The following is a 576,716-nucleotide window of genomic DNA, read 5'->3' as shown; positions in this document are numbered from 1 at the left end:
GCAGTTTTCCGGCTGTTGTCGGTACATCAAAGGAAGTGGCGCGTTTGCGCGCGCTCAGTTTAGACGGGGCTTCGGCTCGCTCCACCTTCAGATGAAGCGCGCGCTCCAACTGGAACACAGTGCGCGCCTCGGAGCGGCGCGGACGGCGCACTCCTCTCTGTTACAGCTGTGCGCGGCGCGCTCAGTGTGGACCCGCCTTTAGACAGTCAGAGAAACGCTAAAGTCCGTTATCAATTGATGCCAGCCCTCTGTTGCATCCTTGATCCTATGGTTATCGATGTACGTTTAGCGGTTCTCGGCTGACGCTCTATGGATCACTCAAGGTATATTGATCAGTATTCAATGTTGAATATGTTAATGCGATGTTCGTCAATGCTGCAACATTCTCTGTCGGGGCGAAGGTCATTGACCTCAAGTGAGCTAATAGGCAATAAAGAGTGCAAATTTTCTGAAGAGTTCTTGTTCTCCCAGTTACATATAATCCCATCCAGTATTAATTGAGAGTTTTTTTCTTTGTAAGGGCATTTTAATTTCCGCTGTCCTAAATATAGTTTGATGGCATCCATTACAAAATATACCCGTTGCAATTCCATAGAGCAAAACATAGTGACGTGCAATAGAAGAATGCTGTGTGAAGATGTGCGGCACCGCATTTTTGGCACAATTAAGACCAAATAACATGTCTTACATTCTTACATTTCTTCTAACTCGTATGTTTTATGTATCAGACTCTTCAGAAAGATGTGTGTACAAAATGAACATATTTCCAAAAATTAGATTTTTTTTTTTTTGACGTCCTATCTCAAACGTTTGGGCGGGAGGTGGGGGGGGGGGGGGGGAATATCTTTACAGTGGGGAATAGGGTAGTCTCTACGTGACCAGTGTTTGGTGATTTTGCTGTTTCTTCTTTGTTTAATGCTCTCACGTCAAATGAAAATAAAACGGATTTCTGTGGCCGGGAGCTATCAAGTGAATTAAAATACATTCACAGAATTACGGAAGCCAAAAATATGTTATTAGTTTCAGATTTTATTTCATTTCCACCTTTCTGAAAGTCAAGCATTAATCGCCTTGCAGAACAATGAAGTTAATTTTGTCGGTTTGCTCAAGAAATTTGGCTTTTATTAATTTTTTCCGCTGAAGCAGTCAATTGATTTGAAACAAAGTCTTTAATTACACACTATTGGCTAGTTTAAACTGTTTGCTGCATTTAAAGTGCACGTTTTCATCATCTAGCACGTGTGGCATTATGCCATAATAAAGAATCAAGAAAATGTACGTCCTGAAAACCACACAAAAGCTTAATATCAGGTCGAGCCCTACTTAATTGGGAATCTGGACATATGAATGTGCACTTTAAAAGTATGCAGTTTAAATGTGCACATTTTAGTATGGTTCACGAAATTCCGATGCTCTTGGAGCTCAGTTGATGTCTTGTGTATTATGACACAATGTAAGATCTTTTAATGTTTTACGATTATGAACATACGGGTTTCCTGCGTCACCGTAAATGCGCAAAAGCTGTGGCGCCTGTTATCTGGCGCTCTCTGGCAACTGTTGAAACGAACCTGTTTCTAACAGGTCGCGGGAAAATATTGCGAATGGTGGTTTGAAAAGCGTTACTTTAACTATGTGCGAGAATGAACAATGTATTTCTTAAATCACACAGCGTTTGATTCTTTTAAAAATAAACTCTCTTATGATGAGCCATTTAGAAGAATTTCGAGTCCAGAAGATCAGACATTCATGTCGTTATTAAAAATTTTATTGGCACATTTGTGTTCTAGGGGAAAGCTGGGTAAAGTGGCCACCCTAAGAAAAAATTTTGTTTCATTTACCTCATTTGACAAATAAGCGTGTAGAATGTATATTATTAAACTATGTACATTCTAGAACCATAAAAAAGTTTTATTATTACCCAATACCTTGTTCTGTAGTAGAGTGGGCTGAAAGGACTGTCTGCAAAATGGCCATTTTGCCCAGTAGTTAGGGCAAAGTGGCCACAAGTGGATAAAAGATAAAAAAGACTCAAAGAACAAGTTTAGGACACTGTGAATAGAAAGTAATTGCAAAATGAAGAACGTAGCCCACACATTTACAGAATGAAATTTATTTAAATTTGAGAAAAAATATTCAAACTTACTAACAATTTACCAAATTATACAAAACGCTAATAGTTTTACTTTCCAAGTTACAGTGCACCATTTGTCATGAGATCAAAGTCAAATTAGGGTCATAAGCCACTTATCTCTACAATATTCACACACAAACACGTCGTCGTCATCTTCATCACATCCGGCACATTCTTCATGAGCCCACAGCTTGCAATCAGAGCATCTAATCCAACCTTCATTGTCTTTAGATTTAGAGAAAGCCTCTTTACAATAAAAACATTCAGTGTCCTTATCTTCCTCGCTGTATTCTCCAAAAAGCTGCTTTTTGCACTTTACTCCTAGCTTTCCTATTTGCACTTTTGCTTTGTTATTAGGCCTTTTTATTTCAACAGGTGGTTTAGACATGCTAGTCATTTCTTCTTTTTCTACAGCGTATGTTCTTTTCTCGATTTGTTTTTTCTTCTGCGCCTTATCTTCTAACAGCTCAGTTTCGTAAGGGCTAGAGATTATTATCGTTGCCTGACCCCTTCTTTCCCCTTTCTTTCTTTGTTGTTGCTGCTGCTGCTGGCCTAATTTTAAATTTGGTAAAGGTAGGCCTAAAATATCTTTTGGGCTTACTGCAAAAGATATTGACGGTGTTAGCTTCTCATTTGCGTCAGCCATTGTTATTGCCACTCGCTTCTCCTTCCTGCACAGCTTCATTTTCATTAGTAGGATTATCAACTGCTTCTTCACTATTTGCTGCTACAACATCAAATTCATTATCTTCAATTTGCATAGGCCTATTAACAATGTCTTTAACACATTCACTTCCTTTGTTTGTCTCATTTACTGTGTCCCTTCTATTATCATTTAAGTTTTCACCACAGATCATGCCTATGTCCGATATGCACACCTCTGCAGCAACGAAATCTGCATCTGAAAATATATACAGGTCCAAAGGGACAATCCCACATTTACGAAATCCATTTACCGCTGTATACAGTACTGCTGCCAGCAGAAATGCCTCTCCAAGAAGCTTACTGATTTGGAATTGTTTTATTACCCTTCCTGGGTTGTTTCAGAGAAACATTTCACAAGCTGTGGCATAGAATGTTTTGAAAGGTGCCATAAATGATACATCTAGAGGTTGTAGTTTGTGGCTACAATGTGGTGGTAAACACACTACAGTTGTGTGATTTTCTCTGGCTTTTTCTATTAAGTCTATATTTTTTGTGCGGATGGCGTGTCCATCCAGGATAAGTAGGGCTGGATCGTCAGCCGCAGGTTTTGTGTAATTCAAGAAATGATCAAACCATTTCATGAAAATATCCATCTGCATCCATCCACTATGATGGCAGGCAAATTCGGTTCCTGGAAGAGCACCATCTTGAAGTTCAACTATCATTCTTTGTCTGGGAAATATCACAAAGGGTGGAATGAATGTCCCCACTGCAGACATGCATATGGCTACTGTTGAAAGCAAACTTTTTTCTGCTGACATAACAGCACCAACTTGGCGTCTGCCTTTACAAGAGAAGACTTTGAAATTTCTAGACTGAACTGTCATTAGACCAGTTTTGTCAACATTGTAGATTCTATGAGCAGGGTAAAAAGAGTTTTTCTTGCATTTCCTGGAGAAATTTGAAAAATCTTCGCACATTAGCTTTATTAAAGCCCTGAGCCCTGGCCATTGAAGTGGATTCTGGTTTCCTAAGGCTTACGTTTGCATGTCTTTTCCAAAACTGTGCCACCCAGTCCTTGCCTGCCATCCTTTTTTCTTTATTAAATGGGTGTGGTAGATAATTCCGCTCCGCAAGTTGAAATGCCAAGTGTCGTAAATCAGTTGCTGATATGACATAATATCGTCATTCCATGTCAAAAATATGGCTACCAAGTTCTTCTTCTTGCTTTTCGTTGAAAACACATCTAAAGTTTCCAAGAAGCTTCTGATTTTCAATAGCATCACAGTTTTTCTTCTGGAATCTTCGTTTAAGTGTGTTTCTTGGAACACTGAACTGTATGGCTGCTGTTGCAAAGGGCATCTTTTCTTTTCTTACAGCTTCCAGCGCCTGTTGCGTAGCCTGGGATTCCCACGATTGTTGCTGTGATTTTCTCAAATAATTTGACGGCATCTTAGCACATTCCTGTAATAATAGAATATACGTTTCAAAACTCGGTTAATATATTAAAGCTTTAGTATACCTACGTATTTTCAGACAGACTATTTTCTTATTATCAATCGGTTGTTTTAAAATACAGGGTGGCGCACGAAATGTGTTACCATTTCGTTTTTGAATATAAACGTTATTGTCAATACAATCTGAAAGGAACATATACTACAAAGAAGAGCCGTTCATGGAGATTTGTTCTAACTCAGCACATGCTCAATATGTCCACCATTTCGCTTCCTAACTTACTTCAAACGAACACTGTAGTTCGTGATTACCCTACGGCACATGTCTTTCGTAATTTCACTGTAAGCTTCAAGAATAAGTCTTCCGAGCTTTTAATGAATGAAAAAAAAATTAATTAAATATATAAAGAAATTATTTTGTTTTCAAATGTTACCTTTTTTAAATTGTTTTTGTTATTTGCTCTTTCTTTCTTTCTGTACGTACGAACTTTGTTGTAGATTCTCTTATTTACGTGTGGTAATAAAAATCCATTTGGTCAGAATTAAGTACATTTAAAATTGCGTGAACTTAGTCAACCCTCTCATGCTGATAAATTCATATTAACTGATTAAGAATATTTAGTTGAGAATTATATCTTTTACATAATTCGGCCTTGGCACACATTTTCTAAATGCAGTGGTTTTTTTTAAATATTTATTTACTGAATGTTTTCCCGGCGTTAGCTATGGAACACAAGACTGTCTCTATTAGCAGAGAGTGGTTAAATATTGCCAAGCCGACGTTTAATTATGTGGGTTTTAAGGGAGAGGGTAAGGAGTCATTCCAATCCTGGGAGCGGAAAGACTTACCTTAGGGGGAAAAAAGGACGGATATACACTCGCACACACACACACATATCCATCCACACATATACAGACACAAGCAGACATATTTAAAGACAAAGAGTTTGGGCAGAGATGTCAGTCGAGGCGGAAGTGCAGAGGCAAAGATGTTGAATGACAGGTGAGGTATGAGTGGCGGCAACTTGAAATTAGTGGAGATTGAGGCCTGGTGGGTAACGGGAAGAGAGGATATATTGAAGAGCAAGTTCCCATCTCCGGAGTTCGGATAGGTTGGTGTTGGTGGGAAGTATACAGATAACCCGGACAGTGTAACACTGTGCCAAGATGTGCTGGCCGTGCACCAAGGCATGTTTAGCCACAGGGTGATACTCATTACCTGTGTCTGACCTGCCTACACTGTGAAGCTTTCTATGTGGGAATGACCAGCAACAAACTGTCCATTCGCATGAATGGACACAGGCAGACAGTGTTTGTTGGTAATGAGGATCACCCTGTGGCTAAACATGCCTTGGTGCACGGCCAGTACATCTTGGCACAGTGTTACACCGTCCGGGTCATCTGGATACTTCCCACTAACACCAACCAGTCAGAACTCCGGAGATGGGAACTTGCCATTCAGTATATCCTCTCCTCTCGTTATCTCAAAAAATCTACCCCCAAAATGCAGGCTACCTTTAAACCCTTTACTACCAGGAATGAGCACACTATGGCTTCTCCCCCTATATACATCTCTACCCGCACTTGGAGTTTAATTATTTGTCGCTGTGCACTGATGGCTCCAGTGACTTTGCAATTGTTCACAGGAAAAGTCAGCATACGCTTTTCTTTCCCCAGTACTCTGAATAAGTCCATACTCATGACACTGACAGTAGCACCTGTATCTACGATTGCTTGCACATCAATATTGTTAATTTTGATCTCTATTATCGCTTGTACTTTGTCTTTGTGCTCCTTTATGCACGTGGGTGGTTCAGTGTTATTAATTCATGTCCCATCTGTACCCCGTCATTATACCTGAGGATACAGATTCTCGATGTTTTGTTCTGTGTCGGGCTGCTCTCACTCCAAACCTCAGCCGACGATGGAGAGCGTATCTCGGCTGAATCTAGTTTGTTGGATTATTACAGGTGGATGGGTGTGGCTGCTCTGTCTCGCTGACCTCCACTATGTGTAAGTTGTGTTGCGTCGGTCGCCACGATTGCGCAATTGGCGCATTTTGTGGTGGCGGTCGGTTATTGTCATATCCTTCACTGTTTTGCCGGTCCGGACTGGGCCTCTGGTTCTGTGGCCAAGTTCGGTTTGCATCGTTATAGGTATTAGTGTTCCACGGCCCCCTGGCATTTTTCCATCTACTATTGCTTGGTGGGCCTGTTTCACATCGGTCATCAGACCTCCTTTTCCGGTCATTATTCACCGGCGGACTATTGCCGTTCCGGTCTCTACCTCTATTCCCGTTTTGTACATAATCTTGTCTCCTATTGTTACCTCCGCCGTTTCCATTATTTGGTGGAGGTGTGTTATTTCGACCATTTCTGTAACCGTTTCCATTACTTCTAGCCTGTTCAGAGGCTGCCTTAAGATCCTCCTGAATCAGGTCAATTGAGTCCAGAACAGACAAGAAATGTTCCATGTCGTTCTCCGGTACGTATATAAGTTTTTCCTTTACATGTATCGGCAAGTGTGATTTCAAAAGTCTGATCAAATTCCGGGATGAAATCTGCTCGTCCCAGTAACGGGTCTTATTAATGTATTTCTCAAAATATTTTCGCAAATTGCCTAATCGTGGAGAATACGGCTCTGGATTATATACCTCCTTCCGTAATCTCTCCTGCATACATGTTGACCAACATTTGGCCAAGAATGCTTTTTCAAATTGCTCATATGTGTCGCAACTGTCAGCTGCTTCGGTTGCCCATAATGCAGCATCACCTTGTAGGTAAGACATAACGAATTGTATTTTCTGTGTATGACTCCAAACGCTAGGCAAAATGTTTCTAAATCCCTTGATAAATACTACAGGGTGAACAGATTTCTTCTCCATTGTAAAGATCTGAAACTGTCGGTTTTTAATCAGGCTTTCTTCAATCACTATTTTGGAGTGACATTTGTTTGTTTCGCTAACATTGGTTGCCTGTTCTGTCTCGCAGTCGCAATTTTTCACTGCTGTACTTATATGCATATCATTGTTGGATCTGGCTGGCGTGACACACGCCTGTGCATCGCTGTGCAGCAAGCTGTTTTCCAGCTCCGCAAGACGACGGTTGACATTCCGCTGCCACAGCGGAATGTCAGTGTGCACCGCCTTTTTTAGGTCCTGCACTTCCGCATTGGAGCCCAAGTCTTTGGCCTCAATCGCGGCGTGCACCTTCTCGTCTATTTTTTTATAAATTGGTTTTCAATTTTGTACACTTGTTCGGACATTTTCTGCTCAATTGCTTGACTTGCTGTACTTATATGCATATCATTGTTGGATCTGGCTGGCGTGACACACGCCTGTGCGTCGCCGTGCAGCAAGCTGTTTTCCAGCTCCGCAAGACGACGGTTGACATTCCGCTGCCACAGCGGAATGTCAGTGTGTACCGCCTTTTTTAGGTCCTGCACTTCCGCACTGGAGCCCAAGTCTTTGGCCTCAATCGCGGCGTGCACCTTCTCGTCTATTTTTTTATAAATTGGTTTTCAATTTTGTACACTTGTTCGGACATTTTCTGCTCAATTGCTTGACTTGCTGTACTTATATGCATATCATTGTTGGATCTGGCTGGCGTGACACACGCCTGTGCGTCGCTGTGAAGCAAGCTGTTTTCCAGCTCCGCAAGACGACGGTTGACATTCCGCTGCCACAGCGGAATGTCAGTGTGTACCGCCTTTTTTAGGTCCTGCACTTCCGCACTGGAGCCCAAGTCTTTGGCCTCAATCGCGGCGTGCACCTTCTCGTCTATTTTTTTATAAATTGGTTTTCAATTTTGTACACTTGTTCGGACATTTTCTGCTCAATTGCTTGACTTGCTGTACTTATATGCATATCATTGTTGGATCTGGCTGGCGTGACACACGCCTGTGCGTCGCCGTGCAGCAAGCTGTTTTCCAGCTCCGCAAGACGACGGTTGACATTCCGCTGCCACAGCGGAATGTCAGTGTGTACCGCCTTTTTTAGGTCCTGCACTTCCGCACTGGAGCCCAAGTCTTTGGCCTCAATCGCGGCGTGCACCTTCTCGTCTATTTTTTTATAAATTGGTTTTCAATTTTGTACACTTGTTCGGACATTTTCTGCTCAATTGCTTGACTTGCTGTACTTATATGCATATCATTGTTGGATCTGGCTGGCGTGACACACGCCTGTGCGTCGCTGTGCAGCAAGCTGTTTTCCAGCTCCGCAAGACGACGGTTGACATTCCGCTGCCACAGCGGAATGTCAGTGTGCACCGCCTTTTTTAGGTCCTGCACTTCCGCATTGGAGCCCAAGTCTTTGGCCTCAATCGCGGCGTGCACCTTCTCGTCTATTTTTTTATAAATTGGTTTTCAATTTTGTACACTTGTTCGGACATTTTCTGCTCAATTGCTTGACTTGCTGTACTTATATGCATATCATTGTTGGATCTGGCTGGCGTGACACACGCCTGTGCGTCGCCGTGCAGCAAGCTGTTTTCCAGCTCCGCAAGACGACGGTTGACATTCCGCTGCCACAGCGGAATGTCAGTGTGTACCGCCTTTTTTAGGTCCTGCACTTCCGCACTGGAGCCCAAGTCTTTGGCCTCAATCGCGGCGTGCACCTTCTCGTCTATTTTTTTATAAATTGGTTTTCAATTTTGTACACTTGTTCGGACATTTTCTGCTCAATTGCTTGACTTGCTGTACTTATATGCATATCATTGTTGGATCTGGCTGGCGTGACACACGCCTGTGCGTCGCCGTGCAGCAAGCTGTTTTCCAGCTCCGCAAGACGACGGTTGACATTCCGCTGCCACAGCGGAATGTCAGTGTGTACCGCCTTTTTTAGGTCCTGCACTTCCGCACTGGAGCCCAAGTCTTTGGCCTCAATCGCGGCGTGCACCTTCTCGTCTATTTTTTTATAAATTGGTTTTCAATTTTGTACACTTGTTCGGACATTTTCTGCTCAATTGCTTGACTTGCTGTACTTATATGCATATCATTGTTGGATCTGGCTGGCGTGACACACGCCTGTGCGTCGCTGTGCAGCAAGCTGTTTTCCAGCTCCGCAAGACGACGGTTGACATTCCGCTGCCACAGCGGAATGTCAGTGTGCACCGCCTTTTTTAGGTCCTGCACTTCCGCATTGGAGCCCAAGTCTTTGGCCTCAATCGCGGCGTGCACCTTCTCGTCTATTTTTTTATAAATTGGTTTTCAATTTTGTACACTTGTTCGGACATTTTCTGCTCAATTGCTTGACTTGCTGTACTTATATGCATATCATTGTTGGATCTGGCTGGCGTGACACACGCCTGTGCGTCGCCGTGCAGCAAGCTGTTTTCCAGCTCCGCAAGACGACGGTTGACATTCCGCTGCCACAGCGGAATGTCAGTGTGCACCGCCTTTTTTAGGTCCTGCACTTCCGCATTGGAGCCCAAGTCTTTGGCCTTAATCGCGGCGTGCACCTTCTCGTCTATTTTTTTATAAATTGGTTTTCAATTTTGTACACTTGTTCGGACATTTTCTGCTCAATTGCTTGACTTGCTGTACTTATATGCATATCATTGTTGGATCTGGCTGGCGTGACACACGCCTGTGCGTCGCCGTGCAGCAAGCTGTTTTCCAGCTCCGCAAGACGACGGTTGACATTCCGCTGCCACAGCGGAATGTCAGTGTGTACCGCCTTTTTTAGGTCCTGCACTTCCGCACTGGAGCCCAAGTCTTTGGCCTCAATCGCGGCGTGCACCTTCTCGTCTATTTTTTTATAAATTGGTTTTCAATTTTGTACACTTGTTCGGACATTTTCTGCTCAATTGCTTGACTTGCTGTACTTATATGCATATCATTGTTGGATCTGGCTGGCGTGACACACGCCTGTGCGTCGCCGTGCAGCAAGCTGTTTTCCAGCTCCGCAAGACGACGGTTGACATTCCGCTGCCACAGCGGAATGTCAGTGTGCACCGCCTTTTTTAGGTCCTGCACTTCCGCATTGGAGCCCAAGTCTTTGGCCTCAATCGCGGCGTGCACCTTCTCGTCTATTTTTTTATAAATTGGTTTTCAATTTTGTACACTTGTTCGGACATTTTCTGCTCAATTGCTTGACTTGCTGTACTTATATGCATATCATTGTTGGATCTGGCTGGCGTGACACACGCCTGTGCGTCGCCGTGCAGAAAGCTGTTTTCCAGCTCCGCAAGACGACGGTTGACATTCCGCTGCCACAGCGGAATGTCAGTGTGCACCGCCTTTTTTAGGTCCTGCACTTCCGCATTGGAGCCCAAGTCTTTGGCCTCAATCGCGGCGTGCACCTTCTCGTCTATTTTTTTATAAATTGGTTTTCAATTTTGTACACTTGTTCGGACATTTTCTGCTCAATTGCTTGACTTGCTGTACTTATATGCATATCATTGTTGGATCTGGCTGGCGTGACACACGCCTGTGCGTCGCCGTGCAGCAAGCTGTTTTCCAGCTCCGCAAGACGACGGTTGACATTCCGCTGCCACAGCGGAATGTCAGTGTGTACCGCCTTTTTTTGGTCCTGCACTTCCGCACTGGAGCCCAAGTCTTTGGCCTCAATCGCGGCGTGCACCTTCTCGTCTATTTTTTTATAAATTGGTTTTCAATTTTGTACACTTGTTCGGACATTTTCTGCTCAATTGCTTGACTTGCTGTACTTATATGCATATCATTGTTGGATCTGGCTGGCGTGACACATGCCTGTGCGTCGCCGTGCAGCAAGCTGTTTTCCAGCTCCGCAAGACGACGGTTGACATTCCGCTGCCACAGCGGAATGTCAGTGTGTACCGCCTTTTTTAGGTCCTGCACTTCCGCACTGGAGCCCAAGTCTTTGGCCTCAATCGCGGCGTGCACCTTCTCGTCTATTTTTTTATAAATTGGTTTTCAATTTTGTACACTTGTTCGGACATTTTCTGCTCAATTGCTTGACTTGCTGTACTTATATGCATATCATTGTTGGATCTGGCTGGCGTGACACACGCCTGTGTGTCGCTGTGCAGCAAGCTGTTTTCCAGCTCCGCAAGACGACGGTTGACATTCCGCTGCCACAGCGGAATGTCAGTGTGCACCGCCTTTTTTAGGTCCTGCACTTCCGCATTGGAGCCCAAGTCTTTGGCCTCAATCGCGGCGTGCACCTTCTCGTCTATTTTTTTATAAATTGGTTTTCAATTTTGTACACTTGTTCGGACATTTTCTGCTCAATTGCTTGACTTGCTGTACTTATATGCATATCATTGTTGGATCTGGCTGGCGTGACACACGCCTGTGCGTCGCCGTGCAGCAAGCTGTTTTCCAGCTCCGCAAGACGACGGTTGACATTCCGCTGCCACAGCGGAATGTCAGTGTGTACCGCCTTTTTTAGGTCCTGCACTTCCGCACTGGAGCCCAAGTCTTTGGCCTCAATCGCGGCGTGCACCTTCTCGTCTATTTTTTTATAAATTGGTTTTCAATTTTGTACACTTGTTCGGACATTTTCTGCTCAATTGCTTGACTTGCTGTACTTATATGCATATCATTGTTGGATCTGGCTGGCGTGACACACGCCTGTGCGTCGCCGTGCAGCAAGCTGTTTTCCAGCTCCGCAAGACGACGGTTGACATTCCGCTGCCACAGCGGAATGTCAGTGTGCACCGCCTTTTTTAGGTCCTGCACTTCCGCACTGGAGCCCAAGTCTTTGGCCTCAATCGCGGCGTGCACCTTCTCGTCTATTTTTTTTATAAATTGGTTTTCAATTTTGTACACTTGTTCGGACATTTTCTGCTCAATTGCTTGACTTGTGTCAATTTCTAATTGTTCTATCCTGTTAGCCAGTACACTGATTTCACCCACGATACTGACGTTAGCCACTTGGATATTATCTACTCTTTCGCTCAGTTCTTGCACCGCTTTTGGTATGGTTTCATAGTTTTGTCTCAAACCAACAATCTCACTTTGCATAGCTTCCAAAGATTGCATTAACTGCAAGTCTCTCTCATGCTGGCGTCGATCACGCTCTGCTTGTTTAGCATCACGTTCTCTTTCGCGTTCTGCTTGCATACGTGCAAATTCAGCTGCCAATCTCTGGTCACGCTTTGCTTGTTCATGCACAAACATAGCTTGGAAATTGAGCATGCGCTCGAACATAACTCTTAATGATTGCACTTCTGACATCTCACCACTCTCTGGTCCATGTCAAGTGCTTGTAGGTGGCACAGTATTTCTACTTTCAACTGAATCACTGGCTGGCAGTGGCAACATTTCTTGCCCTTCTGCCCCCAGATTCTCACATTGTACTTCCTGAACTACGCCACTAACATTACTTTGTGCTTCACTTTCTAACTCGGTATCACTGCTTGCTAACTGTTGTTCATTAACCATGTTTATATCTTTCTGACTACGCAAACTAACCATAGTCAACAAAAGAAACAAAATTTGAACTAAATATCCTAACACTCAGGTTTCACTGACATAATCACACAAGAAATGGTCATTTGTTGAAACACACTTATTATATACTACAATGACTAACTACTCAAATGTCCTGTTATTTTTAAAAAAAGAACACTAGCAACAAGACCACCACTAATGATCCGAGAACACTGCACTGAGGCTACTTTACTACCCACAGGACAACTACACTGTAGCTTTACCTTTTGGTGATCTATCTTGGGTGCAGCTGCCCCCTGGTATTGCGGTAGGTAATAAATTTTTCGATATAATGAGCTCTCTTCTTCAGCTTGCCTCTGGGTATATAGTGTTCTCATGCAAAAAAATCATATACAGGTATTACCACACAATATTGGTTAGGCAATACATACAATACATGAAAAAAATATTAATTGATCTCCAACAAAGTTCGACTACAATAATTCCCTAGTTATCTCATGGGTATTTTGTGGCCACTGCATATTCGGGGCCCCACGTTGGGCGCCAATTTAATGAAATTTAAAAAAAAAAAATGTTAATGAAATGTTTTTGTTTTCAAATGTTACCTTTTTTAAATTGTTTTTGTTATTTGCTCTTTATTTCTATACGTGTGGTAATAAAAATCCATTTGGACAGAATTAAGAACATTTAAAATTGCGTGAACTTAGTCAACCCTCTCATGCTGATAAATTCATATTAACTGATTAAGAATATTTAGTTGAGAATTATATCTTTTACATAATTCGGCCTTGGCACACATTTTCTAAATGCAGCGGGGGTTTTTTTTTTCAAATATTTATTTACTGAATGTTTTCCCAGCATTAGCTATGGAACACAAGGCTGTCTCTATTAGCAGAGAGTGGTGAAATATTGCCAAGCCGACGTTTAATTATCATTGATAAAACACACTTCACTATACATTTAAGTTATTTGAAAGAACCAACAAATTGTTAAATTTCAACGTTAACTATCCGCCTATGAATGCACAAATGTGAAACTAGTAGTAAATTCCGTCAGTCTCTGGATCGCTATAAAAGAAAAACATTTTCTTAATTCACTGCTAATTTTTATCTGCTCCCGATTTACGGGTTTGGTTAATTTTTCTTAGCGGAACAATTTTTTAAATGTACCGCCGCTGCAAATCGTTCGGTCGCGGCACAGCCCAGCAACACCAGCGATAGCGATAATTGCTAAAAATGCTGAAAATTCTTTAAAGAAATATTATAGATGACATGGGCAAGCTAATTTACATTAGTAATACACACTTTTGATAAATTATTATGTATTTAGACCACAACAATAATTCAACTTACATAAGTTTGTAATTTTTCCTCTAATGGCGGCTAACTCTAGATACAGACAGATGAAGTCTACCCATTCATAAAATGCTACGTCACAGGTTCCTCTCTCTCTCTCAGCTCTCGAGGAAGACGACAAAGAATGCACCCTATGTATTCCTATTTATATCAGTATCAACCGTCAATGTCTCTTTGCAATCTGCGGCTGTATTTTACATTTTTCTTATCGCAGATATTGACACATTTCGTAATTACATTATGAGTATAGAAATATTACAATCATAAATACATCGAGAATATTACTACAGAAAATATTACAATAATAACGAATGTCCTTTACACAAAATTAAATAATATTTTTTGTTAGATAATTACAGTATACACAAATTGCTTCATAGCGGCGTATATAGTACAATTAAATTTTAGTTTATTAATAGTGTGTGTGTTGCCAGGGAACGTTACAAGCTCCATTAAATTCCACAGCTTCTTGTTACTGCCTTGCCTTTCAACACGCAGTGGTTCATGCAAGATGGAGCAATGCTACATACTGCAAACACTGTGTTGGAGCTTTTACGGGAGCATTTTGACATGGGGATCATTTCACTCAGGTTTCCAGGTCGCTTCAATGACGGACAAAATTGGCCCCCAATAGTCCAGACCTCAATCCATGTGACTTTTTTCTTTGGGGGTACCTAAAGGAAAAAATTTTCCCGAAACGTCCATATGATTTAATGGAGCTCAGAAAACTTATTCTTCAAGCCTACAGTGAAATTACGGAAGACGTGCCGTAGAGTAATCACTAACTTCAGTGTTCGTTTGAAGTAAGTTAAGAAACTAAATGGTGGACATATTGAGCATGTGCTGAGTCAGAACAAGTCTCCATGGACGGCTCTTCATTGTAGTATACGTTCCTTTCAGATTGTATTTACAATAAAGTTTATATTCAAAAACAAAATGGTAACACATTTCGTGCACCACCCTGTAGATAGCCTAAGCAAGTTATTGAAAGTATGTTAGGGCAAAGTGACCACTTGCTGCTTTGCCCTGCCAGACGACTGGCCACTTCGCCTGACTGGACGAAATTACACTGATTGTTGTCTGAAAACGACAATACGTAACTACCAAATACATAAATATATAGTTCCCAAGGTTAAAATATAACGTTTTACCAGCACTATAGCAATTAAATGTTGCAGTGCATACATTGTAAATATACGCAATTGAACTGGTCACTACTTTCCATCAGACGTATAGAAAAAACAACTGCAGACGAGTGCATCCATCTATCTCCACAAGACTCGCTGGCAATACCAAAGAAGTCTCTTGGAATAATTTTAAGTGTTCTCCACTAGGCTGCAGCACTCTCGAAGGGAATAAAAGCAATTGGCTACTTTACCCACTCTGCTCACTAGAGTTGGGCAACACGATTCTTTTTCCTGATTCGATTCCTACGATTCAATCTCACATTGCGAATCGATTCCTACGATTCGTTCACGATTCTTTCACGATTCATTCTAGTCTGCGATGGCACGATTCGTACGGTATGCAAAAAGTTGTACATCTTACTCACAGATGGCAGGACAGGTCTAAAATTGTCAAAGGGGTTAGAATCGAACTGATAAGATATGCCAGAAATAGTTTATTTATGAGTAAACATGCATATGACGTTACAAGTGCGATTCTCGATTTATGCGTGTAATGCCTTAATTGTTGAAAGATCACGTTTGATTTGATTGCATCTATTGTTTTATTTCAGTATGCCAGGAGAGAGGAGTCGATTTGTGCGGAAGGTGGTGCAAAATTACGTGGTATGCCAGTTTGGTTGTGTGGCTTGAACGCGCCTAACTGCAGACGTCTGTTTTATAATAACAAAATCTAGCAGTGAGGCAGACGTGGTTTGGCTCATATCATTCTAAGTTTTCCTGTGCTAAGATGTCTTTTCAAGTCCACATCACCCTTGTAATTCATAACGCAGCTGACAGCCCTCTCACACAGGAAATTTAGCTTAACTTTCATTTCTTCTAAATACAAAGCATAGGTATTTGGCTTTTAATTTGTCTGAGAACTTGCCGCTGTCACTACTGTTTACGTGAGAAGACGACATACTTCTAAACAATAGGATTCAATCGTATACGTCGACATTACTTCACTAAAATTTAATGTGAATGTGAACAGGATAACATTTGGAAACTCGAACTGGAAATTATTAATTAAAAAGCTTTTGTTTAAAGACGGTTTTACACGGCGATCTGCCAAGAAAGGTATTGGTTAGAGAGCCTATGTTCTCTCTATATAGGCTCTGTAATATTGGTCTAGTGCGACAGCCATTTAGTGGTGGGACTTGTGGAACTAACAGAATTAGCAAATTAGCAGTGAAGTAATGTCGCTGTATACGATTGTATCCTACACTTTAGAAGTATGTCGTCTTCTCACGTAAATAGTAGTGGCAGAAGCAAGTTCTCAGACAAATTAAAAGCAAAATACCTATGCTTTGTATTTCGACGAAACAAAAGTCAAGCTAAATTTGCAGTGTGTGAGGGCTGACAGCTGCTTTATTGTGAAATATAAGGTGCTGTGGAATTGGAAAGAGCACAGAAAAACGTAGCATGATACGAATCCGCGTATGTGCACTATATGGGGATAGTAAATGGGAAATGCCTTTACGCTCGTTCCCGTCAGCCACCGCCAAGTGTCAGCTTGGTTTTCACGTCGAGTAATATTACGGCCCACGAACTTCGTTTGTTCGTTCCGAGCTTCCTTTGTTCACACGCATCCTCCACTTGACTGCCATCTGGCGGTCGTAATCATTCGACACGACTCGGCATGATTCGGGAAGTTGCCTTCGAAGCATAGCGTACTAAGAATCGATGAATCGTTGGAACTTGGAATCGTCACGACTCGGAAACACGCAGTCGTTCTTACGATTCTTTTGAACGACGATTCGTCCGTATCCAGATTCGATTCTTGCGATTCTTTATTTAGAGTCGTTCAAATGAACGACTCATTCACGAATCGCCACAACTCTACTGCTCACTATAGCCGCCCATACCCTATAGCTTAAAGTGTAACATGCGAAGAAAAGATCAACATTGTATGTAAAAGCTTAGCTTCTCTTGCAGCTTATTAACTTTAGAGACCAATATCCTATATGAAAGCAAAGCTTTTCTTGTACCAACATTATGTACATTAACTTAAACCATTAACTTTTCCTGTTTGTGTGTTCGCGCTACTTAACAATGATGTTGCTATTGGCTGACTACATCACGTGTCCTATGCTCTGAATTAGAGATGGGCAAACTGAAACAAGTAACTGTTTCGAAACAAATGAAACAGTACAATGTAATGTTTCGATACGCTGTTTCGAAACAGTTTGTGTGTTGTAATCTAATAAACCTAGACATTTTATCATCTTGAATGTCTACTGTATAGGTATGTCCATATAAACCCAAATGAGGTGCGAGAGCGCTAATCATAACGCAGAAACTATGAAACTATCACTTAGGCGTCTTGGCAGTTTCGTATTTCATGCTGCAAATGCGCTGCTTTCGTGTCGTGTGACTTTCATACTTTTCAATTGGCTGAGGACAGCCATAGCTGAAGACAGAAGAACCGCCACGAACGGAACTGGAGGTGGGAGCGAACTGCAGAAACAACGGATATGGTACTGGGATTCCCACATTCTGCTAGTATGGGAATATACCCATCCTGCTAATTTCCATGCACACAAAGGGAATCATTGTGGATAATAGGCACAGTGACTATATACTCACAAATAATGCCAAATAATTCGAATAAATAACAAAATATAACAGAAAAATTTTTGTCCTTCAAGGTGTTTCGAACCGTAACTGTAAATTCACCATGCTTCCCAGCCCTTCCCGTTCACCATTACACTATCAGTGATATGCCAAACAGATTGCTTGCAATTATACCTACATTAAATTTACGTATATGTATAATAACTGTCACTCTACGCCTTTTTTTATTCAAAATGTTCTAGGCTTACTTGCGTTTCTTAGTATGATACAGAGAAATGTATGTTATAAAAAAAAGTGTAATTTAACTGAATGATTTTCACATATTTATTATTTTGAATGTGAATAGTATGCGTTGTTTTATTGTTTGGTTAATGTTTATAAAAACAAATGTTACGCCATTTCGGAATAGGACAGTCATCTAGAAACGAAGCTTTATTTTCGGATACTTTAAGCTTCATGCTATTGCTTGTCAAAACGATTTCGACACTCTTGAAAGTGTTTCACGAAGTGGTATGTTGTGTTTCAGTACCTGTGCCGAGCCCGAATCTCGTCCGACACAGGGCGGAATGAAACATCACTGTTTCGATACAATCAGTCCGTTCCAAGCACAGGTGGACTGAAACAGCTTTATTTTGAAACAACGATACAGTTTCTGTGTCTAGTTCGAGATCGAATCTGGTCCGGATATCCGAGACAGGGGCGGAATGAAACACCACTGTTTCGAAACAGTGAACCACAGCCGTTCCGAAACACTGAAACAGTTCCACGTATCGATACACTGTATCGAAACATAGAAACAGTGGCCAAGTCTACTCTGAATAACTGTTGTCTTCGGGACTTCGGCTGGCGAGTTCACAATTCACATGACTGGCTTACAAAAGTGCGTCGCACTCTCGATTTCAATGCTTCGGAAAGTAACATGTTGTGTTTGCTAGAATTCGAATTTATACCCTCTTAATACGTAAATATGCAGCATTCATGTAGCTTCAATCAAAGATCTTTATTAAACGTGTTTTTTTCTCTGAGTTTAGTTTTCTACAATGCCAGGAAATTGTACGCCTGTGTTTAAAACCATAACCAGTCAAAGGATAAGTTTTTAACATGGAAAAGGTGTGTTTTCACCCGGGAGAAAGTGTATTTTTAACTGGGAGATCCGGGAAAAATCCGGGATTTTTTTCTTTGCCCGTGTATACACCCTGGTCTGTGAAAATATCTACGCCCGAAGCATACAGTTACCACCTTCATACCTTAGCTTCCATCCAGTTATTTGTTGACCCGTCTAGTGAAGCAGTTGAAGACAGCAAAACGAAACCAAAGTTTTAAAAGTCACATTTAGAAATTGTTCACACAGTAGGATCATACAAACATATCATCATATAGACTCCATTGTGGATGACACAGTAATAAGAATACCTGGCATAGAGAAACAACTGAAAGAATTGAAAACAAACTGGTCACCAGGTCCAGCTGGAATACAAGTTCGGTTTTACAATGAGTACTCTACAGCATTGGCCCCTCACTTATATGCATTTACTGTGAATCTATCACCCAGCACAAAGTTACAAGTGACTTAAAGAAAGCGCAGGTGATACCTGCATGTAAGAAGGGTACAAGAATGGACCTGCAAAATTACAGACCAATATCCTTAACATCGGTTTGCAGGAGAATTCTTGAATACATTATGAATTCAAATACAATAAATTTCCTTGAGACAGAAAAGCTAGTGTGGATTTAGAAAGCATTGCTTGTGCAAAATTCAGATAGCCCTTTCCTGACATGATATCCTGCAAACTATGGATGAAGGATAACAGGCAGATTCCAAACTCCTCAATTTCCAGCAACTGTTTGACATAGTGCACCACTACAGACTGTTGATGAAAGTCCAAGCATACTGTTTAGGTTCCCACATATTATTGGCTCAAAGACTTTTTAAATAATAGAATCCAGTACGTTGTCCTCAAGGGTGTGTGTTCATTACAGAAAAGGGTATCATCAGAAGTGCTGCAGAGAAGTGGGATAGGGCACTCTCATTCTCTGTATACTCCAGACAGGATAGACAGGTTGCTACTTACTATATAAAAGACACATCAAGTTGCAGACAGGCACAATTAAAAGACACCTACGTAGAGCTTTTGGCCACAGTCTTCATCAGTAAAAGAAAGACAAGCACACACCGCCAACTCCAGCATCTTAGGCTCGAATACAACTATCACGTGTGATGCAAGCAGTAATCTGGAATTTTGTGGTAAGTTCCTATGTAACCAAACCGCTGAAAGGACGTCATCAGTCCCTAGGCCTACACACTACTTAATCTAACTTTCACTAAAGCCCGTCTCACACGGAGCAAGGTTCGCCGCAAGTTTGCGAGATGGCGTGCATGCTCGCCGGCTTGCAGGGAAGGGAGCCGGCTATCTTCCATCTCGAAGCTCTCCCACGGTGCAAGATCGGCAGCTAGTTGTGATGTGATCGGCTGCATGTTGTATTGAACGAAGATGGCTGCTTCAGGTACAGATGTTCAGAGCAAACTGCCATTATTAGCTGTTTTGGTGCTAAACGATGCAGAAATGCATGCTAATGAGAGAAGAAGAAAGAAAGAATTGACGAAAAACTGTATTAAGAGGAGAAACGCTGGAAAAGGTGTGTTCTCCATGCTTCATAAAGAGTTGAGGTTAGTTCGCATAACACCTACTTTTGTTTGAAAAGTATCACCATTTCATTACTGTTTGACTTTATAAATATACCAATAATGACTGTTATATACGACTTTATTTTATAGGATAGAAGATCGTACATCCTTTGCAAATTTTATACGTATGGATATGGTCGAAGAAGACACACGTCACTTGCAACTCTTCCGAGTGCTTCTGCACGCAAGTGTTTATTATGGTAGTTTGCGCTTTTCATGACGTACAGACACTGTTCTTCCCTATAAGTACATATTAATGCTTTAATCGCTTCCTTGGACCACTGCGGTGCCATTATTTAATAATTATACGAACTTCGTACCACACCTCACAACAGCAGAAAAGCGACTATCAACAAAGGCTTCCCGCCCAAGCTTTCCGCGACTGACGTCACAAACGAAACGTCTCATGATTGGCCAATGCAGGTGGCACGCAGGGAACCTTACAAGAAAAATAGCACCGGACCTATCCTGGAAATCTTACAAGGTCCCCAGCAAGGTAGCCCGCTAGCAGACGACGGAGCCTGCAAGGTAGCCGTCGCCGTGTTGTGGAGTGTGCAGGGACTAGAGTGCCAACAGGTGCAGTGTCTTGAGGTTGGGAGGCAGGGAGGTGGGAAAAAAAGATGGCTCAGGTAGTGAAGCACCAATCTGGATCCTTGCCTCCACCAACAGTTTTCCTGAACTACGCAGGTGGTTGTTATCCTTACAACATATTCACAGCTCTCTTAATTATCTCGGCCTCAACCTACACTAACATACTGTTCCCACACCCTCAACCCAACAGTTCCCACCCCCCTTCGTCCCATCATCTTCTCCCCACTCTCATCTTCCACCCTGTTTATTTGCTGGCCTCTGACAATGCATCTGCCCATATTTCTCCACTCCTCTCCTTTTTTCTCCCACCTTCCTGCCCCAAAACCTCCTGACATTGCACCTGTTGGCAGTCTAGTGCCTCCACACTCCACCTGACAGTGTTCGTCTCTCTCTCTCCCCACTCCTACACTACTATCCCTTCCCCGCCCCTCCAGATTGCTGCTTGCATCCCACTTGGTAATGCATTCCAGCCCTAGATGCTGGTGTTCGTAGTCGTGTCTGTGTAAGATGTGCTTGCTTGCTTGCTTTTTGTGTGTGTGTGTGTGTGTGTGTGTGTGTGTGTGTGTGTGTTTTTACTGATGAAGGCTGCAGCCAAGAGCTTTATGTAAGTATCTTAATTGTGCCTGTCTGCAATGTAACATGCCTTCTTTAGGGTAAGTAGCAATCTGCCTTTTCCTACATTGTTGTACATAAATGATCTGACAGAAAGGGTGATAATGCTGTGGTGTATGGGAAGGTGTCATCATTGAGTGATGGTAGGAGTGGACGGTATGACTTAGAATTTCTAGCTGGTGTTACGAATGGCAGCTTACTCTAAATGTAGAAAAATTGTAAGTTATTGTAGATGATTAAGAAAAACTAAATGTAGAAAAATTGTACGTTACTGTGGATGATTAGGAAAAACTATGTCACATTTGGATACAGACAACAGTTGGATTAAAGGAAGACACTGAAGCAATTCAGAGGTGAGCTGCTAGATTTGTTACCTGTAGGTTCGAAAACATTTTACATAGATGCTTTGGGAACTGAAATGGGAATCCCTGGAGGGAAGGCAACACTCTTTTCAAGAAACACTAATAAAATTTTGAGAACCGGCTGTTGAAGCAGGATGATTCTACAGCCAACATACATCTCATGTTAAGAACCATGAAGGTAAGAGAAATTAGGGCACATACGGAGGCATATAGGCAGTTGTTTTTCTCATGTTATTGCAAGTGGAACAGGGACAGAAATAACAAATAGTGCGACAGAGTACCCTCCGGTACGCGCTGTATGGTGGTATGTATGGAGCATGTATGTAGATGTACATGCTGTTCATGTAATTAGTTTGTGCCTGTCCATTCATTCTGAACTACAGCTGGTGGCAATGATTCTAATCTGTAATGCTGCACCAACTTCTGGCTCAGGTGTTGGCTCAAACTTTAGCTCACAGGCTACCCTGCCAATGACAGAGTCATTTCTACATTACAGTCACTTTCACGGGCAAGCGCTACAGGGTAATGTGTTGCCCACCAGTTGACATTCAAGAAATCTGCTGGAATTACAGAAATTAGTTCTGTGAGTCAAACACGGTTTTGTGAAGAATTTTTAGGCATGAGCATCGTGGGCAATTTATGGATTTGTCGTGAAGCACATCTCCAAACTATGTAAGAAGCAGGACTGTACGCTTTGGAGTTATGGTAACTGCAGACAACTGCATTAAAAAGCTCCTTTACTCTACAAAAGTTAATATTTGGTTTGCTGTACCTTCATCAGGATTGTTGTACCCTACTTTTTCAAACATGTCCTTGACAGTTAATGACCTCATATAAACAAGCAAGCTTGTGGGAAGAGCTTTGTGGAAAAGACTTGCTTAGTATGAAGTAAATATGGAGACGTTTCCAACAGAGAAGAATAATCTCTCATAGAGAGAGGGTAAGCAGAAATATTGTTAATAGTTTTTCTTCCAAATAATGTGATCCATCTGAGAATATCACATAGCAGCTGTCCCTTCTTCCCAGTGGATCTTATTGTGCACCTCTTTCATGCATAGTGACTTTAAGAATAGCAGCATCAGGATAAGAACAGATCTGGCAAGAATAGCCCAAATCCAATGTCAGTACTGCAAATAGTAGTGAATAACTTCAGGGGATGGGTGAAAAGGCATACACTTGGGCATCTTATTAGAGTTGTTAGTTGATTTGTATGTTTGCACTGATTGAGATTCTTATCCAGGTTTGCATTATCTAATAAGGAGAATTCTTTTACCTGTTTTGTTATCAGTAAGACTACAACGAACTGAGAGATTTGTCTGCACACCGGTGTGTTTTAGATGTTAGAGTGCATAAGAATTCACATATTTGTAACAATACATAGTGATATCTCTTGCCAGAAACTATCATTTCCAACAATTGCAATTGTTAGTGCAGACATATAGCTTATTTCATGCTAAAGCTACTGCAACTTATAAATGGGCTTGATGTCTGAAAGTAAGTTTAGCTGACAGGTGAATGTCTTCATGGATGAAGGTAGTGTAATGTTGAGAGAGAGAGAGAGAGAGCAGTTCAGATTTAATGACAAATTTTTAACTGCTCCAGAGAATAAAAGGAATTATGGATCACTAAGACCAAAATTCCATGTAAATGTGAACTAGACGAGAGGCTAGCAGGCATTGTGCTCCCCTGAGGACCCAAAAGAGAGGCCATTAAATTCCATACGATGGTTGGCACTTTTGATAATTTAACCCTAGAAACACCAACACAGGAAAAAATTGCCCGTACATTTTTATTTTTTAAAAATGTCATGGCAAATATCTTTCTATGTTTTTGGGTCGTTTTCAATTTGTCTGTTACCTTATAATACACTATGCTGTACGTTTCTGTGGTTAAATTTTTATAATTGCAAGCACAAAATAGGAATTTTCGCCCAAGGCCACATTTCATCTGAGGTTGGTACTCCACGTGACCATAATTCTTATTATCTTCCCTACAACCATCAAGCATGGGCAAAATTTGCCCGTACGTTTTTGTTTCTTTAATTCAGTTGGCAACTTCGAACATGAGTTTTACAGTGGTTTGTTGAGCATCTAATTGTTGAGTTTCACTTTCATTGTTGATTTTAGACTTGCCATTATTACTGTTAGCAGTTTGTCACGGTAGAGTGATGCCTTTATTGTAAAGTAGATTTTGTAAGATGAGTTATAGGGGCTTGAACAATGCAGAAGTTCTTGCAGAACTGTTACTCGACAACGAATTATCAGATTTGAATGGTTTTGAGTCAGGTCATACAGAAGTAGAATAACGCTCCAAATAAATATGTTACAAGATCTGGCAGAGTGTATCTTGCAGAAGCTCTGAGACATAGTAAAAGGGATTTTGGTAACATAGTCCATGAACGTCAAGGAATAACCAGTGCTGGGAAAGTAACAAGCATATGTGAATCATTTAAAACATTTTTCTCCTCTGAATTAGTACAGAAAATATTTGACCATACAAATGAAGAAGCTGAAAGAGAAAATGTATCTCCCATTAGCAATTCTGAAATATATGCATTGATAGGAATTTTAATTCTAATGGGAGTTTACCAGGACACCAATATTTCTTTATCTGATTTACGGTCAAATTTATTGGGAAGAGTGATTTATAGAGGAGTTATGGGTAAGACAAGAGCATATCAGCTATTGAAAATTCTTCGCTTTGATGATAAAGGCACCAGGTCAGAAAGACGTGTATGTAACAAATTTGCACCGCTGGGTGAAGTATTTGAAATATTGAACGGAATATTCCCACGGTACTTCAGAAATGGACCTGACAATACAACTGATGAAATGTTGTGTCTTTTTGGAGGTCGTTGTCCTTTAAAAGTTTTTCTCAATGACAAACCTGGAAAATATGGAATATTATTCAGAATGCTTTGTAGTGCAACTGAAAGATACATAATAAAAATTGAAGTGTATGCTGGAAAAGACAGTAGAGCTACCAGTGAACAAGGTCCTCTTGAGATTGTGAAGAGACTGGTGGAGCCAATAAAGAATACAGGCTACAATGTCACAACTGACCATTTCCACACTTCTGTGGAGTTGGCGGACATTCTCTATCAAGACTACAAACTTACATTGGTTGGGACACTCAAATCAAACAGAAAACATGTACCACAGGAACTTAAGACGACAGCAAGCAGAGAGCTGTATGCCTCCAAATTCGCATTCACAGACCCATCTTCTAAGAAGCCGCCAGTAACAATTGTCTCCTACATCACAAAGGAAAAACCAAAGAAAAATCTGTTGATGTTCTCTACACAACATTGTAATGAATGAGTAGAAGTTGATACACCAAAAAAGAAAACACACATAAACCTCTACTATAATTCCACTAAGGGAGGAGTGGATGCCGTAGATCAAATGATTAGAACATACTCTACAAAAAGGAGTACGAGAAGATGGCCACTGCCAATGTTCTACAGCCTACTTGATATAGCTCCAGTTAACTCATACAAATTGTTCAACATGAATGTGCCTAAATGGAATGAAGGGAAACCAAATGCCAGAAAACTTTATCTCCATGAATTAGGCCACGAGCTTTTGAAACCATACATAGAAGAGCGAGGCATGGATTTGAAAGGACTCCAGTTGCCTATTATTTGTGCGATGGGAGAGATCCTAGGAAAGAAACTAGAGGTAAACAAAATTGTTGCAACTGAAGAACCAACTAGGAAAGCAAGGTGCTACTTATGCTTGAAGAATGCAAATAACCAGGGAGCAAGAGAGAATATCACAAAAACAAAGTTAACATATGGAAGCTGTGGGCACCATCTGTGTAAGACTTATTCAGAATCAACCATTTTGTGTGCAGGAGGTAAATGTCATCTGTAAGTAAAAATATTCTCTCCAAATGAAAAGTGTTTTCCGAGAGTTTTCAATGTACAATAAGATGTATTTTAGCAAGTGTTCTCATTACTGTTTTGGAACTTTCTCTCAATGACAAAGCTGTATTATTCAGTTAATAGATCAAAGAGTGCATTTTGTATTCAATTACAAACCTCCTTATCTTGAATGAGATTTTCACTCTGCAGCAGAGTGAGCGCTGATATGAAACTTCCTGGCAGATTAAAATTGTGTGCCCGACCGAGACTCGAACTCGGGACCTTTGCCTTTCGCGGGCAAGTGCTCTACCAACTGAGCTACCGAAGCACGACTCACGCCCGGTACTCACAGCTTTACTTCTGCCAGTACCTCGTCTCCTACCTTCCAAACTTTACAGAAGCTCTCCTGCGAAACTTGCAGAACTAGCACTCCTGAAAGAAAGGATATTGCAAAGACATGGCTTAGCCACAGCCTGGGGGATGTTTCCAAAATGAGATTTTCAATCTGCAGCGGAGTTTCATATCAGCGCACACTCCGCTGCAGATTGAAAATCTCATTCTGGAAACGTCCCCCAGGCTGTGGCTAAGCCATGTCTCTGCAATATCCTTTCTTTCAGGAGTGCTAGTTCTGCAAGTTTCGCAGGAGAGCTTCTGTAAAGTTTGGAAGGTAGGAGACGAGGTACTGGCAGAAGTAAAGCTGTGAGTACCGGGCGTGAGTCGTGCTTCGGTAGCTCAGTTGGTAGAGCACTTGCCCGCGAAAGGCAAAGGTCCCGAGTTCGAGTCTCGGTCGGGCACACAGTTTTAATCTGCCAGGAAGTTTCATACCAGCGCACACTCCGCTGCAGAGTGAAAATCTCATTCTGGAAACATCACCCAGGCTGTGGCTAAGCCATGTCTCTGGAATATCCTTTCTTTCAGGAGTGCTAGTTCTGCAAGTTTCGCAGGAGAGCTTCTGTAAAGTTTGAAAGGTAGGAGACGAGGTACTGGCGGAAGTAAAGCTGTGAGTACCGGGCGTGAGTCGTGCTTCAGTAGCTCAGTTGGTAGAGCACTTGCCCGCGAAAGGCAATGGTCCCGAGTTCGAGTCTCGGTCGGGTACACAGTTTTAATCTTCCAGGAAGTTTCATATCAGCGCCACTCCGCTGCAGAGTGAAAATCTCATTCTGGAAACATCCCCCAGGCTGTGGCTAAGTCATGTCTCTGCAATATCCTTTCTTTCAGGAGTGCTAGTTCTGCAAGTTTCGCAGGAGAGCTTCTGTAAAGTTTGGAAGGTAGGAGACGAGGTACTGGCAGAAGTAAAGCTGTGACTACCGGGCGTGAGTCGTGCTTCGGTAGCTCAGTTGGTAGAGCACTTGCCCGCGAAAGGCAAAGGTCCCGAGTTCGAGTCTCGGTTGGGCACACAGTTTTAATCTGCCAGGAAGCTTCTTATCTTGTTTGCACAAACTTTCATTGACGAAGATTTGGCCATTCGTGGTTTTTATATTCACCCTACGAGCGTTAAAAAATTAAGCTTTCAATTAAATCAAACAATGGAAAATCCAGGATGGAATGTAACAATATGAGAGAAGGAAAGTTGCTAATCACCATATAGTGGAGATGCTGAGCCACGATTGGCACAATAAAAAGATTCACACAAACATAGCTTTCGGCCATTAAGGCCTTTGTCAGCAGTAGACAGAGAGAGAGACACACACACACACACACACACACACACACACACACACACACGCACACACACAGGCGTGCGCGCGCACGCGCAAGTTGCACACACATCTGCAGTCTCAGAGACCTGAAAGTGCACTGTGAGCAGTAGCACCAGTGCATGATGGGAGTGGCAACTGGGTGGGGGTAAGGAGGCTGGGGCGGGGAGGGGGAGGGATAGTATGGTGGGAGTGGCAGCCAGTGAAGTGTTGCAGTTGAGACTAGATGGAGGGTGGAGAGAAGGTGCGGAGGGGGGAGGGGATAATTAGCGGAAAGGAGAGAAATAAAAAATAAAAATAAAATAAATTAAAAGACTGGATGTGGCGGTGAAATGACGGCTGTGTAGTGCTGGAATAGGAACATGGAGGGGGCTGGATGGGTGAGGACAGTGACTAACAAAGGTTGAGGCCAGGAGGGTTAAGAGAACATAGGATGTATTGCAGGGAAAGTTCCCACCTGCGCAATTCAGAAAACTGTTGGTGGGAAGGATCCATATGGCACAGGCTGCGAAGCAGTCATTGAGATGAGGAGTATCATGTTTGACAGCGTGTTCAGCTACAGGGTGGTCCACTTGTTTTTTGGCCACAGTTTGTCAGTGGCCATTCATGCGGACAGACAGCTTGTTGGTTGTCATGCCTACATAGAATGCAGCACAGTGGTTGCAGCTTAGCTTGTAGATCACATGACTGGTAGCCCTGCCTTTGATGTAATAGGTAATGTTAGAGACCGGACTGGAGTAGATGGTGGTAGCAGAATGTATGGGCCAGGTCTTGCATCTAGGTCTATTACAGGAGTATGAGCCATGAGGTAAGGGATTGGGAGCAGGGATTGTGTAAGGATGGATGAGTATATTGTATAGGTTCGGTGGATGGCGAAATACCATGGTAGGAGGGGTGGGAAGGATAGTGGGTAGGACATTTCTCATTTCAGGGTATGACGAGACGTAATCGAAACCCTGGCTGAGAATGTAATTCAGTTGCTCCAGTCTCAGACGGTACTGAGTTACAAGGGGAATGCTCCTCTGTGGCCGGACTGTGGGACTTTGGGAGACTGGAAAGATAAGGCACAGGACATTTGCTTTTGTACAAGGATGGGAGGATAATTACGGTCAGTGAAGGCTTCAGTGAGACCCACAGTATATTTAGAAAGGGGCTGCTCGTCACTGCAGATGCGATGACCACGGGTGTGTAGGCTGTATGGAAGGGACTTCTTGGTATGGAATGGGTGGCAGCTGCTGAAGCAGAGGTGTTGTTGGTGGTTAGTAGGTTTGATATGGAGGGAGGTACTGATGTCGCCATCTCTTAGGCGGAGGTCAACATCTAGGAAGGTGGCTTGTTGGTTTGAGTAAGACCAGGTGAAGCAAATGGGGGAGAAGTTGTCGAGGTTCTGGAAGAATGTGAACAAGGTGTCCTCACCTTCAATCCAGATAGCAAAGATGTCATCAATTAATCTGAACCAGGTGAGGGGTTTAGGATTCTGGGTTTTTAGGGAGGATTCCTCTAGATGGCCCATGAATAGGTTTAGCATAGGATGGTGCCATGCGGGTGACCATAGCCGTACCATGGATTTGTTTGTAGGTAATGCCTTCAAAGGATAAGTAATTGTGAGTGAGAATATAGTTGGTCATGGAGACTAGGAAGGAGGTTGTTGGTTTGGAATCGATAGGGTGTCTGGAAAGGTAGTGTTTGATAGCAGTAAGGCCATAGGCATTAGGAATGTTAGTGTACAGGGAGGTGGCGTCAATAGTGACGAGCAGGGCACCGTGTGGTAAAGGGAGAGGAACTGTGGAGAGTCTGTCGAGGAAATGGTTGGTATCTTTTATATATATGAGGATAGGTTCTGGGTAATAGATTGAAGGTGTTGGTCTACAAGAGCAGAGATTCTCTCAGTGGGGGTACAGTAACCAGCCACAATGGGGCATCCTGGGTGGTTGGGTTTATGGACTTAAGGGAAGCATGTAGAAGTTGGGAGTGTGGGGAATGGTAGGGGTGAGTAGAGAGGTGGACTCTGGGGAGAGGTTCTGGGATGGGCCTAAGGATTTGAGTAGTGACTGGAGATACTGCTGGATTGCTGGAATGGTATCACTGTGGTACGGTTTGTAGGTGGAAGTATCTGACAGCTGACGGAGTCCTTCTGCCACGTAATCCTTGCGGTTTAAAACTACGGTGGTGGAGCCTTTGTCTGCAGGTAGGATTATAAGACTGGGATCAGTTTTTAGATGGTGGACTGTGTTTCTTTCTGCAGATGTAAGGTTAGTATGCATGTTGAGGGATTTGGGGAATGATGGTGAGGCAAGGTTCGAGGATAAGAAATTCTGGAAAGTTAACAGGGGGTGGTTTGGAGGCAGTGGGGGTGGATCACGGTTGGATGGAGGAGTGAACTGAGCCAGGCAAGGTTCAATGTTGGTCTTTGGCTGAGTCTGATTGGTCGGGTTGGTGGCAAAAAAGTGTTTCCACTGTAGGGACTGGGTGAAGGAGAGAAGGTCTTTAACTAGTCCTGCATGGTTGAATTTGGGAGTGGGGCAAAAGGTGAAGCCTTTGGAAAGGACTGATATTTCTGTGGGACTCAGGCTTCTGGAGGAAAGGTTCATGACTGTGTTGCGGGTCTGTTTAGGATTTGAGTCTGTATGGTGGTGGGAGGGAGTTTCGGAGGGTGGGGTAAGTGTAGTAGGTCTGTGAGACAAGGTTTGTCAGCTATGAGGGGGCATGGGGGAGGTTTGGAGGTTGTTGTAGAAGTGGTGGACAGTGGTACCCCGAGGTGGGAGTAGGGAGTGAGCAGGATGGAGAGCTTTTTGAGGTGGCTTTGTGTATGTTGTGCAATTTCCTGCAGGGCAAGAGTTTCAATGTGTGTTATGGGTTCCAGGAATCTGGGATTACATAGCAGGAGAATTTTGCGTATGGGGAGAAGGTACTGCAAGGAGGATTGGGCTTGGTTGATATGGTTTTGCAGGACTATGTTGGTGAGGGCTAAGGATTGGCGGAATCTGAACAGGTTGAGGTCATTGTGGAAGGAGGGGTGGCAACCAGAGATGGGTAATTTGATGGTAAGGTCATTAGGGGGGATTTCATGAGCCAAGCAACAACGCAAGAACCGTATGTGGGACTGGGATCTGGCTAGGGATAAGGAAACTATTCTGTATTGAAGCAGATGGAAGGAGCAAGGATCCATGGTGGTTCAAAAATGCGAAAAAATACGTAAGAAAGTAGAATTACGTCCGAAAAATTACGCAAAAATACACCCAAATACGTGTGGAAAGTACGAAATGGATGCACAGGGGAAAAAAAGAGATGAAATCTGAGGAAGACGACGATATTGGAACGAAAACGCACTAAAATTGGCAAGAAGTCACAAAGGTCAAAGTAGAGAATAACTAATCATTAATAAATATATTACTGTGGGTAGCAGGTTTGAGGGCAGATAAGCGTAGAGAAGGGGGACGGCAGATGTGACTGGATGAGGTGGATTTAGGGGTGTGTGAACAGGAATAGAACGGAGAAAGTGTAGGGGGTGGGGAGGGGTTCGTAGTTGAGATGTAAGATCGTGTGACACCGGAAAAGTGCGGGAAATAACAGGCAAAAATACGGGAACTGACACAGAGAGCGTGATCAGTTTGAAGGTATAGGCTTAATTACATCGACGGGAGTAATTTGGGACATAAGATGCTGCACCAACAATCAGCGTATTCTTGGCGCCGTCTGTTGCACGCGGCCGAGTCCGTTGATACAGTGTGGCTCCATAAGTACTGCCAGCAGTGCAGTTCATAAGGCAACAACAGAAATGCAGGAAAGAAAAGAAAGAAGGATAGACATTGAGTACAGCAACGCAAAAGAAAGCAGTTACAAAGGTAAACAGCACAGGGTTTGGATCGAAGAAAAGCTGTCAGGTAAAAATCAAACAATGGAAAATCCAGGAGGGAATGTAACAATACGAGAGAAGGAAAGTTGCTACTCACAATATAGCTGAGATGCTGAGCCGCGATAGGCATAATAAAAAGATTCACACAAACATAGCTTTCGGCCATTAAGGCCTTTGTCAGCAGTAGACACACATACACATACACACTCACACAAGCGCAACTTGCACACACATCTCCAGTCTCAGAGAGCTAAAACTACTTACCCCCTCCCCCCTCTGCACCTTCTCTCCACCCTCCATCTAAAATGCAACACTTCACTGGCCACCACTCCCACCATACTATACCTCCCCTTCCCCGCCCCAGCCTCCTCCTTACCCCCACCCAGTCGCCACTCCCATCATGCACTGGTGCTGCTGCTCACAGTGTACTTTCAGCCCTCTGAGACTGCAGATGTGTGTGCAAGTTGTGCTTGCGTGAGTGTGTGTGTGTGCGTGTGTGTCTACTGCCTTAATGGCCGAAAGCTGTGTTTGTGTGAATTTTTTTATTGTGCCTATCATGGCTCAGCATCTCCGTTATATGGTGAGTAGCAACTTTCCTTCTCTCGTATTGTAAGCTTTCAATTATGTTGTCACTATTTCCTGTTAAACTAATATCTCAGTGGAAACAGAATTACATAAAATAAATACATATTACAACAAATTACATGATTTACAACTTATTGTAACACAGGCAAAATTTGCCCTTGGTTGGTCCTCCGTGTAACCTAAAACACCTTGGTGTTTCTAGGGTTAAGGAAAGCAGTATCCCTCCCTCATGCAGCACAATACAAATATTACATGTCTGAACCACATATTGCACTTCATACATCAAATCAATAATCAAAAATAACCCAATCCAACTCACTGCAGTATCTGCTGCTGTGAAGTGTGTATGTATAATCATTGTGGTGCTTGAATCCACATTATGCTGATGGTAGCAACAACCAAAATTTCTTACCACCCATGGTGTGTGATTATCAGTAGTATAGATAGCAACAGCTGCAGTGTGTGATTTGAGAAATGACCACTAACAAACAGTAATATATATTCTTTATTCATGATTTTCATAAAAACCATTCTATTTTGACTGTTTGGTGTTCTATACAGACCAGAATTCAGAGTAAATCCATGCAGTGGTAAATAAATTCTGAAATGATATGATCAGTTTGAAGGAACATGAGAAGGATTACCGAGTTGGTTGCACCAATAATCACGCCCATTTAGCAGTAGTTCATTTATTAACCTTAACACATACAAGGATCACAAAGAACTGCCCTCAACATGGCGGAACAGCCGAAGATAATGCTTAGAGTCCAAAGATGGATGCATGTCGATGTTGGTGTCAACTTCATCAGCGCCACATAGCCTGCCCCCCCCTCCCCACTAAGGAGTACTCTTGAGAGGCCAGGGGGGGGCGGGTGACTATGGCATCGGCAGGGGTGGTCCAGGAGCCGGACCACGGTCAGCTCGACAGCATTGTCGGGGAGCTGTGTGGGTAGATGTCGTGAACGAAGGTTCGGCCACCGAACCTGGAAGTCGTTGAAGCCAGCCAGGTGTCGTACTGGGCGTGCTGGTCGTGCGGCGACAGGTGGGCCGGCGGTTTGCGGGTGGAACGGAGTGATGATGACAATGTCTCTGGTGGGCGTGAGCACTGGATGTAGAGAAACACACGACAAACAGTGTATAATCCCGCAGTATTATTGAGATGTCATGGATTATGTCCAGGAGTACAGGCACTAACACCTCGAGTGATGGCACGTTCAAGATTGGGGGGGGGGGGTGAGAAACCTCGACAGGGCGAGGCAGGCGACGGTGGAGAGGTCGAAGGGACCAGCGAAGGGCTCGACAGCAAGGGCATGATTGTAGGTAAGCTCGACATGGGGAGCATGTGGTCACTCAACAGAGTGTGTAAGACCAGCGTAGAGGGCGAGGTCGGAGGAGAGCTCGACGACTGGTGCTGGAAGTCACTCGATCGAGTGTGTAATTCTGACGTGGAGGGAGTGGTCGGAGCGTCGTGAGCCATGACAGTGAGTGGCGTGTTCGTGGCCTGAAGGGGGTAGAAGAAAGCTCAACATGAGCAGGCTAAAGTCTGTTGAGAGAGACTGTAACAGCTGAATCTTTCACCTGGATGTCATAGGTGTTGGCTGAGCGCCGGAGAACTCAGTACGGGCCGGTATATGGAGGTTGGAGGGGAGCACAGACAGTGTCATCTCAGAGCATAACGTACTTGCAATTGTCCAGAGATTTCGGGACGTGAATCTTAGGGCAGGAATGGCTGGCAGGCAGAGGGATATGGAGGTTGATGAAGTGGCGTCTGACGCAGTCCACGAAGGAAGGTAAGTCAGATTGAGGAAAGAGAAGCGGAAAGGCTCACAAGTTTGCCAGGGAGAACAATGTTCTGGCCGTATACGAACTCGGCTATTGTGCCTTTGAGGTCTTCCTTATAGATCGCACGAATGCCGAGTAGCACAAGGGGAAGGGCCTCCGTCCATAGAGTGTCGAGGCATTGAAGAGCCACCTTGAAAGTGCAGTGCCAGCGCTCGACTAGCCCGTTACTTCGCAGGTGATATGCTGTGTTATAGATGCGCCAGATGCCACAAATGTTACAAATCCTGTTGAACAGGGCCGACTCAAATTGTCTGCCCTGGTCAGTCGTGATGATAGCTGGACATCCGAAATGCGATACCCATGACTCGACGAAACCTCGAGCAACAGTTTCTTATTGGGGAGGGGGACAGCCTCGATCCAGCAAGTTGTTTAGTCGATAGACGTGAGAACATAACGAAAGCCGTTAGAGGGGGAGAGAGGGCCGACAATGTCAATATGAATATGCTGGAAATGCCCAGAAGGGATCGAAAAGGTGCTGAGGGGGGCCTGACGTGTGCTTGTGTATTTTGCAGCGTTGGCACGCGATGCAGGAGTGTGCCCATTGCTGGCAGTCCTTGTTGACATTTCTCCACACAAAGCACTCCACTATGAGGTGGGCGGACGCACGAACACTGGGGGGGGGGGGGGGGCTAAATTATGCAATGCATTGAAGACAGATTAACGGAGTGTGGTTGGGATGAGGGGGCGTAACGTGCCCATAATGTCGTCGCACCAGATCTCGCCAGAAATACCAGGGAAGGTGGTGCGGACAAAGTGTAGTGAAGAAGTAGAGTCTGAAATCAGGTTTTGTGTTTCCTCGTTGGCGGGTTGGAGGTTAGGCAGTTCAGAGAGGTCTAACAGCGAATGGACGGCGTCGACTTGTGAAAGGAAATCAGCAACTATATCGTCACACCTTTTATGTGTCTGACATTGCTGGTGAACTGAGACATGAAGTCCATGTACCTGAAGCGGCGAGAAGGCGGGTCAGCTGGCGGGTTTGTAATGGCCGCAGCCAGAGGTTTGTGGTCCATTAAAACGTAGAAAGAACGTCAGTCTTAAAATGCTTGGTCGCTTCATAGACTGCGAGCAACTCCCTGTCAAACGCGGAATATTTCCGATGTGCATTGGAGAGCTTGCGCAAGAAAAACTGCAGAGGCGAAGTTTGGCCGTCGATTGTCTGGCTAAGGACAGCACTGATGGCAGTATCGCTCGCATCTGTGGTGATGAAAAGCTGCACATTGGGATGAGGATGCGCGTTGGTGCAGGCCTCGGCAAGAAGATTTTTGAGGGCAGTGAAAGAGTCAGTCATAGCAGGGGTCCATGGAACAGGCCGAGATCCAGAAGTGTTGGTGCCTGCCAAGGCGTCTGTCAGTGGAGCCTGAATCTCCACAACCGAAGGTAGATGTCAGCGATAATAATTAACTGTCCCCAGAAAGTGCCGGAGCTCTTTGAATGACGAAGCTCTGGGTAGGTTTAGTATTGTTTGTACTTTCTCAGGGGGCGGTGAAATGCCGTCAGCTCAGACTTGAAAACCAAGAAAAGTGACAGCGGGTTGATGTAGTTGCAATTTGTCCTGGTTGGTCTCGATGCCTGCTGCCGCAAGACTGTTCATAACAGTTTGCACATGTTGAATGTTGTCCTTGACAGAGGAGCTGAACACAAGAATGTCATCAAGATATCCAAACCAGAATTTTAGGTCGAATAGCACTTCGTTAATGAAGTGTTCCCAGGTCTGGGTTACGTTTTTCAGACTGAAGGGCATGAATCGAAACTGAAATAACCCGATCAGGGTGGTGATTGCTGTCTTCTCGATGTCTTCAGGTGCCATGGGGATCTGGTGGTAGGCCCGTTTGCAATCAATGACAGAGAACATGGTCGCACCTGTGAGGGAACTGGTAAAGTCGGCAATGTTGGGTATGGGGTAGGTGTCCATAATTGTCCGTGCGTTTAGTTGACGGTAGTCTCTGCACATGCACCAGGACCCGTCTTTCTTGGGTGTCATATGTACGGGTGTAGACCAGCTACTGGCAGAGGGTTCAATGACGCCGGAGCTTAGTAGTTCAGAAATCTGATTTTTAAGGTCGGAGAGGCACTCGGGACAAAGTCGACGTGGAGATCAGGGGACCTGGCGTGAGGCAAAGCTTGTGAACCGTGCTGTTGGTGACGACAGAAATGTTGCCAGCAGCACGGGAGTCGTTTTGTTTACAATGTGTGGTGGGTGGGGCAGGCGAGGCGTGGTCGTGGTGTTCGGAGCCACTCAGCGGATCCGACAGGAGCTGAGGCGGCAAAGTGTCCCAGGAGTCAACATTACAAGATGGCCACTGGCCCGAAGCAGTGGCACCGTGGTTGGGTGAGCTCGGTAGTCATGAGCCGTTATTGAGTCCATTGTCCAGGGGCGTGGCCTGTGGCAGCACAGTCACGAGTGAAACGCTTGGCACGAGTGCACTGTTTGTGTTGTCAGTGGCGGTCGGACAGCGGCGCGCAGGAGCCGAATTTGCATAAATTGAGGTGCTGTCCGCGAGGGGCATGGTAGGAGCTGTCAGTTCAGGAACACGTGACACTCATCGCGCATGCACACCTGTGTCCGGCCGAGTGTCAAACACTGCCGTGTTAGGAGGGTGTGGCCCTGTGGAACTGTCAGTACATGTTATGGCAGTCTTGATAGCACAGTTGCGAGGGGTAGCAGGAGGTAAACACACGGAGGCTTGATTGCTGGGACTGCAAGCAGATTCAGCGCACTTACTGACCTTGCTTTGTCCTTGCTGTAGTGTCTGTAGCTGTGTTTCATGGAGCCGGAGGGAGAGCTCAAAGTTTACGTTGTGTAGGCGAGTGACGTGTTCAAGCTCGACAAGGCACTTGTGCGTGGATTCTTGTAACATCGTCGACAGAGATGAGCATGTATGGATGAGATGAGCCCGGACCGATGTGTCATGGGGGGTTTGCTCAACGGAACACAGGGGAAGTGAGTCTTGGACGGATGATGAAACACGGGGTTTCGCACTAGGTCCGGTGAAAGTTTGTGGTGTCGCAAGAAGTCAATGACTAGTTCATCAATTTCACACACTAAAAAAGTCCACTCGAGTTTGCAGTTTACGGAGAGTGAGATGACGTGGGAAGTTGAACCCAAGCATTGTAGTTTAGTTGAATTCACGGCTTGCAGTGAAGTATGATGAGGGCAGATGTTCGACAATGCTAAGAACATAGGCAGCAGCGAAACATCGGCGCCTGTGTCCACTAGGAAAAGGATCCCGACGAAATGTCTTAAATGTAAAGTCGTCCAGCAATTATCCGGTCGTTCCCGGACAGAATGGAGCACTGGGGGTGCCTGTCATGTTGTGCGCACGAGGCGGCACCCGGACCTACCTGCGATTGGTGTTTGGGAAGTAGCAGGGTGGTCTGCAGTTCCGTGCTGTCTCACCAAATCATGTGTGAAAGTAACAGTACAGATAGTGCGGTTGCATTTCCTGCAGAAAGTTCATTGCCAGTGGCGCAGCAGGTTTGGTTGTAGGAGGGGGCATGACCGTGGGCAGAGCCAGTGACGTCCCAGTTGCTTGTTTACTGCTTCCCGTAGTGAGCAGAACGGTCGCCACAGTACGGCCCCGGCCGCAGGGCGATGAGCCTGAGCCTGAGACTTGTCAGGTAGACAGTGGCTGGCGAAATAGAGCAGTGATGCATTGTGTAGCTTGTCAGCAATTGTCACTCTTTGCCCGACAGGTTCAGGAGACGTTTGCGCCAGAGCAAAGCGGATGTGAAGGAGATAGTTTATCTGGCCAGATGGCGAGTAGAGCTGTGTCAGAGAATAGATCGGTGCTGACCAGGGCACGTAGCTGTCTCCAGAGCTGGGAAGGTTTGTCGTTGTCTAGTTGCTCGATGTGGAGCACTTGTCATATTGCTGCCTCAGTTGAGCGTGCAAGTTGACGTAGAACTGTCTTTTTGGCTACAGTGTATCAGGTAGATGAGTCCGGGACGTCACCCAGGTCAGCAATCAAGTCCTCCTGGTCGTGCAGGTGGATTATGAGGCACAGAAACCTGGTTGACTCATCGAGTTTGTAATGGTCGAACACTTCATCCACAATTTTGAACCAGGTTGTTGCTCTGTCGGGATTAAACGGCGGCAAAGTCGGTAAGTGTTGTAGAATGTTCGGAAGAACAGGTTGAGTTGAGTTCATCGGGGCACTGCCTGAATCGAGCTGTTGTTGCTGTAGTGTTCCAGGAGAGTGTGCCTCCAGGGGATGTGGCAACGACGGCTGTTCGGGTGGCACTGTGAAGGTGACACGTTGTGGTTGAGCGCAATCCATCGTGATGCGGAAGGCCGACACGGTAGAGACACCGTAATGTGTCGATTGCGGTTGCAGAAGCTCAACACGTTGCGGGTGTGTTCGGATTGACGCGTCGCGGAAGACCGACGCAGATGAGGCACCGAGATGTGCCAAGAACGGTACAGGAAGCTCAACTGGAGCCGGCGCAGGGGCGACAGGTAAGAAAAAGTTCAAAGTTTGAGAACTCGTGTTAGTCCACAGAAAGCTCAACGTATGATCAGAGCCAGGGCCACCTGTGTTGCAGGGAGGCTGAGGAGTTGCGGGCTGTCCAGAAGCACAGTGCGGGAAATGATGTCGAACAAGGGACGGAATGTGTGAATGTTCACTGTTCATAGTCACTCCACTCAAAACGGTGTGCGGATAAGGTGAATGTTGTGGCACAAAACACTGAGGAGGCATAGCAGTGGGACGGAGGTGGAGGTCAGGCACAGATAACAAGTTATTGTTCCTGTTGCAGGCCGAGGTATCAAAGTAGGAAGGCATGTGCTGATGCTGAACCGAAGCAGGCGCGGACGTGGTCAAATGCTGAGGAGGTAGACCTGTGAACGAAGCAGTTCCGGCCACATGGCAGGTATCCGCGTGGTACTGCACAGATTGTAGCGTGGCAAATCGTTGTCCTGGCAGTAGTAGGTTGTCCGACGAAGCATTTGCAGAAATCAACATTGGTCCCGCACTGCATGGAGATCTGTGAGAGGTAACTGCACAGTCAATGAGGGAGGGCACATGTGGCGGGAACAAAGGCGTTTGATAGCCGGAGTCATGTGCACTCCTAACCTCACTTATTGCCGCAGGCTCGAAAACGTCCAGCGAAATCGGCAGAATCATCGAGTGAGAGGCATCGTGTTTCAGTCCTGGTGGGTGTACATCGCCCGCAACATGATGCATGTCGATCACAAAATCCGGCGTTAGGCGCTGGGCCGAAGTCATTGTTCGAATGCTGTGTCGATGTAATACACACGAAAATAACTGACGCAGAGGTCGCAGACACAGTAAAACAGCGAAAACAGAAGACGTTACAACTCAGGGTCACCAGTGAGGAGGATTACCAGGTTGGTTGCACCAGTAATCACACCCATTTAGCAATAGTTCATTTATTAACCTTAACACATATAAGGATCACAAAGAACTGCCCTCAACATGGCAGAACAGCCAAAGATAATGCTCAGAGTCCAAAGATGAAGGAATGCATGTCGATGTTGGTGTCAATTTCATCGGTGCCACAAACATAATAAATTTGCAAAACAGTGGCGGGTATTAGTTGCTAGCAGAAAGAGCAAGTAAGGCATCCGTGCAAGTCTGTTACAGAGCTTCAAATCAATGCATTTAGATAGCTGAGAACTTGGTATACTACATAGTAGTAGTTTAGCAAGTATCTATTAAAGAAAAATACCTACAGCCTGCAGCTGATTCAAGCTCAAAGAACACTTACAAAGGTATGTGACAGTCTCTTTGTGTAGATATGTATGTTGGTGTTCAGTTATGAAGCAACAATTCATATTTCATGGCATGCAAAGCCTATGGAATGGGTGAAAATCTCTAGTGATTTGTGGAACTTGAAAGTGTGTTCCACTGTTCGCCAAAAAGTAATTATGAGCCCCATTTCTTCATTGGAAACATTAACAATCGCTCAATGTCGCAACATCCTTAAACCATTTCACTCCAAAAATAAAAGCTGTGAAAAAATATGGTACATTGTCCTCAACTTCACTTTAAATTGATTGAAATAACATAAATATTAAAAACTAGCAGTATGTTTTGTCATTTGCACTACACATTATTTTGTGCAGCACAACACTGCGAGTTTCCTGGGGGGGATCCATCACATGCTTTTATTTGTGGAAAATGTACAACATTGTTGTTATGTGAAAAAACTGACCAAAGTCAATGGCATTACTCATAACATTTTTAGAAACACTCTGAAGGTGAACCTGACATTTCTTGTATATGTAAATTGTTTGGTTATTGCAAATCTTGCATCTCCTCCTTCCATTCCCTTCACTGCGGACTCTGATATGGTCACTTCTGTTCTCCCTCATTGCTCCTGGCTGTCTGTTTCTGCTGGGACGGCGACCGAAATTGAAGTGTCTTTTTTCAGAGATTGGTGATTTATCTCTCACATTCTTCTTCAATTTTGAAAAGAGAGAATACAATCTGTGATCTCAAGTCAGTTTGACATGGTAGAGCCTGTTGCCACATGGTGCAGCATTAACAACAGCGGTGTTGATTCCATTGGAGAATAATGGCCATCATCATTTCTTGAATCTAATTCTGATTCTATAGTCTGCAATGGCAATGTCATGCAGAGCCTGTGCTTTGGGTGTATTGTTGATAACATCCGATTCAGGCACTATTTTGTGCTTCTTTTCCTTCACTGTACCTCTTCACATTCATTGTTGGCTCAAGGATACCATAGTTGGTAACATCTGTTACAACAGAACTGCCATGAACACTGAATTGTTTGTTGTTGCCATCAAATCAATAATCAAAGTTCCCTTTCGGTTCTGTCCCTAAGGTTTTTGTTGTTGAAGTGGACAAGAGACCACTCTGTTCTCTTTCACTGCACCAGCTGCAAATAAGTTCATCTCTAACAACCAGGTTGGCAGGTGATGGCTTGTGAGGAAGTTATCTAAAAATATGATTTTCAGGATCATGAACAATTTTCAACAAGTTTGTTAAAACTGTTTCACCTAAATCCAGGTTTTCATTAGCCATGTGTGAAGCTCCATCATAAGGGTCAAACTGATACACATATCCTCCAGTTAGGCTATATTTCACAGCTTGAATACAAACCTTACTGGTTTCCCTTGTAACAAGTCTTTGCTGAATGACATCCAAAATATGGCACCATCTCTCCATCAGTTGATATCTTATGTTGTGAGAGATTACGCCAGTCTATACCATTTATTAAAAAGATGAATGCACTTCTTTATTTCATCAAATCTGTTCCGCGATGTTATTTCGTGTATGAGGGGGCACCTTTTACCTTCATTTAACTCTAGATATATATTCCTAATCAGTAGTGGTGTGTGACATTGCAAATGTGTGGTTACTTTTATTTTGAGACATTTGATTGAAAACTTTATTATTTTATCCAAAATTGGTTGTCTACATTTGTATGGAGTCAAACTTCCAAACTTATTCCTTATTTCTTTGACACGACTAATTTCACAATTTTTAGACGTGTCAGTATAAATTGGAGCATGCTTCACCCATTTTATTATATGTTTTATTTTTCTGTTCTTACACAGTATTTTGTGTAGTTTCAGGTGCTGAATATATTTTGCCATCTAAAGTAGTACGAATTTCAGATGCAGCTACCACATCTACTGGAAATCAATCCCCCTATTAATGATAATGACACTCTTCTATTTGTTCCTCATCAGCAAGGTATGATTGTTTCTTCTGCCTCTAATTCCTCAAGAACAGGTATAATTTCCTCAGCTGTTTGTAACGTCTCTGTTTAGAAAGCCATTTCTAAGCTCTATAATTGAAAAATAGGACAAAGAATGAAATGCAACTTTTTTTTACAAAATCTAAATATCATAAGAACTATGAAAGTCCTAATAGAACATTACAATACAAAGTACTTACAAGAGAGGTTCAATGTTTCTAAAGTATCCATGATAAAACACAAAGCCAGATATAATTCTTAAACTTAGAACTTTTAGACTGCAAAATGCTTCATTAGTGCCAAACATTCAATTCAAGTTTTTATCTTTGACAGCACAAGATCATGACTTGTCACAGAATGCACTTGAGCTGGGCAACTCCCAACATTGCATCAGCATACCACGTATATTGATCAGTCACTTCTTCCAATTTTTTTTTTTTTTTTTGCCTCCATACTGTGTTATACTAATACTTAGAAATAAGTTCAGTTTGACTGCTTATTGTGAAGCTAAATTCCATGTTGTATGTACATAACACTGGGAAGAAATGGGTTTGCCATAGGCTGAATGGGACAGTGTAGACTTATCTTTTAAAAGGATGACAGCCCGTCCACATTTTCATTACACTGTTTTGAAGCACCTCAATGGAAACGATTGAAAGCAAAGGTGAAAATTTAAAAAAAAGGTATTTCCTGGCTACTGATTTATCACTTTTAGTTTTTTTTAATAGGACAATATTTATATCATTTTCAATAATGCTAGCTGGCCTTTAAATGAAATGTAAGTGCAATATGTAAGCCTCCCCCCATCATAGCACATACCATAAATAACTTATCTGAATAACTGCCACACACTGCATTCATCTGATCTGTGATTTTAATTCAGTTAAAAGATAATGTGTTGAATCATAGAAGTAACGTTATATAGCTATTTTTGGATAATACTAGTAGGTTAAATGATCTGCTTTAATATCTTTATCAGCATAATCAGTGGCCATTGCATAAGCCTAGAGCTGTAGTGACTCCTGCATATGGTGCTCAAGTGAATAGTACCTCCTTGCACATGAGAGAGTGGCCAAGATTCCATTTTTGTAGCACCAGACTATCGACATGGCTGCTTCTTGTAGTTAATTACAAATTATGCAAATAAGCTATCCTTGACGTAATCACAGTAGTCACACACATGTTAATAAATGGCTAACACAGCCCATGGAGCAAGGGCCCAGTTGTAGGATGCCTGCCTAACAGTTTGCAGTGACAACAAGAATTTGATTTTCAATATTTATCTATCTAATCAATATTTATCTATCTAACCCATGTTAATTTAGGCAAGTATATGACCCATTTCTGAAAAAACTATTTGATGCAGGAACTTAATATTTTTACTGTACTAAAATCTACTTTATCCATTTTATAGTTTTTAAGAGATTTTTTAACTTATTAACAAAAAATATTAGGTTTTTTCTGCAGAAAATATTTTTTTGTGAACTTCCTAATGGGGGAATATTAATGAATGTACTACCAGAGGTGGCTTTTTATGTTATCCGGAGTCTCTGAAAATTTCATTCATTTATCTATGATAGTTTCTGACATAATGAGGCATATGTACTGAACCATGAACCATGGACCTTGCCGTTGGTGGGGAGGCTTGCATGCCTCAACGATACAGATAGCCGTACCGTAGGTGCAACCACAATGGAGGGGTATCTGTTGAGAGGCCAGACAAACGTGTGGTTCCTGAAGAGGGGCAGCAGCCTTTTCAGTAGTTGCAGGGGCAACAGTCTGGATGATTGACTGATCTGGCCTTGAACCACTAGCCAAAACGGCCTTGCTGTTGTGGTACTGCGAGCGGCTGAAAGCAAGGGGAAACTACAGCCGTAATTTTTCCCGAGGACATGCAGCTTTACTGTATGGTTAAATGATGATGGCGTCCTCTTGGGTAAAATATTCCGGAGGTAAAATAGTCCCCCATTCGGATCTCTGGGCGGGGACTACTCAAGAGGACGTCATTATCAGGAGAAAGAAAACTGGCATTCTACGGATCGGAGCGTGGAACGTCAAATCACTTAGTTGGGCAGGTAGATTAGAAAATTTAAAAAGGGAAATGGATAGGTTAAAGTTAGATATAGTGGGAGTTAGTGAAGTTCGGTGGCAGGAGGAACAAGACTTTTGGTCAGGTGAATACAGGGTTATAAATACAAAATCAAATAGGGGTAATGCAGGAGTAGATTTAATAATGAATAAAAAAATAGGAGTGCGGGTAAGCTACTACAAAGAGCATAGTGAACGCATTATAGTGACCAAGATAGACACGAAGCCCATGCCTACTACAGTAGTACAAGTTTATATGCCAACTAGCTCTGCAGATGACGAAGAAATTGTAGAAATGTATGATGAGATAAAAGAAATTATTCAGATAGTGAAGGGAGACGAAAATTTAATAGTCATGGGTGACTGGAATTCGACAGTAGGAAAAGGGAGAGAAGGAAACATAGTAGGTGAATATGGATTGGGGCTAAGAAATGAAAGAGGAAGCCATCTGGTAGAATTTTGCACAGAGCATAACTTAATCATAGCTAACACTTGGTTCAAGAATCATAAAAGAAGGTTGTATACATGGAAGAATCCTGGAGATACTAAAAGGTATCAGATAGATTATATAATGATAAGACAGAGATTTAGGAACCAGGTTTTAAATTGTAGGACATTTCCAGGGTCAGATGTGGACTCTGACCACAATCTAATGGTTATGAACTGTAGATTAAAACTGAAGAAATTGCAAAAAGGTGGGAATTTAAGGAGATGGGACCTGGATCAACTGACTAAACCAGAGGTTGTACAGAGTTTCAGGAACAGCATAAGGGAACAATTGACAGGAATGGGGGAAAGAAATACAGTAGAAGACGAATGGGTAGCTCTGATGGATGAAGTAGTGAAGGCAGCAGAGGATCAAGTAGGTAAAAAGACGAGGGCTAGTAGAAATCCTTGGGTAACAGAAGAAATGTTGAATTTAATTGATGAAAGGAGAAAACATAAAAATGCAGTTAATGAAGCAGGCAAAAAGGAATACAAACGTCTCAAAAATGAGATCGACAGGAAGTGCAAAATGGCTAAGCAGGCATGGCTAGAGGACAAATGTAAGGATGTAGAGGCTTATCTCACTAGGGGTAAGATAGATACAGCCTACAGGAAAATTAAAGAGACCTTTGGAGAAAAGAGAGCCACTTGTATGAATATCAGGAACTCAGATGGAAACCCAGTTCTAAGCAAAGAGGGGAAAGCAGAAAGGTGGAAGGAGTATATAGAGGGTCTATACAGGGGTGATGTTCTTGAGGACAATATTATGGAAATGGAAGAGGATGTAGATGAAGATGAAATGGGAGATACGATACTGCGTGAAGAGTTTGACAGAGCACTGAAAGACCTGAGTCGAAACATGGCCCCGGGAGTAGACAACATTCTATTAGAACTACTGGCGGCCTTGGGAAAGCCAGTCCTGACAAAACTCTACCAGATGTATGAGACAGGCAAAATACCCTCAGACTTCAAGAAGAATATAATAATTCCAATCCCAAAGAAAGCAGGTGTTGACAGATGTGAAAATTATCGAACTATCAGTTTAATAAGTCACAGCTGCAAAATACTAACGTGAATTATTTACAGACGAATGGAAAAACTAGTAGAAGTGGACCTCGGGGAAGATCAGTTTGGATTCCATAGAAATGTTGGAACACGTGAGGCAATACTGTCCTTACGACTTATCTTAGAAGAAAGATTAAAGAAAGGCAAACCTACATTTCTAGCATTTGTAGACTTAGAGAAAGCTTTTGACAATGTTGACTGGAATACTCTCTTTCAAATTCTGAAGGTGGCAGGGGTAAAATACAGGGAGAAAAAGGCTATTTACAATTTGCACAGAAACCAGATGGCAGTTATAAGAATCAAGGGGCATGAAAGAGAAGCAGTGGTTGGGAAGGGAGTGAGACAGGGTTGTAGCCTCTCCCCAACGTTATTCAATCTGTATATTGAGCAAGCAGTAAAGGAAACAAAAGAAAAATTCGGAGTAGGTATTAAAATCCAGGGAGAAGAAATAAAAACTTTGAGGTTCGCCGATGACATTGTAATTCTGTCAGAGACAGCAAAGGACGTGGAAGAGCAGTTGAACGGAATGGAAAGTGTCTTGAAAGGAGGATATAAGATCTTGTTGTTGTTGTGTTCTTCAGTCCTGGTTTGATGCAGCTCTCCATGCTACTCTATCCTGTGCAAGCTTCTTCATCTCCCAGTACCTACTGCAATCTACATCCTTCTGAATCTGCTTAGTGTATTCATCTATTGGTCTCCCTCTACGATTTTTACCCTCCACGCTGCCCTCCAATACTAAATTGGTGATCCCTTGATGCCTCAGAACATGTCCTACCAACCGATCCCGTCTTCTGGTCAAGTTGTGCCACAAACTTCTCTTCTCCCCAATCCTATTCAATACTTCCCCATTAGTTATGTGATCTACCCATCTAATCTTCAGCATTCTTCTGTAGCACCACATTTCAAATGCTTCTATTCTCTTCTTGGCCAAACTATTTATCATCCATGTTTCAGTTCCATACATGGCTACACTCCATACAAATACTTCCATAAATGACTTCCTGACACTTAAATCTATACTCGATGTTAACAAATTTCTCTTCTTCAGAAACGCTTTCCTTGCCATTGCCAGTCTACATTTTGTATCACACATTTACTGTCAATATGGAGAGTAATATTCAAAAAATGAGAAAAATTACAGAGCCTAATCACATGTATGGTGCTACAGAAGAATGTTGAAGATTATGTGGGTAGATCACGTAACTAATGAGGAGGTATTGAATAGGATTGGGGAGAAGAGAAGTTTGTGGCACAACTTGACTAGAAGAAGGGATCGGTTGGTAGGACATGTCCTGAGGCATCAAGGGATCACAAAATTTAGCATTGGAGGGCAGTGTGGAGGGTAAAAATCATAGAGGGAGACCAGGAGATGAATACGCTAAGCAGATTCAGAGGAGGTAGGTTGTAGTAGGTACTGGGAGATGAAGGAGCTTGCACAGGATAGATTAGCATGGAGAGCTGCATCAAACCAGTCTGAGGACTGAAGACCACAACAACAACAACATGTACTGAAAATTTTAGTCTGAGGGAAATTGACTTTAAAGAAAAAACTTTTGAAATGTGTTACTTGGAGTTAATTAAAACTGCCTCTAGCAGGTCTTCCAGCTTCTCTTCACCTTCCTGATTGTCTTACTTTATTGGCCATATTAGATGCAAACCTTTCTGCATCGGCTATCCTCACTTCCTCGCAATGTTGCAGCCCAGTGATCATACTTTCACCAGGATTAATTTCCAGCTTTTTCAGTACCCAACACTTTCCAATATTACCACAACTGGGTGTAATAATAGCATCAAGAAATCCTAGTTTCATTGTATGCATGCCTACAAATACAGTTTTAGGAAGGCGGTTCCAAATTATGCTGTTGAAACATTCATTTGGGTTCTGTGTCTGCCCATGCAGACATTTCCTTACGTCAGGATGAGCCAAGTCTCTGAAAATAGGTTTAATTGCTGTAATAACAGCAGCAGGAAGAGAATGCTGGTGAGAATAAGATTCTCCAGTCGCCTGAGCCCTATTGTATTTGCACCACGAATTTTCTCCTGATGGACACAATCTATGACATGGCTTATCATCAGTAGAGGATTTATGGAAGAATATGGCCCAAACATCTCTCTTCATTGCTGCCAGATTTTTTTTATTTCTCCTAATTGCCTGTCCATAGTATACCTGCAAGTTTTCTATTTCAGTTTTAGTTAACCGACCCTGACCGGTCAACAATTTTCCATCTTCTAATTTTTTTCCTCTCATATCACCAGTTAGTTTTCTCAGCCTTGTTCCCAAACATTTTTGAACATGGCCTACACATTCCATTTTGCTAATAATGGCATCTCCATATGGCTTAGAGTTCATCACATTGTTGTATGCCTTACTGCCACTATCGCCCAAATATTTGGTGTACTGTACACCTCTTGTTTCTATGGAGCGATGATATATTTGTTGTATTGCATGAACTTCCATACCACCACTTGTTCCTCTAAAATTAGCCACACAGTTGTGTTCTTTATGTTCATTGACTTTACAACATTTGCAATATTTAGATATTACCTCCACATCCAACACTTTAGCGGTGTCTACACTCGTGGCAGTCACTACCCCATTCAGAGAAGTATGTCCTCTTTTCTGCCAACTTCCATCAAGTGCAACTGCAATATCAGAACACCCATAATTTTCTTCCACTGCTTCCTTAGCAGCCAGTTTCATGCTTTCCTCACTGACCTCACATACAGCTTTCTCTAATATTGCAGTCAGTTTTTCAAATTTATTCGGTGGTTGATGTAAGTTCATCACTGAACAAAATCTTCTCCCTACAGCCATGCCCTTGGCAATGGACCGTAAGGCATAAACTAATCTAGTATTCATTTCATAAGGGCCTTTTGCATCTGGTTTTTGTTATATCCTAGCCAGTAATGCCACCCGAGCCCGCTGCCAAAAGGTTGGCAGCATCAAAAGTCCGGACGCCGTCCGCATAAGCAGCGCCAGCGAGACAGGAAATCGCCGCAAGTCTGCGCGCGCCACCGCTGGCTTCTGGTTTCTTAAGCGCTGGAGTCGCGAGCGCTAGGACAGTTCTGTATTCGAAGCTCAGTTGTATACTCGCCACCGAATTGTGTACTTGCTAGTCAGTTGTGTGTTCATCGCAGCAGAGTTGTTGTTTGTCGTCAGCCGACGCTGACCTAGCCGCTCCGACTCGAACTAGACAGATTTCTGTAGACATGGAGTTCACTACTGTGTTTTTGTATCTTTGTTAATAAAGATAAGTACCGACTTTTATTTAATCAGAGTGTTTGGGTTTTCATCTTTCTGTTCACTGTTCCAGCGGACCGGTCGGCCCGCTATTAAAAGTGTGGCGGTGACTTCGTAAGCCGTTTCTACAGCGAATTGCTTGTCGCTACGAACGCCGCCACAAAAGTTTTGAAGAACTCATAAATAAAATCACAGCTGAGCATATAGTGAAAATTAACTCCGAAGCAATTGCTAGGCCTTTTCTCCCACTGGCACTCTCACAAATTTTCACACTCTGTGACTCACCACACTCTCTACATTGTACAAATTTAGAAATTACATCTGATAATATTCTCAAATTTATAATAATGTTACTGTACCCCTTGTCACTTACAGTAAATTCGTTGTAACTCTCTTGAAATGGTGAGAGCATCTTTGATGATGCACTTGTTGAAGAATTACAATTAGAAACATTGTTGCCAGGTGACATAACCTCTTGTACAGAAAGCTTTCTAAACTTGTTTCCTCTAAATTGTCGTTTCTTCGAAATGCCTTTACGTTTCATCATCTTCAATAAACACAACAAAACACACATAAACAAGCACTGCAGACGTAAGTATAGCAACTACTCGCAATCACACTTGAACAAAGTTTGAAAGTGTGTTGTTTACAAACAGCAGAAAAACAAGAATACTGACCGTTGCATTCCAAGGATAGCCAACATACTCAGGAGTAAAAAAAAAAAACCCTAACATGCAATGTAGGGGATATAAAGATCTAAAATATATGCGGAAAAGTGGGTGACAGAAAAGTGGGCGTGGAATATAAACACTCATGGCAGGAAAATGCTCTTTATATGCTCGAAAAACATTTTTTCAGCAAAATCCTTTTCAGAGAACTTAAATAAAACCTTAATCTATCGAAATTGATGAAAACCGAAAATTGATTTATTTCGACCTGAACCTCAGTGTGGTCCCCTTAATATAATTAAAAAAACGTTTTTAAAATGCTGTCATAAACCTGTAACATAAGATTAATGAGTAGATCATCATCATAAGATAAGTATTACAGATAGAAACAGTGTACGTCTTGAGCCGGTGTCACTCACAGCACTCAAATCCCTCAGACTTCATCATCCAGTATTTGAAAATGACGGCACTTAGCTACTCCCAAAAAACTTTACACACAATTTCAAACCTTTACAGAACTTACTTCATTAGTCCCTCGACTTTACTATTTGTTGTGCCAATAAGCAGCTGGTGCTGATTTTTTGCAGCATCTGATATGTGGCATTTTGCAATCCTCTAGCTGTTCCCGCGCAGGTACTTATTTCTGGGACTTGCACCATGCAACCTTCACACTTTGGAGCGAGATTTTCGAATCTACATCTACATCTACATCTACATTGATACTCCGCAAGCCACCCAACGGTGTGTGGCGGAGGGCACTTTACGTGCCACTGTCATTACCTCCCTTTCCTGTTCCAGTCGCGTATGGTTCGCGGGAAGAACGACTGTCTGAAAGCCTCCGTGCGCGCTCTAATCTCTCTAATTTTACATTCGTGATCTCCTCGGGAAGTATAAGTAGGGGGAAGCAATATATTCGATACCTCATCCAGAAACGCACCCTCTCGAAACCTGGCGAGCAAGCTACACCGCGATGCAGAGCGCCTCTCTTGCAGAGTCTGCCACTTGAGTTTATTAAACATCTCCGTAACGCTATCACGGTTACCAAATAACCCAGTGACGAAACGCGCCGCTCTTCTTTGGATCTTCTCTATCTCCTCCGTCAACCCGACCTGGTACGGATCCCACACTGATGAGCAATACTCAAGTATAGGTCGAACGAGTGTTTTGTAAGCCAACTCCTTTGTTGATGGACTACATTTTCTAAGCACTCTCCCAATGAATCTCAACCTGGTACCCGCCTTACCAACAATTAGTTTTATATGATCATTCCACTTCAAATCGTTCCGTGCCTGTTGCAATTGCAATTAGAAAAAATTTAAAACTTTTGACAATAGCTACGTATTTGAAAAACAATTTTTTTAAATTTATTTTGATATTCTGAGGGAGTTTTTTAATGGTTCAGCACATTTATTCATCTCACTTTCCTTCTCATAATATTGTTAAATTCCATTGTTTAATTCACTAGTTATCTTTGTTGTAAGCAAGCTACTATAAAGAAGTGAAAATATGGAGGATTTCCAAAATAAATCTTTACATCTGGAGTTTCTGTGAAAGGGAATTTACTTGGACCTACATTGCAATTAACAGTCTACAATCATGTAGAATCAGAACCACTGTCAGCAGTCATCATTTCGATTTCCGAAATGGAATGTCCGTACAGCTCCACCAATGCACTGCACTTTTATATCTTGTGTATACGATACCACTGCCATCTGTAAATGTGCAAATTGCTATCTCATGACTTCATCACATCAGTGTAATAGACGCTGAAATATATTTTGTAGAGCCCTTCAAATGTGACCAAATGCCTACCATTTGTTGAGCATGTGGCAGAGTGCACCAGGCGGGTCAAATTCATTTTGATAAGGAAACATGGTCAGGCAACAGTGTTGCCTGAACCTCGTTCATCAACAGGTTTGCCACTAGCTTCCCCAAGTGAAATTCCCTGATTTTCCCTGATTTCCAGACAAGTTTTACCATTTTTCCGTGACAAATTTTGAGATCACAAGGGTAAGTTAAGACGTAAGCTGACAATCTGTCTTTGCAGCTATAGTACAAGAAACAATAGACCAAACGAGGAAATATCTAAAAAAAAACTTGCAATCAGAAAGCCTTTCCTGATGTGAGCAAACACCTTAAGTACTAACATCAACATCTTTTGTAATGAACTGTTTTTAGATGGAGACAGCAAGCCAAATGGTATATGTGTTTCATTAAGACAACTGATGTTATTTTATTTCTATAAAACAAAACACATTTGGTCACAAAAATATGCATTCCCTTGGAGTCACAAGATGGATTTAAAATATCTTCACAGATTTTGTAAATAACCCAGCAGCTGCAAGAAATGGTGGCAGCACCGATTGCAAGCTGGAGAAGCAGTAGAAGTGACGGGGTAGGAAGTGGCGCACACCCTTTGGGCTGCAAAACAGCTGACAAATATGAAAGCTACAAAGGGTTTGAGAGAGCCTTCTTAAACAAATACTGATCTGCATCTACACAGAAACAACTTTTTAAAAAATGTACAATCCTGGGCCTTATAACATAAAGCAAGGCAGTTTAAGAGAATTTCTCGAGCGATACTAGAACAAGACTAGACACTGGGACAAATCCATGTCTCAGGAAGATATTATTAAATTACTACAATTGAAGCTACCTGTGCATGTAAAATAAAAATTAATTCATGTGCAGGAACCAAATCTGAAGCAGGTCATGTTGGTTCTTGAATCACTCGACCTCATGCACGAGGATTTAAAAGATAGTTCTGGCAATGGCAGCAGCCATTAATGGCCACAAAAGTCACCCAAGGAATGCCAACCGGCACAGCAGCAGCGGACAGCAACATAGCAAATCTGCAAATACAAACAGACCATCAAATCAAAATAATACTCCATATTACAATAAAAGAAGGGATGTGCTTTTGTCAACCAATCACAGCTCACGTAACATTATCTAGACAGGAAATGAAACAAGGTATTCAGAACATTGGACACCTGATGTCAGCCAATAGCTACAACACTGTTAAGAACAGCAGAAAAATTTATGGTTTAAATTAATATACATGTAATATAGCTATGAAGCTATACTTCTTGTATAAGAAAAGCTAAGCTTTCACATATGTTATCCTTTAAGATATATCAAACACAAACGTGCCAGTAAAATTTTAAATAATGACATTAATTTCTTGTCTTCTGGGCCAGAAATTCTTCTAGGTGACCGATCCTATACGTGCCAAGTTTTGGATGAGAGTCAATCGCTCTGTGATTTAAGAAGTTCATTGCACATTTTCACATGTAACATAATTCACCTTGCATGAAAGGAAATGTACTTTGAAAGTAACACTTCCCAAACCACCATTTGAAATATTTCCCCGTGACCTGTTAAAAGTGTAAACATTTGTGACGTCACACTCATCGAAAGCAGTTGTTATGAAGTATTCCATAGTCTTTGTCCTGAAGCCTTTGTCACATTTTGCTGTCAACGAACACTTACGTGCGCACTCTGTTTTGTTGTAAGTTTTACACTGGTGTGTCCCTCTCGTTTATTTTTTACTGCAACAGTCTTATTCTACAGTAGCGGACTAAAGTACAATTCTTTGTTAGGATATCAGTTCTTACCAGTCAATATTACAAAATCTTAACTCAAAAGTAAGACAATGAAAAAGTCCCGGAATTCTAAAAAATTCCCGGATTTTCCCGGTTTTCTCCCAGATGAAAAAATTCCCAGGTTTTATCCAGATTTCCCGGGGCATACAGCCTAAGTACAATAACCAGCCACATGGTTGCAAGAATAAGAAGTGGCAAGAGATACACATTAATGTGAGGGAACACCACACAATGAACAACATGGGACCGACTCATTTAAACACCGCAAATGCAGGAGATGTGTGGAGACCTTACGCTAGCAACAACCTGAACTGGTTGTAGCCAGGCAACCAAAATTGGCTGCTGCCACAAAACCAACCTATTCGACTAGTAGAGGTGTCAGTCACATCAGGCTAGCAAACTAAACACGACTGCACTTGGCCCTCTGGTGATATGTCACAGGATGAACTGAAGGCAGTAGATACGCTGTAATAAGATGATGGCAGACATTCGTGATGAATTATCTAATCACATTGAGGCAGGAATGGCACAGACAGATGATGTGGTACAAGGAGTTCTCATTATTCTTATTATGGGCATAGATGCCATGATAGATGTTATGGCTAATGTTTACGACACAATCAGTGAGACATGGCACATACCCACCTTGCCGGTGCAGGAGCTATCAGCACAAAATCACAAAATGTAAAGTGGCAGGCACAGGTTACATAGAATTTTGGAAATGGAGCAATGAAATGTACATTCCTAATTGTTGTGAGGTTAGTTGTGAACTGCATGATAGGGTTAAAATTTAGGCTTGAGAGGAACAGTGTTATTGACCTCTCACACTACAAATGGATATTGACAAGTCGGTGGCGAGGAAGTCACTGTGGATCTGCTGAAGACTAAAGCATGGCATGGCAGATACTGCCAGGGTAATTGGGTAAACATTATACAGGTGAAATTTCTATGCATTGTCGACAAGCAAACTCACTGTTTTAACTAATTGGAGTTGGTTGGTTTACAAGGGGGGGAAAGGGATCAAACTGCTTGGTCATTGGTCCCTTGTTCCTGTTAAAACAATCATACAGGGGAAATAAGAAAGCAAATGAGACATACAGCACAAAACCAAATGGAAATAAATACGACAAGAATGACAGAAAGGCAACAAACACTACAAAGAAGAACAAAAGAGGACAAGAAAACCACAGAGAGACGCAAGAAGGAGGTAGAAGAGATTAAAACAAGAAAGCAGAGTACCATGGCTAGCTGACCATGAGAATAAAAAAGGAGAAGCCAGCCACTCGGCAACACATTACAACCTTCACCCTAAAAGCACTAGGGTGGAGGACACTGAGGGACGCTAAAACTCAGATCAAATGATAAAACCCACCCTCACAAATAAAACGTAAAACTAAAGCTGCTATCGAGGAATTGTTGCCCAAGGTAGGGTGCTGGGAAAGTTAAAAGTCGGCCGCAGAACAGCTAAGAGTGGGCAGTCCAGCTAGAGGTGGACGACTGCCATTTGGGAGCCATAGCGACACCGAGGTGGGTCCTCATGGCCAATGAGGAGCCGACAAAGGACAAATGATTCCTTGGGAGAAGCCCACAAGAAAGACTTCCACACACTTTTAGTCTCCTTAATGACACACAGTTTGTTGTGCGTACTGTTATGCCATTCCATCTCTCAAAGCCTAAAAACATAGTGGTGTAAGACAGAATGCAGGTCAGTTTCAGAGATGTCCATCTCTAGAAGCAGTTTCCGCGTAGCCTGTTTGGCCAGCCTGTCAGCAAGTTCATTGCCTGGGATTCCAACATGTCCTGGGGTCCACATAAACACCACTGAACGACTGGACCATTCCAGGGCATAAATGGACTCCTGGATGGTCGCTGCCAAAGGATGACGAGGGTAGCACTGGTAGATAGCTTGCAAGCTGCTTAAGGAGTCCGTACACAGAAGAAATGACTCCCCAGGGCACAAAAGGATTTACTGAAGTGCACGAGATATGACCACAAGCTCTACAGTGAATACACTTCAGCCATAGGGCAAGGAATGCTGTTCAATATGGCCTTTGTGGACATAGGCGAAGCCAACATTACTATTAGCCATCGAACCATCAGTGTAAACAACTTCAGAGACCTTGAACACTTCAAGTATCGAGAGTATGTGACAGCAGAGAGCGACAGGGTTAACTGAGTCCTTAGGGCCATGCAAAAGGTCCAGACGGAGCTTCAGCCAAGGTGTACATCATGGAGGTGTACATGAATGGACCTTAAGTAGAGGTGGTAAAGGGAAGGACTCCAGTTCAGACAGAAGGGATCGCACGCAAACCACAATCATTAGCCCTGAACCAGGCCGCTGATGCGGGAGATGAACTGTCACAGGTGGTAAAATGAGAAAGTCAGTCAGATGCTCAGGAGAACTACGAATGTGTGCAACATAACTGGCGAGCAGTTGTGCACATTGGATCTGCAATGGAGGGACTCCGGCCTCCACCAGGACACTGGGCACTGGACTCGTTCTAAAAGCTCCCGTCACTAGGCGAACGCTATAATGGTGCACTGGGTCAAGTAAACGCAATGCTCAGGGCACCACTGAACCGTAAACAAGACTCCCATAGTCAAGGTGGGATTGCTCAGGGCACCACCAAACCGTAAACAAGACTCCCATAGTCAAGGTGGGATTGAACAAGAGCTCTGTAGAGCTGCAGCAGCGTAGAGTGATCTGCACCCCAGTTGGTGTTGCTCAGGCAGCAGAGGGCATTGAGGTGCTGCCAGCACTTCCGCTTAAGCTGACAAATGTGAGGTAGCCACGTCAATCGGGCATCGAAAACCAGTCCTAAGAATCGATATGTCTCCACTACAGTGAGTGGATCATCATTAACATAAAGTTCTGATTCCGGATGAACGGTATGATGCTGACAGAAATGCATGACACACAACTTCGCAGCTGAAGACTGGAAGCCATGGGTTAGAGTCCACAACTGTGCCTTGTGAATGGCTCTCTGTAAGCGCCGCTCAGCAACACCGGTACTGGAGGAGCAGTACAAAATGCAGAAGTCATCTGCATACATAGACGGTGAGACCCACGGCCCTACAGCTTCTGTTAGACTGTTAATAGCCACTAAAAATAGAGACACACTCAACACGGAGCCCTGCACCAACTTGGCACCAAATTGGACAGGGAAAGTACAGAGTGACAGGAAGTTTTCGATAAAAATCGAGAGTGGGCCCGGAGACCTCACTAATACAATGTGCAAGGATATGATGTCGCCACTTTGTATACTTTACATAAGTAAAAAAAGACAGCAACCAGGTGTTGGCGTGTGGAAAAGGCTGTTCGGATGGTAGACTTGAGGGACACAAGATTATCAGTGGTACAGCTGCTCTGACATAGAGCAGTAGGCCAAGTGACTCCATGACCCAACCCAACTTCCGACACACCATAAATTCCAGCAATTTACAATGAACGGTGGTGAGGATGATGGACCAATAGCTATCCACATCAAGCGGGGTTTTACCGGGTTTGAGCACCAGAATGTTGGTGCTCTCCTGCCATTGCAATGGAAAGACGCCATCACACCAGAACCAGTTGAAGATGATGAGGCAATGTCACTTGTAGTAGGACGAAAGATGTTTAATCATCTGACTGTGGATCCGATCTGGCCCAGGCTCTGTGTCGGGGCAATGAGCAAAGGTGCTGAGGAGCTCCCACTCTGTAAATGGGGCGTTATAGGGTTCACTGTGGCTTGTAGTGAACAAGAGAACTTTCCCTTCCATCCGCCGTTTGAGGGTGCGAAAGGCCAGTGGGTAGTTCTCCGATGCAGAGGCTCGAGCATAGTGCTCAGCAAAGTACTCGGCAATCGCATTTGCATCGGTAGAAAACACACCATTGATGTTAACGCCAGGGACACCTGTTTGGGTCTGGTACCCAAAAAGACGTCTGATCTTCGTCCAGACTTGGGAAGGTGACATATGGCACCCAATGGTCAACACGTACCTCTCCCAACACTCCTGTTTTCGTCGTTTTATAAGCTGGCGAACGCGGGCAGGGAGTCGCTTGAAGGCTATTAGGTGCTCTAGGGAAGGGTGCCGCTTATGTCACTGCAGAGCTCGCCGACGCTCTGTAATTGCCTCAGCGACTTCCAGCGACCACCAAGGGACTGTTTTCCACTGCATAAACGATCGTTGTGGTGACCTGCTCAACCACAGCATCAATGGCACCATTCTTTTTAAGGGCACAAAACTGCTACAGTCATTATCGGCCAGTCTGTGGCTTAGGAAAAGGTAAAAGAACGAAACTGGAAATCGGCAGCAATAGGAGCGGAAACTAAAAATAAAAGTGGGGAAACTAAAAAACAGAAGGAAAATTTAGAAAACCACTATAAAAGGGGGGTTGTTTGTCCCCAAAAGGAGCTTCAAAACACTGACGTCATCTCACTGACACTAATAAACTCGAGAATGCGGTCGGCTGAGCGCAAGTCATTTGCTAAAATGGAAGATACATCAGGCGACAGCTGTAGACGGGCGCGTAACGGAGTAAAATAGGGGCACTCAAGTAAAAGGTGTCTCCCCATCCACAGTTGAGAGTAATGGGGACAAAGAGGGGGAGGATCGCCACTTAAAAGATGTCGATGGCTAAAAAGACAGTGCCCTGTCTAGAGTCTAGTAAAAATTACCTCTTCCCGATGACGAGTTCGGGAGGAAGAGCTCCAAGCACAGAGAAGAGCTTTCACGTCCCCCAATTTATTATTGGAAAGTGTAGACCAATGTGCGTGCCATAAAAGAGCAACATGACGACATAAAACACACTGTAATCGGCGAAGGGAACCATGCAAACAGCAGGCTGAAGAAGACAGACTGCAGCCTTGGACGCTATATCGGCCGCCTCGTTTCCACGAATACCAATGTGTCCTGGGATCCACAGGAACGCCACAGAGACGCCCCCCAAGTGGAGGAAGTGGAGGCAGTCCTGAATCTGGTGGACCAGAGGGTGGACGGGGTAGAGAGCTTGGAGACTGAGGAGAGAGCTGAGCGAATCTGAGCATATAATATACTACCTGCTGATGGTGACGGATGTACTGGACAGCCTGGAGAACAGCGTAAAGCTCTGCAGTAAAAACCGAACACTGGTCAGGAAGCCGAAATCGATTAGGGGGTGTCGCCAACAATATAGGCACTCCCAAAATCAAATGATGTTTTTGAGCCGTCAGTATAAATAAATGTGGCATTCTTCATTTATGTGCATATAGCAGCAAATGCCCTACGATAAACGAGTGAAGTGGTAGCATCCTTGGAAAACTGACAAAGGTCACGGAGCAGGCAGGCCCAGGGGCGGAGCCAAGGCAGTGCTGTACCCCAAGTTGTCAAGAAAGTTTTAGGAAAGTGGAAGCAAAGAGAACGTAGCAGTTGACGGAAGCGGACACCCAGTGGTAGAAGAGAGGAAGGGCGGCCTGCATACCCTAAATCCAAGGCGTCGAAAAACATGTCATGGGCCGCATTAGCAGGCATTTAAGACAGATGGCTAGCATAGTGACTCAGAAGGACAGCTCGCCGACTGGACAGCGGAGGTTCAGCGGTCTCAGCATGAAGGCTTTCCACAAGGCTGGTGTAAAAAGCTCCAGATGCTAAACGCAATCCACGGTGGTGGAAAGAGTCGTGACGCCGAGCAGAGGAGTAAACTATGCCTCCATAGTCCAATTTCGAGCGCACTAAGGCACGATAGAGGCGGAGAACCACTCGGTTCGCTCCCCAGGAGGTACCATTCAGGACACAGAGGGTGTTGACGGATCACTGACAGCGAGCTGAAAGATATGAAACGTGGGAGGACTAGCACAGTTTTCTGTCAAACATAAGACCCAAGAATTTAGCGACGTCCACGAACGGAAGGTTGACAGGGCCTAGATGTAGAGAAGGCGAAGAAACTCCGTACAATGCCAAAAATTGACACAAACGGTCTTACTGGGAGAAAAGCGGAAGCCATCGGGAAGGAGACAATCCATAATTGGATTTATGGCAATGGCAAACAGTACAACACTTAGCACGGAACCCTGGGGCACTCCGTTTTCTTGGGAGAAAGTACGGGAGAGAGTAGTGTTCACCCGCACTTTAAATGTGCGCTATGCCATAAATTCACGAATAAAAAGGGGCAGCCAACCTCGAAAGCTCCAAGAGAACAGGACCTCCAACAGGTATCGTATGCCTCTCCAGATCAAAAAATATTGCTACTGTTTGGCATTTCCTGAGAAAATTGTTCAGGATATAAGTGGAGAGAGCAACAAGATGGTCAACTGCAGAACGATGCTTTCGGAAAACGCATTGGGCAAGTGTTAAAAGGCTTTGGGACTCCAGCCACCAGGGGCAATTCACTACACGCTCCAAAATCTTACATACACTACTTGTGAGAGAAATGGAGCGATAGCTAGAGGGGAGATGTTTGTCCTTTCCAGGTTTCAGAACAGGAACGACGATAGCTTCCCGCCATCTTCTGTGAAAAGTACTGTCGGTCCAAATTCGATTATAAAGGCGAAGGAGGTAGTGCAGACTATGGTACGATAAATGCAGCAACATTTGGATGTGGATACCATCCGGTCCTGGGGCAGAAGAGCGAGAAGAAGAGAATGCATGTTGGGGTTACCGCATGGAGAAAACAGTATTATAGCTTTCGCTATTTTGAAAGGAGAAAGCAAGCGGTCGTACTTCCGCTGCATGTTTCTTCTGGAGAAAGGCTGGCGGATAATTTGAAGAACTCGAAATCTCAGCAAAGTGTTGACCCAATGAGTTAGAAATTGCGACGGGGTCCACTAAGGTATTATGCGCGACAGTGAGCCCTGAGATCGGGGAGACTCTAGGCTCGCCGGATAATCATCGAATTCAACTCCAAACTTCTGAGGAGGGAGTGAAGCCAAGAGCTGGTAAAGAAGTCCCAGCTTGCCTTCTTTGTATTGCGGATGACACGACGGCATCACGCACGTAACTGCTTATAGCAGATACAGTTGGCCAAATTAGGATGGTGGCGGAAAACACGAGGAGCACGTCGCTGCTCACGTATTGCATTACGGCACGCCTCGTTCCACCAAGGAACTGGGGGGCGCCGGGGCAATTTGGAGGTGCAAGGTATTGAATGTTCCGCGGCTGTAAGAATAACTTCTGTAATATGAAGGTGACCTGATCGTCGACACTAGAAAGTGACGGCCATCGAATGTCGCTAGAGACGAAAAAAGTGTCCAATGGGCTTGGGCAAACTTCTAGCGTCTCGGGTGCATAGATGGCAGTTGTGGCTGCAATCTAAGGACACATGGAAAATGGTCACTCGAATGTGTGTCAGCAAGAGTGAACCATTCAAAGCACTGAGCTAACTGAACAGTACCGACTAAAAGGTCCAAATGAGAGAAATTTGTGGTGGAGGCAGACAAAAATGTAGGGTCCCCAGTGTTGAGGCAAATGAGATCCGCTTGGTGGAAGACATCAATCAATAGGGAGCCTTGCGGACAAGGACGCGGAGATCCCCAAAGCGGGTAGTGGGCATTGAAGTCCCCAACCAGCAAATAGGGGGGCAGGAGCTGACCAAGGAGATGAAGGAGATCAGCTCTTGCCATCACTGTGGACGATGGAATGTACACAGTACAAAGAGAGAAGGTGTATCCAGAAAGGTAAAGACGGACAGCAACAGCTTGGAAGGAACTGTTTAAGGGGATTGGTTGATAATGGACAGTAACATGGAGAAGAATCATGAGTCTTCCATGTGCTAGAGTGCCATCAACAGAGGGGGGATCAAACCGGACTGACTGAAAATGAGGGAAAACAAAGCAATCGTGGGGACGCAGCTTTGTTTCCTGAAGGCAGAAGATGACCGGCGAGTAGGTTCGTAAGAGGATCGACAATACATCTCGATTGGTTCTAATGCCGCAGATATTCCAATGGATAATGGACATAGGGTGGACAGAAAAGGGAATAATCTTACAACGGTTGCTCTCAACTGCTGAGAGCCGGCGGCCGACAGTGTGGAACGGCATTCAGCCGAAGGCAGAAGATCCTGATCCATAGGTTGTTCGGGAGCAGCTCCTGCCACCAGCGATCGGCCGGTTGATCGGCCGCCAACAGTGCGCCTTGGCGACACGGAAGATGGCCGAGGACAGTTACCGCTGGGTGGCGCTGTAGATGAGACACGCCGCGGCGAAGAAGGAGAGGAACTGGGTTTCTTATGAGCCTTCTTGGGAACAGTACGTTGGGATGAAGGAGGAATCGATGGTTATGAAGTCAGGGTACATACAAAATATTCACGAGTGGGCTCTTTTTTAGAAGTCCTGGTGTCTGATTTTTGGGTTCGTGATTTAGCAGAAGCCAATGAAGGGTGAGCCGTAGAGTGAGCAAGTGATAGTGGGGAGGTTAAATGGGCGATCTTTGCGCTGGCCGATCTGACAACCGTGGCACTAAAGGTGAGATCACAAGTCTGCGTGGCTGCCTCCTTAGTAGGCCGAGGAGATGCAAGGACAGTGCTATATTTACCTGCGGGAGGCACAGTGCGCTTTAGACTGGCGAATAACTTTCGAGCAGCAAATGTCGACACCTTTTCCTTCACCCTGATTTCCTGAATGAGCCATTCATCTTTGAAAATGGGGAAATCTCTAGAGGAAGCAGCATGGTCACCCATACAGTTGATGCACCGAGGGGATGGAGGTGGACAGGCACGCTCATGGGCATCCGTGCCACACGTAATGCATTTGGCCAGATTGGAACACGACTGGCAGGTATGACTGAACCGCTGACACCGACAGCAACGCACAGGGTTGGGGATGTAAGGGCAAACTGAAATTATCTCACAGCCCGCTTTTATGTTCGATGGAAGTTGAACTCTTGTCAAATGTCAAGAAGATAGTACAGGTTGTCCACCCTTTTCATGACTCGATGAACACCGTTACATCCTGGTCAGACAGGTAGTTTTGAATTTCCTCATCAGGCAATCTGTCAAGGGAGCATGTATAAACCACCCTGCGTGATGAATTAAAAGTGCGGTGCGCTTCCACCCAGACAGGGAAGGTGTGTAGCAGTGAAGTTCGCAGCAATTTTTGTGCCTGGAGGGCACTGACTGCTTCTAACAACAAGGTCCCATTACGTAATCAGGAACAAGAATTTACAGGACCTGCAATTGCGTTGACACCTTTCTGAATAATGAAAGGGTTGACTGTGGGGAAGTCTTGACCTTTGTCCGACCGAGACACAACAAGGAACTGTGGCAACAATGGAAGAACTGTCCGTGGCTGAGACTCATTTAACTTTCACTTGTAAGCAGACATAGCAGATGATGAGGAAACCATTGCGGAAGTATCCCCCATGATTACTGGCGTCTCTGATGGCGCACTCCTTCCTTGTGGGGGCCTTCTCTGAGGGCACTCCCACCTTAGGTGATTGTTCACACCTCAGGTCACACCTCCCAGGAAACAGACAGAGGGACCAATCGGCACTTTCAGAAGGTACCACCTCGGGTAAGCACCCCTCCCTGGGCCTGGCCATTCCCAGGGGGTACGTACATGTCCTACCTGTCTACCCGGGGCAGGGAATTACGCATTACCCCCCATCACTGGCTATGCGTGGGAATGGGTGGGTCGGCCTTCAGACACGCACAGGAAGGAAAAAAGAGAAAGGGAGGAACAAAGAAAAGGAAAGGAAAGAAGAGAGGTCTCAAATGCAGCAGCGGAGAAGAGGGTAAAGAGAATAGGCAAGGAAATGAGAAGGACAAAGGAAGGACAGAGGCTTGCCAGCATAGAAAGTGAAGAAGAGAGACTAGCTTACAGTTACAAGTATCCTTCTCCAGACTTAGGCACAAAACATACTCCCAGAGAAGGAGAAGAGGAAGGAAAGAGGTGGAGATGGGGGGGGGGGGGGGGGGGGTAGGATGGGGGATGGGGAAGGATGTGGAAAAGAAAGGTATGCAGCCTGGCAGCCTGGAAAGGAAAGAGGGCCGCACTAGCTCGGGGTCCCGTGCAGCACGTATCCACAAAAGAGTTGTGGACCCCCTGGGGGGCAATGGCACCATGTGGAGGAGATTCAACAGAAGTGTTGGTATGATGCCGGGGGAGTGACAGGAAGATGGGGAAGGGGTCACTACCACACAGGTCCTCTCCGGGGGACACCACCTTGACAAAGCACTGTCCGTGCGGGTGGAGAGTCTTGTGTATCTGCAGGAAGCTGAGGGCTATGCCAAAGGTAGAGGACCTACTGCCGAAAAGGCCTCAGCCGATGTATCAGACTAAGAGTGTCCCACAACATCCCTTCTTCCCTATCCACTCCCAGTCCTAACCTATTCCCTGACCCAACCCAAGGTGTGATGCGATCCATGCTGAGGGGTGCGTCGCACATGGGAAGATGTGTCGCAAACGGAGCCTCAGGGATACCGGTTGACCTCCCTGAGTAATTAGCCTTACACCGCGCGGGGTATTTGTGGTGTGGACCTTCTAGATCCCCAACATGAACACAACTACAGAAAAAGAATCTGAGGGGCAAATTGAGACCTCAGATACCCAAACATCGGGGACTGAACCGATGGAAGGCACTTCCACTACTGAATCAGGGTCTAGATCTGAGCCAGAAGTGGGAACTGTAACCGAGAAGCTAGACCAAATTAAGATCAAAGGCTTGTCTGGAGCCCGAAGGAGGAAGCTACTCAGGGAACAGAGGGAAAAGGAAGGAAAAGAATGGCATCCTAAAAACAAATGGAGGGAAGGGACTAGAACCCAAGACCCCCACGAAAAAACTGTCTCAGGTTGAAGGGGACATGCAGACCCCCACAATGTCAAAGACAGGTAGTAAGCGGATAAGGGAGGAATCAAAGACTCCCTCCTCCCTGGATAAGCGAGTCCAGAGAAAACCGAGGCAAGAAATAGGGAAACAGACCTATAGTACTGCAGTCTCGTTTTTTAGGATGGCAGTTATCCAAGAAGGTTATCCACTGGTGGCCATTACCTCGCAGCAGGAGGAACTAGTATAGATGGCCCTCTTTGAAAAGATTGGGGGGGGGGGGGGGGGGACGCTGGCCCAGGTCCCAACTTCAGGATGGTCTATCTAGATCGTGGTGCACTCATTTTTGTCTGTGTGCAAACAGTAGAATGGCTCAAGGACAAGGTGCCCATGATATCCCCATGGGAAGATGCGAAGCTGCTGGTCAAGATGGCAGCGGAGCTTCTAAAGACCGCAAAGATGTCATCTTGGGTACCCGAGATTCATAAGGAAGGCTCTCCCAAGACTCTGTTCGGAAAAATAGGGGCCCAGAACTCAAAAGTCCCGACAGAAGACTGGTGATTAACCAGAAGGTTGGTCCGGAAGGACGAACCCTGGTGGTGGTGGTTGGTGAGACGCCCCTGAAGGCGATGCGGGAGCAGGACCTGAAACTGTTTTTAGGGTTCTCGCAGGTCACTGTCAGGGTTCGCAAAGACCTCAAAGATGGCAGTAAGATGGAGCCTGGAGGTGCTGCAGATTAATCTGCAGCACAGTAAAGGGGCCTCTGCTGCCCTGAGCCGCTACCTGGGGAGACAGGAAGTGGACATGGCCCTGATACAAGAAACCTATTATACAAAGGGGGTGTATCGGGCCTCGGAGGCACTGGATGTAAGCTGATCTATGCTAGAAATCTAAGAAACTTCAGAACATGCATCTACCGGGTGATCAAAAAGTCAGTATGATTTTGAAAACTGAATAAATCACAGAATAATGTAGACAGAGAGGTACAAATTGACACACTTGCTTGGAATGACATGGGGTTTTATTAGAAACAAGAAATACAAAAGTTTAAAAAATGTCCGACAGATGGCACTTCATCTGATCAGAATAGCAATAATTAGCATAACAAAGTAAGACAAAGCAGAGATGATGTTCATTACAGAAAATGCTCAATATGTCCACCATCATTCCTCAACAATAGCTGTAGTCGAGGATTAATGTTTTGAACAGCACTGTAAAGCATGTCCAGAGTTATGGTGAGTCATTGGTGTCGGATATTGTCTTTCAGCATCCCTAGAAATGTCGGTCGATCACGATACACTTGCGACTTCAGGTAACCCCAAAGCTAATAATCGCACGGTCTGAGGTCTGGGGACCTGGGAGGCCAAGCATGACGAAAGTGGCGGCTGAGCACACATTCATCACCAAATGACGCGCGCAAGAGAGCTTTCACGTGTCTAGCAATATGGGGTGGTTCTAATAAAACCCCATGTTATTCAAGCATGTGTGTCAATTTTTACCTCTCTATCTACATTATTCCATGGTTTATTAAGTTTTCAAATTTATACTGACTTTTTGATCACCCAGTATATTAGAAACGGCATTTCTTTCATGCCAATGATGGATTTCTGCTCTAGGGACTTAGTGACCATCAAAATGCAGCAATGTGAGGAAGGTATCACGAGGGAAATTGTCTTGGCCTCAGCATACCTTCCTTACCAAGACAGTTCTCCCCCTCCCTTGGAGGTGAGAAGACTGGCAGAGACTTGCCTTTGGCAAGGTGATCAACTGCTGGTGGGGTGCAGCGCCAATGCCCACAACCTAGTGTGGGGCAGCAAGGACTCCAACAATAGATATGAGTACCTTCTTGAATTCCTCTTAGCTAACAACTTAGAGGTCCTGAATAGGGGCATTGAACCTACATTCAGGAATAGCAGAAGGGAAGAAGTAATTGACATAACATTTGGTTCCATGATGATGGGTAGCTATGTCAAACAATGGCATGTGGTGTTGGAGCCATCCTCATGTACATTAAAGTCAAGGTTGAAATGGGAATCAGACAGACCATGACTTATAGAAATCCCAGGAAAACAGACTGGGAGACAAATAGGAGGGACCTCGACTTAGGCTTATCGGAAATTAAAACCACGATAAGGAAGCCAGTAGAATTTGAGGAAGTAACAGAGGCAGACTTCACAAGATTCTCACTAGAGTACCAACTAATCCAGGAGGTACGTTGAGGAAGGAGGATGGGGAATATACAAAGGCAGCACATGAGACTCTGGAATTGCTCCTCAAAACTCACTTTCCTCAATATGCTCTGCCGGATAACACAGACCAGTATGTGACCCTAGAGAGACAAAGGTTCTGAGACACTCGAAGAGAGGACTGGAAATCGGCCAAGGAGTGTGTGAACTTCAACAAAATCCAGTGGGCGATGGGAACATTCCAGCCGTTCAAGTCACCTGGCCAGATGGAATTTTTCCAGCTCTCTTGCAACAGGCAGGAGGAAACCTTATAAGAATCCTATGCAGGCTATTTAGGGTTAGCTTAGCAGTAGGAATCATTCCCAATGTTTGGAGGGCAGTGAAGGTTGTCTTCATTCCAAAGCCAGGGAGGATTGATCATACCAAGGCCAAGGATATGAGACCTATCAGTCTGTACTCCTTCATTCTCAAAACATTGGAAAAACTGGTTAATATATATGTTGGGGAGAGGAGGCTATGTAGGGACCCTTTACACCTGAACCAACACGCATACCAACCAGGTAAATCATGTGAGACAGCTCTCCACCAACTTATCAGAAAGGTGGAAAAAGCACTTCACTTCCAAGAAATACCCTGGATATCGAGGAGGCCTTTAGTAACACTACCTTCGATTCCATGGTAAGGGCAGCAGAGGTGCATGACCTGGGGACCACTATATGTAGGTGGACCAGGGCCATGCTTAGTGGAAGGAAGGTAGAGGCTACCATGATGAATGAAAAGATGGTAATTAAGACCACTAGTTTTGTTCACTAGTTTTGTCTCCTCTATTGTAGAATTTAGTGGTGAATTAACTCATTGAGGAGCTAAATTCCAGACAATGCTTCTGCCAAGGATACGCAGATGACCTTGTCATAGTAATACTTGGCAAATTTGCTGACACAGTCAGGAATATGGCACGAGGAGGGTTGGACATTGTGCAGAAATGGTGCATTAAACAGGATCTGAGAGTTAATCCTAAGAAGACTGTTGTGGTGCCATTTACGAAGAGACATATTCAGCATGCAAGTTGGAATCTAAAGCTCTTCGATCAAACTCTACCTGTGAAGGGGACAGTGAAATATCTAGGGGTAACCTTGGATGAGAAGCTAACTTGGACCCCTCATATTAAAAGTATCTGCTCCAAGGCAAAAAGCACTTTAGTGAGTACTAGGAGGGCTTGTGGCAAAAACTGGGGCCTAAGCCCCAGGGGTATGCACTGGATGTACACCACAGCGGTTAGACCTAGGATTTCCTATGGGGCCGTATTGTGGTGGAAGAAGATAGAACAGCGGGTTGCTGCTAAAGAGCTTACTAAGGCGCAGAGATTGGACTACTTAGCCGTAACGAGCGGAGTTAGCAGCACACCAACTGCTGGAATGGAAGCCATGCTGGATATGCCTCCACTTCACCTTTGGGTTAAGATGGAGGCAGCAGCTCAGGCATACAGACTTAAAACTGGCCAAAACTGGGTCTCATTCGGCTATCCAGAATCACACACTAACATAGTGAGTGAGGTAAATGTAGGTATGGCTGGGGAAATGCCCGCTGACTATTTTTTATAGTAACTCCGAACTGCTTTGACAAGCCTTACAACATAATAATTGGAAGTAGGGAGCAGTGGGAGAAAACAGTTCGACACCGTACGGGGGACATCGTTTGGTTCACCGATGGGTCGGAAACAGGTAAAGGCATTGGAGCAGGGTTGTACGGGGTTCAGCCAAGACTGGAGAGCAGCACCTCTCTAGGGAAACTGGTCTCTGTATTCCAAACCGAAATTACTGCAATCAGTGGTATGTGTTGAGGAGAATATGAGTAGGTGCTACAATGACCGTAGCATCTACATCTATTCAGACAGCCAGGCAGCCCTGAAATCATTGGCAGCTCCTGCGACAAGATCTAAGATTGTTGCAGATTGCCACAGGGCTCTGGTGGAGCTAGGGGGAAGCATTAGGGTATACCTAGTGTGGGTCCCTGGCCACTCAGGGATCTGTGGCAATGAACAAGCCGATAGATTGGCTAGGATGTGGGCAACAACTCCATTTATTGAACCAGAACCTGTCTTGACAATCACCAAGGCTACGATAAACTTACAACTGGCTTAGGAAACAGCACGTAGGACACTGGACCAAGGTCCATAAACAAAAACATGGTAAGGTAATGATGCCCAACCCATGTTTTAAAAGAAGCTCTGTAATCCTGGGATTGAACAGGAAAGAGATCAAACTCATGACTGGACTGATGACCGGCCATTGGAATTTCAAAAAACACCTACACACAATGTGCATAATGGCAGATGACCCTAAATGTAGGATCTGTGATAAACGTGAAGAAACTGCATCACACCTAATCCTTGAATGCATGGCATTGGAGAGTAAAAGATACAGAATCTTCCGGACAACTAGACCTGAAGAAATTGTGTCTAACAAAAAACTGGTAGAGGGACTCCTTGCACTATTTAAGGGCACTGGTTGGCTTTACTAGATATACAGGGAGCGATACCACACAATAAACCTAGTTTCGGTGCGGGCAGTGGCGGGTTAGACCTAAGATGTTTTAGCTCTCCTGTTAAAATCAATCAATCAACCACACAGGTCGTCATGCGTTCTCCAGTGAACAGATGGACGAAGTCCTGAGCTGCAGAGGGATAAGTCAGTGGGCGAGTTGCCATAGCTCGGCCAGGTGGTGGAAAAAAACGCAAAAATTCAACTGGAGGATGACGTTATCATGAGGCTGCGAAGGCATGAAGTCCACAACGAGGCTGCCACCAATTGAGTATTTGTATCCATTCCTATGATGGAGGAGGTGTCAGTGAGATCCAGGTCCTCAGGGGACACTAAGATATCCACCTTATCCTCAGATGCAGAATGGTGGGGAGTGGTGGTGTTGGGGCCACCAGAGGGTCCTGTTTCATAGCAGATTGGTGAGTGTCCACCATGGCATTAGTGGAGATCTTGGGAGAGAGGGTCCCAAGGGACCCCTTCCACACAAGAGGAGCCAGAGGAGGCTGCTGCTTCTCCGGCAGGGGGGAGGGGACCATGACCCTGCATTTTTGGGGGGGGGGGGGGCTTGCTCCTGAATTAGGTACTTTGGGAGCAACAGAAGGAGATTTGCCATCTACCACCAAGGGGGTGGATGTAGTCTGGCGGCCCGGAGGGCCCACTGTTCGTGGCACAGGGTGAGTTACCACTGGCACTTGGGACGGCGATGGTGAAGTAGCTGCAGCATCTGTCGATGTCAACCGAAAGGGGTGTAATCTTTCAATTTTACGTTTAGCCTCTGTGTAAGTTAACCAGTACACTCCATGATTTTCTGCTCCTTTTGGAGTACTGGGCAGTCTGACGAGCAGGGCGAGTGGTGCTCTCGACAGTTGATGCACATGGGAGGAGGCGCACATGGAGTATCTGGGTACAGTGGACATCAACAGTGTCAACATGTGGCACTGGAAGTGCAGCGGGAACACATGGCCATGAATTTCCAGCACTTAAAGCACCAGATAGGGGGAGAGATGTACGGTTTAACGTCACAGCAGTAAATCGTCACCTTGACAACACCTTCAAGGGCCAAGATGAAGGCACCGGTAGCAACCCTGTTGTCTTTGGGTCCCCTGTAAACGGGCTGGATGAAATGAACACCCTGCCATTCTAAATTGGAGGGGAGCTCATCGTCAGAGTTCAAGAGGAGATCGCGATGCAAAATTATCCCCTGGATCATGTTGAGGCTTTTATGGGGAGTGACAGGAACAGGAATATCACCCAGCTTGTCACAGGTGAGTAACATTCGGGATTGGGCTGGGGATGCTGTTTGAATCAAGACTGTGCCGTTTTGCATCTTGGACAGTGCTGTCACTTCTCCAAAATTATCCTTAGAGTGTTCAATGAAAAATTGAGGCTTCATAGGTAGAAAGAAGTCCCCATCATTTGTGCTGCAGATTAAAAACTGAGGCGAATGTGGCTCTCTTCATTCCATAGCCCTACGTTCCTCTCATGGTGTAGCGGGGGAGGGAAACGATTTAGGATCATACCTGTCGGCACTGTACTTGATCTTGCCCTTCTTAGAGACTGCTGGCGCTATATGTTCACCAGCAAGAGACGACTTAATCCACTTCATTGCGGGTCATCTGCCCTGATGCCACCTACTCCCATCATGGGCTCTTCCCACAGGTGCCACCCAGCCACAGCAAAGGCCACCTGGCACGATGGCCCCATAGCTGGGACTCATGATGCCCCAGGAAGACAGGCATTTACTCCTCGTGACTATTCTAAGCCCCGGACTCGCAGGGGGCAACTAATTGAAGTCATGCACTAGTAACGGAAATGTGGAGCCTAACATGAAGTGCATTCAGATCAAGGCAGCCCAATCATGATGCCTCAGTGCTACACAGCAACCCACACTGCCTGAGCTATTAAAAAATACATTGATGCCTTTTCTGATAAACATAGGATCATTGATGGTTACCAATACAATATGGAGGGAGTTCCACACAAAATCTACTGCTCATCTACTTAACCAATCCCCTGGATGAAACGTGAAGCTGGCAGGTATAAAATAAGAAAAATGCTAGACAGGATGGTAATTAAGACATCACTATTACCACACAGTAATCCTTTGTTAGCAGTAGGCAAGCCAAATGGACAAGAGTACTCGGTTATAGACACACAGGAAATTAAAAAAAAATTGTACAAGTGCAAATGACACCAGTGATGCTCGAAGAGCAGATACAAAAATTCCACGGAGTTCGATACCTAACTAGTACTGATCTAAAGAGCTTCATACTGGCACATCGTACTGCCAGAAAATCCCAGAAAGTATATAGTTTCTCTCTTTGGAAGTCAGAGCTATTAATTTACAGAGCGCCTTTTGGCTTAAATGTTAAAGCGGGAGTTTTCATTGCAGCACTGGGCACCATATAACAAACCAAGTTAGAGTTTATGTAGATGATTTATTAATCACTACACCTGTACGCGAAGAGCAGATCCCAGAAAGTAACACTACTGAAAGAATAATCAGAGAATTCAACAGAGTCATGCACACATATGCACAAAATAAGCAAACAAAATGGGGAGAATATTAAGCACCATTCACACTTCTACTTAGCAAACACCAGCAGAAATATTCCATGCAGAACCTGAAAATAATGAATGGTCGAACCCGTTATCGCAATTGCGGCAAACAGATGAGTCCTGGGAGGAAAAGGTGAGGTGGGTTATGATCTCATTAACTGAAAGTGCTCCAAGGAGGAAAGAGGCACATGATAAAAGATTGATAAAAATGTAAGTGTTTAACACAGGAATGTACACTGATCTGTTTAGTCTTAAGAATCCTACATGGAGGGTGTTACTTGATTGCTTACCACAATACAGACAAAATATATAGGTTATACCCACACATTGACAGAGAGTTACATTCAGTACTAATATTTTTTTTTAATTTTCCTTGAATTGTTTTATATATGTAATACATTTGTAGTTGTAGTTTTTACGGGAAACAGAAATGAAACAGTATGATGTACAATAATCTTACCATATATGTCAGAAATTTACAAATCAGGACATGGACGTATAAAGAAGAGCTATGAACGTGTGTAAGTGACCACAAGTAACGGGCATACTTTCTCAAATGTGTTGATTTAAAACACATATACATACAACTGATAATGGTCGAAGTAGAGAGGACATAAAATGTAGACTGGCAATGTCAAGGAAAGCGTTTGTGAGAAAGAGAAATTTGTTAACATCAGGTATAGATTTAAGTGTCAGGAAGTTGTTTCTGAAAGTATTTGTATGGAGTGTAGCCATGTATGGAAGTGAAACATGGATGATAAATAGTTTAGACAAGAAGAGAATAGAAGCTTTCGAAATGTGGTGCTACAGAAGAATACTGAAGATCAGATGGGTATATCACATAACTAATGAGGCGGCACTGAATAGAATTGGGGAGAAGGGAAATCTGTGGCACAACTTGACTAGAAGAAGGGATCAGTTGGTAGGACATGTTCTGAGGCATCAAGGGATCACCAATTTAGTATTGGAGGGCAGCATGGAGGGTAAAAATCATAGAGGGAGACCAAGAGATGAATACACTACGCAGATTCAGAAGGATGTAGGTTGCAGTAGGTACTGGGAAATGAAGAAGCTTGCATAGGATATAGTAGCATGGAGAGCTGCATCAAACCAGTCTCTCTACTAAAGACCACAACAACAACATACATACATCATATGAGAGCAATGGTGAAACGAACTACATTAACTCATTTTATGTTGTAAATACACAAATGAAATGTAAAGTTACTACATATTCAAGTTTTCCTATGTACCTTAAGATCTAAGTGTCTTAAAGGTGATGGACTGTATGCAAGGAATACCGTAGATAGAAACGAAAAAGGGTGCTAGTTTCATTAAAGTTAGCTGTTGTTTGTATATGAAATGGGCCTCTAAACAACTGAGCAGGGTAATACATAGTTACCTTTAATGTGACAAATTTATTAATCAGTGAGATGGTCAATGGATTGTATAACAAGACACTGGCAAAGTTGAACATCGTCACAGGTACTGCTACGTAAAACTGATTTAATGAAGAAAACAATTTTAATAAAATACTAAATGAGTATAGAGAAATGAAAACAAGTAAGAGAAGAAAGATTTTACACGTTGCTAGTAAGCGATTTTTTATTTATTCCTATGTAAATAAAAGTTAACATATATACAACCTTATGGGATATAATGGCGTTCGGAGAGCCAAAGGAAGCATGTGTTCATGGACACTTACTGGGTTGGGCAGGCACTTTTGTGCTACTACAAACTTCTGTGCAGAGATTGTTTGTAATTAATTTATGTTCATTAATACCACAGAAGTAAGGCCTTTTGGTACTCATGGGTATGAACAATGTTTATCTACTAAGATTATAATGTAACATAAATGTGTGTATATGTGCATTTAAAACAAAAAAACATGAAGATCAATTTGTGCGTATCAGTCCCTTGGTTATATACCAGAGTCAAAGGAATGAGTATATAGATGATAAAATGTTAATGTAAATATCAATATTAAACTATTAAGTTACTGTAAAAAAATTATGGATTCTGATCCGTTGTGGACATAAATCACACAGTGCTCAACAATACGTAAATGTTTGGAACACGAAGTGTGCAGGAAGATACCAGCAGTAAAAGTGTGTCACAGTGCACACAATAATGTCCAGTGACACTGGGTACAGTAACAAAAGTGGTCAAGTACCTTTTTGTGATCTTGAGCAGTGTAGTTGAAACACACCACACACACAAATGACAACACAGGGCAATTGCTGAGTGCAACTGATGGACCATGTGATCCGCAGCGAGAGTCATTTGTCACTTTTGAAATGTATGCGAGTGACCAGTAAAATAATGAAGTAGCTCGAAACTGTTACTAAAACCAAATACAAGGACGCTTTAAAAAATGCTTGTATTGGTGATTCTGAAATATATATACACACTGAAAAATAAGAAGTAATGCCGCATGATAAACAAGAAGCTGTTGATGTAATAATGAAGATCAAAGGGCATCAACTTGTAATAAGTTAACTAATGTTCATGATGCGAACTGAAGTCACCAATACAAATACGGATCAAATAGAAGGATACAAGTAAAAAAGAAACATTCCAACCTATTGTAAAAGTTCAGGTATTAGCACCATTTTTTTCTATGTACGTTAAAACACACTATTTATTGTAGAAACCAGATATTGGCGTACAATTGTTGGATATAACCAACCTCAATTAGCAGTCATTCAGCCTGCTGAAGGGAATCAACCGTGCAATGCTGCCCTGACGCAACATGACCTCCTTACAGTATCAGCAACGGCGGTGACTAGATTACTAGATTGCTGTCTCGCCTTGCTGACATTATGGGATTCCATATATCCAAGCCGACCATGCCCATCACACGACAACGATTTTGATCTGCCGACACGAAATTACAAAAGTAGAATTTTGCTACACAAAATTGATCCCTGTGTAAATAAAAACTGAAAACAAATTTCACAATATAGTTCAGTTGAAACACAAACAATGGACAGAACTGGTTAATAGGAGCATAAGACACAGCACAAAAACTAATCAGCTTCGTAATTGCAGTAGAAATGAATATTAAGGTACAGCAAGATGCATTTGAACACCAAGACAATCCAAACAAATGTTAATGTATGTTATTTCACCAAAAAAATTATAATTGTTCTCTATGGTTTGAAACCGGAAAATTATTCTGTTTGTCATTTTATGTAACATTACCAATTGGAAATAAGAAAAAAAACCTTCATAATCAAAAATAATTCATAGTAAAAGTCTTAAGGTTTAGATTGGGGCTTCATGGTTCATTTTCCTTGATCCCGTACATGAATGAGTTAACAAAACAAAATATCAGTCCGGACCACAGGTAAAACTATCCCAAACTTTCCAAGAGATCAATGCACCAAAAGTCCTTTCTGTTAATTTGTAAAACAGCGGTGCAGAGGAAGGAAAACATTTGTGAGTGAGTCAAATGACTCCCCCTCCCTTGCTATTTAACCAATTTCAACTGAATCCTGGAAGTGAGGTGTCGAACCTTAACTCCCAAAATTCCTAGAGCAGTGAAAAATATCTTGTAAAAGATATATCTTTCATTTTTTTAAACTTCTTAAGAAGAGATAATTAATCTGTAAGTGAACCATGTCATGAAATATGTATATTACGTCGAAGGCTAGAAAATGAATGTTGCTTGTAACTCAAAGACGGCATATACAAGAAATGTTAAATGAAATCTGTATATCTCATTCAATTTTTTTGTAAAACAAAAGATTGAGAAGCGAGGCCTTCATCTTCTTGTAACTCACTTCAGATGTTGATTATGAACCAACATGAAGTACATGTGATTTGTTGTTGTTGTGGTCTTCAGTCCTGAGACTGGTTTGATCCAGCTCTCCATGCTAATCTATCCTGTGCAAGCTCCTTCATCTCCCAGTACCTACTGCAACCTACATCCTGAATCTGCTTAGTGTATTCATCTCTTGGTCTCCCTCTACGATTTTTACACTCCACACTGCCCTCCAATGCTAAATTGGTGATCCCTTGATGCCTCAGGACATGTCCTACCAACCGATCACTTCTTCTAGTCAAGTTGTGCCACAAACTTCTCTTCTCCCCAATCCTATTCAATACCTCCTCATTAGTTACGTGATCTACCCACATAATCTTCAACATTCTTCTGTAGCACCATACATGTGATTAGGCTCTGTAATTTTTCTCATTTTTTGAATATTACTCTCCATATTGACAGTAAATGTGTCTGCTTTCATTGAAGAAACCTTTTTGTGAAGACGTATTAATTTTATTGTAATAGTTTTGGAAGAAGCAGATCCAACAGCCATCACTGAAGATGACTGAGACAGAAGTATATGCAATAAATTTCTGTGATGTTACAATATTTTGTCAAGATTCGTGGACTTGATGTGTTAATCGTTTAATTATGTTCCATGTATGTCTTGTATATTTTTGTCTTCTGCCATGAGCCTAAATGGCCTGAGTGTGTGTGCAATAAATGATGATGATGATGATGATGTAATAGTTTTCTGTTGCAGATGAATGATCAGGAATTGCGCACACATTGTTTGAAGGAAGAATGAGTGATTTCATCATGTCATTTAAATACCATGTAGTTAAAAAGTTGAACTTGCATATTCTGCAAAGTCTGAACTAATATTTGTTACCACTTTCTTCGTGGAAGTCAGTTAACATTTTCACAGCCAAAATTCTTTCAAACAACAATGATATGCACTAGCCACTAGGGCCTGACACATCAAAAGAAAGGTAACCGATGGCCTAAAAGATACAGTGCAAGTGGCACAGTATAACAAGAGAACAGATGAAACTTCCTGGCAGATTAAAACTGTGTGCCAGACCGAGACTTGAACTTGGGATCTTTGCCTTTCGTGGGCAAGTGCTCTACCAACTGAGCTACCCAAGCACGACTCATGCCCCGTCCTCATAGCTTTACTTCCGCCAGTTTTTGGAAGTACAGCTGTGAGGACGGGGCGTGAGTTATGCTTGGGAAGCTCTGTTGATAGAGCACTTGCCCGCGAAAGGCAAAGGTCCCGAGTTCAAGTCTCGGTCCGGCACACAGTTTTAATCTGCCAGGAAGTTTCATATCAGCGCACACTCCGCCTCAGAGTGGAAATCTCATTCTGGTAAGACAACAGATATTAATATGTGTTATAACAGACATCACATTGTGCCATCACACTTCTGACATATCTTTCCCAAGGCAAACCTTTGCTCATGTATTGCATACTTTTTGCTCAATTTAATTATTTTGCTCGCTTTATCATCTGCCAGGAAGGAAGGATGCATTAAAATGTGAGTTAGTCTCTTTAGAGAAAGATGGCGGGTTTACTGGTGGGAGACTGATTCATAATTGAGTCATCCTGTAACTGACAACTGGGGCATTTCATTTCAATAATCTGTATTATATGGTCAAATAGCATCCTTTCACTGCTCCCCACATGCCTCTACAATTTTTTTACATGCAACACTTATTTACTGCCATTCAGTGGTGTCAGATCTGGCAACTTGTGCATGGCATTTCTCTGGTTCTGAATTGTCTGTCGCTATTCATAGTTTGTTTTTCCTATGTTGTCCATGATTTAGAAACAGTGATTGGCAAGCTTCAAATGGCACAGTATAAAATAAATCACAAGTACTAACTGTGGTTATTTCACTTGCTGCCAATGTTTCATAAACTGGCACTGAAGTGGTCTTGCTCCACTGTTAATTTCATGCAGGAACAAATGTTTAGTTAAAATTTGAACAAGAGATTACCAGGTCCTTGTACAGTGCTGTTGATTTTGTGATGTACTTTTCATGTAAATGTAAAGCCTTTGGAATGGTACATGGGAAGCAAATACAAGTGAGAGTAACTGATGATCACACCATTGGTACACAACCAGGAAGGCAAAAGGCACATTTTTCGTCACACAATAAACACAGGATTTAACATTCAGTTTTCCACTGGGTAGCAGGATGGTATAATAGTGTACATTGCAGGTACGTATGCAAGGGACAGCTGTTGCCCCACTTGCTGTTTAACTGTTTGATCATTTTATTGTAAATAAATTTGAGAGAAACCAAAAAAGTTATAAATTCATTCAATGAAGAATATAGCTCAGTATCACCATACAACTAAAACAAAATATCCAAACAATTATTTCATGAATAATTTTTGGTCTTTCGTACAGCCATTGAGGCCACATATTTCACAACTGATATATATCCATTATATTGATAGACTTTACCTGGATTTATATTTTATTCTCTTTGTGTATTTAACCACTCTTCATACCTTAAATAAATAAAATTTTTATATTTTTAATTACCTGAGTGACAAGATTGTTCCCGATTAAGATTTTAAATCTTTGTGATGTCAACACATCATTTTTTGCTCTACATTTTTTTTCTTTAAGTTGCCACCTGTTCCCTTCTCATGGGATGGAGCTGTCAATTTGATTAAAATACATGCAAATATAATATTATTTGGTGTCTGTAATGTCAAAAGTATGCCAAAAACATACATTTCCTGACATATCCAAGATGTTCCAAAATTTATTCTTTTTCAGGATTGTACACATGTTGTAACCAATGCAAAGGTGCTATAATGTCAATTTCAGGCCAACAGAATTTGAAGAATCATTTTCATTGATCTAAAAATTTGTCAAATCTAAATGTAACATTGTTTTATTGATCCCACATAAATCAGTAGTTCATTTGTTTGAACTGTCTGAACACACTGGATTTTGAAATCTCTCTCTACTGACTGGTAAACACAAATGCTAGCTTATTTTTATACCATCACTGTAGTTCCACAGTTTTCAGAGTTAAGCCAGGAAAAAAGTCTTAATTGAAGATGCACAATCTCGTTGTAGCCTGTAGTACTCTGCACCTATTCAAAATAAAAAATTGAGAGTTCTTGTAGATCAAAAAGTAAAGTACCTTCAAAGCACATCCATAAATTCTTCTCATTTTAATTTTTGGCATTGCAAACTTGTAGACAACACAATAATATACTCAGTAAGAGACTGCCATTCATTCAGTGTGTACATACATCACTCTTTGATAACTATCACTGTTCTCATGTGTATGGATGCAGCATATTTTCATATTAATGTTTATACCAGTCTCATGCTAATTTTATTTCTAGGATCCACAAATGGAAGAAGCAATTGTCAGTGGTCAGTAAAGTCATCTGCATCCTCAGTCATTTTACGTGATGATGAATTCATTTTTTACATTATTTTACACCATAAACAGGACTGACATTTGGGGAAAATTTTACTCAACTTTCAAACTAGTCACATAAACATACATTTTCCGTTTTCCCCTAGATTCATTAAGGTAAATGGCAAGTTAGTTGTGAAATTTAGGAATTTTCTTTACTGGTCTTATCCATTTCAAACTGTGCTCCATCTGTTGATGTTACTGGCATTACATTAAATCCTAGTTATCCTTCCTTTCTAATATTTCACTAGTTAAATTAAGCAACACACTGAAAACAAGAATTATTTAAAATTTTAGATACAGTCACTGTAGAGTAATGTACTTCTGCAACAGTAACATTCTCAGTACAATAATTTGAATTTATAGTATGGTACGGCAGTAAGAAAAGCTATTCGGGAGAAGTCTTAAAACCTCCATCCATTCATGAACAAAGACAAGGCAAAATCTGTCAGATTTAAAATACAGCACATTAATCGGATCAACAAGATGTTGCAACAGAAAAGGATAGAAATTCTAATATTTTCGTCCTGTTGAATGTACTGTAATTAGAATAGGAATTTGTCTTGTAAAAAAGTCAAGGAAAATAACCAAATTCTCAATAACCTCAAACCATTTCAATTACTGAACAGTGTTGTCCTCCTGCGACAGCACGGGAGAAGTGCCCTTCTGTGAAATAAGAGTTCTGACAGTCTTGTCGTCTAATAACAGCAGTGATGAGGAATCTTATTTTATGAGGGCTGCCCAGAAAGTATTGCACCGCAATTTTTTTCTCGGCCGAAAACAATATTATGAATGTTTAAATAACTTATGTGTTTGCTGCCAGGTGACATCATCAACCACCGCGGTGGTCGATGATGTCACCCAGCAACAAACCTGTAAGTTATTTGAACATTCAATTCACTGGGAAAAGTTAAGGTCTCACAATATTAGGAATGTGAAATGTTATGTATATATTATTTGAAGTCTCCTGAGTGAGCATGAAAAATTTCTGTCACTTCTGACAGATAGGGCAGCTGCAGGACAGTTTCAAAATGGCATCTGTAGGTGATGTATATTACAAGCAACATGTCGTCATTGAATTTCTCACTGTAGAGAAAGAAACTATGGGGAATATTCACAAACGCTTGTGCACAGTCCTTGGTGGTCATCAGAAGACGGTTCAGCAGAGCTCCACAATTTGCAGTGGTCGGGGAGACCATCCACGGTTGTCACACCTGGCCTCGCCCCCTCAGACTTCCACTTGTTTGGGTCGTTAAGAAACACCATTCTTTCGTGTGTGTAATTCTCATTATGTTCAATAAAGAACTGTTGGAAAAATAAAGTTGGTGCATTACTTTCTGGGTAACCCTCGTATACAAAAAGTTTAGTGTGGTGTAAGATACTGAATACTTTCAGGAAAATCAAAGCATATGAAAATGGAAAATGTGAAGTGCCTGAGCATACGCAAGAGGTTTTAAGATTTAAAAGGAAGATCATTGAAGGGGAAGAAGACTAGGTAGAAAAATCAATTGCGTGTGCAGTTCAGATGAGCTACATTGCTGTACTACTTTTAGCAAAGACTTTTCACGGCCTTTCATGGATGGTGATTTAATAAAAGAATAGTTTGTAGTTGTAGCTCAACATTTGTGTCCACTTTAGGTATAATAATATTGCATGGTGACAACATAAAATGTGACAATCGTGGGCCCCAAACAAGCTGTGGTAGATGACATTCAGAGCCATCTTGCAAAATGTGAGTTTGTTGCATATTCTTGGGAGCTCTGTGAAAGTGTAGGTATTGCAGGCAAAACACCTGGATGTGCAAATCTTAGCAGCACTGAAGAAAGAGTAGAAAATGTAAGTCTGTTGTGGAATTCATTAGTGTTTATGTCTACAGACAGACCACCAGTCAAGTTGGGGAAAAAATTCAGAACTTTTAGTGCAACTGAATGGGAAAATGTAAAAATCTTCCAGTAACCAATTAAGGCTGACCTGCACCTTTGATTAATTGAGCTCCAATGACACAGAATATCAAGCGTCTAGGTTCCTCTAAGCATTTCCTTAAGGATAAGTTTCCTTGTTTAGGCTAATCTCCATATGGCTACCAACCTACTGCCTGTTACAATGGAGGGGGTACAGTAATTGCTGCTTGCTAGTTTGCACTCACCATCTGCTCGTGGGGCATGTTTTCTGTGTAGCCCAGGAGTAAGCTGTGTTATTACCTGCTGATTGCTGTGAGGCTTTGAATGGCCACATTTTCAGTTGATATGCCAACATGTGTACACTACGTTAATATGGGAACAGCTAATTTACAAAATTAAATGGCACAGAACAAAACCCAATGTGGTATTTGCTATTTACATGAATTAACAAGTGATTTGTGTGTTACAAACACTATATTCAAAATCATAAGTGCCTGAAAAGAATAGCAAATACAAACAGAACAGTTTTTACTGTTAATCTCTAGAATGTTAACACACCTACCATCGTTCAGGCATCATATAGAGGTGGACTATGTCTGCTACAAGTTTTTTTGGTTGCCATTACTTACCTGTATTAACTGTCACTGGACCATATAGATGTATATTGAGGCAGCAGACTCCTTGCTCGAAGATGCCAAGTTTAAGCCAGCTGGAAATCTCAAACATCAGTCACTAGAAAATAAATTCACTACCTGCTGCTTTCCTGCACATGTATTTTACCTCCATTATGTACATTCCATGTTAGATTTTACTTGAGCGTATGACTTTAACAAAGCTTACAATACATATTAGTCTTTGTCATTTAGCTCCGTATGTCTTCTATGATGTGACATATGACCATTGTCTTGCCCAATGAAGTTCTGTGATCCACAGTGAAATCTCCAACGTGGGACGGTATTTTCACAGAATAATTGTCCCAAAGAGCAGATGTCCCCATGCACAGGAATCCAACTGCCTATCCCTGCCTTGCAGATACTCTGTGTCAACTTACACTGTCATGACATGCACGAAAGGAACAGAAAATTTCCGACACACTATGGGGTCCCTAAACAAACATCTACTTATTAAAATAGCAAAATGCTTCCTTTAGGTCACGAATCTCCATCATCGAACAGAGGCAGAACACATATCACTTTCTTCAAAATGATATGTTACCTCCAATATCCCCCCACGTAGATGAAGGATGTTGCGACATACATTATTTTATAGTGTTTTACGGTTCAGTTCGAAATGAGAACATAGCTTATGCTAAACCTCATACCCTAATATTTGTCTTTGGAAGTTGCAAGTCTAAGTTACAACACAGTATTGCCATACTCCATTTATACTCATGTCTTTTTCACAAAGTCCTTTAATTGACAGTACTTGCCACAACATTTTGCACCCTACATCATTCTGTAGTAACTTCCATCATAATCTGAATGGACTACCGATCCAAAACATCAATTCCATTATTTATAACTTCCACTTAGTTACCACTACCTTTTGGGTAACAGGTCCATATTCATATTTCCCTCTGTTTCATCAAAGAAAGTGGTGAGTATGTTTACCACTTATTCTCTTATTCTTATGTTCATTTGGGTCAGAAATTTGTGTAAGAAGATACATAGCTAACTTATCTTAAATTAAAACTAACCTCCCCTGAGACGAGTACTTATAAATCCCACCAGGTTCGTCTTATATTACACAAAACTATAAAATTTTCGAGGTACAAGAAATTAGTTCTGTTACAATAGATAACAAATATATTTTCTACTACACATAAAATAAAACGTGCAACAATATTACGAAAAGGAAAGCTGCTTCTCACCCTATTGTCACAACTAAGCTTTTGGCCAACACGGCGTTTGTCGAAAATATACGACACGTGCGCTCTCTCTCTGTGTGTGTGTGTGTGTGTGTGTGTGTGAGACCTCCTCCACCCACCCATCCATCCCCCCAACCCCAACCCACGGGATTACAGAATACCAGTGAGTTCGTTCACTTTGCTAGCTTGGAGTAAACCAAAAAAATATTACTAGAAAGGCACTCTCTACAAACTTATAATTCTCTATCAGGATAGTACCAGTACCCTCATTTTCCTTCCCTCACTCCCCTTTCAGTGTGGGTCATCGTTTTAGTTCACCCCACCTTCCTTTACACGAATATATACGGTGATTCACGAAGATATGCAAATATGTTAATTTGTTGTTCAACAAGTAAAACTAAAGAAAAAAGTTCATATAAACAAGGTCTGCAAATGTTTAGTTACAACTTATAAAAGATTTTGCCTGAAATTTAGCACCTTTGCTAACATCAAGCCATCGCAAAACTGTACTAGGTTATAATAAAGCACGATTTCCATTTATTTTGTTGTTATTTATCTAGTGAATATCTAATAAAACATGTCCCAGACGTGTATCTGCAGTAGTTTTCCAGAACATCCACAGAAAAAAAGAAGTAACTTCGTAAAATTTTTAATTTATTAACCGTCAGTACACACAGGTGGTCTGTCCGATCAAGGAGAATATTTTCACATTAATGCAATGTCTGAAACTAGTTTCCAAGAAGCTATCTTCTCAATACCTTTGAGTGAGTGCAATAGGAGTCGTTTGGTATGGTGTTTCTGGTATTTCAACAATAGCATTTCCAGTTAGCTCACAACAGAGAGGTCTAGGGTCTCACAGCAGTGTTGCCAATTTAGCGACTTTGTCGCTAGAAATGGCGACTTTTGCCTTCGTCTTAGCGACAAAAGAAAACTTTTTAGCGACAAAAAATATTTAGCGACTAATCTGGCGACTTTTGGAGTACTGACGACTTTTGAAGCACAAATCAAAACTGTTTTGGGCCAGTATTTTCATTAACAAAACTAAGATTTTAACGATAGAATGGGTACTACACTGACTTTGTTCTAGATTTACTAAGTTAAATTAAGTTCCTAGCAGATCATGTAGCACTGTTCAGTATTTAGTAAACCTGAATGTGGGAATTGCCTAAAGAGTAAGAAAACCTTGACTATAGAACAATTCATTATTCATTGCCCACTAGCCTGTTATCGTCGATAGCGTATCGATCTATAATTCTTCAACTTTTGAACTCCCTTTATTTTTCGAATTGACAAAAAACATACGTAATATTGAGTACAATAAAATACATTTCTGTCCAGCAACCTCTAATTTTTCGAAATGTTAACTCGCAGTCAAATTATTACCACATGCACAGTGGTAACGCAAGAATAATTCGGTGGGGGTATCTGAGACATTATTACGTTTTAAACAATAGGACTGATATCGAGTTACTGAGTGAGAACATTGTTTCTTGACCTCTAGTTCGCCTGAGTTTTAATGTATTTTCAGTGATTATAAATTGGTGAAACTTATGTTGTGGTGGCTTACATAATGGATTTACCGCAGAAGAAGAAGCAGTACGCTCAAAAATATCGGGATGCGTGGGAAGCAGAACCTGACTTCAATGGATGGCTGAAACCAGTCGTTGGAGACTTATCCAAGGCAAGATGTCAAGTATGTGGAACAGAGTTTTACGCTAAATTGTGTGACATTAGAAAGCAATCGAAAACTATTAAGCATAAACAAAAAATTGATTTAAAAAGAAACACAAACCACCTTACCTGTGAAAATTGTTCCGAAAACTACAGTTAGAATAGCAAGCAGAGCGGAAGGCGCCCTTTCTTTATTTATTGCTGAAAATTGTTCTATTTTAGCTGTAGATCATTTAGGAATACTGTGCAAGAAGGTGTTTTCCGGTGATGAGGGCGCTAAAAATATGCAATTACATCGTACAAAGTGCACTAACAGTATAACTTAAGTTTTGGTTCCATTGAAGATATTGGTAACCAAAAATACAGTGTACTAGTAGATGAATCCACAAATGTATCAATATCTAAAATTCTAGGTATCGTTATACGGTACTATAGTGTTAACAACCTGATGAAAAATATTATTTAAAGGCAAGAAAACATTTTATTAGCTTTGTAATTACACCCTGGATACGAAAAAAAAACCAAACACATTTACTGTAAGAAAAAACACAGAAGTTACACACAAGCCAAGAATAAAGATATTGACAGCAGAGTCATGGAGCAGCACATAAATATAGACGTCAAGGAATTTTTTCTTTTCTTTTAACACTTCCTCCAAAAGAAAAAATCATGAAATTATTGCTTTGTCTCTTGCATGCCAATTTCTGAACATAGAAAATTAAATCGAACTCGTTCAAGATGTTTCGTCAAATATCTGCCAACTGGTTGTGTCCATCAATGTGTTCCAAGAAAATCTCACCGTTCAGATATCTTTCACGAACATAGAAATGTCGGACCTCTATATGTTTAGAACGTCGATGATATTCTGGATTTTTTGCCAACTTCAATGCACTAGCATTGTCAATGTAAAGAACTGGAGGCTGCCCCGACATTTCCACTAATTCTGACAGCAGACGACGTAACCAAACTAACTCTTTTGCTCCTTCACTAGCTGCAATTATTTCCGCCCCGGTTGTGGATGTGGCCACTACTTTCTGCAACTGACTTGTCCATGACACTGCACCACCTGAGTACTTTGCAAGAATTCCAGTTGTTGAGCGCCTTGTCCGGTTATCACCTGCGAAATCTGCATCAGCGTAAATCTTTAACTCTTCTTTTTTATTATATACAATTCCAAAATTTAAGGTCCCTTTCAAATACCGGAAAATGCGCTTTACTCTATTCCAGTCTTCAGTGGTTGGTTTCTCCATAGCTCGAGCAGCTTTATTGACTGCAAAAGTGATGTCTGGACGAGTTACTGTTGAAAGGTACATGAGACAACCAATTGCTTCACGGTAGGGTACAGATGACGAAACTTCTTCGTTTTGATTATTGTCCTCACGTCCAATAGGAGTTGAGATTGTATTGCATTCTGCCATTCGAAATCTTTGCAGAATTTCTTCTGTGTATTTCTCTTGACTTATCATTATTGCTCCATCTTCATATTGCTCTATTTTTATGCCAAGAAAATTGTCAAGACTGCCAGTTGTTATTTCGAATTCATGTTGTAAAACATCCATAAAAACAGCAATTTCTTTCTTGTTACTGCCGACAATCAGGCCATCATCAACGTAGATTGCCACATAAAGGCTATTTCCATTTTGTCTACGATAAAATAGGCATGGGTCTGCATCACTGATTGAAAAACCAGCTTTCTTCATGAACTCAACAAAACGTTTGTTCCAGCAACGTGGCGCTTGCTTCAACCCATAAAGACCTTTTTTTAAGAAACATACTCGGCCTGTACCATCTTCGAAACCTTCTGGTTGTTCCATATATACTTCATCTTCAAGTATTCCATTCAAAAAAACTGTCTTTACATCGAATTGTTCTAGCAGCATTTTCTTTGAAGCAGCTACAGCCAACAGAGTTCGTATGGTGTCATAACGTGCCACAGGGCTAAAGGCGTCGTCATAATCAATTCCTGCTTTCTGAATACAGCCTTTTGCAACCAATCTGGTTTTAAAGCGAGTACCTCCATTGACTGCGACCTTTCGCCGTAGAACCCAGCGGTTTTGCAATACTTTGGCATTCTTCGGACGGTCAACCAGCACCCAGGTATTGTTTTCCTTAAGTGATTGAAGTTCTTCACTAATAGCTTGCATCCATTCTTCCTTCTCGTTTGACTGCAATATTTCTGAAAAACAGTTTGGATCTTTGTATCCAAGTGCATCAACTTTTGTTGCCATACAAAATTCACCACTCTCCATCCAGGTTGGTTTTCTTCGTTGTCTTTTATTCTTCTGTTTCTCTTCATTAGAAGATTCAGCAGCTTCTGCTTTTAGAAATTCTGTTAATTCTTTATTTTCTTCAGATTCACTCGACTCTTGACTTTCTCTAGAATCGAGAGTGCCAATTTTTTCTTGAGTTTGGCTTCCTCCAGAAGTGTACAGCCTAGGAGATTTACATTGGTCATCTTTAGATGAATTCGGATCATTAAATTCTTCCCGAGGGACTTCAGATTCAATATGATCACTATGTAAATAACAAACAATTTCTGGCTTAAATTTTACATCGTGACTCAACACCACTTTTCTTTTAGATGGAATCCAAACTCTGAACCCATCTTTGTCATTAACATATCCAACAAGTCGTCCAAAAACTGCCTTATCATCAAACTTGGAACGGAATTGTTTGTTAATGTGAACATAGCAGCCTGTACCAAAAATTCTGAGATGATCAAGTCGTCCTACTGGTCGATTAAACCATAGTTCATAAGGGGTTTGTACCGAGCGAGGTGGCGCAGTGGTTAGCACACTGGACTCGCATTCGGGAGGACGACGGTTCAATCCCGTCTCCGGCCATCCTGATTTAGGTTTTCCGTGATTTCCCTAAATCGCTTCAGGCAAATGCCGGGATGGTTCCTTTGAAAGGGCACGGCCGATTTCCTTCCCCATCCTTCCCTAACCCGAGCTTGCGCTCCGTCTCTAATGACCACGTTGTCGACGGGACGTTAAACACTAACCTCCTCCTCCTCCATACGGGGTTTTATTTTCAACTGAAGATTTTCCAGTACGATTTATTAGGTAGACTGCTGTGTTACATGCCTCTGCCCACAACCCTTTAGGTAATTTACTCGGATTTAGCATTGACCGGGCAGCTTCAACAATGGTCCTATTTTCCCGTTCAACCACACCATTTTGTTCAGGAGTGTAAGGAGGAGGAATCAGTAGCTCTATTCCCCTGTCTGCAAGCAGTTCACTGACATTCTTATTGTTAAATTCTTTGCCACCATCGCATCCAAATTGTTTGACAACATGTCCATTAGTTCGTGCTTCATTTAAAAACTGCTTAAGCACAGTGCACACTTCACTTTTGTGTCTTAAAAAGAAAATTCGACGAAATTTACTAAAATCGTCTTTGAAACATACATAATAATGCTTGCCTCCAAAAGATTTCGTGCTCATTGGTCCATTTACATCCGCGTGGATTAATTCACCAGTACTGGTAGCGCGTATTGTTCGTGTTTTGAATGGCAGCCTATGCATCTTTCCAACCGCACAGCCGTCACAAAATTCACTCTTGACATCTTCCACATTAATGTTCATTCCTTTTAAAATATTCTTCACATGTTGTTTATTCTGATGACCAAACCTTTCATGGTACACTTGCAATGTTTCGGATGAAGTCATCAAGCTCATACGATTCATTTTTGCATTTCTAACAACACGCCTGTTCAACACATAAAGTCCATTTTTCACATAACCTGTCATAACAATATTGCCACTGACTTGTTTTCGAACACAGACATTATTATAACTAAAATTAGTACTGTAGCCTCTGCAGGCAATGGCTCTCACAGAGAACAGATTAGCACTTGCATCAGGGACGTATAAAACATTGTCCATTCTAGCATTGCACCATTTATTGTTTCGTCGGATTTGGATGTAAACTGTTCCTTGACCGTACGCACACATTTTCACATCTTGTTTTCCCAATGAAATTACTTGAGGAACATCAAATTCACTATACGAAACAAAATACTGTTTGCTGGGAGTGATATGATTTGTAGCGCCACTGTCGCAATACCATTTATTTGGGTCACTGTGATTACTGGTACACACACCCATAGCGTATGAAGTAAATGCAGCGTGTTCACTGTCTCGCTTCTTCTCTTTTCTTTTATTGCTGTCACGAGTGTTCTGTGGAGACTCTGCTGCCCAGTGACCTAATTGTTTGCATTTATTACACGGAAACTTCTGTTTTAATTGTGACTTCGTCATCTTTACTTGCTGATTACTTGTTTGCCGTTTTCTTGTCTTAGAAACGACAAAAGCTGCACTTCCATTAACATCTTGTTCACGCAGTTCAATAGTACAGAGTTTTTCAATCAATAAATTCAAGCTTTGCTTTTCTGTCGGTATCGTATCCCAGAGATCCTTAAAATTGTCGTAGTCTTTTCCCAGTGTAGACAAAATTCGACCATTTAAGATTCTTTCAGATAGCGTATTTTCTTCATGTTTTGATAATTCATCATTCAGGTCCACAAATAACTTTTGCAGTTTGTCCACATGTGCACTAATATCTTCCGATTCATCACGTTTAACACAGAAAAATGTTTCAATCAACATATTCAAACGCTGAGTACTGCTACGTTCAAATCGGGCGCGTAATTTGTCCCAGATTTCTTTAGCATTTTTGCACGTTAAGACGAGTTCTGCAACAGGTTTACTTAGCGCACTTGCTGTAAGACTTGCTGCCTTTGCGTCGTCCTTGAGCCATTCCACATACGCTTCTTTTTGTTCACTTGTCGCATCTTGCGGCAACTCTACACGTTCACGCGTACCGTTAATAATATCTTCTAGTCCATATGAACGTAGCACCATAGAAATATGCCATTTCCATTTGGCCCAGTCGTCAGGTCCTTCAAGCTTATCTATGCTGACCTTATAATCGCCGCTAGCAGTCATGTTTCTTTACAGACATACGCTCATTTCAAATATTGTTTTAATTAAACTGTGTTGTTTGCGTTTACACGTGTACTGGGCCCATAACCTAATGAAAAATATTATTTAAAGGCAAGAAAACATTTTATTAGCTTTGTAATTACACCCTGGATACGAAAAAAAAACACATTTACTGTAAGAAAAAACACAGAAGTTACACACAAGCCAAGAATAAAGATATTGACAGCAGAGTCATGGATCAGCACATAAATATAGACGTCAAGGAATTTTTTCTTTTCTTTTAACAAAACCAAACCATTAGATCAGCATTTCTCAAACTCGCTGTAGTAGAAACTGCAGATGCAAGAAATCTGGTTGCTGTTCTTGTGAATTCTTTGAAAGATCTCAAACTTTCAATCGCTAATATGATAGGAATTGGCACAGATAATGCTTCTGCAATGGTTGGAATAAACAATGGGCTTTTCGAACAACTCAAGAGAGAATATGGTTTGAAGCATTTGGTATTGATCCGTTGCATTTGTCACTCTTCAGCTTGCAGTTTCGAACGCCTCAGTGAATACCATACCTAGAAACATAGTTTCTTGTACGGGAAACCTACAATTGGTTCTCCATTTCACCCAAAAGACAAGAGGAATATAAAAAGGTTTATGAGACAATAAATTGCGGAAAACAGCCACTAAAAATTTTGAAGGTCTGCGCAACATGTTGGTTTTCAATTGAACCAGCAATACCAAGAATTCTGGAGCAGTGGGAAGAACTAAAGCTACATTTATCACTTGCCATGGTTCAAGACAATTGTTACACTGCCGATCTTTTGTACAAGATGTATTGTGACGACTCAAATCATCTTTACATGATTTACCTTAAACATGCTTTAAAAGACGCACAAATAGCATTAAAGAAATTCAACAAAGACTGCCAAGTAACGTTACGATCCTGGAAAAAATGTCAGTGCTGAATGTTGAAGAAACACTAAAAGTGAATAAAAATAATGCTGTAGCGGATGAAGCCAAAGAATTGGGTTTTAGTGGCGATTTCGTAGACGGTATGCTGCAAGAATGGCATAATATCAACTTCATTAGGTGGAATAACACTACTAACACTGTTCGATTTTGGAGTGAGGTTGTGCAATATAAAAATGCCGCAGGGGAGAATCCTTTTTCTTTGATTTCACAGCTAGCAATGACTGTTCTATGCCTACCGCATTCAAATGCAGAAGTGGAAAGAATATTCAGTTCTATGAACATTATAAAAACTAAACATAACAGATTATCGTTAAAGACAATTAATGCTTTGATCATATTGAGAGACCAGCTGAAGAAACAAAATAAAGATTGTGCATCTTCTGACATACCGTCAGACGTATTGGAGCTTATTGGAACGAACAAAAGTTATTCTTTTGCGACAAAACCAGTCGAACTGCAACATCATCTTTTGATCGACGTTCAACCCTCTACATGAACTACAGTTCTGTCAGAGCATGAAACGGAAGAGTCATTCGAGCTTCTGAGTGACGACCATGAATAGCACACATACCGGTATGTATATATTTTGTAACCTAATTTGAGTTCTTGCTTTCTTTTGTTACAAATATAGTTGTATATGTCTAGTATATTTGACTAATGTTATTGAAACAACAATTCAGGTGTTGCGTCAATTGTGATAACATGTTTAATTAAACGTTAGCGTATTTTGCATGTATTTTGTTGCAAGAGATGCGTCATTTAATTAAGACAATACAGCAGTTACGTATGAGAATTTTTATTAATATTTTATTACACTACCCCCCCCCCCCCCCCCACTGGCTTATTGCACCATTCACAGCACGAAATTTTCAGCACACCCCTAGTAAAACCAGTTTTAGCGACTTTCTAGCGACTTTTGATATTGAATCTAGCGGCATGGGTTTTTTAGAGTTGGCAACACTGTCTCACAGGCCAGCCGCGTGCACTAGTGTCAGTTTATTGTTAGCTGCGCCAACGTTAGTAACGCGCATGCATATTTGCGGTATCTGCTTAGTTTAGTGGTAGAACAGATTTTTTCGTGCTTTGTACCGTATTTTAGTATGTTGTAACTACATCATGGCTTATTCTTACGAGGCACAGGAGGAGAGAATTAGGAACTTGATTGAAGAAGTAATGGCTGAAAGTGACGCTGGTGATTCTGAAGATGGAGAAATTGACTTTGAAGAAATCTAGGACCAAGAGTGGAAAAGTGATTCCGGCACCAAACAAAAAACGTCAAGTGATGAATCAGAAGACCGTGATTGTGGTGCTGACAGTGATGTGTTTGTCGGTAAAGGCGGAACAGTATGGAACTCACGTGTTCCGCGAAAGAACTCCCTCGTACGTCGTAACATCATAACTCATTTACCAGGTGTCAAAGGTGCTGCGAAAAGTGCTACAAATCCTCAACAGAGCTGGGAACTGTTTTTTGATGAAAACATTATACACATACTCGTTGACTGTACGAACAGGTACATTCAAAGTATCCAGGGAAACTTTTCAAGGGAAAGAGATGCACAGCAAACTAATAAAGCTGAAATAAAGGGCTTATTGGGATTATTGTACTACGCTGGTGTAATGCGTGCCCATTGACTAAGTCTACAAGATTTGTGGTGAAAGATGGCACAGGAGTTGAAATATTTCATCTCACGATAGACATAAACAGATCACGTTTTCTCCTTTGATGCCTCAGATTCGACGATAAACAAATAAGAATGGAAAGGGAGAAAACAGATCACATGGCGGTGATAAGATAGGTGTTCAGTCTAATTGTTGGATACTTTCAGAAGGCTTATACAGTTTCTGAATACGTGACAGTTGATGAAAAACTAGAAGCATTCCGTGGAAGATGCAGATTCCGACAGTACATGCCAAATAACCCAAATAAGTATGGAGTAAAGATTTTTGCAACAGTGGATGCCAGAATGCTTTACACATTCAACACGGAAGTGTATGTTGGGCAACAGCCTGAAGGCCCTTACAGACAGGACAACAGACCAGTTGAACTTGTTCAGATACTTTGCCAACCTATACTGAATACAGGCCGCAACATAACTTGCGACAATTATTTTACAAGTTATGAGTTTGCAAACACATTGATTACGAAGAAGACAACCATCGTTGGTACCCAGAGGAAGAACAAGAAACAAGTCCCAAGGGGATTTATTACACTAAAAACCGACAAGAAAAGTCATCTATGTCTGGGTTTCAGAAAAATTCCATCCTAGTCTCTTATGTGCCGAAACGAAATAGAGTGGTATTACTACTGCCAACGATGCACCACAATGGAAATATTGATGAAGATGCAGGGAATGATAAAAAACCAGAAATTATTACTTTCTATAACATTACTAAGGGTGGAGTTGATGTTGTAGAGGGAATGAGTGCAACATATAATGTAGCTAGGAACACAAGATGGCCAATGGTTGTTTTTTATAGCATCATGAACACAGCTGCGATAAATGCTGCTATTATTTTCAACTCAAATCAGAAAGAACAAGTGAGAAGAAGAGAGTTTTTGAGGCAGCTTTCTTTTGTGCTTCTGCGTGATCATCTTCAACAAAGAGTAATGTCAAAAACATTGCCAAGGAAGATATCTGAGAGAATTGGAGAGCTTTTCAGTGTGAAAATTTCAGAAGTGGAATCAACTGCGACTTCACGAGGACGGTGTGTGGACTGCAGGAGCAAAAACAGAAAAATAAGATATATTTGTAAGAACTGCAAGAAATACATTTGCCTTGAACATTCTGTTACCGTGTGCCAAGACTTTCTTGGCAAAATATCTGATTGAATACATGCATTATTTTGATAATAGCTAAATCTTATGTATCTGCATTTGTGTAAATATTTTTGAACAAAATATTAAATTTATCCCTTAAATATATTCACTAAACTGATTTTTAATGATATTACTTCATTTAATAACTCTTCCCTCCATAATATACATCTACACGCAAATTCAGAAAGATAGAAACTGCAAGGGTCTGTGAGACCAGCTGCGTGTACTGCCGTTCTGTCTCCAAGTGCGTGCACCGCCGGGTTAACTGATTGGCCCACTTTGTTTTTTAAATTCCAGACAATTGCACAAAGTTTTCAACAGAAGTTGTAGAGAATTTAATTTTGTAAAAAATGATGGTAATAATGTTAACTGAAACTGTATGATGAATGTGTCAGATAATCTGCTTTTATTAATACCATAGCACACGTGAATTGATGTTAAACCGGAAAATACAAAACTCAGTGTTAAGGAAGTTGTACAGTGTATGTACAATTTCACAATACATTCACAATAAATGTTCAAAACTGTCTCCACACAGTTCAGTGCATCTAGCTACACGTGTATGAACAGATTTTGTTGCTCAGTGTCATGGGGTTGTTCTTAATTTCGTCGATTGCATTCACAATGCGAGCAAGTGATGCCTCACATATATTGACTTTGTCCTCAAACTATGTCTTTCATCGATCCCCATACACAAATATCCATTGCCGTTGTGTTACATCAGGCGATCTGGGTGGCCACAGACGTGTAGCACCACAACCAATCAATTTCTGGGTGATGTGGTGGCGCACTGTCACGTTGAAAATACATTTGCAATGGCGTATACAGAGGTGCCGACTTGAAATTTTATTTTATTTTTTTTTGGGGAGGGGGGCAAGAATCATTTTATTAGGTACTACATTTGACAGATAATTTTGCGTTTCCATCTACATGTTCGACACTCCAAACCAGTTCTATTTGCAGATGACACCAGGGTATTGATTGAAGGTGGAAATAGAAAGGCTCTTAGGCTGTATGCTGAAGTCACAAATGAAAAGATTTCAGAGTGGTTTGTGAGGAATCAGCTACTGATTAACCCTTAAACAAAAAAGAAAAAAATACTGCCACTATACAATTCCACACACAGCAAAATTAAAAATCCATTAAAACCACATATTTCTTTGGAAAACCAAAAAATTGTCACTGAAACAAAATTGCTTTGTTTACTTACAAGACAATCTGAAACGGAATTCGCACATCACATTCTTAAATTCTAATCTATCTAAAATGATCTATGCAATGAGAATTATATGGAACAACACAAGTGGTGAAGGAGAGAGGTGTATTATGCACGCATATTTTCCCTTTTGAGTTATGACATCATATTCTTGGGAAATTCCCCTCACAGCATAACAACTTTCAAGAAACAAAAAAATTTTGTGAGGATAATGAAAAATGCAAACAGCTGAAAATCATGCAAACTACGATTGGCTGGCGACTAGCCCCTACCCCTCGACTCGCTGAAACGTCAATCACAATGTCATTTCAGTCGGAGTATAGGTCAGTAGTGGTACAAAATAAATACGTAAATAAAGTTGAAGAAACATACCTTAATTTTTGATGGCAAATGTACTTCTCCTCAGATCATTCCTGCATATGGACTTGTCACATATGGCATCAAGGTCGAGTTTCATCGATTCATCTCTGTGGGCGTTGAGAAGGGCGATGGCATTAAGACGATCCTGCCTCATTATGGAACGAAGATACGTTTTCACCCTCCGCAGACAAGAAAACGATCTCTCAGCGGTGCAGGACGTTACCGGAATCGTCAACACTACACGTATGAATTTCACTAGTTCAGGCAGTAGGTCAAACAGGTGGTTTTCCTGTTTTAGGTATTTCACTATGTCATCCAATGAACTAATATTCACAGAATCACTACTTTGGATAATCTCATGAAACATGCTTCAGTGGAGAAGCAAGCGTTCTTTGTCTATATCTGATTCGTAGAAAGATAAAATATCGAATGAATGTTTGTTATCACCAAGAAGAAATTGTTCAGTTTGATTTACAAACATGAATGATTGAGTTTTGAAGTGTGATTCCAAGAAGCTGATGGATATATCCATTGTTTCATAATATTTGTCACATACTTCATAATATTTGTCACATACTTCAGTGAATGTTTCTACAGATGAATTGATGGAGTCATCGTATTTCTTAGGGACTTTTCTTCTACGGGGTAATTTTGGGGCCAATCAACATCCATATCTTGACATTTTGAAGTTACTTCACCCCAGAATGATTCAAAATTTTTTCTCATAAATTTAATAGAAGTTACAAGAGTGGAAATCACCTTATTGGCCTCCTCTAAGTGTAGAGATTTCCTCTGTAGTGCTATGTTTACGGTATCAACGTGATCAAACAGTTTTACCAAAAGTGATAACATGAAAAAGAAGTCATACATCTGCATATTAATCAAAAAGCTGTTTGCTTTGTCCCCAGTGTCTGAATTGTCATTTCTTGAAACATTTAGAAAAAATTCCTGAAGTTCTGTGTAGTTGGACAAAACTGAAGACTTTGCCAAGTATTTTATGGCCCACCTTGCAGGACAGTGTGGTTTCAAATTTGTAAAGGCATCTGCCCTCAGGTGAGCAAAAAGATATAATCTTTTAGGTGAATCTCTCACAATATGTATTAAGACCTTCATAACATTCAATGCATTTCGACATTCTGGAACTGCTTTCATAGTGTCTTGGAGTGTTAGATTTAAACAGTGCGCAAGGCAGTGCACAAACATAGTTTTCTTCTCCATTTCCATAAACTTTGCCTGGACACCATTATGTAATACGGCGATGTTAGGTGAACCGTCAAAGCACTGGTCCCTACAATTAGATGTAGGCAAATCAAATCGTCTTAAAATGTCCATAATAATATCAAACAGAGCCTTAGCTGTGGTACTTTGTATTGAGTATAGCCCTAAAATATATTCTTGTATCTCTAGCGAAGCAGCAACAAATCTTATACAGATACTAAATTGCTCTTTGGTGGCTATGTCTGTTGTTCCGTCTGCTGTTATTGCAAAATACTCTGCACTCTTGATATCCTCCAATAATTTTCTAATAAGTGTATGACTTAAAATGGCCAAAATTTCGTTTTGCACATCATGGGATGTCCATTTGTAAGTTTCGCGCTGTAGCCATATTAAAAGTAGCTGGTTATCTTCCCATTGAAGGCGTAATAAATTGTCAAAGTCACTTGCTTCATCAGTACGCCAACGTATTGCAAGCCCCTACCCTGCTAAATAATGGGGAGAAGATATGATTTTTAGTAAACAAGCTCGGTTTTCTTTCATTTGTGTCAGTTTTTCTTTGGAAACCTGGCTGAATACATTGACATTCGATTGTAAGGATTTGAATTTCAGTACAGCTTCTCTGTGGCAGCCCGATGCTTCATGCGCTTTCAACTTTTCTACCAGTTCTTCCAGTTTGAAAAACCAGTTTCCATGAAAGTTTTTTTTCCATTTTGTGAGAAAACTGAAAACGATTTTCTTCAAACATTTGTCAGCAAATTTTGCAAAAAATAACATCTTTTACTTTATTGTAATCGGTCCATACAGATTGCTGTTTCCAAGAGGGCTGATAACAGCGTTGTTTTTTTCCGGGAACAATGTTTTTTGTCACCGCCACAGTTCTGTCACTATCTGTGTCTTTGTTGTCACACACAGCACCACTAACACTTGGTCTAGCTTCACTGGACAGGGACGAAAGATTAACAACTGAACCGAGTCACAGTAAGACTAACTGACGACTGGCGACGCCCAGCTCCGGAATATTTACGTTCGCTGCCAACATTAGCTGGGGCCTGCGTAACAGCACTGTGCGCCTAACAAGAAGTAGCCATGTAACAATAGTGTTGATTATTGTCAGATCCAGCTCTTGGGGGAGGGGCGAACCGTGCCATCGCCCAGGGCGGCAGATTTTTGGGGGCTGCAAATCCATCTTGCGTAAATGAAGGAATGTGAGAATAAATTGGAAATACAAATTATTCAAAAAATCAAGGGTCTTCTTGAAAATTATCTATGGTACAGAAACAGTGTGCTCCGATTTACGAAAGAAACGTTTCCTCCAACAAAAATGGCTTAAAATGTATTGCACTGTAAATGTATCACTGACTGCTGCTTAAAGACATATTCACAACAAAGAGACAAATGAGTGTGATATGTGAAAATAAGGCGTCATGTATGAAATATGTTGTGGGAAAATTTGACTATGTCGTAAAGGGGTGGAGGGGGGCGCTTGACATGTTCGCGCGGGGCGGCAAAATCCCTGGAGCCGGTGCTGATTTGTGTGGTGTTGTACCTAGTGATCGTCAATAGAATTTACAAAAATGAATAAAGAGTCTTTTACGTTACCTAGTCCTAGCGATCGCCATCAAATTCAGTGTCACTATTGCTCAGTAGTTTCTTTTACAAGCTGCCAGCAGGCTGCTGTGGGAGGAAGTTGAGCTCGTCCTAGCAGCCAAAGCGCTGCGAGCTCATGGTGAGCTTTCGTTCCCCGCATACCTCCGTACAGTAAAAGTGTGCGAATAGCAGGGGGCAAACCCTGTCACGACAGTTCGTCATATGCAGAGGTTGTAGGAGTAGCAGAAAGGAATACGCAATAGCTCGTAAAATCGGTATTTTTTTCCTACGTAATCATCACATACTATTATGCAAAAACGTATGAGCAAGTTTTAACAAAATTTTACAGTAAAGGATGAGGAAGGGGGAGAGGGCGGTGAGAAATGCATGTTTGCCTATTGGAGGGGGTAGCAGGCCCCTGCTTTTAATTATTGCGGGGGGGGGGGGGGGGGGGGGCACAAAGGTACCTTGCCTCCCCTAAGTCGGCGCCACTGTGGGGTACGAAGTGCGAAGTGGAATGTTGAGCAAGCAGGGCATTTCATCTTGAAGGAAATGTAAGTACGTCTCACCAGTTAAACATCCTGGGAAAATGAATTGTCCAACAAAGTGTGTGTTTATTATACCACACGACACATTAATGCTAAGTCGCTGCTGGAAATTGCGTTGCACCCCTGTTGCATGTCGGTTTGCTTCAGACCATACGTACTCCCTATGTAAACTGTTTACACAACCTCGAGTAAACTGTGTCTCATCAGGAAATAAAACGTATTTGTGTAACTGTCGATTAGTATTTAACCCGTTGCACAACTCCAAGCGAAGGCAGGATCTCCCGGATACAAATGATGTACTTTTTATTTATAGTAAGGATACAGATTATTGTAGTTCAGTGTACGCCATACCTTAGATTGTGAAATGCCTAATCGTTGAGACATAATTACTGGTACCCGGGCTACGTTGAACAGCATCCATAATTTCATCATCGTCTTTACGTATCGAGCGCTTTTACTGCTTATGAACGCTAGGTAGAGAACCTGTCTCCCGTAACATTCGAAATACTCCACTAATGGTTCGTACATTCGGAGTCCTCCGAGTTGGACAACGTACACGTTATTCGTCAACTGCAGCTGTAGCATTACCATAACATTTGCCATAAATAAACACCATGTTGGCGTATTCCTCTGTCGTAAATTTGAAAAGCTTCCCTATTTCATAAATAATCTACAAACTAGAACAGTTGCCTTGTGGTTTCACTTAAATACACTGTTGTTATTATGTTCTTTCACTGAACAACACAGAAACTAACACGTCTCAAGGTTAGGAAACGATTGAAACAACTCACTAACGGTTGCCAACAAAGACGAACTTCTCTACATTCTTAATGGAAAGTAATCAAAGTTACTTGTATAATAATCTTTGCTTCTCTGGATGTTCTGGAAAACTACTGCATATATACACGCCTGGGACATGTTGTATTAGATTCACCAGACCAATAACAACAAAATAAATGGAAACCGTGTATTACTTTAACCTCGTACGGTTTTGCGATGGCTTCATATTAGCGGCGTTGCTAAATTTCAGGCAAAATCTTTTATTAGCCGTAACTCCGTAACTATTTTCTATTTTTTTGAATGCAGAAATCATAATCCGCTACTGGCCATCGTATCTTCACCAGAGCCCCGTCGGCCGTCACTTTTCAGGGTTCCTGTAGGACCTTCACAGCTACCGTAGCGGTGTACACACACACACACACACACACACACACACACACAGTCCCCACTGTACCTCACTCCTACTGGCAATCCCCTTCTTCATGCCGTTGCCCATCTGCCACGTCTTGGACGCGGGGTTGGACTTGTGGGAGATTAATTAGGAGAAGGGATGAGAGATGAGCAACATGGTTTCAGAACAGGAAGGTTCATTTTTGCTGTAAGACAACTGCAGGAACAGCATTGTGAATATGAAATTATCTACTAATGACCTTCCTGGATATTAAAAAAGCGTATGATAGTGTGTGTAGAAGCAAAGCGTGGAAAGCCCTGGAAAACAGGAGTAGCAAAACAGATTATTTGGAGGATATGGGAAATGCACCATGGAAGTGTGAGCTGTGTGAAAATGGGAGGAGAGATCAGCTTGGATTGAACAGAATGAAGCCTTGAGGCAAGGAAGTGCACTTTCACCATTACTCTTCATTGTAGTGATGGATGATATAATGAATACAGTAGCACAAGTAATTGATGAAGGAAACATGAAAGCAATGGTGTTTACATGTGATCTGATGATTTGGGGGAATAACGAGGAGGAAGTACAAGAGCAGTTGGAAGTATGGGAATGAACAGTACAAGAATATGGGATGAAACTTAGTATAAGTAAGAGTGAGATGATTATCACAACAAGAACAAATGAGAGAGGAACAACTGGAATAACAATTGGTGGGGAACAATTAAGGAGAGTGGAGAGTTTCAATTACGAAACTTCCTGGCAGATTAAAACTGTGTGCCCGACCGAGACTCGAACTCGGGACCTGAGTGCTAGTTCTGCAAGGTTCGCAGGAGAGCTTCTGTAAAGTTTGGAAGGTAGGAGACGAGATACTGGCAGAAGTAAAGCTGTGAGTACCGGGCGTGAGTCGTGCTTCGGTAGCTCAGTTGGTAGAGCACTTGCCCGCGAAAGGCAAACGTCCCGAGTTCGAGTCTCGATCAGGCACACAGTTTTAATCTGCCAGGAAGTTTCATATCAGCGCACACTCCGCTGCAGAGTGAAAATCTCATTCGGGAGTTTCAATTACCTATGAAACCTGATACAGGAAGATGGAAAAAACGACAGAGAAATAAACAAGTGGGAGAGAAAAGCAGACGCATTTCAGAGGTGTGTCAGAAGCCTGATATGGAGCAAGGATGTACCCCAAATGAGAAAAAAGGTTATATACTGGTCATACTATGTCCCAATCCTGCCAAATGCATCCGAAACCTGGGTTATGAAAGGAAGAGAAAAAAGCAAATTACAAGCTAGTGAGATGAAATTCTTGAGGAACGGTATTGGAGTGACAAAGATAGACAGGATAAGAAATAAGAAGGTCAGAGACTTAATGAAGGTGGAACCATTACAGGAGGAGATAGAGAAATCAAGGCTGAGATGGTATGGGCATGTTAAGTGAATGGAGGATACACGAGATGAAACTAGAAGGAAAGAGACCAAGAGGAAGACCGAGAGACAGATGGCTGAAAGGAGTGGAGGAATGCGCCCACAAGAATGGAGAAGACTGGACCAAGGTGAAGATGGAGATATGGTGGGAAGACAGAAGACAATAGAGAGGCTGGAAACTGCCCAAGATGATGATGACGGTGGTGATGAACTCCGTAACAAAACATTTGCGGACCTATGTTTTTCTGAACTTTATTCATTAGATTTACTAGTAGAACAACATATTAAAATATTTGCATATCTTCATGAATCACCCTGTGTAGAGTCATTATCCCGTGCCATATGAAGCGTCTACCTACATTCTGTTTTATGAAACCTACTCCTTTTGGCGTCTACTCAGTTCTCCATCTTGAACTGGCACATCCACTGTGACTGCCCTAGAGTTCTCCTCCAGGTGTTGTGATACTGTAAGTTCGGATACTGATACACCATCTTCACTAGGGGTTATGTTACAACGTCCTAAGCTATGGCACACTGGTTATTTGGACCTGCCTAAGCCTTCTCCCATTTTATGTGGTGTCCATGACATCCTGTTTTTATTTTATTTAGTTCCCTATGAATGCATAACCAGAAATATATATTGTTTATATCTTAATTTATCTACACATCTGGGTTACAGTCACAGGTTTTTATTTTGCAATGTTTAAAAAAGGTAACTTAGACATCACAAACTTTCTTTATGAATCTCATTCACAGAGACGATTCACAATTGTTGAGAAATTAGCTCATTACTGTTAAGCAATTCGTCTTATTCTTATTTTAATTGGTTCAGGATCGAATTATAGTCAATCTAACTTAGTTTATATGTACAATATGCCAAAGAAACAATACTACACTCCTGGAAATTGAAATAAGAACACCGTGAATTCATTGTCCCAGGAAGGGGAAACTTTATTGACACATTCCTGGGGTCAGATACATCACATGATCACACTGACAGAACCACAGGCACATAGACACAGGCAACAGAGCATGCACAATGTCGGCACTAGTACAGTGTATATCCACCTTTCGCAGCAATGCAGGCTGCTATTCTCCCATGGAGACGATCGTAGAGATGCTGGATGTAGTCCTGTGGAACGGCTTGCCATGCCATTTCCACCTGGCGCCTCAGTTGGACCAGCGTTCGTGCTGGACGTGCAGACCGCGTGAGACGACGCTTCATCCAGTCCCAAACATGCTCAATGGGGGACAGATCCAGAGATCTTGCTGGCCAGGGTAGTTGACTTACACCTTCTAGAGCACGTTGGGTGGCACGGAATACATGCGGACGTGCATTGTCCTGTTGGAACAGCAAGTTCCCTTGCCGGTCTAGGAATGGTAGAACGATGGGTTCGATGACGGTTTGGATGTACCGTGCACTATTCAGTGTCCCCTCGACGATCACCAGTGGTGTACGGCCAGTGTAGGAGATCGCTCCCCACACCATGATGCCGGGTGTTGGCCCTGTGTGCCTCGGTCGTATGCAGTCCTGATTGTGGCGCTCACCTGCACGGCACCAAACACGCATACGACCATCATTGGCACCAAGGCAGAAGCGACTCTCATCGCTGAAGACGACACGTCTCCATTCGTCCCTCCATTCACGCCTGTCGCGACACCACTGGAGGCGGGCTGCACGATGTTGGGGCGTGAGCGGAAGACGGCCTAACGGTGTGCGGGACCGTAGCCCAGCTTCATGGAGACCGTTGCGAATGCTCCTCGCCGATACCCCAGGAGCAACAGTGTCCCTAATTTGGAGGGAAGTGGCGGTGCGGTCCCCTACGGCACTGCGTAGGATCCTACGGTTTTGGCGTGCATCCGTGCATCGCTGCGGTCTGGTCCCAGGTCGACGGGCACGTGCACCTTCCGCCGACCACTGGCGACAACATCGATGTACTGTGGAGACCTCACGCCCCACGTGTTGAGCAATTCGGCGGTACGTCCACCCGGCCTCCCGCGTGCCCACTATACGCCCTCGCTCAAAGTCCGTCAACTGCACATACGGTTCACGTCCACGCTGTCGCGGCATGCTACCAGTGTTAAAGACTGCGATGGAGCTCCGTATGCCGCGGCAAACTGGCTGACACTGACGGCGGCGGTGCACAAATGCTGCGCAGCTAGCGCCATTCGACGGCCAACACTGCGGTTCCTGGTGTGTCCGCTGTGCCGTGCGTGTGATCATTGCTTGTACAGCCCTCTCGCAGTGTCCGGAGCAAGTATGGTGGGTCTGACACACCGGTGTCAATGTGTTCTTTTTTCCATTTCCAGGAGTGTATTTTATCACCAGTTGAACTATCTACATCGACACTCCACAAGCCACTGTACGGTGTGTGGCAGAGGGCACCCCACACAATTACTTGTCATTTCCTTTTCTGTTCCACTCACAAATAGAACAAGGGAAAAACAACTATCTGTCTGCCTCCGTATGAGCCCTAATTTCTCGTATCTTATCTTCATAGTCCTTACGCGCAATGTATGTTGGTGGCAGCAGAATCATTTGGCAATCAACTTCAAATGCTGGTAATCTAAACTTTCTCAAAAAGAACATTGTCTTCCCTCCAGATATTGCCCTTCGAGTTCATGACGGATCTCCATGACATTTACGTGTTGTTCGAACCTACTGCTAACAAATCTAGGAGCCTGCCTCTGAATTGCTTCAATGTCTTCCTTCAATCCCACCTGATACTGACTGAGATCTCAAACACACAAGCAGCATCCTATATGCGGTCTCCTTCACAGGTGAACCACTTTTTCCTAAAATTCTCCCAATAAATTGAAGTCAATCATTTGCCTCCCATACCACAGTTTTCACAAGCTCATTCCAATTTCTATCACTTTGCAACATCATCCCCAGATATTTAAACGACTTGACTGTGTCAAATAGTACATTAGGAATACTGTGTCCAAACATTACATTTTTCTTAGCAAGTAGTCTTTTCTAGGAAATTAATCCTAAATTACATATCATTTTGCCATCTTTACAAAACAGAGTCCCTTCTCTTGACCTGTAGAGGATCTGTCAAAAATAAAGGCTTTGGATGTCTGCTATCTCATATGGACCTCCGTAGTGATGAAAAAACTTGCTAGTCTCTTATTTTCGGGTTTTAGCCATGATGAGCTGCTATTAGCACTAGCTCATCTGTAGTAAACTCGGGTGAAGTAGCTTTGTGACTATACTTTCTCATTCTACAATTAGTTTGATGTCTTAATTATTTTCTCACCTATTTATTTATCTCCTCATTACTTAAGTTTTTTCATTTTGGTCAACCCAAGAACTTCACCAAAGGTTCTCCAATCAACTTCTTTCTTATTACCTCTAGTGAAAAAAGACCATTTGTGAGATGCAGTAATTCATTTAAAATTACTTAAGTCTGTGATTATTTGTGCCCAGGCAGTGCGTCTTGTAGAACAGTAAGTTCTACATAGTCTACCAGTTCCCTTCATTATTCAATCATGATATTTTGAAATGGTTACATGTTTAACTCCTTCCCAGGCTAAAAATTCTCTGAAGCTACTGCTCCTAAATTGTGACCCACTGTCTGTGATTTTTGAGGCTTCCCTGCACATTAAAATAATCTCTCAAATGATTTATTATGACAGATGTATTTGCTAATTTTATCAGATACAACTTAAATGTATTTTTACCAGCACTCTAGAAGAACTAAAATATAAGTAACTCCACCTATACCTTTGGTAATGATCCATAGAGACTGACAGCTGTTAGGACATGCAAATCTTTTGGTATTATAGTTATTTCTAATCAAATTTTTAAAGTGGTACAACTGTCATATGCCTAATGCACTTCTTTGTGCCAAATTGACCATATCTTTCGTGTATAAACCAAATTAGGTCTTCCACTGCACTTTTGGGAATACACAACTTCCAATACAACTATTTCTCATTCACTTACCAAAATAAATCCTCACCTTGTATAAGCTACAAATCTTCCAGTTCAGGTAATGCTTCATTCGCACACAACAGTACCTGTTCTCCAAAATGCTTATATTATCGTAGATCAGCTTTTATTTTTCAAACTAAACACTTTAAGTCATTACTGGTGTAACTGACTTAATTGTGAAAACTACATCAGGACCCTTAGTTCTAGCAATTTTATTCATATTCGGGGCAAAGCATCTGGCACTATGTTGCATCAGCCCTTTTACGCACCTTATCGCTGTCTGAAAGTCTTGCAGAAATAACACCCGTCTCATTATGCTGCTGTGCAATAACCAGTTTTCCATGAGGAATGCCAACACTTGGTGATCAGTATAAATGACTATTTGTGATCCCCATATTGAATTTTGGACCTTTTGTATACTCCATACTATGGCTAGTAACTCCTTTTCTGGTGCTGTGTTGTTCCATTCATGCTTATTCAAACTTTTACTAACAATTGCTATCATATTATGCTCACCTTCCTCTGGATTCCACACGCTTTGGAACAGTTTGCATGCAATTCTACATTTGGATGCATCAGTTGCAAAATTAAACAATTGGTTCTCCCTTCAATGTTTTAGAATCTGATTACTTACTAGAGTGTGTTTTATTTTTTGAAATGCCTTCACTGTGCTTGTATCCCATATCCAGTTGGTTCTTCATTTCAATAATGATTTGTTGCTCTTTATAAATTGCCTTTAAAATCTCACTAGACCTAAGAATGAACACAACTGCTTCACATTTTGCAGCTCAGGGCAATTCTTTATTGCCCTTATTTGTTCAGGATATCTGCCATGCCATCATGCAGAGTAGTACAGCAAGCGTAATTAAGGCACCCATTTATTAATCGCTTAGGCTACAGCCACACTCGTATTTTTTGAAGCTGGAATCAAAAGAAGCCACAGTTATAGGCAGGCTGTAGGGGCCGCTGGTAGCCGCACATTATCTTTTTCTGCGAATATCAGGCAAGAAGGCACATCCTCGAGGTCAGATGCCGGTCTGATAGGCCGAGGCACATTTCCAGCATCAATTGAAGCTGCTCACATTGCATCCCCACACGAACTCAGTAGAAACGTTGCGGAGTTTACAACACTGTAATATCCATGTCTATATTTTATTCAAAATAATATTCACGACAGCATTGTATGTGGAATATGACTGAACTTTGATAGTATTCTCGTGATACTGATAAAAGGGACTTCATCATTAATAAAAAAAATAATTATGGTCAATGACATATTTAATATTTAGTAAAAAAATTATATCTCTGACAACACCCCTGTGAAAAGATCATGGAAATCTCAGTTTATGCTATCTATGATTTTTGTAGAAAAATCCTTCTTGTTCCAACTTTTGTACTTATACAATGTGATTCATGTCTCATAACACAGAGGTCAGTAAAAAAACTGCACTGAAGCATGTTGCTAACTGATATTTGAAAACAGAGATTGTGTGTTATTGAATGGAATCTTCTTTGTTTGGAGTTTTATTTCTTTGTAATTCTCATCCTATATAAATGTTAAGTTTACCATTCAGCTAACAAAGAGCAGAGTCATTAGTGCTATTGATCTACAGTGCAATTTATTGGTAAATAGTGCATACGAGTGTCTCATGAAACATTGAGAAATATTTTCTAATATTAATGCATATAGTGAAGGTGAGAAAAGACTTAATACACATTATTTATTATGAGTAAAATACAATCTGAAGCAGAATCGATAAGTGATTGTCTTATGTTAGCCGCCATCTTAGCAAATTACTGCAGTGGCAATTTTAAATTTGTTTTCTATACAGACTTAAGTGTTGTTGGTTATAATTGCAATAATTGTGTACCAGTGGCTGAGGACCCACTCTGAGCTTAATAAATTCCAGTTAGACTGTAAACGTATCGAACTTCTATTGATGCAAACACTATCTTACGTGATACAAATTCTTATCCGTTGATGTATGAAGCTTGGTAATTTCGTAACAACTTTTATGAAATATTTCGACAGGAAAATACATTAGTCTTGTCTACATGTTCATTTTGCTTAAAGAAAAGTGTTACCACCTCGAGATAACAGTAGCATTAATTTTGATAACGATTTGCAACTAGTAAAGAGTCTTTTAAACAACAGCACTGAAATTACTAAAAATCATTACTCTTGTTCAGTTCAGATTACTTATCATACATTTAGCTTGTTTGTTGGTTATAAATGATTACTTTTGTAAATGATCTTGGTGACATTTACACTGCATGACAGACATCATTTCTACATGTTCCAAGGTGGAGATTTCTTTAACAAAATAACGTTCGTTAGCCGAAAAAGCAGTGATTAAATAAAACCTCATGTTATATCAGTAATAAGTAAGTAGTTTTATTGTAATTTTGCTGGAACTGTACAACACAACACATGCAATTACACCACACACCTCAACATGTAGTATATTGTGTCTGTAGTGAAGTGTTTACAGCTGTTTCGATGTGCAAGACAGACAAAATGGAACTTTATAGTGAACATATTTTTGAAGTTCAAACTCAACTTTTTTCTCTGTACGACATTCAAAACACGGATTATGAAAACAGCTAAGAAAGAATAGATATTTGGCTGGCTGTGACTTCAACACAAATTACGTTGATACATTAAGTACAATAAGTCACAATATACGTGCTTTATTAACTTGTAGGATATTAGAGGTGTCTTATTAAGCCAGCAGTGTCCTTTTCTCAGCCACATTCACATATCTCTTTTTGCCTGGGCAAAAACCTGTGATAGAACAGAAATATTCAGTAAACCGATTTCTTGTGTGAGTTCAGTTCACGGTCCCTCTTGTTCCCTGGGCCAGAATGCTGTCCAAAGGACACTATAATGTGTCTTGAAAGTTGTACCCATTGTTTTCTCCCATAAAGCTGTGCAGTACCTAAGTGGCCTTCATGATGTCAACCAAATCGATACCAACAGACAGACAGACAGACAGACAGACAGAGGAATACATGCCATTTATTGGCTAAAATACCAAGTGCACTTCCCATATACAACCTGGCACTCTATAACAATAGTTAAAATTCTCTTAATGTTATTCTGTTCCTTAGCAGGATATGGTCCTAGAAGATTTTTCACACAGAGCAAAGGCTTCGTCTGCCACAAACACACGTCTAATCGACCAGATGTATCGTTTGGTAAGAGGGCTGGTTGTGGTAACGGTAAGTTGTCAGAATAGAGTTTCTTGCCAAAATCAGTACTTTCCAGGACATTTGAATCTCCTTCGTGTCCAAAGGCCCCGACATCTGTAAATCTGAAGGTGTAAATTGCTTCAGTTACTGCCATTAAAACTATTGAAAAATACTAAAATGCCTATCAATACATTCCACACAAAGTGGAAAATAAGCTTTTTGTTTCAAACTTCAAAGTAATATTCAGCCACTTTTCAACAATTAATTGTTTCTTATATTGGCCTTGCATTATTTCCCGGATTGCTGACCATAATCCTTGAAACTGTTGAACGTCCAAGTAGAAACTCTGGGTAGAGGTCCGACGGAATTGCCAGTTGCAAGGCAGCTACAATGAAACATTTGTAATGGCATAAAAGTAGGACAAATATCTATAATAAGTGTTTTTTTAGAAAATGATGTGCAAAAAATGTGGAAGAGCATTAAGGATTGCTGCTGCAAAAATTTGAAAAATCAGGCTGGCAAAAGTGGAGATCAATCAAAACCCAGAAAACATTACATTTATCACAAACAACTCAGTTCTCCAACAGTAAGTATTGCATATTGGCTTTTTTAGGTTCCTATTCATAAGCAAAGATGCTAGGATTTGTAATAACCACATTCTTTGGACAATTTTAAATTTTATAAAAAATGAAATGGTGAAGCAAATGTAGCCTCTTTTGTAAACATATATTGCACAGCCCTTATGAAATGCATAATCTGAAAAGAAAATTGTCAAATCAGAACTTACAGCATCATTGCATATAGATAATTCAGTAAAAATCCTTATTAAATAACCTATCTAAAGAACAGTAGATAATTTGCCTATTGGCTGAAGTCTAAAGATCATGATGATATCTTAGCATTAATATGTCCTTCGATTTTAGTTGTCTTGGTAATGGTTGTCACAGTAACATGGTGGTGGTTGCATAGCCATAGCAGAGAGCAGGGGTTCAGTTTTGGTGGTTCAACACCCCCTACCTCCAAAATGTTAAAGCAGCGACGATTTCTGTGGTCTCCTAGTTCACTGTATGTGAATGTTGGAATGGTATATTACTGCCATTTTGTATTCCGTTAAAAGTCTAGTGCATTACAAAGACCATCCATTGAACATGCCACGCCACCCCCCTCCCTACCCAAATCAAATGTTGGCTACACCGATGGTTGCCATGGTGCTAAGGTGGGACATGTACGAGACACTGAGAGCACAAGTGAACTAACACTGGGGAAGTCAAGATGGGGGAAACAGGCCTAATAATAAGGGCTCACAAAGAACGTTTTTCTGTGATGCATTGCAGCCTTTTAACATGCATGAAATGTAACTGAGTTTATAGAACAATATTTTGTCATTGATACATTAAAAATGTTAATTATATATTAGAATATTAGCAGTTTTGTTGTGGGTTACTCCATTTTTCACTCCGAGTAGTTTAAGATTCTCAATGACACATCCGTTAGTATGCTGATTATTCATGCTGTACAAAGTCCATGAGATTATATGTGATATAATAATATAATAATAATAATTATTATTATTATTATTATTTTTTCTCTCTCTTTCCTGTCTCAGACGTTATGTCTGGTTAAAACTGGAAAGTGATGGACCTTGATCAAGCGTGACTTCCTTTTAACTGTACGGTATATGTTACATTGCATTTAGGAACTTTCAGGTAATTTAACATGTATCAATTACAGATTTCTGTAGTTGTACATATGTTTGGATGTAGCTGCATTGCGTTGATGTACTGCTGGATATTGTGCGGTACGACTCCTGTAGTTGACAGTATAATTGGTATAATGTCAACTTTATCCTGATGCCACATGTCCTTGACTTCCTCAGCCAGTTGGATGTATTTTTCAATTTTTTCTCCTGTATAAACATCATTCTCCAGTATATTTTGTGGTGCATACTTGGATGTGGGAACGTATTGTTTTATTAGTTTATGTTGTATGGCAAGTTGTTGATTTATTATTATTATTATTATTATTATTATTATTATTATTATTATTATTATTATTATTATGCACTGTACAGATTACATGTAACTTTCACTTGGAGACACTTTTAAATTTTTGTAGAAATGATTAAGTGGGGGTGCATACAGAAGCAAACTGAGCAGATCATCCTTTTTTGCCTCTGTAATTACATGTCCATTAGACAGTTCGAGATTGCTGATGCATGTTGATGTTCGTTTGGCCGCATCAATTTCCTGAAACGGCTCTTTGCTTTGGTTCAAGTATTTATACCATATTTTTTATCCACTGGTTGCTTCAAACCACAACCATTGTAATTTACAATTGCCAGAAGATATTTTTCGATATGTGATGTTCCTTTAGTAGTTTTGTTGAGAAAGAAACATCCCACATTCATCATGATTACCTTGAATGAATTCCTTTTATGGCACTCACTACTACTACTACTACTACTACTACAACTACATTCCAGTGTTCAGGAAGGTAAATATTAGGAAAATCCTTTTTTTGTTTCTGAAACAAGCCAGAATCCTGATCACAGGGCAGGTACAAGTGTCCGCTAACTAAAAACTTATGGCCTATTTCTTTCACAGAGAACTCTGAGCTGCTTACAATGTATTGGCACAGTACACCAACTTTGATGTTGGTATTTTCACCTCCACTCTGATCAGAGTACATAATTAGTTTTACAGTCCTGACAAAACTGTATGAAATACAGCAAACAAGAACCAATTTCTTGGGGCCCTCTCGACGCAATGAATTCATTCCACGGAAACATGTATGCATCATCATTGTGCATATTGTGGATTCTGAAGCAATATGTCCACAACTGACATTTGTTATAGCAGACTCCAGTTGAGATGACTGGTGGAGACAAAAGTTTTCATCAGATCAAATATCACTAATGTTACCATCTGATTTGCTAAGCAAAGCATCTCTCTAAACCTGCCTGTACATACTCAGCCTTTTACTGATGGAATTCACGTTCTGCAATTAATTCCATTCTACATGTACATCGATTCTCTCCTTATTATCGACAGCTGTTTTTTACCTGCAAAGCATCGCATGTTCGACAAGAGTCAGGCACTGGTGAAATGACAAATTGCAGTTTTCATAAAAAATTTGTGGAAAATAAAATGAGAAACGGGCATTTGCTTCTCTGCACAGTACAGTGAAAACATGATTGATAAATTTAAACCTGGTTCTAAATCATTTCTACCATTATTCTTATGATTCGCATAATGGCTTTCTGAAGCCAGAAATTTTTCTATGAAACGTTTTATTACATCAACTTGTGGGGCGGTGTTTTATTACCAGGTTCACTTTTACCTCTACCATTACGAGGTGGGGTTGCTTTTTCCCCTTTATTCTTGAGCATCCTGTCAATTCTTCTGGCAGATACGGCTAAAATATTCTACAAGAATCTTTTGCAGACTAGTTTCAGACCCATTTGAATTGAGCAATACTATTTTTGTCTTCTCCATGCATAAATGTTGCTGACCTACATAAGACCATGCATTATCAACAACTTTAATCATGGTAAATAGGAAAGCCAACTGCAGATCATAGCTGCCTAAATTATGAAACTCATTGTACACTTTTGTTCCTACTGTTCTTCATTGATGTTATTGTGGCAGTCGTACCGGCACAAACAATCGCTTGTGGTCTGCAATTCCTTTCGAGGTACACGGTTACCCTTACGGTTGGCATACTCTTGACCTAGAGCTCTCCGTTCTTTCCAAACGTTACAAAGCCATTTATCTACATTTCTAAGGCGCTTCTTTCCTCAGCTCCATATCATGGCATCGTCATTTGTCTCTCGTACATCCTCTAGAAAAGTAGTTGCTGCAGCCGTGCTCACTTGCTTTTTTCCTGGCACTTCCCCATTGAACGCAAACATCTCTGTAATAAAAATATCCATCCTTCAACGTAATATTAACTACACGACAGTAATGATCAACGTGGGCATTGGTACCCACAGGTGAAGCAATTGCAAAACATGACTCGGCCAGCAGTAAAACATTGCTGTACACATAACATTAAAAGTGATCGTTACTTGATTACACAATATAGCAATAAAGTATTGTTTGTATTTCATCGTGTTTTCATATGGAAAACAACTTGCATTTTGTGAACAAAGTCACCGTTTCAAATATGCCTACCTCTGGACGTCTTTTAAATATCAGCACGTTAGTGTATATTCGACAATGATACCCACAAACAAAAGAAAGGAACACAACAACTAACCTCGCAATTGCTCCTCCACACTTTTCAAAAGGGCTGCCCGACAGGTCTGAAATGCTACTGAGCCACACATGGCCCACATTCACATCTTTGGATGGCAGAACATGCCGCATTGAAGGAAGCGGCCATATACGCTTTTTAGTGTGGCCACTGCCAGGCGAATTTTTGAAGCTGCTTCATTTGATGCTCAGCATCCTGCTCTTTTTTTTATTTAAAAAAGGCAGCTATAGCCCTATGCAGCAGTTATAACTTTCAAGAATGTTTGTTCTGGTATCAACACTGACATACTTCTGATTAATTTCAGATTTTTTGTTAAGCTACTTTCCATTAAGTCATCAATGGAAACATCAGACAACCAGCTACTGAGTAAAATTCATAAGACACATTCTACAGCCTTTGTGAAACGAGGCTACACACAACAGTAAGAAGTAGTACTCTAGTAAACACACTGGACAGGGTTCAGCACACTACATGCTGTATAGTAAATGGCAGAATTCAACATACTGCTGAGCCATATTCATATTTCATAACTAATAGAGGATCGCTTCTATGGCCGTTTAATTTCATTTGATTGTCTATGCATTTTAAATGAAAATTATGTAATTAAAAATGGTTGGGATTCTAAAATGTATAAACTGAAATTTTATTACTCCCAGATAATAAAAGAAACAACTGCGAGGTTTCTCTTATAATTAGTAATTTCCATTTCTCTTCTTTGAAGTGAGCAAGCAACTTATTGTTAAACTCAAGTCTTCTGTATCATTGGTTTCATTCACATAGTCCATTTAAAATAACAATTTTAATTTAGTTAAGTGAGGTATGTATGTGTACCATACAACCATGTTTGAAGGAGGTGTGCTCCTTCAGTTACAATTAATAAAGCATACTTTTTTGTTTAAGTTTATCTTGGAAAAGTGGCATACTGCACTGTGTGTAGCAAAAGTGTTTCACTGGAAACTAATGTCTTCTCTGTCATTCTTACAACATGACAAATTATGAAGACTACGTCAACTCTTACCTTCCAAATGCCATACCATTGATGAGATTACCTCTAGTACACATATCCAAACGGCAATAGTGAATAATCGCACTTTTGTTCCATGGCTCCTAACTACTACTCCCTAAAAAACCAAGTTAGTGTTTACCGACTACACCACAATTCTGTTATTTTACAGTCACGTCATGTGTCATCAACATTAATTACTGTCCATTATTCCTCAAGAGTAACTAAGCTTTCCAGAAACAGTTCTTAAACTATCGGACTGTATGGAGCAAACTGTTTTATTTGGGTTGACGCGGAATGACTGATTCCATCTGGTAAATGTGAAGGAAGTTTTATCCAAGAAGTGTGTTTTCCATAAATCAAGAGGACAATTACGGAATGTGTCATGTTAATGGAAGTATGGAAAGCATTTGTGGCATGCACATCATTCTGTGGTGATGAAAGGACACAGTTACTCTACTAATTATTAATTATTATTAATAATTATTAAAATTTATTGTCAAAATTTATTATTAAAATTTATGTTAACTGACTTTTGTTAGCTCATAGTAAAATATTTCATCATTTCAAATTAAAAACTCAGGACACTTGAGTAATATTCCACAACACAGTATTTATTATTTAATTGGTTTTCAGCTGCTAGCTAATAATAAAAATTTAATTTGAAATGATAAAATATTTTACCATGAGCTAACAAGTCAGTTAACCCAAATTTTATTAATAATTCAACAGTTAAGGAATTAGCAGAGTAACTGTGTCCTATTATCACCACGGAATGATGTGCATGTCACAAATGCTTTCCACATTGACATTAACACAACATATTCAGTAATGTGTCTCTTGATTTATGGAAAACACACTTCTCAGATAAAACTCTTTCTGTACATCTACCAGATGGAGTCAGTCATTCGGCATTAACCCAAATAAAACATTTTTCCTTCCAAAATAATTTAAATATTTCACATCTATGACAAATGTGTCTTTCCAAGGGCATTAGTCTAGAAATTTAGTTTTATAGTTTTCCATATAAATTTCAGAAGCATTTTAAGGAAGAATTGGTAAGAAAATAAAATAGAGAAGAAACCAGGAAGAACAAAATTTATTTACTCTAATCGACGTAAAGTGAAGAACAATTGCCTTGCAGTGTAAGTTATCTCCATAATTTATTATCGTAAAAATATGCCTTACTTCTACATGACCTTTGAACACAACATCGTCCAGTTTCCACTTCGGCACATATATCCTTTAACTGCTAAATGGGATTATATGGTTGATTTATTCCAGACTAAAAAGAAATCACAGCACAATTCTCACAATTTCTTTCATTTTAATATGTGAACTGGTCACTGAACTTCATTCACAAATAATAGTAGCTATAATAATGTATGACATGAAAACGGCCAGTATCTCTCACTTTAAGCAACTAAAGTGATTTGTCACTTGAACTGATTTATTTACAAAATTAAAGAAAATTATTTCCAGGAACTAAATGCCAATAACCATTACACTATTTGTTACCCTACTTGAACAACCATTCTTAAAATGCGATTGTGTATGAATTTGATTCCATGACTACAATGCTCTACAGATGTTAGATGTATTTCACTACAAGCTAGAGAAACCCAAGTAACGAGTGAAGAAAGCTTCCACTCATCTACACCAGAATTATTCTGAATTCCATACTAATATACATATTTTTTTCTTACTATGCAGCTGTGAAGCATTACTTTCATGATACATGAAAGCACATGCAGTTTTAAATTTTTAAAGAAACTTAAATTTATGGTGAAATTCAACTTAACTTTATCTATGATTTGACAAATCTACTGATTTACCTCTCTTCCTGATATTTATTAAGTCTGGAGGTAGACAATTTGAGTAAGACCACAGACTTTCTATTTAAGTCTGAGCAATGTTTGCAACTTTCTCAGAATATAGCAGGGGTACTGGTGTTTTACATGTGTGAGTGTTCTTTCATTAATAACCTCTCCAATCTTTCCAGTAACTGATATTCCATGCATTACTACTTTCTTAAATCTTAACCACATTACCAGTCAAATTATAAACAATTTGCCAGTGTAGAAGAGTAGTGTACTATAAATATTTAGACGAAGGCAAGCGAATTACAATTTGAACAGATAAAGCTCTCCTTTATATTGTTTACATAAAGCTTAGAGTGTACTGGGCTCCTGGTTTATATGTTGTTATATATCACACTTTAATGTACCTCTGTCAAACAGTCTTAACAGAAAAGCTTTCAGATTAAATAAATCTTTGTTGGTTTAAAAGTTCACCTTCCATAAGTATTTTTATTGAATTTCATCACAAAAATCTAGTTTCTTTTGTCTTGGTTGTATTCAACAAAGTGTTAAATTATTTAAGTTAAAACAAAGCATTTAGGACTGATTTGTACATTACTATCTTCATCTTAAAATGAAATTACATAAAACTAAAACAAATTTAACAACATAATGAATATATGTATCTCTCTCATACTAACTGTTTTACAATGCACGAGAAATATGAATGCAAAGTTAAAACATACATACAATGCAAGATACGACTGTTTGATACTCAATATATGTAAACATTCTACAGTCATCTTCAGAAATGCAATTACAGTGATATAATACATTACACTATACAGTATAATACATTGTTAATATATCTTGCTCCACTTTCTAAAACAAATTCTCTGTAGTGAGTCACTCCACAAGAACTTTTGAACTAATTGGGACACAAACTAGTATTGATATGGAAAGTCACAGAATGCGGCTTCCACTAAACTATCGATGGGCTTGACATTCACAGAAACGAATAAACCTCCATTTTCTGAATCACTTTCTTCCCTTCACAAGGAAAAAAAAAATAAAGTACTTTACATGAACTCTTATTACAGGTTTTCCTCACACACACACACACACACACACACACACACACACACACACACACACACACACACAGCCTCAATGCTTGAGCTTTCCTCAAGTTTTTGAAACAATGCTTTTAAGAGGGGCGCTTCGATCATGCAAATTACGATGATTTAAACATGCTTTACTATCCTCATTTTCATCCTGAAATGATGCCAACATTTTCTTTTCTTATTTTTAAATCTAAGGGATCTATTAGTGCAGTAGCATGGTCGTATTTCCTCTCATTGCTATTTTTTCCTCCACAAGTAATTTTACAGGATGTGAAGTTAATGCAAATCTTTTAATGGATGCAGCTATACATGCACACAAAATCCAAGCATTACAAAAAATTTAATAATGCTTCAGTTCCATCCAGTACAACTCCTTCATTGCTGCCACAGGAACTGCATATTTTCTTAAACAATTGTTACTCAAAAGACAGCTGTATCTCAAAGCAGATAGATTACACTACAGAAATATAACAACATTGCCCAGGAGCTAGAGAATTTCATAATGAACAACAGTTTTTCAAGCACTCAAACAGAAATGGATTTAAGCTCCAGATGCATAAACACACAAGAAAAAATTACATAAACATTCTTTTTTATCAGCATTTATTCATTTAGTCATTTTTTAACCTCCAGGAGTTTTCACCGGAAAGAGCAAATCTAACAATTTTTATTACACTAAAATGCATGGCCCATATAAAGGTATCTGCAAATACATACAAAGACATCGGCAAATAAAGAGGAAACTTATTTTTAAACTGATGTTCTTATTAAGTAAATGAGTAACTTCGGTCCTTCAAACTTCAGCAGCCCAACTCTGAGCTTTTAATAACAGAGGTAGAAATCTAAGAACACACTTATTAGGAAACTATCAGTAGGAATAGCAAATAAATATACATAATTCATTCTTGCACAGTACATAAAGTGTAGCCTTCTTGGAATAAATGAGAGGAAAACAACCTCACAGCACAGTTTTCATGTAACACACATTACATTACAAATCACATCTTCCTACAAGTGAATGGTGTTTAAGTCTTAACTCTGAACAACAGGCTATCGAGTACTTGAAAGCTTGCACATTGACGAGTGTTTCATTAATATCTACCAAAGAAATTACCGGAATACATAAAATTCTGTGGTATTGGCTGCAGCACAAGAAACACCAGAGTGACTGACCTCCAACTTTTGCAAGCTGGAGAGACTTTAGCTCCTCAGGTAGGCACCTGTGCCTGTCCCATTACACAGGAACACCTACAGTTGCTGCAGGTCAGGCTACTACAGGCTCAGGTGGCCCCACGTCTGCAGTAGTGGTACTCGGGGCACTCTGCTCTGCAGAATTTGTTGTATCCATCGGCTCGACACCTGACTGTGGGGCCAGCTGCTCAGACTTGGCAGACCACTGAGTTGTGTAGGGTGCTGCCCTAGCTTCGCGTCTGGCACGTCTGCGTGCTCGCCGTTCTTCCATGATCAGGCGCAAGTGTTCCATCTTGCCACGAGTCGCCTGGTTCTCTCGAGAAAGGTTTGCAGATTCATCTGTAACAGTTTGAACAACATTATGAGATCACTTGTTTACTTTAGATTTCTAACACAGAAAGTTACATTATTTAAAGAAGACAATAGAATTAAGAATTATGCATTTTCACACACACTAAAATGTAAAGTACTAAACCATTTTGGTATTCTCGATACATAATTACGGGAGGCATAGTTATCTACAGGTGACCCATTGCCTGTCGTCACCTTGTGGACTTTCCATTATCAGGATACAACTTTTACCTAATTGAAAATTCACTACTTACTTTAAACTGTGCTTTATTACCTGTTCTGTCTACAAGTAATTTTACAGGCTCCCACTCTAACGGTGCTTTCAAGTATTCAAACAACCAACTGCTTTACAAAAGTCTTCAGAAATGCCTCTAATTTTTCATCATTTTAAGATACATCACTGCACACTGACTCCTAGGAGCAATACACAAATTGCTTACTGCCTGGATGGGAAGAAGAACATTTAATGTCACCTAACACCCGCCAAGAAATAGCCCTAATCCATATTGGTATTTTTAGTTCATTCTCTGTAGCATTTGCACAACAAATATAATGATGTGCACTGAATCATTTTACAATCACATAAAATATACACGAGTAATTCCTACCCACCACTTTTTAAATGTTACAAAAATAGAAATTATTCTACAAAATGAAAGGACTTGTCGAGGAGAAGCTTTTGTCACTGTTTTCAAATTTTACTTTGTTGTCTATCAGACATTTTACATTGTGCACCCAGAAAATAAGTTCCAGTCATGTACAGAGATCACAAGATTAGTTCAGTAGGAATGCACAAGCACAGGAGCAGGTTGTGATGTGTGGGAATAATGCAGTGCAGTTTTAGTCTTCCGACAGCAATGGTTACCACATAGTGCTAGGATAAAATGGCTGCTGCAGTACTGTCTCCCACCAACTGTGAGGTTTGTGCAGTTATCAGATTTTTTTTTGGAAGGCCATTTGCTAAAGGACAAATCAATATTACTGGCCACGATTGTAGTTGCTGACCAGGCCTGCTGACACCAGAATTGATGGAAAGGGTGTGGCATGCATTTTTACAGATCCGCTGCTTAATAATTTCAGAACTCTCGTCAGTTACCCCAGATGTCTGACAAGATGTTGCAACGAAACTGTCTCCTGGTGGCTCGCTTTTCATAAAGTGTGTGCAGGATAGGTGTCAAGGCAACTGACAAATGAACATACAACCAGACATCTGACTACAGCATTGACATTCCTGCAGCAGCATACAGAGGGAGATGGCAAATTTCTAGACCATGTTGTCACTAGGTATGAAGCAAGGCAAGACATGTGGGATGTTGACAAAACACATTACACTTGGGCATGATAATGCAAGACTATACAACCAACGCCACATAAAATGTGTGATCAGTTTTGATGGGAACTCTTTGACCGTCCATCCTACAGCAATTCCTTCCCCCAAGTCCCTCATTTCTTCCCTCTAATGAAGCTTTTGCTGGCAAGAAAATATTCCCACGACAATGCTGAAATGCAGATTGAAGCGACTTCGTGGCTCCTGAAGCTAGTGGCAGACTCCTATGACATGAGAGCACAACTGATGGTGCAGTGTTACGATATACGCCTTAACATTTGTTGTGTGATGTTGAGAAGTAGTCACGGAACCTATGTAAATATTCCAATAAATATTTCATACTTAATGATTTTTGTTTTCTTTGTCATCAGCACTTACTTTAGAATGCACATTGTGTATCGGGGTACATGAGCAAAAGATTTGGTTGCAGCACTGTGTACCTATTTTTGTGCTAAAGACAATCTTAATGTGGAGCAATGAATATCTTTTTCTGGTATTGTGATTATGTACATCATTGTTTCTTTTGAAGTGCAGTGGATTATTTACATCCAACTTCATGAGGTAATAAATATATCGAGAAGCAGTAGTCAAAATGCCCAACTCAAACAGATGTCTGCGGATGATCTTAGGTGATTGTCACAGAATATTCTTACAGCATATTTTTAGGCAATGAGGACTGACTGACTTTCTTAAAATTGAGTTATCCCAGAACACAATTCCATATGACATTGAATGGTAATATCCTAAATATGTTAATTTACTGATTTGTGCCTCCAACATTTGTAACAATTTGAAGACCAAATGTGGCTGAAGTAAGTTGTTTTAGGACTTCTGGAATGTGCTTTCTCCAATTTAAAGTCTTATCAGTACCTAAGAATTTTTAAGTTTCCACATTTATTTATTATTTCCTCACCACGTTTTACACTTTTCTTTGTTGTCGTACCTCTACCTTTAGATGGGAACAAGCAAATTTGTATCTCCACAATGTAGGGAGACCATTCACAGAACACCAGTGTATGGTCCTGTTAACATTATTTACCTTTTATCTGTTGTATGTATGCTTTGATTGATTACAATACTAGTGACATCGCAAAAAGAACTAATTCTGCTTGTTGTACATTGGATGGAAAAAATAATAGTGGCCTAAGTAATATAGAGTCTTTTTTTTTTGGGGGGGGGGGGGGGGGGGGGGGGGGGAATTTCTGCTTAGACAAATCTATCCTCATTACACTTTTTGAATGATTAAATACACTTTCTGCATGCTTTTGGTTAGGTATGAAATTGTCCATTGGTTGACTGTACCATCAATATCATAACCCTCAGTTTATCTAACAGGATAGTATGGTTCTCACTATCCAATGCCATAGTTAAGTCATAGCCAATACTATTGCTATTTTGTTACGCAATCCTTGTGAAATTTCTCAAATAAGTGTAAATAGAATTGTCAGTAGAAAAACTCTTCTGAAATCCAAACTGATTACTGAGGATATTTTTGCTTGGGAGGGGCACTAGAATACATCACCTTCTCAAAAAGTTTGGAAAAATAATGTCGGTAGTTAAATACATCATAATTAATGAGATATTTTCTATCACCTTGCTTACAGGCACGTTTAACAATGACATATTTCAATCTCTGGAAAAATTTGTGGAGTAAGTGATTCGTTACATACTTCAGATGAGACAGTGCTTATCATATGGAAAATATTCTTTAGTATTCTGTAGGGAACACCGTCAAAACCATGTTAGCTTTTTTTTTTAGAGAATATATAATTTCCATAATTTCAGAGGGAGAAGTTAGTGATACATTCATGGGATTTAATTTTACAGGAGTTGCTTTTTTAATATACTGCTGTGATTTTGCTTTAACTTTTTGTCCCTTTATTTTGTACTATAGCTTTTAATCACAGTCCCTACCTGTGAATCCTCATTTGTAGCCCTTCCATTCAAGTAAATATGTATGTTATAGTCTTTGGTCAGTTGTCCTGTCATTTCGCTACATTGAATATAGCTTTAACTAGTTAGAATTACTGATTTTTTGGCAGTGTGCATGGTCCTTAATTTTTTGTAATTTAGGGTAGTTTTTGTAGTGGGCTAGTATTACAGGATCTTCATTTGTTCTTGTGAACACATGCAAATTCCTTTTCTTTTCACAAGGTATTTTAATCCCTCTAGTTATCCATGTGTTGGATGTTTTTCCATATGTCTGTTTAATGCCCTTTCTGATTATCTTATGTGGAAAGTTATTTTCACCTAATGATAGAAGTTTATCTTGGAATAAACTAAATTTTGTGCCAGTATTTGGTTAATTATAAATCTCATCCCATGTCATCTCCCATAAAGTGTTTTTAAAAACATTTGTTCCAGATTCAATTAATCCAATTAATTTTCCAAGAAAGGTGTTAATTTTATAAAGCATTATCTTGTTTATACCACATAACTGTGCATCAAGCCGAGACATACAATTTGTTACCGGACATATAGTTTTGTCCTTGCTTTGAGCTTCATCAAAGGAAACATCAGTTAGGGGCTACCTTCTGTATCTACCTGTGGCAAAAAGCTATTTGCTGAGACCAAATCTTAGGATCCGAGGTTTCTAGATCATATTTCTTATCAGAATCATTTGGAAAATGTACATTGACAATCACCAGGTATTAACTGCCTTCTGCTGTCCGACAGCTAGCATAGTAAGGAATCTTAAATTGCTATTAACAGTTCAGTTCAGTATTTCTCAATGGGGCCTATATATTGTTATGATTAGAGGAACCATTTTTTTATATTAATCACAAGCACATGCTTCTATGTGCTGATCACTACAAACTATTTGTCTCAATGTTTTTGAATTTTGTTCCATCTTAATACATGTAACAAATGTTTTTCCCTTCTAGTTCCTCGTGAGTAATATGCTACAGTGCAATCTTTTGTACTTCTCTCACCCTGTTACGTGATGCCCAGACACACATCCTATGTGTGTCTTTCCACAGCTCCCAAATTTTCTAAACAGACGAGAAGCTCTTCTACCTTGTTAGTTCTCCAATATTCTGGTGAAATAATTTAACCTTATTTTTCTGAGCATTCTGTATGACTCAGTTCTAGCTCAAAAAGAAGGGTGAAAAATGTTTTTATTTCACCACTGCAATTGCAAATCCAGTTGACTAAGGTACCTTCGTTTTCTTATTCCTTTTATCACATTAAGCAGCAGTCAGTCACCATGGCACACACACACACACACACACACACACACACACACACACACACACACACACACAAGCAAGAGTATTGTTATTGGTTCTGTAACCACCAAATTTTAGTCACTTTTCGAATTGCCTTTTGCTGAATTCCATCTACTTCATCCTTCATCTCTCATCTCACTTTTTATGCACGACGGAAATGAAAGTCCATTAACTAGCTAAATGTATTTCCATAATTATTACACTTTCTTCACAAACTTATTTTACATGGACAATTACAGTTGCTCCAGTATTAAAATTGTATTTATGCAGAGCAGACTACCACATGCACAAAACCATGAATATGCAGTGCAGTTATATGTTGGAACTACAGAAGAAAAAGATACACTGATACTCTGCATTTAAAGTTAAAATTGTGAGGCCAGCACAATGGTATTCAGTTAAGCCTATGTATTAAGAAAATTCCCATTGAAAATAATTATTATTTTGTCCTGTACATACAGCTGTAACTTTGCTCTTTCACATATTCCATGTGTGACAAAAACACTGCAATAACAGTAATATACTTTTAGTCATTCCATAGCATACGATAACCGAAGAAGTTATTCCCATGTTTTTATATACCTGATAAAGACTGGATAGCTGCTACATGTGGAACCTTGTTGGCTGCTGTTATTAGCTTTCCAGGCACTGCAGAAGCTCCTGCTCCTGCTGCTGCTGCAGCCACAGCTGTAGAAGATGCAACAGCTGCTGAGGTACTGGCATGTGATCCTGCAGCATGCTGCTGGTGCTGTTGATGGTGGTGTTGCTGCTGGTGGTGGTGGTGGTGGTGATGGTGGTGGTATTGTTGCTGTTGTTGTTGTTGTGGCTGCTGCTGCTGCTGCTGCTGTTGCTGCTGTTGTTGTTGTTGTTGTGTACGACTTGCATGTCGGCGGTACTGGGGGGTGGCACACAGCAGGTCATTTAAAATGTGAATTATAGTGCTGATGTCACGTTTCGGCCGTCCAAATCTATCTTGAAGTGCTGGATTCAGGGTACCTGAAATGACATTCCATGAAATTTTTTTTGTACTTACAAATCCAGATAAATACAAGATACACAAACATATCCTGTAAAAAACAGGGTGGTACATTCTTATAAATAATTTCAACTTTCACTATACTAACTTCAAAGATCTTGCTTGATATGCATAATTTCAAAACACCTGAAATGATATAATTAAGATGACATGAAACCTCTGCCAAGATTTGAACTCTGTGAGAACGGTTGTTAAACACTCAGAAGGGAAGAGGAAGAAAAAAATTCACGCATCAAGAAAGTATGTGGCTATTTCAGTCGAAGTATCAAGTCACATTTTCAAATAACTTGGCAGTACAAGCTGCCTTTTCATTACAAAGTTTCATCCTCCAATTCGGATGCACACAATGATTCGGTTGGGATGGATGTCCAAGTCATTTAATCCCCTCCTGAGACTAATTCACCCACCAAGATTTTAACTGTTCAATATTCTGTGTAGTGGCACTGGGATGGAGTTTACATCAGATTTGGCTCCACATGTTCTACCACAGAAAGATCTAGGGATCTTGCTGGCTGTAGATACCTCAACATCACGCATACAGTTAACAGACCCACGTGCCATGTGTTGTGTATTCTCCTGCTGAAAAATGCAATCGCAATCGCAATACTGTTGCGTGGGACATAATACGAGGAGGCAGGATGTCCGATGTCAGGGTTCTCTTAATCACTACCAGATGTGAACTGAAGTCTTACACCCCATTGCTCCCCAGACCATCACACTAAGATTAACATCATTTTGCCTCTCCAGATCTCTTCCCAGGTCACAGCCATACTCACTGATGATTTTCATCCGAGGTAGTACTGAACCACAACTCAACTGCCCGTGCACACGCCACCATTCAATAGTCCATGCTTCCCTGCCATGGCAGTCGTTAGCGTTGTGATGTAAACACCAGTCTACACATTGGATGGTAATGCCCTACTCTAGATGCTGATTGTCTGCAACAATTGTGCACTGCAATGAGTCAATTACTTTTTCTCAGATGGCAGAGGTGGATGTGAAGGGGCTACGATGTGCTTGCAGCACAATGTTGCGATTCTACCTTGTGTTTGTCAGATGTGGGTGACTGGAACCTTGACGAGTATACGTGCTGCCACATTTCCACACAGTCCACAAATGGACCACTGTCACATCCAAATGCCCCCACATATCTGGATATTGCAAAATTCGACCTGACAACTATATGAAAACCTGACAATAAGGGCCCTTTCAAACCCGGGTCAGGTGTTTAACTGTCCGACACAATGTTTACTCATGTGATTCAGCGACCACTCTACTTCTGACTCTGTACAAACTCCAGGCCCACTAACAACACTAAATACGAGAGCACTCTGGTGGCTGCTATCATAACGACAGCTTTATAATCGATGGTGTGTACATGTTCAATTATACATTGACATCCAAACATGTCTTCAGGGGGGCTTCACTTTTTAAGGCACAATTTTAAGGCACAATTTTAAATCATGTGGGACATATTTCAATGGGGAAGTTATTTTTGGCAAGAAACTTAGCAAGTTTTAACAACTTCTCCCCATGTAACAAAATACAAAAATAGAGCTGTCAAACTTTTTACTATTTTGTTTATAATGATGATACAAAAATATATACGCAAAAAATGCCAGACCTGTTATTGAAAACAGCAATAAACAAAATTTAAAGTCATCTGAGCTTAAGGCAAATGGATTGTCGTTAGATGACAAGATTTAGAACAGGTAATTCAGTGTGTGTCAAATCTCCACACCATAAATTTAGTCTACTCAAACAGAGACACTTTTGTACAAATTTATTTATGTCTTGTCATCCTCAGTTCTTATATAACAGACATATGAATATGAAATTACGAGAAGATTACAAGAGCTTAATGGAAGTACATAAATGTACTTCAGCATTTATCAACTTGTTTCTTAGACAAAGTTATGGAGTTCAAGACTTAATTATCTCCAATGGGCAACTTACTCCAATGATGAGTGACCTCACAGAAACTCATGAAAGAAATGTTTTCTATAATTAACATTTTAATACAATAATATTTCATAACCAGTCATTTCATTTAATTTCATTTCAAACAAAACTCTTGGGTAAAGAAGCAGTCTCAGTATAGTGAAACCCACCATCAAGACAATTGAGTGTTGTCTGTGTCCAAATGATTCAGCACGTTCATACTTTGTATCTAATGGCACTGTCAAGTGAAGAACAAGAGAGATTGGAGCTACTGTCTGTAATATTAATGTCTGCTTTGCAGTTCACCCTTCACATCTGAGAACGCTCAAAATTTTGAAAGGGAACATAAGTCATCTAAATTAAGACTTTCACATTTGAACATTGTAAAATTTATATTGAACTGCACTTTGGATTGCTTATAAAATGAAGGATGGGCCTATCATGCCTGGCATATCTTAAGCCAGTGACCCTACATACTGAATCATCATTTACAATACCGAAGAATCTGAACATTTACCAAGTGTGATGGTGAATTCATTGCAAGAAGCAATTCCTTTGATACTGAAAGCTATAAGAATATGTGCTTAATGTACAGCAGATATAAATAACCTAAATTTGTTGAGTAACAGGAATGATAACAGAAATTATCAGAAAAACAACTTCCCAATAAACTAAACAAAATATGCAAATTGCAGGAATTTTACGTACTATTAAAAGTGACCACGACAATAAAACAGTGATATTGCAGGCATAAACTGGAATTTCGATAAGTGCTTTTTTGCCACGATTAATAGCTAATCCAGAGATACGTAGAAAAGATGCCATTATTCGAAATACCTCTGTGTGAGACTTTACGCACGAATGTGCTGCATATGTTTCTTTCTTAGTTTTTGCATCATTTTATTAACAATTCTTCTTCCTCCCTCCCCCAGATGGAAAAAAAAATTAAAATTAAGTGCAACACTAACAGCTCTGATGGACATAAGCTTCTACTTGAAAAATATTTTAACCACAGAAATGTGCATCACTGTGATTGCATTACTCACCAGAAAATGTGCCCGAGTACACTCCCTTGCCATGATGGTGCATCGATTCTATTATAGCGCCTTGTCTTCGTGCTCTTGCATTGTCCTGAAAATAGGGTGTTATATGTAAATAACCTGTAATTTCCTGTTTTGTCAACATGCAAATAATTATATTTATAATTAGTGATCTGTAGGCCTAATTAGTTCATATAATTAACCTTACAATTTATTACACAAGAAACAGTTAATCGAAAATAATGTTACAGCAGAATTGTTTATGCTTTAAGCTTCCAGATGAAAGTTCATATGGGACTAAGATTGGAATCTGGCTAGACCTCTACCTTTATGAGGCAATGGCCAAGCTACCTACACTTAACTCTAAACTCAATCTTGCCGTTTTAATTTTCTGTACACTTTTTTATTCACCCTAATCCACAGAGGGTCTCTTGTATACGCTTCTGAGTTAGCAGTTCTAGCACAAAGTATAGCACAGACAATGGCTTAACCACAGCCTGTGTGTTTTTCCATACTGAAGTTTCAATTCTGCAGCAGTTAAACTTGCTGCTAGCTTTAACCCAGATGTGGGTCACACCTGATAAACTGGAAGGGTCTTACTAATAAAAGGAAAACGTCTGTGCTCATGTCCTCATTTTGTATAGTTTTTATTCCTCACAGCTTTGGAACAGAATATACATCACTGAGGAGTGAAAGACTTATTGTAGTTCAATTTGTTTATTATTGGATGCACTAAAATGACAGGTTGACTTTCAATGTACATCTGATATGACACCAAAAACCTGTACATACACATTTGGTTGTCAAATATTTAACAGTGAATGCTCAAATGTTCTTAATTTTTCTTTGCATTGTTAAGGCCCGCACCAAACAGGAAGAAAATCAAACTAAAAACTTTTGCATCACTATTCATGTGCTTTTCTGCTACATTCAACATCAAGAAGAATCAAGCCACTAAATATCTACAGTACCAAAAATTTTTACTGAATGCCCACATATGAAGGGCACACTGTCATTGGCAGCCTATTGACAACAACATTAATGTCTATTTGGTATATGACTTAGCAGATCAATTAAACTTACTGATTTTTCTGTCACTTTTTAATCTACTTCAGGTGATTAAAGACCAAGCTTTTGTATGGCCAACATCTTAGATGTTGATTTCACAACTATGTATACATGTGTATGATGTTTACAATTAATAGTCTTCCAACTCTTATTCTGTCTGCGACTGCTAATCTCAGGAAACTAATGTAGGTATTTTGATATGGTTTTTCACTAGTATATTGAATGATTAACAAGAAAGGTTTTTGTGTATAATTTATTACATCTACACCACTCAAGCTGTTTGGTTGTATGTACTTGGGAGTAATACATTAAAGTTGAGGGTCAATTGCCCTCCATACACCAAGCATCTATCTTTCTTAGGCATTTCTGCATTTTATTTTGTATGCAAACACACACAAAATCTGTATATTATAATATTAATGCACAGTAGTTTCTGTCTTCAGTATGACCAACTTAGTTTGTGCCTGCAGTTATCAACATCTTACAGGTTTGTTGCAACCAGCTGCTAGTGTCACCACACCCACTTTGCAGAAAATTTGGAGTTAATGACTGTGGTTAAACCCAGTCGGCCAACGCCCTAAAAATTGGAACAAAGGAAGGATGTAAATTTTCAGTGAAAGTATACACCTACATTACAAATAAAATTAACACACTTGTACAACATTTCAGTGAATGTTCTGTTCTAACTTTAGGCTGGTAATAAAAAAAATAATAATAGTTGGGTTATGCATGCACGCTGTATTTTCTCGCCGCCCAACGTCACTTTGAATACCCGCACAACACCAACTATCTGCAGAAACTACTACGCGCGTACAAGAGGCAAGAAAACAGATTTTCGGCGCTGCAGCCGCAAAATAAGTGTGGCATTCATACTGGCGTTGTTATAGTACGAATGGATCAGGTTATAAAGCGCCGGGTCAATGAATGGGCAAATACAACAATGCAGCACCGTATTTCGAGTCCTGCTTCGGGACTAAGGTTCCTAAAAACCTTGACACTCTGGGAAAATCGGGATATCACACACACACACACACACACACACACACACACACACACACACACACGAGGCGGCGCCCAGTGAGAGTGAAAGCCAGCCAGTGGGCTCGTCCGCCCATGTGACGGCCTAGCCTCGCAACACCGCCTTGCGACACCGCGGCAATGTCAGTCCGCCACAGCCGCAGGCGTTTCACTTTAACCCATTTACCCGTTTCGGTACAGCGCGCCGGCTCGCGTGCCGACCTTGATTGATCGCTTGCCGCGACATTTTGTGCTTTGATCTCTGGCGACTTGACTGTTCCTAGAGCCATCTGGTGGATAATACTGCGGTATGGGCAACGATGAAACGACAGCAGTGTTCCAGAGCTATCCCTTGTAATGTACACCAGTGTTTTATTTACTTGTTTCGTGGGTCATTTGTAGCATTAATCTTTACGTTGTGGAACGAGCCATTTTACATTCACAGTACACATACGTTGTTAAATAGGGCTACATGCTGATCATTTATAATTTTTTAAAATGCCGATGTGTATTACGTAACCACTACATTTTCTGATTACTATGGAACAGAAGGAGTTGTCAAGAAGAAACTTTCAGTTTCTTTTCAAATTTATCTTTGTTGTGTGACTTATCATTCAATAAGCGCTCAAAAACTGATGGCATCATTGTGTGCTCTTTTTCTTCTAAAGACAAACCTTAACGTGGAATAATTAATGTCATTTGTTGTTCTGTTATTCTAGTTGTGAATATCATTGTCCCTTCTGTACTTCATTGGATTATTTACATCAAACTTCACGAGGGAGAAAATATGCTGTGAAGCATTATTCAAAATGCCTGAACTCCTTAAAAATATGCCTCCAAGTTCATTGTGGGTGACCCCCACACATTCGTACAGCACGTTTCTGAGCAATAGACACCATCTTGCTTACCCAGAACACTATCCCATATGACAAAGAAAACACGCAAATCTACTTAGTGATTTGTCTCTCACCAAGATTTATAATGGTGCGGAGTGCAAATGAGACTAGACATGCTTTTTTCAGTTTAAGTTCTCATCTATATGGACACCAAATATTTTTGAAGCTTTCATCTTCATTATTCCCTTTCCACGTGTTAAAACATGCCGTCGGTGTAGTAGCTACCTTTGTACATTTAGAACTCGATACGTTGTTTTTTGAAACATTTCCAGAAAACCAGTCAACACCACTTAAGAACATTATTTGCCATTCCTTTTGTTATATTTACGTTTGGCTTGATTACTATACTCTTGCGATCCACAAAAAATTAAGGTATGCTTTTTTATTAGTCCGGCGGTATTTACGTCTACAAGAAATACTGGACCTGAGATTGACCTTGTCGACCCCAGAAATGACTTCTCCACAGTCATGAGAATCTGCCGTGCTTGACTGATTGAATTATTAAATATAACTTTTTGCATTCTTTTGGTTGGATTTGTCCATTGGTTAATTATGCCATCACTTCAACAAAACATTTTTATCTGGGAGAATATTGCAGTTCACGCAGTAAAATGCCTTTGACGGGTCACAGAACTTCGTAACCACTTATTTTACACTTTTAAAAGTTTGCGAGTTAATCTGTAAACGGCAGTTTTGTAATTTCCTTGAAATCCAAATTGTGATTTACTGAGGATATTGTTGCTCAGGTCGGAAGCTATTCTAGAATACATCACCTGCTCAAAAATTTTGTAAAGTAACAGTAGTGAAAGGCATAAGTAGTGATCATTTGACATTTCCCTTATTACCTTTCTTACAGAGGAGTTTAACAACAGCATACTTCATACTTCATACTTCAATCTTCTTGCAAAAAATACCCTCAGTTATGCATTACAAATTTAAGGAAAGAGAATGCTATTATATGGGACCAAGTCTTTGATACTCTGTTGGGAACACCATCAAATCCAGATGAGACTATTTGCAAAAAATATAATTTTCTTAATATCAGAGGGACAGGTTATATTCGTATGAGCCAATTTTGTATGGAGCCAATTTTTCAACATACTGGTTTGTTTCTCCTCTTTAAAACTGAGTTTTATTGTTTATCGGACATGAGCTGCTTTGTGTGCAATAAGAGCCCTGCCACTGTAAATTCAGTGAAGAGTGAGAGCTAACAGGCTTGTACATCGGAAACTGGCGAGGAGAAAAAGAATCTTAAGGAAATTCAAGAAAACCTAGGCAAAATTTCCACTTGGTGAATCACCGGCAGCTGTCTTGCAAGCTAAGGTAATACCTGTAGCACAGCAAATGAACCCGCTAGTATATGATTACCAGAATAGTAGTAAACATCTTTGAACATGTCAGATGTGATATTATTTACGGGTAATACCAGGAAGCGACAAAGTTTGAGAACTCTACTCCGGTTAGTCTTCTCACATCTTTACAAAATCTTGACTAAAATTATAATAAATAACCTCACAAAAGAGCTGGATTTATATCAACCTGCTGATCAGAACTATGGATCACATCCAGACTATTTGCCTTCCTCTAAGTAAGAACTGAATACAACTCAGGATTTATCTAGCCTTTATGGGTAATCTAAAAGCTTTCGACTCCAAGATGATTTGGGCAATCATGAAGGCTCTTGAGAATGGCAGGATAAAATCAATGCATATAAAGCTCCTGAAATACGTCTTATCAATAGGCGAAAGTTAGAGAGGATTAAGACGGTATCAGTAAGACGGCAAGGGTGTTTGCCAAGGTGACATCTCTCCAAAACTGTTCACTTTTGCACAGGAAAGAGTATTCAAATCACTAACTGGAATAACAGTCTAATAAAAATAAATGGTTCGCACGAAAACTCCGCTGTTCGGCTATCATGATGAGGATCGTAAGTGAAGATCTGAAAGGACTATAGATTTTGATCCAAAAACTAAAACTTGGCTCTGCAAAGACTGGAAATGAACGCCAATAAAACAAAAATACGAAGCCAAACCACTTACAACCGGAACCGATCTACAGTAGTAGTTTATGAATATATCTACCTTATCCACAAAACTAAACTAGTGCAAAACAACAAAAAACACAAATGTCTCGTGAAATAGGACTGAGCTGGGCAGCATTCCAGTATCCAAGATTTATGCTGACCAACAAGGATGTCAAAAATAACCTGCAGGCCAAGGTCTATATCTGCATACTATCAGCTACAACCTACAGAATGTTAACTGACTAAGGCAAGTGTATCAACTAAAGCGTTCGCAACAAGCCATGGCGCGAAAAATGCTAGGAGCCAACCTTGTCCTAAGTGAGCGACCGACTTCTGAATACGCGACACTCCAGAGACAAACATCCATCGGGCGATAAGCTCGAGTGTTATGATGCGAGCGACCATGTCGCGCTACAAGATGGCTGCTTAGAGCCAACCAACTGTTTCTATAAAACGGCGCCCCTAGACTGGAATACTGTAGCTGGCGAGTAAAGCTACAAAATTAGGTTTACTTAAGAAAATTAAGCGAAAACGAATGCTGTGCATGAAATTTATAAAGGGAGGAATCTCCAAGGAGAATTTCATAAATATCATCAATTACGAAGATCAAATTTTTCGAATACACGTAAATGAGCAGAGGAGCATTCGACTATCTCATCAATAAATTAAAAACTAATTTTTTTTACATGAGCAAGAACTTTTAACAACCAATAAAAGCGGAAGAATGACTGACTACATGACTGACTACCCTAAATATACAGATTAATTACACAGATAATTTACACAGATTAATAACGAATGCAAATATGTAGAGGTGGTGTAGCGTTAGCGTTATAGCTCGTGAGTGCGAGCATCGGAAAGATCCTGGATTCGATTCCGGGTTCTTCTTATATTTTAGCTAACTCAGTTACAATTATGTATACTAATTTTTATATATACTGTTTGCACTGCATCGCTAAGTACATTTTTAAGTTCTTGGCAAAGAACTGTGTGTAAGTGTACACACGCCTATCTCAGTTTATCACAAGTTAAATTCCCAATAAATTGCAATGAACTATCAGCTTTTACAGATATTTGAAGTTGCGAACATAATTCATCAGCAGCCAGTGTTACGGCCAAGCGTTTCAATTAATCTAAATCGTCTGTAAAAGTAAAGCATACAAAATTTTTGAAAAGAAAGTCTAACGTTTTGTTTAATGATTTGTCTAAAAGTATGAAATAAAAAATATTAGGGAAACGTTTGGTGCACCTCATTTTCTGTTGATGTTTTCGAGCATCATTCAAAGGCACATAGAATGTTTTTCTGATGATCTCATTTCTTTTATACAAATCATTTCGTAAAATATTTGATTTCTTTCATTTCTTATTTTCTTGTTTTATTCAGAAAGCATGATCTTACTCGTTGGTCTTCCTAACGCACCTGATTCGAAGGAAGCTTGTTTGAGATTTAAATACCGCACAAATGATTTCTTTATATGCAAAGCAGCTAGGCCTTTAACAGATGAAATTTTTGACACTACATTTACGTAGCTTGGCAGCAGGTTTTCGTGAAATATTTCAATTTTTCCTCAACTCAAGTTTACGTTAACTACCTTTATTACTTTAAAGCAATTTAATATTTTCTTGAAAAACTAGATCTCACGCTGGTCACTTCGATACCCTGTTTACCTATTTCTCTCCCTTTGTTTGACTATGAAAATTCGGACGAAACCTCATGGTGCAATACACAAGGAGTCTTTTTCGTCTGCTCAAGCATTTACAAAAACGTATTGATTGTAAATAAGTTATACAGAACTGCAACCAGTCAGCATTATTATTAAAAAAAGTGACTGGTTGCAGTTCTGTATAACTTATTTACATTCAATATACAGTCGCGGTTCTAAAATATCAGTAATAGATAAGCATAACTTATTGGTTGTTATTCATATGACAAAATAGCCCCTTCTACGTGCTGTCATTTCCAAAAATTGTTTCGATATCTCGAACCGTTTCAGATACGAGGAATTTACGGCCACTTGATTCCCGAAGCGCAGGGAAGGTTAGGACGCGCCACGAGCGACCCGTCCGCGGATATAACAACCAATATCTCAAGAATGAAGATAGATATCATTGCAGTCTCAACTTTAAATACAATTTAGATATATTGGTTACATTTCATACGCAATAATGTATGACCTTAAATGAACTATACGGAAAGTCTACGCAATGTGATTTTACCTCTGCAAACACTTAAAAATGTCGTGCAGCCATGTACTCAATTTCGTGCAGCACGGTAACTATGACGAATAACGAAAGAAGTTCAGACCTTTATCGTGTAAAGGTATCAAGCTATAAGATGCGGAAGAATCAAATTTTTTCACCGAATAGTTTTCTTAAAATCGGGTAAGTATTTCACAGCTGCCGTCGAGTCTACTTTGCCCAGAAGACAGGTGGCTGTCGCTTTCTGTCGCGCGTACTGCAGCGACAAGATTCAAACACGTTTGAATTCGAACGTCGCCAGTTGCAGCGGGAGACAGGCAGTGACACCGATCTATAACTGCGGTTGTGTTTTATCGCCTGAAGCTGTCGGCCGCTTCTGTCGCTTACAGGACGCGGGCTTAGGGATAGGATATGATCAGAGGACATTAGAAAGAGAAGTTACACGTTTAGGATTTCAGACTGAATTGGCAATGGGTCGGACACGTAACTCTATAAGATCACAGCAGATAGACCCCTAAAATTGTTCACTGGAGACCAAGGGTCCACATAAGGCATTGACAGGCCCCAAAGGAGATGGCTTAACGACGTAAAGCTGGTGGCTGGAATACTATGGTACCATAAACTAAACTGCGCCCGAACAGGCCATGAAGTCCCAACGGTGCCGATCGGCCGCCGTGTCATCCTCAGCCCACAGGCGACCCTGGATGCGGATATGAATGGCATGTGGTCAGCACACCTCGCTCCCGACATGCGTGTTTACGACCCCGGAGCCGCTACTTCTCGATCAAGTTTCTCGTCAGTTTGCCTCACAAGGGCTGAGAACACTCCGCTTGCAGACAGCGCTCGGCAGACCGGATCCAAGTGTTGGCCCAGCCCGACAGAGCTTAACTTCGGTGATCCGACGGGAACCGATGTTACCACTCCGGCAAGGCCGTTGACACCACTATAGTACCAATGGCATGAAATCGAGGACAATGGAAACACATGGAAAAGCCTACATCCAGCAACGATTGAGATGGACTGAAGACGACGAAGCGATATGAAACGGGATAATGTGAAATAAGTATTTATGATGGTGACGGGCAGGATTAGTTTTGGTGGATTTTTTTGAAAGTGCAGCGCATTATTCGAAGGAGACTGTGCGACATTTATGCTGCATATCTCGCGAAAGGGATAATAAAAAATAAATGACTGCGTGTACAAAGGCACGTAGTGCCCAAATATTGCGGACGTCTTTGTTGCCCAGATGAACAGTAACACACATGTAACATTTCTACAAGCTTGACTACCGAACATGATTTCTCTAGTGCAGAGGCAGTTAAAGCAAACTTATCATAATGCTTCCAAGAACATGCCATGCTGCGTACTATAATACAGACAACGTATTACGTTACGTGAACATTCCAGAAAAGAATCTGATCACTGGAGACATTCACATTTATATTTCTTTTCGTTGTGCAAAGACGTCCACAACACAGTCTTGTTCCAAAAAGTCAAAGTGCAAAAAAACAGCGTTTTGTTTTGCCCTCTTTGGTCAAATTGTATAGCATTTCTCTGAAACTTCATCTCTGCTGATTTAGGTATTTACAAACCTCCTGTTACAATGTACTTAACGTAACATAAGAATGAGCCTTCAGCATGTCACAGCAGCCATGTTACCTGGAAAAAATTGTGCATGTGCGTGTTTTGCTGGTGGGGTGGGAGGGGGGGGGGGGGGTTATGGTGAGGGCTCTAAGCTTCATTCCAACAAGTGGACGGAAGTATCAACCTGTGCCGCAGCAGGTAGCCGGGGCTGATGGTCACACACAGCTAAACAAACTGCCGTAGCACACAAACGCTGCCAGGTAGCTGGGACGACCGTGGTCCCTGCCCATACCTGCAGCAGCACAAAAGTGAGGTAGCAGCCTTCAGGACGCACAATGCCATTCACCTCACGACACGTACTGTACTGTACCGCCCTCAGCAGATACAGACTGCCACGACGCGGTATTTACGGGGCCTGCAGCCCACTGCCGCAGCTGATACTAACGAGGCTCTATTCAGCGCAATCGGAAATTCCTACGTGCTATCAACGTGACCAGAGAGAGAGAGAGAGAGAGAGAGAGAGAGAGAGAGAGAGAGAGAGAGAGAGAGACCGACCTTGATGGTTGTAATAAGCAGATATGCAAGAAATACTGTAAAGTCGAAATTCGCTGAAAACGAATTCCTCGGTTCCAGCAGTCTTAGGTATACATCTATTACCCAATAGTGGTATCAGAATTGGTGCTGAACCGTAACTCTAACCCGGATTTCTTGCTTATCTCCCTGGACCGACCCAAACTTCCACATGTCCCACCGACTACATGCTACGTAATTAGCACAATTGTGAATTGTCAGCAGTGTTTTTTAAGACATGTATGGAAGTTAATACTGAAGATAATTAACAGACTACGAGCTGGACGAATTTTGCTATCTACACAGGGAGATGAGTGAAGGAAGATCATGCAAAGTTGTCTTTGGGTCAAATTTTCATTAGTATCTCTAAACTACGTACCTCCTGCTGAAAGGAAACCCAGCACGGAATCCTAAAATAAACGACGTAACGATCATAAGGGCCCTAACGAGATAACCGAGTATTCTTGAACGTCGCGATTCTGGGTATCATGCCTGAGAAAGCAGGCAGAAAAGCTCCAAACGTGATTCACAAAATTGTAACCATTACAAGTAGGTAACTGCGGCTCCCATTGAAAATAATCGGAACATACCACTAGTGTATACTAACAGCTGTCACGTATGGTTCGAGTATATCTGCTCAGATTGCAGCTTATCAAGTCAGTTTTATTAGTCGGAATATTTCAACGAAGAATGTTAAGATTACCAACAGTGGCATTAGTAGGTGGCCAACTGTATGGGTTTTATTGCAGTTTCGTAGAGGAAGGTGGTGGTGGTGGTGGTGGTGGTGGTGGTGGTAGTGGTAGTAGTATTTGTATTTTTTAGTAAGTACCAGGAATAGTTAATACATACATTATTAACCACAAAAATTTAAGTTGTATAGCCCGCGTTAGCTTCCCGGTAATAGGCTGTAATTGTTAAGAATAAATGTAGCGCTAAAGTAGTAATAATTGTACAAGGCAAACAGTCAAAAAGCATAGACCTCGAGAACAGGAAGATATTCAATGAAAGCTACGTTTTCAGCACAGCTTTATATGGGTGTAGGAAATAAACAATGGCGAAGAAACTATAGGACGCCTTCGAAAGAGCTACTTTTTCAAGGAATAAATGAATATTCCGCAATGAGTCATGGCGAAAAAGTATTAAACCTCAGAGGATAACTGGGCACATGGTGGATGTAAAGAATCGCAGAGCAGGCATATATGAGAGAGAGAGAGAGAGAGAGAGAGAGAGAGAGAGAGAGAGAGAGAGAGAGAGATCGCAAATCGTTCACGAAGGACAGAACAGTGCTCTTTCCTGGCAGAACTGTCACTTTTTCCACCAATTTTGAAGCAGTCCAGGTTTTGTTCTTCTGCAATGGAGAGCGTACAATATACACATGTGGACGCAGTATCTTAACCTCTCCGCATAGAAGCGACACTATTTCTTGCCTAACTACAACACGGTAGCCGCAATCAACATCTTTCGCCGGCACAGTGACTGCTGCAGTTCGACGTCCATTTTAGGTAGAGACCACACGGGAGACGGGCGGGTAGAACTGGCTCATGTCCCCACATTAGTCTGCTCACGGGAACGGAGTTTTCTCCATCCATTGGCAACACCCCGCCCGCTCCACCACTCTCGACAACACTCAATATCTAACATACATGACAGTATGCCAGTTTTAAAGCATGGCCTCGCGCACACGCGCTCGAAACGCCAGTACGTTGTTTAGTCTCTTCCACGACGAGGCTCGCCTGCCATGTTTACTGCTGCGCCCAGCGACAGCGCTGATTTCGGAAACAGAAGTAGGTGGGAAAGATTTTAACTCTAACTTTAAAGCAAGTTTCGAAATTAAATGGGTTGCCCTGACCCACTTGGCTGAAGATGCGCCACGCAGTTAAGCGATGGCAACGCACGTGGTAAATGTATAGCTAGGAAGTTACCACCGTCAACTATCACGGGTGCGGAAGTACGGGCCATTTTACGTGCACGCACCGTCTTGAACATTACCGAACATAAAGCAGGAGCCTACATGAAACTGTTCCTGAATAAGCGACCGCTACTTTGATGCACCAGCAAGCCTGGGTTAGTGATTTTGAACCTTTTGTATGAGTGCTTCACTTGACCATTTATCCCTCAGCGAGACGCAGAGAAATAGCTTCACAAATTGAGCAAATAATGCTTTGATCCACCTCTAGTCTTTGTGCAAGCAGTAGTTCGGCTTGGCACTGGTAAGAGTTGTTGGATGTCGTCCTAATGGATATCAAGCTAAATTATGTCCAGTTGGCGAGTTACAGCGTCAAAATTCTTTTCTGGTCGGAGGGCCCCGACTACTATGGTCCAAACGTTTCCAACTGGAGGGAGATACGGAAATCTTTCCGGCCAAGGTAGGTTTTGGGAAGCACGGAGACAAACATTAGAAACTCTCGTCGTGTGCGTGCGGACATTATCTTGCTGAAGTGTAACCCAGGACGGCTTGCCATGGAGGGCAACAAAACGGGACGCGGAATAGCGTCGACTTAACGCTGTGCCGTAATGGTGCCGCGAATGACAACTACAGGGATTTTTCTTCGAAATGAAATAGCATCCCCAGACTTCCGGCGGTCGGGCCGTATGGCGAGCGACTATCAGGTTGGTATCCCACCACTGTCCGCGGTATCTCCAGACACGTCTTCGCTAGTCGTTGGGGCTCTATTCGAAGCAGGACTAATCACTGAAGACACTTCTGCTCCAATCAATGAGATTCCAAGCCAGTCTTTAGTTCGTTCCGGATTGGTGGCTACAATTGTTCCTTAAGGGAATCAGCGTCTGCACGTTCTACGAAGCAAACTTCCTGGAAAATGAGAGAAGGCTACCTTTTGCCTAGCAGCAGTGGTCCACCTTCGGGACTGCCACGAACATTCATGTTTCTTTTCCACGGATCCACCGTCAGTGTGGCTGCATGACTGTCAGTTAATGACTGAAGCCCCGTACACTTAGCCGTTGCGAATATGTGGATTACAATTTCCGGTTTGTCAGCAGTTTGACAGTATTATTCTTTCGACAAAATTTCTAGATAATTTTCATCGTAAGGTAAGTAGGTATGTCATCGAAAAGTAACATGCTGCCACTATAGATAAACATTTTATACGTGAAATCTTTACTATCGATTAGACATGGGTGTGGTTGCTTGCTAGTTTATTTCTAAAAAAAAAGAAAAAAGGTTCAAATGGCTCCGAGCACTATGGGACTTAACTTCTGAGGTCATTAGTCCACTAGAACTTAGAAGTACTTAAACCTAACTAACCTAAGGAAATCTCACACACACACACACACACACACACACACACACACACACACACACACACACACACACACCCCAATGCCCGAGGCAGGATTCGAACCTGCGACCGTAGCGGTCGCGCAGTTCCAGACTGAAGCGCGTACAACCGCGCGGCCACAAAGGCCGGCGTTTATTTCCTTTAACATGAAAAATACATTGAGGTGGCTTAGTTGTTGGGACATCGGACCTACCTTAGGTTGGGATGGCGATTTTAATCCCCATCTGGGCCTCTTATGTTTAAGTTTACCAACGTTTTCCAAACACGCTGAAGGAAAAAAAATGCTATTATCCCTCGAAAAGAACACGGACAATTTCTTTCACCAATCCAAGATTGCGTTCCGCGCCCTACGACGTTGACTGCAGGTTAAAAAAATTCTTTTTAAACAGCGAATGGACCTTCCCGTTTCCTAGTCAGTTAATGTCTTATTAAGCCAATTACTGGTATTTGAATTTAGTCTTTCGATCTACTACAAAATACTTTACTTCTTTGTCATGTGTTTCGCTAGTGTCAGCGCTTTTGTCTCATTTCTTACACACGGAAGTGTCGTCGACTCGCACATTTTTCAGGTTTTCCTGCGTTTGGCACTGATTATTTGACCTAGTTTCAATTTGAGCTGGACAATACTAACACTTCACGTAAAGAGCGGCGAATATTGCACCTCTAACACTGAAGTTCTCTCTAAGAAAAAAGAAAGTTTGTGTAATGTTGCCAGCTTTTTTAGACGAAAATGCAGCCAATGATGAAGTTCTACACGAAAACGACGATATGCGTATTGTTGGTTCACTTATCAGACGGATTTGGACTAAGTTTAATAACTCTATATAATTTCGTCTCGCTTAATGGCCTGGTCCAAGTCTTTCAATTGGACACCACTTCGGCAACTTACATGTTCCTAACTTACACCCTTAAACCCACAGTTGAACGTGGAAACGGAACCACGTGTTTCTGGCGAATCTTCACATACATCACAGAGGTGAAGACAGACTAAAGAAACTTCCGTGGTTTAATAACGATTCGATCCTGCAACATTTCTAATTCCACGCGCGTTAGTACTATATCGCCAGGCCCAATTTAATAACTGAAGCAACTGCTGACAGCCACAGAAATTAAGAGACGAAAGTATGTTTAGTACTAGTTTATTCGGGCGGGGAATGCTTTAAAGACTATGAAAATTATTGTGACTACGTAGTATTGTATATTAAAGCGACAATATTCTTGTCATGTCTGCAGGCGGATCACACAATCTTTACAATATTACAGCGAGCCACCTGGCCGCTATCTTAAGGTTTGTTACATCTCGCCTTTCAGTCTGAGTTCCGTGTGTTCACCTGAAGATGGTGGCCAGGTGGACTGCTCAGATAATTTGGTCACTATCATTGTATGGTCCGGCAGCAGACCCGACCAGAGAATCACGAAGAGTAGTTACTGCCTTTTGCGAGTGTAGAAAAAGTATTTAGACAACATGCGTTTTAAGTTGCTATTATGATCACGATCTTTTGCTTCCTACTTCGTTCTAAATATTATTCCACACACAGGTGCTCTGTTTTTTAAGTGACGGCACTTCACTGACACACTATACTTTTTTAGCTTTCACGTTGTGTAGACACTTCCACCTCGTGTACTTTGTTGCAACGTTGCAAGTGCATCTACACAAGAAAAGCGCGCATCAGTGAAGCGAAATGTCATAAAATTTGAGCACCTACGTATGGAAGAACATCAGGAAAGAAGCAAGAGGTAAAACCCAGCAGTAATAATTTTAATTTACTACTGTTTAATAGTAGTAACGTAAAACACGGGAATTGCTTACTATCTTGACAGACTGATTTGTGACTAAACCAAATTATTGCAGTGACCACTGAAGATGCTCTGGAACAAAACGAAACGTTTATGGTCCAAATAAGGACTAAATAACGTCTAAATAAAATTCACTACCGTCGCGGAAGGCAGCATATTGTACAAGATGTGTTACCTGGGTAACTGCACCTGCAGAAAAATGAGACGCAAAAACAGGACAGGATAAAAAATTAATGTGTTGTTCACTGGGTAGTCATGTTATGATTTTTCTGAAAAACTGTTTCATGTTTTCCCGTTACGGCTGAGCCGATAAGGGATGCCGGAAGAGACAAAGGCCTACTGCATTCTCTGTAGAATTATTGTATGGTTCGTTAACAGCTGAGTCGACGGAATGGTGGTAGCTATGGTATCCGCCGCAGAGACAGGCCGTACTTTAGAAACCAGCGGACCTTTTTTTTGGTGGAGTGTCTGCAGCGCGCCCCCGCTCTCCGCTTTCTCGGCAGGAGAAAGCCGACGAGGCTTACTCTGCGACGCAAGGAAACTAACACGCCAGTCGCGGAAGACATTCTTGCCACCATCGCCTGGCCAATCGTGCGTTTCGCAAACCGAACTCAAAGCACTGTGTTCCAAGCAGAAAAGGTAACCTGCCAATCTAAGGCTACCACGGAACTATCGGACCTACGCATATTTAGTTATCCAGCTGACAAAAACCGGTAGCCACTGAAGATACCGCGAATTAATATCCATTTACGGAACACATAGGTGACCTAACATGATGAAAGGTTGGCGGTACTTCTTAGATGATCAACGCCTCCAGACTCTACACCACTGGAGTGCATGGCAGAGAGTACTTCGACTGTATCCTGTTGTTGAGTTTCTTCACAGACCATTCCTGTACGGAACGGGGGAGGAAACACTGGTTATACGCCTCTGTGCGCAATATAATTAGTGAAATCCTGTTCTTGCTGTCCTTACGAGAGCTGTAAATATTCCTACCTGCTCACGTAATACTAGTTCTTTAAACTTTAGCCACATACTTGGCATTTACCTTCTTGCTTCTGTCAGATAAGGTTTCTCAGTAACTCTGCGACGCTCTTCCATGAGAGAAACTCGCTTCCGTTTTATGTATACGTTCTGTATTCCCCTGTTAGTTCTATGTAGACAATTTTAAATTACGCCTGGCAGCAGGCATAGACCGAATGCAGAAATGCGTTCCTAGGATCTTTATAGATCGGTATATCCCACACGAAACTAATATAAATGCTCGGGGAAATTAGAATGAAATCTTTGGAAGATGGAAGTTCGTCATGAAATTTTCGAGTAACACAGGGCGAGTACTATGCTGCTGCTTTTTACTCTTGTCTACATCCGCACTCCACCATATGGATCATCGCAGAATGTCCCTGTACCCTTACGTGAAATTTGTTATTGCGGCAGTAGAATTTTTATCCAGTCAGCTTCAAATGCCGGTTCTCGAATTTTTTTTTTCTCTAAGTGTTTCAAGGAAAGACCGTATTCTCTCCAGGGATTCCCATCACGCATCATCTCCCTAATACCCCTCTATGGAACCTACAATTAATCTTGCAACATGCCTCTGAATTCCTTCTATTTTTCCTTTAATCCGACTTGTTATGGAACCCAAACACTCTAGCAGTACCCAAGAACGCGTCTCCTCTATTGATTACCTACAATTTCCTAAAATTTTCTCTATAAACCGAAGTCGAACATCCGTTTTCCCTACAAACAATTTTATGTGCTCGTGGACATCAGAGACTAAGGTGACAGGCAGTACGTGTTCATTGGCATAAAATTACATCATTAACTTCAAAGTTGTTTCTTGCACTAGTGCTGTGTACTATGCACTGTCCTATTTGAGGTGGTATGCTGTGGCATTTCTCCGTCCGTTGAAATGGTTGACGTACGCTGTTACAGGAAATCTACAGTATAACGTCGGCAACAGGAGAGAAAATTGCTAGTATTGTACTCAGAACACCTGGCCAGGCACTGCAGAGTGGCTCGCGAAGTGAAGATAATGTAGGCTACAGCGTGTTGCCTGGCGAACAAAAGTCTGTTGCAGATGCGACTTTTCGGTTCGTCGTCTTAGTTTGCCTGCGCATAAGGAAACGGAGGTAGGACGGTGGCAAAGGAAGTAAGAGGCCCGACCCCTGCGCAACGACAGGGAAAGCAGCGGGCTAGCGCCAGCGCCTCCTAATACACTTTCGCCGCGCAGGGAGCGGCGCCTATCGGCGGGCGATTTCTCACCCGGTGATAAGTACAGCAGCGCAGTGCGGCTTTCCAGAGCGCAGCCGGGGCCGCCTCCCCTGGAAAGCGGGACCGCGGCGGCCGCAGCTGCACGTGACCCTCCGCAGCCGGCACGCGCTCAACGCCACCAAGGAACTTTGGCAGCTACTGGGATGGTGCGTAAGTTCGCAAATTCAATAAACGGATAGAAAACAACATAGTTCAGATACCAATAATGTGTTGTCCTTCACTATCTTACAACAGTCTGCCAACGCTGGGGACGCTTTTCGATTCCGCGACTGTAGAAACCACGAGGTTTTGGAGCGAAGAACTCGTCGAGCCAAATTCAGATCGCACTTTCATCCAGAAAATAAGTTCCTTGAAGGTTGTTCGATAGAGAGCGGGAACGACGAAAATCGGAGGACGCAGGATCAGGTGAATAGTGAGTGTGCGGAACGACTTTCCAACCTAACTCTTCTATAGTGTGTGTCAGTGTGGCAGAATCGTGGGGCAGCATCAGTTCACACAGTATTCCTTGTCGCCGTTCTTTGACTGCATCTGCAAGACGTCTCAGTAGCTGACAAAGTATCAGCAGTGATTGTCACACTTCGGGAAAACAGTTCGTTGTACACCACAATTATTATTCCACCAGATGTATAACATCCCTAATGGATGCGCGCAGGTCTTTTAGATGGGGGATTGCTTTGGTCTCAGACATTTCTTTTTCTGGTTTTTGCATAAAGACACCATTCCTCGCCACCAGTAACGATAGAAGATAGGAATGGTCTGTTGTTCACGAGCCAGCTGCCGATGAGCAAGCCGAGAAGCACATATGGCATTCTGCTGATTTTTGTGATTTTGGCTTAGACCGTTCGTTACCCATAAACGCGATTTTTGAACCTTCCCATTGCGTGCAAGTGTCTCACGATGCTGAAATGATCACAGTTTATCACATCTGCCAGCTCTCAAGTACCCTAACGTGGATCAGCGTGAATTAATGCATTTAAAGGATCTTCTTCGAACCCCAAACTTCTTCCTGAACGTGTAGAGTCACTCACGTCAAATCGATCCTTTTTAAAACGAGAAAATTTTCTTGCCATGTTCTGTCCAATGGCATTATCCCCCATACACAATGCAAATGTTCCTGGCTACCTCCGCTGCTGTCACCCTTCAATTCCAACAGAAGAATATGTCGGAAACACTATTTTTCCACTTGCACACCATTTTTTTAGCGTCCACAGCTCCACTCTCTTTCTCAAAATGACACTCAAACAGCAACACTGCACTACAAATAAAAGTTACAATCGATAAATAAACCCATAGCTACCGCAATACCAAACTGTAAAACGAAAGCGCTACGAACTTATGCACCACACAATACATCTACATACATACTGATACTCTGAATCACTCAAGCGGTTATCAGGCGGTAGCCGGCACTGTGCCGTAATTTATTGGTTTCATGTGTGAATATCGAAGTTTTTCCACCTCGAAATCTCTATTTGTGCACTGTTTTCCTACTTCACTATCGTAATTCACAAAATATGCATTTACTGTGGCAGCCAGCACATGTCTACATCTACACCTCTACTCCCGCTGTGTGGGAGGGTACGATGCGTACCATTGTTAAGGTGCGTTCACACCTGTGCGCCTTGCGGCTGTTGCTTGTCCCACACTGAAGTAGATGAGTCTACCGTGAACACAGGTGTAAATGGCATCAGTCGCACGCAGCTACAAGAGTGTGTCTACTTGCGCGTGAGGCAAGCAGTCGCACGGCGGCCAGGCGGAAGGCGTACACGTGTAAACGCACCTGTACTTTCTCTTCTCCGGTTGCAATCGCGAATGGTCCGCAGGAAGAACGCTAGCTGGTAAGCCTCTGTGGGAGTTCAAATATATCTAATTTTACTTTCATGGTCTGTAAGCAAGACATTCGCAGAAGACATCAGTATATTTGTTCAGCCTTCTAGGCATGTCTGATCTGATCTTTATTTATAAACCACATCAAGTTGCAGAATGCCTCTTGGAGCGTCTGCCACTGCAGGTGGGCGAGTGTCTCCATGACGATTCCGGGCTTACTAAATGAACGTATTCAGGAACTTTCTGCTCAATTTAGGATCTTCTCTTTCTTTCTATTAATGCTATCTGGTATGGATCCCAAGCTGACGAGTAATATTAAAGCATTGGTGGAATGAGAATTTTGTAAGCTACCTGTTTTGTTCGTTGGACTAAACTTCCTGAGGATTCTTCCTATGAATCAGTAATCGTTGCATTTCACATCGCCCCGTACGCATACTTCATAAAATACTTACGGATGTGACTGCTTCCAGTAATTGTTCTGTCGTCATGTAATCATACAACCGGCCTTTGTTTATGCAGAGGGTCAACTACCACAAACTACGTCAGGCGTCTATCTTCTGCGGGTATTCCTGCACTTCGCTATAAGTTTCTAGCATTACTACTTCTACGGATGCAACGCTGACAGCATCATCTGCTGACGTTATACACTACATTTCTACACACAATATGAAAAGTAATAGTCCTGTAACACTCCATTGGGACCACGCCCTAGGTTATTTCTATACGTTTTTCTCCTTTGAGAATGACATGCTGTATTCTGTTTGCTAGACACTTTTTAATCCAGTCACACAGTTTATGGTGTAGACAGACTGGAAATAAAGTAGCAGGAAGGGTTTTGCGTCAAAATTAGTTGTTCTGTGTAGATCCTGCAATAAATCTACCTCGAAAATGTCTTCGAACATTGTGCATAATTCATATGATGTGAATTTTAAGTTCGAGTATGCAATGCGTGCAATAGAAAAAGGAGAAAGGCTGCTCAAACGTTTTGTTGTTTGAGGGATCTAACTCCTCCCAGTAGATTCAGCAAGTACATAAAAGTACATTTACGTGCTTTGACAGTTGTGTCTAAAGCAGACATGAAACGTGCAGTAGAAGAACCTGTAAATATTAATGGAACAAGGGACATTGCTGTTGCACTTCATGGGACATGGCAACGTGGAGGATATCGTTCCTTGAATGGTGTTTTAACTGCTACTTCTCTGGAGAATGGAAAAGTTGATGTTTAGTGCTTATCTAAGTACTGCCACACCTGCCATGGTAACACTGAAGGACGTATTGAACATCAGTGTTCTAAGAATTATGATGGTTACAGTGGAGGTATGGAGTGAGATGGAGCTCTAAAAATATTTCAGAGGTTGGTGCCTGTTTATAATAAGATATAGGAAGTACCTAGGCGATGGGGACTCTCAAGCTTTCAATAAAATTAACGAGTTCAGTGTTTATGGTGATACCTTGGTAACGAAACTGGAGTGTTTTGGACATGTGCAAAAGAGAATGGGTGCTACATTGCGAAAGCTACGAAGAGAAATGAAAGTTGCTACCTGATGGAAAATATCTGTCTGGTCGAGGCAGATTGATAGAAACAAATAGATCACTTTTAGAGTTATTATGGACAGGCCATTAGACGAACTGCACCTCTGAATGATGTTACAGCAATGAGAAAAGCTGTATGGGCCACCTACATTCAAGAGTTGTCCACAGATGACCACCCTGTTCACGGACTTTGCCCTAAAGAAGCAGATTCTTGGAGTGGTTACCAAAAAGCAGAAGAAAGTGGTCAAATATGCTTATGATGGTATTCTCTTCCTGAACCTATTATGAATGAAATAATACAAACTTTTAGAGACCTAAGTGACCCTGTTTTACTTAGTAAATGTCTTCATGGGGGCACTCAGAATACAAATGAAAGTTTCAGACATTGCATATGGGAAAGATTACCAAAGAATGCTTTTTGTAGGACTAAATACATTAGAAGTTAGTGTACTAGATGCAGTGATATGTTTCGATGATGGAGTGATAGGAAGGTTGGAAGTCCTGAGTATTATAGGCATAAAATGTGGCTCTAATATGGAAGATCAATTGCTTGCTTGTGACAACGGGTGGATGAAGCTGAAAGACACTCTTCAAGTTACCAAAGCAGCAAGAAGTGCTAAAAGGTATGCGAAGAGGAAGCTTGAAGATTAAGAAATGATGCAGGATGAAGACCATGTTTCAGGAATGTACTGAGGCACAGTGTAATTAGACTGATCTTCATCCGCAAAAACTTCATCCGCAATTTCCCCACAAGGTGCATTTTTCAGAATTCAGATACAAATACTTCCGAAAGTGTAAAGCATTGCTCCAATTTTTTTCTGTAACTTGCACTAGTTCGTACTCATGCCGTAGACCTAAGCTTTGTTACAGATCAACTAAATTATAGGAAAGTAACATTCTTATTAGGAAAAAATTACAAAAATTACAATGTAAGATGTGATTTTGTATCCTAATATACATAATACGTGGAATTAAATAGGTCTACTACCTAGGTCATCATGTCATGCATATCTGGTAAAAATTTGGTCTCCTTGAAATGTGTAACATTGGATCAAATGGTACCTCAACTTGAGGAAGCATTTTGGAAAATAAATTGCATAAGTTTCTCTAATTTTTGAATAACCCTAAGAATGTTCAAGAACATTCAAAATACTTCCAAATTTGTTCACAAAGTGTGCTGCATTATCGGATATCAACAAAAGATCTGTGAAACGCACACATTATAACCAGTGCCTGAAAGATAAGTGTTGATTTTTACATGATATTGAGGCGAAAAAGTACCCTGTATCCTTAAAATTAGAGGACTTCTGAGCGATGTTGATTACAAAATAATTTTAACGAATTATTAGGATCACTGGCAGCCGAGTCCATAGCGGGAAATACTGAAACACAGTCGCTGGTTGGAATCTAGCTAGCAGCAACTTTTTCTAATATTTAAATCAGATACTTATTAACAAATGTCAACATAGAATCACGATAATTTATTAGAAGTGACATTTTATTTTTAATTATGAATCACACGAAGATCTTAGAATTCACAATTAAAATTCGCAACAAAATGCGAAGCATCGAATAGAAAATAAAATGCTTTTTGCATAGAAACTTTTGTACTGTTGATGAATATGCCTTTTCGTTTAACACTACGGCATTTTGCGCGTCTGATTATAACGTTTTCTTACGACTAGCAACTAAAAAACTTTATTAAAAATGATTTCAAGGGAGATCTCGACGTCAACCGCAAATGTACACAGAAATATTACAAAGGTGAAAGTCTAAATTTGTGCCGAACCAGGACTCTAACCCAGATTTTCTTCTTATGTCAGCGGTCGCCTTAATGAATTCTGCTATCCGAGCATGCTTTCGGTCAGACTCTGCTTACAGATATACCATACAAGTGTGTTCTGTCTGACATGTCCAACGGAACAAACGCCACATATGTAGTATAAAAATGACTTAATATTTGTTTATCATCACTTCTACTTGTTAGTAAGAACGTAATTTAAATGTAAGAAACATGCTGCTAGTAGCGAGATTCGGAAACGCACTCAGCTACCGACGGCGATGTTGATAATTGACGAAAGTTTCGAACTTAACGGGGCTCGGAAATTAATCTTAGAAGGGTTATTTTCGAATTATTTTGTGAATTGTGTTTCACTGCTTTAAAACTTTCTCCAGACAACGTCCGCAGCTCGTGGTCTGGAGTCGGTTTCTCTCTGCCTCGAGATGACTGTTGTGTGTCCAGCATTTCATCGTCATTGACTCGCAAGTCGCCGAAGTGGCGTCAACTAAAAAGGACTAAATACGGCGTCCGAACTCCCCCGCATGGGGCCTCATGGCCAACAATAGCATACGATTATTTCATTTTTTGTAGACAACGACCTTCGGATTTGTTAAGTAGGATCAAGAAGTTGTGTCAGTCCCCTCCGATGTGATAAGTACGGCCTACAGATAGACATGGGTAGCAGGCGACTTACCTCTGAGGAGAGCTGCTTGAGCGTCTGCGTCAGATTGCGCGACGCCTCGGCAAGGGCTCGGGTGTCGAGCGTGGGTCTGGCGGCGGCCGCGGCAGCGGAGGCGGGCCCGGAGGCGGACGACGAGCTGTCGCACCGGCAGATCTCGGGGGCGGCGGCGGACGACGACGGCGAGGGCGACGGTTTGCTAGCGGCGGCGGCGGAGGAGGAAGTAGCGGGGGCGTGAGAGTGGGTGTGTCGGGAGGCGGCGGGCGCGGGGGCGGCGCTGGAGGTGGTGGTGGCGGCGGGAGCCGCCACCCGCGACGTGCTGCTCGCCCCCGACGTGGACGGCGACGCGCCGGAGCGCCGCCCGCCGCTCGGAGTCACCGTCGACAGCTGCAGCTGGATCAGCATCATGTGGTCGCCCAGGCGCATTGTCAGGTTCAGTGGCGCCTTGCCGGACAGGAAGTCGTTCACCTGCCAACAGACACCGCCTCACTTTTACCTCTGGCTGATTCTCTGCTCACGTTTCCGGGCGCAGAAATACATAGATCGGTGGTCGTGAGTTAAAATAATTTAACTGGCACTTCAATCCCCACGTAGCGTACGCTGTAGATTCAGTAAAGTATATACTACGCGACACACGTTTGAACATGTCGCTTACTTGTAGGCTTTCTGCCGGTCGCGAACCTGGCACCACCAACTGCTGTACGCGACCACGCATCCCCGATAAATACAAGTCTCCTGCTTACCACAGGATTTCCCTTTTTTCCATAGCATTGATGGGAAGTTTCTTCGGTATGAGTAATAATGTGCAAAATGTAAGATTTGCTTGGCGTATGTGCCCACAGCCCTCTACGAGGGACGGGAAATAGGGCCTGATCTCCTGTATGACGCGAAACTAACTTGTCGCAGTCAACGGAGCGCGACTTTAATAACAACCGAAACAAATCTGTCCTATCTGGTTCCTCGCAACAACTGCTGTCTAATGGCGCAATTGTTTGCTCTGCGAAGCGTCGTTGCTGGATCTACGCCGGCTACGCCGAGGCGTGTTTGAATTCTTCACTGTGCCGGTGTCAACAGAAGCCAATCTGAAGCTATTTTCCCATTTATTTCCCAGTGTATAGATAATATGGAGTTCATTGCGCACGAAAGCCACTACTGCAATCCCAAGTACTTCAAGAGGTAGATTGCATATAGTGCACTTTGCAGCGGAGTGTGCGCCGATACGAAATTTCCTGGCAAATTAAAACTCTGCCTTCCTCAGATTCGAACTTGGGTCCTGCGTCTTTCGCCTGCAAGTGCTGTACTAACTGAGCTGCCCAAGCATAGCTCACGATGCGCTCTAAACTTCACTTCCGCCAGTACTTTTATCTCCTACCTTCCGAACTCTGAGCACTTGGCCCGAGAGGCAAAAGTCCCGAGTTCGAATCTCCGTCCGTCACACAGTTTTAATGTACCAGGAAGTTTTATATGCAGTCTGTCTGCTAGACGGAAGTTGTGTGTTCGGAATAGCAAGGAACTGTCGTCTGGTCCTTAACATACTAAACATGTCAGGTGCCTTTGTGCAAAGCCGTTAAGTCCGCAGTACTTGCAACCTTAGCTATTTTAGTCAGACCGGCAGTTTAAAAACTATTACTCTCGTTGCCCTCAATATCGAACTCTTCTGCAGCACCTCTATATTCCAGTGAATAATTGCGTTATTCAAGGGCAAACCGTTGGCTAATGTACAACAGTTTCCAGAATTTAACTCTGTGTAGAAGTTGCTTCGAAAGTATTGCGAAGAGAGTGCCAGTACCTGCTTATCTCTCAAGGTGAGTCCTCCCGATGGCTTTTTCTGGTCAACTTTGCGCATGCATATCCAACAACGCAACTGCTCATGCGCTTTTGTGCATGCATAATTTTCTCTAAATGGAAGCCATACTTAAAAGCACCTTGCTTCTCGGGTTGGGTGGTAGTCTCTTGCGCTGTTTAGCAGACTACAGGCAACGGTGTTCATTGTTTCGTTATGTAGTGTATTATGTTATTCTTTAATGTGATCTATGTGCTGCAATGTCTTTACTACGAAGTAAGTACGCCGAAATTTATAATGATTACAGACAAAGAAGTCATATGGATTGCCGCCTCAAAGTCAGAACGGTGTACTGAACAATATTACATGAGACTGTACGTCATTTGCAGACTAATAATTATAGCTACAAGTAATCATTTAAAAAATAATTAGAGATGACATAACCTGAACGTCAAGTACTAGGCAAAAAGTTTGCGGCCATGGGACTGTAAAGATTGAGACAAGTTTAAGTAGAAAAACAGAAGCATTCGACACATTTATGAAATATGCTAATGAAAACTGGACATGGACAAAACCTGATGTACAGTAACTTAACAACAATTGAGGAGCCTGCTATCTGAACAGACGGTGAGATAACTGCAGCTCCTCAACAAACTACTACAAACCGAAATGAAGGACATCGATAAGAATTTGTGACACACACACACACACACACACACACACACACACACACACACACACACACACACACATATATTCACTTTTGCAAATGTTTCATGAAACGACAAATGACGTACTGAAATTCAATTAACCTCCACAGAACTAAAAATCTGCCGCAAGTATTTGCGAATTTCAGTAATAATCACTGAAACGCTTTTTTTTAAAAAAAATACGAAATGGCTCGAACTGGTATAGAAGTAGCCCGTTACCACGTAACTAGATTTTCTTGCCAGCCTAATAGCTGCAGTTTCCGAAGCACAAAATATTAAAATTCGCTATGGTCGTCACAAATTTGCAAACAAAGCATTGTCTTTCTCGAACCTCTGCTATTTAGATATTGTTTTACCCATAGCCGCCTTTTTTTTTATAACGCATTGCAGTGTTACGTGGCCTTATGCTTAATTACAGACTTAATGTTTCATCAGTTTGTTTTCACCACGTATCGTCCGCGGTTTACGTCGTCCTCTGTTGCTGAGCGATGTATCACTTTTCTGACGCCGCAACTCTTCCTTTCGTATATCTTTACTACTCTATCTATATGAATGATGAACTATTGGTTTTGCCGTTTAACACCTTTTTAATAACTGTGGAGGTATTACAGGGATCGGGAACCACCTAATGGGTAACCCGCCTATACGTTTTTACGTGAACCTTATAAGACTAGATCGATCTGTTTACAAAGAGAAAGCAGAATATATCTTCCTTTGACATTGTCCAACAACGACCTAGGAAGCTCGACGCCCTCGCGGCCCCGGCTCTTCCATGGCTCACGGTAGTTTGCAGCATTCGTTTTATTCCTTGCCCACGTTATCTGCAATATAAACTTTCTTCCCACAGTATTTCTGAAAACCCAAAAAACAAACTTAAAGAACATAATACCAATTGTTCTTACAATTTTTCGTATAAGTCTTGGTCGATTTAATGAGGGGTGGGACAGGCCTAAGCCTTGTGACACCACAGCATGTTCATCACAAAGATTGTACCGATTAGGCAAAGCTCAAATGCCAAAGTATTTATTTCCGGTTGCCCATTACGTTCCTTATAATGTGTGCTGTTTTCAAATTCTTAAAATTACAAAGCTGTTACATGTAAGAGTCTAACATGTGCGCCGATATTGGTGTAAAATATGTACGTTTAGGTGAGACGGTTGTGTGGCACATTTAACAATTAGGGGGGATGGGCGCAAGCTTAACTCTTTCGTAATGCAATTGGATAAATCTTCAATGGTGTAAAGCTGTTACTTCGTTTAGTACTTCACATATTTTACACGATATATGTTTTACATATATCAACTTTTGACACCGTCTAAATGTTTGTTTTCAGTTTAATAATGCACTGTTCTATACTTTCGGTCTTACGCCATTTTCGAGTACCCTATTAATTCTTTTTAAAGCAGTGTCAGACTGCATTACATCGTCTCAGTTAACATTAAATGTGATAACTAAAACATAAATAACGCTAATTGCTCAACTAACTACAGCCAAACGTCCGTTTCGTCATGAACCTTCTGTGATGTCACGTGTCACCATAATCGGCTTTACGTAAGTTCTATGACGCACGCCACGTAGACTATTGAATTTTGAGCACATACGTCTCAAGAATGATTAAAACATTAACTAATTTTGTCACGCTGCCAACCATAATTTCACTGAAATGGAGAAAAAGTACAAGTACTGCGTTTTGCGTTCGCGCGCACCCCTGGGAAACCAGTAGCGCCCACGCTTGGTGACGTCACGCCGTGGGAGGTCGGCAACCTGGCAGCGGGACGGCGCTATTTCCGCTGGCCGCTAGCAGGCCACCACTCGGTGGCCTGCCCACGCCGCCTAAATTCCGCGCCCGCACAGCTGAGTGTTGCAAAAACTGCCTCTGTGCATTGTGAGACTGCCGCGCAACCCACAGCGCCCAGTCTGGAGCGACGGACAGCGCGAACTATGGCACTAGTTTTCAGCCGCGCTCTTTTTGGAGGCATCTCCATAAAATGACGTGGGTTAACTACAGAAACGTGATGTTGGAGGCTAGACTGGGAATTAGAGCTTAGTTCCTTCTAAATACAAGACCACACATTCCAAGAGACAATGTTACAGAACTACTTGAATAGTTGAGAAGGGTGGGGAGGAGGAGAGAGAATGCCATTACCTAGAGTGGTTTAAAAGGCAGCACTGAAGCTACACAAGCTGTAACCGAAGCTGCTGGCTCGTGTATATTTATATTTTATCCTATTTCAGTACTCCAGTTTGTTTTCAGTGGTTCTGTGTCACTAGAATCGCGTGTTATTTTTCTGTATTGCTTGTCGTGATGGTTCGAGAGAGAGAGAGAGAGAGAGAGAGAGAGAGAGAGAGAGTGTAATCGATACTTCAACTACTCTTCCAGTTGGCGTTATTTATATTAATTTATGCACACAGCACATACTCAAAATGATTACGTGCCGAAGGGGTCGATAGTTAAATTACAGTATCATACGGTGTCCACTGGACTGAGGAAAAAGGATGGATAGGTGCTCAAATAACCAATAACCACCATCATTCTGCTGATCTATTTACTGATTGCATGTATTGCAGATAAACGTCAAGAAATACAAACTTTCTATTGCAAGTTTTAAAGGAGGAATGCAAATCAATTATAGTAAGAATAAAGTAATGTATAACCAGCGCTTCGAATAGAAATTAGGAAGAACAACAGTAACAGAACTCTGATTAGGAATAGAAATTCGTAATAATGACCTGAAAGGGAAAGGAAAGAAATGCGCCAGAGGACAATGGTGCGGACGACGTAATTAAGATTATTGCAGTGAGAATAACATGGAAATGGACGACAAGTATCAGACGAATGATAACTGAAGAAATTAAGAAGTTCTTGGCTGCAGCCAGGGGATAATGGAAGAGCGAGAAACCGCCCTAACTGATGGTTGATAGATGTCCAGAAACATGCAGGGCCGAGACAGATGCAGAAGTATAGAGGCCATCTTCACACAAGAGTAGGTCTTTTGAGTTAACGAGCATTTCGCTCTCTTTGAAGTATATGGCCGAAAGGGACAGCCTTCAGTTATTGTGAAACGAACCCTATCGTCCGGGGACCATTTTCCACAAAGAGTGCAGATTCGCCACGAGATGGGGCAATTCATAGACGTCTATTGTGCTGAATGAGGCCTTAAGTGCTGTAGTGTGCGAGTGAGTCAGACGAGGGCCCACGTCATAGGGAAACACCATAAAACGTGTTTGTGGCCAGGACACGTAGCAGTGTTAAACGTGGCGAACCTAAGATCCGCCATATAGGGAAACATGATACTATTTAATTCAGATAATTTCCTCCACACTCCTCCACACAAAACACATTGAACGATGACACCTTATTGAATCATTAGGTAATAGGATATTTGTTGAAGTTTAGTGCATAATAGTTACTTTTGTTCTTTGTTTATCAGGAAGCACATGTGTGCAAGGCTCTTGGCCGTGGCATTCACAGCTAAGGAGGAAATTGTATTGGTTTTATGCAAGAGAATTTAACTTTTATTATGTAATGGACATTATTGTTACTTTATTCAGAACGTGAAAGTGGTCAAGCTTTAATTACTTGAATATGTTAAATAATGTAGGAAACGCGGCCAGGGACGGGCAGGGAAGCAGTGCTGGTGGAGACGCGAAAATGGACGGTCGGTCTTAAGGTAGCTAAGAAGTTAAACGACTTGGAAAATTTCGCGTTGTGTGGTATCTCTGAGCGGTGAGCAGCCGCGCGCCTGGTGCGAACTAACTTTTCGCGTGGTTAATGAGATGGAGTACCGAACTTTTAATTCGCGATGAGATTGTGAATGATCAAACTGTGTCAAACGGATATGCGCTCGAGTGTAGGAGTAATTGTAAATACGACCACTTTGGCTATTAATTTGCTTTCTGAATAAACATTATGCTAACCAAATCGCAACTGTGTGGTCTACATCATTTATGGGTCGTTAATTTAGCTCCCGATATTATTACTACTGTTACATGTAACATTAACGTTGTAAGTTTCATACAATTTCGCGAACTTGCCATCAGCCAGACAAGTTAACCAAGGGGTCACAAGTGTAATTTAGGGCGTGTAATGCGACACGTTGGGTTCAATCCCTAGACGAGTTTGAGCCAAGACATTTCGACGAAGAGCAACCGCATGTCAGCCCTTTGGGATATTAGCTCGCTGTGTCAATTGGATGCTGTTAACGTACTTCGACGATATCATACAAATGAAATACACATTGAAAATTCTAAACAACATCCACTCTTTCTTATATAAAATGAAAAAGATGAACACCTGAGGAAGGCTACAATCTTTGAGAATATAAATACTGCTGAGACTAAGAGGAACAATTACATCCGAGCAAAAAGATTTATTCGGGAGACTGTCACAGAAATCTTAACGATAACTCTGCATACTTTCGAGTTCACGTTATTAATTCAGTGGTACGCAGAACCTCTTACGTAGCCCAGTGGTGAGAACATCAAGAATGACCGAGTCATCCGGAGAGAAAATTTTTGTATATAGGATTTTTAAATGTCCCCCACAACACTAAATTTGCCATTTATTTTCTGCTGAGTTTTGTTGTAAATACACTGCTGGCCATTAAAATGTCTACACCACGAAGATGACGTGCTACAGACGCGAAATTTAACCGACAGGAAGAAGATGCTGTGATATGCAAATGATTAGCTTTTCAGAGCATTCACACAAGGTTGGCGCCGGTGGCGACACCTACAACGTGCGGACATGAGGAGTTTCCAACCGATTTCTCATACACAAACAGCAGTTGACCCGCGTTGCCTGGTGAAACGTCGTTGTGATGCCTCGTCTAAGGAGGAGAAATACGTACCATCACGTTTCCGACTTTGATAAAGATCGGATTGTAGCCTATCGCGATTGCGGTTTATCGTATCGAGACATTGCTGCTCGCGTTGGTCGAGGTCCAATGACTGTTAGCAAATATGGAATCTGTGGGTTCAGGAGGGTAATACGGAACGACGTGCTGGATTCCAACGGCCTCGTATCACTAGCAGTCGAGATGACAGACATCTTATCCGCATGGCTGTAACGGATCGTGCAGCCACGTCTCGATCCGTGAGTCAACAGATGGGGACGTTTGCAGGACAACAACCATCTGCACGAACAGTTCGACGACGTTTGCAGCAGCATGGACTATCAGCTCTGAGACAATGGCTGTTGTTACCCTTGACGCTGCATCACAGACAGAAGCGCTTGCGATGGTGTACTCATCGACGAACCTCAGCGCACAAATGGCAAAACGTAGTTTTTTCGGATGAATCCAGGTTCTGTTTACAGCATCATGATGGTCGCATCCGAGTTTGGCGACATCGCGGTGAACGCACATTGGAAGCGTGTATTCGTCATCGCCATACTGGCGTATCACCCGGCGTGATGGTATGGGGTGCCATTGGTTACAAGTCTCTGTCACTTTGAACAGTGGACGTTACATTTCAGATGTGTTACGACCCGTGGCTCTACCCTCCATTCGATCCCTGCGAAACCCTACATTTCAGCAGAGTAATGCACGACCGCATGTTGCAGTCCTGCACGGGCCTTTCTGGTTACAAAGAATGTTCGACTGCTGCCCTGGCCAGCACATTCTCCAGATCTCTAACTGAAAACGTCTGGTCAATGGTGGCCGAGCAACTGGCTCGTCACAATACGCCAGTCACTACTCTTGATGAACTGTGGCATCGTGTTGAAGCTGCATGGGCAGCTGTACCTGTACACGCCATCCAAGCTCTGTTTGCCTCAATGCCCAGGCATATCGAGGCCATTACTACGGCCAAAGGTGGTTGTTCTGTGTACTGATTTCTCAGGATCTATGCTCCCAAATTGCGTGAAAATGTAATCACATGCCAGTTCTAGTATAATATATTTGTCCAATGAATACCCGTTTATCATCTGAATTTCTTCTTGGTGTATCAATTTTAATGGCCAGTAGTGTGTGTGTGTGTGTGTGTGTGTGTGTGTGTGTGTGTGTGTGTAACAGTTACACAAGTCAGTCGTCCGCCGGACGACGTCAGCAAGACGATATTCAGGTACAAGTGTACAACGTATTTTGATGTGTCTTTATGCTATAGCCTTTCGCTGCATAGATTGAAGACAATGGAAGAATAGCCTCATTGTATTTTGTTTTGCCAATGTCACGAACTGGTATCATTTTGCCACTAACACGAATTTGTGACTCCAAAGGCAAGTTTACTTCTATGGTTTTATTTTACGGCAGCCTGATGGAAACAACTGAATACCTTCGCCTGCAGAATTAGCAACAACTGTAGGGGCTACTTTAGTGTATCAGTGATATTGCTCCGTGTTTTACCACAGCACGCAAATTAATTTCAAATACACCTTTTCACAGTTGCATAATAACTTTCGTATAGACTAAGTAAATTACTAGATCTAGAAAGCGACCTCAGCAAATCCTGACCACCACCACTATCCTCGACGTTACGTAATCTCAACGTTGGCACCGGCAATCTCAAGCTAACCAGCAGCTGCGCCATTCATCGTCGCCGCTCCCTGTGAACAGCATTGGGGACGACGTGAAGCAGACAGCACAAAGGCTCCCTGTATGTCTACCGTGGGAGCGGTGTTAAAGCTACACAAACGTGGAAGGAAATTTCATTCTACCGCGCTGCGCCCTACGGATGGGACGAGGATGACGTCTGGTAAAATTGCTCGCCAACAAATTGGGAGCTACTGCGCTAAATTTTGAGGCACCATTTGATGGAACGATTCAGCAGCATCTACTACGCTGCAAGCTTGTTAATATCGAAAGGTAAAAGCACTAAAATTTTTACCCACACGAAGCACACACTTCGCTTATTACCTACCTAAGGCAGAGTACACCTATGGGTTAAGTTTTTACGCAAGTAATGACAGACCGTGCGAGAGTTACGGTGACATTACAGACACATTTAGGTACACGAAAAACTAAGTGAAATCTGCAAACGCTATCCGAGTCACCATCTCTGACAGGAGAAACAGCCATTTTGTTCTAAATAGCATCTGTATATGGGCCGCGAAACGCTTAACTGTCTCCACCATACGACTCTTCGCTTACAGATCTCTAGCGGTAACATTCTAGCTCTGAGTATTGCCATGCACTTCAGACCGTAATCAGTCCAAATACTAGTTCGATGCAGAAAATCGATCGTGTTCCATCACTGCACGATTGCGTAATTACTTCATCCTACACCTATTTGAATTCTATCACTATACTGAAGCCCTCTTCCTCCTCTACACCATTTATCCTCACTCCTCCCATTGTTTCCATGGGAACTTTGATACAACATGGTTCGTGCAATCAACCGACCCCTTTTTGTAGCCAATTTGTTCCACAAAACTCATTTAGCCTTCACCATAAAGCTTTCACGCACAATCGAATACCTCGATCAGTTCTATCTACCTATGAACCTTACAATACAATCGTGTAGGAAAGCATTTCAACGGCCGCCAGTGTCTTCTTACATTTACCTTCTTATCGTCCACCACTAAATGCTACAAAATGACTATTTCTAGAAGAATAAAATTACAATGAAATCCAGACCATTAGCTGCTTACAGGCCTTGTTGAGTATCAACACGTACAGTTGAAAATGTGCGCCCCGACCGGGACTCGAACCCGGGATCTCCTACTTGGCACACGCTCTATCCGATTGAGCCACCGAGGACACGAGGATAATGCGACTGCAGGAACTTCTCTGGCACGCGCTCCGTGAGGCTCACATTTCCAACTTACTGTCCGTACACATCATTTGTAGTGCCCCTCGTCACTATACTCATTACTCGCGGCAGTCAATCTAGCGATTCCAGGAGGAGTTTGAGCAATGTGAGTGCAGAAGATCATTGGCCAGTATGCCTTATCTATATGAAGATGGTACCTGTTCTTTCGGATATCTTCATATATTTCCAGAAGTAGTTCTTAATACGCGTCGATTATCCGAAGTAATTGGGGGACATGGGTGTTCGGGAAACTGATTTGTTCGGATAATCTAACTGTACATGTTTATTTGCCAAAAAGAGGTACTGCACAGTAAATTTATTCATGAAAACAGGCATCTCTTTTAGTATTACAAAGAAACACACAAAGGCAACTTCAGTAGGAATGTGGCACAGTTTATTAAACAAAAATATATACATATTACATACGCATTTTGCATGAACAATACACACACACAGTATACAAAATTAACCTTAAAAATCCTTTATTTTGGTCTGTCTAAGCAAGCAAGCTTACGAGGTTACGTTTAAGCATTTTGTATCGTCAAGTTCACTTCTTCACGGGGCACCACACAAGTGGTCGTAACAGGACAGAAGGTGACTGTCTGCACCTTGAGAAGCTCTTCTTGAAGGTGCGCAATCCTTCAAACTGCGCAGAGCGGCACGCCTTAACTCTAAGCTGGCGCAGCTGTTGCTGTGAACAGCTTTGATACTGCCGCTGCTTCTACTGCCAGTGCCAAGCCGACAGAAGTGTGCCGATTGTTGAAACACAGCGACTGGTGGCTTGGCAGCGCCTCGTGAAGACCCCATTAGAAGCAATGTTCCGCCAGCGGTGGGCCAGTGCGGGGACTACTGTGGGAAACTTGGTTTGGGAGTGAGGGGGATGATGAACGGTAGGGGGAGGGGTGGTGAGTAACAGGTGCGAGCGAGTACACAGTTCGGTTAAGCGTTAAGCGATCGTTCGGTTGACCTACGTTCGGATAATCTACGCTCTACTGTACTTAAATTTGTATTAGACATTTTTTGATTCAGCCATAGCGATTTACTTTGCTCGTTATATAGCTAAACTGTTCTACATTCAGTGTTTCAGTACCTAATGGAGCTTTCTCAGATTTACTGTATTAAAACGACCACCTTGTCTTATCTTTTACTTTCGTTTATGTTTGTCACAAATCTAGCCGACTATCCGTATCGTTCAGCTCATATAGTTAGTCCTTTGCTGTCTGACGAAATCACGTTGTCATCGAGAAATCTTAGTTTTTATTTCTTACCATTTGACTTCAATTCCCTTTCCCAATTTCTCCATAGTTTCATTTACATGTACAACAACACGCTCACAGGTCAGAGCCTTGTTTCACGCTGTTCTCAATCGGTGACTACCAGCTCTTTGACTCCTTACTGCAGACTAGTTGTAGACGGCTTGGGAATGTGAGATGTTGAGCAACGCTCTTTTCTGCGTTCGGTACACGTGACTCGAAGCTATCGACCTGGGTAGCTTGCAGTACACGCAGCAGCAGTACCGCCGGCGGCGGCCGGGTGGGGTCAAGGACCCACGCGCACAGCCCGCCGCTCAGCTCGATGGTGGGGGGAAGCAAGCCGACACTGTGCGTCTCGCCGCAGCGGCGGCGCCGAACCGCACCGACATCGTCCGAAGTCGGCCGAGCGTGTGGGTAGGCGGCATGGGACGCGACGGTCAGGCGGACGGAACCAGTTGCTGCTAGCCCAGGAGCCCGGCGAACAGACAGTTGCCCACCGGCCCGCCGCATATCAAGGTCAACGCCTGCCCGCCAGCCGTCAGCCACACTCCGCGTCCGTTTCCTTTGTTCGCAAGGCGTTCTTTCCGTTTGTATTCAGTGATACTTCTTACTGCCGAGCATATTTCCATCCGCAATGTCTGGACCACCTATGTGCCTAGGTAGAAACGCTAGTTTCAGGGCCGAAACACTGCTATTACATGCCTCACTACCATTTTGATCTGAGAACTTACGCAGCTGTTAGTACAGCTCCGCATGACGACATAGTAATAATTTGGGAATCTAAACTGGGAAATCTGTTTAGGAAAGCGATTTGCATGAACTTCAGTCACTGCTAACGTCAACAGGGCAACACGAAGCCGGACCTATCTTAGACAAAGGTTCGCGTAACGTGCAGGCGGTCTGATTGCTGGGATACAAAAACCACTCGGGAGTAATTAAATTAGGTTACTGAAAACCAAGCCATTGCTAGTTTCGACGCGACATTTCATATGTACACATTTTATTTAATATTTACACTGCGATGCTGACATGTCGGTAGTTCCGTACCGTGCTTAATGTTTCTTTGAATCCAAAAGAAACCAGTGTTACTTCTGAGTACCAGAAAGTTTTTAATTGGATCTTTAAAAACCGCAGATATTGCTGCAGTTATTACGCCTGGTAAATAGTGACACACTTACAGACTTTTAAAAAATGGCAATACCGAAGCAGCACCGGTTATATTTTGAACTAATGGAGTAATTAGTAGTAGCTGTTTCTACTTTCAGAAAGGAATTACAGGCGTTTTCATTCGTCTTCGTGTTACTCTTCGACAATGTAACATTCTGTACAAATGATAGAAGTACGTTTTTGTTCTGTAAGATTCCCGTTTGTCATATGCTTTTTAAATGTTGTAAGTACTTGCAGACTTCTCATATCTCAGCAGCTAAAGCAACTCGCTTCTGAATCAGCGCGTACTACGGAGGTGGATAAGTTAACGTCCAAAAGAAGCATGGGAGTGCAGTGTGACGGTCCTCTCCCAGCTGCTACGTCACGCGCGCCTCCTGTCTGCCCCGCGCAGCCGTCGCCTGCTAATCAGCTGGGCCACGTTACAGCCGGCATGGACACGTGCCGGCTCCCTGCCCTTACGTCATCACCCCGCCCGCCGCCGCAATCGATATCTTTTCCTGATTAACGGGGACTGCTGCCCGTGGTTTTAAAACACGTTTTAGCAAAATGCCATCCCTAACGTGAGTCTTAAGGGGATACGGAATCACCTATCCCCGCAATGTTAATATATGCCTACTATAGGGAACATTTTCTCACAAACTACTGGAGACAGAGAGGTAAAAATTTTACTGTATGTGCATTCATATGTTACAACAATACTGAAACAACAGTTTATTGTCAAAGTATTTTCTTACAGAGATATTGTACATTTATTTTTAAGTAAATTTTTTCCATCGCTTTTTACTAGACTATCACCCCTAAGTCTTTTGTAAATCAAGTAATTAAAAAATCGTTGTTTCAGTATGTAATAGGGACCTATGTCACTACGTCATAAAAATTTCAGACTTCTAGGTTGACCAGTACCTGAGATAATGTTCCTAGATGAAGTAAAAAGTAAACTTACGGGAAACGGAGAAAGAAGATTAAAACATTCCTGATCCGTAGCTAATACCCCCTTCACAGTCTTCATAATCATCTTCAAGTCTTCTTTTGGCACCCCTCTGCACCTGTCTTGCTTTTTTCACTAATGTCTTGATTATATTATCAGCATGCCTTAGTCTGTGCTGATCTAAAAAGAACATAGCACGTACCGTACGGGAACCAACACACATACCCAACTTTTGAAGGACCTGGCATTTAGTTATATTTCCAAGATTGAAGGTTGCCACAGCATCATACACACCAAAATGTAGTGTATTAATTCCGACAAACACTGTTTTTGGGAGACGATGCCATATCACACTATTCAAGCACTCGTTGGGGTTCTGCGTTTTTCCGTGAAGACATTTCATCAGAAGACTTCTGTCAGCCAGATCTCTGAAAATGGGCTTTATTTCTGCCATGATGGCTGATGGTAGACTGTGGTGGTGAATGTATTTCTCTCCTGTTGTTAGTCCCCTATTGTATTTACACCAGCTGTTTTCACCTTTGGGGCACAAACCATGTTGTGGATGCTCATCCGTGGATGCGGTGTGGAAATATAAAGCCCATATAGCTCTCCTCATTTCTTCAAGATTGCCTGTATTTTGCCTGATTGCAAGGCCATAGCAGTTCTGAATGTGGTCTATTATGGAATCAGTCAATCTTCCTCTGCCATCCAAGGTTTTCCCATCATCTAGTTTTTTCCCTTTCATAACTGATTTTAACCTTCTCAGCCTGGCACCCATTCTCTTCTGCACATGTCCTATACATTCAAGTTTGCTTATATTTACACTGTTCCCATATGGTTTGCTCTCCAAAACTTCTTTGAATGCTTTAGAGTCACCATCTCCCAGATATTTGACATAGCGAACATTATACCACTGTGAAGAGCGATGAAAAATTTTCTTCACCCCAGCAACCTCCATGCCACCACTACTACCATAATAATTAGCAATACAGTCATCACTGTGTTCATTTTTCAGCCTGCCTGTGCACCTACAGTATTTAGACATTATTGCAACATCAATAACCTTGCCAGTATCAACACTAGTTGCTGTTACAACACCATTGTTGGAGGTGTGGCCCCTTTTCTGCCACGTGCCATCAAACGCCACTGTGAGGTCACGACTGCCGTCATTTTCTTCCACTGCTTCTTCCACAGCAACCTGCATTGACTTCTGTGCTACATCTTCAACTGCAGATCCTAGTACATAACTGTAAGCTTCAAACTTTGAAGGTGCACTTGGAAGATTTAGAACACCACATAGCATATCACCAGCTGCTTTGCCCTTACCAATTGCTCGCAATCCATAAACTAACCTAATATTTACACTATAAAGTTCAGTTTTCTTGTATCCATTATTTACAGTTACTGAAACCGAACTTGGAAACTTACAGCTGTATTTACAAACACTGCATATTAAATTAAACTGGGCAGCCAGGCCAACATGGGATTCTACTTTCAGAGAAACGTTTCCATGACATTTTTTGCAGCACAAACTGTTTTCAAGAGCTTCACACAATATATTCGTATCAATGAGTTCAAAAACTTCATTCCCTCTATCAAGTAAATTATATTTATCTTCCAAATCTCTTAGTTTTTTATGAGAAGCACTGTTTTCATTTGGTGTAAGTTCGTTCGGCAAATCAGTAATAAGTGGATTCACATTTTCCAACAGTGATGATGATGAACTGCTTTGCTTTGCTAATGAATCATTATTTCTTTTCTTTTGCCAGTTCACACGCTTTTTAAATACTTTTGCTTTAGCTCTAGGCATTTTCACTGCGAAAAATGAAGCACTAAATACGAAATAACTCAACAACAACTACTTTCTTATATCACACTGTTTACAAAACAGTCCCGCCACAAAGTCAAAGAGTAACTTGAGGAAACCAGAGAGAAACATTTTCGGGCAACTAGTGTATAAATAGTCGCTGGAAACCGGGATATTTGAATTCATGTCACTTTAAAGGTACTGCCAAAAAGTTCATGGTCAGCCACGAGAGACGTGTATAACTAAAGCGCAATACCCGATCTCACAAATATATAAAAATAAAATAGTTATAATTGTAGTAGAGCTATGTATGATACGGCATTTTAAAGAGGAAACATGGCAGAATATAATACGCCAATAAAAAAAAATTCGATTTTTTAACCCAAAATCCGATTCCGTATCCCCTTAAAGTTCTGTTGCCGGCGGCAAAGCGCGGGAAGTCTATCGGAAATTCAGAATATCAACTGTCCGCCAATATTGCGGCTATCAGCATACATGAAATGCCCGATACCGCGAACTGACCACCACTGCTTACCTTTCAAAATTCGCACACCGTGTAGTTTTTAAACCCCCTTCCCCTGAATTTTCTACTAATTACTAACCCACTAACACGCGAACCACTGGCGACATGGTTCTGTGGCTCTTTGTAAACCAAGTTGGAATGGATACTCATTTAACACGTAAGTAAGAAAGCTGTTCCAATGCGCATATGCCATGTTGAAGTAAAAAGTTACCCAGTGTACACGGTCGTTGTAATCAAACTTTCTCAACTTGAGGGGCCCACATGATAAAGGAATGATTGTAGAAACTTTTTCAAGGATATTCGGAAGAGAAACAATGAATTAACCGTTTAAACAAACATTTTAATTTTCACGTAAGACGGTAAAATTTGTTACGTTCCAGGTTACAAACGTTGCCTAGTATGACGACCGTCTACATCCACCACAGCCTGGAATCCACTAAACATTACTTTCGTACGCAGCACTTCTCGAAGTAATGTTCAGCTGTCAGGCCACAGTTTGTTCAGTGCTTCAGGATCGCACATTGCGTCCAGCATTCTCAGCCATGCCAACAGTATCCGCTTGAACAATCAGAGCCAATTGGCCGTCGGCTTCTTGGAGGGGCTAGTCCCAATGCGCCAGTTAATTCGGACTTCCAAATCCTGTTCTTCCACCCCGTTGCGGCAAGTGGACCTCTTCGTATTCCTTTAACGTGCCGATACTCGTTAAGAGCGGTAGCACTATTGCTGTTTTGATGAAACAGCTTTACGAATAAATCACTGCTTATCTAGCTCAGACCCGTGTTAACCTTCTGTAACTGCAATGGACACTGTTGCTTCTTTTAGCCCTACGTAGCTGTAGTAGTAAAGGCGAGTAAAAGCAAGCCATCACACTTACAGAACGCTGATTCTACAACGCACCGTTTCAACATGGTTCCTATGAAGTTGAGCACCGATATGGTAAATAGTTTTCCAGCTACATTACCTCAAATAACTGAAGTCTGATAACCACCCTGTAACTGTAATTAGGTTGCAGCACTTCATATCTCAAACACACTGATCTGTTTCCCTTTGAGCCGTGGTATGTACGTTCCAAATACTACCTTCTGTGCCTTTTCCACGAGACGGTTTGACGTACACAACGCACCGCTGCTTCTTGAGCAAGAAACCAGACTATCAGTTCAAGTCACTCTTGCAACAAAATGTACTTTTCTTTGTTATTAGCTCTCACAGCAGCACACGGAACGTTCTTTCTCGACCGGTAGACACATTTGCCAAAATTATGCGTCTTTGAGCTGCCTCTTTGAAAGAAATTCAAAATTAAGAAAAACCATTTTTCCATCTAGGTTATTTCTAAGTGTATTTAATGTGCGAACTGTAAGATGAAAAGGGTTGTATAATTACTGGAAGTCAATTATAGCCACTGACTTGTTGCAATACACAACCCTGCAAAAACTATCAATATGAATTTCCTACTTCAAGAAGTTTAGCAAATTTACTGTGTTAATTACGCGAGGGAAACAATCTGGCGTAGAAACTAAAGTAGAGCAACGCCCTCGGACTGTTGGGAGTTTTTGCCGTTCCTCAAAGAATCAATGCGCTACCCTAGTTAACATTATGAGTACCAAGGTAACAGCCGTGGTATGCGTTAGATAGCGTAATACGGACGCTTGGTCGCCACTGTCAACTCTCTGCGAAAGAAATCGCATTTTGCGAATGTTTAACGTACCAATTTAAGGCCCATCTCTTCGCGATTTATGCAGTGGCGTTCTTGACGGATAGGATTACGTCTAGACGCTGCTTACGTGGGATGGGGAGACGCAGCTGCGAGGGCAGGTGGTGCTCCAGCAGCATCTGCCGGGGACACGGGAATGCGTCTCCGCCACCGGGCGCAGCAGTCTAGTACAGCTCGCGCTTCCTAAGGAGCCGCACCAGCTTACACGTTCACTTCCTTGCTCACGAAACAGCTGATGCGTGTAAAACACAGCAAAGAGTGGTATGACATCACGTCTAGTTACTGCCCAGCAACGATAACACTACATCATGGCAATTATTAACAATCCTATAAGGCCACACAATCCCCTCCTGCATCTGCGTAGCCACCCCACTATGGTGTTGCCAGTTAGGCTTTCTAGCGATGAACCAAGAACACACAGCAAAGGCTCGTCTCAAGCTGATGAACTGTTTGACAGAAGATGGTCTCAGAAGGAAGACTAATAAGACACTGCACTTTGCTACTATCATAATTGACAAATTGCAAGCATGATGTTTTTAATTTAAGTACGCTCGAGCAAAAACCTTACTGTATTTGATCATCATTAATGAACGACTGAAAATTTCTAAGTGACTTTCTATTTAAGGTTAGTCATCCAGCTTCTGGGGTAAGATGTCCAACTAAATATAATGGCACGTCCGACTTTTCTATTTTTAGAACTAGCAACACTACCGGATTAATCTTATATGAACAAGATAATTTTACACACACACAACCGAGCGAGGTGGCGCAGTGGTTAGCACACTGGACTCTCATTCGGGAGGACGACGGTTCAATCCCGTCTCCGGCCATCCTGATTTAGGTTTTCCGTGATTTCCCTAAATCGTTTCAGGCAAAGGCCGGGATGGTTCCTTTGAAAGGACACGGCCGATTTCCTTCCCAATCCCTCCCTAACCCGAGCTTGCGCTCCGTCTCTAATGACCTCGTTGTCGACGGGACGTTAAACACTAACCAACACACACACACATACATACACACATACACACAGAAGATAAGTTTGCATCATCAACCTTCACTACTTCCACTTCCTTGTTTAATGCGTAGTATCTTATTTCTCAACGAAGCCGAAGTTGGATGGAACGGCTTCTAACAAAGCGCGGTACTTGACAGTTTGCTACATGCGACCAGAGAAACCTAAAATAAGTTCGTACGTTTTATCACTCAATGTTGTCCCCAGATGAAATAATTATTTCAACACCAAAGTACTTACTACTGGATAAAAGTTACACCTTATGCAAGACTTAAGTACGTATTTTTCACACTGTTTATGTGCTATATATGAAGCTTATTACTACTGACTGTACAGCTTGCCACATTAACCAAACATTTTTGCCTCGTTTCACGAAACAATTTTTATACGATGCACACTCTTCATAAACAAATAAAGCAATACCCACAATACATAACTATGTCCTATCATTTCATGTCAGGAACTACCCACTGGGAAAAACATATGAAGATAGCTCCCAGCGCTGTAAAATGGATAGGTAACAGAAAAGCCACCTAGCACAAGATAAAAATTTTCCCCGATATTTTTGCAAGCAAATGAATATACAGGAACCACAATATCCCGAAAATGTAGAAACATCTGTACTCCGCAAGCCACTAAAGAGAGGCAGACAGTGCTTCGAACAAAATTTTACCAACTTTCTTTTTTTCTCTTACTGCATTCACTCTGTTCCTGTTACGGTCCAAGCACGTGATATCTTGCCTTTTTCTCGTGATCCCCATGCGAGGTGTATGGTGTCAACGGAATGGTCGCGGCCTTCGGGTACACGTTCTCTAAATTTCATCTACTATTCTTCGCATGCAGTTTCTCTTTTAAGAGATCTACATCGTCTAAAACCTGAACCAAGTCGGCCGGACACGGGTTTGAACTGTCATCCTAGCGAATGCGAGTCATTGTCTTAACCATTCCGCTACCCCGCTCGGGTCCTGTGGCAGACTGGTTCATCCTTGGGACCAGTTCACTGGTTATCGCTCTTTTTTGGGAACCGTTCATTTTTACTCGTTCACCGTTTATTTGTGCATGGTACATGGTTCTTACTAAAAACTTAAGGATGGAAGGCGCGAAGAGGGAGCACTTGCCTCCCCCTGAAGTACGGTGTTTTTATTCATTACAGAATTCTCAATACTTTAAATAATTTCTGTGAGTCTGCAAAACCTCTCGTTTAGCCAACTGTAGCGTTATGTGACTGATCGCAGTGAAATAATACAAGGTGGCGCACGAAAAACCGGTTCCGAGTACAGACTGCGCCAATTACGCACGATTTGTTGACTGCTACGAGCAGAATGGATAAGCATGTAATAATTAGGCAGTAAATAAATAAACTAATGCGAAGAACAACAACTTCGAAACAATACATGACAATTGTTGGGCGACACTGAGCGGTCTAGCACTCGGGCCGATTTTTCGTGAGACACCCTGTACCACTGAAATAGTACTGTGGAAGTTATATTCTCTTAACAAAATTTTGAGACGGTTTTAGGTCGGTCTGCCTTCCATAACAAAGAACATGCTGTTTTACCTAGGATCAGAAAGGACGGAAAATGGCAATTCCTTTGCAGGTATAATAAAGGAAAAACTTGCCTTTTTGTAACTGTCATTTGTTGTTTATCTAAATAATGAAGTAAGCTGATATGCCCTTTTCTTACCTGAAAAGATGTAATTCACACAACGTAATTTTTGTTTAATTTACGTAATTACAAAATACATTTTAATTACCAGTCGTGGACGCTGAATCAAATACGTAAAGAATCAGAAGTCCAGAGTTCAAGAAAGGGTTGTAACAGATCCAGAACGGGCGTGCGCAGCGAGCGAAACGAACTACTCAGATACTGAACGACATAAGAGCAATCGGCAGTGGAACTGCGACGAGTGCCCACGCGCAGAAGGAAGAGTCCGGCTGTGGGAGACCGAAGACAGACTAATATGGGAACGCGCTCGAGGCTGGAACGAGACCGACCGGGAACTAAGTAGAAGTGGAATTTGAAAGGCCGTTCCTTAGAATTCGTTCCTCGCTCCTTCCGTTCATCTTGGACCCGTTAGTTCGCAAACGACCCATTTAGTTACGATCTTGGCAGCACAACTCATTCAGTGTCTGCTATCATGCCTAACTTTACAGGAACTCCATACCTTGGAGAAGTACTCAAAATTTGTTGCAATAGCGTCTTTTATGATATTTCATTCGCAGATTCATAACGATTTGGCAGAAGGCGCGTCTTCCATTCATTTCGTTTAGAGATTTTTTCGTATTCGTTCCACATCGCCATTTAGTACTACGCTTCAATAGTAATTATACGATGTAACGTGCGCAATATGCACACCATTACTCTTTTAATCAGATACCGTGCTTTCTCTTGTTATAAGCATTCTCGTTCATTTACAAACATTTAACGAACGCTGTCACCATTATACCTGGTAGGAATGTGTTTCTGCGTGAATACTACTACATCTACAGCCATACTCCGACTTCTGAACCGAGTGTCATTCTCAGACGGTTGCACAGGGGCAATACAGTTTTAATGTTTTAGAAGATCTGTAAAGATAACAAAAATGGGTTTCTGTTTATCCCAAATTCTGTATATCCCAAAAAACTGTCATGAAGCGCCTTCTCCAGCATTAAGGGCATACATAAGTACAATCCTCCTCCCCCTGAGGTCAGTGGGTAAACGCAACGCGTACTTTGACGCCCCTGCGTACAATTCGGATACTACAATATCGGTGACGTAAGCAGCGGTGCAGAGGGAGACGGGCCGTCGGCTTAGGGATGCGGGTTGCCTGGCAACAGGCCGGCGCGCAGCGGCAACGCCGCCGCCGGCCCAAAGTCGTGGGAGTGTGCGGAGCTGGCAGCGTGGCTGCGGCTTTTGTGTCCCGCGCGAGCAGGTACACGGCTCTGCTTTTCACGGGGCCCTGGATCACAGCTGGGAACGCTGCATTCCTCGGCAGCCTTGTACAGCTGCACCAAGTTACCACAGCTCAATGCCCGCGCCGAGCAGCCTCTAAGCACAAATCGACATTCCGGTAGTAACATTCCAATTTGACCACTTCAGTAATTTTAATTATTCCGCTGCTATGCGTCACACCACGTTACCGACACAGTACCCAACGTCACATCTGTTAACTATATTTTGAGCCGAACAGAATAGGAGTGTTGCGAAGCGGGAAAACCAACAAACTCAGTTACAGACTGACAGAGGAAACAGCTGTCGTAATGAAAACTGATTATTGTATAAAACAAAGTTCAACTAAAGTGGGGCCCATGCGACAATACTGACAAAATCTTTCATCAACATTACCGTCAAAAATATCAAGAGAATCTCATTACTCTGAGCCCCATCCACCGCGTTCGCAATAGAAAAAAATACAACGCCACGAAATTTTAAAATTATCACCGAAACAGATAGCACCGCCACTGTAAGAGAGACAGCAAACCAGACACTTTACGTAGCTTTGTTTATGTCAAGATTTAACTGGAGTAATATTCATATCTTCGTTAACGCATCGTTTTTGCAGATTGCAATTTGAGTATTAAAGCTGCCCTGCAGAGGAAGACTAGTTCCGGTAACTACCATGTTTCTTGAATCATATATTTACGTTTGTTTAACAGTTAATAGTCAAATGCGCTTCTATTATGTAACTTTTAGCTTTTCTTTTAGCATTTACATGTAGCGCGCGCGCGCGCACACACACACACACACACACACACACACACACACACACACACACACACAGTTTCTTTGATGCAGTGCAGCTTGCGGCATGTGGCCGACTTAGAGAATTTAATTACACACAGTTTTTCTCTTTTGAACCACTGATTAAAAACGTTCCAAAGCCACGATAAAGTGACAACGAAGGCCGCTAGGGAGAAGTAAAATTCAAAATACTCATCAAAGCAGCCATCACTTACGTTACTGGTGAAAGCCCTTAGCTGGTATCTAGTTCTACTTGACGTGCTTCCCGTAAGGAAATTTCTGAAGTAAACTTCACCTTCACCGACATACTCCAGAAGTTATTGTTGCCCTCTAATAACAGTGGCATATACTGGGTGGATACGAGTTCGTCTACATTTCTGTAGTGCCAGAATTTTCACTTCACTGATTATTTGGTACTGAAACCAAATCTCAGTGTATAACCCTTAAACCCTTTTACTGAGATTGTCTCTTGCAAATGACAAGTTTCTACGTTTACAGTAAGAGGCATTGCCATCAGTGTACGTCATTTTGGTCCGGCGACCATCGCTAGACGTCCATTTTTTATTTTCACCACAATCTTTTTCTCTACCAGCTTACATATACATAAACTGACAATGCACTCAATTCTGTGATGGCGGTCATCGTAGGCAGCCAAGGGCAGAAAGTGGTTAACGCGAAACTGTATTTCAGTCCATTATACTATATGAATGCAGAAGTATTTTCTTTCTCATGCGACATGCACATCATGCCCTCCACTCAGCGTACTGAAAGCTTCAGTTTTCAGTCCCGCTTCTTTGTATCGACTATGTATCATTTCAAGCCTATTTTATCATAAACGATTATTAAAGCTACAATGAGTGTGAAGTGTGGTTATAAACCAAAAGAAGTAGTTAGACTTTCAACTGTAAGATTTCTTTGAACTCAGAAACTAGGAACTTTTGTCCGCATTCATATGGTGGGTAACCATTAATAGCTAAAATTTTACACGTGTAAACTTTCCAGTATAATTTCTTTCGTATTTACACCTCACTCAATCATAGTATACATCTCCACAATCAGTTTTGTTCCACAAAGAATAGTAGATTCGTGCCCAGAATGTATCAGAGCGCGAATTTCGCAGAAGCTGAACTGGACAAAGATTGGGAAGTAAATGGAGCTCCCCGTTTCCGAAGAAAACGGCCCCACATTCGCCAGCAATGTTGTAGGCAATAGAGCATTTAAATTTACGGAAGTGTTCCGTGAATCACTGAACCACTATGTCATCTTAGATACTAGATTCGGGCATTCTCAGCTGTACGGTCAAGTCGTCGTCCAATAATGTCAACAGTCTCCTCTTGTCTCCGCGGGCATTCAGTGGATCGCCCCTCTCCATCAAGATACGTTCCCACGGGGGTGTGCGTGCCGAGTGACATCACCTCTAGATTTGCGAGCTGATCACGCAGACCAAAGTGTCAATGGCAGTCGTCGAGGAAAAACCAATGATGAGCGAGATGCTCACTGGGAGGTGTCTGAAGCACGCTAAAAGTGGAACAGTTTGGCTGGCTGGCAAATCCTTCGATTCCAGGCCCACCACAGATTTGCCGTTTTTGTATTTCGTCATTAGTTGTTTGAGTTACGCTGTCTGCTCCTTACACGATGAATGAATCTTAGTTGTGCTATAGCGAGTTGGATTTTTGATACGGAAAGAATAAAGATTAGAGCTAAACGTTCCGACGACGAGGAGGCCATTAGAGACGGAACAGTAGCCGTGTCTTTTCAAAGGAACCGCTCCGGCACTTCAGCGGTTTGCGAAAATAAAACCGAGGTGGCCGGGCGGGGATTTGATCGGCCGTCCACCCAAGTACCACAGCTTTGCCGTATCTTCGTGATATAAGTGACTTTCCGGACATCGCGAGTCGGAATGTTATCAATGCTGCCATGACCTGCCTCGATAGATAGGGCATTGACTGGGCAGCACCATCCACAGGTTTCTCGGCCACTGAAAACTCCTAGTCACGGGTTTTCGAGGGTCTGACACTCAGAACCACTCGCTAACCACAACAATTGATCAGATCTGGCATAGAGTTGATAGAGCTGAAGCAACCCAGAATGACGTACACGTTTAACTTCCAACCTCACTTCCACTCTGCGCCCTGTCTGTTTAGACACTTTCTGCCCAGTGTGGCATTTCTATGTACCACATTAATTTAAAATTTATAATTATGTATTCTTTCCATTTAACTGTAATGCACAGTAAGTAAAATTTCATTGCACGGTACCCTTTCTGGTGCTGCAATTTTAATGCACGGTGGTGCGCTCGCTGCCATTTTGTGTCTGTGCCGCGCAAACTACCATTTACTCACACAGGAAGCGTTGCACGCCAACGGTTCACGTCCCCATAGGAAAGCGGCTTGCGGACGAGAACATCAGTTTCGCAGCTACGTTATTTTTGGCGCTGTAGCCAACAGAGATATGGATTCCCAGATCGCAGGCTTGCCTGCTGGCGGCTAGGAGCGCCACTGCAGGGGCGGCGGGCGCCTCGCCGTGGCGAAGCGTGGCGCTGGTCGATACAGGCAGGCCCTGCACACGCCCCAGCGTCGCACCGCCGCGCCGGCCGGCCACGGACCCGATGGCGACGCCAACAACGACACCCCGCACTATCGACCCACCTGTCACGCTTCACCATACCGCACCACATCCCACCACACCCCACCCAGTACAGGTGACGTTGAAACCTTTCTTCTGTCCCATTGATGACTACCATCTGTTACAAGCCCAGTCCAAGTCTCTCCATAACAACATTTTAATGCTGCTAACCATTTTAATGCAACACGAGTACAAGTAGAAAGTAAGGAAATTTTACATATTTTCATACAATACCGCGGGAAGGAATACATGGTAAAATATAGGTGGTTTGGGCACGTACAAGGTGCGACATACGTCACACAGCCACCAACCCTGACAGTAATTATGGTTCTAACCCGGCTGGGCGTCGAGGGTAACAGTTTGGACGACATCCCCACGCTGCTTCCACTCTGACGAACGCAAACGGGCAACGTTCGTTCGTTCTCTGCGCCTCCACGTAACACTAAAACGTGCATTGTACAACTGTGACTCTTATGAAAGAACATAGCTCCACTCCAGTGTCTAGTAATGTCATTCGGCGCACTACCAGCGGCAGGCCCGTACCAGCTGCCGGGCCGAGGGAAACCGTAAGAACGGTCAAAGTGCCGACATCCTGTGGCGCTCCAGACGACGTAGTGTCGTTGTGGGCACCTGGCCCACTGCGAACAAGCCCTTTTTCTGTCCAGAGGTGTGACGCGGATGTACGATCCCGCATGGCCGAAAGACCAATTTATCTGTCGTCTCAGGCGCTAGCCTCGCAATGCCTTTTCGTGTCCCTGCACGTCGACTACGGCATCCTGTAATCCATGGATTTTCTCATGACAGTCGTGGTCTTCGACCTACGTGAACAGTAATACCACGGTACGATACACCGCAGTCTCGATGCGCGGCAGACTTCCGCTGTTACTGCGACACGTGCTTGCCCTGAAATGCTAATCACTTGCGTAACCAACAATACGAGACACTTATTGCGATTTCGCGTTTGTTGCATGCCGTCTTCATCCCGTTGCAATTTTAATGATCGACGGCACAAAGAAGAAACAAGATGGGTCATCTGCATAATCTATGCAAGGCGCCAGTCTATCGCATAAAATTCCGAACACATCAGAACGTCTCTAATCCGACCTCGGATGTTCGGACACCCTACTTCATCCAACCATCCCGTTTTCTTATTTCCCCTGTACGGGCCGCTGCTACCGTCAGGACTGGACTTACCCATGGCTAATCGTCTGCGACATGGATCAGCAGACAGTTGACAGGTGCGTCAGTTCGAACACATTTAGGATGAAATAATGTTTCAAACTATCAGTACGTTTTATAGTGCACACATTTTTTATAAGTTAGTGACTGTTTCCCTTACATATTGAAGTGCGTAAAACTACATTACGGCACAACTAAATGCAAACGTGATGCTGTCTTTACAAGGGGACATCGAGCCATTGACGTGAGTTAGTGGATCACTACAGCAGATGTTGACCGCACAACGGCAGCAGAATTAACTGACGACCAACTCATTGGCACTAACAACCGATGAAGAGAATGATAATTAAGACAATGAACTTACGGCTCGAATATCACACACAGCTACTAAAAATGCATTTGATATAGGCCTTCAATACCTCGAACGAAGCTTTAGGTTTACACCAATAGGTATCTTGTGGATTAGGAAATCGCGGAACATAGCTACAAAATCAAAGCTGTCATCTGGTAAGCAAATGAACATTACAGACTTCGTCCTGCTAATAGCTAGAACACTTGTTACCGTGTTGTTTCTCATGTTTTAAACAAATAAGTGCAAGTCAGTTGCGTGTCACTGCTACGCTGTAATAAGGTGTACGCAGATACGATACAACCGTATTTTACAGTACATGCGCTACTTTACATTACACTTTCGTGTAAAACTTTGTGTGAATGTTTTCGCTTTGTTACTGCATTAACGTGAAACAATATTTCAGATAATATCTCCAGTTGGACATTAAAGTTATGCTGTACTATATAATGATGTTACGGGTCAACAGAAGTGTTCCTATGATAATCTGATCCTTTTTGCGTATCTATCAAGCTCCCAGTCCCTCAGCGGACGGATTAGCGAGGTTCTGCTGTATTACGAGGAATTTATGTACATGAGGTCTGGAAGTTAAGGCATCTCCGTGTGTAAACACGACTGACGGACAGTTAAGTTTGCAATATTTACACTACATCATTGTCTTAGTCTTTTCAGTCATTTTACTACACTTCAAGCGATTGCTATAAAGCTTAAAAGTTACTTTTCCGTACTATTACACAAGTTACAGAGAGAACCTCTGCAGCAGTGTCCGGAAGCCGTCTATGGAAAAAGACTAAGTGATTCATGATGGTAATGAAACTTCATATTATCCTCTATTGGCCGCTATCGATAAACTGCTTACCATCAATACGACAGATCACAAAATCGCTACGCGGTCAGGGACAGGCGCCTCTCGCTCTTTGTCTGTTGCGACCATCGAAGAATCCGGTTGCGAAGGTGAGGCCACTTCTAAACGAAGCTCACGTCACCGTTGCGGCAGTGAGTCTAAGGACGTGTTGGCGATGTAAGCCTCTCCATTAAAAGGACCACAATTAGCTCGGCATGGTTGGTTTTGCAGACTATGGTAAATAAGAATTTCTGCAGAAGCTCGAAAAGAAGAATCCTGTAGTATCTTTATGTATTTGGTTAAATACAACGGCGCGCGCGCGCCCACACTGTTTTGCAAAACATTATGTCCCCATATTAATGCCGTTCGAACAAACGTTTCTCTAATATCCAAACCTTTAGGTCCCCACCATATTTTGCTGCATATTATCTTTACGTAATATTTAAAACACACGGCCTCCGAATCTTCGTGAGTCAAATAGCCGCGCTCACAAGACAACTAAAATTTACTTGTGTCCTCGGTCAACAGCTTTTGTGTAATTATTGAACGTCGTCGTTCCGATAGTGGCTGTTATAAGTATTAGTTGCAACTCCAATTAAGCATACTGGAAGCAAACATTGTCACCAAATGAAATGTGTTATTAGATATGAAGTCACTCAAGCGTTAATACTGAACAGGAGTAGTACTTACTTGGGATGTTAAAGCTCACTATACGTCAAGTCGTGACATGCTGGAACTGATTTCCTGCAGACTGAACGAAAATACGTACGGTGGCGTATACACACACACCTCACTCAAAACCTTGCGAACACGAGCCATGTGACAAGTACAAGACCCGCATTCCACTTACATAAGAACGTTATCCACAATATGCGCAGAAACAAATCGCTCGTATAGCCCCACGTGGTAGCTGGCTTTCAGCAGCGGTAAAATGACAGTGGCGTAAACACACACCGAGTTCGTAAGTGCAAAGAAACCTATGTTCACAGTCGACGAATGTGCTCGAAAAGTGTATAGTAATGTAAGAATCAATGTTCCAACACAATGCTTTATTTTTAATGCTAGCGTATTTCATTTGGGAACAGTGCGTCTTCAATACACTGGGAAACTGCTATGTCTAAACTGCAATCGTAATAAATATTTTTAAGAGCCATAAGGCGAATTCTTAGATTCAGAAATAAAATCTAGGTCAAGGTTTTCGATGAACTGCGGCCGTCTTTAGTTAATTGACGGAGCTCAGTTCATTTCTTATCCGTAACGTACTGATTTGCAAGACTTCAATCAAGTAAACAAAAAACTCAGTAATTTAAATACCGTAAATAACGGTCTTGCGATCCGAGACGTCACAGATTTGCGTAAGAATGTATAATTCAAAGTGTGCACATGTGAAGAAACTTCGTTTCATTGGCCAAGGAGTAATTTATTTCTTAAAATCAAATTCTATGTGCTGTATTCCCACGGTGAAATTTATGTAACCACATTCATTTCACTTAGACTGATCGAGTTTCCCCAAGGAGCAGTCGTGCTTCGTTGCAGTCGGAAGTGTGCAGATACCAAATCTACTCGCGAATGGATAGACTTATATGGAACGCTGACGTCCAGTAAATACAGAATGATGCGTGTGTCAAGCAATTTACGGAGTATTAAATCGGGGATAAAAGGTCGAAATTATAGTACCTCCAACGTAGTTAAGTAGCTCCGTTTCTCACGCACCACTATATTTCGACGGCCAGTACGACGTGGGTATGTGCACATGCTTATGACGCTTGGTAGGAAGACAATGGGTTCCATGTAAGTGAAAGTTTCAGTTTTGTCACAAGACAGTTGTTGCTACGACTATCACGAAGCATTGGCCAACCCCCTTCCTTTCGCTTACCTCAAAACAGGATATGCCAGTCTTAGTAATCCATCCTTTCTCGACACACACAATGGCTTAAGTGGCGTTTACAAAACAGCACATCGAGAAATGATCGCCGAATCTAGAGAGAATTTACGAGATGTGATGGGAAGGTGAGTCCTTGTTCCAGAGTACTCAAGTCTTCGTGACTTTTGGAAGGCTGCTGATGTTAGATGGCCAGGTATCTCGCCACATGGCTTCGACCCATTGGAGCTGCTTCCACTAACAGTTGCACGAGTCTTACACGACTGCCATAGTAGTGTATTGACGACAGCGGTGCAACGAGGCCACCGCTCCCTGTTGCCCACAGGAATTCCGCGACGGTTTCGCCGCCAACGCTCTACCCACCGAGGGGTAAAGACGTAGGCTGAGGCCTGCGAAGCGGCATCCGGCGCGCTGTGGGCGAAGCACCTGCGCACCGCTCCAATTTCCGCCCACCCGTCCATACGCCTCCCGACCACGTTCCCTTTATGTAACTGATGGCCTCCAGTGTCGCTTTGCGCAACTAAGATGCTAGAGGAAGACGGCTGACACCGATTTCCGTTGGATCACCGAAGTAAGCAACGCCAGTCTTTGATAAGTAACGGGCCGCGTATGCCACTCGCCGTTGGCAATTGTCCCTTTCCGTCTCCGGCCTGAAGTTCATAATCACCAGACTGTGCCAATGTTGTGATTTAACCTACAGCACGCACACGCACGATACACGATACACGATGAGGGAGGGGGGGGGGGGGGGCGAAAAGTTTCTAGCCTAACAAAGAATGACAAATTTCATAGTACCAGTTTATTTTTCAATGTAATACCCGTGTACATTAATACACTTGCAGGCACGCTCAGATTACTTCTGCAGGCCATCCAAATAAAATGCCTTCGATTTCTAGTCCAACCAAGCGTTCACAGCATAAATTACTGCATCGTTGTCAAATCATCGTCCTTTAAGGTTTGGGAAAATATAAGTCTGACGGGAGCCAAATCTGGAAAACACGGAGTATAACATAATTTGAACCTGCAGTCACGCAGTTTCCAGTGGTGCGAGGGCTTTGCGCGCAGGTGCGTTGCCGTGATGCAAAAGAACTCCGCACGCCAATTTCGGCGCCTTTTTTCCTTCATCTCTTCTCTCAAACGTCACAAGAGGGTGCACTAGTATGATTCACTAATAGTTACGCCCTTTTGCAAGTAATCCACCACGATTACCCATCCTGCACTCCAAAAGACCGATGCCATAACCTTACCGGCTGATTTTTGCACCCGGAATTTTTTTTTGGGGTAGGGGATGAAGGATGTTTACATTGTTGTGATTGTAGTTTTGTGTCAGGATCAAAGTTGTGAAACCACACTTCGTCCATTGCCACACACCTTGCAAGAAGGCCGTCTTCATCCGCTTCAAATTGGCGGATGATTTCTTCACAACACTGCACACCATCGCTGACCTGCATTCAAGTTTTTCGGGACCCATCGAGATGAAACTTTCAGCAGTCCCAAAATATTTACAACAATGTCATGAGCATGCCCAAGGGAGATTCCAAATGTGGTTTCAATGTGCTGCGACGTTGTTCAATGATCCTGTAAAATCTTGTCTAACTGCAGTCACTGTTTCATCAGTGGTAATGGCGACAAGCCTTAAGCTCCTTGGCGCCTCTTCCACGTTCGAAGTCAGATATCCAGTTTTTCACCGTTGCATAAGACGGAGCACTGCCCTCAAGTGTATTCCGCACGTTCTCCGCAATCTCCCTGGCTATCATTCCCTTCAAATGAAGATCCTTCAAATGAAGATATTCAATCACAGCACGGTTCTTTCTTACACGACGGTGTGGAACACACGCTAGCGGCAAAACTAACGAGGCCGGAGCCGCGAAATTTGACTTGCATACCCACAAATAGTCACCATAAAAAGTAGGTGGTGTTTTCTGTGCGAGACATTACGGTAACTATCTCAGGCTAAAAACTTCTCGAGCGCCCCCTCGTATTTGTTTGGATCGACTCCAGCTACAAATTTCAAAAACCTGACTAAAGAAGAAGTTGGTATTACGCTACGATTTGTAACTACAGTGTTTGATTCTACGCAAACAAACATTAAGAAAGTGAAAGAGTAAGTGACGGTTAAAAGAAAACCCTGCCGGTACATTTTTCCACGACTGTTCTATTAGACTGAGGGGAAAAAAACACCAGCCAAACGAGACACTACGGTAACGATCTTCCTATACGCCTTTACTTTCACACAGAAGAATTCTGAACTTTATTCCTGCACGAGTTTCATTCGTGGATGGACCTTCACAGGTTTTTAACTGTTTCACTGACATCTTATTACTGGGTAACACATTCAGCTGTTTTACTGATATTTAACTCACGTGATCGGTATTTCCTATTACAGGACGTGGTAATTTACAAGCTTTTTGTGGCAGTAACTCAACCGAAAATATGAAGTATGTTATCTAAAACGTACCCGCATGGAACACACAGTTCTACAGCGAAGATTTTTTATCCGTCACTTATCACTTCTTTGAGTGAGAGAAATGCAGGTGAAACTGTAGGTCCTTTGTAACTATCCGGTTAATTCAGTTCAAAGCTCAGAGGGAGGCAACGGCATACCACCTCCAAACAGTATCGTTCCTAATACAGTACTGTGGTTTTCAAAACAGTTTTCTGATTAACGACTGCTTTATTTACTTATCAACGAAGAAACTTTCGTGCAAGCTAATGGCTTCAGTCAGCTCTGAGGTTCCGTTATTCCAAAAAGTCTACGTTCCCGATTCCGCAACACTTGCCGAGGAAAGCTAGAAAGAAATAATACGTAGAATACCACGCCCGGGAACGTACTTTGAATCTCTCCGTCTTTCGTACGGCACTCAGTAAGTTGGTTAATATAGCAGGTTCGCCTACTCGTGACTTCTGTGACACAACGGAAGCACCATCTCCGTCCCAGAGGACGCTCTAACGAAGCGACAAGTAACAATAGCATTGGGGGCGGTGGGGGGCTGGAAGAAAGCATCATTCCCCAGAACCGATCCTGCCATAGACAACCGCCGCAGAAAGACAAATGTGGTTAGGAATTGTTTTACAGGCTCTTTCGACATTTGCACTGATATCTACGTACTGAGGCCCACATCCATAAAACTGCTACACAACTTGGTGCAAGCATAAAATATGCCACTCGTGTGTACGCAGGATGATGGCAAAAAATCTACGCGTGGTTCTCATCGAGGCGATACGGGATGTTGCAACCAAAGTCGCGCTACGCGACGGTTATCCGTGCTACGCTGTTCTCACATGAGCGATACGACAAGCAACAAGACACAGCAAGCGTGTGGCATGTGGTGCGTGGCCCAGCCTCGTCGCGGACAACATTAATAAGTCCTTTATTCGAGACTGGAAAGATGCATGGCTGTCCTTTCAGTATTAAAAACTTATTTGCATATGCGAGCTACATTTGGTAGGCAACACTGTATGACAAATCATACCGAACATCAACTGGCTAGCAATAACATTTTTTTACCGCGAACTTTTCAAAACGTGCGCTGCGTTTTACTTAATTCTCAATTACCGGAACTACGGGTAATAGCGAAAAGAAAACTAGTGCATTATTGCGGTATCCGTAACATTATGCAAAAATCTGGCGAGCACGCGAATCGCAGAACAGTGCTTTTAAACTTTTTATGCGAGAAGTACAGGTTCACTGAGAAATTAACTACAGAGGCGAATGTGGCATTGCTTCGTCTACATGAAACAAATTTTTAGCCACATCAGATAACTTCAAATTTTCCTCCCCGTGTATCGAACGACACTGTTGCACTGAGTAAGCTGCACTCGCGTCGGGCGCTACGACAGACAATTGTTTGTGTTGTTATCGCTGTCGTCGCAATCTGAATTAGTACAGTTGTTTCAACTACGTTTCTACGCGCTTCGCCGATGCTGGTTGCTTCTGCGTTGTATCGCAACCTCTATTGCATATCGCACCGCCTCAGTGAGAACCGCGCCTAAGTTTCGTGCCTACCCAACGAGAAGTAGGAATCCAACAGCACAAGTTTTGATTGGAAGTGTAACACCGATTGAGCCATACTTTTAAGTAGATACTTTCGTGTATTCTGATTTATTGATTACCAAGAAGTTGCTACTGGAACAGCTTAATGGCAGTGATTATAGAAGTGTCGTTTGCTGACAATGCACAGCTTTGCACGGCTGTGAGTGCCCGTGCTGTAGGTTTCACCAGTATGTTTGGGCGTGTTTTAAAAATTCGCAGTACCGCAGGGCGCGCTTCTAGGCCGGCGGCCGCGGCCTCAAAAATAACACTGAGCGCCGGCCGGTGGGCGTGGCCTGGGCGTGCCGCGCTCCGTCACCGGAGGCGACGGTGAGTCAGGTGCGCTCGCCCATCACCTGACGGCGACCGACGCCCTTCCCTCTTGCACTCTCCCCTTCTTACATATACTTTCTACACTTCCTACATTAAACCAACATAAATTTCTGCACTCCTCAGCTTTTGATCACTGCACAAGATTTACGGATCATACAGCTTAGTTTAGTGCGCGCGACCGTGTGTAGGGGGGGGGCCTCCCCCATAAGTGCACGACGCGGAAGACAGGAATGAAACAGGGTACTTCGAATTGAGTTATTACTACAGGTTACTGTTTGTCAACTCAACTGAAGTTGTTAGGAATTAAGATAAGAGAAAAAAAAATTACTGCAGATAACCAATCGAAGAGTGTGACTGAGAACATATTCAGACACTGTCATTGTTTAAAACTAGGCGCGTACGCGATGGTGGAAAGAATTTAACTCTAGGACAGGCCTTTGTGCTCGTATGTAATCCGGTAAAATTTCGGAGGCTGATCAGGGATATTTTATGAGTATTTTCTGTAAACTACCAGCATGTGCGGTACTCATTACCGAGTAAATTCATTTTGTTCAATTTTTCACCCTCTTCCAATTTATGACGCATCTACATTGCATTGAAAATATCTGCACAACTGTGTAAATGAAATCTCTGCACAGCTGTGTCAGCCTTTAGGACATTCCCAGCCTCCTCCATGGATAGTGCAGGTGAAAGGACCGACTCCTCAATCTATCCTACCTTTTATTGCTTTTCGTTAAGTCAAATTTTTTGATTTATAATTTTCATATTTACAGTAAGTATATAGTTTTCTAAATTTATACACACTTCACATTTACGCAAAGAAAGAGGACCAAAGATTCCATGGTGCCTCACGTCAACGTGGCCTGCATTTGCAACGGAGCCCGCGGCCACACCTGCGTAGCTTGAAAGTTGCTCCGTGGGGGCCTTTGTTTCCTGCTAAGTGGTCGAAATGGTGCACTACGGACTGCAAGAAACTCAGATGGCGGGCCCTAGTGGTCCATGTACAGCACGGAAAAAACGAAAATGTAATGCGAATGTTGCCTGCATGCGCTTTGCGCCTTGTTTAGAAAAACTTGTTTCATTTATTCAGGAAACACTTTACGTCAGTAATGCCCACTTTTCTCGTCGTCCACAAGCTTGCGTACAGTACAGCTCGGTTGTGCCTCTGGTTGGTTTTCCGGCTGCGCTACTTTTAGGCCAACAGTAGCACTGCACAATGAATACATTTACTCGAATTTGGCCGATTTGTACATGATGCATGGATTCACCGAATGCAATGTAAAAAACAACGACGCTTTGCTAGGCTGTCTCCACGGCGACGCCAACCATATCTTAGCGCTTTTTCATCTGTAGAGGGTTGTTTCATTACGCACTCTCGTGTGCAGAGCGTTTTCGTGATTGCGTATCAGCCTTCTTGACTGTTTTGGGTGTTTTGACAAAGATTCCTCTGGGAACGAACTGAATACATTACATTACTGGTCTTCAACGAGCCATCGCGAACGACAGTTACCTGAAACCAAAACACCAAGGAAACATCACTGAAAAACCTACGAAGGTGAGAGGGTAGCTGACAAGCAGTGGAATGGAGGACTGAATTAAGCCAACCTCGGGATTAATGACAAACATTAACAAGCAAGTCAAAAGTAAGCACACCTCAATTCTAAATGGGAAGATATTTAATAGGCAAGTTGACAGATTTAGTCATCTGCGTACCTTAATTACAAAAAAACAGGCGCCGCAAGTAAATCAGAAGTAAGATTACAACACAAAAACATGGTTTCAGTGACAGAATGCGTCTACTAGTGTAGGAAGAAAAAAAATATCGTGAGGGCGAGCGTCTTGACTGTGCTCCCGTACGGCTGTGAAAGCTCGACAGTGTCGATAGAAAGAACCCGCTCAGAATAAATGCAACTGTGACTCTGGAGAAGGCTACCTATAGTCAACTACACAGAAAGAAAACCGATGAACATTTTGAAAGAGGAGACCCCACAGTACCTATGCAAAGAAGGTAAACGTTCGTGTATTTATGAAGCCACCAAGTTATGGACACACACTGAATGTAAAAGCCGGAAAAGAAAAACTGGGTGCAATCACGAAAGGAAATGGTGAAAGATGGACTGGAGGTAACGAAATTTCAAAAATTATAAGAAATGAACAAGGCAGCACAAATCGAGGTGACTTTTTCGCTTGCCGCCTTGATTTTACGACCCACCACCTAATTAAGGTGGGGTCATTATTGACCACATAGCCACTGCGATCGGTATATGGGCGCTGATATGGTTGAACCTCCACACCAGTTACCGCATCCGATCGCACCGTTAACCGTGTCCCTCCACGTGGAGGCGGGTCATACTTGATCGTGTTTTGTTTGTCTCTTATTTTGTTTTCTTTTACTTGGTTATCTTTGTTTGCTGTTTATCCTTCTTTTCTTTATGGCAGCTTTCCCAAACCGTTTAACAAAAATTTACATGAAGTTTAAATTTTGAAAAAGAAATACAAAATATAGTTTAGAACGAAGACTGATTGCAGGGGGCAAGGAGTAGGCCTTAGACGCTTCTCAGTTCTATGATACAATGCGTGATGTAAACAGCTCAGAACACATTCTCCTGCAGCCGCTACCTACATATCTCCCGTTTTCTCTTTCGTCACCTACATGCACACGCCCCCTTTCCGAATTTGGTTATGCTCCTGAGAGGCGGCACAATGCAGGCCAGGCAATTGCGGCACGCATGTTCCGTGTGTGTTGCCTACAATTGAGTCGTTTAGTCGGGCGGCGGGGGGGGGGGGGGGGGGGTAAGATAAGGATGAGCAAAATTGAAGTTCCTGAATCGCCCCTAAAATATCTTTCTCCGCTTAGAGACAATAATTCTGAGGGCTTCCTTGTTTAAAATTGTTCTAGCAATTTACTGGGGGGCAGGTAATATGCAGATGTAGCATACCTGGTTATAGACACTGCAGTTAGTAGGTGACATCTCGTCGTCCCAGGATCAGCGAATTCAAATGGTGGCCGGGAAGCGTCAGGTACATTTTAACTCTAGCAAAATGTTTTCACCATGACATGGTTTATTACCTGTAGCGTTTTGATGCTACGACTTTATAAACATGCATATGCCTTTTATCGACTTTTGTACGGATACCAGAGCGACAGGCAATACTCATCGATTAGTTGGAATGGTAGCTTTTTTACTCAAGCATGATCCTTTCCTTTTTTAAGTGCAAACCAGCACCTTTCTTTTAAATTTTAGCTTACTTCTACTGTAGAAATTCTACGCTCAGGTAAACCATTTCTCGGAAATGGAAACGTTTTAACTGACGTGCCCGTGAGACGGAACACTACGGATGAACGCGTTGCGACAGATTACGGAGCATCTGGCTTCTATGCGTTGCACGTATAAATCGCGCAAGAGACTCGGCAAATTTAAACGTACGCTATAGTTCCCGCATCTGCCCTAGTTTGCCGTCGCACCGCACAGTACGCTGCTCTGTGCTGTTCTACGGAGAGCACAGGCCCCGTTACTAGTATCCGCCTGGTGTGGCCCGTGCGGCTGGGACGTTGCGTGGCGCGGGGGCCCGCTTTCGCCTGCGACCTCCTCGCGGCGCAGCACAGCGCGAGAGATCGCCCGTCCGCTTGCGAAATTAAGAAACGCTTGCGCCTCGCCTCCCTGTCTTGTCTGCTGGCGCCGGCCGAGTTTCCCCGGCCTCGCGCCTCTGCTATACTCGCTGTCGCTGCCAGCGCCCGAATTCTTACGCCCTCACAGCGCAGTCCGCCAGGTTACCTGCAGTGCTGCAGTCAATATAAGCTGGCGGTTCTTCCGACGGCGTGTTATGTACTTTATTTTGTGCAAAAGTGTCTAAAGGTTTGTTGAAAAGTCTACGTGCTGTAATTCTCAAATACTGGATGAAAAGAACCAGAATAATTTGCGCGCCGTGAGTTATTCGCCTCAACATATACGCAGTTTGTAACTTATAGCTTATTTGCTATTCCTACAAAAACCTGTGTAGTACTTAGCAAGTACGTTATCACAGCGTTTTCCCCGTTTAGCGACAGAGGAGCCAGAAATTAGTATATATATTCATATTTTATATTTTTCCTTGCCAACGGCCTTACCGCAGTACTAACACCGGTTCCCGTCATATCACCAAAGTTGAGCTCTATCGGGCTAGGCTAGCACTTTTATGGGTGACCAATCTGCTGAGCGCTGTTGGCAAGCGGGGTGCACTCAGCCCTTGTGAGGCAAACTGAGGAGCTACTTGATTGACAAGTGGAGGCTCCAGTCTCTTAAACTGACATACGGCTGGAAGAGCGGCGTGTTGACCCATCCATATCCGCATCCAGTGACGCCTGTGGGCTAAGGATGGCACAGCGGCCGGCCGGTACCCTCAGTACCGTTGGGCCTTAATGGCCTGTTCGGACGGGGTTTAGTTTTACTTAAGTAAAAAGTTGTTCCAATGAGCATATGCCATGCTGAAGTGAGACCGTATGGACCTTAAACCATTGCACAAGGTGCTTTTAATTGAACTTTCGCTGTTTGAGACTACCCTCCCCCGTGAAAAACGAGCGATGGTAGGGCTATGAAACTTTGTGGAAATATCTGTAAGGAAATGCAGAAGAGGATTAACGAATAACCATTGAAAGGAACATTTTAATTTCCACATGACAGGGTAACATTCATTAAATGCGTACCATGTTTACGTTACAGGTTACAAACGTTGCTCAATGTAACAACCACCTTCCTTCAGGACAGCGGGAAACCTTAGTAGATGTTAGTCTACTGCAACCCAAAACAACGGTGGGCTATGGAATATTCAGTTGTGACAGCTCAGCTCACGAAGTATTTCCACACTGCGTCCAGCATTCTCAGCCATGCCAACAGCAACGTCTCCAACAATCTGACGCTATTGGCCGTCCGCTTCTCCCTGGAGCATTCCCAAATCGCCAGTTAATTCGAACTTCCGAGTCATGTTCTCCAAATTTGGTGCGGAAGGAGGACCTCTCCGTATTCCTTTAAAGCGTTGATACTTGCGAAAAGCAACAGCAGTACTATTGTTGTATTGATAAAACGGCTCTACAAGTAAATCTCTCTTCACCTTGCACAGACCCATGTACAATAACTAGCTGTAATGCACACAGATACTTGTGTTCCAGCTGTACATCGCCGTACCAGTACCGAATCTAACGGCAAGTTATGGCGATAGCACAATTAACAATGCAAATCCTGCAACTCTCAATCTGATGATCATTCCTAAGGAGTTACGCACCCATACGGTAAATAGTTTGCCGTCTACGCTGGCTCAAGGAGCGGAAGTTCAATTATAACCACCTTGAACATTTCTGGACATAATTTCGCCATCTACTCCTCAGTCAAACTCCCACCTGATGTGTAAGCTGTCTAAATGCGTCGTGCGAAAGTAACAACACTGCAAATCATGATTAATCTAGTCTAACACTTTCTGCTGATAGACGTAAATTCGTACGGTGGGTTATAATCCATTCTTCCAGATTTGCACAGGCTAATACAGCTCCGAAGCACAGTTCTTACTTTTACATGACATCAGAGTACTGTTTCACAAATTTTAAAAACTAATGTAGCACACTCAAAAGCTCTGTGTGACAAATATCGCCATCCTTGACTTAACCGATTGCTACAGCGTATTTGAACGATCGCAGGTCGACTATTTAGCGTTAGTCTAACGGATGTGATAATGACTGGCATGTACATACGGCGACCAAACAAACTACTTGCTGATAGTTTTACAACTCATGAGAGACGCTTATATGGCTATACCATCACCTTCTGTCCAACACTAATTCGTTGCTACCAGTTCCTCTAACTGGTCAAAACATTCGTCACAGTATTTCGTTTTTGGCGCATTAGATATACTTGCATCAACATTAAGTTAAATAGCCAACGATCAGCGTTCTTATTTTGTGACACTTTTGGCATCTAGACGAACTGTACGTTCGTGGCAAAATAAGCTTCCTGTAAGGCCTACCCAACTCGTTGGTAACAAGCTTACAGTGCAAGCCTGCAGTTTTAGTATATATATATATATATATATATATATATATATATATATATATATATATATATATATATATATATATATATATATATATATATGTGTGTGTGTGTGTGTGTGTGTGTAACAATGAAACTGTGCACCACTGGTCTCAGTGCAAGCAAGGAAATGCGGCAGCGACTTGAGACGTCTTTGCGAGAGAAACCAACCGCGGCGCGGCCGAGTACACTCTTTCTCCCGGGCAAATCAACGATGGCGCCCGCCTCTGCTCTGTGTCCTCGTCACTTTCCCACTGACGCAGCCGCGAAAGTCTTACTTTCGCCGATTCGGTGCCTGCGAGCGTTTTCTTCAGCGCGCAGAATCACTGCTGTTCACTGAATTTCGAGGAAGCCGAGTTTTTTGTTTCAATGAGCAATATTTTACTGATCTCTATCCATACAACTATGACTTTCACATATCATTACAGGTTTTAACACATTCGCCACGGTGATCTTACATCCCTGATCTTACCGGCACTGTCTCAGTTTTGACGCTTTTTCTATACCAACGAAAGAAGTTTTTCTTTGAACATTCTGAGTTGAAGCCACTCCATAACCTGAGCGGATATGGTTCAATCTGAAAAATTGATTTTAGTGCCGAATGCCTGCAACGGCAATCATTAGGGAACGAAGACAAAAATTGTTAGATGTATCGGCGAATGAGGAGTTGCTAACAAACGAATTTGCTGGAAAGAGTGCAAGGCACATCTGATACCGAAGTGGTATCTGTGAGGAAACCATCTCCTGTATGTTATTTCAACCATAATTTATAGCACCAAACTTGCTTACGTTGTAAAAGGTATTCAGAGTTTTAATATTACAACCCAGATAAAATGAAGTTACGGATGATCTTCGAAAAAACAAATGAAGTTACATGATCTATCTGATGGTAGGTACATATCTAAATCCCAAGTAAACAATGACGTCTTCGCGGCATAATGCAGTAGCACGCTGCTAGACGTGCCATAACGAAATGACACCCCTTTGACAAATTAAGGGTGTCCTGTAGTAGTTAGATTTCTGTATCTGAAATGGAACAATGATTTAACAGGCCATACTGAGTCGGTTGAGGTGCAGCACAACAATTGTCTACGATGACTGACTGGGAGCGAAGGTGTTTCAGTGTGATCACACATGTCTATCACCAACCGTCATCGGGGAATGTGACGCTCACTGGTTTTTGGACCGTCGTGGGGTGGTGCTAGACAGATTATGCTCTTAGGAGGCAAACCGTCACAGCAGTGTACTATCGAAATCTCCGAACGAGGTTACGGAAGATTATCGAAAAGCAAAGCGGGAAGCTATCTAGGACAGTCTGTCTTATTGATTTTTTAGGCTATCATATTTCCGTAAAACCCGCCCTAACCTCAAATTCTAATGGGTCACCTACCAACCCCTCTTCCTCAAATGAAGGAAACCCTGATGGTCGCCAAGTCCGGACAGAGCCCCAATTCAGGTCTACAAACACTATTATACGGCATTGGTCCCTTACTTACCTTGCATTTATGGCTTATCTCTCGTCCAGCGGAAAGTACCAAGCTCCCTGAAGAAAGGTCAGCAACTCTTCTATGTAACAGAGGTAAAAGAACGGATCCTTAAAATTTTAGACCAGCATACTTAATTTTGGTATGCTGTAGATTTCAACACACTCCGGATTCTAACGTAATAAATTTCCTCGGGGCAAGAAAGCTTCTGTCCACAAATAAGCACGGATTTAAAAAGCATCGCCCGTGCTAAACTGAGCTCACCCTTTTCTCCCATGGTATCCTGCGAGCAATGGATGAAAGGCAACAGGTAGATTCCATATACCTAGATTTCTGGAAAGAGTTTGATACGGTGCGCCACTACAGATTTACCTAAGGTACGGGCATACGGATTAGGTTCCCAGATATTTGAGTGGCTCTGAGACTTTTCAAGTAATAGAACACAGTATGTTATCGTCGACAGCGAGTGTTGATTAGAAAGAAGGGTATCCCCAGGAGTATCCCATGGAAGTGATACAGGACTACTCTCTGTATACGTAAGTTATGTACCGCTCTTATTCTCTGTATACATAAATGCTGTAACGGGCGGGATGAGCAGATGGCTGCTGGTGACGTGTGTACGGGAAGCTGTCCTTATTTGAGTGACTATAGGAGGAGACAGGATGAGTTGGACAGAATTTCTAATTGGTGTGATGAATGACAGCTAGCCCTCAATGTACAAAGGTAAAAGTTAATGCGTACGAGTATGAAAAACCCATCATATCACGTTCGAATATGGCATCATTAGGGTACAACTTGACAGTCGTATCTACTAAATATCATGGAGTAACGTTACAAAGAGCGATGAAATTTAATGAACACGTCAGTTTGTTAGTAGGGAAGGCAAATACTAGGCTTTTCTTGGGAAAATTTTAAAAAGTATGGTTCATATGTAAAGGACCTGGCACACGGAACACTAATGTGGCCCATTCTTGAGCACTGTTCCAGTGTTTGGGATCCTCACCAGGTCAGATTCAAGGAAGACAACGGAGCAATTTAGATGCGTGCTGTTAGATTACTTACCAGTAGGTTAGATCAACAAGCAAGTATTACAGAGATGTCTAACTCAAATGGGAATCCCTGGAGAAAAGATTATGTACGTACGTATGTATGTATGTATGTATGTATGTAGACGTTTACGTACACTGCGTGGCATTGAATGGTTGATTCACAGACTAGGATTGACACCGCCACCGAATCTCATGGTCACAGCTTCATTTTTTTTCGAGGTGATACATTATTTCTTTAGCTGTCAGACGATATGACGTCACAAGTCGTGACAAACTACTATTACGACGAGTCACATCAAACATTTAGCTTCAAGAATAATGGCAGTTGTTACAACTTGCAGACCGCGAAACGAAGACAGAGCGCGTGCCCCCCACACGTTGCCTGGTGTAGCGTCATCAGTGTCTGCCGCACAGACGGCTATTAGGGCCTGGGAGTCTGGGCAAGACCGTGCGCCGTTTCCGCTCTGCGAACTGGGCCCACCTATACCTTCTCCGACAGTGCTGCCTGCTGAAGAGCACCTACCTGCTAATGAGTGCTCACAGCAAGAGTCCGAAAGCTGATGTTTGATTTCGGCAATTTGCAAGCAATTTTTCTGTTAAACAACTAAGGTGGTTGTATTTACTCATTTCAACTATGGATTTTCATCCGTAAAAAGTGATTCATATACTGTAACTTTCCACGGGGTGTTTTTGGGAACTTAGCATCTTAAAACGTTATTTTAAGCTTTTTTCGTTGGACGTATTGGTACTGATTACCGGCACATACAGTCACTAAATCATGTGTGCGTGTCAAGTTATATATTCATCTCTAAATAATGTACAATATGTAGAAAGGAGGCTTCCCAGTTTCAGCACTGCGTGGAGATTTTACACTATTACATCCGGAAGGACTTGTCTGAACTACACGTTCTACAACTCTGCGCGATCGTTACATCCGGTAAACCTATCAACAATGATTTCCTTGTGCACTTCACAGCCCAGTGCTACATACACATGCCCTTTATTTTTAACACGCCGAGGTCACAAGCTAACGGCAGATAAGCTTTACAATTCTATGAATCATACTATTTCCACTTCCTGTAGCTTAGTGTGTACACAACTGTTCGTCTTAATGACAGGGTTTGGGCGGCATGCCAGTTCCCTTCCGCCACCATTATTTTCCTCTGTCAAGGTTGGCTCTTAAAGTGCATAATGTCCGTTGGCTGAGTTATACGGACCTAAAGAGACCGTGCATTCATTGTACATGAGGTGTGAAAGACGTCCAGATTTCTTATATTCCTTTTTCCGTGTTATTGTGGTACTCCATGAGTACACAGGATGTGTGTGTTCCTGAAAAACATCTGAACACTCAGGTTTTTCAGTAAAATTTTACTATTTTATAGAATGCCTATATTGTACTGCAGAGCATTCTTTCCACGTAAGCTAGTACCCTGTCCCTTGTTTATTACTGCAACGAACCGACCAATTTGAAAAGTCGTTTTCAGAAGGATAAGCTATCGCAATACACTTACGAAAAGGAGCACTCATTTATTACGCACTCATTTAGTGAACAAGGATCATACAAGTGTACGTAACAGGGGCAATAAGTAACTTGTATTGAAAGTATGTATGTGTTTCTAATGATCGCCTTGTTAATATCAAGGAGCAGAACATTTCTGAATGTACAAACAACAGTACCGTCCCAAGTCCATGCGCCTTACATTTTGCAAAGTCCGCGTCCTGTGAACAGGTGATCAATGCCAGTTCGCAAGAACTGGGAAGAGGCACGCAACGCCACATCGCCCTGCCCAAGCGCTTCGATCTGTGGCCGCAGGCGTGCCAACCTGAAGCTCAAAATGACCTCGCTGCTTGCAAGGCAGTCTACTCAAACACTCCGGAATCTTCTGAAGTCATGTGCTTGTCGTAATAAAACCCTTCCTTCTGCTCAGATATGCGTAATTTCTTAGACCTCATATGGAGAATATCTGCACAGTAGAATCTGCACTGTCTTATTCGGGAACGGCTCATTCCTGTTCTATTTCTTATAAATACTGTAAACACGTCAAATCCATAAGAGCTAAAAATACAGCAAAAATATTGAGTGACATGGGCGGAAAAATAATGTTAAGGAGACCTGGAAAACCGAGAAAGAGGAAGTGATATGCGATGCCAGTTACATCCGACTGCTGTGTTTTCTGATGGACACTTGCTGCTCCTGTGCCTGGAAGCGGCAGACGCACCTTTGTCTTGCGCACGATGAATATGGTCAACTGCGTGACGCGTAATAACCGGAATAGGAAAGGGAATCTATGCGACGAACTGGACGCCAGTTATGTATCCAGCTCAAAGAGATCTGCGGTTTCTTAAAATGAGTGATACCGCCCGGTAGCGAACTACACAAATCTCAGCCATTTGTAAGTCTTATGACAGCAATAACCCCGTGACATTTGGCCTTTTGTTGAGCTTGTTAAGTAAACCTCGCGCAACTGTCTACAAAGTATTTATAATCTATGAAGACTTCTCTTCTGAGCCTTGCTGCAGATATATCTGTTTTACACTGAGAAGCCTTTTTCACTACTTTTCTAACGCCTTCTAACCTTTGTTTAATACAAGAACTTAAGCAAAATATAAAACTGTTTTAATTGCAACGGGGACGATAAATAAAGAAACTATAATAATGACTATCAAAAAATGGTTCAAATGGCTCTGAGCACTATGGGACTCAACTGCTGAGGTCATTAGTCCCCTAGAACTTAGAACTAGTTAAACCTAACTAACCTAAGGACATCACAAACATCCATGCCCGAGGCAGGATTCGAACCTGCGACCGTAGCGGTCTTGCGGTTCCAGACTGCAGCGCCTTTAACCGCACGGCCACTTCGGCCGGCAATAATGACTATCTGTCGCACTGGTTGTCGTTACTTGGATTAAATTCTTCACTGCTACACAGATACGGATTCGCAGCAATTTTCGGGTGTATGAAACACACACCAGATTTATCATTCAAACAAAAACTGGTCTTTTAGTCGGCTGAAGAAAATGGAAATAGAGCTTAATTAGAAATAAAATATCTTACATGCACTTCAAACTGACGTATTGGGTTACAATGAAGAACGTTGGTAATGCATTACTAAAATTGAATAGGGGTGGCCCAGTATGCAATAAACACGACACAGAGCTTATCTTGCCGTTCCAGTTTACCTCTGACTAGCTGGCCTTGAGGTGTATACTCAGCCCGATATTAGCCAGCATGCTCTTACAGGGTGTTTCAAAAATGACCGGTATATTTGAAACGGCAATAAAAACTAAACGAGCAGCGACAGAAATATACCGTTTGTTGCAATATGCTTGGGACAACAGTACATTTTCAGGCGGACAAACTTTCGAAATTACAGTAGTTACAATTATCAACAACATATGGCGCTGCAAGTGATGTGAAAGTCTGTGGGTGCGCCATTCTGTACGTCGTCTTTCTGCTGTAAGCGTGTGCTGTTCACAACGTGCAAGTTTGCTGTAGACAACATGGTTTATTCCTTAGAACAGAGGATTTTTCTGGTGTTGGAATTCCACCGCCTAGAACACAGTGTTGTTGCAACAAGACGAAGTTTTCAACGGAGGTTTAATGTAACCAAAGGACCGAAAAGCGATACAATTAAGGATCTGTTTGAAAAATTTCAACGGACTGAGAACATGACGGATGAACGTGCTGGAAAGGTAGGGCGACCGCGTACGGCAACCACAGAGGGCAACGCGCAGCTAGTGCAGCAGGTGATCCAACAGCGGCCTCTGGTTCCCGTTTACCGTGTTGCAGCTGCGGTCCAAATGACGCCAACGTCCACGTATCGTCTCATGCGCCAGAGTTTACACCTCTATCCATACAAAATGGAAACGCGGCAACCCCTCAGCGCCGCTACCATTGCTGCACGAGAGACATTCGCTAACGATATAGTGCACAGGATTGATGACGGGGATGTGCATGCGGGCAGCATTTGGTTTACTGACGAAGCTTATTTTTACCTGGACGGCTTCGTCAATAAACAGAACTGGCGCATATGGGGAACCGAAAAGCCCCATGTTGCAGTCCCATCGTCCCTGCATCCTCAAAAAGTACTGGTCTGGGCCGCCATTTCTTCCAAAGGAATCATTGGCCCATTTTTCAGATCCGAAACGATTACTGCATCACGCTATCTGGACATTCTTCGTGAATTTGTGGCGGTACAAACTGCCTTAGACGACACTGCAAACACCTCGTGGTTTATGCAAGACGGTGCCCGGCCACATTGCACGGCCGACGTCTTTAATTTCCTGAATGAATATTTCGATGATCGTGTGATTGCTTTGGGCTATCCGAAACATACAGGAGGCGGCGTGGATTGGCCTCCCTATTCGCCAGACATGAACCCCTGTGACTTCTTTCTGTGGGGACACTTGAAAGACCAGGTGTACCGCCAGAATCCAGAAACAATTGAACAGCTGAAGCAGTACATCTCATCTGCATGTGAAGCCATTCCGCCAGACACGTTGTCAAAGGTTTCGAGTAATTTCATTCAGAGATTACGCCATATTATTGCTACGCATGGTGGATATGTGGAAAATATCGTACTATAGAGTTTCCCAGACCGCAGCGCCATCTGTTGTTGACAATTGGAACTACTGTAATTTCGAAAGTTTGTCTGCCTGAAAATTTACTGTTGTCCCAAGCATATTGCAACAAACGGTGTATTTCTATCGCTGCTCGTCTAGTTTTTATTACCGTTTCCAATATACCGGTCATTTTTGAAACACCCTGTATGAATATATGCCCAGTGGTATGTCACGTCGCAGTTATTCAACACTGAGTCGTTCATATTTAACTGAAGTCGCGTAATTTAAAATTTATTGTATGTGAATGGAAGCTTTTCTTTTAGAGTAACTTGACAAGCTTAATGCCAAAAGTTTTCATCAGGGTAGAAAATGAATAAGCTACTACTGGAAAGCAATAATAATGCTACTCCGGAGACCGAACTAGCTGGCTTCAATGGGAGAAAAACAAGAAGCGAAGCGAACAGGTCGTTCACCCCTGGCTGTTTTGCACGAGCTGGTAGACTGGTCCCCGAAGCTGTTTGCGAGGTCCCTTCGCAGGTATTGACCACTGGACAAACAACGTCCCAGCCCACCTGCCTGATGTCCAATGGCGTCAACAACGGCCACGCCTGGGAATTGCCCAGTGGGCAGGAAGTCTGTTCAAGTTACCTCCATTCTACGAATATGAAGAACTGGACTCTACAGCGTTTTTACGTAAGTACCACCACAGCACCCAATCGAACATCCTTATGAATTTAAGGACCATTCCCTTATGCTACTGATTACATACAGTAGTTGTATTTAGCCACAATAAATATAAAATGTGTTGTCGATTTCTGTTAATGATTCACCAGCCCAAAACACGACAGCATCTGTCCATGTGTTACCGCACTGAAGCACGTTTTGTTTGCCATGGTTACTGTTTAAAGTATTTTTGTTCAACATTCACCAGTTCCTTACCTGCAGAAAACCTTTTAACTATTTTTGTCGCACAATGTGACACTGAGCAACTTGCTTAATCCTCCTACTGTCCCATGACCCACTGTCTAGCTCAAGAAAATAACTGCTTCTGGAAAAGCATCTAGTATAGTGAAAACATTCGGTTGTAATGGCACTAACGATAAGATACCTTCGATACATTAATTCAAAGTAACTTATTTTCATATATTACGCCCACTGCCTAACAAAAAAAGTAGTTAGATAGCTTGATAAATTTCGAGACAAATCGAATCCATCCGCATCGACACGAAGTCAAAAATTTGCTCAGATGACGCTTGGTTTACGGACTGGGCGAGCCACCAATTAGTATTTTTATACTCTGCCGTTCACACCACAGTGCGTAGCAATACTCCCACTTACGCAAAAGGAGAAAAATGTGCGTCTTTGCGCAGCTAGTAATATTTATGTACCCAGTTTCAAGGGTTAAGCAATAATATTCAGTCCTTCGATTAAGAAATACTCGCGATATGCGAAACAAATATTTAAAACTTCGTGACAACTAACACGTGCCAAGCAGTGCGCGTACGCTCAGCATCTACTTAGTATGCAGCTCTACTTGAACTTTTCCATGTTCGTATTTCTACAGTTTTATGCCATTAACTGTATGTTCTGTGTATGTAACAGATGTGTCATTTATTGTGGTACTTCTGTCATGTCCACTTCTCTCATACTCTTATTCTTTGAACGTATAAATGTTTATTCCTCTTATAAGGTTTAGTTAACGCAGCACCAATCTAGTGTTCCATTTCGCGTAAGCTTGTTGCGCTATGAATATCATCAGGTACCTCTGCTGGTTTCGTGTCGTCAAGAGGGAGAGTGACGGCTTCGTTTTAGTGCTACCATAAATGCACGCACTGCCGTAGTGACGACGCAGAAACGTTACCCACTAAAAATTATATGTTAAATAACTGTTTCGCCTGGACTATTTATTTATATAAATTGTTTCTGAAATATGACCAATGAAGGACTACGCGCAAGTGAACGTTCGCATTGTATGTTTGCTCTTTATTATGTTGTGTTGCATACAGGAAGTACCATTCACAGGAATACGGTTTTTTTTAGTTTTTTTTATAAAACTGACAAGTCTAGATTGCTAAACACATGCTTTTACCTTGCGATCCAGTCACAATTTATTACGAACAATGAGATATAAGTTTTATAACTTGGAGTTGCCAGAGACTGAATACAACTTTAATACAGACGTATGTGACCTCTGAAAATTTCGTGACATAACGAAACCATCCACTTTATATAGTTAGTTTATAACAAGACGCGTTTCGAATTTCCACTGAACAATATGCATAATACATTATACATTCAACAAAACTTTTTGTTCGATGGCCTTTTGAATACTGCAGTATATGTATGAAGTGCAGATTTTTAGCTCCATCGTTACATCGCAGCATTCGCCATGTGGTTGACTTGTGTGCTCATGAACATGATTAACGCTGGGCTGCACAAATGAAGACGTTCGTTGAGGTTGGTTGGTTGGTTGGTTGGGTTAAAGATTAAAGGGACCAAACTACAAAGGTCATCGGTCCCTTGTTTCATAAAAACACAGAGCACAGGGAAACTATCCACCTGTCAGGCGAAGCACTAAAAGAAAAATTCCGGGGGAAGAAAAGCCCCATGGTCCATTGTAAGACAACACGGAAAACAGCACAGCAACAAAAACAACATAGAGAACAAAGGCAGAAGGAATTAAAACTGCACAGTTGAGGACTGTGGCTGCCTGATCACGAAAATAATAGGATGAGCCAGCCACTCTGCAACATGTTAAAACCTCCAGCCTAAAAGTTTAGGGTGGAGTCGAATTACAACACAAAACTAATTAAAAGATACAGCTCAAAAGAGGGTGGTGTTACAAAATTTAAATGGACCTATAAAAGCCGCTTGCGCGAATAAAACTTAAAACCCGATCTGCCATAGACACATTGTCACCTAAAAGAGAGGATAAATCACCCAGGAGATTAAAATCACGCCTGAGAGCGGTTAAAGAGGACATTCCAACAATATATGGGCCACCGTCATGTTCGCACCACGTTCGTTGAGGACGAATTGTTCTATGCCACTCGTATACAGAAATACACGCCAAAATTGGAGACTGGGAGCTACAAAATTAGGTGGTTTGCTGTCGACGTCCTAGAGATTTTTTTTGTTTCAAATGTTTAAGTTGTGTACGTTGATCCATGAACGTAAACGGTAATGCATCTTCAACAGCGAGCGCTGTGGTATGGAAGAGAGTGCGCCTTCACGATTTAAGACTAATTTTCTGAGTCATGTCAATTCACAACGCTAACAGAGCAATTAAATTTGAAGTCTATATAGCGCAAGAAGCAACCGGGAATAATTACTTCCAAACTATATTTGTCACAGAACTATTTTTAATCAGACGAAAAAACATTTTAGGGTCGAACAAATATTCGTGTTTATACGGTTACTCGACACCTGAAGACTACTCATCTAGAGGAGCTCCGTGAAGAAATACAGTAGTCAGATCTTTTTGTAGAGCTTTACTTGCGCCAAAACTTTAGCAAATTCGGCTTTCTGCTGATGTAATACTTTTATATTTTTGTCAGGTTTCAGTTCTTTCGATTGTGACGAACGAAACAGAGCTACAAGTTTCAGAATAAAAAGCAGGTGCAGCATCGTCGACAAAAGACGACTTGATGAAGATAATGTGAAACATCTGCAGATGTTTGAAAATCCGCAACTCCTCTCGTCAGAAATAAAGCAACAGATATTTCAATCCGCAGCCATAAAGCTCATCCACGATAATTTGGGAGAAACTTCCGAAATTCAAGATGAATCACAACACAGTGAGATCTACGGTGCATCTATATAACTAATTCTCTTAATGGGGCACCTGATCACGAATAGCCTTTGGACGATACTAGCGAGTAAGACTACGGCGTACAGAAACTACTGCCAGGCCCCAGCCAGGCAAGGGTTGTGAGGTGGGACCGTTGGTGGCGGGTTGCGGGCAGGAACCCGTTGCTGCGTGCAGGGGCTGCAGGAAAGGCGCCGAGCCCCGGGGATCCCAGGAGTGCAGTGTGTGCCGGGGCGAGCCAGAGCAGGGCAGAGCGCCTGTTTACCTGCAGAGAAAGCCGCGCTGCCATAGAAAGCGGGCGTGGGAGAACGCCGGCCCAAGGGAGGCAATACAAGGGAAGAGAAAAACTGTGCACTGCCCTGTGACGTGAAGAAGAGACTTGCTACCTGACTTTAGGCCTGCAGGTAGCACACCACACCACGGCTGCAGCATACTTCCTCCCTCCCCCCATATCCACCTGGGCGCTAAAAAGGCTTCCCTTTTTATTCCTTACAAAAACCTGTTCTTCCCTGTGTTGCTTTATCCTGTTCTTCCCTGTGTTGCTTTATATGTTCCGCACATTTGTATCCTACTACTGTAGAACGAAAACTGACAGTTACGCACCAATAGATGAATCAGATGTCCCGTAATGCTCAAAATCTGACTCTTGCCTCCCTTCGTGTGCTTGCTGTGACACTGGAGGAGAACCGAGAAGCCAATGCTTGTTTCTGAAGAGCAATTACGAGAGAAGAAGCGAAAAGCTACGAGCTATCCAGTACAGGATATCTTTTCTGCACTGGATGCAGAGCCACCTCTGTGTACGACAACGAATGCACCTCAGCAACTTGCACCCACTTCAATTTTCTGCACTGAAACTATTATCGACCGCATGCAGCGAAATCGACGGCCGAACTCTTATCTCTCTTCCTTACGGCGGGTCTGAGGCAATATATGGTTTATCAACAGTAATACGTTTCGATCAGAGCACATAGCTACACAGAATAAATGACTAAGTTAATTCCTGTACAAATTGCACTTATTTGACAGCTGAATAAGGTCTCGTGAATTTTGCGAAATTTGTAATGTGTAGCAAAGAGCGAAAACACTAAACGAAGAACTACTCATTTCAATTACATTCAAATTCATCACACTCGGTAAAAGGGCTTTTTAATGCTTACGAAAGACTACCTTCCTTGGTTGTCTAACCCTTTCGCCGCCACTGGGATGTTTGTGTCTCACGTCAGGTTATCAGACACCCAGTGTGAATTTGCTGCATGTTACTGATATGTTTTTATGTCCCACTGGTAAATGCAAGCTAGCTAACTTGGACACCAAGGTCTTTATATCTACGTTACCCTATTAACACACTGCTCCGCTCCGTACCGTTGCATGGAATTAGTTTGCACCTGGCGATAGCTAACTCGACGAAGAGATTTGTAAGTGGAATGCTGCGCATCTTCCCACCAAATTCGTGTCAATGAACTGTCCGTACCTATTTACGTTTGTCGCTTTACAAACGCTGCTCATATTTAGCTACTTTCACGTACATACAAGGTTAGGTTCCAGCAAATACCTACAGAAAAGACTGCGTAATTTATATTCCAATTTGATGCCCAAATAAAATTGTTATCGTCGCATTTCCTAATTATGTTTTTCAGATCACTGATCTAGACTACATTCCATTACCCTTGTTTTACTTCTGATAATACTCATCTTAAAGCCTCTAAGACAGTCCATTCTGTATCGTTATATTAGAACTGCGTTCTGTTCAGCAGCTCTTTCACGTCCCTTGTCTCTCAGAATTATGTCATCGCGAAACCTCAGTGTGTATTATTCCTGACCAATTCCTTCTCAGAATTTTTCCCTTAGTGCTCGCACAATGTACAAATACACTAACGGCGGGAATAACTACAATCTTGTTTCATTCCTTCTCAACCACTGCTTCCTTTTTATATCAACTTTCATAATACAGTCCAGTTTCTGCCCAAGTTTCGAATAACCTTTCCCTCCTTTTAAAAAATCCCTGATAGTAAACTTCTCAGAGTACTGCAGTAAACATTGTCAAAAGCTCTCTCTGAATCTAAAAATGCTATAAATGCAGATTTTCCTTTCTTCAATTTATCTTCTAACATCAATAGGATCAGTACTGTCTCGCCAGTCTCTACATTTCTCTGGGACCCTAACTGATCTGAGGCTGGCTTCTGGCATTTTTCGCATTCTGTAAATAATTCGTGTATTTTGCAAGAACGACTTACTAATTTGATATTTTGTATGTAACTAGGAATTTATTACTGTGACTGTAGATATTCCGAGGCATTAAAAGAAATGGTGGCGGCCCTCATCAAACTATTCTGAAGGCTGATGGCCCGGAAAAGAGGAGAAGATGGTTGATGAACACATTCTCCGTTTTTCATTATGTCATCTCAGAAGTAGTTTTGTGATGACAGGTGAGACGCTTCAGCTGCAGCAGCTTTGAATGGCAAACTATTATAATCTGATTAAAATTACTTGATGGCTGACGTCTGTCACTTGCAGCTAGTGTTGCCACATGAACTGCCCTGCCACTGGTTATAGGTGACAAATACGGCACGTCACTTCGCAAATGCTGTGTGTGTGTGTGTGTGTGTGTGTGTGTGTGTGTGTGTGTGTGTGTACCGCGGTACAATGTTTGAAGTGGCCGCCGCGAGGTATGTCGGAAATGCGAGAGGCTCCGTCGGCAGCTGATTTTATGTGGCCAATGATTTAACAGCGACAGAGGACGCGTTTTCTAGCCCAGAATTCGAACTCTTGTCCTAATCTAACCACAACAACCTCGTTATGTGCAAATTCCGAGAAAGCAGTTGTCCCCAATCTGCGGCAGAACTAAAATCACGACTGCTTTGTTGAAGGCGTTTAAGGCCATCTACCAGCGAACAAAATACAGAAAAAATTCCAGAGCTGAAAGCAAACTAATTTCTCGCTGTCATTCGTTATCTGAGACTATCGTCACACTCGTTTGCACGAGATGCCACGTTACCAACCGATGAGCAATCCTCGTTCCCACTGTGTTTCAGATTATAGGCGACATGGCAGGTTCCAGACGAAAAGAAACCACAGTGATAGGAAGGAAATTCCAAACAAGAAAGCAAATACGTTTGTGATAATGACGCGCCAAAGAACAAGAAACAAATAATCCATTTACATCTATTCACTGAATAAAAATAGTAATCTCTTCATTTGATTTAGAAATAACATTCGCTAGAATTTACGAAAGTAGACCCTATAATCTACACGTCAGATTGATACGCTGCCCATTGCACTACGACACAATCTTGGATTAGTACGTATGAGTGTTGACCCAGTCGCAACGCGTAAATGACGGTCTCAACAAAATCGGCTTCACGCAGCATCGTGTGAAGCTTATCTAATGTAAGCCGATCTCTGATTATAGTAACTGTATATCCAGCAGTGTTTGGTTCGTGTATATGGAACTTTTGAATTTCATATAGTGTGCGCGCGAGTGCGGGAGGGGGGTGGAGGGGAATCGTTTGTGGTGGGGCCTGAACACATCTGTAGTGAAAGCCGAACAAAGAAGTAAAGGTAAGTGACCAATTGTTGTGGCACTTCGGCAACTGGGAATGGTTCAGGCGTTAAGTTGGGGGCACTGATTGGAGAAAAGTAGCTCCAAACCGTGCAGTGTGACCTATCGTGATATTTTAAAGGGACTGTTTTAATCAACTTATTACTCTCGCGATTGGACTACACTTTGCTGCCACTTCACGCCGGACGCCGGCAGCGGCAGAGAATGCCCTGCTCTGTTCCGGAGGCTGGTGTCTGCTCGCAGATGACACCGCATCTGCCTACCACGCCGTTACACCACCCGCCACCTCGAAACCGAACTACTGTATATTTCACAATCTATATTTTTACACGGTACAATGTAGTACTCGCCAACAACATGCGAAACGCTTTAAGTGCCGAAACAGGATATTTGTGATTTTTTCCCCTGTAAAACGCCGAATATACCATTACTAATACTCTGAGGCGCCAAAGAAACTGGTATAGGCAAGCGGATTCAAATACAGAGACACGTAAACAGGCAAAATACGAAGTTGCGGTCGGCAACGCCTATGTAAGACAAGTGTGTGGCGCAGTTGTTACATCGGTTACTGCTGCTACAATGGCAGGTTATCAAGATTCAAGTGAGTTTGAACGTGGTTTAGTCTGCGGACGAGCGATGGGACACAGCATCTCCGAGGTAGCGGGGAGGAGGGGGATTCTCCCGTACGACCATTTCACGAATATGCCGAGAACATCAGTAATCAGGTAAAACGCCAAATCTCCGACATCGCTGCGGCAGGAAAAAGATCCTGTAAGTAAGGGACCAACAACGACTGAAGAGAATCGACTGAAGTGCTGCAGATTTCGATGCTGGCACATCGACAGGTGTCAGCGTGTGAACATCATCGATGTCGGCTTTTGGAGCGCAAGGCCCACTCAGGTACCCTTGATGACTGCACGAGGCGGCTTTATGCCTCGTCTGGACCCGTCGACATCGACATCGGACTGTTGATGACTGGAAACATGTCTGGTCGGACGAGTCTCGTTCCAGGTTGCGTCGAACGGATGGACGTGTACGTGGATGGAGACGACCTCATGAATCCATGGATATTGCATGTCAGCAGGGGTCTGTTTAAGCTGGTGAAGGCCCTATGACGGTGTGGCGCGTGTGCAGTTTGAGGGATGTAGAACTCCTGATACGTCTAGATAAGACTGACAGGTGATACGTACGTAAGCATCCTGTCCTATCACCGGCATCCATTTATGTCCATTGTGCATTGTGCATTTCGACGGGCTTGGGAAATTCTAGCATGACAATGCGACACACCACACGTCCAGAATTGTTACAAAGCGGCTCCAGGAACATTCTTCCGAGTTTAAACAGTTCCGCTGGCCACCAAACTCTCCAGACACTAACATAATTGAGCGTATCTGGGATGCCTTGCAACGTGCTGTTCGGAAGATATCTCCACTACCTCGTGCTCTTACGGATTTATAGACAGCGCTGCAGAATTCATAGTATCAATTCCTTCCACAGTCCATGCCACCTCGTGTTGCAGCAGTTGTGGGTGCCCGCGGGGGCTGTGCACGATATTAGGCAGGTGTACCACTTTCTTTGGTTCTTCAGTGTAAGCTAGAATGGGAATTTCTGGAGAAGCTTCCTTGTACTTAAACACCTTACCGGCAGTCCGATTAAAACTACTTGATCGTTGACATTCACGCTTTGTAGCTGGCTTCCTTCAGAATGGTGAACGTCACGCCCGAACCGTTCGCCGTTACCAAGCTGATAATTAGTTCACTTCCAGTTTTTCGTCCGGCTTTAGTTCTTGACATGTTTAGATCTCTAATGCAGGGTCAGGCCCTTTTCTACTGCTGTATCCCTTCATACGAGGCGTTATTCAGCATTACTTACGCAGTTATCACAGAGATCGGCGTACAATAGGTAAGGTTCGCACAACGTTGCATGAAGCTGAATTTTTGAAGGATGTCAAACGTTGCGACTGGGACACAAGAATTACAAATACTTCTTGCACTACATGGCATAGCGTAATGGTTAGCGTATAAACCTTTGTATGTAGAAGGTTCGAATTTCATCAAATACAAAAGTATTTGTTCTAAATCTAATCAAAATTCTGTCATTTTGTTCGATTGATTTGTTTAAATTTAATTTTTATTTGTATACTTTGCCGTGTCATTTTCATCGTCGTACTCACTATTTGCTCCTATTTTTCGTCCTATTATTCTTTTTCTCGTTTTGAATCTGCTTGTGTTGCCTATAATCTATAATAGCCAGTAAGAGTTGCCGCACACTGTTGATCGCCGTTTTATCGGCCACATTGCACATCACGTGGTTCTGGTTAGGTTTTGTCATGTCATGAGTCTGAACTGGGGGTTCCAAAACCATCCGTCTGCTGCTGTTCAGTCACTTGTCACTTAAAATCAGCTGTCGACAAACCCTCTCCCATTTCCGTCATACCTCGTGGTGGCCACTTTCAACGTTGCTTCCCGTTACACATTAACAACAGCCTTTGTGAAGTGACCCGCTTCATTTGTGTCTCGCCTATAACCCAGTTGTAGCCGGCAGCGGGTTAGCAACACTGTAGCAGCAAGTGACAAACGTCAACTATCGAGTAATTTTAGTCTGATTATAGCTGCAATGTTTAATTTCTATTGTTCGTGTCATGGGGAACGCTGAATGTTCCAAGCATGCCCGACCGCCACGGAAATACTTATAAGCTGTTCCTAGCTCTGTTTCCTGTAAGGGACAATCAATAGTACGGTTTACTGCATTTATTGATCTTCGACGCTTATCTTGTTTACGGTGCTTTACGATGTAAAGGAAACGCAAGAATAGAAACATTAGCATTGGCGTCGAACAGAGAACTGGCAATTGACAACGGTGCACAAAGTACCCTGCGCCACACAACGGAATGTGGATTGCAGGGTAGATATGTAGGAAGACTAATACTGAGGTAACAGTTCAAGGAGTACTACACTGCAGTGCTCACGTTTTTCTTATGTGCTTTGCAATTGCAGCGATCGACAGCCCATGAAACGCGAGAATCATATTCGGATTTCAACTACGGCTTACTGGCTGCATTATGCACTGGTGACTACGAAAATTTGTGCTATACCGGGACTCTAAACCGGACTTAACGCTAGACGCAAGCCTTGACCACCTCTGCCATTCGAGTAATTTCCACTTGTCGAGATATATATATATATATATATATATATATATAGTGCACCCAAAGTTCAGTCATATTCGCACACGCGAAAATGATCCTTGTAATTCAAAGAAAGCCATGTGGATCAAAAGTACCGTTGGTTATTCAAAGAACCACAACGCGATAGAAATAAATCATTTCAATTTAACTGCGTATTGTGTAGCGTAACGAAATAAAATAGTGTTATTTTGGAGATCTAACTGCATGATCTTCCCATACTAGGGAATATTCCTCTTCTGTTTATCGACACAGTAAGTGCTAAAAATAAACATTAGCCGTGGTCGTTGTTGTTGAAGTGAAATACCTCGAGTTTTATTTCGCGTTCTGCCTTTTACTACCGTATTCTTCGTCACTGCTCTTGAGGTGCTACTGTGCACTTTCACTGATTACTTTAAAGCTAAGCAAGGCATTTACATCTTTACCAAAACTGTCATCTATATTTTTTAAATTCTGAACTTCTTAAGCTGTAGCAACATTTTTCTGTAAGACGTTACAAATGATGTAAACTTATCAATCTGCATTCCTTCGAACAAAATTATTTGTAATGCGAATCTTGCTTTTCCTTTTTCCGTGCAATGTGACATTGTCCTTCAGGGTGTCCATTTTCAGTCTGCAATTAAGTAATGTTCTCCAGTGTAGACTTACATATCCGGCACGTACCATAAATTACAGTGTAAGTGTGTTGTCTCCGTGCGAATGAACTGATTGTAATTAGTGCTAGTCTTTTCGGTACCACGCTGCCATCCTCTGGTTACTTATTTACTTCTACGACGTTTGGGTTCTGTAAAAGCACGTACCGTCCTGAAGTTACCTCATACGGAAGAGTCAAAACCGTTTTACAATCTGTCGATCTAGAAAATGTTTGAAATAATCTAAAGAATACATTTACACTATAAGAGAAAAACCGCTGACAGTAGCTACCAGAATCTAGAGGAAGCAATAATGGAAAATCAAGAGGAGTGCTCCGAGCAAAACAGGTGCTTAAGGCAGGAATGCAGCCTCCCCACTCAAATTCTCAAACTGTTCATCGTACAAGCAATGACTTCACAGCCGTGGCCCTTTCGGAGTCCACATGGCGGAGCGGAGACAATGCGGACACTAGCCTCAAGTATCAGCATAGCCCGACTGGAAATCAATGCTAACACAGAAGAGAAAATGCTTTCTGTAGCATCTGCAGAGAATCTCTTATGCAAACTGGGGAATTGATATTTTCTAGGCTACAGTATTTTATGCTTATTGATACAAAATCTTTTACTAATATCTAATTCATGTTCCTGGTCTTCTCGGCCGAGAGAAAGATTTTCGTTGTATTCATCTAACTTCAATATAATTCGTTTCTTACTTCCACTACGCAGGCCAACACATTTAGGACACACAATGAAGCTATATTTCGAAAAATATATATATGACCCAATAACATAGTTCAAATAATGTCTCCGGCATTCCTTCGCCATGTTTTATCACATGAGGCAATGTTTAAGCAGAAACAGTGAAACAAACAAAAATTTAAAAACATTTTGCACCGTTAGTACAACTCTTAGAGAACGATAAACTAATCACGAAAATATACGTTGAAAACTACAAAAATCAATGCATTTCTTCCAATATCTAGAGCCGATTTTAGCCCTCTCAGAACGCTATGTGATTACAACACAGCCCTTTGTTTAACCAGAAAAATGCACAGCAAGGTATTTTAATTACATACCTACCTCTTCATATTAAAAACAAAATTTTAATCCTCACAGCGGTAACAGTATCGTATGTGCATGTCTTCTTCACGTCGGGAAATATTAGTATAATATGTGAATTGCAACATGGTTACGTCATCCAATTTTCTGCGGGAGTTTCGGATGAATTTATTGCAATAAAGATTATTCTGTAACATTTCAGGCGGGGTAGCGATGAACAACTCTTCTATGGCACGAAAACGCATGTGAAAGTAATGTCATCGTCCCAGGTACAACAAGGTAGTCTTGCACACGACAAAATTTAATTAACAACCCACTGGCTTGCTTCAACAATTCCATTTCCCGCAATTTATTAAAATAAGCAACTGTTGAAGATAGTTAAGCTAACAATCCTTTGATTCTTTTTTTATAAACATCTCCCCCTAAGGCTATGTTCCACGAGAAATTTTTAGCAGATCACAACTTCTAATCAGTTACGCAGTGCCATTAGAAACTATACCGAAGCTCAACAAACCGGAACTTGAGCAAACCAGATTCGTGATTGCAACATCAACCGAACCATTGTGTCACAGATCAGCTTCCTCCCGACAATCAATTTTCTTACTCCCATCTTCCACAAATGAAGGACCATCCCGCACACACGCACATTGTTCAACAGAAAGCAAGTTCTAGCATGCAGCTATTTTGAAAATTAAATTCAAATGGTATACAGTTTCAGTTATCTGTTTGATCCTGCAGATAACTGGATTCAAATAGCATCAGCACTCTGATAACTGCGTTATCGAAAATGATAGAATACGTGCTCATAAAACGTAATGCAGCCGAAGTATCACATTTTATTTCTAGCATCAATTAAGAAATTTTACTTCGTGTAATGGATACCTATTTCCACATGCAGGGTCACAGTATGCTGATCACAACATGTTTGCAATAGCACCCATTTTACTCCAAATCGACATGACGGATCTAGTGCCATCTGGTCACGTATTTGGGTAACACAGTTTGGATCCTTACAATTATTCCAGCACTTTCAACTGTATCAGCAGAATGATTATTTACGTTTACATCAACCAGTGGTTTAGGCTAAAATAGTTACGACATAATGTATGAGCTACACTGCCTTCTATACGGAAACCCTAGTTGGAAATATCTCATCAATCTTAAAGATGATCCGTATTGTGTTTAGAAATACAGCGTGGAACTTAACCTAACATGTGGGGACTACTTTACACAACTAAATATTCAATGTAGTAAAAGCACTGCGTATGTTTTCTCCCTCTCTACGATCACTGCGCCGTCGACTTAAATCGATTACCGCACGGCTGTGTGAAGCAAGCCGTCACCCATCTTTATTTCTATGCATGCAGTCCACAGTTTTATGGTTGAAGATTGTGAAACAGCAGCCTTCAAACAGGCTTCCAATGAAACTGGAGTAAATATATCCGACTTTTAACCTCTCTGATCACTGCAAGCTATTACTTTTCATTAGGTATGTTAATGACTAAAATTTGCTACACGAGGAACAATTTCTTTTAGCCTACAGCCTACTGACGATGCCAAGATGTCAGTTACATATCCGATGTATCAGCTGATGTTATTAAGTACACCACAACGATATCTATTTTTCCCGCCGTTATTTCTGTTGCCAATAAACGCGCTGTTCGTAGTCACGTAAAAAAACAGTCTTACTACACATGAGATAACTACCCCTTTTCTTTGACCTCAATTTGTGTTAGTTGACCTAATTTGAATTAAATTCTGGCTACAGCTGCGTATGACTTACGTTTCCTAATTCAACTCCACAGCTGTGGTGTCCGCAAGGTCGAATGCCGGGTTCGATTTCCGGACGGATCGGAGATTTTCTCCGCTCGGGGACTAGGTGTGTTATTCCATTCCAATCGACACAATTCGCCGAGGCAGCATAAACTAGAAAGTCATCAAGCGTCCGGCCTAGCCGACGGTATGCCCTGGCCTAGCTACATGCACTCTTTTTATATTTCTTAACCTGCGCCGATCACGTAATAAATAATAAGTCTCCCTCTTACAAAATAGAAAGGGCAAGTTGCTGCGAATTCTGAGCTGTTATCACTTTTGGCACGTGTACAGTCCATCAGCAGTCCTACGAACCTCTTGTGTACAGATTTCTGGTTAGACACACACACACACACACACACACACACACACACACACACAAAGACAGACACACACACACACAACCATATGGTCGCCAACATGTCCGTTACATATCCTATGGGCCCCTTGAAGCTCTGAACATGCTATCTTATTTTGTCGACAAGTTTTTGATGGTCGATGTACTCGCCGTTTTTACAGTTATACCAAAAATCAAAATTCTGTACCTAAGCCTCTATTAAAAAATATTGTGCTGATTTGGAAGTTAACAGGAGACTTCTGGTGTTTTATTTAAAGGATGGAGTCCTAGAATGAAACAAACCAAACTGTGTCACTTTATGCACTAAATGGCACTAGTTGAAATTTTCTTTTCGCCGGTTAACACTTCTTGTTGCGGTCTTCAGTCCTGAGACTGGTTTGGTGGAGCTCTCCATCCTACTGTATCCTGTGCAAGCTGCTTTATCTCCGAGGAACTACTGCAACCTACATCCTTCTGAATCTTTAGTGTATTCATCTCTGTCTCCCTCTACGATTTTTACCCTCCACGCTGCCCCCCCAATACTAAATTGGCGATCCCTTGATGGTTCAGAACATGTCCTGGCAACCGATCCCTTCTAGTCAAGTTGTGCCACAAATCTCTCTTCTCCCAAATTCTATTGAATTACTCATTAGTTATGTGATCTACCCATTTGTCTCTAGCATTCTTCTGTAGCACCACATTTCGAAAGATTCTCTTCTCTTCTTGTCGAAACTATTTATCGTTCATGTTTCACTTCCATGTGTACACTCCATACAAATACTTTCAGAAAAGACTTCCTGACAAATCTGTACCCGATGTTAAATTTCTGTTCAGAAGCGCTTTCCTTGCCATTGCCAGTCTATATTTTATATCCTCTCTACTTCGACCATCAGTTATTTTGCTCCCCAAATAGCAAAATTCATCTACTACTTTGAGTGTCATTTTCTCACATGCACACAAAAAACAGGTCATACTTAACTACAAAGTAATAAATGACATTTAGCAACATACAGTTTTAGCCAAGAAACAGATCTGGAACGACAAGGGAACTCCAGTTGCAGTGTTACATTGCATTTAGCATCTTTAGTCCGAATTTGGTTCTCAGTTCACAACGTGATCCACCTCTCCTTGCATCGAACTGCAAGCTCTTCTGGTTGTCGGGGATCCAGTGGTGTTGCGTTTTTTCCATCTCTGCAGTCAGGAAGAGGCTTGTTGCCCAGTGTGCAGAAGATCCAACATAACTGACTGTACTTCGGCCGTGGGGAGCAGCTGGTCGTATGCGATGCATCGCGCGAGTGCCGTGCGGAAGTGTAGAGTTCGGCTCTTAGCGATTCCCTTCTAATTGGTGGAGGTACGATGGCAGCCAGAAAATGGCATTCGTCAGTTGGGGTTAACCATGGGCAACCAGTTAAGCGCCGCCACTAAACGCTGTGTAGCGGTGTGTGTGTGTGTGTGTGTGTGTGTGTGTGTGTGTGTGTGTGTGTGTGTGTGTGTGTGTGTGTAGACTCCAATTAGATCTATCCATTCTTTAATTTTCGTAGCTCCATGAAATGTCTGTAAAAAGTACCAGGGTTTTACTGCCTTAGTTGGGCCTCAACGGAAATGCGGAAACACGTTCGCAGAGGCCTGAGAAACTGCGAGAGGCTGCGAGCGAAGGGCTTTCGGGAGGATCGGCTCCCGCGCGACATTTGCCCGTTACGTGACAGCTCGCCCATTGTGCCAGATACTGATCGATAGCCCGCCTTTCGGGGCGGCGTTTTCCAAGGATTCCGCGTCTTTTGCCCGGCGACAGCACGTGCAGCTCCCGGCAGTTACCTAACGGCGGGAACCGGCCGCATTCTGTCTGACGCATTGCCACACGATAGAGCGGAGAGCTAACAATGGGCCTTGGGAAATACTTATCGCTCCCGCTGTCCGACAGGCACCCGGCAAACGTCATTAAATGCCACAGCACCGTCCGGCGGACAGACCAGCGTCCGCAAGACGACCAATTTTGTAACAGGGCGGTCTTCAAGATTTCCACTGCTTCATCAGCAGTCATCAAGAACTCCCACAAACAGCTGATTACGAAGTTAGCTAACGTTTTTAGAATCTTTTACGACGAGGGTAATATCCATCTCCCAGACTCGAATTTGTAATACTTACGCAGTTAAGCAGCAACTGACACCTACAGCTCGTTTTATAAAGGAAAAGTCGACCTGCACTGAAACAGCCTTTTAAGTCGCTACATAACAAAATTAATGAAGTAACCTAGCGATAAACATTCCAAAGCTGCTTGAAGCATTTACAAGAGAACTCTCCGACGCCGATGTCACAGAGCAATACGTTTATGTAATGCGAGAGACCTCGAGGGTGTGCTAATGTATCACTGCCGCAGAATTTTTTGATTCTCTAAATTTAGCCGTTGTGGTTTTCAATCTGAAGATGGTATGACCCAGTCTCCACGTCAGTATCTTGTGCATGCCTCTATCTCTGATTACGTACTGCAATGTACCTTCATTTGAACCCGCTTACTGTTTTATTTATTTCAGTCTCTCTCTAAGCTCCGCACACGCACTTTCCCTCCAAGTACTAAATTTACTATTCCTTAATGTCTGAATGATTCTTACAACCGTTTCCTCCTCCTAGTCAAGTTGTGCCACATTTTTTTCCTCCACAATTCTATTCAGTACCTCAATAACTATTGATCTAACCGTCTAGCTTTCAGCATTCTTCTCTAGCCCCGTAATCAAGAGCTTTTCTTTTGTCTCAACTGTCAGACTGTGTCACCAAGGATAGTATATAAAACTATAGCTGCTGTCTGGTTAAAAAATGTATGAACTGGCAGCAAAGGAACATGCCGCGCGACCTACTTCATCCAGCAGTCTTCCTGGATACAATTTGTTCCAGAAGAAATGGTCAATATTCGGGGATATGACGCCAACGATTTCTGAAGCAAAAGTCTAGTGAACATAAATTAAGAACTATCAACGCTGTTACTACTACTACTACTACTACACTGCGAAGGAATCTGTTCTACTGTAAGTTTTTTACTTTCCATATTTTCGGAGGTAGTGTGGACCAAAACAAGAAAAAATTGTCTAGTAAATATGGACTTTAAAATGCATACCTGAAGAGCTACGAGCACTTGTTCTGTGAAAAAGATGTGGTTCACAGTTGCTAAGATAAACAGCTACTCATAGTTCTTAAGAAATGCATTTTTGAGCCCACGTTTACAAGACATTTTTGCTTCGAATGATTGTTGCTGTCATATCCCTGAATAATGACAATTCCTGCGGGGTCACCCTGTTTAATTGAATACTATTACAAGAACTAGCTACCAAACTATCCGTTTCTAAGGAACGGTATCTTACCTTCTGTTAAGGAGCACTGCAGGCTTTGACAACACGAAAGGCGCCATCTTCGCTCCGTGCAACATTCACCCGTAAAATCTGTATACTTTGTTTAATACTTCAGAGTTACGTCACTTAGGTAAATTTGTGCTAATATCGCTGCTTATTTTGTCGAATAACTCATTTCGTGTCGAGGCTAAATGGACCCCGTATTAGACATTACATCACCATGATGAAATACGAAGTGGTAAAAGGGAATCTGATCCGAGACTTCAGTGGCTACCGACCCAGGGAAGCTAATCACTAGATCACGTACGCACTGTTACTGTTAAGTCCTGGCTTTGCTATCAGGCATTAGACTGCAATTCAATAATAGCGTAGGCACAAAGAAACGTGAGCGATGCATACCAACACTCGATACCTTATGTGATTAACTGAAAACCCGGAGCGATCTACATCGGAAGATAGCCTCTAACAAACTACGATCTCTATCTTCATCACTAGGGCTACTGCAGAGCAACGAGGATTAATGAAGGCCAGGGTAGCTGTCATGTTTTACCGTATAATAAGGGAAAGGTTAAGAATGGAAAGGTACAATTCTGTTCAATGAAAAACCTCTGTACGATTAATAGCGGCCATGTGGATGTGTGAAGGTAATTTTACGCACAGCTGGCAGCCGAGCATGTATAAGTTCTGACGTTAAAGAACCAGTCCACCTCCGCGTCAATTTATTCTGCATAGGCAGATCTTACCCCTGTGCAGCTATCACATACACTTTCCAGTTTCAGTCTCTTTTTATCCTTCAAGCTGTTTCCGGGTAGTTGCCTTTACGGTTTCATCGTCGAGAATCGTCTGCGCTCTAAGTTGTCTCTCTACAGAACTATTTACGGACTACTACGAATGTGCCAGGTAACAACTGCTGAATCTCTCTTGCAGTTACGAGTGCACATTTAACGTCAAATCACGTTGCTAACCCAAGTTCATTTAACCATCTGTCGTCATTTGTTAAGAGACAGTAAAAGTGTGTCACTTTCACAGACCATGAGGGCTATCCCGAAAGTACCCGGCCTAATACAAGAGAAATACGGTGGGGAAAAGACATCTTTAATTTTAGACAGTTTTCCTTAAATTCTACACACTTTCAGTTATGTTCAATAGCTTTGATACCGTGTTATAGGGAGAACCGTGGAGCTCCGCAACATATCCATCAACGGCAGACTCCATCTCTATTTTTGGCAAATCTTACCACCAAGATATTTCTTCTAGTCTGAAAACTAAAACCAATCAGGGTGATGCTAAATATTAAGCAATTCAAACTAACTCATCGATTTTAACCATGGCAATAATGGATGTGTGAACTTTTGCATCGTTCTCATGAAAAAACTCGCTAAATGCACCCGCTTTAGTTTATTTCACTCAAACGCTACCATAAATTCGCATAGCGCTCGCCATTGACTGCTTTCCCTTTCTGGACAATCAATGGAATTCCTTGCAAACGTATCCAGGAAAGTGCCACCATGACCTTGCCTGCTGATGGCTCTATCTTCGCCTTCTTTTGAGCCTGATTCTCCCCTTTCAGTACGCTGTGTTGACTTTTTTCGTCTCAGGTGCGAAATGAACCCATATTTCATCCACGGTTATGAGTCTACGCATAAGCTATTGCGGCGAAACGTCGCCAAACACTCGACCGAAACATCTCACGACGCTGTTTGTTCCACTGCGAGTAAACACCGGACCTTTCTTCGACACCGCTTTCGCATGTCCAAATTTTCAGTCGGTACGCGATGTACAGCGCATTTTAAATATTTACGATGTCTGCTAGCTCGGGGAGTCTACGTTCGTCCATTATCATTCTGTGGATTTTCTTAACAGTTTCCGGCGTGGTCATCTCGTTTGGTCTATCACTGCGATATTCGTCTTGGCACCTCGTATGCCCTCGCTTAAACTCAATATTTTACTGCTGTAAACGAATGAGCAGACTCTCCAGAGTAGAATCTAGCTCAGTTTTAGTATTAGTTGGAATGAAACATTTCATTTGGAAGTGTTGTACATATGATCCGTTTGATTCTTGTTTACGACGTCGCTGAGAAGGTTCACTATTTGTGGCTGCCGAACTAACATTAAACAACGTAGCATCGACGAACTTCAAACTTAACCTTTATAAAGTTGGTATTTTCTACCAGTTACTTGTTTGAAAGCAGTAACCGCTGTCTCTACGTCAGTTCGGTTAATTTTGAGAGAGCCCTGTTAATTTGGATCGGACACCATTCAGTAAGACACGATATGTCATTTTCGCCGAGACAGAACGCGCAACGTCTTTCAGTGATCTATTTTCATCTTGGCAGACGCTGAAGACATTTTCCTTCCCAAATTCAGTGAAATTGGAAGCTGTTTATTGTAAACCATCAATGAAACAGTTACATATTAACAGCACTGAAGGTGCTTTGAAACAATCTTTGATGAGAATATCCCATTACGCTCGGCAGGAATCTTTGGAAAGCGTTCACGAAATGATTCTCGGTGATCGTCGAACGAAAATGCGCCAACTAGTGAAGGCGAAGGGTAAATCGCGGGGAACGCCACGTAATATTTCATACTATCAGCTGACGACGAAAAAAACGTCTGCCCGATGGGTGCTGGTATTGCTAACCAGACAACACCAACACGCTGTTCTTCGAGTAGTTTGATGTTTGAACGACGTTTCACATTCTGTTATCACCACTGATGCGACCTAGATTCATTATACCGCTGAAACCTAGCAACAAAAAACAAACAAACTGGGTTGGTGGTGACGAATATGTTCCACAGAAAGCGGAGACTTAGTATGCGATGGACAACATATTTTCCAGGAAAAAGGAAAACTAGCATCAGGCAATACTACGATGCGTCACTTCGTCAAGAAATTTATGACAACATTGCCCAATTTGCGAAAATTCCTTTTGGTAAGTCTTAAGTTGCTCGTATCATTAAATGCAGAAAAAATGCTACATTTTGTAACACTAAAGTTAACCTGAATGACGGTTTAACATTGTACCAAAATTAAAAAATGAAAATTTACTCTAATAGGGCATAATATTAGTGTACACTTTCATTTTCTCTACCACTTAGTTATAAACGTGAATTGTTCCAACGTCTGCTGTGATGCATAATTCCTGCTTTGTGTTCTGTAGTTTCAAAAAATGAAATTGATACGGAGTGTGACAGTTGACTAATGCATTTAAGTACAGGTGCAGTTCCTATTATTGGTCATTCATCCCCTCACACAGACAACGAAACACCAACACTTCACGCAATTACAGAGTCAAGTTTGGGGTCGCTGAGAGGTGACAGCAATCTGACAACTGTCGACAGGAAGTGGTCCGAAAAGTGCTATCTTATAAAGTGGTTGCCAGAGGAGGGGAGGGGGCTCTGTGGCAACTTAATGCGCCTTTACTGTAGCTAGGCTTTTGGGGCTCAACATACCAATATTAGTAAGATCAGGTATATAGTCCTAAGTGCCGCCCTACGATGTGAGTATTGGCCCTTCAGCACGGAATGTTTTACGGCTTAGCCTCTTGTGGTCTCTGGAACCGGTACCGGTGAAACGTGCGACACACAGACACAGGAAGCGCGGCGCGCAGCTTTCCGTCACGGCCGCGGGCGGCCTCGTTTTTGCGGGTTCGTCCCGTGACGCGCAACCTTCCGGATGGACTCGCTTCTGCATCTGCCGGGCGGCGGCAGCGGCTACGCTGTCACTGTCGGCAGTCTGTCACAAAGAATCCGAGACTGCCACAGGGGCAAGTGGCCCAACAGAGGCATCCCGTGCTTCCCCGCACCCACTCCTTTACCGCTACGTGAAAAACTGCATAGTATACTGCGTATTCAGTTCATTGCGAACGAAAGAGCATCGTTTGACCAATCTTCTGATTATGCTCCATGCAACTGTAAGCGACGACCTTGCGTGAAGTGTGTGTCCTCTGCGTCACTGCAACAGTGCTTCATAATCTATCACTTGTAATAAAATTTTGGACTGTCTCCAACGCTCTCTGAATCAAAACTATTTTCAGTTGGCGGAAGCCGTCTATTAACCATTTAATACGTTTAGGTTACACCAGTAAACCCTCTGATTCTTTAAAGAACAATTCCCATGTATGCATTTCTTACTGTCGAACTTCTAACATAAGTTTATACTTGTTAGTGTGTGCATGATTTTTTTAAAATTGTCTCTCCATTAAGTGAAATTCTGAAAGCCAAATTTTTGTTGGCTCTCAAAGCAAAATTGGCAACCTACACCTGGAACCGGATTTCGGGTAATATGGATCGCTCGTGATGTGCCCATGAAGAAACCCAAACCGTATTTTGCACAGCTGAAACCACTTTTCAACAGTTAAGACAGACTTTTGCCCTGATACGTAGACTTCGTTCCCTCCACAACGGCATCGTAGTAATTGGTTAACAACGAAAGTTGGGTGAAGTGACACACTGCAGCAAACACATTTAAACATGACAGCGGCGACCAAATTAAATGGTATACAAGTGTCTTAAGGCTGTAACAACCGGCGTTATTTGACAAATATAAAAAATGCACCAAAAACGACGGCGATTTCATTGATCATGGTGCAGTGTCTAAACATACTTTCATAGCAGCAAACTACAATACGCATCGCATGAAATATGACAAGTCTTTAACAATCGGTATAACAATAAATCTCACCAAAGCGTTTTCGATAGATCCTCGATATGCCCTTTCAAACAAATTCACGTCATGTTCGCTAGGACATAAAAACCACCAAATAGATGCAGACGTCTGACATGGTAAATTTTTTCCTTTAATGCTTCGGGATGTAGTGGAGCGTGGAATTCCAAGCTCTAACATCAGCGCCTTGCATCCAAGAACTTTTTAACGTACCGCGACACACAATATACGCGGGTTGTTTTAAAAGGTAGCTTCACTCAGGCTTTTTATGGACACTTCACACACTTCTACTTGTGCATCGCTAGTGTAAGATCTCTTTTTGGCTCTTGTAACAGAAATTTAGGAGTCTTACTGTCACATTGGCACCTACGCAAGGTGACATCGCAATAAACACAGTCGCCTATTACAGTTGCGTTAGCTCGAAAGTGCCTACGGTCGAGATCTGCGAAATGTGAGGGGTATCAAAGGAAGGCATGAAAATGTGAAGAGAATTAAGGGTGTGACTAGTTAAGAAACTAAACCTTGAGTGAGTCCGACGCTGTTGAGACCGTGCGCACGCATTTCAATGCAGTCTGCGGAAATCGATGTGTCGTGTTTCCAGAGAAACAGGCATAACTCTGCGCACTGTGGTCAGGATTTCACACAACCAGTTGCATTTCCAAACATTCAAGATGCAGGTCCTGCATGTCTTTCCGGGCGGTGATAGCCCAGACTGCTACGAACATTCTGGAATGACAGACTTTCGGAGAACCCATATATGGTGATGTAGCAGATACTAGAGTCCGAAAGTGTTTAGCGTGACCTAATGCGCAACAGTTACTGGACCGTTCTTTTTCACTAATCATCTGTAGTGTTACACCAAGATAGTGTTCCGCCACACACAGTGTTATTTATTAGTCATTCAACGTTCACATAACCCATCTTGACTAATCAGCGGAAGACTTATGCTCACGCTGTATGTTTCCGATAGTCTTTCAGTTACAGGACACCCAAGGGAAGAACTACCCACGTCGGTGGCTATTATGTCGCTTTCCCGAACAAGTACGTCTACGCGTGCCGAAGTTTTCTGAGCTGCGGTAATCATCACGGTCGGCCATTGTAGCTGGAACGAGAATGCGACTGCAGACCTACGTAGCTGGTGCATCTCGCGAACCGCGACCTGAGCGAGGCGGAATGCGGGTACAGGGCAGAGTGGTCCGGTGACCGCGTTAGACGGGCAGGCTAGCTGGGCTCACGTAACTGTACGGCCTGCGCTGACCCGCTTCTGCCGGATGCGAGTAGGGCCGCTTGCTGCCGGCAGGTGCAGTGCGGACTCACAGAGCATCCCACACTTCAGAAGCATCCCGGGAAACGCCTTACACGATCTCGTCCAAATTGTACCGTGCGGAGATTTTTCTACAGGAATGCCTTTAAAATCTATCGGCATCATAAATTGAGATACTGACGCAAACAATTGAGATGATACGGTTGCTCAAAGGTTCAAAGAAAACTTGAGTGATTTCAAACACGTACCCGACTCATATGATTATAGTTGGTGGTGACTAATTTACCCTCGATATGTTGGCGAAAATACATGTGTAATTCCGGAGGTACGCATAAAACATCAACCGAAATTGTGCTAAACGCATTCTCTGAAAATTATTTCGAGCAGTTCATGAGCCCACGCGAATAGTAACACTTTACTTCTTAGCAACAAATAATCCTGAGTTGTTAACTAGCATCAAAACCGATACAGCGATTAGTGAACACATGGTTGTCGTAGTGAGATTGAATATTGTAACCCCCAAAAATAAATGAATATATACCTATTCAAAAAAGTGGATAAAAATGCACTTGTCGCCTTCCCGAGAGAATCTCCACTCCTTTCAATTTAATATGTAAGTGTAGACAAAATGTGGCTTGAATTCGAAGAAATAGTATCGGCAGCAATTGAGATTTATACCAAATAAATTAGACGACGGAGCTAATCCTCCTTGGTACACAAAACGGGTCAGAACACTGCTTCAGAGAACGAAACAAGCATATCTAATTTAAACAGACGCAAATTCCCGAGACTGGCTATCTTTTACAGAAGCTCGAAATTTAGCGCAGACTTCAATGCGATATGCTAATAACCATTTCCACCAACGAAACAGTTTCGAAACCTGGCAGAAAATCCAAAGAGATTCTGGTCATATGTGAATTAAGTTAGCGGCAAGGAACAATCCATGCCGCCTCTGCGCGATAGCACTGGAGATACTATCTAAGACTGTGCTGCCAAAGCAGAGTTACTAAAAACAGCCTTCCGAAATACCTTCACAAAAGACGACTAAGTATATATTCCAGAATTCGAATAAACATGAGTAACGTAGAAGTAAATATCCTGTGAGTAGTGAAGCAACTTTAATCACTTAATAAAAGCAAGTCTTCTGGTCCAGACTGTATACCAATTAGGTTCCTTTCAGAGTATGCTGATGCATTAGCTCCATACTTGATAATCATATACAACCGTTCGTACGACGAACGATCCGTACCCAAAGACGGAAAAGTTGCACAGGTCACACCAATATTCAAGACAGGCAAGAGTAATCCACTTAACTACATAATTATTAACGTCGAATGCAGCAGGATTTTTGAACTTTTATTGTATTCGAACATTAGGAAGAAAGCGGTTCTATTGATACACAGTCAACATGGGTTTAGAGAACATCGTTCCTATGAAACACAACTAGCTGTTTATTCACATGAAGGGTTGAGTGCTATTGACAAGGGACTTCAGATCGATTCCGCATTTCTGGATTTCCCGAATACTTGACACTGTACCACACAAGTGGTTTATAGTGAACTTGCATGCTTATGGAATATAGTCTCAGGTATGTGATTGGATTTGTGATTTCCTGTCAGAGATCACAGTTCGTAGTAATTGACGGGAGTCATCGAGTAAAACGGAAGTGGTTTCTGGCGTTCCCCAGGTACTATCATAGGCCTTTGCTGTTCCCTTTTCTACATAAACGATTTGGGAGACGATCTGATCAGCCCTCTTAGGTTGTTTGCAGATGACACAGTCGTTTATTGGCTAATAAAGTTATCAGAAGATCAAAACAAACTGCAAAACTTTTTAGAAAAGGAATCTGTATGGTTCGAAAATTAGCAGTTGACCCTAAGTAACGAAAAGTGTGAGGTAATCCGCATGAGTGGTAAAAGGAATCCGTTAAACTTCGGTTACACGATGAATCAGTGAAATATAAAGGCCGTAAATTCAACTAAATTCCTAGGAATTACAATTATGAACAATTTAAATTGGAACGAACACACAGAAAATGTTATGATAATAGAGAATTGTGAAGAGTGATCAGCAATTCAACTTCACTTACGAAGCATTTTGGAGGCACTGACTATTCCGCAATCACAGTCAAATGGTTGGTTGGTTGGTTGGTTGTTTGAGGTTTAAGGGACCAAACAGCAAGGTCATCAGTCACTTGTTTCAAATAGGCTCCATTCCGCTAATGGGACATCTCAGTAAAGTCAGAACAATAAAACGGAAAAAGGGAAAAGGGAAAAAGGGAAAAACGTAAAAGGGCAGTCACGTTGTCATTGGTAAAAAAAACAAAATGAGGGAAGTCGGCAAGAGAACGAACCCAACACTATGCTTAAGCAGCATAGGCAAGACCACCTGTGACTTAAAAGGTACAACTGCTATAATGTAGAAAGTACATATGGGAATAGAAAGACTAACCAAGCCTTAAAAAAAGGGTAAAAACAGAGTAAAAGGGGAAGAAAAGAGGATTCCGGTCAAGGAGGTGAATCGGGAATCTCCGAACATTGCCTACAGTGGGAGACACCCAAACACTCACCGCCCTGCCCCAACACCAGAGAGAGATTAAAAACCTTAAAACTGAGAATAAAAACCACTCTCCCGGAGGAAACCGAGAACCAGAGAGACCATGCGGGAATCGTCAGCCAACATCAAAGGTAAAGTGGGGGGGAGTCTGTACTTAGCACGCAGAGCCAAAAGAAGGGGACATTCAACCAAAATGTGGGCTACTGACTGAAAGGCTCCACAACCACATAGGGGAGGGGGGGGGGGCCTCATCACGCAAAAAACCATGGGTCAGCCTGGTATGGCCAATGCGGAGACGACACAGTGTGGTCGAGTCCTTTCGGGAGAGGCGAAAGGAAGAACGCCACGGGCCCGGTGTCACCTTAATTGCACGAAGTTTATTAGACCGGGGAGTAGCCTCCCAAGAATTGGCCCATGACTGTGCGAAGTGGGATTTGATGTGAAGCCGTAAATCCGCTGCAGGAGGGGTTACAGAAAACGGGAGGTAAGTAACTGCTCCCCCAGCCAAACGATCAGCGAGCTCATTACCCGGGATACCCACATGGCCAGGGACCCAAAGGAAGTCAATGGAACAAGCAGCACGGTGAATATCAGCGAGATGGTCATAGATAGCAGAGACCAAGGGATGGCGCGAAAAACACCGGTCAATAGCAAGAAGGCCACTCATCGAGTCCGTACATAACAAAACGCAGTTGTGTTGGGACTGTTTAATAAAGGTAAGGGCCTGGGAAATTGCCATCAATTCCGCAGTAAACACCCCACATGTAGGTGGCAGCAGATGACTTTCCGTTCCAACAGAGGACGTGAAGGCATACCCAACATGATGAGCAGATTTAGAGCCATCAGTGTAAAAAACAACAGCATCCCGAAACTCCCATAAAATTTGGCGGAAAAAGGAACGGAACACCACCGGGGGGATGGAATCCTTCGGACCTCGGCGGAGATCCATCCGAATTCGAGGCCGAGGAACTAACCAAGGAGGGGTGGAGGGGAGGGAGCGAGGAAGACAGGACAAAGAAGGAAGCTGAAAATAACGGCAAAGAGACGCAAGGCGCAGCCCAACCGGTAAACCAGCCCGAGGGCGGGAGTCGGGTGGGCGACGTCCATGGTCTGGGAACAGGATAGAACAGGAAGGATGAGTGGGAGAAGAACGGATAGTGAGGGCATAAGACAGCAGAAGCTGGGACCACCGAACAGAAGGGGGGGGGGGGATCCCAGCTTCAACCAGGAGACTATCAACAGGGCTAGTAGGGAAGGCACCGGAGGCCAAACGAATACCACGATGGTGGACTGGATCCAGCACGTGCAGTGTGGAAGGAGCAGCTGAACCATAAACTTGACAACCATAGTCCAAGCGAAACAGAACTAGAGCACGATAAAGACGGAGAAGCAGGGAACGGTCCGCACCCCTAGAGGAGTGGGCAAGGAAGCGAAGGACATTGAGTTTACGGAAACATCCTACCTTCAGGAGTCTGATATGGGGCAGCCAAGTGAGCTTGTTGTCGAAAAGAAGACCCAGGAAACGAAACTGTGGGACCACAGGCAATCATTGTGCATCGAGATAGAGCTCTGGATCAGGGTGGATCGTAGTACGGCGACAGAAGTGGACCACTCGCGATTTTAAAGGAGGGAATTGAAACCCGTGTGAGAGGGTCCATGCAGAGGCACGCCGTATAGCTACCTGGAGCTGCCGTTCTACAGATGCCATCGAGGAGGAACTAACCCAAATGCAGAAATCATCCACATACAGGGCAGGGGTGACCAAGGGACCGACAGAGGCCACAAGTCCATCGATAGCAATGAGGAAAAGAAGGACACTCAAGACAGAACCCTGTGGGATGCCCGTCTCCTGGGTCCGTGGAGAACTAAAAGCAGTACCAACTCGAGCTCTGAATGACCGATGGATCAGGAACTGGCGGATAAAAATCGGGAGTGGGCCCCGAAGACCCCACTGATGAAGGGTAAGTAAGATGTGATGGCGCCAGGCCGTGTCATAGGCCTTGCGAAGGTCAAAAAACACTGCGACCAAATGGCGGCGCTGGGAAAAGCCTGCCGGACTGCGGATTCCAAGCAGAGTAAATGATCGATTGGAGACCGTCCCTCTCGAAAGCCACACTGGTAAGGGGACAATAGATCCCGAGATTCGCGGACCCAATTGAGCCGACGGGCTACCATCCGTTCAAGTAACTTACAACCAACATTGGTCAAACTAATTGGCCGATAGCTGTCAACAGATAGGGGGTTCTTACCAGGCTTAAGGACAGGAACCACAATGCTATCCCTCCACCGAGAAGGGAAGTCACCCTGGAGCCAAATACGGTTAAACACCCGAAGATGATGTTGCCGTTGTGGAGCACTGAGATGTTGAAGCAGTTGGTTATGAATGGAATCTGGTCAAGGGGCCGTATCATGAGAAGAAGATAGAGCAGAAAGAAATTCCCATTCAGTGAAAGGTTCGTTGTAAGATTCTGACTCACAAGTGGTGAAACATAAGGTGACAGCTTCAGCCTGCTGTTTTTGATGAAGGAAAGCAGCTGGATAGGAGGCCGACGCTGATGCCACTGCAAAATGGGTCGCAAGATGTTCTGCGAGAACTAATGGGTCCGTACAAATGCCATCTGGGAGGTGAAGGCCTGGGAGGGTGGACTGCCGATGGCAACCTTGGAGAGAGCGAAGTGTAGCCCATACCCGTGACGGGGGGACAGTAGAACCAAGGGAAGAAACGATTAGTTCCCAACATATCCGCTTGCTCTGTTTGATTAAATAACGGGCTTTAGCGCGGAGGCGTTTAAAGGTAGTAAGGCTGGCTACGGATGGGTGCCTCTTTAAGTGTTGCAAAGCTCGACGGCGATCACGGATGGCAATGGCAATAGCCGTACTCCACCACGGGACTTGCCGGCGATGAAAGGGTCCAGATGAGCGCGGGACAGCAAGGCTAGCAGCGCGAACAATCGCGTCAGACACGTCACGTAGGACGTCATCAATACAACCCGACGAAGAGGGAGAAAACGCGACCTGTGCAGTGTATACAGGCCAATCGGCGCGTCGGAAAGACCAATGAGGCAACCTGTCCATCGGGGAGCGGGAAGGGAGCGTGATAATCAACGGGAAATGGTCACTATCACAAAGGTCGTCGTGTGGCGACCAGTGTAATGAAGGGAAGAGAGAGGGAGAAGAAAGAAAGATCAATGGCAGAAAAGGTACCATGACCGGCACTGAAATGAGTAGGGGAGACATCATTAAGAAGGCACAGGTCGTGGTCTGCAATAAATTGGTCTATAAGAAGACCTCGTCTAGATGGAAAGGCACTGCCCCGCAAAGGATGACGAGCATTTAAATCCCCAAGGAGGAGAAAGGGAGGAGGAAGTTGCTGAACAAGGGCGGTTAAGGTAGCAGGTGTAAGAGTCCTGTCAAGAGGGAGATAAAGACTGCAAACTGTGATTGCAGGGTCGAAGTGGACCCTAACAGCAACCACTTCCAATGTAGTTTGAAGAGGAATCCACGTGCTAGCAATGTCTGTACGGACCAATGTACAAACGCCACCAGAAGCCCGCAGGGGTCCGACCCGATTTCGACAGAAAACACGGAACCCACGGAGGGTCGGTGAGTGAGTATCAGTAAAATGAGATTCTTGGAGAACCACACAAGCTGCAGAGTAGGACGAAAGAAGGGATTTCAATTCCGGAAGGTGACGATAGTATCCATTACAATTCCATTGGAGAACCACAGAACGATGGTTTAAATGGGGTCCCCACCCGTCACCGACAAGGAGGGGGGCGACATCCATGAACGACAGGTCAGAGTCCGGTTGTGAAGTCGGGGAAGGGACCTCCGGTGACACCAGAGGCTCTTTGTCCCGGGACTTATGTTTCTTCTTCCATTCAGGCTGAGATCGAAGAGGGCTGTGTGGCATGAAGGAGCCAGCTGCAGCAACATCAGGAACAGAAAGAGACCGGGCGACCTGAGGGCCGACAGACCGCGGCTCTCGCGGTCGTCGCGCGGCAGCAGACCTTTGGCCGGGAAGGTGCATCCCGGGAGAGGCGCCCTTGACCGGCAGACGCCGAAGGAGTGGGACACTTCTTCGGCTGGGGAGGGGGAGCAGCGCCCATAGGAGAAGGTGTGGGAACCGCAGGGGAGGGGGGGGGAGAGGGGTCCGGGATGGGGGTAAGGAAGGGGGAGGAAGGGGGAGGACGGGGTGAAGATGTAACCAAGGCGTAACTAGATGTCATGGACACAGGGTGGAGTCGTGCATATTTCTTACGGGCCTCTGTGTAGGTTAAACGATCGAGGGACTTATACTCCTGTATCTTTTTTTCCATCTTATATACTTGGCAATCTGGTGAACGTGGAGAATGACTACCACGACAATTTACACAGACAGGAGGGGGAACACAGGGACTCCCCTCATGGAGTGGACGTCCACAGTCACCACAGAGAGGGGCCTGTGAACAGCGGGAAGACATGTGTCCAAAACGCAAGCACTTAAAACACCTCATAGGAGGTGGGATGTACAGCTTCACATCACAGCGATAGACCATAATCTTAACTTTCTCAAGAAGGGTATCCCCTTCAAAGGCCAGGATAAAGGCACCAGTATCAATAAGATTGTCTTTAGGACCCTTCTGAATACGCCGAACAAAGTGAACACCCCGCCGTCCGAGATTGTCCCGAAGTTCCTCATCAGTTTGAAGGATGAGGTCCCTGTGAAAAATCACACCTTGTACCATATTTAGAGACTGGTGGGGGTAATGGGCACAGGAATTGTGCCAAGATGGGAACAGGCACGAAGGGCCGCAGATTGGGCAGCTGAATTAGTTTTTATCAGCAACGAACCCGCCCGCATCTTGCTCAGGGAGTCCACTTCGCCAAACTTGTCTTCAATGTGTTCCACAAAGAATAAAGGTTTGACACTGGTGAAAGTATCTCCGTCAGTCCTGGTGCAAACTAGATAACGGGGGAAAGGTTTTGCCCCTAGACGACGGGCCTGACCCTCTTCCCAGGGGGTAGCCATGGAAGGGAAGGCCGGAGGAATCAGTTCCACGCAGAGAGACGGCCGCGGAAGAACGGCCAGAGTTTTGGACCCGTATGCGTTTCATCTGCATAGCGTCCGCCCTGATACCACCCACTCCGATCAGGGGCTCTCCTCACGGGCGCCACCCAGCCACAGCAAGGGCCGTCTGGCACGGCGGCCATTGCCGGGAGTTCCGATGCTCCAGGATGACGAGCAACCACTCCAAAGCATGCATGAGGTGGTCACAGCTCAGGTATCAGAAGCGTGATCCCTGTGTGTTCAGGGGGCTCAACCAAAAGGGTACATAGCGACCCCACCACACGGGCTGGCTACCGTGCTGGCTATGCACCCTAGCATCAGAAAACGACGTGAAAGAAAAGGTGGAATGTACTAGGAGGGCGCACGTCGGAGACACTAGGTAAGGTGCTCTTCCCCAAATGACTCACACTACGGAGGAGAAATTTTGTAATGGAGGTCAAACCCCAGAGGGGGACCAAGGAATGCCAAAAGGAGGAGATGATTATGCAACAAAGCCGGAGTGTAAAACCAACAGAACCAGGAGGATAGCGGAGGCCAACATAAGCAAAGACACCAATAGAGGGAGAGGAGAGGGCGAGGGGAAAGGAGCATGGAGGGGAAGGGAAAGGAAATGCAGCCCGGGAGAGAAAGAAGGCTGCAATGGCTCGGGGCCCCGTGCTCGCCACGCACGTATCCACAAAAGAGTTGTGGACCCCCTGGGGTGACAGTCAAATGGTGAAAAACATCCCAGACAGTACTGATCTACAAGATCGAAAAGGAACACACAGGTGTAATTGAGAACTAACAGGATGACAATGAACATATAGGTTTAATGAATTTTAGACATACCTCTGTCCTGAAACACTCATACGTAGGAAACTAATTTTTTATTAAAGCAGATGAACATTGGTAGAATTCCATGATGAAGTGTGGCTCCCTTCGCCTTGTAGGATTTACTGGGGCAGGTTAAGAAACAAAGATGGAACAACTTTAAAAAATAGGGCTCAACATTCCTAGTGAGGGCTCCCAGCCAATCTTGCCATGCCAACTGTAAAATATATACACTGACTTGATTCGGAATACCATAAAATAATGTGGAGTAATGAAATTTTGGGAATGCAGTTGTCTATGTAACATATGTATGTGATTAAGGGGCTCCGGAACGCCCTATACTTGCAATGTTAAAATAACGCTTATAAATTACATCTTTCCTCACAAAGTATTTGAGGTAGGAAGTTGAACTTTTTACAGATTATTTATTGCAATATGGGCTACAACTTAACACAGGGATTTTACAAAATTTTAGTTCACTTATTAAAGATGATTTTTTTTCAATTGTAATGAAAATTGACAACATTTTTTTGCAATTTTTTATTTATATATTCAAAAATATACAGTTTTTTGGAAAAAGGCTGTGCTAAATTATGCAGAAGGTACTGTGTAACATTTACTGAAAGTTTGAAACAAGTATGTTTGGAAGATCCTTAGAAAACATGTAATTAGTATGAGAAAATAAAAGTTTTGGGAATCGAGCGACAAAGATTGGATTAACTTTTTAGTGCATTTCAGGTCCATAGGATGGATTATCTTCATCCTCTGCAAACTCCTCCTCCAGCCTCCTCTTGTTCCTCCTCCTGTTTACTCTTGCTTGTATTTCTAGACTCTTTACAGCCCTGTCTGCAGCCCGAAGGCGTTCCTTGTCTAAACCAAGCATCGCTCGTACCACGTTAGAACCTATCTTCATTCCCATATTTCTAAATACCTTGCTCCTTACAATGTTGCCATCACTGAAAGTCGCAACAGCATCACACACACCAAAGTGAAGTGTTTCTATTCCAACAAATACAGTCTTGGGGATTCTCGACCATATAACACTATCTACACTTTCATTGGGGTTTTGAGTTTTTCCGTGAATACACTTTTTCAACAGTTCAGGTGCTGCTAAGTCTCTGGAAATAGGTTTTATCACCTCCATTATTTCATGAGGCAGACTATGCTTATGAGTGTACACTTCACCAGTTAGCAATCCTTTGTTATATTTACACCAACTGTCTTCTTCTCTGGGACACAAGCTATGTTGGGGATTTTCATCGGTTGAAGAAGTATGAAAAAAAAGAGCACAAACAGCCTTCTTCATTTCGTCGACACTGTATTTTGCCTAATAGCCATTCCATAATAGCTCTGTATTTTGTCAATTACACTGTCAGTTAATCTTCCCTTCCCATCCAACCCTTTATTATCACTGAGTTTTTGTTTTTGTACGAAGCTGTCAGTCGCCGAAGTCTTGTTCCCATTCGCTTCTGTACGTGTCCAATACACTCAAATTTCTGCACTACAACATCATCACCATAGGGATTCAGTCCTTGAACATGTTTGAAACTTTTAGAATCACCGTCACCAAGGTAATTAACATATCGCGCTTTATCACACGCCTCAGAACGCTGGAATATACTGGCAACGCCAGCCACTTCCATTCCTCCACTACTGCCACTATAGTTAGCTTTGCAATTATTTTCATGTGTACCTTTATATTTTTGTGGACATCTACAATACTTTGATATTACTGCTACATCTAAAACTATCCCTGTATACATACTGGTGGCAGATACTACACCATGAAGAGATGTGTGTCCCCGTTTATGCCAGGTACCATCGAACGCTGCAGTCAAATCTCTGTTACCATTATTTTCCATTACTGCCTCTTCCACAGCGTTCTTGGTAGATTCTATACATACATCTACTTTAGACCCTATTAATTTATTATAGGTCGTAAACTTGGTTGGGGGATTTGGAAGATTCATGATGCCACAGAAAATTGCACCTGCAGTAGCACCCTTACCAACTGAACGCAAGGAATAAACAAATCTAATGTTGTGTTCGTAGATTTTGCTACCATTTTCTTCAGTTGCAGTTACTGCAACACTGTTCCAAAAGGTCGTCATGTATGAACACTTATCACATTTCAGTTGTATTTCACTAGCAAGTCCTATGTGCTTTATTATGGAGAGTTCCAGACCAACTTCACTACAATGAATACATCTTACACAGTTTGAAAAAAATTCCTTTAAGAACCGACATATCAAATATTTCATTCTCATCCGATTCGCCCATAAAACATTCATAGTTTTCACTCATTGAACCAAGCTTCTTCTGTGAAGTATTTTCTTTCCCACTTTGACTGCTATGGGCAGGTGTACTTGAGAGGTTAGGTTCACTCACTTTGTTATCGTCTTTATTGTTTACAGTAGTAACACATACCTTTGGCTTTCCAACAGTTCTCCTTTTCTTAAAAGCCTTCAGAGGATTTCTAATAACTTTTCTTTTACTCATTATTATACTTCAACAAACCAGAGACTCAAGAAACAGAATTAATTACGAATATTTTCGAGATAACGACTGAGTAAATAAACATGAAACAATCGACAATCACACCAGCGATATATATTGAACCATCACAGGTTAGCCACAACACATACTTTATCTCACATCACTAAAATGTACCTGATGAACACGGACGTTAATAATAACACCATTTGACAGCAGTTTAACAGCGCCACAGTGGGTCACGCCCATGTAGAACACATTTCAAAAAAAATTTAAAAATAGTTGTCTTCGGAATTGAATAAATTATATATCTATTAAAAGGTAATAGTCTGCAGATTCAGGAAATGCAAAAAAGTAAAAATTGAACTTTTAATGATTTTGAGCCTTTCCGGAGCCCCTTAACATTCCAAGATCACAGATTAATGCAAGCGCGAGACTAGCTATTGCAAACGTGAAATACTGGTACATTAATAAGCCGGATAACCACCAGAAGTTTACATTAAACATGCAAACGCACACGCATTGTGTTGTACGCATGCCGCATGTCAGTTTCTCGGATGCAGTTTAATGTCTGTAGCACTGTCTATAGTGTCAATGCTGTTTGTGGATGACAGTCTTCGCGCGGCGACGTCGCATCATATACTCGGTTGGAAACAAATGGTGATCGAGCAGGCCATAGAACATGTACAACGTACATGTAGGATTACAACAGCATTGCGTCGGCAAGCGTTATGCTGATGATGAAACATCCCTGCGAAGCTGTTCATGGGTGGCAGCACAACAGCTCCAATCGCCAGACTGACGTCCAAATTTGCACTCAGGGTGCGTGGGATAACCGAGAGTGTGCTCCTGCTACACGAAACCGTGAATTATAGGTCCACTGTGTACAGCACACAGACAGGTTGGTTGCACGTTCACAAACTTACCACCTCCTAACCAACACGGCCATCACTGGCACCAATGCACAAGCAGCTTCCAAGAGGAAACATGACAGAACCTCAGAACTACACACTGCCGTCCAATGAGGTCTCGCTACACACCACTTTAACACGCAAATGGCGGTGGTTTGGGGGCAGTGGTATGCACGCAACATGGCATCTAACTCGGAGCTGTCCTTGCAGTAACCGCCGTGCAACATTTCATTGTGTCACTGTGGTCACACTGTTCTTCAAATGGCTGCTACAGATGCAGCACGATGAGGCAAAGCAATACTCTCAACGCTGTGGTCTTCCCCGTCCGTAGTGCCAGGTGCCCGTCCGGACCCCTTACATTCAGTGACTAGACGTTTTTTTATTTATAGTTTAATCAGAAGGACAACCTGCCTTAAAAACATGTTTCAGTTTAATGCAAGATATCAGCAATCTGTGTTTTAGACATACTCTTATCGGGCACGTGCTTTGATGAAACAGTCTTATTCCAGAACGAAATTACAGCGCATGCGCACAAACAGCAACCAAATAAGACCAGTAAACTACCGTACGTCTAATAAATTACAGCAGACTGGGCGGCAGGTCTGTCAGCCGGAAGGCCATGAGCAGGATGGAAGCTGTCGGAACGAGAATAATCATGTATCTAAGTTAGTCCCGCGAAGACGAAACCAAGCGCTAATGGGTGGAAAGCTTTAAAAATTCTTCCTTATGACGCTACGCGTCACACGAGATACTCCGACAACCTCCAAGCGAAAACTCTTGATACCTGGAGTAACATTCGTCGTCAGGTAAGTGTACCTGCGTTCGATTGCGTCAGTTCTACCCGGACGCACTACAATAGTTTAACTGCTGTACTACAAACTACTGCCAGTGTTGCGGTAAGGTAAGCGCTGGGGGGAGGGAGGGGGAGAGAGGGGGGAGAGAGAGAGAGAGAGAGAGAGAGAGAGAGAGAGAGAGAGAGAGAGAGAGAGAGAGAGAGAGAAACAGTTTCCCCGAAGCTATCAGTCTGTATTCTATTACGCTAACTACTTGTGACCTGAAAATGGAATGGGCAGACGCTAACGTCATGACAAATGACGCAAATGCGCTTAAGTCAGTTCCTTGTGAACGATCATAAGCAGAAAGTGGAATGAAGCTCTCTAAACCGACACTTTGGGAAATAATATTTAAGAAAGTCCACATTACTGCAAGAACAATTTCGTGTTCATACTTAAATATTTTCACCACAGATGTAACAGTTTGGGCATTTATTATTGTTGCATGCCACTGTTGAATTGTGGATCGGTTACTAGACACGCTAGATGAATTTTTAGCCATTGCGTGCATTGCTAATATTTTTGTAATTACCTGTGTCTTTCTCTTACTAATCCACAGTTGTAGCAAATACAAATTTCCTAACATGGTTTGAAGGTTTACTTCAAAGCACATTGCGTTACTACAGCTGTCACTTGAGAATAAAGGAACATAAAATATTTTGCAAGCTGGTGACACGGGACGAACTGTCTAAATTCCGGCGTGATTAAACCAGCTATAGTTTTACATATTCTGCTCCTCTCTTGATCGGCCAGTTATTGCTGGTCTACCGCCCATATCGATACCTAGACCGGAACGGCTGAACACTACTTATATCGGGAACACCTTTTTCACACGTGTTCCAAGAAGAAAAACACGATCTCCAAGCGAGGTGCAGCGAGCCAGGCACTATTGGAGGTGCTTGCAGGAGAACCTGTGGACCTGGATGACCTTCCTTACGAATGTCTTTGTAAGGGTTGTCGGCCTCGCTTCTATCCACGAAACAAGGTTGAAAAGCAACTCTCACTCCACTACTCTGATCCCTGTAGCACAGACTGTTAGGAACCACGGATACTATCACTGGACAGGAAGATAGAACTCCACTCGCAGCTTCAGGTTACTAACACACAGGTGTTTCACGAGACGACCTTTAAGACGGCAACGGTTCAAAAATATGACTGTCACAAAAATAAACACTTTTGTTTCCACGGAACGAGAACAGTTTTAGTTTTGTCTAACAGCGGCACGGTGCAACGTCACTGGAGGTTTATCATTGGACTTACCCACTCGTCTGCTAATCGCAACCCACATTAAAGTGCTATCGCCAGATAAGACTTCACACTATTTACAAAGCCAATGGTCAGATTAGTTCCCCCGACACAATGGGAAACTCGTTCGGCGAACATGTTACCCACGTCACCACTTTGAATCCTCATGAGGCCTATGACCAATACAGGGAAACCCAGCTCATCAAGTAAGTACCGCAAATAAAGGGAACACCGCAGTTAGGCGCGGTCTGTCAGGTTTTTGAAAATGTCGTTTGAGACTAAAGTACCACTTAAATCCAGCTGTTTTCGTGTTGCCCTTTGTGTACGCTCCGTAGGCTCGGAATCTAAGGTGACAGTTTTCACATATTTCCGAACTTTTTTGAACGAGAAGTCTAGAGAAAAACTTAACCGATCGTAGTTTTATTGTGACAGAGGGGTTCCTTTCTTCTGAGTGAGCAGTTACAGGCGGCGCTATTTGGACTAATTCTCGCTTGTCACGGTCGAGCAGACGACTAGGCGCAATTTGTCCTTTTCCTGTCTGAAGCGGATGGTTACATTTTTCCACCAATCGCGTAAAGTGTGTCTTAGTATAAATACAGAATGCAACCTGACTACTGGAGCCTGGTCCAACTAGGTTAGCTTGCAAACAAATTTACGTATGTTTAAAGCTTTCCCAGAACAAATTTACTTATGTCTGAACGGAAGACAGCGCTTTCCGAAAGAAAATTACTAACGACACAAGGAGTTGACGATTGAGTACTACGACCGTATTGTGCTCCTGAACACGACGGGCTGAAACGACACTATTTCGTGAGTGAAATGAATTACAGGAACTATCATTTGAAGATAACAGTGCGAATCTTTCAGTTATGCTTACAACCTTCATTATAATACATTTCAAGGACAATTTAAGATTGTACCACGGCACTCTAGCCAACATATTTGTGTATCACGATCTGTCGACTCAACCATTACACATTTCTGAGCCTGACTCGAACTTCCACTTTCGCCGACACTATCATGGGAACGGTATCAGATAACCTAATGCTGAAGTTGTCTGGTCGCGATAAACAGGAAAACTACAGATACCAAGATTACTGCTATTTGTATCTGATGTGATAAATAGCAGCTTGCTTTATATGTGGAAAAATTGAAGTTAACACAGATTAGCAGGACAAGAAATGTCATGTTCAAGAATACCTAATTAACGGTGTACTGGTTGACACCGTCACGACAAATATGTACGCGAAACGTTGCGGAGCGACATGAAACAAGTGCGTTAAGGTCGACTGTAGGGAAGGCGAATAATCGACTTCCATTTACTGGAGGAAATTAGGAAGGCGTACCTCTTTTGTAAAGAAGACCGCGTACAGAAGATATGAGCGACTCTTTCTCGCGTGTTTATGATTCCAGCTGGCTGGTTTAAAGAAAGACATCGTAGCAATACATATGCGGACTGTTACCGCTGCGTTCGATCAGCTCAGGAGTATTATGGAGATCGTTCGTCAACTGAAATGCGAATATATAGAGGAGAAACTACTTTGTCAAACAACGTTGATAAAATATAGAGGACCAGCAATTTTGACAGGCTGGGAGAAATATAGGCAACTTAAGTATCACGTAAGGGCTGGGAAGACAACGAAAATCTTAGGGCTCTTCCAGTTCCCCCAGGGCCTGACTCTTTCACATTCTTCACTTGTCTGTCGCTTTACCACTGAGTCGACGAGTATGCCTGGTGGCAGTACCAATCGCCCAGTCGAATGGTCGGATCTCATGTTTTTCCTGAATGCATCTAGTCCGCTATATGGCATTAATGATCCATGTTTTAGCAGTGAATCTGAATCGCCGTCTCGCCGACCAAAGAGGCTGGCGATCCCTGTCAAGACTGTTTCAAAAACCGTACTCTGTTACCTGTAGACGCTTCCTGGTCAAACGTGACATTTGCCTCCAGCTACGGGCGAGCGAATTCCAGCTACAGGCGCTCATCTCCGAGTCGATGCGAACGACCGTTCAACAGATCCTACCATTATAGCATAGCACCGTAAACTAAGGCTGGGTTAAAATAATCGTGTTCATTGCCGCGCTGAACTCCCAGAGCAACGCTTTCTGGGCCTGGATTGCACTTTTAATATTAAAAGCGGAGGTAATGGAAGGCGGACTGGGGATGTTGGAGGTCGCGCAATGAGAAGCGCGGCGAGGGGGAGGCGAGGAGAGAGGCCCTTCCGAACACTACTCCGGGCGCTGAAAGGCCGAGAACAAAGGTCCGGCTGGGCTTACCTGTGAATCGTTGAGGCTCTCCAGGGCCTGCATCACGCTCTGCTCCGGCCGCTGCGCCTGCAACACAAGAAAAAAAAACACATCAGTGGCATAACATGGCTGAAGGCAAGTAATCAGTAATTTTTTTTACAAAGTATGATAAACAGTTGATTTTTCATTAAAATCTGCGAGCTACGAAGAACACACTACTCAAACAACGCGATGAACGTTGTAGAAAGTGTACCAGGCAGGCGATTAAAATTTGATCCATTTTATTCCACATATCTGCATCCACTAACGCGTCTCAGAATATTTTGGCGAACTCTATTTACAGGGATAATATTTCCTGAATATTTTAGTGTCCTAAGAAATGTATCTATTGAAACTTCCTGGCAGATTAAAACTGTGTGCCCGACCGAGATTCGAACTCGGGACCTTTGCCTTTCGCGGGCAAAGGTAGAGCAGTTGCCCGCGAAAGGCAAAGGTCCCGATTTAGAGTCTCGGTCGGGCGCACAGTTTTAATCTGCCAGGAAGTTTCATATCAGCGCACACTCCACTGCAGAGCGAAAATCTCATTCAGGAATGTATCTATTGTTCGTTTTAGAACAGGCTTTTGGTATATCGTCATGTGACTGTTTCGCTACTTGCTACAAGGTGTTTAAAAGTATTCCGTATCTTGAGAGGTGGTAGTGAAGACCAAAATGAGAATACTCCCAGTAAAAATGGGATCTTAAATGCATACCTTAAGAGCTATGAGGGCTTTTTCATCTTCGCTACCGTGAAGATTTCTTCCGTATGCCCTCTGCTATAACGAACGACCTACAGAATGCAGTAAACAAATGGAGACAATTCCTCTGTTATTGTCCATGCATAGAGCACACAGTAACCCTAATTACAGTTCTGCGTAACTGTAACGCATACAGTAGTTCTACAGAACGGGGCAAATGAAAGTGTTCCAGGGAACAGTTCCTTTGTACAAAGCAAAACTGTAGAGGAAAGGAAACAGCACTAAACTGACTACAGCAGTTGTTATTCTTATTTGTTTATTGCAGTCTATGTCGTTCGCAACAGCCAATAGTTCCACAGTAGTAAAGATGAATAAGCCCTCAGTCTCTACAACGCATTTCCGAAGATCTTTCGGAGCACTCTACATATTCCTTCATCTCCTTTGTCGATGAAAATTCGTTTATAAGAAGAAAGACTATGACAAAAAACCATTACAGATTTAAAGGGGATTAATTTCACATAAAGAACTGAACACACGGGTGGGGTAGTATCAATCTACCTGAGCAAAATAAATATCTTACGTGATAAGATTATGAATGACTTAACTATCTTTCTGTGTAACTCTTACTCCATTGAAACGTACCTTCAGAGAAATTTAACATTTTAATTTCGCTTATTAGGGCTGTATTAATCTTCGGGTATCGATTACAAAATACGTTTGCCTGGTCATCATCCGCAGGAATTGTTTTGCAAATACAAACGCCGTTTGATGCTGCCACTTCCTTTATTTTCCCCATAAGCGTTTCGCCCTTTTGTTCTAGCTGACTTCTTAGAACAAGAAAAAGGCGAAACGCTTATGAGACAAAATAAGTTAAGTGGCAGCAGGAAATGGCGGTTTTATTTACGAAACAAGTATTAATGAAACCCTATTTTATAATGTTAAGTAATTTCGTTCTCTTCCACTTAACATCCACATCTTTTACTTACTCACTGACTCATCACAGACACTCATCTCAACAGGAACCATTGAGTATGATTCACATTAAAGCTGTTTTTCCTGCTGCTTTAGGGCCCGAAACAGCTGCCGCAAGTGCTCGTGTCATCTTTAAATGGCCCATTATTGCATGAAGTTAAAATCGGGTAACACTCAGGGCGTAATCGACTGGAGAAGAGAGATCTCAAAATTATCGCTGACCCTTTGAGGATGATGCTCAAACGGTTGAAAATTAAATTTCCTCCTCCATATTACTAGACGAATAGAAAGTAAAACGCTATCTACAGCTCGTGCTGTATGTGCTAAAATATGTTTTAGACGGTAAACTTAACTACTTTAAGGTAACTCAACATTGGAACAATGCACTCTCACCATTTGATCACCATAAACGGTGATTTTTAAAAAATGCCCACAACACTGATTACACATGTCACCCTGTCACCAATTAAGACCGGCATGGCTAGTTTCAGCAGTGTGTTGCCAGGTTCAGGTTCTTACGTAAGAAGTTTATATTTAATTCACAGTAGCGAGACACACACTAGAGGTAAGAGGGAAACTCACTGCAACGAGAACCACGCAGGTTGCGTCACGTTATATAATGTCGCCCATAAGGATAATTGTAAATCGCTATAAAGAACTCTTATCGGCAGCAAGCTGCTGAAACCTACCGCCCCAACAAGTCACAGTTACGAACATCTTACGCTGAACGTTTAGTATATAGCCGTTTATGAGAATTTCACTACATAAGATACAGCCCTATTTTCAAATGGAAAGGAATATTTTTTACCAAAGCTAAAGCAGCGCTCACATTAGCTCTTCCCGGTTTCAGCGTTAAAAACAATTCTGAGAACCTGCATGCTCATCACTCAAACCACGAAACTTTTCTTTCAGTACATGTTACAAAACGAACATTCACTTCTGAAGAAACACTATTTAGCACGGAACTAGCGCTACATGATGCGATGAATGAATGCCGTTTTTCGGTGTATAATCCTTGTTTGAAGAAACTATGAAGATTTGTTTTCCTTTGCTGTTGACTACTGGTGTCACGATAATTTAAAATTTTCAACATGTTAATTTTTTGGCGCATCTGTGATTGTTGTGCTCTGTGCTAATTAGTATGTTTAAAGATTTGTACTTTTATGATTTGCTGCTCACGAGATCAGTCACTTCCGTGCATCCAAAACGTGACACCTAAAACTTATTTTGCTATTTTATGTACATGTGTTATTCAGCATTGCCGAAAGACGTTCGCCCCACAACACTTTATACCGAGAGTAAGGTGAACACTCGGATGTTAAATGAAATCTTGCTGTCACAGTGTTTTTTTTTAAGGAGTGCAGCTTCTGTCGTTATAAACAAAAATCTCAGCACCCAAGAAGGAATTGTGCGACATGAACGAAAGTTGGTACACCATCCCTACTTCTGAAACATAATTTCTACTAAAATTTCGCGCAAGTCGCATAAGAGTGAAGTTAGTTGGGTCGGTATGACAATGCAAATCAGGTTTGTTTAAAATACATGCTATAACGGTCGTGAGCGTTAGTTGCCTTTGATATTGCATGTGGCGAGTTTCTGTTAATCATGAACGTTTTCGAGGCGACAAAGAGGTCATCATGAACAGCTCACCGAGTCCGAACGAAGTTGAGTAATAGAGCTACGAAAAGCTGAATAAGTGTTTATCCTGCAACGCTGCAGACAGACTTTGCAGGAATATAGCGGCCGTACAGGATTGCTGGCAGCCGTGATCAAGAGAATGAACGGTCGCAAGAAGACTGACAGCTACGTGGACTGTTATGAATCTTACTTCCAGGGCAGCTCCGAGCAAGAGCTCACTGGTGTCTTGTTTTTATGAAAGCTGGTTCTGTCTTTGTGCCAGTGATGGCCGTGTTTTGGTTAGGAGGCGGCCAGCTGGGGGCCTGCAACCAATCTGCCTGCTTGCTAGACACACTGGACCTACACCTCGAGTTATGGTCTGGTGTGAGATTTCGTATGAAAGGAGCACACTCGTGGTTATCCCACGCACCGTGACTGCAAATCTGTGAGTCAATCTAATGATTCGACCTGTTGTGCTGCCATTCACGAACAGCATTCCAAAGGCTGTTTTCCAACAGCATAACGCTTCCTCAAACTACAGCGTTGCAACCCAACATGTACAGCGTTGCAACCCAACATGTACAGCGTTGCAACCCAACATGTACAGCGTTGCAACCCAACATGTACAGCGTTGCAACCCAACATGTACAGCGTTGCAACCCAACATGTACAGCGTTGCAACCCAACATGTACAGCGTTGCAACCCAACATGTACAGCGTTGCAACCCAACATGTACAGCGTTGCAACCCAACATGTACAGCGTTGCAACCCAACATGTACAGCGTTGCAACCCAACATGTACAGCGTTGCAACCCAACACGTACAGCGTTGCAACCCAACACGTACAGCGTTGCAACCCAACACGTACAGCGTTGCAACCCAACACGTACAGCGTTGCAACCCAACACGTACAGCGTTGCAACCCAACACGTACAGCGTTGCAACCCAACACGTACAGCGTTGCAACCCAACACGTACAGCGTTGCAACCCAACACGTACAGCGTTGCAACCCAACACGTACAGCGTTGCAACCCAACACGTACAGCGTTGCAACCCAACACGTACAGCGTTGCAACCCAACACGTACAGCGTTGCAACCCAACACGTACAGCGTTGCAACCCAACACGTACAGCGTTGCAACCCAACACGTACAGCGTTGCAACCCAACACGTACAGCGTTGCAACCCAACACGTACAGCGTTGCAACCCAACACGTACAGCGTTGCAACCCAACACGTACAGCGTTGCAACCCAACACGTACAGCGTTGCAACCCAACACGTACAGCGTTGCAACCCAACACGTACAGCGTTGCAACCCAACACGTACAGCGTTGCAACCCAACACGTACAGCGTTGCAACCCAACACGTACAGCGTTGCAACCCAACACGTACAGCGTTGCAACCCAACACGTACAGCGTTGCAACCCAACACGTACAGCGTTGCAACCCAACACGTACAGCGTTGCAACCCAACATGTACAGCGTTGCAACCCAACATGTACAGCGTTGCAACCCAACATGTACAGCGTTGCAACCCAACATGTACAGCGTTGCAACCCAACATGTACAGCGTTGCAACCCAACATGTACAGCGTTGCAACCCAACATGTACAGCGTTGCAACCCAACATGTACAGCGTTGCAACCCAACATGTACAGCGTTGCAACCCAACATGTACAGCGTTGCAACCCAACATGTACAGCGTTGCAACCCAACATGTACAGCGTTGCAACCCAACATGTACAGCGTTGCAACCCAACATGTACAGCGTTGCAACCCAACATGTACAGCGTTGCAACCCAACATGTACAGCGTTGCAACCCAACATGTACAGCGTTGCAACCCAACATGTACAGCGTTGCAACCCAACATGTACAGCGTTGCAACCCAACATGTACAGCGTTGCAACCCAACATGTACAGCGTTGCAACCCAACATGTACAGCGTTGCAACCCAACATGTACAGCGTTGCAACCCAACATGTACAGCGTTGCAACCCAACATGTACAGCGTTGCAACCCAACATGTACAGCGTTGCAACCCAACATGTACAGCGTTGCAACCCAACATGTACAGCGTTGCAACCCAACATGTACAGCGTTGCAACCCAACATGTACAGCGTTGCAACCCAACATGTACAGCGTTGCAACCCAACATGTACAGCGTTGCAACCCAACATGTACAGCGTTGCAACCCAACATGTACAGCGTTGCAACCCAACATGTACAGCGTTGCAACCCAACATGTACAGCGTTGCAACCCAACATGTACAGCGTTGCAACCCAACATGTACAGCGTTGCAACCCAACATGTACAGCGTTGCAACCCAACATGTACAGCGTTGCAACCCAACATGTACAGCGTTGCAACCCAACATGTACAGCGTTGCAACCCAACATGTACAGCGTTGCAACCCAACATGTACAGCGTTGCAACCCAACATGTACAGCGTTGCAACCCAACATGTACAGCGTTGCAACCCAACATGTACAGCGTTGCAACCCAACATGTACAGCGTTGCAACCCAACATGTACAGCGTTGCAACCCAACATGTACAGCGTTGCAACCCAACATGTACAGCGTTGCAACCCAACATGTACAGTGTTGCAACCCAACATGTACAGTGTTGCAACCCAACATGTACAGTGTTGCAACCCAACATGTACAGTGTTGCAACCCAACATGTACAGTGTTGCAACCCAACATGTACAGTGTTGCAACCCAACATGTACAGTGTTGACATGTTGCCTTGGCTTGCTCGATCACCGGATCGTTCTCCAATCTAGCACATTAGGGACATAATCGGAACACTCTTGTGTCATCCAGAAACAGCACTGACCGTTCCCGTATTGACTGACCAAGTGCCACAGGATGTGAACTCTATCCCACACACTGACATCCGGTACCTGCATACAAGTGCATGCACGTCTGCATGCTTGCGATCAGCTTTCTGGCGGTTACATCGGTTATTAATCTACTAGCATTGGTGGATCTCATGCTTACATTAACCTGTGATCTTGCGGTTACCTACACTGAAGTATTCCTGAAATGAAATTACTGCACAATTTTTGGTCTATGATTTCTGTTTTCGTCAGCGTGTATTTGATGTTTCCCTGCCCCGTTCTGAACCCAGAAGTGGTATGTTAGTATAAATGGGACACCTGATTTCACTATTGATGCAATATATATGTCCACATAATTCTGACTTAATGATTAGTGAAGTTATGGGTGCGTAAAGAAGACATTTCTTAACCTTAGAGTCCAAAGCAGACACCAAACGTCACTAAAACCGCTTGGCGTTAGAATCTAGGGTGGCTCATGCAGTGAAACTGCTGAATGTCTTCGTCCAGTGCAACCAAATTAGATTCAAACACATGAACTTAATTACCTTTAAAGTGTAGTGAACTAGATTTGTAAGTTACATTGGTTAATAAGTTGCTAGCGTGTTTCTTCTTAAATTGAAGGAAATATTTAATTTCACGAATCACAGGAATCTTACTTTGCAGTAAATAAAACCATTTAATTACAGAATCCATTTTCTGTTTATACTGGTGGTTGTAATGCAAAGTTATAATTATGATATATTTATCTTTGTTAAAAACTGTAAAATGAAGAATGTAAGTATCTAGAATGAAACTGAGTACAGTAAAAATTTATTTGTGAGAGAGAGGCTTAGCTGAAGTTATTCAATTATATTATGAATAAAATACTTATAAACGATTTTCATAAAATGGGTTCCTCTAAGAAGCGTCAGTTTGGTACAGACACTGCGAAAATCTTACATTTGGTAGCAGGATTTTAGAGAATGCTGCCTGCCTCCTCTCTCATTTGAAATTTTGAGGTTATAAAGTTTCGCTAAAGGCTGTGCTAACTACTTGTTTCAAATAAAGCTGCTATTTCAATTGATATATCGTGAGCTGTATCTCAGTACTAGCTTTTTCATGCTCAGGATAGCATGAACTACTACTTTCTTTGAGAAAACTTTTGTGTTTATCACATTCCATACTTCGTATATGAGCACTTGGGCCGATTCGACTAAAGGAAACAAACTTATCAGAATTCCATAGATTGTCGTCCCAAGACTGCGCGTTCGGGTGATTAGGTCGGGTGCATTGTCACCGCGCACGCAGTGGTGTACTGATTTGAGAAAATCGTGGCCAATGTCCGTCGTCGGTGAAATTCACCGAGATCTGTAGCACTGTGACTGCAGCCTAAAACGTTGGTTGTTCAGATCACGCGCGTTCACTATGCGATCCGAATGGGGCTTGTCAGCGCCACTACGCCGCTAACACGGCGCGCCCGCGTCACCAGACGCAGTGACGTCGGCGCGATAAGATGCGGCAGTGGCCGCAGGAGAGAGAGAGAGAGAGAGAGAGAGAGAGAGAGAGAGAGAGAGAGAGAGAGAGAGGGGGGGGGGGGGGCGGGTGGCGGCGCACATCCCCCATGCTCGCTGCCCGCTTTCCAGCTTATGTAAGGTGAAAACGAACGCACACCCGCCGCCTCATCTACCCTCTGCCATTCGCTCACCTCTAGCGTTTGGGCAAGCACTCTGGGAAACGCGCACCAATGCTTCTACTGCCAACCATCTTACATTCGCTAGCTCAGCATTAAGATTTCACAGACATTAGTGCAGTCGGCTCACCAACTCCCCGCATACTAGAAATTACCATCCAACTGGAAAGTTAAGAGATAATTCTGAAACTAGGGCAGCCACAACTGAAGTAGTTACACATAACTGTGACAAAAATCACATAGTGTAAGAAGTGTTTACATAAAGGTGTTACGCTATTAAAATATAGACCTAAATGAGAACTCCAATTGTCCGCTGTAGCCGTATTTAAATCGATTGAAGACTCACTAACCGATTTCTCAACTTTAAAGTTGCATAGTCTGGTTTACATAAATGCTATGTCATACGGTATAGGGATTTACACCATGTTTGAGAGCAACAGTTGACACGGCTGGGCAAAGTTCTTAGCCTTCCTCAATGGACAAAATTCATCAATGATGAGGGTTTACTAAGGGCATCTGTTGCATTACAGACTCTCACAGGAACATTTTAACCGGTAAAGTGACGACAGTTTGTGATTTTAAAACAGACTTGATATTCATAATTGATAATGGTTTTTATCAATGAGGAAGGCTGAGAACTTTACCTAGTCACGCCAACTGTTACTCTGCGGCATTCTGTAAGAACTCGTTACAGCATGACGTAGTTTTATATGAGAAGATCCAACTTTTAATAAGTTTCGTAACCGGTTGTTTTGAGTTGGAATCGGCTTGAAAAAATAAAATACACACAGCAAAATACATACACAACTGAAAAACATCAAGCGCAACAAAAAAAAATAGTTGCCAACACTACACACAGAAACCACACCTGTTGATCACCATATGGAAAGTGGAACATGCGATGTGACAAATGTTGATGAAAGAACGCCTGAAACTGGCCAGCTGGAGCATGAAAACTAACATCTATAGGACTGGAAATGACACCGAACGATACATTCACAATACGGATCTTGTGGTACAAAAGTTGCTTTTAACTTAAAAAGCAAGAGAAGAACAAAATGTAATATAACAGCATATTATATCTATCACACAATACGTTGATTGTACGTCTAAAAAGAAACTTATTTCAGGCCACTAATGATGCTTCCCAAATAAAAGAAGCGTAACCCATATGCCAATAAACAAACTGCCTTCATTTAGTTCCATAGACTGTACATACCTCCACGAACCTCTTACACTGTATGATTAGTCAATCTACCTACAACTGAAAAGGATTAAACATCTCAGATTTAGTCATTTTAAGGACGATGAACTAGCGTGGGGCTTAATCTACATCACCACTATGCTAGCCACCTTGCAGTGTGTGGTGGAGGATACTTTGGGTACTAGTCATTTTCCTTCTTTCCTGTTCCAACTAAAGAGGTAGTACTTCTGCGTTCGAATGGTGCTCAAGATACCTTTTAGTATTTTCCATTTTTCTGCAGCTCTTCCGTCACACGGTAGGACGTATCTCTGGCAGTTCAAATGCAGTCTACCTGTCCAAACGCCGCAGAAGTGCATGGAATCTAACCTAAAGGACAAAGAAGGGTTCCATCTGAAGATGTATTGCGTAAATTGTCTAGCCTTACGTATGTTGAAACTGTCAGATCGAAACTGTTCTGGAATGGAACTCAAACCTGGAATCTTTCCCTTTCGCTGGCAAATTCTCTACGGACTCCGTTATCGATGCGTGACTCACTGCTAACTCCATGGAAGTTCATGTGGATACGTTACGGGACTAGCACTACTGGGAGATACGATGTCTCAGAAATGGCTTTGTGACAGCCTAAAGATTGTTTCTAGAAAGATTTGCGTACAATCCGCGGCAGATTAATTCAGCCCGTTACGCCACATTTCTTTCTACACCGACGTACAACGCTCACTGTTTCATAACAGTTGTTCGAAAACAGCAGTATTTCCAGATTATGTTGCGTTCATTGAATATCTTCATGTGATGCGAACGTCACTGTACAGCGGTTGGTGGACATACCGTATATCTTGTCAATACTACATTTTCTGTAAGATTGCACTCGCGTACTGAGAAAGGCAGAAATAATAGTCTACATGGCTCTACGCTACTGCATCATCTCGCACAATGTGAGTGCTTTGCCTAACCCAAGTGCACACAAGTTTCTGAAAGTGACTTCTCAACCGAAACTGACCAATACTGGAAACAAGGAATATTTTGAAGTACGTAATGATGTGGCAATATGTTTTATGGGGTTATGGGGCTAAAAAGCGAGGTCAACAGTTCCGCAATTCAAAAATTACTTGCTTAAGATGGAGATGTCCACTATTAGTGGGCGGATCCAGTCAGAGTGAGAAACTATAAAGCGAGGAGGCTAAAACACAGAACGCATAAAAGGGTAGGCCAAATCTAAAAACTGGAAAAACAGGGGGATAAAGGAGCGTCTTTGCAATGGGGAATGGTCTTCGGGTCCCAGAATCGGAACACTGGAAAAGTGTCGCCAACCACAACCATCCTGCCCCTGCTCCAGGAGCGAAGTAGAACATTATAACTGAAAATTAAACCACTCACGTCGAAAAATTCAGACAATTTCTACTGCCTTGACTTTTTGGTAAAGCCGTAACCGACGGAACCTTTTGTCGTTTCCTGGTCACCCCGTTTGTGCTAGCTGTGTTTCGCTTTTTAGAAACAAGTTACCACTTGCAAGGAAAAAGGGTTCTATGCCGGTGACAGTGACAGGCTGTCGTTTCCCTAATTATTCTAAATGGTGGTCGGAACGGCTGGCGGTTTCCAGTCTGTTGCAGAGAGAGCGTTAAGTCCTGCCATAAGGCAGCACCTTACAGAATCTCTAATCGGGAGCAGGAAATGGCCAATGAGGATGCCTACATTGTGCTCCTGATTCTGCTTGAAGCTGTGTCGAGTTCGCTAAGGGTAGATGTCAGCCGGCAGCAGTTATGGGGGTTGAAGTAGAAGTCGTGAGCCATCTGGGTGCGGAATTAATTTGAACGCAATCCATCATTTCGGAATTGTGGAGCTGGTAATCCATCGTGCTCAAGTGATTACTTTTCCGGCAAGGAAAGCTTACAAAACATTCAGAAGTGCGCTCCCGGGCGCGGGCGTCATGCCTCTGCTCTGGCACATTCCTCTTTCTCGACTAGTGTAAAATAGTGACTTGTTCGCTAAAAGTGAGGCCTGAGAACTGAGCGTGGAGGCATTAGCTAGATGGAGGTGGTGTTGGCTTCAAGTGGCGCACTTAGTCGGGTATTAATTGATACCAATAAATTTCATTTGCTACCGTGAAAATCTCCGCGTGGTGGTTGAATGAGCGTTTCACGTGTTCTAATTCAACTGCGTGGGTTTCGTTACGTTAATTATTGACGGCAACTGCTGATAGGCGGCTGAATGTTGTGTACTTGATTGTGAAGTATCACTGTCAAACTTTACTAGGTATGTGAAATATTTGACCTTTATGATGCCCTTTGACACGTTTTGCAGAAATTTCGATAGATACAATATTTAACAAGATGGCGGACATTGTGTTCCTGATTTGCCGCGCATGTCTGGCCAAAGTTATGGTTTACCTCACTATCTCGCATTTCCATAACAAGCGAAACTGCAAGCATGGATAAAGGCAGAATAGTACTGGCAGTTACCAGATAGGTAAACGCTCTTGAGTCCTTCCCAGCCTTGTACTACCCAGGCAGAGTTATTTCTTAAACACACGGGACAGCAGAAAAGAGACAGTCCAATAACACTTTTTGAAACAGACTAAGTGTGTGTTCCACGTTGTGGTATTTTCATATACTGTCAGTAGAAGATCAAGAGCAGAAATTTTCGCATACTCTAATTCTTGAAAGTGAGAGCAAAGTAACTCGGTTATTAAAAGTTTAACTATCCATTTGGAGAAAGTTTATGTACTCTTTAGTTTCCGAATGTGATATTTCCTTTAGCATATTTTCCTTAGTACATTTCTCAAACTGAACTATTTCCTAGAACATGGTCTTTTTCTTTTGTACACACAGCCAAAGTGAATGCATAAAATGCTTAGTCTGCCTTGGCAGTTATTCCCATTGGTGTCAAAATACTCAGAAGACCATATGCTTCTTGTGAGGTGAAACTGAAAAATTTGTTGGTACATGTGGGGCCTTGTTTCACAAAACTGCGGATACAGATAAGCGGATTTGACGAGCAAGTTTGATCGCGAACTGGCTCATGTAGTTGTGAACGTGTTACAGTACAGCGGTTAGATCTCTCCATCTTTCATGGTAGTAGTTTGATACCTACAGGACGTTTATTAGCCTTTGGGCTTGGGTGTAGTCTGACCCTGTCTCACACGCAAAGTGATGCTGGCGCCCTTTTTTTACACTGATTTGTTGAAATCATGGTGCAGACAACCCGAGTCAGCCAATAAACGTTTTCAATTAAACCCGCTGAGCAGTACGCCTCGTGGTTTGTCTCACGCGACGGACACCGCTTATAGAGCGGATTCTGGCCGCGACCTGCCATTGCAATTTCACGCGAAGCCAGGTAAGCATCGAGAGCGGACGAAAGGAACATTTAAACCTTTAGTGGGTGAAAACCTTGCGAACGGCGCAGATATTTTTGATGTTTCCAGTCCTCTTGTTTCTCAGAGTCCCGGCAAGTCGAGAGAGAACGCGAGGTGGTACTCTTACGCGGGTGCAGCACTCTCGCATGCGAGCTATTCGCAGAGCTCGTGTCTCGCGGAAAGGTGAGAGGGCGGTCCGACACCGTGTCGGTCCCAGCCGGCGTCCCCGCTCTCGGGTTTCGGAACAGGACACCACAGCCCAGCCAGCACGGTTGGCGCGGTGCCGCTCGCATGTGAACTGCCCGGCCGCTGAGAACAGCCGACAGTCACCGGATCCCTCCGCCGGCGACAGACTACCCACGCGAAGCACCTGCTATTCCGGGTACAGCCGCGACCAAATGCCCGACACGAACCGTGTCCGAATGTGGCCAAGGACGGACTTGGAGACGGCGGTGCCCTAAGCTACCAGGGTTGACGGAGAAGTAATGCCTTCACCTTCGTAACTCTTCAACAGTTGGCAGCATTGGTATGCACCAGGCTTTTTCCGTAGCCGTCCTTTCTACAGTTCCAGTTGGCGGGAAGCCTTTACGTTGTAACAAAACGGTTCAGTGCTAAGTATGGAACCCTGCGCAGACGGACGGTCAATGCGATTTAAGCAACGTGCAGTCATTGAATTCTTGACAGAAGTTGTCACCCCACAGGAGACTCAGAGGATGAAAGCAGTTTATGGTGATTGTGTTGAAGTGAGTACTGTGCGTCGTTGGGCGAGTAAGTTTAATTGAGGCGGAAACATCTGATCTGCGTGACAGAGTTGGACGTGCTGTGACAGCAACCACCGAGTTTCACAAGCAAAATGTTGACAGATTGATTCAGGTTCAAATGGCTCTGAGCACTATGGGACTCAACTGCTGAGGTCATTAGTCCCCTAGAACTTAGAACTAGTTAAACCTAACTAACCTAAGGACATCACAAACATCCATGCCCGAGGCAGGATTCGAACCTGCGACCGTAGCGGTCTTGCGGTTCCAGACTGCAGCGCCTTTAACCGCACGGCCACTTCGGCCGGCTACAGATTGATTCAGGACGATCGTCTTATCACTCAGAAATTGCAAGCACAATCGGCATTTGACAAGAGCGTGTGGATCACATTATTGCTCTGCTATCTGAAGATCGGTGCTCGATGGGTACCCCGGATGCTGACTCCTGAAATGAAAGCACCGTCTGACTTGCATCTGTTCCTGATAATGAAAGACCATCTGCGGTGACATGTTTCTGATGAAGACGTTCAGAGAACTTTGAGACTGTGGTTGCGGAAACTGTCTTACTTCTTCCGTGACGTCTTCAGAAAACTTCATCGTTGGCAGAAATTTATCCAACTGGCTGGGGATTATGTGAAAAGTGAATACTGGTAATTAAAGATCACATTCTACGGATTATTTCTGCGTTTGATTTATTAAAATATTCCCAGCCAAACCCAGTTAACGAATGTGGAGGCATTACTTGCCATTCAAACCCCCCTTACATCCGATTCGGCGATGCTTCTCTCACTCTACTTTTTCTCAACAGGTTTGTTTATAACTTTGCTATCACTGTCTTCACAGTCGTGGCCTTCCAAAAACCATTTATAATGGATTGCTTTCATTTGTAGTCTTCGGAAATGATTCCCTCACCCAGCCTGATACATGATATATGATATATGATACATAATATATGACCCATCCCATCGCACACCCATACACACCCAGGACTGTTTCCATGGTTGTAAACATAGTAATTTTATTGTATGTTCAGCCGCTAAAACTTAGAAGAGTTATGTGCGTTTATACAATGATACATCAAGCGATGAGAGTAGCTTTTTCTTCCTCATTTAAAGCAGTTGTCCACAAAACAGATAATACTGTAGGAAATTTAAACTTCCCGGCAGACTAAAACTGTGTGCCAGTCCGAGACTACCTCGGGACTTTTTCCTTTCGCGGGCAAGTGCTCTACCGACTGAGCTACCCATGACCTGTCCTCACAGTTTTACTTCCGTAGTACCTATCTCCTACCTCCGATACTTCTACTGCAGGAAATTAATTGTTGCGTGGCGTTGCAGCAGCCAGCCGAAAATGATGTGGTCGATTTTCTAACACCTTCGGGAATTCGGCCAAGTAATATTTACAGAGACCACCGATATTTCGGCGGGAGTATACCCAGCGATTGTCAAGGCACAAGCAGGCAGTGCCTTGGAAATGGTGGGGTGTATTCCCGCCAAAATACCCGCAGTAGGTGTAAATATTACCTGGCTGAATTTCCGTAAGTTTTTTGAAAATTGTATACGCCAGAAGAAACACTGGTCTCTCAGTGTGATCGTTGTCCTCCGCGCCACGACCCCATACTGATGAGGAGGTAATTAGTTTTTGCCGTGACGGGGTGCAGTCCGAACCGCCCGTAGTTAAAGCGGAGGCCTAACACGGCGATCATGAACGTTGTGGTATACACTAAAGGGGTACCAATGTCGTGCATGCATTCTTGGTACTATTGCTCCATTGGTACGACAGGCGCCAGTTATTGTTTCGCAATTCTCTTATCTGCCGCCGCATGTCTTGCAGAAACGTCCCTGTAAGGGAAATGTTCGGCTGTTCCGAGGTGGGTGTCACTTAGCGAGAGCGTGGACAGTTTCACTGCCCCTCATACGAGGGTGTCCGTTTACTCTTAGCGTACTGATTTTTGTTACGGCGCTATAGTTCTGGTATGCCGTCTGATCTCTTCCATTTATTAAGTATCTGTATTATTCACAACGTATTTCCGTACGAGCAGAAATTTAGACATGTCTCTGAATGAGACTAAGTCGTCAGCCTGTTCTAATTACCTCTTAAATGTCCGTGAGCTCTGCTGGAAGTACCAATGCTTCCGGAGTGTCTTGTCATGGAGCGTGTCAGTTCGTCGTCGTCTGCTTTTTCATCTGTAGTACGTGAACATCTGTGTAGAGACGATGCTCATATTCCCGTCCAGTTCACAGTTGCGGCCTCTTATTTTGTTCCATTTAAGGCTCGAACACAAAAGCATTTAACAGCCGTGGTTGCAGCGAGATCGCGGCATCAGTTCTCTTCAGTTCATAAACGGCGCCATCGCAGCGATAAATGCGCAGCAATACTAGATTGGAAGCCAACTAGCAGGCACGTAGGCAGAACAAAGCAGGCAGTGTTTGCTCATTTCGTTTGTGACTACATTAAGAAGCTCAAAGGCAGGTTTAAACTGGTTAAACCCGGCTGGTGAAAGGAGCGTTCGTGTTTATGTTCACAGATTTAAGAGGAAAGTCAGTTCTTTATTGTCGAAAGTGTGCCAGCACTCCGAACTACAGAACTGCAATCATTCATCAAACGCAAAGATTATGCAATATGCCTTTCAATACTGCACGATGTAATTTTGTCATGTGACTGTACACTGGAGCTTTCTTCTCCTGCAAGAGACGGGTCTTAAACAACAGTATGAGTTATGTCCGGACATATGTAGAGTATGCATTTGGAATTCTAACGAATAAATGGGTAATATTTCAAAGACGTAACACTGTTAAGCTGAAGATTACAATTAGCATTTTTAAATGTTGCTGTGTCCACTAACGATGATGTCCCAGAGATGGTTTCAATTTTGAAGAACCTTTAAAGCATACAGGGGTTGTGCAATCTGGATCATGAAATCTCCAACCCAAGGTGGTGGTTCACTGAATAGAACTAAAATTTTCCGTGATTACATCAGACAAGGATGTAAAGTGCCACAGCAGGACAAATGTATCCAAAACTGGTTGGTAACAGTAGTAGACAACGCTGATCAATTTGGTCCCGACTGTGATGAGTAATTTATATCGTTAATAAAATGCGTAATTATATATTTTGTAGCTGCAACAGAGGTAAGTATCGATTACACTGAAGTTTTGAACGGAATTTAAACTGCTGCTATTGACGTAAGATGTACTCAGCTGAAAGAAGATTCCAGGCAGCAAAAAATTTGCTGATCAGCGCTATTTCAAATTTTGAGTGGGCACATTCAACAAAAACCGCTACCACTAGAATACGAACACTGAACAATTCAACAATGATTCCTCCATTGTGTTTTCTCATGATCCGGTTTCGTAGCAAAACCCTTGACCTTACCATCCACATATTTTAAAGAATGTAACTTTGTTTTAATTCTATCGTAATACTGATTGAGAAATGTCGCACATTGGGAGTACCGCTTCACCTCTGCACTAAGTCCAAACCGGCTGGATCCATGGCGGCTGACAGCAGCCGTTACCAGAGTTAACAACTCTGCCCGATTCAACTGCGACTGCTACTTCGCCGAGATCGTCGCGTTGCAGCAATGGATGCCGAGCACAGTTCTCCATACGCAATATCGCGGCGAGTTCGCAGTGTTACCGCTGCAGTGTGCTCGGCTCTATTGTTTCACATGAATTACCGCAACGCGCGAGAAAATTACGACGCGAGCTAGTGATAAGTCACTCGTGTGCATCGAGCCTATTGTGTATCCTTGCGAATGTAAATCTGTTTTATTCCTGTGATTATCCAGAAACAGCGATGACGTTAAACTGTTGCAATTCGGTGAGGGATAAAACGTGACGAAAGATAGCAGCCACTAGTCGCTCACTTGCCAACGCAGGTGCCGGGCGAGTTACGTGACTGCGGCAGATGTGTGGCGCCACGTGGTACATCCCGCTCGCTATTCCTGTAAGGCGGCGCACCCACGCGGCCGCCCAGCTTATCGCCAACAGGCGGCTCTTGTCACGTTGGCCGTTCTTTCCGGCGCCGCTAACGCTTACCCCGATCCCCTCTTACACTCTGCGTGCAGCGTTGAGAGCATCAGGGTGATTTAGGTATATTGCCCTGAAGCTTCGTTACCACCAACAGCGCTACAGAGTAACTATACGTTACGAGCAGAACGTTAAGGTACGTGTGCCGTTTGTTGGTACGCGGGTCAGCAAGAAAGTAGGTCTCCTATGACCAAAGTAGAAGCCATGATCACTAGAGAAAGCTACCACATTCACCATTAATTTGTCACTCTTTTATACAATTGTCATCTTCGTCTAGTTCTTTTCCACACTGAAACAAGACCTATGCGGTACAAGTCAGTCCTGCTTTGTGCGCCGCTGACGCACAATGTTTTCCAAGGTATCCGCATCTTCTAAGAGATTTCCCGATGAATTACCTTGAGATGGAAGTCCGATGGTGGGAGGTCAGGGCTGAACGTTGGAGGGCGTAGCAAGTCATAACCTATCTTTATACAGTTTCACCACTGGTTAAGTGTATAACATTGTATTGTAGTATAAAAGAAAAACCTCTGCAGTAGTTTCTAAGTATTGTGTGGGCCCTATTCAGTCGCACTGTAGTCAGACTGTTCGTTACACTTCTTGGAAAGACTTTACGGAAATTTGCATTTTTACACAATGCAGAATTTAAAGAATTTAAGAACTAAAACACAGCAAAATTCAGTTTATTTTTATTTTACACATTACTACAATACCGGCGCTTCTCCACTCTCAGATCATCATCATCATCATCATCATCATCATCATCATCATCATCATCATCATCATCATCATCATCATCATCATCATCATCATCATCATCATCATCCCCTCATCATCATCATCATCATCATCATCTAGATCCTTTACAGAACCGTGTGGAAAAACATTTGTTACGACAAATTGTATCTGGAATGAACTTATTTCTGTATACGATGCTCATGTCTCGGAAACGTTTTCTCCGAGACTTTCCGGAATATGTTGCATTCCTGATAGCTGGAACATGATGTGTAGTTGTCTAGTTCTTTAGTTAGCGGCTTCCGTTTTCTCCATTGAAGACATCTTGCCGTTCTTACCGAAGTAGTACGCATCACCTGTCACATTACTTTCAGTTTCCTTCTACGAATTACTATTGTGATCACTAAATACTCAGGATCATTATCAATGTCGTCAAATTCTTTGAGGATTCACTGAGACATTCTTTTTTTTTTTTTTTTTTTTTTTTGGTAGGGTTTAAGGGCGCTCAACTGCTGAGGTCATTAGCGCCCAGTCACTGGTGTTAGAGCACAAGTAACCTGCTAAAACTCAAGGGGATGAGGGGACATCAAAAGGACCTGACAAAGATGCAGATGAAATAAGTAAAAGGTTAAATGTCTTTGGTCAAGCCAGTTAAAGTTATAAAACGCAGAAGACGAGCAGCTGCTCGAGCGTCATCAGCTAAAACATCCGGTAAGGTAGATGGCAGGGACAGGACAACACGAAATTGACTAAAACGGGGACACGACAATAAAACATGGCGCACCGTTAATGCCTGACCACAAGGGCACTGCGGGGCTGGGTCACCAGAGAGCAGGTAGCGGTGGCTAAACCGGCAATGCCCAATCCGCAACCTGGTCAGAAGGACCTCCTCGCGCCGAGATGGTCGGGAGGAAGTTGTCCAAGCAGTTGGGAGCGGTTTTACTGCCCGGAGCTTGTTTCCTTGGAGGGATGACCAAGCATCCCACCACAAGGACACAAGCCTCTTACATACATCCCCACAAACGTCAGATGACGGGACACAATGGGAGGCTGGCCGAGGCTGGAGGACTGCAGCCTTGGCTGCAGCATCCGCAGCCTCATTCCCAGGCACTCCCACATGTCCGGGGACCCACAGAAAGCTGATAGAACCGCCATTATCAGCGAAACAATGGAGGGACTGCTGTATTCGTTGAATCAAGGGATGGACCGGATAGGGAGCCCCAAGGCTCTGAAGAGCACTGAGTGAGTCAGTGCAGAGGACATACGATGAATGGCGGTGGCGGCGGGCATACTGAATGGCCTGATGGAGAGCAAAAAGCTCGGCCGTAAAGCTGGAACATTGGTCAAGGAGCCGGTATTTAAAGGTGGCGGTCCCGACGACAAAGGCACAGCCGACACCATCGTCAGTTTTGGAGCCATCGGTGTAAATAAAGGTGTGACCAGCAAGTCGAGCACGAAGTTCGACAAACCGTGAGCAATACACTGCAGCCGGAGTACCCTCCTTCGGGAGTGAGCTGAGGTCGAGATAAATACGAACCGGAGCCTGGAGCCAAGGTGGTGTCGGGCTCTCACCCTCTCTGAAGGTGGTAGGGAGGGCAAAATCCAATTGTCGAAGCAGGCGACGGAAGCGGACTCCGGGGGGCAGCAGGGCAGACACATATAACCCGTACTGACGGTCGAGAGAATCAGCGAAGAAGGACTTGTAAGAGGGGTGTTCGGGCATAGACAACAGCCGGCAGGCATACCGACACAGCAGTATGTCGCGCCGGTAGGTCAACGGTAACTCGGCAGCTTCAGCGTAAAGACTCTCGACAGGACTAGTGTAGAAGGCTCCGGTCGCAAGACGTATCCCCCGATGGTGGATGGAGTTGAGCCGGCGTAAGAGGGATGGCCGAGCGGACGAGTAGACGAAGCTCCCATAATCCAGCTTCGATCGGACTATGGACCGATACAAGCGAAGCAGGACAGTGCGATCCGCTCCCCAAGATGAACCGCTAAGAACTCTGAGGACATTAAGGGAACGTGTACAACGGGCCGCCAAATAAGAGACATGTGGAGACCAACACAGTTTCCGGTCCAACGTGAGCCCTAGAAACTTAGTTGTGTCCACGAATGGGAGAACAACGGGACCGAGATGTAAGGATGGCGGAAGGAACGCTTTATATCGCCAAAAGTTGATACAAACCGTCTTCTCTTCAGAGAACCGGAAGCCATTTGCCACGCTCCATGAGTAGAGGCTGTCTAGACAACGCTGGAGGCAGCGCTCCAGGAGGCATGTTCTCTGGGCACTGCAGTAGATCGCGAAGTCATCGACAAAGAGAGAGCCTGAGACATTAGGTGGAATGCAATCCATAATTGGATTGATCGCGATGGCAAAAAGGGCTACGCTCAAGACGGAGCCCTGAGGCACTCCGTTCTCCTGGAGGAAGACGTCGGACAATACGGAACCCACACGTACCCTAAACTTTCGATCCGTTAAAAAGGAATCAATAAAAAGGGGCAGACGACCGCGTAGGCCCCACTTGTGCATAGTGCGGAGGATACCTCCTCTCCAACAGGTATCATAAGCCTTCTCCAAGTCGAAGAATACGGCTACCGTTTGGCGCCTTCGCAAAAAGTTGTTCATGATGAATGTCGACAAGGTCACAAGGTGGTCAACAGCGGAGCGGCGGCGACGAAAGCCGCATTGGACATTAGTAAGTAGTCGTCGAGATTCAAGAATCCAAACTAACCGAGCATTAACCATGCGCTCCATCACCTTACAGACGCAGCTTGTAAGAGAAATGGGGCGGTAACTAGAAGGAAGGTGTCTATCCTTCCCGGGTTTGGGTATAGGAACAACAACAGCGTCACGCCAACGCATGGGGACCTGACCTTCGGTCCAGACGCGATTGTAGGTACGAAGAAGGAAGCTTTTGCCCGCCGGAGAAAGGTGTGCCAGCATCTGAACGTGAATGGCATCTGGCCCCGGAGCAGAGGACCGGGACAGTGCAAGCGCACGTTCGAGTTCCCGCATAGTAAAGGGGGCATTGTAAGTCTCCAGATTCAGCGAGTGGAAGGAAGGTCGCCGAGCCTCGTCTGCCTCTTTCCTGGGAAGGAAGGCAGGATGGTAATGGGCGGAGCTTGAAACCTCCGCGAAAAAGCGGCCAAAGGCGTTGGAGACAGCCACAGGATCAACAAGGACCTCATTACCTGAGGTCAGGCCAGGTACTGAGGAGTGGGCCTTAATGCCCGACAGCCGGCGCAGGCTACCCCAAACAACGGAAGAGGGAGTAAAACTGGTAAAGGAGCTCGTGAAAGAGGCCCAGCAAGCTTTTTTGCTGTCTTTGATGACTCTACGGCATTGCGCTCGGAGTCGTTTGTATTCAATACAATTCGCCAACGTAGGATGGCGGCGAAAGGTGCGTAAAGCACGCCGTCGAGCACGGATAGCGTCCCTACAAGCCTCGTTCCACCAGGGGACGGAAACGCGACGTGAAGAAGAAGTAGTACGAGGTATGGAACGTTCAGCAGCATTGATAATAACAGCCGTGAGGTATTCGACCTGACTGTCACAACTGGAAAAATCGCGGTCCGGAAAGGTCGCCAGGGAGGAGTAAAGTCCCCAGTCAGCTTTCAGTATGTTCCAGCGCGAAGGACGTGGGGATGGGGTGTGGTGCAGGAGACGAACGACACAGGGGAAGTGGTCGCTCGAATAGGTGTCAGAAAGGACATACCACTCGAACCGACGGGCAAGAGTGGTAGAACAGATCGAGAGGTCCAAGTGGGAGTAGCTATGAGTAGAGTCCGAGAGGAAAGTCGGGGCGCCGGTATTGAGGCAGACAAGATTGAGATGGTTGAAGACATCCGCCAAGAGTGAGCCTCTTTGACAGGATGCAGGAGAGCCCCAAAGGGGATGATGGGCATTGAAGTCGCCAAACAATAAGAACGGCGGGGGAAGCTGATCGATCAGGTGCATCATGTCAGCCCTACTAACAGCAGATGACGGTGGAGTGTAGACGGTACAAACGGAAAAGGTAAAAGCAGAAAGAGTAATGCGGATAGCTATTGCTTGGAGTGGGGTGGTCAATGGGATGGGATGGTAATATACATCGTCCCGAACGAGCAACATGACCCCACCATGAGCTGGGATACCGTGCACAGGGGCAGGGTCATACCGCTCCGAGGTATAGTGGGAAAAGGCAATACGGTCAGTCGGGCGCAACTTGGTTTCCTGGAGACCAAGGACGAGCGGACAGTGCAGGCGGAGGAGCAGTTGTAATTCCTCCCGATTAGCTCGAATACCCCTTATGTTCCAATGAAACAACGCCATTGCTAGTCAAAAAGTTGGGGGAACGAGACGGGGAAGAGCTGGTCACCTCGATGGCCGCGGAGGGCCAGGTTGCGAGGCAACAACGCTACAACTGACGGCAGGCGGATCCGGTTCCATCGACTCGTCGCCAGCTGCGGCCGCTGTCCCTGATTGTGTAGGAGGGGCCGCATCATTTGCCGACAAAAGGCCGGCGGAACGCCTGGCAGCAGAGCGTCCCGGCGAAACTGAGGACGGCCGGGAGCAGCGACTCACGGATGAAACGTCTGATGAAGCGCGCCGGGGTGGAGAGGGGGATAGAGATTTCTTCTTGGAGGCCTTCTTGGAAGGCCGAGGAGGCACAGGGATGGTGGGCTGGACCCGAAGAAGGTCCTCACGCGCGGGGTCCGTTTTGGAACGCCGGACCTCGGAAGCTGGGGTCCGGAACGTTTCCCCGATGGACGCCTGAGAAGAGGATCGCTTCTCAGGTGGCGTGGGGGGAGGAGGAGGAAGGGTGGCCCCTGGGGCAGAGGGGGTGGGGGCCGCGGGGGAGGAGGATTTGGAAGGGAGGGATTTGGGAGGCGGAGGCAGAGCCCCCTGACGGGCAGAGGAGGCGGAGGGGGGACAGGATAGAGGTGAGGATACAGCGGAAGGAGTAGACACAACTGAGGCAAACGAAGTGGCCAGTGACACGGGATGAAGGCGGTCATACTTCTTCCTGGCCTCAGAATAAGAGAGCCGATCCAAGGTTTTGAGTTCCTGTATCTTTTTCTCCTTCTGATAGGCGGGGCAGTCCGGGGACCTAGGCGAGTGGACGCCAGGACAATTAGGGCACCGAGGTGGTGGGGTGCAAGTATGTTCCTCACGAAGAGGACGTCCACAGTCGCCACAAAGGGGCTCAGCCTCACACCGGGACGACATGTGCCCAAAACGCAAACACCTAAAACAGCGCATAGGAGGCGGGACGTAAGGTCGCACATCGCACCGGTAGCACATCACCTTTACCTTCTCCGGGAGAACGTCCCCCTCGAAGGCGAGGATAAAGGCCCCGGTGTCGATGCGACGGTCCTTGGGGCCGCGCTGGACTCGCCGGACGAAATGCACGCCGCGGCGCTCCAGGTTGGCCCTGAGCTCCTCATCAGATTGTAGCAGGAGGTCACGATGAAAAATGACCCCCTGCGTCCTATTGAGTGCCAGATGTGGGACAATGGAGACTGGGATGTCCCCTAGGCGGTCGCACGCCTGGAGTGCCGCCGATTGTGTGGCAGAGGTGGTCTTGATAAGAACGGACCCCGATCTCATCTTGCTGAGAGCCTCGATTTCCCCGAAGACGTCCTCAATGTGTTGAACAAAGAACATGGGCTTGGAGGTGGCGAACGTCCCCCCATCTGTTCGAGAACAGACCAAATAGCGGGGGAAGTACTTCACCCCAAGCCGGCGGGCCTGTCCCTCCTCCCATGGAGTGGCCAAGGGGGAAAGGGCAGGAGAACCAGAGCTGGAAACGGTACCTTTTCTTTTGGAAGACTCGGCCGCAGAGCGACCTGAGACGTGTTGACGTTTCATGTGCGAAACGTCCGCCCCGATACCACCCACTCCGACCAGGGGCTCTCCCCACGGGCGCCACCCAGCCGCAGCAAGGGCCACCTGGCAGGATGACCATTGCCGGGAGTCCTGATGCCCCAAGGAGACGGGCATCTACTCCTTGGCCAACGTGGGGAGGGTGCAGCTCAGGTATCGGCAGTACGATCCCTGTGTTGTCAGGGGGCTACAACCTAGAGGGTACATGACGACCCCACCACAACGGGCTGGCTACCGTGCTGGATGTCTGGTGCCATGGAAAGTCCATCATGATCGCTGGTGCAGATGGAGAGGCACTATGGGCGTAACGTGGACAACCCATCAGGCGTTTAGGCCCAATTTGAGGAATAATGGGTATGGTGACAACGCCGGTGCAATGCTGAGTGCCAAGGTCTTAGCGCACTTAGGACCAGTGGTACACCATGTAAGGTGTCCTTCCCCAAAAGGCTCGTACTTCTGTAGAATTTTGAAAAATGGAGGTCAAACCCCAAGGGGGACCATCACAGTAAGGCCAAAACATTTGAGACTCCTTTTAGTCGCCTCTTACGACAGGCAGGAATACCGCGGGCCTATTCTAACCCCCGAACCCGCAGGGGGAACTGAGACATTCTTGAACACCCACATCAGTCTCGCACAGAAAACGTTGCATAGAAGGTCTAGTTTTCCTCGCCACGAAGAAACGGTAACGTTAAACAAAAACGCGACGCCCAAAAACTGTGGCACGTGTAGCTCGACATCCAATTGGAAGGTACACAGAAAAGTCTACTTCACCTCACAGGGGGTGTAATTATCACCGGACAAAAAACTTTTGCGGTTTGGGAGACCAACTATAGTAGTTCGGGGGTTAAATCTTCGCTGGAAGTTAAATGTAGCGGCTGTGTACGAGAGCCCTATTAATCGTCGGACGTGGAAGTGACGACGTTCACGTAATATGAACACAGTCACTGCGCACGCACTACCGTCACTCAGTAAACATATCTCGTTGACTGCCAACCCTCAGGTGACGCGTTTGTCGTCAGACACTGGCTGGGTGACCGGGCGTTAGCGACACGGGAGGTGGTTCCCTGACTGCTGCGATCGGCGTGACGCCGCTTCTGGGGAGAGGCTCGTGCGTCACCGCGTTCCGGCAGGCTGCGCCGCACTCCCACGTGCTGGGCCGTGACTCAGGGGCGCCTGCCTGGCTTCCTGCGCGGTTTAGCCCGCTACACACTCGCTCGCTGGCTGGCAGCGTGCCAATCACACCGGCTCTGAAGCTGCTCTCCCGATCTGTCAATGCATAAAGAGCCCCACGTCGAAAGTTCGCGTTCACAGCGTACAGATGATGCAAGAGGGCGGACAGGTATATCTGATGCATCGTCCGGACTTTGTTCAACAGCGTATCACTGTATTGAAACTTGCGCGAAGGAGATAGGTACGGAAGAACTGCAGCGTTCACCAGATTTCATGGCTGCTTACATTAAAAGTTTTATGAGTGAAAGAAAGCGACAATTACCATTACAGAAGTTGCGTGTTAACATGGAAAGGTAATTTTACGCAGAGATTTTAATTTGATTGAGAAACCGTCAGCCTCCCACATCTTCGGACGAAACGGACAGCTCAAGGGTACTTCATACTTTCACTTTAATTCCATACAATTTTCAGGTTACTTTCTTTAGTGTACCGTTTCCGATACAGGAATCAAATGTCTGCAGCGAAGCTTTTCTGTTTAGTCCAGTCGTCCTCAACTGCGTATACTGTGTTTACACTTTCGGACCGTCTAATGAATGAAGAAATTTTGTGCTATACGCGTTTCGCGTTTGTTCTTTGCAAGGCATCTTCAGTGGACTGGAATATGTGCATATATCTGCTTTTATTATGTAGTTCATATTTGGGACATTGTATACGTATGTAATTAACAGTTACGGCAGTTGGCTTTTCTGTGATTTGAAGTTATACTTACAGGTTTCGTGAATGTTGTTCTAAACGTGTTTTTGTTCCATTGTTAGTGCTGCTGTTCTTATAACTGACATGAGAGAATTTATGCTCAGAGTTAAGAGCACTAGGAACTATACAGTATTAGATCTTACTTTTTGATTGGTGCTGCCAATTGTAGAATGTTTGTGGCAAGTACTGTTTTTTATATCCGATATGTTTAAAAGTGCGCGTGTAAAATACTTCTTTCGGTATGATTAGGTTAAGGTATATTGCTTTACTTAAAGTAATTATATATGTGTGTTTTGATGTTACTACCTGTACTAATATGTTTTTTATCTTATTTCTTCTTCTTTATCATACGTTTGTTCTCAGCGATGGCTTTCTGGATGCGTTAGTTTTCCCCATTCTAGTTTTTCCTTATCTGGGAAAATGAAGCTAGCAACCAATACAAGAATGAAACAGATCTAAATACTGGGAAACTGATTTTAATAGCAACAGCAGCAGCACATAGGATTGGCTGCCTGAAGTCTTCCTCTTCCTGCCGGTTAGAAGTACAGGGTCCAGCAATCAAGTGCTTTCAGAACGAAGGAGAGAGTACACATTTTACTTGGGTGATTTTAAACGGGCGTGTTGGGCGTGGCTGAAGCAGGTGTCATTAGGGAGACGAGTGGTAAAGAGGAAGCATGTATTGTAGTAAGTGTATGGCGTGGATAGTTAGCTTTCTTTTCTGAGGTCGATGGACACAGAATCGCTTGAGCATTTTTCAAAGTAAAGGTGATTATAAATAAGCAGTACCAGTTATGTCATTGACTCAAATCGTTAATGAATACATATAAAACTAAATATCTTTCGTCATAGTAAAAATGATGTTCAAAGGAAATTACTTTTCATGCTGTAGTTTAGTTTGTCGCTAATGTTGTGAGGCGGGAGGGGTGAAGGGGAGGGAGGGAGGGAGGGAGAGAGAGAGAGGGAGAGAGAGAGAGAGAGAGAGAGAGAGAGAGAGAGAGAGAGGAAAACTGCTGTACCCTGTAAGGCAAACTTTTTCACTGAAGGAATAGTAAAAATAGTCATAATATAAATGTTACGAACATTTAGCTCCCACATTTCGCCGTTACGTATCTTTTTCGTTTCTCAGTGATACCGACTTTTGTGGAAGTTACTGACACTACACCGATTACGAAATGAATGCTTTTAGCAAATGGCATTTGGTTAACAACTTGCGTTCGTGTCCTATACTGTTTAACGTAATATTGTTCCTTTTTTCGAACTCTGGAAAGCCTTTAACATTTACGATAAAATCATTGTTCGAGTCGTGAACGGCGAAATTTAAATTCATTGATTGATCGCTTACGGCAAGTCATAAGCAGTAGCTAAGTACGAAGTACATTCTCCACATAACGCACTAACTTACGAGGAGCGCAAGACAATATTATTAAGTATAATTTGCATAATATTGCATAAGTAATACGAGTTAAGCGTTCGGAAATTCCACCGCAAATTTAAAGACTGATGTACAAATGAGCAGTTGTGTTTTTAAGAAGGCAAGGCGTGCAAAGTACACTAGTTAGCTACAGAAATAGTGGCCTGCAGCAGGGGCGGGCAGATACTGCAGCTGAGGAACTTATCTCGAGATACGCGCAGTGAGTGTTCAAGGGAGCAAAGATAGTGACGCGCGCTGAGGGCACGTTGCAGTGAAAATGTAGCTCACCATCGCACAGAAAGTGGAACAAGTGCCCCAGCACCTGCTGATACGGAATCGCTGCCTTAACTCCTGTTGGATTTGTCACGTGGAGGTACGTGCGTCTATTTAGCACAGAGAGACTTCTAAGGCCGGGGATATCTCTGAGTAAATGGCAGGTGGCTGGCAATGAAGTGCTTAGCTGCGATACTTTCTTCCTATGTATCACGTTCTTATCTGTGAGCAGTTCCTCAGCTATTCACAATGTGTGATCCATATACTACGCTCACTGCCAAGATAGCGCACACTGCCACACTAAAAGTTGTAGAAGATGTAGGGTATTTAAAAGTTGGTAACTTATTTGCGATCGTAAAATTGGCTTTGTACACATGCTTTACGCGAATGATCCCTTCGACGTTCAATTCTCATGAAATAAAGTTCTATTATCGCTGGGTATCGTTTAGGCTACTTTGTACATTATGTTGCAAGACTTCGAACAGCGAAAGCAACCTGGTCCATATGCCAAAAAATACACACACACACACACACACACACACACAGTATAAATAACACACAGAATTTAGTCTAACATATACTTCGTTAGGTTGGAAACAGATAGGTAAACATACCAAAGAAGATGGAGTCGCCATATTTACGTTGTGAAAAACAGTGTACGACGAAATAGTTTTATCGAGTGACAAAAGAACAATCGTCCACCACAAAAAAAGAGTGAGAAACATAGTGAACAATGTGTGGAAGACGAGAACACACAGATGTGATTATATAACGGTGAAACGTGGTGGTACGACCTCCAGACTAGATGTAGATGTGAGGAACACATCAGCATATCGTTAAGTAATTATATTTTTTACAAAAAATCGGAAGTGAACTGTTTAATAATCTAAAACTAACGAAACTATCGATCCCAATGATGATGCCTTAGAACAGGAGAAGGCGAAACGCGTATGAGATAAATGAAGTAACTAGCAGCAGGAAAAGGCAGTTTTATTTACAAAAGTATTTGTGCGCTTGCTGCGGAGGATAGCCACACAAACTTGTTATTTAAATTATTGCAGCTGCCTGGGGACAGTTCAGCTTCAGAGTATTGGCATTAAGCGCTACCTGCAGAGATATTTGAACAGTGGAAACGCGATTCTCTCTTCCTAGGCAACATTATCAAACTGAACGATTCACTTATCGGTCCCATATTGGGCAGTGAATGATCTACCACCATCAAAATTCTGTTCCTTTACTGGAAAACCTATTATATATTACTGTAAGTTTTCAGGTCAAAAATTAAACAGATAACCTACATCCCTATAGTAGGTAGGCTACGAGATATTTCAGAATTACTTGTAAATTAAATTTAAAATAAAGCGTCAATCGGCGAAGAAAATAAAAGTATATCGTTTTCTGGGATATTATTTCGACACAAAGAAGCATGAAAGGAGGAGTTTTTCACACTTCTTGCTAGAGCGCACTTAGTTTTCGATTGATACGAACTATGAGCGAAGCTCCTTATGGCAATAAGCTTTGCAGTGCAGCTCTGACCTCTGACAAAGTTCGAACAGTCACTGAGCGACAGTTTCCAGTAAGTAATTATAACGCTACGCTTCATTAATGATGGAATCTGCTTTTAGAATGGCTGCCTCCTTGCTTGCCTACTGCATGCTAATTCAACTTTCTAGCGTGGCACCCGAAAACTTGTTCTGCGTTGAGAAAGGGATTTTGAACAGCAATTCTGGTTTCTGCTCTTTCCGACAATAATTAGCTGCTACAGGGAAACACTGTCTTCTGGCAAGGTGAGGCTTGGGCTTCTACATGCATTTTTTCATGGATTAATTCAAGTACGGTAGGAAAATATTTTAAACTTCTTGGTGCCGAGACGTGCAGTTCCTTTCAGACTGCGTAGAGCTCTTACTTTAATACACAGTCAGCGTTCAGTGATGACAAATACTACTACTAAACTCATTTTGTTAGTAACATTACCGGATTTGTTGAGAGTGACGTATCCCCGCTCTGCGTAGAGCAGCAATAACATTACTTTCCGTTGGCAAGCCTGCAGCTGTCCTTTCAGATGGCTCGTAGCCGTTGCCAAGCAACGCGCCGGGGGCTTCGTGCAGCCCTCCTTGCTTGCTAGCCCCAGTGTGCAGACTCATTTACTTGCGAGTAGCCCTTCGTTGCCTAGCAACGCTCTTGCCGTTTCATAACACCGAACTGCTCCCTACTTAGCCAAGGCTACGGCAAGTTCATAGCAGGGCAGCTCTAACTGCCACGAAAAAGGAAGGAGGGTGTAAAGGATATCACACGCGATGCGAGGGTGTCAATCATTAAAACGAAGGCGTTCATTGCGACGGAATTTTTTCACGAAAAATAACTTTCTCCTCCGAATGGAGAAGTATTTTGTTGACTCCCACATTCATAAGAAGAAAAAATGACCATGGTAATAAAGTAAGAAAGCGGAGTTTACACGGAAACATTTATTCGTTTCTCCGACGTGCTATTTGCGAGTGGAGAAGTAGAGAAGTAGACGAAGTCTTTCGATGAACCTTCAGCCAAGCACTTTATTGTGAAGTGGAAGGTAGTTGTGTAGATGTATATGAACTGAAGTACTTCTTCACACCTGTCAAACTTTTGTTGTCATTAGTACCTGAGTCATACAGATTGTTCTTTCTGGAATAGAGCCACTAAAGGAACTAATGAAGGACGTTTGTCCAGCAATATAGAATACGTAACACTTTAATTCATTTCTTTTATGTGAAAAAGGAAATAATTAGGATGAAATAAACGAAGATGCAAAGACATGAAGTAGTACTCAGAAATGCAAATCTCGAGATGTTCTAATCTGCCGTATAGTTAATGTGTCTTAGCATTTCATTGACTAGTTCTCACTAATAGTTTCAAGACATTTTAATTTTATTGATTTCGTCCCCATCTATTCATTATTTTCATTTCAATGCACGATATGAAAATTGTCAACTGTCACTACATGCTTAGCGCAATAACGTTTTTATAGCCAGTCCGAAGTTTCGGAAGGTGCGCCGTCCAAAGGAAAAACCTATCAGACGCAATTTACCCAGACTGGCAACAAGAAATCGAAGCTATGTGGACAGACACTTCCATGCCCCACACAGTGGAGAAGGTTAAGAGCTCCAGAAATAGCAGCAACTTTTGATGGGTATTTGGTTGCATTGTGACATGGTTCGTGTTTGCTGAATTATTCCCATGTGACATTTGCACAGGACGCGGCGGAAGTGCCAAAATCACATGGCGCTCGGGGCCAACAATTTCTTGGTGAAAATAACCACTTCCACTCTTAGCTGAGACCAATAACGAGATTCTATATTTTAAAGGAGCTCACGATTGTCCTCGAGCAATTACCAATTTAATTACATCCAACACAACATTTGTTTCAGTCATTGAAGATTACGTATCGACGAGATGCAATTCTTGTCTCTGTTACTGGTTTGTGGTAACAGTCTCCGTAGGAGTTTATGTTAAGTCTGACAAAGTCTTAATTGCCTCTGAAACAAGCAGTTTTGTTTATTTGCAGCTACGCGTCTGCTGTCCCGATACACACCGATGTCCCCGCGCACCGTACCTTAGCACGCCGCCAGACTATCCAAGACGAAATGATTGATCATTCATTACTTTGAGATGTACTGAGCCATTTTATGTTGGATAGTCTAGCGGCGTGCTGCGGGGTATCTATGTGGATCGGGACTGCAGACGTGTCGCTGCAAATAAAACTAATTACGTAACTATTTTTTCGAGACCGTAATGATTACCCTTGTTGTACAGTACCGGCGGCGGCGGCCGTCGTCGGAAAGATTCATAATTTGAGCTGGACACGGATGCAGCATTCTTTTGAAAAGAACGTACCCTTTTAGTACTGACTGCGTAATTTACAGGAAACTAAGCAAAGCTAAACGAGATGGGCTCGGTCCGGATTCTTTGCCCTCGAGTCTCCCGACCGTAAATTTTCTGTGTTAATCAATCTGTCAAGTCCTCTAGCGTCTTTTCAAAATCAAGCATATCAAGCTCTTTACCACTATCTGAAGAACATTACTTCAATTCTTCTACCTCAACGCTGGGGAACTACTATCGCGCAACGATTCGACTATCTCAGACGATTCTTATCTCTGGAGCAATTATAAATAATTATATTTTCAACACAAGCACTGATGGACCAGTGGAAACGCGTCTGTAATCCACAATGCTGCCCCATTTTCCTTAAAATGCTTTGCTCAATGATTGCCGGATTTCGCAAGTTTCCCCGAGTGAAATTCCCTATTATTTCCCTAATTTCCAGACAAGTTTTGGAATTTTTCCCTGACAAACTGCGATCTCAAGCGCAAGTTAAGACGTAAGTTCACAATGTGTTTGCAGCTACGGTACAAGAAACAATAGTGCAAACGAGAAAATATCTGAAGAACTTGCAAGCAGATGGCGTTTCCTGATGTGAGCGAAAGTCTAAAATATTATCAACATTTGGAAATGCAATGCTTTAGATGGAGAAAGGACTTAAAGAGTGCTTCATTAAGACAACTGATTTTATTTCAATAAAAGGAAACATTTGGTGAAAAGAATACGCACTTCCTTGTAGCCGCACGACAAATCTGAAATACCTTCACTGATCTCAGAAATAACCTCAAAATAGTAGGCTCTTTAAAGACGTTTATAAGGCGGGAAAAAACTGCGTAAACCAACACTGTAGATGACCGCCAATAAAATGTTGGTTCTATGTTTTCGTTATTGTCGGTTATTACCCACTGTGTTATATCTATTATAGAGGTATGTGTGATTTTTCTTTCGAAAAAAATCAAAGAATATAGTGTACAAACTGCCATCGACAATTTTTACTTCTTATTGTCCATGCTTTCTGACAAACTACTTTTCAAGTGCCAAAATGTACTAGAACGAACAAAATGTCTATGAAACGCCACACTGTACAACGTACTTGGCGGTGACAGTCTTAATTCCTGCCTGCTGAGGAGCACCGCAGTCCTGGACCTATGGATAAACCAAGAAAATACGCTGAATTACGCCACACAAACAGAACCTGCCTGTGGGCAGATCGGTGAGACTGGATCCGACGGGCAGGGCCTTCACATTAGTGGGAACCAAATGGTTTGAGATCGGCAGGCGTCATCTATTACAAATACCCCTAGAAACGGCCCGAGGTTTTGACCCGTCGCGGAAATCCACTCGTGGGCCAGCAATTCACAGGTTAAAGACAGAATGTCGATGAAATGGGACCACGGTGATTACTTCATGCAACAGCGAACTTTTTCAAATACTCAGAATAAATGAGGGTAAGTAGCAACTCACTGTAAATGTGTTTGCTGAGCCACAGTCAAGCACGTAGAAAAGAATCACGCTCTCCCAACTAAATTTTCTGCCATAGCTTTTGTCAGGAAACGAGAGGGCACACGCATTCACACTGTGACAACTCATGCACACACTACCGTCATCTCCGGCCACTGCATCTGCAGTCTCTCAGAATCAGACCCAAACAAATCACTCCTCATGCCTCCCTGCCTCTCGTCAGTAGCTGCTATGTTGGCGGCAAGAAGTGGAGGCAGCACTGAGGAGGGGGAGGGGGTGGCAGGAAGGAGAGAAGCAGTAGTGGGGGAGTAGGGAATAGGCGAACGTACTCAGCTGCACCCAGCCAGTGACGATGCATAACATCCGTAAACAAACCATGTCATCTAGTGAGACAAAAAACGAGATTTCAGTTTTTTCCTAATTACCTGATATTTCCATAATATCCCTGAGAAGTTTAATAAGTTAGCCAGGTAGATACCAAAGTATCTTTCAAAATCAACAGCAGAAAATGTTAAATTGTTTTCATTATTCGAACCTGAAGAAACTATTCTCCTGTGTCAATTTCGTAATAGCAATGACAACCTACGGGCAAAGAATATTTATGCTCTGCGGCAATGTTCTTCGAAAATTTTTCTAGGGAACGGGGGTTTTACATTCTTAGTGAGTGAAGTTGGTTAGTGTTATCTGGCCGTCTTCAGGCGTATGTGTGTGTTTAAACCGAAACACTCAAGTTTTGTTCCGCACTGACCGTAGGGGCATTTTTTCGACCTTCGCCGCTCTCCGTCAGAAGTTACGGAAGGACACTTTACACATTATAAACTTTGTCATGGGTTGCTACCGGTGAACTACAAAATTCCGTCGGTAAACTGCCTGAAGGAAAGGCACTTTCTGCTGCCGTAGTGAGCACTGCGAATTTGCACATACTGAGGCTGTTTGAATCGAGCAACCTTAATTTTAGAACATCTGTGGGCTTTTGTAAAAACGTATCGAACGATTTCAACAAAACGAGTTTTTTTTTATTTTAGAAAGGGTGAGTTCTCTTAATGCTTAAGACAAACGACTATGTCAACATATCACAGCAAAACCGCAGTTTTCTTCTCTTCGCGCACTGACAGTGTTGCCTAATACGAAATGTCCTTAGATAAGAATCTATTTTATTGATAGCAGGCCATCCAGCGATGTTCGAGTAAGTTATTTAAAATTTAACTACCGTGATACATACTCTTACAGATAACCGGCTCGTAACTACTCGCAAACTATTCAATCTCACATTTGCGTCTGCCGTAGTGTCAATTATCCCGCACATTTCAGGTAGTTTCTCTGTCTTGACACCTTTCATTCTACAGGAAGAATAGGCTGTTGGAATAAAGACCCACTGTATAGTTACGCGACCTGGTAGTGACCACAGTGAGTCCCAAATTGGAATATCTACGAGGGGATTTGAGTTCTGGTTTTATGTATCGTTGAGCAAATTATCCTTGGTTGCAAGACAAAAACCGGAAGACGGTACCCATTTTTAATCAATTACGGGGCAATACGAGTTGTGTTTGTGAGGGAAGAAATGGAACAAACACTTCAAGCCATATGGCTTCGCTATGTTCTACTTGTGTGTGCTGATCTCTTCCAGATGTTCAGTCCGACTTTCAGCTCTGTACAGCCATTACGAGATTTTTAAGAGCGCCACCAGTGAAGTTATGTTTTTGTTGTGTGTTATGAAACTGGAACACAGGAATTTAGAACAACGTTACATCATCGAGTTGTGTTAATTTTTGGGGACCTTTGATAAGTTTAAACAGGTCTGTAGGGGACATTCCTTATCAAGAGCCCAAGTTCTTCGCTGGCACGTTCAAGACTAACCTCGCTCAGGAAGACCAACCTCAAAAGCCAACGAAAACGTCGAACGCTCGCGGGCTCTTATGACATCACACCGGCGTCTAACAGTAAGGATGATAGGTGCTCATGTCATTCAGCCAGTTGCATCACTGAATTTACTGCAAAAGGCATTCCTGTTTTTCTACAGCCCGTATTCACCTGATCTGAGTCCTTGTGACTTTGCCAAAAAATAAGTCACTTGAATGGGCATTTTGGGACTCTGGAGAACACTCAAAAGAGTAACCGGCATTTTAAAGCCCCAACCAGTTTAAGCCACTAGCGACGGAACGACTCCACCGGTGTATAGCTGCACAGAGTAATGTCTCTCAGTGGCCATAAGTGTCCAGTGCACCTGCGGACCCGTCGTCTGCAGCCAGTGTGGTACTCGCCGGTCGCGGCACGTGATCGCACCGCCGCGGCCACAGAGGAAGTGGGCCAATCAAGGCGGCTGAGGCAAATTGCCCGCACCGAACCGGCCTTGGGAGCCGGCGAACTGGACAGCCAAGCCAGCCTGTGGGAGAGCAGGGCCCACGCCACAGCTGCTGCGCCCACCACTCGCCACGATTGCTGCAGTCACTGCCTCATTCCTTTGCAGTCTTCCCGCAGATACCTTTTATACAATGCCGCGGTGTCCAAACTGAAGACGGCAACGATGTATCGGATACATGCATCTCCAGGGCTAATGTTCACATTAGCTGAAGCCCTGTCTACTGGCCCTCTCGCGCCATTCAGTACCGATCGACCATCATGTCATTCGTTGCTAATGGCGTCATCAGGTGGGGGTATGACGTCACTACACCGCTCTACTGGTAGTCAGCTTGCCAGGCCCGGAGCTGCTACTTATCACTAAAGGAACTGCTCCACTGGCATGAGGCTGTGTGCACACGAAGTGCTATGGAGGTGAAATCGCTTGTAGATGGAAAGTGTCAAAAGCGCTGCCAGGTGCCAGGAATTTCGTTAACCGTCTTAATAGCTAGCCGCTATGGCCGAGCGGTTCTAGGCGCTTTAGTCCGGAACCGCGCTGCTGCTACGGTCCCAGGTTCGAATCCTGCCTCGGGCATGGGTGTGTGTGATGTCCTTCGGTTTAAGTAGTTCTAAGTTCTAGGGGACTGATGATTTCAGACGTGAAGTCCCATAGTGCTTAGTCATTTGAAGTCTAAATATCACGTGGCGGCAGAGAGCGCCGCAACCCCAATGTTGGTCCTATAGTCCCCTCATTTTCTGTTTATAGGAAATACCTGGTGCGTCCTTTCCAGAGTATTGCACGAGTGTCTCTTGCTTCCTCTTATAGCAAGTGAGAAACAATCAAATGAACTGGAAACTTCGTAAACGCGGCACTCCATACCGCGCGCTGTCAATCATGTACATATTTACTTTTATGTATTTCCCTTTGCTTAAACCGTTATTTATGCAACCTGTCGCTGCATAATTCGATGAGTCTAATGCGCATAATTACGTCTTTGCTCCCTTTTTCTTTTCTAGGAATAGGGCCAATATCTATGGAGTTATGCCTCAAATAACTAGTGGGCTACGTAAGGAAGACTAAGGGGAGAGCCTCAATGCGATTTCATCGACGAATGTGAAGGATTAAGGAAGTGTTAACGTGGACAATTCGGGAAACTTTGAAATCCCTTGGATGATATTCAAGGCAATGATTACCGTTATTACGTTGGAAAAGATGAGGAAACGCTCTGGATAACCAATTCCTTATCTATGTCGAATAAAACGAAATAAAATTTGAAAGTACTACCAGGCCCGAAACGCGCGGGCGGGTAGAAGTTCTCTCTGAATTGGACGTGTTTATGAGAGTCGTGACCGACAAAATTGTTGCTTACACAAACCTACATATTTACGAACAGAGATGTACATTCAATATATGAAGAGATTAGGTTCTAGGTTTACTTCTTCGGAGATGAAAGTTCTTTGTGGAGTTCTATTCTTCATCGCTCTCACATGCCCAATGCCCGGAGAGCCTGGAGACGTACTGGTACAAGGATGGTGGCTTGCCGAGCCGAGTTTTCCTGTAACAGATTTCTGTTCCTACTGAGAAGCATGAGGACTTACGCGGGAAGTATGATAAATTAACAGCCATCACGGAGATCTGCAAGGACTGAAGTTAACTGTAAAAACAGTTACTCCTTACCCGAATTTGTGACCATTGATGAAGTGCTGCTTCCCTTTCTAAGTCGGTGTAGTTTCATCGAAAACATACCTGTCAAGCCGGCAAAGTAAGGCCGGAAATTTTATGCCCACAGCTTTGTGATGCTGCTGCCAACAATTTGAAAGTCCTTACTTTACATCGAACACAGCGCCTGCCATAATATTTGCGTTAAAGCAATGGCACCGTAATTAGTAAGTCTACAACTGTCGCATGTTTTCAGCAAACATTCCAGAGGGGAACGACAGTTTGTATCTCTCACCAATGGAGTCCAACAATCCACAGACTAGTGAACGTCAGCGTACGACCTATGTGTGTCTACAGATAGAGGGTCTTGATAAGAAAGCTCTCTCACAGCCAAAGCATAAGCATAACCTATGCTAGCTGCTTCTGATAGAAGCATCTGTTAATGTGTAAAGATAGCTGGGAAACAAGAATTTTAGCCTACTGTAGTTCGTCCAAACGCACTAACTTTCAGACAACCTTATGCCCAAGTTAGAGTTCTAGATTTAATTCTGTAGACGCAAACACTGTCTCTACGACCGCTTTCTATTTACGGACGAAGACTGCCTTATCAAGAATGATAAAATTTAAGTTAACTGCTCTCATATTAACTATGCACGTTACGGTGTTGACGCTTTATGTTGACGCTTGATGTTTCTAAATTCTGTTTTTCTCTGTATGTATGGCGTATTTGACCAATGACAGGCGACGTTAGTCAGTCCTGGTACGAGCTAACATGTGCAAGCCCGCCACCGAAACGCCTTCAACAAGTAGCTGCTATCTTCTAGTAAAATATACCGACTATGGGCTCTCCGTGGAAGTAACTTCAACGCAGATTTGATTACGCTTACAATTGCTCAATGACCAAAACATAACGGTCTTACCATGAATCTCTTATATTTTTGTACTTTCCACACTTTAGTAAGTTCCACGAATCACTTAGCTTTGCGTACGATGAAGTTTCATGACTGCAGGGTAGCTAGTATGTACACCACTGCAATATGGGAAACATAAGGAACCGCTTTGATCAACAATGGTAACTAATAATGCTGGGATACCACTGGCTACTAAGTAACAAACATGCTCGTATTAAACTGGCCAGCGCTCAGTATGGCAATATCACAGATGAGTCCACCAGCTTCATTTAGCCGTTTTACGAGGTTCACAAAGTGATACGCTTACACTGCAGACAGTTTCTCGTGTTGTGACGCTACTGCTTATCCACAGTTTCCTATAACTGACTCGCCTCCCCAGATTTTTCTGTCCAGGCCTCAATATGTGTAGGAATGCCATTACTTCTATGTTACCTACTAAAAAAAAATATATAGCCCGTTCCCTCTTACCTGTCTCTTATCCCACCACGTGGGCACGGCGGGTCCCAGAAGGAGTAAATCTGGCTGTTCGTTTCAGCCACCTAAGTCGAACTGGCTAGAGCAGCATAAGGCCATTTACGTTTTTTTGGCGTGACAAGTGGAAACGACGGATGCCTTTGACAAGACTGCAGCATGCGCAAACGACATCTACGTCAAAATTGCACAATAAGATTCCGTTCTGTGACTCCAGGGGTACGTGTCGATCACATCTGATATGGTTTCACGCTTCCTGCGACATGTACACAGTGGTTATAATTAAAGTTTCGGTACTTTTTCCAGTGCAGACGGGTTAGTATTTACCGTATTGGTACCTAACTTTATAGGAATGATGATCCGACTGTCGCTGCAGGAATCGTGTCGTTAGTGGTACTGCCATCAGGAGCAGGTGCTCATACGGCTATGTACGGTTGAAACACCAGAATCAGTGTGCACTATTGTTGCAGACAGTCAATATGGGTCTGGACGAGGCGAGCCGGGCTTTACTCGTAAAGCTGTTTCAAAACAGGAATGGTTCTGTTGCTCTTCGCGAGTATCTACGCATTAAAGGGAAATGGAGGTCATCTTTACGCACCGGGTTTGGAAGTTCGAATTAACTGGGGATCTGGGAGCTGCTTCTGGGATAGGCCGACGGCTAGTTGAGCCACACGTTGTTGGCGATATTACAGTTGCCATGGCTGCGAATGTTGGATGCAGTGTGCGATCTTCAATCTGTGCACGAGCTGTGTCACGACAGCTGAACATTCCATGGTGCACCGTTCGGGAAGTGCTGCGATCAGTTGTGAAACGGTACCGGTACAAACTTGGCAGGGTTTCGTGGATGCAAATGGTCGTCACTCCGAGCAACGTTGCTAACATGAAACGTCAACAAGATACGCAGTAAACAAATTTTACCCTCTTATCTGGAAATTAAAATCTTTGAATAGTTTACACGTTAGTTCTCTCCCGCATGTCCTTACGAATGTTCCCTAAACGTTTCATTGTTCTAAAATCACTCGTTTGTAACGGGAGCCCTGAAGTAGCGAAACTTTATCATCACCATCTGAAGTAATTGAGTGTGTTGAAACGGTATCATCGTGAAAAAGATATTTTCAATTACTTAAGTGAAACCTATACAAGTTGCTGAGAAGGCTAAAAAAAAAGAAACGAGTGATCTCGTCAATTACATAAGAAAGGCGTACACTTATCCAGAGTAAAGTAATCTAGCACTAACTAAAGCTCAGCAGTGGCAGACAAAGAACAGATAATGAGCTCTGATGCAAAATCAGTATCTCATGCATAATCAGCAAGCTGTAGCAAGTGAAATAATGTGGCGATTGCATTTTGAGAGTTAACGTCTGAATTTCTGTGATAAGCACTTTGAGAACTAACTATGGTTACACAGTTCGCTATATCTGGGATTTGCAACACTTGTGCGCTCTTGCTGAGATAAGCGGAGTTTCCCATGTAGCATACAGGCGGACTAAATGTTTCCGTCTTGCAGCTTAAAGATTGATCGGTAACTTAACTGAGATCTAGAATACTTGAAATGTGACAGTTTGGTTGTGACCTTAAGCCTGCTTATGTGGAAAGCAGAGTGTGACGTATCTTGCACTCTATTGAAGTGTCACTACACACATCTTTAGACTTTTTTTTACCTAACCGAATATTTCTGTGGACAGAGGTGCAGACAATTTATTAAAATCATTGCCGCTGCTGGACTTACATTGGGTACCTTCAGAATCTATCTGGCCTAAGCGACATATCGAGAACGAAGTGTCCACGACAAGAGTTGTCACTGTTTTTATTGGCAGAAAAACATGTGTAATGTGTATAAATTTCTAGGTACATCTGTAAGGTTATTTCGAAATAAGAATGCAGGTATTGGGTAATACCCCATCCGCCTTAGGAACTGACAAAAAAATTCGAAGACTTAGTAGTGCCCACTTCAATCTGCATCTCAGATTCCGCCGAGACAGCCAAAGATACGCTCTTACGCAATTTCTCTGCGACAGGTGCCTGCTTCCACGTACTGCTCAGCGCAAATTCAATGTATGGTTTGAAGTTGTTTAAAAGCTTTCTCATTTCCAGTCATTTGATAATCGAGCCCCAGCAGCCTCAAGTTTGGACTAGAAAACGCGCCTGTTAAACAATATATTGCGCTTAGCCCTAAGTCTGTGTTCGGCAACAGCAGACATTTTACATCTATATGATTCAGTTACAGTGAGTTGCCTTCTTGAGTGAAATTGTTAGTTATTGTCGAAAGCTCGGGGGGAGGGGGGCAGAGGAGAAACAAATATAATAAGCTAATTCGGAATGATGTAGGTTGCAATAGTTATTCGGTGATGAGGCGTCTTGCGCAGTATAGAGTAGCATGGAGAGCCGCATGAACCAAGCAACAACTCGACAACTGCATCGAGAACAGTTTACTATACGAAGCAGCCCATTGTAAAACTTTGTGGTTAGATGAATAATTTGTTTCGCAACAGGAAACGTCACAAATCTTGTTTGCAATGTACTGTCTGAACTTCAGTTCCTATGGTAACTGTCTCCCCTCAATCTTAGAAAGACTTGTGTGACAATTTTAAGCACTGCTTGGGATGGCATTCACATCTTCCTCAACCGCAATTTTGTGATTCAGGAGACTGCTCGCACAGTAACCAAAGTATTTGATTTCTTTCACCATAGGTAAAGTCCACATGAAAGTGGATGTAGCCCTAAATGAAATTGGAAGGCTAAATACTAGGTGTCTAACGACTGTTACAACCTGTACTGATTGACAGGCATTGATCCTCCTGAAACGTGGGTAAGTAGCCGAAAATAGCGGAACGAAAGAAGTCCACGAAAATGAGCTACATACACTGCACGAGCACACTGAAGACATTGGATCAAGTCTACGAATCTTCTTACAGTCAACCTCTCCACTAAATACAACAGCGAATCAAGCCAGAGAAAAATTGTGGGCAGCCGAAACAAGTGGTCTCCATACAGCGATGAAGCCAGCAGAATGCCTTCCAGCTTTACAGACCATATGGGGATTATGGAGCCGTTTACGAACAAGCACTGGCAAATTTATGAACCACCTAATGAAATGAGGGTACTTACAGTGGTCACCACAGTGTGAATGTGGATACTTACAGCCAACGATACATCTTTTCACCTTGCCTCATCCTTGCAACGAAGATTTTTCTTCGCACAAGCAAATGCTGTAGAAGTTGCTCGTTTCTGGGCAACAAATGGTTTCAGTTTTGTATGTTTGTATACATATGAAGTTGGCGCACTACCTTGGGAGATTCGAGGATGAGCCAGGCCTGGGTCGAATCCGCGCGTCCGACCGTGGCTGGTTGGTACACTGACCACCTTGAGTGTGTGTTTTGCGGTTTCTTACGCTCGTTCACGCAAATGCTGGTGTTCCAAATTTCCGCCTAAGATGATACGATATACCAATCGCTGAAATACAACAAATTTTTGCACGATTCATAAGCGACACGACTTCCCTCTCTTAAGGTCACTCGCGATCGCGGCAACACACAGGGGCTTCCGGCCGCTTCCGTAACAGTAAATTCGACAAACCTTGATTAGAGCGGAACTCTTACTACATCTAACACTATATTACACAAGCCGTCTCGCAGTGTTCGGAGAGTCCTTTCTGTACCACTTCTCCCTTTTCCAGTCGCGAATAGTTCGAGAGAAGGAAGATTGTCGGTAAGTCCCCATGCGGTTTCTAATCTCGCAAATTTTTATCTTCACGTTCCTTTGGCGATATAGAGCCCGAAGCAACTCATTTGTTGACTCTTCTAGTAACGTACGCTCTCGAAAATTACAGGATACAGAAAGTCTCGTGCAACTTCTGCCACTGGGGTTGCCTGAGCTTTTGCGCTTGCTATTTGGATTTGTAACTAAACTCGCTGCTCTTTTTCGGCTCATCTCTATTACCTTTAACAGTCCTACGCCGTACGGATCCCATACCGGCGACAAATATTTTATGTACTGATCGAACGAAGGTATTGTAACCTACCTCCTTTGACGACGGACAACATTATCCGAGTATTCTTCCAATGAATCTCAGTCCTTTCATCTGCCTTCTTACGATTAATTTTATGTAGACGTTCCACTTCAACTGTCTCCCTACTCGTCTTCTGAGGTCTCTTACTGATGTGACTCCTGTGATTGTTCTGCAATCGTGTAATGATACAATAATTCTTTGTGTGTGTGTGTGTGTGTGTGTGTGTGTGTGTGTGTGTGTGTGTGTGTGTGTGTGTGTGTACAATACGTTACATTTGTTCATGCTCAGGGTCTATTGTCACTTCCTGCAGCAAGCGCCCATCCTCCAGACTAGACACGATTTACGCTAAGAAAACCTTTTTCTGAACAGTTGTATGTCTTAGCAGAACAGCGGGTGTAATGGTTGGCTTTCCAGCAGGTGAGCCCACCTGCGCCGCAGACATGAGTGAACAGTGTAGGGCTTGGTTTCTTCTCGCATAAAAGAAATGAGCGGAGAGTAGAGGGGCTGGGAGAGGGGAGCTGGTGTATTGGCAGGCACGATAGCGCCAGCTCTCAGGAAGCACGGCACAGCGCGGCGCAGCACGCCGCTATTTACAATGCGGCACGAATAGCGATGAGCAGCTCGCCTAGCCTGGCTTCCCCTCGGCGCCACCAGCCCACGTCGCGTCGCAATCCATTGCTCCCTCCCCCTCTTGTGCCTCTTCCCCCTCCACACCCGCAAATCGATACCCAACATCTGGCAACGCCGCCACGTACGGCGACACGGCAGCTCACGCTCTCGCAGGCCGGGCGTTCTCTCTCTCTCTCTCTCTGACTACACGTTCTTGCAATCTTATCTACTTTACCTCGGCCCACACAGACTTAACGAGCGCTGACTCATTACACGACGCCCACGCTGCTCCAATCAGGTGATTTCTTACTCAGCGAACAGTAGGGCAGTGATTTAGACACTGCCCATTCGAAAAGAGTGGGCAAAGTCACCCCAGTCAAATTTTCAAGAGTTTCCCGTAGCTGTGACATTGTACCTTCCATTGCGGCTTCATGCTTTTGCGCTCCATGTACGAAACGCTACTATTTTTTCCATGTGTTTTTCATTTACTGTTTTCGGTGAAATTCCTTGTTTCTCGAGTCCTTAACAACAAGCGTCACGTTTCGGAAAAGTGAGCCAATATGCGTGGTTTGCCAAGAAATTATTGCCACACGTGAAATCTTCAGCAGTGTCATCGACGTTTCTTTCCCGAAGACATATTCGTATAGAAATGTAGCTGTGCAAACCTATCGTGCGATGCTAGAGGTGTTCTGAATTTCTGTGTTTTCGAATGCTTCCTGGATCGGTATCATCCAAGGGAATGTATCAAATCTTTCTGAAGAGTAAAATAAGAATAACGAATTGACATAAGACAAATGAGAATGAGAACTAAAAAATATTTCAAACTCTGAGAACACTTTACACGGAATATAATCAATGACACTTTCTCTGAAACCCACTTAATTTTACAATTAATTTAACGCCCTTTTATTCCGTAGCTTGATAAACATTCGTGTAGTAACCTACGGACATGCGTAGATAAATGAAAACGTAGAAGTCCAGCTTCGAAAACGGGACTTAACAGTGAAGGGCCACGACGATGGGATTACGCTACCACCTGCGCTCAGCTCATCGTTCGCTAAAATGCATCTAAATTACGTTGAAAACCGAGATTCTTTCCAGAAACTGCCGACTATCTATGGGTACGTCGAGATGTGTGTTCGCTATTCTGGCACTTCTCACAGAGCGAAGTTTTGGGAAATCGGGTTATGTCGCTTTCCGTTTTCTCCTCGTGGAGTACCATGACCTGCAAGGTCCGTAATCTTGCTGAACAGCTTTTTTAAACCTACATAAATTAACTGCATATCCATATAAGAATCACTGCTTGCCAGTTTTCATTATGTTAGAACTTTTAGCACGACTACAGCATCAGATTTGCTTACTGTGTTTAAACCTTAATCCGGCCTTGTAGGACTGATGGAACCTGTGTGTTTATGACATAAAAATAAATTTTAACACTTATTTGCGGCTGCGTGTCTAACTTAAAATCTCAATGCTCATCATAACGTGGGCACAGCGGCTGAAGTAAATTTTTGATTTTTCCTTCAGAGTTATCCCAAAAACCAACTTCAGAAGAAACGGCGAAGCAAACAACTGGCAGCAACAAGCAAACACACATTCACGTTTACCCAACTGAATATGAGGTGGAAAACCTTGAAGCTCACGGCTGATGTTTAATATTTAGTTAACTGCTGTCGCTACGTTCTCACTTCCAAGACGCGGGGGGGGGGGGGGGGGGGGAGAGAGGTGGGGGGCCGATAAAACGCTCTTTTAATGTTCCTGTTCGCCAGTCTACACGACAAACTCAATAGCCAAGACTGCAAGGATTCCTAGCGCATTTACTGCCCTCAATTTACCTTTTGATTGATTTCCCAGTAATTTTTCTGACAGGGAAAGAATACTAGACCCGAACATATAAAGTGACCTAAAATGGAGCCACTGTTTTCGCACTTACCTCTGTTCCCACGGACACTTCAAACAATGTCCGTCAAAATTACACTGCCGAGGCCTGCAACGACTACGAGCTGTTGGATTAGCTAACTGCATCTCTTGCGTGCCACGTGTCGCCGGAACCGCGCCTGCTGTGACGTCATGGGACGAGGGCCGGTGTCCGTGGCAGGAAGAGAGTGGTGCGCCCGTCGCGTTTGCGTCAGCCGCGCTTCCGGCGGAAGCTCCGACAGACGTGACGTCCCAGCACAGCGCGTCCGCTTTGTTTAAAGAACCGAAACTCTGCTCAAACTGTTAAGTCACTTCTTTCGAGTCTGAAGAATAAACACCAAGGTACCACACAGTGAGTGATTTCACTGTAAACAACTAGATACCTGGCAGCCTAGGCCACAAATACGTAGAAACTTCTCACGCCGCTCTCTGCCACGTTATAGTTTCGAAAGAATGTCCAAGTCACGTAACAGATGCGAACAACTGAGTTTGTCATTACACTTAGCCTACTGTAGTTTCATGTATCGCTCAAATCAAACATTGACTTTAACAATTTAATGCCTTTTGTATTAGTATTGCACATGTAGTACAGTAACCCTAGTGTTTTCGAAATACCCATTGCATTAGCGTATACTTTTCTTATCTTTATATTTTTCGCTGTCTGCACTAGAGCTGGGATAACTGGCAGCAAAATATCTGAATACCGCGATATGTTAATCGCCATTTGTCGAATATTTATCGGAACCATTGACATTTTATGGCTATATAATCGCACAGTATCATCATCACTATCGTCGTCGTCGCGGAAACACTCCTATATTAAAATCTTGGAAACATAAGGTTCGTTCTACAGTTTTAATACGTCGAAGTTCTTACGGAAATCTTGACCTGTCAGTTTTACACTTTCGTCATCTCTCACTTTAAAGTATGGTTGTCAAATATTGGAAATATGAAAGCCGAAACAAAAACGTAAGACACTGAAGACATTTCTCCGGAACTGGCAGTATATTTACGAATTCATCTTCTGGATGGTTAGAAAGTAACTCTTACTAGCTGCAAATAACAGTTTCAGTCTATCAGCCAAAAATTATTAATCTGTTTTAGCGACGTCAGTTCCATCGGAAGCACAATTTTCAAAAGCTGGAGTGATTTCTGCTCAAAGAACCAGATTAAAAGCAGACCACGCTAAGAAAAGTTGTTCAAGTTCTTTAAAAAAAGATTTTGAACTGAATCATTTACATCTGTATTTGGAGCGATTTCTTATTTTTCACAGCCTGTTGTTTAACTATTTTCTTAGATTTTCCACAAGTAAAATTTATGTACTACTAAATTTGGTAGGCCTTATTTTTGATTAGTTCATAAAACTCTCTTAACACGTGCCGCTGTAATTAACCTGTATTTTAGAACAATTTCTGGTACGGGTATGTATTTTTTATTTGATATATTTAACCAACATCGAGATTTAGTATGGCGATGTTTGATTACGTCAAATATCTGTAATATCTTTCGATGCCTCATCTCTAATCTGTATTGTATTTAGCATTTTGGATAAAAATCTGACATTATGGATCGTAAGGAATGGAATGTTTTACAGAAGCTTAATAGAACTGGTCACAAGTTGTTGAGCAATCTTCAGAAAACTACAGCAGTCCCAACTTCTTTGGACCTCTGTTCTTGTGGAAGCGGGAAACTAAATTACAGTGCAACAGAACGAAGAATTCACTGACCTGTAACTCAAACGTTGCCTTGGCAGGTCTGCCTCTTTCTACGAACGTCAAACTGTTATCCTTGCACCTGGCCGAACTTTAAAACGATAACCATTGCATTAATACTGAGAATTTCTGATAAACTTGTAAGTAGGCTGTTTATGTTTTCTTATTGGCAACGTTACGTAGCGCTCTGTATGAAAATACTGGCTGTGCTGTGTTCAGTCTGTGGCTAGTTTTGCATTGTTGTCTGCCATTGTAGTGTTGGGCAGCGGCAGCTGGATGTAAACAGCGCGTAGCGTTGCGCAGTTGGAGGTGAACCGCCAGCAGTGATGGATGTGGGGAGAGAGATGGCGGAGTTTTGAAATTTGTAAGACTGTCATGAACTGCTATATATAATATGACTTAAGGTAAATACAGTGTTTGTTCTCTATTAAAATCTTTCATTTGCTAACTATGCCTATCAGTAGTTAGTGCCTTCCTTAGTTTGAATCTTATTTAGCTGGCAGTAGTGGCGCTCGCTGTATTGCAGTAGTTCGAGTAACGAAGATTTTTGTGAGGTAAGTGATTTGTGAAAGGTATAGGTTAATGTTAGTCAGGGCCATTCTTTTGTATGGATTTATGAAAGTCAGATTGCGTTGCGCTAAAAATATTGTGTGTCAGTTTAAGCACAGTCTTGTATAATTGTTCAAAAGGGGACGTTTCAAACTGTACTATATATAGACTAGGAGGAAATTTTTCTTTAATCATATATTAACGCTCTATTTTCTCTAAATCTTCGTCATTCATCGAGTTTTAAATCGAAGGATGAACATACGTTTAAACTTCAAAACATGTGCTGCAATTTTTGTTTTCTTAAAACAGCTTTACCTGTGGCATGAAACATTACTTGATTCAACTTATCTTTCGATGCAACAGGACGCTGCACAAGTAATAAATAAACGGTTACTGAAAATACATTTACGATCGAATCTTAACCTATCTACAGTGAAGGCTAGTATGCTAAACAGTAATAGATCTAGAAGAACAGTTTAATTTCTATGCACGAAACCGTACGTGAATTTCCCTCCTAGGGGGAAACATTTAGACTTCAGCTGCAACAATAGCTATCTGCAGTTCATAACTTCCAAGCTGCAGCACTAAGTGGTCTGGCATTTTAGTTTGATTTGAGAATTTCACTTTGATCAGGAGGAGATTACTGCGTGCGTCCCTTTCCGTGCCATCTCGCATTGAAGTGGGAATCCAATTTGCCGACAAATAGTCGGGAATTTTACTTTTGCAGACGGCACTGGTATTCGCTAACGGTTGCCCCATTATTTTATGAACATTACTGGCTTCAGTCTTACTGTGTAAGGTAGTTTGAAGCTTCTAACGATCACGAGCAAACCAAATTAAGCTACTTTTAGAACGAGAAGACTTCGTAAAAAAATTATGTCCTGTACGGATTTTATATTTACGCTGGTGACACTACAACGTTTTATACAGCGTTATTAGTCGTCTCATCCTCACCGGCAACCGAAGATTATTTGCACGAAAACACAGCACTCCCGATGTTAAGATAGCTATCGCACGTTCAAAACTCTGGACGATATTCGCTAACGAAGTTGATAAGTATGAGATTGTGGGCCCCACTTTATAAACACTTTCACTTTCCCTAACTAGTCTCAGCGATAATCCTGATCAGTGTGTTTTTGTTCTAATACGTGCAGAAATTAGCATCGTTACGAATTATTACGAAAAACGCTGTTACATGTGTCCTATTTGGTTCTAGATTGAATAATTTTATCTTTTTGCTTTAGAGCAATCGCATGATTGCTATGTTTGTTGCCTTTTTTCGACACCCAGAATGTTACCAGCAAACACGTGGGTGGCTGTTAGTAACAAATATGGAATGTTGATTTTACGAACGTTAGTTTGGATTCCGTAGAAACACTGGAACACATGAGGCAATACTGACCTTACGACTTATCTTAGAAGAAGATTAAGGAAAGGCAAACCTACGTTTCTAGCATTTGTAGACTTAGAGAAAGCTTTTGACAATGTTGACTGGAATACTCTCTTTCAAATTCTAAAGGTGGCAGGGGTAAAATACAGGGAGCGAAAGGCTATTTACAATTTGTACAGAAAGCAGATGGCAGTTATAAGAGTCGAGGGACATGAAAGGGAAGCAGTGGTTGAGAAGGCAGTGAGACAGGGTTGTAGCCTCTCCCCGATGTTATTCAATCTGTATATTGAGCAAGCAGTAAAGGAAACAAAAGAAAAATTCGGAGTAGGTATTAAAATCCGTGGAGAAGAAATAAAAACTTTGAGGTTCGCCGATGACATTGTTATTCTGTCAGACAGCAAAGGACTTGGAAGAGCAGTTGAATGGAATGGACAGTGTCTTGAAAGGAGGATATAAGATGAACATCAACAAAAGCAAAACAAGGATAATGGAATGTAGTCTAAGTCGGGTGATGCAGAGGGAATTAGATTAGGAAATGAGGCAGTAGTAAAGGAGTTTTGCTATTTGGGGAGCAAAATAACTGATGATGGTCGAAGTAGAGACGATATAAAATGTAGGCTGGCAATGGCAAGGAAAGCGTTTCAGAAGAAGAGGAATTTGTTAACATCCAGTATTGATTTAAGTGTCAGGAAGTCGTTTCTGAGAGTATTTGTATGGAGTGTAGCCATGTATGGAAGTGAAACGTGGACGATAAATAGTTTGGACAAGAAGAGAATAGAAGCTTTCGAAATGTGGTGGTACAGAAGAATGCTGAAGATTAGATTGGTAGATCACATAACTAATGAGGAAGTACTGAATAGGATTGGGGAGAAGAGAAGTTTGTGGCACAACTTGACCAGAAGAAGGGATCGGTTGGTAGGACATGTTCTGAGGCATCAAGGGATCACCAATTTAGTATTGGAGGGCAGCGTGGAGGGTAAAAATCGTAGAGGGAGACCAAGAGAAGGATGTAGGTTGCAGTAGGTAATGGGAAATGAGGAAGCTTGCACAGGATAGAGTAGCATGGAGAGCTCGATCAAACCAGTCTCAGGACTGAAGACAACAACAACAACAACAACAACAACAACAGTGGTAATTGCCATAGGACGTCTGCGGTAGTGTTTACAATTTTAGTGGGCACTACGTTGGTACGTAATGTCATGTATTTACGTTTGTCGCTCGGCTTTTAGTTGCTCTCAAAATGCAGAAATGCGTACTTTTACCTTAGGAATAACTCTTGTATTACGCCACCTTGTTGTGGGCATATGCCAGATGCATTGCGTATCGCAAGAAAAATTTCGATCTTTGTAGTGGGAACTGACGACCTCTGTTCTTTACATAGGCCTCTGAGATACGAGATGGTAATGGTTTTCTTCTGACGTTAATTCCCGGTGGAAATCTTTTGCTTCACGATGTGTAGATCGTTTTGGATGTCATTATTTGTGGAGCTGCGCTTTTCATTTATTGTCCTGCTAAAGTGGAAAGCGTATCGTCACTTAAAAAGAGTTCTCATTTGCTATTTGTACCTTGTTCCGAAGTTCCTGCTTGTTTGTCTTATTTAGATGGACAGAAGTTGCATACGAGTTTGAATATTCCTAAATGCTGAATTTGTCAGTTCTTTTCTCTCATCTTAGTTATTTTTTTTGAATTTTTGGTTCTGACTATTAATGATATCCCTTGTTTAACAATATTTCCAAGTCAATGTATTTTATTGTATGTTAGTGTTCCGGATGTAATGCCATAAGGTTCTAGTGTGGTTTATGGATGCTGATGTTCTTAATTTTCTCTAATATATCTTTTTAGGCGTTTTGTGTTTGTGTGTAGGTTTTCTGTAGGAATGCGTGCAAATGTGTGTGTGTGTTTAGTACGTAAGCTGGTGCTCTCCTGAAATTTACCACCGGTCTGAATCGAATATTAGGCTTTGGATTTTTGGGAGGCTAGTTAAGACTAGACTTTAGGATTCTTCCATTTAACTATTAGTGTCTGCATAAATGTGTGCGATGGTTTTTAAGATTCATAATGTTTCTTTCGCGCGTGCGCGTGCGGTCACAGGTTAGCTTAGTTATATAGACAAAACCACAGGCCTACAACTGACGGCAGTATTTTGTAACGTTTTATCACATTTCTAGAGAGAACTTTGAGAAAAAAACCAGCTCGTTCTATATACACACACACACACACACACACACACACACACACACACACACACCTCTGCAACACTATAAGTAGTTTCCTGTTTCACTTTCTCACTGAGAGGGAAAAAAGTACTTCCGATATCCCTCTGTCCAAGCCTTAATTTAGCTTATTGGTCCTTAAACCAAACATATGGTGCCAACAGTATAAATGTTCTACTGTCAGCTTTAAATGCCAGTTACCTATATTTTCTCAACAGTGTTCTGTGAGAAAGACACTATCTCCCTTTCAAGGATTTGCATTTCAGTCAGAATATTTTAATTCCAACATCGTTCGATCCCAACGGTAAGACGTCTAGCGCCACGGCTTGTTATCTGCTTTTATGTTTTACTTTAATCTGACCTAGAGGGATTAAAAACACTTAACTGCGCTCATGAAATGGGTCGCACTGCTCTTGTGTATGTGGTCCTTTATAGATTAGCTACCTTCCTAAAATTCTCCCTATGAACCAGAGTACCATTTGCTGTCCCTACGATTGTCCTTAACGTGCTCGTTGCTTTTCACATCGCTTTGAAATGTAATGCCTAGACATTTAAATGAAGTGACTGTTAAACTGCATACTACTTCGGCTGCTGTATTATAACACAACATTGTTTTTTCAACCGACCTGTAGTTCTCTAGAACAAGCTGCCGTTCATCACAATAATTATGTTGTTAAAGTTACCTTGTATCCTCTAACAGCCACTCAATGGCGACACTTTCACGTACGCACCATCAGCAAATAGCCGCAGATTGCGGCTCACCCTGCCTTTATTTACGATGTATGGGAAATAACATTACTCCTATCACACTTCCCTAGAGTAACCCTGACGGTACGCTTGTCTAACACTCGTCGTAGAGAACAACGTATTGGATTCTGTTACTCCAAGTCACTCTTACCTGGTAACCTACGCTCATGCTTCCGTTAATCTGCAGTGTAGCACCGTATGAAACACTTGCCAAAAATCTGAGAATACCGACCTCGGCAGCACGAGCGACGTTTTTTAAATCCATGATCTGTGGACAAACTATTCTGTTTCAAAGAAATTAATTATATTCGATCGAACGATATACTCAAGAATTCGGCAACCAACCGATGACAACGATGTTTTCAGTGCCATGGGATAAGAAATTTGCGATTTCATTTCAGAAGTTTAGTGATATTTATCGAGATTTCCGTGTACTGAATGTTCAGATAAGTAATAAAGGAAAGAAAATTTAGTGAAGCGTTTTAAATATCTTATTGGCTTCAGGACTGTTAAACAATTCTGGTAGTAAAAAAAACAAAAACTGTTCTGAACATTTCTGCATCAGAACATGTTTTGATATTATTAAGTTCCACAGAAAAAAAAAAAAAAAAAAAAAAAAAAAAAAAAAAAAAAAAACAAGCCAAAAATTCTGGTTGCGTCCAAAATGAAATGTAGCTCTCCGTATGCCTAACCGTTTCTAAGCAAAAGTCTCAAATTACGAATAAGTCCGGTGTGTAGAAGTTGGTGTGTAGAAGTTTTCGTTCGGAATCAAAACATGATTGAGTAAACCATTTTGTGCATCTACTAATTTTAAAATTCCATAATACGATTGTTTTGAATAAAATGTGATAAAACATGGCTTATCTAATCAGTTACATAGCTACGATTTTCGAAAAATCTTATTTAACCATCAGTTCATGTGTCCCAACCAGGATGACAGAGCATATTCGAAAGTGCCAAACACACTTGGGCCCTCTCGCCGCTTACTGGCGTTTGTCTGTTTGACCCCCTAGTACCCATCTCGGACTTGTTATTTTCAGAGGTGGAAATAGCTTACACTTACAGATTTCGGCGAATATCACTCTAACGGCAACAATTGAAACACATTACGCGGGATCAGACCGAGGGTCTGTGGGCCTGCGCAGTTTAGGAGAGACGGACGTCACGGTCTGACATCAGACGGTCAATGACGTCACTACTGCGACGCAACGACGCGTCGCTTGGCAGCAGGTAACTGCTTTAAGGGGGCAAGTGGTGGTGGCTGTGGGGGGGGGGGGGGGGGGGGGAAGGAGGAGGAGGAGGAGGCGAGTGCAGGGGAAGCGAACAGTGACAGCCATGACACCAATCAGCAGGCCGCAAACGCCCAGTTTTCTCCGAGTTAGCATTAATTGCCAGTGTCCACGTTTGGTAATCACGCCCAGTGACCGGCCGAAAGGCTTGACGTTTCAATGCGTACGTTTTTAGTGTAAAGTGTGTGTGGTACAGCTGTTCATAACCAGAATGTTGGTTTGATCACTGCAGTGTTTTACTTAGCTCTGTTCTGTTGCACATTTAATACCCTTGCCCTCATATGCTACACCACTTACCTAGCCAGTAGAATGACACCTACAGTTCATCGTTGACTGTACAACGTGTTGGCAATACAAGAAGTGATTAGTGGCAAAAAATTCTAGGTTCTGCTTAGGATAGAAGCTCGGACCTCGGGTATTCATTAAGCTAATTATCAGCAAAACCTCTGAATGGAAGAAACAATACATGCTTTCTCTGCAGTTTATAGGAGTTTCACACATTCTTACTATTATTCTGTAAGTAGACAGAGGCTATACAGCAAAAATGGTTCAAATGGCTCTAAACACTATGGAACATCTGAAGTCATCAATCCCCTTAAACTTAGAACTAATTAACCTAAGGACATCACACACATCCATGCCCGATGCAGGATTAGCACCTGCGACCGCAGCAGCAGCGTGGTTCCAGGCTGAAGCGCCTAAAACCGCTACGCCACAGGGCCGGCACAGGCTATACTGGCAGGCTTAGCCCATTTAGAGGTGCAGTTACGACCGAGCAGAAAACGCCAGATAGTTATGAAGGCCCCCTTAAGACTATATCTCTACATTTTTTCGCCAGTTAATCCGTTCTCGAAGACTTCGGAAATTCCATAATCTACGACAGCCATTGGAACACGTTGCATATAATACCACTTTTGTAGTTCCTTTTAAAGGCTCGAGTGTCCGCTCAATTGTCTGCTTTCCCAGACGTTTCTGACCATACGAAAGTCTCTTGTCGCTACTAGGAGAGTTTTGGATCCGAAATTTAGCGCCTGCCGAATTCAAGTTTCTGAAGCTTAATAAATTATTCTTTGCAGTATGGTCGATTGAGTCGCCTCGTGTTATGGAGCGTGGGTAGCATGTGGGAGAGAAGGGGGAGCGCTGACCATTAGCACTTCGTACATTCTTATGATGCTGTTATTCGCCGTTCAAAATGGCTCTGATACACCCGTAGTTCTGGCCTAACGGCTATCGCCACGACTCCTAGAAAGTATACACACAGGCAGTCCACAATTGTTAGACGACCGGCTATTCTGTTGAGATTTAATTTGAGCTTAGATGAAATACGAATTAAACATTTGCATGGTAACTGTGTGAGCACTGACAACTTTCAGGCTTACATTGGAAGTGATTTTCGCTCATTCCAACTTTGGTTCGTTAATGATCAAAATTTTAGACATATAATAATAGTCAGTTAATGAAAAAATCCAAGCCCGAGTATCATTAGCCGGATTGTGAGTAGTCTCTTCTAGACGATCATCAGCTCAGTTATGTCACTTCAGCAAGATATCGAGAGCAACTGCAGTTACGGTAAATATCCTAAAATGCGTTTAAAATGTTTATGTTTGCATTGAAATCTTTCAGCCCTACAACCGGAACTTCCACTATATATGCCCCGACATGTCAGGACCGTCACCTTTATGAACCTCCTTGTCCAGGCATCACGGAAGACCCAATTTCGTCCCGATTTTGCAGAATATTGCTGGCTCAAGTACTGAAGTAATACCACCTGTCAGCTCAACAGGTGAATTAAGCCTCAGCTTTTTATGGTAACAAGTTAATGCAGACAAGGTCGTCTCTCATATGGCGTTGCATGTCCAGTACTGACGATGCAAGCACCTACATCTAGCGCCATCATTCGAGAAAATACCAGACTTATGGATTAGTACGGAGTTTGAACTATTTAAACGGCGCCTCTCGGAAGAACCGGGAAGTCTCCATTTTAATAACGACCTGATGCGACGATTCTTTCTGAGCATTCACTTCATTTTTCTGCAGTGAAACTTGGCTCTGATTGAAAAATATAAGAAGTGCGGAGAAGAAAAATCTCAATTGAAATAAGAAATATATTAACAGGCACTTAAAGATGTCTGAATGAACCTAAGACTGCCAGTTTTATTTCCGTGCAAAGCAAGATGAATTTGAACAAGTTAAAAGCTGAGAACCCTGACCAAGAAAATTTTATTAATGTTTTAGGAACAGAGAATTGCTTTCTATACCACAGCATTTGATATCTTAGATAAACTGGCTGTTTCTTTTAATAAATATCAAGTATTTGATTGGATAACGCTACCTGAAATCCCAGATTGGGTGGTGATTGGAAGCTATTATATACCTGACTAATAATTGAGTCAAGATTTCAGGAGAAATTTTTTTTTGTCAGGAATGTATCTGAAGGGCTACTTAGAAACTAATCGTAACTCTGAAGAATGGATGGCTTAAGAATCCGTGGAAGAAAAGTGGATTTACTTTCAGGAAACCGAAAATCCTGAACGCAAATGCAGCCTGCTAAAAATCACGCGACTTTCTATTCCAGCACAAAATGCCACTGTTGGCCCAGTGAACCGATTCAAGATGTCTACTGTTGCCTGTGACTGAGCAATCTTACAGTCCTAGTTTAACTTTTAGTTAAGCTGACTTTTATAAATACGTAAATAGGGAAAGACTTTCTGAAAAAGGTGAACTCTTCCGAAAAGAAAATTGTGTAACAGCTACTTCTGTCGCAACAAGTTAAATGCAATTGCGTTTAAAAATAGAAAGTAATTATATTAAAGATTGTTTTATTTCTACGCCCCCATCTCAGTGTCCCGACGAAGTCCACCTGGATCTGGCATCCCTATACACAGGGTACGCTTTTTCCATTCCCCAGACTGTGCCGTACATTTTTGCTGGGACTTTTGTTTAACGCAGAACTGAAATTAAGCTTATGTTTGCCAATTTGTGAATCGGCAGAATTGTCCAAGTACAGATAAGCGGCAGAGGAAACTTCGATGATGTGGAATGTCTCAATGACCACATTGGCATGTTTTGGATAAGCCAGTATGCGAGCGAACCTTACACTGGGCTGCTAAGCAATGGCTCTAAATCGGAATGGACGTTTTAATTAAACCGTTGGAGTGAAGTTGGTACACAATGTAACGAAAGATAGAGCTTTCACTATTTCGGAGCCAGGCTGTCAATGTTGCAACCGTGGTATTCTAATACCACGGACAACTGCAATATGACTGAAAATATTCCAGACTTGCTTGTTTCGGACAAATATTTTTCACATACTCTTTACACCGAGACTGACTCTCCGGGTGACCAAACGAATCCTGAAACTACTCGATTCACTTACCTTTACTACCTTAGACTTCAAAGTGTATGCTCCATGCTTCAGCGTTCACTTGTTGGTTCGCAGTTTTCTTAACTACTTTGTGACCTTTACAACTTGCGTTAGAGGTAAGTGCATACTATGTAAAATCATACATATGGTAGCCTAAGTACGAGGTTTAAGCCCCCAAACAGTTTTTATGAGCCAATATATACTTCTAATGTAAGAAGTTTACCGAATGTGCCGAATTACCACACTTTCTTAATTACGTTAATCTATTACCCGTGCCTTCTATTTTTGAGCTACTTACCAGTTTGTAACAGACGGACCTGCAGTTTAACGTGGACTATTTAACCACGCTGCAACTTGGCAGTTTTTACGCACACTAACCATTAGCAGAGATGCACTGGCATTTGCTGTCTTCCAACCGCTATAGACCATAACTATGAAGCACGTAAAGTACGACAAACTGGGTGAAAATACACGAAAATGTTCAAGGGAAACCAGTTTCGCCGAACACCGCAGAATCTCAATTAGTCTTACAATTAGGCACAAGGACACAGCATTCTAGTACATGAGAACTGCAAATAAACCGAATCTGTGATACGAATTCACTTAGTGAATCACTATCAAATATTTTCCTTCCAGGCAAAAAATACCTATCATAGTGAATTTTATCGCAGGAACGAAGTAGTATGCTTGCTCAGATACGGTACCTAGGAACAATCTGACCGGCGTGGTATTTCACTTTCTATGCAAAATGAGACTTTGCCGCGGTAGCCTGCAACAAATGATTGTGCCATTCGGTGCCGGATACAGCCGGTTCTGAAAGCTGCTTCAGTACCGCCAATGAAATAGGATCTGTTTTCCCAAGGCTGCTTTCGTGCCTCCCTCTACGTCGAGAAGCAGCCACCGCAGTACCTGCTGCTTAGCGGTGCCGCAACCTTTCGAGACAGCTAACTTGTCCTCTGCACTTCACGTATTTTGAATCGGCCCCAGTAACTATCAGAAGTTCTAATTCCCTACATGATTAAAAAGTCAGGGGTTGGAACCAAACATATTCACAGTCTTTGGTTTGGTTGTAGATCTGAAACCAGTTCGTTTAATGATCTGTTAAAGATTACTATCTAAGATTTCTGATTACGTCCGTAAGGATCTGCACAAATTTGCGAGGTATTTGCGCCTGTCCCTTATCTAAAGGGTAATTCTGTCATCTCTCAGTATATTTTTGTAGCGATCCCACCAATGTCTTAAGTGGTGCAAAATTGTAGTCACCTGTATTATCACGTTTGATACTGTTCCGTAATTCTACACAAAATGCTCGCAAAGTTACCTCGTTTAGAGTCATGATGCCGTACTACTGTGAAACGTTTTATCGGCAGTATTTTACGCGCGGATCTCTGCGAATGTGCCATCTGACAAATGCGTACAGCAAGTGACTGCTTTCCCCTTTTCGTAGGGAACAATCCTAATATTTCCTCTAAAGAAACGCAAGCATCTCAATGCATTTTCACCGCATTACAACTCTGAATAATTAATACGTTTCTCTCTTCCGTATTCTACCTTTGCATTGAACAGGTTTGCTCGCTATTGGGCGCTTTCATTTATGCTGGATAATTACCAAATGCTAACTGGTTACCGATACTTTTAATCGGTAACTAAAGAATAGAAATCGAGTTCTCGTGTAAAATTTTTATTTCTGTTCTTTAGGAAGTACGATATACAAATTTAAGGCACACTACAGAGGACCTCATCAAACTCTTAGAAACCCAAGGCTGTCAAGACATCATCATCATCATCATCATCATCATCATCATCATCATCATCATCATCATCATCATCATCATCATCATCATCATCATCATCATCATCATCTAAGACTGATTATGCCTTTCAGCGTTCAGTCTGGAGCATAGTCCCCTTTATAAAATTCCTCCATGATCCCCTATTCCGTGCTAACATTGGTGCCTCTTCTGATGTTAAACCTATTACTTCAAAATCATTCTTAACCGAATCCAGGTACCTTCTCCTTGGTCTGCCCCGACTACTCCTGCCCTCTACTGCTGAGCCCATGAGTCTCTTGGGTACCCTTGCTTCTCCCATGCGTGTAACATGAGCCCACCATCTAAGCCCATTCACCCTGACTGCTACATCTATAAGTTCACTCCCAGTTTTTCTTTGATTTCCTCATTGTGGACACCCTCCTGCCATTGTTCCCATCTACTAGTACCTGCAATCATCCTAGCTACTTTCATATCCGTAACCTCAACCTTGTTGATAAGGTAACCTGAATCCACCCAGCTTTCGCTCCCATACAACAAAGTTGGTCGAAAGATTGAACGGTGCACAGATAACTTAGTCTTGGTACTGACTTCCTTCTTGCAGAAAAGAGTAGATCGTAGCTGAGCACTCACTGCATTAGCTTTGCTACACCTCGCCTCCAGTTCTTTCACTATGTTGCCATCCTGTGAGAATATGCATCCTAAGTACTTGAAACTGTCCACCTGTTCTAACTTTGTTCCTCCTATTTGGCACTCAATCCGTTTATATCTCTTTCCTACTGACATTACTTTCGTTTTGAAGATGCTAATCTTCATACCATAGTCCTTACATTTCTGATCTAGCTCTGAAATATTACTTTGCAAACTTTCAATCGAATCTGCCATCACAACTAAGTCATCTGCATATGCAAGACTGCTTATTTTGTGTCCACACATCTTAATCTCACCCAGCCAGTCTATTGTTTTCAACATATGATCCATATATAATATGAGCAACAGTGGAGACAGGTTGCAGCCTTGTCTTACCCCTGAAACTACTCTGAACCATGAACTCAAGTCGGAACTCATCAAATACAGTGGAATGTCAGGTCTTAAATGGCTACACAGGATAATTGAAATGGCCTGGGAGTCGGGACAGGTTCCATCAGACTGGACAAAAGCAGTAATCACACCAATCTTTAAACATGGAAACAGAAAAGATTTTAACAACTACAGAGGTATCTCTTTAATCAGCGTTGTGAGTGAAATCTTCTCAGGTATTGTTGAAAGGAAAGTGCGAGTATTAGTTGAGGACCAATTGGATGAAAATCAGTGTGGGTTTAGGCCTCTTAGACGTTGTCAGGACCAGATCTTTAGCTTACGGCAAATAATGGACTTTTATCAATGACAAATTTTTATTAATGACTTAGGCGAAACTTTTTCCTGTAGCTGAGACTGCGAAACAACTTTCCCTCTTCTAGCAGCGGTACACCGTAGGTCATCGGGGGAGCGAAGGGTTCCCAATGGTTGGAAAAAAGCACAGGTTATTCCCGTTTTCAAGAAGGGTAGTGTAATGGACGCACAGAACCGTGAGACCTGTAGCTGTGACGTCTGTCAGTTTTGGACTTTTTGCCCATGTTTTACGCTCGCGTCTTACGACAATCATCTTTGTAGGAATCAACAAGGGTTCCGGAAAAAATTAAGAAACAAGATCGTGTGAAACCCAGCTGCAGATACTGGCGCCCACGCAGATGTGTTTCTTGACTTCCGCAAGACATTCGATACAGTTCCTCACTGCCGCCTAAACAAAATAGAAGCCCGCAGACGTGACTGACAATGCGCACATGCCAACGTAGCATGTTTATAGTTTCATTACATTTCACTGAAATCATCGAAAGTTCCATTAGGCTTTTCACGGACGGTGCAGAGAAGTAGCAACGCTAGAAAATTTTAGCGAACTGCAGGAAGCTCTGCAGAGGACCGACGCTTGGCGCAGCGACTGGCAATGTACCTTCAACGTAAATATAACGTGTTGCATATACATAGACGTTTTACTGTATGATTACACGATTGCAAAACAATCAGTGGAAGCAGCTACTTCCATAACACATCTAGGAAGGTGTGTGTGTGTGTGTGTGTGTGTGTGTGTTTTGTGTGTGTGTGTGTGTGTGTGTGTGTGTGTGTGTGTGTGGAGTGACAACTAATCGCCGGGAAGGCAGTTGCCAGACATTCATTGGAAGATCCTCCGGAAATTTAGTCCGTCAATGAAGGACGTAGCTTACAAAACACTTTCGAGCAGTACGGGAACACTGCTTGTCAGGAAGGTATCCGTACCAGATAGATTTGATATAAAGGGAGAGATCCAAAGAGCAACGCGTATCGTCACACTTTCACACGCTGGAAGACGTTATGAGGGTCACCAAACTCCAGCGGCAAACGATGCAAGAGGCTTTGCATGACAGTATGGTACAGTGTTTAAAGTCCGGTAGTGAACGTTCCTGGAAGTCAAAAATACCGTATCCTCTTAAGTGTATCTCGAGGAAAGACCATGAAGACAAAAATCAGATTGGAGCCCACGTGGAGGCTTACCGGCAATCTTTTATCTAGCTAACCATTCGCGAATGGAACATGGATAGTAGTGCCAATGGTGTACACAAAGTACCCTCCGTCACACACCTCACACTGGCTTGCGAATTATAGATGTAAAGTAGATGTTCAATTTCACACTTTCCCAGACACAAAGCAAACTATTTTATCGTGCACTGCACAAGTCTAGATTCAGTAAAGTCCCTTCTAGACCGTACGCGAAGTCCCTTCTAGACCGTACGCACCCCCTACTGCGGCGCAAAACTGTTTTCGTGTTACGTTCGGAGGTCGGCGCAGGAAAGCCCTCTGAAGAGATGGGGTGGCTGGCTGGGCTATTCTGAGCCCTCTATTCTTTACGACTATTCCCGTCCTTTTGAGTGCTACGAGAAAGCAGTGCAGGTATCTGTGCTGAGCGACAGTATCTTTTCAGTGTTTTTCCATTCACTGTCCCTCCAGCCTCTCTCAGGCGATGTGGCAACACAATGACGAGCCACGTGTATCTGAGAACCCGCTAAGGCTCCAACGTTACAAAATGATCGGAAGGACGCGGGTACGAGGCCAGTAGGGAATATAACCCCAACAGTAACAGTAAATCCTTAATTACATGCGGGTATGGCGGGAGTGCGAGACGGTAAGTGCCTACAGATCGAAACCAGAAAGTATTACGATGAAAAAAAGACATAGGTAACATGTCCAAAGAACGTATCAAATGCACCGGCTAGGCAAGCGAGTAAGCGGGCCAGTATGCAGCCAGCCACCAGAAGTATCTCGTCCTGCGCCTATACCTGTACAGGAAAGCCCATTTGGCAGATTCTTAGGCTTTTTGTTAAATCTGATGGTGTCCATGATGTATCGACAGCAAAATATATTTTCATTATGTTGAGATTTCGATGTATGGAAGTAAGTGATTCAAACACTACTTAAAATTTGGTAATGGAGAGAAGGGTGGGGGTAAGCATGTTAGCGGGAGAGAAGACTAATACAGGTCATGCTCATACAAACGTGTGAGGTGCCGTAGTTACAGATTAGCAGATTTTTCAGAGTATAGGGTAGGTTGGAGAGATGCATCAAACCAGAACGAGTACCGAACGACAAAACTATTTCTATTGGATTAAAAGTATTTGGTAGTGCATATTCAAGGCTGTAATATACAACATCCAGTAAAGCAGTATCACAATTAGAACTGCCAAATTCTGCATCTTTGTAACCAGTGTCCGTAATTGCAAGCAGCCGACATATTCAGCTGTTAGAATCAAAACAGTAATGTTCAATTATCGATTTTTTTAGTTTCTCGTGAACGACGAAGCTGGTCGGCTGTGTGCATGCTGCAGTCCTGAAAATCTACGTGAAGTGGCTGAAGGACTGCAGCCACTTGGAGGCGACGGCAAGGTATTGGACGTCCACGCCTCATCACAGAGCACTGAGTTTAGAGGCTTGCCCGCGCCCTAAAGCAGATTTGACGACAGATAGTGCTGGTGCAGGCACACGTTTTTCCAAGCACACTGTTCAGTGCACATTGTGCACGGGGCTCCCGTGTTGACCCAACGTCTGTGCCCACGGGATGGCGCAGATATACGTGGATAAATTGAAATGTGTCGCTTTCGGATGTATCACGTTTGTTACAGCAAATCTGGGGTCGAGTCCGGTTAAGCCGTCATTCGGATGAGCGGTTGCTCCCAAGATGCACAGCGCCGGTAACGCGGGGCGTTGGGGGTAGTAGTATTCCATGAGGGACATTCACGTGGGCTTCCATGACAGCCGAGCACTAGACGAACTTCACTGTAAATCTGCATCCCTTCAATGCTGTACGTCTCCGCTGAAGGTCAGGGCCAGAATCGGGCTACAGTGGTTGAAGGAGCATGGTGAACTGTCTTTGCCACCCAATTCACCTGAAGTGAATCTGACTAATTTGGAGCGGTACAGGCCGCCAGCTTCGCGCCTACAAACCGCAGGCTCGTAATTTTCAAACTTTCGGACACTTATAGAGGGTGTCTTGAGGAACAGATCGAGCATGTTCGGGAACTTGATCCAACGACGCTACAGGGCGTCCAACTTACAGGCGCCGGCCCTGCCACTATGCTACCCATTCGGCAGCAAATATGACTGTACGCTGACGGACCGGAGGCGGAATGTCTCGCAGTATTCTCTATTCCATCTCGCAATATTTGCTATTCAGCGATAGCGGCCGATTGCCCCGATCGCCAATGGAGCCAGCCGCTCCATAAAGCCTTGAATGTGATGCTCACTTTGTAGATGCCTGTTTAGGGCAAGGGTTTATGTTTATTATTTCCGGAACCATCTCAAAGCTTCAATATTTTTTCGGTATACAGCAGAAAAATAACCTATGCGGCATAAAACTTACCCCAGTAAATTGATACCAAGTTTTGCAGCAAAGAAATTTGAAGAATGAGCGTGAACTACAACCAACCTAAGGTTTACTGACGAAGCAGAGTGCCCCTAGATCAGATATGAAGATAATGCGACTCATCTCACCTTTCCTTCTTGCAATTTTCTGTGTGATTAGCAATTTTCTTTCATTCTCTCCCGAGAAACAGGGAGGGCCCCTATGAGAACTAGTAAGTGGAATATTTCAGTAATGTTTATGAAACAAATGACAAACCACTTTTCATCACACACTATAAATATATCTTTTTACCACCATAGTGGTTCACTAAGAATGTTCCTGTGGGATGTGATAAGGTTTTGCCTCCCTCCGACGTTACAACTGTCCTACCCAGCAACTTCGAGGGGACCTAGACTGTGTTACCAAACTACTTCAAAAACTCTTTTTCACGTTAAATAGCGCAAGAGATGAAAACGATCCTGAGACATGTGGATCCGTAGTCCGCTACTTTGACAGCCCCGTATGCGTTTGCATTTAGTACGTTCACGAAAATGTGTTTCTGGTTACCGATACATCACTGCCCCCTCTGGGTGTCCCGCAGCTGCTCACGAGCCCATGTCTACACAGGCAAGTAGGGGAAGGGGGGCTGGATTTTCCCACGTGTACACGGGCCTCTAACTTAGTCGTGGAAACGGTTCCGCAGGCTAGCAACAGGCAGGCGGGCAAAAGCGAACCGTTGGCCAACGGCACCGCCAACGGCGGCGCAGGCGCAGACAGTCTAGAAAAGCCAAGACGAGGAGACGAGCCGACACGGTGGGCGGTGCGGGGAATGGACGGGGACGGGAGCTGGTGCTACAACGGGCGCTGGTCCGCCTTAACGGGAGAGCCTTTGCCGTTAGCCCTACTATGTCATCTCATTGATCCTCTGCCCCCTCTTTCCGAACATAGAAGATTTAGGCCGCATTCGGGACCCCTACTTCCACAGTTTTCACTGTTTTTGCACGACGCGTTTGGCAGCACGCTGCCATCACCACCTGGACTACAGTTACTAGTACATAATCTGAAGCGTGGTGATTATTCACTGGACGTAAGGTGGTTACCTAAATCACATCAATAAATTTAATTTTTTTCAATTTTTCCTTAGTTACTTCAAAAATCATGAGTATGTTGCGTCATTGCAATTAAATGAAAGGTAGGTTGTTTTTGCCATGCACGTCGCGCTTTTATTTACGAAGCTTCTACAGCGGCCTGTAATAAATGTCTTTATATCCGTGATAAATTCATTACGTAGTAGTGTCAGATACTCTCCTTTCAGAGTAGAAATAACTTTTGTAGCTTTAGTTTCGTGAGGTTAACTTAATTGGTGTTGTTTACGATATCCAATGTTGCTAGCACATGTGGCTGGTTCTGGAGACGTGTTCAAGCGTTCCTTAGTCCACATAGCCGACTTCCGGGCTTTGATCACCCACATTTACTACAACACTTCTCTTACATTTTTCATTTAGCGCTCATGTCTGTTTACAGTGTTTAATGTGCCAGGTGTGTGTGTGTGTGTGTGTGTGTGTGTGTGTGTGTGTGTGTGTGTGTGTGTGTGTCAAACATTTTAGTATGTACCTTTATCTCCCACATAGAAAAATCGATAACGTTCTTTTCGACGAGTCATATCTGCCTGAACAGGTTTTGGAAAAACATGAGAAACAATGTGATCACCTCGACGGGAGCTTGGACCGCTGCCGCCACCTGGATGGGTTTAGTGTGGGTAATATGCGCATCTTGAGTTGCGTTGTCTCAGAATGTACGGCTTTTAACTCTTAATTATTTATTGTGTTAAACCTTTAGTGCAATGTTGCATTTGAATCTGTAGATAATGTATTTCAAGTTTTGAAATTCGGTCAATAACTGTATGAAATACTGAAAAATCAGTTTTGCTGCCCCTGATCAGGCAACAGATAACTTTAAACTATTACAGTGCACCATGAACGGGGTTAGCCATTTAGTAACATACTTTTTGGTACAATATACCCTCCACGCTACGCGGTTTCAGACGCCGATTACGTCATTTTCATGGTGTATGATCACCAAACCCCCTGAGCACTAGGAGTACGTGAAAGACGATAATGCTGCATGCGCGGGTGAATCCCCTGCCGGTGCCTCGAATGCAGCAGGTACGGCGCCGCCGGCTGGCATATCTGCTGAGGCGAGCAGCAGGCGCTGTGTGGTGAGATGTGGCAACGCCGCGGCGCCGTCCCGTGCCGCCCGCCTGGAACGCAGCACTGTTTTGGCGACGCCGTCTGAGCCGCGTAAACACTCGCCACTACTGAATGACCACCCTCGTCTGCACTTCCGCAACTACTGCAAAAATTGCATCCCCTTTCTACCGTAGTTTGACGTATCTTATTTAACAAGTGGAAAAAGAACACCGCGGAATTTCCACTAACAAAAATAATTTTGCGTGTGTAACAACTTACGCGGCCTAGTCCATTTTTGGGCCTGCCTTAATCTTGAGGAATCTGCGGGAATTTAGGACCCATCGCGTCAAACGTCGAACCTGAACAATGGACCAACTTTAGGTATTGCCACACACCAATTTATGAGCAGGCGGGAAATAATCCTATCTGTAAGGTTTAAAATTCTTGGCCACAAGTGGGGAATTTCACCGATTACGTTCTTAACAGGATGTGTAGGACTCCTAAAATTTCAACTTAACAGGAAGACGCAACTCTCAACCTTTCTTCAAATCTCCACCTTTCTTCAGAAAATTTGGTTTGAAAATGTAAGCATGCTTTTATTTTTATAAGGTCCCTCGTAAGCTCTAAGCTTCGTAAGCTTGTGATCTTTGTATAGACTATCACTCATTTTCTTATTGCCATGTAATTCTAACACGTATAGTGAACTGCCAAATTGTTTAATGAGCGAAAACTTCTCACAATGGTAAATCAAGTTTGTTTTGCAACGAATAGACGCATGGGAAGAACCATGCAGATAGAAGAATCAGGCGTTTATCACATGTGCTGTATGTCGTAGCAATTATGGTTTCTCTTGTTTCTGCTATCAGTATCTTGATTCGTGCAGTTCTCTTTAGGTTACACATTATAATCGTCAAAATGTATACAAAACAAAAATACTGATTTGATTGCAACTTCTTGGGTACTATCCTTATTTCTAGACTACCAATTTTTTATCCTTTGAGGATAAAGATTATGAAAATAGTGAACGTCAGTGAGAATGAAAAATACCAAAGTACCGCAGTAAGATTCGATCCAGAAACTTAATACGGTCGGCTGCCGATCCCTTTAACGGTAGCAGTAATAGAACCTATACGAATTAGCTTAAAACTTTTGAAGTATTTTTCGAAATCGGTTTTGGGTTGAGTTTTCCTGTCAACATTTGTTTACCAGTGCCGTTTCCTATATAGTTCGCCTTCAGAACTATTACACTTTACTGCTAGTCTTAGCTTCAACGAAACCTACCTGTATCTCAACGCTAATGATACTTACACCCAAACTTAAAGCTCGGTTGAAGGGTGGCTACTTTTGTTATTGTAGTGACAAATTACATTGCTTTTTAAGTACCGAATCAAATTTTTTATATCACCCGAATATCAGAGTTTTCCTGTCGATTCGTATTTTGAATGTTACTTTGGTGCCTGCATAGTTCTGTTATTGCTACGTTTCGTAAAACTCTACAGTTTACGAGAAAATCGTCTAAGCATTGCCCCAACTGGTGCAACCATCCGTGAATGTGACTAATTTGTTCAGTGTGCATATAATTAAAATAGAGATTCCGTCCACAGTTATTTGAAGTGTAGTACCGACATCCAGCACTGCAGAGAATACTCTTGTGGAAAAAATGCAGTCAGAACCATCATAATACGCCAAATTATATTGGCAGTACTTACATAGAGATGGGAGTGTTAACATGTAAGGAAGGAATGTAAGATTGCGTAAAACTACTACAGTAAGTTAAGAATGAATGGGGTACTCCCCAGCGTGTGTTACCTTCTACGTGGTCAATCTTAGTGTGGCTTGTACGTGGACTGCATTTTTTTCCCCAGTCGTCGAAAATGTCGGCTCTTCGACTTACCAGACTTTGCACGAAACATTCTGCACGGTTTTAACCGGGGAGCGCGACAGTATCGTCTCATTTCCCTTTGTCACCATTATATTCGGCCAAAGTATGCGGAAAAATTTATACCCCTCTCAATTAGTTCGAATTTCTTGAATTTTCGCGTCGTGATAATCACGCTGGATTTATTATGGAGGAAGCATAAAACACTGGTCGTTCTGAACCATGGACCGTACTACTGAAAGTCTACGTCGAGCGCGGCGAGTTCGAAGTGCTGCTGAACGCTCAGCAACGATGCGACTTGTGCAACGTCTACGATACGTGTGCCCCAACATGTACGCGATCGCAGCGCGCTCCAGTGGTAGCAGGCGGCTATAACCGTCTCGCAAATTAATTTACGAAACCGATGGGCGTCAAATTCCTGTGTTAGCTCTATTCAATAGCACATTTTCTGCCTTCTCCAGACTGTAGTCACAATGGTCTGTCTGTAGTATACATAAATAATTTCAGTATCTCTAAGCGGAAAGGAAAGTACCTTGCCCAGTCAGTAAGAGCACATTACAAAATTCCATTCTGACCTTACAGTGAAGACCTAACGACGATCTTTATTTATCACTTTTCCTGTTCAGTGGCAGAATCCTTACAACATGTGAAATACTAAACTTAAAAAAAGGTTAACATATCTTCCTGCAAGTAGTGCAAGCTGTGTTGAGGGTAAAGCCAGTCCAACAAAATCCCACCTCCGAAAGAACACACTTTTACAAGAATGATTATTATATAGCATACTTATTTTGAACGAAGTATCGGAACCCATTAGTAAACGCGTCCGTTAGTAAAAAATATTTGGATCCAGTGGGACGCGACCAACCAACACATGACTTAATTCTTGCAATTCTTTGACGTTACCGATTACGGTACACCGACCGTAAATGTTCGTTTGACCATACTTTGTATGGTACCATCTAAAACCTTTAATCGTAGATATGGTACTGACATTTAACTATAGCAAACTAACAATAACAATGCTTTAATGGATCCTGTATATGCAGATGCCTTCTAGTAGCATACTATCACAATACCAAAGTTACAGTAATTATTTAATCACGAACACATTTTTAGTCATTTTATCACTAAGACTTCCAGTTAACGATGGGTTTTCGAGAGATCCTCGATTTGCTGCTTGTCACAAACGGCATATATACACAAGGGCTTCAAATGAAAGCCAATCGGCGCCTCGCGACTACTGAAGACATGCGGCGTATATGTGACGTAGGAGGCGTTCTGCTATCTCATTGGTCTACGTGCAAATGCATGTTCAGATTATCTTATGTAAATTGAAGGTGAAGGGGGAGAAAGGAAAGGGACTATTGATGTCAGCTGCATCGGGACTATACGGAATCTGCGGCGACGAGTGAAATTGTTTACCTGACTGATTCGAACCCCATATCTACTCGGCAGTTGGAGTAACCACTGCGCCACACGGACACAGTGTTTATCGCAAGCGCTTGGACCGTTTCGGCACGCCTCTTGACCGACCCACATTCCACCTGGCGCCACCTACCCATGTCCTCTATGCTCGCTACCTTGAGATTCCCGCAGGAGGTCTGACGTAAATGTGCATTCGCACTGAAGGTGGGGGATTCATTGCCCATCGATGCGAATCAATTACATGAACGCGTGGTATCTGCTCTTTCATATAGTTCAGAGTATCTGAGACACTTTATATTGCTCTGCACATTTGGGGTGTTTCCTAACATGCCATTCCACTATGTGGTCAGAAACTCTGCTGTCTCAACGCTCGAATGCACGATGTGTGCAGACGTCTTCAGGCTCTGCGTCACGTAAGTCTCAACTGGTTATCCTTTTCCGTAACTGAAATTTAGCATTCACGCTGTGGAGTTTGGTTTGATTACTGGTGTAGGCACCAATTTGAACTGACACGCCTGTCAATGTAATAGCGTCAGATGAAAATAAATTAATCAGGATATAGACAACACACGATTATCTAAATATAAACATTTTTATTACAACGTATCACAGATTCTATCAATACAAATGGGACCTGTGTCCGTATAGTTCACTTTTGCCAATATTATTCACGGCAGACCAATGGCGTTTATGCCTGCAAGTAGCCTTTAAGTTTATCATTGTGCAGTAGTTTTGGTCACGAGGGGTGGAAGTGGGCGGCAAAAATTGCAATACTAACGTAATGAAGACTCTGCGCTGCCAACATATTGCGTGGTGTAATCTGTCTAGAATTTACCGCCAGTGATTTAATGGTATCTTCAGCGCGGTGCGAAATGCCTACAAACACTCAATACAACATTACAAGATCTTCGGAAAACAGATCAATGGGAAGGGGTTTTATTGCTATTGTCAGCAGACTGTAGGCAAACATTACTGGTTGTTCCAAAATCAACAACGGCACGACATAAACGGAGGTTTAAAGAGTAATATTTTGGGATATGGTTGAAAGTGATCTTTGAAAGAAACTTGCGTGCAGTGCTGGCAGAAGGTCCAAAAGCTCCAACATCTGTCGAAAATTTATATTAAATGGTACCTACCCTCTTGATCCGTACTCTGGTAAGTTTATTTGAACAAGAATTATGAAATGTGGTACAAGCCGAGGAAAAGTTATTGGTAAAGAGTATCAATCAATTGAACTGAAGTACCTAAATAGTGAGCGAACAATTTCAACACCAAGGAATGACTTAGTGCAACAAATAAATCAGCAAACACAGAAGATGATTCCAGGAGCACAAAAAAATGGTTCAAATGGCTCTGAACACTAGGACTTAACATCTGCGGTAATCAGTCCCCTAGAACTTAGAACTACTTAAACCTAACTAACCTAAGGACATCACACACATCCATGCCCGAGGCAGGATTCGAACCTGCGACCGTAGCGGTCACGCGGTTCCAGACTGAAGCGCCTAGAACCGCACGGCCACACCGGCCGGCCCCAGGAGCACAAACAATACATAAATCTGAGACAATAACGGATATAGGAGTCAACTGTCCATTCGAATTTTTAATCTAAATCCATCCAGTATACCTCTGCATGCACTAAAACTGGATCGCCAATAATTACGAAACATTAAATCTCTCAAATTATGTAAGGGTACAAGATTCTGCGTCAAACAACTACTTCACAATAATATAGAAGCAATACTTTTCACTTATAAACAAGAAGGAAAATACCGTTCGTGACGCGAATCGCACTGATTCTACTCATATGCCATTTTTTTAGAGACTAAAATTCCTTTGAAAGTAGCTTACGAGAAACAAGACTCAGCGCCAAGCATTTCACTACTGCTGAGTTAATTCGAAGGAATCCTGTTTCTGACAAGCAATAAATGTTAATGCCGACCGTCAAATATAGTACATATACATGTAATATAGATGTTATATTTAAGATATTTGTCCAAATAAACTAAACTGAAAATTCTTCACTGCAGTTTTTTGTCCATTATTATATTTATGAAACTGACAAAAAGCCCAGCGAAGCTGCTTATCTAGTTTAAAATATTTTAAGTTGAAACGTTGGTCTGATGTCTTCAGTCCAGACACTTGTTTGATGCAGCTCACCACACTTTTGTGCAAAAGCCTCATCACCTAATAACTACTGCAACTTACATCCTTCTGAATTTGCTTGGGGTATTTATCTGTTGGCCTCCTACGATTTTTACCTCCGCGTCTCCCTCCAATACTAAATTGGTGATCCCTTGATGCCTCAGAACGTGTCCTACCAACCGATACCTCCTAGTTGTGTCACAAGAGTCCTCTTCTCCCCAATTCTATTCAGTACCTCATTAGTTACGTGATCAACCCATCTAATCCTTAGCATTCTTCTATCGTATCTATTGGCTATACTGTTTACAGATGCGCAAACGAGCCGCCATTTATTGCAGTATGACGTCTTTGTTACAACAACTTAACTTGTCCTGAAATATGAAATCTCAGTAGTATCAATCTAATTGGGTTCAAATTTCACTCTCGGTTACCATGCCTTCCGCAACGTTGGGGATTTGGTACATGCACTAATGTGGTTCAGGCACTTAACGCTGCTGACGCAGAACGATCTCTAACGCGCCAATATGGTGCAACGTGGATAGGTCGCGCAGTGCCTTTAACTTTGCCTCCAAGGCCGCCTGACCTCAATCTTTTCGACTTTTCGATCTAGAGTCCTCAAACGTGAAGTGTAAATTACTACGTGATAAGGCTGAAGGACGGGGGTAGCAAATTGTGATCTTGTGAAGACTTACGAGATAACCCGCAAGTACTTGGAACGCTTCGCAACTCACTGCAGACAGAACAACACTGCATCGAAATGCGGTGACAAAAAGCACCACCTGTAACAGATATGACGAGTCTAACAACTTGCTGAAGCAGTGTTAGCTCTTGCTAAGGTGAACCTCGGGTGAAATTAAGAAACCAGTTGGACGATAGTAGTTTACATGAGAATGAGGTCGATACTTCATGTTGAAGTCAGTGGCGACAAACTCACATTCGCAACTGATTCACAGACGGCTCGTTTGCGGATGCTAATACGTATCTGCTATTATCGTGTACCTTCACCCGTCCGTTTTCAATATTTACGAAAAAACAGTGTGTATAGACGTTTCACGATACTCTCAGGCTGTATCGTTGGGCCTTAAATCGGGCCTGGATGCCTGACAAGACTCACTGTAAGCTTCCTACACTGGAAACTTAACCAAACTTTTCTAAACCATACTTTAATGGTCTTCCAATCTGCGAGGCCTGCTGTGGCAGCCGGAACAGTAGAGCCTCGCTCCACCGGCTGTGCCGCGGGCGAACGTAGGCGTATAAACACTGCCAGCCGACGTGTGCCGTTTGTATCAGCTCAGCGCCCTGCGTCAAAGGCGCCGCGTCCGCCTCTGCTGCGGCAGGCAGGCCACACACGTGCCGGCTGTTCGCCGCCCGCTGACCTTCGCCGAGGGACACAGCCGTCGGCGCCCGCGCAAGAAAGAACTACCCAAACTTCACACAAGTGCCCGCTACACTCCGCCAGTTTCCGCAAACTTCGAAAGGCCGCACTTCCGCCACCAGTATTTATCGGCGTGATTTCATGCAAGATCACTGCCTTAACTCGCTCATTAGCACTTTACCAGATGCATGCATCGCCACCTTAACCCTTTCACTATCATTGAGTAGCATGTACCATGATAAGTTATCAGTGGCCCATTGATAAAGAGACGCCTCGCATTTGTATGTAGGTTGTGGTGTCTTCAAGTTCCATTGCCAACCATATGCTCCGTATTGCCGCATCAAATTAGTTCGCGCACCAGACAGTTCGTTATCAACGAAATTCACTTAAGTACTGACCTTTGCCGCGACACAAATTGTGCCCATATTTAACACCTGTAATGTGAGTTAGAAACTGATGTACACTGTTCATTGACGTTAGTGTATTTTCTGTACGTCTTAGTCATTGTGCAGTAGTCTTCTGAAAGCCCGGAAGTACTCTTAACACCTGCCTGCACCGGAAAACGAGTCCGCAGTACGTACAACTTTTCATACTGTTATTTCTGACTATTAAAGAACCATACATGAATGTTTTTCACCCGAAGAAAAAAATTGCAGTGAATGGGTAACCCTGTGTGTATGTAACCACTAGATTGCGAATCTAAAGAGCTTAGGCCGAGCCTCAGTCGGGCTAAGGATTTGTTTCGTCATTAACGGCTTTTACCTGCGGCATGATATGTTAATGTGAAAAATGACGAGTTACGGCTGTGGTTCGGTGCCCTGACTCACCTGTATGTGACCTTTAAACTGGCTGGGTAAGCCAGTACAAGAGGTCTGAGGAATCCAACACTATACGACCTCCAAATGAGCCATGCCTAGTAAAGCACTGCTGTACAAACCTTCAGACTGAAAGCTGTTAACTTCACAACAGGATGTGACATTTAGAGTACATCAACTATGAATTCAATAGTTACCAAGTTACCTGCTCGTAAAGAAATAAACGTCTCATCAATGGTACTTAACGTACTTTTATGAAGTCAAATAGAATGAGGGCCTTTTTACTACATACTGTATGTGGAACTTACGGGAGGCGAAGCACAAGCTCATTTTAAAAAGTACGGGGAAAACCACCTTTCGCCATCAAGATACTACTCTGGATTCACGATAATCAGCAAAACCATCGGTACTGTGTTTATCAAAACCCAAGGAATGGAATTTTATCTCTAGTCTCGATTATGAGATTAACGTATTCATTCGGAGATTAACCTGATTTTTCTTTACACAAAACGGAAAAAAATTTAAGTGAAAGGAAACCTATACTTTTCATAGCTTTGTCAAATTTCCTTCAGTTACTATTTAGGTTCGGAGCTGCTCGGCTAGAAACGTATTGTAGCCAATATGAAAATCTAATGTGGCAGTAGTTCGCAGCGTGCAAAAATTTGTTAAACATCTTGCTGTGCACTGAGTTGGGAGTAAAAACAGCAGGAATGTCACTGTATATTATATCAAATTTATGTTAGGTACGTATTAAACTTGTATAGTGTTAAAATTATGTGGATCTCTGTGGCGTAAAGATTGTCGTGCGTACGTATCAGAGCGGTCTAGCGTTAAATGGCATCACGTCTTGGCCGTAATCGACACTACTGCCGCTGGACGAAAACATAACTTTAGTCGTCGCCTTTTTAACCATTAACAAAAACTGCCACTGCAATGGCACGAGTTAGGCAATACATGAAGTAGGGCATATAAGAAAGAATGAAATTTCAAAAGGGATAGACAGTCACAGGAGGAGTTTTATTGGATACCAAACATTCAAGTCTCCAAGTAGATAAACCGCTTTGAGATACAACAATGGATATCCGTAACCTATCACTCTAGATTAAAAAATGCTAAAAAATGCATTTTGTGGAATACTTTCAAAGGGAAGAAAATTACTGAATCGTTTTTCGTGAACACCGGTACTTCCTGTGCGTAAGCTAACCCTATCAACCAGACACCTGCAGCAGCTAACAAGGCCCCGTTTAACGGTTGGTAGTCCAGCGACAGCTGGTCATGAAATACTTTGCGACACGAGCTCGGCGAGCTTTCCGCCATAGTTTCACTTCCTGCCTCTACATGTCCGCTCGGTGCTCCCTAACCGTCGCGCTCTCTAAAGGACTTCGCTCTACTCTTAATAGTTCCGTGTACGCCATAGTAGTTGGCTCTCGAGAGACCGTGACAATGCTTTCCCCAATCTATCTGAAAGCCTTCGATCAAAAGTTGGCTGAGTGGGTAAGTACCACGCTACAAATCCAAATTTCTAGGATTCAAACCTAATTTCATCTGTGTGTTTTCTTCAAGTTTTCGCTTATTTATGTCTCTGGCAATTATTAGTTCATCCTACAACAGGCTCGAGAAAGTCTGGTTACCGCAGTACCTCCAGTAGAACCATGCCTTGTACTGTGGTATTCGAACCAATCTTCAAGTTAAACTTTTTCAGCATCATTCTGCGCTAAATTAAACAGGACTATTTAAAATTTTAATCTTTATCATTGTGGCCGTTTCGATAAGCAATACTTATCACCTTCGGAAGAAAAATTATTTACGAGAAAACTCGCAACATTCGTATCCATCGTAGATTCAGAGTTTATCAATCACCGTCCACAGCTGCTAGTGTGAAAAATCTTTCAGCCGGCAACGATCCTTTTGTCTTTTACAGCCCCAGTACCGCGGAAAACTACCGCAGACGTACATGCGAGAGCCTCATGTGGACGGCTTCAGTACAGAATGTGCGACCGCCAGCCGCCGCGCCGACCGTGCAGCACTTAAATACTGCAGCCGACCTGGTTTGGGGCGAGCACGGCTATTTGCGTCCGCGTGGCCTCTATGAAGGCGCTAACTGCCGTAACCTTTCGGACGGTCTCGTTTGTACAGCGCTTGCTTCAGTCTCTCTAGTAATTCGCGGCGATCATGTTTTAATTTATCGCACTGTATTGCGAGCCTTGGGGTGCTTTTTCACCGGTATGTCTCACTTAGGAAAACTAAAGCGAGGGCTACGGTTCAATACATCAAACATCTGTATTTACATTTGGACTAACTTGGCTTTACATATGCTTCCAAAAGTGATCAGACCTGACTACGAATTTCTTATGAATTCGTATTAATGAAGCAAGGACATTTCCATAAACTTCTGCAAATTCTTACCTTTATTCACAGCGCAATCAGCACACTTCTTCCTAGCGGGAATTTTTAAGTATATCCAGCCCATTAACCTGCCAATTTCTTGAGCAGAATATACAATCGACAAATCAATTGCAATCGTGAAAACATTAATCAATCATTTCTTATTTTTAAAAATCTTAAAAATGGTGACAATGCATGTTTTTACTGAGACGTATTTACTTGCATCTCCTTTCTAGATAAATATTTCTCTACTAGAAATAACGAGGGCAATAACGTTAAGCGCTAAACTACGATAGTTGGCGCTAGTAACATTGCTCCCCCACCCAATTTTCCAGTTAACGAAGTTTTTATTTTCAGAATCATGTTGCTCGTGTCACATCCTGCTAGGACTCAATAACATGACATTCCCAACAGATTAAGTTAGAAAAATATGTTTTGGTGCCAGTAAGAATGCGAAGGAGCACTTTCACGTTTGACGATGTGCAGACACATCTCAGTTTACCTTTACTTCTTGGCCCACACAAGTATTTTAATAAATGAAGAAGCCGCTATGTCAGTTGTGTATTATGATCTCCCACTGACTTACATAGTTTAATACAATTTTTGGCACGGTTCACTTTAATTCGACAATATGACTGCTTGAGCACAATGTTAAAAGGTTAAGTTTACTACACCACTTTCGACCTATTTTTCCACAGAAATGTAGCACTTGCCATATGCATAACCATTTATTAGCAACATTATCAATGTTCGAATCTTATTTCAGCGCACACCGAGGATACAATGCATTCCTGGCTCACTGTACAAGTTGTAAATAATCTTTCGCTTCGTGTGTGTTGTCCTTGCTACCTTACGAATTTGAAATAGCCCACTGAAGTCATACGCTTTCTCTGTATCCACAAATGCTATAAACATAAGTCTACCCTTCTTTAACGTAAATACCAAGTAGTCAGTGTCAGTATTGCATCTAACATTTCTCCTGAACCCAAACTGATCATCTCCTAGTGAAACCGCAACTCAAAATCTGGTGGTTCCGCAGTACTGACATTTTATGTCAAAATTACTTGGTTTTATGTTCTTTCGACGTGTTTGTGAGCTACAGAAAAGTTGCGATAGCTTTTCGTATGACCATTATCTTTTAGTCCTCTGATTCTCGGAATTATTAGAGCAATATGGAAGAGACTGGTGCAACACGTGCGAAGTTTTAGTAAACGGTGCCGGTGGGGAGGGAGGCCTCAAGTCGTCCTCACACGGGACATGTTTCTCATCGCGAGACTTGACAGGCGTGATCTCCGCCATGGATCCTGCACACTTAAAAGATCTGCTGAACTCAGAACTTGTTCCGCAGTGTTATCTGCGACCGCAGCGCTCTCCAGTGCCAGTCTGCTGCATCTGACGCACTAATAAGTTTATGAAAATGGGCGCGCGTAAAAGAATTGCTTTAACTATTAGCGATCGTTGAAGACCAGGGAAAATAGCGAAGCAAATTCTGGACTCCGTGACGGCTTGAACAACGGACTGCTTGTAGAGCAACACTACATATGCACCACACATGTATCTGATATACACGCTAGTAAAGGTTATTCAGTAACTCAGTATCTCAGCAGGCTGAAGTACGTCATATAGGTTTGAAGATCAAGATTCGTAATATCATTCGCACAAGAGGAATTTTGAAAGTTATTCACCATAACGAAGTTGCTTACGGGCAAGATATGAGGCAATTCATAGCACCAAAATAGAGGTATGCATATTTTACAGTTTCAAAGTAAACCCCTACATCATGACAGTTGTTTTAAAGCTACTGGTATACAATGGGTAAAGGCTGTAACTATGGCGTTTGATATTTAACTATGGCAAATTGTACCAAAAATGACGTACTTTTTATAAATTACCGTTTTACCTCAACACGGAACTATATGCTTTCATAGATGCAAGTAAAATGCATCAAACACCGAAAGCTGTAACTGCCGAAATGTAGTTCCTCATTTTATTGTGCCTCTCAACGCATTTTCGAGAGAATGTGCTGGCCTTTTGAAACATATTCATACCACGTACGCTGTAATATAAAAACCACCAAATACTGTAAGACATATGGCGTTTCAAGTTGTGTTAGCGACGTAAAACCGATGCTTCGTCTCACTGGCTGTATTCCTATCCACGGGGCACAATATCTCACACAGCAAATTCTCCCCTTCACGCTTCGCAATGCAGTGTAACGTAGAATTCCACACTGGTAAGTAAACACCACCTCGCTCACGAATGTTTTCAGGTCCCGTGAGAAGACACCTTTAAGGCGTTGTCACATTGGTCGTGCGGTCTGACGTCAACGTTGAACGTGCCGAGTGCGACGAGATGCTAATCGCTCAGAAGCGATGCGACCTGTGCATACGGATCGTGTTCAACACGAGACATGCGATCGCAGCGCTCTCAAGACGCAGTTATCGGCTGTATGCTGCTCGCACACCCGACTTACGAAATGGGACGGGCACAAAATTCTTACGGTAGCTGTATTAAGCACATTTGCTCCCTCATCCATATGCCAGTCATGTTGTTCAGTCTGTAGTATACATAAAACTTCAGTATCTATGGCAAAAGGGGAAGTAGCGCGTCCAAACAATAAGGGCATCGGCTTATAAACGTTATACTACGAATAGTGCGACACTAATTTTCAACAGTTTCCACGTAAAAAATTCTCTCAAAATTCTCCTTTCAGTAAAATCCTAAAGCCAGTCTTACTTTATCTCTGTTGCTGCAAAGAACTTTTAGAACATATTAAGGAAGCAACAGAAGGAAGAGCAAAACATCGTAATGGAAGTAGCGAAAAGAGTCAGATCAAGCGAATCCACTTCTCAGAAACAGCGCACTTATATTTACAAAACAACGAATATTATAGATTATTCTTTTCTGAAACTAATATTGATCAATGTTCAAATTCACTTTCAGAATATCTTTCACGCTAAATATTGCCCTGCACGTTCGTAATGACTTCTCCACGCTGACATCAGAAACTGCACAGTCAACGTTCGACTTCACGCTCCGTGTGCCGACGGCCTTAGGCGTGGTGCGACAAGCCGAGCGGACGGGCCGTGCAGGAGGCATGCGTGTGCGGCTGTGGGCGCCGGCGACGGGATCGATCTAGGCGAGGCGAGACGGACTGGCTAGGGCACGCCCTGGGCCGCGCCCACGTCCAGCCCGGCCACCGTCTGTCGCAGCCACTCTGCTGCACTACGTGTACCTCAAAGTGATCGACTGTCGAGCACGCGAGGGCGGCAATGTCTACAGTTCGACACTGCCAACGTGCACGAAATTACTGCAGTGGCAACAGCTGTGTGCATTTTAGTTCTAGCCCAGTTCACCTGTCGGCCCCAGGAGTTTTATCGCGTTTGCTTAACAGGATGGTAAATCGCTCGTCAATTTCCCGTCCACTTTCACCACTCCTTTCAGGCATTCTGTCCCGTCAAACACCCACGTCAAATAGGGAGACCATACGAACAATAAAACGAATTATATGGTATGTTACAGCTCTGAAGTGCTGTCTGGAACTGACTGGTGACGAGCACTTCATGTACCAGAGCGTTACGCCAACGTTGATATCAGACGGTGACACCGTGCTAATTTCCCCGTTGGTTGTGATGTCCTGTAAACCAATAGCGGTCCACCGTTCCCTTATTCTCGCGAAGGTATAATACGGAGTGTTGTGACATCACCGACAGATTTCAGTTATGTTAGTTGCCGCTAACGCTAGCTACTAGTGGAAGCGTTTTTATCAGAAATGCCAGCTTTCGTCATATACGCGTGTCTGCTAATAATTGTATAAACTATTGTGTAAAGGAATCAATTCGTAAACTGACTTTCATGCAGTATTTTCTTTTATATACAGGAATTTTTATTGGGCTGTTTATCTTTACTGTGGTTTTATTTATTTTATTTGACTATGGATTTCCCATCAGTCAAACTCCAAGTTCTCTGGGAGAACACTGAAGAGGAGAGACTGGAAACCGACCAAACGTCGCGAAATATGATCATTTAGGAAAAAACTACGTACATCTAATAATATCGTCGCTGCGTATTGACGGAAATTCTGGGTTACGAAAGTAGCCTTTTCACATCACGTGCTATGGTTATTTTAAAACTGTAACAAACAGGAAGTTATATTAAAGGGGCGAAATGGGTCGTATTGCAGGCGCACATATGTATTGAAGTTCAGAAAAATGCGTTCCTCGTGCCGTGTTGTTCACGAAAGCACTAACATTGTGTGTTTAAAACTCTCCGATGCACACACCAGACATTAAGAAGCCATCGTAAAAAGAAGTCTGCTAATGTTTTGGAGCATCTAACACGCCGGCGCCAGCTTCAAAGCAGATACAGCAGAAGTCTGTAGCTCCATCCCCCTAACTTTCAAGCTTACTCTGTTCCACATTATACTATTACAGCCACCCCGAACACCAGCGCTGTGACATAAGAGCGCGTGAAAATACTGGGACACTAATGAAATACTCCGCTGAAGTAGCTGAATTATCTCGGGTAACCATAAGGAACGGACGAAACTAAGTACTATTGAGTCACGGAGGGCAGTATCAAGTTAAAATGAAAGGGCAGATATGAAATCACCGTCAGGAAGACTCTCGTGAAAGCGGATGAATCACTCAACTGAGACGTGGGACTATTACAGGAAATTCGTCAATAAACACTTGGAAACAAATGTAGCAGAAACGCACACGGCATCTGATCTTTGGACGATCAGAATGTGAGTCAAAGGGGAAAGCACTGCGTCGAACTTTAAGATAACCCCGGCTGGTGTGTGACGTATGTGCGTGGCACAGAATACTTTTTGCATTTATATTTTTTGGAATGTAGACTGCGGCGACAGTGCTCTACAAATATGGCGTAGGGTCTGAGTCAGGATGAAATGTGACGAAATGAGTCGGCGAAGACAAGGAATGTGATGTTATGGTGCGTATTTTACGAAACCTGGTTTACATCAGACACACTGTTGACGGCACAGTCAAATCAGGCTTACTACTGGCAGGGTCATTATTCCCATAGAAATGATTTTGAAGTATGTTTAAGAGAATTTAACGTCAATGTGCATTGAAAGGGTAAAACGGGCTTAGAAAAGACAAGAAAAGCGTAAAGTGAAACATTTATAAAGAGCACCATGACATGTTTATTAATGAGGTTATTAAAGATGCAGAACGTGACAGCTAACAGAATAGGACAAAGAAATCTCAGTTACCAGAATTACCTTCCACCCAAACCTCCAGATGTCTTACACTGTAATCGGTACCAAACGACGTGTGACGACAGAATATGAAAACATCGATTTAGTTTTGCTGTGTGCTGTCGTCCAGTAGAAGATGCCTACAAGGTAACTAAAAATAACACCAGCTACGGAGTACAGGAAAAGCGTGTCCGTGAGGCATAAATGCGCAGATATATGGTGAGATGTTTTATGATCAGATCGTCGTACTACAGGTCCCGAGTTCTAATCCAAATGATTGCGTTTTAACAGTTTTGCGTGAAGTTTTTATACGGGAAAACATTTTGACATGTAACAAGACGTTTCGGAGTTTGTAGCAGTGTCCTTTTGGCAGCTGACTTCGCTTCGTTCGCTTAAATTAGCAAACCTATAGAGTACATTTTTATAGACAGTATTATCTACACGAATGTGCTCTATAGGTTTGCTACTTTCAGCTAAAAAAGCGAAGTCAGACTGCCAAAAGAACACTGCTACAAACTCAGAAACCTTTTACATGTAAAAAATATTCTCTCATATCTGTTTCACTCGTAAACTTAAAAAAATCGCCGTCAGCGAGTTTCGAACTTTGAACATTTAGTAAGACGATCTGGCGCTGTGCCAGCTCATCAACACATCTTTACAGTCGTGCCTCACATGTACACTTTTCTTGTTCTCTGTAGTTCTGGCGTTACTTTTAATTACCATTTACATAGTTTGCACTGAACGAGAGCACACAGCACGAATTTAATAGGTGTTTTGGTTGATACTCTTATCGACACACGACGTCTGGTACCGATCTGAGTATCTGACATATGGAGGTTTGGATATAAGCCACTTTTCTGTAGATCCATTCATGAGTAATCCCATTAAAGCTGTAACCGTACCGTACAGCTTCTCATGACTTACCAATTGTTTTACACAACTACAGTTCATAAACTGCTAGAATACTACACAACTAGTGTTACTAGGCTCACAGTAACCTCGAGGTAAGCCGACAGCACATTTATTTTTAGTTCTTAGATGAAAGGTGATTTGTGTAGCAGCGTTTCATAAGGCTTACGATTTTTGAAGTTTCATTTCTCCTGGTGTCATCGTTGCTACACATGAGTGATCCCGTTAATTGTTAACATAATTAATTGTCACAATACTCTACTTTTGGCAAACCGCCGCAAGGCAAACTGCCAGTGTGCGGCTTCTCTACGCAAGGGCTTCTTGCCATCACCTATGCCAACAAAACCAGATCTTTCGCCGTTAAAACCTACTACTTATTCTGATTGCGAACGGTCAAAGTACAGCCTCGCAGTGTTATCGCACGTTGGAACAGCCCCTTCTTAGTAGCACTTAGTTGCTGCGGACCACTCGTGTCTTGACACTCAAGTGGCCACGTTGCCAAGTCGCTCTTTGAGGTCCTACACGGGCTTCCTATCACACTGCCTCGAGGCCAGCGGCGAACAGCTGGTTTGCCAGTTGGCAGTTGAGCAAACAGCCAGCAAGGTCACCGTGCGCGCGGCTGGACACTTAGCAGGCGAGCCGAAGCTTTCTAAACAGGGAGCCCAGCCCTCAGCTAGAACGTCTCCGAGGCGGTTCGCGGAAACGCCCACGGACCCGATGCGAAGCAAAGCAGCGCGTGTCGGCTGCCGGCGGGCTATTTGTGGCGCCCCGTATTTATGGATTCGGCGGCTGCCTCCTCCCCCGCGCGGCTACGATGAACGAGGCCCGTCGGCTCCCAGCGGTTGCCAGAAATACTCCGGTAAACACTCCACCCTAGCACCACGCGCATCGTGTCAATGAAGTGCCTGCATGTTCGAGCCAAATCTTAGCTGCATATCGCCCATAAAATAATACGCCAGGTCATCGATAACGGGATTGTTACGGTGCCCTGTTGCCTTCATGATAATCTTAATCCACGATTTTCCGAACCTTTGTTGCCTAAGTTTCGTATAGGTTTGATACAGCTCTCCACATTTACCTCGTGGAAGTCTCTTCATCTCTTAACTTCACTAGGTATTTCTTTCTAGTCTTCACTGCAACGTTTCATTGGACTCTGGGCAAATACTTGCCGAAAGGACTTCCTAGCAAATAAATTCATACTCGTAATTATAACTTTTTTTCAGAAACTTCTTTCTAGTACCTGCCTGCCACTGTACAATGGCTAAGTATAACAGCCACCGGAGTGGTTTAGTGTTGATCGTGTTTAGTGTTTTTACCAGGCCTGGTGGGGTGAATAAGTTGCGTGTGAAGCGTGACATGTTTGAGTGATCACTGAAGGCCACAGGCGCCTCGTACTCGTGCGAGACCGTTATCAGCATCTGACAGTGAGAGGTCTTATCGTGGGTCCAAGTTTATGAGGTTGGTCGATTGTGCACTGGGCAAATCTTAACACCTTCACATTTTCTCATGCCATTCGAGAAGTCACAGACACCCCCAACATTCTGCGCCATAGGCCGAAGACCAACAGCAACTGAACTAGGGAATCACCTGCCCATCCGCAGGCTGGCGTTAACACAACAGAAATGGGTGTGTTTGAAATGGTGCCCTGACTGGGACGGACGGACTTCTGTAGAATGGTGTCACACTGTTCACCTCTGAAGGTGACTTCTGCAATAACTCTGATGGCCTTCGTCTGTGAGTATAGAGGCGACCTGGATATGTCTCTTCCATCGTTTTCGAGAGGTACAGTCGTATTACAGAGAAAGGAGCCTATGACCACTGCAGTGCCAGAAGTTATCCCATAATCTGAACAACACAACACACTTCATACTAACACATGCGAAGTTTAAACCTTCGCAACGCGTTGTGGATATAAATAGACTGGTAACAGCAAACCGTTTCATTCGTTATTACTCCAGGTGTGAGTGTGAGGGCCCATCGGTTAGGACTTCAGGCCGCGGAACTGATAGCACAACGGTACATCACGGTCGTCTTGCGTCCTCCATTTTTACTTCATGTTACAATATCGTGGCGCCATTTTTCCAACAGGACAATGCTCCACACACGACACGTGTCTATGAGCTGTCCGCCTGCAGTTTAGGTACATCTGTGGGCAGCAAGATCCGCTAATCTGTGACCGATGGAACGTATATGGGAACAGCTCACAAGTCAACTCCGTCTCAATGTCTGTATCCAGGCTATCTAAGACCACATTCAACAGCTGTGGACCAGCTTGCCTCTGAAGATGCTAGGTCAGCTTTATGACGCGCTTCCCAACCGAGTAAGTGCTTGATTTCAGGCCAGAGGGGGTGTAATTTCATTCTGATAACTGGGCTCGTACTATGATACGAATATCATTAACATAAGAATATAAATGTAGTGTCCAAAGTGATAGAATTTAAACAAATATGAACGAAATTCTTTTCTTTGTTGGGATTGAAATTCTAATGGTTACACTTAAGCTACCACAAGCCAACATGTACTTGAGTAGGCTACTTACTCTGCCTCTTCAGTCTATGACTCAGGACAGGTATTTCAAGTTAAGAAATACCAGAAGAAAAGGGACAAAGTATTTAACCATTTTACTGATTTAGCTAATACTGAATGCTAATTTATGTACAAAAGAACCTCTGCAAAGGAAGTACCAAACCTCTGCAAAAGAAGTACCAAAGTGTAACAGGCTGTTCCCAATGAACTTTAGACAAATTATCTGATGTACTGATAAATTGTTCATGACAGAAGTTCCTCACAACTCTCCAAAGAAATGACCTTGGATCAACACGGTATCTGTGACAGTTCAGCAGAAGATGAAGATCAAACCCAAAAGAATAAAAGTTGTTTCCATACCGAGGAAGCCTACTCTAAGACCGGACTCATTAACTTCCCCAATACTTAGAGGAAAAAAAATTATGCTTCTGAATGTAGCTTTGAAGGCTGCAAAGCCCTCAAGAACCTTGTGCAAGAAGCGTAATAATTATTTGTGACTAAAAAATGGTTTGGCAAAATTACATAAACAAAAACTTTAGTATGTTTCTCAATGTATTATTTATTTACTGGTTAAGACCTAAAGTCCAAATGTGTATCTCAAATATTTTGAGACTGTACAAAAAATAAAAACAATGTAATCCTGAATGTAATTAAGTTCAAGACTAAAAAATTCCACTGAAAACCATTTTCCTCGCTTATTTTATCTCCGGGCCTCAATATGTTAATCCGACTGCTCTAGTACCTTTTATACTTTTCTTTATATTTATCTGAAACTTTTCAAGACAGTACCGATTTCGTTAAACTAATCTAAGTCGCCGTCCTGCAAACTACAGACTCACTGGACTAATAGAAAGGTTTTTACTTCCTCCCCCCACCCAATTATATTTCCCTCTCCAAATTTCATCTGCCTGTGCAGAGACTGAATAACGTGAGAAGTACAGCTTTCTCTCATTGTTAATTGCTGCCTCCCATGTCCCCTGTAAAGAACTGATGCTACCGCTGTAACTGAAGTCAAAGCTACAGAGTTTTTTCCGATACCATGCGGCTTCCTGCGTCGATACAGCCAAATTGTGCCGTCTATGTTAAGAAGTTAATTCGAAGCATTCTATGTCAGTACGCCCTAAGTCCTATTGCAATAAACGAAGTAAGCTAATTTTTAAGACATCACTTAGTTGCAGGCAACTTTCAGTTTGAAACTGCTTCCTTCCGAGGTTCTGTGATTATGTCCTCTGCAATCTAGAAATTTATAGAAATTAGGAAACTCAGAAATAAGGAAAAAAAATACGGACTGGCATTTCAGCCAGCTAATGTAGCTCTGATGTAAGTGTTGTTACGCTGATCTTTGCCAAGTTGCAGGGAACAAGAGCTAGCAGGTGTGTGCGCGCGCTACGTCAGAGACCTTGTTTGTTAGGTTTGTTTCCACATTTACGACACTTGGTCTGTTTCTCGCGGCAACTGTCTGCAGCCAACACTCGAGCTACCATTGCTTCATCATAGCTATTCGTAGCATACCGTGTCCGTGCTCCACTACACAGGCGCTCCTGACCTTGTCCCACAAAGTGACTCCAATAATCAGTGGAAACCTCAAAATAATTCTTAACAACCGTATTATGCCGTGAGTCCTGCAGTACTTTACGGCTAGCATGCACGAGTTCTAATTCAGTTAAATCGGGAGACCACTCCGTGGAATGTCACGGGGGGCATTTGTGGACTGAAGTCTGCGCAGGAGTCTGATAAAAAGTGTTCTGCGACGCCGAGTTTAGTCGAGCTGCGGGTGATGTCACCAAGAAGTTCAGCAGACGTCAAAGTCCTACTCTGCTCCAGCGAATACTGATGATCCGACCGCCCGCGGACAGTAGTGTTAACGGCATGGCGCCTTCTTTGACAAAGTTAGAAGCTTGTCTGTGAAACGCAAGTAAGAGTTAAGACTAGTGTTTTATCTACAAGTTTTTGGGCTGCTCCTTCAGCAGTGTTATTAACAATTCATCTGGCGCGAGTCCGTCTAGTTTTACTGCGTCAAGAGAACATTGACTATCGCTAGGATTACTCCATCATTACGACAAATTAAGTGATACAAATCACATCTTCCGCACAACAAACGTCGCATGAACGTCACAACACAGATGCTTAAATTTATCCAAGAAGCTTTAACCAAGGCAACGAAGCCTTCATAAATGACACCCTTATCTGTTCCACGCAAGTAAGAATATGATTCGCAACTTATCTTCAAAGTAATGCCAACTTCACTACTTTCTATATGGTGTACAACGTGCTTTTCCACAAGACAACTGCGTCGCCTTCTGCCAAAGCTATGTGATGTTTCCTGATACCACCAAAGCACACTTCTTGTTTTGCATATGTTCACGTGCAAGGCGCTAATGTATCACTGTTACATACTTGCGGCAGCTAAGTTCAGTCCGTCAGTATTCTGATGCACTGTAACTGTCAAGCCTTCAACCTAACCTCCTCCCCCCTAGCCCCACACACCTTTAAGATGAATGGCTTTTAAAATTCCATTCATCAGATGTGTACACGAAAAAGTAATCTAGGGTTTAAGTCTGCGTCCAACTGGTCAGCAGAGAACGGGTACCAGCTTAGATACGAGGAGGACCTAGAAGGAAAACGGCTGTGTCCTTTTCTAGGGAGCCATCGCGGGGTAGGCCTCAGCGATTTAGGGGGACAACCTCAATCCGTATGGCCCAAACGGCGATTCGAGCCTCCCTTCAGTGCTCTTACCGCTGCACTATTTTGCTAGGTATGTGCGTACACGCCACTTTTTAACGTACTGAATTTGACTTCTGCTACGAAGCCACTTAGGTAAATCATATTTTCGACGCGTAACTTGTGTCCCGTCTACACGAATACGAATGGCGCTGAAATATTACGACTACGTAATGTCTCCAGTAACGCAATACTTCACAACGTGAGACTACAGGACATTTGCGTCCGAGTTTCCGCAGCAACACGTTGCTCAGTGGCCGTGGCTCTGCTAAAACTGTTTGTACTCCAGAGCTAAGTGATTTACCTCGGCCAGCTACCGAACAGCTCAGGGAGAAAATGATCCAGGGCCAGTTTGAGTCAGTACCTCCGACACGAACACAAAGTGACCGCCTGTTTACACTGCATTAGTATCAATGCGATAATCAGCGTCACGTTCCTCCGAATTGTCGTTCCTTCTATTTTCCTCGTTCACAACGATCACAGCTACATACCATGCTACAAAATCACCATGTTCGACGAACAGCCAACAAGTATTCTAGTTTTCACTGCTTTTAGGAACAACTGACATTGACAAATAATGAAGACTAAATTTTCCCACTTGGGCTGTTTACTTATAAAGACAGTTACGTAAGATTCTATTTACATCCATCTTTGTTTACGTGAAGGACGGTGCCATGCACATCATTACAGCAGCGAACTCTGAAGTACAGTGAGATGGCTTGGCAAACCAATTCTGTAAATAAAAACAAGTCTTAATAAACATACTGTAGGAGGAATCATGTCACCTCCCGAACGCGAGTATTACTACTTTCCTATTTTCATAACCGATATTCTCCTCTGAATACCGTCTTTCTGCTCAGATACACAAATCTGCTCCTTTAAATACCGAAGCGGTATTTTCAATGAAACTAGCCCCTACACGATAACGCATGAGCACAGTTTTACATGCTACATGGTTCATATTACAGTGGTCATTTTAGTCTCAGCACTGCAAGTTACCTACTTTTATTCCGTTTAATTGCGCCTGTTAGCACCCTTGTCTTAGCATCTTTAATTTGATTGAGCCTATTTTATGGATTTTGAATCATTTGAAACCATGGTTACTTATCAACAGAATATTTATATTCTTGTTAATGAAAGAGGAAGGTCTACCAAATAATGAGGACCAATGACGAGAAATGTATATACCACGCTACCGCTGAGGAAAAACTGCATACATTGGTATAGGGTCATATCGCCACGTCAGATCAAGAAACATGTCGAACTCATCCAGATGAGTTGCTACTATATTTTTGGGGGGCGCTTACAGGAATCAAATTTATGGACGTGGAAGGACGAACAAGTCTTAAGCCTATTGCGAGACATTCGCTAATACAGATAGTTGCCAGAGATCAAATTGGACTTACGTATGTACGTAGGGAAGCAACTTTTTCATGTTCATGACGATCTGGAAGTGATTGTAGTTTTAAGCCGTGCTGTAGAACGTACGTACGTACAACTACAGTCACTTCCAGATCGTCATGAACATGAAAAAGTAGCTTCCCTCTCAATGCTCTGATGAACTTCATGATGCTCCCATGTGTTTGGGTGTGACCTCAGGACGCAGACTTTTGTCTATTCGTTAGGAGAAACCCCTAAATCTGAACCGCGATTTTAGAGAAAGGTAACGAAACGTTTTAAGTTTTCCACAACATATCCGCTTTTAACTACTGTTATTTTATTTATTGTCTAGGTAATAGTACTCTCTGAATAGCTTTCGTATGTCGTCTCCAGAGTTCCAGGCGGGCAGGCCTAGACGAGCGTTCCTCATGAAGACAAATCTTCGTTACGAAATCTTATCAGAAAGAAGTTTGTGGCCGACTGGGCGCGGTTCTGAAAGATTTGCTACGTGCGCCCACTTAACCGTCGTGACGTCAAAGTTGACGAAGGCGTTCCAGAAATAGAAAACCGATAGTTGAGGCAAGACGGCGTGCCCTTTGAGGGCAAGCGGCAGGACGACACGGACGACGCGAAGACGCACGGCCGTCAACGATAATTGTTGCACACTCGTGCCAAACTGACTCAGCAGGTCGGGCAAGGACGCAGTGGGCTTACAAAACAACCGTCGGAAAGTTCCTGACGGGTCGCCTCTTCAGTATGCGGTCGTCACTGTATTTACCCTTCGCACCACTGCGAAATGCATTCCTACATTCTGTAAAGCCCGACAGCACTTTCATCCTGGATCTCTCGTGTGGATAGGCTAACTTTCGTTGTTGAGTCCCTCCTCGTTGTGTCTAGGTACAATGTTAAACTTCCAGGGCAGGGCATAGCCCTTAGCGAAAGCCGAAACAAAGTAAGAGATATGATGACACTTCACGCAAAATACGAACAGCAGAAATCTTCTCTAATATTGATAAAATTGTAACCTGCAGCGATACCGCTTTGAAAATCAAGTATTAAAAAGCACAATGTCACTAATTTATGTACGAGGAGTGTGTCTTAAGTATAGCTCAACACACTAATTATTAAAGTAATATTGTCACTGTTTCTGATAGTCAAAAAATCAAACTGCTCATTCAAAATTTAAACGGCAGCGGCCTCACGAGGGCAATCATTTGTAGAGTGAAACACTTCCACACTATTGAAGTTTTCGTCTTGTGTACTCGTCTCGTGCTAGACTATTACAACTATGTTCCACTCACGCTCGCCTTACAATGCATTATGGCAATCTAACGAGACATGGTTTAACTGCAAAACTATTTGATACTATGTCTACATGTAATTCTTTACGCTGCAAGTGTTTTTTGTCTAACCTCTGTATCGCGATCTCCAAGGGAGTCATATGTAAGGATTGTATATTCCTAGATTCATCGCTTAAAGTTTGTTCTAGGAACTTTATAAATAGGCTCTCTAAGGATAGTTTGCGTCTGTAATTTTCAGTTGGTCTTTGAGCAGCTTCATGGTATTCTCTCATTGTAGTACCCACGTTAGTCTCACATGCAAACATGTTACAAAACTGCAAGTTAAGTTCATATCAGTTGTATTTAGTAATAGTTTTCGTTGCCTTCTACTTCATGACAGTGACAAGGTGTAGGCGGGAGGAGCTATTCCTATCAAGGGCAAGGGGTGCTTTGAATCTCTCTCCCCCCAACACTTCACCGTGCCGATGTAAACGTCACACTGGATACCATTAGCGTGAAACTTGTGATCGGAAAATTAATATTCGTATCTCCTCCTCCTCCCCCTCCCCCCCCCCCCACCAAGCAAGTGTGACGTCAAGTAAGGCTTGCACGGTAAGAGAGAGAGAGAGAGAGAGAGAGAGAGAGAGAGAGAGAGAGAGAGTCGTCGGCGATGAGGTCATCAGTGACTACGTGCAAAGTGATTAGTGTAGGGCAGAGACGGTAAACCGTGTAGCCCTCTTCAACGTGGGCCGGGCATTTGCGTTACGCGATTTAGGGAAACTTTGTACTTTTAACTGCCGCCTCGCTCGGTTTGCGAATTCGGCCTGCGCCGACAGGTTTCCCGTTCTGTTCAGCGAGCGTGCGCGGGTTTGTGAGTTCCGTGAGGCTGGCCGCGTCCCAGATGCAGCTAACGGTCCGCGCGTCGGTGCCCCACTGTCCCAGACACCGCCATCCGCCTCTCCTGTCCGTCCAGTACATCGGTACGTCTACTCTACACTCTCAGACACCACCACGACAACGACAAGACTATGAAGATGAGAATCCGCCCGTTACAATTCCGGTTTCCTCCACGGATTAGAGAGATCACCGCTACTCACAATGACACAGCCACTGGCGTTATGTCCAAGTTAAGGAGCTTTGCGACATGTCTACGGTATCGAGTAGATACAGAGAAAGCTACTGACGACGTTCACTTAAACACTGTGAAAAATTATCGGGGATAAATTGCTGGGAGTGAAAGGTAACCTACAACTTCTACAGGAACCAGACTGCACGGTTAAGAGTGACATTAGGACGGGAGTGGGTGGGGAGGGCACGTCACGTCAGCAATTGAGATAGGATTGTGACAGTTAATTCTCAATTTGGTGCAAGAAGAAAAAACTGAGCAGTTGAGGGATTAGAAATAAATTCTGATATTAGATGCTGCAAGTATCTGACAAAAATATCTGACGACGGCAGAAGCGAAGGGTATAATATGTGGTCCTGGCGGAGGTTCGAGTCCTCCCTCGGGCGTGTGTGTGTGTGTGTGTGTGTGTGTGTGTGTGTGTGTGTGTGTGTGTGTGTGTGTGTGTGTGTGTGTGTGTGTGTGTGTCCTTAGGATAATTTCGGTTTAGTAGTGTGTAAGCTTAGGAACTGATGACCTTAGCAGTTAAGTCCCATGAGATTTCACACATTTGAACATTTTTTGGTATAAAATTTAGACCAGCATTAGATATAAAACTGCTTTTGAGAAAATGTCAATATCAAATTTGATATGTTGGGAACTTCCTAATTTATGCGTAGCTTTATATGAACAGTGAAACTGGCTATAAACAGTATAGGCAGGGAGAGCGCAGAAACTTTTGAAATGGTGCATGTCCTGCATCCCAGCATGAATTTTACTAAACGAGCATTATACACGAAATTTAAAAAATTTAGCTCCTGTCCTTTTCTCATTCGATAACACCTATTTTACCACAACATAGTATATTAAGGCACAATTTTAGTGAATTTCTGGTTCTGTGGGTACGTGCTAACCGTCTGTCTTTAAGTAAAAGGACTCCTATTTCAAGTTTCGGCTGATGGTAGTATAGAATCCGCCACTTACATCTTTGACAATTATTTGTGTGAAAAAAGCAAATTTTCAATGTCTGGAGTCCATATAAAGTTAAGTCCTCCAGTAAGTGGCACGCCAAGTCAGTTCGAAGTACAAGGAGAAAGCAAGAAGGGCATGGGACCTCAAAGACTACGCCTGTAAAGCACTATGGTGTTCCACATCCTTACCCAGCTTCCTATACAGGGCTGCGCATGTCTTAGTTCCTGCAAGTGAATAGAAGATACACAAGAAGTGTGTGCTTCCGACAACAATTATGTCATCAGCAGAAACGCCTCCGAGCTGCTGACGTCAGCTGACTGCCTCGCTGCCGTGCCGGCTTTACACCTGTCTACAGACGGCGGGCATCGCTGCTGCCAGACAAATTACGTCATAGCCAATGGATTTCTCTATACAGGGTCTTTCACGCTTTGTGCGGTGCTCGTAATTATTCGACTTTGGTAACTGGTCGAGCCTTTATAGACGTGGCACCGAAGCCTAACACTTGCCTCCGAATGTCGTTATGTTTTAAACTACTTAAAATATTTAGCAGGTAAATTTTTACTTTCAAAAACAGTATTCAGCGCTGAAACGGTAAGCAGTATATCTGCCAGTTTCATCAATACACTGTATTTGAACAGATTTGTCTGATTCAACCCATACTGCTAAGTAACTTGTGTTTGAAGTGGCATCAAAACATTCGTTCCAACGGAGAAACGAATAGTTGCATTATGCCACCATATCATGTAACTCAACCATCTCCTAGCAGACGATCTGCATGATGTTCGACAGTCCAACAGGAGTTTTTCTTTAAATATGCATTTCGTCTTTATTATTACACGCATCCAACATACGTCAGGCAACAGAATTTTGAAATTGTTCATTTCGATAGTAGCAGTAACATCTCTGCAACAACCATTCCGTTACTTTTTCCTTTATGTTTTCTGAGTTTTCAGTTTAACTTTCAAACCAAATTTACCGTATCTCTGCAAGGTTTTATTCTGTATACGGTCATTAGAAACTACTGTAACTTTTCTAGTCATCCAAAAGACTTAGAAATTACATTTTAATTTTTTTATGGTTGGATACAAAATCGGTCTTTAGTCATACTCTATATTCTAACTGATTTAATTTTCTTGTGAAACCTTGACACAGAGCGTTAGACAAGTATTTCGACACGACCAAGATCTGTACGGTTTGGAAAGCTGAAATTATCTGATGAAAATAGTAAACAGAAACAAAAATTCAAAACTAATGTTAGGAGGAAGCCACTTTGGTTATTTTGATGGTAAAACTAGAAACTAGATGTTATTTAAGAACGGTTCTTTAGCTCTTCGGATATTAATTCCACGATAAGTGTATCTGGACGCTGACTGCTTCTAGGAGTTCAGTGACCCCCACAGAATTTTTATCACAGAAACGTCTGTGCCTGTGTATGAGGCTGAAGGTACTGATTCCAACATTCCGCAAGAAACGTATGTATGAGGGCGACGATTTTCCGTGCGTCTTTCTGCTCACCTCTACCGTGGGACTTACCAGGATACTTGTTCCACAATGAGTAGTCGTTATAAGCAGCGAAGGCGGACTGCTAAGGAGACTAAGGACTGACGTCAAACAACTGCCGTAATTGGCTTTTCCGTAATGGGGAAATAATGATACCGGCCCACTTGCGCCAGGGAGCAGGTAACATCTGTACTCTCAATATGACTCATTTCACCGGTGTAAAGAATAATTCGCAGCAAATAAAGACCACGTGATCGGAACCACTGCCGGGACTCCAAGTGCATCAGTAATGTTCCGAATGTTTGACACACTCAGATTCCAATCTTCCACTGGTATGCGTTGATCGCGGTCTCTTGCAGTTAAGGGGCTGTTCCTAAGTGATAGTAGTGCTGATCTTGGGTGGAGACAATTACCGTGTCAAATATACGTCTTAATTAGAGTATCAAATTTCTTAGAATGTAGTATATTTGGAGCACAGTAGTATATAGTAAGGAGACACGGGGGAGGGTGGGGGGGGGGGGGTGTTTGAAACGGAACAGAGAAGAATCTACACGTTTGAGACGTGGTGTTCCAGAATGTTAAATTGGGTGGCCTGGTAAAGTCGGTAATGAGTGGGTTCTCCGGAGAATCGGCGAAGACAAATATATGGGGAACACAAAGACGGACAGGATGGTAGCGCACCTATTAACATCAGGGAATAACTTCCACTATGCTAGAGGGACCTGTAGAAGAAGAGATTGGAATATATCCAGCAAATAATTGAGACCGTAGGTTGCAATCTCTACTTTGAGGAATTCGCGGCGGACCGCATCAAAAGCATTCAGAAGGATGACTACTAATAAATATTCGGTAGCAGCGAGTAAGATCGCACTAGGAAAAAACAGTCGCCAGATCTGCGCAACGCGTCTATCTTCCATTGGAAGATCAAGTAACCATACTGAGAGGAACACATCAGGAGGCGGGAGCGGATATGACAATTCTTCCTACGTAGCGAAGCCATATTTTGGGACTAGTTCCGGTTACCAATGTTACAGCGTGTGCACGTAAGGCTGGTGGTGGAACGACGCACAGTGGCAAAAAGCACTGTACCATGTGACTTTCTGGGGAACGGTGGTCTGTTTTAACACTCATCCCTGTGTCGCCAATTACCAGGGTAGGCAGGACTAGAGCGTGAGACGTGGGGCAGAGGGCACACAGGCGACGATGCGCAGGAAGCATCGCACTGCCGGCTTCTAAGGTGGGCCTTACTTTTACGATTAGAGAAGGAAGGAATATTAGAATTTAAAGTTCTTTGGTTATTAGCGAAGAGACCCAACTCTTATTGGGGAAGAAAACAGGCGGATTCTTTCTAAAATGACCGTCCTGGCAGGAGTAGTTAAAGGCTTCGACTGCCGCAATAACGAGAAACTGTACAAAGCGCTATACGAAACGTGTAGGCTTACTACAGGTTGCCTCAAACCTCCGTCACTTAACTACTAACTCGCTGGTATTTGCCTAGAACTATCCGCCAGCGCGGCGGGAACGAATCATGCTTATCAGGAGAATTCTCCCCTACTTTGTCACATTCAAGCAGCCGCAATGTTGAGGTCCAGAAGACCGAGACCGCTTCAGTCTTGCAAACAGCAGCAGTTAAAGCAAGTGAACTATATTATGGGTCTAGATTTTAGATTAACTGTCTTCGGAAACCCACCTGGGCGAGAACAGAATGTGATCGTGTTGATATCACTCAACCGTCTTGCTCCTGGTGTACGGACACCCAAGACTAAGATTTAGAAATTGCACTTTCCTGCGGTATATCACAAATGGGAACTGGAGAACCACAGACCATGGAGGACATATAGGATTTTAACTATATCCTGCATCTCCCACAGATTAAGATCTGCTTGCGACAACGTAAATGAAGTTGCAAGGTTTTTGTAGAGTGTTGGTAGCCTGTTAATTATTTGTCATTTGTCCGACGTATTAATTACCGTTTTATGAGTAATAAAAGTCGAGGTAATTCTAACTAGCTAGCTAGTCAGAACATTCCTATAATCGTCTTTTACAATGACGTGACAAAAGCTATGGGCTGGTGATATGCACATACGGAAGACAGAAGTAACGCTTACACAAGGTATAAAATGGCAGTGCATTGGCGGAGCTGTCATTTGCACTCAGGTGATTCATGTGAAAAGGTTTCCGATGTGATTATGGCCGCACCACGGAAATTAACAGGCTTTCAACACAGATTGGTAATTTGAACTAGATGCATGGGACATTCCATTTCGAAAACCGTTAGTAAATTCAATATCCCGAGCTCCATGGTATGAAGAGTGCACCGAGAATACCAAATTACAGGCATTACCCCTCAATTACGGAGAACGCAGTGGCCGACGCCCTCTACTTAACGATCGAGAGCCGCAGCGTTTGCGTGGTGTTGTCAGTACAACAGACAAGCAACATTGCGTGAAATAACCGAAGAGACCAACATGGGACCTATGCCGAATTTATCTGTTAGGACAGTGCGGCGAAATCTGGCGTTACCGGGCTGTGGCAGCAGACGACCTACATAACTATCTTTGCTAACAGTACGACACCGTCTGCAACGCCTCTTCTGAGCTCGTGACAATATCGGTTGGACCTTAAATGGAAAACCGTGATCTGGTCAGGTGAGTATTCAAGTTGGTAAGACCTGATGGTAGAGTCCTAGTGTGCCGAAAACTCCACGAAGTCACGGATAAAATTTGTACGGATTACAATGCGGCATGTGACCTACTACAATTGTTTGCGACTAGTATGAAGAACATTCTAGACAATTCGACTAAATGATTTGGCCATCCATCAAACGTTATGTCACGTAACGTAGAGGTCAGTTCGTGCACAAAATCCTGCACCGGCAACACTGACCCTTATGGACGGCTAGAGGTAACATGCAGGGGGGCTTCCAAAGACTTGAGTCCTTGCCATGCCGAGTTGTTGCACTTTGCTGGGCAAAAGAAGGTCCGACACGATATAAGGAGGTATCCCATACTTCTTGCCTGGAAGTGTCTCACGACCCCCAATAAATGTACGGGCGGTTTTTCGGTTACATGACGATCGAAGCCTTTTGTCTCGCCGAAAATGAGAAGTTTGTTGGACGGTTTATAGAGATAAAGTCTGACACGAAGGTGCAATGGCAATTCCAGACGGGGGAGCAGCCCTCACAGCATTCGGCACTTTACATCGAAATCATTATGGGTGACCAGGGACAAAAGCTGCCACAGGATGCAGCCTGATAGCTTTCCTGTCTGACGAAGAGCCATAGAATTCTTGTTTCTGCTACAGACGTCGTGCCCCGCGGCCGCTGATCCCCGTTATCAGCATGGCATGGGTTCCGCAGCAGTTTACAGTCGTCAGTTTATACGGTACTGGGAATGGCCGGGGTCGTCGAGGCATAGAGGCGGCGCCCTGCATTATACATGAGCCACTGGCCAGCGTCAATAGCTCCCACACGCCCACCGCCACCCTTACGGCCTACGCGACTGGATCCGTCCTACGGCCACGAGGCGTAGTGCGCTCCTCCGTTTTGTTTGGCTGTAACACTGACGGGGAAAAATGGTACATACCCTTCGTGAGATACATCAAGAACGCCTGTACCACAGTGGTTTCATCAATGATTCAGACGCTGAAATTTGCTGGTGTATGGTCTGTCTGAACTCAAGAGCGAGCAGCTCTTTTGGTGGGGGAAGTGGCCTTTCCCGGAAGAACGCTGCCACCGGACTACAGGGGCGCCCAAAATCTGTTGCCTGTTGTGTGTCTAGCGGTGTAGATCAGCGTGCAGTGATACACGTCGTTTCTGTTCGTGGGATCTTCGTTGTCATTGTCAGTGAGTTAACTGTGTACTTACTGATCTACTTCGATATCCGAAAGTGATGGATAATAGTCTAGCATTGCAAGAAAATTTGCAGAATACTAAGAGGTATTTGCGGAGTAACTAAAGTTCGATCGTCTCTAATGTTATTAGAGTGTGTATTAAAGATGCGACCCAAAAAGAACTGTTGGCTAATATTACCAGTCCCAGTCAAAGGGCTGCAATTTATGCAAACGTCAGCCTCGCCCAAAAGGACTCTTAAGGAAGGAACGCAAAAATAAGCCGCATGGTTTACTGGAATCGCCACGAAGGAAAGCTAGTAATTTTGGAAGGAAACCCATCATTATAGACATCACGTAAAACCTTTGATGCTTATGGAACACAATCTGTATCTGTCACTATTCATCTGATTCTAAGACATAGTGCTTAAAACATGTGCGCAATAGCTATTCTTAGACACTGGTGACATTTCCTTCGAAATTTGTACACTGATTCTCGACTTCTAAGAAAAAAGCTTGACATACGAGTTACATTCGCATATTAATTTTTATTTTTGGTAAGAACAGCAATGTTATCTTCAAAATATTCCTCATTACATACTATACACTTATGCTAGTGCTTTTTCCAATTCCCGAAACACTTCCAGGAATTGTTTCTTCAGGATAGTTTATAGTCCCTTAGCTGTGCATTTTTAATCTCATCCATGCTTGTAAAACCGCTGTCCTTAAAGGCCTGCTTTGAAATGTTTCTAGGCCCTACCACTTGTCTTCCCTTGGTTTACCCGTAACTGGCTCACCAAAAGCAATATTTACATTTCCAAAAACTTCACACTATTCCATTCTTATAACAAAATTTAATACAGATTCTCTAATTTATTTTTATACAAAACAAATATACGTTGATGCTACCAAAACACATGTAACCTTTGTGACAGCTGACAACAGTAAATACCCAATATGCATAACATTGTACACTTATTTTTGAGGCATGTTTATGAGGACAGTGACAAAGGAGTAGTGTAAATCTGACTAACACAACACATAAAATTATAAATTTCTGCTTACCTTTTAAACACTCTTCATGTTGCAAGAACTTAAGTTTCAATGCAGTCCTTCAAAGAATACTACATTTTAGTAGGAACACAAAGTAAGAACAAGCCTTAAATTCTACAAACTGATTACATTATATGGGGTTCGTTTTACCAATAGCAATAGAGGAACATACATTCAGATGAACAGGCATTTTGGTCTGTGTTTGTAGTAGAATCCTGACTTCCATTCTTGTGTTAATAATATTTATTCTATAATGTTTCGGAAGAAGATATCTTTTTGTATTCCATATCGTCTTAATGCATTTGTATAAAAAATGCAACCGAGATGTATATCTGTACACGGCGTCGCCACAGATTTAAAGCGCGCGCCGCGGTAAGGTCGGTACTACGTTGTGAAACAGCCTGTAGAAGCGCCTAGTGACGTAGCTGGGTAGGCAGAGCGGGGACACTCTCGCTCTTCAGTTTACCGACAGACTATAAAACCAACGTTTTCGGTGATTTTAACTTTATATTCGACGTCTAGGTGGCGATTCTTAATTTCCTTCCAAATCAAAAAACTTCCATCTACGATGAATCAATAGACACCTACACGTTTCAGTAATGTAATTGCGTAGAACAACTCAACCAGGAATCTCACCATATAGCATCCCAGAATGGGCCGAAACCTGTCTCGACATTACGTCCCCTGAAGTCCATGTTTAACTCCGTAAAGTTAAGCAACAATTACTGCTCAGACTTCGCTCCACTGCTTCCCAGCCTGTCAGTTACACCACGTACATTACGTAATTGTGGAATAGATCGCCGGCGACTTGTACTAACGAGAGAAGTGGCGCAAACTGACTGGGTGGTTAACACTTCCCAGTTTTGATAAAATAATGAAGTCCAGCTTTAGACAAGGTAACATGTAGAGATGGAACAAACCACTTCATAATTCGTAACCTACTGAAGTTAAGTCAGATTTGGCGAACCCTATGAGACCACTAGATGTAAAGTGTAAGAAATCTTCAGAAGTTCAGTAGGTAATAGTTTAATGTCTTGCTTTCAGTTAGGCTGTTCCAGTATCTACTTTTTCGACTTTACTGCTATCTGTCCAAGGTAAGTTACAAATATCTTTATTACGGAAAGGAAATATTCTGTCATGTGAAATTTTTACTAACGTATCCCCTTTTTCCACCCTTTCCGTAGCAGATATCTGCATCTGCCTAAATAAAAATTTTACGGATATCTTTGGCGTTGTGGTAGAAAACAGGACTTACGACATTCGCGAAGTACCTCATCGCGTGATTCAACTTATACCAGCAACGCAAGTAAGTTTTTTTCCGTTTCATTCTCATAGAACACAACAGGTTCAAGGCGTTGCTCCGGAGAGGGTAATCATTTTCACGCTCTTGCAGTAACGCTCCTGATTCAGCAAATAGTGACTGTTCGCTTCGCTTAGTGCGGAACTGTGTTATACCCAGATTTGCTGTCGCGCGACGCCGCGACTGAGGGCAGCACTGCGGGGTGCAACGGACTACAGGCACGCCGGGAGGGGGCGGAGCTATGGAGGGGGGGGGGGGGGGGTGTCTGTCGGCGATAACGGCCCACGGACCGTTAACGGCTGCAGCGGGATAGTTCGGCCCTCTACTTCGCCTGTTTCACCATGTGAACTTCTGTTGGAATACGCATCACAGACCCGTTAGATGCTTTCCTGCTACCTATATGGGAATTATTTATATGGTAACATTTGCGATACGAAAATAAATATTTCTCGCCAGTACTGTTATGGTGGCGTTTTTCTGCATTCCAAAATTAAGGAAATGAAAATGAAACCAACTCTCTAATCAACTTTATCGTTGATAATATTTCAAGGCGAACACACTAAGCAGAATTAGGACTTTACACTGATTGTACTCCGGATCAACAGTCAGGACTTACACTGTTTCATCAAGGATTGACTGTACCCCATTAGTATCATTTCATTACGAGAAGCTAACGCTAATCTACGCTAGCAGGTAATACTTCGTTAGGAAAAAATTACTACTGTGCATGATGACGTCCGCCCCACACAACGAAAAATGAAACTTCCTGGCAGATTAAAAAATGTGTGAAGTTTCGATACTAACTAGGGACGTTTGCCTCTCGCGGGTAAGTGAAGTTTGGAAGCTACGAGTCGAGGTACTGGCAGAATTAAAGCTGTGAGGATGGGTCGTGAGACGTGCTTGGGTAGCTCAGTTTGTAGAGCACTTGCCCGCAAAAAGCAAATGTCCTTATTTCGAGTCTCGGTCCGGCACACAGTTTTGATCTTCCAGCAAGTTTCCTATCAGCGCACACTCCGCTGCGGAGCGAAAATCTCATTCTGGACCGAAAAAAGTTCTTAGTCAAAAACTTCGTACAACCACACTGTTCAAAAGCTCAGAGCACGCTGTTCGAAAATTACTGAGACTTGCAGCGCTACACTCAAACACGAAAAGGCATTTCCGTAAATATTGATTACATATTAAAAATATATCGACATACGCCGTTTCTAATTGCGAAACTAAGAATGTGGTCGGATGTTCCGCCTTTATCTACTTTCGCCTTTCTGTATTCTACGATATTATTGGAACTGATCAAATGCCATTGAGGTGGGGAGCACCGGAGTTTACAATCATCTGCTTATGTCCACTGAGATGTGTATGTTGTTCCAGGTCACTTTCGGTGAGTTTTGGAAAGCAAGTGACGCTCTCTGACAGGGTCTTCGTACTGGTATTTGTCTACCTATGCCGCCCGTAAAGCGCGCCACCTTGTATGTTGCCGCCAGCTGGCTTAGCCGCGCGTAAGGTGGGCTCGCCGCTGTCGCAGCTTATTCTAGGCGACATACTTAAGCTTGCAACAATAGGGAACGAACTTCGCAGTAGTGCAGTCATCTTAATTGGTTTATAAATGCTTTCCGAAAGACCTAGAAGAAGAAAGTAGCCAGAACACACTGACTAGTGGACCTCACAGTGATTAGCTTACCTACTATTAATTTTCTGCGACACAATCATGCGCATTTCACAATACAGTAACCGGTTTCGAACAGCTAGCGAATCGGTTACGGTGTTGTGAAATGCTCACGTGATTCGTTGAAAATTAAGTGAACCAAAGTTATCAATCTCCGTGGAGTGTCATTTTATCAACTGTGGTTACGTTCTGGATACGGCGGGGGTTATAGGGTTCGATTCCTGATGACTATCTCAGATTTCCCCCACCGCGTATAGTTACTCCCATAGCGGCAAATGATACGCTGATAAGCGACCAGTGAAACACATGCAACCAGAAGAGCATTACTTCTCCACGACGGTTCATCGCGAATGAATTCGGTAGCTTTGCGCCAATCATCTTTTGGATGAAGTAGCTGTTATCTGCAAGATGTCCCTGTCTGCTACCGAGACGAATATCGCGTAAGCCTTAATTTGTGGACGATCTGACTATACAGCGCAACGGTTAAGACTATACTCATATTCTGTTTTCGTCACTGACATCGGCCTGCAGTAGGTATATGTTAAGCGATATTTAGTAGAACCTGTAACCCGTAAACGAGTTCCAACCAGGGCTGGTCATCTTTCAGTATGACGTCAGCTCGCATAGCACAAGGAAGAAGTTACAGTTCGCTTTTAGCGCTGAATATTTGTTCTGTCTTCAATTTGCTCGTACAGGTCAGCTTTAATCGTCGTGAGCAAAGCGAGCGTGATTAATAGTTCTGCCGCACATTACTGATCATCGTTTTTCTCTGATACAGTGCACGTCATGAGTTTTGTGGTTAGGTAGGACTAGAGTAAGAAAATTCTGGACTACAAAAAGCGTTGCCTGCCGTAGTTCAGTCATTGTTCATACAAAATCAGCTGTGGACAGTGCATCTCGCGTTCCACCATACCTGGTGGAAGGAGCTTAAAACACTGCTCCGCGTTACATGAACAGCATTTCAGCACTAAGTGAACCGCCGTGTTTGCCTGTAGTCTTTACCCGTGCGATAGCCGATGTGGCAACACTGTTTGGCCATGTGACATACGTTAACTACCAAGTAATTTTATATTAACTATAGAGCTCTGTCCTTCGTAAACAGAGCCAACACGGTGGCGCCGGACCACACCTTGTGAGCGTCATCTACAATTAGCCGTGACGGCAACGGCTCGACATGGCGGGCCCTAGATTAGACGCAACCCCGCTAGATAGCACGTGGCCGCAAAGCTACTGCGCAGTGGCCTAGCTGGCTCAGCCACAGTGCTACGCACGGGTACGTCCCACGCTGATTCATTTTCATCACTGCATTTCGGTTCACTGTCTCACTTCCAACAAAGGAGCGTGCGGTGCTGTGCGCACTTAAGAGGTGGAAGAGTTCATCACTCCTTCGCCATTCCGATAAAAACAAGTGTGTTTTACTCTCAACGTATGTTAATGCAGGAGTGCCATTACCAATTGGGTTTGGCACTTTCAAATTTTCATTGATACGACAAACACTTCCATTAAGCAATTAGTCCCATCAAACAGCAACAAGACAATGCGGTTGGGTCTGCGATCTACCTCAATACAAAAACCGTACACTACTGCAGTGCATGGCAGACAGTACTCCTTAGATGCACGATGCTGGCAGCACGACAGGGGCACTGACTTTATTCAGGTTCAATACTCTAACAACGTGAACAAAAGTTCTGTCGCCCTAGCGTTTTGCATGCTACTTGTTTTTTAAGTGCTGTGCCCTTTCCCCAGAATTCTTCCAACATATCTAACTGTAATTCGTCTTCACTAACAGTCATACTAAATCGTCCTAATTTATTTAATGCATTAGTGTTACTCCTAACACTTACACACTGAAACAAGCTTAAGTATTTCGCCATTAACCCGATAATATGGCCGTCCGTGTTGCATGCATTATGACACAGTTAACCACATTTGATGAACGTTACCATTAATTCCACTAAGTGGAAATCGGGGGGTACGTCTTTCCTGCAGTTCCTTTCGATTGCTGAACCATTGAGGGCATTAGCGTTCATATATAAGTATCTTGAGGCGCAACCCCCCCCCCCCCAAGAAATATAATATACACATAGAAGCTGCTGTTTGTAATTTAGTGTTCCTTGCGGTTCTACACTGTACTATTATGAGCCATATTGTCTCAAGTACTATGTGGTTGTTTTTAAAGCACAATAGTGCGTGCGCAAACTTAAGCTGCTGCCGAATCTCTTCAAAATCATACCTAACGTTTGCGCAAAGTAAGATGCACGCAAAACAGCAATGAAACAACAGAAGTATAACGTTTCGTAATTACCTTACGTACTATAAAGGACCATGCCTTCCGAAAAAAAAAGGCTGACAATAACTATTTCCCTTTCTGGCCGGCGTGTTGCTACTCTATGCTGTTCTATCTTTTTGGGCACCGCCGATTTTACTTTTGTTTCTACAAGACATTTGCCGTCCAGTATTACGTACTGTAACCTGTTAGTCATACCACGCAGTTGCGAAAATACTCCATATGATCGACCACCGCCTTTCGGAAATTAAGGAAACAGAACCGACGTGTTCACCTGGGTCGTATTTGCAATATGTCTAGTTTGAATCTACCCATCTGAGCTTCACACCAATTTATTTTTCCGGAATCCGTGCTGACAGTGAAGTTTGTTTTACTGCAACGGACAGGTGTAAGCTGCACTGGTTTGTAATTATGCATTATAAGTCTTACGCTTTTTGTCTGTCCTGTCACCACTAAAGCCATGGAAAACACTGTACACCATTCTCAATATTTGAAATTACGTTAGCTAATGTCTTCAGCCAAGTCATAAATGGGTGCTCAACATCTGTACAGGCGAAGAAAAGCGACAGAAACTGTCAGAGAAAACGTGGGAGTCTTTAGTTTGGACGTTTCCGCATGGTTCATGATAAAGCAAAGACAGAAGATTTGAGATTAAACACTCAGTTCTTTTTGCAAGTCTATACATGGCAATTTATGACACTTTCAGGAAGTTGAAGTTAAGCTTTCGCCGTAAAATTTTCCATAGTGAGGCTACGTACCGTACGAACGATACGATTTGTGACGTCACGAATAATGTAATACCTGCATTCATAACGTCCAAGAGACTGCAGTTGCAAACCTTGGGCCGTTCAAGTTTGACTTATCGTTCTACTGTAATGTTAAGCAAATTTATTCTAATATTTCTTCTCGCTACACAGTAGTTTTTATAGAAGAATTTTGTTGCCAGGTGCATCAAACAGCAGCATTGCTAGCAACTAAAAATGTCATTCCTTAGTGACTAAACTGAACTAACGGCAGCAATTTAAAATCTGCATAATCAAATTTTCTATCTTAACACGTTAGTAACCCAAAAGGTAAAACTGGATGCACACATTCAAACAGCTCAACTTTTCCATCCGCCCCTCAGACTTCAACAGTACACTTTAGGTCAAAGATCAGCACGAGCTCTGAGGACAACTACACAAATGCGCAATCTGAACTTTCCGTTCGTAACACCAGTGTAGTCTACAGTTAAGGTAACAATCTGATTTTTTGCCAGACTGACCACAATTATTTTCAATACAGGTTACCTTACCCATCTCTTCTGCATTTAACTGGCTCTCAATCAATTGTGAACGACCTTTACTTGGTCTACAATTTTGTGTGAGCCACATTTTATGAACATTTTCTTGCACTGTATCCTATGGTAGAGCAATACTTCAATATCCTAACATTTCCTGTTGCCGAGGGTATCTATCCCTGTGTGCGCTATGTCTCCATTTTTGTCGCTTGTACGCCTTACGTTTGATCTCTAAATGAAGAACAATTCATATCCCCTTTAATGTACTCCAGTCTATATCTTTCTCTAATTTCTGTCTTTTGCTCCTCCCTCTATTCTTTTCGATAAACCATCATGTCGGATTATGTGGTTTATCAGCCGAGCCCTTTTCAGGTGCTACACAAAGTTCTTGCTATAGTGAAAACTCCCTCGTTACGCGATAAATTTCTCTCCAGCTGATTCTCATTATTCTTCTGTAACACCGTATTTAGAATGCAGCAAATATCCTCCCCTCTCTCCTATTGCCCACGCTTCGATGCCTTTTGTTTCAATTCACCACACCTAGGTCTAACATTTGTTTCCTCTCCTCAAGGCTTATGTTTTTTTTGTAGTGAATGTTTTCCTTAAGAGAAGGACTCTTGGTATGGACAATTTTGGCTCCTATCTCCTTGTAGCTTCTTCCCTCACTTTCTTGGCAGGTAATTAAAACTGTCTTCATTTCTCGTTTTTTAGATTTTTATTGCGGACTATAACCTTTGTTTTGTATCTTGGCATATGGAATTCCTCCTCCCTTATTTTACGCATTATGTCCAGGATTTTTTTGCAGGTCTTCTTTACTGTCAGTAATTAATGTTATATCGACAAATCTCAGCATGTATTTCAGCTCCATGAATTGTTACATCTATCTACTACTCTCACCCTGTCAACTGCCTTCTGTATGTACAGATTAGATAACTCTGGGAATAGGGAGCAAGTTTGCCGTACCCCTTCTGAATGCCGATTCTTCTTTATTAACACAGCGAACTCCGATTTGTCGTATGTAGGTATTACATATAAGTCTTCTCTCTGAAGCTGATTCCAGATTGGCGAAGGATACTTAATAATACATTCCAGTCAGTATTAAATGTTTTCTCAATATCTACAAATTTACTCTTGCCCTTATGCAGCTGTTTTTCGCTTGCCTCAGTGTTAACATCGCTTCTCTTGTTCCTATGCTTTATCTAGGTCTACAGATAATTGTCCCCTGTGTTTTCCATTCATCCGGGAACAATTCTGGCGACTATTTCCTATGCATGGCACAAAACGCAGGAGCAGAGAAATGACCAACTGGGTCCAGGGAGTGGACGGGAAAGTGCTGGAGCAGAGCAGAGGTGAGGTGAGGCAAGGCGGTCGTCAGCGGAGATAACTGCCTTTGTTGTGAGAATGGGTGACGACGCGAGGCGTGGGCGCGCCGCGCCGCAGAGAACAAAGGCGGCCGACTGAGGCGCCCTACCTGGCCTCCCACGTGGCAGGGGGAGGGGGGGGGGGGGGAGCGGGGTGGCGGTTGCGTGACGCACTGCATTCCTCTAGTTCTAAGTTATAGGGGTCTGATAACCTCAGATGTTAAGTCCCATAGTGCTCAGAGCCATTTGAACAGTTTGAACCCTTTAACTATGGTTGCGTAAGACACCGAGGTGGGGCCTGGACTACCACTGCCAACTGCAGCGAACAGTTTTGCTATAGCCCTGTCAAATGCAGTATGTATTTGTACTTCAATTTGCTTTGCGTTGTGGATTGCTTGTTTTTATTCTTATTTTGAAATGAGTGAAGAAACTAATCTGTGTATAAAGGGATTTGAATGCGGTCTCGTTACAACAGAAGTAATCAGCGTGCCCTATGACAGTTATTTCAGTTCCGCTTTCGTGGAAGCGGAGACCGCTGACTTACCTGGTACGATCCTACTGTTCGATATTTGCTGTCGTTGCTCCTTCGTAATGTCTCTAGAAGATGTGGCAGCACTCAATTGCTCGCACTGCTAGCCTGCATCACTTTGCAGATGAACTTTGTGTAAACTGAGTACGCCCAAAAAATCTGCCTTCCATCCACCTTCCGTACAACCGATTTTATGTGCCCGTTTTCTACCATATTTAATACTTTCTGTAGATATTTGAACTATAACATGGGCCTCAGGTTTACGACTTTTATGTTTCTCCTCGCTGAGAACATTTTACATTTATCCACATTAAAATGAGATGCTGGTTAGTGCATCCAGCAGAAATAATTTATAGTCTCTCCAATCTCTTTAGGCTCACCCAGCGGGGATATTATGCTGTAGACGCGTATCACCGACAAGCATTCAGATAGCATTGCCGAACCTACCTGATAATCATCCATGCACGGCCAGCATTACTTTCGTTGCTGTTGAAAATTCGCCGTCTTAACGCACTCGACACTATTAGTTACAAATTAAACAGCGTACATTTGAAGAAACGTATTTTAACCTTTATGTTGGTAGGACTATATTTAAAAGCAGAACTAATTTACTAACTTATTTTTTGTGTCGTGATGGTTGTTTCTCAGCAGAGTATGACAGTTTCTACACCAAACGTGCACATGTTCTGGATTTGTTTATGCATAACTTCTCTGGTACCAATCACGATTTTCTTTCATTCGTATTCTAAACTGTGCGTTTCAGAATGATTCCCATTTTCAAGTCTTTTTTCTGTATACTGCGCCATTTTTCATTAGTTTTAATTTGTAAGGATCTGCTTTGTTCTGTTGATTTTATTGCACTATATATAGAAACGCATTTTTTTATTATTATCGCTCTTTAAATATAGTTAGTGGCATAATTTGGAGCCACTTACACTTATGGTACACTTCTTCTGTACACAGCATACCTAGAGAATTACAAACTCACAAACAGTTACAAAATGTTTTTATGTGTAGTCAGAGAATGTAGGTCTTCCATGGCTTGGTACAGAAGATATTTATCTTCATCTGGGTCATGATTTGCTTCCGTCTATTTACAGTGGTGCTTATTTCTATGTGCTACTAGTTTTCAGTAACATTACATCAACTGGGCTGTTGGGTGGCCTGACCTTCCTACTTCAACCAGTCATGTCTCCCCTAAGTGGCTTCACAGTGTTCACGTACACTGCCTGGGCCTGCTACCCACTGGAATTTATGTTTCTTATAACCATCCAACTACTGCGGTTCTAGCGATTCGAACGCCATCCGAATGTGAGAAAACTATTTTAGTGAACCAATGTTAGATCAGTTATATGTATACAAATGAGGATGCGAGTAAATCATCTAACGAGTGTGTGTGAGACCCTGTAATAAAGATATTACAGCTAATGCAGCAAGCAGAAAGTTTAGAAGATTTTCATAATTTTACGATATTGTATCGGCACTATTATTATTTAAGTATACTGTAAGCATTAGAAGAAATTCACGGATTCACTTTAAAGTTTTCCATTAATAGATATAAGCGAATCTTGATCCAAACTTAATATCTTCTGTACAACGGCATTTCGTACTCTGTGGAAGACCTATAACATTATCGCTTAAGTACATCTGAAAAGATCGTAATTGTTTATGTAAGTTTGTTATCCTCGATGTACACGGTGCACAGAAAATTGTGTTTAACCATAAGATAACTAAGTACAAGTTTTACCAAATTTCAGCAGTAACTATATGTAAAGATGAACTCAAAAGTTACGGGTTTTTCATTTATGAAGTAATGACAGCATAATAAAGCACCTTTTCATACTTCAAAGCCAATACGAAAAACGACAGTACACAAAAAACGCGTTTTAGAATGGGAATCATTTCCCGAAACGCGTTGTGTAAAATAAAATCTTGACTGGTAGCAGAGAAGTTAATCTATGAATAAACCCATTGTTTTCACAATCAAGCTTTCACCAATCATTTCTAATAGAGCTTGGTGCTTGCGTGATTTGTAATAGTAAAAATCCGAATTTATCGTGTTTCATATTATGGTTCGTCGATCCACAGCTCACAATTCAGGAGAACACAGCGGTTACCTGAATACTGGCTCGACGTGTCAACCTGAATCTTTAATTTGCAAGATACACGTACAACTTGCAAAAACAAGCTGTACTGCCCAGGCGTTGCTTTTCTGACACGATGTCCATTTTTATAGAGCAGCTTCTTTTCCTCTAGGCTAGAATCCAGCATTAAGCGGACCTTACGTATGTATCGTCATGTAATTCCGAGCATCCGTTCTTTCACAGTAGTTTTAGTCCGAAGTCCTTTTCCATCACTTTCGAGTGATAGTACCCGCGTGCTAAAAGCTTGCACACTACACAATGGGCTGTACGCTAAGCACATTTGTTGCTGTTGTGCCGCCCACACTTGTTGCTATCTACGACTTAATATTTCGCCAATGGGAAAACGATCTTATCCACTGTAGTCATAAGCTCTCTGTTTTGAACAAAATAAGGGTAAATTTTCGTGAGAAGCGGAGAGATAAGTTCCGTCTTTATTTTGAAACCATCTGCTATTAAATGGTGTGCTGGTACGACGACTTTAGTTTTCCATTAAAATTGTAATGCTTACTTTATTATTCCACTCTCGGTTGCTCTTTGTGGCATACGCGAACGGTTGTTCACCTTGTGCCTGCTCCACCCTGGAAGGCCGGCGCAGTCGCTTTCCCACGGTCGACACCTGGCTGGAAGGAGGCGCGGGGCGGTCCGTGACCCGCCAGCCCTGCGCCCAACCTCCGGGCCCCTACCGCAGGTAGCAACGCCACAGCCCATCACGCAGACAAACTACGCCTACCAAAAAGTTTCTCACCATCTTGGATCCAGTAGCCCGACTGGACCACTAAACAAAAATTTATTCACACTGGCTTCAATCGTCACAATTACTATTTCCGCATTCTACAATTTGTTTTCTGTCTACCCAAAAACCAAACACGTATGCGCAGCTGTGTATAAAGACAGCGCCATCTACACTGGGATCTACATTGGGTTATTTTTTCCACAAAAAATATACGTATTCATAGCTTATTTTCTATTTAAGACTGTCTTATAGCTTACCTGAGACTAAATCGTTCAGATGGAATTTTACAGACTGGCTTGCTTTTATTCGTTTTCAGTTTCACAGCATGTCACCTGCATAGTAATCCGAAGACTTTAAAGATACCTGGTTTAAAGCTTCCGATTGTACTCAAAATTAAAGGTAACCAATCACGATAAAGGCCTATCTTAATAGAAATTACAATGGCAACATCAATATGATTCGATAAAAAGGGATAATATACATCCACTTTGCCTAAAGAGAAATATGATTATTTTTTGGCTGAAACAGTGATCCATGTTTCGTCCTTTTCCTGTCATATTTTACATTTGATGTGTTTTCTTCGCTGGCTCTAATGCTGTTCACTGTTCATCCCAACGTTCTCAGTCATTGAGAGAAGCATATAGTTTCGCCGCTAACTGTGAGCGGTTACAGTAACAGACTCTTTGAATATGGAGCTGTAAGTTTACTAAATCTTTTTTCTGTGTATGAAAACGGCATTTCAGACGGAAAAACGCACAGAACATACCATTGCTACCTTTGCGAAAGCATTAAAAATAAATAATCTGATTACTTTGCATATGACAAAAACGCATGAAAACAAGCTACCTCCACCTTCACAACTAGCGCAAGCTTCAGACAAGGAAAGTGGGGATGTGTGCACATGATGTACTTTTTAGGCCTAAGATACGATAGCACGTCGCAATATAATGTATACCAGTGACACACTAGTGTCAGGGATGCAAGCCCTTGTTAGTCACCCCACCAGTAAAACCCCAACTCGATTCTGCACAGAATGCAATACTTTTAGCTTCAAACTCCTGACTGCTTCAGAAAAGAGAAATATCAGGCGTTTGAGTAGATTAATTTTGGTCGGTAACTATATGAAATATTGGAAATCAAATCTGCAGCCCCTGTAAGCCGTTGAACAACCTACAACTGGCACCGTACACCATGAATCATGAACCGGACTTAAGCTGCTAAGAGGCGACTCATCTATTCCCACCACTAGAGCCCTGCGAACTGCTTTTGCCTTCTCATTACATTTTTCTGTAAACTATGTTTCATGAAGCGAATGGCACACATTTCAGCAATACCTACATATCGAGATACACTGCGGCAATAACGCCAATAATTACACCGCCAAACAATACATGCTTTCAGCAAACTAAGGGAATAAGCTACTGTAATTGTGAAACAACAAAACGGCACATTAATATCTACGTTATAACCATGAATATTAACTTTCGTGTCATCATCCACTGAGTGCTGTGTTCGACATAAATGCGTCGTTTTTATGATGTATTGCAATCTGGTTATAGCACTCTTGGTAATTCAACCAATATCACAAAGTCCGCACTTACGAACCGAATTCCTCCGGAAATCAAAGCAGCCGGTTCAAAGTAAATTACTGTGCAAGATCTGAAGGAGCTGATTTCTTATCTCCAGTGATAAAGCAACCTGTTCCCGAAATGGCTGTTCCGCGAAAGGGTATAAGGTAAGGCTCAGTAACTAGTTTTCATTCCACTTCTACATCGTAAACAATGTTACCTGGCCCGGTACCATAACTGACTATACAATAGCTGCCTTGGACATACAAAAAATTGTACCATCGCTCCTTTCTGGGAATGGCAGCGCTTTCTTGGTGCACCATCTGGACACAAACTCTAGACTTATTTTATTAGCACCTCAGCCATGCTGGCGATGACGCCCAAGAACGTGAATGGAGCCTTCCTGAGCTACAGCGTTACATAATGTGACTATAATAAGCACAGCGACGGAAAGTCCCCTTGCAACGAGCAGTGACGCTAAATGCAGACTGAACGCTTTCCCAGCTTTAAACAACGGTTCCACTTTATAGGAACTTAACATTCGCGAGCATTAGCAAAGAGTAACATATTCAATAATGACAAACTGCCTATTGGCTTCTGCCGGTGGTGAACCGGCTATGAGGGTGAAGCTTTGACAATGCCAGCCACTCGTGCTGGCGAAACGTCAGAAAAATCATTAGATGAACGTCGGCCGAAGAACCCGAGACAGAAGCCAATAGGCAATTTGTCAACAAGTGGCCACGAAAGCCTTAACAATTTTGTATATTCAATAATGCCATCTAGGCATTGACGCCAAAGACGGATGTGCAGGGACACCTGTATTAGTACTCCTCGGTTAACCAAACGCAAATTTAATCGCAGAATATCACCCCAGATCAGACAAAAATGATAGTTTACCCGATGGAATGATTAGGCAACTTGATAAAATTCAACTGTTGCGCATTGAAGACACGTCCCTTGGTTGTCAGAGGGGCCCCACCCCATGTATCGTTTATACTAGAAGTATCTGGACACAATATGTAAAGAAAAATAGGAACTGCTGAATACGTAATTAAAGATATTGAGCTGGTAAATGCACAATTTATTCGCGTAAAAAGGTGCTTACGAAAGTTCACGTGACCATGAATCATAGAAGATTGCAATTTGTTAATTATTTCATACAAAACACAGTTTAATACTATCGCCACCAGCGCGATGCTAGAAAAAACTGTTGTCCCCGGTCATATAAGAGTTAGTCGATTGCAATCATAAAACCGTGAACATTATTTTAATGCAACAGGAAGAGGGAGCACAAAACTGATTTAACAAATGGGAGAGGAAAACAAAACTTAGCACCAGGGAAACATTTTTGTTGTTATTTAAACGGTGATTCGTAGACAGTGACTTCCCGACACTAACAAGGTTAACTCCCCATCGCAGCCACCACCCCCACTCAGATTTAGTGGTAAAAGGGTCCAGTGGACAGCCCATCAAAAACTGAACACAGATCAAGAATGAAACCACGAAGATTTACTGAACAGTGGAAAAAAGGCAAAATAGAAACAGTGAACATCAAAGCATAGGAAGTTCAATATAGGGCAGCTTGAAAAAGAAAGGCGTCGTGGATGAATGGTCAGTGATGGACTGCCAAGGGGGAGAGCCGTGTTCACACCTCTTTCATGCCGAACTTTTTTCTTCGCTGCTTGTTTTATTCTAATTTGTGTGTGTCGTGGTGTAATGTTCGTTTGCAACAGCGAGGTGTAAGGTAGGGACTTAACGACACTATTCTGCACAAATACTGTATTAGCAGCCGAAAGGGAGTGGCGCTCGAATGGGAACAGCAGACTTTGATGACAAGGCAAGAAATCAACCGAATCCTCCACCGGAAAACACGTCTGGAGTGTCCTACACCGCATTAGTAACAATACGTGTGTAATATGATGATCTCTTACCGACGCATCCAATTTGTACGTCTGTAACTGAATGAGATATGCCTCCTTGCCCGATATAGGTACTAGTATGAACGTGAATGATCACTCCCCAAGGAAATGAAGAAACAATAGTTCGTCACGTAAGCTGCAACAAAGGAACAAACAGTTTCATAATCACAGTTTCTCTGTGCTATTGCCAAAAGATGTTTTTAACGTTTTTGAAGTTGCATTCTGTTTAGGTAGTTTTGACTAATTCGTTAGTTGTGACATAGTTCACACCCGTTTGTTGTTTTCATTTCTATGAGACGTCTACGTGGTATCTCGCCTGCTTATTATGCATCACATTTAGACATGCGACGGTAACCACCACAAGACTCATTCTATAACCAACGTATAGTATGGAAACTGCCAAGACTACAGAAAGAGAAACGTTTCAATGACCAGACTGTCGGTTCATACTGTTGTGAAAAAACAAAAGTAAATGGCACGAGGGAGTTCTGAACACGGGTCGTCGGGATTACAACACAACTCCGTGACCAGTTAACTAAGACGCCGCGGCCGTTCCAGTTCTCTTCATATGATACCTAAGATTGGACCGTTCACTTTTTTATCTGTATCGAGTTTTTGACTGGCTATCCTCTGGCCCATTTTACCACTAAAGCTGAGCGGGGTGCGAAGGGAGTTTCCCTTTTAAGATGCGCGTGGTATTAGAGAAAGAACCATCGCGAGAGAGTGCGTACGACACCAGTCTTCGAGATCACGGACTTCCTCTGTCCGGCGGTGATGGAGGCTAAGCAGCGATGCTGCTGTTCCTCCTTAGACTGCTCTGTTGTTAGTGTGGCCTCTCGATGGGGTGGGCCTCTGGCTACTTCGCTGGTTTGTCTGGCGAAGTAGACGGTTTCTGGCATAATACGCGTATGAAGTCTGGATTCTGATCAATGAATCGGTTCATTCCTTCCACAGTGAAGTTCTTCTCGAGCTCCAGGAATTGCTGGTATGCTGGATGCTGTTGTATTTCCGGGCGCACTTCCCCCGCCGCCGCGCCCCGGGCTGAGACCTCAAAGATGTGTTCCCAGTCCGTGGGCGTGAAGACAGGGTGTTGGTTGATGATGGCCAGGTCCTTCCTCGATACCAGTCCTCTAAGAGTCTTGTTGTTCCTCACTGGTCCGTAAGGCTGGTGAGGAAGGGCGTCCACGCTACTGACATACGCACTTCACTACCGCGTCCACGTAATTGCATTCTTACCACGGCTGCGCTGTCCCTGGCTGCTATGTGTGGAGTGGAGCCGTGTATAAACCACGCCTAGCTGCTCCTGCACCAAGTTATCAGACCAAGACTGTCACTCCAATACATTTGTGGCCCGCTTCAGACCTCCGAGAAAACCCCCGTACAGTCTTTACGGCTAGTCACTAAAGGGGCATAAATTTCCACCATTTCGAGACCTCCAAGCACAACCACCAGCTCCTACCAACAAAATATATTCGCTTATCCGTATCGAGAATTCAGAGCAGACAAAGTAAACATCTGCCGGGAATGCTTGTTTGTTGGAAGTCCTCTGACTTTCAACGGGGGTTTGACACCGCATTCTCCCATTGTAGGAAACATTCCAGACGTCCTTCTGTCCGAATGTTTGGCCTGTGTGGACATGGGTCTTAAGTGCACAACAGGACGTAAAGTGCTCGTAATCGGCGGATTCCACAGGGCTCTGACTACCTGTGTCCCGTTTCGGTGTTCACCATGCCAACCGCACTTAAGTTAGCCTTCAGTTCTATTGACACCTTACGGCTGGATTTAACGCGAGTGCCTCCATCTACCCAAGTGTCCGGTGTTATGAGGACAGTATAGTGCTCAGGTAACCAGTTCCCCTGCAGCCGCAAGAATGCAATTACCTGCGCACTACCTCAAACAAAGTGAACTATCGCTCACGCAGAACACGACGAGATTAAAGGAAATATTACACTCTTGGCTAAGGTCGAAAGGAACACGAGAACAGAGTTCATAATCAGTTGGATGGCGAAGGGGCGATAGCGAGTAAACCATTTCGAGAACTATCCCTGCATTAGTGAATGAGAATGCAGAGCACAAATATAATAGTCTACTGTCAACCACTGCGTCCCCTCGTTCTGCAATGCAGAAGTGACGAGAGCGCAGGGAGCGTGATTCTTTTTTTCTTTCACTGTGAAGAAATTTTTAAAAAATTCTAAGAACCTGCTGTTAATTATGCTTGCGAAAACTAAGTTAATATAGTAACACAGGCAACCCTCACGACAGCTTCAGGCAGGCTTGTCAACCTAAAGTTCCGCAGTGTGTGGAGATTTCTCCCCGACGTCACGAAAAATTCAGGAATTTTGGAGACAAAGCATCTCTGGAGAATAGTGCTGCACTCTTACGGGCATATGCTCATATTATACGATGTGCATCTGCTTTGCCTTTTAATACGAAGTTCTGGTATACTGGAGGTTATACTGCGTTTAGCTAATTCTATTCTTTCAAGTAAGAAGTATCCATTGATTATATCTATGTGGACGGGACTTTCGCACGAGCGACAAATGACAGCAACCGCTGTCCAATGGAGGCGGTAACTGGTATGTTTATCTTAGTCAGGCCAATTAAGAAGTCAAGCTCAAATGATGTACTATTTCTATACTATTTTACAGGACTGCAGACAAAGGTTGTAAATATAATAGTCACTGAATAAACAGCAAAATGTCAAACTGTGGTAGCATTGATCATTAAGTCCAAGGTACCTTGTTATCAGTGTACCGCTGAATCATGACTTAAGATGCGTGTTCACAGACACTCCTCTCCTTGGGAGGGAGGGGGGCGCAAGCTTTGTGAAGAATATGAAATTTTAGACACATTGCCTTCGTATTTCCCATGCCTAGTCTGAATGGACGAATAACGACGAAAGTTACGAGAACTTTTCAATAAAGAATGATCGTAATTATTTTGATGGTCAATTTCTCGCGCTAAAATTTAATATTATATTCTGTTAGCTTAATGTGCAACAAAGACGCCATAGTAGTTTCACTTTTGGGTCTCCTGGTTCCCGCTTGTGAGTGGCAGGCAAGGTCATGGGTTCAGTATCGCCTACCACTGCAATGGAGGTTACACGTGAGGAACAATATGCGGCACTGAATTTGTGCTTTCCTCAACAAATCTTCAGCTGAGGGCTATACAATGTTACAAGATGCCTATGGAGAGTTCTTCCCTACACCACAGCTCGAATATGGTTTAAAAAGTTTAAAGAGCTGAGACAATTTCAAAGGAAGGTGGACACAGTGTTCCAGTTACTGCTGTTACGGAAGAAAAAACAGCTGCTGTCACAGAGAGAATCGACTAATTTCCTGACTTTCTGAAATACTGAACATTTCATTGGGTGACACCCGCACGTTGTTGCTAAAAATTACACATGGCACTTATTTGTGCGCCATAGGTTCCAAGACTGTTAGATTCCCGAACAAAAGGACATTCGCGTGCAGTGCAGTTAAAGTTGATATTAGACGAAGATCCGGAGTTTGTTTTTCGAATGTAATCACTGATGATTAAACTTTGCTCCATCATTTTGATCCTGAGGGCAAACAGCAGAGCTCAGAATGGAAGTCTCCATCACTAACTCCCAAAAAAGCAAAAGTGTTTGCTTCTGCTGGGAAAGTTATGGTCATCTCATTCTTTGATATTCATGGAATGGTTTATCAGCATGTTGTACCTGCACACACACAACTGGAAAATACTATAGGGATATCCTGAAGAGCATTTCAAGTCCATATCAGGCGCAAAAGACCACATTTTCGTGAAGCAGGCTGGGTGCTGCACCACGATAATGCGCGGCAGCATATTGCCAATGTTGCTGCTGAATGTCTTGCAAAAACCAACGTTAAGAGCATTCTCACCCTCCTCCCTATAGTCCGGATTCAGCCCCATGTTCTATTCTCTAAAATGAAGAAAAGCCTTCGTGGGAGCCATTATCAAACATCAGAAGCAGTGGTGAAGGCTGCAGAGGAGATTTTGAAGGTCCTCTCAAAAAAATGGTTTCCAGCATGTATTTGAAGACTGGCAGAAACTCTGGCACAAGTGCATCGCATTCATGGGAGAATACTACGAGAAGGACCATCAAATTATGAGCATGAGAAAAGGTATGCTGTCAAAAAAAAAACAAAAAAAAAATATTTGAACAGTCCTCTTACAACTAATTTTTCGCGGATTAAATAGACAAAGTATAAATCAGATACTGATCGACATTCGTCCCATACTTAGCAGCTTGTTAATGTAACTGTGCTGAGGTGCACGTTGTAACTAATTCGCTACCTCTTAACTGTTCACCACATTATCTACACTGACTTATGCGGACACTCCTACGAAAGCCGTATTTACCACCAGTTTAAACGATGGCATGGTTTTAATGCGTTGCCACTAAAGTAAAGTCCAAAAGGTGAAGACAACCACAAACACGCGGTAACGGCAAAGGTAGGAGAAGCACTACGTCCAGTGACTACACACACACACACACTTGGGACGCAGAAAGAATGCTGAAATTGGGGGGGGGGGGGGGGGGGGGGCGCGAGCTTTGTGTTGTCAGTAGAAAAGCAATAACAGCAGCACAGCTCGGTCAGGGGAGCTCAGTTACTCCTAAAGTAACAAACCAACCCATCAGGAACAATTCAGTTCTTTACAGCTGTCCGAGTCGATTGCTCGTGCGATTTAACTGAAGTGACTCAGAGCAACCATAGTTAAACCAAGACTAGGCAGTTGCGTACTGAACACTGCAGTGCAATCGTATAGTGGAACTGCAGCTCATCACCGGCACATTTATGTAGCCAATGGTAAATAACGCTTCAGATGTAAAGAGCGTCGCCAATGGCAGCGGATGGCTGGGAAGACACGATTTGAAATGAATACACGTTACAACCTGTGGCAATCTGAAGGATGGGTTTGGAGAATGCCTGCGGAACTTTACCTGCCATCGCGCATAGTGCGGTTAATGAAGTACGGAAGATGTGGATGTTACGGTATGGGAGTGATTTTCGTGGTTAGGGTGTAGTCCGCTCACGGCGCTTAAGAAAACGTTAACTGCGACATATCACAGCATTGCTTACTGCGAACCTGTGAGGCACAGTTTGAGGACGACGATTGTTGGTAGAAGCATCACAAATCGCTGTGCAAAGCAGCATCTGCGAAGCAATGGCTTGTAGACAGTAACATTCCTGATATGAACTTGTTTGCCCAGAATCACGACCCGAATCTAGCGGAACACCTTTGGACTGGGCTCTAATGCGTTCCAGACCCCAAGCCTGCAATAAATACCACTACCTTCTACGCTTTCGCCTGTTTAAGAATGGGCTGCGATCCTTTCAGACATCCAGTACATCACAGGAAGTGTCCCCCGCAGAGCTATAGCTGTGGAAGGTAAACGGTGGACATATCTATATTAATGTCTAATATGGTTTAAGGAGACTGTATCCCCTGACAGTGATGTTTCTGTAATAAGGGAGGTACAGAATCCATTACCTCGCAAGGATGAGAAAATCTACTTGTGTTGCACACTAAGATCTTCACTGTGTGGCAACTTTAAGCAAACGCGGACGAATGATATCCAGCTATAATGACTGGAGGAAACGAATTCTATCAGAGGTGAAAATATCACAACCCAGAGAAGCCACCGATAAGTCGTACGCCGCATATGTGATTCACGAAACCGTGTTGCTGGCGGGTAGAAAGAAATGAAATGCCCCAGAAGGCAAGAGACGGGGAGGGGAGGGGCGCTGCAGCAGGATGTCGCGCTGGCGGCCACAGTCGACCGGCCGGCGCGACGGTCGATAGCCGTTGACGTCACGACCAGCCGGCCCGCCGCAGCAGCCTGCCGCCGCCGCCGCGGCGACCAAGGTCAGCCGGCCGCGCTAGCAGCCTCTCCAGCGCGTCGTTGCGACACGCGAGAAAGGCTCGCTGGACGCCTACAGTCTCTAGTAGGCACTTCACGTCCAATCCCAATAAAAATATTTCAGTGCTCACTGGCCCAGTGCTTTAATCGCTTCTAGCGGCGTTTTTAATGTGGGCACTATTAGGCTGCACTGACGTAAGTACGCGTTACACGGTCTGTCACCAGGTAACTGGCTGGGATAGTCAAAAAATTAGACGAATGCAACGGCATTCCACCTCCATTAGGACCATGCCTAGTAAGCCACTGTGGTGTTCAAACCGACCTTAGGATTTATTTCTGCATTACCTTGTTATATCCACTACCTCCAATCCAGAAATAATAAATCTAAAAAAACATGGCGCGTTCTCATACATGGAGCTTCTCAGTTCATCAGAAGTTGAACTCAGCACAGTAAAGTTATATACGCAAGCAACCACCTACCAATAACTCACTGAAGAATTCTAACATTAAGTGGGATTGTATCCGCGTAGACAAAAATCCCACTACGTCACAAAAGAAATTCATGTACGGGCTACCGAAGCAGCAGAAAAACCATTTACCCACCAGAAAGGATGGTTTACACTATGCCAGCAATTCAGTGAAATAAGTTATTTAGAAGCTCTACTTCGCGACCAAGTAGCGAATAAGTTGCAGTCCTGTGTCCACTGTTGTCGCATGTGCGCTGCAACATGATTCGGTATACCGGAAGAGGTGGAAGAAGAGATTGAAACTAAGGAGATAAAGAGAAAATGGGTTGGGCAAAGATTTGAATGAGCATCCAATTTGCTTCCGAAAAAAACGCAACTGCATACCGACCTGATACTTCTGATTTTCTGTTTAATCTTCTACTGAAGCCCCCATTTTCCCGTCTTTCCTGCTTAGTTAGTTTTTTAAATTTTTGTACAGAGGACATTCCACGTGGCACAAAAACTCTTACAGAAACAAAAACCGTTGTACCGTCACTCCGACGAGCCATGTTGCAGACCTACAAGTAACAGTGACTAAGAAGAGACAGCGGAACGAAGACTGTTCACACGGGTACAGTAAAGCTCATAGGCAAGTGAGCTGGGCTGGGGGAAGCCACTTCACTGGCTACGATTATTCGATCTTGCCGATCAAACAATTTAACTCAATTTTACTAGACGTCGTTAAGAAACGTTTAGTTGCTACCTCATTTGACATAACTAAATTACGGCCGAGTGTGAACCAGCCTATAGTTTTTTATACATTCGTCACGGACAAGGTTAACAGCAGTCAAATTTGAGGACAGAATTTGTGCTACCAAGTTAACAACGTTCTTACCTTACACCGTAGAAAATAGATCTTAAAGCTTTCTTTTTACATATACCAACTACTGATCATGTCAGCATCAGGATACTAACTAAGAACTTTCTTATACTTTCGAGTCCTACAGTATCTTAAGTCACTAAGATTTAGTGCAATCAAGACAGTTTAGTGCAGTTTGAATTCATTTACCCATTCTTCGATTCCATTAGACAAAACAATGATAATTCGTGGCTTAGTTTGCTAAAAGATTCTTCAGTTGCTTCAATGTGATATCAAACGGTAATTGGTAGTCTTGTGGTATGATGCACTTCCCAAGTCATTCGCTAGGTAGCAATATTTATAGCACACGCTGAATGTATTTAAATTTGCGTTAGTATTACTTAAGCTTTCTGCTTAATTTTGTAGCTTGCTGTGTCGTACAACAGTACTTTTTTTGAATTGCTTACATTTGCTTTAATGCCCTCTTAGCCATGTGATACATGCTTCTAAAGTCTACAAATTTTTATTATAATTGATAATCCTCATGTAGTTTTAATTACATATCGTGGATTTTCAGGACAAATGGCAGTTCTTACGTTTGTTTCCGCTTATATTCTCAAAGTTCGTGTGAAAAGGCAGAGTAATGTTTCAGTGTCACTGTGTGTTAGGTGAGTTCGTGGACGGGTAATTAACGTATGGTCCTCAGTCAAAAGACTTGTCTGATGGGGCTCTCCAAACTAGCCTACCTTGTGCAAGCCTCGGGGCCAAATGAAACTTAACTAGTAGCTACATTGAAAGCTCGGACTTTCCTGTCAATGCTAAAAGATTCTGTTCGTTTCTTATTTCTGTCGAGAATCTCTTAATTCAGTCCTCTGAGACTGAATCGGTTCCTGGGGTGTTTACCTGACTATACGGTATCTCATGTAATGTAAATGGATGGTGAAGATACGGACACTCCTACGGCTAAGAGACAGCGTGTTTATTTCAAGTGTGTGTTGGTTGATCTGGAGGAGGGAACTAAACAGCAAGGTCGTCGACCTATTTCAACTGATTAATAAAAAGCTTTTACTTTGGTACATATTTTAACGAGCGCGTGATCCGTTTACACTACATACCATGAAATATGTTACAGTGGTAGCCGAACGATAGCTATTCTACGATCTTCTCGGAACGCCAGACTTTTCCGCAGTCTATGACCAGTACGTCACGCAAGTCCGGCTATTGAACTGTAAACTGATGTAATTACTGTGTCGATAAAGGCGAGAATGACGTGCCAGCATGCATCGAAGCATTGTGAAAATGCAACGTCTTCATTTCGCAGAAAAGGCAACGTACTGTACTTCGGTTCAACGCCACTGCTGGTTTATAGACACCTGTGAAAAAAAAAATTTTCTACCGAGTTACGAGAACTAGTACCTTTACTATTACCAATGCGAAAAATGTCCCTATGTGTATATGGTTTATATGCTGCACAATATTTTCCAGTTGCTGGCTTACATATTTTATATATACTTAAAAGCGATATAAGTGGCTGTAGCTAACGTATCTAGACGATGAGTCAGAAGAATTAAAGAATAACTACAGAATGAATCTTTCGAAATAAATGTGTTCTGACAGACCCCTTTCTCAATGCAACTCAAAGATCAGTCTTAGTGTGACGAAAAACTAAGAGCCCTTTTATCTGAAAAAGAGCTACACCATCCAACTACTGCAGTGTAGGTCATGTCAACTAAGATCCCAAAGCAAAATACAATGGGTTCGCCTCAAGCAATCCAATCAACCGTCGAAAATGGGACATCAGCTCGAACTTTACAAATTAGATGCAAGGTACACAGCGTTTGGAGTGTGTACTTGGTACTTCATCTTTGAAATTAAAGTCCCGAAGTTGGTGTTGGGACAGCAACCAACCACAAATTTACTTCCAGTTCCTTTATTCTAAGGATATCGTTACCGGTTTCGAATCTTTGTGATTCATCCTCAGACGGTTTACACGCTTTCTTTATGAAATGGTGTGTTTTTTACAGATTAATTGTCCTAAAATGTAAATAATACAAAACTATAAACACGCCACACACAGATGGTTGCGTTACAGATTTTCGTTGCATGTGACGTGAAATGTCCGTTTGGTGTGTGTTTTCATAACATTCGTCCAACAGATGTGAATACATTCCCACTGCATTATTATTGTAGCACAAAGTCCTGAAGTGACTTACGTTAACGTACAACAACGCGCTGGCAATTTTCAGTGCGCATATTTAAGGTCCCTACCGAAAGTAAATCGTGACACCAAAGAATCCTGCAGTTTTAAAACTTTTTCGTAATATTTTGGTTACAAACACTTGAGCTCATTAGTTAAATTAATACTGGCAGGCCTATAGTAACATAACGCTCCCTTAAATAACGTTGGCAAGGTTGCAACAGCTTTACTCATTGGCCACGAAGTAGTCGCGTCTCGTAATAGCTTTTGAACAGTAATTCCGTCAGATTATGTGAGGTTTGTCGAATGACTAGCGTATGAACTATGAGGTTTGTTGTCGCATTATCTGACATTTTTCATGTTCAGGTGGGGTGAATATTGCCACTGTAGAATGGTAGTCGCGAATGTTTTGACTTTCAGTGATTTTGAACGAGGTAACAGATTAGTATGTGTCCCGATAACTAACCCGTAACATCAAAGTCTTGGTGAAACAAACTTTCCGAAACACTGCCGAACTATACGTTTACGACATACTTCCTTCGTGCGTTACAAGTCTCAACATAGCTGTCGCGGCAGATTGAAAATCTTTCTCAATCGCACAGTTAAAGTGCCACGTTAATTGTTGCAGAGGCAGAAACCTATGGCAGCTACAGTACACCTGCCATTGCAAGGCTGCGTTACAAGCATAATCAACAGAGACCATATACCGTAGGCCCATAACTATAGTTACCGCATCGTGTAGTATATTTTCAACAGCAATTAATTGCGGCCCGCTTTCCTGTATTTCGTGGAAATATTTACGGGAAATAATCAAGGGGAGCTGCCCCTCCCCATTCCCTCGAGGGAATATTCAAAACGCGCTAGCTTTCTGCCCTGCCACATACTTATAAATTCAGTATCACTTTGAAAACACTAGAGTATAATGGATACTAACAGCGAGTCTCAAAATTAACTAGCCATTAACTACGAAATTAACAAGAGTTACCCGTCTTAACTTATGGATGTGCTCTAGGTAATGATCACACACTTCTCACATATGACTGCGAGCACGATATAAAGTATTTGTTCTTTGACTTTATTCTCTGGTAAATCTTAGCAATAGGCTCTAGCGAGATTCCCCACTAGTGTTACATTTCAGGATACACGTTGTCCTAACGGAAGACCGAGACTTAACTTGCAACCTAGCATTTTAGCTGGTTAAGACTGGTGCGATACCAAAAATATAGCCGTGTCTTTTTTAAGCGTACCGATGTGTTAGTACCGTGCACGAGGGCTTCGGTATCGGTCTATTACAAGTTTACTGAGATTTCAGTCTCCCGTTGCACTGTGTTCCTGAACAACTATTTTCGGTCTGTACATTATCTGGAGGGCTTCATGCCTTACCAGTTTTGACCCAGGGTGCCACAATTGTGAAACCTTGTTTAGGACCCCATCGTCTAGTCACAAAAGTACTATTTATCATAGGTATATTCTTGAGGTTATCAACACAATGTGACTGAGTTTTTATTTGGGCTGATGTAAAAATCAACGTAGTATTTCTTAGATTTTGTTGCAAACGCCGAGTCCGCTTGTTCTTTGTTTCATTGATAGTGGAGAGCTGTAACAATGCCGGTATAGGATTTCTTCTATTTGGAATCATTGGCTCTTCTCTGAAAGTGAAACTTAGCAATGTTACCATCTGTATTGAGGATACGTTACGAGACCTTCCACAGCAAACTGTACACCGATGTATTAGCGACTGTCTGAAAGGTGGCCTCTATTTGTGATGCCCTGGATTATACTACTATAAGTGTCCGATGTTGTATATCTACCGCTGAAACAAATTTGCTCCACAGCTTTGAACGTATATCCCGCCTCCCAACAAAGTTTTCATACACTACCAGGTAAGTGTTTTGCGGCCCCTTACAGCCTATTACAAGCCCTTATCCGCTACCGAAATATGGAGAGTCACAGTATTGCGCGAGATTCTTTGCCTGTTTGACGGCTTTACAGCAGTTCAACGTCCCGTTCACATTTACGTGTGGACCACATGCTTTTATTTGGATAAGAAGGAAATCGGCAGCATTCTGTTAGAAGGAATTACTCTAATGTCTCTTAAAAGATTTAGGGAATTCGCAATAAGCCAGAACCTGGGTGGTCTGCGGGAATTTCCTCCCGAATGAGAGTCCACTGTCTTAACCAATGCTCCACCACAAGCATGTATCCAGATTCGACACAAAGTTCAAAAGTTGCTCACTATTCAACAAGCATCTCACATGTTATCTGCGAAACAAAGTTAAATATTTAACGAGTGAATCTGACGTACATTCATCTCGCCATCTACAGTCTTGTTATTCTACTTGAGCTGTCCCTGTTGGTCTTCAGTGCTTTGTCAGCTTTTTCGGCAGTGTTTTCCTGCTCAGGAAACTTTACGACGAGGCAATTTTCTTCTGATATTCTATGAATAACAGACTTCTATTGAAGAAATGCAAATACAACAGTACGGTATCCGACTTCCGGTTCTAATTATCCGTGAAACTGCTAAAACCACCGTTATGCGAGTGAGCAGGACGACGGCCGTAATCCCATTTCTTCTAATACATCAATTTGCATGTGGCGAACCGAAGTCTTGACAATACACCTAGGAACACAAGCGCCAAGCTTCTAAAGGCTACATCTGATCGTAACCTACTGATAGTAGCTCGGTAAACAGTGGTGATATGGGCCCTGCCAGGGTGTGGCCAAGGCAGCGGGCACCAAGCCTACCTCCCCTGCGGACCCCAGAGCACGACGCCAAGCTCCCGGGACAGGGAGATGCCCGCCGGGTGAGGGGGCGGTGGAGAGGGGCGGCGCTCAGCTTCTGCTCGGCGGACAGCCAGAGCGTAGCAACAAAGCCACGCAACAAGCGGCAACAGTGCACGGGGACTATCACCAAAAAGAAGAGCCCAGATCATGTGAAGCCGAGAAACCACGATTTCAAACGACCTGCAAAATCTGTCTAGCCGGGATAGCTTAGCAACCCAAGGAAGAACAGTAAGAAAGGCGACAAGATACACAAACGTTCACAATTTGTCCGCTACCCCCAAAATGTGTAATGCTGAAGTATGACTGTTCTACTCACCAGCAAACCAGTCTCGACACTGGGTAATAAGGTTAGTCTGCTACCGTCCACAAGCTGGTTTTCTTGCAAAGTTCCTTCGCGCAGTTGCCTATAACAGAAAGGCTGTATCAGCACGCTCTAATGAGGTTCACAAGAAGTAAAAACGTGCAGTTATTCTAAAATGTCGCCCTCTCCGAAACCATGACGTCCCTAATTTTAAACTAAGGCGCCCTCAATCTTAGAGAAAATACATTCTCCCTTACATTAAATGAACAACGCTTGGCCTATTCATTAGTTCCCCGTACCACTTCTCACACCAAGCAAACGCCACGTAGCCTACGCCGGGAGGTTGCGTATTTAATAAGACAGCTGTCTCACCTGTCCCTGTGTAACAGGCATATGCGCTCCTTGGGCACTTTCAGCTTTTTCGAAATCAGTTTTTTCAGTGTCTCAACTGTGTCCGTCTTCGAAGCCTGTAAATCGAACTGCCCGCCCGTCGTCGGAGTGACCCTGACGGTCAGGCTTGATGACGACGACGAGGAAGACGCAGACGCCGACGCGGCGCAGCCACACCCCGGGTGCGGCGAGGTTGCCGTAGTCGCAGCAGCCTCCGGCTTCGCTGCTTCCGACGTTCCACCGCTGCTCGCACTGCCACTATCCATTGTCTGCGTGTGTCTGCGCGCACTCACGCACGAAGGAGCACACGCACACACTCTTTACTAGCCGTGGATAGCTTACTTATTTACTGCCTCGGCGCACAATTTTCCAGCAAGTGTCCGGTAGAAAAACTCAATTATCACAAAATAAACGTAAAAAAAAAGTAACCGCACTAACTACACTACTCCCTAGGGCTTGTACCGCACCCCACCACCTTCCGTCCGCGACTGAGGCACGATCCAGTCTCGTATCCCTCCCACCGTCCGTGGTGGAGAGAGGCGCGACAGTGGCGCTGCGGTCGTCGCTCCGTTCACTTGTTCAGTAACAACTGTGCGCTCTAGCGTCATGTAAGCGAACGTACATTCTACCCAAATATGAAGACTTTAATGCTTACACGACTTTGATATAAATCTGTTAAGAAACCTAAATCGTAAATAAAAATGGATTTTGTGCCTGTAAAAGTTCTCAGCAGGAAAATAACTCCACTAAAACGTTTGACGAAACATGCGAGAACGTCAGGGATAACTCAAGTAATTCATAGAAAACTCTGTAGATGGCGGGCTCAGCGTCATAAGTGTTCGCTCATTAAATATTTAAATTTATTTTTTACAGAATAAGATTTTACTGCATGTTTTGCAAAGAGACGATGTTAAAGGTCTAAAGGACAACGTTGGATGATAAGCGAAATGTTTCTGCTGAGTGAAACTGTGATAAACTAATGCGTACTTGATAGTAGTAGATCTCCAATTCTGCTATAAATACCAGCCTCTACAAATGTTCTGCAACACGACAATTTTGCTTTTTTAATTTTCTCTAGAAAGGGTTAATTTTAAGTAATTAACCCACATCCATATAAATTAAAAATGGACTGTTTTATTGAAAGGGTTTCTTGTGGTAAACTCCCATTCGGATCTCCAGGCGGGGCTACTCAAGAGGATGTCATTATCAGGACATCGAAAATTGTTCTACGGATCGGAGCGTGGAATGTCAGATCCCTTAATCGGGCAAGTAGGTTAGAAACTTTAAAAACGGAAATGGATAGGTTAAAGTTAGATACAGTGGGAATTAGTGGAGTTCGGTGGCAGGAGGTACAAGACTTCTGGTCAGGTGACCGCAGGGTTATAAACACAAAATCAAATAGGGGTAATGCAGGAGTAGGTTTAATAATGAATAGGAATGTGGGTAAGCTACTACAAACAGCATAGTGAACGCATTATTATGGCCAAGATAGACACGAAGCCCACGCCTACCTCAGTAGTACGAGTTTATATGCCGACTAGCTCTGCAGATGACGAAGAAATGTATGATGAAAGCAAAGAAATTATTCAGATAGTGAAGGGAGACTAAAATTTAATAGTCATGGGTGACTGGAATTCGTCAGTAGGAAAAGGGAGAGAAGGAAACGTAGTAGGTGAATATGCATTGGGGCTAAGAAATGAAAGAGGAAGCCGTCTGGTAGAATTTTGCACAGAGCACAAGTTAATCATAGCTAACACTTGGTTCAAGAATCATAAAAGAAGGTTGTATACATGGAAGAAGCCTGGAGATACTGAGAGGTTTCAGATAGATTATATAATGGTAAGACAGAGATTTAGGAACCAGGTTTTAAGTTGTAAGACATTTCCAGGGGCAGATGTGGACTCTGACCACAATCTATTGGTTATGAACTGTAGATTAAAACTGAAGAAACTACGAAAAGGTGGTAGTTTCAGGAGATGGGACCTGGATAAACTGATTAAAGCAGAGGTTGTACAGAGTTTCAGGGAGAGCATAAGGGAACAATTGACAAGGAGGGGGGAAAGCAATACAGTAGAAGAAGAATGGGTAGCTTTGAGGGATGAAGTAGTGAAGGCAGCAGAGGATCAAGTAGGTAAAAAGACGAGGGCTAGTAGAAATCCTTGTGTAACAGAAGAAATATTGAATTTAATTGATGAAAGGAGAAAATATAAAAGTGCAGTAAATGAAGCAGGCAAAAACGAATACAAACGTCTCAAAAATGAAATCAACAGGAAGTGCAAAATGGCTAAGCAGGGATTGCTAGAGGACAAATGTAAGGATGTAGAGGCTTATCTCACTAGGTGTAAGATAGATACTGCCTACAGGAAAATTAAAGAAACCTTTGCAGAAAAGAGAACCACTTTTATGAATATGAAGAGCTCAGATGGAAACCCAGTTCTAAGCAAATAAGGGAAAGCAGAAAGGTGGAAGGAGTATATAGAGGGTCTATACAAGGGCGATGTACTGGAGGACAATATTATGGAAATGGAAGAGGATGTAGATGAAGATGAATTGGGAGATATGATACTGCGTGAAGAGTTTGACAGAGCACTGAAAGACCTGAGTCGCAACAAAGCTCCGGGAGTAGACAACATTCCATTAGAACTACTGATAGCCTTGGGAGAGCCAGTCCTGACAAAACTCTACCACCTGGTGAGCAAAATGTATGAGACAGGCGAAATACCCTCAGAATTCAAGAAGAATATAATAATTCCAATCATAAAGAAAGCAGGTGTTGACAGACGTGAAAATTACCGAACTATCAGTTTAATAAGTCACGGCTGCAAAATACTAACACGAATTCTTTACAGACGAATGGAAAAACTACTGGAAGCCGACCTCGGGGAAGATCAGTTTGGATTCCGTAGAAATGTTGGAACACGTGAGGCAATAACTGACCCTACGACTTATCTTAGAAGCTAGATTAAGGAAAGACAAACCTACGTTTCTAGCATTTGTAGACTTAGAGAAAGTTTTTGACAATGTTAACTGGAATACTCTCTTTCAAATTCTGAAGGTGGCAGGGGTAAAATACAGGGAGCGAAAAGCTATTTACAATTTGTACAGAAACCAGATGGCAGTTATAAGAGTCGAGGGGCATGAAAGGGAAGCAGTGGTTGGGAAGGGAGTGAGACAGGGTTGTAGCCTCTCCCCGATGTTATTCAATCTGTATATTGAGCAAGCAGTGAAGGAAACAAAAGAAATATTCGGAGTAGGTATTAAAATCCATGGAGAAGAAATAAAAACTTTGAGGTTCGCCGATGACATTGTAATTCTGTCAGAGACAGCAAAGGACTTAGAAGAGCAGTTGAACGGAATGGACAGTGTCTTTAAAGGAGGATATAAGATGAACATCAACAAAAGCAAAACAAGGATAATGGAATGTAGTCTAATTAAGTCGGGTGATGCTGAGGGAATTAGATTAGGAAAGGAGGCACTTAAAGTAGTAAAGGAGTTTAGCTATTTGGGGAGCAAAATAACTGATGATGGTCGAAGTAGAGAGGATATAAAATGTAGGCTGGCAATGGCAAGGAAAGCGTTTCTGAAGAACAGAAATTTGTTAACATCGAGTATAGATTTAAGTGTCAGGAAGTCGTTTCTGAAAGTATTCGTATGGAGTATAGCCATGTATGGAAGTGAAACATGGACGATAAATAGTTTGGACAAGAAGAGAATAGAAGCTTTCGAAATGTGGTGCTACAGAAGAATGCTGAAGATTAGATGGATAGATCACATAACTAATGAGGAAGTACTGAATAGGATTGGGGAGAAGAGAAGTTTGTGGCACAACTTGACTAGAAGAAGGGATCGGTTGGTAGGACATGTTCTGAGGCATCAAGGGATCACCAATTTAGTATTGGAGGGCAGCGTTGAGGGTAAAAATCGTAGAGGGAGACCAAGAGATGAATACACTAAGCAGATTCAGAAGGATGTAGGTTGCAGTAGGTACTGGGAGATGAAGAAGCTTGTACAGGATAGAGTAGCATGGAGGGCTGCATCAAACCAGTCTGAGGACTGAAGACCACAACAACAACAACATCTTCATAATTGTAATAGGTGTCGTATAGTACCTTTGTCACGCGGGGAGAGTTGAATCAGGCTGTGGATTCACGCGCAGTATCTTCATATTTGTAATAGGTGTCGTATAGTACTTTTGTCACGAGGGGAGAGTTGAATCTGGATGTGGATTCACGCGCAGTATCTTCATATTTGTAATAGGTGTCGTATAATACTTTGTCACGAGGGGAGAATTGAATCTGAAGGAGTGTAGAAAAGCTCGTCAGATGCTAGCGGTATTGGGTGATGGATCAAAGACAGTTCCAGCATGTTTTGAAGACGTGCAGTCCCTGCCCTTGCATTATTTGCAGGTCTGACAATAAGAACTGCTGATCCACCCTCTCGGCAAGTGCACACACGTTCGGACATCTGCACGGGCCTCGTTCAGCCAAGTTTGTGAGTTGTCGGCGAGCAGACGGCTGACGCTCTACTCCAGAAGTTGGTGCCCTAGCATTGGCTACCTATTGCTGCATGTGAAATTTAACTAACATTTTAATTTTTTCTTCAGACTTGGGAGGAGGTATCTATCACCAATCTCGAGAGAACTGATGTTATTTTGCGCACTCCACGCAAAGGAGGAAAGTATTTTGCCATGTGGTAAACAAGCGGAACTTTCCTATCTACCGCGATATACGAGTAGTTGCAGACTTTTGCAATGGATTGACGTAATTTTTTTAACCCATTGACTTACTAATGTCTTGCCCCATAATCGATCGTATATACGCTACCTAAATTTACAAAAATCAGCATATTTTGTCTTACACACTTTTCTCAAAATTGTGTAAGTTTGTGAAAGGAATTCTTTATAAATCTACTCTTACTGTTTAGTGAAGTGATGAGGAATGAAGATAATGTTTTAGAAGTTTTTCTTGATGTGGCCGAAAAAATACAGGCATATACAACGACACTAGACATTTCTCACACTCACTCATATCGTGTACCACTTTTCTTCTTCTTTGCAGAATACACAATTTCTAGTGGGTGCTTTCTTGATGGCATTTGGGGGGGGGCAAACCTAACAAAACCTGAAAACTATTGCTTATAACTCGCAGGATATCGAAAGAAATCGAGTGTGTTATACACCACTAAATAATCGATTTCACAGCTTTCCAGTGGAATATGTCAGGTCGTCTATTAATAGAGAAGTAGAAACACTGGTCGGCCTGTCTCACAGCCGGCAAGGTAATACGGATTTGAAACCTGCGGCCTCCTGTGAGCTGAATGAGTGTGTTCTTGTAATAAGATAAGTGAAGAACTTACACTTTAATATTTATTCGAGAATGTGCTTTTTCATAAGCTTTCGACCTGGTTGATCCTCAGTTCCTCGTACAATATACCAGTGCTTCAGTATTCTGCCGCAACTGCAACACCATTAGGATGTTAGCGACGTGACGTGTAAACTCCACTTTGTTTTGTCAAAAGAAGCAAATTTTAGCATGGCAACCAGAGAACTGTATGTGACACTCGAAATTCGCTACTGATGAATAAGTGGTTTTCAAGTGACAAACAACATAGGGCGTACATAGAGATGGCTGAAATGTTCCTAGACATTATCCCAACCGTGGACCAAAGTGTTATAAAAACAAACAACACTGGCATACAAAGGAGTACTCTAAAAATGCGCAAATACCGTTTCCTGATGTACGCAAAAATCGGTCATAATATAGGTCTATCGTAAGTAACAGCAACGTCTTTTGTAACGAACTGTGGTTAGATGCAGAAAGCAAGCCAGATGAAAAATATATTTTATTACAGACCACTGATGGTGCTTTATCTTAACAAAAATAAACGCATATGGTGACAAAGACATACATTTTGTTGCAGCTGCGAAGTTGGATTTAAAATACCTTCAATAATTTCAGAAATATCTCAGAAAGGTGTAGGTCAATTTAAAGAATCGTAAAGGGGGGGGGGGCGATGACGAGTTGTATAAACCAACACTACAGGGAGCACCAGTAAATGTTGCTATTCATTACTGTAGATACACTCCTGGAAATTGAAATAAGAACACCGTGAAATCATTGTCCCAGGAAGGGGAAACTTTATTGACACATTCCTGGGGTCAGATACATCACATGATCACACTGACAGAACCACAGGCACATAGACACAGGCAACAGAGCATGCACAATGTCGGCACTAGTACGGTGTATATCCACCTTTCGCAGCAATGCAGGCTGCTATTCTCCAATGGAGACGATCGTAGAGATGCTGGATGTAGTCCTGTGGAACGGCTTGCCATGCCATTTCCACCTGGCGCCTCAGTTGGACCAGCGTTCGTGCTGGACGTGCAGACCGCGTGAGACGACGCTTCATCCAGTCCCAAACATGCTCAATGGGGGACAGATCCGGAGATCTTGCTGGCCAGGGTAGTTGACTTACACCTTCTAGAGCACGTTGGGTGGCACGGGATACATGCGGACGTGCATTGTCCTGTTGGAACAGCAAGTTCCCTTGCCGGTCTAGGAATGGTAGAACGATGGGTTCGATGACGGTTTGGATGTACCGTGCACTATTCAGTGTCCCCTCGACGATCACCAGTGGTGTACGGCCAGTGTAGGAGATCGCTCCCCACACCATGATGGCGGGTGTTGGCCCTGTGTGCCTCGGTCGTATGCAGTCCTGATTGTGGCGCTCACCTGCACGGCGCCAAACACGCATACGACCATCATTGGCGCCAAGGCAGAAGCGACTCTCATCGCTGAAGACGACACGTCTCCATTCGTCCCTCCATTCACGCCTGTCGCGACACCACTGGAGGCGGGCTGCACGATGTTGGGGCGTGAGCGGAAGACGGCCTAACGGTGTGCGGGACCGTAGCCCAGCTTCATGGAGACGGTTGCGAATGGTCCTCGCCGATACCCCAGGAGCAACAGTGTCCCTAATTTGCTGGGAAGTGGCGGTGCGGTCCCCTACGGCACTGCGTAGGATCCTACGGTCTTGGCGTGCATCCGTGCGTCGCTGCGGTCCGGTCCCAGGTCGACGGGCACGTGCACCTTCCGCCGACCACTGGCAACAACATCGATGTACTGTGGAGACCTCACGCCCCACGTGTTGAGCAATTCGGCGGTACGTCCACCCGGCCTCCCGCATGCCCACTATACGCCCTCGCTCAAAGTCCGTCAACTGCACATACGGTTCACGTCCACGCTGTCGCGGCATGCTACCAGTGTTAAAGACTGCGATGGAGCTCCGTATGCCACGGCAAACTGGCTGACACTGACGGCGGCGGTGCACAAATGCTGCGCAGCTAGCGCCATTCGACGGCCAACACCGCGGTTCCTGGTGTGTCCGCTGTGTCGTGCGTGTGATCATTGCTTGTACAGCCCTCTCGCAGTGTCCGGAGCAAGTATGGTGGGTCTGACACACCGGTGTCAATGTGTTCTTTTTTCCATTTCCAGGAGTGTATTATCCATAATTGTGTTAATACATTATTTAAAGGTATTACGAATTGTACTTTACAAAGGCTCAAAACAGCCGGCGACTGCCACAATTTTCTTCCTAGCATCGTCCATATTTTCTCTCTAATTGTAAGATGTACACTACTTTCAGAACAATACGCTTATAAAAGGCCGTACTGAGCAACTTACTTGCGGTGAGACACAGTCGCGACTCCTGAAAGTCGTCTCCCGTGGCTTCTGGCCTGTCGAGCATTTGCAGCAGTACTACATCCGGGGATAAATCACGAAAACCTACCGATTTGCCTCCACACATGAACGGACCCAACCTGTGGGCAGATCGGCGAGTTGGATCCGACGGCTGGAGACTGCCCGTTAGTGGGAAACGACGGGCTTCACATCGCTGGGCCAGATCCGTGAGAGATCCGGTCAGTGGCGGAAATCCGCTCGTGTGTGGCTAGGTATCGCAGTGTTCTAACGTTACGACCAATTTCAACCAAATTGATCAACCCGGAAGTAGAAGACGAAAAGTTCATCACAATCGATATGTCCTTGCGCATAGCCAGATGATTAGATCTGTGGAGCTCCAATGCAGCTTAACAGAAAACGCCATGAAGTAAGAAAACTCAGGAAATGAGTGCAGACTCGTGGGAGGATAAACTAGTCACACGGTAAGTACACAGCTCAATATCGAAAAAATTTAGGTTCAGATTGCGAGTAGCACTGCTGGTAACCAAGGAACAAAAGTAACAAAAATGGTTCAAATGGCTCTAAGCACTATGGGACTTAACATCTGAGGTCATCAGTCCTCTAGACTCAGAACTACTTAAACCTAACTAACCTAAGGACATCACACACATCCATGACCGAGGCATGATTACAACCAGCGACTGTAGCAGCAGCGCGGTTCCTGACTGAAGAGCCGGCACAAAAGTAGCAGAAAGATATGCAAATATGTCAGCTGCGGGAAGAAAGAGCATTTATATTTGCTGAATTGTGAGAAATGACAAAGGGCATTGAACATGATAAAAATTGTGAGTGACAAAATATTTGCAATTTAGTTGTTTGGAAATGTTGTCTTTGTGAGATTTGTAGTATTTACTTAAACGATATGACAACACTCCCGAATCTGCCGCTGGCAGCTCATATATCTGAACAGTTAATCACTGTTGATGCACTTCAAGCCACCTCTCCCCAATTTGTCAGAGGGAGTATATGAGAGCTCCACTCATTTTTGGGCAGACTCGAACCCGGCAACTTTAAATGCCCACAAGAAGGGTACTGTGAAAGGGTCAGTTACTCCCACGTTCGTACTTGGGATCTCTGTAGGCAGGTAGCTGGACGCCCTGATCCCTAGCTATGAGTCACCTGGGGTGGCTTTCTGGTGTACCGAAATTCGCACCCAGTGAAATTTGCAGCCAGAAAAGACAGAGGAAAGGTCCTCTAATCTCTCCATCCGATCTCCGCCCGGCAGGTAGAATCGCCGCTCGGCAGGTAGGAGAGCCGAAGGCCTTATTTTACGACAATATGTGGCCGCAATACTGTTGCCAGCAATATTGCTGCAATGCATCAGTACCCAGGTCATATCCGTCTCAGTTTTTGTCTGTAGGTGTTTGCCTTTCACTTTTAGCCTCGATTCTTCTTCCTCAACCGATAGTGCTTCTGTGTCAATTCACGTGAAACAGCATTATTTCGTTTTTGGAGATTAGGTTCGTCTAATGATTTACACGAACAGAATACAGAAACAGCTACAGATATGTAAAATGGGGCAAACGAGACAACCAACGAGAAATCCATAACGTGATAAAAACATCTGCAACCAAAGCGAAAGAAACAGAAAGTAATGTATACGAGGAGCAAACTCTGAAAACTGACGTTCTCACCGCTATCGCTTTAGAAGATTTGCAGCACCGAACAGAAATTTTATTCTGCATCGGTTATTAAGACGCTTGAACGTTTTAGAAGCTTCATCACGCGCTTTAAATGGGCATCAATTTGCCAAATATTATTATTTTATTGCGATTGTTCTATACCTTACTTTGCACGCCATATAACTCTGGTCTACTACTTTAATAAATTCTTTGAGCCCTTCCACCAAAGCATTGCAAATGCCTTCTACCAACAAGCATATGGATGAGAAATGAACTTCAAAGAAATAAAATTTTTCAGTGTGTCGCGTCTGGCAGCTCAAAAATGTGGAAGACATTTTTAAACATTTACAACAAAGTTCCTAATTAATTACTTAATGTTGGCTGGCTAGTTTCGGACTTCGCACATTTTCACAAGCCGCTTCTTACACAGAACAAAATCTGTTATGAGTGGATGCGTTGTTTGTAGATGATAAAGGTATCACAAATAATATGGTTCATATGGTAACTATTTACGCATTTTGTATTCAGGATGTGTTTGGTGTGGACTGTTCTATTTAAGACACCTCACTTGAATATATCTCAGACATGCGTTCGAAGATGTCACAATTGTATTTAAAGCTTACTGTACCGTGTTTCTTCAGTTATTACCCAGCATGATGTGATCTACGTGACAATGATATTTTATATACAGTGGAGAATTTGTTCTCATTGGATTATACCGGCTTATTTATTGCAGGCATTATCACAATTTTGACAGAAACACACTCGACACAAACATCATTTATAAAGTAGTCGAAACATGCCGATATAACTATTCTGGCAGTTAAAAAAACGAATGCAACGAATGTAATAAAGCCCATGTCGGGCACACGGACGTTAAAGGGAAACTGGACGTGAAATGACTGAAATTTTCGAAAACATATTTTTGTCACCACCTGAAAGACAAATTTCTCCCGTTTCAAAAAATATATTTTTTATCTACTTTTCAGATGTGGATTTGGTCTTAAACGCTCTTTGAACAAATGTCTGCGAATCAGCCACGCTCATGTGACAGGCAAGGAATATCACCATAAACAGTTCTTGCCTTCCACAGTCATGGAAACAATGAAACCAATATATAGGGACCTTGCAGATACAAAATTGCTTAGCAGATGTCTAAATGGCCATACACCAAACCCTAATGAGAGTTTCAACAGCTGCGTGTCGAAAAGAGTAACAAAAAGTGTTTGTTCGATTGACAGTACTCATGTGTAATGGATGCTGTCATCTGTTTCAGTGATGGTGTAATTAATAAGACAAAACTAAAGGACAAATTAGGCATCCAACCAGGAAATAATATGACAGCTGTATTCAATGTCAAAGATTGTCAGCAAGTAGTTAAAGTGAAAGGTTGTGAAAGTAAGCACTAACTGTCCAGAGTAAGGAAAAGATTCCTGAAAAAGTCTACAAAGGATGAAGAAGCAGCTGGCCAGCAAGAATAATGCTGCTGGAATGTTCTGAAAGAGGCATACGGTGAGTAAAAAACAATGCGAACACACTTTTCTTATTTTCTCGTAACTTCATTTTCAGGACATTAGGTACATATATCTTCACAATGATTTGAGCTATGTTCACCAAATTCCTCCAAAGTGAATCGTCTATTACACAGAATGTCATATTTCTTAAACTATAACAGATAAGTAAATAGCCTTCCTTGTACAGATTTAGTTAATGTCGTTCAGTGTTGGTACAAAACTGCGACTTGCTTCGCATTGTGGATCACGAGTAACACGCTATGAAAGCGAGGTGTAGATAAGCAGCCCGTTGAACTTCAGGTCCCCTTAAAACGAGATAAACAGGACACATAAACAGAAGCGAAAATGGCCTTTCAATTTTCAGCACGCACCACAGAGAATAATACACACTCCATTGAAAATATCGAGAGAAATTTCACTACTTTACAGATGTCTGTAAAGGCCAATTGAAGGACATGCTAGAAGAAATCCCTGTACAAATCTACATTCACACGACTAAGCTCCCAGAGCAAATGTTAAATCAACAAACAGAATTGAGCAGCAGAAAAATCATAGAAAATTTCCTTAGCACCTTAATCAGCACATGAAAGACACTCCACCATGCATCAATCATCAAATACGCGACTACAAATATATTCCTAGAAACCTTCAAGAGTACCTTAATCAGCATATGAATCGCAATCTATACAGTGAGGATTGTAACAGCAGAATAATATTGTATGTAGATTACATTGAAATACAAATTAAACAATATGCTTGCTTTCAAATAGTGCTGAAGGAAATGAAATATTTATTATACAACTGTGATGTGATGAAGCAGTGTCGTACACTGGATATCGTCATTCATCATAATACAATCCTGTAGTAAGTTGAATACATCATAGATTATATAAGACATAATAAAATTCGTTGCATCAACATCTGTCAAAGTTGTGATAATATTTACGATAAATAAGCCAGCGTGACGCACAGTGTAGTTCATTGAGAAACTTCTCTGCTGTATGTAAAATATCGTTGTCACGTGAATCACACCATGCTAGGTAATGAAGGCACAACAATTAAGGAAAATATGTATTATGCAGATATGTTAACGTTATACAGTAAGGTGTAACTACAATTGTGACATATTTTAACGCAGATCTGAGATACATGTCTGTGTTATGACATAAATAAAACTGTCCACACCAAACACATCCTAAATACAAAATACGTAAGTAGTAACCATATAAACCATACTATTGCTGATAGGTTACATTTATTATTCACATTCGACGCATCGACTCATTACAAATTTTATTCTCTGCAACAGGTGGCATCTGAAAATAGGCATATCCCGATACTTGTCAGCCAAATCTAAATAACTAGCAGCTCTGGTGTAAACTTTTAAAAAATGCATTTTTTTCAGCTCTTGAAAGAGGAATACAGACCTCTGTATCAACCTCCACTAGCCGAAAACTGAACAGTTGCAACTCGTATATAGAATATAATAATGCTATTACATTTAAACGATATATTCGAAATCTGGAAAAGGTATGTTCCCAGTATCAGTTAAAAAACTTAAGTTTCGGAAGCAGTTCGCCTGCTTTAAAAACGAAAGCATCCATGATGCCCTATTTATTTTGTTGTTACTAATGTTTTTCCTTGTAGAATGCAAATGTGGGAGAGATCCAGTCACATTCACTATCTTGCTTTTGTTCATTATGCGGCCATAGCGTGGCTCACGTAAACACATTGGTCCGGAAATGTTTTTCCGCAAACATTGCCGGGCAACAGTGGCCGGCAATGTTGTACATTGACTGTAATTCGTGTGGCCGTGATTTTGCCAGGCAACACTGCCGGCCTATATTGCCAGCAATAGCCAATTTTTACGGTCCATGTAAACGTACTTTTACATGGTATACAGGTGAAGGGGACTAGTGGTGATCGAGTAAGATTCGTAATGCCACATTACTTATTACGAGAAGTGATCATTTTTCCCGTTAGATGATTTGTACTTAGTACTATATCTTCAGAGACTATAATCTAAATCAGAAAAACCAATTTACAAACACAGAATTTAAAGATATAATCACTTCTAATTCACAAAGAATACTTTAAAATAAACATAAAGTAAAATATCGTCCACAGTCGTGGATCAGCATATGGTACATGTAATGTATCTAAGACACGTTGTCCTAAAAGTCCAGGGTTAGACACGAATATAGGTGAAATTAGCTGTACACGGCATCTCAAATCACACCTAGCGCTACATACGCGCAGCCCTTGCACTGGGCGCCTGCATCATCGCTCATTATGCTACAACGTGTTTTATGTACTTTAAATTATATTGTATTTACATGAATACTATCACTAGTTATGAGCCAAAATTATTTTAAAGTATGCTTTTGACAAGTGGAAGAGTTACGACTCTTAAATTATATGTTTGTAATTTTATACATATGTTTTACATTGTTTATAGAGACGGACGACGTTGGGCATACATGTCATATGTGAAAATTTTGTGTTTGCCTCAGAGAGAAAATAAAAAAATATCGAACAGTCAATCATGGTACTCCATACATGAAACGTCGTTTCTTACAGGAAGTGATAATGTTGTGTATATGGATTTTTCGTAATAAACAGACTCCCATCACACTTTATCTAGGCTTTGGACTGGCTAAATGGCAAGAGCAAAATGTCATTTACATTAAAATCAGTTTTTTGGTATTTTTATATTTTATATTTTTTGTGTTTAATTTTTTTAACTTTTATATTTTATTTTTAAATTTGTAAGTTACTATGAGTATTCACATTTTGTACATTTTTTTTATATATATCGTTCAACACTAACATATGGCATCATTCAAATTTTTGGACATAAGAGATTGCTTTCAGACAAGTCCTGATGTCACCATCCTCTTCATACTTTTCTACTATTCTTTCCATCTGTTCATCAAGTTTCGTATAAGTTGTTTTCTTTCGTTTGCCTTCCATACTTAATTCTGACCTCATTAATGCACATGCCGAGATCTCTGCTTCTGACTTCATACACTCGATCACGTCTTTAATTTTAGGATTCGGTTTTCCGAGACGATTATTAATTTTGTTGTGCCAACCTTCTACAGTGTTGGTAGCACGATGGCACCATCTGTAACAGTTCCAAAGACAGGTCAGGTTTTCGTTATTTTCCAACCATCTATCTATGAAATTGTCGAAAAACTGAGAAAGCTTGGCGATATCCGGTTCATTTGAATGCATCAGCAGCCAGCCCTCGCAGGCATCTTTAGGTCGAAGGAACGTCAGAGCAGCACACATGCGAATTAGCAGTCTTACTTCTTCGTTTTCTCTGTATTCGCAAGTAGTTCTCAAGTCTTGCACTTTCCTCCAGAGAGATTTCTTCATATGGAAATGGCAGCCATGCACTTGAACCGACGGGATCATAACTTTTAGAGCAGAAATCGCAGCTGATTCGAAATCAACGGTGACATTATTAGGTTTCCATTCTGGTACATTATCCACAACATTGCGGAAAAGACGGATATATATGTTTCTTTTCTTTTGTTTGGTAAGAATGCAAAAGTCACAGGATAGGTATTTGTTTCGTTCTTTGAAATTCCAAAGTCTGCATGAATAATATATATTTGTGAAAATTGCATGTTACAGCTTTCAGATTGTCATCTACTTCTTTGCGTGTAAGCTTTGATCGTCTCTCGCCCAACGCGTCTCATTTTGTTGTCTCCTGTTTGACAAGTGTTCTTTAACTGGTGTGTGGTCATGAGTGCCCTTAAAACGCGGAAATAAGTTTTCGTTTCCTACTGTAAATAATTTAACAGAACACCGCGAATTTTTACCACAGCATCGTCATCCACGTTCTTCAGTTCCTAGAACTCTTCTGTAAGGTTTGGCCGATTTTATAAGCGTCGCAGGTTAAATGTGTACTACAACGATCACTAAAAATAGGTTGCAAAACGTGACTTCCTGCCATATTCTTCACGTAGGTGACTAAATTCAACTAAGTAACGGAACACTACGTGATTTTGCACTGGTGTTAGCTAGTTGCTGTCGTTCACTGGACTGACGACTTCGATTAGGGCCAGGAACACTGGATATGTGAAATTCGCACCCAGCTAGAAATCTGTGAAATTCGCACCCAGTTTTGCTGGAAGCTACCTGCTCAAGGGCAGAGCCTACCTGCGCCCCCGGCTGGAATTGTCATCCACCGGACGATCCCTGTACGGTACGGCCTACCTGAACTAGGGAAGCCCTCGACCATTCAAGCGACTGACCGCTTGGCTGCTCACTGTCAGTGTGAGTCTGTTTGGGAGTGTTCAGCTTGTTCGCCTTGTATCTCTGCGTGCTTATACGTTTGATATCGATATGGAACTGCCAACAACCACCCACGGTAAACATGTGCCCACTATGATGGTTACTCGTACATCGTAAAGAGAACCAAAGCGGATGAGACTGTGCTATGGCGCTGTTCGAAACACAAAACAGCGTATTGCCGAGGAATGCTTAAGACCAAAGACTGCATCGCGCTTAGTTCAAACGAGCATCAATTGGGGCACCGGGTGCCGCTCGCTTAGAAGTAAAAAAGACTTTGAACCAGGCGAAGAAGAGATCACGAGAGGAAGAGACTTCCATTCCTAAAATATATATCAAAGAGTTAGGCGACTTGCACAATCGAGGATATGATTATGTTACCGCAATGACAGACCAGCAAGCAATGAAGAGGGTATTATACACGCAACGGGCCAAATCACACAGCAATCAGGAAGAGCCAGAAATACGACAAGAAGATGATCTTCAAGCAGAGTTACTAATCTTGAATGACGGCAGCAAAATTCCTCTTAAGTGATGACAGCAGTGATGACAGCTTTGGAGATAGGATCATAGTTTTTAGCGGAAAAGCAGGAAGAAAGGATCTAAGGACTAAACAAGACTTTTTTTATGGATGGGACCAACCCCTAGCATCCACGATGGAAATTCAGGTTGCTTTATCTCAGATGAAAGTGAAAACTACAAAAGGTGAAGCCTTTGTCCTTAATAATGATATGTAAAATAGCCATGTTGTTTTTCAACCAACTCAAATTTACATTACCTATGTCAGCAGGAAACTATTGATGGGTGTTATTTTTCAATACGTAGCGAAACAACTTTCTCCATTTATTCACTATCCATAGTTACTCTGGATGTTCTCAAATACCATTAGTGTTCAGCCTTATAAAAGATAAGAAGAAGGAAACATATTTGAAAGGTATACAGTATGTTCATGATGGATGTAGGAAGAGTTCAAGATGGCTGTAGGAAGATGCAACTGTCTTTTAACCCGAAACGGTGGTAATTGACTAAGAAACAGCCCATTCATGTGAGAATCGAGGTTGCCTTCCCGTCAGTCTTGATTACAGGTAGTCGGTTTCACCTGTTTCAAGCTTCGTAAAAACAACTGAAAATGTTATTAAAAAACCTTATTACTGTTGAACACTACACTGCCATTAGTGTAGAATATTATTTGCCCTTTTTTTTGTAAACACTGTTTAATACAGTTATTCCTAAAATTACACTTTTCCTTAAAATTAGCTATGTTCAGTCACACTACCAAGGGTTGTGTAACATTGCTTAAGTTGCAGACTTAAAAAAAAACTGTTGCCTTTTAAATCTCCACAAATATTACGCTCTCCTGCATATTTCAGGTGGCAAGAAATACCAACGTTTGGTTTGGCTTCGATGTACAATGACTAGAACAGTGAAAGCGGTCAGCTTCTGCATTACATCTTTGGTCTTAGTTTCTTAGGTCTTCAAGATGTTCCTGATATTTTTGCTGACCGTGAGCATACAACAACAAGGCCTAAAGTTCCCCAAATGTAACGATTGTGTAATTGAAAATTACATTGATGACGAAGAAGATGCGCTGTTTTCACCTCACATTTCGGCAGCAGAGTGCGCTTATTTACGGAGAACGACTAAACGCTTGTGTAAGCTTCCATTTTAGTTTCAGTGCTTCGTGTGAATCTCCTCACCCAGACAGCTTTAAGTTTGTGATATGTTTGAAACATGCTCAAATTGATACTTTCACAAGAATTAACTCTGCAAAAACCGGTCACATCACCAAAGAGGACGCAAAAATCAGGAAGAGGTAAGGTTTCCTACAAAAGAAATTAGATTTATTCAGAAATTCATACAAAGCAACAGTAAGCAGAACATAAAATATAGAAGCAATCAACTGTTTTCAGGAAATATTTTGTATGTGAAATATGTAATAATTTTTTTATCTTTGTGTATGATTTGTTACCTTTTACATTTTGTTCACTGGTCTAATATTTGCAATATTCTTTAAGAGCTTTGTAAATAATGGCGGAGTTCGTGCACTTGCTCCTTTCAAATTTCGAAGAGTTTGTCAAGTTTGTGCAGTTGGTCTGGCACGAGCAGGTAGAAGTCTCCGAGTTCGTGCGTGCGCAAAGGAGGTGCTTTGAGAAGAGTTGAGGAATTTGAGTGTTCCACTTCCCACCAGCAGGTACAAGTCGGCGAATTCGGGTAAGCCATCTTTTTTCACTATTTCGTTCTCCTCGACAGCTTTCTTCTCGCTACCTCAGAGTTAATTTGTAATGAATGACAGCTTTCCTTGGCCTTCATTCTCTTTTCTGGAGATCAGCTTATTCGTTTTGTAGTGTTCGTGAGATAAAACGAACGACTGAATTAATTGTCTTTTCACGAAAACCGACACCGTGCGAGAAACAGCGTACCCAAATTTCGCTAAAACACATTACATTAACATATGACTGAGATTCAGCCAACAAGTTATATATTTTAGGTGCACTTACTGATCGGAATTCAATTTACGAGACGCATACTACATAGCTTCTTAAATGCGTAAGTCTAAAATATTTTGCATTTCGTATCACTGCCAGTTTTGGAAGAAACAACATGTTGCCGTATTTTTTACTACCTTCACCCACTTGTGGTTCTGTGTTAAACATGAATGTCAGTTACATGCTCGAAAAGGTATAAAGCTTGTAGGCGATGTAGTTACTGGCACCTCACAATACAATTCATCACTCATAAGGATTACCAGAAATAACACAATGTAGTCCTAAATGCGCCCACAAAGAGAGAGAGAGAGAGAGAGAGAGGGACATATCTTCTTGGCTGTCCGGCATATCTGTGATAAAAACAGGGTTGTCACCTTTCGGGGTACAAAAATCGCGACAATTGCTCGCAGGCTCGGGGGAGGTGGGGTGGCTATGGACCATCGAGTGTAGGAAAACAAACAAAACTCTTTTATACTTATTTTATTATTACCATTATTACATAAACATATTTATTTATTATTTTTGCATGAATATTTTTTGTTACTACGAGTCGCTTTCCACAATGTGGCGTCATTTCTGTAGATACTAACAAATTCCGAACATGTTACGTCCGAATTAAGCGAAATTTGCAACTCTGATTTTATTAAGTCCACAGTTAACAACAGTTACGGATATTTATCCATTTCATCGTCATTAAAGAAAAAACCCGTTCCAAATATGCATTTGAGGGTGGTATAGTCAAAGCGTGAGATACAATACCAAATAACATAAAAATTAACGATCTTTTGCGGTTTTAATATTTGTAAGCATTTTTTTTTTTTTTTTTTTTTTTTTTTTTTTTTTTACACTTTGATTTTGATCGATGTGAGTCAGTATTTTCTTTAAGTCACTATATTCATCAAACAGCTCATCGGTTGAAAATCCTTCATCTGAATCGAATCCTAAACAGAAGCAGTATCACAATGTTCTTTAAACGTCAACCCACCATTGAGTTACAACGGTTCCGGTTATTTTAATGGATTTGATTCATTAAAATCAAAGTGGCTTTGGATATAAGCAAGTGCATTTTGATAAAGTAATTTAAAATCTAAAACAATGTTTCACAAGCTTTCTCATCAGCACGGTACCGTTCAATATGTAAATGTGACCCTAAAAAATGTTCATCAATTCTTGTCTGCAAACCTTCTGCCACATTTTCTAAAATTCTATACAACTGGGTCGAAGCGATTGTCGTGTCCTCCAACGCCAAGATTTTTCATAAATTGTGTATACATTTGCACAAAAATGTAAGTATAGAAACGTCTTACTAAACGTATTGCACGTCACTTTCATCGTATGTTGTAATGGATATCAATGCATTAATGGCTTTGGGACATTCATTACCAATCGATATGAAATAGGAAATTTTTGTACAGTTGTTCCAAAGAAAGCAGCCTTGTAGTCACATGGTTATTTAGCTCCGTCCATTCCAATTGCGCAGAGGCTTCAAACTTCTCCAAATGTTCCCTTCTTCTGGTGGGAAATGACCGTAAATTTTGAAAAGCATAGATTCCACATCGAGTTACAATTGATTCATAGCGTGTTTGAATGTATTCGAAACATAAGCCAGGCACCCAGCTTTAAATATATTTGGATTTTTATCCTTCAGCGGGGTAAACGCAGACCTACTTTTTCCAAAACTGGCGTTCGTATTATTTGCACTGAATGACGTGAGACACGCCATACCCAAATCAAACTTTGAAAGCATGGCTACAACAGCATCGCTTATACCATCAGCAGTTTCGAATGGACACTAAAAAAAATCCAATAATTTTGTTTGACATCCGTCTCCATGGGATAAATATCGAATACTTCCTTTATTAGATGTATGTGTAGCGATAATGAAGTAAATTTTAGGTTATCCGTCACGACCACAAGATTTGAGAGCAGTCACTGCAATTTCTTTAGCTTTGGGGCCGAGTACATCTTTGACTATACTTTCAGACTTAGTTCTACCACAGGACTTTTTTTTTCTTTTTGCAACAACTAAATTGGGTAATATATGAGAAAGTAACTTCATGGCACAGTCCTTGGATGAGCATGAAATATTATGTTTAACACAATGATATGTTCCCGTTAATTCAGTTAGGGTTATTATATTAATTTCTGCTCAGTTACATTTTGGAAAAAAACTTGTCATTAAGTTCGATGTGCTTCCCGAAAGCTGTTTCTTTTTATATTAATTTTCATTTGCGACATGTTTAAGTCTCTCAGTCCGCCGTGAGATATGGACAAATCCTTATCGCAAATTTTGCATCGTGCGTAAAAAATTGAACTGCCTTTGGCTACCCATGAATTTCTTCTTTACCATTCATCATGAAATTTGCATACACGGTTTGCCTTTTTCTAGGGAGTAAACTGAAATATTCTTGCAATTTCTCCATTGGGTTATCATAATTATTGTTACTTTCAGGATCACTCATCGTGGCAAATTGTTTTCTGAAAAGAGAGAAAAACATCGCGCTGTTCCATGCCCAGCCACGCCACCATGGTGTCATAAAATAAAGTTAAAAATATTACAAAACTAAACAAATATACGTATAATATTTATATGGCAATCCTGGTAACCCTATCCCTAAAACCATACTTAATCAAATAGAATAAAACGAAGCTAGATCAATTAACTCAAGTCCTAGTGTCGCGTTAGTTGAGAAAGATTTGTTACTTTATTAGCTTCGTGTAAATGCAAATTACATGTTATTACACTCCTGGAAATTGAAATAAGAACACCGTGAATTCATTGTCCCAGGAAGGGGAAACTTTATTGACACATTCCTGGGGTCAGATACATTGCATGATCACACTGACAGAACCACAGGCACATAGACACAGGCAACAGAGCATGCACAATGTCGGCACTAGTACAGTGTATATCCACCTTTCGCAGCAATGCAGGCTGCTATTCTCCCATGGAGACGATCGTAGAGATGCTGGATGTAGTCCTGTGGAACGGCTTGCCATGCCATTTCCACCTGGCGCCTCAGTTGGACCAGCGTTCGTGCTGGACGTGCAGACCGTGTGAGACGACGCTTCATCCAGTCCCAAACATGCTCAATGGGGGACAGATCCGGAGATCTTGCTGGCCAGGGTAGTTGACTTACACCTTCTAGAGCACGTTGGGTGGCACGGGATACATGCGGACGTGCATTGTCCTGTTGGAACAGCAAGTTCCCTTGCCGGTCTAGGAATGGTAGAACGATGGGTTCGATGACGGTTTGGATGTACCGTGCACTATTCAGTGTCCCCTCGACGATCACCAGTGGTGTACGGCCAGTGTAGGAGATCGCTCCCCACACCATGATGCCGGGTGTTGGCCCTGTGTGCCTCGGTCGTATGCAGTCCTGATTGTGGCGCTCACCTGCACGGCGCCAAACACGCATACGACCATCATTGGCACCAAGGCAGAAGTGACTCTCATCGCTGAAGACGACACGTCTCCATTCGTCCCTCCATTCACGCCTGTCGCGACACCACTGGAGGCGGGCTGCACGATGTTGGGGCGTGAGCGGAAGACGGCCTAACGGTGTGCGGGACCGTAGCCCAGCTTCATGGAGACGGTTGCGAATGGTCCTCGCCGATACCCCAGGAGCAACAGTGTCCCTAATTTGCTGGGAAGTGGCGGTGCGGTCCCCTACGGCACTGCGTAGGATCCTACGGTCTTGGCGTGCATCCGTGCGTCGCTGCGGTCCGGTCCCAGGTCGACGGGCACGTGCACCTTCCGCCGACCACTGGCGACAACATCGATGTACTGTGGAGACCTCACGCCCCACGTGTTGAGCAATTCGGCGGTACGTCCACCCGGCCTCCCGCATGCCCACTATACGCCCTCGCTCAAAGTCCGTCAACTGCACATACGGTTCACGTCCACGCTGTCGCGGCATGCTACCAGTGTTAAAGACTGCGATGGAGCTCCGTATGCCACGGCAAACTGGCTGACACTGACGGCGGCGGTGCACAAATGCTGCGCAGCTAGCCCCATTCGACGGCCAACACCGCGGTTCCTGGTGTGTCCGCTGTGCCGTGCGTGTGATCATTGCTTGTACAGCCCTCTCGCAGTGTCCGGAGCAAGTATGGTGGGTCTGACACACCGGTGTCAATGTGTTCTTTTTTCCATTTCCAGGATTGTATTTTTAATGTAAGGAGTGCAACATAGGAAGAAACTGATAAGTAAACCGTTTGCACTCCGTAAAGCAGACTCCAGGGCAGCATCGCGCACTCTTGTTCAAATCGCCCTGCCTGGGCGACAGAGCGCCCCAGAGAAATGCGCAGATTTCTTTGTGGGAAAAAATGAGGCCACTGACCAACTATTAGAGTATATATGTCAAAACAAAAAGTGCCCTTTCATTCAAATATATTTACAGAAGCATTGCAGCAAGAACTCTTCATGGCGTGATATTTTTAAAGGAGAAAAATCGCTACCGCAAAAATGACGGCCTCTCATAAACACTTTTCACGCGATTTTAAGGAAACTATTCAATATATAAAAGAATTCAACTTAAAACATCTCATATTCAAATATATTAGCTAGATAATGAACTGACAATCTTTTCGTAATTCGTTACGTTTATTGTTCAGGTTTGAAATAAAGTAAGCCATTGCATGTGCTTACAGCGAATTTTTCGTGTTGCTACTAATTTACTTGTGGTCTACTTCAGGTTAAACATTATTGGCTTTGAAATGTAGCTAACATATAAAAGTTTTATTTAGGGTTGACCGTAATGCGTCATCTATTTTCGTTCTCGGGTTATTCGTTTGTGTGTGTGGCATAAGGGCAGCGCGCGGTTCATCCAATGCTGTAATGCAAAAAAATATGGTTCGACAACGGAGAGGAAAACAAAATTTGCAATGTGCAGCCCCACTCACCACTGAAGTGGAAAGGGTTAACCTACTTGTTTGAAAAAGCTCCGAAGACCTGCGAACTGTCAGACATCACTGATCACAGACGCAATACTATATAATGTTTATTGTTATTTATGAAATGATAAATTACGTGTAGTTTTGAGATACTCGCCACAAACAATTATCAAATCAAACAATGTGAATATAACACAGTTGTAAATTTTCCGAACACACGCATGTTTTTGTATTGTCTCATCCAAACTGGCCTGTCTATGCAAGGACTGCGTAGAGGCGGGGGTGGTAGGAAGCGCGTGTGGCGGGAGCGGGACGGCAAAATCGAATCGAGTGCGAGTTTCGTGCGTCAACGTAAGACAAACAAATTCGCTGAGACCTTATCAAAATTCAGGACGAAACAGATGTGCTGTCGGGGGGCGGGACAAAACCAAGATAATCTGGACTGTCCCGGCAAAGTAGGGACAGGTGGCAACTCTGGATAAAAAGTATGTTAATAATGCCTTTACAAATTTCTCATTGCTGTATGTAATAGTCTAACAATCATCACTCGAATGGATCATGTGTATATAACTTCTTTAAATCGATATGCTTGACATAGTTAAAGAATGCTAGGATTATTCAGAAAGAGACTTCCTCTAGCGCTGCAAACAGAAACACGGTTTCCTGGGAATTTATTGGGACAGCTCCATCTATTGTTGGGCTACTTATCAAAAATTTTCCTAGTATAATTGGGTCACTGTTTAAACCCTGGGGTCAAGCCTTGTATTCCTTATTATTCCTATTCTTGCCACCAAAGGCATTTCAGAACACCGTTCAATCAATATATTCAATCTCTAGAAAAGTTATTATTGTCAATCAAAGTGATACGAACTTAATGTCGCAACTCGAGGTCAAACAATAATCATAGTATTACGCAATAGTTACTACAGCGCCACTCAGTGTCAGCTGGCATACGTTGGCAGCAGTGACAAACACAGTGGCAAGCGTCATGAAAACTTACGAATTCTATAGACAAATATCAAGAAGTAGAAGGGGGCACTGCCCCAAGAAAAGTTGGACAAGCTATAAAATCTTTTTGTTGTGTCGGCTTATTTTCTGTTATTTTAAATTAAAAACAACTGGACGCGCTATAAAATCTGTTTGTTGTGTCGGTTTATTTTCTGTTACTTTAAATTTGTAAACTAACAAAACCGTCGCTAGCAACAATGAACGTACGTTCTTTAACGATCGCCCAGCACAGACAACCCAATGAAAATTTCAATCATCAAAAAAATCGCAACTGAATTAAGAAAAGAAATACATACAGAGATACTCTTTCACATGCACCCCCACCCCTTCCGCCTTATGGGCGGCCCTCATCCCAACGTAACTTCTGCACAGAACTACGTGCTCTGAGCGACGAATGGGGAATCGTTCTTGAGTATCGGCATAACATTCATTCATGAAGTACCATGTTCCGTGGATCCAGTCTAGAGTCAGAATTTCTGAGATGTTGAACAAGTTAAACTACGTAGTAACAAAAGACATGGTCACTGCAGCAATGACAAAAGAAGACCGTTACAAAAATACTTGTAATTACAAAGGAGATGATTTACCTTACTCGTCGTCGATGTTGTCGTCATGTGACGTGTACGCTACGGGAACAATTCCCTTTATGCCATTAATTCGCGGAGGTATGCAACTTAGAGCAACGAAGGGAATGACGGAAAATAGATAAAAACGACGATCACAAATAATTGATCATAACGCCCGATACCAGAGTCGCATGATCGATTTCCAATCGCACGCTCGATATGTATCGTTTGGATCCCGCGACTTCGATAGGCAACCATTCCTCGAAATTACCCACGGTTAAGTTTCACTTATAGCAGCGGCGATGTAATGTGCCGATGTTGGTAACGACCGTTACATGCTGGGAATTAAGTGACGTCCATATTAAAGCAAAAGTTTTGTTATAAAATGTATGCTTTACGAGGATAATTAATTTACTGAGCAGACAATACATATAACAACCTGTTAAACACAGAGTAGGAACAGCACTAATTATTTACTTCACGGCTGATCATTGTCAACATCAGCTCACCACGCCACCGCTGTCGTAAGCAAAATTTCACATAAACTAATAATAAACTATTTCTATACTGCTTACATCAGTAAATACAACCTAGTAACACAGGAAGAATGCCACAACTTCTGCTTCCTCAGTTAAATTAAACAGATGCTATTTATCGACTATTGATAGCTCAACATTTACTTGATTACATTGATACCTTTCAAGAAAAATAAGTTCCTACAACTGTAAAAAAACTATATGGAAAATTATATTTATTTGGTTACCAACCGGTTTTCGGCTTATCACGCCATTGTGAGGTGACAACTGAATGTCGCAAACACAGATAAAATGACGTGCAACGTTCACGGATATTATTTATGCAGAAGATATAAAAATGATACAGAGCGTTTAGGCAGGAGAGTATTACTTTTTTATGTCGCGAATAAATAATTGTATTAACTAAAGAAGAAGATATAAAGGTGAGTTATGTGAAGATATGCGTTCAACAATTGATTAAAAATTTAGTAGAAATTACAACTTCAATCTAGTATTTGTATATTAACCAAATCTTAATTTAACAAGCACTGAAAGACCTAAGTCGAAACAAGGCCCCAGGAGTAGACAACATTCCATTAGAACTACTGACAGCCTTGGGAGAGCCAGTCCTGACAAAACTCTACCACTTGGTGAGCAAGATGTATGAGACAGGCGAAATTCCCTCAGACTTCAAGTAGAATATAATAATTCCAATCACAAAGAATGCAGGTGTTGACAGATGTGAAAATTACCGAACTATCAGTTTAATAAGACACAGCTGCAAAGTACTAACGCGAATTCTTTACAGACGAATGGAAAAACTGGTAGAAGCCGACCTCGGGGAAGATCAGTTTGGATTCCGTAGAAATGTTGGAACACGTGAGGCAATATTGACCTTACGACTTATCTTAGAACAAAGATTAAGAAAGGGCAAACCTACGTTTCTAGCATTTGTAGACTTAGAGAAAGCTTTTGACAATGTTGACTGGAATACTCTCTTTCAAATTCTAAAGGTGGCAGGGGTAAAATACAGAGAGCGAAAGGCTATTTACAATTTGTACAGAAACCAGATGGCAGTTATAAGAGTCGAGGGGCATGAAAGGGAAGCAGTGGTTGGGAAGGGAGTGAGACAGGGTTGTAGCCTCACCCCGATGTTGTTCAATCTGTATGTTGAGCAAGCAGTAAAGGAAACAAAAGAAATATTCGGAGTAGGTAATAAAATCCATGGAGAAGAAATAAAAACTTTGAGGTTCGCCGATGACATTGTAATTCTGTCAGAGACAGCAAACGACTTAGAAGAGCAGCTGAACGGAATGGACAGTGTCTTGAAAGGAGGATATAAGATGAACATCAATAAAAGCAAACCAAGGATAATGGAATGTAGTTGAATAAAGTCGCGTGATGCTGAGGGAATTAGATTAGGAAATGAGACACTTAAAGTAGTAGAGGACTTTTGCTATTTGGGGAGCAAAATAACGGATGATGGTCGAAGTAGAGGGGATATAAAATGTAGACTGGCAATGACAAGGAAAGTGTTTCTGAAGAAGAGAAATTTGTTAACATCGAGTATAGATTTAAGTGTCAGGAAGTCGTTTCTGAAAGTATTTGTGTGGAGTGTAGCCATATATGGAAGTGAAACGTGGATGATGAATAGTTTAGACAAGAAGAGAATAGAAGCTTTCGAAATGTGGTGCTACAGAAGAATGCTGATGATTAGATGGGCAGATCACATAACTAATGAGGAAGTATTGAATAGAATTGGGGAGAAGAGGAGTTTGTGGCGCAACTTGACCAGAAGAAGGGACCGGTTGTTAGGACATGTTCTGAGGCATCAGGGGATCACAAATTTAGCATTGGAGGGCAGCGTGGAGGGTAAAAATCGTAGAGGGAGACCAAGAGATGAATACACTAAGCAGATTCAGAAGGATGTAGGCTGCAGTAGGTGCTGGGAGATGAAGAAGCTTGCACAGGATAGAGTAGCATGGAGAGCTGCATCAAAGCAGTCTGAGGACTGAAGACCACAACAACAACAACAATTTAACAAAGAAGAAAAATGATATTGAGTTTGGTTATTTAACACTAATATAATCTTTCCGTTTTTTTCCTTTTTGTTAATAAAATGCAAAACTTCACATTCTGCATCACGTGAGTGGATTTCTGTTAAAAGATGATCGGCAAACGTTGAATCTTTCTTTCCTAATCTGCATCTTCTCTCATGTTCAGATAGCCTAATTAAAACAGCTCTGCCTGACTGACCAATACATACTTTTCTATAGTGCATGCTGTGCGAAGGTTGCACTTGCCCCTGACTACTGAACATAAATTTTGATGTGTCTTTGGTATTATAAAATGGAGTTTTGCGGTTGCGAGGCTTTAACTTTTTTGTGTGGTTATCTAAAATTTTGCGAACATGTGGGTAGTTTTTGTAACTACTCGCTGGTTCCAATTGGCCATCGTAGGAAGTGGTATAATTTCCGCTTTCTCTTTTTTCGTAGTACGTCATCAAATAGGGCTAAGATCAGACGAAAGCTTACGGAAAAGTTCTTCACCAGAGTACATAACTCCACTTTGGATTCAAGACAAGGGGAGAAAGTATACATGCACCTTGCTACCGTGTCGTCACCATGACAAGAATCGGCTAACTAAAGGAAATACCATGCGGGCTACAAATGAATCTGACTATGACGAGAAAGGAGATCGTTGAAAACGTTGAGGTTACATGCAAATCTAACGGAGGAAGAAATCTGTGAAAAATTTTTCCAAGAAAGCCACCGCGAAAATCGACGTTTTCACAAAGCACTGCATGCTTACCCATGCCAGTGAAACACAGGTAATGCTAAAATTCCAGCGGCGTTGCTTTCTGTGTGCTCAAAAACTTTTACGGAGCTATCTTCGTAGTTGAGACGAGAAAGAATCAGAACAACAAATTTAAGTTGGCATAAAGATGACACTACCAACGATCACGTAAGATAATCACGTCCGGCATCTGCCACACAAGCCTTTTGCCAATGTGAGGAGTATTTTATGGTTAACCATCTGAAAGAAAGCATACATGATATACGAAACATGCAACTAGATACTCTTCTTCGAGCTGATCGGTAAATGAAGCCATCTTTTGTGAAGTAAACGTTAAAAAGAGCTCGTTTAAAGGGTACATACAAACAAAATACCCATGGTATTTAAGGACTCGACTGTGATAGTAACCCCAACACCATCGAAATAATTGGTGTGATGACAAAATGATCTAAAGCTAGCACAAGGTCGCGGTGAGGTTGGAAGGTTTTGTTGATCAATTAACTATTTCAACATTCCTTACGTTCTGCAGGCCCCATCACGAAGGAGAGCTATCGATGAAGAACGAGTCAAACATTAAGAAGAGAGAAGCAGCTCTTAGAATCTTAATCTGCACACAATATTTACAATAACTTTCGCTATACCGCTTATTACTATTAGTGCCTCATCCAATTTCTTCTCCATACGGGTGTTGATAGCTTCGTGTTGAGATTTGAACGGAAGGAGAGTCTGGACCTCTTCAGTGTCTCTCCATGGAGTTGCAGTTGCCACGTCCGAACCAGTCCCTAATTTGCGCAGCTCAGATTCTAATTTCTCCAAGGCCACTGTCGCATAAAAATCCGTGGCTTCACGTATTTTCGTGTCGATGCGCTGCTCCGCGTCATTTTGCCGCTTTTCCACGCTTTCGATCTTCTTGTTCAAACTGACTACTCCCTCTCGTCCTTGCTGTTCTGTGTGTTTACTCGCTTTCGATGCTTCAGCTGCTGCTCGTCTTGCGAAACTTGCTACTATCTTGGCGCTCTCTGCCATCTTCTTAGCATCATGTGCAATCTTCAAACTTTTGATTGCTCTGATGTTTACGTAGTTTTTCCTGCAGTTTATTTGCCCATGACATGCGTCCCTCTCGCATCTGATTTACCTGAGCACCGATATTTTTGATGTCCGTCCTCGTCTCGTTATTATTTCGTACTAACTCATTAATTTTCTCCATTCCTCTTAGTCTATTAATCTTTTCCTCCACTCCTTTTCGTCCAGCCTCCATTCCCTTTAGTCTATCAAGCTCTTCTCCATTCCCATCAAAAATGTCACCAGATTGAAATCCTCCTTCTTTCCCTCAGTATAGTGATCGGCCGAGCTCATACTTGGTTTCTACGGTGTTGCATCCCCGTCACTGCTGTCTCATACCGCCCCGTCTTCTCTGTCCGGATTTTTAATAATCACCTCTGCTTCGATATGTTGTGGTACGCTCACATGTTCCATCACACGCGATCTGAACTGTCTGTCCTCTCAAGAAAAGCCATATCGCTTTTGTCTCCTTGTTGCACGACATCGTTGTTGCGAACACTGTTCAACTGCAACGCCTCCCTCTACGTTCAAACTGTACCTCCACCGTTTCATTGCGCTCTTCCTCCATGATGTACGCTTTATTTTCCCGCTCCCAGTCTACTTGTCTCCGTGCCTTACTTCTCGTTACCATTCAAATTCTCGGTCCACAACAAACTTAAATTATCCTTGCAACACGTGGACAACCGTATTATCTAACTCACAAGATATACACAGTACAATACAATGACGCAAAAAAAGTAGCAAACCTGTATGCAGTTCGAGACTACGACAATATTACACGAGATTCAGAATCAAACACAACCAAGTACAAAACAAATACAGTAATAAACACTGTCAGTGTGTGAGTGTTATGTTGACGAGTTGAGCAATGGATTGATCTGACAAGTACCCTTTGGCTCCTGCAAGAAGCAATTTCCACGCTACACCACTACAGAAGTCAGACAGACGCTCCTAACGTACCAAAAAGAAATGCCTGAAAAACTTTCAGCAATAAATATCTTTTGGAGTCGTCTGCTGTAAGGAAAAGACACAAAAGTATTCTATTTTCTTACGTTCAAATGGTTCAAATGGCTCTGAGCACTATGGGACTCAACTGCTGTGGTCATAAGTCCCCTAGAACTTAGAACTACTTAAACCTAACTAACCTAAGGACATCACACACATCCATGCCCGAGGCAGGATTCGAACCTGCGACCGCAGCGGTCGTGCGGTTCCAGACTGTAGCGCCTTTAACCGCTCGGCCACTCCGGCCGGCCATTTTCTTACGTAACTAGTGGGATTCTTGTGTACTGGAGTACTGCTAGATAGCGTAAGAAGAACATTAAACGAACGGAAAATGTTATTTATAGCAAAATTTAAGAAAAATCAAATGAAACTTTTATTTATAAACTGATACACAGATTTCCGGGTTCTTTTCAGAACAGGAGGTTACCTCTTATGGATAGGAACCCTGTTAATGACATTTATATACTAAGTGTGGGAAAGCTCTTTTATCCCTTTTCTTTAAGAATGTTATTTACTCAGAAGGATGGCTGAGAGCCACGCCTACTCAACTTGAATAATTTTTCTAAGTACGATCGAGGCTGTCACGTGAGAAATGTAATGGAGTGACGTGAATGAAGTATGTTATTTCTAATGGAGGAAAGATGGGGCTCGCCTACGCTGTAGTGCACAATACCGTGAGCTGCGACGACTGCTGCCTGCATCGTTTGCCACTTAAAAATTACAAAACTGTCTCTTTCTATCTGGATTCACCTTCACCTATCCAACTCTCACTACACCTTGATGAAGTCAAGGACTCCTATCTGCCCCTACTCTAACTATTGGTGTGGTACACCGGTCAGATAACCAGTCCACCGTGATGCCACTCAATGTTCGCTTGCAGGCACTAACTAATACTCTGTCTGCGTTCACACTGCACATTAAGTGTCGCGGCCACATAGTGAACAAACGCTTAATCACGAGCGACTCAGTGTTGAGTATCACTCCGATTCGCTAGTGACAGAGGTGCTCTCTCAGTGCAGTACTGAGTAGAGACTTTGTTCCTCACACTCTGCGTACACGCACGAGCGCACTTGCTCCTGCTACGTATTTCCGCTACAAGAGCGCACCGGAACAACTTCCCTCCACGCAAAAAGCGAAAGGGTACATCATCCGCTGTCTTTCCCTCACTCCTCCGGCTCATTGCATCAGAAATAGTCCACCCATCAGCGTTACTCTTACAAACAGGAGAATGGCTAAGCTGACCAATCCGGAAATATATAGCATCTGCATTAGGTGTTTACTGTCCACTTGTGAGAAGTCTGAAACTGTGCACTAGGTCTGTCAAAAAAATGTGTATGCTGGGGCTCTCCCAAACAATAAGGTGAACACGCAGGCCATTATCCCTTTTCTTTGGCAAAAACTGTTTTGGTACGGGGGCGGTCAGCCAGCCGGCGCAGCTGCGTGCTAACCCACCCTCCTACGGACTTTCCAATGGCTGGTTGCCTCTGCTGAACAAAAACTCCTGTGGCCGTCGTGTCTTGAATGTTTGTATGTGCCAGCCTCGACTTTTTAATCTCGGTGCGCGCTTGCAATTTATTTATTAGATTTGCATATCCATTAAATGGAAATATGTAAAACTGACTCTACCCTATCGAGTTTGGGCTCAAATGACACGTCTTGATGCGCAAAATACGATAGTGAGGTCGGAATATGTAAGAAATGAAGGTCAGGAGACCATACCACCTTACAAAACCACAAAAATAATACAACGCCGTTAGCAGCGACGGGAAAACGGTCGACATGTGACACAGAAGTCACTGACACAAAAACACTGTAAATAAAACAAATAAACACATAAACAACACAAGCAGAGAATAAAGTATCTACAAAATACTAATAGACCATATTTTTCCTTTTTTTTAATTTCATTGTAATGTGGACCTGTGTCGCAAGGACGCTAAATGACATCATCACAGAAGTGCCAAGGACCTAGATCCTGGCAGCGGCTCACCAACTGTAAGCTTCCAACTTTCAAGTACAATCAAGACGTTGATAAAAATGGCAATGGTAATGTTAATCATAACACTGGGAGGAGTTGTGGTCTAAATAACAATAGATTTATTTATTCTTAACATCATAAGACAACAATAGGCTAAAGAAATGGCACACAAACATTTTTTTCTTTTGGTCAAACGCTTTCAATGATATGCGGTCTATGGTGAACAAAGTGATCAGCTGGGGATCAACACATGACACTAACCAGAGCACTAATCGCTTTACCTGACTTCATACATGTGAATCCGTGGTATGGCCCAAAAGCGACACTAAAGTCAAGCATCTGTAATCTACTATTCCATAAAGAAAAATGTGGTTCCAAAGAACAGGGTGCTGAGAAGCATATGTTGGAGCCCTAAGCCGTAGCAGTGAATACTTTACCCTCCTGGTGGTCAGGGCAGCACACCACAAAGCATCCGGCGACTGGAGTCATGGACGGCAGCAGTTTGTTATTAATGGGACGCGCAGAAAAAAAATGCAAGTACATGGTCTCGCGTTCGGCTAATTCGGAACACAGGTACTTTGCTATGAGCGTCTGAAACGCCGGTGGATTCCAGTGTGCAGGTGGACCCATTTGTTGGTCTGCCAAACCAAGCTGACTCCGTGCCACGACTATGTGTGACGAAATATGTCAAATGTTTAGATGGCCAACTCAAAACAAATAAGTATGCCCATGCATCACTCGTTGTGTGCATGATGCTAGAAGTAGTACCTCTGATGGTTCAGATGATGACTGGCACATACTCTAAATGGCAGACTAGCGAAGGACACAAGTATCACCGTTTAGGTAAAGACCTGCAGTTTTTTACTAGCGAAGTGCCAGTGCAAGAGAGTGTTCTCTGTCTCTCAGCTGTCCTCACATAGCACATTTACATGCTTAGAATACACCCACTCTTGCCCAGGCCAGTCACGAGCTGGAGTGTGGCATTCAAAACCGGGAGACCGCCCTTCGCTCTGCATACCCAGATTTGACCAACCAGCGACTTTAAAACTTAATTGGGAGAAAAAGAAGAAAGATTCAGCTTCGCGGCCTCTTTCCCACGCATTTACACTATGTCTTTGCTAAAAGCTTGACCTGGATGGAACTACAGGTCTCCATAAAAAGATCGTTATATCCCCTGTTGCGTCCATTTCGAACTTTCAAAGAACGGCCATAAACTCTCTAAAAGCCACACGCCTTCACAAATATGTTTTGTAGCAGAGTCTGGGCGCCACTGACCTGTACCACATAAATTCGTAAAAAACACACAACCCTCTCAATGACTTCCTGCGTAACAAGGACCATTCTCTGCTTTATTGCTCGTCATCAATGTTCTGCCAATAGCTGCAGCAACTCCTCGCCGCTAGTTACACTACCTGGACGAGGCCGTCGACCGACCGGCGCCATCCATGTGTCTGCACGAGTCCGTGGAACTGGGCAGTCCGCAACGCTTTCACCCAGGTTGTGCAGAAAAAACGCACCCCTCGGCCGTCAGGTTCCTTATGCTTTTACTGCAGTCGTTTAAATAGACATCCTCTTCCTCTGAATACAGGTAAAGCTTACTGTTATTCCTTCACTAGAGCACACAAGCAAGAGCGTTAACTACTGCCAACCTTTTCATCATGATGCATGAAGTCAGATGCCCTGCAATCTCTCATGGGAGCCAAATGTATCGTGCTAAATTAGCAACGATACAGTTACGATGAAAAATCTGTTGCTTCCTCATTTATATGAAATAGCAAGGGTTTAACTCCTGGTAGTTTCGTAGCTATATGAATAGGTTGTTGTTTTCCAAATAAAATAGTTCCCTACATCTCTATCGTCAGTGGTATATTTACAATATAAATGGTTCAAATGGCTCTGAGCACTATGGGACTTAACATCTATGGTCATCAGTCCCCTAGAACTTAGAACTACTTAAACCTAACCTAAGGACATCACACAACACCCAGTCATCACGAGGCAGAGAAAATCCCTAACCCCGCCGGGAATCGAACCCGGGAACCCGGGCGTGGGAAGCGAGAACGCTACCGCACGACCACGAGCTGCGGACTATATTTACAATACACTACTGTTTGTAGTTCAGCTTCAACAATCAGCACTGTTACTTATGACATACTGCAGTTAAAAGGTACGCTCTACCCACGATTTTATTACCGGATAATTTGCAACAGGTACTGTGTAATAAATATGAGCCAGCAATGATGCACATAAACATCTGGCTACGCTACAGTTAGGAAGGATGATTCGGGTTTAATATCCCGTCGACAGCAGGGTGATCAGAGACATTTAGCATTTTACTAAACCCAGGCGCACCTTGAACACAAAAAAACAACGCTATATTATAACACCACCTCCACCGTACTTCATTGTTGGTACTACACATGATGGCAGGTAGCGTTCTCCAGGCGTTTACCAAATCCAAATCCTTCCATGTGATTGCAACAATGTACAGTGTGATTCGTTGCTTCAAATAACTCGTTTCCAGTCATCCACTGGCCAGCGGCGCCGCTCTTTGCACCATGTCAAAAGTCACCTAGCACTGACTAGAGAACTGTGTGGTTTATGGTCAACTACTCGATCACTGTACCCCCCTCGCCCCCTTTTTTTAACTCCTCGCTCAGACATTGAGCTAGCTGACCCGCTAGTAGGACTCCCGAACTCACTAGTGGTTCCTTCAGCGGATTTCATGCGATTTTTCACACTTACACTTCGTAATGCTCAACCATCCCTGTCTGGTCTTGGTTTAATTGCGGTCGTTTCTTCGCACACTTCACAGTCACATCACCAATAGTCGACTTGGGGAGCTTTAGAAGGGTTGAAATGTCCCTTATTGTTTTGTTATTGAGGTGACATGCAATGATTAGTGCACATTCGAAATCACTGAGCTGTCCTGACCGACCCATTCTGGTGTTACAGCTTCTCTACTGACAACAAGACGAAGACGGCGCGAGCTTAACATCCAGTTTCAACACTTGATGTTTTGCCTGCAGTCCTCTTGCGCGGTTTTCATGTCTGGTTCTTACGTGTGGCTGCCATGACTTGTATCAATCTATTGTCAACTCGATACTTCCCGCACCGTTTTATACTGGCGGGTGCGCATCTCATGACATCTAGTGGTCAATTCCGCATTACGAGGGTCACTCCAAAAGAAGTGCACACTATTTTTGTAAAAATACAGTTTTTCATTCTGTATGTGTGAAAGTTTTACAGTGTGTAGATACATCCTTCCCGCTTGTTTTTAAACTTAGTTCAACCGGTTCCCGGGAGTGGCGCCGTCACAGCATGTCTTCAAGATGGCTGTGGCACTTGACGTTCGTCAGAAGCAACGTGCTGTCATAGAACTCCTGTGCAGTGCAAACAAAACAGTGGGAAACATCCACAAGAGGTTGAAAAAGGTGTATGGAGATGCTGCTGTCGATCGTAGTACAGTTAGTAGGTGGGCAAGCAGGTTACGTGATGAAAATGGGCACAGCAATATTGAGGATTGTCCTCGCAGCGGCAGGCCTCGTACTGCTCACACTCCAAACAATGTGCAGACAGTTAACGAATTGTTGACTGCTGACAGACGCATCACAGTGAACGAATTGTCATGCTACGTTGGGATAGGGGAAGGAAGTGCTTGCAGAATACTGAAAGTGTTGGCGTTAAAAAAGGTTTGTGCCAGGTGGGTTCCCAGGATGTTGACAGTGGCTCACAAAGAAACAAGGAAAACGGTATGCAGCGAATTTTTGGAACAGTACGAGAATGGTGGAGATGAATTTCTTGGAAAAATTGTGACAGGTGATGAAACATGGCTCCATCATTTTTCACCAGAGACGAAGAGGCAATCAATGGAGTCACATCACGCAAATTCACCCAAGGAAAAAAAAAAAAATTCAAAACCACCCCTTCTGCTGGAAAAGTTATGGCTACGGTGTTTTTTGATGCTGAAGGACTGTTGCTTGTGGACATCATGCCAAGTGGAACCACCATAAATTCTGATGCACATGTGATGACACTGAAGAAACTGCAAGCATGACTGAGTCGTGTTCGACACAGGATGTTTTGCTGTTGCACGACAATGCACAGCCACATGTCAGTCAAAAAACCATGGAAGCGATCACAAAACTCGGATGAACAACACTAAAACACCCGCCCTACAGTCCTGACATGGCTCCATGTCACTATCATCTCTTTGGGAAACTGAAAGACTCTCTTCGTGGAACAAGGTTTGAAGATGACTCCCTTGTGCACGCTGCCAAACAGTGGCTCCAACAGGTTGGTCCAGAATTTTACCGTGCGGGTATAAAGGCGCTGGTTTCAAGATGGCGTAAGGCAGTTGAGAGGGATGGAAATTATGTGGAGAAATATTGTTCCTAAAGGATGTATCTACACACTGTAAAACTTTCAAACATGTAGAATAAAAGATGGATTGTTTAAAAAATATTGTGCATTTCTTTTGGAGTGACCCTCGTACATAGGGTGTCCGGGTATACACTCCTGGAAATTGAAATAAGAACACCGTGAATTCATTGTCCCAGGAAGGGGAAACTTTATTGACACATTCCTGGGGTCAGATACATCACATGATCACACTGACAGAACCACAGGCACATAGACACAGGCAACAGAGCATGCACAATGTCGGCACTAGTACAGTGTATATCCACCTTTTGCAGCAATGCAGGCTGCTATTCTCCCATGGAGACGATCGTAGAGATGCTGGATGTAGTCCTGTGGAACGGCTTGCCATGCCATTTCCACCTGGCGCCTCAGTTGGACTAGCGTTCGTGCTGGACGTGCAGACCGCGTAAGACGACGCTTCATCCAGTCCCAAACATGCTCAATGGGGGACAGATCCGGAGATCTTGCTGGCCAGGGTAGTTGACTTACACCTTCTAGAGCACATTGGGTGGCACGGGATACATGCGGACGTGCATTGTCCTGTTGGAACAGCAAGTTGCCTTGCCGGTCTAGGAATGGTAGAACGATGGGTTCGATGACGGTTTGGATGTACCGTGCACTATTCAGTGTCCCCTCGACGATCACCAGTGGCGTACGGCCAGTGTAGGAGATCGCTCCCCACACCATGATGCCGGGTGTTGGCCCTGTGTGCCTCGGTCGTATGCAGTCCTGATTGTGGCGCTCACCTGCACGGCGCCAAACACGCATACGACCATCATTGGCACCAAGGCAGAAGTGACTCTCATCGCTGAAGACGACACGTCTCCATTCGTCCCTCCATTCACGCCTGTCGCGACACCACTGGAGGCGGGCTGCACGATGTTGGGGCGTGAGCGGAAGACGGCCTAACGGTGTGCGGGACCGTAGCCCAGCTTCATGGAGACGGTTGCGAATGGTCCTCGCCGATACCCCAGGAGCAACAGTGTCCCTAATTTGCTGGGAAGTGGCGGTGCGGTCCCCTACGGCACTGCGTAGGATCCTACGGTCTTGGCGTGCATCCGTGCCTCGCTGCGGTCCGGTCCCAGGTCGACGGGCACGTGCACCTTCCGCCGACCACTGGCGACAACATCGATGTACTGTGGAGACCTCACGCCCCACGTGTTGAGCAATTCGGCGGTACGTCCACCCGGCCTCCCGCATGCCCACTATACGCCCTCGCTCAAAGTCCGTCAACTGCACATACGGTTCACGTCCACGCTGTCGCGGCATGCTACCAGTGTTAAAGACAGCGATGGAGCTCCGTATGCCACGGCAAACTGGCTGACACTGACGGCGGCGGTGCACAAATGATGCGCAGCTAGCGCCATTCGACGGCCAACACCGCGGTTCCTGGTGTGTCCGCTGTGCCGTGCGTGTGATCATTGCTTGTACAGCCCTCTCGCAGTGTCCGGAGCAAGTATGGTGGGTCTGACATACCGGTGTCAATGTGTTCTTTTTTCCATTTCCAGGAGTGTAGTTGATGAGATAGTGTGCATCATTACCATTATATGTGAAATTTGCTGTTTCTACATCTACATCTATATTTATACTCCGCAAGCCACCCAACGGTGTGTGGCGGAGGGCACTTTACGTGCCACTGTCATTACCTCCCTTTCCTGTTCCAGTCGCGTATGGTTCGCGGGAAGAACGTCTGTCTGAAAGCCTCCGTGCGCGCTCTAATCTCTCTAATTTTACATTCGTGATCTCCTCGGGAGGTATAAGTAGGGGGAAGCAATATATTCGATACCTCATCCAGAAACGCACCCTCTCGAAACCTGGCGAGCAAGCTACACCGCGATGCAGAGCGCCTCTCTTGCAGAGTCTGCCACTTGAGTTTATTAAACATCTCCGTAACGCTATCACGGTTACCAAATAACCCTGTGACGAAACGCGCCGCTCTTCTTTGGATCTTCTCTATCTCCTCCGTCAGACCGATCTGGTACGGATCCCACACTGATGAGCAATACTCAAGTATAGGTCGAACGAGTGTTTTGTAAGCCACCTCCTTTGTTGATGGACTACATTTTCTAAGCACTCTCCCAATGAATCTCAACCTGGTACCCGCCTTACCAACAATTAATTTTATATGATCATTCCACTTCAAATCGTTCCGCACGCATACTCCCAGATATTTTACAGAAGCAACTGCTACCAGTGTTTGTTCCGCTATCATATAATCATACAATAAAGGATCCTTCTTTCTATGTATTCGCAATACATTACATTTGTCTATGTTAAGGGTCAGTTGCCACTCCCTGCACCATGTGCCTATCCGCTGCAGATCTTCCTGCATTTCGCTACAAGTTTCTAATGTTGCAACTTCTCTGTATACCACAGCATCATCCGCGAAAAGCCGCATGGAACTTCCGACACTATCTACTAGGTCATTTATATATATTGTGAAAAGCAATGGTCCCATAACACTCCCCTGTGGCACGCCAGAGGTTACTTTAACGTTTGTAGACGTCTCTCCATTGATAACAACATGCTGTGTTTTGTTTGCTAAAAACTCTTCAATCCTGCCACACAGCTGGTCTGATATTCCGTAGGCTGTTACTTTGTTTATCAGGCGACAGTGCGGAACTGTATCGAACGCCGTCCGGAAGTCAAGAAAAATAGCATCTACCTGGGAGCCTGTATCTAATATTTTCTGGGTCTCATGAACAAATAAAGCGAGTTGGGTCTCACACGATCGCTGTTTCCGGAATCCATGTTGATTCCTACATAGTAGATTCTGGGTTTCCAAAAACGGCATGATACTCGAGCAAAAAACATGTTCTAAAATTCTGCAACACATCGACGTCAGAGATATAGGTCTATAGTTTTGCGCATCTGCTCGACGACCCTTCTTGAAGACTGGGACTATCTGTGCTCTTTTCCAATCATTTGGAACCCTCCGTTCCTCTAGAGACTTGCGGTACACGGCTGTTAGAAGGGGGGCAAGTTCTTTCGCGTACTCTGTGTAGAATCGAATTGGTATCCCGTCAGGTCCAGTGGACTTTCCTCTATTGAGTGATTCCAGTTGCTTTCCTATTCCTTGGACACTTATTTCGATGTCAGCCAGTTTTTCGTTTGTGCGAGGATTTAGAGAAGGAACTGCAGTGCGGTCTTCCTCTGTGAAACAGCTTTGGAAAAAGGTGTTTAGTATTTCAGCTTTACGCGTGTCATCCTCTGTTTCAATGCCATCATCATCCCGTAGTGTCTGGATATGCTGTTTCGAGCCACTTACTGATTTAACGTAAGACCAGAACTTCCTAGGATTTTCTGTCAAGTCGGTACATAGAATTTTACTTTCGAATTCACTGAACGCTTCACGCATAGCCCTCCTTACGTTAACTTTGACATCGTTTAGCTTCTGTTTGTCTGAGAGGTTTTGGCTGCGTTTAAACTTGGAGTGGAGCTCTCTTTGCTTTCGCAGTAGTTTCCTAACTTTGTTTTTGTACCACGGTGGGTTTTTCCCGTCCCTCACAGTTTTACTCGGCACGTACCTGTCTAAAACGCATTTTACGATTGCCTTGAACTTTTTCCATAAACACTCAACATTGTCAGTGTCGGAACAGAAATTTTCGTTTTGATCTGTTAGGTAGTCTGAAATCTGCCTTCTATTACTCTTGCTAAACAGATAAACCTTCCTCCCTTTTTTTATATTCCTATTAACTTCCATATTCAGGGATGCTGCAACGGCCTTATGATCACTGATTCCCTGTTCTGTACATACAGAGTCGAAAAGTTCGGGTCTGTTTGTTATCAGTAGGTCCAAGATGTTATCTCCACGAGTCGGTTCTCTATTTAATTGCTCGAGGTAATTTTCGGATAGTGCACTCAGTATAATGTCACTCGATGCTCTGTCCCTACCACCCGTCCTAAACATCTGAGTGTCCCAGTCTATATCTGGTAAATTGAAATCTCCACCTAAGACTATAACATGCTGAGAAAATTTATGTGAAATGTATTCCAAATTTTCTCTCAGTTGTTCTGCCACTAATGCTGCTGAGTCGGGAGGTCGGTAAAAGGAGCCAATTATTAACCTAGTTCGGTTGTTGAGTGTAACCTCCACCCATAATAATTCACAGGAACTATCCACTTCTACTTCACTACAGGATAAACTACTACTAACAGCGACGAACACTCCACCACTGGTTGCATGCAATCTATCCTTTCTAAACACCGTCTGTACCTTAGTAAAAATTTCGGCAGAATTTATCTCTGGCTTAAGCCAGCTTTCTGTACCTATAACGATTTCAGCTTCGGTGCTTTCTATCAGCGCTTGAAGTTCTGGTACTTTACCAACGCAGCTTCGATAGTTTACAATTACAATACCGATTGCTGCTTGGTACCCGCATGTCCTGACTTTGCCCCGCACCCGTTGAGGCTGTTGCCCTATCTGTACTTGCCCAAGGCCATCTAACCTAAAAAACCGCCCAGCCCACGCCACACAACCCCTGCTACCCGTGTAGCCGCTTGTTGCGTGTAGTGGACTCCTGACCTATCCAGCGGAACCCGAAACCCCACCACCCTATGGCGCAGGTCGAGGAATCTGCAGCCCACACGGTCGCAGAACCGTCTCAGCCTCTGATTCAGACCCTCCACTCGGCTCTGTACCAAAGGTCCGCAGTCAGTCCTGTCGACGATGCTGCAGATGGTGAGCTCTGCTTTCATCCCGCTAGCGAGACTGGCAGTCTTCACCAAATCAGATAGCCGCCGGAAGCCAGAGAGGATTTCCTCCGATCCATAGCGACACACATCATTGGTGCCGACATGAGCGACCACCTGCAGATGGGTGCACCCTGTACCCTTCATGGCATCCGGAAGGACCCTTTCCACATCTGGAATGACTCCCCCCGGTATGCACTCGGAGTGCACATTGGTTTTCTTCCCCTCTCTTGCTGCCATTTCCCTAAGGGGCCCCATTACGCGCCTGACGTTGGAGCTCCCAACTACCAGTAAGCCCACCCTCTGCGACTGCCCGGATCTTGCAGACTGAGGGGCAACCTCTGGAACAGGACTAGCAGCCATGTCAGGCCGAAGATCAGTATCAGCCTGAGACAGAGCCTGAAACCGGTTCATCAGACAAACTGGAGAGGCTTTCCGTTCAGCCCTCCGGAATGTCTTTCGCCCCCTGCCACACCTTGAGACGACCTCCCACTCTACCAGAGGTGAGGGATCAGCTTCAATGCGGGCAGTATCCCGGGCAACCACAGTCGTAGTCCGATCAGGGGATGCGTGGGACGTGCTGGCCGTCCCTGACAAACCCCCATCCGGACCCCCACAGTGATGCCCATTGGCAACAGCCTCAAGCTGTGTGACCGAAGCCAACACTGCCTGAAGCTGGGAGCGAAAGGATGCCAACTCAGCCTGCATCAGAACACAGCAGTTGCAGTCCCTATCCATGCTAAAAACTGTTTGGTTGGTACAGCAATTGCTTCTAGTGATGTACCATCCTGGACCAATTCTCGGCATTGCTACTCATCTCAAATCGACATCATAAGGAGTGCCAGCGTGCACGAAGTGGGATTAAAATAGTCACTTCTGCAGTGCCAATGATAACGGCTATCAGCAATAAGTAGTCCAAACATTTCTAGATCGGGACTCTAGCCTGGAAGAACACAAGCAACAGTCAAAACGACGCATCCAGATCATTACTTGCGACCTTGGCAGAAATCTCCGAAAAGATAAAACCATTCACAGTACCGTAGGTAAAGAGTCACACCCAAAATAAAGAAACAACTCAAGTTTCCATGGGAACATTGACAGCTTCGTCTTTTTTTCGTCAACACTACCCCACCTATTTAAGCACTCCGTCTTCCGGCAACGAGTGGCCTACCGGAACCATTCGACCGCCGTGTCATCCTCAGTTGAGGATGCGGATAGGTGGGGCGTGGGGTCAGCACACTGCTCTCCCGATCGTTATGATGGTATTCTTGACTGGAGCCGCTACTATTCGGTCGAGTAGCTCCTCAATTAGCATCACGAGGCTGAGTGCACCCCGAAAAATCTCAACAGCGCATGGTGGCTGGATGGAGTACCGGCCACGCCCAACAGCGCTTAACTTCAGTGATCCACTGTGGCAAGGCCGTTGCCACCACCTATTTAACAGTTCCGAAATTTTACGTGAAGGATTACTTGCTCATGCATTAAACCTTAGCACTCACCTACAAAAATCGGGAATGATTAACCACACTGACAGAAATGGCAAGTGTTACATCATGAAGCTGCAGTCTCACTGTCGTGAATACACACCGTATTTGTCTTTCCACAGAAGCAAAAAAACTTCCAAATGTCATCTCGAGGAATTTTTTACTGGACCTGAAACACGTGCCTTATCAGTTGATGAAGACTGTTGACTGGCGGATAGTATGAAAGTGTACGTCTTCCAGGCGCACCATGTACATACTCTATGACAGTGCAGGCCAGTCAAGCATCTATAAGGGGGTTAGTCTGCGTTGTTCCCCCGGATGATGATTACACGAATATTTTGTCAGGATTTGTAGGTCGTGGGTCCTTGAGGTATGGCAATATGTGAACACGAGAAGTAACTTTGAACAGTTTTATTAACAAAGGCGGATTATAAAACACGCACGCTACGTGCACCCTTCATCACTGTGTGTGACATCCTAACACCGGCTAATTACGGTCGTATCGAAAGGTTCCATGGTGAGCTAAGAAATGAGACATATTCGCGCCCAAGGCCGCGCGGCCGGACGTGTGTCTACTGACCAAGCAAATTGTCAGCATTCCAGACAGGTTGGTTGGCGAGCGCGTGTTAACGCACTGTACGGCTGCGCGTAGTCCGTAGACCCTTACACATCTGTATAATCCTCTAATTCCACTAAAGAGTGGAATGTACGATTTGGTAACCTGGTCATGAAGGGTAGAACAACAGGGTTTAATATGCTCGCCACATACAGGGAAGAATTGTGCCTTGCTTCAGCAGTGTCTATATACAGACCTGTTGCCATGTCCTATGACTACACACACCATTACCGGTGAAGTAGGAGGGCTATAGGTCTGGAAAATCGCTGCTTATCTTTCACCAAGTCGCCTACGGACACAATGACGTCGATAAGACCTCCACGAACAGAAGCGAGACTCATCACTGAACACGACAGAGTGTCGCTGCTGACTGAATCTCCACACCATGCAGGGCTCTTTTGTCTGTCGTACGGTGTCAGCAACAAACGCCGCATGACAACTAAAGGTCTCAGTCCAGCTTCCAGTAATCTGTTCCCGGTAGTTCGTAGCGGCAGTTTGCCTGTAATCTCTCCCTTGGTTTCAAAAGTTGTCATCTGCTGAGTCTTCAAAGTCAGTTGGTTGATTTATTATCCCTTCCTCCTCCCCCTCCCCTTTACTTATTGTTCTGCTAAGTGTTTTGCGACCCCCTGAGAGTAATCCATCCTTACAAGAGAGCCTCCCCGTCTCTCCCCCTCCTCCCCCCACTACCACTTCTCCTTCCCCACCCGTCTGGGAACGCCCATGGCCAGGACATGCACTCTTTCAGGACTAAGTTCCTCGAACAAACCCCTCCCACTCTATCTATTTGATTAACTTATTAATTAAATCGATAAATTAATTAACCCCTACCCCTCTGGGAAACGCCCTAGCCATCCTCCTCTCCTCCCCCAGCTGGAAATTGGCAGGGAAAAGACTCAATTGATTGGCTACTTGGCGAAGATTCGACTACAGTGTATGGAGTGTTGTTTAAACAATTTAGACAACGTGTGGAATATTGTTTATTTAAACAATTTATTGGATACAAGGTGTGTATGGAATATGGGTTATTTATTTATTTAACGAATTTTGCGAGAAATCGATTGCAGTATATGAAATTTTGTTTACACAATTCCTGGTAGACATGGCAATGTATAGACTATTGTTTATTTAAACAGTTTATGGGATTCAAGGCAGTGTCTAGAATGTAGTTTATTTATTTAAAGAATTTATCGGGAAATAGACTGTTTATTTAAACGTTTTGAGGGTGACAAGGCAGTATGGAATATTTATACAATCGCGGCGCTTTTTTATTCTGATCGCACAAGGAATACCGTGAGCATAACTCACCAGACATAATGACACTGTTAAAAATCTATCGATCGCCAAGTACACGTCGTCCTCCGGGTCGACCGCACACGCAGGCCCCGCGACCCTGTAGGCCGCACCGTGCACCAGCCGTCTCTGCGACGTTCTGCCAGATGTCATACGAATCCCCAACAAAGCAGCAGATAGCGGTAACCCGTTGATATTTGATACCTGAGAATTTCCTCTCGAAACACATGCGCTCTCACTTAAGTGGCCATGACACACACACACGGACACAGATATACAGAAAACAGAGCGAATGCACTGCAACTTTAGAATATGTCGTTGGAGGTGACTGGATGCATTCGAGTGCGAGAAGCGATGTCATGATTGCATGGGCAGAAGAGACCAAAAATCGATAAAATTGCGTAAATTGACGGAAAATTTGTATAAATTGAGGGGAAGCATGCCAAAATGCGGGGAACCTGAGGGGTAATGAGGGAGCACTTACATGTCTTCTGCTTGGTGCAGAAAAATTCCTGTACATTGGGACGATTAGGTGATAGCAAGAGAAATACGAGACAATGTTGACATGGAAGCTTCGGGAACTAGAGAAGCAGTCATTTTTCGTCGACAGCGATGACATGACAGAAATAGAATGTTTAATATGTATGACCACCTAATGTAGAGTAAGAAATGTACATACGTCGAATCACAAGCCCAAGTGTGACCCCAAAGTTATCGGCAACCCCCTTACAGATTTTTTTAAAGTGTCGTTAGCTAAACAGCGTTGTATTACCAGCCAGGAGACTGCAATATACAACTACAAAATGGATCCCATGTTTGGGCCTGTGTAGAACTGTTTAGGTGTTTCAATCTCTAACGTACAGTATTTACAATGTACTTTTCTGTACTCTTCACCAACCACAACTTTGTGGTGTTAGGTAACAAAGAGTCACCGTACGGCAACATTATATTATATGTCTATTGAGGTAATTATAAGGGGGTTGTTTGTGTTGTTACTCCGGATGATGATTATACAAAAGATTTGTCAGGATTTGTAAGCGGTGGGTCCTTGAGGTACGGCAATACATCAACACCGAGAAGTAAGCTTAAACAATTTTATTAACAAAGGCTGATTATAAAACACACACTACACTCGCCCATCATCACTGTGTCTGACATCCTAGTTACGGTCGTATCGAAAGGCTCCATGGTGAGCTAAGAAAAAGAGACATATTCGCGCATGAGGCCACGGTAGTTAATATGGCGCGCTGTGGATGGCAGCCAGTGCTTACTTGCTAAGTCGCACTGCAGCCGGATGCACTTGTACTGACCAAGCAAATTGTCAGCATTCCAGACAGGTCGACTGGCGAGCGCGTGTTACATACCGTACAGATGTGGGCAACCCGCAGACCCTTACATCACTCTCCCCAGAGAAAAAGAGCAACCACAGGTGGCTCAAAACGACGTCCTGGGCGTTATGAATCTATTTCGCCATTTGTGGCATCAGAAGGCATTGCAACAAGTATTTCATTTGCAGACACAGTAACGTTCGGTACAGAGAAGGGTGCCTTCAGGATGACAATTTCGTATATGACAAATGCTGTTGACAGAAGACAAATTAATAAAAAGAATAAAAACACAATACTGACAATCAAGTTTGCATTAACATTACTTGATGAATCGAAGAACTTAATTGTAATTGGTGCTTCAATGAAGTTTAACTCATTATTGGAGGAAAACAAATTTTCATGGATGTCTTTAATTAAATTATTATCTTCAGATAAACTCGTTAAGGAATACTTTCCATATGTTAATATGTATGAATCATTGTAATAAACAGATAACATTCTCGTTAATGGCAAATGTCCAGTTGCATGAAATATAGTTGGCAATACACTAGGCATGTCAAATAGTTCACATGATAAATCATAATTTGTGGCATTCAAGATTAATCCACTATTATTCAGTTTGAGCTTGGGTGTATCATAATTTTTACATGTAAATGTGACATCAAGGGTGGAGTTAAATGAGAAAATTATACCTTCAGAACATCGTTTAAGAAATGGATGATAAAGATGTGTTAAAATTCAAGGGCAATCATCTCTTGGGGGATGATTAATAAACAGTTCTTTCTCACAGCTGTATACTCTACTATCTAAGGAAACTGCCGATTCAGGGCAAATTAACTTATGACTACATTTACACATATGCAAATCATTTTCACTGAAGGACACAAAATATCTTAGATCCTTGCTGATCAGTAGATAATCATTCAGCATGTACTTTACATGAATACCTGCCTGTCTCCATTTCACAGGTTAAGTATAAATCTTTTACATTTCAAAATTATGCTTTGATCTAGCAATGGGAATAGAAACAATAACAGTTAATTAATCTTCAATCATTAAGGAGTGTGTGATGGTTAAATTATAGTAAGGACATAAATTGTAAGAGTTAACAGGGTAAATCATGGTACAAGTTGCTTCTGGCTTTCATTCAATTGACAGTAGGTCGTTCAATTGACAGTAGGATCTGTAAAAATTGTTCTGGATGTAGTAGTACGCTGCTCAGACAGTCATTTGAACTGCTTTCTAAGGCTATCCTTAAGATAAGGGCACCAATTCTAGCATTTGATAAACTATCAGTAATCCTTAACAAAAGAGTATTCTTTAATACGATAATTTCATTAGAGAGGTTACTTGAATCTGTACTGGACTGTTGTTCAAGAGCTAATATTTTGCCTTTAACTTCCAGTAGATCTCAACTAGTTAAAGTACCAAATACAGGGTGATTCAAAAAGAATACCACAACTTTAGGAATTTAAAACTCTGCAACGACAAAAGGCAGAGCTAAGCACTATCTGTCGGCGAATTAAGGGAGCTATAAAGTTTCATTTAGTTGTACATTTGTTCGCCATTTCAGCCAATAAAGTTTTTGGTCCCTTTTTCTTCGAAGGTGCTACTGTAACTGGACTACAGTATCTGGAGATGTTAGAGAATTGGCTGTTCCCTCAGCTCGAACAAGAAGCACAACAATTCATATTTCAGCAGGATGGAGCGCCACCACATTGGCACATATCTGTCCGTAACTACCTGAACGTCAACTACCCGAGGCGATGGATCGGCCGCCAGGCAGCCCGTGACAGAGCACTTTATCACTGGCCTCCAAGAAGCCCTGATCATACCCCCTGCGATTTTTTCTTATGGGGGTATGTTAAGGATATGGTGTTTCGGCCACCTCTCCCAGCCACCATTGATGATTTGAAACGAGAAATAACAGCAGCTATCCAAACTGTTACGCCTGATATGCTACAGAGAGTGTGGAACGAGTTGGAGTATCGGGTTGATATTGCTCGAGTGTCTGGAGGGGGCCATATTGAACATCTCTGAACTTGTTTTTGAGTGAAAAAAAAAAACCTCTTTAAATACTCTTTGTAATGATGTATAACAGAAGGTTATATTATGTTTCTTTCATTAAATACACATTTTTAAAGTTGTGGTATTCTTTTTGAATCACCCTGTATATTACGAAGGATACTCCCTCCAAAATCAAACCAGGCTCATTTATGTCTAATTAAGGTTTTATGTGGCAAAAGCTTTAAAAAACAGTAAATCTCTTGTTCTTAATTAGCAAATGTAGACTCTACCTGCATTTTGGCTGTGATCCAGTTATTATACCAAGATGTACCCGTTTCCAAAATTGTATCATTACCCTTAACAGAACGAATAAGATCAATTTTCTTCTTTACAGAATTGAACTGCTGCTGAATTTCACTCAGATTGTATATGAGGACAAGTTTTGCATTACTTGTTGAAACTACAATGTCTGATCGTGGTTCAAAAAAAACACCTGTACTCTGTGGTACTATTACTACTGCATTAGTAGAATTCGCTATCATAGCAAACATTAGAATAAGAATGAACATGGTTAATTAATTCTAAAGACTAGAGTTAACAATGAACATAAAATAAATGAGTTTCTTGAGGTAACCTGTGGAATAAAAGGTTTAGTTTCACTTGTGCACTTGTGCAATAGCTTCAATACTAAATTTTCACAACACATCCACATAAGCACATGGCTGAAATAAACACACACATTGCAGTCTCACACGCTACACAGATTTTAGGAGTGTCTGGAACAGGATCGCTCGGAAAGTGGCGATGCCTCAGCCTCGAAGTCTGGACTGCGACCTCGCGATTTTCACTTCCTGGGTTTGAGAACAGCAGGCCTGCCTCTCGGTCGGTCCTCGTCGTCTTGCGAAACTACAGGAAATCTAGCCAGAAATGGCTTTACACGATTGACATGAACGACAATCGAACGAAAGGGAAGTTGGAGCTTAAGAGTGACTGACGACAACACCTCCAAGATTGGATATGGTCCTTTCCAAAACTTCTTAAACTTTTTGACTTTACTCTTTTTTAACACCACGTTGCTCAGATACACAAGATCTCCAACTCGATACTGTGGCACTGCTGCTTGGCGATCGTGTTGTCTTGCTTGCTGAAGAAAGGAGTGATGATTCCACTGTTTCGCTCCCCTCCATGCTTCCTTTAGCTTGCGTGCTAGATCCCTTATGTGTTCATTGCTGATTCCAGCAGTCGATCGTGCAAAGTCCAAGGGTGAATGCATTCTTTTTCCGTAGATGATCTCATATGGACTTAGACCAGTTGAGCTGTGCATTTTGGCATTGTAACAACTTACCAAGTATGGTAAACAGACATCCCGATTGTCGTGTTTGCTGCACACATAATGGCTACCCATTTTAATAATTGTTCTGTGGACTCGCTCGACTCTTCCATTTCCTTCAGGGTGATCCAAACTTAAGAATTCATTCTTTTACAAAAACTTTAGCTATAGTCTCAGCGCTCCAACAAGGTATTGGTATCATGAGAAGGTATCTAGAGAAATGATCTAACGTTGTCAATATGTATTTGTTTACATGTTTAGTCTTCGGCAATGGTCCTACGACATCTAGTCCTACTCGTTCAAATGGTTCACTTGTCTCTGACAGTTCTTGCAATGGTGCTCTACTTTTTCCTACGTTATTCCGTCTGTTACGGGAATCACATTGTGAAACAAACTCGAAAACTTCAGTTTTGCGGCTCGGCCGCCAAAATGGTTCAAATGGCTCTGAGCACTATGGAACTCAACATCTGAGGTCATCAGTCACCTAGAACTTAGAACTACTTAAACCTAACTAGCTAACTAGCTTAAGGACATCACACACATCCATACTCGAGGCAGGATTTGAACCTGCGACTGTAACAGTTGCGCGGTACCAGACTGAAGCGCCTAGAACTGCTCGGCCACACAGGGTCGGCTCACTCACCAAAACATTTAGGCTGTTTTAATGTTTGGTGCTTTTTTACTGCAATGTCCTGATAATAAAGAATCGTGTTGTTCTCTCGTGATTTGCTCTTTCAGGCTTTCTGGAATAATTAATCAGTTTCCTTTACTAGTGATTTTGTACAATAATCCATCTATTTTGACAAAACGTTGATAATTTTTTCATAATTTGCATTGTGGATCTTCTTCTTGAGCTGCCTTTAACTCTTCTTCTCGATTTATTGTAACACTAACATTGATGTTTCGACTCATTGCATCAGCATTCACATGTTGTTTACCAGATCGGTGAATAACCTTAAATTGATAAATCTTGGTAATCTGGAACTTGCATTATTTAAGCTCAATAACCATTAAGTGCGGCTTGATCTGTAATAACTGTAAATTCTCTTCCTGTTAAGAAACATATGTTACGTGTTATACCAAAAACCAAAGCACAAAGCTCCTTCTCAGTGGTAGTATAATAACATTCTGCTTTGTTTAATTGCTTGGAAGCAAATGAGATTGGATGTTCATGACCATCAACTTCTTGAGACAAGATTGCACCTATGGCAAAATTGGATGCGACGTTGAAAGAGTAAAAGGTTTACTGAAATCCGGATAGGCTAACAGTGGAACTGTGGTTAGACCAGTTTGAAGTTCTTCCGTTGCCTTTTTGCACTCTGTTGACCAATTAAATGTGGCTCCTTTCTTCAGTAGCTGTGTCATTGGACATGCTACATTCGCATAACCGGCTATAAATTATCTGTAGAAATTTGACGATCCCAAGAATGATTGTAGTTCTTTCAAACTCTGTGGTTCAGGAAAATTCTTTGCATCTTCAGTTAATTTTGGATCAGGTCGAACACCTTCACTGATTATAGCATGATCAAGATAGTTAACTTTACTTGGTGGAAAATGACATTTACCTATTGATAAAGACAGGTTTGCTCTTCTTATATGCTCAGAAGCAGCTTGTAGTCTCTCAGTGTGCTGCTTCACGTTTTCACCAAAAATTATTACATCATCAAGGTAAACAACTGCTTGTGTTAGGATGACCGTAAAACTTAATCCATCTTGCGTTGGAATGTAGCTGGAGCATTACGTAGTCCAAACGGCATACGAAGATACTTGTATACTTCTGTTGCTGTTACAAACGAAGTTTTTGCTTGATCATCTGGATGCACTGTTAACTGGTGATAACCACTTGTTAAATCACATACTGAAAAAATTCGACATGTGCCCAAGTAATCCAAGGTTTCCACTAAATTTGGTATGGGGTAAATGTCGGGTGTGGTTGCAGCATTCAAAGATCGGTAATAAACACAAGAACTGTGGTTCTCCAGAAATTGATTTCTTCTTTACAATTACAACAGGCGAATATCACGGCGGGTCTGAAGGATCTCTTGGTTTTATAATTCCGGCTTCTAATTGTTCTTTAACCATGTCTTCTACCAACTCTCTTTCACTATATGGTATTCGGTAAGGTTTCTGTGTGATTAGGGCAGCATTCCCTGTATGAATACGATGCTGAACTAAATGAATGACAGGTAAATTTGCACGTTCTCGGAATAAATCTGTACACTTTAACTAAACAGGCGCTGACATCTTTTGTTTATCAGCTGCCAAATGTTCTATCTTCTTCCAAATCGTGCGCTTCAGTTCATTATTAAATTCGTCTCCTCGTTGCAATTTTGCGGTACTGTTACAAAAATCTATGTTTATAACTGCAGCTTTTATTACCTCATCTGGAATCTGTATTACGTCACTTTTACTTACACTCGACACTTCAGCAACTTTCGTTCCTCGTGGAAAAACAACATCCTCATTGCTCGTATTCGTTATTGTAATCTGGACTTTTGCAGTATTCTGTCTCGCCATTGTAGAGACACCTACAATTCTACGAGGGCAGTTCAATAAGTAATGCAACACATTTTTTTTCTCGGCCAATTTTGGTTGAAAAAACCGGAAATTTCTTGTGGAATATTTTCAAACATTCCCGCTTCGTCTCGTATAGTTTCATTGACTTCCGACAGGTGGCAGCGCTGTACGGAGCTGTTAAAATGGCGTCTGTAACGGATGTGCGTTGCAAACAACGGGCAGTGATCGAGTTTCTTTTGGCGGAAAACCAGGGCATCTCAGATATTCATAGGCGCTTGCAGAATGTCTACGGTGATCTGGCAGTGGACAAAAGCACGGTGAGTCGTTGGGCAAAGCGTGTGTCATCATCGCCGCAAGGTCAAGCAAGACTGTCCGATCTCCCGCGTGCGGGCCGGCCGTGCACAGCTGTGACTCCTGCAATGGCGGAGCGTGCGAACACACTCGTTCGAGATGATCGACGGATCACCATCAAACAACTCAGTGCTCAACTTGACATCTCTGTTGGTAGTGCTGTCACAGTTGTTCACCAGTTGGGATATTCAAAGGTTTGTTCCTGCTGGGTCCCTCGTTGTCTAACCGAACACCATAAAAAGCAAAGGAGAACCATCTGTGCGGAATTGCTTGCTCGTCATGTGGCTGAGGGTGACAATTTCTTGTCAAAGATTGTTACAGGCGATGAAACATGGGTTCATCACTTCGAACCTGAAACAAAACGGCAATCAATGGAGTGGCGCCACACCCACTCCCCTACCAAGAAAAAGTTTAAAGCCATACACTCAGCCGGTAAAGTCATGGTTACAGTCTTCTGGGACGCTGAAGGGGTTATTCTGTTCGATTTCCTTCCCCATGGTCAAACGATCAACTCTGAAGTGTATTGTGCTACTCTTCAGAAATTGAAGAAACGACTTCAGCGTGTTTGTAGGCACAAAAATCTGAACGAACTTCTCCTTCTTCATGACAACGCAAGACCTCACACAAGTCTTCGCACCCGAGAGGAGCTCACAAAACTTCAGTGGACTGTTCTTCCTCATGCACCCTACAGCCCCGATCTCGCACCGTCGGATTTCCATATGTTTGGCCCAATGAAGGACGCAATCCGTGGGAGGCACTATGCGGATGATGAAGAAGTTATTGATGCAGTACGACGTTGGCTCCGACATCGACCAGTGGAATGGTACCGTGCAGGCATACAGGCCCTCATTTCAAGGTGGCGTAAGGCCGTAGCATTGAATGGAGATTACGTTGAAAAATAGTGTTGTGTAGCTAAAAGATTGGGGAATAACCTGGTGTATTTCAATGCTGAATAAAACAACCCCCGCTTCAGAAAAAAAAAATGTGTTGCATTACTTATTGAACTGCCCTCGTAGCAACATAACAGTGCATTAATCCAGTAACTCACTTTTCGCTGGCCGTTGTGGCCGAGCGGTTCTAGGCGCTTCAGTCTGGAACCGCGCAGGTTCGAATCCTGTCTTGGGCATGGATGTGCGTGATGTCCTTAGGTTAGTTAGGTTTAAGTAGTTATAAGTTCTAGGGGACTGATGACCTCACATGTTAAGTCCCATAGTGCTCAGAGCCATTTGAACTCGCTTTTCTCGGATCGCTCGATTAATAACAAAGTTCCTTCCTTGCATCGGGATGCCTTAAGTTCAACGTAGATTGTCTTTCCTGCTCCCTTGGGAATTTGCTGAGGCTGATCAATTTGTACATCGACTCGGACGGTTTGAACTGATCCATCGTTTGGCCAGTCCATTCCCACGACGTCAGTATTGCTGCTCCTTTGAGTACGATCTGAAGAACGATTTTCCAGATTTTAGTTGCTACGGCCTAGCCTGATTTTTCTTTCTGCGACAAATATCTCTGCCTCGTTAGCGGACAAGAATTCAAATCCAAGTACACCGTCATAACGCGTTTCGTTATTTGAAACTACTTGCAACCTTGCTGTGTATTTATCTTTATTCTTATTTTCACCTTCATCTTGGCCTTGGCTAAGAATTAATTCTACGTCAACTTCTCCATAGTTGACGTAGCTTTCCTCCGTTTCACCCTCGCACTTTTAATAGCGGCGGTTTCAATTTATCCCGTTTATCTACGCGACACCACATTAATGAGGTCTGTGCTCCTGTGTCAATAAGTAGTTTGATGTTTCTCCCACGATATACAGCACCTACCACGAATTCATTTCCGGTCTGATTTTCACTGAAACTAACAGGAATCACTGTCTCTGACAAGGGGCAGACGGAGTGGTGGCCCGTACGTCCCCGTACTCGTTTAAAGATCTGGCAGATTGTCTGTTGTTCGCATTACCTTTCGTCTTGTTGCGACTATCTCTCGAAACATGACCCTGCATCCCGCAATGATAGCAGGTTCGATTCTATTAACAATCCTTACGCTTGTGACCCAGCTTACTGCATCTGTAGCACTGTACTGTTGTTTCTGCATCTCATTCTGTCGTCTTAGTACTTCAACGAAACCAACAACTGCTTCTACTGCTTCCAGAAACGTTTTACATCGTGCCAATCTAACAGCCTTGCTTACTTCTCCTCCGCGCAACCCATGAATGATTGTGTCCAAGGCTCTATGGTCGGCTTCGAACAACTGAATGCGTTGAATGCGTTGATGTTTCGAGTTCTGTCGGCAAACTGCTCGAAAGATTCGTCTCGTCGCATTCGCAAACTGTGAAGCTGCTCTCTGTAAAATCCGATCTCGTTTTTACGTTTAAATATCTGAACAACAATCGTTCTAAACTCATTGTAATCTTATGTTTTCATGCAAGTTGGGTCCGTGCTGATGAAATCTTGTGCTGCTCCCTGAATTCTTAATTTGGCAACCACTAGCTTATCGAAATCTGTCCAGGATCCTAACAGGCGGCACCTGCAAGTTAACTAAAAAAACGCTTTCACGTCGTCTTCGGATTTCCCGCTAAACAGTGGTACTGATGGCAATAATGAAAAATTCTTTATTGCAGTTGTACCTGTACTGCATGAACTATCATTTGACAAGTCTTTCGGAATGTTACGCTCGTTTCTTTCCACTTTTAACTGCCGAATCTCTTCTTGCAGTTCATTAATAGCAGTGTATAGATTGACAACGTTACTCTGACTGGATTGCAACATTTCGTCTAATTTAACGCCAATGAGTCACTCATTGCCGTTCGTACTCTAGCCAAACTGGAGTAGACCAACCTGAATTCCAGCGTTTGATGTACCCGCATAGTCGGAAGATGTTCACGCAGCTGCTGCTGCTCGAAATTCATGTTGTGCTGCACCTCTTCAGGACTGTAGATTTTCCATAATTATCCCCATGCTGACACCACTTCTGTATGGGGGTTGTTTGTGTTGTTGCCCCGGATGATAATTAGACGAAAGATTTGCCAGGATTTGTAAGCGGTGGGTCCTTGAGGTACGGCAATACGTGAACACCGAGAAGTAAGTTTCAAAAATGGCTCTGAGCACTATGGGACTTAACTTCTGAGGTCATCAGTCCCCCAGAACTTAGAACTACTTAAACCTAACTAACCTAAGGACATCACACACATCCATGCCCGAGGCAGGGTTCGAACCTGCGACCGTAGCGGTCGCGCGGTTCCAGACTGTAGCGTCTAGAACCGCTCGGCCACTCCGTCTCGTCTGTGGTGTTTATTACAGTACAGTAGCCCAGTCGACAGTGTCCTTTTCACCTCATATGTCCACTCATACGATCTTCATTACCACACAGTGACTGATTGATACCACTTGTCTGACATGTAGAGAGCCTTGGCAGGAACAACGCATTCTAGGGATGGGGAGCACCGAAACAGTGATCACGTACATGGCTGCAATATAAGGAATCAATGCTCTTCGTCTCTTCAAAGTGGAACATCCAGATATCTGCTACCCCATCACCGTGAAAGATGTTATTAACAAAGAAATTAACAAAGGGTGATTATAAAAAATGCACGCTACGCGCACCCATCATCACTGTATCTGACATCCTAGTCAGGGTCGTATCGAGAGGCTCCATGGTGAGCTAAGAAAAAGAGACATATTCGCGCCCGAGGCCACGCTAGTTAATACAGCGCGCTGCAGACGGCGGCCAGTGGCTTACTCCCTGGGTCGCACTGCAGCCAGACTCATGTGTACTGACCAAGCAAATTGTCAGCATTCGAGATAGGTCGGCTGGCGAGCGCGTGTTACGACGTACTGTATGGCCGTGTGCAACCTGTAGACCCTTACATAATGGTGATACATGCGAGTTGACTGCTTTCTTTGATACTTTCCTGGAAAACAGAACAATTTGCCTCTAAATAACATGGATCTGCGTTAAAGGATGATAGAAAGTGGATGAAGTGATCGGTTGAGACGGTTTGTAATGAGGTATGATTTAATGGTAGACTAATGATGCAGTCTAGAGAGAGGGTAGATGTTGCTGCAGGTCATTTATCACGCATTTAGCCATTTTTTTCGCTGTTCTCTAGGGGTGCATCAGTTGTGTGTGATGTAACTTGAGATCGACTTATATATAGCTGTGTGTTATGTGTGTGACTTAGAGTGCTATCTACCTGCCATCATTAATAGCAAATGTCTCCATTATCACAGTCAGCAGAGGGCTTCCAACACATTTGTGACGAATCATGTCCATTGATGGAAACCCCGTTTCAACACCCTCTCTAGATGAATGAATATGTATATGAAGTACCCCATTGGACATAAATCACGTCTTCAGTTTCATAACTGCAGTGATTCTAAGCTTGTGACAGTTGTTTGTCAGGTGCTGCAAATTGTACATATACATTTGCTTGGCAGTTATCCTGTTTAAGGAATTAGTGCAGCATGGTGTGGAAATTAACATGTCAAACACTGCTGCTGTACCTTTGTCTGTTTCCTTGTAAGAGACATTCTCTGCTGCTGATGATCATTTTATACAACTGATGAACCATAGAACAATTTCTGAACCATAAACGGATGTGAACAGTGCGTGCTATACGCCTCCGGAAAGCTATATTGTGCATGTATCACCAAGACTTTATCTTTTTCTTTGGTGTAGAAGGAAGTAGTTATATCATCTTAAAGTTTATCACCGCAGTGAGTGGGATAGAAGACTTGCAAGGTGGATGTATGTCATGCATTGGAGTATTAAGAGCATTGCACTCCACATGTCTAATATGGCGTTAACATTATAGCGTGTTTAAGTGCAGAACTGTGTAGCCATAGGAGTGCAAGTGTTTATGTTCTATGATCATTTCTGTCTTGCCAATACCTTCTTGGTACTGACCCAAGACACTAGAATACTTCTTTAGAATTGACAGCACAGTTGATTTACATAAAATGTTTCAAACTCCATCCATCTGTAGCCCCATCATGCACAAACCACGTGTTTCTTCTTAACCATCTGTTATATCATCATAGCACCCTCTTATCTCCTATACATCGATAAAGGGTGCTAACCTTATAGACATTCGCGTATCTGGAGGGATCTTGTGCACTTGGATGGTTGCTGTGAGTAAAATTGGTGTGGAACAGTCTTCGCTGAACAGGTTATGGAGTCAGCATGCTGTGTTCCTTCATGAGATGTGGAATGTAGTGGGTATAGCACCCTCCTACTTCTGGTGAATTGCAAATTAAATCAGTGACAGTGCTGTAGGGAGGGTTTGTCAAATATAGTGCGGGGTGATCTTTCAATCTCCAGCTTTATCCTAAGAATGCGAGAATGATTTGTGACTCCCGTCCACATAGCGAAAGATGGACAGTCATAATCATTAATTATACACTATGATTGAAGTACTAGAAATATGTGAATAACATAACTGCATCAGTATAGAAAGCTGTCTAATATACTTTGCTATATATGTTTTGAGAATTAACCATGAATGGACATACTGCACAGTCATCTATCTAAATTCACAATATAAAATATGGTGCATGCAAAGTAGCGCAGGGGTGGTTTAGTGATGATACTGACAATGGGAAGCATGCTGCTGTGTCATTGGTCGGCATTGAAATTACGAAAAAACTGGTAAAATTGGAAAAATTGACCACACTATCAACTGTGGTGTTTATTACAGTACAGTAGCCCAGTCGACAGTGCCCTTTTCACCTCATATGTCCACTCACACGATCTTCATTACCACACAGTGACTGACTGATACCACTTGTCTGACATGGAGAGAGCCTTGGCAGGAACAACGCATTCTAGGGATGGGCAGCAGCGAAACAGTGATCACATACATGGCTGGAATATAAGGAATCAATGCTCTTCGTCTCTTCAAAGTGGAACATCTAGATGTCTGCTAACCCATCACCGTGAAAGATGAGATTAAATGTAGAGATCATCACTTCCAGGCAGCTGTTTGGAAATGCTCCACAATGTCGCAAGCGTTCCAATTTCCATAATCTACAATGTCTTTCACATTTTTGTCAATAAGAAACACCATCTCTGCCTTTTATTTCAAGTATCCTGTGCGTTTTGGGAGCAACATAATTTCCATCATGCAATGTCCAGCTTTGTGTGCGAGCCAATGGATCAAAACACATTAGTGTCAGTTTAGCACTGGATGCAGACCTCCAAGTCATGGTGGAAAAACAAAGTGTATGGTGGTGTACAAAGATCTAGTCATACACTGCTTGGATGTGTTACAGCAAAAAACAATGTATCAAACTGCTTATGAAAGGGACCCTCTCTTGTGATTGATTTGTCTGTGGGATGGGATCCCCCTACAGTACAGGTGATGAAACATCACACAGGTCTGTGCAAGTGATTTCGATTAGTAGCCACTTGCTCCAGTGGAGCAGTACCAGTATATCAGTACGATCACATGGGGAAAGCCGCAGGGAGGGTGGGGAAGAGACTGAAGAACACTTACGAAATGCAGAGGGACTGTCTAAAACCATGTTGGAGTTTAGCTGTGTGGGGTCCTTAGCAGATAGGTTCGAAGAAGGTGACTCGTTTCCACATATGAGAGTGCCACAAATATGATTCATCAATGGCTGCAGTCATTCGAAGACATCTCTATAGGACCCAACGCAAATGTGTGTTTGAATGGAGATTCTTGGTTCCAAATTGCAGACAACATTTCCACCAGAGAGCATAACACGATGGATCTTAAAAGCCAGTGTATTGGTCATATGATTTTGTACATTTCTTACAACTTCAGTCTAGCATTGCATTTTGCAAGTGATCCCTCACATTGCATACCAAGTGCTGTATGTGCTCATTCTCAGTCAACCATCATCCTCCCTCATCTGTAACTCTAGCCGGCTGTTGTGGCCGAGCGGTTCTAGGCGCTTCAGTCTGGAACCGCGTGACTGCTACGGTTGCAGGTTCGAATCCTGCATGGATGTGTTGGTTAGGTTTGGTTAGGTTTAAGTAGTTCTAAGTTCTAGGGGACTGATGACCTCAGATGTTAAGTCCCATATTGCTCAGAGCCATTTGAACCATTCAAACATGTAACTCTGTAGATATTTCACAGAAACACACTGTCTGCACAGTATTGAGACAGAGTGCGTTACAAATACCGTTTGTTAACTTGGCTAATATCTACAAGCGACATACGGGGGTTGCAAATATGGGTTTAATACTACATTCCTTAGTCGAATAACTTTCTAAATTTGGTGATAAGGGTGACTTTATTCGAGTTTACACCACTGGCGATGAGTAGTGGGACTAAGTATATACGATGACAAACTGCATTGCTGCCAAATTTATTCAAGATGGCGACGCTGACGTCATCCAAGATGGCGGTATGTAGACTTGGCAACAGCGCATAACGTCATCCAAGATGGCGGCTTTTGGCGAGACAATAGGCCAGTTTGGCTACCTCCACTAACCTAACCCCCAGAAAAAATGGCGGGAATTTTGAATTTTGGAAGGGGAAATAGGTCAACTGGGCTACGTCCACTAACCCAACCCTCCAGAAGAAATTGGCGCCAAATTCAAATTCCAACAAGATAATGCATACAAAACCATACTTGTCTTTATTATTATTCATTATTATTGGTAATAATTTATTAACATTCATAATCATTTATTATTATTTATATCATGCACGTGTGTATGCAGTCCAACTGTGTTAGCTCATTGAATTTTCGTGGTCACTTATGCTTCCACCGCTAAATTATTAAAATCTCGTCATTTGTACTACGCTAAGTCACAAGGTGGGAAAAGGACTCTTTATTTCAGTCATTACCGTCATGCAGGTGTGTAACAACTCACTTAGTAAACATCCTCGAGATGCTCACACCACAAACTGCAGCTGACGTATGCACGGCCAGCTGAGTAGCTCCGCTTTCTCCTAGGCCCCAGGTAGGCAGCGACCAGCCCCCAGCTACTGGCGTCGCAGAGCCCCCACACTACTCAGATTAGATTAGATTAGATTAGATTTACTTTCATTCCAATTGATCCGTAGTGAGGAGGTCCTCCAGGATGTGGAACATGTCAGAAAAACAACAATACATGACAAATATTTAAACTAAAACAAATAAGCTAATGTACCATTCCACAGGTCCCAAGTGGAATGATCGTCATTTTTTAATGAACACTAAGAGTCATTTTACAAATACTATTGCACTGAATTTAAAATAAAAAAGTTTTTTATTTATTTATAAGGTAAGAAACATGTAATACAACTACTGTAATACTTATTTACAATGAACACATTACTGCACTGAAATGGTGCAGAAGTTTGATTATACTTACACACACACACACACACACACACACACACACACACACACATTTTCAGTGAACACATTACTGCACTGAAATTGTGCAGAAGATATGTTGTACTTATATACAAATCAGTTGGTTTTCCTCAGAAATTCATCAATGGAGTAGAAGGAGTTGGCCACCAATAAATCCTTTAGGCTTCTCTTAAACTGAATTTCATTGGTTGTTAAGCTTTTTATGGCTGCTGGCAAGTTATTGAAAATGTGTGTTCCTGAATAATGCACACCTTTTTGTACAAGACTAAGTGACTTTAAATCCTTGTGAAGATTATTCTTATTTCTAGTATTGATTCACCTTAAGTAGAGGTGTTTTGGCGAGCACTTAACGCTGGACAGGATGGAACCTATCAATGGCTATGTCACAACGGTCGGCCATTTGATCCAGCACACGATGGAAAGAGAACGCACTCTCGCACTTTTAGCGGCAAAGTTGTTTTACTGGACAGGTTAGAACAGGTCCATATTCACGTCAGACACCTGCCGATCGGTCCCCGTTCCACCACTTGTCTCAATCGCGGACATAAGAACACGTTTCGCGCCAAAGTTGTTTTTCAGGATACTGCGATCTTCCCTGATGTCACACAATGGTCCGAGATGTTTGCTACAAAGTTCTATCACGTGACCCACTAAAAGCTATTCTTTATTATTTTTCATTATTATTCATTATCATTTATTATTATTATTCATTATAACTCATTATCATTTATCATCATTCAATATCATTTATTATTGTTATTATTATTATCATGTGACCGAGAACGGCGTGCTAGACTTTTGGCGCCAAAGTTTGCTCAACAGTTGAATCCGTCATGACTGTACAAGAGCACGTTTGGTCGCCACAAGACCCCTTGCTAAGTTAGCTGACTCTCTCGTGCGCGCGTTCTAACCGGACATGCGCCCCGCGGACGTCCGACCGCTTATGTCAAAAACCCTCCATCGTCCCCTCAACACACCCAATGGTCATATTCTTCTGTAAATATGCTATACCCACATCGCCCATCTAACCTATCAATTCCCTAAGTACTTAATTCCATTTCAGTTGTAATCATATTAAATAATTCAATTTACAATTTCATATACATATATAAAGGTGTTCAACTACCTACTTTCAACTACTTTTAGAGGACCAGACCACCACCTCTTCCTAGGAACCCTCGCCGAGTTTAAGTTCTGTCAGTAAAGAAACCTCACTTGCACTTTCGCTACCAACCTAAGAAAATTGCGCGTAAAGAAAGGACACTTGTACTAACCTCATCCACCTGACCACCACTTCCTTCTAGGATGAGGCGCCAAGTGTGAAATCAGCCAGTAAACAAAGCTCACTTGTTTCTCCGCTACCAACATAAGAAAATTGCTGAAAACGAAGCGTACCACCACCCACATAGGGGCCCAGTGGTAAAAGGACTTAGCCCGCACTAGGATTTTTGGATTGTTTTGGGGAAGGAGACCAGACAGCGAGGTCATCGGTCTCATCGGATTAGGAAAGGACGGGGAAGGAAGTCGGCCGTGCCCTTCAGAGGAACCATCCCGGCATTTGCCTGAAGTGATTTAGGGAAATCGCAGAAAACCTAAATCAGGATGGCCGGACGCGGGATTGAACCGTCGTTCTCCCGAATGCGAGTCCAGTGTGCTAACCACTGTGCCACCTCGCTCGGTCCCCACACTAGGCTGATGGAGGGAGTGTAGTTTATTTATTTGGGAACAATTTATTTAGGGATGGAGTATATGTATCACAGAACACATGCTCTGACATGCCCCCACAGCAAACTACTCCTACATAACTCATGTAGAAGGCTCTACACACACGCTTGCTAATTGTAAACCATCAAAAAATTCACAGCACAGCCCACAGACATGTAACGCACACCTAAATAATTCAAAATATTTACAACCATAGAACCGAACTACTCTTAATTTCTCTACAACTAGGGATAGACAGCACCACCACAATCTGTATTTGCCACTCAGTCCACGGTCCAGCTGACTTAGCACACAGAACTATAGACACAGGACCCCCCCCCCCCTCCGCCCCCCCCCTTACATCAGAGTATGTGAATAGTTTCTGGGCGCTGTTGACCCCGCTGTTTAGCGCCCGTAAACCTCAAACACACACACACATGAATAGTTTCGCATATATTTTTGAAACTTTTCATGTCATAGGTTTCGATATGTAAGGCTGACCTAAGGCAGGTTCTGAACTCCAGTAGTACACTACACTGGGCAACACAACCACAACCATCAAGATATTCACTCCAATCCAGGCCTGTAACTCCTCTACAGAGAAATTTGTCCATTTATTTGTTGACTCACTTACAGTCTGACCAGATTGGCACTTTTGAGTAAAACCCACTCAGACTGCGCTATACTGCTCGGGGAAGAAGGGAAGGACTGCACTCTATTTATTTTGAGCCCTTTTATTTAGGCATGTAGTATGTTAGTCACAAAACACCCGCACTGATCTGCGGTGGTCATGTGACACAGCCCACAAACACGTAAACAACTCCTAATTTCACCACACAATAGCAAACTGCTCTTAAATAACGCAGCACACAATATCCGGAGACGAGCTCTGTACTCTTAAACTCTCCAAATAACGCACAGCACAGTGCACAGACATGCTCGCAAAATAGTGTTGTCACTAGCGGTTGAATATCACTATCTACAGATTGCATAAATTTCGACATAAAGGAAATCTAGTCCAATTATCTATGTCCTCAAGCGTCACTCTCTCACGATAGCATACAAATTCATCTTCTCTAGTCATTATACAACTTCTATCAGCGACACGCCTCAGTCGCTATCCCCGATAATGAATACCCGACCAGTGTGCGTCTGGTCTGTGAAGACTTCGCCGACGTGGGTTTGTGTACTGTAATCATCATCGCATTTCATTGAACAACAAGGAAAGCCGCGAATTCGGTCTCCTCGATGTTCTAATGTCTTACTCCTATCATCCTGCAATACACTTCATCCATTCAACATACACATTCATTCGCACCGCTGTTTAAAGACCCCTATATCCGAACACATAGCATCATTCAACAACTATCACTTGCTCTTATCTAATAACTCATCCATTAGGTCTGGCTGCACGTTCATCCCTTTCTTTCTTTCTTTCTTTCAGCAGGAGACAGCTATTTTTTACAGTGGTAGCTAAATTGCGCCATCACCTTAACATCACCAATCGTGAAACATACCTTCAAATATGTAAACACTCTTACTCAATTACACAGCATTCCCCCTGAGGACATGACCTTCAATATTACAGTTCTTAATCCAATAACCACCAAAACAAGTACTAAATGCTCAAACTAACCCCATTGCACCTTACAAAGCGAGCGTCCGAGCGCCGGCGGCGGCATGTCAAAGCCACATATCTGTCCATCTAAACAGCCGTCCACTCAGCCCCAGGACCAGCATGCGGAAGTGGGCTCTCTCTGTACCTGCTCTCCAGCTATTGTCTAACAACATACAGTGCACAAATGGATTCCTGAATAGCGCAGAACTCTATCCTCCCCTGCATCTCAAACTGGACATGCAAACAGTGTTTCCCCACAGCTAGCAAACCCGACGTCATTCACGCTGCACTGACTGTGGGGGTGTAAATGCTTGTACAAAAATGATTATAACAGGGTGGGTGGCAGAGAAGTAGAACAAGTTCTGTGAAAGCGTGTGTTGAAGGAATGAGCGAGTGGATGACACTACTCATCTATGACTGTATTATAAGGACATCTTCATAAATGTCGGATAACCTAAATTTAGCTCATTTTTTTGTTTTTAATCTTATATATGACTTCTGCGTGGAATTATGTTTGTCTGTTTGTTCGAAATGCATACTCATCTGTGCTTAGAAAGAGAGAGTGCTTTTTTATTATTAAGTGAGTTTTGGCAGGAGTGAATAGGCTTTTATATCTACACCTACATCTACATCTACATTTATACTCCACAAGCCACCCAACGATGTGTGGCGGAGTGCACTTTATGTGACACTGTCATTACCTCCCTTTCCTGTTCCAGTCGCATATGGTTCGCGGGAAGAACGACTGTCTGAAAGCCTCAGTGCGCGCTCTAATCTCTCTAATATTACATTCGTGATCTCCTCGGGAGGTATAAGTAGGGGGAAGCAATATATTCGATACCTCATCCAGAAACGCACCCTCTCGAAACCTGGCGAGCAAGCTACACCGCGATGCAGAGCGCCTCTCTTGCAGAGTCTGCCATTTGAGTTTGTTAAACATCTCCGTAACGCTATCATGGTTACCAAATAACCCTGTGACGAAACGCGCCGCTCTTCTTTGGATCTTCTCTATCTCCTCTGTCAACCCGATCTGGTACGGATCCCACACTGATGAGCAATACTCAAGTATAGGTCGAACGAGTGTTTTGTAAGCCACCTCCTTTGTTGATGGACTACATTTTCTAAGGACTCTCCCAATGAATCTCAACCTGGTACCCACCTTACCAACAGTTAATTTTATATGATCATCCGAATGGGTTAACGCCAATCGCTGTTTGTTTATGTGGTTGATTGGGTGTGCAAATGTTCAGCAATGTTATAATTACTAGCAAAATTCATAGATTCAGACTACTAGAGTGGAAATAAATGACTAACAGGAATAACAGGCATAAAAGATTACATATTATATTCTCAGTGTATGCAGGATAGTGAAATTTTTACAGAAAATTTTGGCCATAATCCGCCAGTTGTACAGTCCCCAGTTAGCAGCCGCATAAGTTCTGTTCTTGGAATAGTGTGGAAACACGTTGTATGAACATGTAATGATGCCTAACCAGAGAATAAACATAGGGTAACTGAACCGGTGATTCTCGCAGGGTTAGTGAAGTTAACTGGAGAATAAGTTTTGACAATGGCAGGAGTAGTTATACAATAAGTAACGACAAGATTGATTGTTAGAATGAGGAAGTAGAAGATACAGGGACATCACACAAATTATATGGAAGAACATGATGATTTCAAGTTTATATAAAAATTTTGTAGCACTACTTTTTGATCTCATACTTGGTAAACTGGAGTGTGAATGAAATGTGAAACTATTTCCCAACATAAAACATTTTGCTTGTAGTAGTCCTAATAAGCATTTGATACTAGTACTGCACGAATTGTATTCTGTCGTGGTATTTATGTAAGTGAGGTGCATAAAAATGACCATTTGTGCCAAAACAGTCTTGCTTATTTGGGATGTGTTACAATTGCTGCAATATTAGAAAGACCTATTTCGTTTTATCTAGCAGTGACAGAATAGACGTAATGAAATCAAGAAACTGCACCAGTCTGTGTACTATTCGTATTAACAACTTTTACAGTATTAGACTATGACATTTAAATTTTTCATGCAGCAAAACATTTGACAAACTTTGATGTGGTAATAGAGTCTTTAGAGAAAAGTAAGCTCACCGTGTAAAGCTGTAGCAAGATTAGTGGGGAAAAAATGATGGGGCCTGAGGACAGAAGAAATGTGTACTGTCTTGTTTGTCTCTTGTCTTTACTTGTTTTATGTTTTCTATATTTAATTTTATGTTATACAGAAGAGAAAGTTATTAGTTAATAGGCAATAAAAAGTGCATATTTTCTGCAGAGTTCTTATTCTCCCGGTCGCAAATAATGCCACTCAGTATTAATTGTGAGGTTTTTTTTATGGGGGTAGCATTTCAAAACGGCTGACAGGGAGCAGGAGAGGAACCACAGAACATTTTAATTTCCACTGTCCTAAAGATGTTTGAATTCATTTTAATTTCCACTGTCTTGAAGATAGATTTGAATTCCACAGAGTGAAATACAGTGACATACAATAGAGGAATGGTGTGTGAAGAGGTGTGGCACTGCACTTTGGCACACTTAACACCAAATAGCATGTCTTACATTTCCTCGAACATTCATGTTTTATATATAAATCTCTTCAGAAAGATGTGAACTGCGAAACGAACATACATTTGAAAAATTGTTTTTCTCTTTTAAGAATTATTTACGCCCTATTTCAAACCTCGAGAGCACTTTTGCCCCAGTTCAGAAATAATGTAGATCCGGAGCTGTCATGATCATGTGACCAGAAATTTATTAATCAGTCACTGTATTGACTTCAGCAGTATTACTGGATTGAATCCCAGTACGTTGGCTTGAAGGGATTTCTGGCATGTGCCAGTGTCCAGCAAGGGAATGTCTGGGGATTTCGCAGATATCCACTGCTCTGTTTATGGATTAGTGCAGTCCATTCCAGCTGTGACTGGTGGCACATGTGGACCCAGCAATGGCGCATGACAAGAAGTGAGTCTGGCTGATTTTTGTTCAAGGGATTCTGGTCTGTGGTGATTGCTGGCTGGTGGTTTGTTGCACAAGCCCAGTATATGGCTCCAGAAGCTCCGCACCCGACTGATGGCTGGCCCAAGGTGGCGCGAGTGGTGCGGAGAAGTGATTGGGAGTTTTTTTCGCTGGATATGTTTAAGTGATCCGTGAGTGTTTCATGATGGTATTCCTTGTGCAATCGGAAAAAAGCATCACAAATTGTTTAAATATTCCACATAATGCCTCGTATCCACAAATTGTTTAAACAATATTCTACACACTCCCTTGTATCCCTCAAATTGTTTAAATTAAAAAATAAACAATATTCCACACATCACTATGTCTACCTGAAATTGTTTGCACAATATTCCATACATTGCAATCAGTTTCCCACCAAATGGCCAGTTGAGTCTATCAATCAATCAATATTTCCAGAAGGGGCAGTATTTACCAATAGGATGCAAGGAAGAGGATCTTGATTTAATTGATTAGTCACTCAGTTTAATAGAGTGGGGGACTTATGTGGCCTGACCAGAAACAGCTCGTGTTTAATGACAGAACACCAAGAGGGGGAGGGGAAAAGTGTGCCAGACCTGAACAACAGAGTAAAGGAGGGGGAGGGGTGGGGCAGCAACTTCCCAGAGGGGTGGTGGGTTTCCCAGAGGAGTGGTGGGGAAAGGGGACACCTGCCGGCTGAGGAAAACCCATGATGTCATCTAGGGAAGGGGGTAATTAACTGATCAATTAATTAATCTGCATTATTAATTTGATATAAAATGCAGATGTATTGGCCTTACCCTACTACTGTCCTATCACACGTGCCTGGGGCACTCCTGATGTTACACATGTCTTTGATGAACACTTGTCGTACAGGACAATGTACTGGATACTATTATTTAAGAAGTCTTCAAGCCTGTCACTTACCTGGGAACCTAAACCATATGCTTGGACCTTCGCCAACAGTCTGCAATGGAGCACTATGTCAAACGTTCTGTCTGCTGCCCTCAATCCATGGTTCGTAGGATATCACATAAAAAATGAGCAAACAGTTTCACATGAGTGCTGCTTTGTTAATCTGTGTTTATTTGTGGATAGTAGCTTTACTATTCCAAGGAAATTTATTATATTCGAATTCAGAATGTGTTCAAGAATTCTGCAGGCACAGAGATGTTAAGGATATTGGTCTGTAATTTTGTGGGTCTATACTTTTGCCTTTCTTATGTTTAAGAATCACCTGTGCATTTTTCCAGTTGCATGGGACTTTGACTGGGCTAGAGATTTGCATTACATGCAAGCTAAGCAAGGGGCCAATGCCACAGAGTACTGTCTGTGAAACTGAATTGGGATTCCATCTAGACCTGGTGACCTTCCCCCCCCCACCCAACACTGAAAGCTGCTTCTCTACACCACGGATGCATATTTGTATGTCCTCCATGCGGGAATCTGTACGACAGTCAAATTTATGTCTGTATGCTGCTCTTGCATGAATGTTTTTCAGCTTTCCTTTTGCTGTCCTCTATTGCCACCCCAGACTGATTGACGAGTGATGGGATATAAGTCTTCAATCCGCTTAATGATTTTACATACGTACCCTTGATCTTATGGAGGCAAAAATTTATACTAACTTTTGTCTGTCAACATTTGTGTGTTCTATTTTGAACTGAGAGTGGAACAATCTATGTTTCCTCAGCATTTGGCAAATTTGGTTATTAAACTGCAGAGGGTCCTCTCCATCCTTCACTTACTTGGTGCATAGGTCTCCAGAGCACAATTTACATTCAACTTTGCTCATAATTCCTCTACGTATAATATACTGGAGCTAAATGATGTCAGTTCATTGTCTAAGTGAGATACTAACAATTACTTATCTGTTTTATCTAGCAAAAATACTCATCCAGCCTTCTTGACAAATTTATTTACTTCAGTAACCATTGTTGCTATGAAATCACGATCAGTACCCATCTCCACACTGGCACTGTCGATGAGGTCAAGCCTGTTGGTAGCTACAACATCGAAGATATTTCCATTGTTTATGGGTTGTCTAAGTAGTTGTTCATGGCAATTTTCAAAAAATGTGTTCAGAAGGACTTCACCGGGCTGTCTGTCTGTACAACCTGCAGTGAATCCACAGAAGTTCTGGTCTATACTGGACAGATTGAAGTTGGCTCCAACTAATGCTGCATGATCTGGGTATTTCCAAGCTACTGAGTGTAGACTTTCCTTGAATGATTATACAACTGTTATGGCAGAATCAGATGGCTGGTAAAAACATCCAATAATTAACTTGAGTTCATTTAGGCCTGCTACTCATGTCCAGATAACTTCAGTCACAGACAATTTTGACCTCAATAGACACAATATTTTTGTTGACTGCAATGAACATTCCCTCTCCTATAGTAGGTATTGGAGGTCAGTTCACAGACAACAAAAGATACCCCCCACCCCCGTGACATCATCAATGACATAATGGGTTTTACCTATAGCCATCTGAAAAAGGCGGATTGTCCTTTGTATTGACTGGCGGCAATCCAAACTTTAACAGGAAATTCAAAATATTAGTGGGAAATACAAAAAACAGTCCAATTCTGCTAGTGTGTTTCATGTGGGAATAGAACGGTTGTCCTAAGTATGAATTGGCAGGAAATTTAAAATGGTACAGTGTCATGCTGGCTGAACTGAAATATTGGGACATGCCCTATGATTTCAGTACTTGGAATATGAGCACTAGCCGAACTATGATGTCAGAAGCAAGACAGCTGACTTGAAACACTATATAGTGACTGGAGCATACTGGCACAGAGTTGGAATACTGGTGCTGGTTCTATGACATCCAATCAGACCTGCTGTGCTGTTTATAATAGTGTGGAATTGTTGCATACTGGCCCAGAGCTGAATTACTGGGATAGGTTCTATGACACCACAATCCTAGTTCTGGAATAATGTCACTATGACATCTGAGGTGAAGAATGTTTGCGCACGTCTAACCCTGCAACAAGTTTTACCAGGCTACTGTTCACTCAGAGATCACTGCTTATTGTTTTGCCTGTTTCGATCTCTCCACACCAGGAGGGATTTAAACAAATACCTTACCACAGAGCATAGGGAACACTGGAATTGAGAAGTGCCAGAGAGTTGCTCCAGCCAAGTTTACTCAATAGGGAATGTGTCAGGACAGTTACTATTGAGAAGCACCAGATAGTTGCTCCAACCAAGTCTACTCGGTATAGAAAGTGTCAGGATAGTTACCATCAGAAACACCAGAGAGTTGCTCCAGTCAAGTCTACTCAGTAGGAAGTGAGAGAGGAATACTTCCACTGGGAAGCACCAGAGTCGCCCCAATCAAGTCTACTCAATAGGGGATGTAAGAGGAATGCTGGGGCACTAGTGGGGAGCACCAATAATCTATAACCCACACATGCAAAGGTTCATTTATATTTTAAATTACTTCATTTTCATCTTAAGCACAGAGTAGACTGTGAGCCCCTGACTTGTTAAATATACTTGTTATCAGTAGAATAACTTTTTTTTTTTTACTAAGAACCACGAGTTTTCAACTCTGATCTTTTAAGGCTTTCATTGCACCTTTGAACACAACATGTGTAAGATAATAAGTATCTTGTTACAGGAGACCTTGTAGGTAATGAATAACAAGTATTTTTTTCAATACATACATGTACACATTATTGATATTAACTTCTGGTCATTGGTATTTCTTGACAGAGTGGTTGGCACAGAAGACTTTACCTGTGAAGACTCCAAGCACATCTTCAACTCTATTGGAACAGCACAATGCTAAGGCAGGTACCTCATGCAAATAATAAAACACACAAAACAGGACTTGTCCCCTAATAAATCCTCTTACTCTGAATGCCTGTAATACTATGAAAACGCTTCTTCATTTATACTCAAAATTAGTAAGAGACTTCACTTCCACTCAATGCAATTATTTATTTCAAACTATGACTACAAAATATCTGGAAAAATCTCGTACCTTCGGAACGTACTTACTCCTTCTGGATGTAAATTGAAAAGCCAAGAGATGTACATTTATCCTCCTGATTGTAGACACTTATGTGCAGGGAAAGTATATTTTTTATGAAAGTAACGGACTACCCCATATTCGTACATAGCACTTCCAGATGAAAAATTGAACTGCCGTGACCAACAAAGTGCAGCACCAGCTGATCATTGGTGACTGGAGCTATCATTAGTGTACGGCACATGTTGCTAGCTCCATGTACAGGAGGGAATATGAACACAATAACTCAAAGAGCGCTGTCAGAAACCTAACAGGGACCATGTGGTGAAAGCAGGAGCACTCTGTAAATACTTATGGATCATGCACTTTGGTGTGCCAGTGATTGAGGCCTGCAAACAGAAATGCTGAATGGCCAGCACCACTACTGTACCCAAATCTATCAAAAACTGGTAGCTGACCACAGCCAGCCGAATTTTACGTGCTGGTATACATTACAGCATTGATGCTGTGCTACACAAGAAGATAATGTTCCTGTTGGCACTGACACATTTCCCTTTAATGCATATGGAGATCTCACTAAAGTATCATTACTGTATCTAAATAAATGTACACTCACTTTCCAGGTGTGATATTATGCATGCTACAATAAATGTTGTACCAACAGGCCTCACCTCACTGTCTCAGTTACAAACAAACTAAAAACAATTTTTTGAAAGCGTCATGTGTAGTACCGAAAATGATCAAAAGTTGCACCCACACAAGGGCAAACTCTCCCTCTCCAGATGAATTTGCGGGGATAACAATGTGATTATAGAGCTCCAACCATGATGTTCGCCAACTTTTAGAGGATGAAACTACTACTTTGTACATCAAATAAAATGCCGATTCAGTCTGACACAGACCATTTTATAGGTTCCAGAGGGGTACATCATTCCTATACTGCTTGTGTAACATTTATGACATCAGTACATCCACAGCCAAATGTAATCTAAATAACCCACACACATGTCCTGCTTGGAAACTGAAAATTAAGAGATGCACATTTATCCTCTAGCATGGTGGATTCTTGTGCAGCAGTTCAAAGACCAAATAAATAGACTGATATACTACGCCTGTAAAATTCACACTAAATTTGCATGGAAGGGCACACAGCATGGTCCACCACTTTTCACTGTTGAGATTCTGTGTTACATGGATTGAACAAGCTCTTGATAGGTTGAAGGGATGGGATACATGTGGTTGTTACTCTGTCTCAGAAATGCTTTAGTACGTTTGCCAAAACTAAGCTGCTGACTAGTGATATAGACCTTCAGTTGTGCGCACCAACTTGGCGATACCTTGCATGGTACATTTTAAATTTCTGCTATAACTTCAAATTTGCAGAACAGGCATAGTTCTGCTAACTTTGTGTTCCAATAAATATTTGACAACAAAAGCAAAGAGCACATGGGAACTGTAGAACCGTACTGATCTAAGTGATTTTTCTTTATCGGAGCTTTTTGCAAGGCTGAATGGGAGAAAATATAAATTTTGTAGCCATATTGATCCACATGCAAAAACCACTGTCTTCTGTAAGAATACCTCAATCTCCCACCTTGGAATTGATCTTCCTTGAATAATACACTCTGTCACACTGATCCAAATGAGAAACCACACTCGAATAGTTATGCCTCCAAGCTATGGCTCTGATTTAGTGTGAAAGCTTAAGTGATCCAAGTGCAAAATATTATTACAATTGAATTTATAGTTTGGAGTGTTCATAGCCTTTTATATTAAAATTAAAACAGGTGCAAAACAAGTGGACAGACATCTTCACACCTCAGGTATGGACCTCATGTCAGATGTGTAAATCTTTCATGTTTCAAGACGTGACTGGCAAGTTCCTGGATTCTGAAAGCCTGTCAGATCATGACAAAGATTACCAAACTGTTTTTAGAGATGGTGCAAAGGTATCATAAACACAAAAAATGAAATTCTTCAAGGGCTCAATCTTTAAGCATTACAGTGATGACTATACAGAAAAGTACAAAGTGATTGACTTCAAACCTTATGAAGCAGATTTGCAGAAATTTCTGCCAAGCCTTCAAAATTGCATGTCTGCACAGGCTAGGGCAGCAAAGCCAATACCATACAAAAAGATGTAAGATATAACAAAACGTTCTTAAGTTTGTTCACCAGTTCATCATCCATTCTACCTATCAGTTCATGTGTACTCAGATGAAAAAGTGACAATGAGGCCTAGGACAATGAAAATGTGCTACTCTCTGGATATGGAGACAATTAAAATAATAAAAAGACTTCAATAAAACATTTTTTTAAAATTTTTTCTAACATATTAGTCAACATTTCATTGAGGATTAAACCAAAACCCAAACATGTTTCCCCAGTTTTCTCAAAATGATGAGGTCATTTTGATCAGTATGGTTATACTGTTGCTAATTAAGATATGTCCGCCATAAATAATCTCTTCATAGTGATCCATATTGCAGAGTACAAGTCACACTGGATCACCACAATTGAATGACTATAGATTTCTATCCACTACTCACCTGTAGCATCCAGGCTTACAACCCATCAAGAATGAAGTCTCTGCTATGAGTTTGTATTCATCATCTGACTTGCATACAAGATTATCAGTATTAAACCAGTCATCCATCTAAATGTATGTTGTTCGGCAGCAGCAGGTATCAACTCAACATACAGACAAGTGCCCCGATGCAGCTCCCAACACTTTGGAGTGGAAATCAAGTACAATCAAGCAGCAGAAATAAAGTTAGCATGCAGACAAGCTCCCTGTTTATGATCTGTGACACAGCACTTTTCTTCTATGCTCTGCATCTAACTGGTCACCATATTTCATTGCTGAACTGCTGACTACTGCTACAACATCTGAATCACTAAATGTAGCAGGATTTAAAAAACACTATATCATTGGTATGTGTTGCATTATGTGCTTATCAAAACAGTCTACATCTACTTTATGAAGATTGAGATATTTCCTTCTGATGGACTAGAAACTGTAAGTTCTATTATCTGTCATGACCAACTGTTGTGGCACTGCTTAGCTGTTCAACACAATATTCACTAACCTGAAGGGCCTGTGACATGTCTACATTTTTTGTACATACAGCAACACTCCCTTTCCTCTTACTGATTCTATGGAAGTATGATACTAGCTTCTCCCTGTCAAGATGTATCTGATATTAGTGATGTTCTGGTAAGCACATCATCTGCTGACATTCCACCTGCATGGGTAAGAACATCAGCCTTTTTAGTTACGAGGGTTCTTGAGGAATGATACTAAATGAAAATACTTTAAGAACCATGACTTTCTCCAAGCTGTAGTATTTTATTTTGCTAGTAGCTATTTCAAATGTAACTAGATTTATTCTGCAGTTCTGTCTTTTGGACTAATCGATCCTAAAAAGAAGTTCCAGGAAACGCATTGGAAATCACAGAAGTGATGGGACTAGATGCTTCTGCTAATTTGTTGTGGTAGTAGTGTCTTGACAGAAGTATTCAGTTGTAAAATGTGTCTCAGTGGTGCAGCCGAATGTGTGGCAATGCATCAGTCACACTCATGTATAAACACGTCTCTCCTGAGTGATTCTCCTAGTTCTACATTGCAACAATGCATTTAATTTACCCTTGCAAAGTCCATTTTTTATGTGGTTTCTTCTGAAAGACTATGTTATTCTCAGCAGATTCCATTAATATCTCATTTTTGTTCTCATACAGGCTTACACACCGTTTGACTGAAATATCATTCTTTGTTCTTTTCTGTGCAAATCTTCCATTATCATATCGTTCTTTCATTTGACAGACTGTACAATTTGTACAGCTCTTCAACCTCCTCTTCAGAATGTATGTTGGTGTGCGGACTTGAATGATTACCACCCCCCCCCCCTTTTTTTTTTTAAACAAGTTTTGGCATTTGAGATCTCTCCAATATATGTAGTATTGTTTTATTTTCTTATTTACTCATACAGTAAAGTCTACACTTGAATTTGCATTCAACCCTCTATCTGTATAGCAGACCTGATTAAAATTCTATTTGCTCTTTATTTTTTCTGCACTGCTAATATTCCTACTATATCACGTTAGATATAATTTACTTTTTATTTCGACACCACAAAGTATCTTGTGATCCTAACGTCCTGCAACTTCCTAAATAAATAATAGTAGTTGAGCTTCTGGAGTCCATGTTAGTGTCTATTTAACCAAACTTGATGTAGAATGGTGCGGGTGCAGAAGTAACAGTACCTTGTAGCCTGGGTTCCATTAGTCCAATGTTTTCTATATTTTTCAGCATGGCCAGAATGCCTGGTCCTAATAACTCAGAAATGGTAGTAAGACCTCTGACAATCTTAACCATAGTACAATAACCCGACAGAGCCCAAAACTTTGAAAACAAAAGTGACCAGAGCTAAGCTACAACAGATTTACTCACAGCAGTTTAAGCCTAGGCCTGAGTATTTCCAAATCCTCTGATCCTGGGGTCAACACCTACCAGTTCACAAGCTGATCAGATGCCAACAATATGATCATTTACCAGTCAATCAGCATGTGTGCGACACACAATGCATCTGTGTCTAGTGTGGTTTGGTGAGGAACCCATCCTTGTATGTTCTCCACAAGGCTATACCTCAAGATGGTTACTGTTTGTTCAAGAACAGCTTTCCAATGTTAATTTCTGGATTGGATAGTGGGATGAACCCCAATCAGTTCCCTTACACTCACTGAATTGTACTTAATGACAGTAAATAGCCACATTTCACTTCCGAGATATAAAAGAACACAAACATCAATGTGGACTGTAAATATATAAATTCAGTAGAAAGCAAAGAATCACACTAGGCAAAAAATTAGTCACTTCCCGGAGGCATCCCACTAAAGCTGTACAGCACCGTTTATAGTGACGATAACGGCCTTTTTTTTTGGCAAAGAAGAGAATTGAGAAGCTCCTTCAGACATGCCTTGTCCAGCCGAAGTCACTCATCTAATTAGATCCACACAGCTCCAAATTGTGAGGTTGTTTATTCTATGTTTCACCCACTAATCTAAATCTCCCAGACATTTTTTGTGGGATTAAGGAAACCTGATTTAGCAGGCTAGTTGTAATACAATAAGGTGCCAGTGTGTCCATGAAATCAGGAACATAAGCATACTCATCACTTCACTTCAATGTTATGGCTCAAGTCAACTGCCAAGGCTCACATGACGACCTGGTACCAGTTCTTCACAAACTACAGTAGTCGAAACCAACCAGTGTGGCCTCTTAGGCAGAGCCAGTTTAAGGCTCAAGTGATACAAGTGGCTGATGACAGTCACATGAAGGACTGGAAAAATACTCCATGATCATTGTAAACTGATCCCACTAACCTTTCGAATCCTAATCTGACTTCGAGCCTACAGAGCGAGTGTATCATTACAATAATAGGACATTCAGAACTTTAATATTTAAATGTATAGTAGGGCAGATCACTACTCATTTATTAGCAAAGGTACTGAGTAGCAGACAGGCATGTGGAAAAATGTTTATACTTTGTATTGTCTATTCTATTTGCTTTCTTTCTTTCCCTAGCTGCCAGTCTGATGTACAATGGCTCCTATATTTCGTCAGTAGAGATGTATCTTCACATAGGTACTGAATGACCGTATTATCTAACTTCCAAACAGCAGTTTTCCAACATAAAAGTATCCCAAAAGAATAGAATTACCCACCTTCTGCTTGCTTGTAGTAGTATTGTTGTTGATTATGTAAGTTTTGTTAACCACCACCAACGCAAAATCTGTATCAAAATTATAATAAGATTTAAAGTCCTTTTGGCATCTTTGATTTATGTCAAATGTAAAGAACAGGACGCAAATTATCGATTTAGAAACTGGCAATCACACTTACATAAAAAATAAAATATTTTTTATTTGTAGCATACATATAAACACAGCCACACATATAATATTCTCTTTATATAAAATGGAATACTATGAAAAAAATTATGCTGTCTTCAAGAGACAACAGTGCAGTGAAATGATATTTTCAACATCAATTTGATGTATCACAATTTGCAATTTATATATTACATGACGCTGATTTCCATAAAATTAATCAAATGTTGGAAACAAAACAATTTTTATAAATAAAATATATCTGTACAAAGATATTGCATAAAATTAACAAAAATAATAAATGTCAACAGAATCATGATAATTTACATAGTTCACTTATCAATGAGAAAATACACAACAACTCTTTGACTAAAACAATAAGGATCACAGCATCAAATACATCACATTAAACTTTGTTCTGCTGTATAAAAAGCACTAAAGACATATCAGAAATACCCCAGTCATCTGAATGACAGGAAAAAAAAATCAAACAAGGCACACAATCTGATTATGGTTATCACTATGCAGTATTTCTCTGATGAAAAAAAAAATCCAGATTTCAGTGTACATAATCATACTAACAGCAAATATATCAATGACATTTGTGTTAATAAGTACCATTCTGGATAAAATCCGTCATATTAAAATTAGATGACATCACAACATTATGAGCCACATAAAAATAAGATTTCTGCCAATGATCAAACTTGCCCTTATAAAATATATGCTGCCCATTTCACTAAAAATGATACTGGTCAGTGTAAGTGGTGTTTCTTTTTTGTTTTATTTTTTAAATCAACAATGTCAGGTAGTCATGGTAAGACGTTTGTCATAGTTTCATTCCAGGCAGCAACTGCGGTAAAAATAAAAGTAAGTTCCAACTTTGTAACTGAATAAAAAATAAAAACTGAAGTTGTGCCAAGAATACTTTTAAGTTTTAAAAGCTCATGCCCTTCAGACAGCACTAAACTATCTAGTTTTGTTTGTCCTAAAACATACAATGCATCCTTTCACTGTTCATTTAAAACAAGCAAATGTTTTTACACAATGAGTATGAAAGTAAAATAAGATGGTCTGTCAGTATAACTAATGAGCAAATTGGCACACCTAGCCTGCATTGTGAGCTGGGTAGCTATACAATCTCTAGCCAATTTTTTAATAAAAAAATAAATAAAAAACCAGAAAGGAAGTCCTATTATAAAGTGTAGCAACTGCAAACCAATAAAAAAGTTTACCCTGTGCAATATATCTAACAATAAATTGATTTCTTGTGGCAAGAAAATGCTCCGAATCAGTGGTGCAAATACTCTTACTTTAACAAAATCTCCATTCTCTCTTTAGATAACAACTGAGTGTGGCTGATAGCCCACTGAAATTCTATGTATAATCTTTTGAAGACAATTGACTGAGATACAATGTCTGTTTAATTTTTAAACAGATTCAAGATTTTATACAATAAAATAAGACCCAATTTATATATTACAAAATAAACCTTGAGGAATGAATGTAACACAGTAGGTAATGTTTCCCAATTGTGATAGTTAATACAACTTATTTTACCAATCATTAAGTGCTTCAAAGGTAAACTCATACAGCTGCTGTTCTCGTCTATTTACTAAAACTTGACATTCCCCTATCACCATCCTTCTGCCAAGGAGAATATGCTTCAAGTTCAATTAGCACAACAGGAAAATACTGTAGCAATGTTACAAATAGAACAGGAAATCAGAAAGAGGAGAGCTTCAGTTATATAATGTGTATTAAAACTGAACTGAGCACTGAAAACGCATTTTCACTCTTAAAGTATCCTTTTCCTTTTTCTTCCCCTTTAAAAAAAAATTATGGCAAGAAAGATGGCTACAGTTACAAATGAGAAGAGCTGATCCTGTTGATACCTTTCTGTCCATCTGCATGCCCATGTTCAAAAGTATACTGTCCCAACAACATACATAATGAGCTCACTTCTTGTTCCTCAAGAATTTTTTCTTGTACATTCTAAAAGTTTAGAAACATTTGTTCCATATTGTAAATATGTTGCACTATCTTTGTTTTAGTGTCATTAGTCAGCTGAATGAAACCTGTCACTCCATAATACTTATTATGTTTCCTCATTAACAATGAATTTATAGCACAATGATTCTATCATTAAAGGGACTCACAATTATGCCAGTTCTTCCAGGCAAAACAACTATCCAACATACTGCTGAATGAAGACTGATATAGAAGCCAACAGTTAAACAGCTGTTGAGAGTTATTTTACCCAAGCTATTTTTTTTTTATTTTTATCAGGTTCAGTTCTCCAACAGATGAAAGTGAAGTAGACACAATTAAGTAATTTCTGTAACAGAGTTTTTCCTTTGTGTAGTTTCCTATTGGCACTCTCTGTATACAAAGTTACACAGCCAAACCAGGCCAAAACGTTTCATCACCAGTTTGGTTCATCCTTTCATGATCCAAATTCTTGTGTATCCTCTTCAATTGGCTTAAATTCAAATGATCCTCTGCCATCCATGTGTAAGTAATACTGAAAATTTAAAATGGCAAATGAACAGCAATTTTATTCCATTCACATTAGACACATAAGTGAAATCTGAATAAGGAAAGCTGGTAATTATTATTACTGTTGTTGTTTTGGAGCATTAAATGACATCAGTATCCTTGAATGAAAAAATTGACAAGTGTGATGAAAATCCATCACAAAAAACATTTTTAAAACCCAGCTGTAACAACAAACAAGGATTCATTCAAGATTATCCATATAATTTTGATAAAACACAACAAAGTAACTAGATAAGATCAAGGATAAAATAACAGTTCAGACAGAGTTAAAAAGGGGACAGATTACTGTGGCTAGGCGACTACTTAAAAATAATGGCCTAATGGGTGACCAAGCCACTCTGCAACATATTTTGGGAATGAGTCCTGATGACATACAAAACATTAAAACACAAACCACACTCTTCTGACTACAAGTTAATATACAGGGCAGGTCCCATGGAAGGCCACAGTCTATTCTCAAGCCATCATATAAAACACACACAATTAAAATACGTTGTGCAGACACCCATGTTCCACATTGTTGCCACATTGGTAGCTCTTTGTGACAGAGGAGAAAGGTGTGTGTCAGTGGGCAATGTATCAATCTTTTAAGGACCTCTACTTCACTTAGTCATGATCAGAAGCAGGTAATGCATGGTCACACTGAAGGTTTCACAAATAGCAGCTCATTACTCCTCACTTCCAGTGATTGAGCCTCCCATCAACACATGGTATTACGTGGTGACAGCCTTGCAGGACGACTGAACAAAGATCAGGAGGTGGAAGGGAGCAAGTCGTCTTGGCAGCGCATTAGTGGCCTGGAACCCAGCAAACTTTCCTGCCTTTGCAAGTGAAGGAGAGCACCCTGCACTTCTTATCCTTTTCTACTGGCTTCGTGCCTCTGACTAATAGCAAGAACAACACATTTGGAATCTTGCTCCAGTACCCTCAGGATAGCAAACAACTCCACATAATTGGTAACTGCTCTGGTAATCTTACTCTAAGGGCAAAGTCAGGTAACAGGATGGAGCTGCTGACATAATACCAATCTTTGTTCAGACTAATAAATCCAGAAGGTGATTTAAAATCTCAAAAGATTTAAATTTACAAATATAATCTGGTGTACAACTCTTTTGTACAAAAAGTAACTCCAGCCTCGTTAGTACTCATGGAGATCCCCTACTCCACCCCTCACTTTGGACCGTAATGTCCTCCACCTCTAATGACTGAAGACTCTTCCTCACATGGATCCCAATGACCATGTTGCCCACCGAAGGTTGCAGAACAGACATTCTTGTGGTGGCTGGATTGGAGGTGGAGACCAGACAGAGCCCTGTATGCTTTATGTAGCACAAAGAGAAGATGTCTGAATGGAAAATGGACATTCACCAGCATCTACCACAAGCTAGGAACTGGACTTGGGTGATAAGCCTAATGCCCTCTTGGTCAATCATAGCCGGCATTTTGAGATATGAAGGTCTCACAAACCCATAAATCATAAAAAAATGAGTCAGTGTGTGCAGCTGTAATAATACTCAATGTATATATGACTCTTTTCTTTAATCAAAGTTAAATAACTACCTCAAAGTTATTAGAATCACAGTACAACTATCTATGGACTAGAACGAGGGAAAGACTTAATCATGACATAGATAAGAAATCATCCTAGAATTTGCTTCCACCTCTTAAAACAAATGATGGAAAAAAAAAACCCGCTTGTATAGGGATTTTTAAGCCAACAAATTTTTGTAAAAAGGGGGAAGCATCTTAATCAGAGCCTTGTTACAAATTTCACCACATAGGTCCATGCACAGATTGGTATTAAATTCAATTATAGGCATGAGCCATGCACATATCTAAGGTATTTTTAAATTACAAAGCAGTGTAAGACAAATAAGTCATAGAAAAATGATGATAAACTCAAAACATCACTACATGTGCTAGTGTAAGAAGTCGATTGCCTTCCTCAGGACAAGAAATAGTTTAAGGAATTTTTAGTTGGCTTCATTGTGAACTAACAAGATATAATCTGTGAAAATGCTTACACTTGCTGCTTAAGAACTGACAGGGGAAAAAGTGATTTCAACATTTGGCACTGTGTTGCAACAATGTATCTGGTGTAAGCTGTCGCCAACACACTAGTTGGCAAACAAGAAGGCAGAAGATTGATTAGAAGGTGCTGGATCAAGTGTGCCTATCACGAGGGAGACCAGAGAGACACCCACAAGCAACAGGCCCCCAACGCCCTCTTGACACCATGTATTTAGGTCGCCGCTGCTGACCAGGCCCGCCCGCCAGTGAAGCCACTGCTCAACAATGTTTTTGTGTTGTCAGGACTGTCAAAAGTGCCTTCCTCCAAAATAACAGTCCAAGTTCAAGAACAAGTGGAAGTCACAAGGTGCAAGATTGGGACTGTATGTTGGGTGATGAATCTGCTCCCAACCGAACTGTTTAAGGTTTTGAGTGACAGCAGCAGAATGGGGATACATAGTCATGAAGCAACACAATGCCTTGATTGAGTATTCTGTGCCTTTTGTTTTGAATCATGTGCCAAAATTTTCTTAACATTTCATAGTATCATACAACATTGATGTTTTCATCTTTGGGAAGGAATTCAACAAGCAGAATGCCCTGTCTGTCACAGAACACAATGCACATAACTTTTTTGCTGATAACACTGTCAAGAATTTTTGTTTTTTCTGGGGAGTGCCTCCACTTCACCGACTGTTTTGATTCTGGAGTGACATGACCGGTCGAAATTCTGTTTAAGGATTCATCTCTCTCATCACTGTATTGGGTAAGTAATGTAAAAGCACTGAGAAGTCACTTCATTTTGTGGACAACTTTTAAGAATTTTTGAAATGTAATGGGGAAACAATATGCGAAAATTTAAGTGATTTGTGATAATCTCATGCAAAACAGTTTTTGAAATTTTTGAAAACTCACCATAAAGCATTCTTATTGTCAACTGCTTGTTTTCATGAATCTTCTCATTCAGTTTCTCAGCCAAAAAATCATGGGGAACAGAAGGCAGCCCACTCTGTGCTTCATCATGAACATTGATTTGTCCATCATTGAATTGTATCACCCCCTTTCTCACCATTCCATCAGTCATCACATTTTCACCAAAAATCTTTACAAGCTGACAATGAATTTCAGGTGGCTCAACAGTCTTTGTATTCAAAAACTGTATTACAGAATGTACTTCACAGTCAACAGGCTCAGAGATTATCTTCAAACATTTGGAACGGTCACTAACAAATGTAAACACAACAACCAGCTGTAATGGCATCAGTGGTAAGACAATGAACCAGAGAGATGAGTGTGAATGCATGGAGCTGCAACAATGATGCTTTGGAGTGGAGGGGGCGGGGGGTAGAGTGAAATGGTACTTACTTTCCAGTAATGTATAGTGTTTATGGTTCTTTTACCAGTTACGTGGGAGATTTTGTTTTAAATAGTCACTGTCATCTATATACATCAGAACTCTGATAGACTGATATGATCAGTAGATATACCTCATGGTGCTGCCAGAGCGATTTCCTGTGGCTAACAGTAAACAGTGTGATGCCAGTTTCTCTGCAATACCGGTACATAGATCCTTCAACATCCACACTGACTGCTGATGTGCACTCATCCAGTATGGCAAATTGGGGAGCATGATAGAAAAGACGAGCCATCTGAAATAACAATACAAAAACTGTGAAACATGAATCTGTAAAATATATATCACTCAGTTACATAATTTACCAAGTAAGAAAGGAAGTACTGTTGAAATACCTGTGCTTAGTACAAATAACATGAGTGTGGACAAATAACACAAATTACTTCAAAAGATTTCCAGCTTTTGATACCACAATTTTGTTTTCTAGAGTTACAGGAAATGCTGACACAATGAAAGCTGTCAATGAAGAATGTAAACACAAAGTTCACAGAAAATCATAGTTCGAGAAAAAGTGTAATGGAGTTTTTAGTTTTTTGAGAATCATGCATGTTTTGTTTTGCTTTATGTTATCAGTCAGCATTTCTCCAACATTACAGTAAAAAAACATTTGGTGAAATATTAAATAAATTCCATCACATGCCTTGAAAATAATATATTTTATTAACAAAAATACACAGTCTGAAAAAAAAGGGTATCTATGCATGGTGCACAACCAGGGAAATTTAAGTCTGGATTAGACAAAGATGCATGCAAAGGGGAATAGTAAATTATTGTCAAGCAAACAAAATTAAGATCCAGAACATAAAAAGAAAGAAAATACCTTCACAAGGAAATTAATGGTGCAAAAAGGTTGATAAAATATAGGGGGAAAGAATATAAACAAACAGATCACAATCTAAAAATCTGGCAATAGTGAATGGAAAATGCAAAAATTTTCTTCTTCTTCACAGGACGTAAAAGTGAAACGTTGCTGCATATACAAATTTAATTGTGGGAATGAAGGCAAATAAATATTGAAGTAAACAATTTGCATTTTTGTGATAAATGCTTAGGGGACAGGGAACTGAGCATACAATTATTTGGAGAAATTCATACCACTTGCCTGTCCCAAACAGCAAAAATGAACTTTTGACATCTTTGATACGGCTGGACATCACATTTTTCAGGATTAACACAAATCTGATTGGCTTACTCATACATTTAATTCTTAACAACTTGTGATAGAGCAAGACTGTTGCAATTTGATCTTGGATTTGAACCAACCATGAGCACAACTATGGAAGATTGAGACGTATGGTGTGCCTTGCTGAAAAATGTATTACCTAATTGCACTACTAGGGAATTCTGTAATATCTGAGCACAATATTCTTTATTTGTGATGAGAACTTTGCAAAATGCTTTCAATAACTCTCAGTAATTCCAGATGATAAGGCAAGCATGTCACCAATTACTGACTGTAATGACCTCTTATGTAGCCTTTAAGGATTTCCATTTGAATAGCAGATATGTTTTCCCCATTTACATATCCTAGAAACAACCTGGCCTCATCGTTGCTTACTAACCTACCAACACAGTAAAAAAATTTCATTGTTATAACTTCTGGATCGTTTGCACTCTTGCCGGTTTATTCATTCGCTAAATTGTCAATGATCATATACAATTTAATTTTTTTTTTTTTTTTTTTTGTACATTTCACTTAGATAAGCAAAGTTCCAAGCCATCCCTCATCACAGAAAACAAGAAACTTCTGACAAAGACTCCTACATAATATTCTTTGGTGAGGACATGCACTTATTATTCACAGCTCCCTCCCTTCCTACAGAGATAATATTTTCACAACAAGGAACTGTATTGTTATGTATGTGAATAAAATGAAAATGTAACTCTTCTACACAGCCTGGCAAAATGTCTTTTGTAAATGGCAGCTCTCTCCATGCACAGGGATACTACATTGCTCTTCTCACCGGAGTTTATCCCACAAATGCTTAAATTTATTACATGCACTTGCTTCCAAAAAATAAGCTTGGAGCCATTGTGAACCATGTGATTTTTTGGCTTAAAGCAGTAACCGGAGGCATAGCAGAATTTCTCCCACTGAAAAATTTAAGAAAACCCAACTGCTATAAAAATGCAATGCTGCATGATGTCAGATTCACTACATCTTGTAGAAATTTACATTATTAAAGTTGTGCTATAATGATACATGGCTGTGACAATTGCAAAATTTCATAGAGCCCAAACTGTAATACAAACAAACAAACTGCATGTGAAATAGGCCTGTTGATAAAATATCGATATTTTTTCCACAAAATATCAATATATATTGAGGTTTTTTTTTCCTGATATATCAATATTGAAATGGTAATATCGAGTGCTGATATTTTTATCTTACTTTTTTTTTGGTGAATATTTGTAGTAGTTCTTTTGCAAGTGTAGTAGAACATTATTCTACTTTCACTGTGAGAAGGTGCCTTACTACTTTTTGAGCTTTCATCGTGTCCAATCTCTTTCTTTGACTATGTGAACCAAGTATAGGTGGCACAAAGAATAAGTCTGATTGCACCGGGGGTTGTGGGGTGGTTGGCGTGAATGGAACAAGATTTCCGATGTGAAGAAATAGCACACCAGTTTGCCGTTTATTCATATCAGCATTCTTCAAAAACAGCTGCTGAAAATATTGAACAAAAATCTAAATGACAAGATTAGTCTCTGCGGTGGGTGGAGATATGTGAGAGGAAGTGATGACGTAATCAGTGCTACCTCAACAGGAACTGCAACATTTTATTTCACCACACAATTTTGACATTACAACTGCTAGGTCGCTGACATTTGCAGAAATGAAAAAACATGGAAGTTGCTGAAGTGTTTTGGACAAATCCAATATGTGACAACTGAACAACAGACCCATTGGACACTGTTTATTATGCCACTTACACGCAGTTAGCATAGTTAGGAACGTGGTTATCGCCAAGTGCAAACAAGCATTGATTTCCTTTCTATTCTTGCTCTAAAGGGGTAAGCAAGCTGCTAGCTGCTTGATGTACAGAATATCTAACAATAAATCAAAACTTAAACATACAGCTCTAAAAATGGCAGTATATTTACAATGTGCAGCCGATCTATTTATAGGCCGGTACATAGATATTTTTTCTGCCGCAATATCGATACTTTTCTTGATGTATCTGCTGTGTCATCTGAACAAGACACAGCCAGGGCAAAAGCATCACAGGCACAAAGATGCGAGCTTTGCCTCGGCCAATTGCCAGCCGTGTACAATCCGCTAATGACTGGACGACAATGGACAGAAGCCTACTCAGAAGATAGCAGAGCAGCTCTTGCCCACGTTGTTATAGACCATTGTCCAGGGCTGATTTAGACAGGTAATGTCATTTAGTGACCTCTTAGAAGTGAACAGACAGTAGTTGTAAATTGTATTTGGTATGTACTGTGAAGTCTGCCTATGATTATTTGCACTTAGCCATTGAGGGCCTTCCCTTTTGTGTTATTGTACAAGCGATGCTGCAGACTTAATCCTTCAACTAGTCACAAAATAAGCAAACCTTTTAAACTAATTCGTATGACTGTTACTAATTTGCTGGAGTGTTGTAGAACCTTTGTTCTCCTATCCTATTACCTGACCCTGGGGCATAGCTGTGTAATAGTGGCAGGGAGAAATTGTCTTAATGGTGTGCTGCACCAGAAGCCATTTCACAGACTCACAAACTCTGCCTACCTTAACAACAGTGGCCACTCGGCCTCCACAGCAGTAGCAACGAGGTCTTTACATAACTGGCAGCGATGATCTACAAACATATCGATACATCGTATTCCTGATATTTTTAAAACTATCAACAGTCCTTGTGTGAAACATCTCTCTGTTTTACATTGTGAACTGGTGGCGTAAACACATTGAGTCATAATTCACAGAAAACATTTCACGTATAATGCCACACATTGAGCCAGACAAAAAATTGTTTTTGCTTGCTCATACATCAAGAAATGAAATGTAACTAAATTTAATAAAAGTAAGAAACGTGATGCGTACATATCCAAATTTCAGCGACTTCAGTACTACATTGTTGACTAACTTACTGGTACTTTATTTCGTAAGCAATAAATTCATGAGGAAAAAATAACAGTTTATGAGTTATTGTGCTTAGTACACTTAATGTTTTTCCCTGTTTATGACTCAGCTTATACAAAGGTGCACCAAAATGTTAGATAGGAGCTATTCAGCTACTAGCCTTACAGCATTAAATGAGCAAACAACTATTGCTCAGCATCACCCACGGGCATCTGCACCTACGAGCTGATAATACAAAATTGGCAGATTATGTTGATGCAGTGAATGTAACTGTGATTAAATACTGATTTTGAAAGGCACCCTGGACTAACAGCTGCTTCATACATAAAGTGCACTGCCAAATTGCTAGCTGAGCACAGACATAAATAATGAATAAAGGCCAACCATCTCTTTTTTTAAAAAAACTCTTACAACACTCATCCTATCACCATCTGCAATGGAAGTAAGGTAGGAAGGAAGGGAAGGATGTACGGAGGAAGGAAGGCTAGTGTTTAATGTCCTGAGGACAATGAGCCATCAGGGAAGCAGCACAAGCTCAAATTGGGGAAGTAAACTCAACTGTGACTTTCAAAGTAACCATCGTGGCACATGCTTTAAGCAATTTAGAGAAAGCACAGAAAATCCTAATCTTGATGGTCATACTGTGATTTTAAGCACTGTTGCCCTCAACCTGATAGAGGGCAAGACCTTAGCTAATTGTAGAGATGTCCTCTTGTCAACACACGAAGTACAGTGAACTAAAATTTGGTACACTAGGAATGGTATTCTGTTAGGAAAGGAAAACATCTAAGCCATTCAGAGGTGGGCTGCTAGATTTGTTACTTGTAGGTCTGGTCAACATGTGAGTATTAGGAAGATGCTTCGTGAACTCAAATGGGAATCTCTGGAGGGAAGAAATTCTTTTTGTGAAACAAAACTGAGAAAATTTAGAGAACTGGAATTTGAAGTTGTTTGGAGAATGAGTCTACTGCCGCCAATGTACATTTCGAGTAAGGACCATGAAGATAAAACAAGGCAGTCGAATGAAATTGAGACAGATGGAAAAAAAAGTAATTTTTTAATACTTCAAAAATAATCGCCATAACTGTTAGTATATTTATCCCCACTGGGAGACAAGATGGTCAGTGCCTTCCTGGTAAAGAAAAAATTGCGGTTGCCTGCAAACCACATGTTGCCAAGATTGTTTAGAGTACGCTGCAGATGTTTCGCTGGGAAGCCCTTACACATCCTCCATACAGTTCCAATTCCTCCCCATTTCCATATTTTTGGAGCCCTGAAGAAAAACTTCGATGGCCAGCAATTTGTTTCAGATGAAGAGGTGCAAGTCTGGGTACAATCAAGGTACTATAGGCAACAGCAAACATTTTTCCATGAAGGTACCGACCATCTTGCCTTGCAGTGGGATAAATGAATTAACAGTTATGGTGATTATTTTTGAAATAATAAGCAGTCTTCCACCTGTCTCGAGTTCACCTGTCTGCCCCTTATAGGTAGTAGTTTTTCCCTCACTCTATTAGCAAGTGGAACAGGAAAGGTAAGGACTAGTAGTGGTGCAAGGTACCCTCTGCCGTGCACCATATGGCACTTGTCAAGTATGTATTATGTAATGTATATGCAGATGTAGCTGTCAGCATTGCATATTGAAGAGGCCTCTGGTGGTTTAACCCATGTCAATAGACAGTGACCTATTCGGACGGTGGGTGACAGTTACTTCATTACATCTCTTTGACTGGAGAGAACTTTGTTTTGGGTATGTTGTTGATGTGACTGACTGCAGTTTGTTACAAATCATTTTCTGCCACTAGGTCTCCCAATGACACACAACATTAAGAGCAATGCCTCCAATCTTTTCAAGAAAATGGCTGACGATAGAATAATGACTTAATTTAACTGATTAAATCTTGTCAACTGCTCTCAGTTTGTGTTGTGTAAAGGTCTCTCCATATACTGCTAGCAGAGCTAAACAAGAAAAATATATCTTGTTGGTATATTCTGTGACCTCGCAGAGCCTTCGATTGGGTGGATTACAACTTAAGTCTTTGCATGACACTATTTTAGGAAGATACAGATTGCTACTTACCAAGTTGCAAACAGGAAAATTAAAAGGCACTTAGCCAAAGCCTTCATCATAAAAAGAGAAACACACACCATTCATTTCCACAAGGAATCACACCTCACACACACAACTGCCAACTCCGGAAGCTCTGGCCCAAGCGGCTGGAGTTGGCAGTCATGTTTGTGCAAGGTGTGCTTCCTCGCGTGACTGAGTGGTGTGTGTTCCTCTTTTTCTGACAAAGGCTGTGGCTGAAAGCTTACGTGTAAGTGCCTTTTAACTGTGCCTGTCCTTAATACGTCATCTTTATGGTAAGCAGCAATATATCTGTTCCTACATTGTGATTCCCATCAGGAGTTTCCACTGTTTAATTCTGCATCAAGTGATCACTTTCCAATTACCACCATCCTTCAGTTCATGTGCACTATTGATGCTTGATGCACATAGACATTTTATGCAGCTGATGAATATAAACTGGAAGAGGGCAGGGGCGGGGAAGTGGAAGGGTTGCAACACCAAGGAGGAGTTGTGCAACAAAAACGAATGTTTTTACATCTGAAAGGTGATGTATATTCAAATTTCACACCAGCGCTGCATAAGAGTGGCCCTAGTAGTACCACTATGAGGATGCAAATCAGATTTGTTTTACATGCGCACTGTAACGATCATGAGCATTAGTTACCTTTTTTTGGATGCGTCGAGTTGGTGTTAGTCAAGAACTTCTTTAAGGTGGCAAATACACCATTATCAACACAGTGCTGAGTTTGAACGAGGTCGTGTAATAGTGCTACGAGATGATGGATGTTTCTTCTGCGCTACTGCTGAAATAAGTGGCAGGAATGTAGCCCTGTACATGACTGCTGGCATTTGTGGTCACGAGGATGTATGGTTGCAAGAAGAACAGGCTCTGGATGGCCATGTGGCACTACCCAGAAGGAATACCACTGCGTTCAACATGGGGCTCTGGCGCATCATACTACATCTGCAGCAGCAATTTGTGCAATAGTAGTCACTACAGTGACACAACGAACTGTTACAAAGCAGTTACTTCAAGGACAGCTCTGTGTCAGACACCTTGTAGTGTGCATTCATGACTCCAAACCATCACCATTTATGTCTTCAGTAGTGTGAAGCAATAGCTCATTGGAGGGCAGGTTGGAGGTCTGTTGTTTTTTCTGATGAAAGTTGGCTCTATCTTGATGCCAGTGATGGTCATTTGTTGGTTAGGAGGAGGCCAGTTGAGGGTCTGCAACTAAACTGTCTGCATGCTAGACGCACTGGACATAAATCTGGACTTTTGATCTGAGATGTCGTTTTATATGGCAGCAAGGGTGCTCTCATTTTTATCTCACAAATCTAGACTACAAATTTGTACATCAGTCTGGTGATTTGACCTACTGTGCTGCCATTCATGAACAGCATTCCAAGGGGTATTTTCCAACAGCAAATTGCTTGCCTACATGCTGCCACTGAACCAAACAGGCTCTATAGTGCGTCAACATGTTGCCTTGGTCTGCTCAAATCACCCGATCTGTCTCCAATTGAGCACATCTGATGCTAAGTCCAGCATCATTGACAACCAGCAAGTGAAACTGGCATGGAACTCCATCCAACAAACTGACCCCCAGAACATATAAGACACAATGCATGCACGTTTGCATGCTTGCATTCAACATTCTAGCAGTTACACAGTTTATTAATGTAGTAGCATTTTACATTTGCAATGGCATATACCATGCTTTGATCTTACAATGTTAATCACTTACATACGTTACCTAGGCAAATGTATTCCCAAAGTTTCATTTATCTACATTAATTACATTTTGGTGTTACAATTTTTTTCCATCAGTGTAGTTCTTAAGAATTGGAATACAATTTGTACTACTCAGTTTTGAGGATTATACAGAAATGAGATTATGAAGAGTGTGAGTGTGAGTGCGAGAGTGTGGGGGAGCACGCGCGTGCGCACCACCAGTTATATCGTTTTTATTTACCCTTAGACCTAGAACTTTAATTACTGTAATAAATAAAGAAAAATTAACATAATTACCGCAATTCTCTGCTTCTCTCCTCCCGAGAGCACATCAATCCAGTCAGCAATAGCATCCCACCCACCCTCACGAGTGAGCAGGTATGAAAGCTGGACACGTTCCAGATGGCGTTCTAGGTCAGCATCTGTTTTACCTCTCCGCCGCATCTCCTCTTGTGTGTGTGGGTATATCACTTGATCTCTTAGCGTTCCCAGTGTCATGTACGGCCGTTGAGGAATGTAGAAGAGCTTTCCACGTGGTGGCTTTGTCAGTGTTCCTCCAAACAGTGGCCAAAGCTGCCAAATATTTTAGAAAAAACAATACAATATCATTATCACAAACAATACACATAAGATTTAAATTTACAATATGATGGTCACTTTGAAATTTTGCAAAAAGAGTAAAGGAAGAAAAGAAGGAAAGAAAGAAAGCGTAAAGCAAATCCCTAATTCCCCAAAAACACTAGCTGCACCTCTTCTTGTTGGAGCACCCTTCAAGCGCATTCAAACAATGCCAACAGATAGTTTCTGTTTTTGTTTGGGAAGATAAGAAAATCAAGTGTGGCCAGAGCTGTGGTTTAAGGTGACTTTGGAAGGGCTATTCTAGACTCCTCACAAAATCATTTGCTCTGACGAACAGTAAGCAAGCATGTGTACTGCTGAAGGGAAAGATCCCACATATCTTGTGTTTACCCACTGAGTTCCTTGTAAGGTTGAGAATGTCATGGTTCAGCATACAAATCTGTACTAGTTGCCCAAACTTCTTCAAGTGATACTAGAGCAACAGGTGAGTCCCTGTGATCCAAGGTTCTGAGTGACCTGCCCTCCTTTTTTCACTAATCCCTTTCTCATCACTGAAGAAGGAACCAATATTTGCAGAAGCTAGCATAGTACTGAGTGCTTCTATGGGCGTGTATCGACAATACTACATGCTTCACATACTGATGATAAATAAGTACTTGCTAGCAATTATGTCTCAATTTTGTAATTAAATGGTTTCACATGCAGTCGCTTCATTGCAAATTTTAAAAAAAAAATATTATGACTGTACTAGTTCTGTTGCATTAATAATACATGATTGCTGACCAACAGAAATTGCATGTAACAACTAACAAAGTGTAATCAAATGAAACCTTACTTATATTCCAATGCTACGCAGATTTTACACACACTCTACTACTATTTATAGAAACGGATATGACAGTATTACGGGAAAAATGTGTGTCAGCTGAATAACTGCTCTCTATCTGATGAATCTGTCATTTGTCCTTATTTGTATCTACTACTATGACATTAAAAGTTTTTTTCTATGCCAGTAAACTTACCGTAGACAATTTTTTTCTACATAGCTCTTCACATGCAAAATTAGTACTGCAGGTTAATTCACCAACATATGTGCCAACTACTCTATCATTGCTACTAATGATTCAAAGGGTATGTATTTTAAAAACTGTTTTGGAAAGTGTTAGCTAACGTCTATGGAATCTTGTGTGAGAGGTAAACATTTTCTTCTGGAACTTCAGTCTCCCCTACACTTCAGTGATCCATTAAGAGTTAGTGAAAGACTCCAAAGTCTGAAAACATTAGAATTATTTTATAGTGCTTTTCTACTACTTTGAGCAGACACAATTACATTAACTTCAACTTGCAAAGAAAGCTCAGTGCAGTTAAACCTCTCCTGCCAGTTCAGTTACGCCTGTGTCATTCTAGCTAACTGTCACTATCATCTCCTTGCTCATTGACCCTGGTATGCTCTGACAAGGAATCTGTAGTAGATTTGACAAGGAATCTGTAGTAGATTACAGTTACTGTTTATCACAAGCCGAATAACTAACAGATAATGCATTTCACATTTTAGTGATATAGCATGACAATTTTAGTTGTTACTTTATTTCATTCATATTGTTTGCTGAAGTGGAATTTTTAGTTTCATCATTTTATGTTGTCCAATGTACTGAAATATTAGCAGCCCCAATCTGCTAGTAACAGCACACAAACTATTAGGTTTGAGACCACAGTGCAGTTACAATGGTAATGAATATTTGATATAAAACCATGTTTGGGTATGAAGTATTTGTTAGTTTGCTCTACTTCTTTATGCAGAATTTAATTTTTTGCTTGAGTTTGGATTGTAAAAACAACAATATTTTAAAATGTCTGTTGAAAATCCTGGACAGTATGATTAAAGGGAACAGGAAGGAAGATATATACAGACTGGCCACTCAAGAAATCTAACTGATAGAATGTGGGATCATCCTGCACACTGCCAAATTAACACTGCCATGGAAGAAGAAACTTGGGTTTATTGTTTAACACAATGCCAGTGATGATGTCATGAGCACTAGCTCAGAGTGGACAAGGATGGAAACGAAACCAGTGTAGTCTTTTTTGGAGGTACTATCCTGAAAGTCACCTTTTTGTGGGATCCATGCGGATGTGTACCCAGTGAGTGGGCAGCGGTGGGAGGGTGGGGCTGAGGCGGACAGCTATCAAATTAACACAGCAAATGGCTGGCCACCTTCAGGTAGGGAAATTGTTAGTACTCCACCAGATACACGAAAGTACTAGAAATTATCATAGCTTTCAAAAGTATTAGTTTATTTCTTAGGGTGGCAAGAGGGATATGCTGAAGAAAGTTAGCAAGCAGGTTGTATCCCTTGGACCCCAGGATGAGAGGAACCCACCTGTGTGTGTGTGTGTGTGTGTGTGTGTGTGTGTGTGTGTCACAGAACTCTGCAAACTGAATGATTCTACACTGACACAGAAACTTCATCACCTAATCTCAGATATAAGGGAGATGGAGGAAATACCAGTAGACTGGAAATGTGCTCTGATCCACCCATTACATAAAAAGGGTGACGACGACTACAGAGGAATCTACCTGCTCCCGGTGGCATGCAAATTCCTCTCCGAAGCACTTCTAAACACAATAGAACCCAAGGCGATTCCACTACTTGGTGATTACCAGGCCGGATTCTGAATAGGGCGATCATGTGCGGAACAGATCTGGAGCCTAAAGGCAATACTACAAATGAGAAAATGCAGGCATACAGTAATTACATTCATCGATTATAGGAAAGCTTATGACTCAGACCACAAAACTCTCTTTGAAACCATGGAAGAATTTGGGATCTACCGAAATACCCGGAAAGTCATATAACACACACTTACAAGAACATCTTCCAAAGTGAAATTCAGGGGCGAGATATCGGAACCCTTCGAAATTAGAACAGGAGTACAGCACGGAGACCGACTATCCCCGATTCTTTTCAATATCATTCTAGGGTAAAATGCCTTGCCTTTGCGGATGATATTGCGATTATCACAAACAGGACAGAAGTGATTCACACAGTTGAAAAAATACATGAAATTTTACAGATAACTGGACTGCATATTTCATATGAAAAAAAAACCTAGTATATAGCAAGACAGCCAAAAAATAAGTCCCCGTTAATCACGAAACAAGTAACATCACACAAGTCAGCCACTTTAAATATCTTGGTGAAACTAAACAGTCACCAGGATTAAACAGAATTACCAATGAACAAAGGATCAGCAAGCTGTAAAAGGCATATAAAGTAACATGGCCCTACTATAACAAGAAACGCATTTCAACAGATGCAAAACTGACACACTACAAAACTGTGATTCTTCCAAAAGCAACATACACAGATGAAACAATTGTGATTGGTGTCACTCCAAAATTAGAGAAACAGGAATGAAAAATTCTTAGGAACGTTTATGAAGCAGTCAACAAAAACGGTATTTGGATGAAGATACCTCACAATGAACTATCAAAAGCCCAACAATAATTGAAGAAATCAGGAAACGGCAAGCAAAGATCTATACAGGGTGTCACAAAAAGGTACGACCAAACTTTCAGGAAACATTCCTCACACACAAATAAAGAAAAGATGTTATGTGGACATGTGTCCGGAAATGCTTAATTTCCATTTTAGTTTCATCAGTATGTACTGTACTTCCTTGATTCACCACCAGTTGGCCCAATTGAAGGAAGGTAATGTTGACTTCGGTGCTTGTGTTGACATGCGACTCATTGCTCTACAGTACTAGCATCAAGCACATCAGTATGTAGCATCAACAGGTCAGTGTTCATCACGAACGTGGTTTTGCAGTCAGTGCAATGCTTACAAATGCGGAGTTGGCAGATGCCCATTTGATGTGTGGATTAGCACGGGGCAATAGCCGTGGCGCGGTACGTTTGTATCGAGACCGATTTCCAGAACGAAGCTGTCCCGACAGGAAGACGTTCGAAGCAATTGATCGGCGTCTTAGGGAGCACGGAACATTCCAGCCTATGACTCGCGACTGGGGAAGACCTAGAACGACGAGGAAACCTGCAATAGACGAGGCAATTCTTCGTGCAGTTGACGATAACCCTAATGTCAGCGTCAGAGAAGTTGCTACTGTACAAGGTAACGTTGACCACGTCACTGTATGGAGAGTGCTACGGGAGAACCAGTTGTTTACGTACCATGTACAGCATGTGCAGGCACTATCAACAGCTGATTGGCCTCCACGGGGTACACTAATGCGAATGGTTCATCCAACAATGTGTCAATCCTCATTTCAGTGCAAATGTTCTCTTTACGGATGAGGCTTCAGTCCAATGTGATCAAATTGTAAATTTTCACAATCAACATGTGTGGGCTGACGAAAATCCTCACGCAATTGTGCAATCACGTCATCAACACAGATTTTCTTTGAACGTTTGGGCAGGCATTGTTGGTGATGTCTTGATTGGGCCCCATGTTCTTCCACCTACGCTCAATGGAGCACGTTATCATGATTTCACATGGGATACTCTACCTGTGCTGCTAGTACATGTGCATTACAAGTACAACACAACATGTGGTTCATGCACGACGGAGCTCCTGCACATTTCAGTCTAAATGTTCGTACGGTTCTCAACAACAGATTCGGTGACCGATGGATTGGTAGAGGCTCTCCTGACCTCATCCCTCTTGACTTTCATTTATGGGGGCATTTGAAAGCTCTTGTCTACGCAATCCCGGTACCAAATGAAGAGACTCTTCGTGCTCGTATTGTGGACGACTGTGATAGAATACACCATTCTCCAGGGCTGCTTCAGCGATTCCATGTGACGGAGGGTGGATGCATGTATCCTCGCTAACGGAGGACATTTTGAACATTTCCTGTAACAAAGTGTTTGAAGTCATGCTGGTACATTCTGTTGCTGTGTGTTTCCATTCCACGATTAATGTGATTTGAAGAGAAGTAATAAAATGAGCTCTATCATGGAAAGTAAGCGTTTCCAGACACATGTCCACATAACATATTTTCTTTCTTTGTGTGTGAGGAATGTTCCCTGAAAGTTTGGCCGTACCTTTTTGTAACACCACGTATACACATCTATAGGATAGATAACACCAGAACAGAAAAGAAACTACTCAACATCATAATGAAGAGTAAATGTAGCACGGAGTGACTAAAGGAGGCCCAGAGGGACAGGCAACAGTTCAACATAGTAAATCTCCAAGACCACAATGAATGCCAGAGTAAAATCATGAATGTGAAGTTCGAGCAAAGAACAACGCAACAATCCAGTAAAAAGTGGACAGACGAACAGAAGACAGAATATTCTGAGAGAATGAAGAATTTCTGGAAAAGGAAGAGTGAAAACATCAAAAAATAAGATCATGATAGTCCCGCGCATATTTTTCTGTTGATACAATTAACTTCTTCACATAAAGTCCCGAGTTCTCTCTTTTTATTATTTTGACAGAAATTTAAAATCCTGAATACATTAGGGCAACTTAGAAACAGAGCATGGAAAAAATGAAACCCTGCATATGTGAGTTTCAGTGCCGCAGTAAGTGATCGGCCACTAAAGAGCATCTGCTCCTACATTTGTAGACTGGCAGTCATGTTTTGGTTGATGACGTTGCCATTTAATGTCACCTTTAGTCTCTGGGGCTTTCAGTACTTAACAAAACACACACTTTCTGCCTCTGGCCTGTATTGTTCTTTAGGCAGTAGTTCCAAAAATGGATTCCCAGTTTGAGATTGTATTTAGTGGCTCAGAAAGTGAAGAATTGTTACTTCATTGACTGAAAGTGATGACAATTTGTCAGATGATCGACAAGTGCTCGCAAGTGGTATCAGATAAATATATCCACTGTGCTCCAGCCAACTCCTCCACGATTTCTGTTCACAGGGAACTGTGAAATACATGGTGTGACTTAATACCTACACAGAAACTAAAAATAACGAAGTTTCAGGATACTTTAGTTGAAGTCCAGCACTCGAGCATACTCAGAATTTTATTAACCTTCAAAAATTTGTAGCTCATTGTTTGAGCTTTAACAGCTATATTTATATGTCTATATGTAATTTCCTTCATTAAAGGAAATTGAAATGAATAAAACATTTTTTGAGAACATAATTTGTATTAAAAAAAAAAAGAAGAAGTTAATGGGTTAACAACATTTTTGGATAATCTCTCTTTCTTTTTAAGTGAGCCATTTTAAATAATCTCCACACTCACTAGTTTTTTCCTCCCACTATCTTCACATCCAGTCAGGTTTTTATTTTCCTTTTCCATCTTTCGTTTATAGTTTGGTACTTCTCTTGTAGTGTTTCTTCATGGTTTGTCCTATCTCACTTGCATTTTCTATGCAAACGTATTCTACTTTATCTGTTCTCTCTTAAATCTAGCTTACAAGCCATTTTTTCTGTCACTTCTTAAATTCTCAGAAATCTATCATCTGTGTCTGGTGTTTCACTGAAGCTTTCCCTTGTGTAATGTTCTACCAAGTCTCCATAGAGGGCAATTTCTTTTTATGTCCAATGAAAATAATCTGCTGTCATCCCTGTTTCCTTCATGTGTGAACAATGTTGATGAGAAAAGCACTTACCTCACCAAGTACCCTAAATAGTGAGCTCTTGCCACAGCCATTTGGACCACACACTAAAACATTCATGCCTGATCGTACTTCAAAGGTTAACTCTTCAACAAGCATGTCTCCATTGGGTGTAACTAAAGGCACTCGATCAAATCTTATAATATTGTCCTGGAAAATTATTCTTCCTGATCCTGGTATAAGTGGCATCTTAGGCTTCATTACATTCTCTGGAATATAGAAAAGTTATTATTACTCAAGTACATCAAATGTTTAGAATACACTGCATATGACAAAACACGTCAAATTCCTGCTTATATTTGAGACTTATGAAGCAAATTGTTCATGTGTGTGAAACATCTACCTTAGCAAGCAATCTTCATGCGAGCTTTAGATCTAATAGAACAAATGTAAATGGAAGCTGACATATGTCAAGATAACACAGACAAATGAAAAGAAAACAGTGACTTCACAACTAATCATCTCTACTCTGACAAATAATAGGTAGTACATATGAGCCATATACATAATCTTAATTCTTCAATACTACATTGGTGTTGCAAGTTAGTCACCCACAGTCTATTATATTCCTCTTGCTCAGTATATGAAAGCCTATCTTTTATATACACTTTCATGGTTTTCCTTGTACTGTAAAACGGATAGAAAAGAGTGAAAATCCCAAATATTAATATAAAAAACCAGGCAGGGCATGCTTTTATCGCCAGTAAAATTTGATAAGTATTGGTCACGTGCCCGCAAAAAATTACACCCCATTACTCCAGGGCTTCACAACTCACCGATTTTGAGTGAGAGCACTTGCACATGCTTAGGTTCTTGCTCACAAGCAAAACAGTTGTGTGGTGGGAAGTGAAGGGAATGCACGCGTATCATGTAGTTGTGACAACATGAGAGAAGTGCCAACTCAAACTCGAGAGGGTCAATTTTGATGTGCCAGGAATCTCATCTTGTTACACAAAAAGATGGGTTTGCAAAATATTTGGTTCATCATAAAGCAATGAGTACCTTCAGGAGGTTCAGTTTATATTATATCTTACCGCATTGAAGAATATGAAAATGGAAAATGTGAAGGCCCTGAGCATGAACAAGAACTTTTAAAACTAAAAACGAAGCTCTCTAAAGGGGAAGAAAAAGAGGGAGAAAAATGATGTGAGTGTGCCATTCAGATGAGCAAGAAAACTGTACTACTTTTAGCAAAGTCCTTGCACCCTTTCATGGGTGGTAATTTAATAAAAGAATGCTTGGTAGTAGCAACTGAACATCTATATCATCATAAAACATGTCACTCTTTTGTCCCATACAGGTTATGGCAGATGATGTTCAGAGTCACATTGCAAAATATTTGTAATGAGTTTGTTGCATAATCATTAACACTCTTTGAAAGTGTGGATATCACTGGTACATAGCTGCATGTAACATGTTTAATGATGGAGCACCAATCATTTTGGGAAATAACTCACAATCCATAGTGCAACAAAATGGGGAAATGAAAAAGCTTCCAGTGCCCAATATGCATTGACCTGCAGCTTGAAGTAATTGATCAGCAGTGTGACAGAATATAGACTTTCTAGATTTCTCCAGGCATTTCACTCAGATTTGACTTCCTTGTTTACACACATCTCTGTGATATTGGGAGAGGGGTACAGTGTTCACTGCTTGCAGGCCTATGCCTTACTTGTGGAAGGCATAGGCCTTGCTGTGAAGCTCTGTCCTACTCCTTCATTCTGAACAATGGGATGATACTCTCACACAATGAGCAATCATACACTTATGAAGATGCACTTATGAGCAATCACATGTATATGATGTAATGTCATGTTTACTAATTGCTAATTAACATCAGTTAGACAATCATATGAAATGAATGAAGTTTTCTTGGCAAGGCACAAAGTTTGTTGAGAGTTCTGTTCAACTAAAATCAAGGAATTTCAAAATTTTAATTATTTGAGTGTATTCTCTTATTTGAGACCTTTTGCTTTTCAATAAAATTATGAACATGTTTTTCAGATTTAAATGACTTCTTTTGAGTGGCAAAACACTGGTAACAGTCTCAAAGTTACAACAGAATTTAGACTTTCACCAACACTGAGGTTAATATACAGGGTGATCCATCTGAAGTTTCAGATGAGATTATCTCGAAAACTATATATTGGGTAAAAATGGTGGGTAAACTGAACACCGTTATGTAGTGGGAGAGATTTCTGCCTTCTTCCGTGCACCAAGGCTGCATCATACATCATTTTTAACCATAGCAAAATCAATAAGAGTAGGGAATTCTTTATCACGTTTATTAAATTATCATTGGTCTGAAGTCGCAAGGACTGCTGCAATTGGGTATTGAGAACCAAACACTGGCAAAACCAGTGAACGTATGTAGAGGAGGGTAAAAACACACTTGCTTCAGGAACATTGTAGAAGACACCTCTCTGCGGATCTTGAGGCAGTGTGCTTGGTCCTAGAGGAGCGGAGCAGGATGTCTACAACTTAAAGCAGAACTCAGATGCTACAGCTAGAATTCTCACCTGCTACTGCAGCTGTCTTGTGCTCTCATACAACATTAGTGGTAAGCATGGATCGTATTTGCATCCAACAAGACTTGGCGAGTTTGAAATCATTTGCCCTTCACCAAAGTTTTGTTTCACTGATCTAATTTTCACAGCTAGCTTGGTGCATGCACAATGCAATTACGTGAGAGTACTGCAGTTTGTTCATGCTTTTGTGGGATCTTTTCATAACTTACTAACATTTTCCGCTGTCTTTGGTCATGTGCATGACACAGTTTTATATTGTATGCATCATGTAAGACAAGTTTGTAAGCTCAAAGGGGGACATCAAATGATACATGTGACCTCCAGCCTCCGCCCTCTTTTCCAGTTTATAAAAATTGATTTTTGCAGTATATACAGGGTGGTCCATCTGAAGTTGCGGATGAGATTATCTCGAAAACTATACATCGGGTAAAAATAGCGGGTAAGACAAGTTCGTAAGCTTAAAGGAGGACATCAAATGATACTACACGTGAACCGTAGCCCCCACCACCTCGGGTGGGGCGGGGGCAACTTCTAAATCTTAAATGGAAACCCCCATTTTTTATTTCAGATTTGGATTCTCCAGAAAAAGTAATCAAGTTTTGTGTGAAACATTTTTAAACCATTGACATATGGCACTGAAATTAAGAAAAAAGTAAAATTGGGGAAGAACTCTGATTTATTTAGAATTATCTGAGAAAGACTCATCAAATCAATAAAAAATGTGCACCAATTCTTTCACTACCCCAAATTAAGCTATTTTTGTACAAAATGTACTGTATACTACTTTTAGCATTACCCAGAACAACGACATGGAAGTAGTAGAATGATGTTCCCATGGGGTCCTTAATTAGTGAGAGTCCCCTTGCCTCTCACATTTTGGGGTGCTTAATTAATGAAATTAGCCATGAAGAAATTGTTCAAAATTATCCCCATTTGCTTCAATGCATAAAGTTAATGATCTGCTAAAGTTGTCCACAGTTTCAAGCAGCACATCCCGTGGTATGGCTGCGCATGCTCTTCGAATGCGTTGCTCCATATCATTTCAGGTTGTGGGCTGTCTTTCACAAACAATATTTGTTAAATAACCCCACAAGTAAAACAATCAGGAGATGTTAGGTCTGGTGAACGTGGAGACCACTGAATTGGTCTGCCGCGTCCTATCCACCAACCAGGGTACTGTAAATTTAAAACACTCTGCATATTTGTAGCATAATGGGGAGATGCTCTGTCCTATTGGAACCACATTCGTTGCCTAGTTTCTAAATCAACATCTTCCATTAGCTCAACAAATAATCACGGGGAAGTTGTAAATAAGATTCCCAATAACATTTCGGTCAAAAAATACAGTCCTATCAAGCAACTGTTTAATATTCCACACCAGACCATTAACGAGCATTTGTGTTGATTGTCAATGGGTCTGTGCCAGTGTGGATTGACAGGGGACCAATAATGACAATCATGGCCATTTAATTCGCAATTGTTTTTGAATGTGGCTTCATCACGTATCTAAAAAAAAAAAAAATAGTCACCTCTTATCATTTTCAAGGCCCATTGCCAGAAATGCACACGTATTTGCATATCTTTCAGCATTAATGCCTGTGTCAGTGTGATACGATACGGTGAGATTTGTGTGTCTTCAAAATCCTCAAAACAGCTGATTTCGGTATTCCAGTTTGTCTCTGAATCGCACAACTACACACAGGCGAGAATGGTAACAGTACGAGCATCATTTTCATTGTATTTACGATGACATGGTGGATGGTGCATGTATCCATTTCGAGCTCATCGAGTGCAATTTCAAATAATGTTTTCGCTTGGATGTCGTCTGTTTGGGAAACGATCTGCATACAAATGCGCAGTTGCAGGGTAATTGATATGGCATTCACCTAATATTAACATCATAGCAACAATCTCTGGAGGAGGATAGTGAGCCCTGTTTCACTAAAGAATAATTTACTTTCATCAGTTGATGTTTACGGTTCACAATCTGAAAGTGAAGTGACATCTGATCACATGGCACCGACCTTTATACTGAGCCATAGTTCGCAGTTTGGCCATGGTAGCGCCACAGTCAGATGAGTAATGCAATTGTGAAGAGTTCCCTAACGAGATTTTAATACCATTCCGCCTCCCTCTGTCAAAAACTGTGGTGGGTAGGATACATTTTGTAATAAAGAAATATAAAAAAGCTTAATTGGGCATAATGAAAGAATTGCTGCACATTTTGTATCAATTTGATGCGTCCTTCTCCGATCATTTTAAATAAATCGGAGTACTTCCCCAATTTTAATTCTTCTCGATTTCAGCGCTATCTGTCAATGGTTTAAAAAATGTTTCAGAAAAAACTTGATTACTTTTTTCTGGAGAATCCAAATCTGAAATAAAAAATGGGGGTTTCCATTTAAGATTTAGATATTGCCCCCCGCCCCACCCATGGGGGTGGGGGCTACGGTCATGTGTAGTATCATTTGATGTCCCTCTTTGAACTTACAAACTTGTCTTACCCACTATTTTTACCCAATGTATAGTTTTTGAGATAATCTCATCCGCAACTTCAGATGGACCACCCTGTATATACCGCAAAAATCAATTTTTGTAAACTGGAAAATTGCAAGGTGCCCACACTTTGCTGAACAAAGTATATGTCATTTATGTTCAGTCATTCTGATCTGTGATTCTAATACATTACACTTTTTGTACTTTCGCAACTGATTTACTGCTGATGCTATGCTCGACTGACATTAGGTTTCCTTACCTATGTACTTGTATTTTTTATATTCATTTATGGTTGCTGTGTCACATGTTGCTACATGATGTATCAACTATTTGTAATCATTCTTAGATTTTATATCATTTCCCTGGGGGGGGGGGGGGGGGGGGGAAAGAGGACAATGAAATCCATGAATGATCTTAGGTGGCTGCCAATTTGTGTGTAGTGTCAATAAGATACTCTAAAATGACACCATCATGTTATATCCTCTTCAACAATGATGCACTGAATTTGGATGGTCAAAATCTCAATATTCTGTTAGCATAACACCGGTAGTAAATCGATTAAGCCAGTAGAGTAAGACTATTAATTAGAATTGCTGGTTAAAGTAACTGAAGACAAAAAAGTGGACACACTCATAGAACAGTTTTGAAGAAATTTATACATAAATTACACAGCTGGTTTAACTCCCTCATGACTAACGACTAATAGCTGCTGGTAAACCTTTCGTGATGTGAGGTCGTGGTCCAAGAAACTCTTCCGTTCCTGACGTTTCAACCACGACTGTGCTGGACATCTTCAGAGGCACTCCTCCGCTGGGTCTTGCTGACCTGGCAAGACCCAGTGTAGGAGCACCTCTGAAGATGTGAAGCGCAGTCCTGGATGAAACGTCAGGAATGGAGGAGTGTCTTTGACCATGACCTCACATCCCCAAAGGTTTACCCGCAGCTGTATCATCCAGTTGTGAAAGCCTTCATTCTGTAAAGACTGTAATGCCTGCGATCCTCTGAAAGATCGAAATGCATCAATGAATACCAGTGTGGTAAACTGATAAAAGAGATACCCATAAAAAAGGGTTTACCATGGTATGTGAACTTCACACGTGCTGTTGGAAGCTCAGCCTGTCTTGACACTACTAACTGTCTCTGCTTTGTTAGGTCCTCCAATGCTTTACTTCATTCTTCTTGGAACTATTCAACGTGGAACGATATTTTGTTTAAAAGTTCAATGTCACACTGTTTCGTTTGGCATGGCATTTTTCAGCCAGCCCAGCCATCTTCGTGTCATCATAGTTAAGCTGTTTAACCTTTGCTACTTCCTTGTGGCATAAAGGAATTTTAATAGTACAGTGACTGTTGCTATGGAACATACACTCAAAAAAGGCAATCTATTAACCCATCATCACAAGCTTTTAAAAACTGTGGGAATCACAGTTCTTTTTTGAAGAGAATTATCAAGTCCTTTAAGCTGTCACATAATCACCAGGCACAGTAAATTTGCTATAGAATGGCACTACAACACGATGCACAGAGAAGTTACACATTTATTTGTTGATGGAAGAGCAGGCAAGCTGGTGAACCTAAAAAGATGCAGTGCTGTCCAGTGAGCTGATTCCAACATGAGTACCCTATACAATTCATTTCATTTGCACTGTTTGCATTTGTATATATTTGTATATTTACTTCAATTGCAGACCACAAAATTTTATACTATGTTATTAATTTCAGTTAGTAATGATGATCTACAGACCTGAGCACCAACAGATTTCTAATCATATTGAGCCAACATATTTAAATGTAGTACAGTCAGTGTGATCAGAAAATTGTGTGTACTCAGATCTGAAGTGGTCATTACTGACCAAAATTAATAACCTGGTATAAAATTTTTTGATTAATAACTGGAATAAATAAATAAATGCCTTCCTGGGTCACTGTGGTTTTCTGCTGTGACTATTTTGCAACTCGTGTATGTATTTGCTTGTAGAAATCCACTGTACTCCATTGTACTGTTTCCTCTTTTTAGCCAGCAACCAGCTATAGTGGCCTGTCTTTGAAAGTAAGATGCAACATAGTGTTCCAAATTGCCAGACCAAATAAACTGTTCAGCAATAGTGAGCTTATCAAAGAGAAAATGGAATTTTGTACACACATTCAAATAACTCACAGAATGCACTTTCTGCTAAATTTGCAAGCAGGAGCACATGATGAAATTGGTAGTACGAATAATAAATTTTCTCACATCACATGGGTTCTTACATCTTCTGTTTCTACAGTTTTTAATGGAATTAAATGAAGAGTATGGAGATGTTATCACTTACTGTGAAATATGTTGGTTAATTTGAGGGACATGTTGGGAACGATTTTTCAATTTAAGCCCCACTGTTGTTCAGTTTCTGAAGGAAAAAGGAAAGTAGGAACCAATATTATCAGATTAGGAATGGATTGCAGATAATGTGTGTTTAGTGGACATGACTGCACACTTTAACACACTCTTAGTACAATGCTGCAAGATGAGAAGCAACTATTTGTGTTCTGATGGGAAAAGTGAAAGCACTTAAAAAGAAAATGCACTGTGGGGGAAGATAACTTCTGACATACAGCACCAACCATTTCTCTAAGCTCTCTAGTGTGAAGTTTGGAGAATTCATTGTGGTGTTGGAAGAAATATAGAAGAACAGTTTTCTGAACTGTTTTTAGGACACTGGCACCCTCACATTCATTTTTACCTCTTTTTGAATGTGTGTGCTGTTGTAGTTGAAAGCACCCTTCTGTATTTGCTTATGGAACTTATCCCATTTGAAAGACCAGTTCCTACATGTTTCACCTGTGTAGGAGTTCTATAAGGTTTCCCTCTGGAAGAGTTTCCCTGTCTCTATAATGTGGTTCCAAAAGTCATTTCAATGTTTACAGCCCTATATGTGTGTGCAAAATGCTTTTTTCAATTATGAAACTAAGTAAGTCATGATTGCATGGCAACCCAACTGATGAAAATTTACAGAATTGTGTGTTTGTCCTTGTGCTGACAGTCTGGCACAAACTTTGTTATAACTTCAGTGAACCAAAAATAACAACATAATGATGAAAATTTGTACCGTTTGTCATCCATGCTATCCAGAAATGTAGCCACTGCAATGTTTGTAGAATAGTTCCAGATACTAAAATTTATTTCTTTACAATGTAGTTACAATCACTTATTCCATCCCTAACAATGTGCTATAAACCAGTTGTTTTTGCCTCTGTTTCTATATCAAAGCTTGAATAAAGTAAGAATTTTACAGGGAACAATGAGGTGTAACAATATTGCTGGTGTAACGTAGCTGCAAAACTACCTTAATTTTTGTAGGTGTATCCTCTCATATCAGTAACAGTCAAATACTGCTCTTATTATGTGCTGTACAGAGCTTCAAATTTCCTGATATAGCCTAACACAAAACCAAGCTCCATGCAAGTCATTCGATTATCCTTGTGCGACTGCACTGCCATCTAACATGGCGTATTCACTAAAAGTGATACAAGGTAATAGGGGAAGTGTGCTGTCAGTTAAGAAAGACATGTGAGTGAGAGCACCACACCTGTGCAGAGTTCCTGTTGTCCCTGCAGTCAATAGCATTACACACACACACACACACACACACACACACACACACACACACACACACACATAATGTCAATGAACTTACTAATGAGACCATTGTCATCCCTTTCTGGAGTCTTGCGAGAGTCTGAGACCATTGTACGCTCATAATGTCCTTGGTTCAGGTCTTTAAGTACACTCATGATTTCTGTAACTCTTGCTGTGAAGCCTGCTAACCTTGTCATTTCTCTGCCAGCCAGAACCAGACGTCCAATGGCTTCAGCAAGTTTTACAAGCATCCGCCCGTAAGTGTAGTACAGCTGTTGAGAAAAATTATCTAGTCAGAATAAATCTTTACAGTTTTCAAGCTGTACTCCTTAAAACACATATTTATTATACAGATACAATCTTTAATAAACATTTGGATCCTTAGCTGAAAAACCAATTAGATAATCAGGACCTACTTCAGGATCATTCTATGTCAAATCAGCACTATTTTGAATGAAAATTTACCTTAACCTCTTAGATTTCCATGAAATTTGGTGTACTTAGTGTCCCTACATAGTTGTGAATGAAAACTCTAAATTGTTTGGTATTTAATTAAAAATTAATTAAGACTTGAATTTTCAAATGTTCATTAAAAATTGCTACACCCCGGAGTAGTAAATTGCCATTTTCTCAAGAACCAGATGAGATACAGACCTGCAAAATGAGTCATTTTAAAGCTCTTTAGACGGGCTTTCATCTGGTATGCAAAATGGTGTTTAAAAATGAAAATTATTTTGCAGAGGTAAAACCACCCTGCATAGAGTGTGTGTATGGTAGATTTTAGCTAATACAATGCAGCAAATAAGATCTAGACAAGATATAAAAATTTATTTAAAATTTAGAGCAGAATGATACCTTGCTTCATTCTCAAGGTTCTGGTTTTTATATTTGACAGACAGTAATGCGTGGTGTGGATCGGGAATCATGTGATCATCAAAATCGTCATATTTCATAAATAGTTCAAGACACTGAAACGAGTTTTTTTGCAAATGATAGCACACAAAGAGAGACACATATTGTATGATAAATACCCGAAAATTTTTATTCAGCTAGATCTAACAGTAGGTCATCCGCAGCAGAAAGAGGATCGGCAGAACGGCACAAGTAAACATGATAGAAACACAGATGTGTCGATCTACCATAGAAATCGCTCACTTTTCTATATACAATAATTTGCCTCAATTAACCTCACAAACAGCTCTATCTAAAAGTTCTAGGTCATAATTACATCACACTTGAGCACTTTTCTCTCTTAACCTCACAAACAGCTCTATCTAAAAGTTCTAGGTCATAATTACATCACACTTGAGCACTTTTCTCTCTTTTATACATTTTCGGCAATGTCTGAATCAACCAACAAAGTACACATTTTTGTAAAAACCATTGTTATTTTATAACTTTACACAAAAACCTCAACAAACTTGTACAGTGATTGTCTCATTGCTATAGGCTACTGACCTTGTTGATAACTGCAGTTACAATACTTTTCCACTGGTCGCAACAACAGAAAGTTTCTACTTGATAATACTGCATGAACTTTCAACACAGAGGCTGTTCCTCGGGTATTTTCCAAGGTAAACATTCAACACCGAATAAAAGTATCTGAATGCAGCAAACACAACCTCATGCTTAAAATAATTGGGACGTGGAGGTGAAAATTAGCGGCAATTCATTGCAAAGCAGCGGGAAAAAGCCAATAGATCATACTACATGACATCACTGCAGTGCCCAAAATCACCCTGCTTGACAAAGTAAACTTAACGCATGGCTGGTCCCCTAGTTCAGTTTCGTCACATATTGGCTTTGTTTGGAATACTTTGTGTCGACTGTCCTCTTTTTTTATTTCTGCCAAAGCCAATAACCTAGCACTTATTGTACCATAATTGTGTGGTGAAGATGAATGTTGCAAGTTGTGTTGGCAACACCGATTGTGGATTACATTGGCATTTCCTCTTAACATCTCCCCTCTCCACAACAGCCTAAGTTAACTGCATCACCACCCACAGCGAGAACAATCTCAATAATGTAGAATCAAGGTAAGCCTTGCTAGGAAGAAACAAATTGAGGGAATTTTTAGCATTAATCTTATGGATTATGGCATAGAAACATGGGGTTGGGTTGTTTGGGGGAGGAGACCAGACAGCGAGGTCATCGGTCTCATCGGATTAGGGAAGGACGGGGAAGGCCCTTTCAAAGGAACCATCCTGGCATTTGCCTGGAGAGATTTAGGGAAATCACGGAAAACCTAAATCGGGATGGCCAGACGCGGGATTGAACTGTTGTCCTCTTGTAGAATCAGAAAAATGTAAAATCAGGGAACATAAAATCCAACGTCCACTGCAGTGATTTAATTTCTTCTCCAAATTCCAGGTGTTGCTGATTCAAGACATTAAGATAACAAGCTGGCGAAAAGTGACGTGTAATTTTACATTGCTTCAATCCTTTAGGAAGAGCGAACCATAGTTGGCAAACAAAAGGACTGAGAATTCTCTCAGAATGGATATGTGCACTTTTTCCTGGAATGCCAAAAACTACAAAAATTTGTGACAGCTGTAGGAAAAAACTTGATATACTTTGGAAAGAGCAGGAGGCTGAAATAGATGCTGACAACAAAATGGGGTCAGACTCCAATCAAAGTCCGATTTTTACTTCTCAGGCACAGATTTGGCAGTCCCTTAACACTTGTCTTCAAGAGTTAGGAGATCCTCCTGTAAACACAAATATTCTGCAGGAAAGAGAAAAAGAATCAATTGTTTTATGAACAGGAATTTTTGTGTCAACACAGAGTCTTCTGAAAGTGATACTGAAGTATCAGAAAATACAGTTTTAAACAATCTGAAGACCAACTTCATAAATTTAAGCAGCAGAAAGAAACAAAAATCATGATTTTAACATTCCTGCCTGAATCACATAGTGTAGGGAAGATAACATAGGAATTCAAAGCCCCAAACTACATGGTTCGGCAAGCAAAGCAGCTATTACAGAGCAGAAGCATTTTGGAAAATCCAGATCAAAGACCAGGGAAAAGTCTGCGAGTATAAACTGTCCACACCATTCGGTCATTTTATGAGAGCAACAACATAAGCAGGGCCATGCCTGGAATAAAGGATTGTGTTTCAATGAAGGACAGTGGCGGTCAGAAAATTAATGCTTCAAAGAGACTTGTTCTTTGTAATTTAAAAAGGTTTTTTCCAAATTTATGAAGGTGTGGCCTAAAAATTGTATTCCAGCAGGCCCCTGTGGTACACACACAGTGTGTGTATGTGCCATTCACCAAAATTTGAAATTTATTATTGAAAATGCTAGGCTGAACTCTGTAACAAGTGGAGAAATGTAGACATATAAACATTGTCTTGCGAAGGTTCTGTGCAATCCAATATCAATAGATAGTCATTTGGGAGACTGTAATTCATGCCCGGGAATAAGGAAATCAACACCATACTTCAGAAGGTATTCGAAGAAAAGCTGATGGACAATGTCACCTTCCAACAGTGGATTTCTGTTGACAGGTGTAAATGAGGAACATTGCAAAAATCAATGAAAGAGTTCATTAATTTATTTTGCTGTCTATCTTGGTCCATCACGACTTTATTGCAAAACAACAAAATTCATTTATGAAACACATTAGAGAAAGCCTGCAAGATTCACAGTTTGCTGTATACTGTGATTTTTTAGAGAACTGCTCATTTTTGATGCAGAATGAGGTCCAAAGCTATCACTGGACAAGTCAGGAAGCCACTGTTCATCAATTTGTTGTGACCTACAAAGGAGAAACAGAGCATCTCAGTTATGTTGTTGTTTCGGACTGTCTTGAGAATATAACACTGTGGCTGCCTACTGCTTCCAGAAAAAGCTCACTGAATTCTTTGAGAAAGCACTTTCGACCTAAAAAAATGTACTACTTTTCTGGAGTGTAGATTCCAGTCATCTCTCTACCATCCTCTTATTTTACTACACCAGCATGGACACTTTACCTCTATTTCTAGTATAGTATCCACCCCCTGTCCCCCCTCCATGCTACTTTCGTATGCCTATCACCTATTGCAGCTAATTTTCTACATGGCTGGCTGCTGCTCACAGCCTCTTTGATGTGACTAGTAGTGATCTGTCATCATATTCATAATTATATTCCAGCCTGGATTTTCCAATGATTTATTCTGACTTACTCAGCTCACTTTACAATACTGCATGCCTCCTACAGGGGCATGCATAATGGCTAGTGAGCATGGAAGTAACCACCCATCTCCCTGAAAAGTAAAAATTACACAATTAAATGTGCCAATGACAGTATTGTGTATTACTCACTCTAAATCTTTCTTGCTCTCCACAGATAGCGAGCTCTGGATGATTACGGTCCAAAAATGGCAGGCTCACTGCAAAAAAGCCAACTACTGTGGCACAGTCTGAAACAGAACGAACAGTACATGCGATGGATTGCTGCACAATATCAACATAGGTTATGCAGATTTGGTATGTGGACTGTGAAAAAAAAAAAGAAAAAAAAACTTGTTATAAGCTAATAGATTTTGACATGGTCTGTTTCTGTACACAGATGATGAATTCTAGTAAGCTGGGAAACTGGCATGAGGGCCCAGTAGACAGTGTGCGGCTGTTGGCCAAAGGCAGGTACCACTTGCAGACAACAGGATTTACCTCTGGGAAAAAAAATTTGGAGACCAGTATTCTGGAGGCGGGAAGTGGCTTCTGTTCTGAGCTGGCTGATTATGATGGAGAATATTCATACTGAGGGACTATGTAATTAAAGGTGACACATAGAAAATAAATAGTAGGCAAGTACCAACACGGGGCACAAAATGAAGGAATTACTAATAACAATACCTGTACTTTGGAACAACTGTTTTAGAAGATACGCCATATGAAGTGTGCTGGCACTTATAAAATTTATATCTTCATTAATATTGATCAGATTGTGACAGACAACGTCATTGATTAGCTTTTGTTACTTCTGAATACATAATGAGAAAGAGGAGATAATTTCCTTTCAAACCACAACCCAACATTTTTGAAGCATTTTGTTATTTACATACATCCCATTGTACTATAAATTACGCAGTCTAAGAACAATATTTAATAGCGTATGTCTTGGGTACAAATCAACACAGAATCTACCACTTTAGCTTCCTTTTCTTGTTTCATTTGCACACGTGATGGCATATATTATAGTAATGAGTTCTAAATAATTTCAATAATTTACATTGTACTTGTGAGAGACTTTCTGAGGTCGATTTGTGGCATCAGAGGCCAGGAAAACAAGTCTGCAGAAGAACAGGAAGCCAGGTATGCAGGTATTGTATTTTACCGACCATAAAAGAAATCTTAATTTTTAGGTAATTTTCTTAAAAAATAAGAATTTTTAGTAGATTGAAAACCGGATTTTACAAAATCTAGTTTATAAAACTGAACTGATGTTTAAAATCCCTGATAATAATAATAATAATAATAATAATAAATATTTATTTAGCGTATGGCTAATACAGACATATCATGAAATAATAAATAATAATAATAATAATGATTGTTGTCCTCTTCATATATAAGACTGTCTTCCCTGCCATCAAGACCATTACTTATGCCACACTTCTTGAAATATTTAACAATAACGTCTTCTCTCACTCTAGACCAAGACTGTGTTATCCACTGACACACTTGTTTGATCATAGGTCATTTTAAAGCTCCCTTTGGCGTGAATTCATGTCGAGTTTCACCCATCATCAATTTGTTCCATTCCTCTCTCATATACACTTTAAGTGGTTTATTTATTGAGACATCAGGAGGTTGTAATTGTGAAATAAGTCCTTCTGGAATACTAGCAACCTCAAATGACCACTAAATTGATCTAGCATAAGAAGAGAACTCTTCTTCAATAAAGCACCTTTTCTTCTCTCCCACACATTGTTAATCTATAATTTCGTACCAGCCTCAACCAGGCAACCCCGTCACGTATGTGAACAACAACACTTTGCTGTACTTCAGAAAGTTTTGGTATTGTTTTGCTATTGAAAATGATAGTTGGATTAAGGTTAGTGCCATCAGCACAACATGAAAGGATAACAGTGTAGTGCATTTTTTCCATGCCCACTTGTTTTTATAGTTACAATTTTAGCATCTTTCATGGAAACAGTTCTGTTACTTGCCAAATCAAATGTCAGAGGAGCTCTGTCCATATTCGCTGTTTGGCTCAGTTCCACATTGGTTTTCTTTCAATTTTGAATAATAAAGCAATGGAAAGATAATATCTCTTCTTTATACTCTTGTGATGTTTTCTGAGATATTTTGGTTTTGGTTTGCATGCTAAGTCCATGATGCTTCATAAACCTGTAGCACCAAACAATTCCATCCTCAAAGTCTGTCAGGTTCCATTGAAGCGCTAGCTTACAAGCATGTAATTACATCATTTTTGTATTAATTCCAATGTCATTTTGATGGTGACCTTGAATCCATTTCAATACATCATCTTCTAGTTCTGGTCATCTTGCATTCAGTTCTCTACTTGCATATTTAGTCTTCATTATTTTTTACAGTTCATCTTTACGAGTCCACCAGTTTTTCTGTCGTCGGAAGACTAAAACACCACTCAGCTGCTGTGTTTCCATGTTGTTATGCATTTGCTATTACTTTCAATTTACAGCTCACATCATATGAATACCTTTCATTTTTTCCATTACTAAAGTAGCCTACTAAGAAAAATATTGTACTGTTGACACAAGTCACTTTCAATTCAAGTTCACTGGCACTGCAGACTGCACTGAAGCATCATAGGCTAGACAGTGTTTTGTGCTTGTGATGGTGGGGCAGGAGGAAGACAGTGTTAGCAAGCTTGTGAATCCCCACAACTGATGTTCGTCACATCAGTGCATTGCTGTTGCTAGATGGATCCAATGTTGCCAGATGGAGATAGATTTCCTGTGGCATTAAATATACGGGCATTTTTATGACTAGCGGGAATTTTAAATCAAACACTGGACATTTTTATATTAATTTCAAATATAAGATGCACCTGGATCTTGGAGGCAATTTTTCACACAAAAAAGGGCGTCTTACAGTCAGTAAAATATGGTAGTGATTGCCAGTGTTGCAATTAGCGTGGGAGAATGGTGGTGTTCTGTCATGTGATAAGAACAGTTGGTGGTTTGGTTTGGTGGAAGTGATGGAGTTTCATATAGCATTATCCACGTTTAACAGTAGCTTGGGTGCCAGATCAGTTGCTCTAGAACTGAACAGAAGATAGAGCTATTTAACATCACTAGAGAATTATTAATGGCTTGTGGAGTGATCTGTGTTACACGGTACAACAGCTTGCTTAATGCCCATTTGCAGTGTACCTGCTCTGTCGATCAAGTTCATTTGTTTCAAAGGAATATGTAATTAAGCTCAACTTTAATTTAACATCATAATCTTTTGTTTTAATAAGATGATCTCTTGTATTTCCCACATCAATTTTTGAATTGATCTACATCTACTGTAATTTCAGAGACTATGCTGCAGACATGCACTTTAAGGAAAAACGTGGTTATGGTGGTGCACAACTATCTCCGAGAGCCACAGTACTCAGTGCACCTAACTACTCCACCAACTGTAGTAAGTTTCATGATTTTACCTTACTTCTATTAGAGGTAAAGCATCAGAAAAATGAGTAATTTAGTAAGCTATTTAACAAGAACACACCAATGTGAGTAGCAGATGAAATATCACATTATTTTCAGGTACGATGATCTCTGCAACATATGAAGACGTACTGTGTGGGTACAAAGCTAGTACATAGTGACAAGTCTACTGTATGTCTGAAATGGGACACTTATAAAACTTTACCCTGTATTCACAGAGGTATTTTCTAAAGAGTTATGAGGTAAAATTTTTGTATCCAATGACAGGTACATTGATAGCCAAAGCATTATGACCACTGCCCACCGTGATACTGGATGCTGCCTGATGGTGTTGCGGGTATGTGGCGCGGTAACGAAAGTATGTAAGCAGAGTAGACATGGATGAGGGATCACCCTAGCGAAGACAGGGCTGTAATGGGGAAATCCATGGAGATAAGTTACTGACAAAGGGCAGATTATTATTATGCACAGCCTGTGAACAAATATCTCAAAAACAGTGAAGCTGGTTGAATGTTCATGTGCTCCTGTTGTGAGCATCTATGGAAAGAGGTAGGACAGTGAAACTACCATTAGGTGCTAAATGTTTTAATTTCCATGACTCTTCACAGAAAGTTGGGTACGGAGGCCTTCTGCTCTGTAAAGTAGGATAGATGGTGATCTTTGGTACCTCTGCCGAAAGAGCAGAATGCTGGTGGACACAGAAGTGTTTTGGAGCACACTGTTCATCATACATCATTGGACACGGGGCTCTGCAGCAGACCAAGAACTTTGCAAAGACATCTAATGCCATGCATTTCCAGCTAACAACGAACTGTTGGAATTGCTGATATGTAGAATCAGTGCTGTATTTCGTTCCAAAGACAGACAGACAAGCTATTAAGTTGGTCATATAGTTTTGGCCCACCAGTTTATAAAAATTTGTAATACATTTTCAAAAACATTGATAAAAAACAAAAATTTTCTTTTACAATTGCAGAAATTGCTTAAGATGATACAGACAAAAGCTATCCACCTCAACAACCATTTTTAACACAAAAATCGTAAAGTAGTATCAAACGAAAACAGTAAAGACAGTACGATCCGTTCCTGACGAAAAGATTTTAGTCAAGTATATTCATTACGTAAATCAATAAACAATATTATAAAAGCCAACAGAACATGTAAGAATGAGTGTTAATGTTAGATATTCCATTGATATCGATCTCCTGGGAGAGTAAGCACTTGCTCGGTGGGGATAAAAAATTGGCTACATCCATGTTGAATGAGCCATCTAGGTGTCCATAGAAGGACTTTAATACAAAATAATTTAAAGGGTACTTCATTTGTCACGCAGCTGGTGTTACAAGACTGACATGCGAAACACCCTTATCATCATTAACTTTTATTCAACTGATTAAAAATCTTCATAGTGTTTACCAGTTTTCAGAAACATGAGAGCCATACTGTTCTCCGAATTACTCTTTTCATAAGCACATTATCCTATTACAACTTTATGATAACTGGACAAATAATAAATATTGGGATGTATAGAACAATAGTGTAAATCTACAAAAGATTTGTAAATTATTGTAAATATTCAGTTTGAATAATTTAGAAGGTGCTGACAGCTGGCTGCAAACATAAAAAAATGCAAAACCATGCACTATATGTTTTAAAAATATGAATATTTGATTATAGATCCTGTGAATTACAACAGAAATAATTTACACGAAAGAGGAATATCACATAAACTGTGTATTTGGCATGTAAATGCAAAAATGAATGCAGCCATAGCACACTGTTTTTGCTAGTTACGTCTCTTCCTGTTGATAAACAGTTCTTCAGCCAAAGCTTTAGATGACGAAAATTAACAATATTTCCTAAGATGATATTTTCATCGTGAAATAAATCTTTACTGAAGCAGCATACAAAAGTGGAGATTTGTTTCTAACACTGATTGCCAAGTGTCAACAACTACACCAATCACTGATCCTCTACAAGTCTTCCTGCATTTTGCTACAGGCTTCTGGCATTGCAGCCTCCCTCTAGACAATAGCATCATCCATGTACAGGCTCATGGTGCTTCTAACATTAGTTATGTGATATTTTATTCTTCTGTAACTATACAAAGTCTACACTTTTTAATCTTGTTTGAATTATCCAATATTCTACCTGCTTGATTTTAATTGGAAAGAATTGAAAATTCGTTATTTTCATGGCAGCAGCGGGTGCACTCAGAGTCGACTGAAAAAATAATGGAAAGTCAGTTGCGTGGTATTGTTTCTTCAATAATAATACACAGAAATATATCTGAAGTGCATTTTGTTCACAGTACTTGGATGAGAAGCTTCAAGAAAGAGGACATCCAATGTATTTAAGAAGACTGACAAGAAGTGTCTAAGACTGCTCAACTCTTAGAGCTATACACTGAATTGCTGAAAAATCCGAACTTCTGAAAAACCTAAAATATCGGATACTAAAAGGAAAATACCCATTCTCTCTCAAAAATTATACCAATACATCAAGAATATTTTTTTCACTCCAAATGTCACCAACTAGGTGACAGTGAAAGCAGAATTCAAAGTGTGAGATTACCTTGAGTTAAATGGTGTCTAGCACTACTACTATTTTGTAAGGGTACAAAATACTACAGTTAAGAAAAAAAGATTAATGATATTACTACATTAATGGTTGTACTCATAGCTGGCGTAACAAGTATTATATTTTACAGTTGCCTGTGACATAGACAAAGCTCCCAAAATGAACATATACAGTCTAACTGTCAACAGGGTATCAGTTTCTGTTAATGATCACACTCCTTAAGACACAATTTACTCATGTCTTCAATTGTGCCCTACTTCCATAACGTTTTATCTGTTGATTTTACTTTTCAACGTACTGTCACCTGAGTATTGATAGCTTAAATACTTCTCTTTACTATTTTCGAACTGACCCAAACACTGGCAGCACAATATTGACTTTATTCTCATTTTCCTGAGATTCCTGTAATACACACCTTTTTGGCTCTCTCTTCCCACTCATATGTTACCTGATCCTTCACTTGTTTTCTTACTTTCCTGCCACATTCTTCGTTAGCACTGAACTTTGTTTAGCTACACTACAGCGACCTTCACTCAGAAATTGTATCAGTACTTTTTTAAGCCAATCATAAAAGTGAAATTGTTTCAGCTATGATTGAAAGCTTATGTTACAAAGATTTAAAACAAACTGTAAAAAGAATCACATACATTTTGCAACAAGATTGTCAATGGTTCCCATCAGCACTCTGAACTCCAAGAACTTCCTCATATGATTAACCTGAAATGAACAATCATCCATTTTGCTGTTAGTATATTAAAAACTATTTCATCAAATTTTAACAAAAAAATCAATCCAACTTGGTTTGTTTCTTCCAATTAGTTCACTTTATTTGCAATCAACGTAAAAAAGTAGTGCAGCATATAGTCAAAGAAAACAACAACCACTGATATCATGAAATGTAGCTACAGCACTCAAGAATGTAGTCAATCACTGTAATTAGAATCACAAGACAAAATAAAGAGTCAATTACTGACCCATTAACTTACCAATTTTTGGAATGACGCCAATAAAGTAAGCTTCTCACGACTATTGCCTTGATAGAAAGCTACTTCTTCAGAATTTGTAATTAGTCTTGAGTTGATATATCTGAATTCACCTTCAAGCTTCTGTTCAGTAACTGTCATGCGGCCCATTGGTCGCCTAAGGTGTGTGAGAATGAAGCCCGATACAACTAGGTAAGCAATTAGCATCACTGGAGTCTGGAAAAGCAGAGACATATGTACAATAAAAACATGCTTATGACATTCTGAAACATTGTCTCCAATGCTCTTGCTATTAATTGCAATATTATGTAACATATTGAATAGCACACTGACAAAGTGCCCTTGCAAGGCTCCTAAAAGCAAACATAGAGCATTTATTGCACACGAAACAATAGTTAAGTAATAAACGTACGACCATCAAAGGATGTTTCACAAATTCTGTTGTCTTAAGACTGCTGAATCATTTTAGGGGACTGATGTGTAAGTTGTAACTGAAGTTAACCAATCAAATGCTCATTTACAAACATTTTTCTCATTCAAACATGCTTTCAATCCCCCTCACTGTTATTACTTTGTAATTTTTGCATTCTTTAGAGGTCAACATGAAATGTCTTTTTAAAGATATAATTTCTACTGCTAAATAATCTAGACATGTAAATGAGAAATACTTAACCTATCATGGAGAAAGAATCCAGATGGCATATGTGGTGAAACAGCACCAAGTTCATGATGGTCACGTTGTATAGCATGACCTACAACAGGATATTGTGTGTTGCCTGTATACACCCTCTGCCTATGCCCATTTACCCTGACTGACAACTGGGTGGTAGTCACGCCAATGTAAAAGGCTGAACGGTGTTTGTGTAACAGCTGGTATATGACGTGTGTCATTTCCCCCCAGACACCAGTTTCTCAGAACTCCGCAGGTGGGAACTAGCAATACAACATATCCTTGGTTCTCACCATCCACCTGACCTTAATTTACATTAATTCCTTCTGTCTCAGCATATATTAACAGTAACTACTCCTTTCTTCACTCAATTTCAGTTTTCTACACCTTTCATTTTCTGACTTGTCTATTTTTCGCTATCTCCCCTCCCACCTCTGTTACATACAATGCACTTGGCGTTTCACTCTTATTAACTCATGCATGATGCTTTAGTAGTAATCTCTGTCTTGCATATTACCCTGTCTTCCACCTTTAAGCTCTCAGGTTTTCAAATCTCATCCGGTGCAGTCCCCATCAGTCAGTTTTTCCTTATCATCCCATCTGGTATGTCTCCCCTGACCTGGAGTCCTGAGTGACTTTTCTAAACGGTACCCCTTTCCCTAAACCTCTCCAGTCCTTCTCCTTCAACTCTTCTGCCAGAAGAAGGAGCCACTGGGGCTCCGAAAGCTTGTGAAAGTTAAATCCTTTTGTGTGTGTGTGTGTGTGTGTGTGTGTGTGTGTGTTCCCCTGCCGCCACTTGGTGAGTAGATTTTTTTTATCTGTCTATTTCATTATATTATCAATAATGACTTTTTTTGTTGTTATATATATGATCTGAGATTGAACATTTCACAACAATGCAGCATCACAAACCTTCCATGACACACTCAAGAATAATTGTATCTCAGCTGGTAGTATTGTGTATCTGCTTTTTTTCACATTTGTAGGTGCAAAAACTAGTATGCATAAAGTGTGGTACACAATTCTGTCCAAGTGTTCTGGTGTTAAAGTACTCCCAATGTACTTCAGTTGAACTTCTCAACAAATCAATTTCTTGTCAACTTTCTCTTCTCAGGTTCCGCTGATTAGTGACAACTACTTCTTGTAACAACTTGACAGCCTTTTCCTTTTAACTGCGTATCCACTTCATCTCCCCCCACCCCCAATTAAATATAGTTTCTAACTTCCACAAAAGGTTGCATTTTTACCAAAGGAGGTATGGACATGGGAAAAATATATTAAAAAAAGATGCTGTGACTTACCAAACGGGAGGGCGCTGGTAGATAGACACAATAAAAACCATACACACAAATATCAAGCTTTCGCAACCCACGGTTGCTTCATCAGGAAAGAGAGAAGGAGAGGGAAAGACTAAAGGATGTGGGTTTTAAGGGAGAGGGTAAGGAGTCATTCCAATCCCGAGAGCGGAACGACTTACCTTAGGGGGGAAAAGGGACAGGTATACACCCCCCCCCCCTCCCCACACACACACACACACACACACACACACACACACACATCCATCCGCACATATACAGACACAGGCAGACAAGATATGTCTGTATATGTGCGGATGGATATCAGTGTGCGCGGGCGGTTACAAGGGTAGGAGCCAGGGAAGGTGGTTTGGGGATTTCATAGGGGTGAACCAAGAGGTTATGAAGGTTAGGTGGATGGTGGAAAGACAATCTTGGTGGAGTGGGGAGGATTTCATGAAGGATGGATCTCATTTCAGGGCAGGATTTGAGGAAGTTTTATCCCTGCTGGAGAGCCACATTCAGAGTCTGATCCAGTCCTGGAAAGCATCCTGTCACAAGTGGGGCACTTTTGGGGTTCTTTCCGCCGTCCACCTAACCTTCATAACCTCTTGGTTCACCCCTATGAAATCCTCAAACCACCTTCCCTACCCTCTGGCTCCTACCCTTGTAACCGCCCCCGGTGTAAAACCTGTCCCATGCACCCTTCCACCACCACCTACACCAGTCCTGTAACCCGGAGGGTGTACACGATCAAAGGCAGAGCCACGTGTGAAAGCAACCGCATGATTTACCAACTGACCTGCCGACACTGTGAAGCTTTCTATGTGGGAATGACCAGCAACAAACTGTCCATTTGCATGAACGGACACAGGCAGACAGTGTTTGTTGGTAATGAGGCTCACCCTGTGGCTAAACATGCCTTGGTGCACGGCCAGCACATCTAGGCAGAGTGTTACACCGTCCGGGTTATCTGGATACTTCCCACTAACACCAACCTATCAGAACTCCGGAAATGGGAACTTGCCCTTCAGTATATACTCTCTTCTCGTTATCCAGCAGGCCTCAACCTCCGCTAATTTCAATTTGCCGCCGCTCATACCTCACCTGTCTTTCAACAACATCTTTGCCTCTGTACTTCCACCTCGACTGACATCTCTGCCCAAACTCTTTGCCTTTACAAATGTCTGCTTGTGTCTGTGTATGTGCGGATGGATGTGTGTGTGTGTGCGCGCGACTGTATACCTGTCCTTTTTCCCCCCCTAAGGTAAGTCTTTCCGCTCCCAGGATTGGAATGACTCCTTACCCTTTCCCTTAAAACCCACATCCTTTCGTCTTTCCCTCTCCTTCCCTCTTTCCTGATGAAGCAACCGTTTGTTGCAAAAGCTTGAATTTTGTGTGTATGTTTGTGTGTCTATCGACCTGTCAGCACTTTTGTTTGGTAAGTCACATCATCTTTGTTTTTAGATATATTTTTTCCATGTGGAATGTTTCCCTCTATTATATTCATATCATTAATTTGAACCCAACAATTACGTTTGTTATTGTCACTGTTGCATTTTGAAATCTTTTCTGTCATCTTATTTTCTCTTTCTGTTTTTGCAAGTAGTTTCACTTTGTATTCACCTTTTCCTTTTTACCGAATCTACCATACAATTTTATCTCGCCTATATATACTCAATAATATGTAAACCACTTCCAAACCATAACCAAAAAATTTTTTTCCGCTTTCAACACTACCGCTGCTATAAAATCCATCGTTCCCAGTTCACAAACAGTTCCTTTCACCTATTAAACAGCCATTTCGTCTAGTTCTAATAACTTTTGCTTTTTGTTCAATTTCCGTTTTTCCCCACATCACTGATAATTTTTAGCCGCTTCCCAACAGGTTTTAACGTCATTATTTTTTATTTTTTCGTCAGACAATTGTTAGCCTCATTTTCACAATCTGACACCACAAAACCACTCCTTTTAATACATTTACATGCAGTTTTTTCGAAATTTTCTCGAATTGCTCCACCCTTTAACGTGTTTTGGCGGCAACACAACCACCTAACCTTTGTGCACATCATTGTCTACCAACCTAAGTTCACCACAGGATCAACATAGCCCAGCTTTAACCAACACTTTTTCGCCTTTTTTCACACCAGATCTCCAGTTGCTTTCTAGTTCGCCTTTAACTCTCCCCATATATTTTTATTTTCATTTCACCCTCATGTTACACTTTCCACCTTCTAATACCATGTCACCCTCACAACATCCCCACAACGACCCCATTAAGTTTTATTTACATTCCCTCTGCGAACATGCCTTCGCCCTAGCCAGATTACGCTCCCATATTTTATTTTCCCAGGCCTGTCTGACATTTGGCATTACCCCCAAAGGCCTCACACTTAAAGTTCCCATCTCTGGCTGTAACCCTTCTTTCCATCAGTCCCTATACCAGTTCCAAACTGAACAATCCATTGCCCTCACCCATCTAATCCTTCACCTACACATCAACTCAGCCTATCCTTAATAAAAGTCCTAAATCTTTCCTCTCCCACATCCACACCAGCTGTTCAGAGCATCCTCCTACAAGCCAACCACAAATTAGAACAGCATGCCACCCTCCACCTCAAAAAACTATCCAACCTCCTGGTTTCCCACCTCTGGAAAGGCAACTCACTCACCCTTCACAACCTTTCCAGCAAACCTCAACCTCCTCTCATTGCACACAGACCCAGTTACTCCCATCTACTCAATCTCCCACTTCCAGCTCCACTCCCCCTAAACCTCAAAATTCCAAACAACACAATCTGGAACCACAACACCCTAATTCAGTAGTTAACCTTTCCTCCAAACCTCTCTCCCAATCCGAAGCCTCTGTCCTATCCAAAGGCCTCACCTTCAGCCCCACTCCCAGATTCAATAAAAAAGCCCTTGTCAAAGATTTACTGTCCTACACCCGTACTCTCTGCTGGAAATATCACTTTGCCGCGAAGAAAAATGATGCTAATCCTACTCCTAATGATCCAACTCCCCAAGACACTATCCAAATTGAACCCTGCCTGGAACAGTTCCGTCCTCCGTCACAGCGGGACCCACCTCCTCTTCCTCAAAATCACCCTCTCCAAACCTTCCAGGAATTTCTGACTTCCAGCCTTGCCTCTCAATCCTTCTTAAAAAACCTTAATCCTACTCCCAACATCACCACTGCTGAAGCCCAGGCTCTCCGTGATCTGAAGGCTGACCGATCCATCGTCATTCTTCCGGCGGACAAGGGTTCCACGACCGTGGTACTTGATCGTCGGGAGTATGTGGCTGAGGGACTGCGTCAGCTTTCAGACAACACTACATACAAAGTTTGTCAACGTAATCCCATTCCTGATGTCCAGGTGGAGCCTCAAGGAATCCTCAGAACCTTAGCCCCTACAAAACCTTTCACCTGACTCCATCAACCTCCTGACCCCACCAACACCCCGCACCCCTACCTTCTACTTTCTTCCTAAAATTCACAAACCCAATCATCCCGGCCGCCCCACTGTAGCTGGTTACCAAGCCCCCACAGAACGTATCTCTGCCTACGTAGATCAACACCTTCAACCCATTACATGCAGTCTCCCATCCTTCATCAAAGACACCAACCACTTTCTCGAACGCATGGAATCCTTACCCAGTCTGTTACCCCCGGAAACCATCCTTGTAACCATTGATGCCACTTCCTTGCACACAAATATTCCGCACGTCCAGGGCCTCGCTGCGATGGAGCACTTCCTTTCATGCCGATCACCAGCCACCCTACCTAAAACCTCTTTCCTCATTACCTTAGCCAGCTTCATCCTGACCCACAACTTCTTCACTTTCGAAGGCCAGACATACCAACAATTAAAGGGAACAGCCATGGGTACCAGGATGGTCCCCTCGTACGCCAACCTATTCATGGGTCGCTTAGAGGAAGCCTTCTTGGTTACCCAGGCCTGCCAACCCAAAGTTTGGTACAGATTTATTGATGACATCTTCATGATCTGGACTCTCAGTGAAGAAAAACTCCAGAATTTCCTCTCCAACCTCAACTCCTTTGGTTCCATCAGATTCACCTGGTCCTACTCCAAATCCCATGCCAGTTTCCTTGATGTTGACCTCCACCTGTCCAATGGCCAGCTTCACACGTCCGTCCACATCAAACCCACCAACAAGCAACAGTACCTCCATTATGACAGCTGCCACCCATTCCACATCAAACGGTTCCTTCCCTACAGCCTAGGTCTTCATGGCAAACGAATCTGCTCCAGTCTGGAATCCCTGAGCCATTACACCAACAACCTGAAAACAGCTTTCGCATCCCGCAACTACCCTCCCGACCTGGTGCAGAAGCAAATAACCAGAGCCACTTCCTCATCTCCTCAAACCCAGAACCTCGCACAGAAGAACCCCGAAAGTGCCCCACTTGTGACAGGATACTTTCCGGGACTGGATAAGACTCTGAATGTGGCTCTCCAGCAGGGAGACGACTTCCTCAAATCCTGCCCTGAAATGAGATCCATGCTTCATGAAATCCTCTCCGCTCCACCAAGAGTGTCTTTCCGCCATCCACCTAACCTTCATAACCTCTTAGTTCATCCCTATGAAATCCCCAAACCACCTTCCCTACCCTCTGGCTCCTACCCTTGTAATTGCCCCCGGTGTAAAACCTGTCCCATGCACCCTCCCACCACCACCTACTCCAGTCCTGTAACCCGGAAGGTGTACATGATCAAAGGCAGAGCCATGTGTGAAAGCACCCACGTGATTTACCAACTGACCTGGCTACACTGTGAAGCTTTCTATGTGGGAATGACCAGCAACAAACTGTCCATTCGCATGAATGGACACCACGCAGACAGTGTTTGTTGGTAATGAGGATCACCCTGTGGCTAAACATGCCTTGGTGCACAGCCAGCACATCTTGGCACAGTGTTACACTGTCCGGGTTATCTGGATACTTCCACTAACACCAACCTGTCAGAACTCCGGAGATGGGAACTAGCCCTTCAGTATATCCTCTCTTCTTGTTATCCGCCAGGCCTCAATCTCCGCTAATTTCAATTTGCCGCCGCTCATACCTCACCTGTCTTTCAACAACATCTTTGCCTCTGTACTTCTGCCTCTACTGACATCTCTGCCTCTACTGACATCTCTGCCCAAACTCTTTGCCTTTACAAATGTCTGCTTGTGTCTGTGTATGTGCGGATGGATACGTGTATGTGTGCGCGAGTGTATACCAGTCCTTTTTTCCCCCTAAGGTAAGTCTTTCCGCTCCCGGGATTGGAATGGCTCCTTACCCTCTCTCTTGAAACCCACATCCTTTCGTCTTTCCCTCTCCTTCCCTCTTTCCTGACGAAGCAACCTTGGGTTGCGAAAGCTTGAAATTTGTGTGTGTGTTTGTTTGTGTGTTTTTTATTGTCTCCTATCAACACACCAACGCTTTCGTTTGGTAAGTAACAGCATCTTTATTTTTAGATATATTTTTCCCACGTGAAACGTTTCCCTCTTTATATATATATATATACACACACACACACACACACACACACACACACACACACACACACTCACATTTCTAGAAGTATTCAGAACCACTTGAAACTGACCTAAAGGGCTGAACTGGTAGTGAACTCTGTTTTCAACAGCAAGTGGAGCAGTTTTTCATTAAAAATTGAAAATACCTTCCATTCCTACCATATGCAGGTTGATAAAGGGTATGATTTTGTCAGACAGAATCAGTGATTAAATTGTACAAATAATCCAATATGAAAAAGCCTCACAAAAGAATAGAATTTGACTCAACAGTCTCAGGATTGTTGAGAATGAATTCAATGCCTGAAAGAAAAGGAGTGTACAACCTGACATAAACTGTGACAAGTCAATATTTTGATTTGATATTCGAGTCTTACTGGGATGGTTCAATTTGTAGCACATTGCTGGTGAAAGCCAGTGATCCTGGTTAGAAGGCTGGTGTAGCTTAACACGTACATTCACTGGAACATATACTGTGCCCAGAGTAAATAATTCTTGACACTACATACATTTAAAACCACCCAATGCTAACCCATTATATAGGCATAGGCAGAGAGAGGGGGGGATGTGGATCTTACTAAAATCTGGATCAACAACATATGTACATGTAACATAAAACTATAAATATAATGCCACAATAGTCACTGTTAACTTCAGTCTTTCTCATGATGTACTATGCCTACACCATTAGGGCCCTTCTTATGAGAACAATTTCCTTTGGCACCAACACATGAACATTAAGTTCTAGCAGGAACAACCTGTAATCAGTACGAGACTTGTGCAAAATGCAGCAGGGAGTTATGCACATGATTATGGCATCCTACAGAACTGTGCCAATCAAAGCAATTGTTCTGGTTATTGGATTGTATCCAACTGACCAACAAATACCCAAGCAGGGAGTGATGTCTGATGCTCCATAAGTGGACACAAAAAGTTGAGGCTACTTCTGCTAAAAATAATATCAACACTAGCAGGAGTTGCACAAATGAATAACCAAGGAATGCAATAAACATGGGAGAAGCAAATAATGCAGGAGTCCATCACCTAATAAGAAATAATGTGGACTATGCAACAGTCATACTCGTTATTAGTGAGGGTTGAAGTCAGGATTATATGTTTCCTCTTTAACCAGAATCCCCCAAACCCATTATACTTGGCTAAAACTAGTTTTTTCATTACAAATGCATACGTTGTGCTGTCATGATACCATAGTATATGGTATTTCAATGCAACAATAATGATTTAAGTGCTGAGCTGGGAAAGGACTTTACCAATGGCAAAAGCTTGCAAAACAATTTACACCAAAGTAGACCCTAAACTGTGTGAAGTTTTAAGTATGCTAAAAAAATAGGTCTTCAAATGAAGGCTTTGCAAATTAATATTCATAATGGTCAAATATATTTGTCGTAAGATCAAATGAGGTGGGACTTCATATTTTCATCTTAATTCAATATTTATTTTATTATCTTTCATATGGCAAAAAACAGTGAAGTATCAGTGCCAGTGAAATGTCACTAAAATGTTTTAGTCTTATGTATTGTTTCTTTTAGTGTTAACAGTACTGTGAAAATTACTGAAGTATCATTAGTGCAGAAATACAGTATCTAGTACTTTCTTTAATGGGACTTAATGCACATTGGCATTTTTTAGGCTAGGCAGCATGAACAGTCACCGGATGACATGCAGGTAGTGAAATCAGACAAAATTCACCATTAAAATTTTAGTTGCCTTAAAGCCGAAGTAGAAAGCTCCAAGATATTTAGCAATTAACGGAACATACGAGAGATTAGACTCCATGAGAGGGGAACTGTTCATTGCAGTTGGCAAAAATATTGTGTACTGAGGCCGAATTAGAGCACGATAATGAAGTTATCTGGTCACTTCTACCAAGGTCTCCTGTAGGTACAACCAAGTTAAACTGTTAGATGTTTTACTGGCCACCCTGTTCCATTCTGATAGTTCTAGAGTCATCCAAAGAAAGTCAACAGTCAGTACTGTGTAAATATTTAGATCACAATACTATTTGGAGGCAACTTTAACCTACAGGGTATTGACTGTGATGTCTAAGGATTCATTGCAGGGGGTACAGGCAGACAGTGTTGTGAAGTACTTTTGAATACATTTCCCGAAGACTGTCTTCAGGAGCTGGTTTGACATCCCACATACAATGGAAATATTTTAGATCCTGTAGCTGTAAATAGGCTTGACCTTATCTATAGCATCAGGGTACAGACTGGGACTAGTGACAATGATACCATAGTGAGTATTGTTACTAAACTTAATAGATCAGTCAAGAAGGCTAGGAGATTATATCTGCCAGAAAAAGCAGATAAGCAGTTGCTAGAATCCCATTTAGACAATGGATGGACATCATTTAGTTCCAGTATGATGGACAGTGAGGAATTACGGTCAAAGTTTAAATGGATTGTAAATTGTGCTCTGGAGAATTAAGTGCCAGGTATGTGGGTTAAGAATGGAAAAGATCCATCATGGCTTAACAATGAAATCTGAAAAATGCTGAGGAGGCAAAGACTCTGTCAAAACAGAACATGCAAATGACGATGAACATAAGTTAGTAGACATACGTCCGTCTGTAAAAAGATCAATGCCTGAAACATACAGCAACTACCACCGTCATACTTTAATGAAAGATCTTGGTGAGAAGCCGAGGAAATTCTGGTCCTACATAAATTGACTAAGCAGGTCTAAGGCTTCTATCCCGTCAGTCTTTGACCAGTTTGGTGTGGCAGGAGAAGACAAAAAGGTAAGCTAAAGGTTTAAATTTCACATTTAAGAAATTGTTCATGTGTAAAAATCATATTACATGCAGTCACAGACTCCTGTATGGAGGACATTGTAATATGGATCCATGGAATAGAGAAACAACTGAGAGTGGAAAACGATCGAGTTGGCAGGCCCATACAGAATCCCAATTGGGTTTAACAAAGAGTAGTCTATGGCGTTGACGCAAAGTCCGAAGAGCCTAGAAAAAAGTGCTCATGATTTCCATATATGAGAAGGGTAAAAGAATGGACCCAGATACTTACAGACCAAAATCCATAACATCGGTTTGCTATAGAATTCTTGAACATGTTCTCAGTTTGAATTTAACACATTTCCTTGAGATGTAAAAGTTCCCGTCCAAAAATAAGCACGGTTCTAAAAAGTATCACTGATGCGAAACTTTGATGCCTGTTTCTTGCACGATATCGTGTGAAGCATTGATAAAGGGCAACAGGAAGAATCCATATTACTTGATTTCTGAAAAGCATTTGACATGGTGCCCCACTAAAAACTTAATGAAGGTACAAGCATATGGAATACATTCCCAGGTTCAGAAACTTCTTAAATAATGGAACCCAGCACACTGTCCTCAATGGCAAATGTTAATTGGAAATAAGAGTATTGCCAAGAGTGCCCTAGGGAAGTTTGATAGGACTGTTGCTATTTTTTTTAATACATCTGGCAGAATGTGGAGCAAAATCTGTAGCTGTTTGCTGATGATGCTGTGGTTATTACTGTACTGGGCACTACACATTGAAGTTTGAATAGTTTGGGTTGAGTCCCCGCATGCTATGGCACGAAAAAATATATTTTGTTACACTCAGCTTAATTGAGTGGCCAGAAATGTGGCTGGTCTCAATGTTTGTCAACATTTTTTGTCACAGAGTGCCAGCTCACACCTGTCGTAAACTCAATTTTAAAGCTGAAATAAAATGTAACAATGCAGGCAGGTATTCCAGTGAAATTTAAAATATTGAGTCACCTATGTTGATTTATAATTTGAACAGGTAGTTTTATTTTTCTTCAATATATTGGGTAAACACTTAAAATGCAGTCTGAGGGACTTTTACATAAAGGTGGATGTTAATAACTGGTGCTACAACAGTTCACTATAAAATTCATTTGTCGCGAACACGACACTCGACAGTCTGTTCACAGTTCACAAAATACATTGTTGTCTGCTGTCCTAATCCACTATATTGCGCTCCACTTTATCGCTTTTGAACATCGTTACGTAAATACTTGTCCCCGAATGTGGCTACCAACACACTGCTACCCCCAGATGAGCGGCACGTCCGGCTCTTAGCGTCACTCAGAACCAACTCCCCTGTCATCAAAGATGGCCGCTCTATTCACACTTAAAATGACTGTCTAACTCAAAGCAATGTTTGACAAAAAGAATTACGAATATTCTAAAACTAAACACAAAAACAAACATGATACACTGAAAAATATGGAAAATTTCCATGCAACAACAATTTAAGGTCCAATTTTCTGTATCTGCCACTGTTTTTTTTCACAAATAATGTTCTTGTGACATGATATTGCTTTTTCCAGATTTTTTATACTAAACATAAATAAATAAAAATACATAATTACTCACCTACCCCTATAAACTTTAGAATGCTGCAGCTAATTTCGTCTCTTTAAATTTATTTATTACCAAAAACACGGTTTCTCTCAGTTGGATCCCATATTCTGCCCTCTCATTCAAAAATGGTACAGATTATGCTAAATCGGCAATTGCTCGATGCAGCTCTTCTCGCCGCATCCGTAGACAAATTGTGTATATTTATCGGCCAAAGTATTGCGAGATATTAGCTTCTGAACTTTCATAAATTTACAATTTTTAAGACAACAATAACTTTTAAACTATTATATATTTTTGTGGCGCGTCTAGATACTTTAGCTTTACATATTTTTTTCTGTCCACGTGTGCCAACTCGCACCTCCGTGTCACTTAGTTTTTTTATCAACTTTTCTCTGGCATATAAATATCTCCAAGCGCGCTGACTTGGCCATATGCACCTCTGACAAGCGCTCGGGTTTTTCCAAGGCCGCATAAACGCTAGCCGCTCACCACGGCCCCGTAGCAACTGCCGGCCACATACTCTGCGGCAGGAAACTGCCGCTCTAATCTCGACCCCACAGCTTGTACGGTCACATGGTGTACAGGAAGGTGTCATCAGTGACTGACTGAAGGAGGATACATGATGACTTAGACAAAATTTCTAGTTGGTGTGATGAATAGTAGCTAGCTCTAAACACAGACAGATGCAGATGATTAGGAAAAACAAACCTATAATGTTCAAATCGGCATTGGTAGTGTGATTGGCACAGTCACAAAGATTAAATATCTATATAATAGAAAGAAACATTCCACATGGGGAACAACATATATATAAAAAGAAAGATGCTGTGACTTACCGAAGTAGAAAGCGCTGGTAGATAGACACAATAAAAAACACACAAACACACACACGAATTTCTAGCTTTCGTAACCCAAGGTTGCTTCATCAGGAAAAAGGGAAGGAGAGGGAAAGAAGAAAGGATGTGGGTTTTAAGGGAGAGAGTACGGAGTCATTCCAATCTCGGGAGCGGTAAGACTTACCTTAGGGGGGAAAACAGGACAGGTATACACTTGCGCGCGCGCACACACACACATATCCATCCGCACATATACAGACACAGGCAGACAAGCTATGTCTGCCTGTGTCTGTATATATATGTGTGTGTGTGTGTGTGTGTGTGTGTGTGTGTGTGTGTGTGTGTGTGCGTGTGCGTGCGCGCTTTTGCACGTGTGCGAATGTATACCTGTCCTCTTTTTGGGCGCGCGAGTGTATACCTGTCCCTTTTTCCCCCCAAAGGTAAGTCTTTCCGTTCCCGGGATTGGAATGGCTCCTTACCCTCTCTCTTGAAACCCACATCCTTTCGTCTTTCCCTCTCCTTCCCTCTTTCCTGATGAAGCAACCTTTGGTTGCGAAAGCTAGAAATTTGGGTGTGTGTTTTTTATTGTGTATCTACCAGCGCTTTCTTGTTTGGTAAGTCAGAGCATCTTTGATTTTTATATATAGATTAAATATGTAGACATAACACTTCAGAATGATATGAAATGGAACAAGCATGTAAGGGTTGCAGTAGGGAAGGCGAATGATCGATTTCAGTTTATTGGAAGAATTTTATAAAAGTCTGCTTTACCTTAAAGGAGACAGCATACAATATACTAGTGTGAGCCATTCTAGAGTACTGCTTGAGTGTCTGGTACCCCTACAGGTCTGATTAAAGGAAGACATCAAAGCAGTTCAGAGGCAGGCTGCCCAATTTGTTACCGGTAGGTTTGAAAAACATTTGTGTATTGCAGACATGCTTCAGGAGCTTAAATGGAAATCCTTGGTGTAAGGTGACGTCTTTTCTAAGGAATGCTATTGAGAGAATGTGGAGAACTGGCATTTGAAGCCGATTGCAGAAAGATTCTACTGCCGACAATGTATATTTCACATAAGGACCATGAAGATAAAAGAAATTACGGCCTATATGTTGGCATATAGACAGTTGTTTTTGCCTTGCTGTATTTGCAAGTGATACAGGAAAGTAAACGATTAGTAGTGGTACAGTGTACCCTCTACCAAGCACAAATGGTGGCTTGCAGAATATGTATTTGGATATTGATTATATGGTGGCTTGCAGAATATGTATTTAGATGTAGATGAATTAAGGTGACGTGTAAACTTTAAATCTAAATGATTTTTTATGACTACTTTAAACCCTAATTCTACACCAATAATAATTATCAAGTTGTGCAACAATACATGTATGTGCTCTAATTATAATTTTATCAACACTCAACTGTCAATATTTCTGAAAGAAGCAGATCAATCAAGCAAATTTTATTCATAAAAAAACCTTGAACAAAAATAAGTGAAGTAAGAGGTGTATGTTACAGTACAGGAGTAGAAGGTAGCGCATATGCAGATAGTATGTGCGTGTGACTAAGAAACTAAGTGGCAGGTAATTGTGAGCAGGGACACAGTAAGGGCAAAAGGCATTATACAGTTTGGTTGAGCACTGGAATAGTGCTTTGTGAACTGGAGAATCTTCGAAATATTTCTCATACTGACAAAAGGAAGAGGACATGAAAGAGCTGGTGAAGCCTGGAATGGCACTGAGTGACAAAGAGTTGTCCATTTTTAGCTACCTTAATAATTATCTAGGAATCAGATGGGGGTGTGACGATGGGAGGGAGGGGAGGGGGGAGGGGAGAGAGGAGAGAGGAGAGAGGAGAGGAAGATGGAGAGAGGAGAGAGGAGAGAGAGAGAGAGAGAGAGAGAGAGAGAGAGAGAGAGAGAGAGAGAGAGAGAGAGATATTCAAATATGTGAATGTCACATACCTGTGGCCCCAATGACACTGTCAGACGATATACATATATAAATATGTCCAGCATGGGTTTGCATGTATTTGAATACAAGTCCGTAAATGTATCACAGAACTTGTCCACATCTGTTGTTAGGAGCTGATCTGCATTTGCAATACGATTATCCAGGTTACTCATTTTGTAATATGTAAAGCCCCTGTATGAAGAAAACAAAAATAAAGAAACTGTTTGAATAATTACATGACACGTAACCAAAATGTTATATAAATGCAGATAAGAGGAAATTTAGAGCTAAAAGTGTGTTTTTCAGTTCTATTTTTTAGTTCACTGTCAGGTTGAGTAGAGAACTTTCATCTGTTTTCCTTTTGGGTATCTTGTACACTTCAAGAGGCTGATGACCTATATTGTGTACAAACTCTGGATCATTAGTAATTTCCTTTCTTCCTTCCTTTTCTACCAAATAATGTTTCAAATTACACTGATAGAACAACTGCCATTCGTGGAACAAACCAGTAATTCCAAATCCGAAGCTACATTTACCCTCTTTCCTTCAAGTCACATGCAAAGTACAGGTTAACAATTAATGTTTCCATTTCAATGAAGTTCCTCATCCTTATGATCGTAACATAATAGAAACAGGTAGGTCTTTACAGCAAATTCTCACCAGTGTTGTTAATATATGTGAGGCATCATCAACATCAAATATACATGCTGAGTAATTTCTTTTATTTTTTTCTGGGTGGGTGGGGGAGGAGGAGGGGTTGCAGGAAGAGTAGGGGAAAGAAAGAAAAATGTGGAACAAGAGCAATTGGCAAACAGATTAAAACTGAGGTAAAAAAATGTACTGCAGTAGCTATACTTTGAAGATCTTAAGCAGAGCTATGCTTGCAATAATAATTATAATAGACCAATGTAGATAGGACTTTAGGTAAAGAAAAGAAATGTATTATGACCATCACCCACATCAAAAGTAGGCTATCTCAGCAATAATCACACTTCCATGTTTATGAAAACTGCAACACAGACTAAAATTAACTTATCAGAAATTAGGTGTGCCTGATAGCTGAAAATAGGGTAGAAATTGATATTCAAGCTGCCTGTAATGTTACATAGAAGCCAATTGCATTACAGATTGCAAAAGACTGCCTAAAAAAGTAAAGAACACTCAAAATTTTGTTACTGAAAAAAGTTCACTTCCTGGCACTCAGTTCTAAGCTACTTGATGTGGTAAATTGGTTGCAAAAAATGGAACACTACCAAGAAATACCTTGATGTTAGTGAGATCAGTATAATGTCTTCATGTAGCAGTGGGTTACTCAACGGGCTAAAATGTAAACAAGCAATGTTGCAGTTGGTGATTCAAATTCTGCTTTACAAGAATTACTGTATCCTTGTGTTTTTTCAGTAGAGGCACCCCCCCCCCCCCCCCCCCATTTCCCACAAACTATGGATCCCACTGAGGTGGCGTGGCTTTCGTGCCTCAACAATACAGATAGTTGTACTGTATGCGCAACTATAACAGAGAGGTGTCAGTGAGGTCAGACTAACCCATGGTTTCTAAAAAGGGGCAGTAGCCTTTTCAGTAGTTGCAGGGGCAACTGTCTGATCAACTGATCTGGCCTTGCACCATTAGTCAACAACGCCTTGTTATCTGGTACTGTGGACTCAATGCAAAGCAAGACTACAACTATTATATTGCTGAGGGTATGTAGCTTTACTGTACGGTTTAATGATAACAGGATCCTCTCTGGTAATATATTCTTGAGATAAAATAGTCCACATTTCAGATCTCCAGACAGTGACTACATGGGGGGATGTTGTCACCCACGAAAACTGCATGCATCCTAGGGATCTGAGTGTGGAATGTTAGATCCTTTAATAGAGTAGGTAGGTTAGAAAATTTAAAAAGGTAAATGGCTAGGTTGAAGTGAGATATTTCGGGGAATAGTGAAGTGCAATTACAGGAAGAACACAACTTCAGGTCAGGGGAGTACAGGGATTTAATATAAAAATAAGGGTAATGCAGGAATTAATAAGGAGATAGAAATGCAGAGGTTCTTCTGAGTTTCAGAGGTAGCATTAAGCACTAATTAACTGCAATGGGGATAAAATAGAATAAAAGAGGAATGGGTAGCTTTGTTAGATAAAATAATGAAGCCAACAGAGGCCCAAATAGATAAAAATACAAGGTGTAGTAGAAATCCTTAGGTGGCACAGAAGTTACTGAATTTAGTTTATGAAAAGAGAAAATATAAAAAAATTCAACAAATGAAGCAGGGAAAAGAGAATATATGTGTTTAAAAATGAGATTGACAGAAAGTGCAAAATGACCAAGCAGGAATGTCAAAGATGAATGAAAGGCTGTAGAAGCATGCATAACTGGAGGAAAGATAAATGCCTACAATAAAATTAAAGAGACCTCTGGAGAAAAGATAAGTAACTGTATGAATATCAAATGCTCCGATAGGAAGCCAGTGCTAAGCAAAGTCTGTAAGATGGAAGGAATATACAGGAAGGCTATACAAGAGAAATGAACTTTAACATAATATCATAGTAGGATAAAGAGGAAGTAAACAAAGATGAACTGAGTGACATTGCACAGTGAGAAGAATTTGACAGTGCTCTGAAACATCTAAGTTGACGCAGTGCCCCTGGAGTAGATATTCTCTCAGAATTATTGAGTCCCTTGGGAGGGCCAACCATGACTAAATTATTCCATCTGGTATGTATGATACATGTTGAGTCAGAATGAGAAAATAGGATGGTGGGAATAGATGCATAAAAAAACTAATTAAAGTTATCTGACACTAAGAAGCAATTACTTGGCTTGCATATTCACAAAAACCTTAACTGAATAATACATCAACTGATGTAGAATTAAAAATAGGACAGCAGTACATGGACATCACACTATGTCAGTTTGAAATGGAAGAGAGACAAAAACATTCCATTCTGTCATTCAGCGTGCCAAGAGCTGAGCGGCATTAATATGCTCATTTTTATCTCAGGATTTTCGATCTATCAAAACTGACATAACAGCATGCAGGCCGTCAGTAAACCTTGCAACATACTGCTAAACAGACTGGATCACACCCATTGCAGTCCTATAGCGATCAAGCCAACATTGTTGAGTCTGTAGTGTTGATCAAAGCAATGCAGACAAAACAGAAAATTGACGTAGAAGTCATCTGTTGATTACGTGCAGTCCAGAATCTGATTATCATTTTTGCGCCTCTCTTGTGATCCACTGTTGCAGCAAATGCGCTTACATGCCCTGTATGAGCAGAAATCTCATAGTATGAAAACTTACTTCCTACCCACCAATCATTGTTTGGTTTGAACTCACTCATACACTGACAGAGCACCATTACTCACTGAAGAGGCATACTGGCACTTGCTCTCACATTTTAATGGATATCTTGGCTTTTCACTAGTTTAACTTGACATAACACTGATCTTTATAGTCAAACAAGTTAAAGTGCTGCCAGTGTTACGTGCGTGCCATCACTCTATGATCTGAATCACTTACTGCTTATCCACAAAGCCGCTAAGTTTCAAGCAATCCAGGCCATTCTTTCCGAGTGTGCCCTTTTCACAAATTGTGGTGCAGAAAAAAATCAATTCACACTGGCAGGTATCTACAAATACATGACCTTAGTTGTGAATACTCTACATAAAAATTGCGACTTTTCTGTCTGCATTACATATTGATGTAATAGTGAATAGAATATGACACTGAAATTGTCTAACAGTATAGAGATCACAAATTAACATACCTGAGGTACTGATCATACAGGTGATGTGTTAGCCGTGTTCTTAAACGCAGCTTCAGCTCTCCAATTCCGTACTGCAATGGAATACATTTTAATCAAGAAAGATTTTACATTTACAAAGTATATCAGCACATTATTAAAAAAAATTTAATGAAAACCTCACTGTTAAAGAATCTTCAAGTTTTTCACAAATGGTTAATAAACAGTTATTGTTTCAGTTCACCTGAGGATGAGTGGCTGCATGTATTGCAGGAATTAAAACTTATTACAGAACTTTTTGTATCCTATTTCATATAAAAAAATTTCATAGGCACTGAAGCCAGTACACATACCTTAAGAATGTTGTTGACAACGGATATCTGAAAAAGAAACATTTATTAGAACTGCTTAAATGTTCTGGCCCTTCAAGATGTGATTGAAAATATAAACATGTAACATTTAACTTGACAAAAGAATACAAGTTGGATGGGAACTAAAGAACACACACACACACACACACACACACACACACACACACACACACACACACACTTTGAAGAAGGAATACACAAAGTTAATTGGAACAACAAATACAAATACACCTGAAAGATTAATACTAATAGGGAACTTATAATAGCATGTAAATAATTTAGGAGTAATGGAGACCACTCACCAAACAGCAGAAGTGCTAAGAAGCTGACAAGCAAACACAAAAGAGAAAAAAATCTTGCTATCTTCTGGAATTAATCTTTTCTCAGGCTAGAGTACACACAGAAAAAACAGGCCTGTGCCCCTTCGTAGAACCCAAAACTCCTAACCCCTTACCTGGTTCATGTTCATGTTCATAGATGATATCATGATCTGCGCTCGGGACTGAGAGACAGTCCTGTCCTCCACAACTTCAACACCTTCTCTCCCATCTGCTTCACTTTGTGCTCCTCAACCCGATGTGCTGCCTTCCTGGACATTGACCTCTACCTCCCTGACGTCTTCATCCACACCTCTGTCCATGTGAAACCCAATAACCATCAAAAATACCTCTGTTTCAACAGTTGTCATCTTTTCCACACAAAAAAATCCTCCCATATGGCCTGGCCACCTGTGGAATGCATATGTGCAGAGACAGGATCTCTAATGCCTAGTATTCCAAAGGTCTCACAAGGGCCTTCACAGACAGGCACTAACCCCATTCCCTCTCCCCCCCTCCCCCTTCCAACCTAGCTGCAGAACGACTTCCCATGCCAAACCTCAAACACCCTTAATCCTCCCAGCACTTCCCGGAATCAGCTTCAAAGCAGTGCCCCTCTCATGACCCAATAACCTGTGGACTGCAACAAGTCAACCACATCCTTCATCAGGGCTTTGACTATTTATCATCATGCCCTGAAATGAGGGACATTCTGCCCAAGATATTTCTCTCCTAAAGTTCTATTGCATCGTGTACTCACTCACCCTATACAACATCCTAGTCCACCCCTATGCCACTCCCAACCACTGCCTCATCCCTGTGGAAGACCTGCCTGATGCAACCACCCAGCACTTCCTACCCCAATCCAGTCACAGGCTTATCCTGCCCCATCAGAGACAGGGCAACTTCTTAAAGCAGCCATGTCATATAACAATTCCACTGCAATCACTGCAAAGCTTTTTCTATTCCTATGACTAGCAACCCACTGTCCACCAGACTAAATGGCGACTGTCAAACTGTGGCAAGCACAACATGCAGCTTATCACAACATCCTCGAGTTCAAAGGTTGTTTCACAATCTGGACCATATGGATCCTTCCCTCCCCCACCAGCTTTTCTGAACTATGGAGATGTGAGTCATCCTTGCAACACATCCTTTGCTCCCTTAATCCTCCTGGTCTCAGTCTCCATTAACCAACAGACTCACTGCCAGAAGACACCATGTAGAGGAACAGATAAACGTGGGCGCGAGCACGCGCAAGCGCACGCACATGTGCATGTGTGTACTAGCTCGTGAAAGGACTGATTCCAAAAGCTAGCAAGTTTCTTTTCTCAATACTTCAGCTATTCAATGAATGGTTTCCTTTACTCCTAAATTATTTACACTGCGAAAGATTAAGTCCTCATATTTTACATAGCTGTCTACTGCATATAAAAAAACGAAAACAGACAATACATTTATTTATTATTGTAAACATGCGTAAATATTTTATTTTTCTATAATAGAACTGAAGTTGTAGACACCTTAATATGAAACAGTTAAGTAATTCTCACATAACACTATATAATGTATTCTCCACAAACTTCTAAGACTGAGATGTTCCATATCCTGCGAGATATTTACAGCATGGAGCATTGGAACATGAAATAAACAACTAAAAATAAATAAAATAAAGAAAGGCAGTTTTTCATGAGAACTCGAGACAAGTACACACTGATATGAAACTATGTCATTAAAAAATAGTTAAATGAAAATTGATAGATTGTTAAATGAAAGTGTATATATAGAATAAATATTTCACAATCTCATCAAAAGTATCCAAAAACCTATTTGTGGACTTCAGTAAGGGGTGTGTTCATTCCTTACATTTACAATGGCTTAAACTCTTTCTCAAGAGTCAAAATCAGAGAAGGTCAGATGCCAGGGTCTGGAGTGAAGTTGACATTCTAATTCATTCCAAAGGTATTCCATTGAGTTCAGGTTGAGACTCCAAGCAGGCCATTAAATTTCAAGAATATGGTGCACAGTACATAATGTAGTAACATGTGTTTATATCCTTTTACATTTACCTTTCTCTTATGCACAATAAGGAAAGCACATCCTAACCAAGAAAAGCATCCTCATACCATAACACCACATCCTCCCTACCTCAATGGTGGCACTACAAACGATGGCAGGTAATACTCTCCAGGCATTCACCAAACCCAAACCCTTCCATCGGACTGATACAGGGAATCACTCCAAATCTCTCATTCCCAGTCATCCACTGTCCAGTGGTGGTCCCTCTGCACCACATCAAGTGTTGCTTGCCACCAACTACAGAAACAAGGAACTGCTTGACCATTGTATCCCATTCTTTGAACTCCCAATGCCCAGATGTCGTGCTAGCTGGACTGCTGGTAGTACTTTGGAAGTCAAGAGTGATTCCTTCTGTTGATTTCATATGATTTTCTACAACCCCTCTCCATGCTGTGCGGAGTGTAGACCCTATCCATGAAGCCTACCTGGTATTGGTTTACCTGTGGTTGCTCCTTTGTATTTCCACTTCACAGTCACATTAGCAGTTGACACGGTTGCTGCCAGTTCATATGGGTGGCTGGTGGAAGTTGTTAAGGCTGCTGGCAGAACAGAACTCACAATTTGCAGCTTTGTACCCAGAATTGATAATGGTTATTTTGTTTGGAATCAAGTTGAGGGTCTCAAGCAGAGAGTCCGTTGGTTCTTTGGAAGTCAAGAGTGATTCCTTCTGTTGATTTCATGTGATTTTCTACTACCCCTCTCCATGCTGTGCGGAGAGAACTGTACGACTCCTCTTAAGTCAGAGGTGCACTACACACAGCAAGCAGCTATTCTCATAGCAGACTACCTTTGGAGTGCATCTGGAGGTTTTTCAGGGCAGGTGATAATTTTAGGTCCTTTTATAAATGCTCACCAGTTGAAAAACACTGGGAGTGATATTATATCTAGTGCAAAGCTAAGCCACTTTGACTGACAGAATTTTAACAGCAAATTGCAGAAGCTTTCATAACTAAGTTCCTGAAGTTACTGTTACCTTAGCAAATGATCTACCTGAGAAGCTTAGAGAATTCTCATTCTATGTAAAATCATTAAGAGGATCAATGGCTTCTATCTAGTCACTCATCGGTCAGTCTGGTGTGGCAACAGAAGGAAGCAAAAGGAAAATCGAAGTGTTAAATGTTGTGTTCAGGAAATCATGGATGAAGGAGGATCGTACAACATGTAATCGTTTGATTATTGCACAGATTCCTGTATGTAGAACATAGTAATAGGCATCCCTGTGGTGCAGAAGCAACTGAATGAGTTGAAAACAAGTCACCAGGTTTGGGTGGACTCCAACTTTGGTTTCACAGGCATTGGTGCCTTACTTAGCTAACATTTTTCATGAGGCACTTGCCTAGACTGAGTTATATTGTAGAGCAGTGGTTCCTAACCTGAGGGTAATTAGCTTCCGAGGGGTAAAATGAAATTTTCTGATTGGTAAAACCTTAAACAATTTGATTCTGTTTCAGTCTCAAAACTAAAATATTTTCAAACGATCATTACTGTTATCACAATTTTGTAAGATTCTAATATTGATCATATAAGTTATCAATAATTACTTTTTTTCAATTAGTAGCATTAATACGGTGGAAGTCCTCCCACAACACACACATGTTGTGCTTTGTCCCATAATTACTAATGATAAAAGTCCACACACACACACACACACACACACACACACACACACACACACAAGAAACAAATGCTCAATCTCTCAAGAAAATGTCTTCTCCCGGTTGTAGATAATACCTTCAGTAGTACAGAAATTGCTTCATTATATATATAAAAAAAAAAAAATTTACAGCACGACATAGCAGTAGCTACATAAGGGCTACAATAATGCTGTACACAGTATCCAATTTCTGCCAGTTCAGAAGTAAGGCGTACAGTAATTGAGTGATTTACAAACAGTAAGTCTAATGAACACATCTGAACTTGTTTGAGTTTCAATGGGGTTTAAGTGTGCAGGTCAAGCAAGTGCCCCACAATGGAGGAGTCATGCAGGGAAAGTATATTTTGTAGCTAATGTCTATCTTCACTGTGTATAGTCAGCTTTCTTATCTGAGAAAAGACACACACACACACACACACACACACACACACACACTCTAAATACCATTCATCATCATCATCATCATCATCATCATCATCATCATCATCATCATCATCATCATCAGTTACATGATCTACCCATCTAATCTTCAGCATTCTTCTGTAGCACCACATTTCAAAAGTTTCTAGTCTGTTTTAGTCTAAACTGTTTATTATCCATGTTTCACTTACATGTATGGCAACACTCCGTACAAATACTTTCAGAAGACTTAAATCTATACCCGATGTTAATAGATTTCTCTTCTTCAGAAATGCTTTTCTTCCCATTGCCAATCTACATTTTACATACTCTCTACTTTGACCATCTACAGTTATTTTGCTGCCCGAATAGCAAAACTCTTATACTACTTTAAGTACCTCATTTCCTAATACAATTCCCTCAGCATCACCTGACTTAGATCGACTACACTCCATTATCCTCATTTTGCTCTTGATGTTCATCTTATGTCCTCTTTTCCAGACACTGTCCATTCCAATCAACTGCTCTGTCTCTAACAGAATTACAGTATCATTGGCAAACAAAGATTTTATTTCTTCTCCCTGGGCTTTAATTCCTACTCCAAATTTTTCTTTTGTTTCCTTTACTGCTTGCTCAATATACAGATTGAATAACATCAGGGATAGGTTACAACCCTGTCTCACTCCCTTCCCAACCACTGCTCTCAACTCATCATTGCCATCTGGTTTCTGTACAAATTGTAAATAGCCTTTTGCTCCCTATATTTGGCCCCTGCCACCTTCAGAATTTGAAAGAGTATTGCAGTGAACATTGTAAAAAGCTTTCTCGAAGTCTACAAATATTAGAAAAGTAGGTTTGCCTTTCCTTAATCTTTCTTCTAAGATAAGTCGAAGGGTCAGTATTGCCTCACATGTTCGAACATTTCCACGGAATCCAAACTGATCTTCCCCGAGGCTGGCTTCTATCAGTTTTTCCATTCGTCTATAAAGAATGTGTGTCAATATTTTGCAGCCGTGACTTATTAAACTGCTAGTTCGGTAATTTTCACACATATTGACACATGCTTTCTTTGGCATTGGAGTTGTTATATTCTTCTTGAAGTCTGAGGGTATTTCGCCTGTCTCATACATCTCTCTCACCAGATGACAGAGTTTTGTCAGGGATGGCTCTCCCAAGGCTATCAGTAGTTCCAATGGAATGTTGTCTACTTCCTGGGCCTTATTTCAACTTAGATCTTTCAGTGCTCTGTCAAATGCTTCACACAGTACCATATCTCCCATTTCATCTTCATCTACGTCCTCTTCCATTACCATAATACTGTACTGCCCTCAAGTACACTGCCCTTGCATAGACCCCCCTCATATACTCCTTCCACCTTTCTGCTTTCCCTTCTTTGCTTAGAACTGGTTTTCTATCTGAGCTCTTTATATTCATGGAGGTGGTTCTCTTTTCCCCAAAGGTCTCTCTAATTTTTCTATAGGTAGCATCTATCTTGTCCCCCTAGTGATATACGCTTCTACATCCTTACATCTGTCCTCTAGCCATTCCTGTTTAGACATTTTTTTTAGATTTTTGTATTGCCGTTCACCTGTTTCATTTACTGCATTTTTATGTTTTCTCCCTTCATCAACTAAATTCAGTACCTGTTGTGTTACCCAAGGATTCCTACTAGCCCTCATCTTTTCCCTACTTGATCCTCTGCTGCTTTCACTAATTCATCTCTCAAAGCTACCCATTCTTCTTCTACTGTATTCCATTCCCCTGTCTTTGTCTATTGTTCCCTAATGCTCCCTCTGAAACTCTCTACAACCTCCGGTTCTTTTAGTTTGTCCAGGTCACACTTCTCCTTAAGAATCTGCCTTTTTGCAGTTTATTCAGTTTGAATCTGCAATTCATAACCAATTAATTGTGGTCAGAGTCCACATCTGCCCCTGGAAATGTCTTACAATTCAAAACCTGGTTCCAAAATCTATGTCTTACCATTATACAATCAACCTGAAACCTTCCGCTGTGTCCAGGTCTCTTCCACATATACAACCTTCTTTCGTGATTCTTAAACCAAGTGTTAGCTATGATTAAGTTATGCTCTGTGCAAAATTCTACCAGGTGGCTTCCTCTTTCATTCCTTTCCCTAAATCCATATTAACCTACTATTTTTCCTTCTCTACATTTTTCTACTATCGTATTCCAGTCCCCATGACTTAAATCTTTGTCTCCCTTAACTACCCAAATAATTTCTTTTATCTCATTATACATTTTTCCAATATCGACCTCATCTGCAGAGCTAGGGGGCTAATTGGCATATAAACTTTTACTACTGTTGTGGGTGTGGCCCTCGTGTCTACCTTGGCTAGAATAATGCATTCACTATGTTGTTCATAGTAGCTTATCCGCATTCCTATTGTTTTATTCATTATTAACCCTACTCCTGCATTACCTCTATTTGTTTATAAAAGTTTCACTTGACCAGAAGTCCAGTTCCTCCTGGCACCGAACTCCACTAATTCCCACTACATCTAACTTTTTAAATTTTCTAACATACATGCCTGATTAAGGGATCTGACTTTCCATGCTACGATTTGTAGAATGCCAGCTTTGGCTCTCCTGATAATGACATCCTCCTGAGTAGGCCCCGCCCGGAGATCCAAATGGGGGATTATTTTACCGCCAGAATATTTTACCCAAGAGAATGCCATCATCATATAGTAGAGCTGCACTCCCTTGGGAAAAATTACAGCTGTAATTTCACCTTGCTTTTGGCCATTTGCAGTAAAAGCACAGCAAGGCTTTTTTGGTTGATGTTGCAAGACCAGATCATTCAATCATACAGGAACCACATGTTTGTCTGGCCTCTCAAAAGATACCCTTCTGTTGTGGTTGCACCTAAAATACGGCTCTCTGTATTGCTGAGGCATGCAAGCCTCCCCCCTAATGGCAAGGTCCACGGTTCATGTTCTTTTATCGCTTTAAAAATAAAACTGTTCCAAGAAAAGTCTTTCATTCTGTAATTTATTTAGTTGCTAAGATTGGTGACTCTGTGTGTGTGTGTGTGTGTGTGTGTGTGTGTGTGTGTGTGTGTGTGTGTGGGCGTGCGCGCGGCACGCATGTGCATATGTGTGCATGTGCATATATGTGTGTGGGGGGGGGGGGGGAGGGGGGGGGGGGGGGGGGGGGGGGAGGGTCCAACAGACAGCAGTGTCTAAGAAAGGTTGGGAACCACTGTTGTAGAGGGACCTGCCCTGTGTGCCTGGCTAGCAGCGTTTCATGTGTAGCACCCTGTTTCCAAGAAAGTTTTATTCATGTCTCATATACCCATAATGTTAATAATATCTTGACCAACCGAGTGTAGTGCAGTGGGTAAGGTTGACACCAGTATGCCGACAGGACAAGTTCCAATCCTGCCTGTGTACTTGTATTTTTTAAAAATTTTACCACATAGAATATCATTAAATAGTGTATGCCATGCAAATTCATTCAAAGATAGTCATTAAATCAATCATTACAGTCCACTTTCTTCAAATTGCAGAAACCTCTTGTTTTGTATCATTAACATCAATTGCCATGCTAGAACAGAATTCCGGATGTATTTGTTGTAGAAGTAACTGAAACACAATTTCATAGAGCATTATGCACATTTAATGAAATCTAGTGCCTTGCAACACACAGGTTTTTCAGAATTGGTACTGGAAAACAGTTTTTTTTTTAATCCTAAAAGACTGCTGTTTATTTGATCAAGTTTGATGCAGACCATGGGTATTTGATCATTCCTGTGAAAACAGGTGCAAAAATTGAATCAGAACTAAAGAATGTTTTTCATGGAATCTGCCCTCAAAGCTATTTCTTTATTAGTCTCTAGGAATTTTTATTTTCTTTTTTCATCAAAATTTTAACTACCTGTAAAAATAATCATCACAGGGAAGGCAAAGTGGAACACATTTGGGTGAGAGAATTTTTAGACCTGAAGGTGCATGCTTTTGTTTCATCTACAAATATTTTATCTTAAAGTCTCTGATTAGTCTGTCCTCCTCACATATGTAAAATGTAAAGAAATTTTCCTTATATCACATATGGGAAATTCTTCATATAGCACTTTTGTGAACCTACCTGATTTTGTGCAGGCCACAATTGCTTTTTTAATTTATGAATCAACTCATCAACTCTCTTTTGAAGTCTGACTACATTCCGTTGATGGTTCTTGCCTATGTAAGAAAACCAAAGGGAATTCCTTTCCTCACGCAGTTATCGATACTGTGCTGTGCAGGGATGACTAATCTTTTTCCTGGGGAACTTCTGTTTAAAGGTGAGTTACACTTCGGCGAAATACTTCCTGTAAAGAAGACTGTGTACAGAATGCCAGTGCGGCCAATTCTTGAGCACTGCTTGAGTGCTTGGGATCCCCGGCAGGTGAAAGACATCAAAGTAATTCAGAGGCGTGCTGCTTAATTTTTTTTACTGATAGATCTGATCAAAGGTAAGTGTTCCAAAGAAGTGTCATGAACACAAATGGGAATCTCTGGAGGGAAACAACATTCTTTTTGTGAAATTCTACTGAGAAAATTTACAGAACTAGTATTTGCAGATGGCTGCAAAACGATTCTACCACCACCAACATACACTTTGTTTGTGGACTGCATAGACAAGATAAGAGAAATTAGAGCTTCTTTGGAGTTGTATAGGAAGTAACTATGCCCTCACTCTATTTGTGAGTGAAACAGCAATTGAAACGACTACCGGTACTAAGGGTGTGACGACATTTGCCTTCTTTTATTTCTTTGTCGATTGTCCTCGGTGTCAACGTACTTGCCTTCTTTTATTTCTTTGTCGATTGTCCTCGGTGTCGACGTACTGGCTGAAAAATGGGGTGTGGAAGTCAAACACAGACTACTTTAAATGATGTAGCTGACAGATGCACAGTTTGGTGTCACACTTATTTCACTGTTAAGTTGATGTGTTACCGTCGTTATAACCTACACAGGTTCCTCATCTGAAACACTGCCGTGGACTGACTGTCTCGTGTCCAGAAACTGGGCCCTTATATATCCTCACAATAATAGGTACTGAAACTACGCACTGTTCTAAGTTTACTTTACAGAAATTACAATTAACTGCTTCACACAAATAACACAGAACTTCCCAGTACTACTCTTTATTGAACTTACGACCAAAAGGCAGGAACTCATGATGCACTATCCCATTGTAATCTAAGAAAACAGTGAGAAAAATCTTCATATGTGATCAAACTTGTCAAATTTTCTTTGGCTTTGGCTATTCAGGCAGTTTCCATTTGGACAGCTGGGCCTTGGTTTTGATGTCATACCTGTAGTCCAACGTTTCAACACCTTTTATTTCTGGATCATTGTCGACTTTACTCAGCAATTCCTGAGCAATGCCTATGTGACATCGTTTGCTGCTACATGTTTCATGCCCAAAACATCCAAAAATATTGCTTGGTATGAGCCAAAAGATATACTGATATCATCAACAACCTCTCTTTTAGTGATTTGGTGATATTCCAGAACCATTTTCTTTACTTCTTGCACATTGTCATCAGTAATTAATGTGCTATGGCATCCAGGGCAGTGGTCGCCTTAAACGTCTTCTCGACCCTCTTTGAAATGTTTGTACCACTCGTAAACTCTTTTACTTTTAGTGGATTCAAGAAAAGCCACTTTCAACATATCTAATGCGGTGCTGCACTTCATTCCATTTTTGAAGCAAAATGTTTTATGCACCCTTTTTGAAAGTGAAAATGTGCCATGCACTCGAAAATATATACAAACTTTTCTGTCAACTGTAAATTAAATATCAAACAGCTGAAGATGCAAACATACATCAGGAAGAAATTTATCAACAAGATAAAGAAAATTTTGAAAACTGAATTTACAAAGACTGCAAAATTAAAAAATTCCCATCTTTTTTCTTTTATCACACCTCACATATGTGTATGAGTAGCGGAGCTAATCCAAGATGGGCCGCTCACTGCCATCGATGAAGAGTTGTGCTCTGTTAGCATTATGGATAATACAGTGAAGGAAGCTACTACTGAACTGTCAATAGAATATTGTCAGACTGAGCAACATCAGTGAGTGTTAGAAATATTGCGCCAATTTTTGGATGCTTTCAAACTTGAAGCACAGGAAAGACAGACCACAAGCAGCTGAGTGCAAAACACTGTATCAACACTGGGGATAATTCATGATTTAGCCAGGACTCTTACACCGTGTCACTAGCTGAATGATGAATAATTTGGGAGGAAGTAGAAAAGATTTTGCAAGAGAATGTCATTAAACTCTGTCCTCTCCTGTGGTCCTTGTGCAGGAGGATGGCAGATGGTGTTACTGTGTAGACTACTGATTACTAAACAAAATCACAAAAAAGATGTCGCCAAAGTGTTTCTCAAGTATGGACAGTTACTGACAAATCAACACTGACCAGGTCGACTGGAAAAACATTGCCTGCATAACTTCTGCTGGCCTCTATGAGATTAAAGTTTTGCTCTCTTGACTGTGCGATGTTCCAACCATCTTCAAAAGTATGATGGACAAACAGCTTTGTTACCTTAAATGGACGACATGTCTCTGCTATCTGGATGACACTTATTTTTTTATTTTTAAGAAATTTGTAGAACATCTAAGTTGCCTGAAAACTATGTTGAATTATATTCAGACCAAAGGCATTCACCTGAATCTGTAAAAGTGCCTTTTTGTCAACCAAGAAATAAAAATCTTGAGGCAACTAGTTAATGGTGATGACTGTCATGATCCAGAGAAAAACCAAGGACAGTTACAAATTTTCCAATGCACCGGCAGATTAGTGACGTGAGAAGCTTTCTCAGATTGTGCTCGTCTTACCGGTGAGTCATAAAGGGCCTCTGTACCAAAGCAGATTCCTTGCAAAAACTATTGCAGGGAGATGCCAAATGTTCTGGTACAAGATGCAAGAAAGATCCTTCCTTCTCTTAAGGAGGCACTCTAATCATCTTCAGTCCTAACTTTCTACTGTGAAAAGGCTGTGACAGCAGACTGATGCTAGCAGTTACAAGACAGTTGCAGTTCTAGGGCACTTATCCCAGGCAGGGCTGAGAAAGCAATAGCTTGTATGTCCAGAATAATCTCCAAGTCAGAGATGGACTACTCCACACCCAAGAAAGAATGCCTTGTAGTTGCCTAAGGCATAAACAAGTTCTGGCCTTCTTTATTTGGCAAACCACTCTCCATTGTGATATACAACAATTCTCTTTGCTGGCTGACTAGCCTGAAAAACACTTTGGTTCGAATGGTGAGATGGGCACTGAGGCTCCAGGAATACAATATCACAATGATATAAAAAACAGACACAAACAGAAGAGCACTGACTGCCTTTCAAGGAATCCTTTAGCAGAACACAGCAGTGTGGAGGAAATCTCTGTCATTACTGAATTAAATGATACTGTTCCTTGTGACATTCACCTAATTTGTTTATTTGTTGATAGTCCTTTGTGTTGACATACTGTATTGTTATAATTGCTGAAAAATGGGGTGTGGAAGTTCCACACTTAGTACTGTAAATGACATAGCCAACAGTAACTCAGTTATGTTTCAGTTCTTTATTTTCACTGTTCACAACCACCCAATATTACACAGTTATATGACCAGTTCACTATAGGTAATTTGTTGATAAGTCTCATTAATAGACTGCAGGCAAACATCAGCATACTGCTACAATACTTTGCTGTTGAATATCGACGAGCAGTAAAAACCTAACCACACAGTTCACATCTCTTCCAGAATAATACTGTATGTGTGACACTTTCTCAAAAAAATTGAACAGACGCTGTCATTGTATTAACACACGACCTATTTGTGTTACACTAATTCCACTGTTCAGTTGACGTATTACTCTAACTGATACAGACTTCCCATATGAAAATCAGCTGTGGACTGACTGCCTTGGGACCAAAAATCGGGCCTTTATATATCCTCACAATAATAGGTACTGAAACTATACTTGGTTTGATGTTTAAGTTACAGAAATTACAATTAACACATAACTCATTCAATTAACTGAATACATTGAAAAATTGGTTCTTTTTAACATTATCTTCTACCATAAAGGTTAGGCTGAATTATTTGTTTAAATAATGAAATTAACAGATATAGTTATGCAAACAATGCTTTTGAGAAATCTGATAATTATTTTGGAATTAATTAAGGGCTGGCTTTGCTATATGTTTTCGAATAGAGCCAAATAAATACTTTAAGAATCCTAATAGTTCTTCTTCCAAATATTTATAATTATTACAGAATTCATATTTGTTTGTAAGGCAACTACAGAATTTAAGTCATGAAACAATTACTGGTTTCACCATATGACAAAAGATATTAACTAGGAATAGTCAAAATAAATCAGGAAATTAATTACAGACACAAAGCTAAGCACAAAATTAGATCTGGTGCTATATTTCTTAAGACAGAGGACCAACCTTTCACTTTTATGAAAATGTAGATTATACTAATGTATGTTAATTGTAATTAGTAAAAAATAAATTAATTAATTTAAGGATGCAGATGGCAAAACAGGAGAGGAAGTAAAGAGGCCTCAGCTTGCTTCATCACGTGCTGAAGACTGAGAAATCCAATACTGCATAAAACTCTATAGAATCCTTGAAAAAGGAAGAACTAACCAAAAGAATTCCAATTAGTAAATGGAACACTGAATAAGAGGAACTATGGTCCAATGCAGTGGAAATAGTTGCTCATCATCCCAGCTCATTTACAGGCAGCTATCCTGAAGTATTTCCATGAACATCCAACCTCAGATCAGCTGGGATCCACAAACACTACACAGAGCAACACCCAGGTATCACCAGACGAACCTCTACTGATCTGTTAGATGACATATTTTTGTCTTGTTTTGTTTTGTTGTAGGGCACAAAAACAACTAGGATCATATGTGCCCATGTCGGAACAGCAGAACATCAAGAGACAGCTAAAAACAGGGACGTGGAGAAAGGTCTATAAAATACGCCATAGAGAAATGGAGGTCCTGAACTAAAAATTAAATGGCCTTTGCCATACTGCTGTGACAGATAAAAGGTAAAATGCAGTCAACTGCCCGCACGTCATTCACTAAATTGGCTGATAACTCAGATGGCAAACACAAATGAGAATGCAAGTGGTTAAAAAAAAGGGCGGACCGTCAAAGGTTGGGCACAATGAGCACAAAGTGGTGGGTGAGCAGCACTTAACAAATGGCAATGGCAAAAACACAGTGCCTGATACGCAGCCTAGCTAAGATATTCTCCTCATAGCGACAGGGCTGAGAGGAGGTCATCCAAGCATCAGAGAGGCTCAATAACTCGAGTTTGTTCTCATGAAGGGAGGGCTAGTGGTGATGCCAAAGTGACACCACCTGCTGACAAACAGCTACACGGAGATCATCAGAGGGAATGTAAAACTAGCAGGCTGAGGTATGAGGACTGCAGCCTTGGCAGCAGTGTCAGTGGCCTAGTTTCCTGTCAGACCATACACTCTGTGTGATCCATTGTCAGGAATTTCACTGACTGAAGAAAGTGCCCCAATTACCTCCCAAGCACCAAACACAAATTCCCCCTGGAGCAGCACCATTGCACCAGGCTGGTGTCTAGCTCTTGAGGAGATTTCCAAAGCCTACAAATGGTAATCAGTGGATAACAGTCTGCACTGACTACGTCACCTGCTATGTTGGAACCGAAGCTGTGGTGATAGCTGAAGCTCCAGAACTTGCAAGGTCCTTTGCAGAAGACAGTTTTGAAGCACAGTCAAAATTAGAAGTAGAGGTAATTCACACTGCAATGTCACCCACAGGATGATAACTTCCATATGAGCTCTGCACACAAATAGCCTCATAGGATGCTTCAATAAGACATTTGTAGATATGCTCATGTTGCATAATGCTACTGCAATACAAAGCAAGAGACTACAGGTTTTACAATTTTTATCTACTACAAAATTGTGAGGATGAAACAACAATTTATACACTATTTCCATTTCAACTGGATGACACTCAGGATAACTACGTGAAACAGCCCATCTCAAGGAACAAAGATGAGAGTCAACAGCAGGCTCGCATGCAGTCCTTAGGCGTCCAAGAGAAGTACAGAGTATTGCAACACTAAGCTCTGGCCAATGAAGACTTGGTATGGACTTTTACAACTGTGAGATAATAAGTGTGGTAACTGGAAAAGTTACTAAAGCACTATTTTGGGCCCTATCTTACCCTTTATCACTTATTATAGGCATTGAGATGTTGTCCATGTCCTCCACATGAAGACATACTTCAGTCATGAGACAGATCGACGATGGGGGCTTCTCATCCAAGAAAACTGGAGGCTCGCTTGATGATCACGAAGCTTCAATGGGAGTGGTTACACCTGATGCTCATCATGGTGAATAGTACGTGACAACATGAGCAGAATGTGAGGATCCACCAACAACACCAAAAAATAATTAGTGCACAGTAATGAAATTTCGGCAATACATTTGTCTAGGTAACATATTTAAATGATTAACACTGCAGGAACACAGGTTAATTTAAGTGTAAGATAATCCATTGCAAATGTGAAATGCTGGTATGTTAATAACCCAGTGTAACTACCGGAATGTTGAATGCGAGCATGCAGATGTGCATGCTATGTGTTGTACAGATGCCCGATGTCAGTTCGTGGGATGGAGTTTCATGCCTGATGCACTTGATATGTCAATACAGGAACAGTTAATGCTGGCTGTGGATGATGCCATTGTTGTTGTCTTCAGTCCTGAGACTGGTTTGATGCAGCTCTCCATGTTACTCTATCCTGTGCAAGCTCTTTCATCTCCCAGTACTTACTGCAACCTACACCCTTCTGAATCTGCTTAGTGTATTCATCTCTTGGTCTCCCTCTACGATTTTTACCCTCCACGCTGCCCTCCAATGCTAAATTTGTGATCCCTTGATGCCTCAGAACATGTCCTACCAACCAGTCCCTTCTTGTCAAGTTGTGCCACAAACTCCTCTTCTCCCCAATTCTATTCAATACCTCCTCATTAGTTATGTGATCTACCCATCTAATCTTCAGCATTCTTCTGTAGCACCACATTTCGAAAGCTTCTATTCTCTTCTTGTCCAAACTATTTATTGTCCATGTTTCACTTCCATACATGGCTACATGCCATACAAATACTTTCAGGAATGACTTCCTGACACTTAAATCTATACTCGATGTTAACAAATTTCTCTTCTTCAGAAACGCTTTCCTTGCCATTGCCAGTCTACATTTTATATCCTCTCTACTTCGACCATCATCAGTTATTTTGCTTCCCAAATAGCAAAACTCCTTTACTACTTTAAGCGTCTCATTTCCTAATCTAATTCCCTCAGCATCACCCAACTTAATCCAACTACATTCCATTATCCTCATTTTGCTTTTGTTGATGTTCATCTTATACCCTCCTTTCAAGACACTGTCCATTCCGTTCAACTGCTCTTCCAAGTCCTTTGGTGTCTCTGACAGAATTACAATGTCATCAGCGAACCTCAAAGTTTTTATTTCTTCTTCCTGGATTTTAATACCTACTCCGAATTTTTCTTTTGTTTCCTTTAATGCTTGCTCAATACACAGATTGAATAACATTGGGGAGAGGCTACAACCCTGCCTCATTCCCTTCCCAACCGCTGCTTCCCTTTCATGCCCCTAGACTCTTATAACTGCTATCTGGTTTCTGTACAAATTGTAAATAGCCTTTCGCTCCCTATATTTTACCGCTGCCACCTTCAGAATTTGAAAGAGAGTATTCCAGTCAACATTGTCAAAAGCTTTCTCTAAGTCTACAAATGCTAGAAATGTAGGTTTGCCTTTCCTTAATCTATTTTCTAAGATAAGTCGTAAGGTCAGTATTGCCTCACGTGTTCCAACATTTCTACGGAATCCGAACTGATCTTCGCCGAGGTCGGCTTCGACAAGTTTTTCCATTCGTCTGTAGAGAATATGCGTTAGTATTTTGCCGCTGTGACTTATTAAACTGATAGTTCGGTAATTTTCACATCTGTCAACACCTGCTTTCTTTGGGATTGGAATTATTGTATTCTTCTTGAAGTCTGAGGGTATTTCGCCTGTCTCATACATCTTGCTCACCAGATGGTAGAGTTTTGTCAGGACTACCTCTCCCAAGGCTGTCAGTAGTTCTAATGGAATGTTGTCTACTCCGGGGGCCTTGTTTCGACTCAGGTATTTCAGTGCTCTGTCAAACTCTTCACACAGCATCATATGTCCCATTTCATCTTCATCTACATCCTCTTCCATTTCCATAATATTGTCCTCAAGTACATCGCACTTGTATAGACCCTCTATATACTCATTCCACCTTTCTGCTTTCCCTTCTTTGCTTAGAACTGGGTTTCCATCTGAGCTCTTGATATTCATACAAGTGGATCTCTTTTCTCCAAAGGTCTCTTTAATTTTCCTGTAGGCTGTATCTATCTTACCCCTAGTGAGATAAGCCTCTATATCCTTACATTTGTCCTCTAGCCATGGCTGCTTAGCCATTTTGCACTTCCTCTTGATCTCAATTTTGATACCTATGTATTCCCTTTTGCCTGCTTCATTTACTGTGTTTTTATATTTTCTCCTTTCATCAATTAAATTCAATATTTCTTCTGTTACCCAAGGATTTCTACTAGCCCTTGTCTTTTTACCTACTTGATCCTCTGCTGCCTTCACTATTTCACCCCTCAGAGCTACCCATTCTTCTTCTACTGTATTTCTTTCCCCAATTCCTGTCAATTGTTCCCTTACACTCTCCACGAAACTCTGTACAACCTCTGGTTCTTTCAGTTTATTTAGGTCCCATCTCCTTAATTTCCCTCCTTTTTGCAGTTTCTTCAGTTTTAATCTACAGTTCATAACCAATAGATTGTGGTCAGAGTCCACATCTGCCCCTGGAAATGTGTTACCATTTAAAACCTGGTTCCTAAATCTCTGTCTTACCATTATATAATCTATCTGATACCTTCTAGTATCTCCAGGATTCTTCCAGGGTTACAACCTTCTTTTATGATTCTTGAACCTAGTGTTAGCTATGATTAAGTTATACTCTGTGCAAAATTCTACAAGGCGGCTTCCTCTTTCATGTCTCTCCCCCAATCCATTTTCACCCATTATGTTTCCTTCTCTCCCTTTTCCTACTCTCGAATTCCAGTCACCCATGACTATTAAATTTTTGTCTCCCTTGGCTACCTGAATAATTTCTTTTATCTCATCATACATTTCATCAATTTCTTCATCATCTGCAGAGCTAGTTGGCATATAAACTTTTACTACTGTAGTAGGCATGGGCTTCGTGTCTATCTTGGCCACAATAATGCGTTCACTATGCTGTTTGTAGTAGCTTAACCATACTCCTATTTTTTTATTCATTATTAAACCTACTCCTGCATTACCCCTATTTGAAGTTGTATTTATAACCTTGTATTCACCTGACCAAAAGTCTTGTTCCTCCTGCCACCGAACTTCACTAATTCCCACTATATCTAACTTTAACCTATCCATTTCCCTTTTTAAATTTTCTAACCTACCAGCCCGATTAAGGGATCTGACATTCCAAGCTCCGATCCGTAGAACGCGTTTTCTTTCTCCTGATAACAACGTCCTCCTGAGTAGTCCCCGCCCGGAGATCCGAATGGGGGACTATTTTACCTCCGGAATATTTTACCCAAGAGGACGCCATCATCATTTAACCATACAGTAAAGCTGCATGCCCTCGGGAAAAGTTAAGGCTGTAGTTTCCCTTGTCCCATATGTGCTAGATTGGAGACATATCATGACTTAGCAGGCCAAGGTAACATGTCGACACACTGTAGAGCATGCTGGGTCACAACAGCTGTATGTGGGTGAGTGTTATCCTGTTGGAAAACACCACGTGGAATGATGATTATGAATAGCAGCACAAATGGTTGAATCATCAGACTGACCTGGGATAATCAGGAGAGTGCTTCTGTTGTCAAACAAAATCGCATACCAGACCACAATTGCAAGTGTAGGTTCAACAACGTGTCTAGTATGCAGACAGAGTGGCTGCAGGGTCTCAACTGGTGTCCTCCTAACAACACACGACCATCACCGGCACTGAGGGTGAACCAGCTATCACCAGAAAACAAAACAGACCTCCACCCTGCCCTCCAATGAGCTCTACTAGCAGCAAACTTCTGCAGCTGTCATGAAATTTAAATAGATATCATCTTTCAGATATAGAAACACAACTACCAACTTTTGTTTATGCTGCCCTCTCCTTAGTGTTGCATTTTTTTCTCCTGTAATGTAGATCTATGATGCTGCAGTCAGTCAAATGAGACTTCTGAAACAGAGGGCCGCTGTTTTCCAGGGGACAGAGCAATGCAATTGGGAATAGCAGTCATTGTCTAATGTGCCGTGGGTCACCAGTTAATATTTATTATTCAATAAATATCATTTCTACAAGGTTCTCGAAATTTCTTGTATTGGCATATTATGAAATACTCAAAGTCTGCATGACTAGCAGCACTCTCCATCCAAGAGCAACAGGGAGAAGTATTCATCCCTACTATTTGTCCTGCGAATTTTTGCTATTTTGTTAAAAAACAAGTTCCTGGTCTGCGTGTAATTCTTACCTAATTTCCCATTTCATCTAATTACATGCTGTAATTTTATGCTTTTACTAGGTGACAAGTTTTCTGCTTAAATGCCTGACAGTTTCATTTGAAATTTTCACTAGATTGACAACTGAAATTAAAGATCTTCTAAATAATTCTCTGTCTCGCTCTCTCTTGCCCCCCCCCCCCCCCTTCCAGTCTCTCACAACCATACATGCACTCTGTACCAAAAATAAACAGCAGCAGCTCTAATGATACTTACCAGAGGTATGGCTGCAACATATTTTAAGAGCCTCTGAATGAATTTCTTCTTATCCATGTTAATAATAGCACTGGAAAATGAGAAAAAAAAGTGCCACATGAGAAATACTTATTTCTGATAATAATACAAAAAACAACTGATGGATGCAATGTTTTTCTTGTGAAACTTACCCAATGATATATATATATAAAAAACAAAGATGATGTGACTTACCAAATGAAAGTGCTGGCAGGTCAACAGACACACAAACATACACACAAAATTCAAGCTTTCGCAACAAACTGTTGCCTCATCAGGAAAGAAGGAAGGAGAGGGAAAGACGAAAGGATGTGGGTTTTAAGGGAGAGGGTAAGGAGTCCTTCCAATCCCGGGAGCGGAAAGACTTACCTTAGGGGGAAAAAAGGACGGGTATACACTCGCACATGCGCACACGCACACGCACATATACAGACACAAGCAGACATATTTAAATATGTCTGCTTGTGTCTGTGTATGTGTGGATGGATGTGTGTGTGTGTGTGTGTGTGTGTGCACGCGCGCGCGCGCGCGCGAGCGTATACCCGTCCTTTTTTCCCCCCTAAGGTAAGTCTTTCCGCTCCCGGGATTGGAATGACTCCTTACCCTCTCCCTTAAAACCCACATCCTTTCGTCTTTCCCTCTCCTTCCTTCTTTCCTGATGAGGCAACAGTTTGTTGTGAAAGCTTGAATTTTGTGTGTATGTTTGTGTTTGTTTGTGTGTCTGTCGACCTGCCAGCACTTTCATTTGGTAAGTCACATCATCTTTGTTTTTATATATATTTTTCCCACGTGGAATGCTTCCCTCTATTATATTCTTACCCAATGATATAACGCACAAGCGCAAATGCACTCTGAACATAATATTCAGAAGAGGAAGGGGAAATGATACATTAAAACAATGTATTTCTTACTGTATATTTATGGTGACTACTTTAATCATTGCCATCAACAATGTGTTGTTACCAGGTAACCTTTATGTGACTCTTATAAAACAGTTAACAATAAAATCTACAGTCATAATGTTAGGTTAAACGTACCTTTCAATGAAGGTTCCATTCTGTATCATCCATAAGTCACAATAAGTTCTTGCAATTAATGAGGCAGCTACAAGCAGTAGGAAACCAAATTCTGTGCTAAATACACCTGGTACAACTATTCCTAAAATCTCACGAAGCTGGCGAAAAAAAGCGGCATTGACGTGGGCTTTGACAGTGTTTTTTGACTTCTGCAAATAAAAGCATTATGTTAGTATTGTTCTTCAGATCAAATTTATAAATAAGGATTTGTTAAACATCATACAAATTAATTAGCAGCATTATAGTTGAAGGTCTTATTTCATTTTGGACTGTTTATAGGAATAAGATGATATGTGAGACTCACTATACTTGGAATGTTGTTTTTCTTCTCTTTACATTGTAGCAGATAATGTTCACGCACCAAGTTGTAAATATGTTATCTATGTTTCGAGCATTCCACATTAAATTCATTGCAATTCTTTGCACACTTTTATCAATATGTAATTCAAGTGTTTTGTTCATTTTCCAGATTATTTTTCTTCTTTTTTGGCCATTCAACATTTACTTTTCAGTTGATGCATATGCCGGGTGATCAAAAGTCAGTATCAATTTGAAAACAGAATAAATTACAGAATAATGTAGATAGAGAAGTACAAATTGACACACATGCTTGGAATGACAGGAGATTTTATTAGAACCAAAAAAATACAAAAGTTCAAAAATGTCCGACAGATGGCGCTTCATTTGATCAGAATAGCAATAATTAGCATAACAACGTAAGACAAAGCAAATCTGATGTTCTTTACATGAAATGCTCAATATGTCCACTATCATTTCTCAACAATAGCTGTAGTCGAGGAATAATGTTGTGAACAGCACTGTAAAACATGTCTGGAGTTATGGTGAGGCACTGGCGTCAGATGTTGTCTTTCAGCATCCCTAGAGATGTCGGTCGATCACGATACACTTGCGCCTTCAGGTAACCCCAAAGTCAATAATCGCACTGACTGAGGTCTGGGGACCTGGGAGGCCAAGCATGACAAAAGTGGCGACTGAGCACACGATGATCAGCAAACGAAACGAGCAAGAGATCTTTCACGCGTCTAGAAATATGGGGTGGAGCGCCATCCTGCATAAACATCGTACGTTGCAGCAGGTGTTTATTAGCCAGGCTGGGGATGATGCGATTCTGTAACATATTGGTGTACCTCTCACCCGTCACAGTAGCAGTTTTGCTGTCCAGCACCATCTTTGGACATTTTGTTAACTTTGTTTTTTTTCCCCGTAATAAAACCCCAGGTCATTCCAAGCATGTGTGTCAAATTTTACCTCTTATTGCGTCCCCAGTGAAATAATATGAAAAGACTTAAAAAACAGTATTTATAAAGAAGAGACAATTAAAAATTAAATAATATACTTTTTCTCATGTACCCGTATTACAATAATTTCTCTGTGTAAGTTTCGAGGGCAAAGAAATATAACAAAATGATCTAAAGAGACGACAAGATACACTCTTTTGTTAATTTTTTAGTCGTCTTCACTTCTTCTCTTGTCTTGGTTGCGTGTAGACAGACATCTTGAGAGTGCTGGCAAATGTAAGCATATTTGTACTAATTAAGCAAATATTATATTGATTTAATATTATTGTTCACTTTTAATTTGTAAGAGGTGATCCCGATTTCATGTCCGCCTTCCTTTGAATTAACCTGCATTCAAGTAATTTACAGTTCAACAATCGCAGCGGCCGATGCAGCCAACGATGGCATTACGTGGCGATATTAACTTATAAAAAAATTAGTGGAAGCGAAAAACTCGCCCTCTATTAACATAATATACATTTTTCACCACAGCTGCCCGACGCTGCAGAAAATACGTAGCTTTAAGATTCTTATTTTCAGTACAACAGCTGAGAGCCAGAGCCAGGACTCCGACTACAATGCAATGGTTAACAGAGGTAAGAAGGAATACTCTCGCGTCTGTGTGGGTCGCAATTGTAATTAATAACTACAGATTTTTTGCTTTAAAGTGAACTGACTAGCCGAGGAAATTAATATGAAAAGTTTATTCCATTGTTCAACTTATATGTTCATGCTTTAAGATTCAGTGAGTCTAACATTCATAAACGTAAAAAATAATTTATACTGAAGATTAACATTGTTAAAAAAAAAGGGAAGAACTTCACAAAAGCATTTAATTGTAAATCAAAATAAAATATCATTTTTATTAAGGCCCACCAAGTAAGCTGGCAACAATCAACATAATAATAGTAATATATTAAATTACGACGGCCAACGGACGCGAGACTATCTACATTATTCCGTGGTTGATTAAGTTTTCAAATTTGTACTGACTTTTTGATCACCCGGTATAATTAGGATTAAAACAATGTGGAGGACTAAGTTGAAGTATTGAGAAGGTTGTGAAAGCAGCGATTGAGACGTTAAAAATAGAGAAGCCCCAAACAAAGAAACTTTTGAACTTATTCAGTTTTATAACTCAAAATTCAACCAAAATCAGCTTTAAAACAACATTGACAAGGCAGCAATGATTGTGTGCAATGTGCTATTCCAAGTTAAAAGACCTGAGATCAGGTTGGGTAGAAGACATGGATTAACTGGAAAGTTCAATACCACTTCATAAACTCACAACCTTTCCACCTAACATAGACATCTGCCAACACTACAAATGAATATGTCACCCTATCTAAGGTTTTGTATTCATACTGATTGGTTTTGCTTACTCATAACTGAACTTCCACTTTCCGGTCTACCCTAGACCTTGTGCTACACTACTGATCAGTTAGTCACCACAACCTACATTCCGAAAACCAATGTAGCTGCAGAAGAAATATTGTCAGTGGGCCATCATCTTTCTGTTTGAACACATATGGTGCAACATGTAACATCATTATATTACAGAAAGAAGCTGAAATCTGACATTGGTAGGTTCAGTTGACACTATAACTTTAGGCACAACAGCAGTCACACAATGAATTTCATTCCAGCTGTCCATTACAAACAATGGTACAAACCTTTCAGCATACCAGAATATATGAATAAGATGGCCTAGGAAAAAGCTGGAACAGAACCTGATTCTATGGTGTCCATTTCTCTTCACAAACAAGTGCAGGATCTATCTGAAATTCAACACCCATTGTACAAGGGTGTGAAAGAGGTCACGGACTCTCATCTAAGGCACACAGACAAAGGTTCACGCAACTATCAAAGTTCATGTGAGGACAGTATAGTATTGTGATTGTCCAGGCCTACAGTTAACAATTTTGCCAATGGCTATGTCTTTCATGATAATAATCCAAGAGCACATTGTGCCCACTTGATGAATACCTTACTCCTGGAGCCAGAAATCCACCAAATGGGACAGAGTGCAATATCTACTGACTAAAAGTGGGCAGTCCAGCAAGGCACGTGACTCCAGGACCCAACCCAACCACCGACCTACCATACGTTCCAGCAGCTTACAAAGAATGTTGGTGAGGCTGATATCTACCAACTTCTGGCCAAGATGTCAAGGAAAGGATTAAAAAAACTTCTGTGTGGATTATTCTTTCAAGTCTTTGACTGCCTGCTCCCCTTGAATATAACCCCACACATAATAACTTGCACAGGGTTGGTTGGTTGGTTGGTTTAAAGGTGGGAGAAGGGATCAAACTATGAGGTCATCGGTCCCTTGTTCCTAATAAAACAATTCCACAAGTGTGAGAATAAAACGGACGAAACGTATAACACAAAACAGAAAGAAAGGAAAAGCCACAAGAATGAAGGGAAGGCAACGAACACTAAAAAGAACAAATGAGGACAAGAAAACAACAGAGGCACTAGAAACAGATGAGAGTAAAACATGAAAGCAGATTACAGTGACTGGCCAACCACGAGAATAAAAAGGGAAAGCCAGCCACTCTGCAATACATTAAAACCTCCACCCTAAAAGCACTAGGGTGGAAGACACAGAGAGACAAAGGATATGCGCCAAAACCTAGATAGAAGTATAAAACCCACTCTCACGGATAAAACGTAAAACTAAAGCTGCTGTGGAGGCATTGTCACCCAACACCGAAGGTTAAAGTTAAAGTTAAAGTTAAAAGCCTGCCGCAGAGCGGCTAAAAGTGGACAGTCCAGCAAGAGGTGGACGACTGTCATTTGGGAGCCACAGCGACACTGAAGCGGGTCCTCATGACAGAGTACGTAACCATGCGTTAGCCACGTATGGCCAATGCGGAGATGGCTGAGGACAACCGATTCCCTGCAAGAGGCCTGTATGGAAGACTTCCACACACTTATAGTCTCCTTAATGACACACAGTTTGTTGTGCATGCTGTTATGCCATTCCATCTCCCAAAGCCGGAAAACCCTGCGGTGTAAGACAGAACACAGGTCAGCTTCGGAGATGCCTATGGCGGGACTGTTCCAGGGCAAAAATGGACTCCTGAATGGACGCTACCAGAGGGTGGCGAGGATAGCACTGGTCGATAGGTTGTAGGCTGCTCAATGAGTCAGTACATAGGAGAAATGACTTGCCAGGGCATAAGTGGATGTACTCAAGAGCACGAAATATGGCCGCCAGCTCTGCAGTGAAAACACTGCAGCCAACTGGCAAAGAGTGCTGTTCAATATGTCCTCCATGAACATATGCGAAGCCTACGTGACCATCAGCCATTGAGCCGTCAGTGTATACCACTTCAGAGCCCTGGAACACGTCAAGAATCGAGGGGAAGTGACAGCGGAGAGTGGCGGGGTTAATGGAGTCCTTAGGGTCATGCAAAAGGTCCAGACGAAGCTGCGGCCAAGGCGTACACCATGGAGGCAAAAGTGAACGGGCCGCAAGTAGAGGAGGTAAAGGTAAGGACTCCACTTCGGAGAGAAGGGACCGCATGCGAACTGCAATTGTCAGCCCCGATCTGGGCAGCCGATGCGGGAGATGGACTGCCGCGGGTGGGAAAAGGAGACGGTAATTCCGATGCTCAGGGGAACTATGAATGTGTGCTGAGTAACTGGCGAGCAGTTGCGCACATCTGATCTGCAGTGGAGGGACACCAGCCTCCACCAGTACGATGGTCACCGGACTCGTCCTAAAAGCTCCTGTCGCTAACCTAACCCCACAGTGGTGCACAGGGTCGAGTAACAGCAATGCTGAAGGTGCTGACGAACCATAAACCACACTCCCATAGTCAATTCAGGATTGAACAAGGGCTCTGAAGAGCTACATCAGCGTAGAGCAATCTGCACCCCAATTGGTGTTGCTCAGGCAACGGAAAGCATTGAGGTTCTGCCAGCACTTCTGCTTAAGCTGAAGAAGATGAGGGAGTCAAGTCAATCGAGCATCGAAAATCAGTCCTAGGAATTGATATGTCTCCACTGCAGTGAGTGGATCATCAGTAACGTAAAGTGCGGGTTCCGGATGAACAGTACGATGCCGACAGAAGTGCATGACACACGACTTTCCAGCTGAAAACTGGAAGCCGTGGGCTAGAGCCCATGACTGCACCTTGTGGACAGCTCCCTGGAGGTGCCGCTCAGCAACAACAGTACTCGAGCAGCAGTACAAAAGGCAGAAGTCGTCTGCATACAGAGAAGGTGAGACATTGGGCTCGACAGCTGCTGCTAGACCATTAATGGGCACTAAAAATAGAGACACACTCAATACAGAGCCCTGCGGGACTCCATTCTCCTGGATATGGATGGAACTATGAGAGTCACCAACTTGGACAAAAAAGAGGGCAATCGGGTGTTGCGTCTGGGAAAAGTTGTTCGGATGTCAGGCTCGATGGACACAAGATTATCAGTGCGACCCTGGCGGAAGCCACCCTGACATGGAGCCAGCAAGCCACGTGACTCCAGGACCCAACCCAACCGCCGACATACCATACGTTCCAGCAGCTTACAAAGAACGTTGGTGAGGCTGATGGGTCGATAGCTATCCACGTCAAGCGGGTTTTTACCGGGTTTGAGCACCGGAATGATGATGCTCTCCCACCACTGCGATGGAAAGATGCCATTGCGCCAGATCCAGTTGAAGATAATGAGATGATGTCACTTGTAGTCAGATGAGAGATGTTTATCATCTGGCTGTGGATGCAATCAGGCCCAGGAGCTGTGTTGGGGCAATGTGGAAGGACATTGGGGAGCTCCCACTCTGCAAATGGGGTGTTATCGGATTCACTGCAGCGTGTGGTGAATGAGAGGACATTCCCTTCCAGCTGCCATTTGAGTGGGCGAAAGGCTGGGGGGTAATTCTCCGATGCAGAGGCTCGAGCAAAGTGCTCAGCAATCGCGTTTGCGTTGGTACATAACTCGTCACTTATGGTAACACCGGGGACAGCTGTTGGGGCCTGGTACCCGAAAAGACATTTGATCTTTGCCCAGACTTGGGAAGCCATGATGGAGACATATCTCTCCCAACACTCCTCCTTCCGTTGTTTGATAAGGTAGCGAACATGGGCATGGAGCCATTTAAAGGCTATGAGCAGCTCAAGGGAAGGGTGCCGCTTATGCCACTGTAGAGCTCACTGACACTCCTTAATTGCTTCAGCGACTTCCGGCAACCACCAAGGGACTGCCTTACACCTCAGGCACCATAAAGAGCAAGGAATCGCATTTTCTGCTGCAGAAACAATTGTGCTTGTCACCTGCTCAACCATCACATCAATGTTACCGTGTGGGGGAGAGTCAGCACTAACAGCAGAGGTGAAAGTTCCCCTGTCCACCTTGTTCAAAGCCCATCTGGGGAGGCGTCAGTGCACCTGATGCTGGGTCAGTGACAGGAAGATGGGGAAGTAGTCACTACCACACAGGTTGTCATGTGGTCTCCAGTGGATAGATGGGAGAAGTCCTGGGCTGTGAATTGATAAATCAATGGCTGAGTAACTACAATGAGCCACACTGAAATGTATGGTGGCTCCAGTATTTAAGAGGCAGAGGTCAAATTGTGAAAGTAAAGTTTCGACATCTCTGCCTCAGCCAGTAAGCATGGTACTACCCCACAAGGGGTTATATTCACGGGTACTGCCCCATCTGCAGGATAATAACACTGCAGACAGTTATTTCCTGCGTCGTCCTTATTCTGACAGGAACAGCTTCAAGAGGGGTTTGAAGGGGCACATTTTTACTACAGGCAGAGTTTAGGACATAAACGCAAACTCCACCTGACTCTTGATTATAGTCGCTATGGTTCCTGTAATATCCCTTATAGGCATGGAGGGCAGGGGTCTGCATTGCTGGGAACCAGTTTTCCTGGAGGGGAATGCAGATTGCAGGTGTAAAACTTTACAGTTTCCGTAGCTCAGCCAGGCAGTGGTAAGAAAACGCCACAATTCCACTGGAGGATGACATCGTGAGACTGGGAAGGCATGGAACATTCATTCAATGAGGCAGTTTACACCTCAGAGTCACCTGCTGCTACTGATTTATCGCCTAAGCAGTCTATATCCATTGTGTCTGAGGGTCTGGCAAGATCTAGGTCCTCAGCGGATGCCAAAATCTCCACCCCATTCTCAGCTGCAGAGCTTTTAGGTGGCGGTGGTGTGGGTGCCATTGCAATTTCCTTAGTCTTAGGGGTTTCCTTCTTGTATTTCTCTCGCTGCTCCTTGGGTTTCCCTGGCTGGGAGGACTTCACTGGCTCGGTCTCTGGGACTGAGGGTGAGTGTGAGGGCCTACAACCAGCTGCTTTTGGGCTCTTCAGCCACTGGTGGGTGTCTTCTTTCCCACTAGAAGAAACCTGGGAAGGGAGTGACCCAAGGGAACCCTTCCTAGTGAGAGAAGCCAAAGAAGACTTACACTTCTCCAGCTTTGAAGGTGGGGGAGAGACGTCCCTGATGTTTGGGGGAGGGGGGGGGGGGGAGTGTTTGCTCCCAAAGCAAGTGGTGCAGCAGCAACAGGGAGGGAAATACCCTCCACCATCAACGGGCCAGGTGTAGACTTCCAGCTCTGAGAGGTGACCTGGGTTGGCAGAGCTGATGGTGCCAGAACTGTCATAGCGGCGGCGCAAGACGATGTCGTACGCACAGGATGCAGGCGTTCAAATTTTCTCTTAGCCTCAGTGCAGGTCAGTCTGTCCAGAGTCTTGTACTCCATGATTTTCCTTTCTTTCTGGCGAATCCTAGAGTCAGGCGAGCAACGCAAATGGTGCTCTCCGCAGTTGACGCAGATGGGAGGCAGGGCACACGGAGAATTGGGATGTGATGGGCATCCGCAATCCCTGCTTGCGACACTGGAGGAACAGCGTGAAGACATCTGGCCGAACTACCAGCACTAAAAGCACCGCATCGGGGCAGGGATATAGGGCTTTACATCACACCGGTAGACCATCAACTTGACCTTCTTGGGCAATGTATCACCCTCAAAGACAAAGGTGAAGGCACCAGTGGCAACCCGATTATCCTTCAGACCCTGGTGGACATGCCGGACGAAATTTACATCTCACCACTCTAATTGGCGCGCAGCTCATCATAGGACTGTAAAAGAAGGTCTCTGTGAAATATGATACCCTGGACCATATTTAAGCTCTTATTGGGTGTGATGATTACAGAAACATCCCCCAGCTTGTCACAAGTGAGTAACTCCCGTGACTGGCCAGAGGTTGCTGTTTTGATCAAGACTGACCCAGATCTCATTTTGGACAAGCCCTCCACCTCCCCGAACTTGTCCTCTAAATGCTCAACAAAAAACTGAGGCTTCATCGTCATGAAAGATTCCCCGTCAGCTCTCAAACATACAAGGTGCCAGGGAAAATAAGATCTGCTGCCATCTTTAGCCTGACGTTCCTCCTGTGGTGTGGCCAGGGAGGGAAATGATTTGGGGTCATACTTCTGTGCGTTGAATTGAGCTCGTGATCGCTTAGAGACTGCTGGTGTTTCACCACCACCACGAGATGATGGCCTACGCTTCATCACGTGTCATCCGCCATGATGCCACCCACTCCGAGCAGGGGCCCTCTCCATGGGCGCCACCCATCTGCAGCAAAGGCCACCTGGCAGGATGACCATTGCCGGGAGTCCCGATGCCCCAAGGGGATGGGCATCTACCCCTTGGCATAAGTGGGGAGTTAACAACGCAGGCATCAGTAGAGCGATCCCTGTGTGGTCAGGGGGCTACAACCAACAGGGTACATGGCAGCCCCACAACAACGGACTGGCTACCGTGCTGGATATCAGGTGCAAAGAAGTCCGTGGTCATCGTCGTCACAGAAATCGACACTGCGTAGTGCGTGGTGGAAAATGCACCCAAGAAAGTATCCTTGCCCAAAAGATGGAGAATGGGCAGGATTGTAATGTGACGATGAGAAAGTGGGCTAAAGATCTCAATGCACGATGGACACGATGCACCTTGTAAGGCACCCTTCCCCAACTGGCTCGCTCTTAGAGAAAATTTTGAAGAAGGGAGGTCAAACCCTACAAGGGTCCATCACATAAAGGCCAAAACATGTGAAACTCCTTTTAGTTACCTCGCACAACATGCAGGAATACCTCGGGCCTATTCTAACCCCCGGACCCACAGGGGGGACTTGCACAGGGAGCAAAATCAGTATTGTGGTGCTTGGATGAAGATGTGTTCAAAGAAATCTCTCTCTCTCTCTCTCTCCCCCTCACACACACACACACACACACACACACACACACACACACACACACACACACACACAGAGAGAGAGAGAGAGAGAGAGAGAGAGAGAGAGAGAGAGAGAGATGTTGACGGAAGCCAATGGCTGAATGCTTTAATTATGAGTCTTTCGTTGTGCCTATCTGCGACTCAGCGTCTCAACTATATGGTGAGTAGCTACTTTCCTTCTCACAATATTGTTACGTACCATCCTGGATTTTCCATTGTTTGAAATCTTATTTTATTATATATTTTATAAATAATCACACTACATACTGCAAACTAACTACTATGACCAAACACACAGATAACTAAGCACAAGAAACAAAGGCAACTTTCCTTTTCAAATGGAAAAGTTTCTGGTTCAGTTTTTGTAGTGAGTCACAGTGTCATCAAAATGGCAGTCATGACTACCAAGTACTAGCCACAATAGCTAGACCTATTGGTCATTAAGAATTTACAGTATCACAGTTGTCAACTCACAGACTCCACAGTTGCAAGTTTACAAAGAACAAGCTATGATACTTCAACCTAATGATGACATCAGTTGCTAATTAATGGAAAGACAATCACAAGATTGTTACAAGAAACACTTCATCTGTCTCTGACACTATTAATAAGAAGAGGGGTCATGCAATGGCTGAAGAAAGTATCAGTGTGACAGACAGAGATAGATAGATGGTTGCGTGTTCCATTGATCAATCGCATGATACAGTAGCAGTTACGATGTGGAACGTGTCCAGTGCATAAGAAATACGGAGTTAAAGATAAATATTTCTATTATTTAACCCATTCCTTAAATGGCACAATATGCATATACTATATTTATTGATTTCTGAAGACACTTTAATACCTGTAGTAATCCAACGTTTCTTTGAAAAGTGTGTGGTGTTAAATTTAGTAATTTTCTTTGGGAAACAATGTTCAAAAAGGGATATAAATTTATAAAGTAATATGTTTCATTTACCATTAGCATTTGGCTCATTGTATACGTCTCCCCAATTAACATTTCTTAAGCTTTCTCTGAAATGCTCTATAGGTACCGAGTTGAGCGACCTCGCACTTCTATTTAATGGTTTCCGAACTGTACACTCGGTTAGGTTTTGTAAGTTAATCAGTTGTGCATCATGGTCTGACAATCCATTTACCACAGGGAAAGCAAGTGTTTGTTTTACATCCTCTTTCTGTACAAATACATTAGCTATTAGCGTGCTACTGTCTTGAGCTATACGTGTAGGAAAATTGATCACTGATTCTAAGTTATATGTTTTTAATAACATTTCTAGTTCACTTTTCCTATCAGAATTACTTATAAAGTTTACATTGAAATCACCGCAGATAACTTCATCTTTTTGTCTGACAGACAGCATAATGGGGAGTCAAACTTTTTTATGAACAGCTCCCAGTTTCCTAATGGGGTCCTGTACACTGTTGCTACTATCCATACTACATTATCTATCTGAAGTTCACACACACAAACCTCAAAGTGCTGATCAACACAAAAATTTGCTTACTTCTACAGTTTTTCATTTATACCCTTGTTTTATGAAAATGGAAACTCCTCTTTTATCCATCCTAGATCTACAAGTGTAAGATGCTAAATTATACCCACTTATAGTGACACTATCCATGCCCGCAGTTACATGGTGTTCAGACAGATAGAATATATCAATCTCACTCTTATTTTTGAGATCATCTAAACACACTAAACAGCTCATCTACTTTATTTTTTATTCTCCTGATATTTTGATGAAGTAAGTTGATACTGACCTTAGCTTTACCTCTATTTACTGTACATGAAGTTTCTTTTATTCTATTTATCTTGATTGTCATCTATCTGGACTTCGACTTTAACCTAAAAAACCTGTCTGCCTGTATCCATTAACCACAGGGGTGATCCCTGTGTGTGACTGTGGACCCCCTTACAGTTTCTGTTAATAGAGAAGCTAACTTATTTTTCCCCGCCCTATTCAGGTGAAGGCCATGTGTAGTGTAGTCCCATTTTATTTAATCTGAATGGTGGATGTAACAGACTTGAGTGTCTTTCAGTAATAACAAACAAATTTAGAAGTTCCAGAGGGGCAAGTGACAAGAGAACAAACAATATTATACAACCATTTATTGTAGGTTTGCCTTGTCAAACAAGAATTATTGATAATCAGTAATTGTATCCTTAGAGGGGATATTGTTTTGGTTATCTCCAACACCAAGATTAGTTTCTTCCTTTAAATCACTATCACAAAAATGACAATAATATTATCATCAAAAAACTTGTAAACCCACAAAGCTTTTACTCACCTCTCCGACAAAGTATTGAATTTGAGCTTGCTGTGTGTTTCTGAAACAAAAAGAAAGCAAGGCTTTGCTTAATGGTACACAAAACACAGTACAGTTCTTTAAAGTGAGGTATCTGGAATCTCCATAATCCTAAAGGGTACATCATTATTATTATTTCTATTTACAGCTCTTTGCAGTACCATGTTTCCTGAAGGGACATAACACCATGCTACATGTGAACCCAATTTTCAGGGCAAGTTCAAATTTGTATAATCTAATTCATCACTAAAACTGAACAATACTGCTTTAAAAAAAGTTTGTTTTGGTTTGAGAAATGCAATGTTAAGATTGAGCACACGTGTTGAAAATTAAAAATAGACTATTGAAGCGGAGGAGGGACAAGACCACGTAACTATGACTTTGCTGAAGTAAATTTTCTAAATAGTTCGTGAAGTCTTCAACTTGTGAAACACAAAGAGTAGTTTTACATAACAAAATTATGAAAGTTCATCACAAAACAGCATGACAAGATAACACTGCAGTAGACCTATACTATTTCAAGAGACAGTATTAAGTAAATTCAAAAGTGAGTCCTAATGTCAAATACACCATGTGGTCAATAAATTTTTATCTTTTGAAAAAAGAATATAGTCAGTCTGGTAAGCTATTTATTGGAGTAGTGGCCTAATAAAAATGGCAAACTACTGATCAACACCTTTAACTTTGTTTTCAGTTACTGAAGGAAAGCAGAAGCTGTCCACAACCCAATGGTTGATCTGTACATGTCAATTGCTTTACAAGGCATGGTCCTACTGACAGTGGTATGCCCGTGCCTACCATCAACCTCTGAAGGGGTTATCCCCAAGCAGTTTACTAAGGACTCAAAAAAATTCAACTTCGCATTTTTCATGTACAATAATAATTGCCCGAGGTGGCAAGTGACATAACCTGTGACCAGCTGAATACTGAAACCCAAATATCTGGATTTGTAATCTGGCATTTGTAGGAAAATAATGCTAGTTCTGAAAACTGAAGAGCTGATCAAATACTTATTCAGGATTGCAAGTAAAGTGTAAGATGCATTAAAGAGTAACCGTGGGTCACAATCAAACAGCAGTAAACAAACATTATTCCAACTAAACTACAATTCTCCTGTCATGATCATGATTAATTTTAAAAAGCAGAACAGGTGTAAGATTGCAAGAAAGCGTGCATGACAAATAAGCGAAGATAAATACAATCTCCTTCACATACGTATAAGGCAGTATTAGTATATTCTACAAAATATTCAGGCACAATTCATAACATACCTTTCTTTAGGCTAAATAAGCAATAAGTAAATAAATTGCCAGAATCCTGAAAACCACACTAGCACAGATGGTAGGCTAAAATCAACCCCGCATCATTTACACATAAAGTACCAAGTTTATTCGTATCTGTCAAGTTACTTGTGGGGAACGGCACCAACTGTATTTCTTTTACCTAAAAGTTTTAATTGCAGTCAAAGACTAACATAAAATATTTGAGTCGTTAAACTGGTTTTGACTTACATGATTTTCAATAGCCCACAAACAATTCTTGGCATAAGGCTGCTAAGTGCAAAGAATCATTCGTACACTATTGAATACGGCTGATAGTCAAAATCAATTTAGCTAGTGAAATATTTTGTTTGAATATTTTATTCTGATGATATTTATTGTTTGGTTCTCTTTTCATTCATTTTTACAGCACACTCTGATCTATACACATGATAAATATCTCTCCAAGTCCTTGAACACTCAAAAATCTTTACTCATGAATGCAAATACTTTAAGATTAAAGGAGACCACTCACTGAAAATTACAAGCACACGCCACTGGCAGACACAGAGTCTGAAAGCTAGCAAGCTTTTCTTTTTTTGTGTGTGCCTATTCACAACTCAATGCTTCTGCTTTTTGGCGAGTGGTATCCTTTAATCCTACAGTATTTACATTCTACAAGAACTTTTTTAGTCATGAATGAAATGTTCTCATCAAAATAACTGCTCCAGCATTAAAACAGCACGCACATTAAGCAACACAGTGATTTCTATATACTAAAATACTAAATGGATTCAGGAGTAACAGATCCTGTCCAGAGCAAGTTCTGAACCTTTAACAAATAATTACACATATGACAATATCTAATAAAGATTGCACTTATAATTGTTGTTTTTCAGAAAGGTGTATGATTCAATGGACAAACTCCCTCTTCACAACACTGAAGGAAATTGCAGTAAAGAGGAAAACTCCTGAAATAACTACACAAATTTTTACAAACACAATATCTAAAGTTAAATTTCTTGGAACAACTTCTAGTCCCTTCCAAATTATATTAGGAGTCAGGCAAGGAGACAGTCTGTCCCCTTCGTCATTCAGCTGGTCACTAGAGAAAGAAAAACAAATTTTTAATAACTGTATAAAGCTGGGTAGACTGAAAGAAGCAATTAATTCTTTGACTTTTGCTGATAATGTAATCTCTCTCTCTCTCTCTCTCTCTCTCTCTCTCTCTCTCTCTCTTCCCCCCCCCCCCCTTCTTCTTCTTCTTTTAAGAAAAAAGAAGACAAACTTCTGAAGAAAACAACTGAGAAGTCTGATCTACAAACATCATCTGTAGACAGACTAAATGACCAATGGAGGTAACTTGCTTTAAAAAAGGCTGCTGGATGCCTTGTATCAAGACTCTTTATGTCACAGGTCCTATGAATTCTGCTACTGAACCAGGGTGCGATTTGTGCTTTTACCAGTGGGGGATGTCTTAGGGGGTTAATAGAATTACATATGTTACTAGCTTGGACCATGGCGTTACGCATGGTTAAACAGCTATTTATAAATAGATGTTAATGCCGAAACTCACTACTGACGCGTATGCACTATCAGAAAAGCCATCCCTTGTTATACCTTTAAAAGTACATTATAGGTAAAGCTTATTTACAAAATCATCTACATACGGGTACAGATATATGAGGGGAATTCAAAAGTAGAGGCACATTTGTGGAAAGTTGTACTTATTCTGATGACAGAAAACTGAAACATATTAATAGTAAGACTTATTAAAAACTTTCAGTGTTCGGCTCCACAAATTTAAATTATATGTAAAGTTTTACTCCAGTGCATCCCAGGTTGGGATGCATAAACTAAAACCAGAGGAGGGGATGGTCTGATGCAGGGGGGGGGGGGGGGGGGGGGAGGAGGAGGAAATCCCCCCCACCCCCCCCTGCAAATTGCACACTGTACTGAACAGAACAAATGCTCCAGTAAAAATGCTCTTAAGGTTTTACAATAAAGTGAGAATTATTATATGAATTTTAATTTATATGGATGCTACTGTAAATTTGTATAACACTAATTTTAGTGGAAGTTTTGAAAGCTGATGTCCTTACTGACTGACATGAAACTCTCCCTTGTACCTTTTATCACCCTCATGGATACTGAAGTTTTTATTTTGGTCTTTTTAATTCCTTCTAACATATTTACTAACTTTTAATCTATACATACAGGAAAATAGGAAGATTGAGAACTTCTGAAAAATGGGTTTGCAAGAATCTGTTTGTCAAGCATGGTGCATTGCTTTTACAGTTCTGTTCTGAATTAAGGAAAGGAAACTGCATGGAATATTACCCCAGGAAATAATACTGTACAGTATGATGCTGCGGAATTGGGCACAGTAGACAGTTGGTACAGATGCAAAACTTGCTTTAACAGATATTAAATATAGACTACAACATATTTTATCCAGCTTCTTTGCTTACATGCACATAACATTTGAAGTCATTTTGAAACCATACACACTGAAACTTTGTTTTCAGAGATGACATTTTGTTGGCATTTAATATCACATTAGTGTTGCATACATCAACTTTTAAACACAAATTAGGAATGATATTTTCTTGATGTCTTTTAGTAGCTTATCCTCCTTCAACCATCCATTTAGTTGCGTTGAAGTTTTATTTACAGCTACTCGCAGTTGTCTTGGGTGTTTTATATAGTAAGAATGCTTTTACTGTCTGCCTAGGTTATATATGAGGATTGGTTTCAGAATGGACTCTTGAACATACCCCCCCCCCAGCCCCCCCTCCCCCCTTCTCTCTCTCTCTCTCTCTCTCTCTCTCTCTCTCTCTCTCTCTCTCTCTCTCTCTCTCATATATAATTTCTGCATCTGAGAAACGTCGTCTTAGTATTTTCCTTTAGTTTAGGTTTTTGTGTGTTTCCTTTTTGTGAAGTATGATGTGAACCATTTTAGCACTGCATGTAATGGCAAATACTTGGAGCTTCAACTGTGTTGCACTTCAGAATGTCAATGGCGTTACTTGAGTTTAAAAAAATGACAGTGGTACTTTGTTTTGTCTGCTATTTCTAGGGCATTTAGCATAAAATCATATGTGGCACTAGATGTTGACTTATCTCTCCTGAATGCATGCTAAGTATCACTGAGAATTTAGTTTTGTCTAAAAATTTCATTAACCCATTAAACATTACTTTTCCTATGACTTTCAAAATTCTGATAATGAAGCATCTGGTATGTAGTTCTCTCTCTTTGATTTGTCTCCTTTCTCATGAACAGGGTACATTTTAGAGATTTTTTAGACAGATCAGAAAAGCGTGTCAGAAAAGATGAATTGACTATATCTGGAAGTGGCATTGAAATGTCTGTAACACGCTGCCTTACAAATGATGTTATCTATAACAATGCAAATCATCAATTATTGATATAATCAGATAGACAGAAAAATTTGTGCACTACGTGGCAGAAGTGGAACACACATAACGCGAGTCTTTCCTTCTCATCCCATCCGGTAAGTCTCCCGGACCTGGGGTTCTGGGGGACTTTTCTGAACTGCATCCCTTTCCCTAAATTTCTCCAGTCCTTTTTATTTACTCCTATTCCATCCCCCTCAACTCTTCTCCCAGAAGAATGAGCCGAAGGCTCCAAAAGCCTATAAAAATTAAATCCTTTTGTGTGCATGCATGTTTTCCCCTGCTGTCACTTGGTGAGTAAATGATGTTATCTGAATACCACCAATTTCTGATGACATTTTCTTAAAATGTTGATGCAACATGGATGATTTCATCCCAAATTGTTCTGCAAATACAGATTGAAGAGGAAAAAAAAGAGAGCCATTTGTCTTTCTGTTGGCTTCTATCATCTCGTGTCACGGAATATTGTTTGTAACAATACTAGAGAAGGAAAGTTGCTACTCACCATATAGTAGAGATGCTGAGTCGCGATAGGCACAACAAAAAGATTTGCACAATTGTAGCTATCTGCCATCAAGGCCTTTGTCAGCAGTAGACACACATACACAAACACTCACGCAAACGCAACTTGCACGCTTGTGGTTTCAGTTCTCTGGGACTGCAGACATATGTGTGCAAGTTGCATTTGCGTGGGTGTGTGTATGTGTGTCTACTGCTGACAAAGGCCTTAATGGCCGAAAGTTACAATTGTGTGAATCTTTTTGTTGTGCCTATCGCGACTCAGCATCTCCGCTGTATGGGAGTAGCAATTTTCCTTCTCTGGTATTGTTACATTCCATCCTGGATTTTCCATTGTTTGTGATATCTGCATAGTAACAACTGAACAGATTTTCATTATGTTGAGGCCCAATAACAGTCTTGTTCTCATGATTGAGTGTGATATTTTCCATTATAGGGGATACTTTATTTGCTTCCTTCTTCATTACTTCCCATACTGCTTGGCTTTTATTTGGCGACTCTTATGAAATTACCATAGAACCCTTTTTTGGTCTGGCATATCAACCTTCCGTAAATCTGAATGTAACTGTTCAGGGGGAGGATATATTATTGTTTCTCTGTATTTGAGCAATATATTTTCTTGCACTTGAGATTTTGATAATAGTTAGGTATCTGTTAGATTTTGGAGTTGTGCTTCTTATTAGTTGTGCTTTGAGAAGCAAAGCAGTTTCAAAGTAATCACTGAAGATGCTAAAGAAATTCTCAAACTGTCTGTTGAAGCCATCAATTCACACAACCTCTTCCACATTTCTGTTTGATTATATAGAAAGATTCAGCTCTGTTGTGTATACTGAACCTTCTTGCTGTTGCAGTTTTATTTTTTATTTTTATGAGCTATATAGGGTGGGCAGTACATTGTTTGGGAGTGAGACTTGTATTTGTATATTATTCACAAATACCTCATCCAGGCAAATACCTCATCCAGGAAAGCAGAAAGGAAATAACAGACCAGAGGTCCAGAAATTCAGAGTTTTTAGGAAGATAAAACAAACAGGAGAACAACTGAGTCATATGATCAATTGAGGCGAAATGATCTCATTCTGAGAAAATAATAAAGAGTTTTGGAGAAGAATGAATGAAAAAGATGGTCCTTAGTTGGTCTCAGAGACAGAGAGAGGGGGGAGGCAGGAATATACACTGCAAATAACTACTGATGCACATGGTGTCATTGTTTGTCTAGAACCTGTGTGTGTGATCAATGAAGATTTGAACAGTTACATTCTTTGCTAGTGAACTTGGGTATCTCTTGCACAGTGAAGGGAGACTAACTGGTGACAACAGAAAAAAAAAACTAGGAAATAGATATTGCAGAAAATAAGGGGGAAAGAGATGGCAATTGTAGGACACCAATCATAAAAGCACTACACAGTCAAAATTCAAGGCCCACATGACAGTATTAAGAACACGATAATATTTGTTAATGTGAGGTCGTGTCGAAGTTTTGTGTCTGAATATGAAATTAGTTTAATGGAAAATACCACGATGGACTCCTGTAATTATAAATTAATTGTGTTACCCCCAATTTGTTGTATATTGCATGTAGACACAATACACTAAAAAATTATTTACTGGACCAAACAAAAAATAAATACAAAATGCAGAAAGAAATGAAAAAGCAGAATGGAAAGATTTTTATTGGAGTCCACAAGTCATTGGCGGCAACTCTTCAGTCATGACACATAAAAAATGTCTCATGTATGCTTGTGTATACAAAATAACTACAGTTTACGTTTTTCCATAAAAAAACATGCCTTTTTTATGTTCCTGGGAACTTCCTATTACCACTGTTGGCTAAAAGAAGATATTTGTCATTGATTGAAAATTCGAATCTACCTAAGACATGATTCAGTGTCAATACACAATAGCAGCATCATGTCTTATTGAAGCTATTACGGTATCCTCGTCTTTATTGTATCATTGCTCTTGTTTATATAATAATCCTCTCTCAGTCTTTCCAGTCTTGCATGGTGAATGGTTGATATTGCAATATGAAAGGGCAAAACAAAAGTGACGCATTACACACTATTCATGTAAATTTCGTGACAGCCAAGTGATGCATAGCAAGGCACCTGAGCTTTTGAAAATTGCATTAATTATCTTGCAGTGTACGGTCGATCACTGATTAACAGCGGGATAAATAAATGCAATTTTTTTCATGGACAAAGAAAACATGTCACCTAACCTTCCTGACAATAGTGAAGCGTAAGTGTCATACCAAAATCAGTCACTCTAAAAGACACTACGAACGATGAGAATGTGTCAGTACAATGCGAAGGGGAAAAAAGGTTTCCCCCAGTCTGGCCTACATGCACAAGAATAAGTCACCTTAGAGATTCTTTACAAATCTTTCAATTGAATGATCTTACTAATTTACCGATTTACGTTCTTACATAGTAATCTGGAATAATTTAATGAGCAATTATAAAAAAAAATTAAAATACTGTCGGAAAATGAGAAAGGCGTCTTCGGAACTAGTACTGCAATAACTTGGCGTGTCTTCACATAACAGTGGTACCCATGTATTCGCGCACGTAGCAGAAATGTCAAAACAGTAATAAATTTCAACTGAACTACACAGTAAATAATGAACGACGTGTGTAAAATGTAAACTGGCACATCCTGGCAAAACTCTGTACACTGCTACTTTTTGTGTTTCCCGGCTGTCATCGCTGAGCCGCTGCCGTACTTCAAAAACTAAGCATTTCGCGTCCTCTACGCTTGACCACTGCGATACGTAATAAATATCACGGCGCTACAGATGCATCGCGAGATGCCGTAATGCGCTCTCTAAATAGTTCGCCCGAGACATCACCGCAATGTATAACATTGTCTTGTCTGAGACGATGTACTATTGTGAAACAAAAGCAGTAAAGCATGTAGTGACAGCTGCACTGATAGAAATTGTAATAACATTTTATGACATGTGATGCTGCTGGGATACAACAATATTACCTTTGCGCTCTTAGATTTTTATTCCTTGTTCGGATTAACCAAATGATGACTGAGGCAGAAGCAATTCCTACTGCGGCATTCTTCGATACGAATTTACTCATCGTCGGAGCCATTGCGAACAACGGAAGCAGCACAGGTCAGTAAGATATCATACGATGTTGCACAAAATACCACACACACAACTTTGCAAACACACTGTCATCTGCCACACATCTCCGACCGCTGCCGAATCCTACTGACGCAGCCAATGTCTGGACTCCGGTTCTGAAGTTTATCACGCAATCGATAGAGGCGTCGAGCAGAGTAACATCGATAGTCGACACTACTCGCAAGTACAGTATGGCGGACGATTTCGATATTTTCTCGGCAATGCAAGTGAATTTTTTTCACTTTACAGAAATCTTTGCCAGATACAGGAGAAGAAATAAGTTGATATCTGTGTTTCCCGCCAATCAGCTCAGTTTGAAAACAGTCTGTTACATTAAATCATATCTGAGACGCTGTAGTAGTGAAATGCAGTTTAAATTCTTACACACAGTGACGTCGGGATAGCTTTCTGTGTTTGATCTAGCTTTACTATTAGAGCGACTTTCTTTTGATCGAATTCATGGTAGTTGATGTGAAAGCTCGATCTTGATTTTCGCTCTGCCATTTTGTCTCTTTCTACCTTTCTTACCGTGTGCTACATGCACTCGCTTTAAGTTCGGCGATGTGATCGTATGCGTTGAAATCGGAAATAAACAAGTGCCAGTTGTTTGTTTGGTCCTTTGCCAGGTAGACCACGTATTAAACGCGCATACGAAGTTGACACTAGGCGCGGTGGTTGATGGGAGCGACTGTAAATGAGAAATGCCTTTACGGTCGCTCCCATCAGCAACCGAGCCGAGTGTCAACTTCGTTTGCGTGAATTCGCATTTTACTGGAGATACTGATGCGATGGAATCCATAGAATGTTTGCAGCACAGTATTGATGGGATGTTGAATGCTGTCACCGTACGTAAAGCCTAAGATATGATCAGTCTCATGCTCAGTCCACTCAGATTGACTCAAAGCTTGGTTGGTTGGGTGGTTTGGGGGAAGGGACCAAACAGCAAGGTCATCGGTCCCATAGAGTTAGGAAGGGATGGGGAAGAAAGTCGGCCGTGCCCTTTCAAAGGAACCATCCAAGCATTTACCTGGAGTGATTTAGGGAAATCACGGGAAACCTAAATTAAGATGACCGAACGCGGATTTGAATCGTCGCCCTCTCGAATGCGAGTCTAGTGTGTTAACCACTGTGCCACCTCGCTCGGCCTCAAAGCTTGTATGATGGTCACAGCTTCTGCGATGTTTTGCGAGAGGGAGTATGACTGTCTACTTACGAATCAGGACAAAATAAGGTGCTAACCTCATATGGTCGATCAATTATTTTCGGCGCATCGGTGAATAATTTACTATCATCTGACCAATGCAATTGCACGGTTGTCTCGAATAAACGGTTAAATCACTTTGATGTTATAGCTCACTTTTCGTTCTTGTTTGTTTTCAATACTCTCATCACGTAACGATGAAAAAGAAGAAAATTATGTTTGCATGAGGCATAACCTTCTCCAAAATCTATGTGGTTAGTGTTTGGAGAGAGAAACGGTAGTTGGTCTGACGAACTTCCTGCATCTCAGGTACCTGCAAAATTGAGGGAGACAGTCCGGAATCTGGATTCTTTGCGATATAAGTTTTTGCGCTATGAAGTGGTGCCAAATATAAAGAGAAATCTATCCTGCTTCGGAGAGCAGCGAGTTTCTGCGTTGAAAGCATTGCTCTGACACAGAGTCAGCGCAGCCGTATTGTATTTTGTTTAGTTCTGCGCTCCTTTTTTTTTTAACAATAAAATCACGGTTAAAGTGCAGTTATAGTGTCGGTGGTTGTTTGCGAAACGTGTACATGTTGATAACCGTCACAATGAATCATTGGAAATGAAGATGGCCAGATTCCCGCTATAAACAAATCTGTGTTCTGTCTGCGCTTTCAGCAATATACTCGTGACAGGTAGTTGCATCGACGACTGTAAGTGGTCATTCAGACAAATACGGTTGTTGTTCGTTTCATTAGTAGTAATTTAAGTTGGCGTATTAAGTTGCTGCCTAACCACAAACGGGGAAATCGTCATACGTTTTCAGAAAACAGTGAAGCAACTATAGCTAGCAGGGACAATCAGAACGATCAATGTTGGTTTCACTCGTAATAATTAAGCTATACTGTTAGGTTCCTGCAAAATCACATAGTCGAAAATAGTCACATGTTACACTTTCTCATTTATTTTACGCTGTAAAAGTATCTTAGTTCATCCCGTGCTTTCAGAAATGTAGTCGCTAAATGCTGTAAATAATGCGACATCTTTTTAAAAGGAAAGTTGGCTGAACACATGATGTTTTAAACTGCCATAATGTATCATGAATCATAAAGACAGTAACGCGGTCTATAGAAAAAAATGTATTTCAAGATAGTCTATATATAAATAATTTTGCACAGACCGATGTTACGGATAAATATTAAATGTTCTCTTCTGTGAAACGTACGCTAACATTTAATCGTTTCAGTACGGTAATCTTATTGTTTTATTTGCGATCGTATTTCCAGTGCAGCTATCGAGCAGATAAAAATAAAAATCCAGTGTGGCGAGCAATAGCCATTCTTATCTACAAGATGAGTAAAGGGGAAAGCAAACGGTTTAGAAAATATAAAAGCACTACCGTTTTTCAAAAGAAAACTAAGAAAGTACTTAACAATAATTTGTACAGAGTAAAGGAACATTTTCAGACTTATCCAAAAGAAAGAGAAAGAATTTGCATTACTGAAGCAGTATCCTGGGAAATGAGCCCTATATACTCGTAGTATGACAACGAAAAGTAAACTCTTTTGTTTTGCCTGTGTTTTCATTAAAATAATATACGTGCTAAATTTTTTGTTGCTGTAATTGTAAATGTACACTTATGTATCCAGCATTGATCTAAACAGCGACCAAAAAATGAATGGATAACTAACTAACTAAATAAATAAAGAAATAAATGCCCTAAACCAAATTCCAATTGCTAACCGTGGTAAGTCCGTCCGATGAAGATACTTAACTTGTATTTTTCCTCAGTAAATTTGCGAGAGGAATATTTTTATTTATAATGTGTTCTCTACATCATATCGCATTATGTGTAAAGTGTCAACTGAACAAAATCGAAAGCTTCTTGAATAAATATACTACATTTATCTGATTACATACAGGCAATTTAAAGTTTGTAGCTAACTGCTTATTTCTGTAGCAAAATTCAGCAGTGGTGAAAAATATTTTGTCAACGTTATTCGTAAGCCTCGGGGTTTAACTCTTCGCCGCCGCCGGAGCGGCCGAGCGGTTCTAGGTGCTACAGTCTGGAACCGCGCGAACACTACGGTCGCAGGTTCGAATCCTGCCTCGGGCATGGATGTGTGTGATGTCCTTAGGTTAATTAGGTTTAAGTAGTTCTAAGTTCTAGGGGACTAATGACTTCAAAAGTTAAGTCCCATAGTGCTCAGAGCCATTTGAACCATTTAACCCTTCGCCGTTCTGTTCTTCTTCGATCAGCCTCATTTACGCAACCAAAAGCACTGCTGTTTACACTCTATTGCACGCATCCATGTGAAACATTTCTGGCAAGTACAAGGCAATGGTCCCAGGTTCGAGTGCCAGTCTAGCACACAGTTTTAATCTGCCAGAAAGTTTCAAGTACAGGGTGTTCCAGAAAGAGTAATCTGATTTCACAAAATTATATCTTCTATATGAATGAAGATAGCAGCTTTAGGTAATTTTTAACTTAGGCATCTGAATCAAAAGTTTGCCACGTGACAGTTGGAAGTCGGCAGGTCATAGGAACTGTGGGTGTTCCCTGGAGCAGCTGACTTGCTCGTTCGTTTATTGCCCGTTGTGCTCCGTTTTTTCACAATTGCGAGAACATACCGAAATGTTCGTTATAAAAAGAACAGAGCACAATCACACTGACCTCAGCATGAGAGAAAAGAGCGTTTCTGAGCAATCTTCCCCCCCCCCCTCCCCTCTTTCTCTCTCTGGTGTGGTGGCTACTCCGCCGTGTGCATGTGTTTTACCTGACGCCATTTAGGCGACTGGCATGTCGCTGATGAAGGCAACCCAACACCCAGTCCCCGAGCGGACAAAATCCCCGACCCAGCCGGGAATCGAACCCGGCATCCAGTTACGCTGACCCCGTAACTACCGAGCCGCCCCAAGGGTGGATTGGACGTAAAGTCGTCCTCACATGGGACGTGTTTCTCACCGCGAAGCACGCCATACGTGGTGTCCATCGTAGTTGCTGCACCCTGTGACCTGCTATATCTCACGGAACGTGCTCCGTGCTCCTCATCTTGATTTGCGACCTCAGCGTTCTCCAGCGGCAATTTCCGGCTGCATTTCGCGCGTAAACCATACAGTTTCTTTATGAGAATTCACGCACATACAACAGCTCCGCCCCCAGGGGCTCAGCATTCGTTTGCTGGGTACGGGCTTGGCGACCCCGGGGTTCCTGAGCTGGGGACTGGTAAGCGCCGCCAGTCCCCTGTCACCGTAACCTCTAAGCACACTTCAACGACCACCGTGCGGCGCGGCGGTGGAATGTTGTGTGTCTCAGGGAATGGGGATCTTGGCTTGACCGCCCGGGTCGCGAGGATGGAATACACCTCTATAAAAAACCCCTCAATCTCAAGGTGTGCTGCGCGCCGATGAGATGCATGGCTGTTGAGGTGGAACAGTCGTTAGCGGGCGACCTCTGGGGAGTCTGCCGCACCTCAGTTGTATAAGGCTTACCTAGGCATGCGGGGCTCTGTCTAGGTGGACTCCTAGTTCCCTAGCTGCTCATGGGACCGAGATGGAACCCTCGAACTTTTCTTCTTCTCCCCCCAGCGGAAAGGGTGGGCCGCTGGTAGGTTCTAACACCCAATCTCACAAGAGGGCTCGTGTAGCCAGTCCTCCTGATTCAGGTAGTAGTAGTAACAGAACGCATGCTGCTTCGCAGAATGTGTTTCTTATAATTAAAAGAAAAGATGGGAGTTTCGACAAAGTTTCGCCATTTTACATCCAGAAAGGCTTAGAAGGTATTGCTGGTACATTAAAATCTGTAAAGCGCTTGCGAAATGGCACCTTGTTGGTTGAAACATCTAGCTTCCAGCAAGTCCAGAACCTTCAGAAGGCACAATTTCTTGGGGAGTTTGCGATTGAGACTGAATTTCACAACACCTTGAACTACAGCAAGGGTGTTGTGACTTGCCGAGATCTCGTTGATATTCCCCTAGACGAACTGAAGGCTGAATGGTCCCGGGAAGGAATTGTCGACGTGCAACACGTTATGAAACGGGTGGATGGTGCTCTCCTGAAATCTGACTCGTTCATCCTTACGTTTAACAGCACCAAATTGCCCGAGTATGTGAAGGCAGGTTTCCTACGTCTCAGTGTACGGCCTTATTACCCCAACCCCATGCGGTGTTTTAAGTGCCAACGCTTTGGACACACTACTCTCGGCTGTAAAGGGGAAGCCACTTGCGGGAAGTGTGGTAAAGCCACCCATGAGGGAGTTGGTTGCTCCTCTCCTCCCAAGTGTGTCAACTGCTCTGGGGATCACCCTGTGTGGAGTAGGGAATGTAGAGTTTTCCTTGAGGAACGGAAGATCCAGGAACTTAAAACCACCAAACGCATCCCGTACGGTGAGGCAAAGAAAATTTACAAGTCCCTGCAGCCGCCCACGTTCGCTGCTTCCTTTTCTTCCGTTCTGAAACAGCCAGTCTTGAAAACTGATGCCGCTACACAAACGGAGGTTGCTACTGTCAGCACTAGCACCTGCGTTTGTCAATGTACGTGTGCTGCTGCTGTTCCTGTGAAGCCTGCTGCTCCTCCCCGGCCTTCTGACCGGGCCGTGGTCGCTGACGTCATGGAACCTCCTGCCCCTTCCCAGGTCCAGTCTTGTGCAATGCCCAGCGCTGCTACACCCCCTACTGCTTCTGAGGTTTTGGCTCCACTGCCACCTCTGGCCAGAAAATCGAAGCCCAAACCAAAGGTGAAGACTCGACCGCTCAAGGAGACTGAAGTTCTACAGTCTGCTGATGTTGATGTCGTTCTTTCTGACGTCTCTCTCGACTCCTCTTCAGAGGCGATGGAGGTTGATGTCAGACTGGGGCAATCATCTCGCCCCAAAACTGAGCCTCCACCTGTTGTGGCCTCTCCTCCCCGACAGAAAGTGCGACTGAAGGTCCTCCCACCCTGATCAATGGCTCCCATTATACAGTGGAACATGAATGGATTCCGGGCACATGTGGAGGAACTGCACCTCCTAGCACGGCAACGCCCCCTGTGCTTGTGTTTACAGGAAACACATCTAAAACCCTCTGATGCTCCTGTACTCAGGGGCTATACGTTGTATCGCAAAGATGACCTGACTGGAGACAGAGCCAAAGGCGGAGTCGCCGTGTTTGTCACTAATGACCACCACTCCTCTGCTCTCCCCCTGGATACTGACCTGCAAGCAGTTGCAGTTGCAATTCATTCCCGTCGAAGGCTTACTGTTTGCTCCCTTTATTTACCCCCTCTGGATGCAATGACCTTAGACGCTCTCACAGATCTTATCGACCAACTCCCGCGCCCCTTTCTCCTCCTGGGAGACTTCAATGCCCATCATGTCCTGTGGGGCTCCACTTCTCTTTGCGCTCGAGGTCGAATTTTGGAGAGCCTCCTCACATCTCAAGTGTTGTGCATCCTCAACACAGGTACTCCGACTCATTTCTCTACTGCTACAGGGTCATTCTCAGCCATTGACCTATCTTTCTGCTCTCCAACCCTCACCGACTCTGTTCACTGGGAGGTCATTGACGACCTTCATTCCAGCGATCACTTCCCCATCCTCATTCATCTCCTGGATGGTGTATTGCTGGAGCAGAGGCCGCCATCGTGGATGGTTGGCAGGGCTAACTGGCCTCTGTTCACTCGATTGGCTGTCTTTGAACGCCACAACAGCGTACAGGAATGGGTGGATCACATCACACTTGTGATCCATCATGCTGCTGACCTGTCCATGCCACAGTCTTCTGGCCCTCCTAAGCGGCGCCTTGTGCCTTGGTGGACGGATGAGTGCCGTTCAGCCATCCGGGACAGGCGTGCGGCTCTTCGCCGATTTAAATGCCGTCCATCAGCGGTCAATCTTACCGCCTTTCGAATCGCGAGAGCCAGGGCACGCCGTGTCATTAAAGAGAGCAAGAAAAGGTCATGGCAGGAGTTCCTGGACTCCATCAACCGTTCCACTTGTTCCACAAAAGTATGGGAAGCCATCCGGAGGATTTCCGGTAAACGCAGCCGTCTACCAATAGCTGCAGTCCTGAACCAGGGATGCCTCCAAACAACACCCAGAGCCATTGCTCAGACGCTGGCAGAGCATTTTGCGCAAAGTACTGCCACTGCAACCCAGGATCCAGCATTTCGTCGCTACCGTGCGACTGTCGAACGAGCGAAGCTGGACTTTCGGTCGAACAGTTCTGAGGCCTACAACTCCCCTTTCTCCATGTGGGAACTTGAATCGGCACTTACTGCGGCTTCTGACACCGCACCAGGTTACGACCGCATCCGGTACTCCATGCTTCGCCATCTGCCAGCGGCGTCAAAGGAAATCCTCCTCGAATGTTTTAATCTCATATGGCGGACGGGAGTTTTCCCCACCTCGTGGAGGGAGGCAATCCTCATCCCTCTCCTCAAACCAGGCAAGGACCGCACATGTCCCAGTAGTTATCGTAGTATTGCCTTGACAAGCTGTGTCGGAAAGACCCTGGAACGAATGGTTAACCGTCGTCTGGTCTGGCTGCTAGAGACCAGGCAGCTCCTTAGCCGCTTTCAGTGTGGATTCCGAAAATTTCGGTCCACAGTCGACAACCTGACACTCCTCGAGGCGGCTATTCAGCAGGCTTTCCTCCGTCAGCATCACTGTATCGGTATTTTCTTTGATATCAGCAAGGCATATGATACTACTTGGAGACACTGTATTCTTGCACAACTGCATCAATGGGGCTTTCGTGGCCGCCTCCCCATTTTCATTCGGTCTTTCCTGTCTCAGCGGTTTTTTCGGACCCGCGTTGGTAACACACTGTCTGATCGCTTTCAGCAGGAGAACGGTGTCCCCCAGGGCAGTGTTTTAAGCGTTACCCTCTTTGCCATAGCCATAAACAGTATAACGTCTACAGTGAGGAGTCCAGTACAGTGCTCCTTGTTTGTGGACGACTTTGCTGTTTTCTGTTCCTCCTCCAGTGTTGCAACCGTGAGCCGTCAGTTGCAGCTAACAGTGCGGCGGTTAGAGGAGTGGGCTGCAAAGACAGGTTTTCGGTTTTCTGCCGATAAGTGTGTTTGTGTTCCTTTTAATCGTTCTCGTCGTCTTTTTACTTTGCCTGCCTTGCATATGGGGGATGCTGTCCTACATTTTAGAGACGCAGTGCGGTTTCTGGGACTAATTTTTGACTCCAGGTTGTCATGGCTGCCACACCTACGTGACTTGAAAGCCAGATCCCTGAAGGCACTCAACATCCTCAAGTGCCTCAGCCACAGGTCTTGGGGCGCGGACAGGGCGCGTCTCCTTCAGTTTTATCGGGCTTTTGTGCGTTCGCGGCTGGACTATGGGTGCACAGTATATGGGTCAGCGAGGCCGTCTTATTTGCGGATCCTTGACACTGTCCACCATGCTGGGATTCGACTGGCCACGGGTGCTTATCGGACCAGTCCCATACCAAGTCTCTGTGCTGAGGCTGGCGAACCGCCACTTACCATCCGGCGGCAGCTCCTTCTGGTGCGCCAGGCTTGTAAGTTTCTTGCGGCTCCCAGCTCGCCTGCTCACCGCCTTGTTGCCCATCCACCTCTGGACCGCCTTTTTTCCCACCGTCCCCGGGCTACGTTGCCATTTGGGATCCGTGTGCAATGTGTTCTAGAGTCGCTCGGTGTGGAGTCTGTACAACCCCAAATCCAGGGTTTTAACCACCTGCCACCCTGGTTACTGAAGAGGCCCAGAGTGATTTTAGATTTATTGCAGTACAAGAGGGGTTGCACTCCTGCCACCGTTTTTCATGCAGCATTTTCTGCTGTTTTATCTGAGCACCACGACTATGTAGCGGTTTTTACGGATGGGTCGAAACAAGGGGATTCCGTTGGCTGCTCCGTTGTTTTTCCGGATCGTGTCCTTAAGGTCCGACTGCCTCCGCCTTTCACGGTCTTTGATGCAGAATTGTCTGCGATCTTGCGGGCGCTGGAGGAGATGAGACATTCTTCCTCTCCTAAATTTCTTGTCTGTTCCGATTCCCTCAGTGCCCTTCAATCATTGCACCATTTGTATCCGGCAGTTACAGTAGTCCAGACCATCCAGGATGCCCTCCTCCGACTACAGCGACTGGGGAAGGTTGTAGCTTTCTGCTGGGTTCCGGGGCATGTTGGCATTGCTGGGAATGAAGGGGCAGATCTCGCAGCCAAGGAAGCGTGTCTTGATCCACACGTATCTCAGTGTGCTATCCCCTTGCACGCACTCACCTCGCTGTTGAGCTCACGGGTCATGTGTCGGTGGGAGGACGAGTGGCTGGACGTGACTGACAATAAGCTCCGTCTAGTCAAGCCCACAACGCGTGTGTGGTGTACTTCCTTTCAGCCCCATCGACGGGACGAGGTTCTCCTCACTCGGCTTCGAATAGGCCACAGCCCTATGACGCATGGCTTCCTGCTCCGGCGAGAGGACCCTCCAATGTGTGGTGCTTGTGGCGTCCAGGTCACTGTGCGCCACGTTTTATTGGATTGCGTTTTATTTTCTGACCAGCGGGCCGCGGCTGCCTTGCCAGCGGACCTGCCAACTCTTTTAGGCAACACTCGGACGAATGTGGTTAAAGTTTTAAAGTTCTGTGCCATGTCGAATGTTTTTACAAAGATTTTAGGGAGGGGATTTTAACTTGTTTCCTGTGTGACAAGCTCGCCCATATTTTATGTAAGTGGCCAGACACTGACGGTTTCCTATGTCATTTTTGTCGCTATGTTATCCCTTACCTTAGGTTTTACCTTCTCAGGTCGTATTTTCCCTCTTTTCCTGCTTTGAGTGTGTTTTTCAGTTTTATTAGGTCTTTCCACATTCGTTCCTTTTACTGTGTGTCAGGGCGCTGATGACCTCGATGTTGAGCGCCCATAAACCCCAACACACACACACAACAGCTCCGTTAGTTTAGTCAGCGACAACCGAAGAAGGGCGGAGAAAATCGCGAAGATTTTGCGCTTGTCGTTGGCTTCAACAGCGGATTGCTGGCAAAGGAACACTTCGTAATGCTGAACAACGATCTGAGATACATACTAGCAGAAGTTATTCATTAACTCAATTGAATGTTCATCCCACTTTCGATTTTAAATTGAATATAGTTAAAGTATAGAGTCTAATGTCAGTCTGCGAGTGCTTAATATCCATATTATTGATGTTGCATTGACTACCACCACTCTGATATAACGTACTGCATCACATAGATTTCAAGATCGAGATTCATTTCGTAATTTCATCTGAATGGAAGAGGAGACATTTCGAAGCTGTTGACCGTCATTGAAAAAGATATTTGCCGGTAAGACACTTGAAGCAGTCAGTCAGATCAAGAGATAGGTATTTTACACAAAATTTCATAATAGTAAAAACTTCCAGTGTGTGTTGTGTGCTCGCGTTTCAACGTGTGTTAAAACGATATACTTTCGTTGCACACAACACATTAAAAACAGCAAATACAGAAAGCCTTTAATTATCGATATGTAGTTTCCTGTCATTTTATTATATAAACAAAATCGTAAGTAAAATGTTGTTGATGCTTTCAAACTACTTATCTCTGAGCTAAAGAAAACCCACCAAATACGAATCTTTACTGAACACAATATGGCGTTTCTTCAGTATACTTGTAATGTAAAAACGATGTCGATCTTATTGGCCACGTTCCTCCCCAAGAGGTAAAAATCTGACATGCCTTAGTCTTTGTTGGTCACGTTCCTATAAAAGAGTCGAAAATCTGACATTCCAGAGTCTTTATTTGAGGCATCACAGTTTAGTGGAAAGTAGATTTCCATGCTGTGACGTCACCTGTTCCTCGTCCACGTGCGTTTTCAAGACCTGTGAGTGGGGGGCTCAATGGGGGCGTACGGATCTCGCATCCCGCCATTGGCTTCTGCGGTCGCCTGACCTCATTGTACGTGATTTTTTTTTCTTTCGTGGGGTTTGTGAAAGACTGTATCTACTTGCGTTCTCTTCGAACAACTATGAGCGAACTGCGATGCTATGCAGCAACTCCAGAAATAGTCGCAAAGGTAATTAAAGTTTTTGATCCTAGGCGTAATCGTAGAAAGTACCCTCAGGTTGTATGTGCGTGTATTTGAAAGGTAGATACTTGAGAAATCGGGCAATTATTTTGAAAACGAAAACTTCGTATCATACGCGCAAATCAAAATGTTCACAAGTTTCTGTCTTCATTCGAGCAAAAGAGTCTCGCGAAGTCAGATGAATCTTTTTGAAGCACCCTGCAGTTTACAGACCGGGGTGTTTTAAGAGGGTTAGGACGTCAAACGGGCCGACTTGGAGCAGGAGAGGCACCATAGGACATTTTAATTTCCAATGTCTATACTAAATTCATAAAACTTTGTCAGTATGACCAGGAAGGATTCAGGATTCACATTCATAACAGTGGAAGTTTATAAACATAACAAAATAATTTTTTTTTTACATGTGAAATTTAATCATTTTTTCACTTACTATTGGCTGCATTTGTTGCTACAGGTATACTTTTCTTCATAAGTAAGAGAGATTCTTCTATGAATTTTGCACAGGATACAAACCATACTTACAGGTGTATGAAACTCTAGAATCTATTTAATTTATGAAAAAATGAATGAGCTGTTACATTTTGAACTTCATATTTAGAAAAATCTCAAATTTTACAGTTAATTATCTCAGTTTTTACCACAGTTTTTAATAGATCCTGAATGATTCTTGCTCATCCTGACAAAGTTTTATGAATGTGGAAATTAAAATGTCCTGTGGTGCATCTCTTGCTCCTTGTCGGCCCGTTTGACGTCCTACCCCCTTAAGGCTGGGCCAATCACTTTCATTAAGCACTTAGGCGTTCCGTGTGCCTTCTAGCTCATACGTATTTATACTATCTGGTCAAAAGTAGCCGGACAACCAAATGTAATGCGCAACTGACCACCAAATGTCACGAGAGACGGACCCGCCGTCATAAAAAGGAGGCGGTGAGTATTGTGTCGTCAGCAGAGAAGTGGTAACAGGAGAATGGGGCCGACGGGAGAGCTCAGGGACTAAGACGTGGGTCATGGCATGACACCTAAATAAACAATCCCATCAGGGACTTTTCTACTTTATCTTCATGGTTGTTCTCGCAGTATATGTCGGCGGCAGTAGAATCGTACGGTAGTCGCCTTCAAATGCCGATTCTCTACATCTTCTCAATAGACCAGGATTCCCATTTGAGTTCCAGAAGTATTGTCTTGTGGAAGAATGGGGTGCCATTCCTCCGCAGACGTTCAGAAACCTCACTGAAAGTCTTCCCAGGAGAGTTAAAGCTTTCACAAAGTCGAAGGGTGACAAACCTTATTAGTGCCTACTAATAATGGCCTTTACATTGTCGACTGATCACCATGTTGGAGACTTTTTTTTATAAAGGAAATAGAAGATTGTCAAGAAAATGGGTCAGCTACGCCTTATAAATCGTCGAGAACATGACGGCGGAGGGCTCTATGGAACAGTCCGATTACAACATTCATATTTCTCATGGACATTAGGTTGCAACTGCGAAGTTGATACCATAACCAGGCTAACACAGTTTTGATACTGAAGGTCAGCGCCAGCCAGTGTGCTCCCCGCCGTTGGATAAGCAGCTGTCAGCAGCAAGTCGTATACTCTTAGCTCACTTATTTGTTACATAGTTTAATTCTTAATTTCTTTTGCGTGTTTTTGGTACTTGCATTGTTTAATTCATAAATTTCGGGCGTATTATAGTATTTGAGAGTTGTAGCATCTCGCTTTAGTACCTGAACAGTGTAAAATCGCGTAGTCTCCTTCTGCTGCCGAGCAGTGTGTCAGAAGTGCACAAGTAGCAGCATTACTGCATTTACTAGGCAATCTTGTATTTTAATAACCGTTTAAATTTTGTATCGAATTGTTGTGCTCTCTGTAGATTAGTTCAGACGTTCTTTGCACAACAGTTTTTTTTTAGCATGGATAGGGACTGTGACTGCTGTGTTCGGATGCGGGCTGAGTTGGCATCCCTTGGCTCCCAGTTTCAGGCAGTGTTGGCTTCATTCACACAGCTTGAGGCTGTTGCCAATGGGCATCACTGTGGGGGTCCGGATGGGGGTTTGTCAGGGACGGCCAGCTCGTCCCACGCATCCCCCGATCGGACTAAGGCTGTTGCTGCCCGGGATACTGCCCACATTGAGGCTGACAACTCACCCATGGTAGAGAGGGAGGTCGTCTCGAGGTGTGGCAGGGGGCGAAAGGCATTCTGGATGGCTGAACGGAAGGCCTCTCTAGTTTCTCTGACGAACTGGTTTCAGGCTCTGTCTCCGGCTGATACTGATCTTTGGCCGGACATGGCTGCTTGTCCTGTTCCAGAGGTTGCCCCTCAGTCTGCAAGATCCGGGCAGTCACAGAGGGTGGGCTTACCAGTAGTTGGGAGCTCCAACATCAGGTGCATAATGGGGCCCCTTAGGGATATGGCAGCAAGAGAGGGGAAGAAAACCAATACGCAAGCCGTGTGCATACCGGGGGGAGTCATTCCAGATGTGGAAAGGGTCCTTCTGTATGCCATGCAGGGTACAGGGTGCACCCATCTGCAGGTGGTCGCTCATGTCGGCACCAATGATGTGTGTCCCTATGGATCGGAGGAAATCCTCTCTGGCCTCCGGCGGCTATCTGATTTGGTGAAGACTGCCAGTCTCGCTAGTGGGATGAAAGCAGAGCTCACCATCTGCAGCATCGTCGACAGGACTGACTGCGGACCTTCGGTACAGAGCCGAGTGGAGGGTCTGAATCAGAGGCTGAGACGGTTCTGCGACCGTGTGGGCTGCAGATTCCTCGACTTGCGCCATAGGGTGGTGGGGTTTCGGGTTCCGCTGGATAGGTCAGGAGTCCACTACACACAGCAGGCGGCTTCACGGGTAGGAGGGGTTGTGTGGCGTGGACTGGGCGGTTTTTTAGGTTAGATGGCCTCGGGCAAGTACAGAAAGGGCAACAGCCTCAAAGGGTGCGGGGCAAAGTCAGGATATGCGGGGCCAAGCAGCAATCGGTGTTGTAATAGTAAACTGTCGAAGCTGCATTGGTAAAGTACCGGAACTTCAAGCGCTGATAGAAAGCACTGAAGCTGAAATCGTTATAGGTACGGAAAGCTGACTGAAGCCAGAGATAAATTCTGCCGAAATTTTTACAAAGGCACAGACGGTGTTTAGAAAGGATAGATTACATGCAGCCGGTGGTGGTGTGTTTGTCGCTGTTAGTAGTAGTTTATCCTGTAGTAAAATAGAAGTGGATTGTTCCTGTGAATGATTATGGGTGGAGATTATACTCAATAACCGAGCTAGGTTAATAATTGGCTCCTTTTACCGACCTCCCGACTCAGCAGCATTAGTGGCAGAACAACTGAGAGAAAATCTGGAATACATTTCACATAAATTTTCTCAGCATGTTATAGTCTTAGGTGGAGATTTCAATTTACAGATATAGACTGGGACACTCAGATGTTTAGGTCGGGTGGTAGGGACAGAGCATCGAGTAACATTATACTGAGTGCACTATCCGAAAATTACCTCGAGCAATTAAACAGAGAACCGACTCGTGGAGATAACATCTTGGACCTACTGATAACACACAGACCCGAACTTTTCGACTCTGTAAGCTCAGAACAGGGAATCAGTGATCATAAGGCCGTTGCAGGATCCCTGAATATGGAAGTAAATAGGAATATAAAAAAAGGGAGGAAGATTTATCTGTTTAGCAAGAATAATCGAAGGCAGATTCCAGACTACCTAACAGATCAAAACGAAAATTTCTGTCCCGACACGACAATGTTGAGTGTTTATGGAAAAAGTTCAAGGCAATCGTAAAATGCGTTTTAGACAGGTACGTGCCGAGTAAAACTGTGAGGGACGGGAGAAACCCACCGTGGTTCAACAACAAAGTTAGGAAACTACTGCGAAAGCAAAGAGAGCTTCACTGCAAGTTTAAACGCAGCCAAAACCTCTCAGACAAACAGAAGGTAAACGATGTCAAAGTTAGCGTAAGGAGGGCTATGCATGAAGCATTCAGTGAATTCGAAAGTAAAATTCTATGTACCGACTTGACAGAAAATCCTAGGAAGTTCTGGTCTTACGTTAAATCAGTAAGTGGCTCGAAACAGCATATCCAGACACTCCGGGATGATGATGGCATTAGAGGATGACACGCGTAAAGCTGAAATACTAAACCCCTTTTTCCAAAGCTGTTTCACAGAGGAAGACTGCAATGCAGTTCCTTCTCTAAATCCTCGCACAAACGAAAAAAATGGCTGACATCGAAATAAGTGTCCAAGGAATAGAAAAGCAACTGGAATCACTCAACAGAGGAAAGTCCACTGGACCTGACGGGATACCAATTCGATTCTACACAGAGTACGCGAAAGAACTTGCCCACCTTCTAACAGCCGTGTACCGCAAGTCTCTAGAGGAACGAAAGGTTCCAAATGATTGGAAAAGAGCACAGGTAGTCACAGTCTTCAAGAAGGGTCGTCGAGCAGATGCGCAAAACTATAGACCTATATCTCTGACGTCGATCCGTTGTAGAATTTTAGAACATGTTTTTTGCTCGCGTACCGTGTCGTTTCTGGAAACCCAGAATCTACTCGTAGGAGTCAACATGGATTCCGGAAACAGCGATCGTGTGAGACCCAATTCGCTTTATTTGTTCACGAGACCCAGAAAATATTAGACACAGGCTCCCAGGTAGATGCCATTTTTCTTGACTTCCGGAAGGCGTTCGATACAGTTCCGCACGGTCGCCTGATAAATAAAGTGAGAGCCTACGGAATATCAGACGAGCTGTGTGGCTGGATTGAAGAGTTTTTAGCAAACAGAATACAGCATGTTGTTCTCAATGGAGAGACGTCTACAGACGTTAAAGTACGGTAACCTCTGGCGTGCCACAGGGGAGTGTTATGGGACCATTGCTTTTCACAATATATATAAAATGACCTACTAGATAGTGTCGGAAGTTCGATGCGGCTTTTCGCGGATGATGCTGTAGTATACAGAGAAGTTGCAGCATTAGAAAACTGCAGCGAAATGCAGGAAGATCTGCAGCGGATAGGCACTTGGTGCAGGGAGTGGCAACTGACCCTTAACATAGACAAATGTAATGTATTGCGAATACATAGAAAGAAGGGTCCTTTATTGTATGATTATACAGGGTGTTACAAAAAGGTAAGGCCAAACTTTCAGGAAACATTCCTCACACACAAAGAAAGAAAATATGTTATGTGGACATGTGTCCGGAAACGCTTACTTTCCATGTTAGAGCTCATTTTATTACTTCTCTTCAAATCACATTAAGCATGGAATGGAAACACACAGCAACAGAACGTACCAGCGTGACTTCAAACACTTTGTTACAGAAAATGTTCAAAATGTCCTCCGTTAGCGAGGATACATGCATCCACCCTCTGTCGCATGGAATCCCTGATGCACTGATGCAGCCCTGGAGAATGGCGTATTGTATCACAGCCGTCCACAATACGGGCACGAAGAGTCTCTATATTTGGTACCGGGGTTGCGTAGACAAGAGCTTTCAAATGCCCTCATAAATGAAAGTCAAGAGGGTTGAGGTCAGGAGAGCGTGGAAGCCATGGAATTGGTCCGTCTCTACCAATCCATCGGTCACCGAATCTGTTGTTGAGAAGCGTACGAACACTTCGACTGAAATGTGCAGGAGCTCCATCGTGCATGAACCACATGTTGTGTCGTACTTGTAAAGGCACATGTTCTAGCAGCACAGGTAGAGTATCCCGTATGAAATTGTGATAACGTGCTCCATTGAGCGTAGGTGGAAGAACAAACTAAAATTAGCTCTAACATGGAAATTAAGCGTTTCCGGACACATGTCCACATAACATCTTTTCTTTATTTGTGTGTGAGGAATGTTTCCTGAAAGTTTGGCCGTCCCTTTTTGTAACACTCTGTATGATAGCGGAACAAACACTGGTAGCAGTTACTTCTGTAACATATCTGGGAGTATGCGTGCGGAACGATTTGAAGTGGAATGATCATATAAAATTAATTGTTGGTGAGGGGGGTACCAGGTTGAGATTCATTGGGAGAGTCCTTAGAAAATGTAGTCCATCAACAAAGGAGGTGGCTTACAAAACACTCGTTCGACCTATACTTGAGTATTGCTCATCGGTGTGGGATCCGTACGAGGTTGGGTTGACGGTGGAGACAGAGAAGATCCAAAGAAGAGCGGCGCGTTTCGTCATAGGGTTATTTGGTAAGCGTGATAGCGTTACGGAGATGTTAGCAAACTCAAGTGGCAGACTCTGCAAGAGAGGCGCTCTGCATCGCGGTGTAGCTTGCTGTCCCGGTTTCGAGAGGGTGCGTTTCTGGATGAGATATCGAATATATTGCTTCCCCCTACTTATACCTCCCGAGGAGATCACGAATGTAAAATTAGAGAGATTCGACCGCGCACGGAGGCTTTCCGGCAGTCGTTCTTCCCGCGAACCATACGCGACTGGAACAGAAAGAGAGGTAATGACACACACCGTTGGGTAGCTTGCGGATATAAATGTAGATGTAGATGTGGAATTAAGTAGGTCTTCCTGTTAACGACATTCGCATTTTCCTGACAAACGCCCAAACTTGTTGTATTAGTCCAAGAGTCACCAAGGAGGCCCCACAGCAGCGGTTACGACGTGCAGCACAAACACATTGCTGGCCAATGAAATTGCAACGCCAGGAACGATAGCAAATAACAAAATTTTTCTAATCGTGCGATTATAGTGTAGCAGGAAGACTATATGGTCATATCTGTAGGTGTTTGAGGGTATACAGGGTGTGAATTTTAATATGCAGAGCCGTCACTTCTGGCATCAACAGTGACCCTAACCTGGCTGGACATCGAGTCGAACCTGATAGACGAGGGTGACGTTAGTTTCTTCATGTGCACTTCCAGAGCTTCTGGCTCTGGCGCATCGTACTGCATCTGTAGCAGTAATTTGAGCAGTTGTTGGCACCACAGTGACACAACTAACTGTTACAAACCGGTTAATTCAACGACAGCTCTGAGTCAGACAGTCTGTGGCTTGCATTCCACTGACAGCAAACCATCGCCATTTGCAACGTCAGTGGTGTCAAGCGAGAACTTATTGGAGATCAGGGTGGTGGTCTGTTGTGTTTTCTGATGAAAACTGGTTCTGCCTCAGTACCAGTGATGGCCGTGTATTGATTTGAAGGAGGGTAGTTGAGGGGCTGCAACCAACCAGTTCTGCGTGCTAGACACACTGGATCTACACCTAGAGTTATGACCAGGGGTTCGATTTCGTACGACAGCAGGAACTCTCTCGTGGTTATTCCACGCACCCTGACGGCATAATTATACGTCCGTCTGGTATTCGACCTGTTGAGCTGCCATTCATTAACAGCAAGTGAGGTGCTTTCCACCAGGATAACGCTCGCCCACACAGCTTTTGTAACCCAACTTGCTCTACAGAGTGCCGACATGTTGCCTTGGCCTGCTCTATCATCAGAACTATCTTCAATTGAGCACATATGGAACATCATTGGACGATAACTCCAGCGTCAACCACCAACAGAATTAAGCGCCCATGTAGGCATGGAACTCCATCCCGTGAATGGCGCTCCGGTTTGTGTACAACACAATGCATACACGTTTACATGTTTCCATTCAACATTCTCGCGGTTACACTGGTTACTAAAGTACCAGCACGTCACATTTGCAAAGGTTTAACTCGCGCTTACATTAACCTGTGATCTTCCAATGTTAATCACTTAAATATGTTACATAGACAAATGTACGTCCGAAATTTCATTACCCCATCATTTGTTGCAGGCCGTGTTTGACTTTCACATGTGGCTGAACACTTCCTGTTTCCTTAAATAACGTAACTATCAAGCGAACGGTCCGGACACTTGGATGATGTCGTCCAGGATACCGAGCAGCATACACAGCACACGCCCGTTGGGCATTTTGATCACAAAGCCATACATCAACACGATATCGGTCTTTTCCGCAATTGGTAAACGGTCGAGTTTAACACGGGTAATGTATCACGAAGCAAATACCGTCCGCACTGGCGCAATGTTACGTGATACCACGTACTTATACGTTTGTGACTATTACAGCGCCATCTATCACAAAGCAAAAAAAGTAGTCCAACTAAAACATTCATATTTCTTTTCGTACTACACGAATATGTAATAAAAATGGGAGTTCCTATTTAAAAAAAACGCAGTTGATATCCGTTTGACCTATGGCAACGCCATCTAGCGGGCCAACCATAGCGCCATCTCGTTTCCCCCTTCAAGCTAGACGAGTTTCGTTCTTTGTAGTTTTTACGTTTGATGCTTATTTCGTGAGGTATTTGGCCCGGTCACTGTGTAACGACACACATTTCACCGACACAACGGTAAGTAATGTAACAGAAGTGGTAGTTAGTAAAATGCGGTGATTGCTGGTATTAAATATTGATGCCATTTGAAAATGGGCAGAGGCAGAGACTGGCCGGTAATGTAGTAGATGATACAATGAAGTTCATCCGTATAAAAAAATTCTTACAGCTACGTTAGAGATCAGAAATGGTTTTGGAAAAGAATGCACCATTCCATACTGCTTCAGTTCTGTCAACTCTGTGCGAAAAGTTCATCAGTCGTTGCGGCTGGCGAGTGGTGGCGCGTCGGCCAACCAGTAACCAGATGTCTCCAGTGGGGCAGAAAATTAAAGCACGTGTTGGCCAGGGCAACAGTCTGACAACATTTGTGCCGATGTAGGTCAGCACAGCACTATTATCATGTGGTTTTGCGTTATCGTGTCGAAAGATAACGTCAGGGAGACGCGAAAATGACGCACAACCATCGGCCTTAACACTTCAGAAATGTAACGCCTTCTGTCCAAACTACCGTCTGTGCGATCCTAGCCTGCTTTTCTCGAACAGCACCAAGGAGACCCCCTATTTTGATGGTTTGATACCACCATCCTACCGATGGATCGCAATCAACAGTGACACTGGCCCTCACATCATGAGACATTGCAGAGAGATTTAGAATTTAATATAGTATGTAATGGAGGTTTGAAATTTAATCCAGGCCATTGGCCCGAAGCTTGGTGATCAGGAACTTTAAGCCTGTCACCATCTCATCTTCTCGTTCCAGTCAGATACTGGTGGTGTAAATTTCTTCCACAGCCAGGATTCGAACCGACTACTTCCGAGTCGGGCGCCCTCGGATAGGTGGGGGTTAGCGACCTCCGCCGCGGCGGTGGATGTCTTACTGTGGTACTTCAGCGCTTAATGTACAGTTTTTAGAAAACAGTACTTTATTGGCTAGTTAATTAATGAACTTCTCAAATTTTTCGCAGGGAAAAATCATATTTTCAGCATTTGTTGCCGTATTCTGCTATAACCCAGCAAGAGCTATTATGTGAGACCACTTTCGTTGCCCTAGTTGCGTACCTTGTCCATTAGTAATTTGAACATGTTTGCAGCCCAGGATACGAATTTGGGGCAGTCAGTCATTGTGATGAGGTTGCAAGTTAATTACGTTGTTTTGTTTGTGAGACAGTTTGGTTCTTCACATAAAAGTTGATGCCACTGAAATTTAATTAATTAGCGTTCCACGAAATTATAAACTAAGAATGTGTTATCACACATCTTCCTTTCACTTGTGCACATACATTAGGTAGAATCAGTTAACAAACTTATAAGAAGTTTTACTGTGCTGGACTCCCTTTCTTACTCAGATCGACACTGATATTCCAGCTCAGCACTGGGATTCTGCGTCCCTACCACGGTGAGGTCATCAAGGAACCATTAACGTAATCTTACGATGCAGAGATTGTTAATAGCGACGTCAGTTTGCGGGAAAACGTGCATGAAAACTGAAAACACAGATTCTTTTGTCATCGTTTTAACTAGATGTCAAGACTTTGAAGCACGTAGTTGTTGGAAAGTAGGGCAGGTTTTAATGTCCCGTCGACTACGACGTCACTGCAGGCGAAATGTAATCTCAGGTTTTGGGAAGGAAATCGGCCGTGTCCTTTCTAAAGAGACAGTCCCAGATTTCATATTAATCTGTTTAGTCCACGCCCCCCCCCCCCTCCCCGCCGCTGTCGGGGTGCGGTTCCAGAGTGCAAACCGCTGAGCCGCCTCGCTCGGTATACTCTACACTGCTGGACTGCTGGAGTGACGCTGCCATGGCCAAACCAATGGTCTCTGTACTACCTGTCTACCTGGATGTGCACTTCTGGTCGATCAGCGTACAACTTCGGCGCGCCTGCGCCTTCCTGTCGTCTACTTAGGCCAACGTATTGCGGCTAGGCAATGAGCTGCCATCGTCACGATTGAAGATTACTTACATAGTTCTGGTTATGAAGCTTACGCCATTTTCTGTATCGGTGTCTCAACCAGAGCACTCACATCTGTGCAACACAGCAAAACTTTATTAGAAGGCGGCCAGGTTATCTTTCGAGCTCATAAACAGCGACGGACAGACGAGGGTGACTCCTCCCCCCCCCCCCCCCCCCCCCATACAGTATCACTCTGAAGAAAACTAGAACAGATACTGTCTAATCGAAAGTGCGCAAGACATTCGTCGTGAAATCTCAAAACCATTCCGTTATTCACAACAAACTACCATGAGTTCTCCCCTTTCGCCCCCTCCCCACCCCCCTCTCACCCACCACACTTAGGTCCTGGCTACAGTGTTGATTCTTTTCGTGATGACTGGGTGTTGTGTGATGTCCTTAGGTTAGTTAGGTTTAAGTAGCTCTAAGTTCTAGGGGACTGACGACCATAGCTGTTAAGTCCCATAGTGCTCAAAGCCATTTGAACCATTTTTTTTGTTGATTCTTTCCATCACGTAAAAATGGTTCAAATGGCTCTGAGCACTATGCGACTGAACTTCGGAGGTCATCAGTCGCCTAGAACTTAGAGCTAATTAAACCTAACTAACCTAAGGACATGACACACATCCATGTCCGAGGCAGGATTCGAACCTACGACCGTAGCGGTCGCTCGGCTCCAGACTGTAGCGCCTAGAACCGCTCGGCCACGACGGCCGGCTCCATCACGTAAATCAATTATTTTACAATCTTTCTTTCTCTTTTGTTCCTGTAAATGATGGCAGAAAATTTAATACTCCAAAAATACTTCGTGTAGTTTGTATCTTTACTGTATGTGTCCTGCACGAAATTGATAAGAAATTGCAACGTTCTTCTTGAAATCCTCTGACTGTCATCTTACAGATGTATCTCAGATGTCAAAACAAACGACATGTAATACTCAGAAGTGCAGGAAATGTAATGTTCAATGACATGTTGAGAAAAATATGCCGCCGCATTTGTAGTACGCGTGTCTATAACAGTGAATGGCAACATAAATCTATGTAAGCTGTGTAAAAATGCATTTCGTTGTAGACTGAGATGTAAGCACAATTCCACATTTTGATATCAGTTTATATTTCATAAGTACACGCTTAGTTCATTCGTAACTGTTTTCATTACCAGTAGCTTGTCTGAGCAAAGGATGCCAGTCTCGTTCAAAAGGCGTCGGCACAGTTTGCGACACTTGCTTTTAAAAACTACGCGTAATTAAAGGTTTGAATCACATAGCACCTAATTTAGCGATCCTTACTGCACCATATGGTGTCGTTTCGTACGACAATAGAACTTTATGAGTAAATCTCAGGTGAAACAAAGCACAATCAATTTTCTGATTAGCCTGTCAACGTACGGATCACACCGAAGTTTTTAAACGATACAGCAGAACCGACACCATTCTTTTCGCACTAGTTTTGAAATACACTATGTGATCAGAAGTATCCGTACACCTGGCTGAAAATTACCTACAAGTTCGTGGCGCCCTCCATCGGTAATGCTGGAATTCAATATGGTGTTGGCTCACCCTTAACCTTGATGACAGTTTCCACTCTCGCAGGCATACTTTCAATCAGGTGCTGGAAGGTTTCTTGGGGAATCATAGCCCATTCTTCACGGAGTGGTGCACTGAGGAGAGGTATCGATGTCGGTCGGTGAGGCCTGGCACGAAGTCGGCGTTCCGAAACATCCCAAAGGTATTCTGTAGGATTCAGGTCAGGACACTGTGCACGCCAATCCATTATAGGGATGTTATTGTCGTGTAACCACTCCGCCATAGGCCGTCCATTATGAACAGGTGCTCGATCGTGGTGAAACATGCAATCGCCATCCCCGAATTGGTCTTCAATAGTGGGAAGCAAGAAGGTGCTTAAAACATCAATGTAGGCCTGCGCTGTGATAGTGCCACGCAAAACAACAAGGGATGCAAGACCCCTCAATGAAACACACGACCTCACCATAAGAGCACCGCCTCCGAATTTTACTGTTGGGACTACAAACGCTGACAGATGACGTTCACCGGGCATTCACCATACCCATACTCTGCCATCGGATCGACACATTGCGTACCGTGATTCATCACACCACACAAGGTTTTTCCACTGTTCAATCGTCCAATGTTTACGCTCCTTCACAAAGCAAGTCGTCGTTTGGCATTTACCGGCGTGATGTGTGGCTTACGAGCAGGCGCTCGACCATGAAATCCAAGTTTTCTCACCTCCCGCCTAACTGTCATAGTACTTGCAGTGGATCCTGATGCAGTTTGGGATTCCTGTATGATGGTCTGGATAGATGTCTGCCTATTATACATTACGACCCTCTTCAACTATCGGCGGTCTCTGTCAGTCAACAGACGAGATCGGCCTGTACGCTTTTGTGCTGTACGTGTCCCTTCACGTTTGCACTTCACTATCACATCAGAAACAGTGGACCTAGGGATGTTAAGGAGCATGGAAATCTCGCATACAGACGTATGACACAAGTGACACTCAATCACCATGTTCGAAGTCCGTGAGTTCCGAGGAGCGTCCCATTCTACTCTCTCACAATGTCTAATGACTACTGAGGTCGCTGATTTGGAGTACTTCGCAGTAGGTGACAGCACAAACCACATAATATTCCCTTTGATCACATAGTGTAGTTTACACTATCTCGTCAAAACTATTCAAATTCTTAATGCGGCCATTAATATGAGATATGTCCACCCTCTGTCTTTATGATGGCTTAATCTCTGCACGGAACACTTTCATTCTTCATAACGAGCCGAAACCAGAGTAGATGGTGATGTTGGACTCTATGGTCTGGAGCGACTTCGGCATTCTCACTCATCCTAAAGGTATTCCACTGCTTTCAGACTAGTGCACAATGCTGTAAAATGTGTTCATATTCTTCCACATTTAGCGTTTTCTTCAGCGCAATGTGGAAACCATACCGTGACCACAGACAACACCTCCATACCGAACCCCACCTCCTCCGTACTTCACTGGTGGCGTTACAAATGCTGGCAGGTAACGTCTTCCAGGCATTTGTCAAACCCAAACCCTTACACTGAATTGCCACACTGTATAGCGTTATTAATTACTCTAAATCACTCAGTCACCAACAGTCCAATGGCGCCGCTCTTTACATCAGGAAGTGTCGCTAGACAGAAAGGTGTGCAATTTGAGGAGTCGCTCGACCATTCCATCCCGTTCTTTTTAACTCCCTGTGAACAGTCACTGTACTTACTGGACAGCTGGTAGGACTTTGGAACTGATGAGTGATTCCTTTCGTTGATTTCATCGAATCTTTACAACTACCATCCGCAACACGTGACGATCTGTGTCTGTTACTACGTGAGGTCTACCTGGTCTTGCTTTCGGTATGATTGTTTTTTCGCATTTCCACTTCACAACCATATCGCCAACAATCGACTTGGGCTAGTGTAGAAGTGATGAAATATCCCTGATGGATGTATTACCGCAGATCTTACATGATCTGGGGCGTTACTCAGGTGACATCCAATGACTACTAATGTCATCTGAATAGTGCAACCATCAGGTTGGACATTCACAGCTAAACTAAGAAACAGAAACGTTTCATTTTCATCTGTGACTTTCAGGTAAGGAGGAAGTGAGTGAGATACTCTATATGCACAGCTAGGTTGGATACTTTCGATCACATAGTATATTTTCTACTTCTTCAGAAATTTGGAATATCCATTGTAATAGGCTCATGTGTGCACTGAATCAGAGGCTATGTCCTTTGGCACACTAGTGGTACTTCATGGCTGCAGTGTAGTAGCTAAGCACGAATCAAAGTTCAAGAATCTTTCATTGACACCTTCAGACAGTCATAGTAATAGGGTAAAGTGGGTTCTGGGGCATTATTGCAGGCTGTATACATTTAGGGCAAGCATAGATTCAGGGCAAACCTATTGTTATGCTAACTGATTATGACCCCTTGGGTGTTGATTTATAGCCCCCTGGGGATAATCTAGCCTTCCGAAAACTCCCCACCCCTCCTCCTTCCCCTCTTCCCCCACCCCTCTCTGATACAAGCACACCTTCGATATCAAATTAATTGACTAAGCTAGTGCACAATGCCATCACCAGAGGATGTCCCATCCCCCTCCCCTCGCCCCTCCTTCCCCACTCTTTCTAGAAAATACTGGCAGGAAGATCGCTGAGCTGGTGGACTGGAAGGATCCCATGTTGGTGGGGAAAACACTTAGTCTGTGTTGAGCTGCTGGAGAGGAAGCACATAAGGTAGTTTATTTTCTTTATTTTCGGTCCTACCCAGTGGAAATTGGTGGGAAAAGCTCAGCTCCTCCTCTCCCTCACCCTCCCCCCCCCCCCCATCTGGAAATTGGCGGGAAACGCTCAGTCTATGCTGAACTATTGGACTTGAAGGTACAAGTGTCATCTTGTCCAGCAATTATGTGCCCTAATTATGTAATTACAATGATGCAGATGGGAGATGTTGTCTTGTTGGAAAATTTTCGTGTGTGTGCTCACCTTTACATGCAGAGATCGACTAAGCTAGTGCATAATGCCATCACCAGAGGATGTCCCATCCCCCACCCCTCGCCCCTCCTTCCCCACTCTTTCTAGAAAATACTGGCAGGAAGATCGCTGAGCTGGTGGACTGGAAAGATCCCATGACAGGAAATTTAACTACAATGCACAGGACATAATAATATATTGTTTATTTATAAAATTCAATTTTCATTCCAGTTTGCAGGGGATGCACCTCTTTCTTTGCTGGGAAAAGATCATCATTCTCTGCTGTTTAATTAATTTTGCATGATGCAAACCTTGTGAAATACATTGAAAAGCAGTGGTTAAATACATAAATAGGTCGCTTTTCCCGATCACACAAGGAACACAGTCATGAAATCGATGTCAAAATAACTCACTGTACGTAATGATCCTGTTAAAAGCCTTCTGAAAATGTCTTTGTACTCACCACAGGGTAGACATGAGACATGCCAACAGCCACAGTTGCGTTGGCCACCTTGCACACAGGTCAGGAGAGAGGCCCACATACAGGACTGACTCGAGTGGCACACAGACCATAAATTGTGCTAATCCCCTGAACAAAAGCTTTGATATTTGATATGTGGGAAACCACCTCTGCTCTCTCTCAAGTGGCTACTTCCTGTTTATGTATGACTCAATGTGTCCAAACTTGCAGACTGGTGTTTTCATCCCTCCTCAGAATACCATGTTCATATTGGCTAATGCTGAAGCAGTGAAGCTGTATAAGCCCTACAACCTCCAATCCACACCTCATTCTGCTATTATCTGTGGCTGGGTCAGTTTGATTCAATTCCTTCCTCATGTGTTATTAGTCTGCTTGCTTTGTCATCATCTTTGTGCCAACATGAAGTGTTTTTCAAGTAGCACCAGCAGCACCAGTAGCAGTTATCCCAAACGCACAAGACTGCTGCAGGAATCGGAATTACTGGGTAATTTCAGATTCAAATCAACAACTGTAACTTTTTTTTTTACAATTCCTCCACTAAGAACTGCGTCGTAATGATATTAAATACAATTTGTTGGCATAGGGTATCCACCAAATTGTGAATAAGCTGGACACAGGGAGGTTGCAGCAGTAGCAGCAGCGACAGCAGCCACAGCAGTGTCAGCAACTGCAACAGCAGCCATATTGTTGTAAGTAGCATGTTGTGTTCCCTCCTTCTTCATATATGTAAGATGTCATGACTAATGAATCTGAGACTGTAGATCAGCACAGACTGAGCATTTCCTGCCAATTTCCAGATGTAGGAGAGAGGGTGAGATAGGGGAGGGAAGGGGGTGAGGGAGGTGAGGGGGTGAGGTAGAGGAGGGGGTGAGGGAGAGGAGTCAAGGGCTGAGGTATCTACTTGAGGGGTTCGGGTAATTCATTGACCAATTTAATTAATTAGTCAATTAATTTGATATCAAAAGTGTGCTTGTATCAGCGAGGAGGAGGAGGAGGAGATTTGCAGGGTGGTGGGGTTTCGGGTTCTGCTGAATAGGTCAGGAGTTCAGTACACTCAGCTGGCGGCTACACGGGTAGCGGAGGCTGTGTGGCGTGGACTGGGCGATTTTTTAGGTTAGAAGATCTCGGGAAAGTACGGGGTGGGCTGCAATCTCAAAGGGTGCATGGTAAATACAGGACGTGCTTGGATCAAGGAACAGTCGGAATTGTAGTTGTAAATTGTTGTAGTTGTGCTGGGAAAGTCCCTGAGCTTCAAGCGCTTATAGAAAGCACAGAAGCTGAAATCGTTATAGGTAGAGAAAGCTGGCTAAATCCTGAAATAAGTTCTGCAGAAATTTTTACGAAGTCTCAGACGGTGTTCAGGAAAGATAGATTAGGCAGAATTGGTGGTGGAGTGTTTCTGTGTGTCAGTAGTCGTTTATCTTGTAGTGAAGTCGAAGTAGATACTCCGTGCGAATTGGTATGGGTGGAGGTTATACTTAACAGCCGAACTAAGTTAATAATTGGCTCCTTCTACTGACCCCCAGACTCCGATGATATAGTTGCTGAACAGTTCAGAGAAAATTTGAGTCTCGTAACAAATAAATACCCCACTCATACGGTTATAGTTGGTGGGGACTTCAACCTTCCCTCGATATGTTGGCAAAAATACTTGTTCAAAGCCGGTGGTAGGCAGAAAACATCTTCCGAGATTGTCCTAAATGCTTTCTCCGAAAATTATTTCGAGCAGTTAGTCCACGAACCCACGCGAATTGTAGATGGTTGCGAAAACACACTTGACCTCTTAGCCACAAACAATCCAGAGCTAATAGAGAGCATCATGACTGATATAGGGATTAGTGCTCACAAGGTCGTTGTAGCTAGGCTCCATACCGTTTCTTCCAAATCCACCAGAAACAAATGCAAAATAATTTTATTTAAAAAAGTGGATAAAGTGTCACTAGAAGCCTTCCTAAGAGTCAATCTCCATTCCTTCCGAACTGACTATGCAAATGTAGACGAGATGTGGCTCAAATTCAAAGATACAGTAGCAACAGCAATTGAGAGATTCATACCTCATAAATTGGTAGGAGATGGAACTGACCCCCCATGGTACACAAAACAGTTCCGAACGCTGTTGCAGAGGCAACGGAAAAAGCATGCGAAGTTCGGAAGAACACGAAATCCCGAAGATTGGCTAAATTTTACAGACGCGCGAAATTTGGCACGGACTTCAATGCGAATGCCTTTAATAGGTTCCACAACGAAATATTGTCTCGAAATTTGGTAGGAAATCCGAAGAAATTTTGGTCGTATGCAAAGTACACAAGCGGCAAGACACATTCAATACCTTCGCTGCGCAGTGCCGATGGTACTGTTACCGACGACTGTGCCGCTAAAGCGGAGTTATTGAACGCAGTTTTCCGAAATTCCTTCACCAGGGAAGACGAATGGAATATTCCTGAACTTGAAACACGAACAGCTGCTAGCATGAGTTTCTTAGAAGTAGATACCTTAGGGGTTGCGAAGCAACTCAAATCGCTTGATACGGGCAAGTCTTCAGGTCCAAATTGTATACCGATTAGGTTCCTTTCAGATTACGCTGATACAATAGCTCCCTACTTAGCAATCATATACAACCGCTCGCTCACCGATAGATCTGTACCTACAGATTGGAAAATTGCGCAGGTCGCACCAGTGTTTAATAAGGGTAATAGGAGTAGTCCATCGAACTACAAACCTATATCATTGACGTCGGTTTGCAGTCGGGTTTTGGAGCATAAACTGTATTCAAACATTATGAATCACCTCGAAGGGAACAATCTATTGATACATAATCAGCATGGTTTCAGAAATCATCGTTCTTGTGCAACGCAGCTAGCTCTTTATTCGGACGAAGTAATGGCCGCTATCGACAGGGGATCTCAAATTGATTCCATATTTCTAGATTTCCGGAAAGCTTTTGACACCGTTACTCACAAGCAACTTCTAATCAAGCTGCGGGCCTCTGGGGTATCATCTCAGTTGTGCGACTGGATTCATGATTTCCTGTCAGGAAGGTCGCAGTTCGTAGTAATAGATGGCAAATCATCGAGTAAAACTGAAGTGATATCAGGTGTTTCCCAGGGAAGCATCCTGGGACCTCTGGTGTTCGTGATCTATATAAAAGACCTGGGTGACAATCTGAGCAGTTCTCATAGGTTGTTCACAGATGATGATGTAATTTACCATCTAGCAAGGTCATCCGAAGACCAGTATCAGTTGCAAAGCGATTTAGAAAAGATTGCTGTATGGTGTGGCAGGTGGCAGTTGACGCTAAATGACGAAAAGTGTGAGGTGATCCACATGAGTTCCAAAAGAAAATCGTTGGAATTCTATTACTCAATAAATAGTACAATTCTCAAGGCTGTCAATTTAACTAAGTACCTGGGTGCTAAAATTACGAACAACTTCAGTTGGAAAGACCACATAGATAATATTGTGGGGAAGGTGAGCCAAAGGTTGCGTTTCATTGGCAGGACACTTAGAAGACGCAACAAGTCCACTAAAGAAACAGCTTACACTACACTCGTTTGTCCTCTGTTAGAAAATTGCTGTGTGATGTGGGATCCTTACCAGGTGGGATTGACGGAGGACATCGAAAGGGTGCAAAAAAGGGCAGCTCGTTTTGAATTATCACGTAATAGGGGAGAGAGTGTGGCAGATATGATATGCGAGTTGGGATGGAAGTCATTAAAGCAAAGACGTTTTTTGTCGCGGTGAGATCTATTTACGAAATTTCCGTCACCAACTTTCTCTTCTGAATGCGAAAATATTTTGTTGAGCCCAACCTACATAGGTAGGAATGATCATCAAAATAAAATAAGAGAAATCAGACCTCGAACAGAAAGGTTTAGGTGTTCATTTTTCCTGCACACTGTTCGGGAGTGGAATGGTAGAGAGATAGTATGATTGTGGTTTGATAAACCCTCTGCCAAGCACGTAAATGTGAATTGTAGAGTAGTCATGTAGATGTAGATGTAGATGTTCTCAGAGGGGTAAGGAGAGGAGGGGAAGGGGGAGGGATGGGGGATTTCTCAGTACATATTATCCCAAGGGTATCATGAATGACCAGGGGGCCATAAATCAATTAGCGTAACAATAGGTTTTCCCATGAATGTATGCTTGCCTTCAATGTATGCAACCTGCACTAACAAAATGCACCAGAACTTGCTTTACTCTACTACACCTGACAGCCAGGAGCAATGGTCTGGGGTGCCACTTCTCTTCATAGCATGACCTCTTTAGTTGTCATCTGTGACACCTTACAGCACAGTAGTAAGTTGACGATATTTTATGCCCTGTTCTGTTGCCCTTGATGGCACACCATCCTAGGCAAACATTTCTGCAAGATAATTCCCATCTGGAGATGATGAGGATTTCTACTGTTTGTCTTTGTGCTTGTCAGACCATGTCATGCCCATAAAGGTCGCCAGATCTCTTGTTAGTCAAGAACTTTTGGTGCATTAAGAGCAGGTCCCCCCAACTAGCTTGGGATTTTGGCGATCTAATACGTCAATTAGACAGAATTTGGCACGATATCCCTCAGGAGGACATGCAACAGCTCTGTCTATCAATGACAAGCCAAATAAATGCTTGTATAAGTGCGAGAGGTGGACCAACCAATTATTGACTTGCTCTATTTGTGAATCTCTTCCTCTTGAATAAATTATCGAGTTTATCAGAAATTTTTAATCATTTGTTTGTCTGTACATGTACATCACATCTATTGATTTTCGTCCCAATTGGATAATTCCTTCATGGTGCATCTTTTCTTTTTTCGTCTTAGAGTGTATTTAAATTATAACAACAGACCATGAAAGTTGTTCTTGAGGTGACTAGATGCTACCAGTATCGTAATGTCCACACTGTTGGTTATATTCTCTTGTTAAATGTTGCGTATTTTGAACATATGAAGATATTAGCTGCAGATTTTTTTCTTTGCTTCCTTTAGAGAGTTTGGGGGAAATGAAGAGAGGGCTACTAAGTCCCACACTGTGTCGTTGAGAGCTGTGTGGAATAGAGGCTGATTGCTTTGAGCAATAGAGATAGACAGGTCCTGAATTCTATGCTTCACACTTAAGTTTTTCATGTAGTCTGAGTTGAAATGGACTTATAAATAATTTAACAGTTGTTGATAACTGAGTGTAATGGCTACCATCAAAATAAAAGTATTACTTTGCAGAAAAACTCGAAATCGACAGAAGGTAGCATATCATTTTTAACAGAGAGAGATCTTAGGACATAAAAGTAACTTCGGGCTTATCCCGAGGGAGTGTTACAGGACGATTACTTTTCACAATATATAAAGGATGATTTCAAAGTTACTGAGACACTTTATTGGTGTAATGTATGCATCGAAATAAGAGTAAAACGTTAAATAAATTTTTGCCAGAAATTGATTTATGTCTGAGTTACGATGTATAATGTCTTTTGTGTTGGGGTTACATCACGTGCAGGAAGTACAGGAGATGACATCTGTGGACTACGCTGGACGCCAGAATGTCTGTCAGAGTTTAGTCGAGCGCAGTGCTGCTGATCCACTGTTCTGTCATTGGGTACTGTTTATGGATGAGAGCCTCTTTACCCATGCATGTACTGGGAACACTCACACGAGAATCCTTGTTTGACTACAGTAAGAGAATATCAACATCGTTTTGCAGTGAACATTTGGTATGATATGGTGGACAACCAGTTACTCGAGCCACACAGTAACGCGGAGAATCTTTTTGGTTTCGATGCCTTTCGCGTTTTTGGGTTCTCCATAGATGACTCTGTCAATATCGTCTCTGATGCTATTCCTTATGCTCAATTGGATTCCTTGTCGACGACATTTTCGTGGTAGAGAGTATAGACAGTTTTTGGAATATAAACAGGGTGACCTTGTTCATGATGTCCCACTTGCTACACGAAACAACTTATGGTTTATGCATGATGGTACCCGTGCACATTCCAGTCAGGAGGCAAGAGAGTATTTGAGTGTTGATTACCCTGATGAGCGGATAGATCATGCAGGACTAGATGCTTGGAGTTCTAGCCTTGGGGCCATCTCAAGGAGCTCATGTATAGTGTTGCAATTGACAATGTAGGACAACTACAGTAGCGAACTGAAAATAGGTGCACAACTATGCATATTCAAATGAACATAGTCTGCAACTTTCTGAGAGCGGAAATACGTCGATCACGTCACTGTCTTCGTCTACATGGACATCATTTTGAACATGTCCTCGGGTATTAGTTGTGTAAATGACCTAGAGGATACCGTCTGAAGCTCCGTGAGGCTTTTCGTGGATGATGATGCACACAGAGATGCCGCAATGCTAGAAAATTGTAGCGTAATGCAGGAAGACCTGCAAAGGATCGACAGTTGATGCAGGCATCGATAGTTGACACTTAACATCAACAAACGTGAAGTATTGAGCATAAGTAGGCAGAACGACCCGCTATAGTGTGGATTCCAGAACAATCATTACAAGGAGTCACACGCCTTAAATATCAAGAAGTATGCGTTCGGAACGATTTAAAGTGGACCAACCGTGTGAAACTAATAACACGTAAGGCAGGTGCCGAACTAAGATTTACTGGAAAATCCTCAGGAACTGTACGAGGGGGGACCCACAAGAAACCGGATTGTTGTCATAAAAAATTTATTGATGAACCTTTTTACAAAATTACTTCCGTCACCTTCAAAATACTCTCCATTACATGCGATGCACTTGTCAAGTCTCTTTTCCCACTGTTGGAAGCACGTTTGGAACTCTTCACGTTTGATATTGTCCAATGCCCTTTGCGAAGCTGTTTTTACCGCCTCTACATCGTCATAACGCTCCCCTTTTAGCGTTTTTTTCATTCGTGGAAATAGGAAAAAGTCACACGGCGAATACGGAGCGTGGGGAACGACAGACCACCTCTGAGATTCCAAATAGTGGGTCACTCGTAAGGCCGTGTGTGCTGGAGCGTTGTCGTGATGCAGAAACCAGTCACCTGATCGCCAAAGTTCCGGGCGTTTCCTCCTCACGTCCTCTAGCAGACGCCTTAAAACATCCAAGTAAAAGTGCTGGTTACCAGTCTGGCCAGGGGGTACGAATTCCTGATGCACAATTCCACGAACATCAAAAAAGACAATGATCATCGTCTTCACATTTGGCCTCACTTGCCTTGCTTTTTTTGGTCTGGGAGAGTTGGGAGTCCTCCACCGGCTTGACGCTTACTTGGTTTCTGGGTCATACCTGTAAAACCAACTTTCATCCCCCGTAATGACTTTGTTCAATAAACTTGGATCACCTGCAATCTCTGTTTTCAAGTCCTGACACACATTCATGCGGATGGTTTTTTGCTCCTGTGTGAGAAGGTGCGGAACAAATTTAGCAGCAACACGTCTCATGCTCAAATCCTCACTCAAAATCCGCTGGCATGAGCTCCAACTGATTCCTGTCTCTGCTGAAATTTGGTCAATCGTTTGGCGACGATCCTCGTTGATCTTTTGGCAGACATTTTCGATGTTCTCCTCATTTCGCGATGTTGAGGGGCGTCCAGAACGAGCTTGGTCTTCAACACACATCTCACCACGTTTAAAGCGCCCAAACCACTCGAAAACCTGTGTGCGGCTCAAGCTTCCTGAAGCATTTGGTGTGTCTCCGTTGCAGTTTTTTTTAAGCAGGAAACAAAATTTCACACACACTCTTTGTTCTTTTAAAGTTGCCGTAACGACTTCGCAGAGGTAACCCGCCGACAGTCGGAGAAACAAAATACCACACTTGCACGTTCAGCTCTACACTGACGCCGTCTGTAGAGCTGTTTCATGAAGGTCTCTACTAACACCATCTAGCGTGAGAACCCTGCACTACGTCTACGAGTGGCAGCGCCCTCGGAGTCCGGTTTCTTTTGGGTCCCCCCTCGTACTCTACCTATAAAGAACATATCTTACAAAATCCTCGTTCTACCAATATTTCAATATTACTCATCAAGCTGGAGTGTGTACCAGATAGGATTGACAAAGGAAATAGAGAAGATCCAAAGTAGAGCAGCTCGTTTCGTTACAAATTAATTCAGCAAGTGCTTAAATGTCATGGAGATGATCAACCATCTCCAGCGGCAAACACTGCAAGAAAGGTGTTCTGCACCATGGTGTGGTTTACTTTTAAAATTCCGAGAGAGCACATTTCTAGAACTACTCAATATATAGCTTTCTCCTACCTATATTTTTCGGAAACACCATGAAGGTAAAAATGAGAGATTCGAGCTCAAATAGAGGCTCACCAAGAATCGTTCTTACTACGAATCGTTAAGGACTGGAACAGAAAAGGGGGCGAACTGACACTTACTCTTCACCACACACTATGAAGCGACTTCTGCAATGTAGATGTAGAAATTAAAGAATGAATACTTTCAGCAACTATAATGTGGCTCTTACTATATGGAACTATTGTTCAGCTGTGCATGTTAGCTGTTGCTGATACAAATGGTGTGTGTGCCTGAAGTGTCCTTTTTCAGGTGGCTGAAGACTTGAGGTCCCGAAGGCAGAAAAAGTGTGTGGGTATAGGTCGTGTAGCGTACGGTGACCGATGCGTGGAACCAGTTATCGTCCAAAGAGCTGTACGAATTCATTGTTTAGAAGGGGAAGCCGACAAGGGTTTGCCACCTTTCGGCCGGTCGGCGATAACAGAATCGACGCGCACCTCCTCCGATCTTTCTTAAACGGTGTTACAGAAACTAGTCGGTAAAAAGACTTGCTTTCGCTTTACTTGTAGCTTTATATGCCAGGTGCATTAAGATGTGCCCATCATTTCGTTAATAGTCATAGTTACTGTGATATTTATGTGGAACTAAGACATTGGACGAAATTCGAAAAAGTTTGCAATGAAAAATAGGGGTCGCTATGATTTTGCACCAGGCACATATTACATTATATGTTTGCTTTGTATCAAATTTAGCTAACATATTGAATTTTTCTTTAGACTTGGATGAAGGTCTCTATATGCCACCAACCTTGATAAAATTGATCTGATGTAGTGTACTCATTTGCGATCGCACCGCGCCAGCTGAAAGCTGGACTGAAATATCCACAACATTCCCCATATTTCATAAATGGTTTGAGATACGGAAATGAATTTTTGGCAAATGATAGCACACAAAGAGGAGAGTGTTTTGCCATATGGTTATTATCAAAACTTCATTATCTACCGTGGAGCTACCGTGCTTGGGTAGCTCAGATGGCAGAGCACTTGCCTGCGAAAGGCGAAGGTCCCGAGTTCGAGTCTCGGTCCGGCACACAGTTTTAATCTGCCAGGAAGTTTCATATAAGCGCACACTCCGCTGCAGAGTAAAAGTCTCATTCTGGAAATAACCCCAGGCTGTGGCTAAGCCATGTCTCCGCTATATCCTTTCTTTGAGGAGTGCTAGTTCTTCAAGGTTCACAGGAGAGCTTCTGTAAAGTTTGGAAGGTAGGACACGAGATACTGGCAGAAGTAAAACTGTGAGGACCGGGCGCGAGTCATGCTTGGGTAGTTCAGATGGCAGAGCACGTGCCCGTGAAAGGCAAAGGTCCCGAGTTCGAGTCTCGGTCCGGCACACAGTTTTAATCTGCCACGAAGTTTCGTTACGCCTAGAGTGATTTTGGTGGACAAACAAAGATTTCATTCCAGATAAATCTACTCATCTTCCATTAAGTTGTCTCCTCGCTCACTTCTTCTATCGTTGATCCAATATATGACTTCCTCCGTGCATCTGCAGTCAAGTTCCCTGACCGCATCTTCTGCCGTTACATTTTACCCTCTGGTCTGTTCCCTGACCCAGATAATGATGTCCAACATGCATCCTTCTATGACTGCCAAACATCTCTCAGTCGTTGAAAGTTTTCACATTGAAAATCTTTAAAACTGGTATCATAGGCTGATTTCAAACTTCTTAGTTTTGTAACCTGTTGAGTTTACAAAAACAATGCAACTGATTTTAACTCCTATGTTGTTTTCTTTTTCTGTCCATCCAGTCGTCGTCTTCAGTTATAGCAATAATTTAAAAAATATATTATGTAGTTATATTATTCGTCTGACATATCTTCTTTTGATGCGTTGATTGGACATTAATTTAGTGGCATTGTAGTTTATTTTCAGGCCTACTTTGAAATTTGTACCATTTATTTTTATTGATGAAATGTATCTTCACTGTCCGCCTGCTTAGCTGGGTGGTTAAGTGCTTGCCTTCCATGCTGCGCGCCCGGGTTCGATTTCCGGCTGGGTTGGGGATTTTCTCCACTCGGGGACTGGGTGTTGTGTTGTCCTTATCATCATTTCCTTCTCATCACCGACGCCCAAGTCCCCCAATGGGGCGTCGACTGAAATAAGACTTACACTTGGCGGCCACACTTCCCCGGATGATGCCTGCCGGCCATCGATACCATAGGTTCATTTTCATTTTTTTATCTGCACTAAACACAAATAGTACACTGTCACCAGCAAAGCCGGCCGGGCAGGCCTGAGTGGCCGAGCGGTTCTAGGCGCTACAGTCTGGAACCGCGCGACCGCTACGGTCGCAGGTTCGAATCCTGCCTCGGACATGGGTGTGTGTGATGTCCTTAGGTTAGTCAGGTTTAAGTAGTTCTAAGTTCTAGGGGACTAATGACCTCAGAAGTTAAGTCCCATAGTGCTCAGAGCCATCACCAGCAAAACGAAGGGCGTTTATGTGTTTTCCACTAACACGAATTCGTTTTCCGTTCTTTCCAATTTAGTGATCTAAAAACTTGGTCTAGGAGTATTGAGATTAGTTTTGGCGGTTCGGAGCCGCCTTGCGTGGTCTGTCTCTCAATTCCAAATTGCTAGCCTCATAAAATCTAGTGGAAGTTGCAGCATTGAGAAATGTATCCAAAAAACGATTCAGTATCTCGTCCCTTAAAAGCTGTTAATACATATTTTTTTGAAACGGAATCAAAAACTTTCTGAAAAACTATGAATTCCTAACAAAGTGGCAATTGATATTCACTGTTCCGTTATTTAATTCTGCACATGAATTGAAAATGGTCCATTGGAATCCATCGACTTCTAAAGCCAGTTTGTCTCTTTGCCTGATTATACATTAAGTTTTATTAATGGGCTCGCCCAAGGTAGCGCCCTGCCCTCCCCACAGCCCCCTCTCCTACTCATCCCGTACACAAATGACCAGATTACACGATCTACTTCCTGTACGCCGACGATCTCTTTATTGCAGATCAACGAAAGATTTTTGAGGAGTTGGAACAAATACTGAACCGCGCTTCAAGCGCCAAGTCCGAATACTGCAGAAAAAATTACCTTAAACGGAGTCCCTCAAAGACAGAAGTCAGCGCCTTCCATGTTCGCCCAAGATAAGCAAATTGAAAGGTGAATGTAGCCCCGAAAGGAGTCACCCTGGAACACACAGATAAACCTACATACTTGGGTGTCGTCCTGGGCCAGTCATTGACGTGGAAATATCACTGCGAGCAGACTCGTGATAAATTCGGCCCAAGAAATAACATACTGAGAAAATTAATTAATGGAAAATGAGGCGCTCGACCAAAGATGCTGACAACGACAGCTCAGGCGGACACGGCCCTTCTACACGCAGAATTGCCTGCCCTGTGTGGTCCAGATCTGTAAATGCCAAAATGGTCAACTTGAGCTGAAATCAAACATTACGACTAACAAGCGGTTGCATGAAACCCATGCCGCTCGCTAAACTACTGTATACAAAGCGACTGGGTTTACGGACATACACTCTCGAAGAGCCAGTCTCCAACACACTATGTACCTTAGCGATACCTGTTATTAATGCCACTCCTCATTTGGCGTTTCCTGTGTATCTTCAAGACTTAAACGTCGCAAGATATTATTGAACAAAGAACTTACCGAAACTCTAAATGACTACCCTCCACCACTCGAGATGCCCAGCGACGAGAATCTGAGATGGTGAGATGGAAGATGTGGAGGAGCCTGAAACGCATCCGAATGAGCGCAGCACAAGTAGAGGCAAACCTGAGCAAGAGGAGCCTTACTGACGAATATGACTACGGAACCCGACGATACGAAACATCTTCTCAGCTGTAGTAGGAGAGAAGCAAAGAACCACTGGACGTAGCCCTATTTTGCGGTGAATAATTTTGATCTCCGGACACGGAAAAGTAAAGTACACTACTTGCCATTAAAATTGCTGCACCAAGAAGAAATATAGATGATAAACGGGTATTCATTGGACAAATATTTTATACTAGAACTGACATGTGATTACATTTTCACGCAATTTGGGTGCATAGATCCTGAGAAATCAGTACCCAGAGCAAGCACCTCTGGCCGTAATAACGGCCTTGATACGCCTGGGCATTGAGTCAAACAGAGCTTGGATGAAGTGTACAGGTACAGCTGCCCATGCACCTTCAACACCATACCACAGTTCATCAAGAGTAGTGACTGGCGTATTGTGACGAGCCAGTTGCTCGGCCACCATTGACCAGACGTTTTCAGTTGGTGAGAGATCTGGAGAATGTGCTGTCCAGGGCAGCAGTCGAACATTTTCTGTATCCAGAAAGGCCCGTACAGGATCTGCAACATGGGGTCGTGCATTATCCTGCTGAAATGTAGGGTTTTGCAGGGATCGAATGAAGGGTAGAGCCACAGGTCGTAACACATCTGAAATGTAACGTCCACTGTTCAAAGTGCCGTCAATGCGAACAAGAAGTGACCGAGACGTGTAACCAATGACACCCCATACCATCACGCCGGGTGATACGCCAGTATGACATGGCGAATACACGCCACCAATGTGCGTTCACCGCGATGTCGCCAAACACGGATGCGACCATCATGATGCTGTACACAGAACCTGCATTCGTCCGAAAAAAAGGACGTTTTGCCATTCGTGTACCCAGGTTCGTCGTTGAGTACACCATCGCAGGCGCTCCTGTCTGTGATGGAGCGTCAAGGGTAACCGCAGCCATGGTCTCCGAGCTGATAATCCATGCTGCTGCAAACGCCGTCGAACTGTTCGTGCAGATGGTTGTTGTCTTGCAAACGTCTCTATCTGTTGACTCAGGGATCGAGACGTGGCTGCGCGATCCGTTACAGCCATGCGGATAAGATGCCTGTCATCTCGACTGCTAGTGATACGAGGCCGTTGGAATCCAGCACGGCTTTCTGTATTACCCTCCTGAACCCACCGATTCCATATTCTGCTAACAGTCATTGGATCTCGACCAACGCGAGCAGCAATGTCGCGATATGATAAACTGCAATCGCGATAGGCTACAATCCGATGGTACGCGTTTCTCCTCCTTACACGAGGCATCACAACACCGTTTCACCAGGCAACGCTGGTCAACTGCCGTTTGTGTATGAGAAATCGGCTGGAAACTTTCCTCATGTCAGCACATTGTAGGTTTCGCCACCGGCGACAACCTTGTACGAATGCTCTGAAAATCTAATCATTTGCATATCACAGCATCTTCTTCCTGTCGGTTAAATTTCGCGTCTGTAGCACGTCATTTTCGTGGTGTAGCAATTTTAATGGTCAGTAGTGTAAATGAAAGTGAAATTTTTTATATGGGGCAGGTGTTGGATTTAGTTAATGTTTTGTACAGTACATAGGTGAGAATGATAGCTCTATGGCTTTTATGTCTCGTATGCCTCCTTTCTTGTGCGTTAGAACAATTGACAGCATTCTTCCAGTTTTGGGGAGTATTAGTGACAAAAATTCTTCCATCTTCAGACTTCGGACTACCCGCCTCCCCGTTGAGAGTCAGCCCAGAAGAAGTTTGTGTGAAGGTTTCCTTCTTCCACTACTTCTCTCATAAAGGACTACGTTTTCCTTCAGCAACTATAGCGTGACAAGGAAACACATTCTTGTTAAACAATGTTTCCTGAAGTTTTGAGTTAGTTCCGCTAAACCTTCTTGCAGCCGACGAACTTCAAGACAACGTTACTTGTTCCGAGCAAATGCAAATGACATTCCTTTATTCTCATGCGTACTGCGGCGCATTGTCTTCTGAATTATCGTTATTCAAGTGGGCTCTGACATACCTATTAAAGATTATAAACTCGTAGGTCAACGAAAACGAATTTATGTTAGTGTGTCGTTTCTCGCTAAAAATTAAAAACAGCTGTTGCCTGAGTGACTTAAAATGAATTACGCAACGTCTGTTATATTCTCCGCAATGAAACGTCAATATTTTAGTAAATATGCATCAATTTTCTCAGCCTCATAGGTTGTAGAGAGGAATTTGTTAGTGCATACGAACACTATGAGGCAAAACCTTTCGTTCTCCAAGAGCGTTTCTTCCAGTCATAGCTCGCTGGAAGACAGAAATTTAAGACTAGCACTAAAACGTTATCTCTGCCGTTAGAGAGACATCCAGGAACCTGCAAGGTATTGCAGTCCATAGCCCTTGCTCTTTCTTAAATTTTACTTTACCCGAAGCCGCAAACGAAGTATTAAGCAACAATTTCCTCTTCAAAACGTTTCTAGGACGTTTTTTTTAACTAGGAATAGACATCCTTTTAATGACGGCACAGCCTTGGATTCATGTGTGCAGAATATTCAAAGATGGAAATATTCGGACTTGGTGCTTGGAGCGCGTTTCAGTATTTGTTCTACCTCTTCAAAAGCTTTGCCGCGCGGGGTAGCCGCGCGGTCTTGGGCGTCTTGTCAGGTCCGCGCGGCTCCCCACCCGTCGTAAGTTCGAGTCCTCCCTCGGGCATGGGCGTGTGTGTTGTCCATAGCGTAAGTTAGTTTAAGTTATATTAAATAGTATGTAAGCTTAGGGACCGATGACCTAAGCAGTTGGTCCCATATGATTTTACCACAAACCACCAATAATCTTTCTTTGGAAATACTCGGACTTTGTGCTTGGAGCGCGTTTCAGTGTCTGTTCTACCTTCTCAG

The 576,716-nt window shown here is 42.4% G+C and overlaps 2 protein-coding genes across 2 annotated transcripts; both read right to left on the bottom strand.

The window, feature by feature from the left end:
- Positions 1 to 113,011: 113,011 nt before the first annotated feature.
- On the bottom strand, positions 113,012 to 359,464 carry LOC126476412 (midnolin-like). The gene is made up of 7 exons (XM_050103540.1): positions 358,959 to 359,464; positions 358,602 to 358,689; positions 234,113 to 234,169; positions 147,529 to 147,981; positions 124,977 to 125,061; positions 121,536 to 121,949; positions 113,012 to 116,384 (listed from the first exon to the last, which is right to left on the bottom strand). Exons 1-7 carry the CDS (start codon positions 359,240 to 359,242, stop codon positions 116,119 to 116,121), a joined length of 1,647 nt encoding a protein of 548 aa, XP_049959497.1. The 5' UTR covers positions 359,243 to 359,464; the 3' UTR covers positions 113,012 to 116,118.
- A 75,564-nt stretch (positions 359,465 to 435,028) lies between these two features.
- On the bottom strand, positions 435,029 to 535,414 carry LOC126476396 (ATP-binding cassette sub-family D member 3). The gene is made up of 15 exons (XM_050103539.1): positions 535,165 to 535,414; positions 526,961 to 527,000; positions 515,073 to 515,260; positions 514,018 to 514,087; positions 494,667 to 494,693; positions 494,338 to 494,408; positions 490,577 to 490,757; positions 475,905 to 476,117; positions 475,566 to 475,635; positions 469,019 to 469,116; positions 464,772 to 464,985; positions 456,068 to 456,282; positions 449,190 to 449,465; positions 441,076 to 441,237; positions 435,029 to 437,543 (listed from the first exon to the last, which is right to left on the bottom strand). The coding sequence occupies exons 1-15, from the start codon at positions 535,275 to 535,277 to the stop codon at positions 437,466 to 437,468; spliced, it is 2,016 nt and encodes a 671-aa protein (XP_049959496.1). The 5' UTR covers positions 535,278 to 535,414; the 3' UTR covers positions 435,029 to 437,465.
- Between the last annotated feature and the right edge of the window lie 41,302 nt (positions 535,415 to 576,716).

This window comes from Schistocerca serialis, chromosome 1 (assembly GCF_023864345.2).
Source record: "Schistocerca serialis cubense isolate TAMUIC-IGC-003099 chromosome 1, iqSchSeri2.2, whole genome shotgun sequence".
In the NCBI taxonomy this organism is placed as follows: Eukaryota; Metazoa; Arthropoda; class Insecta; order Orthoptera; family Acrididae; genus Schistocerca; species Schistocerca serialis.
This window is presented reverse-complemented; position numbering and strand designations above follow the sequence as displayed.

Coding starts and splice junctions, on each gene's coding strand:
- LOC126476412 (XM_050103540.1), bottom strand. CDS start 359,242: ATGGATAGTGGCAGTGCGAGCAGCGGTGGAACGTCGGAAGCAGCGAAG. Junction 234,170..358,601: donor GTGTCGAGACTGGTTTGCTG/GTGAGTAGAACA, acceptor CTTGTGTTGCAG/GCGCAGCGGCCGGAGCAGAG. Junction 147,982..234,112: donor AGAGCCTCAACGATTCACAG/GTAAGCCCAGCC, acceptor GTCTGTTGGCAG/GTGAACGACTTCCTGTCCGG.
- LOC126476396 (XM_050103539.1), bottom strand. CDS start 535,277: ATGGCTCCGACGATGAGTAAATTCGTATCGAAGAATGCCGCAGTAGGA. Junction 514,088..515,072: donor AATGGAACCTTCATTGAAAG/GTACGTTTAACC, acceptor CTCATTTTCCAG/TGCTATTATTAACATGGATA. Junction 449,466..456,067: donor TATTTAGGGTACTTGGTGAG/GTAAGTGCTTTT, acceptor AATATTTGGCAG/CTTTGGCCACTGTTTGGAGG.